The sequence below is a fragment of the Tyto alba genome, unplaced genomic scaffold (assembly GCF_018691265.1).
Source record: "Tyto alba isolate M040663 unplaced genomic scaffold, T.alba_DEE_v4.0 Super-Scaffold_9, whole genome shotgun sequence".
NCBI lineage: Eukaryota > Metazoa > Chordata > Aves > Strigiformes > Tytonidae > Tyto > Tyto alba.
Genome location: NW_024881330.1, coordinates 14,404,838 through 14,885,279, shown reverse-complemented (window position 1 = coordinate 14,885,279; position 480,442 = coordinate 14,404,838). Strand labels below are relative to the sequence as shown.

The 480,442-nt window shown below is 40.1% G+C and overlaps 5 protein-coding genes across 13 annotated transcripts; 3 read left to right on the top strand and 2 right to left on the bottom strand.

Annotated features, from left to right (window-relative positions):
- Positions 1-1,089: 1,089 nt before the first annotated feature.
- Positions 1,090-77,603, top strand: DEPTOR (DEP domain containing MTOR interacting protein). 2 transcript variants are annotated; one of them, XM_042786203.1, is made up of 10 exons: positions 1,090-1,284; positions 2,005-2,100; positions 29,768-29,946; positions 31,975-32,098; positions 37,831-38,009; positions 51,922-52,107; positions 52,740-52,874; positions 55,993-56,063; positions 56,714-56,818; positions 76,254-77,603. In XM_042786203.1, the coding sequence occupies exons 1-10, from the start codon at positions 1,190-1,192 to the stop codon at positions 76,380-76,382; spliced, it is 1,299 nt and encodes a 432-aa protein (XP_042642137.1). In that variant the 5' UTR covers positions 1,090-1,189; the 3' UTR covers positions 76,383-77,603. The 2 variants fall into 2 exon arrangements, with proteins under 2 accessions (XP_042642137.1, XP_042642138.1); XM_042786204.1 differs by lacking the exon at positions 1,090-1,284 and adding an exon at positions 1,357-1,824.
- Positions 77,604-96,605: 19,002 nt separating this feature from the next.
- On the top strand, positions 96,606-223,182 carry COL14A1 (collagen type XIV alpha 1 chain). 6 transcript variants are annotated; one of them, XM_032999644.2, is made up of 49 exons: positions 96,606-96,795; positions 100,580-100,701; positions 106,378-106,494; positions 107,594-107,737; positions 110,920-111,006; positions 133,445-133,600; positions 134,307-134,426; positions 135,892-136,056; positions 136,425-136,586; positions 138,027-138,178; positions 139,178-139,307; positions 144,024-144,169; positions 145,502-145,631; positions 148,817-148,956; positions 150,646-150,772; positions 152,915-153,054; positions 157,658-157,790; positions 158,937-159,008; positions 159,796-159,938; positions 163,661-163,790; positions 164,845-164,967; positions 166,362-166,511; positions 167,168-167,284; positions 169,138-169,284; positions 171,533-171,607; positions 173,558-173,697; positions 174,933-175,056; positions 176,076-176,219; positions 178,217-178,381; positions 179,877-179,915; positions 180,133-180,271; positions 182,563-182,705; positions 183,653-183,762; positions 185,433-185,591; positions 190,027-190,104; positions 190,382-190,468; positions 194,582-194,635; positions 195,038-195,133; positions 196,376-196,429; positions 197,609-197,662; positions 206,191-206,244; positions 207,217-207,288; positions 209,124-209,159; positions 209,584-209,650; positions 210,146-210,334; positions 219,658-219,735; positions 220,718-220,873; positions 222,251-222,343; positions 222,437-223,182. In XM_032999644.2, exons 2-49 carry the CDS (start codon positions 100,614-100,616, stop codon positions 222,574-222,576), a joined length of 5,565 nt encoding a protein of 1,854 aa, XP_032855535.2. In that variant the 5' UTR covers positions 96,606-96,795; positions 100,580-100,613; the 3' UTR covers positions 222,577-223,182. The 6 variants fall into 6 exon arrangements, with proteins under 6 accessions (XP_032855535.2, XP_032855534.2, XP_032855533.2 ...); XM_032999643.2 differs by having other exon boundaries at positions 159,796-159,947; XM_032999642.2 differs by having other exon boundaries at positions 96,607-96,795; positions 222,251-223,182.
- Positions 223,183-227,212: 4,030 nt separating this feature from the next.
- MRPL13 (mitochondrial ribosomal protein L13) lies at positions 227,213-263,966 on the bottom strand. The gene is made up of 7 exons (XM_032999649.2): positions 263,845-263,966; positions 262,978-263,101; positions 259,460-259,553; positions 257,797-257,857; positions 247,125-247,211; positions 246,672-246,793; positions 227,213-227,522 (listed from the first exon to the last, which is right to left on the bottom strand). Exons 1-7 carry the CDS (start codon positions 263,869-263,871, stop codon positions 227,498-227,500), a joined length of 540 nt encoding a protein of 179 aa, XP_032855540.2. The 5' UTR covers positions 263,872-263,966; the 3' UTR covers positions 227,213-227,497.
- Positions 263,967-263,973: 7 nt separating this feature from the next.
- LOC104368038 (MDM2 binding protein) lies at positions 263,974-293,326 on the top strand. Of its 3 annotated transcripts, none has more exons than XM_042786145.1 (22): positions 263,974-264,120; positions 264,574-264,654; positions 265,623-265,696; positions 265,822-265,967; positions 266,463-266,521; positions 267,419-267,563; positions 269,081-269,195; positions 269,768-269,902; positions 270,735-270,829; positions 271,583-271,655; positions 273,259-273,376; positions 276,000-276,173; positions 277,344-277,457; positions 278,589-278,753; positions 279,140-279,233; positions 280,673-280,828; positions 282,888-282,983; positions 286,355-286,621; positions 287,882-288,128; positions 289,230-289,343; positions 291,090-291,155; positions 292,671-293,326. In XM_042786145.1, the coding sequence occupies exons 1-22, from the start codon at positions 264,039-264,041 to the stop codon at positions 292,704-292,706; spliced, it is 2,652 nt and encodes an 883-aa protein (XP_042642079.1). In that variant the 5' UTR covers positions 263,974-264,038; the 3' UTR covers positions 292,707-293,326. The 3 variants fall into 3 exon arrangements, with proteins under 3 accessions (XP_042642079.1, XP_032855538.2, XP_042642080.1); XM_032999647.2 differs by having other exon boundaries at positions 269,078-269,195; XM_042786146.1 differs by lacking the exons at positions 263,974-264,120; positions 264,574-264,654; positions 265,623-265,696 and having other exon boundaries at positions 265,915-265,994; positions 269,078-269,195.
- Positions 293,327-296,573: 3,247 nt separating this feature from the next.
- Positions 296,574-411,685, bottom strand: SNTB1 (syntrophin beta 1). Its single transcript, XM_042785977.1, has 7 exons — positions 411,037-411,685; positions 354,072-354,288; positions 338,863-339,070; positions 311,528-311,667; positions 303,368-303,564; positions 301,511-301,701; positions 296,574-300,159 (listed from the first exon to the last, which is right to left on the bottom strand). The coding sequence occupies exons 1-7, from the start codon at positions 411,557-411,559 to the stop codon at positions 300,067-300,069; spliced, it is 1,569 nt and encodes a 522-aa protein (XP_042641911.1). The 5' UTR covers positions 411,560-411,685; the 3' UTR covers positions 296,574-300,066.
- Between the last annotated feature and the right edge of the window lie 68,757 nt (positions 411,686-480,442).

Genomic DNA, 480,442 nt, shown 5'->3' with positions numbered 1-480,442 from the left:
GTGGGAAAACTAGCATAAGACATATTGCAGATTGTGCTGCTGGAGCAGAAAAGAACAGCGTATCCCCTTTGAGCAGTGGTGAGTGGCTGAATTGGCCAAACCCAGGTAATGGAGCCCAGGCCTTACCCAAGAATGGTCTGCAATGTACAACAACTTTCTCTTGAAATTGTCTTTCCTTCCGTCATGTGATAAAGTGCTTGATGGAAATTACTGTGTAAATTCTTTGTCCGAAAGATAAGGTCAGATGAGATGGTTGTTTCAATTCCCTTTTTGTTTCCAGCTCTGTGAATCTGTACTTTGTATGTTTGCAGTACGAGTGGAATTAGAGGGTGTTTGCAAGTATTCATATTAAATGCATGTCTTCCAACTTTACAGCAAGCAGGCTCAAGCTGTAGTGTTTACAGTCGTAAAGTGTCCTCTCTCCCTGGCCCATTCCATGAATGAAATGAAGGCAGATTCTGTTTTTCTTCCTTTGCCATCCCTGGATCTCCAACGCTCTTTGAGACCTGCAAAGGTGCTCACTAAAACAACTATACTGGGTTGAACCAAAGGTCCATCTAGTCCAGTATTCATCTCAGTGGCTATAAACAAATGTGTAGGGAACAGCAGGGAAAGCCTATATGAAACATCTTGCAAGAGCTTGCCTAGCTTCCAATTATTTTTAGAACAGAGAATTTCCTGAGCTGGATGTGGCTGCTGTCTGCTTAGTAACCCTCTGTAGATTTCTTTTCTAAGTACTTGTCCATTTTTCCTCGACTCCAAATCCATTCATTTACATCCAGAGCCTCTCTTGGTAACGCATACCCCAAGTTGACTGTGGGCTGTGCAGAGAACCACCTTCTTCCTGTTGTCTGCAGCCCGGTGCCTACTGGGTTCACTTGATTCCCTCTCAGTTCTTCTCTTGGTCCTGAAACTATGGTCTTGGTCTTGAATCAATTAAAATAATGCAAAAATTTATGCACAAGCGATTTCCATGCATGCAGAGTATGCTCAGGCAGAAATAAAGGCAATGAGCAGGCAGTCTAGGTGTATCTTAATTGCACATATTTGTAAGTGAAAACCATGGTTGGACCACTGCAGAAGATGCCTTCTGGACTTGTTGTAAAAAAGGCTGGAGTTTTTACCCCATCAGAAATGTTGACAAACAGTGCTCATGACCTTGCAATTTACTTCCCATTGCCAAGGTTAAATGCTCCTCTGCCCTTTCAAGCATTCTGCATCCGCGGGCGCCGGGAGACAAAGGGTGCAGTGGACAGGGGACCAATGTTCGACAATAACCCCGGGGTAGCAGAAATCCGGACGGCGGGAGGGCAGCGGCAGTTTCGGAGGGTGAAAAGCCGGACCAAGACCTGCCCCCCCACCGGCTCGCTAAGGCAGCACCCCCCCGCCGCCGGCCCACCCGCGGAGCCGAGCGCACCTCTGCCCCCGCCAGCCCCGCCTCGTGGGGAGGCCGCGCGGGGACTCGGGGGCACGGGTGGGGAGCTCTGCGCTCCTCCGGGCGCTGCCGCCTCCTGTCCTCCCCCCAACCCCCCCCCCCCCCCCCCCAGCCCCGGCCCGGGGCAGGCGGGCGGGGGGCGGCGGGCAGCCGAGCGCGGCGGCCCCCACCCGCGGGGGCAGGCAGCGCCCAGCCCGCCGTGTGACAGCCGGGGGGGGACGCTGCTGCCTCGGCGAGCCCGGCGGCGGCTGCAGCCGGGTGTTTCTCCGCCTGCCTGTGACACAATAACACGGGAAGCGGGGCGGGGGGGGGGCTTGGAGGGGGGGTGGGGTGGTGTGTGGGGGGGGGATCCGAGCCTGCCGAGGGGAAAAGTGACCTGTCCCGCTCAGGTGAGCCGAAGCGGCGGGGGGCGAGGCTGCCGCTGCCCCCCCCCCCCCCCCCCCCTCCACCCCCTGCGAGCGGCTCTCTGCAGGCGCCCCGCGGAGCTGCCGGCGGGGGCAGCGCGGCCGGGGGGTGCGGTGGGTCCCCCACCCCCTGTCCCCCCTCACCCGGCGGTGCTGTGCCCGCAGGCCGGCGGCGATGGAGGAGGGCATGAGCAGCATGCAGCAGAAAGCGGCGGAGCTGGAGCACATGGCCGAGGTCTTGCTCACCGGCGAGCAGCTCCGGTAAGCGGTGCCTTCCCCCCGCTTCGCCGGGGACACGCACCCACGGGGGGGGAGGGAGGGAGGGAGGGCGCTGGAGGAGGTGGGGGGGGGGGGGGTCAGCAGCAGTCCCCCTGAAGGCGAGAGGGGGCTCAGCGGGGCGGAGGGCGAGGGTCAGCGGAGCACCTGCCCGGCTTCCAGCGCGTCCCCGGGCTCCGGCCCCGTTTTCCGCAGCCGGGAGGAAGAGGAGGAGGAGGAAGAGGGGAGGTGGCAGCCGGCGCTGAGAGCCCGGGGAGGTGAGTCACCGCCTCGGGGGTCTTCTGCCCCGGGCACCTTTGCTCGCCGCTGCGTGGGGCGTCTGTGGGAAAGGCTCCCGCGCCGCTGAAGGGATCAAGCGATGCAGCAGCAGAGTCGCGTCTTTAAAGATTAAAAAAAAAAAAAACAAACAAACCAAGAAAACCAAAGAAACCGTCAGCAATAAAGTGTGTCAGCACTCCGGCGAGAACTAAGCGGAGCGCAGGGCACCGCGCCCGCAGGATGCCCGGGTGCGCCGGGCGGTGGCAGCGGTGCGGGGCTGGGACCCCCCGGGGCTGCCCCCTCCTCCCGCGGCTTGGTCCTTCTTTTGCATCAGCTGGTCCCAGCAGATGGAAGGGGATCCCTACTGGCAGTGCCAGCGATAATTAACAGTGCTCTGTGACTGGAGTTGTGTGCAGCACAGAAACATTTAACAAAAACACCTGACTCAGTTAATTTTTATTTCTGGGGCGGATTTAGTGTGCCATCTGTACCTCTGTGCTAAAGAGGGGAAAAAGAAATGTTAAGGCTTTTGGTTTGTTGATGGAATATCTTGTGATTCAGGAAGAAAAATCCTATTATTATGTGTTGTACGTAACTAGAAGGAGATTGTAAAAATGTTTTCCCAATAGTTTGTGACTGATTTGTCTTTGAACTTTTTGGTCAAACACTGCAAAATGATTGCTTGATTTGGGAGGTTCCATCATAGCTGCCAGTACAGATACTGATGTTGTTACCAGCTGCATCCCCATGGTAAGGACCACTGGCACCTTGTGATGCACACCAGTGATAGCCATGTTTGGGGAGTAAATGTTGTTTTAGTGGTCTGGCTCCAGTACACACCAGTGTCTTGCTCCAAGCTTGAGATTCCTCTTCAGAGTAGCCTGAAGTGAAGCCTGGGGTGGCAGGGTGTGCCGGCACACAGGCTCTGCATGGTGGACTTAGTGCAGAGTTGTTCATCCGAGTGCCTGATAAGAATCCTGCTGTTCCTTAATTTACCTCACTAGAAGTTTCAAGGCTAATATAAAATTTTTTATTAAGATCCCATTAATCTTTCTTTATACCTCAGAGTTAAATGTAAAAGCAAAAGCTTTGCAGTCTTTCCCTAAGGAGCAGACTGAGGAAGCTTCAACAAATTTGGCTCCTAGAATCAGCTCATTAGTGGCACAATCAAGGATGACACTTGTCATCTTATTTATTAAGGTAATGAAACATGGTTCTATTTTGGGTCAGGATGATCTACAGATACAAAATAATTATTCCCCATCCTGTGAAGGTACCTATGGACATTCCTTTGTGAATCTATAGGAGGTGGCCTAGATCTCCATGGACTGTGATTTCATGAATGACTCAGCCTTCATAATGTCTAGCTACTGCTGAGCAGGGACATCCACTCTACCCCTGACCCTTTTCCTGCTCCCCGCTCCCAGTTGGGTAGTCCCACCTCCTCCCTTGTGCCTTCTTCCATACTTCTTGCATCTTCCCGGGAGCAGATCCAATGTGGTGATCGGGTGGGTAGGTTAGTTTTCTGAGCTGCTGACTGCCAGAACCCCCAGGAGATAGGTGCTGGGAATGTGGAGCCAGGAGCAGGAAGAGGAGGTGGTGGAGAAGAGGTGAGATCTCCCAGTTTGGCAGCAGTGAGCTGTTGGGTCAGCTAGAATTGTCTTCTAAAACTGCACTCAAAATTGTCTCCCCCCATATTTTTGTTAGCTTTGTTTCGTTTCTCTGTTGGGATACTCTATGCAAAGGGTTCGATTTCTTCAGTTTTCCAGACCATATCCGATAGAAAACCAGCAGAAAAGTTTTAGACAACTCTACATTTAAAGTTTCCCGTTTGCTGTCCAAGATAAGTGTGTAATTGTTAAGGCTCAATGAAAACGAGGAGGGTTTTCAGGATCAAAGACAGGCTATCTCATCAGCCTTTGGGGCAGGCAAACAGGTGATAGGAAACCAGCACACACATGCACTCAAGGAAACATACTGTACTCTATTCTTAGTGATGCTTACAAATGCAAGATAAGCCCCCAGCGGGAGTGATGCAGCCAGACAGGTGATTATGTGTGTATTTGGGTGAAAGTGCACATGAGCAAGTGCTGCATACTGCAAAATGAACACATAACTTAGGAGTAAAAGTGTAAAACGAAACTGTGAGCATGGTGTTGCTTACACAAACCCAGCCAAATGTAGGTATTTAAAGCACTCTTGTACTAGACCAAACAGCACATGTGTCTAAACTCAAATACTTATGAGAGCTGCTTGATTGAAATTCCTTACAAAGTTCCTATTGCCCGTCTCGCCCCGGCCTCATGTGTTGCCTTATGGCCCCCATTCCTGTGGCCTGTTTGGTGCACATCTGTCCTGCTCTGGCAGGGACTTCTTCATGCAGTGAGGGCTGAAGTCATCTGAGCAGTGCCTTGGGGAGCCTGGCCTTGCACACTGGCAGTGCCAGCAGTGGGGACGGAAGCCCTGGGCCCCCTTCTCCTGCCCAGGCAAGTGCACGCTGGCTAAGGGAGGGACAGGAGGAGGCCAAAGAGTTGTTTCCTTCTGCCTTTAACTGTCCCTCGGTTGCTTGTGATCTGTGTTTCTCCTCTGCGAGGTCAGGAGCCTCTGCCCCGGGGTGCGGTGTCAGCTGGCAGCCGGGATGCTGGCTGCTGGTGCACGCTGGCTCTGTGCTTGCACCCACCAGCTTCGGGCATGAGCAGTTTGTGGGAGATGAGGCCGTGATGTAAATCCTGGTGAGGGGATTTATGGAAAAATAAACAGGATCTTGAGCTATATTTTAGCTGACATGGTAGATTTTTACATCTGGTAATGTCCTTTGCTTCTATACCCAGTATCTGCCAGAGTGAATACCTAACTCTTACTTTTGGTTAAGAGTAACATATTTTTTAAAGTGAGGACTTCTCAGGTTTGGCTCTTGTCTCAGGCTGACAGCCATGAAACAAAGCTGAAGATTTCAGCAGTGTGGCACTTCAGGACAGACCCTTGGGCAGCTTCTCACTGCCATGCAGGAGACTAAGAAGAACAGGAGGAGAGCTGGGATGGGCACAGTCTGGCTGTGGGCTCTCCAGGCACTGATGGGCTTGCAAGGACAAACTGCCGGGGCTCTGGCTGCCTGACAGCTTCAACCACCCCAAAACCCAGCTCTTCCCTCTGTGCTGCTGCAGTTTCAGAGACCCTATATCTGTTCAGTGAGTGAGCTCTTGCTTTTGAGGATGGCTGCAACAGAGCTGCCCTTAAAAGGCTCCGTAAGCTACAAGTGATGAGTATGGAACTGTCTCCTGAAGAACCAGCGAGCTGTGCTTGAGAGGATCACGGGACCTTCAGCTTCCTCGGGACTGGGAGAGCCCTTCAAAGCCTCTGTCCTGCTCCATCCCTGACTGCAAACACCTGCCTGGGGGCAGCCCCAGGGAAGAGAATGTCCCTCAGCTTCCTTGGTCTCACGGGGTGTGCCTGAAGGAAGGTGTCACAGCTTTAGTGCTTTGGATAGTCTTCGTTGGAAGCCTAATGATGGGGACATATAACGGCACTACTGAAGTCAATAAGAATTTTATTGGGAGCAGAGCAATTCCAAGCTCATTTCCCTCCTGGTCAAAGGCAACAGGTTGTGCCCGTTTCAGCACTGTTTGGCAGGAGGATTAAAGTATCTCTGGGTTTGAGCATTAACTTACTTAGAGCTGATCTTGCCTCTGGCAACCAAAAGCGATTTCAATGGACGTGTTTTGATATATGTGCTGGCTACCTGTCTTACAAGTCAGGGGTGTCTGAAATCTTCCTGTCTACTGATTGTTTCTTGATGCCAGATTGTCACCAAAATCTGGTATATCTTCCAAGAGACCCTCATTTATTGCAGAAAATATGCCTAGTCATTCAGGGTGTCTTCAGGCTTCAGTTGACCAAACAGCAATATTCAAAGAACACCTGTTTGTTTGTTTGTTTGTTTGTTTGTTTGTTTGTTTGTTTGTTTTTTAATCAGAAATTGCCATTGTGCATATGGTGCAGTTCTCTTTAGTACATGTAACTTGAATGACATTTACTGTCTCTGCAAGACTTTTGGATACCTCTTTATCACCAGCCTTACAAGAAGCAACACCTTTCCCAATTCACATTTCTGTTAAATAATTGAGTAAATAAATATGCAACTTGTTAGATGAGCCAGTGATTTTCATATTTCTTATAATTCAGCATCTTCTTTCTTTCTGCTTAGGGAAATATGAAGCGTGTTTCTTAGAGATTATTCTTTCTTTTGAAAAAGACAAAATGCAGGATAGGGTTCAACAGAAATTTGTTTGACTTTTTATGAGCATTTGTATATGAGTTTCATCTTACAAAAGAGTTTTTACATGGTAAGAAGCTATAGATTTTGAAGCTGCAAAACAAGTCAAAACCATTTTTCGCCAGTCTTCCAAAGGTCTCACTTCAGGAAGGTTATCACTTTAAGAAAACTTCTTAACATATTGGAGTACATAACTTTCAGAGTCATTAACTTCTGAAGGATGATAGTACCTACAGGTCCATAAATTTTTTTCTTATTCTGAGTAATAAATAGCCAACCTTTTTCATGGCGGTAGAGTTCAAAAGTTCATTGGAACCCTAAGGTGCAAAGAACCCAGGGCACATAACAGTCTCAAGGGAAAAGTAATCAAGAGAGCCTTAGTGTTAATGTATTGCTATAATATAGAAACATATTAACCATATAGTTACATAATTTATTAAATGCTATCACTGTGTTTGAAAGTATATTAACACTCGAGTTATGCACTACTACAACAGTGTAAGCTTATACATTAAAATGAATGTAAGGATTTAAGATATAGACTTGTCCAGAGGTCACTTCCTCTCAAGTCAGGTCCTGCCCGATCTTCAGCTATTAAACAAACATATATGCCATTTTTAGAGACAGAATTCATGAAGATGAGATTCTGTAATCTGCCTAAGTCAATCCAATATTGTACTTCCACCTAAAGACATGAAGTGTTTTTCCACCCCCTGCACCTTGTTCTTGCAACCTCCTTAGTTCTCCACCAGTTGTTGCATTTTCCTTCACCAAGACCTACTGATCTGGTGCAAAACTAACCCTGAGAAACAGTAGTTTTCAGTTGTCTCTCTTGAGAAGGCTCTTGTGTGCTGACTTCTTCAGGGTGGATAGGACACAGGAGATAATATCATCAGATCTCTGTGGAACACAGTGCTCCAGAACTATCCGTCCAAATAATTTCATTATTTGTTTTCCAAAATCAAGCAACCAAAAAGCTGTCAATCTTATCTGGTTCTGCCAGAGTAATACACTGAAAGAAAAGGTTTCAAATTGAAAGTTGGTAGAGCTGCAAAATGAAGTGCTCTGAAATCAAGAAGTTTCATGCTAACTCTACCCTATCACAATACTTTCAGTTATTTAATTTAATTAATATAAATTATTTTCATTTTATAAAAAACATGTGTTTTTCAAATTTATGTTATTTTTTTCTAGAATCTTTGACACCTGATGTACCTTCTCACATGTTTCAGTCTTGCGCATTTGTACTAATTTTAATGACATCAGGTCCCATATGTATATATAAGCATGCATACATGCATAGATACATATATATATGTGTGTGTGTGTGCGTGTGCGTGTGTGTGTGCGTGCATATGTATATGATTCCTGGGCCAGGAATCTCAATTTCTCATGTCCTTCAGTAAAATTTTTGGCTATGAAATATTTCTAGAAATCAAGACATAAGGCTTTTGTTTGCTCAGTCCTTTCCTTTAAGCTGTGCCTTTTAATAATTCAGTCGTTCCCGTCAGCAGCTTTCCTCAAGCACAACTCAGAGATCAAGTAGTTAACAACGCATGTGCAAATAACGATCACTCTTTCGCTATGTACACAAGAAGGCGGATGTTGTACAAGTGGTTTGTGCTGTATATTTTAGGTATTCTATTCCAGATGGAGTCAATCATTAACTTTTGTCTCAGGTTAGCAGAGATTTTCAGGCAAGCAAAGGATCCTGGATGTGTGTAGCATGTGCAAGAATATTTTTTAATTTATTTTATGTTAGAGGACCTGTCCATGAACAGGTGAAGGAAACTGTTTTGATGTTGATGCTTGTGCAGGGAAGGCAGAATAAATGTGCCAAAAGGAATCTAGCTTTGCATTGACTGCACTATCCCTGCTCCTTTGGGTCAGTGGCCGTAGGCTGGCACCATGACAGAGAAGTCCTCCTATCACTTGTCATTATTATTTACTATTTGTGTAGTGATAGTGCCTAGGAATTTGAGCTATTTATCAAGTCCTGGCAGGGGCAGGCACTGTATGCTCTGAAGAAAAATAAAGCCCTTGCAACACAAATCTTGGCTGCAATTGGTAGCGGTTCCTCACAGCAGTAGTGGGCTCTGGCCGGCGAGGGAGGGTCTGTGTGAATCTGCCAAACTTTGGGGAACCAAAGTAAGACTCCGTCAGGATTGGAATTTCTGGTTTGGGAGATCAGACACTGAGCCCAAGAGTGGCATCCCAAAAGCACAGAGAAAAATACCTCCCAAGTGTGGAGCTGCAGAGGTGACACTGTGTGTGCTGGGATGAGGGGGGAGCTCTGGGTACCGCATTCAGGAGAGAATCTGCTCCTTTCTCCCGTAGAGTCACAGCTGTAGAGTGAGAGACCAAACTGAAGCCAGGAGGGAAGTCAACCAGTTTTCACTATTGGATAAATGGTCGACAAGGACCAAGGAGGAATCAGTGCATTTAATTTTAATTGGTGTATTTCTTATATCTGTAGACTCCACTACTTTTTGAACTGTAAAAGTTACAGAATTTCAGTGCTTTCTGTGATGTAAACTGTAAGAAAGTGAAGGATATCATCACAGCAGTAAATGTTAGCCTCTCCGCAGTCTAGCTAAGTTCCTGATGTAGACTTCTTCATCTCCATCACTAAGCGTCCAGGCACTGAGTGCAGGATTGGGTGGCAGCTCTTGGCTTAGGGTCTGTTCTCAGAAACAGACATTCCCTCCTGAGGGTCTGGGCCTTCTACCTTTCTTGACACTTTGCTTTTTATTTTCATAACCCTTGTATTGTGGTTGTGTTAACTCTTTTGCCTCTTTCTTCTTAGCAGAGCAGGCTTGTGTGTGTCCTTTTGCTTACTGAAAGGTACTTTTTTTCCTGTGTTCAAGACCAGGGTTGAATAGTCATCTCCTCAAAATAAACTTCTGTGGGAAGAGATTAAACTGATGAAGAACTGGCAAAGGGAATGAAAGGCTAGGTAAGAAGCAAGAGCTAAGCAGGTTTGATTTGTGTAGCTGGTCCGTGAAGAAAAACTGCATCAAGGCTCTAAAGGTTAACAAAGACAGAATCTGCAAAGCTTCAGGTCTTGGCAGAACCACTGGCATTCATTGAACGAAGGATGAACTTCACATGGTAGTCATGGGTTACTGTGGTTTTTTTTTTTGCTTTTGTTTTTGTTTTTTTCCTTAAGCAAGAGCAGGACATATAAACCATATATTTTAAACAATTTTAATGTATAAACCACTGTGGTTAAATACAACTTAAACCTGTTTGAACACAGACTCGCAAGGATCCTTAGTTAAACTGGTCTGACTAAGACTATTGGTATTATTATAGAATGGAGAGACATTTACAAAGGCAGTTTGCTCCACTAGCTATCAGAAGGAAAGATGAGAAGGGATTTTTAATCAGTTTAATAAATATCAACAGTCACGACTTAATTTTTTAAACTTTTTTCCTAACTGTTTAGAGTTGACCTTTCCATTGAATCCACATTTTTCTTGCAGTCTTAAGAAGAAATGACTGTATTGTGAATATCCTGTTTCGTGCAGCAGAAAGAATAAAACTGTTCTCAGAGTTAAAGAAGAATAAAATATTTAAACCCTCACTGCCAGGAGAATGTTGTATATCAGGAGTGGAAGTAAAATAAGGTACAATCTTGCTCCTTTATTTTTTTTTTTTTAAATTCTGAAGCACTGAATTTCATGGAAGCATGGAAAAAGGGAAAAGATAACCCATAGACTCTGTCACAGGCTTACTCAAGCTCTAGAGAAGCCTGTGAAGCCAAAGGAGCCTCCTCAGACAGTAATCATCAGCACATCTGCTCTTACATCTATTTGTCTGTTCCTCAGCTGGGCTCTTTGTCATGGTACAGCTACACAGTGATCCAGGTCTGCCTGGAGCTAGAGAAGTGGAGGGGGGCTAATAGTTTGGATGGCTAAAACTTTGAGCTAGTACTGCCACTGAAAGCGGTGGTCCTCAATTTCTTGTACCCACACTGACACAGGTGCTTCTGCCTCCTAGTTTCCCCCCTCCGTGCTTCCTCTCCTCTGGACCATCACCACACAGTGACCTGCACTGGGGAAGTGATCAGCAGGGCTTTTGGATGGCTGAAATTTCAGTTGGGTCAGTTTTACAAACCGATTTACCACAAGGCCACATAAAAGCTTTCTCTGAAGAAGTACGGAGGGGCGGGGAGAAGTGGGCGCTGGCTTACCCCATGTCACTGAACTATGGTTTCAGGCTGTGGTTTTCTGATACAGCAGATCTAACTGCAGGCTGTTGCTGCCTCTCTTTTATCGCTTCCCTTGCAGTGTGCACTGGTGTTTGTCTGCGATCAGAAGTTCAGGGAACTACAGCAGCTGAAGCCAAATAAGAAAAATTTAACTTTCTAAACAGGCTGGGTGTGAGGTCAGAGCAGTGCCAGCACTGGGGTGAGGGAGCTGGCAGAAACTCGGGGTCAAGGACAGAGAGAGGGAGTGGCGGCAGCAGCCACTGCTGAGTTTGCCTGACCACCCCCTCAGTGCTTAATTTTCCTAAACTCAACGTGGGTCAAACATTTGCTGGCTTCCCATTAAAAATTTTTAGACTCCAGTCGAAGAGACACTATAAAAATCATGTTGAGTTTAAATGCCCAATGCACATGTTGTTACCAGATAGGAACAGAAACTATGTTTGCAATTTGCCTAGATTATTTCTCTTTCAAAGTTTTTACCTTTACTTTTGCGCTCTTGTCAGGCTATGAATAGAGACAAATTTTGTCATTTCATATGTTTTGAAATTTGTGCTATGTAATTTATATGACCAGCATATCACAGGACTACCAGTGTGACAGCACTACTTCAGGATGCAGCACCCCACCTTAATTATCAGCCCTGTAATTTTACGGTCTTCATAGTTTGCTTCTTAACAGTGCCTCAATCCAGTAAATACATTCATATCTCAAAGGTGCACTTACAAATAATTAAAAAATATGCTTGATTGGGCTTGCTAATTCAGAGCAAATATAGAAACTGATTTTCACATAACAAGGCCATAATTCCCCATTTCCTTGCAATTGTGTCGGTGATTACATGGGCTCCCACAGCTGTGTCACGGGGAATTGCAGGCAGATGAGAGTTTTCTGGTATCAGTGGAGAACCAGGGGCCTGCAGGTCATGCTGTGGGTTTTACGGTGGCACTGAGCCGGTGTCGGTAATGCTGCAGAAAAGGGCAGCTCCTGCTACTAGGCCTGGTGCACCTGCGTTGGTGCGTGTCTGACCCCATGGCGAGCAGTTTGGGGAGCTCAGCCAGGTTACTGTCGTGTCAAAGTAGCACCAATGATGGTGCAAGGGATAGGGTCAGCTGGCCTGGGGTTGGGGGCTGAGGAGCTCCATAGACCTCCCCCTTTTACTGAGGGACCCCACAGGGAGACTGGCTTCTCATGGTGCCAAACCCTGGTGTTAAAGTATAGCTGTGTCAGTCCAGGAGCCCCTTCTCACCACTTTAATCCGTTCTTCCCCTGCCCAACTTCTGTTTAGATGTCAAGTTTTTGGTAGAGGTCATAGCATTGATGGACAGGATTTGGAGGACTATATCCAGACAGCTCTATGGCTCTTTGGCTGAGGGTGCCTCCTGTGTATTAAGGCAGCAAGCACAAAGATGCTTGCCTGAAGATTTAAAACCAAATGGCAAAACAGGAACTAAATGGCCACTCAGAGCAAAAGCCAACACCACCTGAGAGATGGTGATAGCAAAGGTGGGAGCTTGAAAATGAAGATAAGCACAGTAATACTGTTTGAAGTGACAGAATAGGAGGCAGTGGAAGGAATCAGGGAGATGGGCAATGTTACTGAGATCAAGAGCTGTGGAAACTATCTTTTGGAGAGCATTCCAGCTGGATTAGAGCCAGACAAGATGATGTTTGTCAAGGACAGTGCATGGAAGAAGCCCCGAGGTAAAAGATAATAGAGAAGGAGAACTTGGAACAGAACTTGAACTTTCTGAGGGAGAGGTATAGCTGTCCTGATGGTACACTGCATGAGGAATCTGCAGAGACCAAAGTTCTTCTGCTGATAATCAGCGCTAACACTACCATATTTGTCCTTTATGGGTCACATATTGTCTACCTGGTTTGGGGAGATTCTCTCACCCCTGGTAACACAGCAGATTGGCCTTTGACTTGGATTTGTGAAGGTTTGTGTGGGTTTGTTTCATTGCTGCTCACACTAAAGGCCATTGCTGGAATGGGTATAGCCCCATAATGTTTCCATTAGTATTCACCTGAACTGTTGTACAGTCCACTGGCTTGTGTTTGCACCAGGTTCCTGCATATTGGACCAAATGAGTTTATTGGCAGGAATTAAAAAGAGGTGTTGGTATGTTGTATCCGTTGCTCTTCTCATTGTTACTCGTGTCTTCAAAGTGTTGGGGCTGCTTAAAGCAAGCCTGTGTATTCCTTTGTGTTTTCACAAGCCATTCTTAGCTCTGATTTAAGATGCAAACGGAACACAGGCGTAATTACAATATGGTTCATAAACCCAATGATTTTTAATTTAATTCCAATAAGTATTGCAGAATATTCACAGGAAGCTGAAACTGTGAGTGCTTGTCTGAGGAATCAGAGTCCAGCACTTATGCTCATCCTCTTTGGGAGGAGAATCTGGCAACACATGGCCAATGTGTCACTCAAAGTTAGGATTGCAAATAATGGAAATGACTTCTGAAAATATATTAGCTAAACATTATTTATAGCACTGATTGTCAGCAGCAGAACAATTTCCTTTCATTTTCTGCAGTAACGATCCTTCTCTTGATAATCACACATCATTTTCTGCAGTAGCATATAATTGTATAGCTTAGAAATCAGGGTGATATAATAGAAAGCTGTTAATTGTTTCCTGGTGCCCAGGATGTAATTAACTTGTATTTTCCTCTAGCTATTTTTAGTAAGATGTAGAAAAAGTAACTCCTAGCTTAAACTGATATTTTGCTGCTTGGTCAGTGCAAACGGAGGGAGATTGCAATGTAAAGAAGCTAAGAGTAGCATTATCATGTACAAATCCCAAAAGAGGTTGTAAAAATACCATTTTGATATTTTTTTGGGGGCTAGAAGCTTAACGACGTGGACAATTAATGTATTTTCAAAACAAATAGCATTTGGACAAACTCAGACCTTTCAAGTCTTTTATAGACATAGATGAGGTTAAATTAATAAGTAGATCTCTGTGACAAGAAAAATGGATCCATAGTAGGAGCCATTGGCGTCGTACTGCTGCTTGTCTAATTAGACAGGGCAATGAAAGTAGGTTCTTAAAAGCATGCAGAACAAAGGAAATAAACCAAGGTTTATTAAAAGCTTATTATCTCAACCTTAATTTATGCAAAAATATGCAATTATCTAAAATAGACAGCAAAAAGGTGTCTTTGTACAAGAAATGCAGTGACACACAGGAACAGGACGCAAGGAGAGCTGGATCTCAGGGTGGGTGTGGGCTGGAGCACATGATGTACAAAGAAATGCTGAGAGCTGGATCTGCTCAGCCTGGAGAAGAGAAGGCTCAGGGGGATCTTACTGCTGGCTGCAACTACTTAAATGAGAAGGTGTAGGGAAATAGGGAGAGAGTCTTCTCCAAAGTGCACAGGAATAGGACAAGAGGCAGTAGGTAAAATTTGCAAGGGAATTTCTAATTAGCTATTTGCAAATAATTATTCACCATGTGGGTAAGTAAAAAATTGAAATAGGGGCCCAAAGAAGCTCGGAGATACTAAAATGTTTCCTGGACATGACACTGAGCAACTTACACTGACTGGACATGCTTTCAGTATAGGCTGGACCAGAAGACCTCCAGAGGTCCCTTCCAGTCTGAATTACTCTATATTTCATGAAGGCATTGTGTGATGGCTTCTTTAAACTGTGGTGGCTGATATTATCAGCAATGTGCTACTGGCTGGTACACAGAGATTATTATCCACTCAGTTGCACTGGTGGGAGGGCTTGTGAAAATACTTCCTAACTTACTTCATGCAAAATCAGCTGGGTTAGTTTGCACAGCGGATGCAGTGGTTGACAGTACCACTCCTTTCACATTGTCCAGCTTTTCAGGCAAATTTAAGGATGAGAGATGTATCCATTTTCAAATAAATGCCCCCAAACTTTTGAAAATTTTCTGTTTCAACTGAGATATTTATGAAGATGTGAAGGTGAGAGCCTGATTCCATTGACCACACCGTCTTAAGTTAGGCCAGGATTTTACCCCAGATCATGTGAGAATCATGAGATGCCAACATTGCAACTCTTCCCGCCACCAAGAGAGCTTTTCAAGGTGTCTGTGAGGTTATCTGTAGATCTGTTTCTTAAGAACTTCAGGGACAGAAACTAACTGCATACTTAGGACGTACTGGATTGGTATCAGTTGCTGAAGGATGAGAATAGAGAAAAGATCAGGGGGAGTGTACGGAGTAATAAGTGCTGGGAGGCCAGTAGATCACCTTAGTGTCAGAAATACCACTGGCTGTGTTGTGCTGGCATGACAAGAGGAACAGTAATCTCAGGGCAAATCACCCGCTCCTCCATTCTCACTGCCTGCATGGTGATACATCAAATGGATGAACCACTCTCAGATCCTCTCACACTGTGCACAAAGGGCCCTGTTGGGGAGTTTATTTCTGTACATAAATTCCTGGTTGTCCGTAGTCCCGCAGCTCCAGCTTTGTTTGTGGAAAGTGGATTTTCAGTCTCGTGTTGAGGGAAGGTGTTAGAATTGTTAATACTTTTTCCCCTTGCAGGGGCATGTCTCATCCAGTAAGCCATTTGGAAATTAATAAGATACATTCTCTTGACTTTACAGATGCAATCAAATACGTGGTTAAGTCAGGCATGTGCCCAACCATTGTCCCACCTTTTTGAAAATAATAATTCTTTCAACATGCACAAAGGAATGAGATTTGTTGCTTTCTCTGTATGCCATTGTGCCTTATCACAATGCTGCAAGACCTAGATCCTTTAAAAATATTTCATAACAGGGAAAATCCAGTCATTTTATGTTTCTATGAAGTGGTGGGTTTTCCAAGTGCTATACTTTGGGCCTACTGTAATGAATCAGTGGTGATTGAAAAATAATTGATTACATTCACTTTGTTTGGCTACAGAGGGGCTAGAACTGGTCCAAACTAATATATTAAGAACTTCGTATGACTTTTTTTGGTTAAATCTGTAAATTAACACCAGCTGAAAGAGCGTATCCTACATAATTTCACATGAAATATGTTTCTATTCTGTGTTGATTTTGTTGATTTCTTTTCTCATGAATATGGAACATCTGAGTTTATATGAGGCCATTAACAATGGTACTCTTGGGAGACACATTACTGGGGCAAAGGAGGAAGAAAAAAGGATTGAGTATACTGTTTAGGAGAAGCACAATAAACAACAGAGAGAAGAATTTATGTGAGCATGTAGTGGCTGAGGAAAAGTTCCAGTGGACTGAAAATTGTGGCATTTTGCTTGCTGGCTGAAAATTGTACACAGCACATCTTTTAATGTAAAATATCAGTATTCCACCTCAGAAAATGACAGACCAGTGGAAGAAGGCACAGAAGGGTGTTGGCCACTTGATCAATGATTTCATGTCTTCAGTGGCCACAAAGCTTTTGCAGTTTCAGCAGTACATATATGTACAGCCTAGTTACGTATGGACTGAAATCTTGTATAGTTCAGCATTCAGAAAGCTCATTGTAGTTGCATTCTAATTAAGACCTAATTGGCACCATGTATTGTACTTTGATAGTCAGGGTGAGTAATGGACTAAACCTTTAGCATGACTCCACATGTCTGGGGAACTACAACAAGTGCCCATGGTCCATCTGCCCAACCGTGCTCATTGACAGCATCTGAGGAGTGGCCATACCCAAACTCCTTATAGATCCTGCCTTTCTTTAGTACAGGTGATATCAAAGCTCATCTTAAGTAAATGAACTGAGTTTAGGATTAAAACACAGTGTTGGGCCATTTACACTGGTGGTAGGTGAATATCTGGGTCTGTGTAAAGGCACGGTGCAAGCCCTCACCTCTCACCACCTCTTGTCCCGTTGCCCATCAAAAGCGTATCCCTAGCTGTCTGTGCAATATGTGTTTTGGATTCAAGTTCAGGCCTGACCCAGAATTTGGAGCATGTTGTAAATGTAACCATATTGTTGTAATCTAAGTCTACCAGCATTCAACTGAGGTTGATAGCATATGTAAAGCTGATGCTGCTCCTTGGTACATAAAGATCAGGGTACATGTTCTGAGTTATTAAAGCAGCAAGAAATCACAGTTTGAATTTATTGTCAGAACACAATAAATACCTGTTCACTGAGCTTTCTGCATTTGTGGAAAGAAAATTTTGCCTAGAATGAGAAATAGCAAACACATGGCCCAACAAAGGCAGCAAGCTGTTCAGTAGAACAGCAGAACTTCTCTGGGCTCCTTCTTGATTTATTTATTATTTTAAAGGAAAATTTCCATTTAATCTTAAGAGCAGAGGAAGAACGTTTCTGTAAAATTTTTCTTTTCAAAGCTCATCTACTTGTGAACATTTAACAAGGCCTAATCAAACAAGACAAGATGCCTGATAGCATCCTGAACAGAAGGAACTACTCACAACGAGTGGTTTTGCAGCAGCTGTGTATCTGTTCATATCGTATATCAGATGTAGAGAAATGCTGAGCTCATCCAAAGAAACCATCTCCAGGCTAGATTTTTGCAAAAGTAAAATACTTTAAATAGAATTAGTATTTAACTAGGATTTTTATTAATCCATTGTCCTTAATGATAAAGTTCTTCATTAACCTGCCAGAATTTAAGCAGTGAGTAACTTCATGCTGTTGAGTAATCCCCTTAAATTCATATACCATAATTCTTCACGGTACATGTTTGTATGACCTAGATAAAGAGATTTAAAGCAGATAGGATGGTTCTTTATCATTAAAGCATTTGTGTCAGAGAGCAATCCTTTCTGTGTTTAAAAAATGAATACAGTATTGTTATGTTGCAGAATTGTTGAGTAAAATCATTGTTACCATTTGACACAGATGCATTTGGAACTCATTCAGTGTAGTTTGGGGCAATCGATAGCTTTCTGAGACATTTTTCATTTTTTTTCTGTAAATGATGATTCATTTCTTCTTCTTCATTTGGCACTCGCAGTGAAACCTTATTGGATGTTACAGGTTTCTCTTTAAGAAAAACATATATGAACGAGCAGAATGTTAATTGGGATTATACTGATTTGTTGCCTCCAGCTGGCTGTGAAGGTCATGCCGGCTTATATTTTACACTCAAAGCAATGTTTTTCTTAAGCAAACATGACAACTTAAGGGAACTGAAAAAGGCTGTAACATGAGTCTATTTAGGCTTCTATCCTTTTTTGATTTATTTACTTTAATAATTACATACTCTATATTATTTAAATAAATAATTTTTAAAAAAAATCATATGCCAGTACATAAAATTAGACAAATTCCAGCCTTGAAAATAGCAGGGTGACTGTGACTGTATAGTCGGGTTCTTTGTGGTAGCTTCACAAGATCTCAGATGAGGGACTGGAGGTTCCTGTAAACCTGGTTATTTGCATCTCAGCGGGATGAGTGGGTGTTGCACGTGAAGGCAGGAAAGCCAGCTGAGTACAGACGTTTAGAGGCTTCACCCAAAGATGAAATGCAGAGTTGGGCTGTGGAGCTGTCAGAGGGACCCTCTGCCATTGCAGCTCTTGGCTTCTATGCTTTAACGTAGCAAGTATGCAGACCAGACCCTTGGCCTCTATGCATGCTGCTAGCCCACTGATGGGGTCTCCTCACAGCACTTTCCCAGCCACTTTTTGACACAGTTGTATATCACAAAGGTTGTAGGATTTCCTTCAGATGTTGGAGGAAGCCATGCCACTAGTTTCGTGTTGACTGTATGATGATGATAGGCCAGTTAAATACCTATCCTTCCAATCAGCCATATAAGGGCTATTGTATGCATGCACAGTAAAAATTAAAGCCAGGTAATGCCCTGTTGCAAAAGCAAGGAAGTATGCTCACAAATATGGCCATTTCTCATCATATTTACAGTTCCTGTGCCTTGGCAAGCACATGAATAATGTCTTTTTATCTGCATACCCACTTTTACTAAAAGCCTTAATATAAACAGCAGATGTCTTAATATAGGCAGTACATGAACTTTTCTATTTTGCAGCTGACATGAAACAGGACTTTAGAAAGGCCGACTCCTGGTATACTGCATTTAAGGGCCAGCCTCTGATACTCTTCCTCCCTGTAGTATTCTCAAGATTGTTCATAGAAATCAGTGTAAGTCATGTAATTATAAAACACAGGACTGCAAGGTTGTCTGCAGAATACTATAACACATGATGCTTTAGTATATTTATTACAGTTCTCTAAAAGGTAAGTTCTTGCCTCGAGTAACAATTAGAAAACAATTAGAAAATTTTACTTCAAACCTTTGTCTAATTTTTACCTTAGGATCAGTCAGCATAACTTAAATAGCTTTTATTGAATTCTGCTTTGAACTCACCTGCAAGATTATAGACAACAATCCTGTTCCTCTCACTTGTTGTTTAGATAAGGCTAGACTCCTAAACCAGTATCTTTTTCTCCTTGCTTGTGAGACTGGCTCATTTCTCATACCAGTGTAGCTCTGCTTCATTGCACCTCTTTGAGTTTATCATTCTTGAATGAGGATGGCATGAACAATATGCAATATTTAGATGATGTACTGTAGTATCCTATCTAATGGCATGAACAACAAGATTTCTCATAATTTCTGAAAACATCTCAGTACAGTCTGAGATTGCCTTTGGTTTTTGTACGGTCTCAGCCTGTTGATAGCCTGTAGTTGGCCTTTTCTTACTCTCTCTTGCTTTCAGCCTCCAAGCTCTGTTTTCAGCAGAGTGTATTGTTGTTAGTGCACAGCCTTGCATTTTATAGTCTTATTTGTTCCGCCATTTCTATTTTTGCACTGTGAAGGTCATCCACTAACAATTTAATCACCTCTAGGTGATCCAGTCACATGGATCATTGCTCTCATTGTTTAAAAATTTGCATCAGTCCCAGTTTTATTTTATAGTTTAGTGGTCAACCACTGGATCTCAATAGACTTCTGGAAGACAGTGGAAAGGATTCCCTTGAATCATGTCTTCTGCTAGTGTAACATCCTGCATATTGCGGTATTGCCAGCCATAGGAGGTAAAAAAAAGCATGAATCAGTGCCATAATATGGTAAGATTATTATTTTATTTAAAGAAATTCAATACAGAATGCCTTTTCTAGTCAGTATTTTTTCACTTACTGCTTTCACAGCTTCTTCGAAATAAAAGTAAAGACCAGCAATGCAGTTATACTAAACATGAAAAGAAGGAAACTATTAATTTAGAAGAAGAACAGACAAACAAGGTGTGGTGGTTTTAATACAACACACCGTATATTGAAAGAGTATTGAATCTATACTCACTTTAAGATGAACCTACATATTTGTTGGAAGTGAGTAAAAAGTTTTGAATCATAGCCTCAATATAAAATTGGGTTTGTTAACAATAGTACATAGCACCAAGTATTTTATTACTCATTTTATTACCTGTCAGGTACTGGCTATTTATATTTAATGAGGCTCATGATTACACAGCACAATAATTGGTTAAGAGTTTTGTGTAGAGATGGAAAACAATTGCTAAAAGCAACTGAGATATTACTGCAGTGTGACGTATTATTAATGATGAAGGCAGAATTTTTTTTTCTTGCTTTCAGTGGGGTTGCTAATGGCTCCTGAAAGGAGTGCAAACAATTGTTGCCCCTCTGAGGAGCATAAAATATCAGGGAGAAGGTCTCCTGCAGGTCCGCGGTGCTTAGGCTGAGAGCAGCCATGCCTGGAAGGACTTTGAGATCAGGGGTTACCCGAAGCCATAAAATGTCTCAGCAGAACTATTTGTCACTCATTGACAGGGTGAGAGAAATATCACACTGCACTTGAGATAAAGCACTTGGCTGATTTCAGTTCTCCTGTGGATTTCTTGAGTTACCCCTGGCAGATAATGACACCTTTTACTGTTTGCAGTGCAAACCTGTTCAGTACTACAGTCCTTGCTGGGTGTTACGGATCTGCTCTTCCCCAGATGTTCTGTGAGAAGGGTGGGTGAAAGGACCACCTCGTTTCTCAAGAGATCTGAAACCTACTGCATGCAGTTCGAGAGCATAGCAAGGCCATACTCAGCTCCTCCCTGTGGGTAAGTGTAAAAGAGATGTAAGACTTGGCGCATAAGGGACCTCAGCCTGTAGCTTTTTTTTGCTCCCCTATCCCCTTGGGATGCAACGTGCATCCAAGAGAGTCACACAGGAGGGCTTCCTGGCACCCACAGCCTCTTGTGTCCTTGCTGCAGCCCCTCTTCTTGACTCCAGTGATGCAGACCTGCAGTCCAGCATCCTATTCTCCAATTCCCAGTCTGTCCCTCCAGGTCCCTGAATGGCAGTGCTAGCAGGAATAGATATATCAGTAGGGCTTGGGCTGTTTGACATGTATTCGTCCCATTTAACATATCAGAGGAACGTTCACCTCTCCCAGCCATGTTACTAAGATAACAGGTCTTCATTCCCTGACATAAATTTCATTGATTTTCACTGACCTCCCATGAAACCTACACTGCTCCTTCCTCAGTTTTCTTTCCGTAAAATACTTCCTTTATTGAGAGTGATTTTTCAGCGTAAGTCCATGAGAGTTGGTGGGCTTTTGGCTACTGTGTTAATCCAGTCAAAGGATGTCTATAACAACAGTTGTCCTATGGTTTCTGGTCTGCACTTTGAAATTTCAGTGGTTTATGATAGAAGTCTTCAGTTTAGATTTTGGAAGACATCGCCAAGAAAATTAGTCCCCACAATATTTACTGATTTAGTAAGCCTAAGAATATCCTTGCAGTGGGGACATGGAAGAATAATGTGACTAAAAAGTAATGATGGACATAAGCAAAGATGGTTTGTTCTTCAGTGAAAAGTACATTGGTTCTTTTGGAGACCCGCATAATAATATCACATAGACCTTGACCTGCATATATTCATCCAATGTGTGCATCCCAGATCATCCATACATGAGTGAGAAGCACAATTACATTTGACTTCCTTATAGAGGATGGGAACTGTGAGTTTCTGAGTTCTGACAGCTTCAGCCCAGAACACAAGCAGGCAGAGCGAGACAGGCAGACTTCCACTTTCCTTATGACTAGCTGAAATAATAACTTTGTGCTTTTGTCTTTGTAAAACCCAGTTTTATACTTTCCAGTGAGACAAAAGCTCTCAAGGTTCAAGTGCTCAGGCAGTTGGAAGTATTGTTCGTGTTTGTACACATTTTGATTAAAAGTGAAATGAAGGTGAAATGGCTTGGCCGGCAGGGAGATTAGCCACTTCACAGCTTCCTGTGGACATGAGGATAAAAGTGTCATTAGATCTGTAACCTTGCAACATACTGAGTTTTCCTGCTTCTTGAAAAAGAGAGTTGAACAAATATTGGTTGATTTGGTGATATTGTTAGACTGCCCTCACATGTGGGTATATCACAGCTCAAAGAGAAAAATTGAGAGTAGTCAGCAGTCCGCTGAACACGTTCCTTTCCCTTACAGTGTCAAACCCTAGAAAAATGTCAACATAAACATTCCAAAACTGGATATAACAGTTGCCTAAAGATCCTATTTACATCCACAGTTTTACCAGATCAACAATGTTATGCTGTGTTGTTTTAAATCAAGACCACATACAGACTCAGATTATACAACTTTGAGGTTTAAAAATCCAAACTTTGTTTTTGCAAGTGGACTCTAGTTTTACGACAGATTGATACAAACACACAGATCTAATTTCCTCTGCAGTGTAGGGTACTCACGAGGGAGGCTGTGGGTCTGAATTTCTGATCTGAAATTGTGGGCTGAAAGAGTATCTCCAAGAGACATCATTTTTATTTCATCCTAGACCCTGAACCATGCCTCTGTCTGTTCTCCAGAGCTTGCTTTGACCCCTGCCAGTGTTAGTAAGGTGTTATGAGTATTGGGGATATCCCTGTGCATGCTTAGTTGCAGGCTCAGTGACCTTATTACTTTCTGAATTTATAAAAAAGGACTTCATAAAAGAGTCAGCTCCAGTGTTTTATTTAAAGCCACAGTGGCACTGGTGAACTGTCACTTCTTTGGAAGCTTTAGGCTTTCCTCTGCAGTGCACCAAGAGATAATTTACCTGAAATCTTTCTATCTGGCTCTGCATCCTGGCATCTTCTCACATTGACCACATGGCAGTGGGCAAAAAAGTGAGCAAACACAGTGAAGAGAATTTGTATCAGGAGCTGCATTGAAGGCACCTTCTCTAACCCTATTTCAGATGGTAGAATTCCTTCTCTGCCACAGCTACCAACAGAGAAATATCTTCATCCTATTTCCAGTACGACCCCATGTTTTAAAGGGTATTTTAGCTTCTGTGAATATCAAGTAACAGAACTAAGTGATTGCAGAGCTGAAGCATAAATAGAAAGAGGAACAGGCAGCAGCAAACCGCTGACACTTCAGCTGAGACTTGGCAAGCCCAGCTGGAAATGCTTGTCCCAGCAATACACATCGCATTCATCGCATTTGCAGAGTACCTTCATGATCGCCTCTGTGTACGAAGTTTATATCGTCACCGACCTATTTTAATTTTTTTTGCTGACAGTGCAAAGGCAGAACTTTAGTGTAAAGGACATTTTATGTAGTTCTGTATTTTCCTGGGTGTGTATATACATACAAACACCACCATATGCACACTTATTTTATAATTAATTGGGTCTGGAGCTGACCTGTGAGACACTCTGGAAAATGCCATCTTTTAGTAAGATGCCTGGCTACCATGACGTAGACAGGTCATACACTTACGTTCAGAAACCAGCCAAACTTTGTGACTCTGGGAGGATACAAACCTGTTCTGTTTCCAACAGAAAGGGGCAATTGTACCTGCCAGTGGAGCACCTATGATATCCATTGAGAAGAGATGTGGAAAACCCATGCCCTTTAGGCACCATGAATTGTCCTCATCTTTGGCAAGATATTTTTTTTCTGTCCATATCTTTTTGTCACAGAGAACATCATGACTTGCTTTACTTGGAAGTAAGTTCTTCTCTGACAGACGTTCCACATATATGAAACTTGTGAATTAATTTAAAGATAGCAGAAACCACCTGCAATGCTTTTACCCTCTGAATTTCACCGTTCAGTTTCAAGGGATCTAATATGGTTTTGTTCACGGTTTACCTTAAGGTGTTAAAACCGTAGTTGTTCAGTGTGTGATGACTGGCAGTGCTCAAGCTGGGATAGTCACTGAAACCAAGGATATATGCTAAAGTGAGGTGTAATGCAGCAGTAACCTGTGAGTGTGCTGGAACTCATCAGTGGTGGTGGAGCACTCTCAGGCAGGACATGCTTTGTGCCATGGCTAATTACAACATCAGTGTATATTGTTCAGTAATTAGTAAATTCTGCTAAGAATCTCCATTTTAAGTGGTCTCTCCACTGGCGTTTTGTTTTTCCATTAAAAAAAATAATTCTCTGATGAGGTATTCTGTGATATAGATGATACATGTATCTCATATATGTGATGTATAATATATATCACGATACAAATATTATATATCATATATATAATATATAATTTGTATATATGTGATTTATTTGTATATATCATATATGTACAAATATATATGAACACATATCTATCTATCTATCTATCTATCTATCTATCTATCTATCTATCTATCTATCTTCTATCTATCAATCTGTCTATCTATCTATCTATCCATCTATCTATCTATCTATCTATCTATCTATCTATCTATCTATCTATCTATCTATCTATCTATCTATCTATCTATACCTATGGCTTAGCTTCACTGAGGGCAAGTCTTGCCTGACCAACTTAGTGACCTTCTATGATGGACTGACTACACCAGTGGACAAGGGAAGAGCTATGGATATCATCTATCTGGACTTCTGTAAGGCCTTTGACACAATCCCCCACAACATACTTCTCTCTAAATCAGAGATATGGATTTGATGAATGGACTGTTCAGTGGATGAGGAATTGGTTGGGTGATCACATCCACAGGGTAGTGGTTAAGTCAGCAGCTCAATGTCCAGATGGAGGTCAGTGTTGAGTGGTGTCCCTCAGGGGTCTGTGTTGTGACCAGTACTGCTTAATATCTTCATCAATGACATAGACATTGAGATTAAGTGCACTCTCAGCAAGTCTGCAAATGACACCAAGCTGAGTGGTACGTTTGACATGCCTGAGGGACGGGGTGCCATCCAGAAGGACCTGGACAAGCTCAAGAAGTGTGCCCATGTGAACTTTATGGGGTTCAGCAAGGCCATGTGCAAGGTCCTGCACCTGGGTTGGGGCACCCTCCGGTATCAATACAGGCTGCTGGATGAAGGGATTGAGAGCAGCCCTGTAAAAAAAAGGACTTGAGGGTAGGTGAAAACCTGGACGTGAGCTAGCACTGTGCACCTGCAGCCCAGAAAGCCAACTATATCTTGGGCTGCATCAAAAGAAGCATGGTCAGCAGGTTGAGGGAGGTGATTCTCCCCCTCTACTCCACTCTGGTGACATCCTACCTGGAGTACTTCGTCCATCTCTGGGGCTCTCTGCACAGGAAAGCCATGGACCTGTTGGAGCAGGTCCAGAGGAGCGCCACAAAAATGGTCAGAGGGAAGGATCACCTCTCCTTCTGAAGTAAGGCTGAGAGAGTTGGGGTTGTTCAGCCTGGAGAAGAGAAGGCTCTGGGGAGACTTTATAGTGACCTGTCAGTACTTAAGTAGGCTTATGAGAAGAAAGATGGGGACAGACTTTTTAGTAGGGCCTGTTGTGATAGGACAGAGGATAATGGTTTTAAACTAAAAGAGGGTAGGTTTAGATTGGACATAAGGAAGAAGTTTTTTACAATGAGGGTGGTGAAACACTGGAACAGGTCACCCAGAGAGGTGGTAGATGCCCTATTCATAGAAACATTCAAGGCCAGGTTGCCAGGGTTTTGAGCAACCTGATCTAATTGAAGACGTCCCTGCTCATTTCAGGGGAGGGTTGGACTAGATGACCTTTAAAGGTCCCTTCCAACCCAAATTATGCTATGATTCTATGATATATGCATATGTATATGTGTGTGTGTATGATTGCTTCAGGAAGGTTAAAAGAGGTGAATGACTTGAGCACAACATGAAAGTCTTCATACCGTGTTGTCTGTCGAGTGTCAGGAACCAACCTGTTCCCTGCACATTTTTACTGAGCCTTGCCAGAATAAACATAGGGACTGTATAGGATGTCCTAGGAAATGGTAGCTGGATTATTCAGGAAATTACCAAGGAACGCAGGAGGCTTTTTGTCTTTTCATGCATAGAAATCAGGACTGGATGGTGCTCTGCAAGTTCTATTTTAGCCAAGCACAAACTACTAGACTCAATAGAGGGAAATAGCTGGGTGAGATATTTGGACCGTGGTTGAGTTAGTGACATCATCACTGTCTTCAGCCAGCGGGCTGGCCTTTTCTGGTATTTATAAGGAAAACTAGACTCTTGTGCAGGCACTGCCTTTGCAAAAACCTTACCCATTTGTTCAGAGAAATATGTAAGAAACTTCAAAATGTATGTTTTTCCCAGTGGAAAGCAAACTGCAAGTTTCAAGTAGCTGCAGGAGCAATTTCTTCCCAATTTAGTGCCTGATTCTTCATTTCTAGGCGATGATTTTGATTTTTCCATTATCGTGACTTTTCTGACAGTTGGCAAGAAAATGCCTAATGGCCTCTCAACAGATAACATTGTTCCTGATTAAATCTGCACATGTTTACTGCAGAGCAGGAGCAGTGTGTTCTGGGTTAGCCCATTCCATGCTATGCAGGAGGAAGGCACTTCTGTTTGGAGCAAGATTCCTTACATGTTGTTAATTAGGAGCAACTCCTGTTTAGACAAGCCCCCAAGAAAACTGTTCTGGCATGCATGCTTGCAAATACAGACTGTATTTGTTGTAAGCATGAATAAGAGCCATGGATATCAATTTGTAAATATTAAAGGGCTGCATATGCCTGTTACAGATCACAGGCAATTGCTCACATGCTTTCGTTCTCACATTGTTTTCTGCAGGGAGGGGAGACTGTGGCCCCAAGTGCAAAATCTGGCAGGTAATCTTGAATAATATACGGAATTACATATGGATAATGTACTGGTGTACACAAGACTGGTTTCTGGTGTTAAGCTATTAAGTTGTAGAAAGAGGAACAACTTGTGAAAGGCTCGTTGAATCAAGGTGTCCCCCCTCACCCCTTGTTCGCCCTCTCTCTTCTCCCCTCAAACTGGTCAGGGTCTGTCAGTGAGCTAATTCTCCTAAGCAGCTCTTGAGAAAAACTTCTAGCAAGAGAAATGTGACTGGTGTCAAGTTAGGTCTTTTTCAGTGAGCGTGCAGACTAGCTGGTGAAAAGTGATTAACATTACTTAAAGGGAAAACATCAAGGTCTTTTGGTGAGAAGCCCATTTCCTGAAGCCAAGGGATAAAGAATTTACCACTTCACATGAGTGTTGGTTTCAGTGTATGATTGTATTCACCGCTACATTTTTTTCCTTCTTATCCCATTTGATCTGGCTCCTGATAACTATTTCTGAACATATTTTTAGAATTCCTGCCTAAACTTTTGATTTGCACACTACAATATATGTTTAAGAACTTTACCTGAGGCTTTTGTATTTGTAGTTTACAGGAGATACAATTTCGGTTTATTGAGCTAATTCTCCTCCATGCAGTTTGATTTTTAGCAGGTTCGTAGAGGTGAGGGAGCCCAGAGAGAGAGAACAGCATACACCACTACTGAGAAGATCTGAATTCCCTTTCTGTTCTTTATTCCAAATAAATTAGCGTGGACATAATTCAGCGTGGATACAATTGCTATAGACTGCAGAAAAAGTTTCTACTTCCATTTGGAAATTGTGGATATATTTGTTTTTTCAGGTTTCTTGAGGCTTATGTGGTCATGCTCTGTTTGACTTGATGATTTTGTAACCTCTTAGCAAATTTGGATCTACTTTAGCAAGTGGGTGGAGCTAATTAAGATAATGAAATTTCTGTTAGTTTTATGAATATAGGCAAAAAGGTGTATAGAGAGACACTATAAATGCTCTGAGTGAGGAAAAAGGTTGTAGTGGGAACCTGTGTCTTTTGACATGACAAAGAACTTGAAATACTTAAAAGTCCACCAACTGCAGGAAAGCCTTCTGTTAGAATTTAAGACAAATACTAATTTCTGGGACTCTTGGCTACTGGCTTGTTTGCAGAGTGTCAGACCAGTCCTGGCACTATCCTATGTGGTGTTTGGCCAAAGAATTTCATAGAAAGGTTTCCCTCTTGTATCAGATGAACTTCATCCATTTAGACTAACACTGATGACTGAAAACTGGGTCAAGTTGTCTGTGTATGTATTATATGCTCTTTCCCTAGTTTTGTTCTCGCAGATTATTGTGTGACATAAGACTGGATGAACATTAACAGAACTTGGAATATATTTTAAATGTACAGCTCTGTCAGGCATACTGATAATTACATGTTCTATAATTAAAACTGTGTAGGCTTTTCTAAGTATGGAAACAGCTGTTAAAGCACATCTGGAAAACATGCTTTATGCAAAGGTATTTTAGCTCAGAGAATTTCACAAGGCATGGGATATTTACCAGCACTTCTTTCCAGAATACTAATCTGATTTATCAGTAATTTTAGTATAAAAGTCTTCATTTTTTAATGATGTTTGCAAAGCTGGTTTTGAATTCATATCACAGGTTGGACCTTCCGGTGTAGTTCAAAGCTACAAAAACATTGCGTTGCTACTGTTTTTAGGTAGTAGCCTATGTAAGCCTTGTCTAATGCCCTAATAATATTTTTTTTTTCGCTAATTTCCCTTTCTTTGATTATAAAGAGAAATAATTGTTTCATACTGGAATCACATTGAGAGGCAAATTGGTTGGACTCCTTCTCTGTGCTTCTGCGCTATCTCCCTCTCTAGAAAATAGGGATAGTTGTACCCCCCACAATTATTATAGCATTACTTAGAACTTCTTTGAAGTCAGTGAGAGTGTTTACAAGGTAGGATGGTGGCCACTTGGAAATGAATGGTAATTTTTCTGTTTCTAATAGGAGCCCAAGCATCGTATCTTCTCCACTTTCTTCAGAACTGTTGTATAGGCATGGCACTACAAAAACAGAATTACTAAAATTATTAATTAAATTGGAAACAAGGAAGCAGAACACTTTAAAAAACTATAAAAAACCTCTATCCATTAATTTAGTGATAATGTTACTCACTTTATTTGTTTGGAAAAATTGACCAAAAATAAAGTTGCAGCACCTCAGAACCTTTACTAACAAGGTAATACTCTAATCAGGGTGTTGCATTCTGACTCAAGCATCTCAAAACCAGCCAACTGAGATGCTTTCAAGACGATGGGGGAGATTTTGCAGTTAGACAGCATTTACGAACAGTTCCCCAAGTGATCAATCAGCTCTCCTTTATTTGAAGTAGGAGGCAACTTTTTATGCTAGATAATACTGTGTTGGAATAGCTTTGTGCCTGAATCTTAAATCATAAATTCTATGCTTGTTGTGCAGCTGGAGGCAAAATGCAGTTGCCCAACCAAGGAAGAAACTACAGATAAAAAAAATGAATGATATTTAAAAAAATAAAAATCAACATCAGTGATACCACAAAACAAAAGAGTAACATGTAACGTATTAGTGGTAATGTGGGAAAATGATTTCCAAATTATTGACAATTTAATTGATCTACAGGAAGTACTTTAATGGGCTTAGTATGCTGTGATGTTCTTCATTTTTTAATCTTTTCTACTGGGCAGAAAACCATTTTTTCCGAGTGTGGGGTTTAAAGTTTCAACAAATGGTTGCTGTGGATTGCCTGGCGGTCAGACGCCAGCGCTGGACGTGTGACCGAGTCTCTTCCTCTTCCACCCAACACCTGCAAAGCTCATTCTGTGAGCAGAGCTTGGGTGCATCTGCTCCACTCTTGTCCTACTCTTGCTAGTTACAAAGGCTCTTTCTTGACACATTGATACTTATGTGGTGATTTGACCCTAGGCTCCGACTGCATGAAGAAAAGGTCATTAAAGATCGGCGTCACCACCTGAAGACATACCCCAACTGCTTCGTTGCCAAAGAGCTGATTGACTGGCTGATTGATCATAAAGAGGCCTCAGACCGAGAGACAGCAATTAAACTGGTGCAGAAATTATTGGATCACAGCATTATCCACCATGGTAAGTACAATATCAGCTGCTAAGAAGTTCTAAGCTAAATTTTATTGACTGCTGTGAAACAGAGAAACCTCGCTTCTGCTCTTCAACCAAGTATAGGACAGGTAGGACCCTTTCCCGGCCAGAAAGGGAGCATCTCCCTTGAACTGTGCTGCTCCGCATGGTCCCCTGTGTCCCGAGGGACATGGAGAGGCTGGAGGTGTAGAGAGACATTCTCCATGTCAGTACAGGGTGGGGAAGTAATTGGAGATTGTGCTGCTGCTTCCCTGCCTCCAGAGCAGCCCCAGCTGGATCCTGTCCCCTCTCTCCCCACTGCCGTCACCTCCCTGCTCCCCAGAGCACAGTTTTCCAGCTGAAAAACCCATCTGAAAAATCAGCCAGAAAAAAAAGGTCATTTTTCTCATGTGGATTAGTTCTCCGGCCCTGTCCCTCACACCAGCTGCACAAACATTAGTGCTGGTACAGCTGCAAGAAAGTTAGTGGTCTGACTGTGCCCTGATTAATGTTCTCCTAAACTTGTTGTCTATTTGAGATCTGTTCCTTTCAGCTTCTTGAATAACAATTTACACTAATGAAAAGGAGACTTCCAATTCAGTGGTAGCATTTAGTTGCCTTTTAGTGCACAAAAAGTCTAGGAAGCACACAAACAAAGAAGATCCAAGCCCTTTATTTCAAACATAGTATTACCCATTTCAAAAAGGCAAAATGTACCATTTGTTTATTTTTAAGAAAAAACTGAGTGACTTGGAACAGACGAATGTTGACTTTATGCAGGGGTCACTGTATGTGCAGCAGTACTGCTGCTATCTGCAATACATTAACAACACCTTAATTAAAGTCAGAAATGCACATATTGAATGAGTGCCACTTCTACAGCTTCTGCTTGGCTATTAAATTAAAATTCTGGGTTGTTATGGAAACTGGGACACACGGTAGATAGTTAAAGAATAAAGTAATTATAGGGTATTCAAATCTGACTACTTAATCCTCTATTGAGAAAATGTCAGTGAAGAGTTGCGTGGATGCCTGAGTGACTTAATTTAATTGAGCAATAGATGTTTTATTGCTGAATGCTTGTTTAAAGCTTTAACAACCTTCAAATGTTTTCTACCTTAGGTTCCAATTGCACACTGTAACTTCCATACAAATTTTATATATGTGTGTGTATATATTACACACAGAGCACGTGTTTCTTGCAAATGTTCAAGTATTGCACTCAAATATAGTAAAATAGTTTGCAAAGTAGCTAGGGTAAATTCAGAGAGGTTCAATCAGGTTCTGCAGGATGCTCAGAGCGTCCTTTCAACTCCTGTGTCAAGTGAAAGGGGCACCAGATCCTGCTCCTGTGGGTGCAGAAGGTGAGCCCATGTATGTGGGCTGACAACTCTGCGACGAGCAGCGTGGTTGGGATGTCTTTCCCATTAATTTATTCCCTTGCTGGAGCTCTGTTCTGCATTTACAAGAGCCCATCGTCAGCTGCTGCTTTATAAGCCGTATTTAGCATTTCTCAGTGTGCTTCTGTTGTACCTACCATTTGCTAGCTGGCATGGCAGAGCAATTGAGACAATTTTAAGAGGGCAGAATGCTTTGATTTTAACTGTTTCTGCAGCAAGTCTCAGGTTTCCTACAGTATTGCTCAACTGGTACAAGTAACTTTAAGAAGTTTGCCAATCCTTAGATTATTGGCTGTTCTACACTGGTGGCCTTTAAAATAAACAAGCTAACAGACTGTTTTCATCAAAAGATTTTCTAGGTATATAGCAGATGGATGCTGTTTTGCTTTTTATGTTCACAGTGATACTCATAAAACTGATGAACACCTGTCTCCTTCACCTAGAAATCTGGTTACCTATCTGAAAGTTTTATCCAGCCTTTCATAAGTTATTAGAACTGAATAAAGCTGTATGTTTAGAAATACAGGGTGTTAGGCTTCATATGTGCTTGCTTTGAAGTTCAGCAGTGATAGCTGCTAAATGGATCCTCAACTCTTTAACATCTATATGAAGATTTTTTATTTATTTTATGTTTCAGTCTGTGATGAACATAAGGAATTCAAGGATGTCAAACTGTTCTACCGCTTCCGAAAAGATGACGGGACATTTCCACTGGACAATGAGGTGAAGGTGTTCATGAGAGGACAAAGACTGTATGAAAAGTACGTTGCATTCAGTATCCATAACGTGTTCATAATAGTACCAAGGGAGGCAAATGATACTTGTTAATCTATTTTTGAATAGTCAGAGGCTTTCAAATCATGCAGGAATGGGTCTGGGTAATCCTGTGACTTTAGTTGATAACCCTTTTCCCTCTTTCCCATTTCTCTTTTGTTTTTCTACCCTGTTCCCTTGTAGCATTTTGTTTAAAATGAAATAGCATTTTCTGTTTTGGGTTGTAAATACATCCTACATGAGAACCCAATGTAAATTTAAGCCCTTCCACTCTATCCTGTAAAAGTAATTACTGAAGGATGATTTGTCATGTAAAACTGTAATCACAAGACCTAAAGTATTAATACACCAAAATGCACTGAACAAGTGGCTACATATCTGCGGAGGCTCCATATCTACAGCTTCACCAGAAGCTATGATTTTAAATAATAGGTGAAATTAGTCTTCAGTGTTCCAGTCTGCAAAGCTTCTACATCAGAAAGGTTGTATCAAAAGTAGGGTTTTTAAAAAAAAAACAAACAGCCAAGAGCATTTAAGTAAGATTTGAAGAAGGTGATTATGCCGAGATGCTGAATATCCCACTGGATTACTTCCATCAAATAACCAGGCATCTTAACCATACTTCCCAATCTATAATTAATGACATTTTTATTCAGGATGTAGAGATTGTTACATGATATTTTCATCAGAGAGAATAAATGCATGTTGGCATATGCTACAAACTAATGCAAAAGTTGTGATGTGTTATTTACCAAAAAGCTTGAAGTATTGCTCTAGACTGAATCCCACCCACTCTTCTGCTTGGTTAGAGCAGAAGCATGCAGGAGCTCAGAGAGATGCTGTGTTTTCTGGCTGGAGTAATTTTGTTTCCCTCTTAGAATAAAACACTCAGGAAAATCCCGAGTTTAAAAGCTGATGATAAATATCATTTTCAAGGTTAGAAGGCTCTGAAGGTCAATTTGGTGAAAGAGCAATTAAACTGAAATGTAAACCAATAATTGTAAATGCCACTCCTTTTGTTGCACCCATCATATAAAATTCCCTGAGACTCAGTGACTGTGTCTATTTAAAGTAAGAAAAATAAATCATATAAGACACAAGAAAATACACCGCTGGAAAAAATCCTTCACTGGATGCACTGGGACAGATGAATTGAATCACCCACCTCCAAAATCTTCTGTCTCACTAAGGGCAGCATTTGCTCCTTTAGACTCTGTAACACTCGGTGCCTGCAAGCCCAACCCATGCTATCATAAGCCGATCAGTGTGTCTATAGTAGCAAACCTTTTTTTCTATTTGTTTTCTATATTTCTATTTCTGTTCTTCTGTGAGAAAAATTATTTTTTGTTGGTGAGGCTGTTAACAGTCCTCCACATGAAAGGAGCCATGGTGGGAAGAACTCTGTTCTACCAGTGTCTGCTTCCATCCCCATTTCTCTGTATGGAGAACTATCTCCAAACCAAAGTCTAATGTCCAGTTTGTCTAAAGCTATACTAGCAGAAATATGTTCGTAACAGTATAGATTGTTCACATCTTGGAAAAGGAGTTAATGCCAAAAGCAGCACCTATATCTAAATATAACTGCATCCTCATGAGGTTGTTGCTCCTAGGCAACGTATCTAAAGGGTTCAGAAATCTTTAAAACCAGCCCTGAGTGCTAAATGTAGTATGGATTAAAAATACATGGCATTTCAAAACCAGTCGGTGACAGTCAAAGCTAGTCAAAATTCTCCATGAATCATTGGAAATATTTTATATTCATAGGAGGTAAGAATGCATACCTGGGCTATCTAGGCTTTACTTCGGTTATTGTAGCAAATCCAGAGTGCAGAGCACTTGGGTTTCGTTGGGTCCCTTGTCTGTTCATGCTTATTAGCAACAATTCCTCTGTTTCATTGGATGCATTTTAAACTCAAAATCTGATACTGAAATTCAGACTACTACAGAAAGAGTTCTGCAATGAGATGTGTGTATGTGTAATATATCTGTTGTATCAGTTTGCTGATAGTGTTGAGAAAGAAAATATTAATTCAATGCAATTAAAATAGTTATTAAACGGCAACAACTGGAGAAGAGTATTCATGCACAGACGTGAAGTCACCAGTATATTCAACTTGTTTATCAAAATGCCTGTAGACCTAATTTGCAGAGAAATGCAACTATGCCAAAGGAAATCTGTCTGAATCCAACATATTTTAAAAATCTGTATCTAATTTTGTAGATGTTGCTGATCTTCACTAGGCTTTGCTAGTTTAAGATAGACTTACAATACTGTTTCCTGCTCTTCTCCACCCACTGCATTAGGGCTGGAGTTACGTTACATTCAGAAGCCTCTGTGGTTTGTGCTTGCCAAAATTGTGGGCATGTTATCCAACATCAGTCCATGCAGATTTGTACTCTCAGTGGGTAAAATGAGCAAAATGCTTTAGGAGGATCAGCAGGATGTTGCATGGGCAGAGGAATGGATGCGTTAGGCAGGTTCCCTGCTTTTAAGACAGCTGTTTTGGGTAAATGCCCTGTGCTCTCCCCTGGGACATGGCAGCATTAGGACTGTTCCCCCACTGAGGAGCTCCCTTTCCCCATCTCCCTTCTCTGTGACCACAAAGCTCCCTGTAGCCTGGATTCTCCTCTCTTGTGGCATTACCTCCTTCACCTACTGTGGACATCTTCAGTGGCTGTACCTGAGCGATGAGAAGATTTAAAATCAGTCTCTGATTTTATTCTCCCTCCATTTGCACTGAAAATCATAAATCAGTTCAGAGTCCCTACACATCATTGCAAACTTTGGTAGTCCTTTCTGTGAACATGCTTTGAGGTTCAAGTTTATAACTATAGAATAAACTTAGTGGATTTCCTACAATCTTGGCTGAAAATTGTTGAATAGTTTAGTAGGTCCAAGGATGGTATTAGTTTTCATACTCTACAAGACTGACCAGATAGATAAAATGAGATAAACATGTTCCCTGTTCAACAAAACGCTCCCTGCAATTCTTAAATAAATCCAGCACCGACCTTTCATAGCTTTTTCAAAAATAAAAAATCAAGTTGTGCAGTCATTCTCTTTTTATGACGTTTGCAATTCTCAGTAGGTTTTCCTCAGGCATACAGGACTGTTGTTTCTGGTGCTATGAGTTTAGGAGATATAAGTCATCTCTTGATGTTGAATTCAACTGAGATTTTTCAACTAGATTTCATAGTGAAAGAAGTGCAGATTTATGGTTTTAATTTCAGGAAATCATTCAGACAATTCTGAGACTACATTCTTTGAATCACTTTCATTTTAACTCATCAGTGGTTAAGTAAAATTTATCCTCTGGTGCAGTTATTTAGATAAAACAAGGTTAAAATTTTCTTTTTAAAGGGTTTGAATTTCAGTGTTTGGCTAAATGCATTCCTTTAATGCAGAATAACATGAGTTTTAGCAAATAATTGTTTTGACATGAATTGCCTTGTGTTTTTCTGAAACAAGGAGGAAATCGAAGAGATAGAGGCAGCTTCCAATTCTGGCTAATGAAAGGCCAGGTTTTTGGCTGTTGTAAATTGGTACAGTTTTGTTGACAGCAGTTGAGTTACAGTGATTTACTTCAGTTAGCAATGTAAGTCTATGGATTGCTGTTTCTGGGTTTGTTAAACTGTCAATTTGTCGTGTCTGTTTGTTCACAAGTCCAAATCTTTTGCAGTGCTATTCTGGGCACACACAGAAGGGTGTGAAATGTCAAGCTGAGTGTTTTTCCACTTGATACTTTTCCAAATTTCTTTTGTGTCTCTATAAAAATCTAACAATTAGCATCTCTTTTTCAAGGAGCTCTCTATCTGTGACTTCAGTGAGCTGGTCAACTAATTATAGACTCATCAAAGAACAATTAACACAATCCTAAGGATTTTTTATTTGGTGCCTGCAGAGCCTGGGTAACCAGTTCTGGGTAACCATGCAGCAGATGGTACAAAAAGACATGAGCTTTGGGTTTGCATTTTTTTGTGGGGGGAAAAAAGCCTGGTGAACGAGACACATTTAAAGATGGTCCCTTGGAACGCTGTCTGTAATAGCTATGGTTAGTGTGGGGCAAAATGTTGCCTTGCAGGCAGATGCTTGTAAATCAGAATATGAAAAAGAGTAAAGTCTTTGCAACGGTTCTGGAGCCAATACCTTGTCCCCTGTGGCACATACTCTTGCTTTTTGGCCTCATCCCTGACTCCAGCTAATTTTGACTTTCTTAGTTCTTACTCAGCTCAGAGGTGCTGGCAATGATGCACCAACATTTAAACTAGCAGTTCATTGTACGTGCCATTGCCATACAGCTGTGGCTGAGCAGCCTTTGCCTCGTTCGATGATCTGCTGCCTGGTGGTCAGATCCAGTCAGTTCACGCTCCTGGTTAGTTCTCGTTAAAGTCAAGGGAATAAATCCTTTAGGTGGAATCACAAGGGCTAGGCCCTGTCAAACCTCCTCATTGTCATTTCAAATGAAACTTTTCTCTGTGTTCTTATGGCACAGACTTTTCTGATGCCTCCCAAAGTAGGTGACATATTCCATGAACTCTGGACATGCTGACAGCTCAAAAGAGATGGCCCATGTATGGATTCAAATTCAAATTCAAAGTTTTGATCAGAAGGGCAAAGCTTTCAGAATTTTCCTGTTGTAGTTCAGTTGTGCCCTTAATTTCAAAATAGTTGGTGAAATGAGGGGACTTAGTCTTATACGGAATAAAAACCCCATGCCATTCTTGAGCTGTTATTCTAAAAGTCTTATCACTAGTCCTATTATTAAACTACAATAAACTAATAATAAACAAAAATTAAATTAGTAAAAAAAGAGGCTATGGTGCTCAGTCTCTCAACAAAACAAAAAAAAAGGGGATTCTCTATTCAAAGAGTGATTCTTATTTCTTCTTTCCAGCTGTCTTATCTCTCACACTGTCAACCTTACTTTTGCATTAACAAAATACTAAGGCTTTTTTTTGCCTTTTTTTTTTTTTTTTAAAATACTGTGTCATTTGTGTAGGTTACTTGAATGGAGAAGAATTTTTTTAGTGTATTTAAACTGGATACATGCCAATTACTAGGAGATTTAGAGATACCTCAAGATGTTCCTCTGAACTCTGGTGTTACACGGAGCCAGGTGAGGCACAGAGTTTCTGAGACTCAGATGTCAAAATGAGTTCAGGTGTGTAACTTCACTGATTGCAGCTGCATCACTGGGTGCTGGATGCTAAATATTTATCAACCACCCAAACCACAGAACAACTTTTTTTTTCCTCTTGAATTTTCCTGTTTTAAAGCTTATGGGGAGAATTTTCAAACACATCTAAATGACTTCAGGGCATAGTCCTGCTAACTGTAAAAATTAATTAGGAATTTTTGAACACATTAGTCACAATCTGGTGCTTTTAGGCTAGTTTTGTTTCTAAGCTGATTATACATTAACTTTTAGAGAAACTAAAGAACGAAATAGGTAAAATGTGAAACTGAAAAACCTTGGGGTTTTTTAGGGAAAAAACAAGAAGGTATTAACTTCACACAGGGACATAAAGCCTCATTTTTTTGACTAAGCAGTTATAATTCACATCCTAAATTTAGACTGATAGATTGAGGAAAGATTTAGTAAGTCAATGAAAGGTTCACATGTGTTTGCTTAATATCAGTGAGGTTTGCCAGGATAGATCTGGAGTTGCTTTTTTGAAGAACCATTTTCCCTACCAATTTTTCCACCTGCTATAACAGGTTGATGAGTTCTGAAAATACCCTTTTGCAAGCCAGGGAAGAGGAAGGAGTCAAGTATGAACGGACCTTCGTGGCATCAGAGTTTATTGACTGGCTGATCCAGGAAGGAGAGGCCACGACAAGGACTGAAGCAGAGCAGCTCGGCCGCAGACTTTTGGAGCACGGGATTATACAGCACGGTGAGAAATCTACTGCCAGGTAGCAAAAGCTCCAATTTTTGCAGTACTTTCTTCAGGTCAAATCATGTGGAGGGGCTCTTATCTTCTTCATCCTAATATGTCCAAGTTCTAAATAATTTCATGTAGGAGTCTAGGTAACTTTAACAAAAGATGTTTTTTTTTAAAAGCTTGTTGTCATATCTCTGAAAATTCTGCCTCAAATGCAGAATACAGCTAGAATTTGGTATTTCATAATAACAACATAAGTATGTGGATGAAAATCAATGCTCCTACACTTGTGGTAACTAATTTGTAGAACTTGTCACCAGCGATAATTGAGGTAAATAGCTTTGTATGGATCGAGCAGAATCTCAAATAAGCTAAATTTTCTATGTAGAATAAAAATGACAGGTTATGTATATCTTCAGACTTGAGGACAGGAGCAGAGCACAATCTGATGCCAGAAAGCAGCTTTCCTCTTGGTCACATTGTAGAGTCATTCTAGTATATTTGGGCAAGAAAGAGGGTATCGCTTTCAGCTGAAGTGTTATTGTATTTGTCCTGGTAGTGTAACTTCTTTGAGGAAGGAATCAAATATTTCTTCATGGCCCAGCACAGTGTGGCTGGCAGATGCACATTCACCTAGGAACTCCCTCCATTAAGAGTGGATGAGACAAAGTTTTCTGTCCGTACTGCCTTGAGGGTGAAGAAAAGAAAACCCCCAGCCCTACAACCCATTTTACATGTTGTCATCATCTGGTCTCAGTGCGAGTTGCCTTTCTTTGACTACGCATTTTCCACCATCAACATATTACAGGACCTCTGGGAGTGATGAAGGGGTGCCAGGAGATGACAGAACAAGCTGGCAGTAGCTGTTAGCTATGTTGCTTAATGCACAATGGGAAAGCAGTCAGATCCTGGTGATCTGAATGTTGTCACATCAACACTAATTCTGACAGAGAACAAACAATTCATGATATTAACAGGTTGTTAATATACCAGCTGCTAGATTGACTAGGTTGCTTGTTGCTTTGTATGAAGACCTAATTTTAAGGAATAGAGAAAAACGGGGTTATAAGTGACCTGCACAGTTCCTTCATGGTTGTAATCATGCTCACATTATCTTTAGTTTCCAATTACTAGGAACTACTTCTGAATGTTTACAGTAATCAGCTTCCAGTTCTATAATTAACCCTGTGCTTCCTATGATTTATAGGGTGCCAACTGCTTGGAGCTTGACAGACAGGGAAGGTATGCCACCCCTCCTCTTTATAGCAGCAATGATTTCATTCCTATTTTTACCCGAGCATTTTCTGTGTATTATATACAAGATAAACTTTTCTAAAAAGAAAAAAAAAAAAAAAGACAGAAGTGAGATTTAAGCTGCTATTGGTGTTTTTGCAGAGAAAATAAAGTCAGGACTTGACATTTGGTGCAAAGATGGATTTACTTTGTTATTGAAATCTTTGCAGAACTAAGAAAGTCAGGGTGTAGCTTTTATTGCAGATCAACCATTGTTTCATTAAGTAAGGCAAATGCTCAGCAGTGCACCTTCGCAGGCAAATAATTTTACCCTTGTCAAGCTGGGTTTCTGGGGGGATTCCTGAGCGACGCTGGCCCTGCTCACCTTTATGGATTTCCCTGGCCAGTTTTGCAGATTATCCCCTGCCCGTCCTTTTCTAGCAGTCAAGAGGACATGCAAAGCGCCCTGTTAGAAAGAGGTTTGAAACTCATGAAGTGACCACAAGTGGGGCACTGAGAATTGGTTGATTGCTGAGGAAGTGGCCTTCTCACTCCAAGGTACCATATTCTTCCTTACTCAGCTTTCATTGGGGCAAAGGTAACTCAGTGGGGATTTCACACTGATTTGATGGGGAAGCTGGAAGTAAAGTAAAACTGAGTGATGTCCTTGAGATTTTTCTTTACAAGCGGACATGCTCCGTGCATGCTCCTAAGCAGGAGAGTTCATTCTCCTCTGGATTTCACTGAAACAATTTGTCTAGATAGTGTTAGGAATATTGATATAGATACTAGCAGAATTAACACAGAGCTGGTTTGGAGTTCATCTTAGCAACTGGATACAGTCTGTGCATTTTGAAGGTTCATGTAATGCTGGCTTCCTCTAAGAAGGGAGCTTGAAATGAGAGCTCTCAGTACAGAACTGGGTTTAAAAACTAAAACAGCAGTAGTGGTATTCTCTTTTTTCCCCCCATCTCACTGAATTCTAGGTCCAATTGCAAAAAAAATAAATTAAAAAAAAAAAAAAGGTATTTTTCTATCTCGTAGTACAGTAAATTAATTTCATCATACTCTGATCCCTTTGTTTTGTATCTCATCAGCAGTACCAAAATGTTACTTGACACTAATTGGCATCCTTGTTGACAGAACCAGCGGAAAGACTCTTGACTGTGCTGGAGTAGAGAATAAAACATTTTTCTACCCTAAAGGCAATCTTTTGCTAGCAGTATTGTTTGATATCCACAATATGGAATAAAATAAAGCTTACTCTACTATTCTTATGAAGTATTTATTACCTTACCTAATGCAATAGAAAGTAATAGAAATAGTTGCATCAAATGGCCAATCTCAGTAGTAATTTTCCAGCCACAACTGAATCGTGCAATTTATTTTTACTGATACTGACTTTCATTTCAATTACTCAGAGAAATTCTATTCTGCAGCTGAGGTACTATATTCAAAACAGCTTCCTGACACATTTATCTTCACTTTAATTGGTCAGACACAAACCAGGTTTCACACAGGAAACAAACACCGATGCTAATTTTAAAAAGGAAAACAGTGGTTTAAGAGGAATTGTATAAATGCTGTAAAAAACATCAAATGTTTCAGTTTAAAGGTAATCTTCCTGATCTCTTTGGGCATATATAACTGTACATATTTCCCCTGCCACACATGAAAATGATGAAACGTGCTTAAGCGCTGAATTGCTTCCTTTCAAAATCCCACTGGCGCATACAAATCGTAACCCACAAACCACCATTTTCAGAAATAGGAGCCAGATGTCCTTTCCAATGGACCGGTACCCCCAGGTACTATGGAATAGAACAAAAAAAATAAGTAGCAGGGTATTATGCACTATACATTTCTTGATGGCTTGTGTTGGCAGTGTAATTACCAGTAGTTATTCTGAATTTGTGAACACTGATGGTTTTCCCCAGAATACAGGAATAAAGATTATGCAAAGAATTATAAACATAGTGCTGCACATCCAATAAGGGCAGGGGCAAAAGGTGCACAGAACACATTTCTCAGCTATAGAAAAGCCCATTTCTACAATGGTGAGGTATGTAGACTGTTGTAATACTAACAGATAAAATTTTTGTCCAGAAGACTGGATCTTTCCTAGTTCTTCTTCATATGGAAATAGTAAGAAAGATTAGATCCTGTGGTTAAAATTCACATGCAGTAAGAGAAGAAGGAATTTCTCTGCTAGCTCCGGGGTAGATCAGAGCAAAGTGAGGGTGGGCTGGGGGCAGGCAGGGGACAATGTGAGCATCCATGCACAGTCACAGCCCTCTCTCAGTCTGGAAAACAGAGATGCTGAGATGTCCAGGGAGGAAAGAGGGTATCCACAGAGCTCTTTCTGGCATAATTTTTTGGCTCATACTTGCTTATGGCACTTGCTGCAGCACTTACCCTGCACCTGCAGCCCCAGCAGCAGAGCACCACTGACATGACAGGCTAAGTACTCCTGTCCTCATCCAAGGACTTGTTTGGTACAGAAATTTGGGGGGTGGAGAAACATCTGCCTGTCTTGCAAAAACATTTAAAGTCTGGAATCTCAAGTGATACATACTTTTAATTTAAAAATCTGATTAATACTGTTAAGAGGAATCACTGCCTTCTTAGGATAGCACCTTTGCAAGATGAATATTTGCATTTCCTCTGTGGCAGCAACCAAACCACAGCACATTCAGAAATACTTTTGAACATGTTGTGGAGTGTAAATGTGTATCAATTGCCCCGCACCACAGACAGTACAGCATGTGCCACTCTCCCAGTTGAGCCTACAAAAAGTGTGGGTCTGAGCTGCAGCACTTGCCTTCTCATGTCAGGTCACATTCTCTCTCTTTTGCCATTCCTGTTTCCCTCTGAGTGCATTTGCTTGGTGCTATTTCCAGCACCTTCCCCAGGCCGTGACCACAGCACAGTTCAGCACGAAGCGCTTTGCATGGCCGTCCGCTCTGCTCTGGTGGGGCGGGATGCAGGTTCCCAGCCTTGGACCAGCAGGAGAACACGTGTGATGGTTCTGGCAAGGCTTTGCTCTCCTGAATGAGCGAGGGGTGGAAAAATCTCACTTGGAGATGACGGGCTAGCAGGTTTCTTCCTTGAAACATTTTACTCTAGGATTTTATAATGGCAGTAAATACATGGTAACATGTCTTGGGCACGATATGAGTGTCATCTACCCCCACTCCCCTTCAGAATACCTTTCAGCTTTAGAATGTTTTATTGAGTTAATTGCACTTGGCCAGACCTCGTGTGTTCCAGGCAGACAGACACATGTTCTGCTGGCTTAGCACAGAAGCAAGTGCCTACCACCTCCCAGAGTTAATCTTTTATCAGCAAAATTCCACAGTGCAAATTACTTCCAGAGATGAAAACAAACATTTTGTAGTGACTTAGTGAGAACAGTAAATATTGACATATGCTATCTCTCTGTCTCTGCAGAAAAGGCTTAAAACACATAGTTAATTTTCACTGTTCTTTGCAAGGACTCTGTACCTTTGTACAACAAAGTTTCCTTTAACAAGACAGTCAGTGCATTTTGTTTTAAGCATTGAGATACATGATACAGTTGAAAGTTTGTTATAATTGTGGAAATAGCTTAAATATCTAACAAAGTATTATTTCTTTTGCTTTTGTTGAAAAGCTTTCCCTATGTCATCTAGAATTGCTGTAAACTGTGAAGTATGTGTTGTTACATTTACTTTAGATGTCCAATCGCTTATGATTAGCTGACATTTCTTACTTTGTAAGTGAAAACTTGCCATATATGTGAAATATACACTTCCTTAATTTGAGATTTCTCTTTGGAACCCCTTTTCTTGGAAATACCAACTGCAGGTAGCAATTTATAAAAGCCATTGAATCATCCCATAAATCCTTGACTTAAATGGTTATAGGTTTCTCCTCCAAAATTAGCACATAGATTTTTTTATATAATTTTTTGAGTTGATCTAACACCTGGATTACTTCAGCTGTTGGATATATCCAAGCATTCATTGTGTATAATCCATGCTAAAAACTGTAATCATCACATTTTTACGGACGGTATCTTGATTTATCTCAGTAAAACAGAAGCCTTTAGTTAGTCTCTGAAGTCCTGCAACACAACTTTTTCTTTATCATAAGCCTGGTTCCACTGAGCCAATGCCATGCAGGGGCACTCAGTTGTTTGTTTGTGTGGCAGTTCTTCCCCGGCAGTTCCCATGCACGGGCATAGTGACATCACCCACGGTAATCCAACTTCTTATGTTAGATCTGGAGACCACTTTGCATATTTTTCATAATTTTGCCCTGGTAGGAAAGAGAGTAAGAACTTTGTATGTAACTGTATAATCTTCCAGTTTCCTATTCTATCTGCTTCTCATTCTGTTCTTCTTGCAGTTGTCTTTATCTAATGCAGGAATGGGTTTGGTTTTTGAAAGAGCCACATGCTCTATGCATTATGTAAATAACATATGAAGACTTCTTTTCATATTAACTGCCGAATTCTATTTTTCTGACAGAGAATGGGTTTCAGTTTTTAACAGCTGCAACAGAAAAAAAGATACCCAGATGGGCCTTTTCATCTTCTGCTTCCCTTGCCACAGACTGTACTTTCCATACTTTATTTGGAAGCAAAGAAAAGCAGTTGGCTATGTTCTGTAAACTTGCTAAATTAAAGACGATAAATCCTCATATACAAACTGAAAAGACTGCTGAAATGTGTATGATTTAACACTGGCTTTTCATGTTACAGTAAGTTACGTGTATTTGAGAATAGACTGTGAATAGCTAGCAAACCTACTGGAAAGACAAAATGTATATAGGAACACTTATCTGCATACCTATTTTAAGGCAGCTGAACTAAAATATTAATGCACTGAGAACACATCACTTTAATAAGAGCAGGATACTCTGTGTTTCAGTTCCCAAGGAAATTCTGACAATTGTCTGTCATGACCTGATGCTTTAAAGGCAGTATAAAAGCTGTATAGGCTTTTTTGCTTTACATGAAAATACCACAGTTCATTCAAACAGCTCAGAAGACATGGTTCTCTGATTACATCACAGCTTTTTTTCTGGACCTACTTACAGGTCCAGGACCTACTTACTTCTGGACACGTTTACTGGCTTCACTTCGCTCTTAGTTAGGATGAACTGGAACAGTTCTCTAGATTTTGTATTTCAGGGCCAGGATCTGCCTTGCAGTTTTATACGAAAGGGTCAGTGGAAACTAGAGCAGTTCAAGCTTATATATGTTGTCTTTTGAAACTGAATTCCTTGTAATCCAAATGAAAAAAAAATACTGTTTAGTACAGCTGCACTGCCAAGAGCTTGCACATGCCGGTTGAGTACATTTGCAGATGGGCTTATTTATAGCCTACGTAGCATACAGGTATTCCTAAAAGGTGGAAATGCAAGTGTTGTGTGTATACGATGCAGGGAACCCAGGACCCAAGGCCCTGTGCTTGCTGAACATCTGTAGTCTCTCTTGATGTGAGGGAGCTCCAAGCAGGTGGAATTCATCAGTGTGTAAAAGGAAACTAATATGAATAGGTGCCATTATTAAAATGCATTTGCAGATGCCAGATTAGCTTTAGAAAAACAGGAAGGCTTTGAGAGGAGTGGGAAAAGCATTGTCCAGTGCAGAATAAAGTGTCAGTTTTTCTCCTGCAGCCGCACGCGGGTTGGTGCAAGGCCGAGGTGGAAGGGAGGCGGGCAGGAGCGGCGGGGTGGTGGGGCCGAGGTGGGCAGCGTGGAGCCGCGCTGAGGAGCGGCCGAAAGCCCCGCGGCCGCCCTGCGCAGGCCGCAGGCCTCGGCAGCCGCTCAGTGTTCGCCAAGCTCGTGGGCTCGCCCTCGCTCTGCGGAAGCCGAGGCGGACACACACTTCCACTGCTTCTCTGGCAGCGCGCTGGTGCTAAACTGGCACAAGGCCTGAGGCACAGAGGAGACGGGCTCAGCAAGCTGTGTGCTATCCACAGAGAGAGGCGTTTTTTTAAAGAACCGTTATTTTACAGTGTTGATTTGTTTCCTTCCCTTTTAAATGATAGTTCTGCTTAGGAGACGGGAGTGAGGAAGCAAAAGGACATGGGGCCGGAGCCAGGCCCTCCCCCGGGGGGGGTGTTTGGGAGCTAGCGGGAGCAGCTGGGGCCGTGCCCTCCTTTAGATAAACCCACAGCCCCCTGTCACTCCCTGCAGCCCGCCAGCGTGTGTCTCATCATCCTGTGTTTGTTTTCGGTACAATGTCAACTTTTTTGGGATAACATCCTGCTGCTTCAGAGGTCAAAACTGATATGGTTGTCTGTGACTTGCTATATGAAGGTGCCGATTTACTGCAGCCAGTAGGAGTGAAGGTCCAGAATGATCTCCTGCAGCTTCAAACTGGGCTCAACGTCATTTTACTGGACATTTTTACCTCAGTAAAAAGATAAAGCGTACTTGCTAATAGACTAGGGCTGCTGCCTCGTGCAGCAAAAAGCTTAGAAATGCGTTGTGCACCTCTGGAAAGAGTTCAGTGCTGGTTTTGTCTTCAAGTGAGGAAAGACATGACATACCAGCGCTGAAAACTCCATATACGCTGCTAGTGCTTTTATAACTTCTTCCTCTTAACCCCAGCACAAGCACACGCTCACAGGAACAAGCGCACACTTCAAAGTGTCCTCCGCTCTCTTGGGAAAAGCTCCTTGAGGAACTTTGATCTCTTTCCCACCACTCCCTCGAATCGGAGCAGCCGTTCCCCGGCTCCAGCCGTGGGCTCGCTCGGTGACAGCGCCGTGTTTCTGGGGTTGTGCAGAGCAGCTGGAGCTCATCGCTGGATATGGCCTACGGGGAACCACAGCTTTTGGATGGTAGAAACCATTAATCACTGCAGTGGAGATGTACACAGATTACCAGTCCTAAAAATCACGGGGAATTGAAGTGATGGGCGGGATTTGGGGGAAAAGTCTGTTATGAAAATGGCCTGATTTTTAAGGCATGAGTCACACCATTTATTAAAATAGGCTTTTGTACTTTCGAAAGCTGCCTTGATTCTGTGAAATCAACGTAAAGCTAATATTTCTATCTCTGCTGTGGATCCATCTCCTAAAGAAGAAAAGAAAAGGCTGTTTGAGCCCCATGCAGATCCCAGGATTTTATGTCAGAATCAGAAGCTGAAAGAAGATTTGCATTGATGTTGCAATTTATATTTTATGTATCTGGACAGAAACTATGAAGCAGCCAGGCACAAGCAGCACAAAAGCTGCAACATTGTGTGCTCCCAATCAGAGAAATGCCAAAACAAATATTCTGATTTTTCTCTTCTTAACAGTAATGTAAATAGGGAACAACCAGCTTAAAATCATTGCCATTGAAGTTTGCAAATCTAGGAATAGATGAAACAGCAAACAGATAATTGAACTCTATTAATTAAATGGTCATTACCCCAAAGAGGTGTTTTTTATATAACTAATGGTATAACTAGAAGGCAATACATCTAGGAAATGAGAATACAGGCTCCATTTGGTGGTGTGAAGCAATGCTATACAGGGAAAGGAGGATGTACAGGGTACAAATTGTTCCCATTTTATGCTTTTTGTTCAGTACAGTTATAGTAACTGTGAGCCTGAGATGTACAAAAAGGACAACAGCAAGTAAGAGGAGTGAGGTTGTAACTGTGAGCATACAGTTCTGATAGCTGGATTTTAGGAAGCATAAAGAAATTCTGAAGAGGATTCAAGGAGGGCTAAAAAAAAAAGTCAGAATTTAAGGGGCTTTAGTTATTCAGCTGATCAAATATATGTTTGAGAGTTGGTTTCATCACTTCACAGACTTCTTTACAAAGATTTCAGGCCAGATCTTATGTAAATTTCTGATGAAGGTGTGACAAAGTCCAGGGATTAGCAGCTAAAGTTAAACAAAGTCAACCCTGAGTTAAATCTTTATTTTCTGGCAGAGAAAGTAACTGAAGGCTTGAACAGCTCCTAAGGGGAAGAGTAAAGTGGTCATTACAGGCTGCTTTAAAGAATGAATAAACTATATTTTTATAAAATTAAACGAGAGTTTTAAAATTCTGTTTCTGGGAGAAATTTTGTGGCCTATGTATGTGAGAGATTAGACTGGCGGGTATTTGACTGTACCTTCAAAGTTTGACATTGGTGACTGTGTATTAATGTTGGTGCCTTTCCCTCCAGGACCATAAATGCTCTTGTGCACTTTCATGATTTTGGAGGTTGCCAGTCACCATATTTTCACTTTACTCTCTTTGGTACATTTCTTTCTGTTTCATAAGGTGCACATCGTAATATGAACATGTTGCCACATGTGCACCAGTGAATTAAATTGGAATGAGAAACCCATGAAGTCACCCCACCTTGCTCTTTACATCACCTTCATCGTGTACAAATATAGGTCCTGATACTTGTCAGCCATGGCCTGACTTTTAAAGACAAAACTAAATGGGTGCCAGTTTGCTTTCCTGTGCTGCATTATGAAGGGCAGTAAGGTGATTCAGGAGTAGTTAAGTCAATCACTCTCTGGAGGAAGGAACTTCAACGAGAGGCACAGATACCTGAAGTCTTGTCAGCTGCCACAAGTTTATCTGCTGCTGCCTCTGAGTCAACCCTCCACATTAGCTCGAGGTAACAAGCTCTAAATTACCTTTAAAGAAATCCCTCTTGAGCAAGTCTGTGCAGTCCTCTCAGTGTTCTGCAATCAGCTTGGAAAAGTTTTTCACTCCCACATTTTTCTGCTGATTTCAGCAAAACACGGCCTGTTAAAGCAGTTTAGCTGAGCACCCATGCCTGTGCCAGCACCTCTCACCCAGCAGGTACTAAGTGTAACAAAAACAAACTTTTGTGCATGCTGTGTCCAGCATTCACATAGTTGTGATTTATCAAGGATGAGGGCACACGTAGCTCCTCCTGGTTAAGGCCAAAAGTCAGCTCCTGCACCCAAGGAGTGCTTCAGAGGCAGCCTGCACTGGTATCTGCCTCCCTGTCCTTGACCTCTTCTTTCTGACCCATGGTCTGGAAATCCCTCTTTCCACACTGTTCCAGATACACTCATCCTTAGGCAGAGTCACAGCATGGACATTTCATCCCAAATCATGAATATGCCAGATGATGTAAAAAAAAAAACCAAAACAAACAACCCCCCGAAAATGCCCCGTGGGGCACACCAATAATTTTGGTGAGAATTTTATTTGATGATGTATGTACAAGGAGGCAGTCTGAGCTAACTGCTCCTGTTTTTTTTTTTTTTTTTAGCTTCTGTTTAAATATACAAAAAGTTACATGGTGCTACAATTATGTTATTTGCTCAAACTGAGGATAAAAACTGTTATTCTAACACTCACGTGAAATGTGAACTTTCAGTAGCAATGAGGAATTAAACTCTGAAAATCAATGAGCACTCCAGATTCTGTACTAATGTGACTTGTCATAAGTATTCTGGTTACAAACCCTCTGTTGTGTAAATCATATACAAGTATTCCACAGCATACTGTCATTGGACTTACTTTTTCCACTTGTATTCATTTATTATATAAAAATTCACCTTTCAATGGACTGAAATAGTTATAGCAGGGATGAATTATTTCAGTGTAAGACCTAAGCTTTGCTATTGCAAGTATATAAATATTACACTATTTTGGTCAAATATTGTTATTCTAAAACATATTCAGCATATTGGCATTAAAAAGTTTACATTATCTAGTTTCATGGTCAGTAATTATTCTAGAATTTCAGAATGCTTTATGATGTCTGCAACATGAGTGTGTGTTGATCTCTGATTATCATAATTTCTGAAGACTGTCAGAGCACTTCAGTTAATGACACAAATAAAAAAGAATAGTTTTAATTAAAGACTGTAGTGCCATAATATTTAACTTGAATCAGAAACCATGATGATATTTCTTATATTGCAAATGGTTGGCAACAGTAACGCTACTTCCAAAGGAGTATGAGGGACCCTCTTTCATTTTCGGTACGGACCTGTTGGAGTGAGTCTAGAGGAGGGTCATGAAGATGATCGGTGGGCTGGAGCACTGCCCCTGTGAGGACAGGCTGAGAGAGTTGGGGTTGTTCTGCCTGGAGAAGAGAAGGCTCCAGGGAGACCTTATAGTGGCCTTCCAGTACTTCCAAGGGGGCTACAGGAAAGATGGGGAGGGACTCTTTGTCAGGGCATGTAGTGACGGGATGAGGTATAACAGTTTTAAACTGAAAGAGGGCAGATTTAGATTAGATATAAGGAAGAAATTCTTTACTGTGCGGGTGGTGAGACACTGGCACAGGTTGCCCGGAGAAGCTGTGGCTGCCCCCTCCCTGGAAGGGTTCAAGGCCAGGTTGGACGGGGCTTTGAGCAACCTGGTCTGGTGGGAGGTGTCCCTGCCCATGGCAGGGGGGCTGGAATGAGATGGTCTTCAAGGTCCCTTCCAAGCCAAAGCATTCTGTTATTCTGTGAATCTCAGTAGTGCACTAAGTAGAGCTTGTCTTTTTGAGTTTCAGGGAACTCTTTAAGATGTCATAAAAAAAAAAAAAAAAAAAAAAAAAAAAAAGAACGAAGTTTTACTGTATTTACATCAGGTTATTGTAGTAAAGTGGTAGGATATTGCTAGATATCGCTACTTCTATTTATTGTGTCAGTGATCTGAAAATGAGACTGGTAGCTGTGAACACCTACATACTAACTATTCCTCTGATAGCAAATCCTTTCGTGGATGTAGGCGAGTCTCCAAATCTCTCCTCCTCTATTTCCGTTCTTCAAAAACAGTGATTGTTTAATAGTATTGCATACTATATGTGTCCAAAATGAGGAGAGTAGCAGCAGTGTGTGTCTGCAATAATTAACATGCCAGAACACACTAACGAATTGTTTGCAATGCTAACTTTGACTTAGCAAAGCCATTTTGCTCATGGAGGATGCATTTGGCTGATTTGAGGAAAGCACAGGTTCAGCATAAGCACATGCAGTTTAGAAAACTCCTGTGTCCTCATTATCCCTTGTGTCCAAAGGCAAAAAAGTGCATTTGTACAGACAGGGTCCCCTCTCTGGAAGTGGCCCAGGCAGGCAAGAGACATGCTTTTTTGCAAGACGGACATATGGTCTGACCCCATACGGCATTTTCTCTATCCATATGGAGGATTGTGCCCTGAGGATGAGGTCTAGGATGAGCATCTTTTTTGTTCTCTGGATGACTTGACATGCCTGGCATGAATATACTGGAGAAGGTGACTGGGCTTTTTACTCTTTGAGGCTATTCCTTCAGCTTACAAGCATCAAATGACATACTGATAATTTATGTCTAAATACAGCCTTTTTTGCAAGGCTATCATTTATGTGATGTACTTCTGGGGGGCTCATGGAGGGCAATCTGAGAGACATAGAGGTATGAAGAAGGGATGAGAGCAAGAAAGAGTGTGTTGGGGATGAGGACAAAGGGAAAACAGGCCAGCAGGGCTCCAGCCTCTGGATCTGGTTTAGCTCCTTGGGCTCTGCTGCTTTTGGACCCCACGTGTTGGGCAGAGCAAAGAACAAGGCGAAAGTCCAGTGTTTGCAGTAGGAAGCTGAGGCCAAATGGCTGAGTCATGTACTCAAAGACTTGATTGACCTCTGAGTGCATATCTATGTTATTGTTTACACTTTACATATAAATACATATAACCCACCAGTTCTTATGATTCAATATTGGAAGAAATGCAATTTATAAACTAGGTAAATCCAGAATCTAGATCCTTCATGAAAAAGTTCAGCTGTGGGAAATAATTTCTGTGGAATGTGATCACAGGAGCTAGGTGGAGATGGAGGAAACGCAGCCAAAACATCTACTGCAGCTACTTGAGACACTGCAGTACTAATGCAGGGAGCACTCCAGAGGGCTTTCCTGCAGTCAAGCCCTGAAGGAGTCAAAGCACTTTCAGGACCTGGCACAGATCTCCATCCAACTGCTGCATTTTTCATTGCTATTAAGATGCAGCATCAGTGACAGTGAACATGCAGACGTTATGGCGGTGCCGCAGTCTGCAGGGTAGGCTCGGTGCTCTTGCTCTGACACCAGCAACATGGGATTTGCTCTCAGCGTCAAAACAGGTTGTAATTAAAAGTTCTGTTCATTACGTAAGAAATTACTTTTGGCCGGTTGCCTGTTCCCAAACCTTGCATATCCATGCAAAGGGGGGAAGTGGCCTGCAGGAAGTGTCTGGGACATGGTGTCTGTGGTGAGCAAGACAGAAGAAATACACAGGTCTTGATTCTTTCCTGCCCTGTAGCTCCAAACAAGGTAGTCAGTCAGAGCTCCCAGGGGCTGCTCTAAACTTCTGAATTTACAAAAAGGAGGTAAGTCTGGTCTGTAGTGACCAGCATCAGCAAACAGCATACAGAGGAGCATGAGTGGAGATGGACCATTATGCAGCCTGTCACAGAAAGATAAAGTGCTTCCATCTCCACTTGACAATATGAAGCACTTGTCATTAATCAGGGTAGTGTAGAAGATTCCTCTCAGCAAGGGCCACTAAAGTTCCTACTTTGTTGTCAAAGCTACAAAAGCATGTATATTGAAGCTACCTGTGTGAAGCTGACAGCCCTCCTTTTTCTGAGTCTGCAGAGGGGAGGGAGATCCCTGGGTGTTGCTTCCTTACACCAAGGTGTGCAGGGCACACATTGCTGATAGGTATACTCTGATTTCAGTCCTACCAGGCATAGACTTTCTATCCCTTTCTTTTCCTAGTGTCCAACAAGCACCATTTTATGGACAGCAACTTGCTCTACCAGTGCAGAATGAATTTCCGCCGGCGACGGAGATTAATGGAGCTCCTCACTGAGAAATCTCGCTTGATGCCAGAAAGCCATGACAGCCCGTTTTGCCTGCGCAAGCAGAACCATGACAACAGAAAACACACCAGTTTTCTCTCAGGTGACTCATCAGCAATACTACTGTCTGTAGGGTGACTCCATGGGATGGCAAAAATCCTTTTTGGACGCGGGGTTTCAGTGTTTGTGTGAAAAAAAGCAGGTCTGGGTATCATGTGTCCCTTTTCACAGGGATTGTCCATTCACTCAATTTACCAAATCTTTAGCTCCCCAGAGTGGTTTTGTATATACCATCTCAGAAGCTGATCAAAATTCAGTGTCCATTAACAAACAGAACTTGTTAAAATCCCCCAAACCCAAAGTAATTTGTCATGCATTCTATGTGGAGTTTTCAAGAAGAGTAGAAATGAGAGGAAGGGGTTCTGCAGTGTTTGCTGTACACCAATGTCTAGTAAGAACTGAAAGAATAAATGCTAAATAAAAGGGAAACTGTAAAATTTTTTTTCCGTACATTGAAATGCCTCCTAGAAGACACTGCAATGGAAGCAGTTGAGCTGTTGTGTTAGCTATAGCATTATACTCATGCAGTGACTCTTCCAACTGCATAGAACACGCTAACCCCTTCTCAGTGTTGTCAGAAAAACCATGGCTTATTGCTATTGTTTTAAATAAACCAGGGAAATGGGTTTAATAATTGATGCCAGTTCCCTTTCTCTCTGTATCATCTGTTTGTAGTGAGTCCCACCAAGGAGATAAAGATCGTGTCGGCAGTACGGAGGAGCAGCATGAGTAGCTGTGGCAGCAGCGGGTACTTCAGCAGTAGCCCCACACTCAGCAGCAGTCCCCCCGTGCTCTGCAACCCCAAATCTGGTGAGCACCAGCATTGCTTACAATGCACACAAGCCAGGGTGCAGACATCTGTTTGGGGAGAAGGCAACGTGAAGAATGTCTAGCATCGCGTCTAAGTTTGTCTTTTCAAGGATACATTAAAAATTCACAATGACAGAGGATTTGTAGACCAGAAGGGACTATTATCATCTTCGAGCCTGAAGTCCTGCTGAACACAAGCCAGACGTCTGCCTCCAATAATCTCAGCATCAAGCCCATATTTGTGGTTTGAGCTGCAGTTTATCTCTTAGGAGGACATGCAGTCAGAGGCCCAGATTTGCCTCTTCATTGCCAAGCTCTGAACCGATTCAAATCTCCTCCTGGAGACATTCCTTGGGCGCAAGTCAGAGGAGAGTTTAACTATCCAGTGGCCGCTTAAGTTGCTATGAAATGATGCAACTTAGAAAACAGCAGCCTCTAAAAAAAGAGGCAGCATTGTTTCAGCCTGTCAGGGACCATTTCAACATTTTTATTTGTTTAGGTCTTACACCAGTCTGTTTAGGAAGGTAAAAGTAGCGTTGAAGCTTATTTTCCTTTTGAAAGGATTTCCTATCCCACGCTGGAAGGTTAAACACACCCATTCTTCTACATTTCACTTAAAATTGTTTCTTACTGTACGTCTGGGAAGGGAAAAACCTACCAGGATAGATATTGTTTCAGCCTCCCTGTTCCCCTCAGAAATAGCCCTGATTTTCAAAGCAGAGTCCCAGTTGTCTTTCGTGCTCTTTATTATTTTGAATTTAGCGGGTCTTTGCCAGTGGTGTGGGGAGTGTTGTTCAACAGTGGATATGTGTAAGCTTTGCTTTCAAAGGGATGCTGGTATTTGAAGTGATTACTAGACAGTGCCTCAAGCACTATATGAATCCTGATCAAAACATTGACAATTTACTCTGCAGATGAGTGAGTTAAAGTGCATTTAATTCCTGCTGTGCAGACTGCCCACCAGAAAGAGAGGCGTAGTTATGGGGATATTTTCTTTTTCTCTCTTCTTAGCATGGTTTCTTCCCTCTCATTAGTCTCTGCTGGGAATTCAGTATGAGGCGCTAAATTAAAATAATTTGAAGGACTCTGTAGGATTGCATGCCCAGAGGCCCTAACCCCCTACACAATCCCTGCTATCTAGCCTGGGGGAAGTCTCTCAGTGCTGGTGGTCATTGCATCCTCAGAGTACATTGCTGCTGGGCATTTGGCACCGACTTCTGATGTGTTTACTCTTATGTGCAATGGGTTTGCCCCTATATGAAGAGTGCCACAGTATCATGTTTTGGCAGAATATCTCTCAGGTATACTTCCCAGAAATGGTCTGATAGTTTTAGTATGGGGAGCTCTTTGGCCCCAGAACATCCTTAATTACATCCTGGAAATTTTTCTGGGACAGATAAAACAGCATTTATGCACTGTCCATAAATGTGTGTGTTATCTGAAGTATGCAGATTATTCTGTTCATTTATGGCTCTGATTATATATGAAGTGGCAACCCATGACTAGTGAGAACAAGTTTATTTTAATGTAGCTGATTACACAACATTGGACGAAAAAGGATAGTTTGATGTTGCCCTTGCATAAATTCTTTATTTTTTTGAGAGAATTTCTCCCTTAGGTCTAGTTTTCAAACTCTGAATAGCTTTAACAGGCTCATATTTGAAAGAAGACAGCAATGGGCTTATAAACAGACTTACTTTTAAGAATTATACAATTACTAGCAATGTAGGATAATTTCTCCCACAGTACAAGTACAGATGGACACGTCATCTTGCTTAGGTTAACATAAGGCTGTCAGATGTAAATGTTATGGAGGAATTCTTAATCCTCTGCTGGACTATAAAGTGATTTTTTTCACAAATACTTTCCTGATATCCAGACCCAGAGCATGTTGCTGAACAGTGTGCTAAAAAACACAAGGCAGAGGTATATTTATTGTCAGATGAATTCTCTTGCGGGCAAACACTTAAAAAACCTCTGGGTTATGAATTGACCAGTCATGTAGAAAAACAATCATCAAACAAAAAAAATTTCCAGAGGTATAATGAAGGGAGGCATGCAAGGGAGTCCTGTGTGGATGTTTTACCTGATTCTGACTTGTCAAATGAGCATAATCATTCAGGTTATTTTATGCTGACCAGTCATGCTCTGGAAAGTGTAACACTGGCTAAATGACAGTTTGTTAAAATCCATGGGAAAGTAAAAGAAATATATATTGGTTTGTATGCTAGAATGCTCCCTGCTCCCATGAATGTCATTAAGAAACTCATATGAATGTCTTCGAATACCATCTGTGGGTAATTTTATCTTCCACCTGTGACTGAAAAGGCAGACATCATCAAAGTCATTTCTCACTAAAAGAAAACTGGCCATAATTTTAGAGGTGAAACAGGCAGAAATGGTGAACAAGATATATCTTTCCATTGTCCTCCATCTTGTGAAACATTTACAGGCAAAAAATGGTACACAGAATGGTATCGTTTTGATTTGGCAGAACTTCACATTTACTTTGTTCAGGGGAAAATTATCCCAGTACGTAGCAAGTTAATGGGGAAGCTGCAAAAACTCAATGGTATTTCCTTTCATGTAAAATCTCACCCAGCTATAAGATACCCAGGCTGTCCCTGAATAAGATGGGGATAGATGTCTGTGCCTACAATTGCAGAAATCTTTTTGTTGGGATAATTCCTGGCTCAAGCAGAGTTTTCTTATTATTTAATTCTGTGAGTCAAACCTGACTCAGATGAAATTGCAGAAAGCACCCAGCATACCCAGAGTGAGCCGTGAAGAAAAGCTGCTCCATGACAGGAAGGTTGGTCACTCATTTCAACACTAGAGCAGCCACTTCTGATGTTTGTAGTAGTGTTTAGTGTGCCCTGACTGCAGACAGCAAAGTCTGTTAGCTAAACGCCCCGATATTCCAAAGCTCTCATCATTTGTAGTCATTCTGCTGTCTTTTCCTTGGATCTTTTACTACTTTCAAGCAAGTCTGCAAGAACTGAAAGAGTGTATGGGAAGTGGGACCAAAAAGATGTTGTATTCCAACACTGTATCTTATTTATTAGGAGAAACTCCAGAGGAATGTTTATATTGAATATTCATTTATGTACCTCCACAGTATTGAAGAGACCTGTAACTGCTGATGAGCTCTTGATGCCTGGAGCCCCATACGTAAGAAAAACTTTTACGGTATGTCTCCAGTATTTTTCTTTATTTTCTGCATGTTGTATGCATAAGGTAATACAAGCTGACACTTTCTGATGGGATAATCAGAGCTTATTTGCATTTGCTAAGGTTTGTACTTTAAAATCCCAAACTCTGTTATCAGTACTTCCCCACATTTCAGGTCTGATTCTGCACTTGCTTATCCTGTCTTTATGCCAATGTAGTACTGCTGACTTAGATGGAGTATAAAATTACATAAATCCAATAATATTTGTATTATATAAACTCATCTGGAGTTCGTGCTCCTGGTAATACTTGCTCTGCAGGAATGGATTACCTACCAAAATTTAAGTTTTCTACCTAAGACAGAAATTTTGATTCATATTCACTATTAGAGAAAGCCTTTCTGTAAAGACATTTTTGAACCTAGTTATTGGAAGCATTGCTTTTTACAGCCTCCTAGTTTAACAAGAAAAGTTCATTAAAAGCAAGAAAAATCATTTGGATAAAGCCTTTCCCATGAGTGATATATAGCTGCCTGTACACAACATCTTTTACTATGTGTTAGAGGTATAGAGATGTTGAAATTCTGTTTTGAACCATTTATTCAGCTGTCACCCCCTTAGATTTCATGGAGCTACTTGAAGGTGATGATGTCTCTTTTCTCTTTCCAGATCGTTGGCGACGCGGTGGGCTGGGGCTTTGTGGTGCGGGGGAGCAAGCCCTGCCACATCCAGGCCGTGGACCCCAGCGGGCCGGCAGCCGCAGCTGGGATGAAGGTGGGTTTTCAAAACAGGATGATTTACCAGCAGTATTTGTGCTGCTAAGTGAAGGCTTTGGGCTGCCTGTACCTGGGGAGGGAGAGGTGCCTTAGGTTCCATGGCTGACTGTGTCTCAATTTCAGGCCTTTGGTGCTCAGTGAGTTCTGCTGCCTTTCATTCCCCTCCTGTTTCTTCTGTCCTTGATATTCTTCAGATCCCTTTTCCTCAAGAAAATTGTTTATCCTTTTCAAGTTGCTTTCTTGATCTTTTTTTTCGGTTTGTTTTTGAATTTTTTTTTTGGTTGGTTAGCTGGTTTTGGTGGTGGTGCAGTTTTGTTTTGGGGGCCTTTTTTTGCTTGTTTTTCCAACTCTGCACAATTTTAGCTTCCCTCTTTACTGTGCAATTTATGTGGTTGCTGGTATGCAGCTTCTGGACTTTGCCTATATAGGAAGAGGCAAAGTCAGGCATACCTATTGAAAGTGAAGGTAGCATAGCCCATTGTTCACTGTAAAGCAGTTACGGATCAAGATATTTTGGAAGGAAGAATGTATGATACTTTCATATTTCATAAAGAGCTGAAGTAGTTTCATACATGATTTAAGAATAAATAAATACAAATTCCTTGTGAAGGCTTTCATACTGCTAATGCAGAGTCCATTGACTTACCTGCAGGTTTGGATCACATCCTGCATATATCTGTGAATTAATCACACTCTTGTACAGTGGAAAAAATAAAAGCAAAGCATTATGCCAAGAACAGATAAAAGCGAGAAGGGGAAACTAGCTGCTCCACCTACTCCAGTGTCTAGTCTGGGCCAGACACAAAGATCACATTACCAGTTTATGTCATGTTGTATTGCATGGTAAGAACACAGATGAAGGTTTCAGGTGTATTCCACATGAAGCCCAGTTTGCCATGAATTTTGTCCTGCCTTCTGATTCATCTCCCTTTCCCATCACACTCACTCCAGCTGCCTCTCTCCCGTATATTCGCACCCACCAAGCTGGAGGCAGCATGTGCTGCCATGACTCCAGGGATGCGCGTCCTGCTTGTCGCGCGGTGCCAGACCTGCCATGGCACCCTCCTCAGCAAATGCACTACAGGAGTTTCTCCTCTCCAGCTGCTGCTTGGTTGGGTTTTTGTTTGGTTGGGTTTTTTTTCTGTTTGTTTGGTTTGGTTTGGTTTGTTTTTGTTTTTTTTTTTTTTTAAATGAAACATGCAAAAGCATACTGTCTTTTAAACATTTACTTTTTTTGAGCATGGTAGGCAAGCAAAACCCCTGGGAGGGGAAATGGAAGCTGCAATCCTGTTGGTGCACGCAACGCCCTGACACATTCTGCTGGCAAATGGCTTGATTCCTGAGGGAACTGGAACTTTTTATATGTTTTATACAATACCTAAATATAATATACAATTACAATTTTTATATGAAGAGTATAATTTTTTAATAGTAATCCTGCCTAAAATTTAAGGGACTTAAATTTAAAAATAATGAATTTATTCATGTGTATGTTCTAGATCCTGAACTTGGGAGTTTAGTGCCTTACAATATCTTTTACTCTCTGAATATAGCAGCTAGCAATAAATTAGATCTATTTTGAAATCCGACTTGTAAAAATAACACTATGGTGTCATATGTATAATCTTCGAGATTTCACTTCTGCACTCAGCAGTTTAGAGCTGAATATAGTGGGGTTTTGGTTTGTTTTTACTTTTGGTTTCTTGCTGGCAGTCCTGTGACTACAAACTAGAATGTTTCAGTTAAGCTGAGTTCTTTCATATTTCACCTCTGAAAATGGTTTTATGTACTATGTCACTGTATCTTCAATTTGTGCTTTCCATGTGCTCAGGGACTCTGATGGGGTTACAGAGGTTTACCTGAACCATTCAAGACATAAGAATGTAAGATAGCCTGTGGTCCTGAGGGGAGCAAGCAGTATTTTAGACAGTAAAACTGGGATATATTGCCTTGAATTTGCACAAAGGACTGATCTGATTATTTGCAAAGGTGCTAACTTTACGTAAAGCTTTTCAGAGCAGAATTGCACATAAAACATTATGGCCGTATATTAGATGAGTCCCTGTTTAGACACCATAATTGGCACCCCATTTTCGGAAACACTGAATACCTTTAGCCCTTCGTGTAGAAATGCCAGTTTTCTTTGAAAAATAAGGGTTTTTTGGTTGAGGTGTTCCCATGGCAATAGGTATGTAAATTATAGTGTAGTATTTGAGATTTTAAAAAATCTATGTCACTTAATCCATCTGTTTACAGAACTCTTCAATCTGGCAAATTTAAAGGAATCATATGACAGGCTTTAGATGACAGCTCCTTGAAAATAAGCCTTCCCCTGTGTGGAAGCTGCAGGAGGGGCACTTTGAAAATAGGCTGTTGGGCATGGTAACTTCTGGTGGGCTGGTGCAAGAGGCTTTTGTCTGCCAGCATTTCTCTGAGCGCTACACCAAAGAAGTGCTAACAAGGAAAGTTGGCTATGATGAAAAGGGCAAGAATTTGAAGAAGAGCCAAGACTTGGCATTGCAGTTTGTAGAAAAGTTCTTGGCAGTAGCAGCAGGGTTTTTCCTCCTAAGGAGATGTATCCAGTGTAATTGCTTTTGGAAGTGTCTTTATTTGTAAAGCTTGTGATTTTGCACTTACCTCTCTTGGAAAGCACTACATTCCTGTCTCTGCATTACACTGGACAGATTGTTGAGAGGACTGCTGCCTACAATCACATTGCAGGATCTCAGTCTGTGCACTTAATACTTTACCATGTATTTTATAAACCAGTAAACATTACAGGCGCAACCTACCTGAAGGACTTTGGAGTGGCTTGCTTTCAGTTTGACCTTGGCTGGGCTCCTGCCCTGCTCCAAAGCACTGTGAATCGAGGGCCTGAGTGAAAATCTCAATGAGCTTGGGACGGAGCTCTGACCACACGCAGCGGCTGTGTGGTGGGTGGGCATGGTGCTGGGTGGCTGGAGCGCATGGGTCTCCGTCACACACGTGCACCTCTGCGTGGCAGCACTTGCCGTCTCCTTACATGTGACATCCTCTACAGGGGGAATTTTTAGACAATTGAATTATGAGAAAATCCCTACTGGCATGGTTTGCTGAAGAGGTGTGAGAGGGTGTTATGTTTTTTGGCTTTAAGTCTTGATACCTCTTCTGGGGCTGGTAAATAGGATTACCATTTACAGTCTGAGGTTTCAAGAATGGAGCTGAGCAAATAATTTAATAAATATCTTGTCAATTAGCTTTATTAAAGTATTTTTAGACCTGGTTTATTGAAGCGCAGTTGCCTGTGACAGCCTTGAAAAGAGCGTGGTTGCTGTAAGCACATGAACAAGTGGGAGCTGGAGGCAACACAGGGCTATGAAAGGAGTCAGTGTTGCTATGTGTACTTCTATTTGCAGCTCTGTTTCTCTGTCTGCTGTTGTCAGCAGTAGAAGACAGGAACAGCAAGATTTTGAAGTTACCAGGTTGCTTTAATATTCAGTATTGACTGGCTGCAAAATTCAGGTCTCTGAGGATGACACTGCTAATATTGCCAGTTGTCAGGAAAACTTTTTTCTCCTTTTCTTCAGTGTTTTATTCTGTAAGTTAATTTCTGGTTTTAAGGCACAAGTATTCTTTGAAAAGTTACACAGCTTGACTTCAAACTAGTGACTTAAATCATGCATCACATGTTGTTATTTAGTGTGACATCACTGTAACAGAGTATGACAAAACGAGCAGACATAGCTTAGAGTGAGGCTTCTGAAAGAAACAAATTAATCACCCATCTTGCTGATTATCTGTTCTTCCTTTTGGCTGCAGAAATTAGTGCCCTGCTCCAACCTTTGAGGAATCATAAAGAATATCTGATTCCTTAAACTGATTTTGAGCAAATTTGTTATTTATAGCTGTTACACCTAAAGTATTTATATCGTACAAATAGCCAGCAGCCACCCAAGATTTTTAATCCTATTCTGCTTCTTCTTTATTTCAATTAGTAGCAGGGAGTTCGGGGGGCCACATATGGTCACTGGTACCAATCCTTCTGTTTAAAACTCTGCTTGGGGATTACAGTATACAGCCAGGACCATTTCAGCATGGTTCTGCTCTCCTGATCTTTAAAAGCTGGCACAGGAAGCAGGTCAGCCTCATAAATTTTCTGCCTGTGCTATTGTCTTCTGCATTCACAAATGATTATTTGAGGTCCAGGTTCTCAAATGATTTCACAAGCAGAATAAGAGCCAAATCTCAAGTGTAATTGAGTAGCCACTGTCTCATGGAGCAGATTGCTGTCAGGTTCATCAAGGTCATCAAGCCCAGTCTCCCTGCAATCAAAGGAACATACGTACTATCTGATTAGTACAGAGTCCAGATACTGCCATAATCGCAAAATATTACAGCCTTGTAACATAAAGGACTAAATGCTATGCATTATAAGGTTCCAAGTGGCAGGAAAACCAACCCAAGAACATGTGAGGTCAGAGGAATTGCCAGTGCCTTAGATTCCTGCAATAGGAAGAAATTTAAACTCAGATCCTGGGAGGTTGAACGTACCCTGTGCTGCAGAGAAACGCAAACCCCATCCCATGGTCCTTGCCAATCTGACCGGAAACCTGGTGACTGCTTAACCGTTTGACAAGCCAGATAAACCAGTCTAAAACTCCTAAAAAAACCCCAAACAGGTGCTCCCTCTGGAAAAAATATCCCATTTGTGACTGTGGCCAGTCTCCAATGTTTTACAGGATAGTGGGAAAAGTAGAGAAGCTTCGACATCATCAGTGAGAAACTTCTTTGTAAGTAAAGGCTGTCTAGGGGGAGCTTGAAGACTGGGATTGTATTTGTATTTTGTATAAATAAGGCATAATAAACGTGCCTCCATCTAACCCTCCATGAAGTTTAGGAAAGGGAAGATACCTCAGTATCAGACTCTAACCCTTTAAAGGACTGGGGAGATGCTTCAATGCTAATTGAAGGTATCCGAAGGGTACTTTCAGTATCTCACGTGACTGAGCTTTAAATGAGAAGATGAAGTAGGTTTGGATAAATATTTATACTGTGCACTGGCATATAGTGTTGTTGAAGCAGATGCAATTCAGGCTTAGAATTTTTATCTTATACCAACATGTTGCCAATTGTGGAAAAGCATAAATTACATGAGTTGCCATCTGTTTTCAATTATAGCAGGAAAACACTGAGGCAGGTTGGTATTTTCCTTTAGCTCTGTTATCAGCTCAGTGCTGAATTTGATAATTACATTAGAGTGAATTCAGAATGAATGTATTTGGTAATGTGAAGATTCAAAAAAAGTTGCTGACAAAATGCTTTCATAGTTTGTCCATAAATAGAGAAGCAGCAGAGCTAAATGTGTATAGCACTGTGTGTGATGAATGCCACTACTGTAGGGCTTGAATATAAATGTATATATAAATTTCAAACATGTCTCTGTGATTGCCTAATTTTCTGTTAGTATTTAATTATAAACTATAACACCAAGGTCCATTCTCCTTCATAGAAATGTGGAAGCTGTATTCAAGCACATATGACCTTAGAGAAATCTAATTTTAAGAAGTCAGACTTGATATTTTACTGTAAAAATCAACTCTAGTTTTGCAAAACCAAAAAAAAATGAAACAAATTTTAGGTCTGTCTTTCACTTCATTCAGCTGTAACCAGAACCTCAGATTTTATGTGCTGCTACCTATCACAGAGATTGGAAAGAGTGAGCTGAGTAGGATAGTCATTAGCCTTGGACATCTTGTAAGTCATGCTCAGGAAGAGTGGTTGCCACATTAAGACGTGTTGAGAGCATAGTAAGAACATAACGGTCAATAGTTTGGATGGTGGGGTTTTTTTTTTCATTTGTTCTTTAGTGGGAATCTTTCTAAAAGACTCTAAAGAAGATTTTAGTAAGGCAGCTGTGTTAGTAGCATGATGATTCAACAGAAGTTGGAAGAGATCAGATATTTGTGAATGTGGAAATACTCAACTCTGCCATTGAACTTGAAAAATGGATTTGTGGTTGGTTGTCCTTTACAACTGTTTAGCAGCATGTATAGCAGTCACCATACTTTCCCAGTCGTTGCATGAATCTGTGCCTGGGTGTTCCAACTCTGCCTTCTTTTTTTGGTCTGAGGTCATCATTTGCACAAGGATTTTGCTGATGAGCTGCGGTGATGCGTCTGTGACTGACCCAAAGTTTCCACTTCCAGTGGGTGTGCTTAATTAACCTCAGTGTGGTTCCCAAATTTTTTAGAGTGAGTCCTGTTACCACTTTTCAATAGGTTGGACCTACCCTAAAACCCTGTTACTCTAACTATACTGGGATTATTGCCATCAAAATTATTATGGTAACATAGTTCTGCAAGCACTGGACAACAACCTGCATCGCACCCATCTCCTCTTGTGTGAAAGTTTTGTGAATTCAGCCCTTTCACCAAACTAGGGACTTTTCTCACTTAGAAGGAAAATGTGATTTTGGGAGCTGCATTGTGTGTCCCTGCCAGAATTTTGTCTGGTTGCCAAAAGGAGACAAGGTTTGGCAAATCTCTCCTTTGCTTTCATTACAGAATACTACAAGTGCAACAACAGAGTCCTTATGTCCTTGATCATCTTTTGCATTAGCACATTGTCTTTGGGTTGACTGAAATAATGAAATCTTTTCTGAGAAGTCCCCTTTTCTTCTCATCATTGGGAATCCCAGTGCAGCATTGGAAGAGCTGCTAACCAGTCTCTCTTCTGCCCCTTTGCTGCACCAGCTACTCAGTTATGTTTTGCTCCTCTTCCATGGTGGAAGTCCTATCATTGTTGGACCTCTCTGAGTGACAGGAGACTATCTTAGAGACACTGTACCACTGGCCTGTTGGTTGAACCTGCCCCATAGTGGCCACATGGAAGACACAACTTGGATTTGGATTCTCTTCTTTATCTTGTCACAAACTCTCTATGCAACTTCGCTGGCCGTTTTCCTACCAGAATTCATAGCTATTCTTGTAAAGTACTGTGGGGTTAGACAGATAGAAAATGCCAACAAATCGGACGTAATTCAAAAGTTTGATGAGTAAATCCATTTTCATACCAGTACAAATTATTAGAACTCCAGGTTTGCTAAAGTTTCCTTGTATTACTGAGACTGTTTTTCACAGTGTATGGTCTAGGTTTCCCAGTCTCAGAGCAACATGTAGGTCAAAATTTATAGACTGGAGCTACTGATTCCCATGCAGCAATGTTACACCAGCACAGGCTCCACTGAGTTTCAAAATTCAGTCGGTACAACTGTCCTCTTGCTAAGCCACCGTCCTCCTCCTGACAACGAATTTGTGTTTGCATCAACTCCAAATACTTTCTTTGTGATGTACCATCCTGCCATCCCTGCCCAGGTTGTAACTCTTCTGGGGGTGAGTAGAGGCTTTCTATTTCCAATGCTGTTGTATTCCAGTCTCTGCTGATCTTTAACAAAATTTTACTCTGTTTTGCTCTGGTTTCCACTAATAAGCCATTAGACTCCAGTATGACATTCTGGTTCTTTTATAGACATGATAAAGCTTCCACGTTCTTCAGACATGTCAGAATTTCATCCAACATTCCTACATTTTTTGGTGTATCTCCATTTTTCTGTTCTTTTCCTTGGTTTGCCGTGCTTCTTTCCCCACAAAGTTGTTTAAGGATGAGTTTCTTTTGGAGACATCTCTTCTGAGGCCACAGTTCCTTCTGTTGAAGTTATTTTGGATGGCTAAGTGAACTCCACCTTTGTGCAGATGCCTCTGAATGCATAGTCACCACCAAGTAGATGGGGTGTGGGACTTCACTTGCTTCAGTGGACCATGGGCTTCTGTTCTTCTAAGTCAGTGGACATAAAATCAGCTACAAAATCAGGCAGCTTTATATTGGACTAGAGACTAGATGCTTGCTGTGACTATCAGCAACTGTTCTATGATAAAGAGATCAAAACTCTGCATGTGAAAAGTCACCCCCCTGAGATATAAGGGGAAGGATCTGCTCCCATGCAGATGGGCAGCACAGTGCTCAAATGTCACTCCAGCAGGATGTAAACTGCAAACAGCACACACAAAAAAAAAAAAAACCAGAGAAAAATTATTTTTATGTTTTTCAGTCCTGATTTTGAACATCAAGATCCATGTTATTCACTATAGAGAAAGGAATTAAGTCAGTGGGGGTTCTTAGGTGAAATATAAAAGAAGTGGGTTTAGCTTTTTGAGTACAAATTTCACCTTTAACAGTGAATTTCCTTTTTTTTCCCCTAAACTTATAGGACACAGGTTTATCAAGTTTTTATTTTCTTATCCCAGACCTGAATTTTGGCCTGCAGAACAGTATTAAATTTCCAATAACTCTGTGTGATTTTTTCTAAAGACTCTTTTAACAGACAGAGAGTTTTACTGGGCAATAAAATGACTTTTTTTTTTTTTTTCTCTTTACAATAATTGAAGCCTTATGCAAATACAGAAAGTTTCATAATACCTCAAAGTTATTTTTTCTGCATTCACAGTGGTGTAGTTGACATTAGAATTGAACTTGTTTGTAGGCCAGTCTCCTAAAGCACTGATGGGCAACAAGTGACCTACTATACTTGTGTCTCTATGTTGGCTCCTTCTTGTCAATAGCGAATACAATTCAGAAAAAAAAAAATTGTCTGCAGGTTCGTAATTGGAGGTCAGTGGATTTTTTTAAATTTAGTCACATTATTTTAATAAAAAGTAGGTTTAAAAATTCTTTTTGAGTAAGGGGAGTATTATGGCAGGATAACCCAGATATCTGAAACCCCTGCATTTATAAAAGTGCTTTCTTGATTGTTTCTGAAGTCTTACAGCTGTAGCCATTCAGAAAGAGAGAAAGCAGTCTTGGTTTCAGCTGCACCGTAAAACAGGGCTGTGCTTGTGTTTTGATACAGCTTCCAAATTCCAGCGTGGTCTATAGCCCATTGAATGGCGAGATCTAGTGCCTGCCAGAGCAGCTGGGATCTTACCCCTGAGTGAGCTTGCTTAGGCTATTGCAAGTCACTCTTAGGTAGTCGGGCTCAATTTAGAGAGGACTGTCATCTGTAAAACCTATCTGCAGAATGGTTGAAATCTTAAAAAGAGTATCCTAAGTGTCTATAAAAAAGACATCAAATTAGAGGCCAGTCCAGCAAAATGCTGGCATTTTGAATTGCTTTTGCTCTCATTTGAGCATGAAAAGCATTTTGTATCATTAGGTTTAGTTGCAATATGCATTTCACTTGAAGCCTTGAAGGGATCCTCAGATGCTGTTGGGTTTACAGCATTGTGGCTGTCACAGCTCTCTGCCCTGAGCACTTTGGGGGTGCTGCTGCTCCCTGGCTGCTTGCTTTACAGACCCTTCCCCGCACTTCTCTGTGTCTTTTCTTGTTGCTGCTCAAGACACAAGCTGGCTTCTTTTCATGATATTAGTGAATGATTTGGGAAACATGTTGCATTAAAGCCAAGGCTCTGTTTAGCTAGTCAAACACATGGAAAAACAATTGCACTTTTGTCTGTGCAAGCAGAGAGCAGCTGCTTGTCTCAAATGGCGCAGACCCTTCCTGCTCGTTACAGTCTTGATACCAGAGGGTGCTAAGGGTGCCCTGCATAGATTGGACTGTCCTTGTAACTCCCTTGTTTGGGCTGGTTTAGGGACTATTTTTAACTAATATAGGCCCTAACCAAACTACATTTAGTTAGTTTAGTCTAATTATATTTGATCTTGTAGGTAAACTGATATATATAGTTTTAAAATTCTTTATTCATGATGTGTGTTTTTCTTTTAGCAACTCGAGTTTAGGTATAGATATACCATGAAAAAAAACCCACTAAATGGTCAACCCAAGCATAAAAAGGTATTATTTCCAAGCTATGACTCCATGTTCTTCTGCTACTGATGTAGTATTTCACCCAGAGCCACCTTTAGTCATTCAAGTTATTTAACGTTTTCAGAGCTGTTCTGTGGTAGGTATCAAATTGCGGTATACAACAGAAACGCTTATAAAGTTAAGCATCCTGGTTTGCTTTCCTGATGTGGTCCAGTCCAACTTGGCTTTACCTGTGGGTATTTCCTGCTGGAACTCTGATTAAGTCAGTCATTTTACACACCAATTCCCAATTAGGGCCGTAAGAAGCAGTGACCTATATTTCTGTATTCTGTATTCATGGAAGGTTTGCATTTCAGGGTATTAAGTCCTTATGTTATTACCCTCCAGGTATCTACAGATAGCTTTAATTTACTTATGTAATTCCCATTTGCTGTGTTGGTGTTTGTCTGACCACTCGGTCAATCCACTGGGGAAACTGCCGTCGCAGAGAAGAGACTTGAGAGCAGACCCAAGGCTGCCCATCCCAAAACAAGAGTTGTTCTCATGGGCTATTAGGTCAGCTGTTTTCTCCCCTAATTTGTCCACTCTATTTGTGGAGTTTGCACAGCAATGGTTTCATTATATTCCCAGTGAAAAAAGACTTAAATTCACATTAATTCCCATCAGTATGGAGGGAAGGACACAGACACTATCTGAACCAGTGATGATGCCCTTTGAGAATCTATGATTTAATTTTCTATTAGGTGAATTATTAGATGTATCTATTTTTGATTTTTATATTATGTAGTTTTTATATTATGTTGTTTATTTTTTTTTTTCAGTTAGAGACTAATGTATTTGGCGTATTATAAAAAATTCAGCCTCTCTTTTAAAAACAAAAAAAGAAGTATGTAATGAATGTATGTAATGAAAATATGTAATGCAGCCTTGCTTAGGCAATCCATCCATACTAGACTGCAGCCACAGACCGAGATGGAGAGCCAGAATTACATGCTTATGTTTGTAATTCTGTAAATGGAGCTGGTTTTCTCTGCTGTGCCTTGTACCATGCTCTGCTGGAACCTAGTTTCTAGCCTGCTGATGGGACAGTGGGCCAGCTGAACGCTGGTGTAAAGATTGAACAAGAAATGTGTCCCTTTAGAGAGAAAATCCCGTGTTTATGCAAGACCTGGATACTTGCCTACTCCCACACCACCCACTCTACAGCCAATTACACATTTGCTAGAGATATTTGCAGAGCTGAACACACAGCTGCAATTTATTCCATTTCATCCAGTAACCTCAATTATGTAGAAAAGGACATTGCATGATTTTTTAACCTTCCAGTGACATGCAGTAGGTTTTGAATTGTTAGGTTCCAGCTTTGATTTACGAATCCCAGCAAGATAGCATAAATTCTTTTTTTTTTTTTTTTTTTTTTTTTTTTTTAAAAAAAAGATAAAAATCTAACTGGAAACACAGCTTTTAGGACCTCTGATTTTCATCTCTTTTCCTCATTCCAGCGTGACAGTGTAAAGCTTAGCAGAGTGGAAGCACATACTTCAGTTCTGTCTGTATTTGCTTTTCTTTAGGTTAGTCTTGGGTCTTAGGCTCTCCTGTGGCAGCATGTTCAGCATCTCAGTGGCCTGGGCTCTTTGCTGAGCATGTGGATTCCTCTACTTTATGGCTATAGGTTTTCTATTAAAATAGAAGAGCCCATGTACAAGTGTAAATGCAGGCTGAGTGTGTAAGAGTATAAAAGAAGAAGCTGAGCACTGTGTCCTCTCTCCTCCATTGTTGCTCTCCTGCCCCAGATTTCTCTGTGCTTGTTCCTTCTGCCCTAACATCCATCTTGCCATTGATTTTGCTGAGACTTTAAGTTATCTGAAAATTTAAGCTGCAGTTTGCTGATCTAAGTGCAAGCTGCTGCGACAAAAGTTGATGCTATCTCCAGCTCCTTTTCATCTCCCTCTTTCCCTTTGCCCCCAACCAGATACGTATCAATTGCCTCCTGCCTCCAACCATCTCAAGAGCATCAGGGAACTTATTTTGCCTGGAGACAGTCCTTTCATTTATTTATTTCTGCTGGCACAAGATTAAAAGGGAGCAGTGCCTGCCTGTGGTGCATTGCTCCCTGGAGCCAGCACAAAGGGACAGGAGCACCTCTTGGGATTGCAGGCACCAAGTCCTGCTTCGAACCCTCCTCCCCTTTGGAAGAAGTTTGATATCCAGATCTACAGAGTCCCTGGCAATTCACACCGAGGGTATTCCCTTCTGCCAGCAGAAAGGGTTGTGGCATCCCAGATCAGGTTACTACTCCAGCTTTTAATAAACAAACCTGTTTTTAACATGTTTCTTTTAAAAGTAAGATTAGTTCTTTACACCCTAAGGAGAGGGAAACCTCATTTGCTGGTGTTGTCACTAAGGGTTTTGTGTACAAACCCATGGTGTGGTGTGTGAAGTAGAATGTGATGATGTGGTAACGAGCTTGGAAGATTTGTTCAAGAGACATAACAACTGTCAGGGCAAATCTGCATGGTTACCTTCTTGTAAATAGCTCATTTTTAAATGGCAACTGCAATAAAAAGTAGAAACAGTGTAATTTTTTGTTCCTCAGTGACAAAATAACAGTCTTGGATGGGAGTAGGTGTGTACTTTCACTCATTTCTCAGCTCCTTCATATTTCATATTTAAATTAGATTTTAAAAATGATGTCTTGATTTATGTCTGTTTGCTTGAGAGTGCAGCAGTGCTCGGGAGGCGGGAATGGGAGCAGCGGTTCCCAGCACCCCCAGAGGAGCAAGGGGAATGTGAGGCGGGGAAATCCCATTGGAAACATAACTCTTCCTTTAAAATGTTAGAAGCTTGGATGTCCCCTTCCTCCTTGCTGAAGGCTGGAAAGTTGTGATTCAGATGTTACATTCTTGTAGCACCTAAACCTTCGCCAAATTTTGCTGAAATCTGTCAGCAAGACAAGAAAAGCCAAAGCAGATATTTCGCCTTTTTAAACAAGTGATGGTAAAGAATATATATATATATATTTTTTTTTTTTCTTTGCTTTGTCTTTCTCAGTTTCAGCAGTTCAGTAACCTTCACAGGTGAGAGCTGTGCCCATACTACAGGAATCAAGCAGTAAGTTTTCTATGTTAGAACCAGCCCAGAGTTTTTAAAAGGATCTATGAAAGTGTGAAGAGCTTGATTTGTTGAGTATTCTACTTCAGACATCTCCAGGTCACTGACAATCGCAAAATGTTAATCCTTCAGCCCCAGTTTGCATCAGTACCTGTAAGGAAGGGTTCTTACTGACAACATGGCCTGATACTTAATAGAAATCAGGATCTTGCAGGTCTCTCATGCAGATTACACATAGAAAATCGATGGTGTTGGTAATCATGCGTGAAGAACCTTTCCTCTGGAAGATCACAGTGAGTTTCAGAATACCATAATGAAACAGTTATAAGCTTGAACTGCTCAAACTGGCCAGGTGATCCTTGTTCCTGTAGGATTAGTAGGACATGAAAAAAGCATGTATTTATAATTATTGAGGGTATCTCTAGAACAGAAGGGTAAGCAGGCTGTTTCTGTAATGGATTTCATTTTAATTTTCATTAGCAAGAAGCAAAACCACTAACATTGTACTATTCTTTTCTTTTTAAATAGCTATATTGTCAATTCTGCTATCAATTTTATTCTGCAAAACTGTCAAAATACACTTTTCCTTAGACAGCTCTGAAAGAAGTTATATTTAGAAGCTTTTATTTTAATTCTTAGGAAAATTGCTGAAGAACTTTCCAGGGTTGAGAATAGCTCCTACTTTTGCCTGAATTCATAATTTCTATTTGATGCTAATAAGATTTAAAAAAAAAAAAAAAAACAACAAAAAAAAAAAAACACAAAAAGAAACATATATATTTTCCCATGTATTTTGGGAATGGCTGGTCTTAAAGTAAAAATCATCTGCTTGACTTTGGTGTCACAACAGATAATAATAAGAAATAATAGTCAAGGAAGCATGTCCTAAAATATCTGATAACTATATGTAAATCAGTGTGTGTATAAATTATGAACAGAGCAAAGGGTTAAATCCAGTCTGTCTCATGGTGGAAGAGTGAGCCAGCCCTGATTCACACACAGATTTCCCAACAACTGCATGTTTCTGGCAGTGTGCTAATAACTTTTGAAGTACCTTGGTTTCAAAGGGATCTGCTTTGCAGCAGGATGTGGCCCTGGTTTGAGCTGCCAGCTGCTAGAAATCTGTTTCAGATCTGCACAGAGTCCAGGGGTGAAATTCTGGCAGCTCTGGAGTGAAAGATGAGTGCAAAGATGGATTTCACCCTCTCTCTCCAGTGTTTTTTAAGACTTTCCTTCATGCAGTTGCCACATGTACAGTAATATTCTCACCTGCAATAGAAATGAATTGGTGACAATGTTTTCAGCATCTTTTTACACTGATGCCAGAGCAGCTATTAGTGTCAAACAGCCTGTAAAAACCTTGCTGTTTGGTTGACCTTAGTGCTGTCAGAGGAGAAAAACTCAAGTGTGCTGGTAGAGACTTTGTGCTGTGCAGTCTTAGACCTTGAATGGTCCCATTACTGCCCAGATAATTGGAAAAAAATATCAGTACTTCTGAAAAACAGTATTTTTGCCACTGTGTTTAATGTGTCATTGCATAATCTAGCTTTGTATTAAAGAATTTCAAGCCAACATTGTATTTGACAACATTGATTTCTTTAGTACCTATTCTTTTTATATTTGTAATAGTGTTTATACTCTTTCTTAAAGAGAAGTTAGCGGAAAAAAAAAAAAAGCAGAGTGGATTCTGGACACTCATCCTGACACCAAAATGCAGATAATAAATCCATTGAGAATTAGAGCCTTATCCCATGGCCACTGAAATGGGGTGCACACATTTGCTGCTCTGGAGAAGGGCAGTCCCTCAGCCACCCCCAGCCACGCTGCCTCGTGTATGCTGGAGTAGGCATTTGTGTTCCTCTTCATTTCAAGCTTTTTTTAAAAAATTTATGTCAAATTAAAGTGACTGTGTAATCATGGTCTTATCCTACTGTTTTGAGATTTATTATCTGTTGACTCTGCGTGGCTGTTACTTGCTCCGTGACCAGTGATGAGCAGTTGTACTCACTGCATCTGTAAATTTAAATACATTTTTAGGGCTGTCCCAAAGAACTTTGCAATCATCACTTCAGCCAAATTCTGTGGTGGGAATTTCCAGCTCTTCGTGATCTTTCACAGCACCCTTCAAAAAAGTGTGCCTAGAAAAAAAAAAAAAAAAAAAGGAAATTTTTAAAGGATTTTAGAAAAAAGAAAGAAAGAAAGAAAGAAAGAAAGAAAGAAAGAAAGAAAGAAAGAAAGAAACAAATTGAAAAAAGTCCAGCAAGCAAGGCCTGGCTCCACAGGGACAAGTAACTAAAGCCAATGGCACAAACATCTGAATATCTGAGGATCTAGGCTAACTGCCTATCCTCAAATAATATTCCTGCAGCGTTCATAAATATGAAGGTCAACCCGACGCAGAACGCTAAGAATTAGTGACAGGTATGCGATGTTTTGGTTCAATAATTTGCTTTAAGGAAGTTGTGCAACGCCATGCCCATGCCTGCAGCCGGTCTCTGGTGTCTCCGGGAGCATCCCGCAGCCATTCTGGCCGCGGCTGCCGATCCACGCCGGCTCAGCCGTCCAGCCCCGGCGCAGGCAGCCCCGGCGAGGGAGCACGGCTTTGGGCTGGCCGGAGGACAATTCCAATTCTCCCAGCAGGAAAATCAAGGGGTGTGGATGTACATCTCCAGGGCAGCTTGGCAAGACCAAGGAGGGGCCGGCAGCCAAAGCTTGCCATGGAGGGAGGAGCAATAACCAGTGAGGGGGAGGAAGGGCTGTACAGATCCAAATATAGCACAATCCTGATTTTGGCCATTAAATGTTATGGTAACTAATTATGATTCCTCTTCTCGCCATCTTCAGTTTGATGAGAAATGGCATGACAAATCTTTGATAACTTCTTTAAGCGATAGGTTCCCAGATCCTTTCTGTTGAAACATAAGCCTAAAGTTGAAGTTTTCCTTTTCCTGGGAACACCTGGATTGGGTTAAACCATCTATACGTGCCAGTGAAAAACCACAGAAAAACAGAGGTGTCTTTTCTGCTATCCCTACTTCTGTGGGATGCTGTATGCCAAGGTGGGAAATTGAAATATTAACAATAAATGTTAAATACTATTACATTTAAATATTTGAAATTAAGGGAGTCATTTAATTTCAGTGTTACTTTATTTAGCTGTTATTGTTTCTGTGGTTTTTAGATCGCCACATCCTGACCAACAAAATGGTTGGAATTTATTCTGGGCTTTGTCATTTCTTGAAGTCTGAGGGATAAAAATGGATGCTTATCTCCTGTCAGGCTCCTTGGAGAGCTATGAGGAAATGAGCAATAAAAGGCTCTTTGAGGCTCTTTTAACTGTAGTTTATTATCTATTATAGTTACTGATGTGTGGAAACCAGCAGAGCAATTTTACATGTTTATAGTTACAAAGCCCTCAACAGCTGTAGCTATGAGCTGAGCACTTACAGCTTGTTGAAATGTGTTTTTATAAATGTAATATTAAATCATCATGATTTTGTAAACTAGTCTCCTTAAGAAAATTCCTGAGATAATAATACGTGGGTTGGTATGCTCAGTCAGGGCTGGTTTGTGGGTACTCGCTTGCTCTCACTTGTTTTGTAACGCCACCAAGAGAGCAACACGTGATGTGGACCTTTTTGGGGCAGGACTGATGATGGCCAAAATGCACGAAGCAGCACTGCATTTCATTTCCCCTTACGGGCTGCAACGCTGGATGGAAAACTGGGGTGGGGAGAAGAAAACTGGGTGAGTTGAGGGCACTCAGCATACCCAAGGGCTCAGGACTGTGCAGTCCTCTCTCCCCTTGTCAGGAGTGGAGGCCACAGCAAATGGCTCCACATTTCTTCATCCTGGAGGGAGCCGGATCTGGAATTTGCAGAAACTCAGCCCAAGGGGGCACTGGCCAAGTGGCAGCCATGGAGAGAGCTTTTGCCCTCAGGGTGACTGGCTCTTTTTTATTATCTCCTGTTCCTTTTATTGAAATTTTAGGACAGAAGTACACTCTTCTGTGCCTTGTCCTCCTCTCTACACTTCTCTAGTAATCTGGTTTGGGTGGACTTCTTGCGTCTAATCCTATCCACTGGAAAAGGTGAAACTAATAAGCCATTTGGATCCAGTGCAAAGGATGGCACGAAGGGGACTGTTCTCAGCCCATACACATTGCTGATTAATAATACCGCCAAGGGCACACATTAAACCAAACACATGGAGAACAGACGTGTCAACGCTTGTCTTTTGTGTAAGAAATTCACTCTTTGGCTGTACCATCCACGTTTACACCATTGCAACCCTGGTGCGAGTGGCTGGCCAGTCTGGAAAGTCTCTTCCTCTGCCAGGGATGTTCCCCGGAGGCCCCTGAATGCCCCTGACATGATCCAGCATGCAGATTTATCCATCAGATGCTTGCACGCCTGTCCCTGGCCAAACACGAGTCCCATGCATTGGGATTCCAGTAACTCGAGAAGTCTGAGAATATGCAGCAGTAAAACAAACATCAGACATTCAACTTCCAAAAATTGCATTAAGCCAGAAGAGACAATGTTATTTCTGCAGGTCTGTTTTAAATCAACCCAAATATTATTCTGGAGCCAGAGCTGTAATTCAGTAAAATTTGATACAATCTTGGAAAGCCATAGAAAGTGTTAGGAAATACTGCTGAAGTTAAGAGACCTATAGATACTGTACTGCAGTAACCCGCATTTTAATCTAAATAGACGTCTCTTAAATACTTATTGAGGCACACTGCAGAGGATGATGGGTTACCTTTTCAACCAAATTCCTTAAAATTCAGAAGACTTTGTCTGTATCCAAACACCGAACCATTTTCCCAATGCTACTTGCAGCTTAAATGTAGCATATGAATGTATGGGAAAGATACATCCATACTGCCATGGAGTTGGCTACGCAATATTGCTGATTGCCATACTTTGATGATCATTTAGGCTACAAGTAAGGCTGACTTCCAGGATTTTCAGCTCCGCAGAGGAGTTCCGAGGGTAAAGGGTCAGGTGCAAGGGAGAGGTCTGCCCTCCCTTCAGAGGCTGCTGCTGCTGCTCTTCCTGTGCAAAGGCTCTAAGGAGCAGAGATTGAAATCATCGGTGGCATTTTTGATGAAATGTTACATTTTTGGATTGGCTTTGCTCCCTCTATAATTTTCCTTAAATGTAACATCGATGGCTACATTCTGTACATTTTGCACAAATATGAATTGAGTTTCACCACACATTTTACTTGAGAGGGTAGAAGTTAAATGCACAGAAGTTAAATGATCTGGCTTTCAAGAAAATCTGTTTTAGAGATAGCATTGGAAGGCACCAGAGCTGCTTCCCACCTCTCCTGCATACATTTCTGTGTTGTGTTTCTGCTTAAATAGGAAAGGTAAAAAATACAAAATAAAGCATTAAAATTTATAGTGATACTTGCTTCATAGTTTTTTTCTTACAGACTCAAGATGACTTAAGAGTAAAATAACCTTCTAGCGAATGTATTGTTTTCATTGAAACATCAGGATGATATTATTGTTGCTTTAGGCTCCATGTTTTTATCATTAAAAGCACAGATCTAGACACTACACATTTTTGGCTTTTCTACCAAGTACTGTAATATTATGATTAGATACAGAGAAGGATTAATGTTTTTGAGGAATCAGTATTGTTATCTTTCTTTTCCTCCTCTTTTTTAATGTTGATGTGACTTTTTCTCCGATTAACTCTTTTAAGATAGACAGTGATGTTGGTCAGAATATGTTTATAAAGAATTTTTGGGCAGAAAACAGCCTCTGATGACACGAGACTTTCAAAGTTTGAATTTGTTATGGTTTTTGAAAACAAAATATTAGCATATTTGAAATTAATTAATGAGAGTTAATCTACTTGCTGAAGAAAACCCAAAACTGTTCACATAAAAAGTAAAAAGAACTAAATATGTGTAGGAATAACTCCTGAAAATGGCAGTGACATTTTAATCCATCCTAGTACTGCCTTCATCTTCCATGATATTATTTCCTAGAATTTGGAACCTCTGGGTTCATGTTGTACTGGTGGAGGTTTTGGCACTGAATCTAGTGAAGTCACCATCCAGACCTTGCCCTGAGCCTGGAAACATGATGCATATTTTCACCATGATTACCAAGAGCTGTCTAGAATGGTTTCTATGAAAGTGTTTAAGACAAACTAAGGATAACAGACTCTTTGCAATAGCCAGAGCGGTCTGTCCCATATTGTTTGCAAAGCAACATTGATATCAGAAAATATAATATTTATAAGAAAAATATCACAGCTACAAGAAAAATTATTGATGTAGGACTTCAAAATTCAGTGGATTTGAAAGTTCCAGTGATATTTCAAAAAATCTTCCCCAGAATTAACTTGCCAGATTAGTTCTAAGAAATGTGCTCTTCTTATGAGTGCTGAATGAGATGGTGTGAAGAGTTCTGGAGGTTTTGCTTGCCCAGGAGTTGATAGTACATCTGTGTAAATAACCTTACAAAAAAAGTCTAATTACTGCTCGCTTTTCTCCTCAGGTTTGCCAATTTGTTGTATCTGTCAATGGCCTCAATGTTCTCCACGTGGATTACAGGACAGTGAGCAACCTCATCCTGACCGGACCTCGAACAATCGTGATGGAAGTGATGGAAGAAATAGAGTCCTGAGAAGTGAAAAAACTCTTACTGGACAGTTTTGTGAGAGAAATAGCAACGACCATGGAGTGGCATGACAGAAGGAGGCAGAACGTTGCTGTGTCTAAATAGATCATTTTGCTTTTAGGGGAGGGGGGCTCTCTTTCATTTAATAATAATAGCATTGGTGATTATGCTAAGAAGAGAACAATAGATACCAGCATATTTTCACTAAGGACTTTTCTTTGCTTGATGGAGACAAGGTTAAGACCTTTAGGTTGTCTGCCCAGCCGTGTCTGCATTGATGAGAATGGTTTTCCACCTAAGAGGTTGTGCAGATTTCCTCACAGTCCACCACTGGATCAAAGCACTTCAGGAGATGAAAGAACCAAACACTGTGGGGTCAGGATGTCACAGATGGTTTGCATGATGTATTTACGTTGGTAAACATCCTCCTGGTGTCCAGCTTTGTCCCAGGAGCATGTGCTATCACAGTTCCTCTCTCCTTGGGCCGAGGGACAGCTGACTAAATGCTGGCTCGATTGCAATCAAACACAAATGAACTGCAAATGCATGAAAAAAAAGGTGTCTCTTCTCTGTAGAGGATACTCTGGTATGCATGTTTGGGCCTGACCATATACGTGAATTAGTCTAGAAAGAAAAATCCTGCAAATGGGAAAGTGTCCGGTACTTTTACAGAATCTGCTTTTGAAAATCAGGCTTTTTGGTTAGATACCTACGCACTGGTTTAGGTGCTCAAGTATAAAATGTTGATTTGGGGTTTTTTCCTTATCTCCAAAGGAAAGGGGTCTCAGCCTTGCTGTTCATCACTTTGCAGAAATTTTGGGCATCTTTATTCCTAGAAGAGTATTTGGTGGGTTGAAGTAGGAAATTCAGTGTTAGAAATGGTACATCCAAATGCTCCAGTAGAGAAAGTACACTTCAAATTGAAGCACTGTACTTAAGCTTGTTAGCACTTTCCAATCATCAAATGTTTTGCAAACTACAGACTTGCCACATGAATTGCATTTGACACTATTACTAATAAAACATTGTATTTAACTGACTCGGTCTTTTTCAAACAGTAGGATTTCTTCATTGATGAATTCATGAAACAAATCTTTTTTAAAAATGTATATACAAATTCCATCTTCTGCAGAGTTAGGTGACGACTCAACTCAATGGTAAATGGACCGCATGGGTTTTCTTTGATCTTTGAACTGAATAAATACATCCTTGTCCACAAATTATAAATATGTATTGCAGACTTTCATTACTGTCTAAATTTTACACTTCAAGCTTGACTTTCTATATGAGCATACCACAAATCCTTCAGTTATGGGGTGTGGAAGGTATTTTTTCCTCAAATAATTTTGAAATATGTTTTATATTAAAAATTGTTCTCACTAAATACGTTGCTCTTGCAGTATGTTTTTAACTCACTCGGACACTTTTACATCAGAGATACAGCAAGTCTTCAGAATCACAAATACCTGAAGCTTTGTAGGTAGAAGTCCGTGTGTTCTTTGTTTCTGATATAGTTTATCTGTGGTTGATTTTTCACCATAACTTCTCATATTCCACTAATATGCAGCAGTGCAGGGAAGTATAAAACTGCAGCTGCTAACTTGATACTAACCAGGCACAAAATTGTTTGGAGGATTCTTTCAAATTGTCATTTAGTATGACAGTTGTTTATCCCAATTACACCCCCAAAAATTTTGGTACACATATATTACCCATAGCAGATTATATTCTACAGTTCATCTAAAATAAATGTTCAGCACATAATTTTATATGAGATTGTAACACCTGTCAATGGCATTCACTAAGAACAGTTGGAAAAAATCCTGCTGTCCCAGAAATCTGTTAGTATGCTGCAAGTTTTTGATTTTGTGAATCCAGGAATGCTTCCCCAAATAATTCTGTTTTCTTTTCCCTTTTTCTTTTTTTTCCAGGGTTGTTTTGGTGGCTTGGTTGGTGTATAGTTTGTACTGCTTTAAAATATAAATTCTACATGTTAGGCTAGGTTAAATATTAAAATGTTAAGGATTTTCTTAGTAAAATGCTAATGATTCTCTCTAATGCCATAATCGATTCTTCTGTCTTACATTTCTTGCCTTAGTTAATATTCTGCTACAAGTTCCCTGTAGTTTACAGATAATTAAGAAACTGGGTCAGAATTTAGCTTAATAATGCATTACAGTGTGCACTTTAGACAAGCAAAAAGAGTGGGAATGGGGGCAGGGAGAAATCTGTGCATATCATTATGTTACAGATTGGAGATGGCATTTTCATTTGCAAGATACATTAGTCTCTACCACAGTTTGAGCACCGTTACTTGCCTGCTGTTTAGTGGGGATTTCCATATTGTGTTCTCAACTTGATTGGCAATCCAGATTTTAATTAATTCTTTCCCTCTTCAATGTGACAAAGGTATTCAAATTATCTCTGCAATCAAATTTTGTATTTTAGTAAAAAAAGATGCAAAGTTAACAATTAAGCTATGAAATGTATCATTTCCAATTAAATTGCAGTTTGTCTGAACACAGCAATACATACCCTTCGAGACATCCCGCAGGAATCAGTGTCAAACTGTCATGCACTTCAGAGGGCACAAAATTTTGAATATAATAGAGCACCTTGTTTCCTGCAAAGTACCAGGGGAAATGTAAGATTATTCACTGAAGTGAGGCATTTCAAGAAATGCATAAGTATCACAGTGTGGACTGAAGCAAGAAACCAAAAAGGAAAAAAAAAAAAAAACCTGGCTTCAGCAGTAATTACTTCATTAAAAATCTAGGCATTTTTGTAAGACTTACTTTCTTCTGTCATCACATTTTTGGTTACTATAGATCTTTTGAGACTCTCTAATAAATCTTTATGCCCTAATAACACAGATTAGTGCCACTCCTCTGCACACATACATTTGCAAGTCATTTATAGAACATCTTCAAGCAATATAACAGTTAATTAAATTAAAGTAACAGTTAAGCTAATTTGAGCATTAATTCTGTGCAATCTTTCTCCTATTTTTCTTCTATTTCCTTGATTATATATTGATTGATTATCAAAATTCACTATCATATGTATACTTTTGAACATAACTGGTTCCACAGCTAGTCCCATGGAAGGTATTTCACTGATGAAATAATGCAATAATCCACTTCAGGTGTATCAGCATTTGATTGTCTGCATTTTAGGTCTCCATCGAAGCTGAAACTAAAATTGTCAGCATCAAAAAGACATGATAGTATCATGGCAGCATCTGCAATGCCAGTGGGGCTGTCCTACTACCCTCTTCTCTGAGATTACCCTCAGGAGGAGGTTTGGGAGGAAAAAGTCACGCAGTAGGAATGGTTCTCTCACTATTTTCTTTCTTTTCTGGTTATATACTCACAACTACAGAGTGCTCAGGATGTGTCCCACAACTACTGGTTTAGTGGTCAGCATATCCCCTTAGCATGGTCTAGACCTCTGAGAAAATTGCCTGAATGTACTTCAGAGAACAACATGAGATCAGAATTTGGGCATAGGGGTGCAGGCTTTGTTGTGCCACTTGGCCTTAGGACCAGAGAACTGTCCCTGTACTGATTTGATGTACTAACATAGACATAGCCAAAGAGAGTAGTCTGAGGACTAGGAAGAATAAGGAGTGATGGACTTCTTTCTTCATCTGCACTGACAGCTATGATGCATGGAGGTTTCCTTTTCCTTGAGGATGGAGACAGAATGATCAGATTATGGAGTAATGGTCTAATAATTTCAGATAACACTAGGAATTAAATAAAAATTTTTAATGTTAATTTTGCTAAATAGGAATTATTCTAAATTTAGACACAGGAAAAACTGAGACAATGTGGTTCGCAAAAATGTTTGACTAATGCAAGACAGACTGAGAAATCAATTGTTGCAATTATGAGTATTTTCTTTCCAGTGTATAATTAGAACGAGGCCATTTGTATAAGTGAAAAAGCATGTGTATGTCACATGTATAAATAAAGCTAGAGTACACCACTCTTCAAACAAAGTGAGAGAACGTCTAACCTTTTACAATAAAACCACCATTAAAGGTTTCCATAAACCACACATTTAAAATTTGTCTTTCTTTATCTGGAGAGTGATGTGGCTTACATTTTTCACTTTTATGTGTTACTTATAGAAACAGTAATACTAACTGCCAGTGTAATAATTCATTTTGTATACACACAGTGCAGATAAAAATATCATTGATGTTCCAGAGAAGCTGAGTGATTTTAAACCATTAGATTTCTCTACAAACTTTGTATATAAATAAATATTTACACATTCATTTTTAAAATGAGCCGTTAATGCAAGAGATAGTCTAAGAATGACAAAGAATGTCACAAGACTCAATGAGACAATGAATTTATACTATACAGACAGTGTTTCACATATAGCTACTTAGTCTTTATACTTGCAATTCCTCGGGAAAATTCAGAAATTTTCAGAAGGGAATAGCTATAACTGTCAAACTGAATGTCCTCTAGAAAAATGGCTGCTGTTTTGCAGTTATGTATCCATTCTTATGTTTATTGTCTATGGGAGCCATGAATTTCCAGTACTGTTGAAACTGAAGTTGCATAAACACACACTTTAAATGTTTAACTTCATGTGTTTTGAAGCAAGCATTGTACACTAGGTAGCACAAATTGTTGTATTGCCTCATATAAAAAATGCTGCCATACACACAGAGCCTTCCCATTCTATGTCACCACAGCTCTCACTGAACTTAGAGTAGAACAGTTGCCTACTGGCTTTTGTATGGCCTTGTGAAATAATAATCATAACTTCTTTTCAGAATTTACAGAGGTGATCAGAGCCATCGGAAATTCTCTTCTTTTTATGTGCAACTTCTTGCTTCCATTCCTAAGGCGCTTCTACCCAGAGTATTCTGTGATATGGTCTCTCGATTACTGTACCAGCTGGTGGGACGCAGCCCACTTCAAAGAGGTATTTACAGGGTGCCTGAGCAGCTGAACACCTCCTCTGCTGGGAGATGCTCCCACTGTTCCTGCTGCAGGTGCCCAAACAGGCCAAGCTGGGGAACACGGGGCTAAAGGACAGCCCATGCGCCCCAGACCGTTTAGCCTCAACCAGTGATTTATGGACATATTTTGCTTTCTTTTGCCACATAGTTAACAATGGTCCTACTTTCTGCTTCCACCTTGAAAATTGGTTCTTGAAGGTCTTGACGGCGCTGCTTTCTTTGTCATTTTCACTAGCCTGTTTTTGAGTGGCTCTTTATCATGATCGTCATTGCTAGCTTTTCATAATTTAGCAGTGCTTATTTATCAAGCCTAAAATTTCCAGAATATGGGTGAACTGGCTGCTGCTTAACTATCAAATGATAGCTAACATACAACACTTTGAGGTAAGAGAACAAAATAAGACAGTTAACACAATGATGGAATAAATTTCATTTGAGATATAAAATATCACCACACCTACCCTTAACAAAGCTTCATATGGTCCATAACACAGTATAGGCCATAGCTTTCATGGACTTTCTCAGATTACCGAGAGGAAAGATAAGAGATCTCCAAAGAGTGTGTTTTGTCTCCAGTCCTCTCTATGAGCTACTACAGACCCTCTGCTCTGTCCCTCCATCACGTCCTGGCTGGATCACAGCCTCCCAACCACAGCTGGGCTTAGGACCACATAAAGTCAGGTCTTCACTGCAAACTGTAAATGACTGGAGGTTTAAATCATTAGGGTTTATGTTTTCCTCTTCAGGTTTTAAAGTATCTTATATTAAACAACAACAAAAAAATATTATCCTCCTATTCTATGCTTTTCTAATTAGGAAATGCTCCTTTTTCCCCCTTATGTTTTCAATGGAACTTACGATAAACAGAAATCATACTTTTCTGTTTGTACCCAAGCATAACTCAAGGAATAGTAGTTCTTACCTTCACTCCTCAGGCAAACCTCCACTGCATCTCCCTGGGAAAATCTTACCTGAGCAAAACCTGCAATATGATGCCCATTACTAGATTGTAGCTGGAAAATACATAGTAGGTACAAAACATTAGGTTTTGAAAAAAAAAAAAATCAAGTTATCTTCTTTAAAATACTTACTGATGATTTTAAATTAGGAATGAAATGAATGTGGAACCCGGAAGAGCATCCATCAGGCAGATGCAGTGATAAGGTATAGTATAGAAAGGTTCTGTCCCATTATGTTTCTTAATAACATCACAGAGGAGAAAAACGTTGCAGTTTGATGACTAAATTTACAATTCACATTCTTAACCCTGTCTTCTCAGTAAGAACAAAGTGTAATTAATACTTGTGCATTTAAGAACATTCAAGCACAAAATGCACTAGATAAGAACCTAGTAAAGATATATGTTTGTTTGTGAAATATTTCAGTTTCAAACGTAACAAGCTACCCAAATTAAAGATTTCCTTTAAAGGAACAATTTTCATTTACATCATGAAGTAACTAAAACTTTTTTTCATGTCTTCAATTTCTAAAATATTTCTAAAATATTTATATATGTGTTCAAACACTGCATGTATTATCTAAAAATAAATATACATGCAGATAAGCAGGCTTGACTGAACAACTGCTTTGTCAGTGTAGTCCAGCAATGGGGCTAAACTGAGCTCTTCATGTTTGTTAGCAAAAGGTTAATTAAGCATGATGTTGAGCAAAGCCTGGGAAATATTAAGTGATTTCACTCGGAAGAAGTGCTTAGTAGTGTGCAGGATCAAGAATCCATTTAATTTCTGATCTCAAAATGCCTTAACATCCTTCCCTTGCCTGCAAAGTATTTATAGAAACAAGATAAGATTTTCTTAAAACTCATTTGAATATTGCAGATGGAACTCACTAGCTTTTACAGGTTAACTTGGAAAGGAAGAAACATGAAAGTATTTAAGATCATAATGTTACATTTTCCTGTTGCCTGTTTTGTTTCATAAGCATTGTCAGCTCAGCTGCTTTTTGAAGATAACTTACTGCACCCTTTTGTTTGTTACTGCAGTTTGAGATGTGTGTGTGCTTTGTTTGTTTTGCCAGAATCAACAAGATCCTGTTCAATATTAAAAAAATTCAATATTTCATTTTCCCTTACACTCCAGCAGGCAAATAATCTACTACAAAATATGCTCAAAAGAAGCATTTATAAAAGGGTGCTCAGTTACCCTCTTAAATGTTCAATTTTCATGAGAAAATATGTATTACACTTTTCAAATTTTGTTTCTTTACCCACTATGCATGTACCAGCATGATTGCATTATTGTTCTTTCTCCTAAGACATTGTTTTCTGAGGGATATTAATTCATCTTCCTTATAGCAGAATCAGGATTCCATTCCAGAGACCATTTAAATACAAATCCCCTTTACCTCTTCTCCTACATAGTCACAGAAAAAAATCTCTTCTGGTTCGGTTGGAAATTGTGTTTGGAAGATGAAGCACAGAAAACATTTACTTTAACTCTCGCTGATTACTGCTTCTTCCACAAAAAAATAGACAATGCTGTCTTAATGTGCAGACCTTCAGGAAGCCACGTAATACAGGAATAAAAATTTTATAACTAAGGTCAAATTGCCCGCATTTTAAAGGCTCTTCAATGATATCCTTTTCCAGTAGTTACCATGATTAACTCCTAACAATGGGCTTGTAATTGCAAAGATGACCTTTGGCATGTGGACTAATGCAGTGCTTTTTCCCTCGATCTGCAGATAATCTGAAAAAGCATCACAGCAGGGTGATGGCATCTACTTATCTAATTGGAATCTGAACTCAGAAACCAGGGGCTTGGTTCTGTTGCATACATGTAAATGTTGTGTGCCATCAAAGATGCTTTAGGGTACTTGAGGCATTCTTATGGGATGGAGAGGATCTACAGGGAAGCCCACGCCCCTTGAAATCACATCTAGAGACTAAGTCCCAGAGGATGTATTAAATACTGTAGGATACTTCAGATAGCACCAGACACCTATGTGTGAACAACTGAATAACATCCCTGATAACCACCACTTAATATCAGCTAATTCAACTGTCTTACTGCGGGTAATTTTATTGGAGTGACCCAGCTGTATATTCAATTAGGGCTGTTGATTGGAAAGAACTTCCTGGCTATCCAGCCAATTCTCTGAGAAGTTGCTGCACAACTGTATCACGCAGAACTGAGTGTGACAATGTGTTATTATTAAATGTCCCCAAAAATGCATCTCCTTTTCATTTCCTCTTGTGCTTTTTGTCAAGATGCAAAGTAGCTTTTCACCCAAGAACAGCTTTGTTTCTGAATTGTCTATCATCAGTCAAGGGGACCAGAGCCATTTGTCAGTTTAACCATAATCTGTATGTATAAATGATCATACATAATCACTCTCTGCATGTTTCAGCAGACTCTTCCTTCTTTTCGAGTGTTACTGCTTTTAAGTTATCCTGAAAAGTACTGATTACACCCAGGGAGTCACAGCAAGGCAGCACCCGCTCCAGTTAGGCAAATGAGATCATATGAAGGAGTAGCAGCTACTGTAGCCACAGCAGATGAGAATAGAGGCAGCGGCAGCTGAGTATTTCCACTTCAAACTGAGTTTTATTCCACAGCTTGCAATATGACAGGTATTGTAGCTCTCAGGTGTCCTGAAATATTTATATACCTCCCATATGCTTCAGTGGTGGCTCCCCCTACAATGTCCCTTGCACCACAGTCAGTCATGTATCTCAGTGTTTGACATCTCAGCCCTCTTCTGCTACAGGGGTAGCTTCTGCTCACCCCCTGTAGCAGAAGAGGGCAGAGCAGTGTCCAAAACTGAGTTCAAAGTGAAAGTTATAGAGAATTTAGATGCTGACATAAAATGTATGCATAAAAAAAAAATACCTGTTAACACACACAGGTGTTTAGAGGGCCATCAGCATGGAAGATTTCACCAGGAGTTACCTAACGTGTTGTGACTGTACACGCTACTAGCTGGCTTGTACATCTTCACATTCAATAGGTTTTACAACTGGCAGCACTTGCTCAGGTCCCCCACTCCCACATCCACCATTCTCCAAGTGTCACCAGTAGAGCTCCCGGATCCACCATACAAGATGTAAAACCCACACGGGGAACCTGGATATCTAAGGTCATGCAGGCAGCCGGCGGAGGAGCAGAGCTGAAACTTGCTCTCTCTCAAGACCGTCGGCCAGTTTGCTGCCCGCTGAACAACCCCTCTACTCCACAGACTTCAGAGGAGAAGCAAGACACGCATCCTCTAACACAGAAAGACAGCAGTCCCCTGTATTGACTGCAACCCACGGGCCCCGTGGCTGTGGGAAAATATTACCCTGTATGTATTTTGAATCTTTTGTAGCTGTAACTTCTTTGTTTGCAACCCTGTACGTTCAGTTTTGGCAGGCTCTCGTCACCAGCGTGCCAGGCACACATCATGTGCAGCCAACCTGCGTGCTCCTTGGCTCCACAGCTCTCTCCAAGCTCCTCTCCAAACTCCCCTTCCTCCCGGCCCTTCCGAGGAGGAGGCTCCCTCTGCAGCAAGACTCAGCAGGCTGCCAGCCCAGCCTGCCGAGGGCCGGATCAGGCCCCGGTCCCCGGGCGCCGGACAGCCGCTCGGCTCGGCCTGTGGGAGGACGCGGAGGCCAAGCGGCACGCTGCCCTGCGCAACCGGCCCCGCGACGCGCAGCGAGAGCCGTGTTTGCCCAAGCAAAGCCACAAAAACAGTCTGCGGTTCCTTAGAGAAGCCAGTCGTACAAAACACTCCCAACAGCACATTCAGTTCAGGGCTTGATTTGTCCGGCACGTTCCTGCCTGTCGCTAAAAAGCAAGCGTCGGGAAGCCCACAGGTTTTTCAAAGGAATAACATCATAGCTAAATAATGAGTATTGCTACAGTTCACATAATATTTTTAGCAAAATGACCTAAGTGGGAATTTGTAAGTAAATATGACAGGTTAACATCTTTTTAACTATGACAACCATAAAATAGGGGGTTTGCTCATGTAAAAAGACTGTGAATTATGAAGAGTTCGGATGCTTAATTTTACCTCCATCAATAATTCTAATTTTATTACTGCCATTAATCACATATAGAAAGCCCTATAAATCATACACACTCACTAGGCGAGTGAAGCAAATTAACACTAGTTTAACAAATAGTGTTGAAAAATCTTTGAGAATGCAGTTAGGCAAATGACAATAGTGAATATAAGTATTTATGGGGAGCTTCTCTTTTATTTACCCACTTGAAAATCAGGAATAATTCCATTAACTGTACATAATGCCACTTGACTATATGAGTAGAAGTGAAATTACAGTCTGACCTTTTAATGGCAGGTTGATTTTAACAGCAGAAAGGTAAAAGACAACTCATATTTAGGAAATTATTTTGTAAATCTGAACTGGACTTGCCCACCAAATGCAGCCTTGGTCTAATAAGAAATATTATTCAACATCAGAAGCACAGATTTGACTGTGATGATTCTCTAAATCACGCTAAAAAAAAAAAAGACAACAAAAAAGAGAGTGGATACCCATTGTGCCAATACAGAATTACGATGGTCCACTGATATAGAAGGTGGTTATTCAGCATCACTTAAGCACCAAGCCTTGTTCAGGAACTTATTTTGATGGGTTACTTTAATCATGACACACTAGGCTCTCACCTAATCCTGTGAACCCAGAAATAAATCATGGCACCGCACTCTTACAGTGTTCCTCTGCTGAGAAAATTTTATGTACTATGAAATATTTTATAAGTTTTATGAGGAGAATTTTTGAAAATGAACAGAATATACACAGCAATCTGAACTTGCTTGCCCTATCTTGTGCATGTAATACTTTCTGAACATGGGTGGAATTTTTTTTTTAAAGACAAAGTATAAGAAGAATGTAGCGCAGTGAAGAAACAAAGCTGTTCTTCACTTTTCCAATTATTTATTTTTTCTTTAGAGTGCAGGCAATAACTACCCACATTTTTAAAACTACCAGCAGATATAATAAAAAAACAATGAGCTTCAGACTGCAGAGAAGGGGTGAAACATGATTTTAGGAAATATACCTTTATGCTTAACAGTTGACGTCAGTAACAAAATGCATCATTACTGCCTGGTCCTCTTTTACTGATACAGCACAGGAGCAGATAATGGAGAGACATCTGGATGGTTCTGCATGACCTGGTGGAGAATGGCTCAGGGAGAGCTGCTGCGTGTCAGAGCTGAGCCTGAAGCTTACTGAATTTCAAAGGTGCTTACAGGTCTCTTTGAAATAAACTGATCCTATCCTCCCTCTTCCCTACCAATGAGTTTTGCTCTTGATTTTAATGGGATACAGTCAAATCTCAACCAAGTTGCTTTTATCATTACATAGATTCCAGTCCTCATTGTAGACTCCGATGGTTTGCACATCGTGGGTCCAGTGAAGAGTTATTTTACTAAGGAAGGCTCGCTACTCCAAAACACCACTCTTCTCTTCAGCTTCCCTGGTAGGCTTTCCTGGCTGGCAGTCTGAACAGTGATGCAGAGCAGGGAAGATGAGAAGGGGAGCTTTCCAAAGGTTAATGTCAGTCAAAGAATAGTCTGACTCCCCCACGGAGAGTTAGCTGTGCTATATGGGAGACAGGGAGGCAAGTTACTCCTTTGGCTGGCATTGGGGAAAAAATAAGAGAACAGGATAGAATAGGATCCTAATCCATTTTGATTTAATTGATCTGCTGTCTAATTGTCTGTATACTCAGACTCTTACACAGGCTAATATTAGCTCTAACGAACCAGCATATGCAGAAGCAATATGAACATATGGTTTGTTACTACAAGGACTTGCATGCTCGCTTCTCAGTGCAAAAGCATTCAGAGTTTCCAGTTTTTAAGGACTGATTCTGCAAGTCAAACCTTGTTAATATTTAAAAGGATAGATTGGCTGATGTCCCAAACAGCAGTAACTCCTTTTTATGTGCTGAATAATAATAATAATAATAATAATAATAATAATAATAATAATAATAATAATAATAATAATAATAATAATAATAATAATAATAATAATAATAATAATAATAATAATAATATCATTATTATTATCAGCATTTTGAAATGCCCATTCTCCTAAAGTAAATGTTTTGGCTATTCTTCCAAAACTGCAAAACTCGGGACAGAGATTTTTTTGTGCTAGATAGTGAAGACCATCTATTATTTCACCAGTGCCTCTAAAGATTAGGCTGTAAGAGACACTGCACTCTTCAAGGCTTTATTTTCTGCAGGGCTCTGTTGTAATCTGACTTGCCTTAAGCACTGTGGTAATTTAAACAGGCCAGGGACAAGCTTTTTTCTGTGAACTGTAAGATAAAGAACATTATTGTGGCCAGTGCCAATATTACAAGAACATTTAAACTAAACTAGCACTTATGAAGGATGCCACCAGTAAAATAAAGACTACTGTAGGGCCCAAACAGTGATAATCTAAAGGAAACAGCAAAAAACAGATTACATGTGGATTACAGTATTTTGTCAAAAAGCTTGAGAGGAAAAGTTAGTCATTACATTTTAATGAACAAATACTGGAAAATGATAAAGCACTGTGGATGGAGTGTTGCCAAATGCCCTATTTTTACCTGGGTTTTGTGAAGAACATGGTTCAAGGTGATGTTCAGCACAAGATTCAGATGCTACGAAAACTTGTAGAACTGCATAAAATACAGTCTCTGAGTGTTGAGAGTGAGCAGAAAAAAAAAAAAAAAAAAAGTTTAACCCAAAGGCTTTTGAGATGTCAACTGCTTTCTGTGGTTGTAGACTACTGCCTCTCCTTTTTACAGCTTTCACATTCTTTGTAACAATACCCTATAATTCTTTAAATCATCAGATTAATTGCTTTGTAGCATAATTACTGCCAGCTATTTGTCTAAGGCTAGTATATGCACTTGTTTCCTCCTGTGTAATTTCCTGTTATTTTTGGCTTTATACTTAAGGTACTTAAATCATGCTCAATGGGAAGTGTCCAAGCACTTCCTGGGTGCGTATGCGACACAGACAGCTTGTTCTGCAACACATGGAGAGCAGAACCAAAACTTTGCCTCCTTCTTCTCTTTATTCCAACAATTCTTGGCAAACCTTGAGGCAGCAAACAGCCATCTCAGTCTCAGGGACAGCTCACTGATGACAGTCACACATACTTTTGCAGTGTAGATACCACTCTATGGCTTTAGCAGGAATCCTGAATGGCACCACAGTCCATCCCATGGTAACACCTTCTCTGTAGAGGAGCTTCATGTGAGTTGGTTTTGGTTGAGTGGAAACCTTGTGCACAGAAACTGAGTAATACAGGTGTTCATAGCTGATAATTTCTCAACTCTTAGAATGTAGATCAAAGCATAGGCACTATTAAAATGTTGTGTTTTATCAGACACAGTACTTGAATTTGGATCCTCAGAAGCTAGGATAGAGGATTGTTAATACACAAAAGAGATTTTTGTCCAAGACTGCCCCCCTCTGTTATTGCTTCACAACTGAAAAAAATGTTTAAAACCACTGTGAATTCCTCTCATACTTGATAAAGTGAGATTTACAGTATACTGACTTAAAGTATTGATATTTATTGGAAAAATTAACTGACAGTTTTATCAACTGCTTAAATGACCCTGAAATATAAAAATGGAAGTCATAATGAATTTCTTTAGTGAGTATTTGAGTGGGGGTAATCTTTTGAGCTGTTGTCAACAAATAAAAGTATTAATATATCTCTTGGTTTTCTCCATTCACATTTTGTATAAAATTACTCTGAAACACAGGCTAGAATTTTTTACAGTAATAGCTTTTTCTTTGTCAAATACAAATCGCAATACCATTTCTCTTTTGTAAAATTTCTGCAAAGGTCAATTCAGTATTTTATTTGTGGAAAGCTAACTTTATGTGTTTAACATATTCTTAAATATTGGAAAATTAAGTCTATTTTTGAAAATTCCAATTGTAATAGTTAAAAATGTATAGGGGAACAAAACACCCACCTCTGAATCTTGTCACCCACTTCAAATCCCTTAAAACAAAAGCAGCAAAGACTTTAAAACTGAAAAAGGAAACAGTTTAGGTGAGTAAAATTTGTGAGCAATATAAAAGGCTATCTTAAAGTTTGTTTGGTTGCTTATTCAGTGTCAAAAAACCCCCCTATGTGTTATTCTTCTAGGAGACATCTCTAATTATTTTTCAGTCTAATGAACAGACATGCTTTTCTAAAAAATGCACATTAGAAAAACTGAAAATTCATAATTTTGCATTAATTGACAAGATGGAAAATGAATCATTGGACAGCATTTAACAAATTTTGATCCTCGTGTCAAATATTTTACTCTCATGGCCACGTGTACTAGAAAAGTGCTTAAAGTAGATTGAAGCAGACCAGAAAAGTGTAATTATAGTGTTCAAGAGTGTATAGGGTAGGATTCAGTCAAGAAACTCAGTAGGAAACAGACAAGAAGCTCTGTTTCTTTTAGGTAATAGCTTAAGATACATGTTATTTGGAAATGAATTCTTCCTTGTTCCAGAAATCTGTATTCATTACTCAAGGTATATATTACAGAGACCACCATGGTATTGCTTCCAGCTCTTACTGGATTTAAATATTAAACTCAGCCTGGATTTAATTCCAAATAAAATTACTTCTGGCACAGCCAGTCAGAAACTGTAGGTCTTCTGCTTATTCAGTATAAAATGGGGGGAACCCTTCCCTTACTGTGTTATTTTGTACCATTGGTGGGCTGCAACTTAATCTGCACCACAGCGTGCTCCAGTGAAAATAAATCTGTGCTCACTTTTGCCAGCCTAATGCCGTATTTGTGCCTACCTATTTCCAGCTGTCGGTAGATCCAAACATCATAAAATCTGGTCTTTCCTCTTTCCTCAGGGCACACTGCCTCCATGCTGGCAGCGTTCCAGGACCTGCCCATCACATGCAGCGCTCTCTCAGGACAGTTGATGAAGTCTCAGCAGTCTGGGAGCAAGTGGCAGCAGTGATTACAGATTTTGCATTTTGATTGCAGTGTTGTTTATCTTTAGTAACACTTTCTCCCATAACTTCATCGTAGACATACTACTGGAACATGGGCTAAGTGGACAGTGACGTGAATTGAAAACTGGCTGAATTGCTGAGCTCACGGGGCTGTGATCAGCAAGATGAAGTCCAGCTGGTGGTCAGTCACTAAAGGTGTACCCCAGGGGTTGACAGTGGAACCAATACTCTTTAACCTCTTAATTAATGGACTGGTCAGTGGTGGAGAGTGCACCTTGAATAAGTTTGCAGATAGCAAAAAATTGGGAGGAGTGGCTGATACACAAGAGGGTTCTCCTGCTATTCACAGTGTCCTCAGTGGGCTGGAGAAATGGTGAAATGGGAACCTCATGAAGTTCCTGTCCTTAGGAAGCAATAACCCCAGGCACCAGGACATACTGGTGGCCGACTGGCTAGAAAGCAGCTTTGCAGAAAAGGCTCTGGGAGTGGTGGGCACCAAGGTGACCATGAGCCAGCAGTGTGTCCTTGCAGCAAAGAAGGCCAACGGCCTCCCAGCCTGCATGGAGAAGAGCAGTGCCAGCAGGCTGAGGGAGGTGATCCTTCCCCTCTACTCAGACCTCGCGAGGCTGCATCTGGATGCTGGGTCAGTATCTGGGCTCCCCAGTATGAGAGACATGGACTTACTGAAGTGAGTCCAGTGAAGGGCCATGAAGATGATTAAGGGCTTGAGGCATCTTTTCTAAAGAGGAGAGGCTGAGAGCTGGGACTGATCAGCCTAGAGAAGAGAAGGCAGGGAAATCTTATCCATATGGATGAATACCTGATGGGAGGGAATGAAGAAGAGGGAGCCCGACGCTTCTTACTGTACCAAGCAACAGGGTGAAAAGCAATGGATACAAACTGAAACACATCAAATTTCATCTGAACACAAGAAAACACTTTTTTTTTTTTTTTTTTCCCCTCCACACTGTGAAGGTGGTCAAACACTGGATTAGGTTGCCCATACAGGTTGTGGAGTCTCCATTCTTGGAGATATTCGTAACTCAACTTGGCATGGCCCTGGTCAACCTGCTCTAGCTGACCCTCCTTGAGCAGTGTGGCGTTGGATTAGATGTTCTCCAGAGATGCCTTCCAATGATTCTGTCATCTCGTGTAATGGCCATTGGTCTGGAACATTGCCTAGCAGCAGACCAGGACTCTTTCTTCTCCTTGCAGCCTGAGGGAGAATGAGCATAAATCAGCCCACCCTGTCCAGTGAGGTAAGATGGAATCCTACTGTGTGAGCACATACGCACATCAGAAAGGATAACATCACTTCTCTGGTGATGTTCTTCTGCAGCTGTGGGGAGGCTGTGGGTGCAGGAATTAGCAGCTGGGGCTCCAGTTTCTTGTCAGGCTGCTCACAGAGTATAACTTGTGGCTGAACTCCCTCCCTAAATGGATTTGGATAAGATACACTTGTCAGAGACTAGAAAGAGGGAGCTTAGCTCCTGGCTGTGTCTCCAGGCTCATACAGCAATGTCTGTTCCTCAGCACTGGCCAGAAAAGGGCTCAGCAACTACCTCAGATGTTGAAGTGTAAACACAGGACAGATGGATCTTATCTCACAAATATAAAGGGATTTGTTTCAACTGCAGAATGAAACCCTAACTTTATGAAACGCTAAACTTGTCATTCTTACTGTCACCTCCTGGAACCCTCATACTGAGAGATGAACAGAAAAATACATGACTGAGAAATATTTGTGTTTTTCCATCTCCCTATGCTCTCTTTGCCAAGCTTTGCTCCCTTTCCTACACATGTGGTGGAACAGGACCAACACTAAACTTTCAATGGCCATGGCATCAATCTGGCTTCCTATGTATCCCATTCACTTACCTCATTATGTGCAATAAACTTCTAATGAATAAACCTAGCAGCTTGCTAAAGCACTGACAGCACTGAAATCTTCAAGGAAATGAAAATGAGTCATCAGACATGCCAACAAATAACAATGCAAAGCTGGACTACTCTGACAGTTCCTGCCTAAATATAGACCTCTAAAAAGACATATTTGAGAGGTTGATATCAGAGAAATAATTGTAGCACAAAGAAAGTCACTAGCAAAAAATATTTCACAAAAAATAACTACCCTTTTCAGAAGTCATTTCACTGTATTTTTGTATCACAAAATGACTGTGAAATTGTCTTAACTAATGAAGACAAGAAACTTTAAAAAGTAAGCATGGCTAATATGTAAGAGATGGTGTATCACAATTACTTTTTTCATTAAAATATTTTTTCTCTGTTTTTAATTTGGGAAGAATACAGTCCCAAGTCCTCTGATCTCTCAGCACATGACTTCATAAATAACGTAATTATTGCATGTGTTGACAGACTAATCTTGGCAAACCACTTTTCAAAGAGCATTGTTTGTACCATTAGATTTAATAATAATTACAAATGTAAAGCAAAAGTCAGCTATGTTCTACCTCTGTCTTTGTGTTCTTTAGTTAATAGCAAAAAAAAAAAAAAATATCTATGAACTGTTGTTAGGCCTAGGGACTAGCTTGAGTCACACAAATGGATGTTCCATAGTCAAAATCTTTGAATGTGACTGGAGTTTTTGGATGCTGGGGAAGAGAGGGCATTTAAAAATGTACATCTCTTTGTAGGATGTATTAGTTTAGGAGATAAAAACACTAGTCATGTTTAAAAACATCATTATAATAAAAGAATACAAGACCTGATTAGTTTTTAATCATTTGCAATTTAAAAATATCCCAACTTGATATTCTCATTTCCCAAGTGTCGTGAAAAATGGCATAGCAACTAACACTGCATTCATTAGTATCTCAAAAAAGTCAGAGAAATATTTTAAGTATATCCTAAAAAGCAGAAGAAATTAGAAAAAGATGAGGATTGATAATTACAGAGCAATTCTTCCCCACAACCACCAAAAACATCCATTATTTCGGTTTCTGTTCAGTTCCCACAAATATTTCTGTCAGTGATCCACTACTTGGTTCAACTGTACCATTAGATATTCAGCCCAGCTCATTTTGAGCTCACCAGCTTGCACTAATTCTGTTCTTGTGTTGGGTTAGTGGAGTTGTTTCGAGCTGTATTTTCAATATCATTTCAATGTAATCCTATTTATAGAAATTTTGTGGAATCTATACTAACCAAGCAAAGGATGGTCCATATCTTGTTGGTATGAACACTTTTAAAATGTGCTGGCTTTAAATCAATGTTTTTCTGAAATCACTGAGGCTTGGTCAATTCAAAACAGTGAAAGGTAAATTCATGGGGCCAATTCACATTCAGTAAATTTCTTCTCAAAAATATGTTTTGGTTTTTTTTTTTTTGTTGTTGTTGTTGTTGGTTTTTTTTTTTTTTTTTTGGTATGGAAAACAAGCAGGAAACATTGGTAATTCATTTGTACGTTAATATTGTGCATATTATGATCTTACACTACTTCCAGATGTGCAACTCATATAAAATCTTTCACAGAAACTTTACATTTTAACTTTTAGCTTGAACTTTTGACCAACATGAGCTCTTCCTTATGATTATGCAAGGAGATCTATGGTGATTTTCAGAGAAAGCCGAGTAAATTTCAATGGTAACAAGTGTGATTCACTTTAATAAGTGGACCAATAGTGTAAAAATAGCATTGTAAATCAGGAAAATAAATTGATATAAATAAAGTCACCCAAGTTACCCTTTTGCATAAACTTAAAATATTAGTCTAATTTCTGATGCAAACAAGGGTTCAAAAATTAAAATATAAAACCATTTGAAGGTTGCAGAAAGTTTCAGAATCTATTTACTTGTTGGTGGGATCCTCCGACTTTTTCCTGTCCCAGTACAGTACCAGAGTACTAGATGCAGCCACAGGATGGTGCTCATGGACTTTGCATACTACATTACAAATCCGGGGGGGGGGGAGGTAAGAGAGAAAAGAGAGAGAGAGGAGAGGGAGCTAGACTCTCCCTTTGGCAGGCTGTTCCTTGTCCTGCCCTGAAATACATGAGCCAGCAAGCAGTCATGAATTACTCTGATTTATCTCTCTACGTTTACCAAGTTTTCAAGGGCACTGCAAATAGACCTATCCATCTGATTACTTGTCTTCTGGATATTATTGTTTAGCTAAATACATAAATTAGGGATTGAAAAGGTGCAAAATGTATCACATTTAGCAAGAAAAATCTGAACATTTTATTACTTCAGAGGAATTGTTATCTTGCAAGCTACTTTCTTCTTGACTGGTGGAAATGTTGGCCGTTGCACACAGCTGGCGGTGCAGTAGAATAACTGCACACATCAGGATCTAGGAATCTGGGAGATGCTTTTTAGATCTAGGAATGCTTTTTAATCTTTGCTATAGAAAACAACTGGACGTAAAGAGTTTCTTTAAAGCTCAAACACTTCTACAGTTTCAGAGGGAAGATATCCATGCACTGTGAATTTGGACAAGAGTTTGAAGGACTGAGAATCATCCTCAGCAACTGAAGGTCCTGCTTTACAGTTAGTCACGGTCATCACCCTAAGACTTACTGCCTTTTTCCTTCCCTAGAAGGGACTCCTACTTACACTAATAAACGGATGCACACCTCTCTTTCACTTATGCCAGTTGTTTCTTAACTGCAGTCCTTTGATGATTTCATTTGTAATTCTATACAGATGATCATGCACATTGTAATGAATATTTTTATTCACCTCTTAAATTCTAGGGACTTATAAACTCCGTGAGTAGTGTCCTTAATTGTAAATTCAGTAGGGAATACCACAGGTAACTCATATTTCTATATGAATCTAGATTGTGCAATTTCACGTCCCCATTGCAGAGCTTATGCTTATGGCAAAAATACACCTATGTATGATGCTTTTAATCAAGGTTTATACTAAGCCAGTCAACTGTTGGAACACTTTAATATAAATATTTCCCCGATGAATCATTAATTAACACATCGCTGTACCCAGGACTGGGGGATACTTGCATTCCAAGCCCTACCGCGCACCTTCTCAATCATTTCAAACGAAGCGAAAGAGGACCTTCGGGGAGGAAAGTGAGTTAAAAGGCAGCAGAACCAGGAGAAAGAAGACGCTGAAAAGCGGAGCACCTGCCCACGTAACGCTGCCCGGCCCGCGCCTCCTCCGCCGAGCCCCCCGCCCTGCCTCCCGCGCACCTGGCCGCGCCCCCGCCGCGGAGGTCGGGCTCGGGGGCGGAGGGTTGGATCTCCTGCATCGCTCATGCCTCTTTTTTTTTTTTTTTTTTTTTTTTTTTTTTTTTCCCCTTCTTTCCACCTTCTGCTCTATAATTGCCCGCCTCCTTTCGCTCCCCTTTCGCCTTATCAGATGCGGCGCAGCGAGGGGAAGAGCGGCCAGAGGGGAGGGAAGCGGCTCTCCCGCAGCCGCCTCGACACCCACAGCCCCGCGTGAAAACGAGCGGCTGCACCCCACCGGCGGCTCCCCCGCCGATGCCCGCGCAGGTCGGTGTGAGCTCCGCTTCGTCTCCCTCTCTCCCTCCCTCTCTCTCTCTCTCGGGCCGGGGGTCGGGGGCAGGACCGGGAGCGCTTCCGACCCACCTGACCGGCCGCTGCCGCGGCGGCCGGAGCGGAGCCCCGGGGGGAGGAGATGGAGGGGCGGAAAGCGGCGAGCCTGGGGCGGGGAGGGGGAGCCCCGTAGAAACTCCTGCAAAAGCCTTGCTTTTAAAAACAACCAGAATTAAAAACCAAAACCAAACCGAGAAAAAAAATAGTCGCGCTTTAAAACGAAGGGCCTGGCTGCTGCCCGCGTCTCTCCGCGGGTGCATCCTCCCTCCCACGGCGCGTCGAGGCGGATCGCTTCGCCCCGGCTCCTCACGCCCGGCGCCCCCAGGGTGTTATTTCAGCGGGTGGCTGCCCGGGCAGGCGAGCCCACCCCTGCCGCGGCGGGTCTCCGCTTCCTCCCGCTGGGCAGCCCCGGGGGCTCTGAGGGCCCGTCCCTCTCCTCAGCTCGGTGCAGGCAAGGAGCCCCCCGCTTTCTTAACCTCTGGGGGAACTCGCCTTCCGACGAGCGTCCCGCAGAGGAGGCGGGGGGGAGAGAGCGGCGGCCCCTCAGGGCGGGCTGGAGCCGCGTTACGGGAGCTGCGCGCCCGCGGAACGCTGCGCGCCCGCCGGCCCGTCGCACCGCCGGCCGGGCTGCGAGGGCCGGGCCCGCGTCCCCGCCTCGCCGCCGGCCCCCTCCGCCGCCTTCCCGCCCGGGGACGGCGGCCATGGCGGGCGGCTCCCTCGGGGCCGCGGCGGGTCGCGCTCGTCCCCTCGCCCCGCGGGGCGCTGGCCCGAGAAACGCGCGGCTGTTCCCAGGCGCGGGGTCCCGCCGCTCCGCTGCCAGCCACCGGGAGAGGAGAAGCAACCCCCGGGCTCCCGTTGGGTAGCGCAGCGCTAACCTTCCCGCCGTGGGGAAGGGTGCCGGGGCGTGGGCTGGGAGAGCTTCGGCGGCCAGGGCGGCGTGGAGCACGGAGGCGTGCGTGGCGTGTCTCCCGGGCGGGGAGGTCTCGGCGGCAGGCGGTTCCCTCCGGAGAAGGTGCCCCGCTGCCAGGCCCGTGCGGGCGTTACAACGGGGCTCGCCTCATGGGCAGCGCTCTTGGCTTGGGAGGGTTTGAGCTCTGGTGCGGGCTGCTCTGTCAGATACTTGTTTCACCAAACAGTTAATAAAAGGTGAAAAAAAATATATATATATATATATATATATATATATATATATATATATATAAAAAAACCAAACCAAAACAAAGAAGAACCCAAAAAACCAAACCAAAACAAACAAAAAAAAACCCAAACCAAAACCCAAACAAACAAAAATACCCCAAACCCCACAACCAGGAGGAATAGGGTATTTCTTTTTATTCCCAGATAATGTCAGCCACAGGGAGGCTGCAGGCTGGTGCTTCTCTTTCCTGGTTAAATGAACCTTGAAGTGTGGGTCACTGCAGATGTCAGCTTGCGCCTAGTTTACCCAGCGTCAGTTGTATGTATCCCAGTAAATCTTACTTTTGACCAATGGCTTTTCTCAAAAAGCAGCAGTATAAAGTGTTTCTATGATTACCTGTCAGTATAGCTCTTACTTAGGAGGAGGGTTTATATAAAATCTAGCAGATGGGGAATTGAGCCACCACTGTGAGTGAATGTTTTTATGCCTGGATTATTGCGTGGAAAGAAATCCACATATCATCAGTGGTGACTGCATTGAAGAATGAGTTGTATGCTGCTATCTGAAGAATCTACATTTACTTGCTTCAGTTTGTATTCCTGAGTGAAGGGAGGAGCATCAATACCCAATGTGAGATACACAAGAGGTGGATTTCAGGCTGTTTAAGACTAACCTCTCTTCATTCTTCCTATTGCCTGTCACTAGGCAACAGTCTGCTGGCTGTGCTGACTCGCCTGGGTCCAGTCCTTGGGTGTCTGACTCTTTGTGTTCATGTAGTAGGAAGACTGGGCACTTTGCTCCGGTTTCTGAATTCCATCTCGAGGACATATCCTAAGAACTTAAGTTTCTGGTGCCTCTCTCTTGAGAGATTTATACTGTAAGAGATGGATTCAAAATACATATTTAAGCAGTGTGAAATTTGTTGATAATTTGGCTAAAACTGGGGTGGTGTATCAAGCATTTGTGACTGGTATTTGAAACAGTAGACCTACCAAGTCCTGGGATAACTATGTCAAACTGTAAATACTTGAAGAGAGAAGGAGATATAGGTCTTATCCTTTTATTTGTTTAATAATGGTTGAGGTACTTCAGTCTATCTCTTATATTAGATGGTGGTTGAACCACTTGCTTAGACTCAGTTCTACAGGACATTAACCCTGGGTGCTGTCAGTAGTCCCTTTAGTCCTGGAAGTGATTTAAAGAGTTGACTAAGAGGGCCATAGCAGTTGGGTTGTGGGCAAATTCAATGATGGTATGTTGGGAATATTAGAGAAAATGACACAGGAGGTAAATGGGAGGGACCTGCAACACAGAAACAGGTAAACCATAATTTACCAAAGTAAACCTTCAACGCTGACTCTTTTTTGACAGCAAGAAATCTACTATTAATTATCTTAATTTAATTCTCCCATAAAATACTGACAGGAGAGGGCAGCAAAAATTCTTCTTCCTGGCCCAGAAAATCAACTAAAACTAGTGCAGTAAACTTAAGTGATAAACGTTTATAAGCATGATGTTATGAACATGTTGATGTATCTTGAGAGGTGCTTCTATATATGTTGAATAACTGTACTGGCAAGTGTTAAAGGCCAAGTTCAGATAATGAAATTTGTACTGTTCTTAACCTAGCTTCTGTGGATGGATAAATTACCCCGCTGGAACTTGTTCTTTGGCACAAGAATTGCTTCCTGTTAACCCAACTATTTCACCTAGGACTACATTGAGTGTTCTAAAGTGTTGACGTTCCTGATTAAGTTAGAGTAAATATTTTTGACCATGGTATTACCTACAAATAGAACTAATGCTTACTCAGCTGATACCCTGCATGCCTTCTGAGCTGTGTCCGCTTTAGTCACTTTAAGTGCCAGGTAGTACAACAGAATAAATCGGGTAAGATAGAACAAGGAAGACTAGAGTAGGCTGTAGAGGAGAGTGAGAAGAGGACTTCTGTTTCCTCAGAACAAAGTTCTGCCTTTTTTGACAACTGATATGCAAAATTGCTCTGTTGAACTGATCAGTGATTATTTCACTGGCATTATTAAGTACATACATTTGCTACTTTATGGTAGGATTGTAGGGCAGTTCTTTTTTTTTTTTTATTACAGAATCCTGAAATACATCATTTAACATCCCATTCTGGATGCTTTCTGCATATAAAGTAGATAATAGTTTTAATTCTACTTGGTTGCTGAGAGCTTCGGAGTTCTCTAACAGAGGTATCTTGATAAAGTGTGCTTGCAACACTGCACTGTAGAGAGATACCCTTTTTACCTTGTTACACACAGTAAACTCTACTTCCAATACTCATGTATGCTTAGCAAAGAATACCAGTTTTCTCTTTACGTGGGCTGAATTTTCATAACTGCTTAGTGGCCCAAAAGGGGTTCTTGGACCCTTTCAGGTAAAATACACTTTGGTTGTAAAACTGCGGTCAGGATGAAATCTTGGCTTCACCGATGTCAGTGACGAATTCCTATATTTTTTGAATGGAATCCAGATTTCACCCACACTTTTCATTAAGGTGGATGTCTTATCTTTAGAGGTTTAATGTCTTTTTTTTTTTTTTTTTCCATGTGTTTTCAGACCTCCTGCTACTGTGTGTATTGAGGGGAAGAAGATGCTTTGTCGGTATGAGATACAGAGCTATTTCTTCTTGGCTTTTTTTGCTGTCACAGCTGTCTTCATCAGTGATGCTCAGGGCCAAGGTAAGTCGTAAATAAGGAGATGGAGCTTTACACTCTGATGTACAGAAATAGACTTCCTTATTCCAAATGCAGGTGTTAACTTCCATCTTAGTAGGATGTGGATCCAATACTACTGAAATGAAGCAGGAGTTTTGCTGCTGATCTCAGGGGGAAGTAGAATTATGTGTTCATGTGTGCTCTTTGAATGTAATATCTCAGCATAAATCTTTTTGCAAATTCAGGTGTCTCAAAATGAGTTATATGGAACACTTTTTTTTACTCTTATTTACATGAAAATACTGATCAGAAATTGCTCTGACTGTCCTCTGTGTAATCAGCTAAGTTTGAAGGATCAGCTATGATACTAGGCTTGTATGGATACATATTTTTTTATTTGTTGGAACAGTAGCTATTCTAACACATTATACAGAATTGCACAGTTAAATTGCACTGTTAAATGCCACAGACTACTTTCGCAGCTTTTTTTCTTAAATCTCATTTGTGAGTATGAAAAAATACTGCTGAGTTTGTTAGTCTTAAATACTTGTTGGATTGTATTGACAGTGGTTTGACTTCTAAAGAAAATTTATCCTATTGCTTGGGGAAGAAGGGCGGAAGAATGCCAATAAGTTTTTATGATTTCTAGAGAAAGACATTTCTCTCAACTTTATATTTATGTAATCCCTTTGATATGAGACTGCGTAGGCATAACTGGGAGCAGAATTTGATCCTGGGTCTATTCTAAAGTGTCTTGTGTAATGCATTATTCATGAACACATTCAGAGAGTAGTGTCAAACTAAGGCTTTCCAAATTCTGGTGAATGCAAGTAGCAGTGCTGTCCAGCCTGCGTGGCACTCGGGTGCTGGGGAAGCATACCATCTTGGATGTTTGGGAATCTGCGAGTGTTTTACAAGCCCCTCCCAGGACGTAAGGACACATGTAAGCAGTAATATTTAATGTGGGTGATGTGAGGTGAATGAAGAAATAAATGTTCCCAATGTTCAACACATCAGTTCTGGTCAGAAATGAGGTCCAGAATGTTTATGATTTAATGAGCCAATAAAGCAAAGCATATGGTCAGTCCTCTCGCTCTGTATTTCAGTCCTAATACACATGGTTAAGATTTGCAAAACAGGATTGGGGATTGAGATCCATCTCCAGAAAGTTTTGCAAGATTCCTTGATCTTGAAAATCCGTATTCTTCCCCCAACTATTTTTTTTTTTTTTTTTAATGTTGATTTAACTGGTTATATGTAGGGGAGAAAACGCTCAAACTATTAATACAATAAAACGAAGGTCAGAGAGTTTTTTCCACAATGATCACACCAGCAGAAGCTAGAGTTGGTGTACTTGATGAATAAAGAACAATACTTCCCTTGTTCTTACACTCTTTCAGCAAATATCAGCTGCTGAATGCTGTCAGCAGAGTGATACTAAGCTAAGTGGACTATTGCCTTGGCCCAAAATGACTGTTAGATTATTGAAGGAAGTGATATAAAATCTTATTCCATGTTCACATAATAAAAATATGTCTTGCTTCACTTAAAGCAACAAGTTGTTTCTCAAATCCTTTCTTTTCTCAAGGTTGCCACCCCTTGCAGTAAACTCTTCATGCAGCTGGCTAACTATTTATGATTTAATACAGCACTAACTATGTTTGTTTTTAAGAAATTGTATGCTTTGCCAAGGTGTAGAAAGAACTGGTATTATTTCCAGCTTGTGTTTCCTCCCTTTGGCAAAGGTGCTCAGGTATAGGTGTGTAATACGACTTCTTGGAAAGGAGAATATGTTTGGGAGACTGAAGTCAACATGCCTGAAGCTACAACTTATTCCTTCAACTGAAGAGTTACCTCCGTTGAGCTACATGGTTTCACCTCATTTATTGCCTGAGTGCCTTATAAACCACATAGTGCCATTCAGTTTTCACTCAACAATTATTCTTTCATCACTGCTGTTTATTCCTCATCCAGCATAATGTCACTTAAGCAACAGCAACAAAAAAAATCGATTTATTGTCTACTTACGTTCTTATACAGTACACAAAAATAGTGCTGGGCAAGAAAAATACTTTAGAACTTCCCATTTATTCATAAAGTAACTTGCTTTAAGAATTTTCCTTCTGTATTTAAAGATGGAAACTTCTATTTCTGTAGCAATAATTTCCACGTGCTACTAATGTAATTGCACTACATAATAACTTGTTCAATTCTTAGGACAAAAGTAAATTGGAAGCCACAAGGTTTAGATAGTATCTAGTCTTAGACTGCTGGATTTTCTTAGAGCTGCACAAATGTGATTTATGGTATTTTTCCTTTCCACTAAGATACTGAAGATACTTTCCCTAGTTGTCCACAAGAGTCATATATTTGGAGTGCCAATATATCTGGTGGCATAAACCAAAGCCTTGAACTTGTTTGTAGTTTTCTTTTGGGTGACTGCTCTAATGTTGCTGACAGCCATTCACTTTTGCATTCCTGTAAAACCAATTAACAAGCTCTAGCTACTGATTTTTATCAGTTAACTGACTCAGCTTGGATTAATTTTTTTCCCTTTCTGCAAGAAGTGAGATTTTGTTCCACAGACAATAAAGGTCCAAAGAAATAAAGATATCCTCTTCAGGTTGGTGAATGTGTAGTAATTCCCATCAATATTTTGTTGTCTGTTCAAGTGTTAGATTTTTAACTTCCTTAGCTATATGTACTTTTCTATGCCAGAACATTAGTCTTTGCACAACTAAGACACAGTTGAATATCTGTCTGGTGAATATTTATTTTCTTTGTTATGGTTAATTGCTGTGTGGGAATATCTGCTCCCCTGCACTGCCATCTTTCATACAAAAAGTACCTAGTGAAAATTGACTAGTTGTGTAAAGACTATTCTGGCACAACTTTTCTAGTCTTGCACATTGTAACTCTGTAGTAAACAGAAAAACTTTTGGTGACTGTGTCCTTCTTTGCTTGTAAAATCTGTGATTGTTTTTTAGGGGCTCCCAAAATTTACCTGGTTTGGTGATGGCTAATAGCAATTAGGCCGGAACTATGCTTCTTTGTTAGAAGGTGCTTACATAAACTGTTAAATTGAAAGTAGGATAGAATGGAAAGACAGGGGAAGGAAGAAGATGGCAGAGAAAGTGAACTCCAAAATTCTAAAACATGATTCTTTTGTTAATCCTTGGTGTTACTTTGTTGCTCTCTGCTCTGCCTCTTATTCCCCACAGAAATTTACCACTTAATCCTGGTAAAATATGTAGCATTTTTACACTTGCATACTGTCACTGTTCAAAAGTTTATTCACTATTCCTTAGACAAAATAAATAATAAAAGCAATGGCATATTTTGCAAATGTCTAGGTATGATTTGTCATTCTTGGTTCATTCAGCCCAATTATTTGTGATTTATGTATAGCTCAAAGACAGAATGAATCTTGAGAATGAATTAAAAGCTGTAATCCATAACTACAGTCTGCTTGGCTTTCAAAACTTTTTGCCATAGTCTCTGTGATTTTGTTACAATTATAGCATGCTGAATGTTCTTGCAGAAACCTGCCCAGCAAAACATTTTGCAATACGAGGGCCAAATTTTCAAAGAACTGATTTTTGTATTTGCAGTGATCCCTGCACACGCTTGCAGCCTCTCTTCTTCTAAACTTCAGGGAGGTGACAGGCAGTCCGAGGACAAGGTCTGACAAGATTGTGCCCAGCAGCTGGGGAAATGCACTGTTTGGTTTCAAACCCAGTGCTGTGAATCAGAACAGTTCTGAGTTTGTGGAATTGGTGTGCTATTTCTTGTTTTTTGTCTCCTTGCTCATCTTCTTGAGCTTGTTTTCTGAAGTCTTTGAGAATGTGGAGGTGTTACTATGCTGCTCTTGGTGCCTATGTACTACTCTCTTTTCTGTGTTCTGGTGTTAAGTCCCTCAAGGCAGAGGGACTTGAACTGCAGAACCTCCCTTTGATCTGGCAAAACTGTCCCTAATGGATTGAGGGGCGGAATGCAAGGGAATACATTTCTTGTATTAAACCTCCAGATTTTTACTTATAAGACCACAAATGTTTTTAATGGTAGACATGAAAAAAACACCACCCCATATCTAAAAAAACCTACAACCTGCCTCTTTCCTTCTTACTTCTTCCCTCAAGCTGTTGGAAAAAGAAGCATGTAGGAAAAAGTAATCGGTTCAGGACAGGTCTTTGGCTGCTGCTAGTGCCAGAGCTGCATTGACTGTAGCAGGTCAAATGGAGAGGCCAGAGACTGTTGGCGAGCACATTCTGCCTGTTGACTCAGATGCTCCGTATGCTGTAATCCTTAAATCTCAGAACTATCATGAGAGCTGTTGGTTTATTATATCCACTGGACCAACAAACTGTGGGTATGAGCCTAGTCAATTAAGAGCTATCTAGGGCCCTAGGGAAAAGAAATTGCCACTTTCCCCCTTCAGATAATTTCCCTTATTTCTTAGATTTACTAACAGAAACCTTAAGGGTGGTAGTGGAAGACACACCAAGGGTTTGGGAAATGAAGGAGAAAGTTCAGGGGGCTGTGGAGGTAGTGGGAGGAGGAGGGGCAAGGCTGGTGGGGGAGTTTGTTAAGCTTTTCTGACTCTTTCTGTTATTCAGTGTCTGGGTAGGTTCCTGGGCTGCTTTTCGCTCTAGATCAGTTAGTTCTGTGAGCCAAACCCTATTCAAATGGATGAAGCTTTCACGTTACTGACAACTTTGGATACCACAAACTGCACAACTATCAGCTCTGCTTCAGTTGTTTGCTGTGAAGGAGGGATGTGGCTCCCTGAAGCAGAACAGAAATGCTATGTAGAGTGTTGCCCAGCATTAGAGAAGCTTGCCTGAGCAGAGAGATGCAAAACTCTGGAAAAACTTCAGTTTATGTGCACAGACACAAAGTTGCTGATACTGCAGTAACAGTTCCTCTGTGCACTGATTCACTGAAATATCACCTCTTTCTCAATCATTTCATGCTTTTATTCATTTCACCTGCTGCTTCTATTTGAAACCTAGGTGATGGCACAATATAAATAGAAGCCAGATTTGCTTATCATCCAGATTGCCTCTGTTTAATTCTTGACTAGCCTGTGCATGCCTGCTAGTCTTGATGAGATGGAAGCAGTGCTTACAGCTGGGCAAGTCTGTGTGCTGCAAGTCTGGGTGCTGCTTAGGCCAGGTTTGCAAATTGGGCAGCTGAAGTTCTCTCTGCCTTGTGCATGCCTATTTTTCCTCTTGGTTATTGTGTCTTCACAAGGCTTTGAAAATTTGGCCCTGAATGACCTTAAATGTGGGGAAACACCCACAGTAATGGGAGGTACAGGAGACTAGGTAGTGCATATTGTCAGTGTAAGCAAGGAGAGCAATTTTAATTCCCATATATTAACAAAGAGCATTTTTATTACCAGCTTTGCCTGCTAAACTAGAGTCTTAACATCTAACACTGTTTGTGTTTCTGTCCTCTGCTGTTAGGTTGTTTGTTTTTATAAAGAGATAAATAAAAGATATGTCTGAGGGAAGTAGTGCACCTGGGGATGTCATTTTACAAACTAATAAACTGATGTATGTGATATTTTGAATAACTTGCATCCTTTACCATTAAAATCTTGTGTTGTCTTCCTATACATGTTTATTTTATGTTTGTTTAAAACGGCAGTTGCTTTTTATTTGAATTTAACATGTTGTTTTCTTTCCCTGCTTGCAGTGTCCCCACCAACGAGGCTAAGATACAATGTAGTCAGTCCTGACAGTGTACAGATCTCCTGGAAAGCCCCCAAAGGGCAATTCACTGGATATAAGCTTCTTGTCACTCCAAGTTCAGGTAAAACAAAAGTCTGTAAGTTCTCTTTTAAGGTGAAAAGACTGTCTTCCTAAGGCTGAACAGCTTTTCAGAGACTAATGTCATCCTTCAGGACTAAGGAACTGTGAGAAAGCCATGGATAATGGAGTATTGGCTGGTCAACGGAAGAGAGAAATCGATCTCACCAGAGAGTGGTCATAGGCATAGAATATGAGAATTGAATGCTTCAGGTAGCAGAAGTGGGTAGATGCTTCATATGTCGTCCTTGGGAATTGTCACTGATCATCTGTTTTTACCTTTCTTCCAGTTGGGTGTAAGGAAGTCTAGAAAGTGTTCAGGGCAGAGCATAGGAACCCTCTTTCAGTCAAAGTTCTGAGGTGGATCTTCCTGAGCCTTCTCCCACAGGGAGCTCCCCAGAAAAGACCAAAAAGATTTTAGATCAAACTTAAAAAAATCCAAACCCAATCTTTTAAAAAATTTTTTGAATGAAAGCTTGAAATGTAAAGATAGCAACAAAGTGTCTATATCAGACTACCTGTGTAGAGGTACTACTTCTCTACATATTTAAATTCAGATATAGATACATTTTTAACATACAGCTAAAATACATATTTGTATATAGTCTTTATATATATGTATACATATAAATGTTTAATATTTGTATTTATACATGAGAATTTCCTTGCCCAAAGGAAGTGGGCGAAGAGGGTATTCAGAGATGACATAGGTACGATGGAGTCAGAACTGACAGCCAATCACAGAGCAGTGTGAAAGCCTCTGGGTATGATGTTACAAAACTCGACAGCTTTTTGTCAAATATTTTTTTTTCTTAATATTAGTTTTTGTGGATACGGTGGCTATTGCATGAGGCCCGGACAGAAAGGCTGATTGATCGAACTTAGAGTGTTTCTAAGAAAAGTGGTCCATGTCTTTGGTCAGGCTGCCTGAGTTCTTGCTTTTGTGGGATGCCCTCTGACCTGGCTGCATGGATAGTCCCAAAAGTGGGAACACTTGGGTCTTTGTAGAGAGTGAGGTAGTTTTAAGTCATTGCATTTAACATGTTATAAGAAAAGTAAACAAAGTTATGTATTTGTGGGGGTTTTTGTCTTTTCTCTTACAGGTGGAAAAACCAATCAATTAATTCTTCAAAACACTGCAACCAAAGCAATTATTCAAGGTCTTATTCCAGATCAAAACTATGCTCTTCAGATTATTGCATTCAGTGAAGACAAGGAGAGTAAGCCAGCACAAGGCCAATTCAGAAGTATGTGCCTTTTTATGCCTGACATACAGAATTTATCAGATATTTAATATAATTTGTGAAGTTGTAACAAAGTCTGACACAAAGGGGGGCAATGAAAATACAGTTTCTTCTGTGGTAGAAGGCTAATGAGAGCCACAGATTTTAACTGGTACATATACAGCTAGAGGCCTGAATTGATCCTGTCACTCTTGCACAGGAGATTCTTGTTTTGGGCTCTTCATTTCCATTGGTTTGGAATCCGTTTCCATTATAAAATTAGCCAGTGTCTTGTGGAAAAGTATCTTCAGTGAGCGGAAACAAGAAGGGAAGTGCTATATTCTGATACTTAAAAATTTTCCTTCCCTTTGTCCAACTTTTTATTAAAACATTCTTATGGCTGTGCCAACTGGCAACTAGTTGCTAGTTCAATGATGCCATGAAAGACTAAATTCTTACTGGTTTTCAACTGTCCAATATGTTTACAAATTATGCTTAAGACTTTTTTTATCTGACCTACACATACTCTTAATGTCTATATCACAGTGATATGTATACTTTAGCTGATTTGTCTTGATCTGCATCTTAAACAGATCAGTTAAATATGATTAATGGAGATTTAGTCCATAAAGATAAAAATGTGACAGTCTGAGAGTACAGTGGAAAGCCTACTGAATTCCCTTGACACTAAATATTTCTCACTGTCATTGCTAAACCAACTTTCTCTTAGAACCAGCACAGGATAAAATATGCTGACTGCTTGATGTGGTGTATGTCAAAGTCCTTCTAGATTTTCATCACTGCAGCTGTGTGTTTACTACTTTTAAGTTCTATTCCAGTTAGGAAACCCACAAAACCACAGATTACATTATCATTGAAAAGCAGCTCAGAGAAAGCTACACCGACTTCTATAACTTTAGGTGTGGCTGTTTTTTAAACTACCTCTATTCTTCAGGAAAAGTAGATCTGGCAACTTGTTTTAAGAATGTTATGTTCTATTTAGTGTACTCTTTCTTTGCTGCAGGTGAAAACATGTAGTACTTAATGCCAGAGTTTCATTTGACAGTTTGGTGCCTTGTATGAGTAAACCCAGACTCAGCATGTATACAGATCCTTCTTTTTTGCTGTCCTGTATTTTGTGGGTTTTTTTCCCCTTCTCTGACAAGTGGTCACTAATTCTTGAGATGAAAAAAGGTCAAACATATACAAAGCTTGGAGAATATCCTCTGGTTTATTTCATTGGAATTACGTTTTTAATGCTGCTGAGCTTTAGCTGATGTACAAAAAATTCTCAAGCCTACAATAAAATGTTGTTGTTCAAAGAGTATTCCTCTTTATATAGCCAGGTATACTTTCTTATTCTACTGCTGTTTGTAAGCTATTGTGCATAGTATATAATTTAAAAAGATCATGGAGAATAAAAAATGCAGCTGTTCAGACATGTACTATATAAGGTTTTTTGTCTGTGTAAATATGTAAAACTGGTGCCTTCTTGTCTTTTCTTTCTACATGGTTAGAATTTTGACAGTTAGAAATGATTTTCCCAAATCCAGAAAATTCTGCCAACTTGTCTCCTATGAGCATTTTCAAACTTCTGTGCTGTTTCTCTGGAGACTTTCCACTCAACAGCACTAGCATTAGAGGAATCCATCAAACAGCCCTTAGCTTTTTCTCAAATGAATGGTCTTCGAAGGCTAAACAATGGCATCCTTTTTGACTAGTATAATTCTGGTAATTTCACCTCTTATTTTATTTGGAGACTTGTTTAGGTAAGCATTAAACCCAGACTTCTGAGTAAGACCTGGTGTCATTGTGGCTTTATCTGTAACCCAGCTAATAACCAAGATCTACCTTGGTAGAAGCACCTCCTCAGTAAGCTTGTGGACCTGAATTTGCTTCTGAATCTGTTTCACAACCATTCACTAGAGATAGAGGTGGTGTACAGCTACACATGCTGTGTTAATAAGGAGAGGAGTCAAAACTTCTGTTATTTTTTCAGCACTTTTCCTAACTCTGTACCTGGAGTGTGGGGGCTGTAGGTTCTGCAGAGGGTTATCACTCTCAGACACTTGACAATGTCTTGCTGTCTTCCTAAAATCTTAGGATGGTCTTGTGATTATATTTTGGATTGAAATTTAAAGCACTCTTGACTGTTTCAGGTATTCCATATACTGTTGAGTAGATTAGCAAAATCCATTTGACTTTGGTTCTGCTTCTGTAAAAGAGAATACTTGGGTTGTCTATTTTGTGTCATATGTTTCAAGAGACAGATAACCTTCTTTCACTTTCTCACTGTTTTTTGAATGATGTAGCATAGATACTCTGATCCTAACTAAAACTCAGTGCCTGCTTGGATGAATGTCAGTCATAATCCAGCTCTACATAAACTAAAGATTTTAATTGGAGTAGAATTTTATTTTCTATGAAAGATATTCTCTTTTTCATTCTTTTAAGCTGTTCCTGGCCATTGTAGACAGCTGAGGCATTGACACCAATTAGTATTGTAAGGAAGTTCTAAAAGGAATTTTTTTTTCCCCCCCTAATACATGACAGCAGTAATTTTGCCAGAATCTTTCAGACAATTAGTAGTGTGATACTGGCTACTAATGTAATTTTAGGAATTGCTAATCAAGATGGGTTCTGCTTGGCTGTTATGAGAGATTTGGGACATAATTAAGGGAGATATCCCACCCACTTGCAGGATGAGAAACTGTTGAAGTCTGAGCTTTGGAGCAACTTTGCTCTTGTGGGAGTATTTGGTGCCCTGAACACAGATTTGGGCATGAGATCTAAGCTGATTCATTAAAGAGGATAATGTAACAGCTGGCTTGTGTGCTTTTGTGTTGAATGACTTGGACTGGAACTCTGCAATGCTGGACTTTGCCAGCTAGCTTTGCCAATTTTCTGGACTATATTTCCAGTGCTGGATCTTGTCAGCGTGGGCTTAGGTGCTGATGTCACTGTATTTGGATTCTCCTGTGTGAGGAGAATCACTTTTGAGAACTGTAATGGTAATAGGATAGGGAAAGATTCATAACAAGAATAAACCCAAAGGGAGAGAGGGAAAACCCAGTAACAGTCATTTGTTACCTAAGCATATTGCAAGATACTGCATGCAACTTCTTTATTGGTAAGAAGAAAATTACATGCTTCTGATTGCAGTGTTTCTAGTTTGATTGATTATTTTTTCCTCATTTACTTTTCAGTTAAAGATATAGAGAGAAGAAAAGAAACAAGCAAATCCAAGGTGAAGGATCCAGAAAAAACAAATGCGAGTAAACCAGCTCCAGAAGGTCAGATCATAACACATATGACTTCTGTGATATTTTGAAAATGATTAGCTTTATTATTTAACTTGGCCATTATATAGATTTTATTTAAGTCAGTACTTTAAATCTGGTTCCCAGGGTTAAGTTAAGCAGAAGGGAAAAAATAGTATTTTTCAGAAACATTGGAGAGTTGCTGCAGCAGGGGCATTGCTTTTAGTTCTGTGTTTTGTCTTACCACTTTATACAGTAAGCACTGTATACCACCATGAATAGCATTAAATCAGTCTTTGAACCTACATTAAAAAATCATATTGCGTTTTCTTCCCCACTGGGTGAACTTTGAGTAGTGGAAGATTCACATGAGTGTGTGCATGTGTGTGTGTATACACATAATGATTTCCTATCATCTTGTCGGCAAGATAGACTTGCAGTATTAATCCCACTTAGGGTCAAATTGGTATTATTGTATAATTAGGCACATAATAACTTGATAACTTTGTTCTGATGTAGGTCATATATATGACAACATTTGAAATATTTTGAGGAGGAAAAAGAGTTTTGTCTGCTTGCAAGGAGCCAATCTTCTGGTGAAATTGCTTGTCATGAGAACCTCTAGTGTGGACTGTAAAATTTATTTCAAGTTTAATATATAACTCTATTTCCTGTTGTTCTAAAATTCAAATAGCATCTTCTTTATGAAGTAATCCCAACAGTAATTATTCCCTTCAGTGGTTATTTATGATGTACAGAACGAGCACATACAAGAATAGCATGATATGACCTTAAATAGTTTCTCTGTGAATAAATTGGATAGTTTCAAGGATCCCATTTCTTCCATTCCTTTTAGCTCTGTTTCCTACTAATGCAAGTATCAGAGACCTCACCCAAAGCTCCTTGAAGCCCATGCAAATTTTTCTCACTTCAGTGGGTTTTTCTATTTGCCATACATATTTGTGTCATATTGTATTTATTAACACTATACAAGTTTGCTTTCACACAGCATTTCTCAAGCCAAAGCACCCTTGAATTCATCACATTGGGGAAGATGTTAGCTAGTATTTACACCACTTAAGGAATGAAGTTATACCTGCTAGTGCATGATGAGGTAGTGGATAGGTGATCTTTCTTTCATGTCTAGAGGAAGACTGAGTTGGAAGCAATGAGAGAACTAAAGAAGGAAAATGTGATTTGTTTTCTTAATGAAGGACAAGTGATAAAAGTTGAAGGAGGGAAAACTGGGCCTGTAATAGGAAAATGTTGATTAAATGCAGACAGAGGAAAGTGTCTGCCAGACTGTGGGAGAGGATTTATGCTTTTTCATGAAGTAGGGGCAAAAATACAGTTGGCAAGAGAAGATTGGATCTGCAGTCTCTCCCTTTTTAGGATTCCTGTTTACTTGCAAAGTCTTTGGCTCATTTGCTTTCCTCCTCCCTGCACAACTTTTTACTCATTTAAACCTCTTCAGTTGTATTGGGGCAGTTTGTATCAGAGCAAAATACACTTCCATCCAGCACCTGTGAAAACCTATTGCCTTACACTTACTGTAGCAGGTTTTACCAGAAAACTGGGGTGTGTATTTGAAAGAAAGGCAAAACTTACAAACTTCTCAATCAGCAAAACTGACCAAAAAGAAAAAAAAAACCCTGTTATGCTGCTTTTTATGAATTCTTGATTTTGTTTAGTCCTATTCCCAACCCAGCTATATTTTAATGCAAAGTAATAGACTTCTTTCCTGTCTCACTATTGCATATTTCTTTACTTTGTGCGGTAGAATGATTATTCAAAGTGATGGAGATTCCAACTGAATGACTTCAGTGGGAGTAGGGTGAGAGTCCAAGCAAAAACGTTCTGCAGAAATAACAACATCAGCAAAAAATGTGTAGCTGGGATAGAAGTGAATTCAGAACCGATACACAAAGAATAATGGTATCAAAATTTCCTAGTTTATTATATAAAGACCGTTCCACCTAAAATTGAATTTGGATTAAAAAAAAAAAAAAAAAAAAAGAGTCTGTGAAAGAAATGGATTAAAGAAATAAAAGCAAAATTTTGTGGCAAAACCATGAAGAATAACTTGATCCTCTGCAGATGTTTGACAGGAAATGAGTTCATTTGGTCATACTCATATCAGGCCAGCAATTAATTGGTTTCATAACTATTTAGTATATGGCTACATTTGATGAATTTAATAGCAACCCTGATACATTCTGTGGCTGTGTTATATCCTTGATCAAGGTGGTAAGACCTTATGAGTTAACAGTACAAGAGAAATCATTAGGTGATATCTTATCTGAAAACAAAAGCAATCTTTGCCCATTAACCAAATTGAAAACAACCATTGTCCAGATTGGTATTGTCAGTGGTTGTGGCTTCTGTTCTTGTCTTGACTGAAAGAATAGCAAAAGCCTATTTCACCATTTCTCCAAGTATTTGAGTCAAATTTTGGTATGAGGAGGTGCCTTCTGTGAACATCTGGCCCAGTTGTTACAGGATATTTATATAAAAAGAAACTAAAGTGTCTTTGCAAGCCTTAGAAAGGCAAAGATCATCTTTCATTCTCCTGCATATGGAGAATTATCTGACAAAATTCTCCAGTGTGAATATTAGGACAGATCTGGCATTTAGCGGACCAGAAAATCTGAAATCAATGTTTTGGGATAAAACAAATAAAGCACAGCAGTATACATGCCAGTGTTTATGAAAAAGTGCATGGACTCTGCCAATAATGCAAGGTTCCGTTTGTGCATTGTCATAACTCATGTATTCCGCTCTATTTTCTGAAAGGCACAAAATGCACATAATCAAAAATTTTTTGTTTATAAATACTTAGCTAATATACTTTCTTCAGAGTCACATCGTAAACCCCAGAGATTTCAGTTTCAATTTCAGCTGGACAAAGATTTCACCATAACCTTTCCTACTTATAGAAACCAGCTCTTCACTAAGAAATACAAGATGGATATCTATTAATGAATCCGGATGGTTTCAAAGCTTCTCACTCTTATTTTTGTCTGTGGTTTGGAGGACTGATTCTGCACTGCTGTCTGTTATTTGATTACCAACTTTCTGAGGCTCTAGGTAGTGCTGGGATTTGTGGATGTCTTCTAAACTCCCAAATCTACTTTTTTCTTCTGTCTTTAAATTAGACTGTATTTGGGTTTCATTCTTTTTTTTTTTTTTTATAGAACTCTGTCAGTGGCTTGTGTGGCTTGCTAGTAATTTCTCCAGCAGCTTCAGTAACCTAGATTAAAATTTTCCATCTATTCTGTCCTGCCCATTCAAGTAGTTTGAAAAGATTTACTCCTTTCTTTCCTCCTCTAAGTACTATGTTCTTATCTCAAACAAGCCTCCAGTGTATATCCAGTAATGTCATCGTGCCAAATTAATTCAGGTTTAATGTCTAACACTCATCCATCAAATGTTCACTTTATATTTGATTTCCAGAAACCTTCTCTAGTTCTGCACCACCACTTTCAAGTCTTGAATCTCCTTTCTATATTTTTCAGAACCTAACAGTTTTCAGCTTAGTGATTTATCGCTGCTGTGCACGCTCGTATTAATAATGTCAGAAGCCTTTTCTCTTTCTCTCTGTTGAGATAAAGCTCAGAGACTCAGCTTCTTTCATCATGCACTGATATTTGAGTACTTGTACCCTGGCGCTTCTCCAACTCCCTCATGTACAAAGCTCCTTTCTGTACAGTGACAGGGGTTAATACATTCTGTGCCTTCTCAGATGTTTTACAGTTTCTCAGAGAGCTTCTACGAGTGATTCTCTAATCAAATCCCTTTGGGGAGGGGAGAATCACAGTGTTTTGACTGTATCCTGTGGTAAATATGTGACTATATCCTTTCTCTGCAGAGTATTTATCTGTGTGTCTGAAATGTTTTTAGCCATCATTTCAATAAAAACAACAAAACACTGAGGGTCAGTTTTATTCTCTTGCTTCTGGACTTTCTGTTGGGGTTTTTTAGCTGAGAGGTGTGGTGGTTTAGGCTAGGTTAGCAGCCCAACTCCCACCTAGCTGTTCGCTCACTCCCCTCCCCAGCAAGATGGGAGAGAAAATGGGAAGAACAGGAATGAAAAAGCTCATGGGTTGAGATAAAGGCTGCTTACCAGTTACCATGGTAGGCAAAGGGACTCAGCTGAGGAAAAATTTACTTATTTTATTGCCAAATAAAATAATAATTAAAAAAAATTAATAATGTGGGTAGTGGGAAACAAAGATACAAACATTAAACCAACAGCTTTCCTCCTTGCTTTCCCAGGCTCAACTTGACCTTCCCCATCCTCCCAGCCTCTTTTCCTCCTCCCTTTTTATCACTGCGCATTACGCTTAGTGCAAGTACCTTCAGTGAGGAGGCAAGGAGTGCAAAAGGGATGTTGAGGGGGGTTATGATCAGAATGTAGTGATTTCTCTCTGCCATTCCTTTCTTCTCACACCTTTCTTCTCCAGCGTATGTCCTCCACAGGCTGTAGGAAATATCTGCTTCACCATGGAGCACCTCCTCCACTGACCTTGGGGTTCCCTCTGCTGTTTTTTGTTCTTTTTTTTTCCCCGCCTCTTCTATGTGCTTGACATTTTCTGCCCTTTCTTACGTTTTCCCAGAGGTACCACCAGCTGTGCACAAGCTCTGCTCAAAAAGGCCACCCCTGCAGTCTCCCTGCTGCCAAACCTGGGCACAGACACCCAATACAAGAGGTGCTGTATTAGTGCTCTACTACAGTAAAGCATTTATACAGTCTTAAACCTGCCCTGTTCATAAATTCCCATATGCAAATCTCAAATTGGGATCATTTAGGACAGCATAGAGCATATATGGATTTGAATTCTCTCTGAACGGGATAAGTCTTCTACAAATGTAGACTATTAAAACAATGAGAAATAAGTTCCTATATGTGATTTATATATGATGCAATGTAACAGTTACTTTCTTATTGTAAAGTGCATGTAATATGGTCATATAGTAAGTATGACGTGTTAGGGAGGATGGAGATCTTCACCGCACAGCACAGAACACATTGGTTAGTTCAGCCTTCCCAAATGAAAATTGCAGTTCATCCCTGCAGCAAGTCCATTAGGGGCAGGTGTGGTTTTTTTTACCGATTCCTATGAAAACCTAGTGACGTGTGGACTAGTTAAAAAGCCTGGGAGAACTGCAGCTTTTTAAATCCCTTAGATGCTTCTTTCTGATAGAACCACCTTTACCACATACCAGGAACCAAACTGACAGAACATTACCTGAGCTGCCTGGGCCGGTGTGGGGCCAGCTGGATGACCTGAGAAAAGGGGTATTGCCCCTCAGTTCCCTCCCCAAACAGAGTATAAGGAGGAAGCTCTAGGGTAAATCAACTGACAATAAAAGCTAGATCTTAGTTTATCATCATGGAAGACTGACACAAGCAGGTAGAAGTTTAGGAAAGAAAATTTATATCTAATCTGTTGGGTCATGGGTATAGAAAGAACAACTTGGGAATGGAAAAAGTGGACACTGGATGAGTGAAAAATAATGTAGAAATCATAGGGGGCCTCAGAGATAGGAAAAAGCTTCAGAAGCTCTTTTTAATGAGCTATGTAATGCCATACCTTGTCTGCCACAAAGTATAATAGAAAGATGCAAATGCTGGTTATATTGTCTGTAGTAGGTAATATAACATGAACTAATGTTAAAAACATTGAATAGTGACTTCATGTGTCTTGATTGATATTCCTGCATTTGTATATTAATTTAAATACAAAAGTTTTCGTGGAAGAGGTAAAAATGACCTGTAAGGAGAAACAAGTATTTCCTTTGAAAGAATTTATTATTAATGACCTTTACTAGCGAGCTTTAGTGAATTTAATATTGTTAGTGACATTATTATTACTATTATGCATACAGATATATATACACATACAAGTCATAAATATCATGGAGAATGACTGCTCACTCTGAGTTCCCTCTGACACATGCTGGTCCTATTCTCTTTGTTTTCTTCACTACTCAGTGCTGCACAGAGAAGATATTTTCGTTGTATTGTACTAAATCTAAAGTTTTTAGCACTTTCAGGGTTCAGTATCATAAAGTCTCCTGGAAAGAGACCTGATGCTGTTTGTCAGGTGGTAATTACCTGCTAAGTATTAACAGGAATAAGTGTGCCAGTAGTTTCTTTCAGGTGAGTGTGCTCTGCTAGTGCTGTGAATTATGCAGAAACAATGTCTCTTTGGTGCAGGATCTTTTGTAGTTTTTCTTGTGAACATAACTTTTAGCTCCCTGGTCTATGTCTAGGAAATAGGTGGAGTTCTCGGCTACCTGCAAAAACTGTGTAGACATATCCAAAGTTATTCTGTTCTGCAGTGAGATAGTTTTTGATTTTTACATTATTAGTGATATTATTATTTAAGTTATTTCTACAATCTTTGAAAGTATATGTTTCTGAATGATTTTTTTTTTCATAATATTTTTTCTTCCAGTGCTGTGCACGCTATCAGATAATGCAAATGGCAAATCATTCCTCAAAATGACATGGTATACATATCTGAGGTTTCTGTTAAATTAACTCCTGCAGTGAGATCACATCCATCTTGGGATAATGATAGAAAAGAGAGATGCAGTAAACTTGAAAAATATACTGATTTGCTTTCTTATTCCAAGACTGGTATCACCTTTAATGCACATAAGCTTTGAAAAAACCTGCAGAGAGGTATATTAAGATACTTTCAGCAGAAGAGATTAATTATCTAATTTATTAACTTGTCTGTTTAGTTAATGTTAGATGCTTCAATAAGTATTACTAGACAGTGTGAAATGAGTGGTATGAGGTATTTGGCTAAGCCACAGGAATTAATACCTTCTGAACTTCTGCTCTGTTGGCCGTGTTTCATAGTTTTACTCACTTCATCCTGGCTATTGTAACTGCAAATGTTGTTTTTAGTCATGACATTTTTCTATTTTTTTATTACTTTCCGAATTCCTAGGCTATGGAACTCATTAACTATGCCTTTACACAACCTATAATTGGCTTTACTAACAGTGTTTCACTGAGCTTTCTGGAGGGCACTTTAGCGCTTGTATTATGAGCAAGCAGAAGAAAGAGATAGTAACCATGTTGTGTGAGCATTTTTCTCCAGTGTCATTCTGTGCTTCCTAAACAGTCCTTATCTTCTCAACCCTTGCATATTAATCTGCTTCTGCACTCTGAGGGTAAAAACAAAGTTTATTGGAAAGTAACTGGCTCTTCCACTGTGGATACGATTTCTTTTTTGTCTTGTGTAGAAGCATTCAGGGTTGCCCCAGCTCCACATCCCCAGATCCAACCAGTAGTAAGACTGAGCATGTAGTCCCAATAAGTCTGGGATGATCAAGCACAGGACTTGGCTGAACAGGTACTAACCAACCACCCGTGTAGATGGAACTGGTCCCCTTTAACCCTTTATCTATTTTCCCATGCTTGTTCCTCACCAAACTACCTTGATTCCTCCCTTTCGTTGCCTTTGATTCCTCCCCTAAATAGATCATACTAAATCTTGTATAATGTCCAGATATTTTTTCCTGTATCTCATAAGTCTCATTACCCCATAAGCAGTAACCCCACACCAGTCTGAACCATGAACAGACCATGTTATGAAGTAAGTGCAAGTTATAAAAATGTGAGTACAAGTTATAAAAATGTGTTGTTGGTCTTGGAAGATATCAGCAAGATGAGACCCCTGTAATTAATGTTTAGTTTCTGCATCTATGCTGTACTTATGCAAGAGGCAAACACTGAACTACTTGACCTGAGGCTGGGTGATAGGTAAAGCATGTCACCAGGGAGGTATATTGTCACTTTTAATAAATATGTGATTAGTATTTGCTGATCAGTGGGGTTTTGTAATTAAAATTTCTACTTACCATTTTTTTTTTTTGTTCTAGTGCAGTTCAGTTGGGTATCAAAAGGTTGCTTGAACTAGATGCAGCCAAGTTTACTACAAAACTAACAGCAGTGCAGCTATATTGTCCAGTGTAGCGCTCTCCCTGGTGAATGTGCAAGCCTGTTCAGAACTAGCTAGCTTAAGGACTTCTACCTTATCCTCCATTATGAAGTGTAGACATACCCTGGCCATTAGTCTTTAGCATCAGTTTCTTAGAGCCTGCAGAATAGGGACAGACCAATTTCATACTTTGGAGATATGATAAATTCTTTAAGCACTGTGGAGTACTCCAATATGATATGTTTCATTGTTGGACATGTGTAAAAGTCTGCATCAAAAAGTATAGTGGAGTTTAGAACTATTGCTTGCATCTGTTTAAATGGTAGGCTACTGTCTACATTTCCCTGAAAGATGTATATATATCATACTGAGGCTTGAATATTTCATCTCTGCAGTGTCTGTCGGGGGTATGTGGATGCATTACCTTGACATGTATGAAATAGGATGCACGTTTGCTGTTGTTTAACTGCCTCCCAGATAGGTACCTGTGTTCTGTGTAGGCTGTTATGTTACTTCAGGACTGCTTTTTTTTCAGTTTACTTTTGAGTTCTGTGCTTACCATCTTGACAAGGATTTTAATAGCCTTTACCAAAAATTGCTTTGCAACAGTGTGGCATGGAGTGACGTGCAGTCCTTTGACCTGACTGTGAATAGCTCTTGTGTGTATGGTTTATACTTGCTTATTCTAGTATTTGCTAATTAAAGGTACTATGAACATAAAATTACTCTATTACTTATACTTCTGTAGGAGGGTGGCCTCAGATCCCCATGTCTCCCTTGAGAAGACTGGGGAACGCTTGGACCATGCTCTTCTGACACTCTTCTGACCATTCTGAAGCTGCTTAGCCCAGGAATAATTTTATAGAACTATTTTTGCTTCAGACTCTGTCACTTTGGCTTTGGACTCACCTGGGTTTGTTCTACCCAACCTTAGCTCAAGCAGAGGATCCATGATGAATCCTATCTCAGCTTTCATTAGTGAATGCAGCACCTGACCATCTGATCTTTGCCAATAAGACTCTCACTTAAATGCCTTCAGCCAGTCTGGTGTGTCAGTGGTTTCACTGCTGGTCAGGTCACCATCCTGATGTGGTGCTGAAAGATCTCTGCTCTGGACTCCACTTAAAAGCTGCACATCCATCTTAGCAGCAGGTCCCCATCCATGCTAGGTTGGCGGAGCATGATTTTTTTTTGACAGTGACTATTTTTTAACTTGTGCCATTCTATGTGACTCCTCATGGACCTCTTCGTCTTTCAGGTGATGCAAATATCTGTTTGAAAACAGGAAGTAGACTTGGAAGAATATACTATTACTTTCTTTGACATAGGAATTTAGGATACCACATCCAAGCGATCTTGGTTTCTGTGCTTCAGAGAAGGTAGAATTTGATGAGAGGCATCCATTAAGTTTCCAAACTAGTCTATAAACTTGTGAGCCACAATGCAGAGCTTTGTACATTAGAAATTCCTTGTTAGTCACTGGAGGATTTACAGGAGGACTCTGTTGCAAGGAAACTCTTGGGTAAACTCCTCCTTACTGTCTGGAAAGTTTAGCTCATTGTGCTGTGGGTGATCAATGCTTATTCCAGGAGTTCATCATATGAATTTCTCTGGAGGACATAGCTAAGCTTTTGTACCCTTTGACTACTACTTGCAAGTTAGATTTCCTTTTGTAATGGCAATACTTTTATGGACCTGGCCAAGATCCTTTGTCAGGCTCCTGCTTCCTGCCTCCCACAACTGGAAAACCTGATAGGAAGTATCAGCACTGACATGGACAGAATTCTTGAATGCTTTTTTTTGGCCATCATTTTGGTAGTTGCTTTGGAGAAAAGCAAGCGATCTACATTTAGAGATGGCAGCATTTACATCTGCTGTCTGGCCAGTCTAAATAGCCATGAGTTTACTTGCAAGTATGTTGAAATCATCTGAATAAGAGAGAAATGTGTTCTTGAGAGAAAGCAAGCTTGAAACTGAAGACCCAAAAGTGGCTATGAAGGCTGGAATTGGGAAAGGATTCACTTTAAGTAGTGTACTTTCATCCTGACAGAAGGAATCCCCAATTGAAGTGAGATCAGGGAAGAGAGAACAGCGAGAAAAAGAGAGAGATTAGGGGGGAGGGGTTGATCTTAGCATAGGAAGGGTCTCATATATTTTGTAACTGCCTTGTCTGCTTTGTTGATCTGCAAAGTAAGTTAACATTATATAAATGGTCGTAGTTGTGCATTACCTCTCATACAGTGTTTCAGGCCAGGCAGAAGCTGGAGATTGGACAGATTGCCTTCCTGCTGTCCACAGTCTCCCTCCCTGTCTGTCTTTAAGAACTCTCCTTGAATGCATCTGCTTCATCGAAAAGTAGACACCGAGTTGACATAGATATCTAGAGAATCTGTATCTCAGAGAAAAAAAAAAAAACAAAAATGAAAAACCAAAAACAACTTTAGAGCTCTCTTCCTAATATCTCAGTGTACAAAGAGTAGAAAAAGAGACTTAGCCTATCTCGGGCCTAAACATAAATTTTATTTTTGTGATAAAGTGATCCAGCTCCTAATATCAGAACTACTCAGGTTCATAGCACTTGAGTTACAAGATACTTATCCTCAGGATCATAATCCTTGAGTTAAAATGTTTGTCCTCATGTCTCTGCACAGTAAAGATGTATAATGCTTGGTAAGTCTGAACCAGCTGACAATCTCCTGTCTGGGTTTTCCCTCTTTGGTAGCTTTCCCTAAGGCACTGACCTTTTTTTGTAAAGTCTATTCTTAGTTGAAGTGGGAGACTGCTATTCACATTCTTGAATGACTGACTAGTAGAAGCTCAGCTGAATGAACAGTCTTTCATTCTCTTCAGACTGCTTTTCATCTCTTCAAGTCATTAGCTCTTGAGCACCCATCCAATCCACAGTGTGCTGACATGGCTGGATTCTGCTGGCAGCAAGAGACCTTAAGTCAGATTCAGGGTCCATGTTGACAAGTTTCATTATTGAAATACTTAAGTTGCTACCATGCTGAGACACTCCTTCACAGTTCTTCATCATCTGGCAGCATGAATTCTCATAGTCTGAAGTCTGCAGGCTTGCTTATGACTATTTATATATTCTAGGCAAATATCTCAATATATCATGAGTGATGTTGTCTTTGATGAAAGACACTACCTGGCCTTTGAAGTTATATAGTAACAAGTTGAAACTCTGGGCAGTTTTTAAAATTTGTATAGCAATCTTGAAGAGAGAACCAAAAAAAGCTTTTGGGAGGTGGTAACAGACAGATACATTAATAAACACTGAAGTGCAAGCCCAAGACCCTCTTATAAGAAAGCTACAATCATAAAAGATTGATGCATTCATCAGCAAACTCATTATGAATTTGCTTTCCAGTTGTATTGAATACCCTGATTAACAAGCTGCATTGCTTTGTGCTCTGAACAGCAAAATGGGAGGTTAAGGTTAATGTTTTGGTATCTCTTTTCAGGGACTGTGATCCCTGAGATGGCCTTGTCTTGCATTCAACTAGAAGATGCTGAATCTTTAGCTTTTCAGCTGTCTGCTGTACAAGTTCCCCTTCAAGGCTGTTCCCTACATTTTGACAGGGAGGGAGCCTTGTTTCACAGTCTGTCTCATTCATCTGATACTAACATCGTTGATCAACATCACACAGGAGCTTGTACTGAGGAGATATGATTTCAGGGTCATTTCCACCCTCACTGTGGAATCTGAGGTCTTCATGTTCTTTCTGGACCTGTTGATGCAGGACTCTGATTCTGGGCTGTCTCATGGTCAGCACCCTTTACCTGGTGCCCTGTGTGCTGAGTAATCCTTGGTGTTAAAACTGAGCCATGCCCCTTGTTTGAAAAGCTGCTAGTTAGTAGCTGAAATAGAATTTACTTACCTGGCTGAGTGGTCCATGTTTTCCACCTCAGAGGTGTTCTCACCTGTCTGGTCAGCTGTACTGATCGTACCAGTCTGTCTGCATATAATGAGGGCATCCTGTTTTCTTATCTTACTACTGGGTTTTATGTGTGTGTCTTTGGCTCATGAAGTGGTTGTTATTCCCCAGTAAGTGGAGCCATGGTATTCTTGTACTCTGCTCTCCTGAAATCCTCAAAGGAGCTTCTCTGGAGCACCAGCTTGATGCCTGTACATATTTAGTTTCCTTGTATGCAGGAAAGTTAGCAGAATTAGGGCTGTATAGTGGTGCAGACATCTGTTTCAGAAGTATATGTTAGTCTCAGCACAGTCTTCACTTGGGCTTGGTTTGGTTTGGTTATGTGGTTAAAAATATGTGGTGCAGTTTCTGGACTTTTGCACTGATCTTTCTAAAAAGTATAATAAAGGAAGGAAAACTGTAAATTGTGAACATAGGTTCGGTAGCTCCTTCAAAAAAGGCTAAATTGGCTGTGGCCTGTGAAATAGCACTCATTTCATCCCTCGTCTCCCTACCCCATATCTCATTTCATCTCTCCTCTCCATACCCTCAAGACCTTTCAAACTCAACATCCAAATTTATCTCAATACCTAGGGAATGGGGAGGTGGCATCAAACTATGGCATACCTTTCTGCCTTAGGAGCAGTTTAATGTTATTTTGTTCGCCAAGAAGTAGTAATAAATCATCAGTTGCAAGCAATAATGATGTATCTGTTAGAGGTTGTTTGAGATACTCTTATGACTTCGATGGGGCAGTTCTGTTTAGCTATACCTTAAAAAAAAATGACACTCAGAAGCTCGTGTTTTGTCTCAAAAGAATCACAGGTCCTTTGCCAACTTTGGAACTGTTATTATTCTATTCATCTGGGAGTAGAAAACAGATGTCAGGAGGAAACCCTAAAACTGATCTAATAGAATGTAATTATTCAAAAATTACTATTTATTGGCAAAAAATGAGCAACAACTGAAAAAATATTTATTGAATATTGAATAATTATTTATTGAATATTGAACATTTTTTATTTGGAAAAAAAAATTTAAAAATCCTCTGTTGAGCTCCATAGGACTATTTTAATAAATTTTTATATGATTGCCCTCACCCTGCTTTTCAGGCATCAGGGTGATTTAACTTATATGTGTGCATATTGAAATACATGGTTTCAGTTAGGGCTGGCAGTTTCATTTTGACTATGGTTGGTTATTGTAAATCGCTAAGTAGATACTGGCCAAACTAAAAATAAACCCAGATGTCTAAGCATAGTACCTCATGATAGGACTCTTCTTTGTTTTTGACAGCTCCCGTAACAGTTGTATACTTTGGTAGAAGCCAGTAATCTGTCTAGATTAATTGAAATAATTGTCTTTTCCTCAGCATTAATTTTAAATTCACTCTTACAGATTTAGAATTTGCCATTGTTTCTGAAAGAGGTTTTAAAAAAATATCATATGCAATGTAATCATTAGTCATATTACTTCCTATGCTGTCCTTTTCTGTAAGATCAGATTAGTATTTTTCTCATATGTCTGCAAATTAAAGATGAAAAAATTGCCTTCCTCTGTAGAATGAATTTAGTAAGAAAATCCCTGTACTACACTCTTAGGATAAGGTTCTGCATTATATTTTTAGTTTTATTTTTTAAAAAAGCATGTGGATTTGGAGATAAGACTTGTTGTATTAAAGCCTTTGAAACACTATAAAGAAAATTAGCTATAAATGGCATTGAATGGAAAAAAATATTCAGCAAATTATTTCGAGATTTATTATTACTCCTTCTGTAGTTTAAAAATTTAACTATCCACCTCATATGATATTGCACTGTTCATCTGTCTAGCTGGATGGTACTGTAAATACAAGATGAAAGAAAAAACAAGTGAATGGAAGAGACTGGAATCTTGGACAGAAAGAAATGCTGCAGGACAGCAGTGTAATCTGCCTGAGGGGAAAAAAGTGCAACATAGCTATTTAGTAATTTGTTTATGGCAGGGAATAGTTACTTTAGTGGATGAGAGCATTTTGAAAGTCTGTGAACTAGAGGAAAAGAATATCAAAGGTTATCATCTTAAATGCTCACTTAGGGAAAGATATCTGGGATGTGTTTATTGCTGCTTAGCCCACTGATCAGTACTTCAATACAGTGCGGTAGCACAGACTTTAGGGATTCTTCTTTTAAATTGCTCATTAAGACATAACCAAACAACTACAAAATCAAATCCTCTGAGGAGGACTTTTTTGTTTTAATATTTGTCTGCTTTTGCTTAATAGCACATATTTTAAGAGATCAGGAATTAAATAGGTGGAAACTAATTATGGTAATCCTGTTGCCAAGGTCTCTTTGCATTTGGTGGCAAACGGTCAACTGTGTGGCTCTGAGGGCAATGGTGAAGGGCATGGGGGTTCAGGTGGTCTTCTCCTTGATCCCACTTAGGAGGGGAAAGGGCTTGAGGAGGACTGGGCAGATCCTATAGGTCAACAACTAGTTTTGCAGCTGCTGTCAGCAACAGGGTTTAGGTTTCTGTGACAATGGAACCCGCTTTGAGATTCAATAACTGCTTGGAAGAGAAGCGATCCATCTGACCCCTATAGCCCCCTCCCCTGCTACCAAAAAACACCACCACTCACTCAAACCCAGGACATTGGGGCAAAACAATCTCTGCTAACAGGCTGGCCAGCCTGGTGAGAAGAGCTTTAAAACAGGAATGATGTGGGAGGGAGGTGAGAACCTACAGTCACGTGAGGACTGGGATGAGGGGAAAGAGTACACTCTCATCAGGTTTGCAGATGATGCAAAACTGGGAGGAATGGTTGATATACCAGAAGGCTGTGCTGCCATTCAGAACATCCTTCAGCAGGCTGAAGAAATGGTCTGACTGGGATGTCATGCAGTTCAACAAAGGCAAGTGCAGAGTCCTGCCCCTGGGGAGGAATAACCCCTGGCACCAGGACATGCTGGTGGCTGACTGGCTGGAACTCAGCTTTGCAGCAAAGGCCATGGGGGTCTTGGTGGACAGGTTGATGATGAGTTAGTAATGTGCCCTTCTTGTAAAGCAGGCCAACAGCCTCCTGGGTTGCATTAGAAAGTTGTCAGCAGGTCGAGGGAGGTGATACTTCTCTGCGCAGCCCTGGTGAGGCCACATGTGTAGTTCTGTGTCCAGTGCTGGGTTGTCTCCCCAGTAGAAGGAAGATATAGACTTACTGGAGTGAGTCCAGTGAAGGGCCATGAAGATGATTAAGGGCTTGGAGCATCTTTCATAAGAGGAGAGGCGGAGAGAGCTGGACCGTTCAGCCTGGAAGACAGCAGGCTCAAAGGGTATCTTTCCAGTGTGTAAAAATACACATTGGAAGGAGTAAAGAAGGCAGAGACAGACTCTTCTTAGTGGTGTCCAGTCAAAGGACAAGAGGCAGTGGACACAAACTGAAATAACTGTAAATTCCATTTAATCAAAGAAAGCACTTTTTTTACTGTGAGGATGGTCAAACACGGGAGCAGGTTACTTCAGGTTGTAGAGTCTCCATCTGTGGAGACTCTAACCTGACTGGACATGGCCCGGAGCAATCTCTTGTAGTATCCCCTGCTTTGAGCAGGGCAGTTTGACCAGACGATCTTAAGAGGTCCCTTCCCACCTCTGCTACCCTGTGATTCTGGGAGTCAGAGATTTTTCAGAATAGGATGTTTACTCAGACATCTCTGCTAATTAGACAACGGATTGTTACATTCAAGAGGGCACGAATTTCAACCCGAGCTTTTGTAGATTGACACGTGGCATCCAAATTAGTAATGCTTCTGAAGATCTTGGTGTATTTATATTTATACAAGCATATACATTGGATAAATTGTGATAATATAATTTCAAGAAATGCTTGAAGGTAGTATAGGGACTTGAGTTTGATAGTCTTCTGCACTGTAACTGTACTGCACCATCTTTTTTGTTTCTTGACATACTGGCCACAACATCATATGTACCTGGATCTATGTATGTAACAGTGTTGTAGCAGTTCAGTTCAACTAATTTTTAATTAGTTCTGTGTTAATAACTTCTACAGATATGCAGCTTGTTCTCTCAGGCAGGCTTTTTCCTGTTATTTCACCTGTTGTGTTAAAGCTGTAATATAGTTACAAGCTCAGGCACAGACCATCTCTTTATCATGGTTTAGAGGGATTTATACATACAGCTTAATAAATGTTGAAGATTTCTGAGTGCCAATTTTGTCTGTAGCCCCCTGATTAAATGCCTTCTACATAGCCAGAGAAAACTGTCTCAGGGATTTCATACTTCATTAAAACAAAGGGAAAAATAAACCTTTTAAATCCTGGTGTATTTGTTACGTAGGAATGGTGGATAAATATGACCATATTAATAAAAAATTGTAGTTCTTTGACTTGAAAAGTAATTTAGACTTTGCGACAGCTGTTTCATTTAAAACAGTCATGCACTCAAATGCAGAACTGAGAGCAAAGACAAGTAGAGAATTATCACTGTAATCTGCAGAAGAGTTTCTTAGGTTTCATGTACTTCACAAGGAGGGTTGTGGACCATCTTCAGTGTAAATCCTTATGTCTAAATGGACACAGTATCTTGCCATGTTGAAATTCAGTTTCAGGAAAGATTTCAGCAGTGTACTTTGTTCTGTGTTGACATGTTGCCTGTTAGAAGAGAAATTAAGATAAATGTTTTGAACTCTCAGTTTAAATGCAGGGGGATTTTAAAACATATTTTTCTATCTAGGTATGCAGACCAAGAGAATGTAGTGTTGCTGTTTGGGAAGCTGCTGCAGACCTCAGGTGCTTCAGTGCCATCAATCAGTAATGGTCTGCCAGAAAATATTAGCACTTGCTTTCATAGTTGCCTTTTATATTTATTCTGTCTCTCAAGTAAATTACAAAGTAAAGATATAGGAAGAAAGTTTTAAAAGTTTTTCTAAGGTAGTGATTGTTTACTGCTCAACTGTCACTGAGTGTGTATGGAAAGGTGCACAGAAAATGGCTATATGCTTCCTTCTCTCACACTTGAGGATTATCGCTAGTATAGGTAGGCAATTAATGTGTTTTACCAGCTACTGCTTTAATTAGTTTTGTGGCTTTAAATTCAAAAGGCATGCCTTAAATAATATTTATTTATTTCTGTGTACTTTTTGAAAGAAGCAACATTATTGAACTACAGTATTCACAGTCAAATGTGACATGATTAGACACAACAGGTTTAGTAAATCTTAATATTCAAACTTCCCCAAATAACCAATTTGTATGCCTGCCAGTTGGGCTATATTAGTTTCCTGGAACAGAAGAAGATGCATGGGAAAGGGCTGGCTGCTTTATTTTATTTTTATTTTTTTTTTTTTCCTAGGGAGCAGGGATAAACTTCTAACTTCATTGGGCTGCTCTTTCAACCTAATGATGTTCCAGCATTTGAGTCCTTCAAATTCAAGCTATGGTTGGATCTAGTTCAAAGAAAAACAGTTATGTTGTATGCATTTGTCTGGTCTGTAGCCTGACATATGGGATATGTTAAACTGAGGTCTAAGTGCAATGATGATATCACCAGCTCAGTCCAATAATATCAATGTCAGAAGCGTGGACTAGTAAGTTGCTGAATTTTGGAGCTGAACACTGCCTCACGTCCCTCTTTTTTTAATTCTTTTTTAAAAAAGAAGTGACATTTTGCTGATACAGATTTATATTGCCCTTGTCCTCAGACATACTTCTCCTCAGCTGTGGTACTGTCAATCACTGTGGAGGACTGACTTTTCTCTGTCATTCATGCTTTATTCACAACGTATTTTTCACTCGCTTCTGTCATCAAGCTTCTTGCCTTCTGTGCTTTGTTACCCCGTGAACGAGTCTTCCATTCATACTGTATTATTACTGACCTCTACTTGAACTTTCTTCTTCTCCTTCCATGTGTATTATTTGACTTTTCCACTGTGACAGGGAGTACGAAAAGAAACGACATATTGCAGACTCAGAAAGAATTATAGTCTTAACTTCTTCTAGCAGAATTGTGTGTTTTGGCTCTTGAAAATGAGAACCGAGTTTCATACCAAGGGGAGGCAAAATATCAAATGTGTTTCTGCAAAATATATCATAACTGCATGCAAATTGAACTGGTTCTTCTAAGGCATTGAGTCCTCCCAGGTGGCAGTGCCTCTATTTGCTGCTTCTCCCTTTGCCTTTCAAAGAACTCTCAAAGAGTAGTACTATTACCTCCAAAAGTCAAAAGCCACTACTGTAGTCTAAAAATCATAGTTTAGTATTTGTATTTAAGTAAGGTTTGCAGGTTTTTTTGGCCAAACTTGTTTTTTAACATTTCTCCCTTGCTCACTGAATGCATGTGTGAAAGAACAGCGACAGGTTGAAAATGCAGCCTCAGAGAGGTAGTCAGTGTTTACAGAAGCCTGCAGACCATGTTTTGTTCTGTGCGTTTCCCATACTGCCAGGATCCCTCCAGGTCCTCACTCTACACACCATTCCCTTCAGTGGGATGTCCCCAGGGTCACGTTTTGCAGGCTCCAATAACTCTCCCTCTACCACAAAAAACTGGATCTTTTTTTCTCAACGTCACCGTCATTGGCTCACTCTCAGCCAAACTCTGACACGGGTCTCGATAGTGCTATGGCACTTGTATGTTGGAATTGCAAGCAACTGCATCACCTTTATGTGTGGGGGCTTGAGGGATCAAAGGCAGGAAACCTAATTTGGTAGATGCAAAATTCCTTCAATCCTGGTTATTCTTTGAAAGGTTTCCCTGATACACAGGAACCAAAGTTCTTGATGATGATTTGACTGTTGGCAATACTGAAGCAAGTTTTGTGCAAATATCTTGTCCTAATACATTGCTGGTAGCCTTTAGTTGTATGCTGGTGTCTTTGGAGGTGAAATTTTGAGCCTTTGCCTTCGTTTGTGACAAGCAGAAATGAGCAGACCAAGCTTCTTCCTCTTCAGTTAGCTTCCTGGCAGAGTGGTGAGTTCCTTCTGCCAAACAACACTAGGAAGTTTGTAAATTTGTTATAGAAAGTCCATTAGTTTTTTACTTACTCCCTATCAAACTTCTCCACCCATTGTAGATGGATGCACTGAGAATAGTTGGTGGTGTAAAAAATATAAGCTCTTTTTCTGCCTTTAGGATATTTACAATTTTTGTAATTTTCTCTAACCTAAAAATTGCAGGCTCTGTTATTGTTTGTTGTGGAATGCAGCACTTGAAGTAGAATAATTCTATCTATAGCACATAGATAGGAAACATTATACAAAATTAGGTAACTGGTCTCCTCCCAACTGTCCTGCTCTTGAAACTGGTGAGTATTGTATAATTCAGAGGAAAGTGGTACCTTCTCTCTCACTACTGTTTTCTTGATGACCAAGTAAAAGGGAAGTATGCACAACCTGATCACAGTATTGAAACTTGTAGTAGTGGTCTTAAACACTGAATGTTGGAAGCTTTTTTTATATGGAATTATATGCTGTCATCCTCCTTTAAGAAATGTTTTTGAGAAAATTGCCTATTAAAGTTACATTTAGATAGTTGAAATGTTCAAAATTATCCTCAAACCCTATAGGAATTCATGACCATGTACGGTTGTATGGAAAGATTATTGAAAAAGACAATTGCTAGAAGTGGTAATGGAAATTAGCTAATCTGAGTGGGGTGCGTAAATTATTTGCTACATACTGTGTCTTTTAGACTAACTTTATAAATGAGGATGATGTGGTGTTTGTATCGTATCCGGTTTTTAAGATTTCTATACAGCATGTTATTCTGTTTAATATCTCACTGTTGTTTATTCCATTTTAGGGAACTTTCTACAATTCTATTAAGTGCAACAAGGAGAAAACATAAGCAAATAGTGGGTGTACAGAAGTAACAAAACCTAAATGTTTTATGCAGAAAAGATTCAACAAGTATCTCCTATCTACGAAGAACGAATCAAATTTTCACATTCTGTGACATTGCAGTACAGTCTTGGATCAAACCACACATGCTTTTTTAAGAAAAAAATAATTGAATGATACTATTTGCACTGATCTGATGATGTGGAAATAAAATTTTGAAAGGAATGCCTTTATTGTTTTATTTATTCTTTGGATTTTGCTTCACTGAATAAATTTACTAAAACCAGTAAAAGGTTTTATTCAGAAAGTCATCAGTACAGGATTAAAGCCTTATAGGCAAAACTTGTCGATATGAAATGAGAAAGACCTAAGGTTTCATAGTAGGCATATGATTTTAGAAGTAGAGAAGGGAAATACAACCACACAAATCCTGTTATCCTCATTGGACTATATGATTAAACTGCTGGGATCATACTGAGTAGGTACATCTGTGCTATAGTACAGCTGCTTGGATGTGAATCAGGGGTCCAGTTCTATCATTCTTACTGATGTTGAGTAGCGTTTTACTTTGCCAATAGTTCTTTTGAAGCTTAAGAAGCTAATCATGGCCAGTGTGAGAATGGCACAATTGAACTGTGTGTTAATGGAAGACAAATACTGCCATTAATGCAGGGTGATTAACAGGAAGCTTATTTGGCAAAGATAATTTAAAACATTAATTTTGCCATAACCAGCAAGCTCCTATTAAATCACAAAACAGATTCCAGTCCTGCTGAAATCAGGGGAAGTTTTCCTGTTGACTTCAGTGATAGAAAAATTTGGACCTCCTTTAGATTTATCTTCCAATTTAAGATAATTTTTTTGATGCTTACTAAATGTTCCCTAGTGTTTATACATTAAAATGTGTTGCCAATTCAAATAGCGTTGTCTTGTACTGTAAAAACTAAAATAAAGTATTTGTTTTGGCATCTTTGTAAGTGGAATTTTTGTCATGTGTTTAGAACTTATTCTACACTGCTAGCTGCACGTAGGAAATGTTCCCCGTTCTTCTAAAAACATTTTTAGTACACGTTTAAGACATTAACTATAACTTTATGGATTAGGTTTCTTGCACAGTGAATTCACACTACAGTATGAATCTAACTTTTAATTATTACCAATTGTTTGAAGTCCTGCTGCACATCAGATTGTTTTTGCCTGTGAGACTATCCTTTTTTTTTTTTTTAATTAAAATACTGTCATTAGTAATATGGTGTTAAAGTTTTAAGTTGTTAACCATGTGGTTTATTCCCTCTCTATAACAGGAGAGCTGCTTGTGAGATAATGCAAGCATCTTTGTGTTTATTTCTCACTGAATTACTTTCATTCGCTGAGCATCTCTGCTCAAGATCAGCTTCTTTCTAACAATGTGTTTGGTGATTCCTGTTAGCACCACCTTTGGTGTTGGTATCCTTTGTCAGCTGATTTCTGTAGTGGATGCTGAAAAAATTGATGATAAAAGTTGGGCTGCAGTTCACTTCCCTAATCTGCAGGTTTTTTACTACGTTCAGGGACATGATTTTCATCCCTAAATGGTTTGCGATGCATAATACATTTTCTACTAACATGCTTTGCTTTGACTTTCCTACTTCCATCCTTATTCTACAGTCATTCTGGTGGGGAGTTTGCTATTTTTATACTTCAAACATAAGCTCTTGTTTGGTATACCTGTGTAACATTACTCATTTCTTTTCCCTCTCTACAGTCATGCACCATTTCATTGGGATGTGTCAGTGCTGTCTGAGGTTATGGAACCCTCTTGCTTTCTCTTACTTCCCTTCCTGTCATTTTCTGGAACCGAATGTGGCACTTTTGTTTAGCCTTCTCAATTGCTTAAGAATCTGTATCCTTAAAAACCTTCTGATTGGCTTATCTTGTAATTTGTGTCTAATCTCTACTCCCATTTCCTCCAATTTCTCCATTGGTTAGCTAAACCTTGGAGACTATTGATAATATCTCTGCTTATTCTCATCAGGTCTTTTCTGTTGCTTCTTTAATGCTCTTTTATTTTTGTGTACTTTTCCATATATCTGTAAGACTAAATTTTCATATGGTGCTAGTTCTCCTAGTGAATGTGAATTTGAATCTGAAGAATTTACATTTTACTTTTGCTGTATAGAGTGCCTCCTACTTAGGTTTAATACAGCATATTCAATTGACTTTCAGTTTTACTGTAGGCTCCCAGGCTGAGATTCACTTCTAACTTTAGAAGTCTACAATGGCAGCCAAAGAAGTTTTTCTACAGTTATTGAGATGTATAGAAACACCTGCTTTTCTATGTTGACTATAAAAGGGGTCTTGATAGCTGTTTTGGATGCCTGTATCTCTAGGTAGCACTCTGCACTGTCTACACCTAAGGTTAAGTGTCATGAACTGTATACTGTGTATGTATATTCTTGAGAATGAAAATGGACTGCTGGTTTGATTGTGTTATATGACTCTTTTTATTTTTGAAGTATTGTATTTTTAGAAGCAGTATTTCTTTTTCATGGGTCTCACAACAGTAATTTTGAACAGCTTAATGAAAGAACTGAAGTAGATAATGGCCAAACTGTTCTATTACTGCATTTAGAACAAAGACATATAGTGATTTTGCTTATTTCTCGCTTTGTCCATGAAGAAAGCTTTAAGTATTAAGCTTAGTGGGAGGAGGGTATACATTTATTAAGCTACAATTCTATTGTTGAATTAACAATATTGTTTACATTTTAATGACTTACAGGAAACCTGTTTACCTGTAAAACTCCAGCAATTGCGGATATTGTGATACTGGTAGATGGTTCTTGGAGTATTGGCAGATTCAATTTCAGGCTTGTTCGACTGTTCCTGGAAAATCTGGTTTCTGCTTTTAATGTGGGATCTGAGAAAACAAGAGTAGGTAAGGTGCCATATTTTTTTCTTAATATTTCTGTAGCAATGTAAAAATTCCTTTATTTCAGGGTAGTTTACAGCTTTATGCTGCTTATTTGTGCAAGATTCATCTTCACCTGGAACTAGCACTTCTGTCATGAGTAATACTGCTAGAATGTTTGTGGTATTAATTCCTCACAGTTTACTGTGATACTCAGCTTCTGTAAACTGTAATGCAATGTCAGTGGAAAAGAAGAAAAGCAATGGAGACAGTCTTACTGACTTCAGTCAGCATTAGATCAAACCTCTGCAGTTTAATTTTTGGAGGAAGAATGTGCCAATGTATGGCTTTACTCATGGTTTAAACTGGCTCAAATGTTATATTTCTGTTCTGCTACATATATTTTAGTCTGTTCAAAAGTATATTAAATAAAATCATTCTTTTTCAAAAAACAATTTGTTGGATTCTTACTAAACTCTGAAGAAGTTGGGTACTCCTCATTTACTTTCCTTAGCACTTGAAAGAAAGGTTTTGAAAATTAAATGAGGAGTTGCCACTAAGAGCAACTTTATACTGTTTTTTTGGCATCAAGCAATGCAGTTTTTCTAGTGTGGTAGCAAAGCTACTTATGGTAAGCTTACTATGGTAAGCTGTTGGAAGCCAAGTACTTAAAGTGTACTTGGAAAGAAATGCTTTAATATCTAATGGATTACCTTAATTTCTGGTTCTTTAGGTCTTGCACAGTACAGTGGTGATCCCCGAATTGAATGGCATTTGAATGCCTATGGCACAAAAGATGCGGTTTTGGATGCAGTCCGTAATCTCCCGTATAAGGGAGGGAATACCTTAACAGGTACAGTGTATGTTTTAGCTGTTGCCTTTTATTAAAAAACATATTCTGCTGCACAGACTAAGAAGTGTTAGTGCTTATTATGAAGGGTAAAAAGGATAGGGGTTTTGCAGCTTGCTAACGGCTTTATCCCATGTCAGTGAAGTTTTTTCTGAAGTGCTTGTCCCTTGGCTTCACGGGGAAACTTTCTGGTCAGGACAGGGTCTCATAAAACAAAGTGTACATGAACTCTCTGTTCTGGAAGTAAAATCTTTTACCTGCTAGGAAGAAAATGCAAAATCCATTCATAATGTTCATGCACAGGGCTTTATTCTGGAGAAGGAAAGCATGTTGTTTTAATATCTGACTACTGGCAATAGTAACTTTTCCAATGACCACCTGGGGCTTTTAGATTTCCATTCGCCTTTTAGTAGTTAGAGTACTGAAGCCCCAGAAGATACTTAGTGATGGATAAATGGGGGATGCCTGTCAACCTGGGAAAAATAGTCTCTGAATACAATTCCAGTATCATATCAAAGCAGCAGTTAGTAATATTGCCTGTCTTGCCAGGAGAATGATATGTCCAAAGATCCAGACATGCTTTTAAGTAAATTGCTGCCTTCTTTTTTTTTTTTTTTTTTTATTATTATTATTATTTGGCAGGGAGGGAAAGGGAGAAAGAATGTGGAAGATTCTCTTTTGCAGCAGCCTTTATTTTGGTAGGAGTAGTGATTGCAGTGAGAGAAAGGACAGAAGAACTCTAGTATGATTCTAGGAATGAGATTACTGTGAGGTAGCAAGTAGTAAATTATCATGATTACTTTATACGGATGTTAGAAAAGGCGAGTTAGATACCTTTGCTGTGGGAGACTTAAGAGAATTTTCAGACAGGATATCATTGTGACATGTAAATTTGTCTTGAGTTGTTCTTCTTCCTTCCCTTTAAATAATTAGGAGTTTTCCTATTTAAATAATTAGGAGTTTCCCTTTAAACAGAGAGAATCTGATTAAAATCAGATTCTCTCTAAACTTTATCTGAGTTTTTGTTCAGCTTGTAAGTTGAAAAGAACAAACAAAGTAACAAATAAATTAAAGTAAGATTCTATGTAGTATGGGGACTTTCTAAGCTATCCAGAGCATGTACTTTCATATAAGCAACATAGGTAGAAGGAGAGGGGACTTCCTATTCTAACTTCGTAGAATAAGAAAGAAAAGATGATACATTCACAAGAAGATCAATTTAGGTTTCCATGGCCAGTTTAAAATATAGTGATTGATCAAAAGATGCTAAAGATGAATGTCAGCTTCTCTGTGGTTTAGGTTGCTTGATGGAATTTAATTTTTCAGTAAATAAATTCTTTTATGTTTATCCTTCATTATAAGGTTTTTCAGGATTTTTAAATTGAGTGGAAAAATAAACACTGTGATATTAGCAAAATTAATGGACATTTTTCCCTCTTAAAGTCTTTTAAAATCTTTCCTTTTTTAGGTCTTGCCTTAACTTACATTTTGGAAAACAGCTTTAAGCCTGAAGCAGGTGCAAGACCTGGAGTATCTAAAATCGGTATACTGATCACTGATGGGAAGTCCCAAGATGATGTTATCCCTCCTGCTAAAAATCTGCGAGATGCTGGCATTGAGCTGTTTGCTATTGGTGTGTACTCTGCCATATCCATATATTGTGTCCCATTATACTCTGGTTTATTTGTATCTGTTGCCTTCTATATTAAGGAAATTAATTTAAATCTTCTTTAATATGTTCTCCAAATCATTGCTGCAATAACTGGAATTTAGCAGTATATGTGGATGCTACATTATCAGGAGACAGCTGAAAAAATGCCAGTTATGCTGGCAGAAACTACTGTCTTAAAGTAACATCTTAACAACAGTGCAATCTGTAGTTGGTAATAAAAACAAAGAGAAAGAAGTGGATTTTAATATTTTTTTATCAATCCCTTTGTATACAAGATTTTTACCTTTTTTTATTGAAAATATTTTCTTTATTTTTCTTTCCAATGAAAGGTGTAAAGAATGCAGATATAAATGAACTCAAAGAGATTGCCTCTGAACCTGACAGCACACATGTCTACAATGTTGCTGACTTTAACTTCATGCACACCATTGTTGAAGGTCTTACCAGAACAGTGTGCTCACGAGTAGAGGAACAGGAAAAGGAAATCAAAGGTGAATAAGAAACTAGATGTAATGTATCCTAATATGAATTTGGAGCTACAAATCTTATTCCAAATACCTGCAGTTCTATGCTGGTTTCTGGCACTTGGCTCCTGCTGTATATTCTTTTGTTCACAAGAAAGTACATTGTCAGGGAAGTTATCTTCCTAGGTATGTTTTATTCTTGCTTTGATATATTTGATCTTTTGCTCTCTGACTTTGATAGTGGTAAATATTACAGTATTTGGTAGTACCAAAAAAATACAAAATATGCATTCATTCTGCTGTAACTATTTCCAAGTGGTGGGTAAGGAAATTTTTTTTATAATACACAGTTTTGAGGATGAATTACTTTTACAGCTGCACATGGAATGGCTATGTTTTTGCTGTGCTTTCCATCTCCAAACTTAATGTTTTTATTGTCTCATAAGTTTTTGAAATTTTCAACTATTAAGATTTGTCTCTTTCTGGTGATAGATTTTTTTCCTCTTATTTAATGCACAAAAAGTATATTCCAGATCATAAGAATAAATGGTGGTGAAGAAAATTTTTCTTATACAAAAAAGCCTTTTCTGACTACAGTTTTTTTTGCTTTTCTGAACAAAAGAAATGGCTATGAAAAGATGTTGCAGTTGGCCAGAGAACCAGTCCTACCTGAGGAAATTCCTTCTGAAAGGCTTCAGTGGATTTCATTTGTATTGCTTGGCTTGTGATTCTGTAATATCACAGAAATGCTGAGTGATTTTTCAGTAAGCTTGTCATACATATCAGTAAGGAAGGCTGCCTTTCACACATTATTTCTATCTGTGCATTGAAAAAGTGTGTATTAATAAGGCTTCACTCCATCTTTTCCCTCTTCTATTCACCTGGAAACTGAAAGAAAAACAGAATATTAGCTGTGTTTTGTGGGTGGAGTAAGGAGTCAGTTGGGAAATTGAGAGGGAGAGGATGGAAAAACCATAGAGAGATGAGACATCTTTGTGGAAATGAGTGATTGCCAGTGAAGATGACCATTCACTACATCTCTTAAATCTGCTGACAGGAAGCATATCAGTTTCCAACCTGCAGAGGACCACAGGAGATCACAGCTGTATATGTACTTAGATGTTTTTTGTGACTGGGAGGAAAGGAACCTGAAAAAAAAAAAAACACCCAGAAGGAAAGGGCTTGAAAGACTGATGGGAATAAAGACAGAAAGGCTTAGTTTTGAGTTTTTGTCTCCTTTGTATAAAGGTTTATGAAAAACAATGGAGACTTAGTCCCTGTGAAAACTCTTATGTGCAATACTCATTATTAGCTCTTTGTTTCCATTGAAAATGACCTAAATAAATGTGCAGTAGCCAATGGTTTGATTTTTTGATGAGGAGTGATCTTTGGAGCTTCAGCAAATACAACAAACCAAATAAATATATTTCAGAGGGGAATAAAAAATTTATGTTGTCTCTAACCTAGGAACAATTGTTGCTTCACTTGGGGCTCCTTCGGATTTGGTCACATCTGAGGTAACAGCTAGAGGATTCCGGGTTAGCTGGACCCATGCACCAGGCAAAGTGGAAAAATACAGGGTTGTATACTATCCCACTCGAGGAGGACAACCGGAAGAGGTAATAGGAGGAAAAGCTTCCAAGAAATTTTTAATACAACAGCAAGAACTAACTAGTCAGAAAATCTACGGTCTTATTTAAATCTACCCTGAAATTCCCTGTGTGGGCTCTGAAGCCCACCACAGAAAGGAGATGTGGCCACATGGGATGATGGTGAAGGTCAGGTAGTAGCCAGGCTGCTTCTCTGTTATTTAATTTAAAGTAAGTATGCTATAACATTGAGCACTTTTGGGAGGGTGGGCTGAACTGCCTGCATTTTTGCTTATACATATGGTTACTTGAACCAATTCTATCAACTTTCTGTGCACCATTCTGTTCACAAGAACAGAATAGGTAGGAGCTGATGGTAAGCCAGATTTTCAATTCTAAGAAAAAATAATTCATAAAAGGAGGATGATACAGGTATATATTTTGGGACATCTACAACTGGTCAGTGAAAATTTGGAGAGAGGTGTTTATCTGAATAGGACTTAGGCATTTGGAGGTGGGAAAAAATGCAGTGGAACGAATTTTTGGCTTCATCTGATAACTTATAAAATTGAATAGAAAGGCAGAAGTGCAAAAGGATTTAACTAAGGATGTATTTTATTTCTTTTTGTACTAGAAACTTGTTTAGTGTGGATATGTATTAATGTCAATTTGAAGTAGTGTGTGTATACATATGTAGTATTAAAGGATTATTTACGATGATGTAGTGATTATATCAAAAAGTGCCCAATATACACTCTTAGAAACTATTCCATACACTTTATTTATCTAAGTAATTCCTTTGTTCTAAATGGCTACTTATATCAGCTAAACATTTTGATTATGTATGTGGTTGCTGTTCTTTTTTCAGGCGCATTACTGTACCTAAAGGTAGCAAAAGCAAATTTATGAATTGAACTTTAGTACATCGATTCTTAGATGTCAGTGTAAAAACTGTCTGTAAGAGGGATTGGCTGATTTGATATAGTTATTTTGCTTTATGTGTATTTAGTTGAATCTTCTTCTAAACAGGTTGTGGTAGATGGAAGCTTATCAACAGCAATTCTCAAAAACCTGATGTCTTTAACTGAATACCAGATAGCTGTATTTGCTATATACTCAAATGCTGCTAGTGAGGGCCTCCGTGGAACTGAAACTACACGTAAGTGTCCTTATCATGTTCATTACGGATTTGACTGTCTGTATTTAATCACACTGTGTAAACATTAGTCTTTGTGAAAAAGAAATACATAAGAGAGTCTTTTTCAGTTTAGATTCTTTTAATGCATTTGCCTTAAATTAATTTCTTTTTGAATTAATTCTGGGCTAAGTTCCTAAGTCCAAATGCTGTGTGCATATTTAAACACTGAGAAAGGTTTTATCTCTGGGCTGAACTTTGAAGTTGGTTGTACTGAATCCTAAATTAGAACATTCCTACACTTTGGGTGTGGAGCCAAGCTTTATAAACTAGGTTTGTGGCAGAACATGATCTCATGAGTGGAGGATTAGGTGGGACCAGAAATATCTGCACCTGATTCCCACCAGTGCCAAAGATTTCAAGGTGACTTCTGTAAGTTACTTTCTAAATGATTCAGTTATTTTCTGTCTGTGAAATGGGGACTTGGGATATTGTTAGAATGAATATATTTACAGTTTGGGGTTCTATAATGAAAACTATGCTAGTACCTGAGATAATGTGCTGTTATTGATCATATCTATTTTATGTATTTGTATACAAAATACAGTTACTTTTTTAGTAAATATGACAGATATTAGGAATGGAAGGGTAACTTTTTAGTTCAAACTAGGAGCCAGGGAGTCAATATGTAATATATCAATAACTGATATTTGCTGGAAGAACAACATGGCAGGGCTCAAGCAATCTAGAAGATTTCTACAGTGCTTTGACAACAAATTCCTGACAGAAGTGACCATGGAGCCAGCAAGAGAAGGTGCTCTGCTATAGCTGATACTTAAAAACAAGGAAGAACTGATGCAGAGTGGAGTATAAAGTCACAGGTAGTCTAGGATGATGTGACCATGAGATGGTGGAAGCCTTCAGAAATCCCAGGCTGCTGAGATCAGCGGGAAAGTCTGGAGAAAGGAAGACTTACCCTCATTTCAGGAGTACCAGTATAGGGAGCACTTAAGCAAAGTGGACACACATGGGACTGGATGGGCTGCACCTGTGAATGCTGAGGGAGCTGGCTTATGTCATTACTAGGACAGTTTGGATTTTCCTTGATAGGTCATGGTGACTGGGGGAAGTCCCTGAACATTGGAAGGAAGCAAATGTCAATCCTTTGTGAAACAGGATCTGGGGAACTACAGGCCAGTTGTTGTCACCTCAATCCCCCAGGAGGGTGATGGAGCAACTAAGCCTTGAAACTCTTTTCCAAACACATGAAGGGCAAGGAGATGATTAGGATTAGTCAGCATGGATATATAAAGGGGAAAACATGCAGTTCAACCAATAGAAGTGTGAAGGCCTGCCCCTAGGGAGGAATAAACTCATGTGTCAGTACACACTTGGAAGTGACCATCTGGAAGGCAGCTCTGCAGAGAAGGACCTGGGGGGTCTTGGTGAACAACAAGCTGACTGTGAACCAACAATGCAGCCTTGTCACAAAGACAGCCAAGAGCCTCCTGGATTGCATTAGAAAAGGATTGCTAGCAGATTGAGGGAGGTGATTCTTGCCCTCTGCTCAGCACTGACAAGGCCACACCTGGATGCTTGTACTGGGGACCCTGCAACAGGGCCAAGAGAGTTGTGGATTTACTGGCGTGAGTCTAATGAAAGACCACAAAGATGATTAAGGGATTGGAGCATATTTCATAAGAGGAGAGACTGAAGCAGCTATGGCTGTTCAGCCTGGAGGAGTGAAGACTCAGGGTGATCTTATCTATGTATAAAAATCCATGGTGGGATGGAATGAAGAAGAGAGAGCCAGACTCTTCTCAGTGGTGCCCGCTGACAAGACAAGAGTCAATGGGCACAAATTGAAAACCCATGAAATTAAATCTGAACAGAAGACGATTCAATTTTATTGTGATGGTGGTCAAACACTGGAATAGGTTGTCCAGAGAGGTTGTGGAGTCTGCATCTCTGGAGATATTTAAAACTCAAGTGGACATGGTTCTGAGCAACCTGCTCTAGCTGACCCTGACTAATCAGGGAAGTTAGACTAGATGATCTCAAGAAGTGCCTTTCATCCTCAGTAGTTCTTTGATTCTGTGTCAGTGTTAATCTTCCCAATTCTGAACAGAAAATAAATAGGACCATGTAAAATTGAGACTTCCATTTTAGTCTGTCTCCCATAATGTCATCTCCAGCCATGTTATAACCTATAACGTGGTGTAAGGACCTGCTTAATTTATTGAGGGAGACAACAGTCACATACTGAGCCAACAGGATTGTTTCATATTGCACCTGGTAGTCCTTTGAAGTCACCTAGTCAAGTTCTGACAGAGCCCAATCCTGCTGGCTTTCTGAGGTCTGATCAGATCACACCCCATGGTCATACAGCATCAAGCATTTTATACAGCTGTCTTTGATAATCTGTTAGAAGTAATAATCTGATTAATCACTCCAAATGCTACACCACCTGCAGTTTGGTAGTATTTTTACTATCCTAATGGAGAACTATGGAAAACTTTAGTTTACATTCTTCCTTTGTGTGAGATACTGACAGATTAAAATAGCCACCAATCACATTTGTTCATATAGAACATTGAAAATAGTTTACAGGTATGTATAATCTAGACACATTCAGTATGCATATTGTACAGATAGTTAGAAAGGATTATGATTTAGTAGTCACTTCTAACTTGAAATAATATGAAATGCATTCACATTTTAATTTGCTGCAAATATATTTCTACCTGCTTTACTTTATTCCAGTTGTTTTTTAGTAGGTCTAATTTATTCCTATGTTACCAGAGTATCATAATACCAGATACTCTGGTAATGGTCCAAGGTGCAAATCAGCATTACCTACTGGATATTTACATTTGAGATTCTTAGCTCTTCAAATGAAACTTCCAGTAGAAAACACCACTTGTTTAATTTCTAGTCACCTCTTTGTTAATTAGTATTTATATTGCCAGAGTATCTAGGAGTTTCCATTGAGAGTTAAAATATGAATCATAAGTAAGTTAGAGGATACTTTCCTTGTAGATTTTTAGAATCAAATTGTGAAAAAAGACAGGTGATGGATACTCTCTCTGTGATCCTGGGGCAGTTTGCATAGGAATGCGACAATGTGGTAGAAAGTACCTTCAAAATATCTCAACATGTAGTTTCTTTCTATAGGTATCAGAGATCTGAGTGGAGCTTTGAAGGAAGAGAGTGAAGTACATTTGAAAAAGTTTATGGGTTATTTTCCCTAAAATTAGAGAAATTGTGTGAATTCATGGGAATATAAGTCAACACATCAACAAGGGTTTAAATAGGTTGGAGGTAGGCTGTGAAAGGTTTGGAAGTGAAGGTAGATGGGTAACCTGAAAGTGGAAACCTAGAGAGAGGCCTGGATTGAAGTTTCTCCCATGTTTACAGACCTGAACAACAGAACAAGTGAACAGCTTCAATGAACAAGAATGGACAAATCTGGCATGTTTTGTATATGGGAAGTTAAGAGCTCTGTTAGAGCTTGTTGAACATAACATAACAGACACACTACTCCTTGGAGATATCAGGTAGATAGGCTGCAATTTTTGTTTGGACAAGGAGATTAGAGAAGCTCTGTGAATTACTAGCATCGTAATTAGAATTGGTTGCTGAATCTGTATTTGCAGATCAGATTCTTCAGAAGCGTGCAAAGCAGAGGTTTGCAGAAGCTTAACATCCAGCCTATTACAGTCACTCTGAGTTCCTAATAGGAAAGGCTTGATATCAATTACCAATTACCTTCTGTTTTTCTCAGAGCCCTTGAGTCATTTTAGGGACTATTATCAGTGTAGAAGTTACAAAGGAGCATCCAAAGTTCCGTTGTATCTCTCCAGTGACTGGATATTTTGGTGGGATCCATCAGTGATGTAACAGCAGTGCAGAGTCCTTGGGATGTTATTCTGTGAGAGGAAGAAAGAGTGCAAACTGCTATTCTACAGAGTTACAGATACACAAAGAAATATTCAGGAACCCAAATTAGTGCTATGTTCCAGTAACAGAGCCTTACATTCAGAAGTAAAGCTCCTAATCATGTTTGAATTTCACTCAGCCTTTTTAGTTGTACTCACCAGGTTAACGTTAGCAATCATTTGCAATGAATGATCTTGCCCATATTTGCATAATCCCACTGACATAGGCCTGGGAGCCAGTTTGGACAGTCCAGGTCTTAAACACACAACACTTTGTAGCCAAAATATTTTGATGTGTGCAACTTACTCATTCAGGGTTTTCTCCAGGGTATCCTAACTCATGGCTGTCTCTTCCACGCTCTGGCTTGTAACTATTGCCAGAAAGAGCCATCTCTGGGGACTGCTCCTTGTTCCTAATAGCAACTGTGCCCATTCTTCGATAGCGAGTGGTCATCCTGCTGATCAGGGAAAAGGAAGGGTGAGATCTGAACAGAGTGATTTGGCACTTAAAGAACAGAAGTCCTCCCACTTGAAATGCTCAGAGCTGTTTACGACAAAGAGCTGAAATGCTTTGTAAGGGGTAGCTTTGCCCTGATATTAGAATTGGTTAGGTCACCATTTCCTTGTTTCTCTGATTCTGTGTTCTTTTATGTATTAATCATAGTTGTGGCATACAGACAGCACTTCCATGACTTCAGATAGCTATATTTCTTTGTATTTCCTGGGGTAGAATAAACTGTTTGAAAAATAACTGGTTGCTCAAGTGAGACAACTGAAGTGTCTGTCTCTTATTCCACTGTAGTTGCCTTGCCAACAGCATCGGATCTTCAATTGTATGATGTGTCACAGAGCAGCATGAGAGCAAAGTGGAATGGAGTAGCGGGTGCCACAGGTTACATGATCCTATATGCTCCCCTCACGGAAGGACTGGCAGCAGATGAAAAGGAGGTGACGTATTGTACTTTCATTCGAATAGCAATTATTAAAAAAAATACATCTTTTAAAGAATAAACTAGTACTTGGCCTTTAACCTCAAACTTGATCAGAAAATACTTTGGGTTTTTTTTCATGACCGCCTTAAGTACTCTATGTGTTACAGACTATGAATAAAGTGAAAGTACCAGTTGATTATTTTTATATGTCATTGCCATAAAAATGCAACAATTTCAGCTGAATTAAAGTGACTCTTTTGAAATTATATATGAAGTGATACTGTATCATCAGGTAAAACTAACACTCAAAGGAACCGAAAATAAAGTAAAACTAAGATATTTTCTAAGTGTGCTATCAGAAGAATATGAAGTTTAGCCTTTGTTCTCATCAGGACCTTTAAAAGTAAATACAATTTGCAGGTGTGACCTTTATTGGTTTTCTTTCTTAGTTCTGTTCAATTTTTATTTTTAAATATAAAAATAATGCCTTCCATTAAAACTGATTTTTAGAAGATATTTTTAGAAAGAAGAAAAGGTGGGACAAGGTAAAGTCCAGTCTTCTGTCATTAAAACAGTAAAACCAGTAAACTTTTCTAAAGTTGAAAGCATAGTTCCAGTGGAACTTCTGGTCTAGGATTTAAAAGTTTTTATCCTCAAGTTTCTATATGTATAATTAAGATTATGTACAACATCTCTGTTCAAGCAAGAATACTAAGAAGCATGTAGGGGCATGTGAACTTGTAGAGAGAATAGGAAACTGCTGAAAGCTCGCATAGACTTGTGCTCTCTGATAAATGAATGGCTGTGAGCACATAATTCTGTTGAAATGGGGCCTCCCTGAAAACTGGCTGATTCAGGAGGACTGAGCCTTACCCTGAAGAAACACTTTTTTTCAGTAAATAAGTCAGTCCATGATAATGTGGTTCTCAGTGAAGAGATGGAGGAGGAGAATGGTACACACCTTAAATAGCAACAAATCTGAGCCTCGATGTGCATGGAAATCAATTCCTCCCATGAAATTTCAGTCCTATGACCAAAGATGAAACAAAGTGTAGCTGGGAATGAAAAGGCTGCATGTTCTAGAGAGGATTATTTTGTCATTGCTCATGTAACTATTTACTTTTAAAGTCCTCTTACCTGTATGATAGCTTTTGCTTTTTGATAGTTTTGTTCTTTTGATTATTGTGCAAAATCCAAAAATCTTGGACCAGGTATTTCAGGCATCGTATCAGACAAATTCTCAGGAGAACATTTGATCACATAACTAATTTCTGCTATGTAAATAGTATTCTTCCCCATCATGAGCTAATCTAGAATAATGTGTCTTTTTTATTTATTGTGGGTTCAGATAAAAATTGGGGCGGCCTCAACGGAACTTGAACTGGATGGACTATTGCCAAATACAGAATATACAGTCACAGTTTATGCCATGTTTGGAGAAGAAGCTAGTGATCCCCTTACAGGACAAGAAACTACACGTAGGTTGCACGTATATATATTCACTTCAGTGTTAATAATACTTCATAATAGTCTTTGCATATATTAGAGCAAACCTGTGACTTTAAAATCTGATTTGAATAGTCCATAGGGCAAGGCCTTAACTGTGCTTGTTTCTCAGTGTGAATACTTAATTTATAGAGGCTGAGGATGTGATTTTCTACAAAGCAGCTTGTTTTTCGAACAGGATTGTGAGCTCTCTTGTTGGTAGTGGTACTGCGGATATCCCTGTTGATCTTGGTGGAACTACTGATGGTTTTCTGAACTTGCTGAAGGTGAATGAAGGTCACCATGTAGATCTAAATTGAGCCTGCTGTGTTTAGCCTCCCGTAGCTGGAGAACCAGGTGTGTGTGGGAGCCTGCTCAGATGGAGAAGTTCATTCCTCTGGCTCAGTGATAGTACAGACAGAAGAGAAGCAAAGAAATTTCTGTGCAACCTCTGCTGCCTAACATTGGGTAAATGAAGGGTTGGAAAGCGCCTGTGCAGTCATGATAGTGTGTTTTCAATAAACAGCAAGCACTTTCCAGCTAAATTCTGTCTTCTACCAACTGTACACAGCACTGTATGTCAGCTCGCTAAATAGCCCCAACATTTGGAAGAGGAAAGAATTGAAAATAAGTGCTTGTGCTGCTGGGATATTTCTGGGATTGCATTCAGTGACATTTCTGTTGCTCCCAGCAGTGGAGTGATTGCTTCCTCTTGTTTTGTGCTCCTGGCATGAGTAAGCCAGTGTGAAAAGTGACTTACATTTAATAGGTGAAAGAGGTTCAGGTATGCGAGTGAAAAGAAGGGCCAGAGCAATTGCTTGTAAAAGGTCAGCAAGTAATGGTGGAAGAAGCTTTAGCATCGCTGTTTGAACTGGGTCATCTCTGAGAGGGCAGGTGTAGACAGACAAGCAGCAAGAGTGAACCACATGTTTGTGGACTTGAAATCAGCGTAGAAGTTTCTTAACATTTAGAGAATCAAATCTTTGGCTCTTTGTCCCTCTGTCCATTTCTTCCTCTCTTTGTCTCTCACTCCTTCTCCTTTCCCTCACCCCCGCTTTTGGTCAATATCTGCCCAATATCTGGTTTTCATTTATCTTAAACAGTAGTTTATGTAGTTTATGACTGTGCCAGCCTGAATCCACATCACGTCATATGATCTCGGAGGCTGCACAGCTCTAACCTGGCTAACACATTGGGTGGAAGATCACATGCAAATTCCAGATACACTGGCACAAGGTGAGGATTCACAGCCACAGCGCTTGATCACAGAAGGTAGTAACATATGTTAGTTAGCCCATCATCACTGCTGTTACCAGACCAGAATAAAAAAAAACTAACTACCCTGCAACCTTCATTTATTTTTAGAGTGACTCAATGCCACCAACTCTGACTGGTCTTTAGCACTGTAATATGAAAGAAGTTTGATTCTAACCTTCTATAGGCAGCTATTCATATAAGCCCTCTTCTAACAGGCTGTGATTGATCTGGCAGTGGGGCAGTCTGTAAGGAGAGAAAGCTCTTGGTGAGCACACCTGTCCCACGTGGTCAGTGTTCAGTTGTAATGTCTTCCCTGTACAGATTCATATTTAAGCTACTTTTTTTTTTTTTTTTTTTTTTTCTTTCAGTGTGATTATTTCTGGCTTCCAACTAATAAGCTACGTAGTGGTTTTTTTCCTGGAGTATATATCTGACTGGAGTGTGATCTGCCTAATTTGCTATACTATTACATGTAGTATCAGATATTATGTATTTAGCAAATAATATTATCCTACACACTGTATCATCCTAGTTACTGTAGCAAAACCTTTCTCTGTGCCAAACAGAGGCCTGATCAGCAAGCTCATTCTGGGGTGGGGTTTCTTTTTGGGGCCAGGATTTATCCAAGACTCACTGTAAATATCACGTAACTCTGGAATCAGGACTGCCTGTCTGGTTGAGAGCAGCATTGTAAGGAGGTTCGTTACAAAAGGAAAGAGCTGAGACTGAAGCATTTTGTGGTATGGCCTGGATGGTGAAATGAAGTGCATTCCATGACTGACAGAAAGTAGAAAGGAAAGCCAGCACGTGATACTCCCTTCACTAGACTCAGAGGAATATATTGAATGCCAGCATGTGTGGCAAACCCATTTCATACAATTCCAGTGTGTTCCTGTCTTCTCTTTCCTCATAGCCAAGTTGACTTGACTCTTCCTAAGCTGGTTAGGTGTTTGCTTGCAGATTCTGAGTCTGGCTAAATGTCCTGCATAATATATGTGGTTTTTTTTTTTTTTTTTTTTTTTTTTTTTTTTTTTTTTTGTTGTTTTTTCCCATGTGCTCTCGTGTGAGGGAAACAGTTTCTGAAGTTCTGATATTTGTCTGTCCACATGGATTAATGAGCAGTGTGTGTGTGAAGGCAGGATGGTTAGAGAAAACTTTCAGAATTCAAAGGAAATTAGAAGATGTTGGGCTAATAAAGAACCTACTGCTGAGAATAACAGACAGCACAATTTGCTTTCTCTAGTGTGACAGAAAAGTAGATGCAATCTGAAACTTGCTCTTACATGACCTCGTTTTCCTTCAGCTCATGACAACCAAGGAATATACGGTATATAAATATGGCTTTAACCAGGGTTGCTGTTAGGAAACAGCTTCTTTCTGTAGTAAAAGCGGAAAGGTTAAGCAGAGGTAAAAAAAAAAAAAAAAAAAAAGCATCCTTGGAGATCGTTTGAGATAGTTATGCTTTTGGACAAACTTACCCTTATGTCAGGGTCTTCTAGGATTGAGAAAGTTTTTTGCCAAAATACTACTGTTATGAAATGTTTTTACTGGGATACCTATGGAAAACAAATGCATATAGGATAAACATCTCGTTGAATTAAATTAATTCACAAATACAAACACAAATTTATTGCAAGTATTGTGTAGGCTATATCTGCTATGAAAAATAACATAATTTCTTTCTTTTTCAGTATTAATTGAGATGCACTTAGCATGACTGAAAGTTCTGTTTCATAAAAGAGCTAAGCCATTTTATCTCCCTTTAAGTACTTGCGTAGCTCCATTGATGTAGATATTTTAAAACAAATATTGATGGTAGAAATTTTTGAATGAAAAATGTGCTGGTTATTTTCAGGACATGAAAAATTTCACAGCTAAAACAAGGAATTGCTTTCATGGTTTTATCTCTTTCCTTTTCAAGTGCCTCTAAGTCCACCAGCAAACTTGAAATTTTCTGATGTTGGACACAGTAGTGCTAAGCTAACATGGGATCCTGCTTCCAAAAATGTAAATGGCTATCGCATCATGTATGTTAAAACAGATGGAACAGAAACCAATGAGGTAAATTATTAGCATCTCTCTTCCCTTAACCAGTCTCAGACCTCCCCAAACTTCTGTGATTATTAAGGGTTACTTTTATAAATAAAAGCTACCTTGCAAGCTGCAACAAAAGATTTGCTAGATAATTCTGAATCTTAGTGCAAATAAGAGTTTGCTTAGTACTGAGTATACATTTGGAGTGGATTATATGTGTGGAGGACAGTACTCTGAACTTTTTATATACCAGTCATTGCTGGTGTACATAAACTAAAGGAAACTACTTAAGTGAACAGTGGTTTGCAGGTGCAGGATCTTGACTGAATGTATGGCATGGAAATATTTATTCTTGATTCAGTCCAGATAATGAGACGTTTGATAAAGCATATGTCATAGACTCAAGCTCATTCAAAAAGACTATCTGAAGGCTTTGCCACATTTTCTTAACGTCTATTGCTTTAATTATATGTTGAAAACTCTCTTCCTAGAAACAGGATTTGGCTTGAACAGAATGGTAAGATAATACCAAGATATTCCAATTTGTACTCTTGTATTTAATAATTTACTTATTCAATATTTAGTTATACCTTGTTACTAAAGGTGTTTTATAATAGCTTTTAGCAGCATGAATTCTGTGATAGAGTGAAAAATGGGATGGAATGTTATTAATACAGAAATCTGAAAAAATACAGAAGGAGGTTCAAAAAAATAGTTCCAGTTAATGGGTCCAATTATTAAAATGGTCCAGATGCCTTACCAAATAAGTTGTCATGGATAACTTAGCCCTTCAAAAAAGTCTTTAATAATAGTTATGTGTAATTATGTTTGTTTTGTGACATATCTGGCCTTTCATCCATACAAGATGGAATATTTGTATTAAACCTGGAGAACCTGTTCCTGAGTTTAGAAGAGAGCATACCTGTACAATGTTTTGTATCTTTTCTTTCTGCTAGGTCCCTTAAAATTGAAATTAGAAATCATTTGTCCTTTTCCTATTGATTACTCTTAATATAGATAATACGCCTGGCTGTACTCATCATAATGATATTTGAACATCTCAGGCTTGTGGTAATATACTTTATAGTGTGAGTGAATGTTCAGGAGGTTTTTTTCTACTTCTTAACATTTTGTTTGTGCCTGTTCAAAGAGCAGGTGGCATAGTTTTGTTTGCTCTGTATTGGTGGCATTTCCCCTGTGATGCTGAGCTAACATGACACTGAATAGTTGGACTGATAAAGCTGTATAAACTTACAGTTTAAGTTTTATATCCTCAGCAAAGTTGTGTTAACAGCAGCCTGGTTAGAGACCAGATGAAACTGTCATCTTGCCTCTTGACAAATGTTAAACATTATGGTTTATGCAATGATTATCCATGATAAGGGACTGGATTCAATGGCCCAAAAAGTTCTTTTCCCTTCTGGGTTCCTGAACATGCAGTGCTGATATGTTAGCTAGTGAGTTAGGCTTGCTAAGGCTGAATTCTCCTTTTCCCTAGTTAGTCATAAACAAAATTTTCCTTTTCTCTAGTTTGTCTATTTTAATTGATTCTGAAAGCTTTTATGGCACTGAGTTTATACATGTTCATGGTTTCACAGAATTTCTCTACTAGTTACATGACATTCTCTTTCTGTATCATTATTACCCAGCAGAATTTCAGACACTGATAATGTAAAGTGTATGATCAATATCTGTTGCAAATGATGCTTTCTCTAGGTGGAAGTTGATCATGTTTCAACCTATACTCTAGAAAGTCTGACATCCCTTACAGAGTATACTGTTGCTATTTTCTCCCTGTATGATGAAGGACAATCTGAACCACTTACTGGCAGCTTTACCACAAGTAAGTATTGCTGAACTTTTGAAGGCTTTCCAAGAAGAATTTTTATACTCTCTTACTTTATTGGAAAGTAAGACCAGTAATAGCAAGTGTCTCTGGCTGTGAATTTAGATATATGGAATGCTTTCTCTTATTTTCATTGGAGTTTTGTCTTCTTTTCTCCCTTATTATGGGGCCAATTGCATCCTTACTTGTGGGAGTAATCCCTTGACATCATGAAAACATTTGTGTGGATAAGTTTCATTTCTTAAGTCTTTCCACAATCAGGCATTTTAAATCATCTTTTATTACAATTAGATAGTAAAACATTTGTCTCCCCAGATTTCTGAAGTGTGATGGCATTTGTCTCTCCAGCTGAAGTGTGATGAGTTTTGAATCATGCATTTAACTAGGGAACTATCTAGGCAATATAGGGTAGAACCTTACGTACATACAGAGAAACTGGAACACCAAAAGAAGAAAATCTAAGACATTTAAGATTCATGTAGTCTGCTTAGCACAGTTTCTGTAACTGTAGTTCTGTATTAAACAAATGGCTGATAACACTTATTAATTATTTCCAACATAACAATGGGAGGAGAAGGACTTTGAGGGAGGAAAGAGAAACATAAAGTGGAAGAGGAAGGGAGAACATACATGTACTGAGCAAGAGGTTGATACTTACATACAAACTGCAAATGGACATGCACACAGAGTCTCTGGAAAGGGCAGAGATTGGGACTTTGAGGTAGATGAAAAGAAAATAGCATGGTGCACAGAGCTCTGAGCAGAGGAGAGAGGATGTTGTGGTTTGAGCCTGATTGGCAGCCAACCACAATGCAGCAGCTCTCTCTCCCTTCCCCTCCGGCAATGAGAAGGGACAGAGAGCCAGGCTTGTGGTTTGAGATAGCACTGGGATGGGGAGAAATCACCCTTTATGGTCATGAGCAAAAGGAAGACTCGTTAGGGGAAGAAAAAAAGAACATATGTTTGTTACAGACACTAACAACACTTAACAGAGTAGGACAGTGAGAAGCATTACCACATCTTGAGAACACCTTCCCCCCACCCTTCCCTTCTTCCCAGGCTCAGCTCTGCTCCCGATATCTCTACCTCCTCCCCCAGTGGCGCAGGGGCAGGGAATGGGGGGTGCAGTCAGTGCTGCCACTTCTTCCTTCTTCGGAGGGGGGAGCTTCTGGAACTTGTTCCCCCTGCTCCATCGTGGTCCCCCTCTCACAGGAGGCAGTCCTTCACAACTGTTCTCTGACTTGAGTCCCTCCCACGGGCTGCAGCGTTCCCCACACTCCTCTGTCATGGGTCACCAACTTTCTTCAACTGGAGTCCCTCCCACGGCTGCAGCCCCTCCCGAGCTGCTCTGGCATGGGACACCCCCACATGCTGCAATCCTCCCAGCGCTGAATTACAGCAGCAGGGCTACCTTTTCCCACAAGACCCCAGCCTTCTTCAGGAATAACACCTTGATCATCCAGGTGGAAGCCACAGGCCATAAATCAGTGTCTGCTTCACTGTAGATCTTCATGGGTGGCGGGGGGGGGGGGCGCCCTGCCATCTCACCACAGGATACAGGGGGGTCTCTGCTCCGGCACACCTCCCCCCTCCTTTCTTCTTCCGTTCCTCCACTGACCTTGGTGTTCACGCAGCCGCCACAACTCCTCCTCACAAGTCCCACTGCACGTCATGACATCCCTTTTTAAATACGTTATCGCAGAGGCGCAGCTGATTGGCTCAGTTTTTGAGCAGAGGTGGAGCTGACTTGGAGCTGGGGGAGCTTTGAGAAGCTTCTCACAGGGGGCCGCCCCTATAGCCCCCTCCCCTGCTACCAAAGAAACCCCACCACTCAGTCAAACCCAAGACAGAGGCTGAGGGTTGCATGGAGTTCCTTTAGTGGAGAGAGCAGAAGGAGACTTGTTGAGTTAGAGTAGATAAAGAGCATCTATTGTGCATATTCCTCTACCCCAACTACAGGACCACCTCCCTAAGTACAAATAAGTGTGCAAAGAATTCTGTAGTGGCTTTGTTATCTACCTCCCCTGTTACATTGTTTGTAACAAACTGCAAGTAAAATGGTATGTGCTTGACATTGCTATCTGTCCAAGTCTCAGAGAATAATTTATTCTCACTTTACTTTTGCATGTTATATTGCAGAAAAAGTTCCAGCTCCCCAGCATTTGGAAATTGATGAAGCATCGACAGATAGTTTTAGGGTCAGCTGGAAGCCCACCTCATCAGATATTGCTTTTTACAGATTGGCATGGATTCCTTTGGATGGTGGGGAATCTGAAGAGGTGAGTTGCCTTGACTTACTGAGGGTGTGAAATGGAAGAGAGAGTTCCATTCTGAGGACACCTGTGCTGCAACTTTTACCAATTAAATATGGCCAATTGACTTACAGAAAAATCTGCCTCTCTGCAAATCCCTTTGAACCAATGTCAAACCAATATTCTAGTTTCTTTTCAAAGAGGAAGTGAGGAAAGAAGAGCTCTTCTGTGAATAATCAGTCTAATCTGTAATGTGCCAACTGCCATAGAACTAGCATTGCTGTTTGATGCTACTTTGGATTTTAGAGGTTCATATTCTTCACTTTGCTGTGAAGATGGTTGCTGAGCCAGAGCAGAGATATCCTTAAATAAAGCTCCACATTTGTCTAATCTGTTTGCCACAGTAAAATTAGCTGTAAAGCCTTAGTTGTGTAAGATTGCAAAGGGAAAAGTTTTACATGTAGTTAATTTATTTTAGATTGTTCCTTTATTCCTCTTTATGGTTCCTTTACTTTTTCCCCTCATGCTGTATTTTTTGCTCTAGGCCCTTGTGCATCTTCTCCATAGTGCCATTTTCATCAGTCTGAATTTTTAAATAATTTTTCAGCCCTTTAGCTTTTCCTGTTTTGTTTTGTTTTTTTTTCCAAATAGAAAAAGACAGACACTTTTTGTCCCTTTCCCAAATTTTAATCCTTCATAGTCTGTCTCATTTCCCCTATCCCTTTCTTTATTTATTTACTCATTCTTTTGGCTTCTTTTGTACTCCTCAATCTCTATTGACTGTCTCAAACATCTTGCTCTCTTGGCATCAGCACCGTGAAGAGAGGTCACATCTGCAAACTGTTTATCTGGGTACATAACTCAGTGGGAAAATGACATTTCCCACCTAGCCATAGGTTTCATGCTTCATTTTGTCATCCGTTAGGGCAGAAAGCAGTTATTGCAGCTTAGGTCATGTGGCATTTTTTCTATAAATTTAGCTTAGCCTTATTCTTTCCTCCATTTCACCTAGCGAGAGGTAGTCATGCAAGAAAGAAAGAAAATACAGGAGTGAGCAGGGAAAAGAAGGAGTTGGAAGATGAGTGAGTGGACATAGGTCATCCCCTAGCATTTTCTCCTTCAGTAGGTGAACTGATTTGTTTCTGTTTAAGTTCCAGTGAGTAGCTGTCAGTGAATCCCTTTAAACCATGTGCATTTTTAAATGAGATTTATGATAACTGTGTTCTTCGAGTGTGAGAATAAATGATCAAGAAATATTTGAATTGTTAAGGTTCTACTTGTTCATTGTATTCAATAAGAAATGCTGGAGGCCCTAATATTTTAGTACGTTGAAATATTAAAAATACCCGAGCTGCTTTCTTGTTCTCCTTGCATGACCTCTCTAATGGGGTCAGGCCTAGGATAGCACAATACCTCCAGGCTGTTGCCTCTTTAAGCTTCTTTCTCAGCTAAGTGATCAGTCATGCAGAGAAATGACATGCACTCCCTCTGTCTTTCTCCCAAGACCCAACTTGCCAATTAGCTGAGTGGGGTCAGGGGGCAGTGGTGAGAATTACACACATCTCGGCTTACTTCACCCACACCACTGATGAGTCAGGAGCATTTAGTGGGGTGTTAGTGCTAAAAATCCATAACAAATTCAGGAGTGACCTTTTATTTCTAGGTTACAGTAGAGAATGCATGCTGTTATACTCATGTGCTTGTTACTTATTCTTTCTTCTGTTATTTGTCCTCTCCCCTTGAAAGTAAAACACTTTGTGTTCATTTTTTTGTGGTGTTCTTGGTGGGTTAAATTAGCAGGGAGTGGAGGGTGATGGAAGTTATGCTTCAGAAAGTATGCCATATTTATGTGTGAGATAGCAACTATCTATAGATATTTTGTAGTGATTTGATACACAACTAGAGGCTCTGGGGAAGTGGAAAGGAAGGTATTACTTTGTCGTGGTTTGAGCCTGCTTGGCAGCCAACCACCGCAGCTGGTCACCCACCCTTCCTCCCCACGCCTGGGAATGTGGGAGGGAATTGTAGGGGTAAAGGGAGACTCACAGGCTGAGATAAGAACAGTTTAATAATGGTAATAAAATGAGAGCAATGACAATAATAGAAAAAATATAAACGGGCAATGTACAGCGTAATTGCTCACCACCCGCTAACCAATACCCAGCCAGTTCCCAGCTGGCAATCCCAAAATACCAAGATCCCGCAATCTCAATCCCAGAAGCGAGAGAGAGCTCCTTCCCAACCACCCCTCCTCTATAGAGCGAGCATGACGTTCCATGATATGGAATATTTCACTGGCCAGTTTGGGTCAGGTGCTCTGTCCGTGCTCCCTCCCTGCTTCCTGCGCCCTTGCGCACGGGCAGAACATGAGGAGTTGGAGAGTCCTTGAAGTCTCGGCAGCAGCTGAAAACATCAGTGTGCTATCAGCATTCTTCTCATACCAAACCCAAAGCTAAATCCAAAACACAGCACTCTTCTAGTTCCCAAAAAGGAATATTAACTCTATTTCAGCCCAAACCAGGACATACTTATACCTACTTAGTGTACAGCTAGACTCACTCAAGCTTGTTACTGAAATTTTCATAAGAAAATCTGTGCCAGAAAGTGTGTAATGTGGGATGCCTAATTCATTACCTGATGGTTGTAGCAGGCATGGCCCCAACTCATTTATTTCTGCCTTTATTTATTATATCTGAGTTGAGAAGATCTGTGATTGTTTTATGGATCCCTCATCCCCAGGACCAACTCAGGAAATCTTCTGTGTTAATTAAAGGATTAAAGTGTGATTCACTGTTTCTGTTAACCGCTGTAGCAGATTTTATGCAACAGATATTTATTTTTTGATTTTCATTATAAGTCTTACTTCGATTCTGTGTATACAGTGGCCACCTTTAAGAACTTGCCAGTGTTAACACAGAGAAAGGTCATTTTATTGTAGTATCTATGTAACCTAAAAACTATTCTCAAAACCAGTCAGCCCATTTTACCAGAATTACTGCTCAGGCTCCTTCATTCTGCTTTACCGTCCCTTTAGCTCCAAATCCTGCCTATCTGTTGACCCCTTCCAATAAAATACATGAAACACAAAAATCTGAAGTGAAACCTTCTGTTTACAGTTAACATTGCACATGTGAATATTGTGCTGCTGTCATGGGCAGAAATAAGGAAAATTACTATTAAAAACATCACACCATGTAGCAAACTTCTCATCAGCACATCTCTCCTAATCCCCAAGTCTCCAATCAAATGTTCTTTCAAGTTGCATTCAGATGTGTGTAACGGTAACTCAGATTATAATTCTGGTACAGAAACAGCATTTTGTAAGGCTGTGGAGACGATGAATGCATTTGTCATAACAGTGCTTGAATAGTAGAAATACAAATGAAAGTTAATCTACTGCTGTGGTTCATGCTCAAAGGGCAACTGAGCACCACAGAGCTGCTCACTCCCTCCTTCTCCCCCAGCACTGAGAAGGAAAAAATAAGAAAAGGCTTGGGATTTGAGATATGACAGGGAGGGATAAGTCATCCATTGTGGTCACAAGGAAGAGGCAGGTCATTAGGGTAAGAAAAAAAGAACATAAATTTATTACAGATGCTAATAACAACAACACTTGACAGAGTAGGACAGTGAGAAGCATTACCACATCTTGAGAATACGTTCCCCCCACCCCTCCCTTCTTCCCAGGATCAGCTCTGCTCCCAGTATTCCTTACACTGCTCGGGCGTGGGACACCAACTTTCTCAACTGGAGTCCCTCCCACGGGCTGCAGCCTTTCCCAAGCTGCTCCAGCATGGGACACCTCACCATGTTGCAATCCTCCGAGCGCTGAACTACAACAGCGGGGGCTGCTTCTTCCCACGGGATCCTGGCTGGCTTCAGGCACAGACACCTTAATTGGTTGTGTGGGGCCCCTCACAGGCCATATATCCGTGTCTGCTCCACCATAGATCTCCATGGGGTGGGGGGGCCACCCTGCTGTCGCACCACAGGATACAGGGGGGGGTCTCTGCTTCAGCACACCTACACCCTCCTTTCTTCTTCTGCTCCTCCACTGACCTTGGTGTTCATGGAGATGTCGCAACTCCTTCTCCCAGGTCCCTTCTTAAATACGTTATCACAGAGGTCCAGCTGATTGGCTCGGCCTTGGTGCAGAGGTGGGTCTGATTTGGAGCTGGGGGAGCTTTGAGAAGCTCCTCACAGGGGGCCACAGTGGTAGCCCCCTCCCCTGCTACCCCAAAATCCCACCACTCACTTAAACCCAGGACATCTACCCTGCTATGTTACTTCCATTGATCAATGTTTTGAATTTTAGTGATTTTCAAATGAAATGCATATGCTCAGCTTTAGCAATTAATTAGTTGTGGGTGAAAGTATAAGACTACACATTGGAATAATCAAGCTAGCCACAAAATAATAAATAGATTTTAAGTATTCTTAGCAGTGTTTTTTTCAGATGTGCTCTATGATATTTTTTATTTCAATGTACCTAATAAATTCTTTAGGCAAATGTGAGTGCAGATTGCATTTATTTTAAAGGAGAATCCATTTTCCTTCTTTCTTGTCAGTCATTTTATATAAATTATTCAAATGTAGAACTGATAGCCTTTAATCTTGCTGTGTTACTTAGGTTGTCATAAATGGAGACACAGACAGTCATGTTATTGAGGGATTGTTGCCCAACACAGAATATGAAGTTTCTTTGCTGGCTGTTTTTGATGATGAAAGTGAAAGTGAAGTTGTTGCTGTTCTTGGAGCTACATGTAAGACAAACTCCTGATTGTAATTTTGAGAGATGTTTAAGTGATTTGAACTTAATGCATATATCTTATATTTAAAATATAGTCCATCTTTGGGTAGCTATGCTATTGAAGAATGTGGTGGTGTAGCACCAGTGCTTTGCTGACTGTATTTTTTTATTTTCTTATTTAATATTATATGGCAGATGGCATTGAATCAAAATGATGGTTTGACTCCCCATCTGAGCTGTAGTATTAATAACTTTTGGATCTGGGTAGATATTCTTCCATCCTACATTTCAATATTTAGTCTTTGAACAGGGTTTTTTATGAGAAGATCTATTAGATTTGGGGAGGGGTTGAATGTTTTAAAATAAATAATTTACAAGAATTTAATTTGTTTGGCATTTACAGTATACTCTTTATTACTTATGTAATTTATACTCACTAGAGGTGAATTCACTCTTGGCTGAAACAGTGGGCCAAAAAGCTTACACAGGCATCCACTGACATTAACATGGGAGTAACAAAGATAAAGCTTGAAAATCACATAAAGTGTATTTTATAGTTTATAACTGAAACAATGTCCAGCATTTCAGGTGGCTTGCTCTATCCCTTTTTATCGGTATTGGTTTCGTTAAGTAAACAACTATATTTTTCGTATGTAAATTCAAAAATTGTTTTAATACTTAGTAATGTAATTGCAGGCTTAATCTTGAATCTTCTGTTGAGACAAGAAGCCCATACCCATAAAAATGGTGCTGATATTGCCCAGTGTTGCTGAGCATACTTTCTGGTTTTTTACTTGCATTGAAGTGAAGCACCCTTAAAAAGCTTTCAATTTAGTTAATCTGACAACCTTAACAAATGGTCAAAGTGGAAGCCATTATGCATGGTTCAACCAGAAATGTGGGAAACTATCGGCATGCTTATTTAATGGTACAGTCTATAATTATGTCTTATCTGTAGATCTAAGTGCTAATCCTGTAAATGTATGTGCCTACAGTAAACTAAATGAATAGTTCCCTTGTAGTTTCTGAAATGCCTGAAGTACATGGGATATTTGTAGGTGTGAGCACATAGTTTCATTGTCATAGTTAGAAATACAAGATAAATACTATGATTTCCATGTCTTGTTGAACTGTTAGTGAGCTGAGTTTTGTTTTTCAGTTGCAAGGACTACCACAATACCTACCACAGTGACTACTACCAGTACCACAACTTCTAAGCCCACCACAGCAGGTAAACAAAACAAATGTGAACAGTTTGAATGCTGAATGCAAAGAGCTAAGGCTCCCCACAAGCACACACAGAACTAGGGTCAGAAAGCAGTGATATTACCGAGGAGATGACAACCCCGGTTCCTGATAGTCCATGTGGTCAGCACACTGCCATGGCAGATTTTGTGGAGGTGCTGACCCCAGGCAAGGGACCCCACTGGCGAAAGGGGCACACTGTCGTGCTCCTGCACCACCTTCTGCGTGTGGCCGGCTCCCCACGCGTGGCTGAGGAGCCAGCCCCCGACAGCGCAGGGACTCTGAATGATGCCAGTGATATTACATGGGAATACAGAGACTAATTTGGAAATTTCATCTCTCTTTTCCCTTTCCCTTTATAAGTTTGGAAACTCTTCAGAATTTTGTTTAGCTTTGAGTGTTCTGTTTGTTTTCCCTGGAATTAGAAAACTGACTTCTAAGGAACAATGGTTCTGGACTGTTTCTCTTCTGTAACATTCTAGCTGCAGTGGAGTTTGGATTATTCTAAAACTCTATAAGCCGAGTAATATAAACAAAGCAGATGGGGTAATATGTGCTAATGGCTGTATAGGTTAACTATTATTTTATTAAATGGTTAAAATTTGTATCTTATTAAGCCCAAGTATGACTAAACTATATGGGTTTGCCCCACCCATGGATCTGCAGACCCACTGTGACTTCAGTAGAGCTTGCAGCTACTTGGTGATAATTAGCACAATTTTAAATCTAAAAATAGAGTTGAGAAGATATTAATTAAATATTTTTGGGTTTAGTTTTTCGAACAGGAATCAGAAACCTTGTTATAGATGATGAAACAACCTCGAGTCTGAGGGTGATATGGGATGTTTCAGATTACAATGTTCAGCAGTTCAGAGTGACTTATCTCACTGCGAAAGGTGACCGTGCTGAGGAAGCGGTAAGAATGGTCTGTATGGGTTTTGTGAATGGCTTCATAAGCTTGAAAAGTTTGTTTAATAATTGCTAAGGCATAGTCTCTCCTTGTGTGACACTCCTGTTGCAATTAGTAAAACATCCGTGTTTAGTATTATTGTAAGATTGAACTTCAAAGTTTTAACTGTATAACACTTGCTGCACTGAAGACAACAGCAGTCAAATGTAAGATCAAGGCCCAGTCACACAGATGTTTAATAGATAGAAGACTAGCTTCCTGTATTTTTAAACTTGTCTAAGTGTTTTTTTGTTTTTTATTTGTTTGTTTGAGGGTTTTTTTACTCCTAGGCCTTTTTCTATCCTGACATTGTGTTTTAACAGCTCTTAAATGTTTGTACAGGACAATCTTAAGTATTTTTTTTCCTTCAGCAATTTTGCTCTTTCCCTAAAAGTCTCATTTTATGCTAAAGCAATGCAATTAAAGTTCAAATGCAGAGTTTTCACACTTCTTGTTAACCTGAACATGTCACAATAAGGACAGCACTTTTTCTGATACCTTGGGATGATCAAAATTAAAATTGTCTTACACAAAAAAAGTTTCTGGTGATCAAGATTTTGGAAAATATTTGAAAGAATGAAGAGTACTACACAAGTAATAAAAAAAAAAAAAGAAGCCCTAGCTGTATTATTTTAATATTTCACAAATTTTGGGATGATTTCAGAGTTCTGGGAGGCCAAGTGCTTTTTTTTTTTTTTTTTTTTTTTAATTATTTGGGAAATCTTAGTATTGCAGTGCTGGCCACAAAATCTAAGTTATAAAATTTTGAGATAGCTCAATATAAATAACTTTAAGAGATGAAATTGTATAGTTTGAGATTGTTTTCTTAGTAAATAGTTCAGAGTGCAAAAATATTCCCCATAACAATGTACTTCTGTTTGTCATGTGACTCACTTCTGTTCATAGAACAGTTATATCAAAAATATGGGATATTCTTTTTCTTGTCTAGCAGCTGACACATTTAGTTCTATATTAGACTAAACTAATAAAATATTTAAAAGATTTAGTTGAATAATCCTTTTTTTTCTAGAAAAATACGAACCAGTCTTTTTTTCATTTTGGGTTCATTCATCTTTTATGAGACCTTGGTAGAAAATTACTTTTTAGCCGTCTATTTCAACTATAATCTGAAAATGAACTTTCAATGTAGTGGTTTACTTTTGGATTGGAAAACATGCTTTATGAATTTACCTCCACTATATGATAGTAATGTGTATAATACATTGGCAATCTTGCACAGCATAATGGCACAAATTGTACTGTTCTTCTGACAATAACCCAAAGTTTCTGAAATTCAGATCCCAGATTTACTGTTTCAGCTCTCGGAAGGTTAATCAAATTCAGTTGGATGTTATAAGTGTAGCTCTGTTTTAGTATTCAACAGCTATTATTTTAAAATTAAATTAAAACTGTAGGAAAGGTATTCACATTCTGGCTATCAGAAGGATATTAAAACTGATTTAAAAGCTCATTGAAGAAAATTATAAAATTATAAGATTAGGTAGGTATCTTGACTCTAATTCCAGAAATTTTTTAATTTTAAGTACACTCTCAAGTGTTAGTATCTTTGGTCACAAATCAGCAAACAAATAACCACGTTTCATCTTTGAAATTAATCACATGCCTTTACTGAATAAGGAATGACATAAGATTATATTTAAAATTAAGCACATTCTAAATGGAAGGAATGTAGTTTATCATGGGGTTTCAAGCACCTGAGAGGTTCAACACAGATGTCAATAAAATGACACAGATGTTCAATTTTTAGGGGAGTGTTTATATATGTTTAAGTACATTTCTTAAGCAGAAACCAAAAGTTTTGTGGAATTTGGGTTTAAATATACTATAGCGTGACAATTCTGTGGCAGATGCTTAAGTTTTTTGGCTCTGATTTCAGTAATACAAATTTCACTCTTCCTTTCCATAGAAATATTAATAAGCTTTTTAGTCCGTGATGCAATTGGCTTAAAATCAGGGACTAAAAAATGTAATAGAATACTTTTCATTACAGAGGGTCAAGGTCTAAACTGCATGTATGTTCTTGGGTGTAGTGTACATACTGTAAGGATCACAATTTTTTCTTCCTTAAAGCCAAGAATGTTTCTTATTGCTGAAGACTATATTGTTCTGTAGAAGATCTCTGATGTGCACATGTGGAAAAGAGAGAGTTCTCAATGCTTGCATCCCATCTCCTAAAAAAAACCAAAAAAGTTGGTTGCTCTTTTTTCAGAAACTTCATTTCTGTGTTTTGAGTATATGCATGGAAGAGTTTAGCATCAGAATCTTTCACTCACATGTATTTAGATGGTTTTGTCCGGTTTTGATCAATGAATGAAGTACTTTTTTGACAAGTCTCAACAAGTCGGTGTACTAGATTAATTTCCTTCTGTGTATCACTTGCCAAAATTAGTAGTAGTTTGGCTGTATCCTGGAGCGTTAAACTGGTGAGAGCTTTCTTGTCTGACTACATGCTTCAGAAAATTTTGCTCTGATATCATCTCATGCATCAGTCTTCTTCGAAACAACAAAACACTTCTAGGCTCAGTTTCTGCTTTTTCCCCCTTGAGTTTAAAAGGGTTTATAGGTCTCTCAACTTCTTGCTAAATATGTGTGGTTGCTAGCTCAGGTGATAGATTCACACAATGGACATGAGCCAGGGAGGGTCGAAAACATGAGGTTGGACCTTGGGAATGTTGCTTCCAACAGTGTCACTTCAGAGCACAGTTTTGGTGCAGGAAACATAGGATTGGTTTCTCTTTTTTACCATGTCACGTGCTAGGTAGCTCCCATTCAGACTTTGTGACTCTCTGAGATTAAAATTTTACTGACAAGTTAAAAGATTGCAAGGCTTTACTTGGACACTTCTATTGTGGTAGTAGTTTTAGAGGCTCTGGTTAAAATGTAGTAATCTACTGAAGAGTTTCAGAAATAGCTGCTTATGGGAAACCTTGTGCTGTATTAAAAGAAGCAGTGCTTAATTCAGCAGGTTGAAACATTTGTTCTAGCACACCCAGAACTGCCGGGGGAGATTTCTATAGCTTCTCTGCTTCTACTGGGTTGCCTGATTGGACTTCTGCTGCGGATCTTCTGTGTTCCATGGCAGTTTGGGATCCTCTGCTATTTGTGGGATGTACTCCTACTTCCTCTTCTAAATAGCTACCTTAATTTCCTTGTCCCCAGACTAGGTGCAGATGGGATAAACATGGATTATTCCTATTTGCTTAGTTCAGGCTTCCTGATCTCCTGAATTAATTTTCCTTCCTCTCAGGGAAGGAAGATTTTCTGTCCCCGAAGAACGTAACAGTCAACTGCTATTAGTGGGTATAGCTTTGGAAAATCATATTCATGTCAAGAATAAATAAAATAAGAGGATTTGTTTTGTCTGTACAGTAAAACTGTTTAAGTACTACCAGTGGTTTATGGAGCTATAGTGGCTCATAGGTTTAATATAAAACTGTGTTATCCCATAGGCACATTCTCCTTTTTATTTTACTCAGATATAACTAGTAGATCTGTTAAAAGGGTGGATAATTTAATTATTTTATTTTACCATAGAACATCAGAAATATTTAAAAATGCAAGCAAGACAGCAGTACTAGTGGAACATGGTGTCAGAGATCGTGTAAGATGTAAAAAGGTTTTGGCCCTAGTCATTAAACTTGATCATTTATGTTTTTCTGACCATCCAGGTAATGGTGCCTGGGAGACAAAACACTCTACTGCTTCAGCCTCTGCTGTCTGATACAGAATACAAAGTTACCATCACTCCCATCTATTCTGATGGGGAAGGAGTCAGTGTCTCAGCTCCAGGCAAAACTTGTAAGTACAAACTTTCTGCTTGCCTTTGGCCAGGGTATGCATGAAGAAAGGCTTACTCTTTTGTCTCTTTTCCCTTGGCTGTAGTAATGTGTTTCAGTAAAAATGTGGGCTTATTTTGCATGACTTTACGACTTGAGCTTTATATTAATCTCAGTTCATTGATTTATAAACAGTGGGTTGCTACTAACTGACAAGTTGTGTGTTATATTCAGATACTGTAAGTTTGCAGAAACTTGGTGATTAATAAAGCTGGTAAGTCCTTAATATATAGCCCACCAAGGACAAGCCAACTAATGCAGAAAATAAATTAAACAATGCCTGCTGGGATATCAAATCAACCATTGTACTGTTAGATTTTCTTTGGTGTGAGATCATTACTTCCTAAAGATCATTCAAAATGATGCTGAACTTTTTATAAAAGTGATTACGTTATCTCTAGAGTTCTAACCAAGTACCAAAAGATTACTCAGCTATAGCTTAAGTTCCCTGCTACTGTATATTGGTAAAAAAATAATCTAATTGTGCACAGCTAGTCGTGATAGTATAATTTTATTGAATTATTCTCCTAATTTACATAATTTCTGCCTAAATTGCAGTCCTATTTCTGCAGACACTTAAATCACTTGTAAATAATTTTTCCTATTCCGTTTTAAAGTGTTAAATGTTTGCAAAAGCATGATTTACACATTAAAAACTTTAGTGCACTTGGATTGAAAGAGACTATATAAATAAAAGATAATTATCTCTGAATTGTCTTATGTTTTTTAAAAAAATGTAGGGACAAAGTTGGGAATTAATTTGAAAATTCATTGTTTGTTGAACAAAGTTTGTAATGACTCTATGGTACAACTTGGTATAATGTTCTTAAATATATCAGCATTATTCCACTGATGTAATGCCAAGGATGAATTTGATTCAAGGCTTTCATCCTGGCAGTTTTACCTGTAAATCTGAGAGTACAAGGTATTGCACTATTTTCATGTGCACATCCTGAGCTTTATGCATGTACTTGTATGAGATAAACTTGTAACAGCTCAGTTTGGTTTCCTTTTAGTACCCCTGTCTGCTCCTAGAAATTTACGTGTCTCAGATGAATGGTACAACAGACTACGTATTAGTTGGGATGCTCCACCATCACCAACAATGGGTTACAGAATTGTCTACAAACCTATCAACAGTGAGTTTTTAAACTTTTTTTTTTCAGTCATTTGTTTTTGACTGTACGATATATTGACATCACCTTTTGCTGAATTTTTTACTTAAATCTAACAGTTGCAGTTACAGCCTTGAAAGTACTATTAGCTTAGGTGTCTCAGGTTTTGAATATGAAAGTTTCGTAGTCACAGAATGGTGCAGTTTGGAAGGGATCTCTGGAGACCATCTGGTCCAACTCTTTTATCAAATCAGGGCTAGCTTGGAACAGGTTTCACTGGACCTTGTCCAGTTGAGTTTGTAATATCTCCTAGGACAGAGATTTCAAAACCTCTCTAAGCATCTGTTCCAGTTTTTGACTACCTGAACTGTGAAATTCTTTCCTAATATCTAATAACATTTTCCCATGTCGCAAATTTTGTCTGTTTTCTCTTACCATCTTTCTGTTTGACTCTGAAGGCATTCTGTCTCTGTCTTCTCTATCCCTGCACATTACGTAGGTGTAGGCAGCAGTAAGATTCCTCCTTAGACTTCCCAAGGCTTCCTAAGGCTGATCAACCCCAACTCTTTCAGTCTGTCCTTTCATGTCATTTTACCATGACTCTTCCTACTTGTTTCAGAGTACCTTTGCTCTCTTCCTCTCTTCTGTGTTCTCCTATTCTTCAACTTACATCCCCTCACAATACAAACAGTTTTAGTTCCCTTGACTTTACTCCCTCTCTAGACCTCCCAAATACTTGACATTTTATTCACTGCCCATTTTGTCTGTGCTGCATCCTTTGCCCATATGCACATTGAAGTTAGACAAGGCACCCAAGCTCCTTCAAATTTCTTTAGAAAAACATGGTTCTCTATTGAGAGCAAAATTAAGGGACTAAAATACTGTCCAATGACAGTAGTGTTGCCTGGTTTCTGAAGTGTATTCAGAAAAACTGAGAGGTTTCAAAGGAGCTTTTTGCAGTTCTGATTTGGGAGAGTTTTATTCTTTTCTATTTTCATTATCATTTTTGCACAGTATTAAAAGATGCTGTTGTATAAGAACCCCCTAGGGACTGTATCGCTGGCTGGCATCTGCTGTCCCCCCCGCTGGTCCTGGTACACATCAAACTGAGGAGATCTTAGGCTGCCTATTTAGGGCAGTAGTAAGTCACTGAAGCAGAACAAAAGGGTCTTAACAGATGCCAGTGTCTAGCCCTGCCCTAATGAATCTCACTGCTGAATTTCCCAAGTGTGTTGTGGCTTCTATCTGTGCAAAAACTGAGCAGAGTGTCTTTGTTTTTGTGTATGGTAAAAAAAAAAAGGCAAAACAATAGCAGTATCTTTAGGAGCACATGCAATATTGGTTGTGTCTTAAGATTTAACTGCCTGCTAATTCAATGGATGAGCAAATGATTTTCTTACGTATTTAATTTCCTGCAGTTCCTGGTCCTGCGTTGGAGACCTTTGTCGGGGATGATATTAATACCATTCTCATTCTAAATCTCTTCAGTGGAACAGAGTACAGTGTTAAAGTATTCGCTTCATACTCAACAGGCTTCAGTGATGCCCTAACAGGCGTAGCCAAAACCTGTAAGAATGATTTCATGCTGTTCAGATCTCTACAGGCTGTTTTTTGCTATAACTATGGCTTTTGTGCAGCTCCCTGAAGGAATTTTCATGTGGAAGACCTTCTCAGTTGTGTGCAAATTGTTTTCCTGAAATTAAAGTCTCTCTTTTTATCAGACTATATCAGGCTTTAAAATAATCTGCAGGACATTAGCAAGATAGTGATCATAAAGTGGATGTTATTATTTATTAGCCAAACATATTTGCCTATGAGTAGATATCAATCTCCTTAGTGGCAAGTCTGTTTAGCCTTCTTTTTTCTAGGCCCATATATATAGTATCACTTAGTCTTTATATATCTGAAGCTCAATTTTCAATTAGATTTTTATAGAAATATTGCTCTTATAATGATATTTTTATACTTCTTTGTAGTAACTGAATTTTTAACAGTGTTCATTATTTAGTCTTAACTAAAATCATCTAAGTTCCAAATTTCCAGTCTAAAAATTCTTTTTTTTTTTTCTTGCTGTTTTGAATTTTCTTGACATTTTTTAAGCAGTTTTTGAAATTATTTGTTAAAAATAACTTTGTACAAGTGTTTTACAATAATTCTTACGTCATTTTTTCTTGTATGTCATATTAAGAGGTGCAAATCTAATTTTTTGGTATTTAATTTTCAGTATACCTGGGTGTGACAAATTTGGATTCCTATCAAGTCCGCATGACTAGTCTCTGTGCTCAGTGGCAGCTTCACAGACATGCTACTGCCTACAGGGTAGTTATAGAATCGCTTGTGGGTAAGTAAGTTACTAAATCATTCAGTGTGCAACTACAGCCTAACCCAGATAATTGAATTGCATAAGTTAAGAAATTGTATTCACTCAGACATGTAGACAGGCTCCCGAAATACTGGAAATGATGGACGGGAGAGAGCTGTGTACACACTGAAAGTTTCAGGAGTAGAAGTAGCACTCCTGTCCTTTTATATCAAACCGATGTTGGTAACTTGTCCTTTCTGTGGGAGGGAGTTTTATCTGTCAGTAGAGCATAGGTGAGTACCTGAGTTTTTCACTGGCTTGATGGACAAAAGATGGATAAAGGATGAACTGAATACATCTAAGATTGTAAATAAGCCATCAATGATAGCTCTGTAGGATTAGGATGGACATGAGAGGAGCGTAGAAGGGTAAGGAAAGCTCTGATTAAATCCAGACTATGCTCACAGAGTTGAAAGAGCATCCCATTTTGTCTGTTCTCATTCCGTTGATTGTTAATTATAGCTTGTAGTAATCTTACTCATCTGGATAAACATGAGATATTTTTATGTGGCAACACTGGTGTCTTGATGCTTTTATCACTGACTGTGTAGAAGGTGAATTACAGCCTCTTCCGTCTCACCAATTCTCAGGTGTAGCCAGAAGTTATGGAGAAGTCACTATTTGTGCAGACTAACTCTCTTATCCCCAGGAAACATCAATGATCTTTTGAATGGTGACAAATTAAAAGCTTGGATATGTTGAGAGAAGTGCAGTTAATAACATTTAATGGGATCTATCAAAGGTATCATAAAAAATAATACTAATTTGGTTGCAAAAAAAATAATGACCTTTCTGTGGAATGGCAAATGGGTAGTGGTATGCTTTATTTGAAGACAAGCTGTTCAGAAAGCAGAGCTCTTGGCTGGCATAAGACAGCACAGATTTCCTTCTCGTCTGGGAGCTAGCCAACATTCTGCTTTCATCATATAGAACTGCCAGATTTGTTTTAACTGAGCCAAAAGAGCCTAAATGTGACCAGAATGAGCTAAAGTATGAACAATTGCTTCTTATTAACATTTATCATGAAGAGTCTTATTGTCAAATTGGGTGTGTGTCTAATTCAGGCAGTGATCAATTATTTTTGTACTAATGTAACACATCCTGATGAGCAGCAGGTGTTTTTTCCTTGGCAGTAAATGACTGTTTGACATTTTTTTGTATATACTCTGTAAAATGTGAGATCAGTTGCTTGTATTTCACTTCTTTCTGCTATAGATTATGAATTGTGCTGAAAGTTTTCTTCTTATTATTAAAATCTGCCTTACACTATTTGCAGTACCCAGGATTTTTCAATTGTCAACATGTTTTCCAGTTCAGAACTTAGTAGAAGTAATTTTGGAACCCTGTAAATGCTATTCCTTAGCCAACTTGTTAAGTGGTTACTAGTGGAAGCTGGAATACAATATCTGGTTCAGTCTCTTGCAATTACTAAGCACATTACAGACTGAGAGCCAGAGGCATAGGCAAAGGATGCTGTAGAATTACATAATGCAACAATTCCTCATTAGACTCTGATAACTTAGGACCAGATCCAAAGCCCACTGATGACAGTGTTAGTGATTTTTATTAACTTCAGCGCACAGGGTGAAATTCATCTTTTTTCCTGCAGATGTCTGACACATTCCTCAGCACCTACTTAATATGAAGGATGAAATGTTACAGAGACCTCTGCACAGAGGTGAATTTCCAGATATAAGGCAGCATGTAGTTTATTAATTTGTCAACCACTTGCCCTTCATCTGCTGTCATGTCCCCTTCTTATTTTGGACTTAAAATACATTATTCAATAAAACAGTACAGGAATGTTTTAATGGTTTCTTTTATAATTCCAGATGGGAAAAAACGAGAAGTAAATCTTGGTGGAGGGACACCTAGACATTGTTTCTTTGAGCTGATGCCTGGAACTGAATATAAAATCAGTGTTCATACACAGCTTCAGGAGATAGAGGGCCCTGCTGTAAGCATCATGGAAACAACATGTGAGTAAAATAGATCACAGTTCAGCCAGCAGCAATAATGCTTGATTGCTTCTTGTGTTTTGCCCTTTGCCAACAGATGTGCTATTCCTATGCAGTTTCCTTTAGCTGTGTTTAATTTTTCAGCTACATTGTGACTCCTCCACAGAGGTGTGGGGTTCTTACACCGCTGCTTTGTATTACTTGTGAAGTCACATTCATCAGCTGTATTAGACTTATTAATGAAAATGAAATAGGGAGGATGGCTTAGCTTTCTTCATAAAAAGTCCCACTAGGTGATACCCTGAAAATCTGAGACTTAAGGGGAAAAAAAAAAATAAATCCAGGAAAATGAAGCAAACAGAGAAACAGAGAAAGTTTTACAACCGGCAGATCTTGTTATTTGGTAAAATTTCACCAGTGTCTGAGTAATTTACAGTTAAATAGGACCTTGATACCCGATCTACTCATGTATTTTAATACAAACAAAACAACCAACCTTTATATTGTTATTATTCCCAATAACACAAGACAGGCAAAAAAATCCCTCACATCTGTTTATGAAGGCAAGATCCTGCTCTCATGAGTGCAAAATACTGCAAAACAAAATACAGGATGAATAGAGTGAGTATTTTTTTCTCTTTCTTTCTTCAAGCCCATCTTCAATCTCAGTGATAACCTTCTTCTCATACTATATTACCATACTCAGGTTAGATAATGATTACAATTTTTCTATTCAAGTGAACCCTCCCACACTTATGGTTTCACATAGGAAAAGCTTGCACCAGTGCATGACTTCACTTCTTCATTGTCCAGGGCTCATTCTCATAGCAGTGAGGAACAAGGCAAACTTCTGCTTTTTGGAGGAATGCATTTTCTGTGCTCTGCAGTTCAGGGAGTTAGGAGACATAAGGAAGAACATACTTTGGCTTATATGTCCAGTTGAGAAAGATGGCTTGTGATGCAGACAAATTATTGTATCACCTCAGAAGTCACTATTCAGGGTGACTTGTACCTCTTGGTGCTTAGAGAGCAGCCACCTTAAGTCACCTTAATGCAGTTGTGACCCTTTCTAAATGGGTCTGGTCCTGGTCTGTGGCCATGGAGATGCTGGGCATTAGTTTTGCATAGGTTTTTCAGAGTCTTGGTCCTTTCTCTTGTTGTAGCCAATGGGAAAACCCACATCAGTTGCAGTGGGAGTTAACTTGGGTGTGGACATGAGACTTTTAATGGATCCTGTTTGCACTAATCTTTTCCAAAGATGTGTGTCCTTTCTGAAGCTGCCATATCTAATGCTATCCATTGTCTATAAATGTAACTTATTATAAACAAGTATAGTCTTATTTGAAGGAATGATGTTCTGTCACCTGTGGCTTCTTATGCTAATTGTATTGAAAAAAATTGGAAAAAAAAGCCCTTAAACGAAAGCAGAAACTTTTTCTCAGACACTGTTGTGGAAGTCAACATATGTGCATGTTATCCCTGAGAATCCATCCAAGACTGTCTTGAAAGGCACCAATTAGAGCTCTTGCATTCAGCAAAACTGTCAATCAGTGAACATGTATTCAGCTAGGTTTCTGGGAGGTTGTAATTCCAAAGCTTATTTTCAGGAGAAGGATGAGACGGTTTGCAGAAACTCTATATAGTAACCTTAGTAGAAGTTGCTGCAGGCAACAAATCCACAGTCCTATAGGGTTGTTGTCGGAACTGCATTTCTAACTGGAAACATAAGGTCTTCCACCAAATTCAGAAAAACCTTGATCAGGGCAAGCTATGATCTGATCTGAGTGCAGACACTCGTTGCTTTTGCACTGTCTTTTTGTATTTTGGATTGCAGGACTAATACCATCTTCCTTCCAGGGTGGGTAGAGATCTTCTTTCTGTGACTAAGGACTGGTTGTGGTCAGAAAGGAAAAGGACACTGATGTTTTCCAAATGATTTATGGATACCAGGTCAAGAATAGGGCTGTCACATGGTCTACTACACTGGGGAAACCCAAAAAAGGGCAGTTCCAGTAATGATTAAATTGTATCTTTGTATAATTCACACTGAAATGCAGCCATGAATTGCTCTGTAATAGCACTATCCATTTTCAGGTGGTCAGTAGAGGAGGACATTACATGCACATGCTCGCCTACATTTCTCTCCAGTTGCAGAGCTAGTTGATTAATGAAATTTAAATGTGGAGAGGAGTAGAAAATACTGTTTAAAATAGATAAAATATATTGGGCTTTTAAACATTTTTAAATATTCCTTCCTTTTATTCTCCAGTACCATTTCCAACTCAACCGCCAACAACACCTTCAACACCACCTCCACCACCTACAATCCCTCCTGCAAAAGAGGGTAAGTGCTGTGTGTATGGATTTATAATAATTTTAAGGTGTTGATGCAATGTTTTTTCTGCTTCTGACACTATTTTAGATCTGTAGGGATCAGATTTCAAAATGCATTTGCTACAGTGACACTGTTAAGGCAGCTGGATTAAATTTAATGAGCCAAAAATCTGACATCATTATTGTATTGTTGAAATTTGCAGAAAGGAGTGTGTGAGACTTTATTTTTCCAGAACTCCTAAGCCATACGTATTTTGCAGCTGAAGCAGACATCCTTGGGTAATTAAACTTCTAAAGTAGCATGATTTTTAAAAATATGTCTGCTTTAGGTAATGAGAAAAGTGTTGGCCATGTTCAGTCTCTTTTCTCATTAAAGGTAGACTTCTTTCTATTTGTCATTTGAACATGTAGTGCTTTGTACAGAGTCTCATAAACATTTCTGTGTGAGGAGCATTATTGGTGGAGATTGAGGGTCAAATCAGTAAGCTTGAAGTTGGTGGACCAAACTGATGTACAGTAATTGAGGGTTAAATCCATAAGTACAGAAAAATAAGCACACACCTTCTGTGTGTGTTTTAGAACAGCAGCTTTTTTTTTTTTTTTTTTTAATCAAAGGAGTAATCAAGAAAACAAGAAATACAAGCACGTATCTTCCTGCCCCATTCTCTGGATTTAGATGAACGTTTTTCTTTGAGACAAAATATGTTGAAAAACGTAACTTTGCTTTGAGACTGTTTGTTTCTGACCCCAAGCAATAGACGTGAATTCTGTAGAGCGTTGAAGGTTCCCAGTTCCAATGAAAGAGTGAGCAACTTGTGTGAGCAAGTCATTTTGCCTAAGAACATGCTGGAATAAGATGAGATGGGGAAAACCTGCATTGCTCCTAAATAGTGCAGATAAAGGGGTGAGTGTTAGGCACTACAGAAGTTAGTGTAACTTTTTGAACAGGTGTTGTGGTTTGGGCCTGATCGGCAACCAACCACCGCAGCTAATCACCCTCCCTTCCCCCTCCCCACCTGGAAATGGGGAAGGGATTAGAGGGGTGAAGGGAGACTCGCAGGCTGAGATAGGAACAGTTTAATAATGGCAATAAAACGAGAACAATAACGATGATAGGGGGAAAACAAAAAGAAATATATAAACAGGCAATGTACAGCGTAATTGCTCAGCACCCACTAACCAATACCCAGCCCGTTCCCGGCTGGCGACCCCGAGATACCAAGATCCCGCAATCGCAATCCCAGAAGCAAGAGAGCTCCTTCCCAACCACCCCTCCTCTATATAGCAAGCATGATGTTCCATGATATGGAATATTTCACTGGCCAGTTTGGGTCAGGTGCTGTGGCCGTGCTCCCTCCCTGCTCCCTGTGCCCTTGCACACGGGCAGGACATGGAGAGTTGGAGAGTCCTTGAAGTCTCGGTAGCAGCTGAAAACATCAGTGTGCTATCAACATTTTTCCCATACCAAACCCAAAGCTAAATCCAAAACACAGCACTCATCTAGTCCCTGAAAAGGAATATTAACTCTATTTCAGCCCAAACTAAGACAACGGGCTAGTTTTTACACTGGGAATTTACACAGCTGAAATTCTCTCATGTTGCTTACTGTGTCATGCTAGGGTTTGGGATTGTATGAGTTCATGTGTGACTTTACTTAACAACCTAAATAAAAATAAAGTGGTAACCCAGATTTTAAAGAACTGTTATGGCCTTGAAGTGTATTCTGTGAATACACTTATATCTGTGTATCTGTCAGTGCAGTCCATTCACCCCTTGCAGAGCTCAGCTGGTTCGACACCTGCACGAAAGTCAGTGCCAGCAGGTCTGTTTGCTAAAGCATTATTAACTAACATTAAACAAGGACTTTTCATGACAGTTGCATTTTCTTAAGTGATTTCTGAGATTTCATGAGGAGTTGAGGCATGGCTCTAATTTCAAAATACTTGCTTTTCTTTCTCAGTGTGCAAAGCAGCCAAAGCTGACCTAGCGTTCCTGGTGGATGGGTCATGGAGTATTGGAGATGACAATTTCAATAAAATAATTAGCTTTCTCTATAGCACTGTTGGAGCTTTGGATAAGATTGGTCCTGATGGAACGCAGGTAATCAATGTGTAGAGAGATGGAGGGTGTATGGACTTGACAGGGTATTTTAGACTAGCACCAGAAGTGAAATGAATCAAAAAGTAATTGACATCATTTCAGTTTTTTTGAAAATCTAAACTGCTTTAGAACAGCATTTTTTTCAATATCTTCTTTTATACCCACCATATGGTGAAATTCATGATATGAATTTTGCTAGAATGAAGGCTAAGTATTATTTCAGCCTCTAAATCATTCTAATGAGATTTAAGTTGTGTTAATGTTTTTTATATTGGTATTCACTGTGGTGTGTACTTCTAAATCAGCTAAAAATGGCATTGATAAGGAAAATTAAATGTTCATTTATTTAAAATCACATGCTCTACAGAATCCACAGTACTTGAAATAAAATATAGTATATCCAATGATTGTTTTATTTATGTATTTGTTCAGAGGGATGATTGAATATATTCCAGAAAAGATTACTGACAAATATATTACTGTTTTGTGTGTTGCCTGTATAATATATAGTTTAGTATAGCATTGAAAATTATTTTTAACTTGTCCAAACCCTGCAAAATCCTCCGTTTTTTCTATTTCTTGCTATACAACTGTTTTCCCAGAATATAGTCCACAGTGCTTCAGAAACTTATGCAACAAGTTTAAGCTTAAGCATGTGAATAGCTCCTTTTAAATCAGGGACACCACTTATAGAATATGAAGTTCAATATATGTTTTGTGAGTTGTAGGGGTTTAGTGTATAGTATTGAAATACAGACTCATGTCCCATCGTATTTGGGAGAGGCAATATTTCAAAATATGTTCTTGCATCTTTGTATTACTTGCTTCAGTGTTGCTCCCTAACTTAAGTTACTTATGTGCAGCCATTAGTTTGTGGAGACTGAATAAATCCCTGCAGTTCTGTGTATGAGTAACTGTACACGTGTGAGCAGCTGTAACTAGGATTTTGCTTTTGGGCTTGATTGAGAGTGCTTTTGCCAAAGTGGGTATTACTTTTCTCATCCTGTTTGCTGCAAAATGAAACCAGAAGGTGTTAGATGGTTGCCAAGGCTGCAGAGAGTAAAATTGAACTTTATTTAGTGAAAACTTCTTAAAGAGGAAAAAATTTCTGGCTTCAATTTAAGGATGAAACAAAGTTACAAGATAAATCCTTGTTTTAAATGCGCTGATTCATTTACTTTTTGCTTATACACTGTGTGGTGCTTTAGTCATGAACACATCTTCTGTGTGCACAGGTGGCAATAATTCAGTTCAGTGATGATCCCAGGACAGAATTTAAATTGAATGCATACAAAACAAAAGAGACTCTTCTTGAAGCTATTCAGCAAATAGCCTACAAAGGAGGAAATACAAAAACAGGTGAGAAAGGTCATGATTATGATGCAGATTTTCTTCCTGCTACTCTCTGTGTAGTATTTCTTTCTCATTTGCAAATATCAGTGCAAAACCAGTGAGAACATGGTATCTCCACACTGGAGGTGAAGGGTCGGGCTTTGAAGTTAGAAAATCTTCATAATCTGCAGTTTACACCCTTCACCCCCGACTGCTGGGTATTCACCCCTCTGACCAACCATGATGACAAGGATCAGGGAGGAAGGCAGAGAGGCAGCTAGGCAGAAGTGAATCACTTTGGGGAGTGGGAAAAGTGGAGTGGGGAGTAATATGAAATCACCTTGGCAAGTGGAAAAGTGGGAGGGGAGAGAAGGTGGGATGGAGCTTTCAGAGCATGTAGAAAATGGTGGACAGAGTGGAGGGTCTGGTTATAAGCCAGGACAGTTAAGCCTCAGTGGTATGTTTAAGACTGGGCTGCAGGAAGATGTCTGTTAAACTCAATGTAGTTACATTTTAATTAATCCCTTAAAATAGCTCTCTGATGTGAAGAAATCAAAGATGAGTGCTGAAAGGGTTAAAATCTGTTTTAGTTGGAAACCATATGTTTTTTTATTCTCAGACTGCACAGAAATTTCTTGCAGCTGTTGCATTGAATCCAATCTCAGTAGTATCAAAATAACGCGTTTTCCATTTACTCAAAAAAGAGCTACAATGGCACTTTCAGTTGTTACCTGGACAGTGCCCTACAATCCAGTAAGGGAAGATTTTGTTCTCTCTAACCTGCACAGAATACCCTTTCCCACACATGTTATGTTCTGGATCTTCACCTTCTGGACTGAAAAACAGATGGCTGAAGCCATCAAATTTTCAAAGGTTAGGGTCAAAATTAAACTTTTCTAAATCTCTATTTTAATAGCTACAGAGTGCACTAATTTACATGGCACAACAGATTTTTCTTTTTATCAATGTCTACCATGGTATGAGAAGCCAACAGAAATTGCATTTACGTCACAGTGAAAGTATGTTGTCAAATTTTTCTGTTTCAGGCAAAGCCATTAAACATGCAAGAGAAGTCTTGTTTACCGGTGAGGCAGGAATGAGAAGGGGCATTCCAAAGGTTTTGGTTGTCATTACTGATGGGCGATCACAGGACGATGTGAACAAAGTCTCCAGAGAAATGCAACTAGATGGTAAAATGTGTAGCTTTAAGAACTATTCACGCTTTCCTTTTTCTCATTAATTATAACAACGTAAATGTGGGCCTGAGATAAGGGTAACTTTTGCTCCAGGAAGACAAGTTTAAAGAAAACAGCAATTGCTGAGGAACTCAAATTATCACTAGGATAGGGTTAGATTCTGATTTTTTTTTTTTTTGGTGATTAATGCTATTATTTTTCACTTTGGCGACAGTGCTAAAATCATGTAGTAGTCAGTGGAATTGCTTCCATGATGAAGAATTTAGAGATTGTGATCCTGAGAATCTGGATTGTCTGTGAAGTATAGTCTAGCGGTTACCAGCAAACTGAATTGTTTTGTTTTCTATACAAGAGGTATTTTGAAAATTATTTCATGTGTTCTTTTATTGGTTCTGATCTGCTCTCATGTTACACTAATTACCTTTAGAAATTTTTTTTTAAACCACTAATTTTAGAGGTTTAAGCAGCCACAGAGCGTTGTGAATCCAAGCGTAAGAACTGGGTTAGTTGTTGTAGATATGTCTGAAATTGAGGTTTGTATCAAAACCCAAAGGGCAGAGTGTGCCACCTGGAACAAAACTGAAGGATGGAAGAAAAAAGCTATCATCCTTTTAATGTGAGGATATCTAAGAAGAAGCTACATTTGTGCTTTTTTAATTTGCCTTTAGACTTCGGCAGCTATGAAGTTGCCAGTATATATTACTGATTCCTGAAACCCGATGCAATTGTTGAGCTTGGCTGCCTGCTAGTATTTTTGCTAGATGCTGAGTGCAGTGCCTTCATAAATAAAATCATATCACAAAATAGTAGAGCATGCATCACTTGTTTTAAGTAGCAGTCAAGAGAACCCCATATTTGTGAATAAATTGGAGTCTGTGTCGAAGCTGAACAAAAATTGTTCAACTGTCAGGTAAGTGTTGCAGTTGCCTTATTAACTATTAGACTGTCAATGACCTTGAGAGGAGACGGCATATGGGGGGGATCAGTTGCTGACTGGGATGTATCACCTTGAACAGATGACTTCCTCTCTCCCATTTCCTTTTGTGTGTGCTGTATGGTTAGGCTGCAGATAGGTTGGAGCAGGTACAGACTTGCATCTATGACAGAGACAGGCATGAAGAGGTGCTGATCTTGGATGAGACATGAAGATACTGTTATAGTAGGTCAAAGTTTTGTTATGCTAAAAGCTCTACAGAAGGTGATGAATATCCCTGAGCCTCATTCAAACTTAAAGACAATATTGCGTGACTGGAGTAAATTTGGAACTGAGCCATGCAAGAGCAGTTTGTCCATTAACAATATTCAGCCTGAGGTAGACAGGTTTTTTCTGTATCTTTTATGGAAAGGAAAATGTTGAAAAAAAATTTAGCTAGTTTACTGCTCCTCAAATATATAGGATACAATTTCCATTTCATTTAAATCTTTGAAGTCAGGCTCAAACTTCAAAATATATTAATGCAGAATATACAGAACAGATTCAACTGGTGCAGTTAAGTTGATGATGAAATGAGAATGCATTTATTTCAGTGTTCACACATGAGGCAGAAGTGGCTTGAAAACTGATTAATATATAGCACAGAACAAAATCTGTAAAACACCTACAGGAAATTAATTTCTCTGCTTAGTATTTATGATGTACTTGATACATGGATATTTTTGTGTGTATTACAGTATAACATTAAATTAGAAAAGCACTTAAACAAATGCTAGAACTTTAAACTACTGCATAGTCTTATATGTCTTCAAGGAAACACTTAAGCATTAACTGTAATTAAGTGATTAAGCATAAATAGCCAAAAGAAATACCTCACAAAGAATGTATTACCTTTATTTTAGATTATATGCATGAATTTTCTTGTGTTATAGGAAAATAATAAAATTTCCACAGTTGTGTTTCATCAGGAAAGAAGCCAGTACAAATACAGATATGTTCCTATTGTATTTCGACTCCAAATGAATGACTCACAGGAGCGTTCTTTTTTGTTTTACAGGTTTCAGCTTTTTTGCTATTGGAGTAGCTGATGCTGACTATTCAGAGTTAGTTAATATTGGCAGCAAGCCCAGTGAAAGACATGTCTTCTTTGTGGATGACTTTGATGCCTTTACAAAGATTGAAGATGAATTGATCACTTTTGTTTGTGAAACTGCCTCAGCAAGTTAGCCATTTTGACTTATACTTGCTTCTAAAATAATAAGTGCTAAATACTGGGGGGTATTGTAACGATTATTTTTCTATTAAGAGGTATTCTTGATCTTTTTAACATAATTTACTGCAGATATAACTCTAATATTATTTCCATAAAAGATTAAGGAAGTGAAGGTGTTGTGACTTCAAAATAATGAATAGTTGGTTGTTATAAATCCAGAATACATCCATTGGCTGTCAGAATGTTATTTCAGATTTGAAACATAGTTAATGGTTCAGAATTTAGTTATAAAAAGTTAATTATGTTTTATTTTCTAGGCTACTTTAACCATCTGTAATAATGGAGTTAGCTACATATTCATCATTACTCAAATCTCATGGTTAATTTATTAATGGACAGCTAATCATTAATGTTTGTATTATCAGAGAAATTAGAAGAGTTGTAGCCTAAGGAAAAGCATAAAACATGCCCAAACTCTTTGAAGTCTGTGGAAGTGCCACACTTCAGACTCTTTATGAAAACGAAGGGAAAGACATTCTGGAGCAACACCTAATGGTTAGAGGTGAATAATTCACATGCTTTTAGGTGTGTGCCCTCAATATGTTTCCTTATATACAAGCCAGGAAGTAGGCATTGTATAGCTGATGTTAATAATTTGTGATTGTAAGGAGCCCTTGTGCATAGGACTGTGAGTTATCATAGCTGGTGAACACAAATATGTTCCTTGTGTCCCCTTGATTCTTTGGTTTTAACTATAAACTCTACTTTCAATGGTAGAGAGAACATTGAGCATTGAGAATACTCAACAGTAGCATTTATTCATGCTTTGCATTGTAGAAGTGATCTCTGTATATGAGTATTCTGGGGTGCCATATTTGACACCCTGTATATAGGCTTATTGATTTCCCAGGGCACCTTTCCTGGAAGAGATTAGTGTGCTTTCTTCCCTGCCAGAAGAGAAATATAAAAGATTTACAGCTATCTAAAATGGATGAACATATCTTAAGGACTGCATGAAATTCTGGTCTCTGTTGCTCATGAAAGATGTTGTGGAGTTTTTAAAGGTACAGATAATGCTAGCTAAAGTAATTGAGCTTGAGCTGGAGTTGGGCTGGAAAAGCTCACAAATAGAGAACTAGGGAGCACTTGGTTAAAACCCACTATAAGACATACATTTTTACACAACAGACAGTGAATTTGTTGCTACAAGAGGTTGTGAAGGCAAGTTCATCAAAAGAGTAGACAAATTAATGGACAATAGATCCATAAAAAGATATTATATGGAACACACAGGCATGTACCCTTTAACATCTTTGCTACAACCCCTGTGGATCCTCAGGAGCATCAACTGAATGGAGCAGAAAGTGGTCAGATTTGCATGCCCTTCCTAAGCAACATCTCCTTTTGCTACTGTTGGGGATAAAGTACTGGGCTGAGTAGATCATTGTTCTGACCCAGTGGGACATCTCTTGTATCCTTAAATATATCTTTCCTTCTTTTCCAGCCTGCCCATTGGTAGTTAAAGATGGCAACAATTTTGCAGGTACCGTATTTTTGTGTTTATTTTTGTTCTTGATTAATGGAATCATTTTCATTACCCAATTTTCACAATATTAAGCAATAAATTTCCCTTTATGCAAACAGCTGTTAAACAGATGGTGATTTGAAACTCTTTGATGCAACTGTCTTTGTCCTTTTTTTGGTTCCTGTAATGCGGTATTAATTTAAATTAATAGAATGTATATTTCAATGCCTTCCAGGATTTAGAATGATGGAAATGTTTGGTTTGGTTGAAAAGGAGTTTTCAGCTGTGGAAGGGGTTTCAATGGAACCTGGTACATTTAATGTTTACCCATGTTACCGACTGCACAAGGATGCCCTGGTATCGCAGCCTACCAAGTATGTATTAACATATAAATATTCATAAAACATATGAAGATAATTCTGCAGTGCAGACACTTATTCATTTCAGAGACCAATAAAGAGCTACTGTATATCTACATTATACTAATGAATAAGAAGAGTGTTTTGTGTCCTGAGTCCTCAATCAGTTTCATTCGAAAATGGCATTTGTGAGTAAAAGTAGGTAAGCCCATTGGCTACTCTGGGTTTCCCACATGATCCAGTTTCAGGCTTATGCCAGGTTAGCACCTAGCAATTTCATGCAGGCATATGTCTGGGCAGATTCCAGTATGTAGCACTTTGTGGAAGGTGCCTCTGGAATGCAGGTTGAAGTCTCACAGAGTGCAGAATGTCTTTGAAGCAAGGGTCAGAATGAGAACCTGCTTTAGCTATCCTCAGACACTTCCACTTCAGTCTATGCCTGTTCATTGATTACAAAGGAATATTATCTCCTTATGCTAAAATGAGTCTGTGTGAACACCATCTGGTACCTTCCTGAGAGTTGTGATATAGTTCAGACATGAGGACTGTGTCTTGGGAAAGGTGTGGAGGAGTCATTAAGAACTTTTACAGTCATTTCTCAGAGATGAAGTGATGGAAACTCTCAGTTTCTTCTATGAACAGTGTGTATGTTGTGTTTGGTTCCTCTCAGTCCAGTCCCCCACTTTGTATTAAGTGGCACCAGAGAAAACCAGTGGCGCTGCTGGATTAAATATGAGAAGATGTAACAAAAACTATTCTTTAGCTGAGATAAATAAGAAAGAAAAATAGTAGGAAATTACTTATAAGATTTATATTAAATGTCATCTTTGTCTTTTTTTTTTTCTATCCTGTTGTGTCCCAGTTGGAGATATACTTTTTGGATCTGTTTCACATTCTCCATGTTTAGTTTCCTTCTGGGTCTAGATGGACTGGAATTTCCAGGGATTAGAATTTCTCACTTCTTTTTCCCTTTCTGCTTCTTTCTAATCGGATCTACTGCATTTATATGCTCTTCTCTAGCTGCCACCCCAGCCCAATCTTACTGGTTCATTAGGCTTTCACTCCCTTTCACGGTTCAGAGAATACCTTTCTCTTAATGATCTACAGGTATGTCTGAATAATATAATTTGGTTTTGTCACTTCCTTTGTGCACTGCATGTCATTGATGTTATTCTCTTTTTGAGCTCTGTATCTCCAAACCTTGTGTTTCCCCCACCTTTCTTATTGAATTTTCTTTCATTTGCACTATGTACAATGGGCATACTGTAAGCCTTTGTTCTTATACTTACTGAGTTCCCTCTCTCTATTTCCCCTATGGGAAATGTGCAGTGGAACATCATGTTTGATCATCTACAAAACCATTGTGCAGAATATATTGATTATATGTCACCTTCAACTCCTTTTCTAACATGATTCCTATCTGTACATCTTATATGTGCCAGAAACACTGTATAAGGAATGGATCATATCTGGGAGAAGAAATTGATTAAATAACCCCTTTAGGCTTCTTTCAGATCCCTTTACTATGATTTTAAGGAATCAGGCTAATTAACATTTTCAAAACACACTCAGTTGTTTCAGACACTTGTCCAAATGTCCCACTTTGGGATTTGACAATGAAAGTTTAAGTTAAATTGGAAGTACTATATAACAAATTTTAGGAAATAGCATAAAATAACATACTTCTTTTATATCATAAACTTCCTCTCTCTTCTACAAACATTCTAGGAGAACAGACTGTATTTCTGTATGTGTGATCTGTTTAGATTTCACTTTCTTATATATTGGCTTTGAAATGTATCAACTACATTCCCTATAATTTATAAAGCTTCCTGTAACCGTCTCTGTCATTCCTAATTTCTATCCATTAGTGATAGTTTAATGACAAAGGATATGTCTATTGAGATTGGTCTTCAGAGAAACTTCTGTTTTCATTGTCTGTTAAACCAGACAATAGCAAAGGTTTTATTAGTGGCCACTATTTTTTAAAAGCTTCTAATACAATTAATTTCACCTTTACTTCAAACTGGTCTCTGATTTGATCTTCACATTTTAAAAAATAAGTTAATATTTAAGAGCAATTTTGTAAATTTCAAGAGAAAAGATAACTTCATTTTTCTTCATAAGTATTCTTTTGATAGATATCAAATTGCGTAGATTTTGCAAACGCTTATTCATATTACTTCTCAGTTTTGATTTTCAAAGAAATATACAGAGTAATAGAAAGTGTGTTCAGTGAACATCTGGTGAGTAAATCACCAGATTTAAAATGTGTTTCAGTTTAAAAGATGTTATTTCTCTTACAGGTATTTGCATCCTGAAGGTCTCCCTTCTGATTACACCATTACGTTTCTCTTTCGTATACTGCCCGACACACCTCAGGAGCCATTTGCTCTTTGGGAGATTTTAAATGAAGAATATGAACCACTGGTTGGAGTTATTTTAGATAGTATGTACTTTGTATTTTATCAGTGATTTTTTCTTTAACTGTATGAATGATTCATTCTGTGTCTAGATTAATTATTGTCAATTTTCTAATTTGATGCCAGAACAACTACCTGAATCTGGAAAGTAACAGTCTCTAACGGATGGTTTTTAGATTTAACTGAATTTAATTTGGAGTTAGAATCAAATTTTGAGTATGCTGCTTTAAACTGGGAGCAATGATACTGAATGAAATCCAAAGAGCTGTACTAGATGTAAATTGATGTAAGGGAGCTACTCCTTTGCTTTTAAAATTTCCACTGCTCTGCATCTGGTTGTAATAGAATCTGTCTTGATATATGCCAGTGGTACTGACAGTACAGTGTACGCAGAGGCAATGCAGTATGGTGAATAACAGACTTAGAGCTAGAGACATGAACTCTTGATGCCTCTTTGCATTTCTACTTGATTTGACTTCCACAACTAAACAGGAATTATAATTTACAAGGTTTCCGTATTTACTGTTGAAAAGATATAGATACAGTGATAGCTGTACTCCATAGCTGCCAATTTTAAAGAGATATGTTAGTTTTTATCTTTCTATTTTTTCCTAGAATTTTTTAGATCAGTCGCCTTAAAATAGGCGGGAGTTAGGCATTTAGCTAGCTGGAGGATCTATACCTCCTTTTTTTGTCCAAGTCCCATAGAGAACTGGTGGGCGAGTAGGCTGAGGTAGACATGGGTGAGGTAGACTCCCAACTATTGGCTCATCCTTCCTGTCAAACCAGGAAAGAGCATTTATCTGAGATAATTTGTTACTTCCAGGTCAGTATATCACTTATAAATGTGTTTTACTAACATTTGGTCTGACATCAGTGGTTGTCTTCGTTAAAAACAAAATTGACCCTTTCAAATAATGTGTCAGGCCTTTTCTTCCTCTAACACAGAGCTCTTATTTTTATTCTCACACAGATGGTGGTAAAACTCTGACTTTCTTTAACTATGACTACAAAGGAGATTTTCAAACTGTGACTTTTGAAGGTCCTGAAATAAGAAAGATATTTTATGGGAGTTTTCATAAGGTTAGTAATGCCAATAGGGAGAAAAAGCACTCTGAATAAAGGTTTGGGAGTTTTTCATGTTCTGAAATCTTCTTTTATGTGGTCAACCACTGCCAAAAGCAATGTATTTTGCATATTCAGAATCATTTACCAAACTGTCTTAAATCTCTTTGCAATATTGAAGTAACATTAAACAAATCATACTTTTTATGATGAAGCTGATGTTATCAATTTTCATCTTATGCTTTGTGCCTGTATTTTAAAGTCAATTAAAAATACTTGCCTTGAAAGGTAATTTAGAAACAAATTGGCTTTTCCTTTTAAGATTTGGATTGGAAATGGCATTCAAAATGCAAAGAAGTCCAGCAAACCCCCCTATCTTTCTTTTGACCGGTTGTTATTTTTAGATGTATTTTAAGGGCTATGTTATGTTAAACTTTTCTTGGCTGTTAGAGAACTCGTAACATTCTTTCTGAAAGCAGGTGAAGTAGTGCTGGGATTGTAGCACGTATTTGTTGTGGAAGGTGCTTTTGTTACTTACTTTTATTTCTGATGTTTGCATCTTTTCTAAACAAAAAAAGGAGGCTGTAGATTGAGGGGTAGTATTTACAGAGCTTAACGTTTCTGTACTTCCCTTTTAATTGGTGGAGTGAGAAAGGGGAGGTAGGTCACAGCTGGGGTCTAATTCTGACTCTTTTAAGTTGTGCTTTGGAGGAATATATGAGGCTTTAGAAAATTCTTCTTTTAAGAATTTTTCTGCGTTTCGAATTATGATCCTTGCCATGTATGTGTTTGAAAGGCACAGGAAACCAAATTCATAGCAGCTTTTCAATTATTTAGTTCCATCTGAGCCCACAAGAAAGCAGCTACAGAACTTCTTCCTGGTGTTCTCCCCTATACCTGGGGCTCGGATCTCTGTGGAATGTACTGATATAGAGCAGATACTGCATTTCTGCCAGTTCTTCATCTGGTCTCCCCCTGCAAAAAAATTGTTCTTTCCTTTGCTTAACTGAGAGTTTGGTCATGACAGGACAGTTGTAGCTAGTCCTCTCTTCTGGGAATGTCTTTGCTGCATCAGCAATGGACAACAGTGTGAGTTGAGGCAGAAGGAAATAACTTTTCCGCTGTGCTCTGCTTTCCTGTACTGCGCTTGATGTGATTTGATTTTTTGCAGTCCAAAAGTTTCACTATGAAAGGTTTTGCTCTGCGGTTAATATATAATTTACAAGCTAAATTTTACTACTTAGTTTTGGCTTTTTCAAGTGGTTATAAAGGATGTATTGGTGAAATCCAGTGCTATATACAGGATCATACAAGGCCAAGGCATTATTACTGACCACATAAATCAAAAGTTCTTTGGGATCTGGGTGGTATATGAATATTGTGTAGACCTTTTGTCAGGGATAATTTATTTTCTTACTGAATAAATTATGTAAGGTGCCAATTTGTATGCAGATATTACATAAGCAGAAAAATATGCTAAATTCATTAAACAGATCAGAACTAGAGAATAATTCACATTGGAAGGGACCTCTAGAGGTCATCTAGGTTATTTGCTATGGATCATTCTCTGAGTTCCATTAGCAAACAAGGAGTTAGGATCTCATTTCAAAAAATGTCCCCCTTTTGCCAGGAAATTAATATATCCTATGTGTTCCTTTGTATGTTAAAGCATCTTTTCTTCTGTTTAGTTGCATGTTGTTATCAGCAAGACTACAGCCAAAATAATTATTGACTGCAAGCAAGTGAGCGAGAAGACCATTAATGCAGCAGGCAATATTAGTTCTGATGGCATAGAAGTCCTGGGGAGAATGGTCAGATCCAGAGGACCAAGAGACAACTCTGCGCCAGTGAGTATAACAAGAACTCTTTAAACAATTAAAAATATCCTAAAAACAACTGATTGGAATCGTTGCAGTTAGGTTCTTTTAGGTTGAAGCAGGCTCAAATCGTATTTGAAACAGTAAAGTTCCAGCATTTCAGAAATTCTACAAAAGCCTGATTTCTCAACTTGGGCAAAACCTGTTCTTGATTATTTTAATAAATGACATCACTAGATCATCATTATTCAAATGTTATTCTCAAACGTGTATGTGAATACAGTTGATACATTCAGATATGACTTGTGTTCCAAACTTCATTACATAGAGTAATACAATGTATATCTTCATTGCCTTGAATCATTTAAAACTTTGAGTAATAATTATTCCCCATGTCTCTTATTCCCTCTTACTCTGTTTACCCTAAGCTCCCTATCTGTTCATTGAATAATTGAATTGGTGTGATACAGATGGTCCCCAAGAGCCCCTGTCTTAGTATATCTAGTTCTTTAAAATATAAAATATTTAAAATGTGAAAGGTCCTCCCCAAGATTAAGTACTTTCATTCCTCTGAAATGATTCTCCTAGAAGCAGTACTTGATCATTCTGTTTGCATGGCAACCTATGGGAGTCCTTGCATTTTGCTTCAGATGTCATTAAGAAGGTTTGTTTGGGTTTTTCAGGTAGATTTAGTTGTTGAAGAAGAATTGACAATCTGACAAGGATCTTAGGAAGGCTTCTTCGCCATGCAGTAGTTTGCTATTTTTCTTTGAACTTTCTTGACCTTAGAATGAGGTTAGCAGAGAATGTGAACCTTGAACTGAAGGCTTGATTTGAATAGGAATGAAGTTTCAGAAATGTATTTACTTGCTACTATATGGGAATACTCTTGTTTAGTAAAAAATAAGCCTTCAGAATATCTTTGTGTACAAAAAAGAACCTTTAGGCTTCAAACTTATGGACAATAATTATATGAAGCCTGTAAAGACAATTGCACAGAGAAACCTTTGTACTCACATTTCAATAGAAACAGAAAAAGACAAACTTAGGAAATGCTGGAATTAGAGAAGGCTTTGTAAAGAAGTGGAAAGAAGTGGTGTCCTTTGTTAGAACGTAGGAATCTATAAAAGATAAGTCAGACTACCCACTCACTGAAAAATTTGGTTTTGTTTAAATGAACTGTAAAACTGATGTAAGACTATAAATGCGTAGCTGAAGATGAAAATTCTTTACTCCATAGTACTGTTTAGCTGCCTTCAAGTATTAACACATACACCAGATTACAAGCAGGTCAGGAAAGCACCCAAATACCATTCTCTAAAGTTACCATTCTGCACATTTTATTCATTTGAGTAGAGCTTGTGTGAATAGTCTCTTTTCAGGCATGAATGAGTTGGTTTCCTCTACTCCAAAAATTAGAGGACATCAAAAGAAGCTAGTAGGAGTCATGATAGAGGTTCTCACAACAGGTATTAGATTAGTGCAGTTCCTCACCCTAGGATTTTGTGGGTGCTAAATATTTATACAGATTGTAGGCAAGCCTGGACGAATGAATGGGAAATACTGGTTGCTAACAAATCTGGGGCAGGAAATCCCTGATTTGGAAGTCATTGGAAGCTAGTAGATTGTAAGGTAGAAGTATGACTTATACCTTTGTGCTTCATTAGATATCACTTGTGCCACCATTGGAAATAGAATAATGATCTTTAGTCTGTTCTGGTATCTTCACAGTTTTAAGAGGCTCCTGAAGGCATGCATACAACAAAAATTCCTTTTTGTAAAACATTTTGAGAATTGTTTTGAATTGATTTGAAAATTGGGGTTTGTTTATAGTTCTGAAAAGCTCTTTTTTCATCAGCTGTATATTCATGAAATGCTTTAATCTTAGTTTTAGAGATGCTTATTACATAAAATAAAAACAAGCAGGCAATTATTTTGGAATAAAATTGTGGATATTTTGTTCTGATTATATTCATATGGAACAGTTTAACATTGTCATAATATTTTTAGTGTATTACTTTCTAAATTAATCCAATGCAGTCACCTGAATTTTGCAAAACATTTCAACTTTGAAGGAATATGATTGTATCAGTGGTTTTTTTCTCATCAATGCATATGGTGTGCAACAGTTCAATGAGCAGGCAGAACTAGAGATAGATAGGACAAAAAGGGGGTTAGGCTAAAGGTACCTAGCCCTTTTAGCATTCCTTAATAGTGAGGTGTCTCTGGATCAGGCACTCCAGCCAGTTAGAGCAATGAAACCAAACAGTGACATGCAGCAAGTAACATTCATTTTTCCTTCAGTGGGATTTAATGAAAAGTCCAGCTTTAAAACATTGTTTATTTATAGTTCACAAGCCTTCTCTTTGTTGATGATTCATTTTCTTTTAAATTTAACTTCTTTACCTCCATGCGTATGTACTGTTGAAGAGGGTAATACGTGATGTGGTCTGATCTTGAGAAGTCTTTGCAGAACTGTAGCCTGATCAGACAAGGATGGGCAGAATTCTCTGTCTTAATGGTTCTGCTTGCAGGGCTGGATATTTAGAAAGCAAAATCACTGTTAATGCAGAAAATTATGAATAAATGTTTAACAGTAGCAAAGAAATCTTTGTTTAGTTATTTAGCTTGAGTCAGAGCAACTCATATAATATTTTAAAATAAGGATACCGAGTCATTCTACATTTGGATGGTGAATACAGCAGTTCAGGGAATGTCTATCTGCTCTTTATTTTACACCAACATGCTTTATCACTATGTATCTCTAGATTGTCTAATTCAGAGAAAATGAATGCATATACACACCTATGCAGGACTGAATAAATTTAGCCAATACTGATGAGCTTCTGTTGTTCAGGATAACAGAATAGCTTGGGATGGGCTGTGTTAAGGAAAAAATGGCCATACTACTTCTGAACATAAGTTGCTTTCTGCACAACCAGCTCAGGTGTTTTTTCACTCCTTCTCTTGGATGTATTATTTGCTTAAGTGAAGTATCATGCAAATGCCCACAGTCATTCTGAGTCCCAGAGCAGTGTGTTCATACATGTTCAAGTGCTACTGTGCTCAAGCTAATGAGTCCTCCTGGAATTAGTAGCTTTGGGACACGTAGTGAAGAGACATCTAAGTGTCTCCACGTGGAGCCAGATTGTGTTTGACATAGCCAGGGACACAGACTTGTTGGCCTCAAGACAGACCTATGTGGAGCCAAACCACTGGTCTAAAAGCTGCCCTCAAGCTGCACTCCAGCTGTCTAAGGTGTTTAGCTTGGAGCCAGCTCATGTGTGCCTGCATCTGTAGTACAGCATATCTACAAACCAGCTAATCTGCTGGCAAGTAAGAATAATTTCTATGTATATGAAAGCATTCCTATGTTTAAAATATAATAGTTGATTTATATAAGAAAAAAAAATGAGGCAAAACTGAAGGTGCACATATGCAGTTCGTTTTAAAAGCTTTAGAAGCAATGAAGTTTTAAGAAAATCCTTAAATTCACTCTAGTTCTAGTGTTAAAATAACGCCACTGAAAATAATAATGGGAACAAACCCAAAGAAGTTCTATCTGTAGCAGTTCTTCACATTTTTTAACATGTGGGGTTAATTTAATGGGATGTTCTGTTCCCTTCCCCTCTTTATTCAGTATGCACATAAATGAGGCATGGAAAAAGAATAGAAATAGTAACAGAAGAAAACTTCATCTCTCTAGACCTCTTTGTTCAGTTCAAGGCTGTAAAGGACACAAATTGGTTTTACCATTGAGTCCTATTTAGTATATTCTTTCTGATTGCCTAGCAGCCATTGTTTTTATCAAATGTGTGTGTTCTTGTAGATTAAATTCTTGTCCAAACCATATTCCCAGACCTGTGGTGGGAATTTTCTGCCCAATGTTGTCATGTGTTGAGCAAGCTTTTCACCATCCTTAAACTTTCGTTGCCTGGGGATAATATGGACAAGAGAGGGCATATTCTAAAGTAAAATAAAACTGGAGAAGATTATAAATATTATTGGTGGCTCAGCTCCAGTGTAAGTAATAGGCTACAGAAGACCTTGTCCCAGATAAAATCTGAGCACCATGCTAGTGTGTTAAGAGAAATTACTCAGTTTTGAGAAGCTGAGCTCTCTTTTGTCTGTCTCTTAATGCCTCCTTTGCTAGAAAAAATTGTTTGGGAGGCATCATTGGGAAAAATTGGGAACTTAATCAAGGAGATGGGGATAATCCAACAAATGCCTGCAGCATTTAACCTTGAACAGCTGGTTCAATCCATATAATGTCTGATAGTTCAGACATGTTGGTTAGAACACAATCCCTTTCCCATGTAAGTTAACGTATCTGTGGCTAGCTGCTCAAAGTTGATAGCCTTTTCTCTCTCTAATCTGAGTGCTTGAATTAAGGTAGCTTTTCTTCCATTTTGCCCTGATCTTACAACTAACAGTCATCTTGTACATCACCCTTGTTTTGAAACAGTTGCAGTTACAGATGTTTGACATTGTTTGTGCTACCTCATGGGCCAATCGAGACAAATGCTGTGAGCTTCCTGGCTTGGTAAGAAACCTCTTTCAATAACTGTAGAATTTATCTTTTGCTTTCCCCTTCATTGAGACAAATATTTGAATGGAAATGGATGGGTAAGAATTTTCAAAAAAGCCCAAGTCTGCTTGTATTACTTGTCCTACTGAAAGTCAATGTGATGTATGCTTCTCTATATCAAATAGGTGCTTTTGAAGCATCCACGCAGTACTATGTCTTAGATTTTTAAAATTCTTAACTCATGAATCAAAGTTTTAGACATCATTCTCTTTCTATCTTGATCTTTCCATAGAGAGATGAGGAAAATTGCCCTGCCCTTCCTCATGCTTGTTCCTGTTCAGAAGCTAATAAGGGTCCGCTTGGACCTCCTGGACCACCGGTAAGGTTTTATTTAGTTTTGTAGTCAACTGTACCGAATAGTCCACTGGCCAGCTTTATTCCAAAACATGTGAATATACTGCCATTGTATAACTAATAAGGTTAAATTAAGGTTTTAAGCATTGGCAGAGATATAAAATTACGTTCAATTTATAGCAAAGATGCCAAGTGAAGTGTTGTAAAAAACCTCCTCACCCAGTAAGTCAGTGAAATTTCTAATGGTTTTATCTAGACCTGGAGCAGTCAGCCATAATCTTTAGACCATGAACCCTGCTACCTATCTGTAGCATTAGTAGATATGTCATAGTTAGTGCCATTTGGTTTCAATTTTTTAATTACTTGCTATCTGTCTACTCTAGCATACATGTATTAAATGGAGCTTGGAGTTTAGATTTCTGAAATGCTCAGTTTAGAGCATGCTTATGAATTAAAAGTGTGGGATGTGACAAAGCCCCTTGTGTGGTAAAAGATGAAAGATGTCTTTCCTGTCTTAAAAGCCCTACCCAAGAGCTACAATATTTATTGGAAAGCAGAACTGAAAGTGCTGGCTCTTCTGGGAGCTCCCAGAGGCAGAGATATACCCAAACGCGTTGAATGGGAGAGAGCATATGAAATTAATTGGCTTTGGTGAATGCTGAATTGAAGCTTTTTCTAGCTGGATAGTGAATGATAAGATACAGTGTCACAACTTCTACCTATACTTTGTGATGTTGCTTTGATAGCACTCATCGAAGTGTTTACTGTGTAAATGTTAAATAAGTGTATATCTAAGCATGACCAGTGGAACTAGGTAGTCTCTTCTAGATGACAATAAATTAGCTTTCCTTCCATCTCAGCATAGGATCTTAGAAAGACAGGATAAATCTCCTTTCTCTGTACTGGCTTGAGGAAGAACTCAGGCAATAGGTCCAGACAACTGAGATGTGGATCACTAAAGTTATATAACTCCGTCTCATATCTCAAGGCTGATTTTTAGCAGTTTAGAAAGGTTGTAGGCTCTGTTTGCAATGGTCTATTATTGGTTTGGTTTAATGAGAATCCTAACCGGGATGTTTGTAGAATGGTCATGTGTTTTTTCTTTTACAGCCAGATTGATAACTAACAAAGGAAAATAAGTTTCTGAAAAGGTTAAAGTGCACAAATCACATGAGATACATGTTCAACATCAAAATTAACTTGCACATAAGGCATTCACATAGTATACCCTGGCAGACATTTATCCTAGTAACAATTCAGCAGTTAGTCTTTCTGCAAGAACTGTTCTTCAAACTCTGGTACAAAAACTTGAAAAGGAACTCAGGAGAAAATTCACTGAAGAGGTGTATCTTGAACAAGGAAATGTTATTCTGTTCTCCTATTTGAATGTAGGTTATAAATCAAGTATGGATTAAGGTCTTAATTTCTATATATGTGTCCAAATTTTGTTCTGTGGAAAAGGCAGTGGGATAATTCACACACAAATACAACTAAAATTGAGTAGTTTGACCACATTTCACAGTAAAATGAAAAATGTTTTAAAATTATTTGAGCGGAAGGATGTGTATGACTATAGTTCAAAACATATGTAGAGTGGGAATTGGCAAAGCTTAATCCAGCAGTAAAATAATGTACTTCTATTTATTACATTTAGGATTAACAGTATTTTGAGTAGCACAGTGCCATGCAAGAGGAGGCTTAAAATCAAGCAGAAAAATCACTGCCTAGGCAGAGGAGTATGTGATTCTGGACCTCAGCCTCTTATGAGTGATACTTTTTTGCCAGACTGTTAGATGGCATAGCTCTGGGAAAAAGTAAAAAGCCTAGGAAAAAACAGAGCAACAGAATAAAGTCAGTGTTCATCTCTGCGCCAGCCAAAAGTCAGAAAGTCAGATGTGCTGTGTCTGGTCAATACTACTCCAAGTCATTAAAATGTCACATGACTTTTCTCTAAGCCAAGGATTTTTCTGTTTAAGGGATCACGATTCAACTATATAGCCAGTTTTAGACATTAGGCTAAATTACTCCAAATGAAAGGCTTCCATTTGTTTGGGATAGTATCCCTGGAAATGTTTTTTAAGCTCTTTTAGAAAGTGGGTCATTTTGGGTAAGACAAAATATAGTTTAGAGTTAAGATTATCTGGCAGATTTCATTATGGGATATTGTTTTTATGGCTTAATCTTTGCCACAATTTGATCACACTGTCTGAAGTTCCCCATGCAAAGGTAAAGTAAGATAGCACACAAACCTGATGCTTTCATTTTGAAAGGAGTGTTGCAGAACTGGAGAAGATGAGGAAGGAGATAAAAAATACTGGAAGACTGGAGAAGATAAATTGTAATGAAAAGCTTCCAGTGCTTCATAGGTTTTAACTGTTCAAAATGAATAAGGAGGGGTCTTGATAACAGTTGATTAAGAACTGTTTCTGGGGGAAAGCACGGGCTATTAAGAAGTTATTAAAATAAGAGAAAAAGGCATAATGGTGTTCTTGTCTAGGAGCAAAAGCCAAAGAAGTGAAAAATTTTAAATTATTGACACAAGTTTAGTAGTGCAGGGGAATAACCACCAATACAAGTTTGTTAGAAAAATGGGGGAGGCTCTTGTGATATCTTCAACTTAAATCAATGCTTTTCTGGAACTTGTGCTTTTACCAAGCAAATGTTACTGAGTTTAAAACACAGAGAAGTGTACTAGACTCAGTGTGAATGCTAAAACATACGATTTAATGGCTTATCATGGGGCTATTTTTAAATATGTATCATTATTCCATAAAGAAGTAATCTGTCTCTGAGAACAAAATGGGAGAAAACTGTGATTTATGTTAAAAAGTTGCAGTTATTTTGCTGAGCATTTGCATAGAATTTTTAGTCAGAGAGAGGTAGGAGAAAGGCAGAGGCAGGAGAAAGGGCAGAGGGAAGCTACTGGGCTGGAATGCAGAAACATGAGGACCTGGAATTTGGGAACTGGCAAGTGGAACACAGTACTGTGGAGAAGAGCGTGGGATGAGATTTTAGGGTCAGAGCTGACTGTGATGGAATGAGTCTTGGCCACACAGCTGTGGGATGGAAGTGGGAAGACTGAAGAGGCTGGAAAAAGGAGTAGAGAACTGATCTGTGATCACACATAGGAAGACTGTATCATGATACCTTAATTGAAGAAGAGCAGTTATTTCCAAATGTTCCTGTTATTGGGATTCCTATTTAATGCCTCATAGATACTACATACGTATTTAATCTGATAAGCATATTTTCTATTTTTATGTCTTTAATGTAACTGCTGTTATTTTTATAAGTACTTACTGTAGCCTCTAAAGAACACTGCTTAGTCACAGTGCCTAGTTGTACAAGATACTTTTTGAGTCCAAACGGCAGAATCCCTGTAAAGCTCATATCCCAAGAGATTAAGCAATATACTCAGGTGGAGTAAGAGGGAAATTGATCTGAAAAAAGTTAAAAAATCCTTCTTTATTTATGCTGTCCTAGAGGACAAAACACATTATTCAGCATGTATATGCAAAACATGTTCATGGCATCCATCCATAGATACATACAACTCCAGTGTCTCAGATGATACTAATAAAAAAGGCAACAGTTGGCTAATAAATGATTAACAGATGTAGTCACCACTGAGGGAAGCAAAAAAGAGAATTTTGCCTAAGAAAAGAGAATTTTACCTAAGAGTAGCTCTAAATTAAACCATGGTAAATCTAATAGATCCTGGAGTTGTTCTGGCTGAAAAATATTCCTGAGTCCTTCGAAACTCAGCTTTTAACAATGTGGTTATCTTGGGGAGAACGGACAGATGTGCAGAAAGTTTCAGCAAATGGAGAGGAACCATGACCGCATACATACATTTCCATCCCTGTGGTAGCTTTCAGTGTTATTTTGATGCTTATGTGATGTGCATTCTTGGCTCTAGAAGGTAATCACATCTGTGTTTACATCTGTTCCTGTGTATGGCCACACTTAAGTACATTCTCAGTTTAATTACTCTAGTGGAAGGATATGGACAGGATAATCACTGATTCCTGAACACTGATTCAGGAGCAAGAAAAAAACTGTTTGGTCTTCTCTGGATTTTGTTTTTGTTTATTTGAGAGTTCTGGTTTTCATCAAGTCCTGTGCTTGTGCTTCACAGGGTGGTCCAGGTGTCAGAGGTGCCAAAGGTCATCGTGGTGACCCAGGTCCAAAGGTACTTTGTACAGCACTTTACACTTGACAGATGCACAGGTTCTTGGTTTATCTCTGCAGCATGTAAACCTTGAAATGAATTCCAGATTGTCTCTGATGTCGCTGATGAAAAAGCATAGTGAAATGCCATTGGCATTTGGTGTGTCTCTTTTCATAACATTTGCTTGTCCTGTTTGTTCCTTGATAAAAGATATAAAATTCAGAATGCTACTGTCACAGCATAAATCTTCATGTTTTTTGTATTTATAATGGAACCAGGCAGTTTTAAATTGAACCCTAACTGCTCAGTCAAATGTTAACCCATATTTCAGATGCTTTTGAGTCTATTGGTATTTAATTCTTCAAACAGAAGCTGCCTTTGTCCATATGATAAGAGTTTAACTTATGTCCTGTGCTGCTATAGGGACCAGATGGACCTCGAGGTGAAATTGGTGTTCCTGGACCACAAGGACCTCCAGGACCACAAGGACCCAGTGGACTTTCTATCCAAGGGCTTCCAGTGAGACTTATAAAATCAATGGGGTTCTTTCCTGTGATGTTTTGAACAGCACATATCTTAGAGTAGACTGAAATATCTTTTGGTGTCCTGATCAGAATCTGAATTTCAATATCTGAGGTGAAATCATGGATTTGGGTTTAACTTATAGTGGACGTGGGCTCAGTGCCAACATTCCTGTTTATATTTGGATCTGAACTTTTTGTTATCTGGGGGGATTTGATTGCAAATTGAATATGAACCAGGTATTATCATTCAAGCCTGGAGACGTGAAAAAAACGGGGGTTGCAACATGGCCCCAAACCAACCTGTTAATATTTTATCTTTTTCTGGTTGTGGTGTTGCTCATCGCAGATCAGTTCTGACTTGAAAGGTATACCCAAGCAAGAACACCATATTCACTGCCAAAATAGTATTCACTCCACTTACAGAGTCTATCATCAGAGGAGATCGTAAGGCATGGAGTTTGCAATGCTGTTATGAAATAAGTCTCAGAATTTCATCATAAAGATACGTTGGTAGAATTATGAACCAGGAGCAGTAATCTTGTTTCATATATGTCTCCAGTAGATGAGTACAGACATTGAAAGGTAGTAGATATATATCTTTTTCAGATAGACTTTTTTTTTTTTTCAAAATTTACTAAGTATCATACACTTTCTTCTTTTTACCCAGTCTGTATGATACTGCTGTACAATATAATGAAGTGATTTACCAAAACTGTATATTCTTGATGATACTGTCATCAGAGAATAATACAGAATACATAAATGATAAGAATAGTTATTGCATAGAGAAATTGTGTTTCTGCATAAAATTTAATTAAACGTAGTTTACTATCTAGAAAAGTATATCTTTGTCTTGTGTATGGACTTTAGAAACACATCTAGTTTCCATAGAAATTCATTGGCTTCATCATTCTAGGAAATGCTTCTGAGGGCTGAAGAAAAACAGATTCCTTTGAGCAAAAAATAAAAGAACTACCTTTTTTGTAACATAATGGCTATAGTTTTGTCAGGTTAATTCTGAAGTCTTTTAAAATGAGTTTTATTTTCTGTATTTGTAAATTCTTAGTTTACAGTTTTGCAAATGGAGTCTGTAGGTTTGCCTTCAGCAGGAAAAATAGTCTTTTTTCTTATGGGTTTGTTGGTTAGTTGTTTTTTTTCCAAAGAAGCTGGAAGAAACTATTAAAATTAGGAAAGTAACCACGTATTTGGTTTACTATGTGTGATTCTTAATTTGCAGGGGCCACCAGGTGAAAAGGGAGAGAAGGGAGATCTTGGTTTTCCTGGCCTGCAGGTATTCCCTAAGTTATCATTTAATCTGTCACTTACTAAGTTTGAACGTTGAATTGTCATCACTGTGAATTTAAGGCATGTATCCAAAATGCTGAGAAGCATGGTATTGTGGTGAATTTGAATGAGATTTAGAATCAGGAATCTAGGATATGCTGGGGTGCAGTGAACAAATCATTCAGGGCCTTAAAAACCCATTACTTTCTTGACCTTGTTAAACACTGAAATTGGGTCTTTAAGAAACTATCCACACTTAGATTTCTGCTTACAGAGTGAATAATTAACATTTGCTTGTTTTCACATTAAACCCATTAAATTCCTTCTCGAATTATCTAGGAGGACAGATCAGGCACTTAATCTTTTGGATGCCATCTTTCACAAGATTGGCATCTTAAAAAGCTGTAGTATTCAGTGAATCTTAGTTTGGTGTCTGGAGATTGCATTCCAAATTATTGCTGCTTTCCAAGTTCATTTGATCTTCCCTTTTCAGATGCTCCTTTTCTGCTTATATCCCTCCAGTATTTGTTGGTTGCTACCAGATTCCCCTTCTTGTTCCTGTGTGCTAGGGATAGTAAACTAATACAGCCTTTCCTCATAAATCAGTTTTGTTAGACTTTTGGACCACTGCAGTAATGGTCCCAGACTGCTGCTCTGCAGCCTTCATGAACCAGAGAGTGACATTTCATCTGAACGATGGGGAACTGCTGGATGTAACTTGTAATCCTGCTCAGTCAGGTATTTCCCCTTTGATACTGCTGCACTGACTTCAGACAATATGGTAACAGACTCCATTCTAGAAATGAGAGAGAGAAATAGCAGTTGTATTTTTAGGTTAAGGTACTGGTGACACAACACAAGAATGATGTGGAAAATTAAGCTCTCTTTTCAGTTCAGTGGCACAGGAAGCCTGACTTGACAAAATTATCGATGTTATTAACAGGGGGTAGTAGTGAGGAGTTATGAAACCTGTGCATTTTAACAATGTCTGTTAAGCCATCTCTCATTTCACAGGAATACCTTCTTTACTGAATCTCTTCTATGGCTCTACCAATTACTAAACTCCTTAGTTCTATTTATCCAAAACATTTATCCAAAAGAATGTCATACAGTTTCATTGGAAAGTGACTTAGTTGGATTCTGTTTAACTAGATCTCATCATCTGCCCTCCCTTTATAATGCCTAGGGTGTCCCAGGAGCATCCGGTTCACCCGGAAGAGATGGAGCTCAAGGTCAAAGGGTAAGGTAAAATGAACATGTTTTGCATTTGTTCTAAGTGTTTCCATTCCATAATGGACATGTTTCCCAGTGTGGTTGATTTATTATAGTTTGTGTCACTGGTACTCTATCATTTCTGGAGACCCATATCTCTGTGACAATCAGCAGAGAAGACAGATGGGGTGGAGTATCCTTCCATCTGGTAGATCAGGGTTGAGAAATACTAGATGAGTAATGGGGAGCCATGCACTGTGTTTGTGTTTAATGTATTTGATAGGAATAGATGCCACTAGTGTCCAGCACTGCCAATTAATCCATCTGCTTATACATATAAAATAAGATGGTGGTTAAATGGTGCATAATTAACATGAAATCAAATGCAATGATCTAAATTTGCTTTCGAGCTAATTAAGGAATAACGGAGACAACTATAAAAGAATTTAATGTTGAATGTAAAACAATACCTGTAGAAACTGCTGACGTGAGGAAAAGATGAAGAATAATGTCAAATTTTAGTCAACCTTATTCTGCTTTTGGTAGAACAAATGAATACACTTACAGCCTGTCTGGGAATCGGTAAAAAAATCTTCATATTCATGTGTGCAGTTAAACCTGTAAGTCCTCCTCCCTGTCTCTTTGGGGAGACTTTTGTTTCGTTATTAGACAGGCACTGGAAAGTTATTGTTACCATAATACTAGGTTACTGTCTACAGCAGAAGTTCATTATTAAATACGACTTTTCAGTTTCACTTGAACAAGTTTTACATATTCATGATCCTTTTTTGGATATGTTAATGTAACTTGAACTTTAGAAAAACTTGGACTTTCTTTGGATTTCTGGCATTAACCTGAGACCTTGTTATAAAAAAAACATTCCAGTAATGAAAGATGTATTTGAGCTTACTATTATGAATTTAATCATTGGCATATCTTTATGTATAGAAGTAATTCCATTGAAGTTACTGTAGAATTTGGGCACTGCTTATATGTTTTTCTCTAAAATAAAGAAAAGAAAGTAATTTTATTAAGATAAAGATTTTCATAACAGTATCATCAGATGAATAACCTTCTAATCAGATGAATAGCCTTCTAATATTCCGTTAAGTTGTGAAATGTGAAGGGAAATATATTCCTTTTCCTACTTATAATATTGTGATGCCTTTTTCTGTATGGAAGCTTTTTTTTTTGCGTGTTTTTAATGTCTTCTTTTTGAATGTATTGGAATTTTTTTCCCCCTAAGTTCCCCAAGCTTGGCGTCACCTGTACATCTCCAAGTTAATAAAGACCTGGAGCCTGATGGACATTTAGATTTTTGCTACCATGCTCTCTAGTCTCAGTCATAGACAGGTGGAGGTGATGGTGCTAGATGCTGTAAACGTGCGTGGTATGTGCCTCCTCTGTCTGCATGCCTCTTCATGAGGGACACTGAGCATTCTGCAATTCAGGGAGAGGAAATCTCTGGGTTTTTCCTTCATTCTGTAGCTAACTTTATGTTTACCAGTGGAAGCCCTCAGCTGTGTCTTAATGTCAGCCAGCAGTTCAGAACTGGTCTGGTTCTCCCACGTGGTAGTCAGCAGGTTGTTGCAGAAAGGTGGCATTTCTGAGAAAAGCTGAGGGGCAAGAGTGGTGCAGCAAAGGCTTTTGATACAGCCTGGAAAGGCCACGCAGTGCTTATTCTGTAGAAGACTTCAGTGTTGTCTATGATAAGGCAAGGCAATTGCATAAATTGCTAGTTTTTATAGATATGGTAATAATGCTTTGTTCATGTGCTTAATTTCTTCTGGTGTTAATCAAAGGAACTGGATAAATAGCCTAAATCTCATAAAATTAGGTCTGCTAGCCTGTTATTGTCTCTGTGTGACCCTTGTGCAGTATTGTCCAGCAGTAATTATTTCTATGGCAACAAATAATGATGTTATACTAATTTTATGGTGTTGTAACGCATTTGATTCCTGTGAAGTTATGACAACATAGAATTGTTTTTAATGGGTGAAGATTCAAACCAATGATTTCACCACAGTCTCTGAAGGCCAGGCACTGGAGAAAGGCATAATTATAAAGGGAATAACTACAGCAGCAGCAAAGGGGAACTGGAAAATTCCTGAGAAATAAATTGCCCTTTTGTTTAATGTTCCCTTTGTTGGGCTTCCTCCTGGTAGCCAAGACGCCAAATTGTTTTGCAGCTATTATACTACTAGAACTGAGGTTTTCTGTTATTCTTAGCTTAGCCATCGTTTCCTCATTAGTATTTATTGTTCATTGAAATCTTTTAATTCTAGTGACACCAGTGCTGTAAAGTACTTAAATAGATGGCTAAATCACACTGATTTTAATAGGAGGTAAGCACAGGACTGATACTTATTGGGAGATCTCCAAGAGCTTTTTCTGAACTGGGGATAATGTGATATTAGACTCAAGAAGTCCTGGAATGGAGATTTTTTGCTTCTAGTTGCTGGAAGTTAGAATCACTTCACTTTTGCAGTTCTTTTTCCTTCCGTTTTGATTTCTATAGTTCATAATTTCTGTTTTTATTTTTTAAATCATATGAGAAATGGTCTTTTTTTTTCTCTTAATGTTTTAATTCAAAATTAGTCCATAAAGGTTCTTTTTGTATTTCCAAACTTCTTTTTAGTCTCTAGTTTATTTCTTTTTCATGGTTTTTAGTACCTCACTAGGAAATAGAGCATATCCTCTGTCAGTTGTATGAATTCATACAAAGATCATTTTCATAAAGAAATACCCTCACTATGAAAAAAAAGTGGGATGTAATAAAAATACCATGTGAGGGTTGAATCATAGTAAAAAAATGTGTTGTCTGATAATAAAGCAAACTTTCTGAATATCCATGATAATATTTTTAAACCTATCTGGTAGCTGGTTTAAATCTACATTTCAGACTCCACATTAGGAACAGTCCCCTCCCCTCTCATCAGCTTTCAGTTATAAAAGAGTGTCATAAAAGATGTTATAAAATAGAAAATGGTTTCTTTGTATTTTATGGCTGAGGCTGTGCTTGTTTGGTGTCCTCTATTACTGTCCCATATCTGTAGCTGGCAATATAGAGAGGTTTTACTAAAGAGAACAGATTGTGTTTCTCCACCAACTCTCCCAAGCATATCATGCTGAAAGATATAGCTTGGATTGTACATGCAGGAGAATCCAAACTGACATCATGCTTCTGGTGAGTATGTAGACAGTAATTAGATTCTCTTGTGCTTTTGGTTCATCTCTTTCAGCCAAGAGTATAAAGTTTGGAATCAGACTGAGACTTACCCTTGTTTATATGTTTAGGTAGAAGGGGGAGAAGTCTTCCCTTTCCCATAGCTCCATGGCTGCTATCCCAGGTCAGGTCACAGTTGCAACCCCTGTTCTTTCTTGCGAGGTGCAGGCCACCTGAGAGGACAGATCTACACAGCTGCAACAAGAGAAGCCTAATATATCATCCTGAGTGGCAAGCATGCTCTGCTTGATGAGGCAATATAGGGAGGGATCTCTGTCATTCTGAATCTCAAGTTTGTGTTTCCTGTGCCTGTGATGTCACTGCTCACTGTCACCAGGTGGTTTCCCAAGGGTGTCTTCTCCTGGCAAAGCTTCTTCTGGGCAAAGAGGCATGGTTCTTAGCAGGTAAAAAGTTCTGGAGGAAGCTCTGTTGGATGTGCTTCCCTATATGTCTGCTAGAGGTGGCACCACAGAGTTGAACTGTCAGATTATTTCTCTTGCTCAGCTGCTGCAGCTAGACTGGAGTCCAGAAGCACTGGGGTCCAGAAGCATTGACCTTCCTTATCCTCCCTGAAGACACTGGTCTGCAGTAAGATATCCCTAACTGATAGAGAGGATGATTCAATCTCTTTAACATTTCTTCAGCTCATAAAGGCTCCTGTTCAGCTCACTCTCAGAGTAGGAGGGCAAAGAGATCAGCTGTGAGACAAAGCCTGTGTCTAGACTAGTAAATTAGATGTTGCCAGAACATGGTTTGGAGCATTGGCTGGTGACCCGTGCAGTCTAATGCTTATCATTCCTCTTGGCAGTGTTGGGCTGGGTCAATTACAACTCTTCCAGCATATTGTTCAGGAGATAGCATAGATCAGAAGCTATTTCCAGGAGGCAGTTTAAATGCACGCTTAATGGGATTTATAGAATCATAGAATTAAGGTTGGAAGGGACTTTCAGAGGTCATCTAGTCTAATGCTTTGCTCAAAACAGGTCTGACTAGATGAGGTTGCTCATGCCCATGTTAAGTCTTGAACACTTCAAAGTATGAAGATTCCATAATCTCTCTGGGAAATCCAGGAGAGTATTTATTCGACCACCTTCATTGTAACATTATTTTCCTAACGTCTAATCATAATTTCCCCTCTTTCCACTTGTGTCTGTTGCCTCTTGTCACATCACGGTGCACCTGTGAAAGAGTGGTTCCATCTCTTTGATGGTCAGGTAGTTTAGACAGCAATATGTCTAAAGATAAGGTACTCAGAATGGTAGTTCCATCTCTGAGTGCTCGCTCAGGTAGTTTAGACAGCAAGAAGCTTGCCAAGCAGAGCAAACTCACTTCTTTTAACCTTTCTTCATAAGTCCTGTGCTCCAATCCCTGACCAGTTTGGCAGTCCTCTACTGGGCCTGCTCCAGTATGTCAGTCTTTCTTGTATTTGTGATACCAAAACTGGACACAGCACTCCAGAAGTAGTCTTAAAAGTGCTCAATAGAAGTGAAGGAGCACTTCCCTGAACCTGCTGCTGAACCTGGTGGCTGTGCTCCTACAGCCAGACTGTGGTTGGCTGCCTTTGCTGCAAGGGCATGCTGATGACTCATGTTCAACCTGTTGTCTGCTAGGAATCCCAGGTGCTTTTCCACAAAACTACAGAAATGCAGTTATGTATGTCGATATGAGCTGTCACATGTTTTTCTCTAAGAGCTTGTTTAATTTGCAAGCAAAGGCATAGGCAAAGGGACATGGAAACACAAGAAAAGGAGTTTGATCTTCCAGATGTTAATCTTAATACCACACTGCAAATACTGGAGAAGAAACATGGCTGATTAACAAAAGATATGCAAGAAATATGTATTTTAAGAACTATTATTAATTATAAAATAATTAATAGTAAAATCATTTCAGACTATCAGCTTGTAGATGGCACTGCTAGTTTCACAAGGAAGAGAGGAAATGCTAAGTCAACATATTGTGTGTTAAGGCAGAACTAGCCTATTTTATTTAAGTAAAGGCTGTGTGTTCTGAGCAATATTTTTAGAAAAAACCCACAGTTCTGCTATTTTTCTAGGTTAGCTTTAATTTAAAATAGCTCATGTTGGCGCAAAATCTTTTGTAAACTACACCTCAGGTTAATACACTGAGGTAGTGTTTGGTATTATTTCTCTGATGGTTGCAGTGGTTTATATTGAAATGAAGAACATTTGGTTTTTAATTTTTCGCCTGAAAAAGAAAAATGAAAGATGGGGCAGTCATGGGTCCCAGGCTGCAGAGTTTTTAGACACATTTAAATGCTGTGCATGAAAATACTTCAAACCTGGGTTCAGTAGGTTCATCTGAGGTTTTGCCAGTGTCTAGTCCTAATTGAAAAAATCACCTCTCCACAGATACCCCAAACAAATTCCAGGCTACTGAGAGCTAAAGAGTTTCTAGTGAAGTCAGCAGCAGTGTCCACTGACTTCACCAGACTTGAGATTTTACAGGGATTTAGCTGGTGCCTACATTACATTCTGTAATGCCATTTGTATTCTGGCAAATAAAACTCCCTATAAAAAATTCTGTCATAGCTACACTGTTTCTCCATAACTGATTTTCATGCCATTAGCAAAATCTGCCCTGATATAAGTTAGCCTTCCAAAATAACATACATCTTGATTCTAAATCAGATTAAGTCTGAGGTCACACATCAAAATCTGTCCCATCCTGCTCTTGGACATGCAGCTCCATGGAGGAGATTCAGTGTCTCTGTACAGTCATTCCTATCCTGGATGTGACTGCATCAGAGAGAAAGTGCTGTTCTCCTGAGTAATTCCCCCAGTCATTCTGGAGGTGGATAAGCAAAGATAGGATATCAATAAATGGGAGAGAAAATAATATCTTTAAGGCTTCAGTGCTCTGAATACAACATTGTGAATTCTCACAATGGTCTATTTTCTTCTACATTACACAGACCAAAAATAATGGGAGAAAGAGCCAGAAGAAATACATTCCCAGTTCTCCTGCCAATTTCCTGGTACTTACTAATCTCTGCTCACTACTCACAAGTTCAGAATGAGTATCAGATCTATTCTGGCCATCGGATGGTCTGAGTAACATCATTTTCAAACACTGTTGGCAGCACAAACAAATATCTTTGGTCTTTTACCTGCATGAGAGAATAGGTGTTGCCATACTCTTTCTTGAACCAAAGCACTCTTTGACTTCATTTATAAATAACAATTTTCACATCTAACAAATACAGTAGGAGGTGATTTTTTGTAGCCAAGCGATACAGATATAGTGCCAAGAGAAATGAATCGTAGGAGAATAGACCAGAGATGATTCTTGAGCAGCCAAGAGTAAAATATGGCTCTGAAGAAATAAATAATGAAACATATTAAATGAAAATGTAGTAGTTCTGATCATACTGTTCTACTCTTTGACTCGGATAGGAGAAGGGAGGAACATACAGTGTTATTTTGCTTTAGAAGTTTGTGTGAATCCGCACTAGCTCCTAGAAGTCAGTGGAAAGCTCTCCATTTCTTTCCTCCCAGTTCAATTGAGTCCTTCAGAAGGTCCGACCAGTTTTCATCCTGCTTTAGGACTGATCAAAAATAAATGCAGATTTCAAATCTTTGCTTTAAAATGTGAAACATACTTATAAATATGAAGGCATCTGTCTTCCTGAAGGTCTTACTACTACAAAACCAAGTCTAGTTTGTATTATCTTTTAGCAACTTCCATGTTATTATAAAACTGTGAATAGTTATCACTGAACTTTTCAAAACATTGTTCACAACTAAATGCTTCTTCCAGAGAGTATTGGAAACTCTGTTTTATAGTTTTAATGCATTCCGAGGTTCCAGTGGTATCCAGAGGTACCGTTCTCTGTTTCCTCTAGAAAAAACAGTTTTGAAGACCGAACACACTTTCCTTTACAAATTTATTTAATTGAGCTAGGCTTGCAATCTTTTCTCTGTATATGTCTTAAAACTACTGTGATAGGGACACTACCAGTATCTTTATTTCAGTGCCACTCAGCTGTGACGTTTGCTTTAGTTTTTACTGTTACAGGGGACCTGCTTTGGTCCCCAAAGCTTCAGAAACCATCTGGCTACACTGTGAAATAGGAAAGTATTTCGTTATCAAGACAAAGGATGCATAGGTGACATAATATGAGTTGACTATGTGGATTATTTTACCATCAAAACACCTTTTTAGTGGAATTTAAAAAAATCCTTTCCAGGTACATGGCAGATAATATTCCCCAACCAGTTTTTAATGCCACATGATAGCAAGTTTGAATCATAGTTTCCAAATTATGTGAAGCATAAAACTAGTAGTTCATGCTATATTCATTACTAAAACCATGTCAGAAATAAAGTTTCAGAAAAAAAGGACAAAACAAAGATGATGTGAGTATTTTTTCTGAAGCTCTATGAGATACTGATGCCTAGAAAGTTCTTTACTTTGTCTGTCAGCATAAACACTTTCAAACTCTCTCTTCCCTTCTACTCTCACCTCCATATTCTCGTATTGAGCCAGAGATAAGGTCATATTTCTCCTTTTTAGGCTGTGTAGTAATTAAAGAATTGACTTATCACCAGTTTTTTCAGAAACCTATGCTTTATAGCATGTGGAGACAAAATGTTCATATTGGTTAATTTGCAAGAATACTTTATTAATAGTGTATTTTCTTCTGCATCTGGTCAGCCTTTTTTCTATGATTTGCTTGTTTTCCAGTTTCCAAGTTATCTTTAGTTTTTGGCTCTCATTTCTGGAAGCTCTGAAGCACGTTCATAATGTAAACCACATGAGCATTCCTGCTCCTTCCTGAATCAGGACCTCGGTGATAGCTAGTACATATGTACAGTACTGCTGGGCAGACAGATAGACTCTCAATTGCCGTCTTTCAGCACTTAATCAGTGGGCCTGTGAATAGTTGCAACCAGTGAGAACAGATGTAGAAGTGTGACCCATCTTGTAGTAGAGAAGTCTGACAGCAAACACTCTCATTTACCTCACTACAGCAGTGTCATAAGTGAAATTTACTCAGAGGTGAACATTGCCAGTACAAAGAGGTTTGCACTGCTGGTTCTTACTTAAAAACTGTTGTGAGACTGGCTGGATTTTTAAAAAATATCAGCTATGCAATAGCTCCTTTTCAGAAATAAACCCTCCCCAGGGCAAATAAGGGAATGCTCATCCCAGAAACCACTACCATCAGTTATTAATTTGAAAAAGAAGACCCAAAAAACAACAAACACAAAGCAAAAAATTTAAAAAAGGTATTTTAGATTAAATGGAACAGATTAATGAATTATATATAAAAAGCTGATAAAATTGCATATCATTCTCTTTTATAGGGCCTTCCTGGCAAAGATGGACCCACAGGCCCACAAGGACCCCCTGGACCAATGGTGAGTATTGCCCTTGGAATTCATTACTGTAAAAAAAAGGAGGATTTGGGGGGGATTGTAGGTCATTGTTATCTAGGCTTCAGTGGATAAACCAAGTCCAAGGGTTCTCCTTGGAAGTTAAAATTCTCATGACGCACAGGGTTGGCAGAAAGCTGCTTGTCCAGTGTAATTTCTTTCCATTCTTACTTAGCTCAAGAAAAAATGTCTCCCTTGGGAAGGGGAGATAGTTGCTCCATCAATAGATTGATAGCTTGTTCTTAGTCAAGTAACTGCACTATGTAAAGGGAATTAGTACTCTTAACATTTGAAACAAGACTTTAGTTTTCCAAGAAATTCAGATTAGGTTTGTTAGCTGTCATGAATCAGCAAGTTTTGCTTGGTCTGGAGGCTGGAGGTGAGTGCAGGTATTCAGATGCTCTCACAGAGTAATAAAGACAGCAGAGGCCACAGTCAGCCTTCAAAGCAAGACACATTGCCTCCAGAATCTGTCTCATCCTTCTCAGCTAGGGAAGTTAGGCAAAGTTAATGCCTTTTTTCTAGATTTAAGAAGTTAGGTGAAACTGCTCATGGTATTGAGTATTGTCCAAGCAGTCATGTTCTTTTTACAAATAGTGTTTTGAGTCAGCAAGCTTGAACATGGTAGTAACGTCATAGGATTTAGTACTGCAGTTCAACAATCTATGCCTGTTCCAGAAAGCAAGTAACTCAAGTCCATTATTCTCAAGTGCTATTCTCAAGTTTTTTTCTTCAGTTCTCTCAAGTGCATTATTCTCAAGTGCTTTTGGTGCTCTTTTTTTTCTGCAACATGCACTTAGTCATTTCTGCCAATATCTCTGGTCTTTGACTGGCAGAACTGTCTGCTTTGTGTACTTCCTCTCCATCACACAGTTATTTCATTCATCGGGATTCATGGATGTTGATTGTCATCACCACTAAGTATCCAAGAATTTTCTTTCTCTTTTTCCCATGTAGGGCATACCTGGTGCTCCAGGTGTTCCAGGTGTTACTGGAAGCCAGGGGCCGCAAGGTGATGTTGGAGCTCCTGTGAGTAAAATGAATTAATACTTCTATATTTGCTGTTGTACATTAGTTGGTTTTTGATCCTGGCTTCACTGTTCTACAAAAAACCTCAATATTTATAGCTTATGATCTGTTTGCAGTTAGTGCTTAAGTAAAACATCATATTGGTCTTTCTTTGCTCATTCTTCATTAAGAAATTTATTTGTTGATCTTACATACTATGTTTGGAATATAGGGATTAGAGAGTCAAAACACAAGATTAAAACACAGAGGTTAAAAACATAACAGAATGTGAATTTGTAGACTGTATGTAATTACTTTCTGCTTTTTTTCCTTTGCACTTCAAGCGACTCTCAGGAAGTTAAAGTATGTAATTTATTAACCTGAATATTTCCAAAATATTATTCTGATTTTTAAACTGAAAATATTGCATGAATAAAAAACTGACTTTCATGGTTGCTCTGAGTTTACATCAGGGCAGTTAACTAATGATCAGGGCTTTTTCTATAATGTTATTATAAATTTGACCATCAGTTTCACTGTGTGGAAAATTATACCCTCTATACTGAAAATAAATAATAAGAACCTCTAATACTAAGTTTGTCTTTCAGATATTATTTTCTTTATAATAAGAATCCCAGTTTAACTAGAAGAGAGGAATACAACTATAAAATGAGTGTGCAAATTATGTAGAAGAGATGTACAGTAGATGTCTTTGTAACATTTCAGATAATATTGTGTATTCAATTTTAACATTTGACTATTGGGTTAATTTAAAAACCTGCTCAATTTTTTTTCCAGCGAATGTTCTATTTATTTTATAAAGGCATCAGAATATGACAGTGTGTACTTCTGACTCGATTTGTAGAATATAATTTTTTTTTTCCAAATTCAGTTTGCTTTGGAGATTTAGTCCAATGCATGTATTTTTATTTGGTTAAGTGGAAATGAAATGACTAATAATATATAAGACAAGATAATAACCTAATGCCCAGTTCTGCATATTTTCTAAGTGCAATCATGGAATCTACGGAGGAGATTTGATGAGCTATGGAACTTATTACTGTCAATGTAAAACATGTTGATTATTCAGTTCCTGTCCAAACACATGTTCCAGATATTGAACTAAATTTTCTAGAGTGTAGATATTCCTGTGAGTCATGTAAGACCTCTGCTGTGAATGTTTAGACTTTCGTAGTTCTGAAAAAAACAGCTAGGTGGATGAAACATTATTGAGTTTAATTAACTGTCTTTCCCAAAAGGTAGAGTAATAGAAAAGAGGCCTAGAAATAATAGGAGTTCCTCTTTCCCAGGATAGAATAACCTGTGCTTTAACCGTGCATCAGTCAGCTGGTTACCTCTTCATGCAGACCTTTCCTTGCTTCAGGAGTTTCTGAGAGATGTCTAGCCTACCCCAAAAACCTCCACTGGTGAAGTTGTAACTGCCCCAGACAACTTGTTCCTGGTGGCTGAAGAGCCTTGGTGAAGCAAATGCTACAAATTTCAGACTGACGTTTTGTGTCACATCAGCCTTCTCTTCTTCAGTGATAATTAGACTCATTTCAGCCATGTGAAATGCCATGTGGCATGCCCTTGATGCCATTTTAAACAAGAGAATTCAGTATGTGACAAACCCCTGAGTCAGTCATTGTCTCCATCTAATTGCCAAAGGTGAACATTTTGTTGAGTACTGAAATGGAAAAAGTACATTCATTATTGTCACATAGCCTCCTGAAATCTTGCTCATTGCTTGTTTTTTCTCCTTCTACTGTGATGTTGCAAGGGAGACAATGTTTAGGGGTTAAAAATTTTGAGCAAGAACAAAATGAGAATTAATTTTGTATTGAATCTTTCCACAGGGTCCTCCTGGAGCTAAGGGTGAAAGGGGTGAGCGGGTAAGTTTATGTTCATATTAACCACCATTTTTTTTCCATTCTGGTCTGTCTCAGAAAAAGCTTTCTCTGACAATTTGTTTCTCTGTGTTTACAGGCACAATAGTTTTCTCTGTGCAATCTGTCAAACCTCCTTGCTTTCCAGACATTGTCTTATATATAGCTACATTAATGCTTTGAAGGTGAGAAGTATGTGACTTTAAGCACGTCCCCAAATCTCTCATTAGGGTTATCTTCTCAGACCTCTCTTTGCTGGCTAAAAACATAAATGGGAACCAGGGAAATTGCAAAATTTCCTTGGCTTTTTTTCTCAGCTGTGAGGATATAATCTCTCAGGGATAATAAATATCTTTCATTGCTCTAAGCATTTTTAAGATAGAAATGATGCAAAAAACTGTGTTATGACACTGCTGCTGTTGTTATCCAGGGCGATCTCCAGTCCCAAGCAATGGTCCGTGCTGTCGCTCGTCAAGTGTGTGAACAACTCATTCAGGGTAAATACACCAATAGTTCATATGCTTCTATCTCTACAGTGGATCTTTTCCTGCCACAATTACTTAAAATACGATGCTTTTCAGAGCATCGGAGGGGATCTGTTCGTTTTAGGCTAGGCAAGATTTATGTTCCAACTAGATTTACATTCAACTAGATTTATATCCAACTAGAGCTGATGAGCATCAAGCATCTAAAAAAAGCCTGAATTGTCTCAGATCTATTATAGATCAGAGAAGCTTCTGCTGTAACAACTTTAAATTCTTATAGACATAAAATACAAAAAGAAACCCCATCAAAGCTAGGAAATAAAATTCTACACAGTAGTTCTTCCTTTTTTCTCTGTACTCCCTAAACCACTGTTTCTCCACCAACAAGTGCACAATTTCATATTATCAAAGCATGACAAACCTTGAGGATCTGCCAGTGTTCTGTTCAAGCTTAGCTGAACCAGATTCTTCACTGCAACTTGAAAATGAGGACATTTTTCCTGACAGGTCATATGGCAAGATATAACTCTATTCTGAACCAGATTCCAAGCCAGTCTGTCTCAACACGAACCATCGCAGGACCTCCTGGTGAGCCAGGTCGGCCAGGAGCTCCAGGGCCACAGGGCGAGCAAGGATCACCAGGCATGCAAGGGTTTCCAGGAAGTCCTGGTCAACCAGGAAGACCAGGAGAAAGAGGTAGGCTTTGTATTTTGCGTACAAAAAAATATACATCCCTGTCAGAATACATTCTGATGGCTTTTGTCTCCTGTCTAAATGTGAGAAAAACAGTTTTTTCGTGAGCTGATTGGTGAGCTCAACACAGACCATAATGAAATCTCTGAAGGCTCTCAGTCATGAAGATAATGCAGCCTATGCCAGGTGTGATTTGGCAGGATCAGACATAGGTTTAATGCCTAAACTGATGAAGATTGGTGACATCTAATTGAGCACATCCTATTACATCATGCTTTTGTCTTAGTAGGACTCTGAAGTGAGCTGGAGCTGTAAATGTACAAGCAAAGGAGCTTTTGGAGAAAGCTGCAAAACTGATAGATTTGTGTTGGGCAAAGATTGAGCATTTCTGCTAAACATGAAATGTGTCAGTTTTAAGATTTCTAAATTATGATAGTCTGAAAGGAGCAAGGTTGACAAGAAGAGGGAAAAAATTCCTACTTTATGAAGGGCTGAGAGGATTAAGGAGAGAGAACTGTGAGGTCAGAGAGAAATAATAAAATTAACTTCATTTACAGTAATTTTCCTTTGTATTCTTACGTGTGGGCTAGACCCCTTTCTCTTTTTCTCCTCCAGCACAGTCTAATAAACAAGCTCCATGTTTTGATTTACTTTCTCTCTGTGCAGCCCTGGCATTCTTTGGTATACCAGACTAGCCCTAACTTCAGAGGTAGTTCTGAGTAGATCTATGATTGTGAAAGCGCTTTGAAGACCATCATATAAGGAAGTGACCAAAAACCCCAAGAGACAAATGTCATATTCAAGAGTGATGAATTGGTGTTGCTGTTAAAATCTGCCAACTGGGATTTTAAAAATTAATTGCAATGAAGGCTGTTCAGTTCAGGAGCTTAATAGTTCCAGTTCACAGTAGTCATGATGACCAGAGTTAAAGCACTGTTTTGAAAAGAAAGTCTGAGTGAACTTGTGAGTCTGTGGGTCCTTTCTCCCCCTCAAGACTATCAATCTTATTACCCTCTTGAAAAAAGAGGCAAGGTTTAGTGTGGTAGTGTCCTGAGTTGAGGGAAAAATTAAAAAATAATATCTTTCCCTCTCTATATAGATAACTGATGTTAGAAAGGACTGATTTTGGCAGGTAGTGCTTGTGGGGAGTTTCATACTTGATAGAGAGCAAGCTCTTCTCGAGCGTATTTGAAGAACCATAATCAATCAGCCAGAGCTCTCTACAGAGTTTCATAAAATGTGATGCAAAATGTTGGGAGTGTTTTACAGTATTTATAGCTTAAAATGAGATTGTCTTAAGACAAAAAGAATCTATATGTAAACTTAAAGACAAAATAATTGTCTTTATTCAGAGTGAAAGTGGGGTTTAGGACATTCGTGTAACTGCAACCTTGCACAGAACCTGGCAGGAAGATGAAGAAGCTCATTCAGAAGCTAGTAAAAAACAAAAAACCAAAAAACTCAGAATATATATTAGTCCCCGAGGATCTAATTTCTTCAGAAGCAACTGAAATTTTAGATTGATAGTGTGCTTGGTGTAGTAGCAGTTTATTTAACAAAAAGATACCTTTTGAGTTGTACAGACCCTTGTGATATTTCAGAATCCATTTCTAAGGAATTTCTGTAATCTAACCCCAAAATGCAGCAGTGAAAAGTAAAAATTATTTTTACCAGCTTCTCATGCTTGTAGAAATTGATCGTAACTTTCTTGTGCATTCCCAATTCTTGCTTGATTTCTGACTACATATCATACAGAAAAGAAGCAGAATAAAATTGCTCTGCTTCTGGATGGAAAGGATTTTAGTTTCCAGTGACTACAGTGAGGAGGGTAAATGGGCTCAGACCCCATCCCTTGCTGTGTCCTGAAGCACTGTCTGTATTTAGCTTGTTTAGCAAGTCACAATGTATAGTCCTGTCCTGAAGATTTCCAGCCAGCCACTTGGAATTCTTCATGAACAATGTGTTTCTTTTCCCTGATGTCATCATCATTTTGTTTGTATATGAAGTCAATTTAATGTTCAAAACCAGTGCCAGATTAGCAACTCTGAAAAGTCAGCCTCCACCTTTAAGTACAGAAAATACATTGCAACAGTGACAGCAGAGTCCGTACTAAAAAGTGATAGAAACTACAAGGAAAAAGAGACATGTTGTTTATCTAGTAGAGTGCTGCTTTTTTCCCCTCAAACTGTTGTGATTGCTGCAAGAACCCGTTACTTACTGCCTGCGGACTGAGCGGCAAGGTGCTGGCAGAGTGGGAAGAGAAGAGGTGGGAGGAGACTCAATGTTTCATCCTACTCACCTCTCCTGCCCACCACCCATTCAGTCCCAGCCTGTGAGAAGGGGGAACTTCTGAAAGCAGCGTGTGGAACTGCTTAGAAATCATGCACCAAAGAGAGCTTTACTGGAAAATGACAGTGGTGAGAGATCTTGACACCCATGAACTTCCCTGCTGACTTGCCTGGCCAATAGCTTCTTTTCCCTTGTTTACCTTGTCACGCTGCCAAGCATGAGTCAGATGGTTTGGAACAAGGCTTGGACTGAGGCAGTGTCCTGGAGTTTTGCTAGAAACCTCCACTTGAACTTCAGTGTCCAGGGTGTCCCATTCCTGGATGTATTCTCTCACTAGTAACACACTGAGCTGGTCCTTCCAAGAAAGACCACCTCAGTGAGAAAGGATAAGTCATTCTCTTGACAGATTCAGTTCTCAGTGTCTGTTGCCAGCTGAGATCTACTTTTTCCAGCATAGACATAAGTGAATGTATTAGAATCACACAAAGACATTTGTTATTTAGTTTTCCTAGTTGACAATTCTTTTAACTGTACGCTGTGGGGTCTTATCTGTTGTGTTTTTCTAATGGTGTAAAAAGAAACATGTCTGGCAATCTCAGTACTGGTTAGCAATATTAACATTTTATTGGTGCCCCAACAGGCCATTTGAATTGGAATGGTGATTTAAAGATTAAGGAGGCCACAGTGTGTTATCAGTCCCCTATAGTACATAATCCCAGATGAATTACTAGAATTTTGCTCTTTTACATATTTGCATAAATATAGGAGTTTGGAAAAGAACAAACCCAAACGCTGATTATTCACAGCACTCGTCTCTATTTTTATTTTAACTGGTTCAAAACACTGATTTCTATTTTAATTTCAGCTAGTTTGAACATCTTTTGTTTGGATTTTATATTTATGAACAGGGACTTAAATAACTAGTATCTGGCTTCTGAGTACTCAGGAAGTAGTTGAACTTCTGCAAAATAATGTAAAAAAGCAATAATTCAGAGTGGGTTTTTTTTCTTTTATTTTTGTTTTTCAGTTACTTTTATAATACATAAGTAGTTTTCTCATCTTTGAGGAAAAAATGTAAGAGTCGTAGTAAAAATTACGCTGAGGCCCTGCCAGCTTTCAGATGCTGTGAAAGTGCAGTTACTCCTCTACTATTGGGTGGACTTCTGCTCTTATGATGTGTCCTGAAGTGATACACAAAAAGTATGGCTACTCACTCCATCCCACTATGATTAAAATACAATAAATACCTAAGCTGTCAGTGGGAAAGTCACTAATCTCAAGTACAGCTTCATCCATATTTGCTTCCTGGCTTCATATGAAAGAATTAGTTAACCATGTGTTATCAAAAGCCACATGTTTACAGCTCTGATGGCAAAATTCCAATGGAATTAAATAGAACTTTTGCCAGTTGAGTCAATTAAATATTTTTATGTCCAATTTTAGCTTCATCTGGATGAAAAAAAAAATCACCCTGTGTTACTAAACATTATGGTTACAACTGAACATCTTTGAAAGAGGACATTTTTGGTAGCAGTTTAATTTTTCTTAATTGCAATATGCAGTTCTCAAAGGACAGTATTCTCTAAAGATAAAAACAGTTAAGCAATACTTAAGATTTCCTTTTGTGCGAAAACCATGGACATTTAATTTTCTTTGCTAGAGAACGTGCGCATGATCTTGGTTTTGTTTTTAATAGCTGATACTATCAGAGGTATCTCTAGCAGAGCGTTGGAAACAATTGATTTCAGTTGCTTGTGATCTCCATGGGGCTGAACCCAAGCCATTGAATATTTTGAATGGGGACAAGACATAAAAAAGTGGTTAACATGAAGGGGGAGAGACAAGTCTGGTGGTATTGAAATATGTCCAGAGCACAAATATGAAAATGGTTACTGGAATTGGAAGCCACTCTAACTCAAATGACAATTTTTGATACATACTTTTATCCCTGAGAGTGATTAACTATCGCAATAACTTACATGGAGATTGATATCACGTCTGGTTGACTTTCTGTAAGCTATGCTCTAATGAAATGCAAAGATGACCTTGCTAGAAAGGAACACGAGTGAATTTTGAATTTTCTGTCATTTATAGGAGGGAGCCATTAACTATGACCAAGAGTTCTGTGAATCTTTTAATTTACTCTCATTAAGGATCTTTGGTGGAAAGTCTGTTAGGGAAGCCCATAGAGTGTTTGATTTTAACTCATGTGAGCTTTGCCTTAGGAGTAGGGTATTCTTTCTTCAGTGTTTATGTTCTCTTTCACTTGGGTAAACTTTGCAGGAAGTGAGACTAAAAGAAACCTGAAGCGGATTTGAATCTTGGCCTTCAGTATGTTTGCTTTAGGAACTTGATATCCATGTGATTTCAAAGAAGGTTATCCCTATGCAAGAAGTTCATAACCTGTTCCAGAATGAACATTTTATTCTTAGCCTGAGTAGATTTGTTCCATATTTATAATTTCTTATTGCAGTCTATTCTGTGAACATCATGTAATGGCTGTGTGTTCTTGTGTGTTTAAAGAATAATAATTGAGTGCACGAAAGGCTGTGATTTAAGAACATCGTGGCAATTGTCTTTGAAGTCACCATGTAATGTTATCGTACAATAGGATAAGCAGTGGTCTATCATGGGCCTGTCTTCTTATCATCAAAGCAATCCACACATACAGACTTTGTCTTTTGCAAATTACAAGCATTTCCTGACAGGGCTAAAAGACAAGTTAGATGAGTTTATCTTGTTAAAAGGCCTGCAGCAGCAGTAGTGAATTGCAACAGCGGAGTGTCTCCATATTTTTGAAGCAAGCCAGGGCTAAGCAAATTTTAGTTATCTGGAAACTGCATTTGAAATGCAGGACAAGAGGTTTGCCTGAGAAATTTGTCTTTAAAATGGGCAGAATTCAGTTGTTGATCACAGATGACGTGGGTTTTTTGTCATGTTCCGCCAGGAATATAAATGTAGGTTAGAGCATATATCTGCCACCTGTGACTCCTTCTTACATACAGGATGCAATGCAGTCATTCATCTATGGTTCTGGACAGCCCTTCTGACTGAAACTGCAATCTCTGCTAACCAAATGCTGGGTTTTGAACAGAAGGTTCATACTGGACTTGGAAGACAGTGAGAGCAGAAATCCCATGTATTAGATTGCTAAGAATCTCAGAAGAAAAGATGTTAGCAAATGTCAAGATGCCCAAGTAATTTAAACATGTAAGACCCATTGATCTTCAGTGAGATTTAGTAGCTAGAGCTATGGACATAAAATTCCTGAAATTTACCTTTTGGACACTTTATAATCTGAAAGTCTAAAACAGTCTGTACAAGACCAATAGGTACTTCATACAACCATGAGGTAAGGTAGGTGTACTGCAGTATGTTAGTACACAGCAGCCAGACACGAATTTGCTGTGCTATAGTTCTGAGATCACCAAAGTGGGTGCACTAACACACTGCTGAGCCCTGCCTTAGCAACAGGTTGTATTAGCTCAGGGCTACACCTTCACCAGCCTGGTCACATTGCTTTTAGTAATCTTGTAGTTTGGCCAGAGGTTGCTCACTATCTAGCTGCAAAAGGCTGGTAGGAACTGATTTAGTTGTGAAAGCAAGCTGTGGTGTACAAGCAAGACAGAAAAAAGGAAGATTAGATGTGAAGGAGACTTGATAGAAGAGATGGTGGTGCTAGTTCCTCTCCAGCTGTTCTCCATTGGCTAAATGGTTAGAGCATTTCAGGAAATTTGAAGCTGCATTCCTTTCATACCTACTACCACCACTGGGAGAAAGTCTTGTGGTCCAGTTTGGTGAATACATTCCTGTGTTTTGGGTATTAGATCCTGGAATAAAGTCTGAAACAAGGCTTCACTTTCCCTGATAAGTTTTTGATCAGTTAGGCTAGATAGCCATTCTTAATCTTTTTGGCCTAAAGCATCCTGAGGTGGTAGTCAGAACTACTGAGTAGGGGAGAACATACAGTCATGTATTCAAGCCACATCATCAGCATTGTCTACACTTGAACTTCCAAGATTTCTGGATTTCAGCTATATGCCATCATCTAAAAATCTGCAAAGCCTGCCTGTAGGATGGGTCTCAGCATAGCATAGCCACTTTGTACTGCTGTCTGCATTGTGGAATGAGCTCTGGACTTCTCCAAGGGGGCTCAAATATGCTGGGAAATGGAAGGGTGTTAGAGAAGGGGAGAGGAGATCCCTGAAGCTCTATTGACCACAACCCCGTGAAACCTTACTGGCCTCTTACCCAGACCAGGGCTCATAAAAACTAGTGGGGTCATGACACTAGAATCATTTAAATCTTTCCATGTGCGTGTGTTCACCTATTTCTCTCAACAGGTAGAGAGATAGAGAGGTAAAATGTGCGTCCTGGTGAGTCAGCTCTGGGAGCTGTTCCTAGAGGGGTACATTCATGTCATGCCTCCCTCTGACATTTCTCTTTCTTTAATTGTGACCACCTTACCACTCTGGCTTCTGTAACCTATCCTAAATGCTTACCTCTCTTCAGGTCCTCTAGAGCAAGTGTAGGTGCTTAACTGAGTTGTGCGCATTGGACTAGGCTTCACTCTGCTGCCAAGCCTAAATACCCTTTGAAAAGCTAGCTTTGTGGCAGCTGTGTAGGTTTTTGAGACTTGTGGTTGCAGATCATTTTGAGAATTTCACCTAAAATTTTAAACCAGGCAGGAGGTACTCACTGTGCTTTGAGTGTCATAGTAAACACAGGTGAGAGTATTAAACCAGCAAAGGAGAGCCCAGCCTGTGGTCACAAGAATTGCAGGTTCTTGAATATCACTGTGAAACATCCCTGGAAGTCAGTGTGAAGTACCAGTCATGGGATAAGAAGCTATGAGATCAAAAATCTGGCTACTGAGCATGATATAAGCAAGAATTTGCCAATAAGTTTGGCAGGCAATTCAGGAAATGAAGAATTATGGTAATCAAATCAATGTGTTTGCATTGGGTCTAGCTGGGATGGAGATAACTTTGGAGGCGTGAGTTAGAGTCTCCAGGTCAGAGCACAGTCTGGGGTACACCCTGGCACTTGTGTTCCTACCCTGGTCAAAGGAACGTTTGGTAACACCTCTAACGTGCTGACATAGAGAGGGAGTAATGTTAGACTCAGAAGAAACTGATGTAGCATTGCAGTCATCATATGACTAAACAGTCAGGACAACCAAACACAAAGATTTCACTTTTAGAAATAGTTTTATAAATATTTTGTTATCCATAAATTCAGGGATGAGCCACACAAGACCTTGCACTGTTTTGCCCAATATCCTCTAGAAGCAAGAGGGAGATACCTGCTATTTGCAAAATAATGGTGTAAACATCACCCAGATTATCACACCTACTCTCTTTTGCCACTTCCTGCTGGTTTAGTTTGGCCATGGTATTTCTTCTCTTGGTGTCCAAGCCTGTCCTGTAAAATACAGTGTTACCAGAGACATTTGGAAAGCTTTGGAGACCCCCTAATGAAAAGGGGGGTGAGAAGTGGCTATGGTTGTATTTCTCTATGATAAAATAACTGGTCACCAAAAGATGTTTTTTTAACTCAACCACAAACTTGTGCAACCAAAGGACATAAAAGGTACAAAAAGGAAATGGGAAATACTTAAGCTATTCTGGAACAGAGGCAAAAAGTGTTGTAGAGGTAAGACCAAGAGCTCGCCATGGTTTGATTAAAAACAAAGTATGGAGTTACTGATTGCAATGGTGTGGCCTGTGAAACTTGATGTGAGCAAGTCTTTCACAGCGATGGGTTTTAATTACAGTTTTTCCACAGCTCGAGTTTATTCTTACTTCTTTTGCTTCCATCAGAAATTAGCTTAGGAAAGGAAAGAAAAAGAATCTATGGCTCCTTACAAAAATGAGTTGTCCTCCAGATGTTTTTCCCTAAGAGGTAGCAGTTACCTGAGCAGAAGGGAAGGAAGGAGGCCGATCAGTTGAAATTGTAGATACTGTCCCATCAAGGGCAGCAGCTGTTTCCTTTCTACTTTGTTTTTATGAAGGTGCTCTGTATTGGCTTTGACTCTGTAAGTGTGGAAGCTGTGAGGCAGTGAGAGCAATTGCCAGTGCTGGAAGGTCTGGAAAATGGGGGGAAAGTCCCAAAAACCAGTGTGGATTTATTGTCTTTGAACCATCCAAATCAAACACAGACTTTATGAGAGTTTTCCAAGTCACTGGTGGAAACTCAGGGTCTGGAATTTGTAGTTTTGACACCTACTTTAGTTCAACAGTGCTTATTGTGATCACTGCGTATAGAAAGTGTTTTTATAGGATGCCATAGTGGTGGTGCAGAAGGAGATGGAAAACTGGAAGAAGGTCGTGCCTTTTCTGGGTTACTAGATCTGTGATCTCCACGGATCAGACCCAATGATAGGAATTTAGGGCCGTAAGCGAGTGCAGGAACACGACTCAATGGCTACACATGTTGGAACACCAGTTTCATGACTGGGAAACTCTTAGATTGGGCTTTGTTCGGGTGGACAGATTTTGACTGTGCTGAAACTCCTTTCTTGCATTTTAGCAAGATTCTGCAGTAATCCACCGTAACTCCATTTATGCATAGAGCCATTTTATGCTGAGCCACTGTTTGGTGGGTCAATGTTTAAAGGAAAATTGGCTGTAGCATTTAAAATTTGTCTTTTCTGGGCCACACAGTAATTTATAGACAGCTTTGTGAGGCTCTGAAGATTCTTCTGACTCACAATAGCGGTACCTTGCTATAGTCCAGAGGCATTTTTCCAGCAGGAACTGCAGCCTGGAAACTGGCCGATGCCTCTGCATACCACCTCGATGAAACCACCATGGCAGCAGGAATGTTTAAGACCCCAGGAATGGCATGTTTCCCTTGAGAGTCTGTCAGGGAAGGGAGGGAAAAAGAACCAAATAATTATTTATTTTTACCTCCTTACTTCTCTGCCATCTCTTTTTAGATGAAAAACAACATATGGAACTATAATCCTGGTTAAATAATAAACACTGCACACAGATCTGTTCAGAATGTGACTCTGATGAGTACTATTTCCCTAGGTTTACCAGGCGAGAAAGGAGAAAAAGGCAATCCAGGTGTTGGAACACAAGGACCCCGAGGCCCACCAGGATCTACAGGTAAAGTTTTTATGTTTGAGGCATCTGGACTGGACCACTTGGGCCCATGGGCAAAGCAGCTAAGACATGCATGGCTCTGCCCTCTGCTTTTAAGGCTTAAGCAGCAAGAGGAGTCAGTAGTTCAGGCACCTTAACGGTCGTAATGTTCTTACTATGTAGTATGTGATGTGCTAAATGATGGTGTCATCAGTCACACAAGTATTTTCCTTTTCCCTGTGATAAAACTGCTTCTCCAAAACAAAATCTTCTTTTTTTTTTTTTTTTTTTTTTTTTTTTTTAATGTTTTAAGTATTTTTTCCAGAGATGGGGTCTGGAATGGGAAAAAATTCATCTGGAGTAATTGCATTTGTTTTCTCATTGACTCAAGGTCATACCTACCTGTGACTTGGCAGAGAAATGTATCTCGATTAAGCACGTTAATCGCAGGGATTTATATTTAGCTCCTGAATAAGCAGAGGGGGTGATATCCACAGCCTGTTGAAAGAGGTGTAAAGTTGCACTGACCTCATGAGGATATTCTGGCCGTTCGAGCACCCGTCTCAACGCACAGCGTTACCCAGAAGCTGTACTGAAAGGGAGCGGGGGAATCAAGGGCTGCGCAGGCATCCCGGGCTATCCTCCCCGCCGTGAGACTGCCTTTCCCCATGTCTGACACTTGGTGAAACATTCGCTCCAGTATAAACTTCTGGCTAAAAGCTGTCTGGCAAGGAAGACGAAGGAGCGGCCAGAGGGGAGGCTCACTGGGAGCGGGTCTCCTCTCTGGCTGCTGCTTTGTCTCGCTCGGCGGAGGAAGGCCGCGGCCGATCCCTCAGCCTGCCCGCGGGAGGCAGAGCCGGCATGCCCGGCTCCCCCGCTCAAGCCATCTCCTGGAAGTGTTTGTAGCACACCCAGTGCCGTGTTTTTCAGGCCGGGAAAGGCGGCCTCCACTCCCTGCTTTTATGAAAGATGCCACTCAGATGTTTCATCTCCCCCTTCCGTGCAGGACCTCCAGGAGAAAGTCGAACCGGCAGCCCGGGACCACCAGGCTCGCCAGGCCCGCGAGGTCCCGCGGGTCACACAGGACCCCCGGGCTCACAGGGTCCCTCTGGCCCGCCGGGGTACTGCGATCCCTCCTCCTGCGCTGGTTACGGCATGGGAGGTGAGTAGGCAGGAGTCGGGGTGGCTGCCATTTGCAGGGGGGGTGGGGTGGGTGGCATTTTCTAACAGCCAAAGTAAGATGGAGGCTGCCGGGGAGCCTCGCGCTAAAGCACGGCAGCTCCCTAAAAACGTGCGTGGTCAGTGCTGCTGTATTTTGTGGGACTACAGCACGAAGAGAAGGTGACCCCAGCGTAGTGACCAAAGGAAAGCCACTCTCTGATCCCGGCCTGTAGAATGGGTCCTGCGTAGGGGTTTTTTGCCCTGTACGTGTTTGTGTAGTTGTATGAGCCTGCTCCACCGCAACAGTCTCTGTGTTGAACCCCCATCTCCTCATGTTCGTGACAGCAGAGTTTTTACATTTGTAGTTTTTCAAACGTGTTGCTCAACTTCCCCTTCTGTGTGCCTCTGAACGGCATGAGAGCATGACCCTTACTAAACCCCTAGTAGTGTAACCTGACACAGGGATGCACGTGTCCATCATTAACCAGTGAAACAACCTGGAGAAAACAATTCTTTCTACATCTTCTCTGTATCCTGCTTTCCCGTCTCATTATAGCACGGAGAGGCCACGGAAGGAAGTTAACACAATTACCAAAAATTATGTCGCCCAACCGAAAATCGAAATTTATTAGTAAAACACTAGTTACTACAGATGTTACACATAAGGTGTATTTGTTTGATGTTTATGGTTTAATCTGCCTGTCAGCTGGTTTGTATGTTTTACTTACCTGAATGTTTCTGTTGTCGTCTCTTCCTGTCCTTTCCTCCTCACTTCCCCTCCCCGTTGTTCATTTCCTGTTTTAAGGCCCAATCCCTTACAATGGCTACCAATCCAGAAGGTGAAAGGCTCATTCTGGTTCAGGTCTCATTTGGCTGAAGGTCAGAGATGGATGCTGAACTGCTCTGTGCTTTCCATCAACGATATTGACTACCACTAATGAACTTACTAGCTGCTGTACATGCACTTAGCTTCCTTGCACTGCTAAAAAGTATTGCCTGACCCTTTTTTGCCTGTTAATCATGTATTCTAGACCATAATTGGAACAAGCGAAAGCAGGCAGATTGTGCAGTGTATAATAAGCACAGTATTACAACTGGACAGGTGACAAATTCTGGTGGTGGTTTCCAACTAACTTGGCTGTCTGTTGGTGTGTTTCCAATTGCTCCAGCTTATTAATTTTGTTAAATGTTTTCACTGTTCCTTTATGTGAATAAAAGATGTGTATTTAAAGATTATATATATATATATATATACTCACACACATTATATATAAATATATCTATATATAAAATGCCAATTTCCTAATGAGTGCTTTAATTTTCTACTCTCCTTCTCCTGTGTTAACCGTATGAATACTCTTGGTGGTGGTGGGTTAAGGTGGATACGGTGAGCCAACTGATCAAGACATCCCAGTAGTGCAGTTGCCACATAACTCCTACCAAATCTATGACCCTGAGGACCTTTATGATGGTGAGCAACAGCCGTACGTAGTTCACGGGTCCTACCCCTTACCATCCCCATACTCCCAGTCCTCCTATCCATCACCTCATCTTGCTCAACCAGAGTTTACTCCTGTTCAAGAAGAGCTGGAAGCCGTTGAACTGAGATCCCCAGGAATTAGTCGCTTCAGAAGGAAGATAGCCAAAAGGAGCGTCAAGACTCCAGTACGCAAAAGAGCAAATGAAAGAAAACCCTCTCAATGAACTGTTTCAAAAAGGGAAACGTTTTATATGCGTCTGCGTTGGCCTTTTGTCCAGGTGCCTAACCTGTCACGGAAGATGTTTACAGGCTCTTATATTAAAGGAGAAAAAAAGTGTACATGACCAGTGGACACAACAAATAATGGTAATTATCTTGCATGCCAGAAACTTAGTATGTTAGTGGGTTGGTGCTAGATGATGATGAAAGGTCACTTGTAGATCTTTCTCTGGAGTTCTGTTCCATACACTATTCAAACTGTATCTAAAAAGCCGCATCCGGCTAGCTGGTATACGTAGAACCATTCAGAAAAGTCAGTGTTTGGTTTTCCGTATTTTTCCAGCTGATTATGTTCTGTTAGTTTGGGATTAATTGTTTTACTAGCAGAGTATTGTGACTAAATTCACTGGATAACAATGCATAATCAGGTTTCCTTGATCTCAGCTTATTACCCTTTTGCAAAGATGTCTTACATTAATGGAATATTTTTTTCTAACCCACATTATATAAATACACAAGAATGTTCTGTGGGAGCACACTGATAATTTATTGTGAACCTCTTTCATTTCTGTTTTGTATGCAAATAAAAGTGGCAAGCTTTTATACATTAATTCTGTATTCACTTGACTTTTAACTTGGAACAATTGTATAGATCTCTGGGGGACAGAGTGCAAAGAGAAGAAAACACATTTTTCCTTTTTCAACACTTGTGGGCAAGTTTTATTTTAAAGGATAGAGGCACTTAGTATAAACGACATTTAGCTTTATTTTTAAGATTATATATGAACAAGGGTAGAGAATAACTATGAGAGGAGGTGGTTGTACCATCTATGGACATGAGCTCTTGTGTATTGATGTGCCAAAGCCAAAAGACTGGCAGGTAGAGTCACGAAGGCAACTTGGATCAGCTGAGGACAAGAGGAAGGCAAAACCCCAACCCAACTGCTTGAGAAGCACGAAGCAATTCCTTATATTAAAACAAACCAGGTAAATTATAAAGCGACTCAATAAAGAGCTTTGAACAGCACTATGGAGACTACCCATCAAAGTGAGATTTAAAGTAGAAGCTCAGAAATATTCGTATGTTTAAATTGTAGTCGTAGATTTGGACCACTTTTAATCCAGCCCTGTGAAGACGCGCAGAGGACGGCCTGGGGATGCCAGGGCTGTGTCCCCGCTCGCCCCGGCCTGGGTTGGTCTCTTGGGGCTCAGTAAGGAAAGACCCGTCAGCTTCAGCTTCGGGCCCCTGCTGGTCGCTCTCGTGGCTCACCAGGAAGAAGACAACCCGGTGCCTGTTCTGTGTAATCTCAAATTACCGGGCCTAGAATTCACCCTCATTGGTAACACAAACCTCTGGCGCTGTGCCGAACACCCGGGCTGTGCGCAGGCGGCTGTAACCCGCTCCATGTTTCTGTTTCCCACTTCTTTCTCTCACCCCTCACTCCCACCGCTTCCTTGGAGAATGGTGAGAAAAGTTGATGGAAATGAGAGTTGAATTACCAGTTCTTTACCTGGACTTGCACTTGAAGTAGAAGGTAGAAAAGTATCACATAATTTACAGACTTGAAGCAGCTTAAGCCCAGTTTACAGAACGTCCCCACTTGCACCTGCCTGTGACCACCCACGGTCCCCTACCCCAGAGGTGAACTCTCTCCCTGCCCCTTGGCTGGCACCCCCCCACACCCCCTGCCCCAACGCCTCCTGGAGCCTCCCCCGTGATGGGCCGAGTTGTGGGTCCCCGGGGAAGTGACCGCGAAGGTCACTTGATGGAAAACCAGCGTTCAAGCAATTTTGCCCGTGGTCGTCTCAGAAAGACTTTGAGCTTCACGTTACAGCCCGTACCAGGCGACGGGCTGACCAAATCCCTGTGGGGCAGGGTGCCCCCCACGCCGTGCCTCTCCAGCAGCAGCTCCCTCCCCGGGCCCCCCCGCCGGGGCTGGGCAGCTGCCGCCCCCGGGAGCCCTGGGCCACGCTGCCCACGCGCCACCTCCCCGCCCGCCCTACCGGGTGCGTGCGCAGTGAAATAAATGCAGAGCGTACTTGGCGGTAATAAAGCAGGCACGCTCATCACCATTTTATAACTTACATACTAGAGCAGAAACGTTAATTGCATTAGTTAATTAGCTTTAACTTTCTAACGCCATTTACTGGCACCCTGCTGACCAGGATGCCACATGTATCACCACTCATCCGTTCCCTTGCTGGTTATACCGTGGTAACAAAAAGTAACTAGTGGGCACCATCAAGTTATACAAATATTGTTCAGGATTTGTATGTTCGCCAAACAAAGACACAGACGCATATGGCCAACATTTTCTCCAAAATTCAGTCTCTGAATATTCAGGAGTATCTTGCATTTTTCCAGACTGCCTAAGAAACTGCGGTTGCTGCCTGTGAAGTATTTGGCACATGATGAACAGCTGATGCCACCCAGATCTTACCAGTAAGGGGTATGTACTGTGCCCTTACACAAAAAAGAGCATTTACTTTACTGCTTTAAAAATACTTTTACCAGTTAACTAAATGTGGTTACCGACTTAGAAAAGAAGTCTGCACATGCACTGGATAGGAACATTTCCTGGGATAAACCCATCTGAATGCCAAAGAAGTGCCCGATACCAAACCATTATTTAGTATAATGAAGTATGTTTATAAATAAAACTGTTTTTATGAGGCTTGCAAAAAATGGATATAGAAAACAAATTTTCCTCACCAAACATTGTAAAATTTGGCAGATAACACATCAGCATCTTCTACTGTACAGAAACCAACAGGTGCATCATTTATTTACACGACAGCTTTGGCTTGAGGGTTATCTGTGCAGAAAAGCAATAATGGACTTCAGGGAAGTAATTTGCAGAAGCAAAATAATTTTAAACTTATTTTGCATAATTCAACATTTCATTTTTAATTTTCTTTCATTTTCAATTTCTTCATTTGCTTTTCATAAAATGTTGCTGCTTCGTTCCTTAATACATTCTTTAAGTAAGGCGTGTTCTGTGACTTGAATCAAAATCAGATTTGGGCTTAAGAGGGGAAAAAAAGCAAGAGCATCTCCAGATGATCTGCCTTTACAGTCTGTTATTTCAGTAAGCTCTTTCACAAAATCTATACCATGTTGGGCTCTCAGCAGACCTACTCCTAGAGAGGAAGAGCCACTTAAATCCACCGCGCAGCCCCAGCGGGGTGTCTTGGTTGGTCAAACAGCCCTGCGAGTCCGAGGTGGGCTCTCTTCAGAGCCTGTGCCTAGACGGAGCGGTGCCCGGCTTCCGAAGGCTGGCAGAGCCTTAGGGATACCAGCTCTGCCCCTGCCGCTCCCTTAACGTCTCTGCCAAGAATGAAACAGTAGCAGGAATGTGTTTAATACCACTCAGCAGCTAGAAAGTAGAGAAGAGTCAACTTTGATGTTGCCATTCAGCAAGAGATTTAAGTGCAGAGCAGACTGATGAGTCTGAAAACCAGTGAGATTATTAAAAAAAAACCAAACAAAACAAACAACCAACCCACTACTTCTCATTCTGTTCATTACTCACCTACGTTTATTATGCGGTTCCTGGAGGCTTGCCTTCTCCACCACCACGGTTTGCTGTTTGGATGCAATCTAGCAGCCAGTACCACCTCTGGAATTCATGCTGTCCTTGCTGTTCTGCAGTATTCCACCAGGAAGTCCTGCTGGAACTGAAACATCACTCTGCCAGCACTTAAGAAACTCCAGACACTGTAAAACGCCGCGGTCTTCCTCCCTGTAGCACGCAGGCCCGGCTCTCTGTAAGCGTGAACTGATCTCCCCTTGGCTTCTTTTTTGGTGTTCCAAGCACACCGTAGGGCATATCGCATCAAAAGATGGCCAGAGCTTCAGGGTGAAAAACGATGGTTGGAGAGCAGATGCTTGGTCACAATAACGAGGCCGAACTATCGGCAAAGCATGTGTGCGGAAAAACTCTTTCTAGAAGGTTGCTGGAGACTGTGAGATAAACTCCCCCAGGACATAAAAACTGACCACGACAAATCTTACCACCTCCTCCTTCCTCCAAGATGCATCTTTTAATGTTATTTTTCTTATCTCTAACAGGACTACAGGATGCACGCATGCATGTTTGGTACCTGCACTGCTTTCTCTGAAGAGCTGTGTTTTGCTAATGTAATTTAGCTGTGGGATAAGCTTGATTTTGCTTACTACCACCACAGTAACTTTAGTGGATATATTCACCTACAAAGATAAGGAAACTACAGGCCCGCACAGATACATATGCAGCAAAATCTCACCGTTACTTTCATTGGTATACACACTCAGCGTTCTAGACAAGGCTTTCAGAAGAACCGCACATCTATTACAGAAATAATAGGCAGCTCAAGCCACTGTTTTCTTTTTTACATCCCCAAAGAGAGAATGAGTTCTACATGAATAATTCCCTTTTTCTGAGTAAGACTGGCATTCTCTCCTTCAGCAAGCAGTATAAGGCTGGATCACCTGTTTTACAGAAGAGCAGATCAGATCATTTCCTGACAGCGTGCCTTTGGTGGGAGCTCTGGGACCGGACTTAGTCACTCCTCTTACCGCATGGAATTCAAGTTTTTCAACTTTTTGAGTGAGATACTTCATTTCAGTAAACAACGTACTGTTTTCATGAGATGTAAATATTGATTTAAAATATATCAATTCTTTAATAATAATATTAAAACAAATGTAATTAACAAATACCAGGCCATACAACACAGAGTACAGGTGGTATTAACAATATAATATCTATTGTTAGCTGTTTCAAATACAGTAACTTTTATAATCTTTCCAAATACAGTTTGCTAACATCAGTCAAAAACATTCTGTAAAAAAAGATTTGACCGAGATGCACAGATGCTTCCACGTTAGTACTTTTTTTTCAAGGAGGAGAGACATTCCCAATGGCACCACTTCTTTTATTGTTATTACTTTCTTCGAAAATCTTTGGGTCTGGAAAAAAAAAAAAAAAAGCTGCTTTAAGAAATGTATGGAAACTACAGTGGCTTCGCTTTAAGGATGCAGTAACAGCCATATCTCTGTTTATTTCCTTATTCTGCTGCTTGAAGGTTTTATGCTGAAGAAAAATGATTATTTTCTGGATTACATAAAGAAGACAGAACAAATCAAAGAGGTTTACTAAGATCTCTAAGAATTTACAGACATCAGGATTAGCTGGTCAAGGAGCCACTCCTACTTTCCAAAGCAAAACGAAAAGGATCTTTAACTGAGTGCAGTCTCACAATGACTTTAACCACGAGTATTAATTCATCTCCACTTCCACAAAATGAATAACCTGTGCATAAAACAGCAAGTTTTAAGTTGACAGCACAGTCCACCACAACACTATGAGAATAATTAAAACCGATGATTTAAAGAAAAACCTACTTTGAATCTTAAAGGGGTTTGTGGTCCCTTCTGCTTGGATGACAAATGTGGAAAACGTTCAGCCACCAGACCGGTTTGTAACCCCCCGCGATCCCTGTTCAGGCCTGTGTCACTCACTCTGCCCGTCACGCATCCGCAGGGACCACGTTCTCCCAGAACCTGCGAGGCTCGCACCAGACCCTGGTTTTTAGGAGAAGGCTCTGTCTGAAGGCCGGATGAAGCCTGCACCCCTAACAGCTCCCGGAGAGGCGTCAGGGCTCTGCCCGGGCGCTGCTAAAACGCGGAAGGGTGCGGGCCGCCGGGCCCCGAGGTGCCGGGGCCGCGCTTGCCGCCCGGTGCCCCCGCGGCCAGGCACCCCCACCCGCCGCACCCCCAGCCCCTTGCTCCCGAGGCCTGCGAGGGCTCCTCGCGTACACGGATCAGACCTGGCAATGCGCGCTCTGTCCCACTAGAACTGAACGAGAGGGGTAAGAACAAAGGTTTTCTAAACGCTTAACAGGATAGAGAGTCAGGGGGTTTGCTGTGAAGTTAAACGAAAACAGGCCGGAATGCAGGAAAAGCTGCAATCCACAACAATAAACCGAGGGAAATTTACAGTGGTGGTAAATTTCATCATTAATTTTCTTAGTCAGTGCAAATTAAAAGCAGACAGCGATGGAAGCAGGGAGCTTGCTTTGGAGACAGAGAGCTTAGATGGCTGCAGAGATGCCACAGAGACATCCAATACTTAATTAAAGCCATTTCATTACAGTCGTATGTTGCAGATCCAGCGGTTTTCAATCAACAGCACTGCAAAGAGAAGTCATCCATGCAATTCTTGTACAAGCCTGCAGGTTCTTAGGTGGAAGCAACTCTGGAATTCAGTCTGTGCTATTTCAAGTGTAACATAACATTTGATGATTATATGCATTTTAGAGAACAACTCGGAAGATAAACTAGTGTTCATACTGTAATGAATCATAAAGCTTGTTTTCCATTTAAATGGCATATTCTGTGTTAACATTTGGACTTGTATCTTTTGTGCACAAAACTGCTGCAAGCACGATACCCACTGCTTATGTACTTGCTGAATGCTGGACTTGAACATACTCAACACTGGATGGCAAGTATGCACTGGGAAGTCAAGTCACGGTTCCTAGAATCCTGGATTTCAGTACTCAGACACATGCCACCTTTTGTAACTCAGCTCACATCCCTGCATACCAAAATATATACTTCTTTGTATCACACTGTCTGTGCTATATTAAGAGTGAGACTTTGAGAAATTCTCAGCAGTGACTTAGAGGTTGTATCACTGCACCCATCCTAGATAGGTGGTGAAGGATTTTAGAGATGCAGTGTGGTAAAGACATCATTGTCTTGTAGCTTATAGTTATCACTCTTTTTATACAGGCCAATTCATCCTCTTGCACACTGCTCCAAGGATTTTCTTTGAATGGCACATTTAAAACTTCAATCTAGGGTTATGTTGAAGTGCTGAAGAGCTAGGGGTCTCACAGTACTTTGTTCTGAAAATCCCTTTTTTTTTTTCTTTTTTCTTGCTTGTAATCTGCATCTCGACATTAATGCTCATTGTCTTAAAAGTTAAATGCATAAAACATTGGACTCTTAGTTTGCAGTCTTACAAAGTTAATGAAGCTTAAAGGCAGAATTTTCTACACTGAAACACTTGTGTGAACAAATACAAAAGTTTTTAAAGCCTTTTCTATTGCCATAGTAGGCTTTTATGCCTACTAGTACTTGGCTTTTGGAGGCCACAATCTCTGCTTTTAAAGAGGCCTTGGCACTAGGAAAGCTAAGCCTTGAAAAACACTGCTTTGGCAAAAGTGTTATAAATATTTTGTCAGATGAAGAGTATGAACCCACTAAAACCTTGACTATTCAGGGAGAGTGATGAACTACTTGTGAACACCAATGGGTAACTGCTCATTGATAAACGACATAAATCCATGCAAGAGTGTTCTTTGATGGCAGTGCTGTTGGCCTTCCTCAGCAGAGCACTGAAATTATGCATCTGGAACAAAGGAAATATCTCATAGAAGAGATGGTTCAGAAATTCAACCAAAGACAAGACTTCACATAGCTGCTTTTTTTTTTTTTTTAAAAAAAAAAAGGTAATATTCTTTGGGAAAAATATTTTGCTATATTGACAGCAGGCTCCAAAGACAGAGGAAATAAGAGGCAGAATGTGGGAACTAGCATCCCTGAAATCCATGCTGAAAGTCAAAGTGTTACGGGTTCACTGAAAATATGCAACATTAGTCTGTGCAGCAGATGTCTGCCACCAAAACATGCAAAAAAATATTTGTCCCACTCGCATTTTATACTGCACATAAAAAGCATTAAGACACAGTCCAGTGAATTCCAGGCAAAGTACTCAGCAAATTAAATTAACATCCAATTACACCACACCTCTCTTTCTCTCATTTAACAAATACTTTACTATTGAGTAAAAGAAACTGAAAAGCTGGTCCTAAACTCTGATTAGAGATTTTAAATCTCTGAATTCTCCCAACTTTCTTCCATGCTCACAGCTATCAGAAGAGGAATACAGTTGATGAGAAATTCTGACAATCTACAGTCACTGAACCTTACAAAACAGATAAACCTGTGCGCGTGTGCAGTTCATAGGATCAGTTTTTGCTATGGAAAATGGGAAGTTCTTAGCGGCGCCCACTGTAACTGGTTCAGTCTATTTTATAGTCTGATTTCTCTCACACATATACCTGAGCATACCTCTTTGTAAACCAATACTCTACAAAGCTTTTCCATTCAGATATGTCAAATTTCTAAATGGCCTCGAATTTGCCTTCATTTTGAAAAGAATTGCTATTCTTATCTCTTGATCAGTGACAGCTTTTAATGGTAATAATTTCAGCAAGCGTTAATCCAGTTTACAATAGAGACAAAAAGTACAGTATCAGGAATGAATGTGCATACATTTAAAAAAAAATTCTGAAACTAAGTTTCATTATGTAACAAAATAAGTCAAATGCATCCTTAAAACTTAGTAATCATAGCTATGTGCATCGACAGTTTGTGTCTCGTTAGCCTCCACCATAAATCCCACATCAGAGAAGCTCCATCACTGACAGCAGTAATACTGCTACATATGCTAAATTATAAATCATACAGTTAAAACTACTGCGGTCCTGTGACGTTGGCAGATTACAATTCTGTAGAAAGCAGAATAAAACTCTGTATTTGCTCAGAAAACAAGTTATTCAGAGTGCAAGGGAAAACAGAACTGAAACAAGACTGAACTCTTCGTACTAATTTCAAACTGGGAACTGAGATAATAAAGGCAATCTTCATTGAAAAATCCTTAAATATATGACATCATTGGCTCAAAAAGATGTCAAGATTAGAAAACAAAAGTTCTCAACTTCCCGATCTGCCTCTTTATAACTTATTCCAAGATATCTACAGATTCTGAATAAACTAATAAGAGGAAAATAGTGGGAAGCCAGTTCTGCCTGGCTCACTACTACCAACTGTTTTCAGCATGATATTAGCAAATACAGAGTGATCTCCAGGAAAGGGATCTGTGAACGACCTGTGCCCTGTGAAGATTCTATACGCAGCCTGCAGCATTACATGCTCAGCAGAGCAGAGAGAGGAACGGGACAACTGGTTTATAACTCCAAGAAAAGTTTGTTTCATATACTAAAGGACCTGAACCTCCTTATTATAGGGCTTTGTGAATCTGGATATTCTTTTCATACTTATATGAATGTAATGAAAATCACGGGCTAACTGTACACTGTGTAAAAAGGATAGAACGTTCACTTGTGAACACACTGTTAAAGGTTGGCTCTACAACACTCAGCAGAATATGCAAAATGTTGATGGAATTAAGGATCAAATGGAACAGTTATTTAAACGCGCAGAAATAATGTGCTATACGTAAGGGATTCTGAAGACACCCTATACACGCAGGCTATCTTTAGTGATTAAAAAAAATCAAAGCAATTTGTGAAATCTCATTGAATTGCAAAACTGACTTACTCTTTCTCAAAATCAGAGCCATTCAGATACATTAACAAACTCAAGAGTAGTTGGAGGGGCTACTTCAGATGTGCAAATGCTTCAGGCACCATTCCCCTACAAATGTTTTAAGGGTCCTGGTGGACACCAAGTTGAACGTGAGCCAGCAAGGTGTCCTTGCTGCCAAGAAGGGAAATGGTACCCTGGGCTGCATGAGGAGCAGGTTGAAGAGGACAACCTTCCCCTCTACTCAGTGCTGGTGAGGTCACAGCTGGAGCTCTGTGTCCAGTTCTGGGCTCCCCAGTACAAGAGAGACACGAACATACTGGAGAATCCAACAAAGGGCCACAGAGATGATTATGGGACTGGAGCACCTCACATATGAGGAAAGGCTGAGAGAGCTGTGACTGTTCAGCCTGGAGAAGGCTCAGGGGGATCTCATCGAAATATATAAATACCTGGAGGGAGGGTGCAAAGAGGACAGAGCCAGGCTCTTTTCAGGGGAGCCCAGTGACAGGACCAGAGGCCGTGGGCACAAACTGAAACACAGGAGGTTCCCTCTGAACATCAGGAAACACTTTTTTACTGAGGGTGACCAAGCACTGGAGCAGGTTGCCCAGAGAGGCTGTGGAGTCTCTGTCCTTAGAGATACTCAAAAACTGTCTAGACACAGTCCTGGGCAACTGGCTCGAACTGGCCCTGCTTGAGCCGAGGTGTTGGAGCGGATGACCTCCAGAGGTCTTTTAAAACCAGTTAGTCTCCTGTAATACAATGATGCAGTTAGAATTGCTTTTCAGACAAAACTGTACCCGCGTGAAATCTGCACAGACACTGAAGACAGAATTCACAATGTCAAGCTTTAGCCTGAGGAGGTAAATCCCTTCAAGTAATCTCTAAAGTCAGTGAAGAATGGCAGGCCTTCCTCAAAATACTTTAAGTAAAGATCTATTTTATTTATTCCAAATGGAGCTTACACTACCTGTGCTAAATGAATACTGAATTTTGGTGGATCATACATGTTAGAAGAATAACTTGAGGAACTTTCCTAACAACCCCCATCAGCTCTAACATACACCACTTTTTGCAGCTGCATAAAACAAGGTTATCTTTAATCTAGGTCAGTTCCCTCATTCTCATTATTCTGTTGCCATACAAGCAGGATGGAAAGGCAGGAAAAGTGATGGATGATACTTAAAAAATAGCCTTTGTGCCAGAAGAAATGCTCATGAAGCTATGACCTCAGCCTCTGAATATCTCAGAAGGCAAACAGAAATGAACAGACAAAAAGACCTATTTGCTTAGTTGCAACTATGACGGGACACCCCTCGCCCCTGATATTCTTTTCCAGTATGATGTGAAATGTGCTCTTCCTAGGATATTTTTCCTGACAAAGTGGACAGAACGGAGACCCTTTCCAGGAGTTAAATGTATTCATTTTTCAACTCCTGGAGTGAGTATTTATTTCCATCAACTCTGAACAGACTTGCTGCACAGTTCCATCTTTATTAAATTCTTGTCAGCACATTCCAGCAAAGATGTTTCCCTTTGCCTAGCAATGTTTTGTGGAGGTAAAAACAAGGGGTGGGTGTGTGTGTGTGTTACTCTATGAAGGCCAGATCTAAGTAAACACCAGTCTGCATTATACTGCAACTGTCTTGATTTCAAAAATATCTAGGCCAACTTCAAAGCCTTTTTTCTAGGCAAGCAAGAAAACAGCTTGTAATACAGTCCTCAACAGACAGCTGAAAAATTGCATTACTTACCGCAAAGAAATAAGGTTAAGGCTCCAGAGTAATACATGACACTGTCTACTTTATATGTAAAATGTAAAGTTATTTTACAGTCTTTTACAGCATTTTGATTTTCAGGCAATCCTTTAAAAAATATATTCTCTTCATTTTTAATAACTCAGAATACTTCTTCAAAACTACGTATTTGAACCCAAATTATTCTGTTTCTTAGAACTTCTAAATGCAGTGGGATCAGCTATAACAGTATAATTTATAATAGCCACTGCCCCTCCTTCTTCTTTCAAAAGAAGTTATGCACCTGCCTATTTTTTTTGACCACATGCTGCTAATAAAATAGCATTCAATAACATGACCTTCTCTTCTTTCAAGCTCAAAAAAATCTGGATAGTCATCTCTCCATAAACAATCTCTACTCAGAATAGTTTTGTTGTAACATTGCATTGTCTGAAGCATTTCAAAAGATGTTATACAAAGTCAAATTTCATGGAGTTACTATAGTCATTTGTGTGCTTGCAAGCGTGTATTCATGACTGCTAACTAATGATTTCAAAGCTGCCTCTGCTAAGGAATAAGATCATCAGTGCTGCAGAAGAAGTGACCTGTCAATACCTGCTCTTGACTCAGCAATGCACACCTGGTTTGGAAGCTTTGAAGATCTCAAATTGCATTTTTTTACTTCACCTGCAGGCAATTATCTCACCCTTGGAGAATGTGACCCAGAGAGCCAGAGTTCCCTGTACTTTCTGCAATCTCACTGGCAATAACAATGAGTGTTCAGAAAGTATTTAACCTTGCATCAGCACTGTAAAAGGTCAGTGCCTTAAGGCTAACTAATGCTGCACACTAATAAGCTGACAAAGAGATGAAAGCAGTGGTACAAGAGCAAAAGTTGAAAAGGATAGGCTTAGAATTCTGTTAGGATTTCATTGCTTCCATGAATGAGAAAAACCACTCCAGAAGCATTAAAAAACCCATAAAAATTAATAACCATCCTGTATGAAAGGCACATCCATCTCTTCCATTCACAGTCTGTGTAATGCTCCCTATTACTTGAAAAGTTTAATGTCTGGTAGGATTCCCATTAGCATGGGTTTTCCATGAAAAAAAAAAAAAAAAAAGTATCAGTCTCAACTCACAGTTATCAAAATGTTTTAAGAGTAACACATGCCAAAGGATTTGAGGTCTGTGGCTGCTATGACAGACTTTTTTCCACTAGATATTTTTTTTTCCTCCCTCATTTTTTTCACCCCTGTTTCCTGCAGAACAGTGGAGAATTCCCCAGGTGGCTGAATGAGTCTTCAGGATGACTGTGTAGTTTTACAGAAGCTCTGTAATTTCCCTATACAAATTTCAAGAATTCTAAGTAACAACAGAGATAAAATCTCTCCAAACTTGACTGAAAAACTGAAACACACAAAGAAATGGAATTTAATTACTGTTAGAGTACTTCTGAATTACCCCCAAATTTGTTAAGTAGTTGATCGATGACATCCACTGGCCATAAATGTGTTTTTTAGGCGAGTTTGTAAACAACACGGTTTCTAACAGAAGACGACAGACGGGGAAGAGCAATTAATGAAAAGATCTTGTGTACTGATCACATCACTTAGTATCTAGCCCTCAGTCAGTCTATGATCCAATTACTGTGAGGTAGCAGGCACGCTAGATCTGTATTACTGTAATGCTCTTCATATTTATGGGTATCACAATCACAGGAATGTGGGATTATTGCTAGCTGATGACAGTCTGCTGCTGACACAGGATAATTCTACGGCTCATCTTTCACGTCCGCTTATTAACAATAGGTATTTTTTTAGCCTTTACCTACAACAATAGGTTCCAAATAATTTGGTTTTGTATAAAACTGTTGCACAATACACATATAATGAAATCTGTGGTCTCTCTGGCATACTTTTAAAGGTTAATTTATGAATACAGCTATAAAATTTCAAGTATTTTAAGATTAATTTTTATAGAGAAATTTAAAAGACAGACTTCAACACAGAGCCAAAATTTACTGTAAACTCTGAAACCAGAGGAATTTATATATTTTTCAGGTACACTTCACAAGTTGTGCCAAAGTCAATAGCTATTAGGTAAGTGCACTATAGCTAAAGGGGATTTCTGAACACATTTCATCTGTTTGACTAATCACACTAGTAAATCAAGAACCAAGGATTAGACATGGGTATCATTCTCAGTAAAACCAAATTATGTGGTTACACTCTGAATCGTTTTTGTACTCAAGATGTAGCTACTATCCCAAGGTAGCTCTATGCCTCTGGTAAAATAATCAGTGTAACTGCTAATGATATTTAAACTATCACTGAATTTCCAATAACCACCACGGCCTGATCCAAACCGTGAACTTGCTCTGCTTGAGGGCAAAACTTCCACGTTTCCATGTTGAAATAGTTCTCATGCAGACTATCAACTCATCTTAAAGGCATTTCTACAAGTATAACTTATTTCACTTGGGAGAACAAACCACAGTAACAGAAGCTGCATTTAGCAACAAAACAGAGTCAGAAAGGGTGGCTTTACTGTTACTGCCAGTACAGCTATAGTGACTAACCCTTTCCTGCATACACAAAAGATAAATCTTTCGTGGTCCTCAACTACAGTTTGGGGTTTTTTCTACATAAAACTAGCATTTGTTTTAATTTTTAAAAATCAAGTTATCTAAAGCAATGTTAATATGCTTATTACCCAAGAATGGCTTATTACAATTTAAAATAAACTGGTTACAACCCCAGTTTCCCTAGAAACAAATCAGGTAAAACTGAACTAAGGTCTTTAAAAATTACTGTCAATCCCAGATTTTCACCTGGATTATATGAATTCTGTCTGTAAAATTGTTTAAGTTCAATCAACACAATGTACATATAAACTTCATCTCGGCAAGATGATGCTTTTTGCAAACAAAAGGATTTTCTTTAAGTGCTATATTCTGCTAAAAATTGTAGGACTGTAGAAAGAACAGCACTGTATGCTTGGCAGTGTCCAAGGAATTATGTTATTCTTCAAATAAGCAGAGAAATGGCTAAAGGAATGGTGAAATGCTTTCCAGACTTACTGTCAGCACCAAAAGTGAAAAAAGCAAATCTAGACATTTATAAAGAAGCAATTAAAAAATAATATAATTCTAAATTCATCTGGGCAAGTAGTTCAACAGTACTGTAGACAACCATTCTCATATTGCTCCCATTAATTTCACTTCTATTCTCACATATGAGATCAACAGAATTTAGGGAAAGGCAAAGTAGATTTGGAACTTTTTGAGAGCCTCTTCAGACAGCTGAAGTAAAGTGCCCAGTTACCTATCTATTAAATCTCTTACCTTCAACCTGTTTTAGCCACAGTGTAAGCTGTCCCAGATAAAGGGTATAAGAATCAGTAGCACCTGTGTGTTTTATGCAAGCTAGAGAATCGACACTAATTAATTTTAATAGGCTAAACAATCTAAACATGAATTTGTTGGATTTCTAAGATGATTAAGCTACTGACCCTTCTCGATTAGTATCCAGCTGCTGCCTGTGGTTACAACCTAATGTAGAGGAGAGCAATTTTCTTCTCAAGTATCTAACTGTGTGGCTTTTTGTCCACAGGAATTTAGATCCAGCCATGGTAGACTGAAATGTGAGACTCAGTTACCTTAAAGACTTAAGTTAAATCCTACAAAAAAAATCATGTGATATTTTTATGCCCTTACTACTAAAAAATTTACTAATGATAGTCCCCAGACTTTAATGGGGGTTAATGAACTCCAGTTAGTTACTGGAATTCCTACTGAGGACCAAAAAAGCCACAGAAAATGAACTTCCAGAGGGATTCCTCGAAGAGTACATTGGAACAGAATCGGGATGTATTGGCAGGATAGCTTTTTCCTGGTTTATACAGTTTCTGGTTTTAGGAAAAAGTAAGACTGACTCAAGTCTTTCACAGAAGTTTGTGTTGGCCACCTCTTCTCTGAACACTGATACATGCCAGCCCCACTTTGTGACAGAAGATGAGCACTCAAGTTGAGGGGGCCACAGTTATTTCTAGTACAGAAACAACCATAGCCCAAGGTAAGGATCAAACACTGTGACGCAAGGCACACTACAAACACAATTCAAACCCCCAAAAGCTGTAGACACACTCTGCAACTAAGTTGGAACTAAGAAAATGGCTGGAGTATCTTTATTTCAATGCAGAATTTTTAAAGGCTCATGAATAAACTCAGGATGGTCCTTACAAAAATTGCTCAAGACCTCACCATCTTCGGAGGAAATGTTTATGGTTTTCTTTCTGAGCTTCTCCATATAGCTGGAGTGACCAGCCCCACCTTTTCATTTATTATACTTTATATTTCATTGCAGAACAAAAAAGCACTTTACAAGCTTGGTATTAACTGCAAGTTATAAACTTTGTAGCAGAGCACATCACTGGAAATACTCCAAATATAGTTTTTGTATCCAATATAATATGAGGTGCCTTTTGGTGTTGGTTCCCTGTAAAGTTATCTGAGGGAAGTAGCAGACAAAAACACTTCATAAAGTAAAACTGCCAGCATCTTACATTCATAAAAGTACTGTTTATAATAAAATTTCAGCCATGTATCCAGGATATCTCTGCCTTCTTCTTCAGCTCTGTTACTACCACATCCTAGAAATAATTTGACTAAAAATAGGAACTTACACTAGAAACTGTAGAATTGGGCAAGACAACTACTGTTGCAGTTACCTTGCAAGACAACAAACAGAATGGGCAACTGTGGCTGAGAGGATGTCTTAATCCAAAATCCTTTCTATTTATCAGTGCCTACAAATTGGTTTGCTAGGAACATCGGCAGTAGGCTTTGAGTTGCCTGAGGTTGACAAGGCTGGCTCTAAGGAACACAGAGCTGGGGAGGAACTGGAAGTGCAAGTTACAACCACCATATCATTAGCACAGGATGTATAAGAGGATTATCAGAGCCATCTGCAGTTCCTAGGTGCCCAACGTACTTGTGTTTCATCACCTACAAACTTTTATTTCTGAGAACGCTGTGATTATCTGCTTTCAAAGCCATGGAGCATTGCTGATATACCACCAAGAATCTGTGTGTCATGCAGTACTGGGACCCTACCCAGCCCATGCTGTTCAGCTGAAACAAAATTAGAGCTTCAAACCAGGTTCTACAACCCCCTGCCTCAAAGCAGGATGTACAGATGGGGGCCAGAAATCAAGCAAGTTACTCAGACAAAAAAAAAAAAAAAACCACACTGCCAAAAACATTAAAAAGGTGTTTGGGTTTCTTAAACCAAATTTCAGAGTTTACAATACATCAAGTTTTAAAAATGTCAGAAGTGTTCAAGGATTTTTATTCCCCAGAAAGACAAGTGAGAGGCTGTCTGGCCCGAGGAGAGCTCCTGTAAAGGCTGGCAGTGGAACAGGCGCTCAGTATGCACACCACCACCAGCCCAGCGCACTCCTGGAAATCAGACAACTCTGCTTTCTTAAGGGAAACTCTCAGGAATGCATCCATCTAACTGGAACAACACAGAGCTGCTGTTTTATATATTTGGTAACATTCTTATTTAAATACTTCTTCAAATACAATTTCCTGCCTTTAAAACTGTCTAAAAACATATATATACCCAGACAGTTAAACAACTTTAAAATGGTATATAACAGGAAAATTTACACATGAATCTGATGTATCCTTGCTTTTATGGAACAGAATTATTTTCTTCATCAGTGACGGGTGAATTCTGTGATGATTTCTGTTTAAAACTCATTTAAAAGACATACAATTTGAAACTTCAAACAGATTGGAAATAATGATTTCATTCATGGTAGAAAGTTACAAAAATCAAACTCTATTAAAGGAACTAGTTTTTGATCCTTCTTCCCCTCTAAATGAGTCTGGAAAAGACATAGTTTAACTTTCCTGTATCTACATGGTTTTCAACTACACTTATTTCAGACCTTTCCATTGAGGACCTAAGGGAGACGCTCCGCACGATTTAGGAAGGCAAATGGTTCCATTTAGGAATAAAAGGAAAGAATGCTCAAAGAAAATCTCTCTCACTGGAAATATTCTGACATTTAATTCTCTGCTTTCATGGAGCAGGATCCTGCTTGATGTCCTATCATGAAGTCTGCTGTGGTGGAAGGAGGGGTGATGGGAAGGCTCTCCACTCTGAAAAACAAACTATTTGCTAGGTTTCCACACCAGACCTGTGCTTCCCTTAAAAACCATTTCCCTGTTTTAGTGTCCCACTTGGATTTCTTGTATTTGTCTATGGTGTGTCAGTCTCTAATTACCAGCAAAAGAGCCTTTCAAAAAACATCTATAGAAGACATTTTGATACAAAATATAGGTAAAAAGTCCAGTGAGATCATTAGCAGCATTAAGCATGTTCTCTTCATAATCCAAATGAAAATTATTTACATTACTTCAGATTAAAGAGAAAAAGGCTCTTTTCCTCCTAATACTAGTAATTTCTCATATAAATTCAGTAATTTATATTCATTCCCTATTAGCTGTCTTATAGCTATTTTATATACAATGAGGTACATTTTTGGGGGTGTAAGTTTTAATGTAAAACCTTAAAGATTAATTTTCTTGTCATAATTGTATTTACCTATCTTTTATAGCCTTACATACCTTTAATCAAGCTATGCTTTTCATTTGATCTTTTCCATTAAAGGATACAGCTATTTTTAAAGGGCCAGTATCAACTACATTATATTTTTTCCCGTAAGATGTGGCACAAAAAGTGTCTCCCTTTGACTACTTTTTTTTTAAATCACTCTCAAAGGAATCTAATTCACTTTTGAAACTCTACTCTCTGTTAAACGGAGTGGTCACCAGGCTCAGAACTTAATGGAAGACAAATAATAGTTAAAAACAAAAGGCACTTAAGGCAGGAAGACTTATTAAAACCATCTGAAGAAAAAAAAAAATGGGTTTATAGCTTTTCTGCATCTTTCACGCTCTGGTTTATTGTAGGGACTACTCTTACTGCTTGGAAGCCACCTATGGGTTCTACAGAAGCTCACAGAGCAAAGTACACAACAGTAAAGAGCCAGACTAAGACCCTAATACAGAGTAACAAACAATAGCACAAGGAAAAGCCAAATAGGACTAACACTAGTGGCCACCTATGCATTGGAGGTTTTAAACACAGTTTATTAGAATATTAATCTATTTTACTATCTAAGTTTCCTTACTTTCATCATACGTAAAGAACCATAGAATAATTTCTATCAGAAGGGACCACAATCAAAGTGGAACTAATTTCAGCATTGCATAAGGTTGCTCAGGAACTTGTGCAGTCAAGTTCTGATCACCTCCAAGGCTGGAGATCCCACAACCTCTCCGGGCAGCCTGTCAGCAAGGAAAGGAAAAAATGATGAGGAACCCAAACAAAAAGTCAGTTTTGAATTCTGAGACACACATGTACATGTTCCTACAATATTTGGACTTCCAAAAAACAACTCGTGTTCCCTTTACATTTCTTGTTCTGAAAAATACTTTGAAGTCAGGTAGTTGTTTCTTTGGTCAATCTCAAATTACAAAGAACATTAGATTTATACAATGATATTTTAACTAACTTCTCTTCGGCTTGTTGAACAAAGCTGTCAGTATTTTGTCCTTTTTTATGACTCATTTTTAAAAGAACATTTTTGCTATGCACCTCTAAAAAGCTGACATCATTAAAGAATATGTAAATACTTAAATCTTTGTTGCTTCTACAGTCTGTTCAAAGAAATAATGCAAACATTACTTCTTCCATGGGCTCCCACACATTGAAACAGTTCTGAACACAGAGTCTATTACAGCTGGATATTCATATAACCGTTCTTTCAGTGCCTTTGGGGCAAAGCTGTCTGTTCTCAGACACTCCAGCTGGCACTTCAGAACAGTGACTGTTAAAATTAACTTTAAGTCCCCTTTTACAGACTTATGTATTTGACTTATCATATCAGAAAGTTATTTTACCAAATTTGCTCAATTCCGTATCTTTTATTTCACAACTAAGCCCTTCCCTGCTTAGAACTCTCAGTGATAGACAATCGCTGTAACATTCACTCCCTCAGTCAGGAAGAAAAACAGTATTATTTTTTCCCATTACTTCAAATTGGAAACTCTTCCCAACATCGAGACTGCCAAAGTAGCGAGCTGAAGGTTAAATTAAAACTTATCTGACACTAATATCTGACATCCACAATGGTCTGGTTTCAGGCAAGGACAAGAAGCTGAAATTACAACAGCGACTTCGGCAATGAGCCCTGTGGCTAGTGGAGAGATGGTAGATAACCACCTCCATTCTTGATCCCTCCGCTAGGACTCACCAGTTGCTGAGAGCAGAAAAGGTAGGACTAAAGTCCAACACAGCTAAGGTACTGTAGCAGTGTTAGGTACATCCTCCTGCCTTTAAAAGTGGCTCTAGCTGGAGTAGATGACTGAAGGGGAACTTCTGGCCTAGTCTCTCCACTCAGAGCATTCAAAGTTCTCCCAAATTCCCCTTTGTTCCTCCCTACCCTACCCAGGGCCCACTAACTCCACTCCTCTCTAGTAATCTCTCTCAGTCATTTCAGATCCTCTATTCCATTCCTCTCAGGTCCAGCTATTCCCCCAGTTCTTCTCACCAGAATACCCACTTGAATCACCCACTCATCTCACAAGAGAAGCACTGTGATCCTCTCATTTGAAAGCCTTAAAATCTGCTGCAGCTGCAGGGCTTCTAAGGCAGCAGCACTCCCCTACCTCTGTAACTGGCATGGAGTAAAATGATTGTATACAGATAACACTTATCAGAAATAGATCAGGATGAGACTGCAGAGAGGAATACGAAGAGGGAATGCATATTTTCTCTGTGCTTTTAATTCCCCTGGAGGGTATGGTTCCAAGAAATGATGGGACAGGAATTCTAGCTTCAAATCTAGCTTCAGAACAGTGTTCTTGCCTGCAGATTTTCCCCAAGGATCAACACACTCAAGTAGTCTTCTCAACGCTAACATGAAGCTATCAGGAAACTTAGTTTGATGGCTGTAACTAAATTTTATGGCATCAAGTTTACTTGTCCTCTGCCACACACATCTACATGTCAGAGTGAAGTGGCCCAGTGCTGAGAAGATGAACTCAGGCAAGACTATGGCAGTGAGCAGGGACAAAGGAAAGCATTTCAAAAGGTCTGGTAGCGTACCATGGTTTCCTTGTACAAAAGAGAACAAAAGGGACACTCCCAATTAGTTAAAGCTAACCGCCAGATTCCAATTCAGTGCTAAATTATCATGTAAGAATCTTTATTACTATTAGTACTAAAGACAGTTATATGAGAATATAATATACCACACAGCATGAGAGGCTTATCAGCTTTACTCTAATGCACTGTACAGTTCTGGTCACTGGTGCAGAGTCTAAATTTCTTCAGGGGTAATCCAATGAAATCTCATAGGAACCAGATTTCAGCGTTCTCAACTCCATCCAGTGGTGAGGATAAAACCAAACATAGCAATGTGTGTAACTGATATAGGTTAGAAAAAGTCAAATTCATTCTACTTATTTCTACACTGAAGAGGACTTAAAGCATTACTGGACTTTGTTTCCTTTCAACAGAGACCATAATACCAAGGGGCCTCAAATTACACAGAACAGACGCACAGACTTGACTTTACTACCGCCTAGGATCAGGAGCTTAAGTACAACTGATTTTTTAATAAGCTTTTGAAAGTATTATCCATATTCATGAGAACATAGAAATATGACAAAACCCAATTAATTTCCAAAATTCTCTTCTTTTTAAGCTGTCAGTGCCCCTTCCCTATTTTAGAACAAAGATCTAAGTCAATACACATTAAACAAGCACTATCACAAAGAAGTGTCTAGCTACTGATACATAAACAAACATGCTTTTTTTTTGTGTGCAGAACATTCTTCTTTTAGGTGTTCTCCATGCAACATTCAGCTGATATTTAAATTTATCCTACCAAAAAATACATTAAATTCTACATACTGAAAATGAGCAGAAAAGCACAAGTCAGTACTGATCACCTGGAAGACTTCAGATCATACTCTACTCTATCCGCTTCGTTCCCACAGCTCTTCACCTTTAGCACTTAAAAGAAGTCCAGCATTAGGAATTCAACACATTTCAAATTTTATCATAAGACAGGCTGTTTATCAACTGCTCATTTATTTACTATACACATATAAGATCTACTCTTCAAGGTCACATCAAAGTTCCATCATCTCAGTAGTAGATGCACAGAGAAAAAGTTAAGAACACAAGATCAATATACAGCAATATTTACAACTTCCTGAGTCATGAGTCACATCTGGAGAACCATATTTAATAGCCATTGATGGTCAATCACTTTGCTTTTTTGAATCCACTTAAAACTTTGACTCAGAACCTACACGTTAACTGCAAGACAGGAAAAACACCCAAAAAAGCCAAAGCAAAACGGTGTGCATCTGATCTAGTCATGTGATATAGTCAACACTCATGACATCACATGCTTCACGAAGTTCAATCACTAAAAGCAGAGGAAAAATATTCCACAAATGAAATGTGTCATCCCATCTCTGACAAGAAAAATCAGTGTGACTCGGTACGACTACTATGTGTGTGGATGTGCTAGCACAAATACACATTATACATAAATACATATTTCTGTGCAGGCTTCTTCACTTGACTTAAGGCTAGATAAATGTCACCGACTAACTTTCTCCTGTTATTACTAGGATTTGCAAGCAAAAGCTCACTAACATTAAGAAGTTTCACTAAAAAAATATTTTGGTTTCTGTTAAACATGTGACAGAACAATGGACCATTACTCAGTCTTCCCCACAAAGGAATACAAATCCTATAAACACATACAAAACAGATACAGACATTTGTCCTTCATAAATTCATGGGATTTCTTAATTGTATATGTCTGGCTCAAGAAGTAAGAGCTGCTGGCCCATAAAAGGAATTATAAGCACACTCTGCTCCTGAATTGCAAGAAGATCCTTCCCATGTGTTCATTTATGTTATGCTATTACCACTTTTCTTCTGAAAAAGTTATATCTCTTGTCCACGTACCTCTGCTGCCTTAACTCCACTGCCTATGAAGGGTAAATGCCCTTATTTGCATGTGCCTTATAATGCAGAGAAAATACATGCTGTAATTGAAAATGTTTAATTTACTTTAAAAAAAAACACAAACACACAAAACCCCCCTTCAATATTAATTCTAGCAAGCAAGAAGCACCAGATCCCTTTTAAAGGTACACCAACAGCTTTGGCCATGCACTAAAAATTATTTGCTTTCTGTTTTTACTGATAGACCATTTAAGAGTATTATTCTTATGTGAATTTCCCCTTCTCTTCATTAATTCAAATTCTATTTTGTTCCTCCAGATTAACTTTACCTTCCTACTTAAAACACCCTCTCTCTTTGTATTTAGAGGCTTCCTTTGTTTGAAAGGTTACTGGTTTTGTTACTGTACAGTGATTTCTTCTACTGTACAAGGCTTGCTACTATGCAATCACTACTAGCTACAAATCTAAACCACATAAATTCAGCAGATCATTCTCTAATAATGTTCTGCAATCCACTGGACATGAAAATCTACATTGAACCTATTAAATCCTCCTGTAAAAATATGAAGTGTTCAGTCCTATTGATTTGAACATGACTAAGTGAAAGACAGGAGGTTCCATTAGAAGATGAGGAGACACTCTTTTATTGTGAGGGTGACCAAGCACTGCAGCAGCTTGCCCAGAAATGTTGTGGAGTCTCCATTCTTGGAGATATTCAAAAGCTGTCTGGCCATCATCCTGGTCAACAGATGGCCTTGCTCAAGCAGGGATGTTGGACTAGATGACCTCCAGAGGTCCCTTCCATCCTCAACCATTCTGTGTTCATTCAGCTGTTAAGAGTCTTAAGCAGACTCATGAGAAGTAAGATGCTACTACCATTTCAACAGCTGATTTCTGTCCACATGCACCTAACATCTGGTGCAGTGGAACTGCTCAATAGGATGACATACCATTTGAGACTCACACCAGCTCTATTTTCTAGGATTAGTGTATGAGTAAGTACACAAGAACACTTTTTTACAGGACAAAGAAAATCATAACCTTCTTTTTTAAAAACTACTATTGAAATAGAAATACCAGTAATCTAACTGGACCATCAAGCTGGTCCTGGTGTCAGTTTTACACCTTTCCCACTTCCCCACTTGTTACATTTCTTCTTGAATTTCATTAGAATACTCAGGAAAGGGGCCATCTTTCAAAATTAATTTCTCTGTTGACTACCATAATGGGATCCTTAGCCTAAAGGGGACTCTTAAACATAAGAAATATCATACTGGTACTAATCTGAAAATATCTCCAATGTAACGCCTTATTTTCACTAGCAGGTTGACTCAGTGCTGCATGTGGTGGTATAAAGCAAACAACAAATACTCATTCATATACCACACAACTAGTGTGGAACTGGTTTTGCACATGGAAAAGAAACTATTTATCAAAATAAACACGTGGTACGTTCCCCGACAAAGATCTACTCTCCGAGGTCTAATTTAGCAGAATACTTTCCCTTCCTCTAGAGAAAATCTGAAGGGTTGCCTCCCGCCCTGGCAATGAATCATTCTCTCACAGAGCCACATCGTGTTTCCTTTGGCTATGGCTGTTATGTACTATAGAGCACATACAACTCAAATAGTGTAACAAAGATGAAGTTTTTTACCCAACTTTTACTCAGCTTATTTCGAAGAAGAGTTGAAAATACAATTTTAAGTAAAGCTTTTCTCATTAAAAGAAAGGCCAGAAATACAAAAAATTGAGCAACCACTCCCTTCTAGTATGACTGTTCTTTGCTTTAATGACCTCCTATTTTCAAAATCAGATGACATAAAGAGAAAAATAATTCTATTACCGATAATGTGAGAGCCTATCCAATACATATTCAGTTAAAGTGTCCTCTTAAAAAAATCTAAGATACTTACGGAGTCCAAACCTTTGGAAAGGCAGCAATTTCTTCTGGTGTATATTCATCTAACCTCTTGGGGACTGCACGTGGCTGAGGAATCTCTTGTAGAAGATTCTTCTCTATATCTTCTGGAATAACCTGAGGCAGGTAAGAACAGTCTTAGCTATCTGATTGTTTAAAAAATGAGACCACTCCCCCACAAATCCAGACCAAAATTTGTCAACACTTCCACATTCTTCATGCTAAGTGTTTAACCTAAAACAGAACACAATCTCACGCGTGTCTTGTATCTCACAATTTTCTGAAATAATAAAGAAAAGAGCATCAACATTTCAGCTATATTAGATACATAAATAAAACACAGCTTGATTTTTCCTATCTTCTTATGACAAGAGTTTTGCTGTTTCTATCGGTCTCTCTTCACCTCCAAATCACACAGCAATGAAAATGTAACTGCACGACTACTCACATCTTCTGGGAACAGGTGCAGCCTCTGCATCATAGTTCTTCTCTGAAGGTTTTTTGGAAGCATTCTATAAATAGTCAGTTTAACAATCTGAGGAAAGATAACATAGCAACAAGTAGTCAGACAGGCTACAACATGAAAAAAGTCAGCTGTGCTTCCCTCTGTATATTCCACTAGTCACTAAACCTCTTTTCAGTCAACTTCTTCCATGCTGAAGAATACTGGCACCACATTTAGAAGGTGCTCTAGACTTACTGTTTTGGAAGAAGAAACACTTACTATAGTAGCCATATAGACAATTTTGGCTTAGAAAGTTAAGAGCTATATTTAGCATTATGGATGATTCCGTATGATCATTCAACTCTGAAAAGAACTGAGAAGGTTATGGTAAATCCATATTGCATGGTACATTTATATACACCTGTTATTGAGGAAAAAAAATTAGGCTCAAACAAATTTACCAAGTGTTCTCATCATTTAGTTTTAACACTATAATTTGATGTGTTTGAAACTTCTATATAATTAATGCATCGTAACTTAAGCAAAGGTGACATACCAAGACACTGCATCGTGAACATACTACACTTATGTATAATTTATTCCCTTGCTATTAATTCCAGATGTACAACCTCATTTTTGAGCATCAGGAACCAACAGAATTTGTACATCTACACGAGATGATGCTTATTGAAAAGTAACAAAATTCAACAGGATTTCTCTTAGAATCCAGTATAGATGCCTGGAATTTAAATACAAAACACACTTCACCCAGAAGGAGAACATTTGTAAATATAAAACAAGGCATGCAACTGTAGGAGACAAAACCAGATTTATAAAGGACATCAAAGCATTTAGGGGTAGACCTACGTGCAATTTTGTAAGTAGAAAACTTACTCTGCCTGTGCTCCAAGCCACCCAGACATAAACTAGCTCCAAACAAGAAACTACCTAGGCATGCTTAGCACAATGTTAAGCTGAGGTCAATAATCCACGCTGAAATGCAGTGCACTAAGCCCCAAAAGACTTCCCAGGAATCTGGATATTTTCAAAAGGGTACTGAGCAAAGTTGCTTCTTTTTATAAAATTAATTAAAGAAATTAAATCAAAATTTTAGAGACAATCACTAATACTAAGTTTCCAGCTGGAACCACGTAGTTAAGATAGAATGATTAATTGTTGCAAGTGAAATTAATGAGAAGTGAAAGTTAAACTTGCAGGCATTTCTACTTGGATTCTGAAGTTAGTAAACACTGACGAAAGTCTGGCCCCAGTATTATTTTCATTTTGCCACGTAACAGACAGTAACATTGTCTTAGGATCCTCATAAACATATATTATATGCCTTGAGAAACTCTGAAGGCATTACAGAAGCCTCAACAGCATCAAGATGTTCAGATGTTACTCAACCAGTACGATAGATCTGTGGACAAATATCATAAATTAAGATGATAGAAGAAATACATCAGGTCAGGCAGAGTGATCTGCAGCATTGATACCTTCTCTAAAAAAAAATTAATAAGGAACCATTAAAAACCAAAGATGAAAACTAGTACTTTTAGGAATAAAAATGATTCATGCTTGTTAGGTCAGCATATCGTGCTTAGACAAAGGCAAGATAAAGATAGAAAATGAACCTTCACTGGTTTACTTCACGGAATATGGAAAATTAAGTGAGACACCATAACAATATAAGAAAACACATGGATATGAACAGTGGACCATGTGAATAGTCCTTTTACCATCAATAATTTAAATTTCATATACTTATTTTCCTTTCTACCCAGTATTTTTCCTTATAGCCAGTGAAATATCTAAATACATATAAAGCAACAGATTCAGAGACTTCACAACATACTGCCTAATTGTGGGGATTTTCCTCTTTATCTAAAAACTACTTTTAACTTCAGATTGTGATAGAACCAGTGTTAATTCCTTAGTTTAATAAACTGTACATAGACATAGTCCAACATATGATCTATGTCTTACAGATACACAGAGCTAGTTATTTAATGATTTCACTCCAGTAAAAAGAGAGACATTGAAATACTTTCATGAACATTGTTAAATATTTTACTTCCTCAAGCAACCAATGTTTGTGTCCAATTTTTCATCTTCCTCTGCAGCATGTGGCACAGACATCTGTTGAAACAAAGCAGTGAGTTGGACATACAGCTGGTCTATTCTGGTTGCAGATACTTCTGCCTGGTGAATCTGATTCAATTTTTTAGCAACATTATGAAGAGAACAGTTCAGCTGTAAAAATGTGCCTATTAAAAAAAGTCACACTTGAGAAAAAAGACTGATTTATATGCTCAAGTTAGGCAATGAAGAAATTGTGTACAGCCACTGCAGAACTGACAACCTCAGGGGATGACAGACTAACATGCAAATAGGACTTGGAGAATGAGAATGGATAATGAATCATTATGGATTATTATATATCTTCAATAAGAGTTTCTACAGATAAGTATTCTAAGTGCAATAAGCATAATCCAACGTATGGTTTAGCACATCTGCCAGTCTCTATGCTGTTCAAGAACTTATTTGGCTTTCTGTGCCCTCTCACACATGCAGGCAGTCCATTACTGCAAGATCTAAAATAGAAGAATCATCCACACATGAAGCACAAACCATTTTTCACTGCCAGGCAGATCATAGAATCATAGAATCGTTTGGGTTGGGAGGGATCTTCAAAGATCACCTAGTTCCAGCCCCCCTGCCATGGGCAGAGACACCTTCCACTAGACCAGGTTGCTCAAAGCCCCGTCCAACCTGGCCTTGAACCCTTCCAGGGAGGGAGCAGCCACAACTTCTCTGGGCAACCTGTGCCAGTGTCTCGCTACCCTCATCGTAAAAAAATCCTTATGTCCAATCTAAACTTACCCTCTCTTTCAGTTGAAAACCATTGCTCCTTGTCCTGTCTCTACAGACCCTGATAAAAAATAATTCTCCATCTTATAAGCCTCCTTTAAGTATTTAAAGGTTGCAATAAGGTCTTCTTAGGGCTTTCTCCAGGCTGACAATCCCAACTCTCTCAGCCTTTCTTCATAGGAGAGGTGCTCCAGCCCTCACTCTACACATCTCACTCTCTCTGGTGTGATGACAAGTCAAAGAATTTAGTGAAGTAAAGGCCTAACTGAAGCTGTATGGACTGCTTTTGCAACTTTAGTAAGGTTGTGTGACAGAAAAGGCAGATTCAAGCAGCAATATTTACACGGTGTTAACTAAGGGGTCTTCTGTTAACCTGAACGTGGTACTGTTTTACTAAAAATACATCAACCCTAAATAAAAAGCTATGAAATTGGAAGGAAAAGTCTGTTGCTGAGTTCATACAAAATCCAAGCACAGATTCAATACTCCCTGAAAACACATAATAGAACATGTTGTTTCTTTAAGGAATAAAAATATGTTTGTAATACACTTCTAATAAAAGCCAATTCTTACTTATGTTTTCTATGTGATTATCTTGAACTATTAAAACAGTAAGAGTTTAATTTTACACGAGAGGTAGATTTCAGATTAGCAAAGTTGTCTACCTACTCACAGGTCTCACTGAAAACTTGATCTCAGTTTAAAACCTATTAGTACAGTTTAACCGTCTGTTCAGTTATTTAGTGATTCCCACTGCCTCCTCTCCCCAGTTTTTTATCTCTAGTACTAGCAACCTGTAAAACTCCATGTCCTCATACTCACTCCTAAAGACCATGACACTTTCTCCAGCAGGTAAAGGCATCAGCCATCAAATGTGTAACTCCTTAACAGCCATCAGCATGTTAATATTTGGGGATTTTAAGTACTGGAATGCTGTCTGCCCTAATTTCTTTTGAATGACAAAATTCCTATTGGCTATAGTTACAATTGTCTTGAATACTGAAATACCCTTTTTCCAAATTGGCTAATAGACATGCTCTTAATCACAAAGTTATATGACACTACTTTTTTAGTTTCCAATTTAAAATGCTAAATTAGGAGGAAAAAAATCTGAATGCAGCTCTAGTAAAACCCTTGCACTTTCAGACCCTTACTATGCACTCTAACATTTTATGAGTATCAACAAATGAAAAAATCTATTTATCTGAAACACTGTGTGAAGCTTGAACATTTCAATTTTTGTTATAGGCTTTGGCTTGTATGCAAGTTGCAGACTATGCTTATGGAGACCAAGTTCTGATAAAGATTCATTGCCAGACAAAACATACTTTAAAGACGGAAATCAACAGAGCAATACCACTCCTGCACAAAGAAGTACAAAATAATTGGCCAAATTCCCCAAGAAAGTCTAACCTAACAACTGAATTAAGTCCAACAATCACCAGGAAGCAAGTTGAGGACATGGGAAGGACACAGTGCTCCAGAAAAAACAAAGGGATTAATTAAAGAGCCTACTGAAAATAACTAGAATTTCAGGAGACAGACCACTTACTTGGATGTATAGTTTGAGGCTACATCTTCCTTCTACCACTTCTAGGTTTTCTGTTCCATATATGATATTGTTCTTTTCACCACGTTACAAAAGCATTCCAAGAACTTCACCCTTCTACCTCTAGACAGTTGTACCAGTAGTACAGCGAAAATTAATGTATTTAATACTTCCATAGGAATCATTTCTTCAGAGACAAACTTACACTGCATGTCATTTTGCTTTTCACTACTTATCAGCACTTAAAAACTTAGAATTTTGATCATCATAAAAGCATAGAATAGTTTGGGTCACAAGGGACCTTTAAGACCACCTCATTCCAACCCCCCCTGCCATGGGCAGGGATACCTTCCACCAGACCAGGTTGCTCAAAGCCCCATCCAACCTGGCCTTGAACCCTTCCAGGGAGGGGGCAGCCACAGCTTCTCTGGACAACCTGTGCCAGTGTCTCACCATCCTCACAGTAAAGAGTTTCTTATAGCTAAGCTAAACCTACTTTCTTTCAGTTGAAAACCATTACCCCTCATCCTATCACTGCATTCCCTGACAAAGTGTCCCTCCCCACCTTTCCTGTAGCCCCCTTGGAAGTACTGGCAGGCCGCTATCAGGTCTCCCTGGAGCCTTCTCTTCTCCAGGCTGAACAACCCCAACTCTCTCAACCTGTCCTCACAGGGGAGGTGCTCCAGCCCCCCGATCATCTTTGTGGCCTCCTCTGGACCCGCTCAGACAGGTCTGTGTCTTTATGATGTTGGGGTCCCCAGAGCTGGACACAGCACTGCAGGTGGGGTCTAATGAGGGCAGAGTAGAGGGGGAGAATCCCCTCCCTGGACCTGCTGGCCACGCTCCTATTGATGCAGCCCAGGACACAGTTGGCTTTCTGGGCTGTGACAGCACCTTGCTGGCTCACAGTCAGTTTTCCATCTACTAATACCCCCAAGTCCTTCTCCTCAGGGCTGCTCTCAATCCACTCCTTGTCGAGCCTGTATTTGTGCATGAGATTGACCTGATCCATGTGCAGGACCTTGCACCTGGCCTTGTTGAACTTCATGAGGCCCACCTCTCCAGCCTGTCCAGGTCCCTCTGGATGCCATCCCTTCCCTCCAGTGTGTCAGTGCACCACACAGCTTGGTGTTGTCAGTAAACTTGCTGAGGGTGCACTCAATCTCACTGTCAGTGTTGCCAACAAAGATGTCAAACAGCACCAGTCCCAACAACGACCCCTGAGGAACACCACTGGTCACCCCCCTCCACTTGGACATCGAGTCATTGACCACAACTCTCTGAGTGCAACCATCTAGCCAATTCCTTATCCACCGAGTGGTCCACCTGTCAAATCCATGTCTCTACAATTTAGAGACAAGGATGTCATGCAGGACAGTGTGTGTTCTTTAAATTAATATCAGTGCCTTGCAAATTCAAGTAAGACATGGATTAAGATTTTTTTTTTAAGTAAGGAAGTGTTTATTTTTGTCTACTACAAAGCAAAATACCAGGCCTGTTCTAAGACTTATTTAGAGCACCTAGTAGTATTAAGATAGCAGGTTCCATAACAATATTCTCCTCTCTGCACCATACTAACATCTGTGTGCCTACTAATCCAGACTTTGAGGTTTTGCTCTACTTCATCAAAAAACATTACTCCATAGTAATAAAACGCTATTATATCTGGTATTTCAGTAACCAACTTCTAGCATACAGACATTATTATATCAACTGTCCCTTACTGATGCAAAAAATAGGCTTTCAAATACCAACAGCAAGATTTAACCATGTTTTCTGTCCAAGCTTTTCTTCAAAAGACCATTATTATGCAGATATAATGGCAAGTCTATACATGCAAGTGGTTGCTAAAGAGCATTAAAAAGGAGAATTGGAACATTTTAAGCCCCTTCGTATCAGTGCCAGCAGCTGAACAAACCAGAATCCTGACACCCCCGGAGGCTTCCTCACAGCATACTTCCATAGAGCTACCCTGCCTCGCTTAATAATCTTCCCTAGCAGGTAACATTCATTCTGAACAATTATTGCCCATTATTTCTTTGTCAGAGGCAATACAACCTCTGAATACTGCAAGGGTCAATCCTCTCACTGAGCATTTGGTATTAGCCAAACATGATTTCTTCTTTTTCTTTTTTTGGGGGGTAGTTTCTGATGCAGTCAAAGGAAGAAGAAAAAAAAAAAAAAAAAAAAAAAAGCAAGCCAAGTGTTGCTTACTTCTAAAATTAGAAATAGAATAAAAATTGATTGAAAACTTTGTCTTCACAGGATTACTGCCTGGTTCTACAGATGAGATCTGTCAACATATTTTGCAGGCATTTTAATTAAAAGCCAAAAGATTTTTCCAGAAGGTTTCTTCCAAGTAATCTTTGGTCCCTCTCAAATCTGTGAGATTTAGAAGTCCATCTTTTAGTCTTCCCATATCAAGTACTTCGAAGCCTAATTTTGAAAGTCTCACAACTATGAGCATTTTTTCAGCTACATAAAACTTCTGCAAATTTTATTAAAAACAAACATGAAAACCCCAAACTCTTATGCATTCCAAACACCTTCATCTCAAAAAAGGTTTACCTGTTTCCCTTATTTTCAAAAGACTGTCTTGATAAAGAAAACACACAAAACCTTTCAAACAGATTTTTTTTTAGCAACCTACAATGGAAATTAATTTTGTCTGCTGATATATATCATAAGGGAGTAGTAATACCACACAGAATGTTAGTATTATATTAACTTGAAAAACAGAGAGGCTGTCTCGAACCACAGCAACAAGATGTTATGCTGCACCTAAAGAACATATTTAATACTCTCATTTATGGGTGGTCCAAGAATTTACACTAAATCTAAGTCAGAGAAAGAAAAGGCTGAAGTGTGAAGAAGCTATTTTTTTTCTTCAATAAACAGTTCCTAAAATAGCCTGGCCAAGTCCAATAGACAAGAGCCATTCTCTGCTATTCTCCACAAGAGCAGACAACTGAAAATACTAGAAATTTTAAATATATTCACAGACACTCCCCTCCTCATATCTCCCACAGAATTCAAAGGTGATAAAGATAAAAATGTGCTAGATTATTTACTTCTGATATCTTTTTGGCAACACACTGTAATAGTCACCCTTCCATAAAACCAAATTTTTCCAATGTGCTGAAAAACTTGGCCCAACAAACATGGAACTTTAAGTTCTATACAAAACATCAACTATGAAGACTTCATAGTAATACTACATAGTAATACTTTGTCAATCTTGGGGACAAAATTATATATCTGAGATTAAACACATAAAATAGACACAGGTTGGGTTTCTTCATTCTTTTCAACTAAGAAGAAAGGTCAGGGATTGTAAATGGTTGACATGGGAGGCTTTCAAGACCAGTCTGGATAAGCCCCCAGCAGCCATATATGACCTAATAGCTGACACTGCTTTGAGTAGGAGGGTTGGTCTAGAGATCTTCTGAGGCTCTTTCCAACCTGAATCATCCTATGAAAAAATGCAAAGACACACTCAAAATTCAGCACAAATCCTTCTGAAGCACTAACTATACCTGCAAGGAATACAAAGGTCCAAAGTTGGCAAGACAGATACAGTGATTTCAACCTCTGTAGGTGACAATATCTCAGCACTATCCCCCCTATCTTGGTACCTTATGAAGGAACTAGAAATGTTCAAGGATGACTATCTAACCATGCTGCAGTAAACATGTCCAAATTCTGACAACTATACTTAGGACTTTCAGCCCTCCAAGTAAACATAAACCACACCATTTTGCAACAAAATACTCATAATAGCCTTTTCAATTAGCTTTTAGCTGTGTACCAGATTTTGCTAAAACCAGTCTCTCTGTATACTAGAAACTACGTTTAAACAAAATTGTAGCAAAAAAATATTTATCTTGGGGATTTGTATGTTTGCATTTAGACATATGTAAGTAAAGACAGTGCTAAGCAGTACTGGCGTCCTACTATATAAACACACTCACGGAATCTTACAAGCTTTAATCTATTTCTTACATAAACCAAAAATAGTCACATCCATTGAAAAAGCTCTGTGAAACACCACGGCAAGTTTACAAGGTGTTATGTCAACATCCTTTTCCTTGGAAGTAGTCTCTTTCATTAATTTAATGCCTTAATTTCTGTAACAACGCTATTTCCAGAAATGATGTCGACTCATCTAATGAATGATGAGCTAGCAGGAGACAACAGGACCAAGTGCAGAGAAAAAGCAGTAGCCTCCAGTATGAAAACAACGCTTTACAGAATGAAGACTTCGATTCCACATAAAGGTGTGGTTTGCGTCCTACAACTTACCTAATTACACTGGCTTCACAGGAATTGAATTTAACACAATTAAAAGAGAAAAGGTCTCTTTTTAATTCAAAGAAGTGAAATAAAGCAATTTATAAAAGTCCCACAATAACTGCGTATCATTTAGATCACAGTTTGAAGATCCAAATGATACTTAGGCTAGGCATTGTACTCTTTGAAGTAATCCTTTATCAGGTTTTAACAGCTAGTTCTAAAAATAAAACATGTTAATAAAACACCATCATAATTCCCATCTTTGTCATATCGCAGTGTATTTCACACCAAAACAATTTAACTAGTAAATAAATGTTTCTAGCCATCAAATCACTTGCAAGTCAAAACCTGTAACAGCTATACAGACAGAATATATCATGCCAAATTACCATCCACTACTATTAGTTAGGACAAAAATACATATGAAATCTTTGAGAGGGACATCCAAACACTTCCTCTTCAGTAGAATTACAGAGTTAATTGCTGATGGCTCTCCACAGTTCTGTTTAAAAAAAACCCAGTTTATCTCACTAAATTAGACCAAGCCTTGAGCCACATCACCATTTGCTGAGACTCTGTCCAAAATAGTTTAGTTACTGGCAATGCATTTAATCTTCTGCTATTTGGACAGACATTCATCTAGGAGTCTGGCAAGAAAAGAGGTATTTCAGAATGAATGCCAGAAGGTAATTTATAGAACATCCAAATCTCTGACCCTAACAAACAGGTTGTGTTATACTGCCTTCCAGTGCAGACTGTCTGCCTAAACCCAAATGAAAAAGGTTGAAGAATCCATTTTAGACATGGAACTAGCAATAATTCCCAAAGGAATTACAACTATCTTAGAGCCTGTTCTCAAAAGTATTTGTTTAGAAAAATTCTAGGCAGAAAATAATATTGGGATTTCATTTCGCTTTAAATAAAGAAAGAAATTGCAAAAGCAAAAACAAAAAACAGGCAAATTTATATGGCAGACCGCTTTTTTACTGAGTACACATACAACATCCATAAGAGAGTCTTAGGACAAATCAGGATTTCTAAATTATGGATAAAAAAATCATTAACAAACCCAAAGAATTTTACAGCAGATAAAATTTCTCCAGAAAAAGGAAAAATCATTTTTAGATTTCAGATGTAAGGTGACCTAAGATAAAGCTTTCCAAACTCAAAAATAAACGGAGATATCTGTTAATCCCTGTGGGCCTCATATCATGTTCTGAAACACCAGTACTTAGATAATTCAATCCTCCAATGCTGACCATTCAAAATCCTAGTAGAAGTAATTTCATAACTGTGTAAGTCAACATCCCAACATGTTCCTATTTAGGACCCTATTTTTTAATCCATAACAAACACATCAACAGTGATGTTCAGCAGAATTAATAATAGTCTAAACCAGATATTTAGCAACGAGGCTTAAGTAACATTTAATCACCATTTCCAGTTCTTTCACAGATCGTGAACATACAACAGTGCAGAAAAGATTACAAAAAAAAACAAACCCAGAAACATTTAACAAAACCTACAGTTGAATTTTACTGAGAGAAAAAGGCAGGTGTACTTTATAACATTTTTAAGATTATTATTACTGGCTCTTAAAAAACTAGTAGGGTTGTTAAGCCGAGGTACAGCTTAACTAAGTCTAACTTGTGGCAGTTTGCTTATGGGAAAGGTCAGTCTCTTGAAGCAAAAAGCAAGTGAATCAGTCAAAAATGAATGAAACAAATGAACGTGATTCGCTCATTTAGACAGCATGGAAGAATCATGAAAATGCACAACCTAGGATCTAACCCTCAAAACATGCTGTATACAAAACCACTGTCACAAGCCAAGCTTCTAATAGCCGTTAGCAGAATGTAATTTATCTTTAAACGTGAAGGAAACTGTGCCCTTTTGATTAGGGGAAATAATCAAATGAAAACAAATCTTTACAAATGAAAGGGAAGAAGGGAAAGCACTTACAGCAGTTGGATCCTTCAAATGGAGCTGAGCTGCCGTCATTTGTCCGAAACCACCAGGATAGCTAGAAAAACAGAATAAACATACAAGCTTAAAGCTATATGCTCAAGCATGATATTAACACAAATATCACTCATCTTGAACAACAGTGTAATGGTATTATAAGCCTTCAAAGAAGGAAGTTGTTCTTATGAGGCCAACAACTATATTTTATTAGAAAGATTCTATCTTGTCAAGTATCTAAGTTTAACACCATTTCTACTTTCTTATTTATTCACTTGAGTATCAAAAAGGTTGTTTCACAAGCAGATGGATATGTTTGTTAAACTGCTTATTAAATACACCATCACAGGTACAGGACACAATGGAAGCAAGATATGAAAAACTTGGAAATATTTCAAAATGATCAAGACTTACAACCAGTCTGTGGCTGACATAAGAAGCAATCATTTTGAACAGTATTTTTTATTTTCTTACTATTTTACGTATTTCTACTTCTACTGCAATCCATAACTTCTAAAAGTTTATGTGATACGATGAAGTTGAACTAATTCACATTTACACATATACTTCAAATGAATCATACAGTAGGGAAAGAAATTACACGGATGTCAGATAAAGCTGGGTTTCATTCTGATTTAGTCATATTATTAGGTATCAACCTAAGTGAAATGAAAATAAACCCAACATCATTAAAACATGTCCACTTAGGGAGCTGCATCGTAAGAGCAGTATTTGTTTTAACTGTACAATTCTTTTCACTTATTCAAGAACAACTTAGGTACTTACACAAGTGCTTTAACTTACACAGAAGATTTCAGTGAAAATTTTTAAGAAGTTATAGGGGTGTGGGAGGAAAAAAAAAAGGCGCATTAATTTCCATCAACTCTGAACAAGAACTTCTGAGCAATTCAGCAAAGGAATTTCAGGATTAAAACATTAACACTGGCAAAATCAGCTTTCTCAATACGATTTGTTCATCTCCCGACTGGATACACTTTGACGCTTAAGACAATAGTATCTGTTGTCATTGTATAAAATAGAAGCAACTGTTCTTATTTGACTGAATTGATCATGCCATACCATCTGTAACTGATTACTTCACTTCCATCTGTAAACAAGTTACATCTGCCAGAATAATATACTGCATACTGCTGTATACATCAGTACATCTTGAGAGCATTTAGTTTCATACTAGTTTTTCCAATTTCTTTTTTTTTTTTCTTCATCTTCTGATTCAGTAATATATCAATTTTGATATTTACTGTTATTAAACAGGTATTGGTAGGATAAAGTAATTGAGTTGGCAACTGTATGTACCTTAAATGTGCAGTGCCAATAGGAATGTCTTCTACTGCTTAGTACACAGAGTAATTCTGATCATTGGGTTCATCAGTTCACACAAAACCTGTCTCACCAAGTCTGTTAACTTACTCAATTGTTCTGATTACTTCTGAGGTAGATTATTTCCCTAAAAACATATACAGGGAAAAAAAAAATAAAAAAAATGTATCATTTTAAACATCGCAACACATGCAAACAAAACCCAAAACATCTAAGCAGGAATTCCCTTTTGAACCAATATGCTAAAAAAGTCTTCAACTATTAAGAAACTATGACATTAAATTTACCATTAGTTTATCTGAATATTTATTATAAAGCTTACCCAGTGTGTGAAGAATATACTTTCTGTTCCCATTTATTACCAGAGAAGGCAATATGTCTTGTATTTATTATGACAACATGATCTCCACAATCACCTACAAGGTAGAAATTAGTGGAAAATATTAAGAGAACCATAGGGGTAATCAACAAAAATAACAAACATAAAGTGTGTGATACATATGTAGTAGCACATAAATACACACTTCATTAAGCTCAGTTACAGATCTGAGCTTTTTGAGCCACACCATCCAAATCTGTACTTAAATACCAACCTTTGTTACTATTTTTGTTAGCACTGTCAGTGTAGAATGCAGGTGAGCAGGTAAAACACCATCAGACTAGACAATTAAACCATTGCAAATATTCAGCTAAGATCTGAAAATCTGGCTTACAGATTTGTATTCAACATACTATGCTGCATAAAAAACTCAGAATAAAAAAAGGCTAGTTCTATGCAATGATCCTATATATTTGTTTAATTTTCTCATAAAAACAGTACCAATGTTTACTGGAAGACTGAATAGTCTGGATAAGTAAAATAACTCTATTAAATAATTACAGCCTAGGGCTAAATATATAAAAGAAACAAAAAGACTGGGGGAGGGGAGCAGGGGAAGAAAAAGCACTCCCAAAAAAATAAAACAGCTCTGTTGGGAAAAAAAACCCACATTTTCATCAATCAAACAGAACTGAATGTTACAGCACATACAGATATGTTTAGTGCTATATCATCAACTTTCACATCAAAATTATTTAAACCCAAAGGCCATAATCTATCATCAATCCATTGCCAGAAACAGTTACTTTAACAGATCTTCGTTACTAATAAAGTGCTAATAAAATCTATAGTATCTCAATAATATGATGGAAATATGTAGTTCTTCATTTCAGAAGTATCATCTTGATCAGCTTTATAAGCTATAACAACCCATTCAGCTGAAAAATAATTTGTTCAAAGTTCACTCTCATATGCATTACCATGTTAGAACAACGTAAGTATTCAAAGAGGCTCATTTGATTAAAACATTTTTAACTAGGTAACAGATCACAGAGTCATAGAATGGTTTGGGTTGGAAGGGACTTTAAAGATTATTTAGTTCCAATCCCCCTGCCGTGCTAACAAGTCCCTCCCCATCTTTCCTGTAGCCCCCTTGGAAGCACTAGAAGGCCACTATAAGGTCTCTCTGGAGCCTTCTCTTCTCCAGGCAGAACAACCCCAACTCTCTCAACCTGTCCTCACAGCAGAAGTGCTCCAGCCCCCCGATCATCTTCATGGCCTCTTCTGGACCCCCTCTGAGCAGGTCCATGTCCCTTTTGTGTGGGGGGCCTCAGAGCTGGACACAGCACTGCAGGTGGGGTCTGATGAGGGCAGAGTAGAGGGGGAGAATCGCCTCCCTGGACCTGCTGGCCACACTTCTCTTGATGCAGCCCAGGACACAGTTGGCTTTCTGGGCTGTGACAGCACCTTGCTGGCTCACAGTCAGTTTTCCATCTACTAATACCCCCAAGTCCTTCTCCTCAGGGCTGCTCTCAATCCACTCCTTGCCGAGCCTGTATTTGTGCATGGGATTGACCTGATCCATGTGCAGGACCTTGCACCTGGCCTTGTTGAACTTCATGAGACCCACCTCTCCAGCCTGTCCAGGTCCCTCTGGATGGCTCACCTACACCTGCTCACAATCCAACATAAAGGACCAGATTGCCCAATTTTTTAAAAATTCGGACCACTATTTTTGGTGCTGTATTTTGAAGCTGCTCACAAAGACAGGATGCAAGGGGATGGGGGTAGAGAAAAGGGGATGTGCAGAAGAAACCTAAAAATTCAGATTCAAACTTCCTGAACAAGGTTGCATCTCCTGTTTTTAAGGCGTATTGTCTGACATCATCTAAAAATATGAGACTCTGGAGAATAGTGAAAGATTATCCCTAAAACAGAAAATAACATACATTAAATCAAATTTCTTTTCTTCATTAACCCCAGCTTAAATTCAGCTCCAGATATTATTTATTTACTGTGTTGAAAAGTGTTTTCATGGAAGGATATCTGGATACTAAATTAAAAATAAAACAAAACAAAACATTCCCACTATGTTATTCTGTCTAAAGAACTGTTATCTCACAGACACTAAAATATTTCTTGTTAGCTCAGAAAAAAAGAAATAAAAGAAGTGTCTAGTACATCAGCCACAAATTCATGCATACTTTGCTCTCTTAGAGTACCAAATATCTCAGTATTAACCTATCAATGTCAATCTCAGGTGTAATGCATTTGGTACTGATTTATAGAATACTTTAGACCAAATAAAGTTACCCTTGAAACGACTTTCCAGGATTTTATAATTTCATTGACATAAAAGCACCAAAGATCTTTCCCACAGGATAACCAAAGGCATTTCCTCTCAGTGCCTGTTTTTTTTTTCAGCCAGCCTTAGTCTCCAGTGACATCTTGTGGAAAAGGCACAATTTGCAAGAGCAGAACTCTTATTTAAAACATCTTTAGAACACTACTGACACTACCTTCTATTATGGAAAACAGATAAAGTATAATTTTAGTATGTACATTCTACATGTATGAGCAAAGTTAAACGTTTCCTTTATGTTTCTGTAATGTCTATTGAAAAATTTGCATGAGTATTACAGAAAACACTGCACCATCAATATAAGAGATTACCTTTTTATTATCTATAAAATGCTTATCACAGGCAAGACAGGCACTACGGTATTACAAATAATGAACAAGATCACAGACGCATCTTTACCGCTGAATCTTCTAATTTGCGGGAAAGCAAAATGATTTTTTCATTTAAACAAGAAGATATCTTTCAACAATGATTATATCTCCCACCTAAGTATCAGACAAGTTTCAGCCTCATCATCACAGCATGTCTGAGCTTGGAAAGGACCTCTGGAGGTCATGTTGTCCAACCCCCCCTGCTCAAGCAGGACCAGCTTTTGAATATCTCCAAGGCTGGAAATTCCACAATCTCTTAGGTAACCACTTCCAGTCACCCTCACCGTAAGTTTCCTCATGTTCAGAGGGAACCTCCTGTGTTTCAGTTTGTGCCAGTTGCCTCATGAAGACAGAACTTCTCTGCACCTTATTCAGAATGAAGGACCACTCCAAGACTGTGGCACTGTGCAGCTACCGAAAGGTAGCATTCAGACAATCCAATCAAGAATCACATCAGTGTTTTATTACTGTAATGTGAATTAAATCTTTACATCTAAACCCAATGCAACGAAAGACATTTCAAGTTTGTTTTTTTTTTTTTTTTAAATGAAAGCACAACCCACTGTAATTCCACTACTTAAAATAAATTATTACTTCATAACAAGCTTTGTATGGATTGGTAAAGACAATGACATATGATTGTAGTGGGGTATGAAGGAAAAAGATGAGAAGGAAAACAGACATTTATAGATAACTGAAATATGTAATGTATCAGGCTTGATTTTAAAACTGAAATCAGAATACAAGTCAAGGAAAGCAAACATGCTTTTATCTACTACAATACTCACTTAGTGCATGATAAATAGGTTTATTCCTGCCTTCAAGTCTGATTACAGTCGCAGCTGCTATCTTTCCTGGTGGCTGCATCTTTGCATCAAGAAGATACCAGGCTCTGGCAAAAGTAGCCCATTGCTAAAGTGAATGAGAATATAGTAAAAGAAAACACTACTATACGTAAATCTAGTTTCTCCAATCAGATCAATGCTTTTTTTTACACTCCAAAATACTAGAAAAAATATTAATATTCAACAACACCCCCTCCAAATAACCTTTAAATGGATGGAGAATGCCACTACACCCTGTGATACACCCACTGCTGTAGGTATTTCCAACATATGTGGCGGTAACAACACCGAAAGTTACCAGCTCTGAGGGTTTTGTTTCAAAAACGAAGATCTCTTTCTGCAAGCTTCCATTATTGCTAACTAAACCGCAAAATCGCTGTCGGCGATTTATAACGCCCAACACCTCTCGCCCTCCCAGCGAAGGACACAACTCCCGCAAGCGGACTTCGAAGAGCGCCAACAGCCTGAGCCGCCGTCCGGGGGCAGCCCCGTCCCTCGGTCAGCCCCGACGGCTCCCGGCTCCCGCCAGCGGGCCCCTCGGGGCGGACGCCGGAGCCGAGGAGAAGCCGCCCGCCGCCCCGCTGCTCCCCTGGGGGCCTACCGCCCCTTCGGCCCGCTGCCCCGCTGCTCCCCCGGGGGCCTACCGCCCCTTCGGCCCGCCGCCCCGCTGCTCCCCCGGGGGCCTACCGCCCCTTCGGCCCGCTGCCCCGCTGCTCCCTCACGGCCGCCCTCTGCGCCATGGCGGCGTGCCCTCGGAGGCGGCGGCCGCCCCGGCACAGCCTGGCCCGAGGGGGAGCGGGCCGCGCTCACCTGCGCCGCTTTGGTGTAACTGGCCATGGCCGCGCTGCCGCCGCGGCGGAGGGGAAGGGGGGGGGAGGGAAGCGGAGCCTCGGGGCCGCCGCAGCGGCGGGAAGCGGAAGCGCTGCCCTGCGAGGGGCGGTGCAAGGGCGGCAGCGCGGGCTGTTCGGAGCGGCCGCGTCCCCGTCCCCGTCCCCCGTCCGGCCATGGACCGCTACGTCTTGCTCCTGAGCTGGGGGGAGCGCAGGGGCGAGGGTGCTGCGGCGGGCGGCCCCGGGCCCGGAGCAGGTACCGGCGCGGCGGGAGGGCCGCGGCGGGCTGGAGGCCGCGCCGTGTGGGAGCCGCCCGCCTCCGGGCCCACGGCAGCGCCCTTAGCCGGGGCTGCTCCTCGCCGTCTGGGATTTGCGCCCGCGCAGGCTTCTCTGGGTCCCTGCCTCGTTAAATCCCCCCGCCTTTTTCAGACTAAAAGTCTTTAATGACTTAAACCTTCAGAAACGTACGGGTCTTTGTGTTCTCTTGCGACACTGCTGTATAACTCGGTAGAGCCTTCCTGAGATGTGCACTACCTAAACGAGTGTCTTACAAAATTTGTCTTTTTAAACTCCTGCAAATCTGCAGTTCAGTTTTTTTACAAACTAAACTTTCCATATTAAAGGGAACTTTATACGTATTTGCAAGAAAACAAGATTTAACTTATTTAATTCAGTAGTTTTAAGATTTATTTTATTTTATTTTTTTTAGCTGGGACTGCTACAGCTGTTTATCAGTTCCTGAAAGAAAGCTGCAACTCATCTATAAGTGCAGATGTGAGCCTGTTCCCAGGTAAATATTGTAATGTACATTTTATGATCTAGGTGAAACAAGTCAAATTTAAGGAAAGTTAGTTTTTGCAGTGTACCTAACCCTGCTGGTGGGACTGCTGCTGCTGTTTCTGTGGAGAACTGATGTCATTTCAGCAGCTGGGGTGTTAGATGGTTAAATAGATTAGACACAAGGAAGGAAAGAGAAGGGTTTTGAAAGGTTGACAGATTTCAATCCAGCATAGCAATGAAGAGTAGGACAGGGCTCGTTTCTCTTGTCAGTAAGCAGCTTGATATTTTCATTATTCCTATGTTGTCTTCTAATTTTATCAGTGGAAGCAATGTTTGCCTGTTGGGTATCAATTCAGAACCCTAATCCATTAATATTTATTACATAATTTTATCATCTTAAAATATATTTCTAAAGATCTCCTTTAGTACTTTTAGGGATTGGATAGGGGTTTTTTGTTAAAAAATGCTTTCTTAGTTCTTGGTTTGGATATTTAGTGTTGAACTCTTAAGGCTCATTGTCACAGCTGTCATAATTGTGATTCATGTGGGGAAACCACTATAAGCTGTTAGAATTCGTGAAGTTGGGAATGTTAAGCTGTTTTCAACATCTGTGCTTTTTATTGCATAGAAATATTGAGAGAGCATCTCATTTTGTGAACTGCGTAAACCATATTTATGAAAGTTGTGATTTAAATCAGGTATGATACAACTTCTGCAAATGGAGAACAGTATTGCCCAGAATATAGAAAAGGTGAAAGATTTTCTTACTTATTAACAGTCAGAGGATCAGTGATAGTGAGATACTTGCCAACTGTCCGCGCTTCAATATGTTTAGAACTTAATTGTGATGCCAAAAGAAAGTAGAACTAAAGTCATTGTGGCATATTAAATGACTCTCGTAGAGTCTTTCAACGGATAATAGGAAGAATAGATTGTGGTGGACTGATAATTTTAAATAATTGTTTTATCTCTTTGCAGCATGTTCAGTGGCTGGTATTCCAGGTGTAAAGAAATGGTATTTTGCGAGTCATGTTATATGTGGTTACTATCAGGTAAAACTTTTTTTTTTTTTTTTCCCAGAATATAAATTCCTCAACTGTCTGCCTGTCTCTAGTGCAAGTTAAAACTGTGATGTTCAAAATTATTTTTGCTTAACTAATTATTTTTGCTTGATTAGTTCTGCAGTTCTGACTGGGAGGAAATAAATTTTGACACACAGAAAAATGAAGACTTTCTCCAAACAAGTATTGACGAATGCCTGGGAGCCTTACAAAATTTTGAGGAAGATGACAGTAACAGTAGAGAGTCACTGTCAATGACTGAGTATGCATATTATTATTTTTATTGAAGGTATAGTGATCTGGCATTTTACAGTAATAACCCAGGGGGTTCTAGAAAATTTAACAAGTCAAAGTTATTACCAAAGCAACAGTTAACTACGAACAATCCCCTACAACTACTGAAAATAATTCTATTATTTAAAAAGCACTTAACAAAGTACTTTAACTTTTTTAGCTACAAATGATTTTTATAGAATAACTGAACAGTTTCCTAACAGCTGTTGGTTATAGATACAAAAAGAAGTTTCTTGCTAATCTGTCTTGAAACCTACTTCCAGTTTTACTACAGATTGTTTTGAAGTTGTTCAAACTACTTCTGCCCCAATAAAAGGGGAGATAGGTATATCTCATTGCCTAGATATGTTTGTGCAGAATTCTAAAGGTAGAAGATGCTTACATCTAGCAGTATTCATTAGTTGTAATTTTTTGTTTTAAATGACTTTGTTTATATTTTGTTTCCAACCATGATGCTCTTCAGTATCTATGATGAAGCTGCAGAAAGTCTGCATCACTTAGCTGATAAACTGCCTGCCCCAGGTAATCTCTCTTAAAAAAACAATCTCATTGGAATTTATCTTGTTAGTTTTTACGCTAAAAACTCAGTTGGTAAAATCATAGTCAAATGGAAAAATTCAGAGGATGTTAGTTTGTTAGTTGAATTAACTTGTATGCAGGTCTTGCAAGTAGTTTAAGGAACCTGAGCATGATTGGCATTGCAAATCAGCTTACAGAGTAGTTTGCTGCTTGTTTCTTTGGAAGGCTGTATTTCAGTAGAGTTTGAGGTAGCTATTTATATAATTATTTTTTCCATCTGGAATGGCACCAAGGTAGTAGTGGATGGTAAGCAATACAAAACTCAACATGCAACCACAGGAGAATTTTGTGAAAAAAATGGATGGTGTTGACATTAGGCTTACATCTGATTTGCCAGCTGATTGTTTGTGGGTGGGAGCCAAGAAGTTGTGAAGGAACATAGATCAGAACTATTGGATTCAGATTTTGTGAATTGGAGACATGTATCATATTGCATGTTAGGGTTATATAATGTTGCAGTAGATGATTTGGGATAGCAGAGGAACTGAATGCAGAAAGAATGAGAAATAGCAGTTTAGAGGTGTTAGAAGGAGGAAAATGACAGTGTAGTTATACTGGAGGCAACTATCATCTGTCAAATACAGTGCTGAGGGAGAAGAGAAAGATATAGAACGGCTGTAACTGAGCAAGTAGCAAGATACTTTATTTGGTGTTAATCTAAGAGGAGCAGCGAGAGATGAGCTAAAATGCGTGAATAGTGTTCTAAATCTTGCTGAAGTTACTTGAAGTGGATCTTTAAGCCCATTTTAGTGCAATCAGTGATAGTACTTTTTCATCTTTAAATGACTGAATCGTTTACTGAATAATGGTACTTTGAGTCATATATAACTGTTTTCATAGGCAGAGCAATGGTTGATGTAATACTGCAGGCTGTTGATCGAGATGGACCCAAGTTAAAAGACTGCCTACCTGCTGTCGGGGCCCTGAAACACCTGAGGGAATGGCACTCTGCCCAAATCACTATTGCAGCAAATGACCCTAAAGGGTATGCCATTTATTTTAGGTCTATAACAAAGTCGCTTTTGTTTTGTGTTAGTGTATGTCAGTGGTTTAAAATAAAAACAGTGCCTTGAGTAGTTTACGTATATGCTTTGAATATGCGTGGATTTATCTTCTATTATTGTTTGAGGGGAGGAATTACTTATGCTTTATTGTAAATACATGCCGTATCCAGAGGGACAGGCAAAAAAGCAAGTTCTCTGAAATTCCTGTTTCTACGAGAAGAGAAGGTGTAATATTTTCTCTTTCCATCACTGGTGTCTGAAGTGTGCATATGATGTTTTGAAGTTGTACTATGTTAGAAGCTATTAAACTTGTATTGATTGTAGTTTTCCACTTTTTGTAAGATGAATACATGACTTTGCTGGGTTTACTTTAAATTTTATATTATCTTTGGTATTACATTTCAGGGAAGAAAAAACTAGTGTCTGATTTGTCCCTTTTGAAAATGAAGTATAAATGCACAGTTACTTCCTGAATGCTTCTAGAGAGCCTTAACACCAAAACTGTTAATTCAGTTTGAAATTAAGTTCAGTAATTTCCTTACTGTCCTCCTATAATTGACAGAAGTAGGCCATGATATGTCTCAATATAAACCACAGTGGTTTGTTTTGTTTTGTTTTGTTTTTCCCATGCTGTAAATTATTGTGTGGGTTATTGAAAAACTTGGCATGGTCTCCTCCACTTCCCTTCCCCTCCACACCCAAAAGGTTCAAGTTTGCTACATAAAATACGCAGTTAAACTTAATCCTAAACTAATAAAACAGTGTGAAATTAAAAAGTTGAATTCTCAGTCCTTGGATAAAATAAGCAATGTACCTACTATATAGTACTTCCTAAGGTATACGGAGGAAGATAAACTTATTGCAGTGAGAGCGCTTGATCTCAGTGCTCATTGATCTCTTCTTGTGTAGCCAGCTTTTGACTGAATAACTTTTTCTGCTGCTTCTTATGTAAAATGAGGCCATTTGGGTATACAGTTTATCTGATGAAAATTCTGTCATGCTTCCTGTTCTCTTGGTGCTAATTTCTCTTAGTAGACTGCCAGTAGGACCCACAGATACTGACTCTTCTTTCTCTCTGTTGTTGAATTTGGGTAATACTTTTGCTGCAGTCATATCTCTTACTTATGAGGCTAACTACAAACCCTCTAAATGGGCTCAGCATAGCCCCAGTGGTAGCTACCTGGCTTTGCTCTAGCTTCTAGCACCCGACCTTACTATGGTAAACCTGCAGCTTGCCATTGCCAGTCTTATTTGATGTCTGACAAAGTTCTTTGCTGTCACATTAATGGAGCGTATGAACAACTGCCTTTACAGAGCCTGAACCAGCAATTCTGTACTATTTTTCACTTTGTGGAATATAAAGCTGTATATGTCTGTCTTAACACACACAAGTCTATTTGATGCTAAGACGTAATAGGTGAATTCAGTCAAATTGCACTGAATGCTAATTTGTAATATGAAATTTGGTAAGATTAATTTTTCCTTATTTTTACAGTAGCTGGCAAAAGATTGCAGGTTATCTATCAGCAGACTTTGTATCTTCAGATAATATAATGAATATTATTAATTTAAAAGAACTCTGGAGAGGAAAGATTCAGATATGGGAAAGAAAGGTAAAATAACTTTTTTCAGATATGGTTATTTTTTTAAAGCATCTCCGTACATCATTTAAAGCACGTATTGTACAGTGCATTTTATGCTTTAAGCCATATTTGGTTTTGACAATGTAATTCAAAGAGGTAATATGCAATGTATCTGGGTGTGTGGGGAAACAACTTGTTTTTTAGCATGATGAAAGGATAAAGGAGATCAAGGCATCAAGATTTGAATTTCAGAAACCCAGATGCTCTCCTCTGAAATATTTGCCTTAGAACTTCTTGTTCAAAATCAGGTTGTTCTGTATCTATCACAAATCATGGAACTTGTAACTCACTGTTGCAAGCATGTCTGATGTTTCTGCAAAGACTGATAACTTTGTGATTGTGGAAGACAATGTTTACATTTTCAGTGTTAAGGTTTTACATATAGTAGATGGTTATCTAAGTCTACTTTTTTGCCTAGTTTCACCAGACTGTTGCAAACAAATATAATACTTATAATTTAAAATAGTAATACATGTAACTGGCTGAAGAGAAATAATTCTTCTCTGTTTTGACACATTTATTCTCTTCTTTTTTTTCCCCAGTTTGGATCGGAAGTTAGCTTTCCAGAATTTTGTATGAAAAGCACTTCAGCAAAGACGTTCGGCACTTCACATTTAAGTTCTTCCTTTGCTGTTAAAAAAGAGCGACAGTCAAGGAATACTGATGCTTTGCCAGAGGCAAGTGCTATTCTTGATCTTTCTTTGAGCAACTAGAATTAATCTGTTTTATTTTGTTGAGAAAATTAGTGGTTGGGGAAACCTTAGTCAGAATTGAAAATGAAACATAAAAGTAATGATTGCATAAGATTAAGGAATACTTCTTTTGTTCATGTGTGTTCTCAAAACAGGTCTTCAAAATCTCATCTCCTTGTTCTTAGGAATAAGATACCAAAATTTTTTTCAAGTAGAAATTGAAACTTTGTTCAATCTTAATACCCAAAATATCTAACTTATTTATGAAATCTGTGTTTATCTAACCTTTTCTACTTAATTTTAAAAGTTTGTTTTGTTGTGGTTTGTTTTTGTTTTTTTGTTTTTTTTTTTTTTTTTTAATTCTTGTTGCTGTTTCACGTTTTCCACTGGAAGCAGACATTTGATGGGAACTCTAGAACCGTATTTGTTGATGAAAACAAAAATGAGTGTTTATGAAAACTGATATCAGTTAAGAGATTATTATTTTCATTGTTAAAATATGTACATTTTGGATTGCATTCATCTGTTCCTGGTAGTTCCTATTTTTCTTTGAATCTGGATAAGAGTTACAACACATTTGATACACATGGTTGACATTCTAGAAAGTAAGTTTTATGGAACAGAATTAAATAGCTTCCTTGTTTTTTATATAATTATGTTTAATATGGTATTATGCAATGTTTTTCTCTTTATATTTCTTTATACCTCTTTCAGATGTTCTTGTAAGGCAAATGCCTCCAGCAAAACACTTGAGGAAGTTCTACTGAGATAACATCATATATAGTATTACAGATTTTTTCATTTGATCTCTTTTCAGGTTTTTCATTACTATGGTCCTGCACTAGAGTTTTTACAGATGGTGATGCTCTCTGATCTACCTTCCTTTTTTATATCAGATCTGGAATTTGAGCTGTATCCTTTTTTAAGGATCTAAATTACTACTGTTAAAGGTCTATAGCAGAAAAAAAACCCAATCAGGATCTACCCATTGGCAAAGGTTCATTCCATTCTAGCCTGCCAAAATAATCAGTGATTCTTCATATCTGGATTTTTTAATGTTGAAATTTAAGTTGCACTAATAATAATCAGCTATTTTTTATGTTATTGCACATATACTTCATCTGTTGATGTGTATGCTCTTTGTGGGGAAAAGAGAGAAATATTTACTGCTGTGAAAGTTTAAAAAACCCCAAGACTTACTCATTAATATATATAGTGTGCTTCACAATATAGAAACATTTTTCCACAAATCATGTTTTTATTGTGTAGGTGCATCAAGGTATAGTAGAGGAGTTTTCTCTTGAGTTGTCTATGCTGCAGAGATGTCAAGGTGTATTCTTGTTCATTTGAAATTTATGTACTTTTGATACCAGTCTTGGTGTAGCAATTGTAGGTTAGTCCTTATAAGACAGCCAGGTATTTGAATATATAAATATCTGTTTATGCCTCCCTATATTAAAGATGTCAGTGGTGTATTTCATCATATAACATTTCCGAGTGTACCACTTTGCCTGGAAAGGTGAGTTTCATGCATTTTGTGATAGAGGAGTATCAAATATTAGACACTTGCAGTCCTTAATTGAAATATGATGGTAACATGATTTATAAAATAGAGATGCGTATAGTTCTTTGTGAAGATGAGGTTCCTTAAACTGTTCTGTTCAGAAGCCTGGCAAGGCAGAGTATCAAGGAGACATCTACACTGCTTTTGGACCAGATTTCTTCTCTCTCTGGGGAGGTAAAATCTTGTTTTTATTTAGGTATAGCAGAAAAATGAAGATATGTATATTTCTTATAAAAGATACAAGAATAATATTTTAAACTTAGTCTCCACGTAAGCTCCTTCACGTATTTAGTAACAAAGCAAATTTGGCTTTTAAAAGTGCATGCTGTACAGGTCCTGACAATCTGTAAACTCATTGAACGTTTTTCCCTTTACCTTAGTTAAATTTCAATCTCCTAAAACATTTTGTAACTTTTTTAATTCTATCCTGACAGATGATTTCTGTGCTATCATAATTCAACTATTTTTTTAGCAATAGGCAGGGGTGTGTGTAGCTGACAAAATGTATCTAGCTAGTCTGAAGTGGTAAGCTTTTTTAATTTTGCATGTGCATATTCTGCTTTTCCATTCTGATTTTGGATATAAAGAGTTCTTGAAATATTTACAAGCTACTTTTTTTTTTTTTTTTTTTTTAAATTTCCTTTGGAATGGTAGCATTGAGTATTCTTAGCCACAGTGTCAGTTTGAAGATGTTTTTTCTTAATGTTGAAGGTGATGTATGCTTGCTTAGGAAAGTTTTTTCTTAGTGTTTATAAAATAAATCTACGCCAATCAAAACAGAACTTGCAGAAAATGCTCATAGTTATAATGAACACCATATGTTCTTTATTTACTGTAGAGATGGTATTCCATTATCAGGCTATATGTTTCATCTTCAGCTTGTTATTTAAGTTTTTAGTAATATATTTCCTCCCCTGCCACTTCTTTCTTCATTATGCTCATCCAGAAAAGAAAGAAGCCCTTCTTCTAATGCTGTACCAAAAATACCTTTTGGAATAGTCTTATACTGGTAAATATCCCAGACAACTTTCATTTTACATGAGGATACCGAACATTTGGTCAAATATCTTTTACAGTCTAACAGCTTGCATTTCTACTAGTTCTTTTAAAGAAAAAGCCCAAACAGTTAGAACACATTCTTGGGCTACTTTTTAGATTCTGCACATGTTGAATTGAATATGTTTTCAAGGTAACTATTTCTCAGGGATTTTTTTCAGTCTACTGCTGGAAATATTACGCATTTGTAGGCTTTTCTAATAGCTGTAGAAGCATTGTTTTACTGCTTGAGTGTTCAATGACGTAAGCATTTTTTCTGTTACTGCTTATGGGCCTGAAATTTACGTACAGACATAAACATAGTCCCGTACCTGATTAATTGAAAAGGATAATAAGTAGGGAGGAAAAAAATTACACGCTTTTCAAAGGAATGTAGGGTTGCTGATGCCATATATCTTTGAATTCTCTTTTCATTCTGGATACTACTTTACGCAAGTGATTTTATCAGGATTATTGAAAGACTTGTAAAAGGTAACAAATACCTTTTTATGTATGAAATACAAATTCAGCAGTTAATGATCCCTCAACTGGAGCAAAAAATAAGCACAATTTTTACAGCTTCTGTGTCAATTGCTGTTCCATCTCAATGGATGTGAATTCCAGGAGATGTTTTTCTTCAGTTGAAGTACATTTTAAATAATGCCAAATCAGTAGCCCACGAATGAAATGTAAACCAGGTTTCAGTAATATTGCATGTGTTGTATTTGCTCTCATTATTTAGGTGGGAGCTTTATTTACATTGCCATGTAATGTAAGCAGTGTAGCGATCCCACCCCCTGCCCAGCTGAGTACCAAGAAATGGAAGGAATATATGGCTAGGAAACCCAAGGTCATTACTGGTAGGTAAAAGGAAGATGACAACAGGTATATTTGGTCATGGTCATATCTGTGTGTGTGTGTATCTATATTGTGGGTTTTTTCTATACATTTGGGATGCCCTTTTTGTCTCCAGTGAAATTAAGCCAGTGATTGTAATCTTCATTGACACAAAAGGTTGTGGGGAATGTGAGTTCATCTACATGGACTCATAGAGGAAAATTGATAATAGCATCATGGCAAGCTTTAGGGAAACAATGCATCTCCTTTAAACCATTTCTGTGTCCTATCTGTCAGCTAAGATCCAGCTTCCACATACCTTTCTAAGGTGATCGTACAATCCATGGGCAAAGAGGTTTGCTTCTGAACATGGAAATCCAGTGCGCTTCACTTAGGTGCTTCCCTTCTCACTTAAGCATTTCCAGAGGTTCTTCAGTGCACTTGCATTCAGTTTCAACCCCTTTCCAGGAAAATACAGACCATCAGGAAATGCTGGATGCCTCCATTCACCTGAGAGCCAGTGTGCTTAACGAGGGATTGAGAATGTGCTCCTTCTTCCTTATGGGGCGACGCTGAGGGCGGCTGACTCCTCTTACGCAGTGTGCCAGTGCTTAGAAATTCCATTCAGAGAGAACAGAGTCAGTACAGATCAAGACTGGGTGGAGTTTCTCAGTCAGGCAGTATTTATGCCCTGCAAGTGGAGGCACTGGACAAGTAGTGACCATGAGGTTTGTAGGGACTTGAAAACATCAGGCTAAAAAGAGCTTGGTGATAGCCCAATGGCTAAGGATAAGATGTACGATTCTGCCTTCTTATGTGATTTTGTTGTTTATACAGTGGTCTAATATATAATTCATGTAGATTCCAAGGAACAGTGACTTCTGTTGCCAACTGAAGACAGCATTTGTAAACAAGTATGCAGATGAGGGTGGTTGACAGCCTGATATTCTTTCAGGTTTGGGGAGAGGCAAAAAATTGAGAGGAATTAGGAAGAGCTGTATGACAGTGCAAGAAGCTTAATTCTGTGGCGTGGGTGCTGACAGTCTATAGATTTAAAATGATCTCTGCATTCCTGGAGGTGGTAGAGCAGAGAGGGTGTGATTATACAGCTGATCACAGCAGCAGCATTTATACTCTACTGGAGAGATACTACTGATGCAGTCAAATGAGTGCAAGATCCCCGGTGTCTGCAAGATCTTCCTTGTCCTGTGTTCCAACTGCGGGGTTTTGGAGAAGCATTAACCATAATGTGATCAGTATACACAATAGTTTCTTATTAGGCCTCTGAGCAAGATTTAGAATAGGAGAAACATGGCCATTTTTGCTCGTTTAGTTGAAAACTATTAGTTTTTCAGTGACTACCACTAATCTGACTATATTAAGGATTTGCAAATCCTTAATCTCTTCCATCTATAGGAAGCTGTAATTCTTTGAACTGGTAGTTATTAAATACTAATTAAAATTAAAATGAGAAATAAAAGCTTTCCCATGAGGAAACGGCTTTGAGATGCGCAGATAAACTGGAAAAGGAAAATATTTCAGGTGACTAGGAGAACAAGGAACAGGACAGGGGTGAAAATGTGTCTGGAATCTTTTTTTCTTTCTTCCTTTTTTTCTTCTTTCCCTGGATTTATATACTGAGGTAGTGGGATTTCCCCTCTCTTCCCTTCCCCCTCCAGCATAAACTTTTCAAGAAACATTGAAATACTTCATATTTGTTACTAACAAAAATTTATAATACGAAAAACCATAAAGCTCTTCTTCAGTTATTTATTGAGACAGTACTGCAAATATCCTATAAAATTAAGTGATTTGACCTTTAAAACTTAGTACATCAATAAGTATTCATTCTCTTAATTTCTGCATCTACCAAGACGCTATAAACTTTTATTGTGTAAAAAGATAGTAAGCCCATCCCTCCACTGTTACTGTCAAGTCCTACGTTAATTCATTTTCAAAACTGCATAGTATATGCCTATGATTAAAAATAGAATGTGTTTGTCTCTCACCCAGGCTATGCGCAAATGTAAAGCAGTGAGTGAAACTTATTAATGAATAAAGCAGCTTCCCTGGGAAGAGCATGTACAGTATTTCCTCTTTCTTCTGCAGATGTGTGTTCTTCCAGTGAACACTTTACCGCTATTTGAGTGCAAAAATGCCTGTATTTACCCAGTAGAACAGACCCTTCTCTAATCATTACATATGTAGCACACTTTGCCTAACTCTTCACTGTTTCATGGTCGAAATGTAACTTTGACAGTTAAAGGCTTGTATTTGACTAAGACCAATTAAAGCCCTTCTCTTGGGTGGTGGTTAGAGTTACCAGATGTACTTTGTAGCCTGCATTAGAAAGCTGGCAATCCCTACAGTCACAGAAATTTGGTGCTGGTAACATGCTAGCTTAAAGCTACCAACTAGTCCAACTCATCTTTGGTGCTGTAGGGCATTTATTTTGCATGCTCTTCAGTTTGTAGCTTTTTAAGGGATAAATATCAACTGTAGTTACTGTGTCTCCTAAAAAGATGTTATTAAGATTTCTCACAGAATGGACAAGAGCAAGTGAAAGAATTGTGATGGTAGATTATAGCTTGTTTTAAAACTGTTTTTCGGAGGGTGTTTCACAGTTATGTCCTGGTGCTTTTTAAGTTCCAGAAATTGAACTGAAAGGAGAATCTTGCCGATATTATTTCCTGCTACAAGGCAATGGCTCTGGAGGATGCAAAGCAACCTTGATTCATTCAGCTAGCCAGATCAATGGTACGGCTGCTCTTGCTGCAGTAAATGGAAAGCTAAAGGGAAAAACAGAAGAAGCAGAGTCAAGTAAGAATTATTACTTATTTAAATAAGAGTATCTGAATGCAGGCAAATGCTACTAAAATTTATATGTTCCTTTTATTCATTCCAGTCTCTGTTAAAAGGGAGAAAATTAGGAGGAATATATCATTTTGATGAATATCTCTATTCTTTCAGCAATATATTTTAAAACTGATAAAAAATATAAGAGCCTATCTATTCACACAATTTACTACTGCCATATTTTTTAAATCGAGTATTTATTTATAGTCAGTCACCTTCCATAACTGATTAGTTGTATATGTTTAATGTACAGGGACATTCAGGTAATATTAATGCAAATCAAATGTACAAAAACTTAAAGTTTAAAACGTATGTATTGTTGATACTGACCAGCCTACGCCTGAAATCTAGGGAATTATCTATTGACAGTCCTGTTTCACTGATGATTTAAAATAAAAACCACAAGACCGTCAGGAAAGCTGAATTTCATGATCATGTCTTCAGTTACATCTCAGATATCTGTATTACTACAGAGTGGCTAAGATATGAGCTAGCACTTGTATCGTAGCAGCTCCACTAGGTAAGAGCACATATGTAGCCATTTATCTTAGAGTAGTTGTACTGTTACAACTACACATACTAGATAACTGCTAATTCGTGTATTCACTCTCAGTAACACTGAGAAAGAAAAAAAGTGTACTGACCTGCATTTTATCTGCTTATTTCTTTATTATCAAAGTAAATCTGTATGTGATATGACTGACTGCTTACCATTTGTCCTAATTAAAATCCCATTAGTGTGGTGTCAAAAGACTGAAAGTCCTTGACCATATGTTGGGAGAAAACTTTTCTTTCCTGGTATCAAACTTAGGATCTTTTTACCTTCTTCAGTTGTCAGTCATGCTAATTGTGTTGTCATTATATTGCTTTTGTACAGAAATTAAAAAATACTGGTCAGACATCTATTCCAAGTTATCCTCCTGGTGTTCAATTGTAATTAATTTCCTTTTTTTTTTTTATTATTTTTTTTTTTGTTAATGAGTAGCCATATTTGAAAGTCTGGGTGTTTTATTTGAGTATGAAACTTGTATGGCTGCTATGTTTATGACTTCTTTTAAGAAGTAGTAACTTGGTGTCTTCCAAGTCCTTTCTTATTAATAGAGGATCTTAATAAACTTTTCCTAATCTGTACAGGCTTTTATACTGCTGACTTTATCAAGTCTCTGCCACGTTTTTGTGGAGAGGAGATTGTACAGAGGGAAAAGAAACTGTCTCATCTCCAAGTGTTTGCCTTGAAGGAATATCTCAGTAAGTAATGGGGAAAGCACTGGTAGTTATAAAACTAGTAAAAGTGGAGCTTTAAACATAAACTTTTTGTAGTATATCCATGATTGTATGATAGTGATTTCTAAATATTGAGGAAAAGAAACGACTGAACTTAAAATAAAGTTGGTAAGTGTTTGCTACACTAATACTCTGAATGTTTGAGCATATTTTTGGAATAATTCTGTGGTAATTAACTTTTTCTATGCTTTGTGTGTTTTATCTTTTTTTTTTTTTTTTTTTCCCCAAACCGTCTTAAACAGCAAAGGAAAAGTATGCATTGGAGATTTGTTACATTTACCCCTCTGTAGATTTTAATGACTTTTCAGAGAAGTACATTTGACTGTCCTGATTTTTTCCATCTAAGTTCATTGCTCAAAGAGACTCAATTAAAACAAAATGTACTTCTGACAGATTGGCTAGGTTATTGAAAATAGCATACTGTGAAGATAATTTAAGTGTACTATCATTAACAGAATGCCAGCTTAAAAAAAAAATAGATTTCTGCTAATAGTCTTATCTTCTGCCCTCACCAACTTGCCGTCATTCTGATTCCCGTCTACTTTAGTCCTGAGCTTAGGGCTGCTTTAGAGCTGGTGTTTTAGTTTGAGTGGGTCACCCGTTTCCATGAGGATAAAGATTTAATAGCAGTTAGGATTTGCTAGTCATCCTAAATCATATCAGAATTACCTTACCCTTGATATTCTGATCAAAGAGACTGGAGCAGGCTATCAGTTATATTGGAGCCACACTCCTCCAACAGCAGTAAAAATAAGTGGTTTGGAAGCTCTGCACACAGGTTCAGAAAGTCCAGATGTGTGTCTCTGGGAGATTCAAATCTGGATATACTCACAAAGGCACATATACAGAGACTAAAGGACTGTAAAATGGTGATTCACGTGTGATTTCAGCTGTTCTCACTGCTAAGTTTTTTCACTTGCCTGTTGGAATAAACCACTCATGCATTGCTTAAGGGTACAACAGAAAGCATCAAGTTAACTTGTTATCGCTTTGGGGTGGGGATTTTCTTGTTTGGTTTGTTTTTAGCAGGCTTCAGTTATTCTTTGCTACTTAGCAAGTGCAGTAGCTTTTCTTTCTTTGTTTTTCTTTTTATAGAGAGAAAGGAATTGACCAAGCAGCCTCCAGTTATTTCTACTGATGAGTTCAAAAACTTGTTAGAACTTATGAGAGAATGTTTTCTGGACCTGTGCAACACTAGTCTTCCTAAAACCGTTCCACAGAAGGTTGCCAATAAAACTAGGTCATGCACTATGACTTCTGGTAAGTATCATTATTTAGAAAATACGCTGTTTATTCTCTTTTGATGTATTTTTGTACCTGTTGTCAATTTTTTACTAAAAGAAGGAGAGTCTTTTACCAAAAGAGGGAAAAATAAAAGGAAAAATAAAGCAGCTTTCTAGTTTTTTTTTTCAAACTGAAATTACCTTCACATTAACTATTTCCTTTAGTTTCCTTGACAAAAAAAATTGTGCAGAAAACATTTCTCATCATAGCACCAGGCAGATTTTCCTTACATTTATATACTTCTGTTATATATATAAAGGAATCTATATATATAAAAAGAAGTTTATATACATATATATATTTCTTTAAAGAATAAGATTCTTTATTTCAGTTAAGGGTTATTCACCATATATTTCTTGCAGAATCTGATTTAATGGAACCAAATCCATTGGAGTGGCCAGAAAGATGTGTTCTTCAGAATTTGGAAAACTTTGAAAAAAACAAACAAAAAATGAGGTAATGGTTAAATACTGGAGATTTTCTTCGTAGTGGCCATTGAGCATCACTTCAGAGGAAGTGTTTATGTTGATAGCCATTCTGTAAACTGTTTTCAAATATATTGATAATCTTTCAGAGGAGACATTGCTTAAAGCTGAAACTTAGTTTCTCTCATTTTCCAAAGATGTATTTTCTCGGTATTTAAAGCAGTATTGTTTTGATTTTTATTGACAAAACCCAGCTGAAAGTTAGCTAAAAGAAACATAATTCCATAGCTAAATTACCACAATGGCACTATTAGAAAATAGTAGCCATAGCAGGAAAACATACAAAACCTTCTTTTTTTGTCCCAATATGCCCCGGGGCATGAATAATGTAGTACAGCAGTTTTTGTCAGCATGTACAATGTGTTTCTAATCTCATATTTCCTGAATAGTCAGTATGTAATATCAGGTCTCAAGTGATTTTAAAGTAGAAGGTCCTATTGGGTTTATATTTGAAATTTATATTTAGTTTTGTTTTTCCTTCAATGCTGTTTAAGTTAAAGCGGTAGACTTTTGTGTGGTTTAATACAGCCTATTGATTTCAGTTTAGCTCTCAATTTATATAAGACTTAATGATCTTTGCTGGTTCTTAGCATTTTTGCTGACAGACCTTCTGAGTCAGGTGTCCAACTGCCTTTTTCTTAGTCACTTCCATCCCATTTCTGTCTTTCAAATACCATAGTTGGCCATGGCCTAGATTGCAGTTCTGTGTGTCAGATATTCTCACGTTAGATCTCTGCATTCTCATGGGTATCATTATTACTACTATTATTATTATTACTAGCTTTTGTTTCTCAAATGGGTAAAGTTCTTCCTTCTAATTAGCTTTTGAAAAGCTTCCTGAAGGACCTTTCTGTTTCATAGTCAGTTAATGTTTATTTCATTGTATTCTATCTTCTACTTATCCTGAATCAGTGTACAGAATGTTGCTTAACAGTGGAAAAGAGAGAACTTTGCTATACTTGATTGTGGACACTAAAAAAAAAATAGAGAGTTGCATGCAGTAGTGGTTTTATGGTTCTGCTACTGCATACTGTAGGTCTCTTTTTTTGTTTGTTTGGTTTGGTTTGTTTTTTTTTTGTTTAAACAGGAATTAATTTTTTTATTCTACAGGTCCATAAATGGAAAAAAGGGATGAATAATATTCTTCCCATATTGTATTTAATAACTAAGCTCTAAAATCTTGAAGGAATTACTTTCTTCAGTAGGATGGTAGAGGATTTGCATCAAATATACTCTATCATGAACATTTGTGTAAATGTTCTCAAGGAGCAACCTTGTTCATTTTACTTTGGAAATGCATTTAATTGCTCCAGACTAGTAGTGATTTTTTTTTTTTTTTTAATACAATGAGATTACCACATTGAAAAGAAAAAAAAAAATCTTAGGTTGGCCTTTTTTTTCTTTTTTCAGAGTTTCTATGTTTGCACAGTCTTCTGAGCAGTTGCTGGGGCATAAAGATAGCCAGAGGGAATCACTGACATTGCTCGATGCTAAAGAACTGCTGAAATATTTCACACCAGAAGGGCTACCAGTTGGTGATCTTCAGCCACTACAAATTCCCAAACGGTATGAATACATCATATGAAAACCACGGAAGACCATATTCAGAACTGATGTAGGAAAATGTGAATAATGACTGACTGAGAGTCTCAGAGTGGCCTAACTGTATCTGAGTTTGTAACGTGCAACATCCTTGAATCTTACACCTGCCAGTGAAATCAACTGTTTGGCCTTCCAGTTGGTCTTCCTATCTAGATCTTTCAGAATCTGAAATGGCCGGAGATTATGATGTTGGTCCGATGCATTTAAATAACAAAATAATCATCTGATGTGCAAAAGTGTGCCAGTAGACCTTTACCATGGCTACGCTATAGCCTGACACCACCCTATGTTCCTCAGTGGTCGGTGTTGGAACCAGCACTGTTTAACAACTTTGGTGACATGGAGAGTGGGACTGAGTGCACCCTCAGCAGGTTTGCCAATGACACCAAGCTGTGTGGTACAGTTGACACGCTGGAGGGAAGGGATGCCATCCAGAGGGATCTTGACAGGCTGGAGAGCTGGACCCATACAAACCTCATGAAATTCAACAAGGCCAAGTGCAAGGTCCTGCACATGGGTTGGGGCAATCCCAAGCACAGATACAGGCTGGGTGATGACTTGATTGAGAGCATCCCTGAGGAGAAGGACTTGGGGGTATTAGTGGATGGAAAACTGACTGTGAGCCAGCAAGGTGCTGTCACAGCCCAGAAAGCCAACTGTGTCCTGGGCTGCATCAATAGGAGCGTGGCCAGCAGGTCAAGGGAGGGGATTCTCCCCCTCTACTCTGCCCTCATCAGACCCCACCTGCAGTGCTGTGTCCAGCTCTGGGGACCCCAACATCATAAAGACACGGACCTGTCTGAGCGGGTCCAGAGGAGGCCACAAAGATGATCAGGGGGCTGGAGCACCTCCCCTGTGAGGACAGGTTGAGAGAGTTGGGGTTGTTCAGCCTGGAGAAGAGAAGGCTCCAGGGAGACCTGATAGTGGCCTTCCAGTACTTCCAAGGGGGCTACAGGAAAGATGGGGAGGGACTCTTTGTCAGGGAATGCAGTGATAGGATGAGGGGTAATGGTTTTCAACTGAAAGAAAGTAGGTTTAGCTTAGATATAAGAAGAAACTCTTTCCTGTGAGGGTGGTGAGACACTGGCACAGGTCGCCCAGAGCAGCTGTGGCTGCCCCCTCCCTGGAAGGGTTCAAGGCCAGGTTGGACGGGGCTTTGAGCAACCTGGTCTGGTGGAAGGTGTCCCTGCCCATGGCAGGGGGGTTGGAACTAGGTGATTTTGAAGGTCCCTTGTGACCCAAACCATTCTATGGTTCGGTATCACTTCTTTCTGGGATGTTTTTTCCAGATAATTTTGCCAGTAGTAATGGTGCAGAGACAGTCTGTGTAAATAAATCTTGAATATGTAAATTTTAGATATTGCATCTTGCCTTAATCTCTTCCTTTCTTTAGAGATAAATGGGATGTGACTGTACAGGGTACGTTAGGATCTGGCAGGAAGCTCTTTCTGTCTTTCTTGCTATGACTTATTCTGTCAAAATACTTTCAAATACATTCATATGATTTAGTTGCAGAGACTTACTAGCTGGAATTTGAATATCACTGGAGACAAGTGGTTAGTTATGAATTGAAAAGTACCTTAAGTGGAAAGTTGACTGTTAGGTCAGACAACTTGAAGCTAAAGGGAAGGAATTCTCTGAAATAGCATTGGATTGAGAAATGGGAGGTCAGTTCCCAGTTCCTTCAGTTCATTCCACTATTCTGGTGCCCTATTGTGTGATAATTGGGGTGATAATTGCCTGATTGTATTGGTAAATTATTTGGAGCAGGGACCTCTAACCTGGTTGAAATGTCTAAGAGCTTCTGTAATAACAATAATAGCTCAGTAGGTATTAGCTAGTTGAATTGAAATTATCACTTCAGTAAATATTTAGTTTTCCATTCATGCTGTACCTCAGGGGCTTAACTACAAGACATGCTGTTTTGGTCTTCGTATGTCAAAGAATTTGTTTCTGACTTCTAGAAGTATAATTTATCCTGACTGTAACTAGTTAAAATAGATCTGTGTTTTTTTCCTTTCAGTGAAAATGCATTTCTTTTGACACCAGAGCTTACTCCTCGAAAACTCAGAGGTTTGCCTTTTGAAAAAGCATCAGGATGCCATTATCATGGACTTGAGTAAGTTTCCTGGCTTCTTTTCCCAAAATTATTTTTCAGTTTCTGGTCAAGGTATAATTAGAATAATTTCAAGCAACATGAATATTAATTATGGAAAACTATATATATCCTTTTCCTCCATTGGAACAACTTTGCACGTGACATCTCTGCCTTTCTTTTATTCACTGGTTTAAATTGCAGCACTCCTGCCTTGATGGTAATGTGAAAGCATTTACCTTTTTTTAATAAGTTGTACTGCTGTAGTTATTCTCAATGTCTCTGAAAATTTAAATTCAGAATTAGAAGTGTCAAGGGGAAGAGGGTTCATTATTGCATATCAAGTCTCTGGAGCAGCATGTGAGTGAGCTACATACGTAGTTTCTACTTTGATATTAAATTGTAAGCACTTGCAGACTAATAGTCACGAGGTTTATGAGACCTGCTGTGAAGCTACGTATGTTCAGGAAACCTGAAAACAACACCAGCAGGCAAGTGTTAGTGGTAAGAATCTTCAAAAGGATCGATATGGTTAGGAGTGTATTTAGTCCCAGACAGCCAGTGTTGGTTATTTGTCAAAGCTTCAGATGGGCAAACATCACATAATGTATCAGTATAAAAATCGTTTAGAGAAATATAAATGTTGTCATTGAGGAGAAGAGGAAAATGACGTACACAAATGCTAGAGTAGATAATTCAGCGTAACTCTTCCATGTAGACTGACTCTTAGTCTTAACGCAGTATATGTTAAGAAATGCAGTGCATACCAAGCATAGGCAGTTCAGTCTTCATGCAAATTTCTGCCTCCTCCTAAAATTCCATCTTCAGATTATCAGAATGTGACTAATAATACTGCTGAGATTTTTTTCCTATCAACTGTACAAATAGTTTGGTTAAGCCTATGTTCAATATCTGGTAAATTCAGCTATGTTCTCTAGGGAGTCATTCTATCTGCTCAGCTATTTGATTCTTCTCTAAGTGGTAACTCATGAACCTGTTAGCCTTTTAGGTTTGTAACAAAAGGCACAGAGGGGCAACTGGGTAGATAGGAGAAATGCAGATTTGTCCTCCCACAGGTGGGAAGAAAGCACTTGGCTGTTGCCTGTTGGTATGTGGTAGCTTGCAGACCTGCCTGACCTCAGCCAGGAGCATGCATGGGGATTCAAATTAGGCACAGCACACCTTGTGCTGCCTGTTCTCATAGCAAAATTTGACAGGTAGAGACCACAGAGAGGCCTAGATATTGTGGAGAGGAAGGAGACCCTGGCATATTAATGTTACAAGGAGAATGCGCTAGCCATAAGGGAGGGAAGCAGCAGAGTGAGGTGATAGAAACGAGTGTGAAGGAGGAACCTATAGCTGTACACCCAGAATATGTTGTGGCAAGAGTATCATATGGTTTTTTTTGGAGCAGATATGTTTTGTACCATGCCGTTGTGATTGCAGTTTCAATATGCATAGCTGCTATATTTATATGTGTCAGTAAAGTCTTGTCAACAAAACCAGGAGTAGCAGTTATGATTAAATCAAATTTATGGTGTAATGAATATGTGCCAAACACTTGAATCCTGTGTTGCAAAGAGAAAGTAATTGCTGTTAAAGCAGAGTGAGTAAAATGGCAGTTTAACTTCTAAAGATAAAAACATTTTTATCGTTGTAGGGGATGTGATTACTCAGGGGACTGAGAATATAAATAAGGAAAATTAAATACCTTGAAATTTGTAAGTTAAGAGAACTTACTCTTATCAGATAATGAATTTATTTCTAGTGGAAAGTCTTACTTGGTTGTAGAAATGGATTCACTAGTCTGCTATTAGAAAAGTGAATTTCTCCCTGAATATGAAAATACTCTGAAGAAAGTGGAAAAATCAGATGTAGCCATTTAACGTGACTCTGTGTTAATAGATAAAAGTAAAGAATATGTCTAGAATTCTTAAGAGTAGGAAACATTGCTAAGTAGTTTGGAGGGTAGGCTGAGAGAGCTCGTATTGTTCAGAATACTTGTTAAGAAAAGGATGGAATAATACTGGATAATACTGTTGTCTTTCCCTGCAGTGGAGGTAATGTACATTACTGAGCGATGAAATGTTGGTCTCTTGCAAGGAATCTTGGAAATCATTTACACAAGAGAAAAGTTAGCTAAGATGCATTTTGTACTGTTGTAATCTCATGAGTAAGCTTCACTGAGTTATCACTCTTCACTTGTTCTCTTTCAGCTCCACCGTATTTAATACAGTTTCTTCTTATGATTTGAGTGATTAAACCACTTATTCTTTTGTAATTGATAGGAAGCTGGGAGGCTTGTGCTTGTTCAGTGACACTTCTGTATTTTTAGCATTTAAAAAAGTGTGAATCTCTTACACAGAGATATAGAGAATATAAGCTTACATTAGCTTATATTGGACAAAGCTAAAGGTTTAATTTCCAAAGAGTGCAGTTAGCAAAGAATCTGTACTAAATAGCATTTAAAACACTTACTGTGCCTGTCTTCCTCACGGTTACACTCAATTAATACAATCTCACAACAACATATTTTTTGGCACAACTTGTCTCTTCCTAAAATTATGTCAGTATTGTTGCATTTTGGGATTCCTGGAGCATTCATAACTTGCAAATTACATATGCTGTACTTTGGGGTGTTTTCTTCATGTATGTCCTATGTGATTCTCTCAGGGCATATGCACTGAAGAAATCGTGGGTTGGTTGGTTGGTTGGGTTTTTTTGATTAGGAAAGTTTAATTCTCCCAGGAAGAAACAGAGGCATATTGTATGATCATATTATCATATTAGAGTGTATCATTTTATTTATAATAACCTGATATTTTCTGGGAAAAGTTTTGGTGGATGCTGCAAGGTCCATTATGGTGTGCTGGGTTCATCATGTATTTGGATTCAGAACTATTCTCATCACTGTTTTATTGGAGTGTCACACTGGTTAGCAAGTTAACAGGGGTAACATCTGTTAAGTACGGACTGAATATGAAAAACAGTAAAATCTAAAATAGAGAGATTGATAATACAAATTCAATACAGGGCTGACTATAAAGAGTGAAAAATCCATTGTCAGCATCCTAGTCTATCACTTACTGTTTAAGAAGAAATTTCTGCTGATATCCATGGAAATCATATCTGTAAGATCACAGGGTAAAGACTTACCAATAGTATATGATTCAGCTTCTTTGTTAAAGTTAGACTTAAATATGGCTAAATCCATGAGTGAATGTGTTAATTTACTGGGCTGGTTTAAGGTATCTTTCAGAACAAAACCTCAGTTCAAACAAAAAAATGTTTTGGCAATTACATGATAGTCAAAACTAAGTTCTGTTCGGGGTTTTTTCTGATTGTAATAAAGCAGAGATTTTCTCTCACCGATTTCTCACCAATTTCAATTTTAGATATTGTCTAGATAACAGGAGAGCCTTAGAGAGAGATGTGGGATATGCTGAACTTCAAACTCGCCTTATTCGCTATGAAACTCAGACTACTTGCACCAAAGAGTGCTGCCCTGTCCCGGCTGGCTTGAGCCCTCTCCCATCTCCCGCAGTCTTGTCAGAGCCTGGAAGCGTCCCTGATGGAGAGTCTTTGCAAAGTGAATTCAAAACAGAGGCATCAAGGCTAAAACGCAGATCAAAAGACCTGGATTGCTTTTATCCCCAGAAAAGGTAATGCACTGAATAAAATAAATCTTTACCACGAAATATTTCAGTAGTCTCTTGTGAAATGCATCTCTTCTTTAATCTCAAAATGTTTTCAGTGAAGCTATCTAGACAAATGTTCTAGCTGTTTAATCCTCTTCTGTAGGTTTGTTGTTTTGGTTTGGTTTTTTTTTTCTCAAGTGTGACCTCTCACTGATATCATTAGGTTAATCAAAACCATGCAGCACAGGCACCTTTTATTTAAGAGATTTGGGGTTGTTTCTTTCAAACTCTCAAGTTCCTTTGAAAAGATGACAGATAGCCTCATCTAGAACCAAAATTGTCAGTGCTGTTGCAGTACAAATAAACAACTAAAGGTTTAGAAAGCCAAGCACTGTACAAACAGAATATTTGAATTCCTAATCCAAAAGACAGCTGGTGTAAGATGACCTACCAAAATTCAAACTTAATGTCAGCCTTGTTTATTAAAGTATTTTCTGGAATTCTAGTTTTTAAGATTTCCCTTTGTGCCTTGTCCTCACTCTGAAGATGCAAACTCTTTGCGTCAATAAATAATAGCTGCTATGTAACAATACTCCTGAATTCACTTTTTACTGTAATACTTCACTTCTTCCTTCTTTCCGGTTTGGTACCCTTTGCAATCTGATCACAGTAAGCCTTTAACAGAGGTATGGTTCTAGGAACATCCGTATCTTTTGCAGCTTACTGAATAGTTAGAAAGATTATGCGACGGTACTCAGCCTTCCATAAATGGGAATTTTGGAATTACTAACACTCTTACAATTGAAGAATCAAGCATTACACTGTTCCACTAGAATTGTAATGCCTAACTTCCCATAATTAAAAATGAGTTGTGATATTCCTGTAGGGCCAAAAGAAATTAGATAGTTTCAAGAAGTGTAGTCTTATCCTGAGACTGGAGGCCAGCAAATTCTGCTCTTCCTAGCCATCTAGATGAAGGGTCCATATGCAAAACTATCCCTTCTTTCAAAGAGTTTCTCAGTTATCTCCTTCTTCAGTTCGTTCTAGACTTTTTTAATAGAGGTGCAATGGGTCTACATATCAGAGACCAAATCAGTCAGTAAAGTGTTCTTCTACAGAAGATGTTACATAATCGAATCCTGTCTGCTGTTTTCAGATGCTGTTTGCATGAATGTACAGTACTTAACACTCTTAGCAGCAGCCTCTACAGCAGAAACAAAGACACCAAAGAGTCAGTACAAAATCTAAAAGTTCTTTTTATCTTTCTTTTCTTTCCCCGCCCAGGCTAACCAAATCTGAGGGTACAGATTCCCTCCTCTCTCAGGCAAGCGGAAGTAGTGGGAGTCGCTGTGCAGTTGCTGTAACGAGGAAGCGCTCGGAAAGATCAGTTTCTTTAGCTTCAATGCCATTGAAAAAACCTGGTCAACCCCACAAAGTAACCACTAAGGTTGGCTCAGCAAGTTGCGTAAGTGCAACTGAATCTGAGGCTTCAAAGCCAGCTAAGGAATCGAGATCCCAGAAGCATACAAGGGTAAAGGTCCACGTTGTTTGCTTAGTGAAAAACTCTTCTTTTTTCTGTGTGACTTGATTTTTTAAGATTTTTTAACTAAACATCAACTGTCTTCATCTCTATCTGTTATTATTAAATTTCATTTTGTTCACTGGTGTGAAGGCACTGCAGAGAGTGCTACAGAAGTGAGGAATTAAAAAGTATGTAAGGAATATTATATCGTGCCCAGGGAATTAAGGCTGAGAGAGATAACAGATAGGTAAAAAAAAGGTAGGAATGGATGTCAATGAATAGGAGTTATGAAATGTCAAAAATTAATATAAAAACTAAAGGCATCAAAGAAATATCTGTGCTGGGTCAAAGCCATTTGGAAAACCAGACTATTCTGAGAAAAAAAAAAAGATATTCCAATGGTTATACACATCCCTTAATTGAGATAACATTTAAATACTTTGTTGCCATAATGTTTAATTAATAGCTGTATATATTAGGAATGCCACTTTTAAAGTAGAGTGCATAAAACTGTTTCTTGCTTGGTGACACTAATTTTAAATGAATCCCACGGTGCTAGAGAGGACACTGCATGAATGGTGATGTCATACAGGCAAAGGCAAGTAGGGATGACCCAAGTAAGTATAAAATAGTGTGACTCATTCAGACCTCCAGTAAAGTTTAAACATCTCTGATATAGAGAACGTCAGAGTAAATTTTCCAATCTGACTGTAGTGTCTGATTTTTTTTTTTAATTATTTTTTAATATAGATGTGTCAAACAGGGAATATCAATATAAAGAAAACATATATATATGCATAGTATTTTGGAGAAGAGAAAATTCAAGGCATTATGAATTTTTTTCTGTCTTCCAAGCCCCATATTCACTGATCTTTTAGATTGCTTTGACTTGTAAGCATTTCCTTAATTTTTGAGATGAGGGAAATGGAAATAGATTGTTAAATAACTGCGCAAATTTAGTCAGTGGGCTGATGGCATTTTGCCAGTGGATTAAATACAGAGGCAAGATCAAAATAGATGAGCTGTTCTATTTTATTTTTCCTTCCCTTGAAAAATTTTTTGTGCCGATAATTGGGATGAACTTTTGAGTGTCTTTCTATTGTTTCTAAGATGCTAAAGGAGGTGGTTGCTACAACTCTTCAAACCCATGGAATTGCAGAGGATCACATGTGCTTTGCATCGTGCAGCCAGCGTCTTTTTGAGATATCAAAGTTTTACTTAAAGGTGAGTAGAACACGTGCTCTTACAGTTGTTTGTTCTTAGTTAAGTGAATCCATTCCTGAATAAAACTTGAAATGGACTGTGAGATATTCAGACGTGATTAAGCTAATATTTCCTAGTGGTGTGTTAGTAGAGTGTGTGGATAAACCTTTGGACTTGTGAAATGCAGAAGCTAGCTTTACAGTATATTTTGGTGGTTGTTTATTTGATTTTAGACCTTATAAAGCAGTAGTCTTTTATGTGAGATAACGTGTTAAAGCAGTAGTCTGTTAGGTAAGGTCATGCTTAAGACTATATTTCTTCCTTAGCTTTTGTAGGTGTCTCCCAGCCCTAGCTGTGACAGCTCAGCTTCTCCCTTGTTCTAAGGCTATTGGCTCAAGAGAAAGCTTGCACAGCTGACGCAGAAACCCTAGTTCTCTGACATGCTCACAGAAGTCCTTGTAAATGCATTGTAAATGTGCACAACTATCTAACACACGCTGACTTGGCAGCACCCTGTACAATTGCATCAGTCTCAATTTTAGGAGGAGATGAGAATTCTTCCCACAATACCTGGGAAACTGAGGGTCAATGCTTGAGCCCATGTTACTTAGTCTGGGTGCAAAATCGAGTTAAATTACAGTACGGGGTGTTTAAAAGCTATTGCTCACAAGCCAAGCTGCTGTTTCTGTTCTTTTGCATGTGTTTAGCCTACCACTGTTTGTGAACTAACTCAGTTTAGTCAACTTCAGTAAAGGTGATTTAAGCTAAATGAAGTTGCAATCGAAGAGGGCTGAACGCTTACACAGACAATTAGAACATCTTGCTGATGAGCACCAACTTCTTAAATAATTACAACACAGTTGCACAGTCCTTCTGTAAGCACTCCCCAAATCTCCCTGAAAGATGCCCTGAAGAAAGATCTTCTAATCCAAAATCGGAAAGAGCTGTGTGTAGGGATGAGTGAGTAGGGCAAATCAGATGTGTTCATGGCTCCCTTCCAAGTAGAAGAGCAAAAAAAAAAAAAGAGTGCTGCAGTGATCCTGTCCTTCAGCGAGCTGATCTAGAGAAAGGTGTAGCAGGATTTTGTTCTCCTGATTTGTCTTGCAGCCCCGGTCTGTAGGAGTCATTTGAATCCTTTTTTGTGCTGTGTGCTTCAGAAGCACGATATCATAAGTATCATTTTCCTTTAGAGACAAGTAGAAAATGAATTTTCTTTTTTTTTTTTCTCTTTAGACAACGTTATGTGCTTGTTTTGTTTAAGAGAGTGGATTAGGTTGGTCTAATTGGACAGCAAAACAGACAAGCCATTCTAGGTTTTCCGTGTTCCACTGATTTTCTTCCTTCACATCCTTTTTACTGTTCTTTGCCAGAGCTCTGTATTGCAATCTAGGTACACAGCTGATTTCCATGTTTATATAAAAATAAGATTTCAATGAAGACTGTAATATTTTTGAATATCATTTAAGGAAAAATAAGAAATCTGGTACTGTGTGGAAGGTTAGGAAAAGTGTGACTCAATCATGTGCTTGCATACTAGGTTTGGAGTGCTGTAGGGAAAGCTGCAACACTTTGGAATAGATTTATATTAAAAAAAAAAAATCAAAAACGAAAACAAAAAAAAAACCCAAACCAAAGTCAAATTATTCTTCTGTGATTCTGAGCAAGGTGATAAAAGGGTAACATCCCCCTGGCTATTTGGACTCTTATAATCCAAATTAGAGTGAACAGATGAGTTTGCTAATTTCTATGACTGTGTTTCATGTTTAGGATCTTAAAACTTCTAGAGGACTTCTTGATGAAATGAAGAAAACAGCAAATAACAATGCTAAACAGGTAAGACCATTTGCTAATTTGTTCCTCTAACTAGCCAAGGCTAAATGTAGCTGTGACAGTTTAGGTGTAGGATGGTTTATTCCACAGCTTTAAGAGATGAAGAGATGCATTCCGCTGACTGTTGGTCTTATTTCACTCCCCGATTTCACAAAAACTTTCTTTCAATCAGTAGTCCCATGGCAAAATTTCCAGTTGCATATATTCAGGTGTTAGATGGTATTCTAGTGACAGCTGCCAATGTGATGCACCACAGTGAGAAATGGAAATTAAGGCAATAAATGTTTCCACAACACTGGGAAAAAAAAAGGAGAGATGAGATTTTTCTTCATTTGAGAGAAGCCTGGATCATTAGGGAATTCTTCTTGTGTTGAAGGAAATAATATTTCTTTTCAAAGGTTAGGAAGCAGTAAAAGGATCTACAAGGGGAAATCAATTTCTTAAAAGAAGCAATGAATATTAGTAATTTTAAGTGTGGGAATAACTGTAAGCACAAGGGATATCAGATGAACTTATTTGTGTGTAACGTGGGACTTATGTGAACAGTAACACACAGCAAATGACAGGAGTAAATAGTCCTGTCCTCCAGAAATTAGGTAACTGATTTAAATTCTGAAAAACATGAAGTGACTCCATGTTTTTTTGTTTCTTTTTTTTTAAAAAAAATAAACCACTAAGAAGTATTGTGTGTATTTACAGTACAGTTTTCAAAATCATAAATTAAATGGAAGGATTTGGACTGCGGTAGTTAAATAAGAAAACCCGGACTCTGAAGGAAAACTGCTAGATCCCCACAGAGTTTATTCTGTGAGAGCAGTGTTTGTGGTGTTCTGTACCATGTTCCCTTGTGAATTGCTTCCTAGAGCATAAGGTTTCAAAAATTACACGGGCTGTGACGCTTGGCGGTGAATGGGGATATTGTGCCGGCACACTGTTTCTCACCACCATCTTTGTCTGGGGGGCCAGTTGGTGTCTTTGTGTACGTTTGCTGTTGGGGATCTCTTAAGCGGGCCACCTCTTCCTGTATTAGAGATTACTTTGAAACTACCTTATAAAAAATATAGTTGCCCAGGACTAGAGTGGTCTGACCAACTATCCTGTTTGGGAAATAGCAGTGATAATGGTGGCAGATACAGCAGTGCACAGATTATTCTTTATCCTTTCTTTTACAGCTTTAGGAATTTTTGTGCTGGAAGCTCTAGCTGTTTAGCCCCGGGTGTGCACCTTGTTGCTAGTACATGGAGAAACTGGGGTGAAGGAGCTCAATTCAGGGGATCTAAAAATGTTTTTTTCTAAAGACAAGGCATTCTGTTAAATACAGTTCTTGGGTAACATTGTATCATCTGAGTTTATTAACAGCTCTCCTGGATTACTTTTAAATCCTGTTCCCTAAACCCCACACAGGTGATGATAAAGACTGTGATGCGGAAAGAATTGATAAAGTGTATGAGGTGTTCTTAAGTTGCTTTCAAGAACTGGAGTTATTTAAATGGCTTGTTTTCTCATTTATTTTCCCAGGTGATTGAATGGGTTTTGGAGAAGACTGGCAAGTAGAGGTACTGAATGGATGTTATTCACACCTTCCTAGAAACTGTGGACAGAGCACTTCTGATTGATTGTAAGAAAGGCATTATACTACCCGACATGCACAAAGGTATCTACAGACCAGAAGGACTTTGGTCAGTGTAATTATATAGACACAATTCTCAAGCACAGTAACATAGTTTGAAACTTTTTATACTGAAAGTTTTAATTCTTTAAAAAAATTCAAGTGTAAGAAGGATTTATTTTATATGCATATTTATTATGTTTCATTGTTAAAAGTAATATAGCTTGACGTGGTTTGATAAAGCTATGTATGTTTTTCAACCCGTATGTTTGGGTTTTATGCGAATAAAAAACCCACCAGATTTAATTTTAATAACAAAACTACTTGTGTTACCTTTTTGTGTGAAGACCTCTATTCTATTTACTACTTGCCGTTGTATAAACAGCTGCTTACAGCGTCAACAGCTTATAGAATAATTAAGAACAGTTCCTATTCTGCAAGTGAAAGCAAACATAATTAGAATTTGAGTCAAAATTATCTCTCTGTTGTAGTATAAGAAAAAAATAAAAAGCATGTCTTTTGAAACTTGATGCAAGGTCCCATTAAAGAAAGGATCGACGTTTTACAAGCTGAATTTCTGTTATAATTTAATGTGTAGTCTTTGTAACACTCCTTAGAAACAATGCGTAACAGAGTTCTGAGTTTCTTTTCATGGGGGCGGAGAAAATCAAACTGATAGCAGTAATGGTGCTGGTGAGAGCTGTGAAACAGCTGGCATGCTATGATGGAAGGGAAATAATAATTTCTGACTGAGTTGCAAGCACAGAAGAATACCTGGCTTGTGTATTTTTATATTACTAGTGTAATTATTCAGGTTAGTATTATGTTCGGGTGAGGAGTTCCTACCAAAACAAATATATTTTACAGGTTTCAGTGTAAGGATTTCCTATTCTTCATATAAACCAACATAGAGATGCAGTGTTATTGTTTGCTATATTCTCCTGGTAGGGAAATGGATTAAGCAATAATAATATAAAGAAAATGTAATATTATGAAAAAGTCATTTAACTAAACCATGTGGAGGTTAGACTTCATACTGTGAAATCTACTCATTCTCTGAAGAGCCTTTGTGGTTTTGTGACATTTATTCTTTGCTTAATTCTGTTTTTTGTAAAGCCAAGGCCTAAGGAGGTTTTTCGTGTCTACAGGATCTTGCATTTAACTCTTCTGCTCCTTTGTTCCAGTGAGTATTATTCTCCTGAACTCTGCAAGACCTTTTCTATGCGGGTGTGTTCTCCTGAGCTGCAATCTGAGGGGCAGTGGGGAAGCTACGTAGCTGTTCACTGAGACAAGGGGCTCCAGTGAGTCCAGTGCACATCTTAGCCCAGGGCAAACACAACTGCTTTGGAGCAGGACTGCATTTGTCTGCAAAATGCCACACACTCATAGTGCCCAGGCTAGTAACTTAAAGGGTTCTACTGATTTGGTGAAATAGAAACACAATGAAGGTAGATAATTAAAGAATTACTTAATAAGTGCGTGCACGAAATTGCTCCAATGTATTGATTCCTGTGTACAGCTCAAATTTCTTTGCATTCGTGACAGAAATTGTTTCTTCATGATTGTATGAATACTAGTAGAGCCAAACACTTTAAATTACATAAACACTTATAATGTGCTAAATGCTTTGCCGATAAAACAATAAATCAATCAAGATGTTATCTTCCTTAACATCCATTATTGAATAAAGAAAGTAAAAATCTACTTCCAAATAGAGAGAGAAAAGCCTTAATTTATAATCTTATCTCTTCAGCCTGGATGCTGACACGCTATTGTCCAAATACCAAAGCAAGCCACTGTAAGCTGAATTTCCTACTTAAATTTGGGGGAGTTTATATACTTGTAATTACAAAAAAAAAAAATTGTAGTTAACAAATTATGCATAACTTGATAAGCAAAAGTACAGAAGCTACATTTTGTAAAATAATTGCGGCTTGCTGCCATGAGCAAAGAAAATCCTCCTCCAGAAATTAATTAATAATCTTTAACTGTCTTCCTTAATGAAAAACCATCTGCACGTAACTGTAGAAGGGCTTCTATAAAAAGGTGGGGTTTTAAATTGTTTTGGTTTTTTTATTATTTTCTCATTCCTCCTTTACCTCTCTATGGTATCCATAGCAAGTCCATGCTAACTATCTTACTTCATGAGCAAATAGAACCCAATGGTTATTGTTTTAATTAATTCTGTAGGCTCAAAGGCTGGGCTGAAATAATCAGCAGGAAAGCAGTTAGGGAAACATAAGCATTTTGATGTACTGTTTGTTTGCGTGATTCCCAGTGCTGAACTAATACAGTGCTGCCCATGTCTCATTTGCATTTTGTTATTATGTTGGGGTTTTCTTTTTAGGAAGCATGATTGCTGGTTTATTATCATGGCTTAATGGCACTGTGCACCGTTTGAGCTGTGATAACTGTCCTTGTGTGTGCTCTTAACCTACAAATACCATGCAAAATAATTTGACCTGGTCTACTGTAGCAGCACTAAAGGAAATTATCCTACATCTGTTGTAGTTCAAAAACCCCACACTAAGGGTTCCCATAGCTCAGCTAACATGTTGTAACTTATGCGATACAGAATGTAACGTCACTCTTTGCCTCAACCTTCAAATTATTTTCTTTTTTTGTGGCTGGTGAACCCAAATTGCAGTCTGCCCTACGCATACTATACTGTAGAAGGCTCGGGCGTTCGCTTTCTTTTTTTTGCAAGTCAGAGGGTATAAGTCTTATTCACCAATATACATTTTATGGTCTACCCACAATCCATGTTATGCCCTTGTACAAGATTGGGGTAAGACAACACTGGTGTGGTTGCAGTTATTTGGTGAGATGATTATTCTAGTATTACAGAAATTGCATGGAGAATATCACTGGGCTGCAGTGCAATTTAACTTGTCTACAAATGTTTTTCCAAATTCACAAACTCTCCAGTTCTCCCTCAGGAGTTGTATTCTAATGCATCCCATTACTTAAACGAGCACAGAAATTCTGACGAAGAAAACAAAGTGAAAACCTAATTCTATGTGGAAAAAGTAGCTAACATGTTCACAAGAGGTTGTTTTCTGTGTTACTTAAATATTTAGCATTTTTCCCTTCGTGCTTTTAAACAAAACTTTTGCCCTGGCTAATCTAGGGATTCACTTCTATCAAGCAGGCTGAGTTTCGCAAAATTTTGATAGTATATGACTAATATCTGCTCCTCAAAATCAAAGTCAGCACTGAATTCAGAAGTGTCCAGTTTAGATACAATTCCCAATTGCTTTATATTAATAGTATATACAGTAATACGTGTGTGTATACATATAGTAATATACACACTATCATTATAGTATATATTATATATATATTTAGTAAATAGCCCCAGTAAACAGCTCGTTATAAACTTGCCGGTTTGACTCTTACAAAAAAGAACGTAAATTTACAAATTGATGATGGTATAACAATCTGGAGCACATCATCTGTTTAGGCTCTGATTCTGCTTCCACTTCCAATTCTCTTTTAAACACGAGTAAGAAGACATTGAGAGGTCTTGCAGATGGAAATCAGATCAACCTCTACTTCAAATCGGCTGCGCTTCCGCATGTGAAGAGCTGGGTGGGGTGTGCTCCCATGTCCCGTGTGGGCAGAAGGAATACTTACCTTCCACACGAAGAGAAAACACTTATTTTGTTACTTGGAAAAGACCAAATCTAATGCTGGTCATGGTAATGATTTCCTTGGTAGTGCATAAAGGGTTATGTTCTGATTTATAAAGTACCTTAAGAGAGATGCTATTTCCACTTAAAGAGCAAAACTCTTAGGAAACACCAGTATGCTTCCCTGAACACCATCAGATCAGCTTTATTTTCTTTTATTTTTTTTAACAAACACCTTATATCACATTTTTCCAGTAACATATATATATGTTCCAATGTGTCCAAATCTTTCTAACAGTGAAGCTGCTATACAGACTTTCTGATCAGACCGTTCAATTTACAGTCAGTATTTTGTGAAAAGAATGAAACTCTAGAATGCCCCTTTTTTCGGATTTCCACGAGGCTGGTCTGCCATACCTTGGGTCAGACTGAAAGAACAGACCGCCCTTAGCTTTTCTATTTGGGCCACTACGTTAAGAATTAAAGTAGGAGGGGAGAAAACCATCTTTTTTACTCTAACTTTGCAAGAACTAAGCAAGGCACATGTTGGCCTCGCTCCTTGAATGCAGAAGCTTGAGCAGAAGTTTCTGTTCTGGTTTTTTATGACTTCTGTAAGTGCCCAGTTAAACGTAAGCAAGAGAGAAATCACTGTAACTTCCGCAGGTGAGCCTGCACAACCTTGCCCAGAACATCCCTTTGCCCTTTCAGTAAGTGCCAGCAGCAAAAAAAATGCTGCATAGTTATGCTTTCAGCCTGGCATCACCAGCGCCGCTATCACAGGAACACTGAGCTCACTTGATAGAAAGCGCCGACGTGCCACTGACAGTGCATTAATACTTTGTAAAAATTTTATTTTAAAAGCCATTCCGTCAGTATGATGAATAGTTCTCCCAATTAACTGAATTTGTAACAGAATGACTGAGGTTTAAAATGCATTTTTCCCCACCACAAAACCAAAGGAGGGTCTTCCAAACAGCTTGTCTGGGTACAAAGTAAGCTCGCCTCACAAAAATCCAATAAATGACTTTATTAAATATATTTTTTTCCTCTAAAATATAAATATTCACTATATTCTTATAAATGTGGAGTAGGTCCATATTTCATTTGTCTATCCCATCCAAATATGAATCAGTCCAAAATCTGAAAGTGAAGAAATAGCTTCTGTAATTATCATTATTTTTTCTATAAATATATATAATATGAATTTTCTTTGCAAACCGTTTAGTTATTCACTTATACTTCATATAGTACTGAGCACCTTAGATTACATATTGTGTCATTTAATTGTTGGTACTAATATAGGAATTTTTAATATTTACAATGCACATACATGTTAAGTATAACATTCCAGTGATTTGTAAGTGTTAAAGGAATAAGGAAATAGTGCAGTATAGTTTACATATGTATTTAACCTACCCCACAGTATGCAAGTTTTCACTTTAACCTCTGGAACTTTTATAGGAGCCTGCGTCCAGGTTTTTACGTTATACTTTGGAACAGTGATAAAAGTGTCCTGAATCACTTTTTAGAAACTTCACACAACGGTTTACGTGACGATGTGATGTGAGTTCATACTCAAAGACCCAGTCCCCCAGCGTACCGACTGCCCTCAGCTTCTCAGAAGAGGTTCTCCTAGAAGCTCCAAGCCAAAGGAGACCCAAGTAACTGCCACAGAACGTTACGTGAACGGCAGCGCTCACGACATGAGAAATGTCCATTTGGAAATGGTTGGCAAGGTATCTAACCTGCTATCTCCTACCTTGTGAATTTACACGAGGAATTCATTTTTAAGTGCAAGTACCATGACAGGAAAAACAAAGTTCACAGCTAGGTGAATCCTCTCCCAGGCTTGCTTTTGACTGGTGGGAGGTGCCAGGAGTGGGGCTGCTCTTCCAAATGGCAATTTAGCTATTGTTCTTCAATAAACATTTTCAGTATTTGTGATTTCAGCCCATCATCTTAATTTTTTAATTAGTTTCAATATCTATGGAAACTGCCACAAACTAATTCTGTGAATAAGCAGCACGATTTACACTTACCAGTCAAGACTTAGCTTAAAACAATGTGGAACTCAACTGTGTTTTTACTTTTCCTCTTTGCCAGCTAAGTCACATTAAGTTGAAACATGTGCTTTCTCAAGAATAAAAGAAGCATTGTAGTATGACGAGCAAACTTCTACAAACTTCCAATTTATTATCCCTGTACAGTTCCTGTCCTTCAAAGTGTGACTATTTTTTTTTTTTTTTTTTAGGGCAAAACTCTAAAAGCAAACACAAATCCACCCCTATATGAAGGAGTTCTGTTTACAAAGTAAGGGCACCATAAATGCCATCTGTGTTCTGCTTCCTTCTGTTCCCACCCAGCCACATTAAACCAGTGTAGTAGTTCCAGGTGCAAGCTGTGTGTATGATCTCTGACGACGACGGTCAGCGTTCCTGCCTGCGGCCTGCTTAGTGCCCACTGCAACTGCTGGCAAGGCCAAAACTCAGTGGTCCGAGTGTTTTGACTTAAAACAGTCAGCTGCGGTGCAAACCAGGAACTAGGAAGTTATGGGTGCAGAGGTGAACATCTTACATTTCACCAAGAAGGAATAAATCTGGACTTGCCAAGTCCTGCTCGTAGGAGCAGTTCCTTCCATATTAAGGCTTTTCTGGCAGTGCAGCTTGTGTTCCTTCCCCAGTGCATTTCCTCACTCGTGGAGCTGCTTGAATAACTTCTGATCTAATCTAGAAAACTCAAAAAAAAAAAAAAAAAAAAAAAAATCAAGTCTTCCTCCTTCCTCACATTTGTTCTTCTACCAAGACCACACAACCAGCCTCAGCGGAGCTGAGGGGGTGACACAGTTGGGGTAAGAAGGACATGAAGCTCAGCCCAGCTTTCTGCTGGAAAACTGCTGTGGAAGCACGCTGGCAGAAGCTTAGGTCACACTTCAGTGTGGATTCAGGTAACGTGAGGATGCTCCTGCCTCCACCCCCCTGACAGCTGGCTCCCAGTGCATGGCTCTAGCTAGTCTCGCTTTGGGTCCATCACCAGGAACGGACGCAAGATGTCTTATCATTTAATCCGAAAGTGCCCCTTGGCAGGGACTCTCCAGCTGTTTGCTGACCACAGCTGTATTGCTTTAGAGCATCCTACTCAAAGGTGCGCATCTGCACGCTCTGCTGCTTATTCAAGCAACAGGTTCTGATAGCGCCCCAAAAGAAAAATCTGCTGGAAGTGGCACACAGGTTAGGACAGAAAAAAATATTTTACTTTTGGATGGTGGGACAATCTTGCCTGGAGAACTTCTACTCAAACAGCACTGAGTTTGCATCACAACCAATACCCACTCTTGTCTGCTTAGCCCTTTACTTACTCGATATAAACAAGTACATTGAAATAGGCACAATTTATGATTCTGAAACATTTACACGTATGGTACTACACGCTTTTACTGTCTGATACGGGATTTTAAAACCCCATTATTTACAGTGAAATCCACCGTTTTCCTTGTCATGCCACCTCTTTAGTCGATGAAAATGAAACCTCAGCCTTGGAAGACTGCAGAAATGAGCAAGGCCCAGTACTGAAGCCCAAGCTGGTGAATGCTGCTAGCTGGCACAGGTTGCTGATGTCGACTGTACTTCAGATTGTGGTCACTCTGTCTTTCTTTGAAGAAACAGATGTATCCCACTTAGGCCACCAAGCCAAGTCTTGTAATCTTTGCTGATAGGAAGGAATGAATGATGAACACAATTGGTTTTGGGCAGGAATGAAGGTCCAGTTGCTGAAAGTACAGAAAGAAATCAAGTTGAGAATTATTAGAATAGGTTACAGTTCAACTCATCCCTTCTGGAGTACTTGATTAACTGCTGCTTGTTATTTTCAACAGCCTTCTATCAATAACAACCTTTTATTACAAAATAGTGTCTTTTCTTTGCATACAGCTGCAAATATTTAGTTTACTAAAAGTAAATAATAAGCATCTCGAGAGCTGGTGCCTCTGGGCTTGCATCCACCTTGGTAAACAGCAGAAAATTGAGTCAGATGCTGCAAGATGTTTTCCAAGAGCTTCAGCCCCTCCATCTTTTCGGGCTGTTTCTGACCAGGGATGGTGATGGGGCTGCTGTCCAGTACCCAAGCACATCCACTGCTGCTCACAGCTGAGGCCAGGACACCGCACCTTCAGCTGATGCTGCACGGTTGTTCCTCTGTTCACACAGCCAGCAGTGACACTGAACTGAGACTTTTTTTCTGATCGTCACTGTCCAGATGATCTCGCCACATGCTTGCTAAGCGTGACAGAGTTGTCAGTGTGGACAGCACGTTCAACAGTAGGTTCACATCAAAACAAACCAGACATGCCTTTCCACCAGTCACACATCAACTTTACTGAGAGCAAGTAAATTCCCTTCTGAAAGCCTGGCAACAAGTGGTTTGCAGGGTATATGTTATCAAAGGTGATGTGAAGAATTAAGCACCCAACGTGCTCGGGAGCTGCTGAAAACATTTGACAGGAAACACCATGTTTAGATGCATAATTTATGGTATCTAAACTGCTCATAGGAATGAGCACCTTGTTTTTAGGCACTGTGACTGCTAACTTAGAGGCCTAAGCAGACAGTTTGAGCAACATCTGGTGTTGTCAGTTTTTTTCAGCAACTAGATGTTCAAAAATGTCTAAACCATAGCTTGTCATAACATAAAGTCCCTATGTGTATGCTGGAATTAAGAATATCTCATTCTTAAATTCTTCCACCCGCAGTCATTTGAAAAATGAAATGGATACATACAAAAATTATAACATCTGGCTATTTAGATATTGATATTATTTGTTCTTAAATGTAAGAAATCTTTCATCCCTCTTGACATGGTTTTACCATTTTGTCTCTCTTTTTAGTTTATCTCCTTCTAAAACCAGATCGTCATGCTGTACTAGAAAGCACTGTGCCCAAATACTGGTACTAGAACCCGGTACTGACCAGCTGCTAATAGAATAGAACAGAGAAGAATATTTCAGTTGGAAGGGACCTGTAACAATCATCTAGTCCAACTTCCATTAATGCTTCTCTAACCCCACAGCATGAAGGACCACCAAAGAGATGGTAACATGCATCTCTGCTAAACGCAGTACTTACAATTTCTCCATCCTTTCCTCCGAAGTCTAAATAAAGCATCCTTATCCCATCATCTGAGGACATTTTCAGTTTTTCGTAGGGATATTGTGCAATTGTCTTAGAGAAGGCACCATCTTGCGGTTCAGTTGTAAGAGAGAATCCATGTTCGTAATGGATGGTCAAACGGCACTCCTGGCTTTTATATGTGCAAGCTGAAGAAGGAAACAGGATTTAGTCTGTCACATTCTTAAAAGCAACAAATTCCATTGGCTGCAGATAGCTGCATTTTACATTCAATATCAACGCTACCTTGCAGAAATTACCCTTTCCTAAAACTGGGCTAATCATGCTCTAAGTGTAAATCTGCAGATTTGGGAAACCAACAGAAATCTTTCTGTTCAGTGCAAAGTCCAAGCAAGGTTTGTTAGTAACGGTGTAAACTGTAGCTACCAGTACTGATGGCAGTTCTTTCGGTGGTGAATTCAGCAGTGGATACTACATTCTTTATGTTGCAGCATCTATCTGCATGCTGACACAAAACCAATCTATTGAAGTTTAAAAAGGCTCAGGCTGGCATTTCCCCCTTCTAAACTTTGACAAAATCACAGCTACTTTTCTTACATCTGACAGACATAGCCAAAATCAATAAACACGATGCACAATGCACAAGAAAATTAAAAGCTGTAAAGGGTTTCCCCAAAGTATTTTGACAAAGATGAAGATGCTCCAAAGTCCTCATTAGTGTTGTGGAAATTGAAAAAGGGCCCAGATAATCGTATATAATAGCTACTGCAGCAGAAAGTCTGCATCCTCCCCTCAGCTCAGAAACAAAGGCCATGATCCAAATTAAAAAATTAAGAGTTTAGGTGTTCACATCCCCGATTCTCTTTTCCACCACCTTTCCTGCAAATAATTCTGCCACAAAGGGTCCCTGGCACTGGGATAAAAGCACTGTGATAAAAAAGGAGCTGATGTTCTCCACCTGCCTTTGGAAAGAAAAGCATCCATGTCACTGGGCTGAGGAGACGGACAGGCCCTCGAGGTGGTTTCCATGTCAGAGGCCGCCCTCATGAAATCAGAGGCGCCCTTCGTCCTGGAGCGGATTTGTGCTTTGGCTCTCGCTCTCACATTTTTAGGCTATGGGGGGAGATGATGTTCAACTTTAACAGGCCTGCCAACTGCAGGGCTAGCAGGGGAAGGACTCCCAAATCCTGGGGGCACTCAAGAGAAAGGCACAGCTTCAAAGCCCCAGAGCCAACCCAGGCTATCAGCCATCCGGCCGAGCAGGGCATCACTCCAGAGCATCTGCAGCCGATATTACTTTTATTCCAGTCGATTCTGCATGTACAGAAGTGCTGAGAAGTGACACCCTGATGTTCAGAAGGGAAATGACTAGCCGTCAAAATGTGGCTATTGGAGTGGTTTGTATTTTTTCACTCTTCTCTGGGTGAATAAATGACCAATTCATGCTTGTGACTGTGCCAGTCCTCCTCTGCCTCCTCCCTCTGCAGGAGAAACTCCTGCCAGGCTCTCAGGAGTCACCTGCATCTCAGAAAAAATGCTCTTTTCTGTGGGTTTCTGAAAAAAACCTCTGATGATCATTCCTCCGTGACATGCAGCCCTATATGGCTGACTACAGACTTGTGTCTGAAACAACATGCTGAAATCAAGATCAAAAGTCAGAGTGACAGTGATTGTGTCACTGGCCACAGTACCACACCAGATGGGACTGGCTCAGAAACCAAGGGGACAATATTTTAAACACACAGAAACCTAAATATGTATTTTTTTAAATGAATGACCTCTAGCAGAAGGAGTTTGAACTACACGCGAGTGTCACGAGGAGGTATGGAGAGGGGTGCTGCAGGTGCTACTCACATGTGGTGATTTCTGTGATGAGCTCCGCAGAATTGTGGCAGCCCTGCACTACGCTCCTCGTCCACAGTGAGAGGTCTCGGCTTGTCTCCGTCCTGAACAGATGGGTTTCAATCCCTTGCCTTGTACCGGTACGGGTTGCAAAAGACAAATCCACCCCTGACTGTGGTGAGCCTTTTCCTGGGCCAGAATGGACCAACCTGCAAAGGGGTTTGAAAATACAATGGATTGGAACGCTGACACAGCATACTGTGCCAAAATCCCTACCTGCGCACAGCTCTGCTTTATACGTTCCTAAATGCATGTGGCTGGGAGCTCAAGACCTTACATCTCCTCTGTATTTGAGCCTAAAGTGACTCCTTGTGACACTCAGAAGACTGAAGGTCCAGGAGAGCGAGTACAGAAGCAGCCAGACATGCAGGCAATGATGGGAACATCCCAAAATTTCCTAATGAGTTGCTTTGGATGAGGGACCGAGAGAAATCACCGACTGGTCTGTGGTGATGGGGTTTGGTGCACAGATACAAGCGCTCGTGCAGGTGAGGCTGCTGAACCCAACTTTCACACTCAAGCAGCATTTGCCATAAAGCTTAAACATCTGCAGACAAACTCAACAATAACTGCTGTCGGATAAAGTAGAAGTTCTGTAAAATACACAGATGCCAAAGTACTGTCTTGTGCCTACTTGTCCCATAAGGAACCCATAAAATGCAAAATGGTGCAGCTACTTGCAATCTGAAATTCTCTCACATTTTGCTGCAATTAACATTTTTTTGCCTGGCATCAACAGCTGATCTGTGACCAGGAAAGGTTTATTCATCTGGGCAAACACTAATGGCAGGGAATATTTCTGAGTGAGAAAATCAGCAACTCACAATATTTAATTCTTCCTTGAGACTGCCCTTTTAGGTGCATTTTTTTTTTTGTTCCCTGAAGAAGTGTGGACAGCAAATACAGAATTCACTGAGGGACACTGTTGTGGTTTGAGCCTACTCAGCAGCTAAATGCCACGCAGTCGCTCACCCACCCTCCCCCCACTTGGGAACGGGGAGGGAATCGGAGGGGCAAAGGGAGACTCGCGGGTTGAGATAAAAACAGTTGAATAACAGTAACAGAATAATACGCTGACAGCAGTATCAACAGGTAATGTACAATACAGCTGCTCACCATCCACCGACCGACACTCACCTGCTCCCAGCTGGCAATCCCAAACACCAAGGCCCCACAGCCACACTCCAACAAGTGGCAGCCCCTCCCAGCCCTCTCCTGCCTTTATATAGTGAGCACAATGTCACGTGACATGGACTATCAGCCAATCGGGGCCCAGCCCTCCAGCTGTGCTCCCCCCGCCCCCGCACACAGGTGAGGGCACTGGGCCCTGGGCAACCCCTGGGGTGTCAGGGGGCTGCAGCTCCTCCCGCTGCCAGACCAACGGGAACTCTAGTCCAGCCCCAACCAGGACAGACGTGACACTGGTTCAGAGGAGCTCATGACTCTTTGAGATTCAGAGACCAGCCCTCAGAGAGAGTCACAAAATTGTATTTTTCTGAAAAGCTTTTTTCTGTCTTGTGTCTTCTGTTTCCCTTTCTATAGTCAAACAATACACTGCATATGAGACTATAAAGTAAGTATGTAACATGGTAGTAGAATACTTGTGCTGAAGGATAAAACATTAGATTATACTAATCATCTACTGAATGCTAATTCACCCTCAAATTATTGTTTTGCATCTGGGAGAATAGTTGTCTGTTAGCTGACACTGTAGAAGTATGCCATCAAACAGAGATGTTTTAATAGGAACAAAGAAAGCAGAAAGTAAAGAAAAAGCACAGCTTTAGCTGTTCAGTTATTGAAACACTAACCATAGGGCATCTGAAATTTCCTCCAATTCCCTGGCAGTCCGTGCTGACATTTGGGATGCGCACTGTGCCAAACAGATGCATCCCTCCTTCATACCCTGCTAGAAGGTTTGAAAGATTTGTTCATGCTCAGGTTCGTGGTAACTTTCTTTGGATTTTGAGCATCTGCCTTGATTCCATGGTCCCAGGAGGTCCCAGGAAGCGAGATGCAGAGTACCCCGGTCAGAGCTGCCCTGCCCTGTGTCTGGGCAGGAAAATCTCTTCCAGAAAGGCACCACCACGCTCCTCAAATGCTTTTTTTTGCCTCTAGAAGGGCTGCATTAATACCCTGCTCAGCTTTGATACTCAAGGCCTCCTGACTGCACCCCTGGCAGATTTTTTTAGTCAGGGAGTAAGCAGCAAACAGCCCAAAAACTTGAATTCACTTTCATTTGGTGTGAGGAGGTTCAAACTCTGAGGGAAAGCTGCATATTGATAATTAAGACAGGAGACCAGGAACTGAAATCTCTGGTGACTTCTGCTGCTGCCTGTCCCCGGCCAGTCACCCAGGCACAGGCACAGCCACCGCTCTCGTGCTGCCTTCTGCTGCCAGGGGCGACTGCGGGAAAGCAGCCTGGAAAATCACATCAAGTTTGTCATCAAAAATAAACTATTCCAGCTTCTCTCTGGGTCATGTCTTTTATACAGTGCTCCTCAGCTGTGCTAAAGATTGTTTCTTAATACTTGTGGTACTGAACGTGTGACAGACAGATGGTCCCAATGGTTTATTTCCTTTCAAATCCACTCCCCTGCTCCCCTTCATCTTCAGGCTTTATCCATAGCACCGGCATTGTAGGTTTTTCAGCATATGGTTAGAATGAAGATATACTTTACAAATTAAAGTATGTGGATGCATCCAACATGAACATTGTTTCTTGCCTGCCTTCTCATTTGCATTATCCCCTCATTATTAAAAATCCAGTCTCACTATTTAAAAATCCTTCTCTATCATACAACTCCAGACTGTACTTTGGAAAATATGCAGGGAAACATTTGATATTATTTATGTACCAGCTGTCAGTACTGATGTATTTGGGTACAGGTCAAAGGATTCTTAAGCTTTAATAAAGTAGCGTTCGTGTGAGCTGTTCCATTTACATGAAAGATATGTTATCCTAAAGATCACAAAAATACCTTAAAAGGCAAAATACAGTCTTAGAAACTTCACAGAAGGCTTCCCCTCACCCTCACCTCCTGTCACTCCGACCACAGCAGAGATTGTATGCATGGTGCATGCTGCACCCCCATGCTGAAAAGGCACCCCAGGGGCAGCTCTGGTAAAATTCACCTGCAATCCCTGAAGGTTACTTGGCTCGGTGCAGGTTTCTGAGATGTCTGTGAGCATGCAGGAGCCTGAGCACGCTTCCCTCAAGCAGCCAGAGCCGCAAGAGGGCAGGAGAAGGTTGGTCACCATCAAGTCTGTTTGCACAGTGCACAGATAACAGGCAGTGGCTGTAAAAATGCAACTCCTGGCATGCTCCAGGGAGCCAGGGAGACACTGCTAATCTTCTCTAATTTCTCCCTTGTGTCTCTATGTTTTGGGGACCGTTTTAGCACTATTCTTTGCAAATGTGTGATAGCAAGATGGGAATGTTCCAACATGAAGTGCTGGTGCTGGGTGAGATGCACTGGGACCTGCTTCTCATCCTAATGCTATGAGAAGAGTTTCAACTATTTACTGCAACACCGAATCCTAATGGCCTCTTCGAAAATGACAGTAAAACCAGCACTGACATTCAAAGCAAGCGTTCAGCTGCTCACCTGAGGTTTAGCTCAGAAGAGACTTAACACAAGTGCATCAACAGCCATGCAGCTCTGCCCAGTAGAAAGCCACTATCGTGTGACCTTTCTTATGTTGAAGCCAGTCCTTACCCTGACTTAGCATTTGAAACCTGCTCTGCACATGCTCTCAATTCATCCAAGCTCTGTATGGAGGGAGCCACAACCACTCTCACCGCCCCAGGAAGACAAGCGGAGAACTTGTGCAGCACCTTGTACACTGTCCCTGGGGTGCTCGGGGTCCCCTGTGGTCTCTGCCCGCCCCTCTGCCCACTTGCACAGATGACTAACCAGTGCCCAAACTCCTTTCCCAACTTTCCATGGCATTAGCTATCAAGCTGCTTTCATACTTTCTTGTTACAGACCTCACCTTCACACAAAAGCTACTTACCTGATCTTTAATCAGAGTCCAACATAGCCTGCTTTTTATTTTTTTTTCTTTCATTTCATATCTGGCTATGATAGATAACAGAATTTGATTGCAAACATTTAAGATGTAATTACTTAAGCCCCATTCCCATGCTAGAGGGAGGCACTGTTATTCAGGCATAAGGAAACACTGAAACAGAGATTATGACAAAAAGGTCCTTGGAGTCAGGGCTGTGAGCCAGCTGCTGTGCCTCCCGGTGCAGAGATTTAAAGGAACAACTTAAATCTCCTGATCTCAGTTTTATTTGAGCTATTACTTATATTCCATACAAAGCTGAGAAAGACTGACTAGAAAATATTTTTAGGTCTTAATAGGATCCATAGGTTGAAGGCAAACTTATCAACACACAAAAAGGGCATGTTGAAATTCTGCTGTTAAAATACTGTAAGAAGATTGTAATCCTTCTACCACTTTCCAATTTTCTCTGCTCATTATGTCTTGGGTAGATTAAGCATGACTCTGTACAGTATCTGGCATCGAAGTTTTCCAGTTTCAGCAGCTTTTCAAATATGCATTAGCTAAGCAAAAATGTTTTCCCAAGGACTCATAAAAATCTGAAAGATAGGAGCAGCCAAGATTACAACATGTGGTCTGCAAACTTTCCAGGTGAAAAGTTCTAAATTCCACTGATCAATGCACAGAGGGGATTAAAAAACTGTCACGAGGAGGGTAATCACTGCCCGAGCATGAGCACAGCAGTCAATACCGACAGCAAACCCTGTGTATTTTTTGGTATAACTGTACTCAGCGTGACAGACAATAAAAGCAGGATCCTGCAGGGTTTTAATCAAAATCATTCAAAACAGTAGGTGTAATGATTTAGGGAATCTGTCAATTTATGTAATCTACTCACCTTGGAGACGCATGTATTTAGATGTATATATCAGATTGCCATTCTATTCTGAATGTCAGGTTCTGTATATCTGCTGTCTTTTTACCTGAGTCTTAAATTCACAGCAATATTAATAAGAAAGCACAGAGATGAGGCAGGAATGGTTCTCAGGAGGTCAGCTGGCACTCCCCCCTTCCCAGAGCAGGGCTAACGGTACCGACACACACCTGAGGCTTACAGTGTCACCCGTCTTTCAAAGTCCCCAGTGATGAGGCTCATAAACCTTGACTAGAGAATCTAATCTAGTACCTCACCCGCACACCATGTTTTTTCCAGGACCTACCCCGAACCTCCCCTGACACAAATGCAGCAAACTATGTCCTGTTGTATCCAGGAGAGACCTGGAGAATGTGTTCCCCTGTACTCCCCGTGTCTCATCATCATACCTGAAAACTATTGACATGTTTTCCATGGACTTCTCTAGATTAAACAACTAAGTTTTCTTAAGTAACAACAAGGACACATACAAGGTCAAGTAAAAGCTCCCGCACGAGTTGGGGCAGTTATGCAGAGAAGGACTTGGGGGTATCAGTGGATGGAAAACTGACTATGAGCCAGCAATGTGCGCTTGCAGCTGAGAAAGCCAACTGTGTCCTGGGCTGCATCAAGAGGAGCGTGGCCAGCAGGTCCAGGGAGGGGATTCTCCCCCTCTACTCTGCCCTCATCAGTCCCCACCTGCAGTGCTGCATCCAGCTGTGGGGCTCCCAATATCAGAAGGACATGGACCTGCTTGAGCGGGTCCAGAGGAGGCCACGAAGATGATCAGGGGGCTGGAGCATCTCCCCTGTGAGGACAGGCTGAGAGAGTTGGGGTTGTTCAGCCTGGAGAAGAGAAGGCTCCAGGGAGACCTGATAGCGGCCTGCCAGTGCTTAAAGGGGGCTACAGGAAAGGTGGGGAGGGACTCTGCCAGGGAATGTAGTGATAAGACAAGGCGTAACGGTTTTAAACTGAAAGAGGATAGATTTAGATTAGATATAAAGAAGAAATTCCTTACTGTGAGGGCAGTGAGACACTGGCACAGGGTGCCCAGAGAAGCTGTGGCTGCCCCCTCCCTGGAAGGGTTCAAGGCCAGGTTGGACGGGGCTTTGAGCAACCTGGTCTGGTGGGAGGTGTCCCTGCCCATGGCAGGGGGGCTGGAACTAGATGATCTTTAAGGTCCCTTCCAACTCAAACCATTCATGATTCTATGATAAGTATTCCCCTACTGATAGTGTTTTCTAGGTCTTACATTTGCGTTGCTTTCTTCTAGACCTTCCACAGTTAACTGGCATCTTTTTGGAAGTGCAATGCCTCACATGAAGGCAGTGTATCACCTGAGGCTTTACTCATGCTCCGTTGTTAGGTATGATTACTACTGCCCAACATGCAACACTTCTGCTGTAACCCAAGAAGATTGTCTTTATTTTCCCCTCTCAAAAACATAATGCCATAGATTTAAGGAATTTTTCCACACTTCCCAGATGCTTCCTGGGAGATCAACTACTTCCTTGCTCATTTTCCACCCCAAATGAGTGCAGTTGATTATTCCCCAGCACTGAACTTTGCACTCATCCTTTATGAACCACATCCTGTCTTCCTTTACAGACCATTTTCCCAGTCTGTCAGCCGCCTGACGTCTGTGCTGAGCAACTTCTCATTCCTCTCCAGCCTGAATGCTGATGTTCCTCCACTCACATGGGAATCTCACTGGACAGGGAGATGACTATCCCCACCGAAGGCAAGCCAGTCTGCTATCAAATATGAACTCCTGAGAAAAAGTAATTAAATAACAAGCCCTCCAAGATGAGGACTTGGATTGTTTGCTACAGTAAATCTGTGGCCACTGATGACAGGGGCTGGTGATACCCACCAAAGGGGTGTCTTTACACATGATGACATGTGGGCAGGAAGGGACAGGGTGCACTGTAGGATCTCCCAGCACTCTAAGGAGGAGGACTTGGGTCCATGTACAAATGACACCCCAAAGCAGTAGGGAGGAGGTGCATCACCTTCTGCTGGGCTACTCTTGCTTCACAAACTCTAAGGCTTAGTGATACACCTGGACACAACCTCCAGCTCCAGTGCTTTACCAAGTTTTCATCAGGAATTGTCACCTGGAATTGTCAACCTTTACTGCCACACCATGTAACAGGCTGCAAGCTGCAAAGCTTGGGGCTCTCGCCTCACATTATAGTAATAAAGGGTGAGTCAGAGGCTGGCTTCCCACAAAGCCTGAAAGCTCCACCATGGGTAGGCAGACTGGGACAAAACAACCACCAGTGTAATTCACCAAGTTCAATTTTATATAATGATTTAGCAGCAAAGCCTCAGTTCATTTGAGGAGAGAACTAAGAGACCGAGAACAAAAATTAACTAATGAGAGTGCTCTAAGAGACTCACTGCTTTTGGCCATGTTCAACCAGCCCTTCTGAATGAGAACTCACTGAAAATGGTATAACAGAGGCCTGTAGCAAGGACAAAACAATGGAACAACAGCTCTTTCTTAAGCCCTCTGATCATACTGGCAGAGAAATGTGATTAAGATTCACATCAAGAAGCACAGTTTCCACTGCATAAAGACAACCACAGGAAAGCTCTCTCTGAATGGATACCTTCAAAATAATGCAGATGGTTATTTCCAACCTAGATTCAAGAATGTGTCTTCCAAGCTCAGCATTTTAAGCTAAAAAAGCAAGGAATCAAATTTGCTAGAGCAGGAACAGGGTCAGTGCTAAAATTCTCTCCATCACATGCGTGATCCTCAAAAAGCCCCAAACCAGTGGTGCCGAACTGTCACACCAGCACGTCCAACTCAGGGCAACAATTTCACTTTTTTTCAGCCTGGAGGAACAGCTGAAAATCTGAGTGCTTCTGCTAAGCCCTCAGGTCTGCACACTGAGATAGAAATCTTGGGAGATAAAGTTCTCAGCTTTTTCAGCACTCCTGCCACTGAATCCAGGCCAAATGGCCACATCCATAATCCTTCTGGTGTGCTTCTGGCCATCAGCCTCGGCCAGAACTTGAAACAGAGGAGAAGCTGAGCACATCAGCCCACTGATGAATCTGCTTCTCACACCACAACATTTCATGTGTGGTATATAGCTGTGCAGCAGCTATACCTGTTCCTGGCTGTCTCAGCTGTCCCCACTACTCTTGAAGTGGTTGTAATAAAAAAGCAGAGATACCTGGTGGCTAGCAGGGGGTAGGTATGCAGAGGGCTGAACCAAGCTTCCTTCATCCGCGGCATGCTCTCATATATTAAGAGGTCTTTCTCTGTTAAGACTACTAACACTGGCTTCCAGTGCTTCTCGTTGTCTCCTGGCACCTGAAAAAGAGCAAAGTCTCAGTGAAACAACAAGAGACAAAGCTACCATCATGCAGAGCCTGACAATATGAACATGTCAAGTCCTGGGTGAGATAATGAACAAAAGAGAGTTTTACTTCTCTGAATTTTTGGCATCTCCCAACTGAATTTATAACCAGCTGCAACAGAAATGGAGTAAAGTGCAATGACATCTGCTGCTCTCATTAGCACTGCCATTTCCAGCCCTCTTTGCAGCCTTTGCTTACTACAGGCTACTCCATCAATGCAGTAGTGGAAGAACAGCGAGTCAGAGCTGTTATTTAGCTGTGGTATACATGAAAGGACCTTAAATGTATATTTATAATGTGCACCATTCATGCGTAGCTGGCACATTAACCTGAGTGCTGGACACTGCTGTTGATGCTTCTATTTTCATGAGTGAAAAAAGCTGCAACATCATCGCTATTAAAGAAGAGTGTCAGGTAGTAAAAAATAGTGGTTTGGAAGCAGCCACTTTTTTACTCAGCAGTTCACATTTTCATTGCTTCTCCTTTCTTCATACTGTTCTTCCAGTTTTGGAATTGACAGTTTATTAAGAGATCCAACCTAAACATGGAATTGATGTGAAGTATTGACTCAGTGATGGATCTGCATCCACATTTCAAACCATCTGTAAATGTCTGAAGACTGGGGCATCAGAGCCCTTTACCTGCTGCAGAATCCAGATGTGGAATTGTATTTTGCAGGTTAAACATGGTAGTCCACATGGCTACACAGTCACCATTATGGGACCATTCTACTCTGGAAGCGTAGAAGTGTCTTAAAATAGGTGGGAATATGAAAGGGTCTTAGTTTCAAGGAAGAATGGAGCTCTTGTCTTTCACAGACAAATTCATCACTTTCCTTTCAGTACACATAAAGAAAAAGAAACGTATGCAGTAATGCTCACAGCCATGCTTTCAAACCCAAACATCTTGACTGGGTACTAAAAGGAATGAAAAAAATTCTGAGATTCACCACAGAATCTGGTTGTCTACATAGCTCCTCCATTAAAACCTTCTCCAGGAAAGAGAAGCAGTTGTCTACACTGTTTTATGGTCGATGCCAGCCTACTTGCCATGGGCATGTGTCACTGGGCACATCACTGGCTGGAGAAACATATGGAGTGGCCCAGCCAGGAATGGTGATTCGGATCCTTAAGTACAATGTACCTTAAGTGATGCATTCAGATTGAGAACCACATTTAAAACACTTGTATTTTATATGAAGACAGGGTCCGACATATTCCTAAACTTTTACGGACTTTTAATACAGTTGCAAGATAGCTTCACACCAAAACACCAATGTCCAAAGCAGATCTTAAACTAAGATTTTTGGCTTGCATAGTTTTTAAGAGGTATTTTTCCTTCTGGATTAAGCTTTTCCAATAATTGTATTCCTGTTTACACAGTTACTTGGTTGTTCATACTCAATGGTTGTTCATGTCTGTGTGTTAATCAACTTAAAGTCATAAACAGTTCATCCTTTTACACTCTTCAGAAGCATCAATACTTATTTACAATTTTCTTGTGGTGACAGTTTCTTGAAAAGCAACCTTTCATTTTCAAACAGGGCTGAATAGAGAAGCCACATAATGAACACACCTATTAATACACTCCAGAAAGAAGGCAAAATCCAGAGTTCTTGCAGCCTGTGTACCCTGGAAATATTCACATGAACAAAAAGCATCCTCAGCTTCTTAATACCACAGTTATTAACTACAGTTAACACCCCAGTTCCTAGAGCGGGAATATAGAAATAAATGTTACAGTTAATGTTAATGTTTACTAAATGTTACCCTTAATGTTAACATTGAATTTTTGAACACCTGTCTGTATTGTTTAACTAAAAAGTTAAAGAATTAGTACATACTTTTGAAGATTTCCAGAAAAGAAGAGGAAGATAAATATGAAATCTCTCATACAGTGAAAAAGCAGGATGTCCAGATCCATAATCTGGAGGAGTAAGCAGGCAGTGTGCTGGGCTGTTACTTCTTATTTTTCAATTCTGTGACCACAAGCCATCCAAAGACTATGAGAAGCTGATCACAGCTTTTCTGCAGAACCATCCTGCCTGTGCAGCGTTTTCAGTCGCCAGCTTTGCTATTAGGTGGCTGGTCAGTGAACTGTGACTCCAGAAACTTTGGGAAACACTGTTCCCTATAAAGCAGCCACAAGAAAGGGAATAAGACTCATTTTGCCAGCTGGTCCCACAACTATTTGCTGGATGGCCATAAACATTAGGAGCCAGAATTTCCAGCACAGATCCTGCAGTTACCACCTGCAGAGCAAAGCCCACAGCTTTGCCCCAGTCCCTCCCAATAGCAACCTGACTATGGAGAAGACATGGCTCGGTCATGAGGTACTGAAGACTTTTTCTCAAGAACAAGTGAACTTATACTACCTCTCCTTGTAGGACGTATTCCCTGTTTGTAGGGTGCATACTGAGAAGGGGAGAGAGGAGAATGAAGTTTGCCTGTGTCCTGCTAGGAACCCTCCCCAGTAAGAAAGGCCACGCAATACACACACTTTAAAACACATTTTTTAAACCTTGCTGGGACCATAGCTGTCTCACTGCTAAGGAATGCTGGTGTAAGCAACACTGCTGCTATTTCAGACCTGGAGAAGGATTTGTGCGCCTGAAAGCTTGTCTGTGTTTTTCCAACTGTAACAGCTGATCTAATAAAAGATACTGCCTTTCCTCAAAAACCTGGAGTTGTGTTAGTGTTCCCTGATTTTGCTGGGCCTTGGGTCAGGCTTTAACAGCTGATGCCATGCTGTTCAACAGGCAGTTGGCACTTCTGGAAGGTGTCAAAGAGAACATGCTGTCCCGTAAGTGGTAACAGAAAATTCTACAAAGGAAGAAGAGAGGCTGGTAATATACCATTAGCCTACAGGGCACATTCAGAACAAATCAGCAAGGAAATTAATCCAGATCAAGCAAGTGTCATACCAAGCATGAGTATAATAGCAAATTATAAAACAAATGCAAAAAACATGCTTCTCATGAGCAGCTAAGTGAAGGATTTGTTCAACTTCTAAAGGTTTTAAAATCTGACATATAAAGATAACATGAAATACTTCTCTAAGAGTAAATTTAAGTATCATTTGAGATACATTTTAGAGGCACCATTTTAGATGATGGTTAGGGCCAGCTTCTTAGACAAAATTATGCAGAATTCTAGCACTTGTGGCAGCTTCTTCGCTTCAGTTCCCACCTGCACACGTACAATTCAGTGTGCATTGATCTGTGTTGCAGACAAATAAAATCACCATCCACTCTAAAAAACTTCAAATTCAACCCTTTTTCAAAGTCACAAATGTTGGATCAAATCTAGATGAACAACAGAAAAGAAAAATCAGTACTCCTCAAACCTCCCACCACTAAAAATGAATCAGAAAATTTTTTGCTGCACTTCTGGGCACTGTTCAGGTAACTCTAAGCAGCAGGTACCAGTGCCTCCTCTCCATGCTCTGCTCATCTCAGCTGAGGTCACTGCCTATATTCCCAGGTGAAATTCCAGGTCAGGTCAAAGAAGCTGTAAATGTTTATACCAGAAGCAAACTTGTTTTTTTTTCTTTCCTAGACACACTGTGCCTCTAGGTCAAAATCTTCAAGTACAAACCTGAGAAGGGAGAATGTATTCTAAACAAAAAAAAAAGAGTGCAGTGAAGCATCCTTTTTGCTACTCGTAAACCTCTTTGCTCCTCATATATTCACCCTGTGAAGTTCAAACCCCATTATTTCCCATATGCACCTCTCCGGTTTACATTTCCAAATTCAGGAAATATTTAATGTATGGCATGGATAAAAACTAATTTTTTGTATAACAATGTGATGGCCAGGTCTGGGATGACACCAGAGGACATCTGTATTCACTCCTTGATCAGCCACAGGCTTCTTCTGCAAACTCAGCCTAAATGCTCTGCGTTTCCAGATGGACACCACAGCCTGCTGGGGTGGCAAAGGCTGCTGTAACACACCCAGCAAGAACAGACGTAAATGTGAAAGCGGACAAAAAGTGAGCAAGAACGGCTGCTCTATTTCAGCAGCTGTGTGGAGACTTGTCCATCAGCCTTTGGCTAAGACATGAGCAAAAGCGCTTCGATGCAGAAGGCAGACAGATCACGCAGAGTTAGGACACACCAGACCCCACTGCACCAAGGATGCTCCTGAGCCCTGTCTGCTTCTGGATGCCTTTGCAGTGGTGGGGCAGCATTGCTCCAGGCTTTGCTTTAGGGCCCAATACGTGGTCTGAAGGACTGACTGCAAATAACAACATAGCAAGCTGAACGCTACCTTACGGCTGCTCCTGCTGGCTTTCTGGCAACTGCTCATGTGCTTAGAGCTCTGCTTGCAATGTACCCTTAAAGAGTAACTCCTCTGATACATAGCAAACAATATTTCAAAGAGGAGCCAGCTTGTTTTTCCCGCAGGCGATGGGGACCCCTGGCCCTTTAATGGGTATCACAGCTTCCAAATCTTTAATAGTTTTCACATATAATTAGTTGCCGTAAAGACAATGGGCATCTCAGTGGAGATAAATCCTTTTACAAATGGTTTGGCCCTTTGCTCTTTCATCTGCCAGGTCTCCTTTCTGTAAGGTTTTTCTTTGAATTTCAGTTATTCATCTACTTCAGGCTGCCAGGAATGGATGAAAGGATACTTTTAATTTGTGAGGCTCACAGATAATTAAATTAGAGGTCTCGGTCTGCTCTGGAAAGCTGTTTTATATTTTCATTAACTCAAAAGGGACATTTCAATTACATTCCCTGTTTACTAAACAAATTATATATTGTCAGCGGACTCCACTGCAGCAAGTATCCAAAACGTGGCCTTTCAGAGAACTGCTGTGAAGGTAGCAAGTTTACGCTTACAGGATGTGGTTTAACCACCTTTTCCAACACCCTCTCCCTAATCCCGGAGCTGCACTATCCCCCCAAACAGAGCATAGGAGGATCAACCAAGAAAGAATTTTCAGAAACTTTTGCTATTTTCCCTCCTTCCTCACTTAAAATCTCTCCGTGCTGACAAGAGTCAGCTTCCACACAGGCTGGGATATGTTCTGCTATGTATTTCTTGCCTTTTCATCATCTTTTGATGAAAGGCTATGTCCATGTTAAGAGTAACTTTGATTCATTTACAGAAACCTATTGTCAATTCCTGAAAATAACAGCTGGGACTGAAAAGGATTTTTGCAAGATGAACAGCAGTGATGCAGAAATACATCACATAAACCCCGGTATATGCAACTACGCTGGTACTTCTGTGATCTTGTTTGATGGGAGGCAATTTACAATGCGGGAGTGGGTGTGATAGTCGTAGGCAGGGCATAGCAACACCTCCCACGCCACACGTGGATGAGAAGTGTTTTTCTGCTAAGCTTTGTAGTTTTAAACAGGAAATAATGTGCGCATTGTTTAGGGGAAAAAAAAAAAAAAAAAAAGCTAATGACAATGTGTCTGGTTTTGTTCTTCTCTCTCTTTGAGCTCAGTGATGGCTCAAAGGTGGCTTGTGCCATTATCAGATCTGGATTACAGTCAGTGTACACACAAAAATCCCCCAAAGGGCACAATATTGCCTTCTGTGAGCAGCGAGCGAGAGATGCACACGCTTGGCCGTGCTGCCAGCGTGCAGCCAGAGCCGTGGAAGTCAGGTGGGAACCACCGCAGCGACCACGCGGGGCCAACCCTCGCGCTGCCCCGAGCAGAGCCCAGGGGAACGCTGCCAGCTACAGTCACGGGCACTGCTGAGCACAGACAGGACACACATTCTCAAGATGGGTCTGTTCAAGTCTGAACTCCTAAACATCCTTTCAAATGACAAGACACAAGCCAGCTTTTGTCAAAAAGGCACCACACCAGCATGGCAATATGTTCAAGAAAATGTCCTGACTCTGGACTAGCAGGATTTTCAAACAGCTCTTGCTCACATCCAAATATCTCTAAGCATCAAGAGAAGCACCTCAGTCCTCTGTACTCACCCACACAAGAACAGCAGGTGATCTGAGACCTTTCCTACTACAGCCAAACAAGAATTTCTGATCCCAGTTCTGTAGTGGAGATTTGCCCCAGAGATTGGTGAAGTCAACCGGAGTTTTTCTAGTAACTCTTTAGGTTTTGGACTAGGGCCTTAGGGAAGGAAGCCTGGAGGGCTGCATGTCTCTCATGCTACAGAGAAGATGGAGCCAAATTCTTCTTGGAGTTGCACAGTGAGAGGATGGGATTCAATACCCACAAGCTGAAACAAGTGAAATTCTGATTTGACACTGAGAGAAACTTTTTCAGTATGTCATGGTGATCAAACACTGGAACGGACTGTGAAATATCCACCCATGGAGATACTCACAACATGACTGGGCAAGGCCCTAAGCAAGCTGGTCTAGTTGGCTCTGCTTAGAGCAGGGGGGGTTGAACCACAAGAACTCCCTCACAACCTATACTGTTCTGTGAGTCTATGAAACACTGGAAAAAATGAAAGAAGTCCAGATTTTAATCGGAAAGTCATCATTTAGGTTGCCCCTGAGTTAAAGTTGGTTGTATAATTGTTCCATACACATGCAGTTTTTCATGAGTATGTGTTGCAGGAATGGTGCATCAATATGAATGTAGTAGTCATATAAAATGGTTATCATAGCTTAAGGGTTTGCAGGATGATTTGTAGTTGCCTTGTACCTTAAATCATTTAGAATTGTACAAAATGTGTGTCATTGATCCTTCTGACTTGATAGAGTTTAACATTCTGGATTTCCTTTGCAGTAGATTCCTTGCAAAAGATAAGGCATGTAAGGGAGTGGAAAACACATCATCATATAAACTTCATTCACCGTACAACATACCTTAAGTAAAAATATATCACACAGCTGCATGAGAAAAGTTTAAAATCCTGATGTGTTCTCTTTCTTCTGATCTATGGGTCCACTGAAACTGGTTAACTAAATACGCAGAAATCCAAATCCAAGGGACTCAAAAAAGGAAAAAAATGGTAATTCATCTATTTTAGAAACCTCTACCATGGCCCAGGATCATTTTGCTATGTATGAAATTGGGATTTGAAGGTACATAAGTAAGAGCTCTTTTGCAGTGAGATAGGAGACTCTAACTTTTTGATAATATCAGGAATCTTTCCAGGGAAAATCTGTAGCCAGAGAGTAGAGGAGATAGATAGTAAACGCCCCACACCCTTTGTTAAAGACACCGATTGCTTTTCATCTTAGAGATGGTGAAAGGAACTCCATTGTGTTTAAAGAAGCATTCTGCTGCTTTCTGAGTAAAACACATTTTCTTCTATAGCAACTTCCTCAGACCATGAGAGCACTGTCTGAAATTAAGTAGTGGTAATTTATGATAGAAGGGCTTTGCTAACAGCAAAGGTCCACTCCTGTAAAGATATAGTGTTGAGCTAAATGATTTCTGTAGAAAAACCTGCACTTTGCTATCTTCTTTTTTTTTTTTTTTTTTCTTTTTTATTGCTTCTCAGAAATTGCCAGGGGAGAGCAGGGAAGGGAAGAGGACATTTTATCACTCAGAGGCTGTGGCAAGGAAGACCTGCCCAACCCATACGTCACAAGGACAGAGACAGAAGGCAAGTGAGACACAGGGGAAGGTCAGAACAGCCCAACTCCACTGGCCACTGAGGCTCAGAGATAGTGAACAGCTACAGTTCAACTGACATTCAAAGCCAGTTTGACTGGGAACAGACCTGTGCTGGAAGAGGTCATGTCTTGTTTATAAAAGAGGCACAGGGGAAGGAGGAAAAAGGGAAGGAAAGACCATTAACCTCAGGCTTTTCTGATCAGTTATACTGATTGAACAAATGAATGGAAAGCCTGAAGAGTGGACCTCTTTTACGTAGCAGAAAGCTGCTATATAAAAGCAAAAACCTCTGCAAAAGTGGGGGCAATCACAACTACCTACCTCCATGACCAGCCAGCAACTGTGTTTCACCCAGCAATCTCTCTTCCAGCATGTTCATACCACACATTCAGGATAAAAGTGAAGATGCTATTAGCAGACACCTTTGAATCTGTTGTGTGTTCACGCATGGCTTATCTATGAGATGTCTGGGCTCCGCAAACTGTGAGAGTGGCTGTAAACTTGCTTTCTGAAACACATCTTACGAACACATCACTGAAAAGCTGGTGATAGAAGCTGCCTAAAGTTTAATAAATATTTAAATAAAAATCACAGAATTAAAATGTGGGGAGGAACTGTACCTCTAAGACATAGCTCAGTTCTGGGAGAGATGAGCAGCTGTGTTGTCTCCAAAATAATCACTGGACCCCAAAGCACAAAAATCCTAGTACTGGGGGGAAAACAGCAGTTCCCTTCCTCCAGGAAGCCAGGCTTGCCTTAGGAAACACTAATAAGGTCCATGACATAGTCCTGTATCTTCCTCTTCAGTCCTTGGAGCTACTTCGCACATCAGGGGTCAGCCACAGAAGAAAAGGGATCATATCTGTGAATGCCTTTGAGTTAGAGGCAAGACAACAAACAGGGAGCTTTGGAAGCTCTACCACATCTCCTGTGCATCTGCTCAAGAACAGATACTGTTACTCAGTGGTGGGGAAAACGAGTTTTCCCCAGGTATGCTCTGGGTTGCCAACAGCAACCATAGTTCTCTCCTATGCCCTGCAGATTGCTATGTGCCCGAGTTTTACTGTGAGCAGAGTTTTCTGTTTAAGCCAAGGTGAAACATTTTATGAGGGAGTTCTTCATCATCACTGGGCATAACAGTAACTGTACAGGAGCAGAATCAATGTAAACATACCATAGTTTCAACTCACTATCTCTGAAGAGTCTATAATTTACAATTGAATCAAACTTCAGCTGATCAGGTGGGTATCACATATAAATGATATAAATGAGTAATAATACCCATTACCTCAAAAGATACACACATCTAATCTTTCAATTCAGTAAAAGCGCATGAATTTCTATCATTAGCTCAAGAATACTTGTCAACAGCGCCCAATCAAATGTGAATGCTGGAGGTGGAGTTTTGATTTGAAAGCAGCTTGCAGTTTTTAATGATGGCTCAAACATGTAAAATGCCATTTGGAATGATTACAGTGTCTGCTTGGTGAAGGACAGGTAATTATCAATGTCTACATTAAAACTATAGTGACTGAAATCTGTCCCAGAAGATGTTCTGTGCCTTTCTCTAGCACACTGTCTTTCCTAATGTTCAGTCTCAGAAATAATGGTCCATCATGACTGGTACCTTTCGAAGACTGACAGATATGACTACTTTACTCAAGGATCATTATAAATCACAAGTGATAGAAGAAAAAATAGTAGGGGAGCAATACAAAGAAAACAAGATGCTTCTTTGTCATTACTATTATGTTGTCTCAAGGACAGTCCAGAATACTGTGTCATTTCAGTGTACTGTGTCACTGATCAATATTCAGTAATACTGATGGACTGCAATATAACTGATGATCTCAGGAAAATGAGTGAATTCCTTACTTGATTGGCACAAAAATGTATTATCTTCAAAAAACACGGATAAAATCTATATGTTATGCTTCATCTACTGGAATTTTGAACATGCTGAGAAATATTTTGAAGCCTTATTAAAAAAGCAAAAATTCAAGTAGAATCCTTAACAATTTGGCTTAATTTGGAAAAATTGTGGAGCAGCCATAGGTTTCTGAAATGTTTGGTGAAAATTAGTCACAGTTTGGAATCCAAGCCTACTTATTTAAACATGTAAGTAAAGATCTATCACAAAAAGCTCCTATATTTGTATTTTTTATGATTTATTTATTTACCTGGTTGTCATTTTCAAAGCCATTCAATTATTTGAGACCATATCTTTTTTCAAATGGATAGAAAGTCTGTACCTCTGCCAGCACAATGACAGACCTCCACAAGCTAAGATACTCAAGGAATATACCTGCTTTATTGCTGGGGAAAAAAAAAGAGCTTAAACATGTAATTTCGATTAGAATTTGTTTACCAAATTCAAAATTTTCTGATGGTCTGGATGATTACCTTTTTTCCCAGAAACCCAGCTGATCTCCAAGAGAACTCTGTCCACCAAACAGGTTTCCAGTTTGCCACACCTTGGCAACCAGTATGGAGACCTGGAAAACCATCCGGTAGCTCTTCATGGTGGACTTCAGTACTGGCGAACCCCAGCAGAGGTAGGAAATGAACAGTTATTCCAAATAATATCCAATTCATTTTCTTTCACTCCTTAACCAGGACAAAGTTGAATTTTAAAATCTTTGCCCTTTCAGAGAGCTCTGCCTGATCTGGGATTTGTTAGTTTTCTAAGAAATAGGTAAAGAAGACAAATGGGATCTAATAAAAAAATACCACCTGCCCCACTGAAAAGCTGGGAACATCTGTTTTCTGTCTTCCAAGAAGGCTTAAGTCAGTCATGGTTCAGAAATGTGAATGCTCAGATTCATAGAAAGAGGGCTGAAGATGACCTGAAACAACAACTCATTCAGCCTCTGCTCAGGAAAGGACAGACCTTGCCCCCAAGATTTGTCTAGCCTGTTCTGTAAAACCTTCCCAGCTACTCTGTCACAGTCCTTGGCCAGTTTCACCATTAGGAAATTGTTGCCCACGCTGGACCATGTGCCACTCTTGTCCTGGGGATACTGGTGAAGTCAGGTATCATTGCAGCTTAGGAGACCAACAGAAAACTCAAAATTGTGTTTTTTTAGCTAAATATCTTTTTAAGATGGTCATTACTCTAACCCTGCAAAAGTAATTTCAGGGGAGTGATGGTCACAGAGGAAATGCGTAAGTGGGAAGAATGCAGGAGAGAAAGTTCAGAGCTAGAGGATAACTGCAGTTTGACACTGGTCCTGTGATTTGCTGGATAGCTGTCACCACTACCTATCTGGTACGTGAAGAAATGCACACATATCCCTAACACTGCAAAAATAACTGACAAGGCAGCTTTTATAGGAAACCAGTATTACCAACTCTAGCCAGCCAAGGCTCCCTTGGGGATGTCAAGTGGGACTTGAAAATAAACTGAGGTTTGCTTGGTATTTAAAATACTTTTTTATTTCTTGCTGATCCACCAAGCCTTTTCACTTTGCTCACATTCCATAGTTTCAATCTCTTCTCTGTGTCTAGGAACCTACAATAAAAATGAGAGCTCAGCTTTCATAAAACCTCTTTATTTCACGAGGTGGTAGTAGAAGAAATATTCCTAAAGTAAAAGTATTTAAGATACGGGGTTTGGACCTATGGTCAGGATGTGAACTGTCACTTCCCAAGAGGCATCACTTTCCCAGACCTGATGCTATTTACATTACAAGGTCTGACAAGATCACAGCCCAGGGGTTTATGGCAAAAACTCTTTTAATTAATCTACTATCTATGACAAAAATGTGGCAAATATTGAAGGGCATGTGTTAATAGAAACTATGAATATTCAGCAAAGCCATACAAGGAAGACAAACATAAAGAACCTTCTACTTGGCAGTTATCTATGCTGAGCTTTAAATTAGCCAAACAGGACAAATGGATTTAGTGCTGTGCCATGTTATTTCATCTAGATTACTAAAAGATACACAACTAGGGCCATCAATCTACAGACCCAAATCCTACAACTATCAGCAAATTACATGCTATAAGCTACGCAATTTTGAAAGCTAATACTCTTTATCTGGTTCTAATTCTCAGTGTTTCACATTTTTACAATAATCACAGCATTTAACTACTCACAGGACTATTCTACTGGGAACTGAACATTCCTTTAGAAGAAAAACTTAGGAGGAATAAAGTTAATTTCCAAAGTTAGTATAAACAGATAAACACATTATCTCTGTGAGGCCAGGACGGGAAACTAAGGTTTCAGATTTAGGATTTACCCCTGAAATACATAATTTAATAAAATAAAGAACTTCCTGGTAATGGCATTAAGACTCTTACATCTCTTAACAAACACATCACATATCTGAAGAAATTATTTTTGGCATAAGAGATATACGATCTCATGAACCAACTGATTTCATCAATGGAAGACTTTCCTGCTGTGGGCTAATAAATCACCCCAGCCAGCAAGTGCCAGCCATTTACAGTAATAACTGGCTGAGGGTAACATGAAGATCATAGAACTATTACTTCTGCAGATACAAGAAAGTGAAAACCCCAAGAGGACAAACACATATGAATATTATCAAGGTGACCATACCTAATTTACCCTTGGTATTAGATACGTGTTTGCATTGAAGTCACTCAGAAATTTTACAAATTATTTCTTCTAGCTTTATTCCTACTGTGAAGCTAATTATTGGTCTTTTCATTGAGATCTCTTCTGCAGTTTGTACTGGCCTAAACATCTTATATTATACTGGTATAAAAAAATCGTAAATAACTCAGTTGAGTAGCACCAGTACAAAAGTGCAAAAAGAAAATTGGAAACCATGTATTTCAGTAACACTGTCATATGCAAATATTGCTATAACCCATTTTAGAAGTATAGGAAATGGGATTGGATATCATACCAGTGGTTTCATACCAAAATTTCTGGATTTTTAAATACCATGTCCTCACTAGCTTTTTTATTTCCTTAGCCATATGGAAAACAGTCAGGCACAATTAACTATTTGTCAGAAAACAATCTATTAATTAACACCATTCTGTGCGAATGAGCTGAAAATCATGTTCTTTGCTTTGCCAAAAAGCTTCCATTTCTGCCTCATGTTTGTGTTCAGAACTAAACATAGCTACAGATACATTGCTTGATATAACTGACCAAGGGAAAAAAGAACAACTGCTGCTGCTGTTTTTCAGAACCAGCAGCCAGCAAGACTTTTCTAAAGATAGGTAGGGGGTCAGCAGGGCTTCAACTCTGCATCTCATAAAATTCTTTACTGACAGATGTTTGAATAACTGGGCAGAAATAGATTAAACCCCAATTAAAACATTCATATTTGTGGCGGGGCTTGAAAGAGAAAAGAGAGGGGGGAGAGTAAGTTACACTGTTTTCTAGGCTTAACCTTTAAAATGCGGGACCTGACTTTAATTGTATTTATATCCACTCAATTCTACTGATGTCAATGGATTTACTCCTAAATTATGCCAGAAGGAAATCAGGCTAGCTATTACCACATTTTCATGCATATAACCAGCACCCCTTTAAAAGTACTGTTTATTCAAAAGCATGTCGTCAGACAAAATGCATCCTCAGACATCCCAGATAAAATCAGAGCAAGAGGCAATCAGTGATAGGGAATGCCAGGGGAGAACTGCAATGTGACAGAAAAAAAAGGGAAAGAGGAGATCTGGAGCAAACTTCCTTTGCTGTTATCTGCACATGCACATAACCTTCACTGCTGCTGAATCCTGGGCACTAAAATAATAACCTCTGGGGCTGACACAAGGCAACACGGTGGCGATTTGCTTCCCTAGTATAAAAACAGTCTGTGATCTGTGTCACCTCTAAGATTGTTTTTCTTATATTTTATTTTTTAGTAGAGAAGCCTTCAATGCTGATGCTTCCAAAACTTTGAACCCCTTTGCAGGTCCACGCAGGGATACAGGTGCGTAACCATTATCAGTTAGTGGCTGGCTGCTTGTAACCGTTTTACAGAATTGTTCACTCACTTGGATATGATCCCATAACCACAACCCATTCCTTCTGCTTGTGCTTGAAAATATCAGAGCAGCTGTTTCAAGTTATTTGAAGGGGCTAGAGACTGAGGTTTTACTTGATGGTGTCCAGGCTAATGGAAACCGATGATGTACATGACCTTTGATGAGTGCAAACAGCCCCTCTGTCCCGTCTGAAGTGAAAGAAGACAGAGAAGCTAAAATTCCTCCCTTTGAGGTGTCCTTGCACCTGTGAAGAATTAATCTTATAGGGTTATGAAAGGTTCAGAGAAGGCCGGTCCTATTCTTGCCAACAGGGGATTTTTCAACACTTTCCAGCCCACTCAACAGTCGGTACACCTGTCTGCACCCAGCCGTCTCTGCAGTGCATCGGTGGGCTGCTCCTGCCACTGTCACCTTCTCACAGGCTCCTGTAGCTCAGCTTCATCTCCCCATATTTTCCAGTGCCGTCCCACTCTTCCCTTCTGCCAGGTTCTATTCATCTTTTTGCACTCGTCCATTTGGTTTATGTCCCACAGGAACAAAATCCACAGCAGGGACACAATGTCTGATGTGTGGTTCCATGTTTCCTCCTTCCTCTACTTTGCCTACTCAGATGGTTAGAGTCTGGAGCAGGGTCTGCTCCTGTTGGTATTGTTTATGCTGCAATCTCACACCATGGCATTCCAGGTTTGGCAAGTCCCTAGGCCCTCATACTAACATAATTATTAATATTCTGTTATTAACCACAACAGCCATCACCAGAATCAGTGCTACTCTCTTCCTCATTTCAAACTCTTGCAACAACAAAGCAACAACCCAACAATAAGTCAGCTTGTCCTCAATAATCAGCTTTCCCCAAAAATGCAAAACCAGCAGGCCTCAAGACAAAAATGTCACATAGGACATTCTCACGCTACCCCATGCAGCTGTGCAATCCCTCTCTATGCTGCTCCTCTTTGCAATACCTCCAGCTTCTTCCATCTCTTCCAGTTGCCTTTGCCTTTAACCCTATGATTCAGTGATCCAAAGAACATCGCAATAATAAGCATTTTTGAAGTGGAATGAACACCTGTGTGTGTTTAAACCTAAAGTTTTAATGTATTCTCCCCCTGCAGGGCCTGAAGAAAGCCTCATGGGATTAGATGAGGCTAGAGACAACAGCACTAAACGCTTCTTTCCATAATAACATGCAAGCTTTTCGTTCCACAAATTGGTAAGCTTTTATTTTCATAGCAGGCTTCTCCTCAAAGTGAACTTTTTAGAGCCATTTCCATAAACATCACTGACATTTCCAGTATGAAGCACACAAAAGCAGCTATACCCATACTACACATCAGCAGCCTACTCTGGCCAATGTCTGCAACTATTTTCAGCACAAGATCAACAAACGAATGTTTACACAGCAGCATCTGCTCAGCAGAAATGTATAAATAAAAAAATCCCCAACAATAACATGATGTGTTCACACAGTTTCAGGAATCTTCACTGTGGCTAACAGTTGTCAGCATCTAGTGAGTAAAACCCAGGTGCTTCCTTCCAGCTACAGTTACTATATGAGCACCTGAAACTCAGGGAATCCAAATAATGTCTGAGAAAACCTTTGGTAAATCCATTTGTCTTGGACAAGACCAGAAATGTCACTACGTTGGGAGCAGCAGGTCCAAACCCCTACACTGAGTCTCCTTCTGATGTACACCTAAAGAAACAGCCACTCTGGCTCCAGAGCCCCTTTTTGTACCCTGACTACTGAACAGGCACACTGTACAAGCCGATATGCCCTTCCAAAGGAGGGGGTTGAAATACCTGTACTTAAAAAAAAAATGCTCCATGGTATCCATCTAGATCTCCAAGATGGTCCTCACCAGTCTTGCAGCTGGAGCTGGTAAGAGTGGGTGCTCTGTTGCTGGAGTTGCTGACAAGATGGCTCACTCTTCGTAGCAGTGTGCCATCTAAGTGCTACCATTTTTTAGCAACTTCTTTTGACTCTTCTGATCCCTATCTCCAAGAGGCTTAACTTCTATAGCTTGTTATACCTGTGACTCTGTTGCTACTGTCTGACTTTTCTGAAAAAAGATTAAGCTGTTAGAGGAGAAAACCACTTATTGTCACTATTAGACCAGAAAAAAAAGCAACTCCATGGGACATTTCAGGTACAGCAGCTCTAAAATGGACTGCAGAGTTTTCCATGGATGCTATAGTGTAGTTATTACTAAGGATGGTGTACCACTTCTCTGTCAAAGTTGCATCAATTCTGTGTGCTGTGCTAGTGCTGGAAAAGACCCGATGTCGCTCCAAGAGGTTCTGCCTTGAGGTCGGGTGTGATACAACAGTACCTAATTTCTCTCCTCCTACTGTATGTCTGACAGGGTAATTCCTCAGTGCCTCCTCTGAGTGTGAGGCCACTTCACTTCTTTCATGTCCTCCCTCTCCAGGCCTTGTAACGCTGGATGTATGAGGAACTCTACCAGGAACAACGCAAGGATGGGACAGTTTCTCATACATCTAGAGAACTTCGCTCTTCCAGAAGATGCCCGTTTGGTTTCTCCTATCCACTGACCCCTCTTCTCACCCTGTCTCTTTCAGGCTGTTTTTCCTATCTTGCATCCAAACTCTAAAGTGAACATCAGATTCCATCTCTACATACTTTGGGTCTTTCCATTTGATTTCACTAGATTTCCTGCTTGAAGAAGTAATGGTCCTTCAGCCTTAGTGATCAGTTTTCATTGCACAAAGAAGAGGACACAAAACTGTGTGTGAACTGTAGAAATCACATTTATTCTGTCTCCATTTCTCTGTCCCCTGCAGCTGGCTGTTTAGGGCTGACATTAAAAAGGGAAATGTTGCTTTCTTATGTAGTTATTGTGCAACTCCTCCTTCATTTCTTAATCCTTCATGTGAGGGAAACAGCCAGGAGAAGAATATTGTACATGTTGGAATTTTTGTCCATCTCTCCATGGGGATGATTAGCAAAATACTGTCTCTCCACAGATTTACCACTGTAAAATGAGATCAAAATCTGGCCCTTCAAGGGAAGCGTTACTTTTGGAAGTGATCAGAAGCAGCTGCTTTCAAAACCAGTGACGCTGGCTGTTTGTGGTAACTCAACAATTTGTCTTAGGAATTTTACTTGTGAGGACAGAAGAACTTTTCTGAAGTATTGCTAAATAAGGTATCTACTAATAAAAAAAACATATAGCAATGCTCCCAAATTCCTTGCAATGCCACAATAATCATTAGATGGTAATCTCTGACAAGGTTAAATCTAATGTTATTCAATGGCTGTTCCCCAAAGTAGTTTCCCTTTTGGTCGTAAAATCATTATCTTACTGTTTAAACATTCAGGCTTTCCTCTCTATTTCACAGTTCATAAAGCACCTTTATGGTGTTGAGATTTTTTTTTCCCAAACAGACAGACAACGGTTTGTTTTTCCTGCTTTGATTAAATCCTACATCCCACAAGCAGTGAACCTGTGATACTGCTCTACTGTTTTTAATTGTCTCCTTCTATTAAGATGCCAGCACTGTATGTCTTTCCTGCGGCCCCAGCGCGATTTTGCTACGTGCCTGGCATTAGCGCTGTTGGGTCTGAGGTTAATGTGTACATCGTACAACTCATTAGCCGTGCATTACTATCAGAGCCAAAAATCAACATGATTGATCCAACAATATGTTTGGGCTTGGGACTGAGACTCAAATGAGGTCTCACCAAAAGCAGAGGTCAGCAAATTGGCACAAATTTTGCTGTGCACAGAGAAAGCTTTTCTTCCAAACTATTCATCAGGGAAGGTATAAATGACAACTAATATGGGCCTCATTAAAAATGAGAAGAGGAAACCCCTTGGAGAGGGCAAGGAGGCTCCCTCACTATAATTTTGGTTTTTTTTTTTCAATCCTTTCCTAAAGCTTTTATTTATGTTACAGTAAAGACAATGTGGAACTTAAAGGTAGCTGTGTGGCTTGGGGCTTAGGAGACTTGTTAGACTAATTATCATGATGTGCACTATCAATTACTGTCCAGTTAAGTAGGGACGGCAACTCTGCAGGCAGAAATAAATCTTCAGTACCAAAGGATCTGGGAGAAGGGAATAAAAGGATTTTTTTTTTTTTATCAGCACTATTATTTTAGTTAAAACTGCAGTGTCAAAACATTTCCCATCTTAAAATAACTAAAATAAAACAGAGCCTAGTTTAAGAGTGGGAGAGAGGAAAGGAATGATGCAAGAAACCTTTTCAATCGTGGACTTGATTCAAGTACAGTTCTTACAAGGATTTCACTCATAATTCAAGCACTCTTGTCGCAGTCAGGACCTGAAACCAGTAGTCCAAAATATGCTATTTTACATATGGTATCAGCATGTTCTTTCTTCCTCAGTAACCAAGGGTGTTGAAAATGCTATTGATACAACAATTAGGCTGTACGAGAAATACTTCCCTGCAGTCTCCAGAGTTGCTGTGTTGCAATATAATTGTCTAATGGCACATTTTTGTAAGGGCTGTCATGGTATTATGGGTATAATTTTATTTTTACAGGACACGATAATAAGGTAAAAGGCTGGCATTAATAGCCTTAGGAATCTATTACATAAACAGAGGTTGAGGATTAAAATTGGACTGGATTTGTAGAGTCTGCATTGAGTAAATGTCTTGCCACACTGAAAATTAAAACACATACAAGTTTTCCCTCTCCACTCTTTTTTTAAAATTCTATTCTTCTAAAGGTCAATCACTCTTTCCAACTGAGAACACAGCTTCTTCTCAAGATATTTTTAGAAAATCTGTTTATTTTTCTCTGTTAACAGTTGTTTGGCAAAACAGGATACAAGGCATATACTGCTTCTGCATGTACCAGCAGCACTACCCTGCTCTTCCACAATGCACCTCAAACATTAACCGGCTCATCTGTCCTAAAAGCACTTATGGGTAGAGACAACACACCTCTGATTTCAAGCTGAGTGGGTGAGCATAATGGGGCAACACTATGCAAAAAGTTATGCAAAAAAAACCTCAAATGTTTTCCTCTAAATTAGGGCATTTTTACTAGGAACGGCTCCACTTTTGCCAGGAGTTTTCTCCATGGGGATCAGCTGATGGTCCTGGTAGAAGGGCTGCAGGGCAGAGAGGAGTTTTTAACGGCCTATTCTGCTGCTATCTATTTATTCATGTCATTAATAAAAGAGCTGAAATGGGAGTATTGTTGTGCTAGAAACAAAAGCCCCCGATGACTGGGGTGAGAGGAATTCACACTGGGCAGAGCTTGAAGGTCAACACACCTGGGCCCCTACATTCCCCTGAAGGTGATTTTTAACTTCAGGAGACAAAACCAGCAAATGAGAACAAGGTAACTTTGAACAGAGAAAATACAGCTCAACGGGAACTTAGAAAATCTGGGACTTCTAAGATAGACAATCCCTCTCCTTTCAAACTTCTTATGTGCAGCCAATAAGCAAAAAAATGCAAACAAATGAGCAAACAGACACAGTGCAAGGGTGTAGCTCTTGCAAAACACCGTCTTAGTGCCCATTGCATTGCAGCGATGTGTACTTGGGGTAGATCTGCCCTGGGGATGTAAGAATAAGTCTGCTTGCCCCATGCAATTTAAATAAGCCCTCGGAGCTAGAGGGCAAGCTGGGTGTCCACAGCACTGCTTGGGTCTGTGTGGTCAATGGGGTCGATGCTCAGGGCTTTCCTGTTGCTCAGTCTGCACTTGCCTTGCTCTTCGTTTCAACTGAGTTTGCCCCAAAGCATTGATTTAATAGCAGTCTCCTCACCCTGGACAACCACTCCACAGCATCATCAAATGTCCAGGATGAGCTCCACACCTTCCCCAACCAACGTGCTGGTCTACTTTCTGCCCACCTCAGCTGGACAAGAACAAGTGCTCCCCTCTCCTACTCTGGCACTGCTGACACCCTATTTGCACCAGAGGAAGGAGGCAGAAACAGATCGGGGCAGAAGGAGACCAGTTGTTTTGGTGCTTAGGTGCTTAAAATAATTGGGAAGGGCATCCTCTGCTCCCCAACTGATGGCAGGGCTGGATATGGGTTCAGTAGAGGTCTCTGCTTCCTTGTGCAACATATATTTTATTAAGGAGAGGCTCAAGTTGCATTTAAGTCTCATTTGAAAACCAGGGAGCATCACTGTCTCCAACTGCTTCACTGTCGTTCCTGCAGTATTTACTGTCAGAGGCTGAGAGAAAAAAGGAGGCCTTTCACTTGCTTCTGAATGAAAAGGATCAAAGCCTTCCTTTACCTGTATCTTTTCTGCTTTTTTTTTTTTTTTTCCAGATGAACTTGACTGCAGGTATGTTCAAACACGGGCCTTCAAACCTGTGAAGCCCCAAAAGGTGAGCTGAGCTGGAACGTGCGTGAGGGGAGGTGGACCCTTTTGGACAGATGCAGCTGCCAAGGTGAAAGATGGAGAGGCCCAACATCCTGAAAATTTATCCAGATCTAGGATGAAAATCCCTCATCTAGCAAAATCTAGAAAGTTCCTTGTCCAATAAAATCCAGCCCAGGCCAGTCAAGCAGCAGTTCAGGTTTGGGTTATGTAGAAGAAAGAGTTAAGCATCCATGCTGTGGCAGACACGATGTGCGAAGCGGCTGGTGTTCAGGACCACACCGGGACGTGCTCCCACAGCCACCACGTTGGAGGAACTGAGAGAAACAGCTCCCACACCCTGGGGAGGCAGTGAACCACACCCCCACACCCCCACACCCCACACCCCCCCCGTTTCCTTTCAGCATCCTCTCCTCCTTCCAAGCTACAGCCCATCATTTCCCCTCTCGAACCCTGCTCAGCGTTTGTCAGCGGGACATCTGCAGAGGTCCCTCTCACCGCAGAGCCACAGCCACCACGTGGAACCCACCATTACTCCATGTCCCCCTCTGGCACAGCTGCCAGAGCAGGGGTCATGCCTCTGGGCTCACAATTCCTCCTGATGCAGGAAGGGAAAAGTTAAATAAAACTTCACAGTGGGATGACATTAAAAAGGAACTTTCTCGGTGTTCCTATGGTTCACAGGAACATCCATAGCAATATGCTGTATTTTATGGAAAAACTTAAGTCAGTTTTTAGGAGTATTAGAGCAAAACTGAGGGACAGCAGGCAGGGTGAGATTACCTCTGCTGGGATCCAGTCAGGCCTAACACAACCCTTGTAGGAAGGGTGAGGCGACATGCAGGGCGCCAGTTTACACTTCAGTTCAATTTCTGCAAGAATAATTTAACACCTGAAAGATACTGCAGGCACAACGGCACTCACTCACTATTTAACTGTGCTCCGTAATTACCTGATACAGGGTTTTTTCTTCACTGTAACAACCAAATGGTACTGCAGAAGTAAAGACTTTCAAGCTCAGGACCTTCATGAATTTAATTTACCATCATATTCCTATAATTTTTTGTGATTGATTTAAACTTACTCTTCTTTCCAATCTCCTTGTACTGAGCATTTCTGCCTGACTTAGACTTATCATTTGCTCAGCTCTCACTGGCACGGGAAGAAATAGCATGTGCATTAGGGACAGATACTGGAAAAGTGTTTAAAACAGTATGGTGAATTAAATAGCTCTTTTCAGACTGAGTTTTCCTTAATATATCCATTTACTGAATGCACTTAAAGCAATAACAGAATGAAGTTACTGCTGATAAAAGTGGCCTGTGGAGGAACCTCACTGAAGCTGGGAGAGGAAATTACTCTTCATGCTATTTCAGGTTTACGTCTTTCCTAAGAACAGTCTGATTGTTATCCCAGATAATGAAGACTGTTAATGTAATTAAGCGCTCTGTTGTGGTATTTTGCAAAGCAAACAAATAAGTTCCAGAATTAATAAGCTGCAAGGTTAAGTGACAAAGGGCAGTAGCAGGACTCTTCATTTGGATGTAAGTGCTCCATAGCAAGCAATTAGCTGGGATTTAAAAGTACAATTTCTTATTTAAGACACACAGATTTTCTAATTTAAGGTATGTATAATCTCCAAAAGGTCAGATCACTTTTAAGGTTATGACCAAATGTGTATTATCACTATGAGAAATCGGGTCTTTCTCTAACTGCTCAAAATAGGAGGCCACGATCAAATTGTCTAGGTCTTCTTCCCAGGTATTATAGATGGGTAGTATTCCCAAACACGCCTAGATAACTAGTAAAGAAAACAGATACTGAAAGAAAAGAACAAAAAAAAAAAAAAAAACCTTGTAGAGACTAGAAATTCTAAAGGAGACCACACTACAGGAATGTAATTTCCTCGCAAACAAATTAGGCATTTGAGTAATAGTTTTCTTAGCAAACACCCATGTTTCTAGCAGGATTTTTTATCTGGTTAAACCATACACTGATTTGCACTGTGGGGTTAAGACACAGTACAACCCAAAGCTCACTGCAGTTTCAGCCTAAACATGCACAGGTACTTTCCAAGGCCAGAAGAAAGACCTGGGGATTAGTATAACCTGGATTTTATTTCTGAATATGCCACTGGTTCATCCTGTGCAGCCTGTGGAGGCAGCTAGCCCAGAAGAAGAATTATACAATGCCTAATGAGGCAGCCCTGTTTCCCAATTCCTTCTCCCTTGCCACAGGCTCTCGCTACTTCTCTTACACAGGGATTTTAATTTGTCATAAAAACGGCAGAAAGCTAATGCTACCCCACCAAAAGTAATGAGTTTTCTACCAGCGTAACTATCTGATCTGGCTCAGGGTCAGACAAGCACTGCCACCACTGAGATGGAAGAGCAGGGAGAGCTAAGTGGGACAGCAGCAGCCTCAACCATGGACACAGCCATGCCAGGGTTTTTAAAATGCTGCCTAGAAGCTTCTGTGCTTCACTGGAAGCTGGTTAAAATTAGATATTCACAATGTTAAATAAAGGCAAAATGTTTTATCTTCGTGATGGGCTGGTGGTTTTCATGTGCAAAGACATTTTAAGCTCACTATTACAATTTAGAAATTATCTAAAATTTTAAGACTGAAGCTTCTACCCCATTCTTTGAAAACTCATTTATCTGTGATGAGAATAACAATGCAGCTGTGTTGCTGTCTACTTTTTTTGCTAACCAGTGAACATACTTCCAAAGGAAATGGTAAAACAGAAACATTTTCATTTCATAGTGGGGAAAAAAAATAAAACAAACAAATACACTCTCATGTAATTCGCTTAAATCTTGTTTGGACAGCTTGCATGGCTCACAATCTCACTGTTATCACTTCCTTCTCTGAATTAGAGCAAGAGCAGGAAGATAAATATAATACTGCAATATATGGCTCGATACTGATGAAGATCACTCTGCTGCGACATGCCTTGCACTTCACCTCTAACACAATGATATGGTTATCTAAGGTTTGAGGAGACTGAACAGTTTCTAATATATTAAAACACTTTTCATTTCAGAGATGGTGTCAGGAGCTGAAAAACAACTCCAATACGCTGTGCCACTTTGGTTCTTTCCCCTCCAGTATGGGATGTTTTCTTCCCTACAATCCCCCCACCAGATTTGCGGGAGCAGCAACACACTTGCCCTGTGCAGGCAGAGCAACATGAACAGCAACCAGGAGCTGGGGTTAAGAGTTAGTGAGAAAAGCCCAGAGAGGCACTCTTTCTGCAGCTTCAAATTATAAAAGACAACTTGCAGCAACTCCTATTTTAAGTTTCTCAAAGGAGCTTTGAGATCACTGCCTGTAAGACATTTGACATCCAGAAAGCAGAACAGTCTCTGCCTGCAGAAGCACTTTTTCTTTACTCTAAGCCTACATTTAAAGTGTCACTAGTACAGTGAGGACAGGGAGAGACAGATCTTGGGGTTTCATTTATGTTTTGTTCTTTTTTAACTGACCCAGCCACAAACCTGGCACCTGGCTATAGCTTCAGCTTCCCCTGAAACCAGTCATGCTTCTGCTTGTGTGGCCAACTGCTGAATTGGCAAAAACTACACTTGCAAGACCGCTTTTGCCAGAACACCTTTTTTGTGTTTGCATTAAAGAGGCAAAAAGGTAGATAAAGCTTTTGTCGACAATATATTGGTCTATTGGAGCAGATGTTACAAAGTGATAAAATAAAATACCATTTCCTCAGTGTTTTAGCTCTCCAGTGCAAGAACTGAATTTCCTCCTCACGAAAGAACTCAATGGTCGGTGGATAAGTGTGAGGAGAAAAGCGGTGATGCCTGTTTCAGCTCCTCTATAAGCCACAGGATGTGGAGAACTATAAAGTGGGGGAAAAGAGAGGTGGAAATCGTTTCTACAACGATTGAAAGGATTCCTAGAAAGCAGAGGGGCAATTAACACACATGGAAAAGCTCCTCAGTTAGGATGACATTACTAACTTCTTTTTTTGTCTTTGGTCACTAAAAGTATCTTTACAGGAAGCATTGAAAAAAGAAAAGACGTGGAAAGATTAAAATTCACATATAGCTGTTCCCTCCCGCTTAGCACGCTTGTTAATTCCATATACAGGTTTTGTTGAAGTGAAAAGACAAATACAAGAAAGAAAAGGTAATGGGGAGCACACACACTTCATCACAAACCGATACTTGACATTTCTCTTAGTTACAGAAAAGTTTTAGGACACTGGTGACTAATATAACTCCCTAAATCTTGGCCAGCTTCAGAAACACATGCCATAAGTTCAAGGTCAGGACAAGGTTAGTGCCTTAATAACAGAGGGAATATAGCATCTCTAATGATTGCTTCTGGCTGTTTTTCTCCTTACCTATAATAATGCCACTGTGATTGTTTGCTTTCTTAAAGTGATGCAGAGCTCTTTGCTTTACCTGCTGATGGAACCTTTCTGCCCACCCTGGGGCACAGCCAGGGACCTGATGGTGGACCAGCGAGATGGATATTTCATGCTGAAGAACACAAATTTAGGGCTGTCTTCACAGGGAAGTTCAGTGAAGGTGGCAGAATCCTGTTAGCATGCAATTGCATACTACCTTAGATAACCTACTACTTATTTTAATGTTACCCACCTGAGGGAGGCTCCGCTAATGAATCTATTTTTATAGCATCATAAAGGTTGAAGTTTAGAGCTAAGTTTAGAGCAGAGACATACAAAAAATGTCAAACCAGGAAATAGCTTAATGAAAGAAGAGAGTAATCACAGCAAATTACAGTGAAATTTCTATGGGATTACATTTTGCATTCCCCAAACAAGCAGAGGAATTCATCTCACTTAGTGTCATTCCATTTTGCTGAGAATTCACTGTAAGGATATGCTATGTAAGTAACATAATGTAATACCATAAAAGCTGTCTTAAAAGTTACAGTCTAAGATGCTTTTCAAAATGGAGTTCAGATTTCTTCCCACTGCAGTCCATGGAAAAACAGCAAGATATGCCACAAAATATCACAGAGAAAAAAAAAAAATTGTAATATTAGGAGGAATACAAGGCATATGTTTTATTTTGTGGCTACTAATGATGAGGTCCCTCTCTAAACTCCAACGTTTAGAAACCAACCAACGGTGGATGTGGTAGAGAAGTTCACCCCAGAAGAAGAAAGCTGGTGTGTTCAGTGTGCTTCCAAAATTCACTGCAGAATTTAATCTCTCCCCGCTGGCAAGCCCAGGTTTTGTACAAGGAGCACCTAGGATATCCGCCCCTCTGAAACAGTGCATATACAGCACAGCACATATACCTTCCTCTCCCACACTTCAGGTTATCTTTCTTTCACCCAGGCTTTACAACCCATAGTCCCATAACAAAACAAAAGCAATTTCACATATTTTTTTACCATATGTAGTGATTTTTTCTATTTTTCAACAGGTCTCCAATGTAAGAAGAAGCTGCGAACTTTTGACCTCACTCTGTTACTATGGCACAGCTCTGGATAGTTAGTTTAGTGAAAAAAACATGTTGACTTTTGGGTAACAATGTCACTGCAAATCTCTCAAGGCTAATTCTTGATGACAGTCCCTGTAAATATACTGGAACGTGCACAGAGCAGCAGCCTGGCCCTATTAAAGGCAACGCAAGTTTCACCACTAAATTCAGAAGGACCTCGAACTGTTCCATAATGAGTAACATGAAATAAGATCTCAGTCCATAAGGCAAAAAAAAGAGGAGAAAGAAGTGTGTGAATGGGATAATGGGATATCGTGTATTAACTGTAAGGAGAGGAAATTCATAAATCAGAAGTGTGCCATGTGTCTGCTTAAAATGATCTGTGTATATTTTACATAGAAGGTCTATTTGATCTGTTGCAGAGCAGTTACGCTTTTAGAGGAGGGCATTTTGCAATAGAAAAAGTCTCTAATAGTCAGCTTTTCATAAGTTTATAGAAACAGATAGAAAAGGCAAAACATGATTTGACCCCACAGCTATACAGTTTAACACTGTTAAAATTTACTTACCAATGCTTTGGTGTTTTAACCCAAAATTATTCCCCCAAATTTTTACATTTTCTACAGCACTAAGCCATAGAGTTGTGCTGTCCTCCCCACTCTGCAAGCTTGGAGGGAGGGACAGGAAAACATACCAAATCTGCCTGAAAGTTTTGAAATCTTTACCTCGCTACAAGTGGTGTGGACTCACCCATGTTTTGCTAGAAAGTTGTGGGTTCTTAAAGCATGCTAGACACCTGCACTTTTGGCTCCCATATTTTCATCTGCAAAATCCCAACAAAGCTAAAATATACAGTATGTTTTTCAGGGTGATCACAGTCAGCTTTCCACACCTGTGCTGGATGCACTGGTTGAAAGGGTAGTGTGTACAGAGTGGCCATTTTTTTTTTTCCACGCACCACAACTGGAGAGGCAGAGATGCTCCGAATGGCTGCCCAGGCAACAACTAGATGGGAGGGATTTCTAGGCACAATCCTAACACTGTTACTGTAGTAAAGCTGCACTTATCAGTTGGTACAGTGCCCAAAACAAATTCTGAGATTACTAATGTAAAACCAGATCATCTCATACTGATACCATCCCTGTTCATTCATGGGTTGGCTTTCCACAGGTCAGTAGATCCTAAACTGCTCTCAAATTGAAGACCAGCTTTCCCCTGTGGCACAAAGTATTTTGAAATTCAAACTGTAGGAGACATGGGGTATGAGTTGCAATTGCAAGCTCAGCTCAGCCTTCTACAAAGATCAGCTCAAGTGCAGGGTTACAATTAAAGAACAAGCTCCCAGGTACAGCGGGGACACCACCTCATGCTCCAGGCCATGCCCAGCTCCTGTGGCCAGGCACGGCGGAGGGGTGGACCATGGACCAAGGGACTGATCACTTCCCAGGCTGGGAGTAGGAAGGTGACATCTCATATACATGAACAGGAGACATACCAGCAGGGGAGCTCAAGGCTGGTGTCAGTTTTTGTGACTCATGTCCCATGCCTGAACGTGACAGATCATGAGACTTTTCATCTCCCAGGAAAGTCTTTGCTAATTGCCATACAGAAGTGAAGACTCAGGGGACATTCTATGGTTTGGTTTTTTTTTTTTTTTTTTTTTTTTTTTTCCAAGCACAAGAATTGGCATGTTAAGAAAAGAAAGGTCTTCACAGAAAGCTAAATCAAGACCCAGAACCTCATTTAGCCTCTCCGTTTCCAGACAAGGCTGAATTCAGGACCAAAGAGCAAGTGAGAAAGAGAGAGCTTAGAAATGAAAATAAGAACGTTTTCATTACCTTTTCTGCAAGCCAGCCTAGATGCCTAATCTCTCGACTTCCAGCAATGCCTGTTTTACCCAGCTGGTCTCTGACCTCTGCAATCACCCTGGGGATGAGCTCATTGACACTGGAGTGGATGGCATTGAACCAGGCCTGGGCTGTAGCTGAATCCTTACTCCTGAGCACCACGGTGTGCTTGGCATCAGGTGAATGAACTTCAATAAGTCTAGAAAAATGGGGGGGGAAAAACATTATGTTCACTCAGATACCATTATGCAGCTAAATTTATTACCTCACTTAGTGTCAGCAATGAGTTACAAGGAAGGATACTAATATCAAGACCTAGCATTAAAAACTTACCTTTACAACACCTGAATAGAGTAGGACCATCTTAGACGAAGCCAGGTCTGTACTGGCATTATGATAAAATCCTTGAGAAGGTGATGTGCCAGAGCTGATGCAACCCCACATCTAACATATATATTCAAACATAAAGGCAAGAGGAGAATTCACACACTGTCACTCACTGACACAGCAGCCGCCCAGAACTGCATGGGAGATAACTGCGGAGAAGCCAGGGATAAGCTGCAGCCTTCTTTAGCTGAGTATCACAGCACATCCAGAGTTTCTCAATGTGTTTATTTTACACATACAGAGCTAAATGAAAACCACCCTCATCCCAAATGGAGGAGTTTTCTTAGGACTGTGCTGTGGTTTCAGCGATACCAGTAAGCATCAACCAGAAGCCCACCAGAATTGCCCTCCTCCAGGCATTACCAAAGTCCTCAATGCTTCATTTAGATCCTGCTAATAGTGGAAGCAAGAAAGTGCTAACCACAACTGTATGTTTGCTGCTGGCAGGCATCTTTTACAGTTTTCCAAACCCCTGTGGAAAGAGATGTTTTTGTTTTTTGTTTTTTTTTTCTTTTTTTTTTTTTTTTTTCCAAAAAACCCATGCTTACTACACCATCCTGTGGGCTTCCGCCCCATCACTGTGGTTTGAAAAGCACAAACGAACCCAGTTTTCAGGAAAATGAATCCTGTCCATCGTGGTTATAGGACCTGTGCCAACACCTTTGCTAACAACAACAAAAATGCTTTGAGAGGCAGCTGCAGCTATTTCAGCTCTGTTCTCAGTGAAGTTATTAGTTATTACTGAGGCTTTGTGGGCCACTTTTACTTAACATTTGTTAAATAACCCACAAAGCAATAGTCTGGTTTATCTTTATGTAGCAATTATAAAACCAAGCCCTGGTCACTGCCTGTCACTCAACTCTATTATCACATTTGTGCTTTTTCATTATACATGTACAGTGACCGCGCCTGAACGTTACCCACACAAATTTGACCTAGGATCTGAGCCTAAGCACGTACTTCTGTCCTGTGTGTACTGCTGCCCAATCTTTGGGACACACAACAACTCCTTTCTGTATCAGAAAAGTAATTAGTTCTGTGGAATTTATTCAGGTTGAGGTTCAAAACAATACCGTCATGCAAATATTTGTTATGCAATTACAAAATCCTGCAATTTGGAGCTTAACTAACAATTAAGAGGTTTTAATTAATTGGTTAAACCAGAGCGGAATCCAGTACAGAGGGCAACTCAATCTGCGCAGCTCTCTGGGGCTTGGGGAGCAAGAACCGTTGGTCTCGTGTTTGTCCATTTTGGGAAGGGGAGGTCTCTACGTAGACACTGCTCTAAAGATAGAAAAGGTCATGATTTTCCAAACTCAGCAGCTGAACTGTTCAGGGTCCTAAATCACTGTTTGGATATCTTAAAAAGTGGGTTGATTTTTCATAAAGCACCGAGCCAACATAATAATGCATGTTTCCTCAGTAAAGCTGCTGGAGCTCAGGACCATCTGAAAATAAAGGCTCTTATTTAGCTGCCCCAGGATGCACCAAGGATTCAATGAATCCTTGGTACCAAAAGGAAAATTCCTCATCAGATGATGCAAGTCTGGTGAATAACAAAACTATGTAGATAGGTGCGTTCCCAATCACACCCTCATTTTTTTTCTGAACTGCAAGAAAAAGCCATCTCCCTGATGGTCATGATTTATCCATTTGTGTCCCTTGATCATTATGATCATGTACAGCTACCACAACCTGGTCTGTCTTTCCATCAGAAACATTGCTTTCCCACTGCTGTCTGAACTTGACTTTGAACTTGTTCTTGTAGGCAGCTATCACTGGAAACAAACTATACAGATTTGGATTTCCAGAGTATATTGTCGTAATTGGTAAAACATTGCTTATTACTTACAGAGCACTTTTGGGGATGAGATCTCACACCATTTTACAAATGAGGTCAGTGACAGCATCCCCATTTCACCACTGAAAAGTGGAAAGGTTCATAATCCAGACAAGGCAGGGAACAAGCCAGGAACAACATTCTACCTCTCATTTTAATATTTCTTTTAAAGACAAAAGTTATTTGGACAGCATACCAGTATTGTGTTGGCTTTGAAAAATGTTAGTGCACCGTATGGATTGTGTGAAACAATGATCTTTACAAAGCCTGTGGTTTCTGTAAGGGAACTCCCACCTCCAAAGTTGCTGCATATCGTGCGGTAAACAAAGTGCTGAACAAGGACTATAAAGACTCAGAAGAACGTGCTGCTTTTTCAGTTGCAAAGGAACAGCAGCAGACTTCTGCAACTTCTTTTTAAGTTACAGTTGTAGCAGGCTTTTGTTTAAAAATAAATTTTCTAGAGCTGAAAGAGCTTCCAATTGGCAACTAACTTCCCCCGAATTTGGAAAGCACTTAAATTCTTAAAGTAAGTGGATTAACATACAAAGAAGTATTTTACTACTTGGGCCTTCATCAAAGTGTATTTCCATTGACAGTGGCTTTTTAAGTATTTGTGCAAGAGTTCTGTCCCCTAAAATAATGAACATTTAGACAGCTCTTAATTCTGATTGAGGGGTTCTAAACTATGCATATTCTAATATAGAGAGATTCTACTGTGATATTAATGTATATATTATAGTATATATATACACACATACATACTGAGCCGTGCTTGCAAAAATATTCTTAAAATATCATCCCTCAGTGACTTCTAATCGGGCTATTTTGGGGACTGCTTGTCAGTCATCAAAGTCTGATGGTAATGTACTAACAACTGCAGGAAGTCTACCTCATTCCCTGAGCTGAGTGACAGGAAGATTGGACAATACATGCTATACTTCTCAAAAGTGAGTTCAAAATGGGAATAAATGCTGCTTTGACAGCCCTGAAACTGAATCCTTTTATCCAGGGCACTGGTCCAGCCTGAGGAATAGGTCTGCAAGCATCATTCCTGTGCAAGCTGCTAGTTAGGGCACCTTTTTTATTGATATCTTAAGGGTGGAAGTCTAAATCCTCAACTGCCTGAACTCTGTTACGGGCGATTGCTATATGATCTGGGCACTAAATCATCTTTAGGAAACCGGGCTTGCAGATTTCCACTAAAGATCCAGGACTCCCATCTCCGCAGCCAGTGGGGACAGAGATGCTCTAAGAAACTTAAAATCTTCCCAGAAATCCATAGGCTCTGACTGCAGTCAGATGCTGCAAGTGCTGCATCCCTATAAACTCGTCCCTTTTCTGTCTTTCAGCCTACGCTATTTTGATTCACCAGTCCATTTGGATGATGCTTTTTGTATAACAGATGACTGATGGCATTTCCATATTTTTTGAAAAGTAAAAAACCACCAGTGACCTTAGTAAACTCAAACACTAAAGCACTTAAACGTTTCCAGCACTTCAGCCATTGTAGCTTTGATTTGTTCCTTGGCTAAACTGACCACCGCTTACTGACTTCTGTTTATCTGCAGTTCAGTGATAAAGTTCCCTTAATTCCCCACTGAATTGAAATATTTAGGGCAATGCCACAGCTGTGTTTATTCTCACACTCCACCACAGTTATGTAAATACTGCATATGGAGCTGTTTCTGATAAAGCCCATACCAACCCAAAGGAATTATATGTAAGCTCTAGATGGCTGCCAAGATGCACGGCATCTCTCCAGCTTGGCAATGCATATGAATGATATCACATTTTCTCAGAGATCGTTTGGCAAACCTTATAATAAAAGAGTAATTTTCTCTCTCCTTCTCAAAGAGTACCACTGAACCGAGGAGTGTTTCCAGCATCCCCTTCTCCAACCGCACAACACGGGGTGACACAAAACCCAGTGCCTCCAAATGCTGTAACCTTCCACATAAGAGGCCAAATCTCCCTCCCTCACTTCATCATCCACAGTTTTTACCTTACAGAGGATCAGAAGAAGTTGAAAGCAAATGTTTGATAGACCATACTCATTCCATATTTGATAAGGCCTCTTTTTGTAGGAGTGTTCATTATCTAAGAAATACCTCTTATCAAATCTATTGAAAGTACTTCTCCCACCAGCATTGGCTCAGGACCAAATCCGGCACTGATTTACACTTTATGTCTCTTCCCAGGTCAGATTATGCATTCAGTGACTGATTAAAGTGTGTAGTAAATCCCTTGAAGTTAATGATAAGCTGGAGCCAGAGTTATTCAAGTCTATCATGCTACTTTGATTTTGCTGTGGCATAGCCAGGAGCAAAACACTCTGACACTGACTCTGCAAACTTAAAAAAGGATCAAGGGCCAAATTGCTCACTCCATCTCCTTCATCACTGTCTACACATGAAACCACGGTAAGTAATTTTCTCAATTTCTGAGTGTACAAACACAGAAGCCTTTACAGCATAAGGGGGGATTTAGAGGAACACAATCAGAGATTATATCTGAATAGTTGTACATTTTGTTATGCAATAAGTTTAAAAACCTGTTAAGGTTATTTTTCAATTCTACATGCAGCATCAGGAGATGAACCAGGAACAAAATACATTAAAATTAAGCAATAGAAACTTTGGGTTTAATCTGCAAGGAAAATATTCCACAGAGAGACTGTGAGGCTTACAACAAATTCTACAGCATACACTGAAGAAGCATCTTCATTTGATGCAATTAAATGAAGGTGAAAGCAATTTTTCCAAGAGCTATTTGGTGATCGAGTGGAATTTTTCTATGTGAAAGTCCCTCAGTCCCCTCACTGTCACAACGGTACCTGCTGTATTAACAGTTACTTGCTGAGTTTCAATTTACAGTGGTAAAAATGATGTAGATACTAATTTCTTGGGAACTGGACTAGACTGATGTCCAAACAGAGGGTGTATATATCACTAATGAGCTGTCACAGTTTATTTCATTTCTATTTGCCACCAGCTGGTCTTTAATGAAAGCGATATCAGCGTAGTTGTGCTGCATGCAAGTAAGGAAGGGATTTGGTTCTGTAACAGACTTGCTCACACCGCTGTGTGCTGACACTGACCGATCTGCAGAGCCCATCACATGCTGCCTTCTCTACCCAGAACAACTACAAAAGTCATTTAATAGCTTTTAAATGTCTATGGATGTTAAGGAGCAGAACTCTTTCCCTGCACTGCCCAAAAGACCTCTTATCTTTTTCTTTCTTGAGTTTTTCCTTTATATTCTGGTTGTAATAGTGCTGAACACTGGTAATGCAGGAATACACAGTCCAGCCTTCTTCACAGTGTATTAAGCACCAAACAATGGCAAAAGTGCTGTTTCAAAGAGCAGTGGGGGTCAGTTACTTTGGGGAAAAAAAAAAAAAAAAAAAAAAAAAAGATTAGAGGCATGGTAGGAATTTGATTTAACCTTTAAAAGATGCTGCCTGAACCTTTAAGATCAGATGTTGTAATTGGTGTGGTCAATACCTTGACCACAACTCCCTGAAGCAACTCTTTCACAGCAAGAGGGAAAGTGTATTAATGCTAGGAAAAAAAAAAAAAAAATGTTTCGGCCACAAAAGCTGCACCTCTAGCAAAGCCACAGCCAACCTCGAAGCACCTTCTGCAGCAAAGCAAACTTTCTGCAGCTAGAGCTGTGTCTGGGCTAAGCAAAGAGCACCTGACGGTAGCTGGTAATTGTGGTGAACGACTCCTTCAGATTGAGACAAGGGTGGAGAGTCTCATACTGTTGTATAAATAAGAGAACATTGGCTTGGAGAAGAATTAGAAGTCTTCTGAGAAGGAACAAGGAACACCACTGTTGCCGTTAGGCAGTGTTGTAGCAGGACGCAGGGGAAAGAAGGGGACATGATCCACGAACATAGATGAAAATTAACAGGGAAACGGGACAAATGAGCAGGGCTGTTGGTAGATCAGCTCTGTCTTCTGGATGAATTGTCATGGGAGAAAGTCTTACTGGAAGAGACAAATAGCAGGTCCACCTCATCTAAACAGAGTGCGTCTCAATGTCTCATTATTTTATACATCTACTTTTTGGCTTCCATGATCAAGAAATCCAAGGGATGACTGTTTAGTTGCCAAGTGAATCAAAACAGAAGCCAAACTGTTCAATAACCACAACAACAAAACCACAAATTCACTCTGGATCAATTATTGGCTTCTGAACACTGGGGAGAGAGCACCACCTGGGAGCCGGCCTCTTCGGGGGTGGCAGGCATGGCTCACCTCCCAGCACTTTCCCTACTGGCAGTAAGCTCATCCTCTCATTGAATAGACTCAGAGATCAATGGAAAAGCTGTATGTAAGTAATGAGAAGAAGTAACAACTTCAGCGTAACTTTCCCTGGAAAACAGGAATTTCCAACAGCAGAAACACATGGGAAAGCTAGAAGTGATGACAGGGTATTAAAATAGTCACGTTGGTGTGCACAATTTAAGCACTGAAGCCCAGCCTCAGCACCTACCAACGTGGTGCTGGGGTACTGACAAAGGCAACCCACCCCCCGAGGCTCACATTGCGGCTGCAATTTGCAATTTGATGCCATACAAGCGGCTACACAAGGTGCAGGAGGGAGCAGCTTCAAACACACCAGCTGAAAATCCTGCTCATTGATTAATGGCAGGTCAGGCCAGATTAGAGTTGTAAAACTGAAATCCAATTTGCAAACCTGCTGATAAGCGAGGGAAAGCCCAGCACTGAGCACAGGACAACAGCCAGGAAGGAAAAAGGGTATCATGGTTGTCACTGGCTCCATGCCATAACACAAAGACTGAGGGGACGAGGAGCATGGCAGGAAACTGAAACCCTTCCATATCAACTTTCTTTGACTGGCACATCTCAGGGGTGTTAAAATTGCTCTCCAACATTATTTAGCAGCAGCTTCAATGTCACCACTTACATACCTTTACATGCAGTCACACAGAAAACATGATTAACTGTTTGCCCTCCTCTATCCTTCCCTGCAGCACTCACACTGCTCTTCCTTTCCCTTTAATCTGCAACACGTTTCTTGGAGCAATTCTCTTTCTCCATCTCTTCAGTGCTTTGATTTTTCTCTTTTTTTGCAAAACTGTTCACTAAGTAAAGTCTGCTGCAATTCTCACTCTCTTGGTTCTTTGCTTCACCTTGTTGACTGGCTTCTTTCTCTACCACCTTTTCTAATTTGTTCTCCTCCCTTCCCTCCATGCATTTCTCAAGGCAGTTTCTTCTTCTTGTTTCACCACCCCTGATTCATTTCCAATTCCTTTGCTCTTATTTCTATTCCTCAGCTCAATCCTCTACAGTTGAAGCTGGTTGGAAAAAATAAAAATTATTTGACATTTACAAAACTCCCCTAACTGAAGCAGTGGCTGAAAAAAAACCCAAAATAAAACACCAAAACCCACAAGCATATTTTATATTCCTCCATTAACTCATTATTTAAATATTTTCACAGAAAATAAAGACTTTGGTTAAAAGTTTGTTAATCAAAAATCCAGCTGAAAGCATTCTGCCAGCCTTGGTTACTGCCACCTCCACACCACGCACATCCTTCCTCACCACCCACTCACTGTGACACATTTTATTCCTGTCAGGTCACATTCAGCCCTGTTCACACATAGACACACACACACATACACAAAGTTTTATTTATGCTCACATATCTGCATGCATGCACAGACACTTTTTTGAGTAACACGTACAGGAACAGTGCCCTTCCTATTTGATTTGTGCTGGAGATGGGAATGACAACAGGAACCTGTCTGTCCAGCCCAGAAGGATGGAGAGAGGAGAAAGCCCCATGTCATTATGTCAGGACAAAAGATGCAACTTGTTTTTAAAGAAAATGAGACATGACTAATTCCAGAGTCACCAAAACCCACACAGATTGAAGGTCAGTCACAACATGCCATAACTATCCAGTTCTACACTGGTATCTCAAACACCCCACAGGAAAACTCAGGGATTTCTACTCTGTCCCCAAATCTTGGCACATTCACCCAGCAATTCACTTCTCAAACTGTTGCCCAGGGACTACAGAAGGGCCTTATGACATTAGAAAGCTATTTTAGCATGATTTAACAACACAAAAATTAAACGTGAAATAAATGAACATTCAAAGTTCAACCTAGTTTGTTGATGTGTTTGTGTAAATGAGTACTCTTGAGGTTGCTTTGTTGAAAATGGCCTTTGGGTTGTTTGGTAGGGGTTTTTTTCTTCCAAAAATCTTAGCTGGTGATTTGACTCCAAAAAGACCAAAATGCTCCTCTCTACATAAGGGACAGTCCTACAGAGGTGTCTGATCTCAGTGGTCTTCCAAGAAGGCTGAGAAGAAACTGAGGCTAAAACATAATTCTGTATGACCCTGAGCAAAACCAAATGGCTGGTGGAGACTTTCACAAATCATGGAATATAACTATTCCTAATAATGAAAATAACAAAACAAAACCTTCACCCTTTCTGCCTAGAGGCTTCAGAGCTCCAGCTCCTACAGGATTGGAAAAATGACCCTTATCAAGACAGATGACCGAAGCTTCCAAAATACACCAGCAATTACAGAGCTGACCAAAAGTCAGATAATGTAGATGATAGAGGACTGTCAGACAGCCTAGTCTGAAACAATTATTAATTCTAGGAGTTAATGATTTGCCCCAAAATTCTGTTATAAGAGAAGAAATGCAATCTTATGGGTTTCTCTTCTGACAACCCTAGCCCTGAATGCATTGACCCTGGCTACCAAGGAGGGTCCCACAGCCATGCAGCTCTTAGAGAAGACATAGTAATGTACCAAGGAGCAGGAGGCCTTCCCCATGTCACAGCCATTCATCCATCCCACCACGCCACTCCGCTCCCCCACACACCAACTTCTTCCCTCTCCTACCCTCAGGATATTGCAGGGAATGCTGCAAATGCCTTTTCAGCTAAATCACCTAACTCCTCTAGTCTTGAAAAGAGAGAACAGTAAATAAATCTCAGGTGACGCCTACTTGTTCATCCCTTCCAGTAAAGAGCAGATTTTGGGGGCAGATTAGCAGTTCTAGTACTATAAACAAACAAGAACATGACAAGAAACATTCAGCTTTACACAGAAGGAAGATTTGGATCCCTAACAGTAAAACAGTTGGGAGCTAAGGTTAAAACCCCATGTTCATCTTGACCTTAAATTCATGACACTTTGTGGGCAAGGATGCAAAGTGCTTCACAGTGGTAGATCATCCTTCTGTAACAGACCGTGAACATACACAGAGTATAGCACAACAGGGGGGTTTAAGGATGAGGGGAGAGTCAACCAGTTTCACCCTGATTATCGTAATTTTTGTTCTTTTCTGGATTTGAATTACATCCTTTCAAGTAGCTTTACTTTAATGTTGGATTGTTGATTTCTCCCCTAGTTTAATAGTAAACTAAACACATAATAAACACAGCCCATCAGGAAAGAAATAAACAGTAACAAAAATTCTTGATATAAATCAGGACTTTTGACTCAATCAGGCTCAATGACTTCTTCAAAGGGCTTATTGATATTCAAATAGTAAAACATGTCTGTACCAATAATGATAATTAAGTGCTATGTGCCTTTCATCCAAGGATCTCAAGCTATAGCTCACAACAACACTGCAAATTAAGTATGGTCTCTCCATTTCACAGAGATTTGGTCTACATCCATAGAGTAGCTCAATAACATCACAAGGAGCAAGGCAGAAATTCCTTCAGGAGGTGTGGAAGGGGATTTCTTTATGCTGGTAATGTGCCCATTATAGTATCTTTACCTTTGGTCTAACCCCCATGCATACCTAAGACCTTTCTCTTTCTTTTGCCCACTTACAACATACAGTAACAGAAAAAACACCCAAGTTTCCTAAACCAGAAGCCAGTCTTGCTAAATAGGTACGGTCCATTAGGAAAGGAAGATCTCCTCCTCCCCAGGAAGCCCCACAGAACCACTGGTGTCTCTCCAGGGCTGACACAACTCCAGCGTGCTACAGTGGTGCCAGCACAGTGATGAAAAAGGTTCATCACCTCCTTAGTCCCAGGTTTAGGGCTCAGCCTTTGCCCAGTACTTCACCCCATCATGACAGCATCACTGGCTGAGCCTAGTGTTGCCAAACTACCTCTTAAGAGTCAAGAGGCAAAAAGCAAGACAAATGGGACCTACATTCCACAAGAGCAGCCATAATTCAATCCTGGTACCATGGTCACCCTCCACTGCAGTTCCCTGCCCTCTGCAAGCCCCACGACAGGTACATGACTTGGGTGATCTGCTCCCTTGTCAGCAGGTAAAAAGACCAGGCTGCAAAGCTGCACACCTAGATCACGCTGTTCTTCATGTGGAATCCAGCATTTGCTTTGATTACTGGTGGCTAGCTCGTGCCTAGCAACATCAGAGTATGGTCCTGCTCACCAAGCAGGAAACAGGCAGGGTGGAGGCACGGGCCAGCTTTCAGCAACAAGGTGTCCAGACTCTTCTGCACTGCCTAACACTTCCCTCACTGGCCCCTCCATCACCCTTAAGTTATACCATCATGAGACTGAAGAGGTGAAGGAGATAAATGTCTGTCATTCTTATAGAATAGAGTAGAGTAGAGTAGAGTAGAGTAGAGTAGAGTAGAGTAGAGTAGAGTAGAATAGAATAGAATAGAATAGAATAGAATAGAATAGGGAATATTTCAGGTGGAAGGGACCTACAATGATCATCTAGTCCAACTGCCTGACCACTTCAGGGCTGTCCAAAAGTTAAAGCATGTCATTAAGAGCATTGTCCAAATGCCTCTTAAACACTGACAGGCTTGGGGCACCGACTACCCCTCTAGGAAGCCTGTTCCAGTGTTTGATCACCCCCTTGGTAGAGAAATGCTTCCTAATGTCAGGTCTGAACATGTCAAGTCTTGCAGTCCTTTTAAAGAAAAATAGTTATGCTTTCAATCAGCAGTGAAACTGAGAGCGCTGACAGGTCTCAAACTACATGTGGTCATCCTTCGTAGAGTTTTACTGAAAAGGCACAGAGTTTCTACTAGTACTCCAAACATCATATCTATATAAATAATCAATCAGCCTCATAGCTGAAAATGCATCAGAAAAACATTGAAGAAATCCATTTGGGGACAGTGCTGTCCTATACTAATGTCACAGCTCCCTGATTTCTACTTAAAGATGTTTGTCTTTTTATTTCATCTTCATGCTCTTCTGTGAACTTCTTATGTCTGTTAATATTTTAAAAGAATGTGTGCAAAAGGAATCAATTTGGGGAATGACAGCTTTGTAATAAGTCTTGCAAATACTTCTTTCAGTGAATCAGTACTTCCCAATGCAGAAGAAAAAAAAAAAATATCTAAGTAGTGAAGCAGCTGAAATCTCTAACTGCCTTTGCAGTAAGCAGGTTTCAGTTTGCCTCGCACCTCCCTGTCATTTGGGGAAGCTCAGGTAATTCCCAGCCGCAGCTCAGTGCGCAAAGCCCGAGATGAATGCATTTCAGCACAGTTCTTCTACCACCTTTCAAACGTACCTGCTCAATTTTATCTTCTGACCATAACCCTCAGTCCAACCCTGAAATGGAGAACAAGTAAGAAAAGTTCTTTCTCTGCTTCTCCCCACATCCTGGGTGTGAAGCCTATGAACTGCACCGGGACTTGCTGTGGTGCTGCCACCACGTGCAGCCGGCACCGCCCTGCTGGGAACCTGTCCCTGGCTCATTTTTCCTAGCTGCAAAACCAAAGCAAACTTTTCCCATCAGAAGATCAAATCCTGCCAGCAAGTAATGCAATCCTTAAGACTGGATCCCTGCTGAAGTTCCCTGTAAGGATCACACTGCTCCATACTCCTGCCACTGGAAAAGCGTGATCTGTGCACACTAACTGCTGGCAGGATCAGGCCCACACCTCCTGGGTTTGGCTGAATGAAGTGCAAGAAGGATTTTAGGGTGATGTCAAAAGCAGATGAAAAACCATTTTCACTCCATGCAGCACAACCTCATTTCTCCAGGGAATGTTGTGTCTCCTGTGCTGTGTACAGAAGTACCTCTATATTATGTCCCAAAACTTTAAAAGCACCAACAGAACAAGTTTCACCTCAAAGACCTATCTCCTTTTTTTTTCCTCCTATTCCTTAATACCATCACCAGAAATTGATGAAAATTTTTTTTACACTGCAGTAAGATTTACTGCTTATTGGTATTACTAGCTGTGACCTTTCCCACACATCCCTTCATTGGGAGAGGTCTGACATAAACCTTTAATGCTACCACCAAGGACACTTATCAGTAAAAATGCAGGCAAACATCATATTTAAGTAGTAATTATTTTAACCGAGTTTCTTCCAGCCTAAAATATAGCAATGGTCACTGCATCTAGAGGAGAATGACATAGATGCCACTAAGATGCACAGCATCTTTTCTCCTTTTGCCATGTTTGTACTATTAAAAAATTTTCCTGCACACTAAGTTGGGCATTGGTTTGTATTAAGGATCTGGTACCTAACAGCTTTTTAAATCAGGTAACAGCAGACAATTCATTACCTCCTTCACAGTGAACACACAGGCGAAGGAGACATCTAAGAACCACTGTTTCTAAAAGCACCAAACTTCACTCATGCTCTGAAATAGCAGGCTCACCAAACCATCTCAGCATAGACACAGACATAGGAATCTCTTAACTGGATCCAGTCTTCAAGGAGAAGCAGAAATCCTATGCAGAGCTACCAGCTCTAGTGGGAAAACCATATGTGTAACTTCCTCTATGCCTGTTAAACCCATATTTCACCCCAGCTTTCTAAGAACTGGAGATGATTCAGTGCCAACAAGCAGGTATTTCCTTCTGGGTCCTTTAACATAGGTATCTTATGTTGAACATCAAACCAGCTCACCCTGGTCCCATAATCCTGCTATGACTTGATCTCTAGCCTGCACTGGAAAACTCATTCTATGTCCACGCTTGGTCTTAGATGAAAATTAGCTCAGCTATAGTCCAAAGGAGCCCTTTTATGGCCAGCACATGCTTTGACAGCCTGCCAGCAGTACTCTTTTAAAGCCATCCAGCAAAGCGACACCATCAGTTTTAAGATCTATGTGTGTCAGGTCACTGGGTTATGAAACAGAAATGTCATAAGCATGTAAGGACATGGTTTGGGCTCTGCTGTGAATGAAGATCAAATTATTTTTGTGGAATCAGATTACTATCTTGGAATATATTCCAGTGGGAAAGATTGCTGCATTGTAATAGCACTTCTACTGGGAAATATCAGTTCCAGTATTCAGAATCATTAAAACCTTCTGAAATAGGTAAAGATGTGAATCGTTGGGATGCTACTATTACACTGCAGCTAGCACAATGGTGAGATACTGTGTGCTTGGATGGAAAAATCCAGTTTAGACTGTACACTGCACTGTGTTGGACTACAGTAAAAATCAGAAGTCACTCTTTCCACAGGAAATGACAGCAACACAAAATGAAAACCATGATAATAAGCAATATGACTCTCCCACGCATTACTTCCTAGTAACACCTAAGAACACATATGCTCGTAGCACGCTTTGAAAAAGTCAGTTCCATTGCAGAAGTATCACGAGCAATGAGTGTGTCTCTGGATCAGTCCTCCTGGCCTTCAAACAAAACTGAGGACCAGGAGAGTGACAGAAGCTGAGAGCTACAATACAGTCAAAAAGAAAAAGGGAAAAATGCTGAAAGAATGATGCCGACATATAAAGCATTGTTACATTGTGCTGATTCAAACAATGCAACCTGCATGGGTATTTTTAAAATACACTCCATGGCAGAAAGTATGACAAACTCTCAGCTGTCGAACCTAAACATCTTAAACTATACAGATATATGTGAAAAAAAAAAAAAGTGGCCAAGATCAATAATCACATTAATTTAAACTTGAGAAAGCCTGCTAGGGTAACTGCTGTCTTACAGCGCTTCTGTAGTGGTCAGTTATCACTGACAATGTGGTAACCACTTGATGAGATGAAGAGCAGAAAAAAGTAAAGCAATACTAAACAGTAAAGCACAGGGTTGGGGGGAAAATATCTTAAAAGAAGGTCAGACAAATATAAAAAAAGAAAGAAGAAAAATTACACAGATAGTGATAAAATTTCTGAATTGTAGTGCAAGAGATTACAGGGGAGCCCATCCTCCCCAAACCCTCCTCTGCTCTCCCCTCGTCTCCTTATCCTTCTCTGCAAATGAAAATGTAACTTTTATTTATGCCTATACATAAGTGCTGAGAATCAAAGTCATTACACCCAGCTTCTAGGCAAGCCAGCACACTGCAGAAAAACAAAAAGGCCTTTATTTGAATGGAAGAATCAGACTGTATTACTGACTTGACTGGCCCCTTTTTTATTAGCAGCTGTTAAAGCAGGGATGAGAGTGTGTTGGTGTGGTGCAGCTGTTCCACATATGTTATAAATAAGTGCTGGTAAAAGCTCATCCTATTTTTAACATTATGAAAAAAAAACAAGAAGTCACAGAAATTCCCCATTAATGCCTTGTAAGTGGAACTTTTCTCCTATTCTTGACCTTAATGCCCAGAACTGAATGGACAAAACAGACCATTCTTAAAATAATAATGATTAGCAAAGAAAAGATAATGCAATTCAGTGGAATTAGATTAAGCCAGTCCGGAAGATGTAACCAATTAGTGTACACAGTCTTTCCCTTCAAAAGCAGACACCTAATCAGCATGAAAACAAACTCCTGAGATTCTATTTCTAATAAAAATGTTGGATTACCGCACTGAAGAGTTTCTCTAGCACAACCCAAAAGCTGAACTGAGCACCACGTGGCTCAGACACCACCACCCACCCTTCCCAAGCCGGTGCTTGCTTGCCCCTCACTGGGTTGCTGCGCGTGGCCAGAGCCCATTGCCAGCTCCTGCTCACCAACCCCAACCCTGAAAAGGTCAACCACAATTCCACACCAAGGCCAAAACCCAGCCCCGGGCAAATCCCCCCCGCTCACCTGTTTTCAGGGTCTGACACCGTCATGTTGCGCGTCACATAGCACATCTTGAGCGGTATTGTCTTCTTGTCTCTGTGAATAGAGAGGGAAAGCTGCGACAGGGGGTCAGCAGAGGCGCAACCCAAGCGGGGAGATTCGGGCGGAGGTGTCTCCCACCCAATTTCTGAAACTGGGGAGCCTTTCTTCACATAGGGGGTTGCTTCTCTCATGTATTTCACTATGGAAAAGAAAGAAAAAAAAAAAAAAAAAAAAAAAAGGAAAGCAATAAATAAATGGATATTCAGTAGTTGCATCCCATGTGAGTTCTTTGAACTGGCATCAGCCCTCAGTGCTGTTTATTATTTCTACGTGTCCAGAATCACGGTATTGGAAACTGTGCAAAACCGTAAGATGGAGATCTGACTGCTGCCTATCTCAGTGTGGTGCAATGAGTAAAACAAGGGAAATGAACAGAATAGGTGAAATAAGACCACATAGATATTTTAACACCAGGAGAGCCATCTGACCTCTACTCGACAGGCTATAAGCCCTCATGCAGCAATTCCTACGTACAGGAGCCGTGAGCTGGCTCAGGTATAGGGAATTTTTTAAGAAAGACATTCAAACAAGTGACAGTGAATCTATTATTCCCCTACCTACAATGTTCCAGTGATAATCCCAGTGCTTCAAACTCACATCTTGCTTCTGGTTCATGCTTGTCAGTGTCCCACCACTGATCTCAACAGTTACTTCTGCCTGCTGGGAATCACTTTTAGCTGATCTACTTCTACATATATGTACGGAGTAAACTAAAACCAGTTCACCTCTTTTCCTTCACTCGAGGAAATAAAATTGAGTTTGAACTTTTTTGCGAGAGTGGAGGTGTCAGATTAGATCTTTCCTCAGTCTCTTCCAATATTTTTTTTTTCCAGTATGGATAGGAAAAGTAAATGTAGGATTCCTGAATGACCTTAATGTATTCAAAAATCAATACCTCTTTTACACTCATACTTCATGTTTCCCTCTTTATGAAGGCAAATATTGCAACATTTTTCCTGGTTTTGAGTTCTTTTGGCAGTTCAAGATCACTTTTGCTTTTGCTTTTCATGTGCTTGGCAAATCTGCCAGCCACAGTTTCCTTCGCCTTCACAAACCTGATGGAGCTCAACAAAGAAAAGACTTCACATTTAAGCACCCTGTTTAAATATATATATCCTATGTATACAGCTGTGGCTGCCTAACTGGCTATTGCCACTTGATTGTACCCATGACTCAAACAGTGATAACACGAACAGAAAAGGCAGGAGCACTGTGAACTTATTTGGAGAAGTTATTAAAATGCTGTGAGAGAAGATTTCAAGGAAACGTGCAGATCATCGCGTTAGCTCCGCTGAAGAAGCTGTGAATGACTGAATAACGAAAAGATGGGTAAATTACAAAAGGACATTGTGGTGAACGAGGTTAAATTAGGGAAAGCAGACTGAAGTTTTTCAGTTCAAAGTGAAAACAAGGGAAGTATTCAGAGCAGTGGAGAACAACAGTGTTTCTGTCAAAACCAGAGGTAAGGTGAGTAATTTCAGCAACAGTATTTTCACTGCGCTTCATAACAGTTTTACCAAGAGAGATACCTGTGCAAAACTAGAGTCCAGGCTCTGTGAGCATCTGTTGCCATCTTTTCTTTAAAACACCTTAGTGCACATCTTGCAATTGCTATTTCTCTCCTTTTTTAAAAAAAAAAAAAAAATCTGTTAACTTCAACTATAAAGACTCCTGTGGTTAAGTATTTTACAGGATATTTCTCTGTGAGGTTCATTTGCGCTTTATCAGAAATGCTGTCCTACACAACACTGCTGTTTTGATTTTTTTGCCTCATACTATTCTGAGTAATTTTTGAAATGAATTTATTCCCTGCTCAGGGAAGAGCTGGCATGGGATTCTACCAGGCTTCCAGAAAATTACTTAAGGCAAAAGGCGCTGAGATTGATTTCTTGAACTTTTTGTAGATACCTACCTGGACTCCATTATCTAAAAATCCATGTCACCTAACTCTCAGAACCAGTGCCCCAAAAATTACCTAATTTTCAAAGGTGCTGAAAGTAAGCAGTTTTAACCAGTATCATACAGATACTGGTTTTAGCAGTTGGCATCTCAGTTTGGATGTACTCATAGCCTTCGCAAAACAGAGACTGAACACACACAGATGTGGCGAATCTATTCCTGTTTATACTGAATGAATATGACTTTGTCATTAACTTAGATGGGAGGAACAGCTGAAGCTGTAAAAATCATGTCTGACTGCAAACAAAATTTTGTTCTCTTTAGAATTAGAGATTATCAATTAATCTGTTGAAAAAAGTAATCCTGCCAGCTTTTGAACTCTGTTACAGTGACACACCAGCAAATGTGACGCTAAATAAAGGTCCAGGTCTCAACAGTGTAGCTATTTCATCCATGCTATTTTCATCCTTTCAGCTGCAGCTATATGCATTTGACCTAAGCATCTTTAAATTAAGGAAAGAAGAGAGAGGCAGGGGAGGAAGGAAGCTGAAGTGAAAAATTAGGCTCTAAACCTAAGCAGGAACACAAAATGTGAATTTAATTCCCCAGAGATGGGGACAGAAGAAAAGAGCCGTCCCGTCCATGTGCCAAGAATCCAAGTTTCCATGCGATGCACCAGTGAATTTGTGGCAGGCAGCTGCACTGCTTCAGAAACTCCCATGAAAGAGGAAGCAGGAGAGGAGAACAGAAACACAACCCTCTTTCCACAGACTGTGTCAAACACAGCAAAAGCCAAGGAAATTACCTTGAGGAAAAATGTCCTATGAAAACTCCTGCCAATTTCTGAACTCCCAGACATCTAGTTTCTAACTCTCAACAGGAGATGGTTCCTCAGTCCCAGATACTTACATGAATAAAGACCCATTAGTATACTGGTAAACTGCTAAACACCATCTTCCTACAAAATTCTACAGAAATGAAAACCAAAGTGAATATAGGTCTTCTGTCAAAAAAAGAAAAAGAAAAAAAAAAAAGGGACTTTAGTAGTTTTCTACTAATTACTTCCTACTTCCCACTAAATACAAGCACAGCTATCTAGATTCGTCACTGAATTCTGCTGGGTTTTACAAACCAGACTTTATGGCTCTTGCATATTCAAATGCGTTTCATATTTTAAAAGCCCCCAAATGGATACATATAAATGCAAAAATGGAATATGGGAGTGGAACAGGTGGCAGAACTTGATACATTTACATAATTTTTTGTATTATTTAAATTTCAGAGTTACTATTTTCCATTTGCCCCATCAGCATCCATAATTGCATGTCCATAGCCAAAGTCCAGTTTATGAGTTTAGCTGAAATAAGGCACATGCTGTTCAGATGATTCATAAGTTTTATCAGCAATTATTTCCTATTTACCTCTAAACTCTGGATGCAAATACTGCAGAACACTCTTTTATACCAATGCAACAGTAATCCTACTACACACACAGCAATTTATGGTAACCCCACATGTGTCTACATTTTGCAGTCTGTCCACTAACCAGTTCTTAATCCACATAGCAAAAAACAAGTTGATACCAGTATGTATTATAGGCATATTCTTATTCCGCACTACACTACCTGAGAATCTTGGATGCAGCGAAGTTAACATATAACTGAAGTTATACAATTCACTTCCATCATCAAGTTTTAAAACCAGAAAAAATATGACACAGACTATTGGACATTAAAGCAATAATGTGGATGAAATTCTGTTTTCAGATCATTACACTCAAGAGCTAGATTTCCCTTTGGATACAGTAGCACAAATCGAGGTACCAATTGAAAAAGAAAGCAGCTACAGAGAACACTGTTTTTATATATTTGCTATGAAACTACCTAATGGATTGAACCCCCAAAATATTTAATAAAATTAAATAAGGCATGACATGTATAACAACCCTGAATTATGTATAACTATTCTATAGGCATGTGTATATATACTTGCCTTCAGAATAGATACATGTCTTATATATACAAAAAAAATATATGTATTTATATAAAAATGCTACATTCTTTAAGACCACCAGAATGTACTCCGCAAATACAGAAACCAACATGAGGGGCTGAGGAAAAATTCTAATGGTTTCATTATTATAACTCAATTTATTGATAGACTGTAGTTTCAGTTGAGAGTTATCTAAACTCATCCATTTGATGCTACAGTTCGACCTCAGAGATCCTTATATTCAGTACTAATTAATAATCCATGCCCTTTTGGTGCACCACTAATAAGAAACTGTGGTCAAGCAATTAAAATTCCAATCTTCAGAGCACCCCTCCCCACAAAGAGAGGAGGAAGGGAAGTGACAATCAAATTAATTAATCCACTGATACACATTGAAATATTTTGCATTTATTTTTTGATCTGCAAGACAGGCAATGTAGCTTCCAAGAAAGCACTTCATTTATACGCCCTTCTGCCAAGTCCCAAGTCTCCACAATTAATCCTTTGTTACTGTTCATAGATGACTTTTTTAGGGGGAGAAGAAGCAGGTTTTCAATGACAGAAATACTACAGACCAACTTCGTCAGGTTCTTGGCCAGACACAGTTCTGAGGAACTGGGACTCTTCTGACACATTCAAACTGTTTCCTAGGAGGGAAGACAAAGACCACTGAAAAGAAGCCAGCACTCCCGAGCAAAGCTCTTTCATTACTATAGGAATGAGGACAGGATGTGTAGGTTTACAGTATGAAAGCAAATGGAACAACATGTCAGAATCTGCTCAAAGAAAGATGTTCAAGGAATTCCCCTTTGCAGAGGAAAAGCACAAAGTCTTCTCTTCATGCATTCGTTCTCTTGTAAGTAAGTACTCAGTGACTTTGGTAAGGCACAAACCAAAATGCCCCAAATGGTTTCAAAGATAGTTGTTACTGAAAGGAGAAGTCTTGCCATAAAATTTATAAACTGTGCCCAAGCAATGCCAACACAAATGCAGAATATTTTACACTATTGTCAATGGAACTGAGTTTAACAGAGCTGGAGAAAAGTCTGCCATATTAAAATTAATTCAATATCATGATACCAGAATTTGCCTGCTAGGTTTTATGTTAGAGATCAAATTTCCACTAAACTGAAGCAAACCACATGCCCTGCAGTGAAGACACGAGTATAAGAATGACTTGAGAAGCTGTCCACCTTCTGGTGCCATCATCAAAACTAAGACCCAAATACCTGAAGAAAAGAGTTTATGAATCAGATCATCTATGAAGACGTGTTGTATGATCCTTTCAACAGCTTTTATGTGGGCATAAACCAAAAACCAGTCAACAATCCTGCTTATGAGTGTTTCCACTCCATTTACTACAGAAACATCTGTTACTACATTCAGACAAGTAACATCCACTAACATCATCTGCTTTCCCCTGTGCTGAAAGGGATTTGAAATAGTAAACCTCTTGATCTGCCAAGAGCATCAGATCTCAATCTCTGGAAGATGATACAAATTAGTTAAAATAAACACCTTGTGAGAAGAGAAATCCCCTTATGCTTTGGCCATTTCTTTTACTGTAGTGAGAATAAGCTGAATGTACCATTTTCTGCTGTTTTAAAATTAATTCAGCTGAATTCAGAGTATGTTACTTCATCCTTTAAAGAGACAGGCTTCGACCTAAATTTCAAGGGGCTGGTTTTAAAATATTTTCTAAAATACATTCAATTTATGCACTTGTTATGCTTTTTCTATGGAATACATGAAATAATGTTTTGAAATAGTAACTTCAGAAAGATCCAGAGGACAAACATGCCTTTAAGATAAAGTTTACCTGAAAGAAAGGCATTAGCAACTGGTGCCAAAAGGCTGATGTTAAGCAACCAGACTTCAAGTTAAAGCTTTGTGGACTACAAACAGGCTAGGTGAAAAAGATCAACAATTGCATCTTAAAAATATAAATAATACTTCATAGTGTTCCTTTAAATTAGCAGCTGCTTTTATAAAAAAGGTGGAGCAATGTTAAGCAGTGCTTTAAGCACCATCACAGGCTTGTACCCCCAAAAAATGAAGGCAGTTCCTCTTCAAAGCACATTGCAATCAGCAACTTTGCAGGGTTAAGATAATTTCTTTGTCAATGAGGTAAAAAGACTTGGAGTCCAGACAGCAGACCATAGGATCAGTATGTCCAGGCCCCCATCAAATGGGAGAAAACAGGAGAAAACAGGCTGGTTTCAGGAGGCAGTCTGTGAAACCTCATGTTTTTGATAACCTGAATGGGGCACAGTGACCAGCCACATTGTGTTATCCACAGCAGGTCTCAAAAAATGTAACACACTACCAAAGATGTCTTAGAAGTCAAGAAACTGCAGGAGGAAACTCAGCAGCATGTCTTGGCACGAGCCACAGGCAGGCCCTGTGGATACCTTCTCCTTCCCACTTGCACCAGGGACCTCCCTTTTCCACTCTGATTTCAGCACTTATGGAGAGGGAGATTACACTCCTGGGCCACCCCATGCTTCTGTGTAACACCAAAAATTCTTCAGAGAGTTACTTTTCCTCAGTTTCCTTTTCTGAGACTTTGCCTATGATGTCAGCTGATTCAGCCACTGATTCCCTAGGCCTGATGTTCCCCTTTAGCAGACACTTCTTCAACCCTTTCTGAGTTTCCTCAGTGCAAATATTTCTAGGGAGTGTAGGCTTTAAATCTCTTCTTATCTTATGCAGCATATCAATTTTGTCAACTACAAAACCTAGTAAGTATTAATCCATTTTCATTCCTCCACAAAGCCACAGTTTTATACTCCACACAGAGCAAGCATGAGCAAAGCACACAGCTTACTCCCCCTCCAGTCTATATTAGACAGCCTGAAAGCTTTGCTTGGAGTCAGAATTTCCCACCTACATCTCCCTGATGTCACCTGGAGCTGGTCACTCCTAACCATGCCCTTTCAGATCCTTCCTGATTTACATTACCAGGTTCTAATACTAAAGTCCATGTTTGAGGTTAGCAGCACACATGCTCAAGGAAGCAAGACTACTTCCAATGCCTACTTCTATTTCTGTTCAAAATAGATTAATGGAAACTAAACGGACACAAAATTGCGTCACACAGAATCACAATGAAACCGGAGGCTGTATCACCGGGTTGGTTCAAAGCTCTAAATGCATGACACTTGCTAGCACTTGAGCTGATGGAGCGATCAAAAGCAGTCACAGGTTGTCAGTAATCTGGTACACAAAAATTTCAAACTGGTAAATTAATAATAAACTAAAGACAGTCTCTTTACAGTTGACATTGCTCAATACTTTCCATTATAATTTCCATTACTCATACCCACTACACTGAATGTGTTACAGTTTCCTTCAACTGATTTAGTTTGATATGTCCCTAATGATAAATGCATGAATTCCAGTGACAAGGTCCCATAAGCTATTCATCTATCTTACAAAAACTTTATGTACTTCCCCAAAATAAATGCAGACATATCTCTCTCTTCATAATTTGAAAAACAAATTTTAACTTGTAAATATTTTGTAAACCCTAGAAATAAAATGTTCAGTTAAAAAGGAGATGTTTACAGCATGATCTAGAAGGAGACATTGATGATATCTTGAAGAGCTTGTACTCAACAGAAACACTACTCAGTGGAGAAGAGGGAGCAACTATACTGCGCAAGTGTTTCTTATTTAAAAAACTAAAAACTGAAAAAGATTACTGTCAAAATCTGCAAGCAGTAGCTATATAACTTATTACATTTTTATGTAAAATGTGACACAGCTCATTTGCCACATTGTTGTATGACATTATGAACTCTACAATTAGAAATATGCAAATCTCTTATAACAAAAGTGGAAAACATCTGAAACAGGCAATTTGGGAGCTAAGCATAGAAATTAGCAGTCACATTTTGAGAAAAAGCATTGTGGGACCTGTGAGTCACCCACTGATAATCAAACTGGAGCTTCTGCTTGTCTCCGAGGCAGATTGCTTCATATATTAAAAAATAAAAAAGACCAGTTTTAGTCACATGATACAAGGACTAGGTTATCATACTCCTTGTAACTCTACTCATAGTACAGCAGAAAAACATGGCTTCATGTAATTCAGGGAAATAGAGCAAAGTACATTTCTTCAGTGCACTTGCAGTACTCAGATTTCTAAGGACCATGTCCTACTCAATACTGACACATTATATTTTAAAATCTTTTATCTAAGTCTCAGGAATAAATTGATTCATAAATTCTCATGTGCTGTTCCTGCTTGTTGTTTCCCACTCTCTGTTAGTATTTATAGATCCCTCTCCAATCACCCACACACTCAGATGGAATTCAAGGTGTCTGGCATCACCAGCATGCTATAATTTTTCTATTTACATGAGTAATCTCAAGTGTCAGAACAAATATTTCAACTGCTAGTGATTATGTGAAAAATACATAAGGGCATTACGGTTTTAGAGCATGCTGTTATTTCAGCAGTCACACAAATCATTAAGTAGTACAGGATAGACTGAAAATGGCACTCACTGAGGGAAATTATTATGCTGTGTATGATTGTACCTGTTTTACAGATGGCTAAACTGACACAGGCAAGTTAAAATGCCTTCCTCAAAGTCATGCACTAAGTCAGTGACAGAGTTCTCAGCACTAAACTTAATTTCTACCCCTTTATGACCTTTAATTTTTAAACAACCCAAAGGGGATCCCGGTGCCAGTGAAAATCAGATTCACCATGCCTACAGCCTTCTCCCTACGGGAAGACCTTGAAGAGCTTCCAAAGTCCTCAGGATTTATTTTGAAGAGCAGGGCTGCAATCACTTGCAAAATTTCAAAGTCCATCATTTTCATTCTTCATTGGACGACACCAGGACCTTTGAAAATAAACTCAGGGTAATCATTCAGCTAAGAACTTGCCATACCTCCTGTGACTGTGCTATCCTTGAAAGGTGTCAGATCACTGTACAAGTGCTTGTTTTTTGGAATCCTTCAGTTTGCAACCTTACCAACAGGAGAGACCAATGGTCATATCCTGAACACTCAACTGCCAGCGATTATAAATGCTTATATGTATATCCATACAGGTATATAAATACAGATAGATAGATAGATAAATATCAAATGAACACTATTAGAGTTCAGTGATTTGGACTGAATATCCCTATGAATGACCAGGTGCCTGCCTACCTCCCTCTCCTTTTTTCATTTAAACTGGGAATAAAAAAGTTTGGTAAATTTGGAGAAGAGTCCAGTCAGTTCCACACTGTGAGCCCACAGGAATCTCTTCGCTCCATCAAAAACCATCACCTCTGGGCTGTTGCGCTATCACAGTTCAATAGGAGAAGCACAGCAGCTCCTCTGACAAGACATAAGAAAATCTGTACAGTACTCTTTAGACTTCTATATAAGTAAGAAAAAAAGAAAGAAACACAAATACAAGGAGGTTCCCAAATTGATCGTGGGAAACTGAGATGAGTTTTTCTGATCAGAGGTGGGCATAATGTAGCAACTCTACTTTCATTTTTTTCAGTGTGTTATAATGATAGATCAAGACCACCTTTGCCTGGTTCTGAAGTCCAAGTACAGTCTCAGACTGCCCCTTCTCCACCTAAAGACATTTGCAAAATGACCCAGCAGGCAAGTGGCAGACTTGGAATGAGGTTTGTCTTGACACCTATCTTGTTGCTGGTCTACAGGCTAGCAGAAAAATACCCAAATCAGACAGATTGCTCGCTGAGGCACTGGAAGGGAGATGAGACCTCACATTACACCACCCCTTGTACCACCCCTTGTACTTCAAGGGGTGGAGGAAGCAGGACTGTATGTATGTCCAGCAAGAGTGATGAAAAGAGAAGGACAATGAAACATTAAGCCACATCCTTGTGCCTCAGTGCTTGGGCTTCCATTTGAACAGAGCCCTTTTCTCCCAGGGATTATGGTTTTCTCTTGGAACAAAACACCAAAACCCTAACTACAAGAGTCAAAAGAATAAGCACACTAGTCCTTAGCACCATCTAAAAGGTATTCAGAAAGCACCAGCACTTGGAGCACAGGAAATTCTCTGAATTGCAGCACCCAAACAGATCACGACTGAAACCCAGCTGTGCTGCCATAAAACCATGGCATTATGTGCTGTTCTTTGCAGCTCGTCATCTCTTACCAAGATAAGAGCTCTTCTATTCTAATCCCCAAGGAGCTGTAGTTACTGTATCTTAAAACATGACCATGATCCTTGATGGAATATGGTCCTCCCAGAATTCCAGTGCATAATGCAATTTGGGAGTGAAAAGAAAGATTTATTCTTTTGGCAGGTTTATTATTTTTAAATAGCATAATTTAAAACTATTATGCAGACAGGATCTCAGAATTGAATTAGTGAACACAGGGAACAAGTGAAGCAGTGAAAATCCTCATAAAAATCCTGAATTCAGAAACTGAATTCTTTTTCATTAAATGGTTTTGTGGGGTGCTCTGAAAAACACATTTTCATTCAATTTAATTTCTTTCTCTACAAACAAAATTGTACTTTGAATTGACATTTTGACTTAAAATATCTTCTTAAGATCAAACTCCTTTTCTACTAAATATTGCATGGAGTGTGCCCCAGCATCCATTTTGTCAGATGGAAAATTCATATAGTTATGATTCCATTAGGTTTCTTGCAGTGGATTGGGCATTTAATCAGTGAGAGCAAAGAGCATCTAAATAGGGTTAGGCTTCAAATTCCTTTCAGTGAGAAGTTAAATCCCCATTAGCTTTGAGCCATAAACCCCCATGGGTTTAGCATGCAGCTTAAAAGATAACTCTGTGAGGGGTCATGGCTCTTTACTGTAGTACAGAAAGCCTATTTCACAGATTGCCCTGCAATAATAATGTAAATATAATCCTGTTTCAGTGGACACTTTATCCTTCCAGAAAACAAGCAATGTTTTCTGTCCCAGAAAAAATCACATTAATCTTCAGTTTAAGGGCAAAGTAATTCCCTGCTTCATTCAAGCCCTATTACAGAGAATTACTGAGACTTGCCTGGTACCACGCCAATGCTGGGGTCAGCGTGGTACCCCCACTTCTTTGTAGGATGAGACAGACATAGGTTGCTTTCAGCAGCTGCTGAACACCAAGAGTAGATGACTCGGCACATCAAAACACGTTTGCTCACTATGCCAAATGCCGGTTTTGACTGTTCCAGGTTAGGTCAAAACCAGGTTAAAATAGTACAAGCTATTGTTTTTCAGAATCTGCAAACAGCCTGCCAAGTACTTTCTGGTCAACTAGTATAGGAGGTTGATGACAGAGGCTGGAAAAGAAACTGGCAATTCCCAGCTGAGCTGCAAAGGGCTGTAATGAAATGCAACTCCAGTTCAAATCACCACAGAGACAACCATTTGTTTAATCGGTGAGAAGAATGCTAATTTGTTTGTATCTCAAATTTATTTGCTATTTGTACTACTGGAGCACTTACCAGGATTAGTGAAGAACCGGGGCATGACAGCCTCAGATGCTGTGCAAACACAGAACAAAAAGCTGGTCCCCTCCCAAGGAGTTTAGAAATCAAGTACAAGTTCAGAGACAATAGGGACATGACAAGGAAATAAGCAGGCAGAAGAGCCTATAGTAAAAATCATGCATGTATCTCCCAGTGTTGTTACAGTTGTATTGTATTCCCCTGTAATGGAGACAGCTGTAGCAGGTGCTGTTTGCAAAAACACTGGAAAAACATGAGGAAGAAAAGAAAATACAAGTAGGGTGATACAGCTGCTAGGACGCATTTGCAATTAATAGTGGCAAGAATTTTCACTGTGTTATCACTGGTGCTTCCTACGCAGGGATTCCATCAAGACTTAAACTTTCAGCACCACCTCAGGCATAAAAGGTTTATGCACTGGAGTTGTTGCTTGAATTCCGCTGATAGATATAGATATAAAAGCATTTTTCTGAATTAAGGACAGCTCAAGCAACTGGGAGCACCTTGCCAGCTGAGGATGCCCACCACAGCCTATATGGACAGGACTGCACTTGAGGCACATGCAACGCAAAGAATACGTGTGCAGATTAATTGCAGCTCTGATGAACCTCACAGTCACTGGCTTGGCCTCACATGTTCAGGCCAATTCCCACAAAAGGGAAAAAAGCCCCTCCTTTTATGTCTGTCCTGTAAATCCTGAGAATAATTCTGTTGCAAAAGTAAACAAGTTTGCAAGGCGAAGGCAAACTGAAAGCAAAGGATGGTGTATGTGCATGCTTGCTATTAGCATAACTGGTTTTCTTTATGCTCCAGTGTGGGAGTACCTTTGAAAAGAGGAGCTGAAAGCACAGCTTTCCCATCCAGATCATCTATGCTTTTACAGAGGCTTGGGGATACATAACAGGGATAACTATCTGCTTGAGGCTTGTTTGCTTTATTTAGTTCAAGGGCAGGTCTCTCTTGCTACTTGCAGAGAGCACAATCAGATGATATAAGTGCTGCTTCTTTTTTCTTTTTCTTTTTTTTTTTTTTTTTTTTTTTTTTTAAGTAGCAGCACTGATGGCCACAGCAGGGAAGAAAACAAAAATCAAGAACAATTTCTGCCTCAAAACAAACTTCTGTGAAAGTCACTGGGTTCATCTTCAATGGGAATTAGCTCAAGTCCAACAGTCAAAGCTGAAGATGTGAATAGTGTATAAAGAGAGAAAGAATGGGAAGTGGGGGAAAAATTGACCCCAGCAGGTAGGTGCATGAACTCCAGTTCACCAAGAGGTATTCTAAATGGAACCACTGGAAAAAGGTTTTGATTTCAGCTGTACAGGACCATGGCTCAGCACAGATCACAAACTGATCTGTCTGTCTGTCCCCGCAGAGGTGACTCTTCTCTCATCTTGCACACCAAAGGCCATCAGAATATCATCGACATATCTCTGAAGAGATCACTCACATAAGTAAGCTGACCTTTGGGCTTATTGCCACAGTAGGCTTGTGCTCCAGTTTTTAAAGGACAACTTTGAAACTCTAGATTTTAGCAAATGTCAGAAACTTATAAACAATTCAATATTTATAACGTGCTCATCTCCAAACCTTTAAAGACCACTTCTGCCATTGCGCCCCTTGCAGAGGCCATAAGAGGCTGAAGTTGGTGGCAGATTGAGAGCTTAAAGCCAAACTCCTGAGGAACCCTAAAACCAATCTGCCTGGTTGAGTATTGCATTTAAGAAGAGAAGATGGTGAGCTGGAAGAAGACTTTAAGCTAGCTGATGGCAGATGTGTGCTTGTGATATTTACACCTCTTCTACCATAGGAAGTGCCAGAAACTTATTCTCTGAGTGGGTAAATAATAGCCCAGGAGTTACAAGAAGTTAGGAGCTGAGAATTTGGAAGTGCTGTATACACTCGTTGTTTAACCAAGGGTTATTCTGTAACTCTTTTATTAAATGCGTGATAGATTAGAGAGTGTACAAGTCTATTAACTGCAAAGAGGGTAGACCAGTTCAGAAGTATGTGCCAGTAAATAGAGTAATTCTAGGTCACTTCACCTTCCTCAGAACTGTTTTTCACACCATTCATATGTCACTGCCTTGTCTCAATCCACCAAAGGGTCAAATCATTGTCTGCTTCAGAGGCAGGCCTAGGAGACTCATGGGATTCTTCCAGATGAAGAATCTTTAGTTTTTTAGATTTCAAATCCACTTTTTTGAAATATGGTGAATGATACCAACAGATTCATGCCAGAAATTCTATCTATCTACCATTGCATAGAAATACTGCCTCCCTGACAAAACCTCTTTACAACATTCAGAGCATTCACTGTGCATCAGTATTTTCAGATCACTTCACAGCAGCTCAGCACCCACCACACTCAGATTAAGTTGCGGCAGCAGGTCTGCACTGCTCCACAACCCCTCCGTGCAAAGAGAAGCCTCTGATAAAATGAAAATGAGATGCCCATGCCCATGGCCCACCACCACCCCTCTGTCATGCACAAGGAGCTAGAAGAAAGTAAAAGACAAAACGTATGTAATTAGAATTAAATTTTTAGAAAGGGATTGTGGATTTAATGAAAAAGAAAACTATTAAATGAAGGACACAGTATCCTAAAAAAAAAAAAAAACAAAAAACAAAAAAAAAACAAAAAAAAAAAAACAAAAAACAAAACAAAACAAACAAACAAACAAAAAAAAAAAAGCAACAAACAAAACCCACAACAAAAAAACTCAAACACAGAACAAAATGGTTATTGGGGCTGTTACTGAGACGTTACCTAACAGGATGAGCAAACTCATTACAGCCTGGCTGCATGCTTCATATTCTTCACTTTCTTGTAGTCTACAGTACAATTCCAGAGTTAGCTGCAATGTTGAATTCCAGCTATATTCAATACGGGCAGTAATTAAATGGTTATAAAAATGTGAAGTTGAAATGCTGACAAGCTCTACGAGTGGCATTATCGGCAGTGATGGTCCGGGAGTCAATCTGCCGCACTTCTCCAATGGTTTAAATAATGTTTGCCAGGATCCCCCAGTCAGTGCTTTCTCCCCCCATCTCTTTGCATATCACGCCGCAGTAATTGCGCAGACGCCTGCTGTGCTCAGAAGATGGAAAGCTTGAGAGGTTTTTCAGCAGAACAAAAAAAACAACAACAGAAAACCTTATGCAATTAAGTCTCATTTCACCTTCCAACGAGACTAACTCAATGGGCTACCAACAGCTCCTCTCCCAGCCATTCATCCCCCCACTCCTATGGCACCTCTAATGATCCTGCTATTTTCTTCTTATGATCAGAAATAGTATTCAGTATCAGTATTTAAAATATCAGTATTTAAAATATACATCAGGAGTGTGTGACTGACACCCGCCTGTTAAGCTCAAGAATGAGCAGGTATATTTACCCCGAAATTTGTGACCAGGGTCTTCTTGGTAGATGAGATTCTCCCAAATGGCAGGGCCGAGGTAAAAAATGGGCTGTACTGCTGCCTCGGCCCTAAGCTTCTGACTAAAAGCCATTTTCCAAATCTTCTAAAATGTTCTTGTAGCACTAGGGCCTCTTCTTCCCTGGAGGAGAAATGAGGAAGGAAAGCCCAAGCACAGAGGCCTTTTGTCCCCATCGCCTCTCATCCCTGTACTGTAATTACAGTTGTCTGAAGTCACCTTATCCACACCTGAATACACACCGCAACGAAAAGCAGGCTCCTTCAGCATGGGCTATAACATTTAGAAGCATCATTGTTTTTCTTTAAACTCAAGAGTTGCTCCTTAAGCAGGAGGAAACAGAGTTTGTGCTCACACACTCCCTGCTCCTGGGTCCTCTCAGGGCTTCCTGCTCACTGCATGCACAGAGAAAAGCCCCAACTGCTCACACAATAGTTCATTAACGCTGCATGCTTCATTCATCTGTCACATACAGAAATATCAGATCAGAAACAGAGACACAAACATTGATTTTTTTTTCCTATTTAGTCTCCTATATAATGCACTATTTAATACTCTACAGTCCCTTCCGCAGTGTCAAACAAGCATTTGATTTAAATGTTCTTTTCCTGCTGTCCTCTGCTTGTGATGCCCTGATTACATTCCTTTTTAAAGACACCCTTTTGTGCCTTTGCTCTGTTTCTACCACAAAACCTACGGGGTTTTCCCAGCTGGTGACCACTAAGAGGGGGGAAGAACAGGGATTAGCTCTATTTTACTGTCTGATTTATTTCCTATGATCAACCAATTAGGTAGATCAGAACTGCATAATTCCACAAAACTAAGTCTGTGTAATTGCTTGCTCATTGTCTTCCAGTATTATTCTCACCTTTCATCCCTATGTTACTCCCATCAACAGTTATACACACTTGTCACACCTCATCTTTAAATGCTGATCTCTTCAAGCAAAGCACTGTCTCCTCTGGCTTCCTTCTGCATTGCTGGGTTATGATCCTGATGTTTGCCAGGATGAAAAAAAGTCTGTCTTGCTTTTGGGTTGCAAGCACAACAACCCTCCAAGCAACCCTGCTGAAAGCTGGAGAGGCAGGAGGAAGGAAAACACACCTTAAGCCTTAGACAATATATCGTAGCTCCTTGGAAACAGCCATCAGGAGGCCTGATTTAACCACAATGCACAGCAGAGCAAACAGCACAGCCGCCAAACATGCTGCTCAAACCTTGATTTTCCTCCAGTGTAGGTAGAGTACAGTCAGCCTGCTGCCACGCAATGCCAGTAGGGTATGCTCTGGCCTCTAACTCAGGTGATATCAAGACCATCACTGTTATTCCTGGCCAGTTACCTTCATGATCTTCCTTGGAAACTTGCATGGGATAGTGTGTTTATCCCACATAGCTGACTAAAATAAAAATAAATGAGAACAAGCAGAAGCTTGAATAGTATGACAGTAAATTTCCATTTCTGCATTATAAAGTCAACTGCCACATAGTCCATCACAAAATTCAGACCATTAATTTTAGGCTACCTGGTCTTCCTGTGAAAAATATCAGAGGATAGAGTTTACTCCTGGTGAAGAGGTCCAATTCCTACCACAGTGAATGTATTCCACTAAACCAGAACAAAATCCAGCCTAAATTTAATGAAAGTAAATTTGGAGGAAGGAACAGGGGAGGTGATGGACAGGAGGAGGAGACTCTGGTAAGGATTTTATGTTCTTAGTTTTGACCCAATGAGGAAAAAACAAATGTCTGGATTCAAATTCTTTATGATATTAACGACAAAACCTGGTTTTCTTAGAAAAGCCCATTAAGTACAGACAGGCTCCAAATATTTTGCAGTAGAAAAAGTTTAGATCATTTCTTCTCAGTGCTAGAGAAAAATTACACTACCAAATTCTGCCAGCATATTCTCACGTGTATTTTTACTCATCATCAAAATAAATAAATTAATATATCCATAATATTTAAATACCTTAGACACAGTTTATAAATCTGGAATCTCAGCCATAGAAAACATGTTCTTCAGCTTTTACCCTGAGAATAACCAGTTCAAAAAATTGAAAAGTCTATACAAAATAATACATTCTTGTAAATGCACTCCATTTTAGGAATAAGCTATTTCAAACTGTACCTTCTACTTAAAAATGAGAAAGTACAGAAACACAACCTCTACACTACAGTGTGTGCCTCCAACACACATGGATGCAGGGCAAATATTAAATAAAGAAAGCTTCAGAACTGTGGCACACCATGAGACGGGTGTAGCCAGGACTTCAGTTCCTATCTTGAAAGGTAAGACCTTTATCTCCATCTGCAAAAGCTACTGTCCATTTAGGAGGTTAGAAATGAAGCATGTTCAATTGAGGGAATACTGATATATGCAACATTTTTGTGCTGTGGAAAGTTAGGAAATTCCAGGCTTAGAAAATTCCTGGAGACCTTCCTTTGCCACCCAATTCCCCATGCTACATGGTCTTCTCCCTCTACCTATCAGTCATCTCTGTTATCTACACAAACTGAAGCAGAAAAATGCCGTCATGCTACGGGTAGTATAATTCTTCTCACTCTCCATGTATGTAAAATACTACATACAGCTAAAAGAAGTATATATGTATAATTGAAACTACTTTGTCACAGAAATTTAATCTGATACTCAAAACCATATCAGCTCTCTTCTTACAACGCAGAGATAGGTGTACATTTTTAGGAGTGGTCTAGGACTCGTTCCTAAATTGCATTTGCATTCCCCATGCAAACAGATTAAACAAAACTGTTACGTAATTTAAATATATTTTTAAATATTTAAAAATCATTTAAAAATAATAAACCCCCCAGGTTTAAAACAGAAAAAAGTCTTGTAATTTGTGTATACTAAAAATAAAGATGCACAAACCTATATGGTCACCAAAAGTATGATTTGCAGTAAAGGAGAAGTCATGGCACACAGTGAAAAGTTGAGTCAGAGCATAACACAAAGGCCTGTTTTAAACTCAGCTTCAACGTCTTTCAACCCTTGCCCTCTCAGACAGAGCTCCTATTTCACTGATTACATCAGCATAAATCCTGTAGGATGGTGGGAATCACTGTATGGAAATCAAATCCTGTCCACTTCAGACAGCTAGTAAGAACAAACCTGCATACTGTGTGCAAACAAGCACTAGCTTCTGCTCAGTTATATAGCTGCCATCTGATTTTAAGAGTTAAAAATAAGACAGTGTGATGTGTCATTTGTGACAGTGACAGCAAAAGGGATATTGAAGACAAATCTTACGAACACTGATGCTACTGAAACACTGCGGCAACACAGACCTTACTCTAAAATTGACCCTGAAATCAAGTCCTACCTTGGGTACTCAGGACACTGAGAAGTCTTAGGTTTACAACCCAAAATCCAGAGACTGCATCTCTGCATCAGTGTAAAAGCCAAACTTTAAAAAGTCCAACAGAGATTCAAGGTGCTGCTGGTGAAGGGTTTCCAAGCCTGGGGAAAAACAGAGAGGAGTAGCTCTCTCTTAGGAGAACACTTGCCAGTGGGAAAATTGAATAAAACCCCTAAAACCACCTGCTCTTGCAAGAAATCATGAGTTTTGTCTCACAAGAAGAAAGTAGGTGAGACGCTAGAGCAGTGATAACAGAGAAGTTTGAAACCTTCACATCCTGGCAGAGCACAGTGGGCTGTTGCCTCATCAGCCACAGAGCAGCCAGGCATGTGGCTACACTGTGTGACGCTGAACTTGCCAAGGTCCTCTTCCCTTTCGTTTCTGTTGCCATACTGTTCATAACCAGCAGGTCAGCTCCCGTGGCAGAGAGCAGCAATGGGGCACCATGGGGTGCCCCCCTCCTTGCTGAAGAACACAAAAGCTTTTGCAGCCTCTGTGGCAAGCAAAAGCTGCTGTTGCATGGCCAGGAATGTCTATGGCAAGAAATCTGTGTTTATTTTAGATGGTATCCCATGGAAGGAGGGTTTGTGCAGTCACACTGTATCAGCCCCTCCTAATAACAGCATTCACTGATCAATTTTGATTGAAGATGACAGAGACTGGCAGATATATTCTCAAGCACAGCAGAGTAGAGAGACTTTATCAGTGGCCTGCTAAAGGAAGTAAGAAGGCACATCCTCCTTAGACACCAGAAGATCTACGGAAGGGAAATGGTATGAAATATTTTCTCCCTTGTGCAGATTCTTTGGTAAAGGGTTATAAAAGCTCAGCAATGCTTTTCCTGTGTTAGGACATTAGAAAATGTCAGTCTTGCCCCTGGACTCTGATGTTTACAAGGCATGAGTTCCCACCACAGCCTTATAATATTTCTGGTTAATTAATTAGATTAAGAAATCAATCAACCATGAAACAGGATTCACAGGACACCAGGCGCCATTAATTCTGGGGCTGTCAGACTTTGGGGTTTTTGCAATTAACCAGGAAGTCCAATTACATGAACAGCAAAAAAACAGAACATTGGATTCCTCAAAGAATTAACAGAGAACGCCCAAGCCCCAAATAACAGTTTGTCTGAGCAGGAACCTGTTCCCTTGCAACGGAAAGAGCGTGATTTCTGTAAGACGTGGCTGCCTTCAGCCTGTGTCAAGTCCTCACCAGAAGTACCCATAAACAAAGAATCATCCCCACTTAGCAATGCTCCAGACTGAGCCAGATGGAGCCCTTGATGGAAGCTGAGTAGCTAACTGAGACCTGAAGAGCCATAAAACCCCTTCTGTATAGAAGTGCCCTTCAGTTCAGTGGCACGGCAATAGCTGGGCATCACAAGCACCCAGTGCAGCAACTGGCCCTAACATGCACAGGATTTGAGTCACCAACATCATCAATCCCCACATTTAACCAAGCATGGTGACATTGGTCTTTTAAGATGAAAAATACAAGGAAGTCTTCTTGTAGATCAGAAACCAAGCACTGGCTGAGCTCCCAATACTTCAGGAGATGATTTAATTGTCTCTGCTGCTTTGGCACTGTTAGCTTTTGGTAGACACATGCTTTCTGCTATTCCCTTGGTGATCAACTTGGCAAAATCAAATGACTAAAAATGAGAAGTCTGGGGGGAGAAGGAGGCCTTTAATGTGATATAACACAACTTAAAATCTAAAACGAAGAGAACAGCCAACAATATGGCATAAAGGGAGGCATCCACTGAGTTTAAATTACTACCTTAGAAACCGGCAATCTTTATAGTTCACAGAGATAAATAGATCTCTCAAGAGGGCAATTCATGCTGCAGTTATTGTAAAGTGGGAAGAAATCAGCTTTTGGAGCTGCCAGGTTTTCTCTTTTTCTCTGTTAACAACAGGGAAGAGTCAGTATCTTGTCTCAGCTAGCTGTGTCAAGCACTTAGCTAAAGTTCAGAGGGATGAACTGCACCCAGAAGACCAAGAGTCCACTTGAGCAAACTGTATTTGATTTTGTATCAAATACAGTATTTTAAATTCAAGGTCATATCATCCAATTATAATTTTTAAATGCTGAAGTGGTGCTGGTAAAGACTTGGGAGACAGGAAAATAAGACTAAATTAAACGCTCTGGAGTTTCCATAAGGTTTTTTTGATTACATTACCATACCCAAATCACATGCATATACATTATTCTTTTAACTGCAAACTACAATCAGAGGTGGCAAGACACTTCATTATGTTTTGCAAGTCTCAACTAATGGATCTTAAAAAGAGGTAGCTTGAACCCATCCATCCCTCCTTTTCCCACCGCGCCCCAAAGCTATTCCAAATCAAAGGTACAGATTACCCTGTTTCCAACATGGAGCTTGGATAGGCAGAGATAGGACAGAGACATTCAGGAATTTTTCTGGGCAGGTTTATTTTGATGGCATCTTGCACAGACAATGAGGGATGGATGATAAAAAAACCTTACTTTTCTCAGCAGGTGTGAAATTGAATAATCTTTTAAAGTAACTATCTGAGTCAAAACTAAATAGAAATATAAATTTAAAAGATCATGACCATCAAAAGATAGACTATGTATTCTCCTTTTTCATACAGAATTGCACAACACTATATCCTTATCACCAAGCAATATACTATACCACCCAACAGGCATTGAGACGCTCCAGGAACCACCATGTCTCATACATCCCCTACAGCAATGATGCCTTCTCCTTGGAAATCTCTCATGGAAGCATGAAGGCTTTCAAATGTCCTGCTTTGTGTCTTCACAAATCAAAGATTGTAATGAGGCACCTGCAATGTACTATTTACACCCGATTATCTGACCTGAACAGGCAAAACACAACTACTAGCCAGTCTCACCAGTCCGTGGGTGGATGTCACATTTTCAGCCTCTGACTGCCTTCCCTCCACTGCTCTGCTCAATGACACTTTCTAATGAAATTACCAAGAATTAAAACTGTAGGCCGAGCTGTCAAAACACAGGGTAGTCAAACACAGTTCTGCAAATTTAACTAAGTTAACTTTTCTTATTACTGTCACCAGTATTTACTGCAAAGAGCTTTACTGTTGAAATTTCCACTGAACAGTGAGGATTCTCTCCAGGGAAGAATTAAATTCAGAATCTAATACTACCAAAAAATTAAAAAAAAAAGTTTACAGAAATTAGATAATGTGTTGTCTGTGTTTTAATGACAGTTTCTTCTGTTTAAAAGAATAAAAAGTTTTTACTTCTACAACTATGTCGTGGTTTAAACCCAGCTGGCAACTAAGCACAAACTAAAACCTAAACTGTATTCCAATCCCTCCTCCATCACTGAATCAGCTATCACCTTGTTCCACTTTTTATGGTAAAATGAAAATAATTAGTCTTAACTGCACAGGAAAAAGTGAACTGCCTTATTCCCTATTCAAAAAAATTTCAGCTATTATAAATTAACTGTCTCTAGTGCAAGCACTATTCTGGCACACATTTATTTTAGAATTTAGGCTGAATTGGTATTCAAGTGTAACAGTTTGTACCCTCAAAGTAGAGGCAACTCACCCTTTGAGAAACTCAAGTGTCCGTATGGGAACCCTGCTCTGAACAGCTACATTAGACAACTGGCATCTATGCCCAAAGTCTTCATCACATTAATTCCCCAGGCTCGCACTGCTGCATGTTTTCCAGTCTAATACGTAAAATTTCAAGATACATGTTAAATCACTGTGTTGAGGTCTTTCAGGACTTGTTTTCTGTAGGCAAGGCACATTTATGTGGATTGTCAACCAACAGTTCTTCTGGGGATCTTCATTTCCAAATGCTAAAAAGTGTACGTAGAAGGGGAGAGCACAGAATTTGACTTTTCAAACATCAGTTACATGGGTGTTTAACAAGTAAAAAATCCAAAGTTACAGGAAAAATACACAGAAAATTTACCTTAAAGCAGGCAAGGCATAAACAAAACCAAAAGAAAATCCAGAATTTTCCAACTCTATACACAAAAACATGTAGAGGTCTAAGCTGAACAGGGCATGAAGAAACATATTTTAGTTTGCATAGAAAACCTTTTTTATTTCCTGGCAATAAAAACAGGGCATTGACCTCTCTGACATAATCTCAGTCAAGGATGGGTGGTAAAAATAATGGTCAGAGACATAGAGCTCCAAGGAATTTATTTAGTAACTGCAGGGGAGAGACTCAGGGGCCAAAAGCTGTTCCAACAATGAAGCAAATCCGCTTTGCGCCCAGACAGCCCCTCTATTGAGACGGTCTCTTGGTTACAATAGAAACAAGATCACAGTTAATCTCCAACAGAGAGCTACATGCCTTGGCTAAATCAAAACGTATACCCCTTCCTGCTGCTCTCTCCAAAAGCCCTGCTGACAACAGCAGAGCTGACCAAACGTTAGTTATGAGGATGCATCAGGGCCGCTGAAGTTGAACCAAAATTAATTTATCCTCTCCATTTTGGTTAGCCTTTTTGCTCACAAATGGAGTGTCATTTTATAGGGGCACGTTTATTTTTGCAGCTGTTAGGAGTTGGTTCTGGACAGCCTGGGCTCTGTTCCTGGGTTCCCTTCCACCTTGTTCCAACTCCTACAGCCACCCAGAGCTGCTCAACTAATTAGCATAGTCATTTGAGCTGTCATTGATTATAGATTTGTCATTTGATGACTGATCAGTCAGCAGATAACTGAATTTTGCTCACTCCTCAGTTTAAGGGATTTAAGAGAGAAGGAAAGGCCAAATGCAGTCCCAACATTAATGGACAAAAGAAGGTACTATAAAACAGTACAGGTCACTGTAATTTCGATATGGTCTGCTTTTTACTCCTTCTTTAAACATTTCAGATTAAGAAGGTCACCCTGAATCTATACAAAGGCAGTAACACGAAACTGGTGTACACAGAGATAAAAAATCCACTAATCCCAGAGAAAGTCAAAAAATAGCCCTGTATGTTTCTAATACGAAGAACCTTGTCATAGCCAGAGCTGAAAGGAGACCTCAGCTGAGCTGCTACGAACAAACAAGCCTGCAGGGAAATGCTGCCGTTTCATGCAGGAATTCTTGGGCATGCATTTGTAAGCTACTTCTTTACAAGATTAAAGACTTTGAATATCTTCTTGACACAGGCTTTGCTAACACGTACAATGGGCAGGCTGCTGCCAGGCATGGGTTTGCCTACCAAAATCAGAGACATAAAGAATGGTCTGGATATACAGAATCTAATTACAGAAACGCTTCCAATCCCAAGAAAAGATTGAATAAAACCAGCAGATACAAGTTCCTCTAGGAAGATAATTAGTCTTTTCTCCCTGGCCTTGCACTATTTGCAATAATATTCTGTGGTCACCCAGCAAATTACCCAAAGAAAAACTTTGCCTCCTACCAATTTCTGCCTTCTTCATCTTTCATGCATACTTCTTTGAAAATATCTTCTCTGGTAGTAAGATGCTCAGTTTTTTACAAAAGTAATGATAAATGAATCCAAAGAATTTACATTTACCTTCCTTATCATGGACTCATTTCGCCAGTCTTCAGAAGATTTTAATTAATTATTGAACAAAAAATTACAACGCTGTAGGTTGGAAGGGACCTCTGGAGGTTGCCTGGTTGAGCCCTCACTCAGAGTAGGGCCAACCTCAAAGTCAAGAGCTGGCTGCTCAGGGCCCTGCCCAGGCAAGTTTTGAATTCCTGCAGGGACGGCAATTACACAGAATCTCCAGACAACTTGTCTCAGTGTTTGACCTCACATTCTGAAGATTTTCTGCCTTATATTGATTTGGAGCTCCCCTTGTTTCAACTTGCAAAATTAAAAAATATCAACTATGGGCAATTTGAAGCCTTAAGAACTGCAAGTGTTGGCAAATCCTAACTCAGCGGAGAGACAGGAAAGTAGAATTGGGAAAAAAAGGGACTTGGGTGAAGTCTACATCCACTGACTACTAAGGTTCGTAGACGATAAACAGACACACACATGGTCATTCTCACTTTTCCCAGAGCTGATCTGGGTATTTTGGCTGAGGGCACAGGGAGCTTTTGACCATGGTTCCAACCTGGAGCCTGGGTCAGTGCTGTGAGGACTGTCTGCATTGTTTGCATTTGTATCAAATTCTACCAGTAATCCACTCTTTAGGAAATTTTTAAGTTTCACATGCTGTGGATTTTGAAGATTAAAGGCTCAAAACATGTTGCCTGGATACCATTGGTTAGATAAGATTTCTGAAGAGAAGATTATGCAAAGAATTACCAGATGCAATGAAATAGCTCAGGAAATGCTTTCGCATTGCTTGCACCATTAAATTTGTCCCTGATGTTTCTCTTTTCATCTGAAGAACTATTTTTTTTTTTTTAAAAAAACCCAAATTTAAAAGTAAAGCAAATAAACTCTGGCCAACAGCACAACCCACAGAAAAAAAAATGTTTGAGTTGGTCTGAACATTTTCAAAAGTTCTGTTGAATTATTCAGACTGCAAGCCAAGTGTTTCTTGTATATCAGAAGGTATCACATCTACAGCTTGCTGGTAATTTCTAATGTGCTATTGACCCAAGTAAAACATGCCGGTTGATTTTTATCTCAAGACAATGTCAGTTGACAATTCTATTTCTTCAAAAAATTAGAAGATTTTTTTGTCTTCATTTCAGTAAAGACAAAAATAAGCAAGACAATGTTAAAAGCTATTTCCCAAAGCAGGAAGAACATCAGATGTATAAACTGTATTTATCAGTTTGCATAAATCAGCTGTAGGAAGTTTGTTCCTTTCCTCATTTCCATCAGGAAGGTCTAGTACAAGTCTTGTATCATACATTTAGGTTGTATGTGATAGGATTTTATTTTTTTTTCTTTCAGTTGTCCCTGTTAGAGATCTGTCAGACCAGACAGTCATTTTTAGAATAAACTTTAAATAGGTCAGCTCAGTCACACCGTTTACTGAAGCAAAAATGACAACTACATTCACCTATGAAACAGAAAAATCAAACCTCAGAAGCCTTCTATACAGTACTTACTCAGTTCAGTCTGATCAGATCAGTGGTGGCCACAGTCTCCTTTCCATAACAGCATATGGATGTTTCCTCTTCCACAGGAAAGTCATCTGCCGATCTGTGCAAGTCCTGCCATTTGTTTTATCATGGGACTCCAACAATACCAGCAGAACAGTACCAAGCTGTCTTTGGCCTGCAAAGGTATCACTGCCTAAATCTAGATTTCTTATTCCGGTTAAGATGTGTTTGAAAACAAATGTGATTTTAAATGCTGACAAGACAACAAGTTCACCTTTAAGATGAAACTGAAGTACAGAAGGATGTGAAGAATAAACAGACATACTGAAGACCTTCCTTGAAACTTTTGCAGCCAAGATATGAAAGTCTTCCAGAAAACTTATCAGGTTTTTGATCGAAGGCAAATATGAACAACAAAACACATTGTTTAGGATGAAAAACATGCCAAATGTTGGCTTTTGGCAGTCTAATTCTTGAGATCTCTTGGATTGTTCTTCATGATATCAAACTACATTACAGTAATCTTGATGAATCTTCATCTCAAAACAGATGAACAAAGTGGATTACAAGGAGGTCAAATGAATAATTTTAGGTCACAAAGACTGTTAAGGAACAGTGTCTCACAGGGGGCCACCCCTGTAGCCTCCTCCCCTGTTACCAAAAAATCCCACAACTCACTCAAACCCAGGACAAACAGGAATTATGGATCTGGGACTTGCTGTTCTAATCCTTATGAAAAATTCACCTCCATGTATTGGATTATTGATGTACCCAAGGTACAAAAAGGTTACGGTAGATCTAGAGCAACCATTAGGTGGTAATATGACAAAAGTACTAAATTTTATCAGCATTAAATTTCAGTGAATTTATTCAGAAAAGGTTCTTCTCTCTGAACCTACATCTCATTAGCATGAACAGAAGAGCAGGAAAGAAGGAGAAACAAGCATGCTGAAGTAATACAGGCAAAACACGACCTCCATGTAACACACAACTCCTGGATTTTTTTGTCCCTCAATCACACTAACTTAAATTTGTCATCCACTAAGACCTAAAAATTTTCAGTGCACAGCTGTGATTTTGAAAATCTATGGCCACCACAAACACTTTGACTTTGTGATTCCTGATCATCATGCCCATCTGGCTGCATACCACTCACAAAACAATGCCTGTAATGCAGCCTGCAGGAACTGGACCATTTCGACAGATAGCTTGATGCTCTCTTACTATTACCAGCTCATAGGAAAATCCTTAGGACTATATATGAAATAGTGACAGAAGACCCCAAAATCCAAGCATTTAATTTTTATCCAAGTCATGAGTAGAATCACCTGCTACTTAAGAAAAGAAGACTGTGCATAAGAAATGAATAAAACATTAAATACACAGCAGGTAATCTAATGACTAAAGCAGCTTTGAAGGGCTTTTATTATTATTATTATTATTATTATTATTATTATTATTATTATTATTATTATTATTATTATTTGCAGGTGGTACCAAAGTAGTCTATCTGCTCTTAAATTTGTGTCTCTCAGTTGGCAACACAACATGCAGTTCCTGTCCCACAAAGCTGAATTAAACTGCATTTTAAATTCTTTACCCAGGTAAAAAAATATTCCTACAAATTTTTATGGACAAAAGAAGAAAATACTTGGTTCTTATTAATCTTCATATTTCCAGTTCTTTCTCAAAAAATAAATGCTTAAAATCCTATGATCTGTCAACCCATTACAGATCTAAGTGGTTCATCGTCCAAGTTATCCAGCACCTTCAATAGGACTGTTCTCTGTTTTTTTTAATATGAAACCACTGATAAATGCAGCAGAAAGAGCTTGGCCACTCTTCTTTTGGGAGGGCAGAACATAATGTTACAAGGGATCCTACCTTTTCCTACACAAAAGGCCCTGGCAGGAAAACCCAGAAAGCTTGTAATTTCTATTTTTTTTTTTTTTAAACAATTGAAAGACTTCAAGTGCTAGAGGGTGTACTTTCAAAACCCTTACATAACCTGTTACGCTTCAACACCAGGGCTTTTCTGGGCTCTTAATAATCCAGCAAACAGCCTAGGAGCAGGGAGCTAGTACAGGCAGCAGACATGCTGCAAATGGGACTGGAAGAGGAACCACACATCTGGCTGCCTCCTGGGTTCGAAAAGGCATGATAAAAACTGCACATCTGCAACTGGCAGGACAAAGGGCATGAGAATCAAATCCCCAGTGTGGTCCTGTCCAAAAAAAAGGAAAAAAAAAAAAGCACCCTCTCTCTGACACAGTCTACTGAGCTGCTTCTAAACCAGCACAGCGTATTTGACCATAACTTTAATTAAATTCTCCTTAGCCTAAGACTTGGGTTTTAGTACTGCCCCACACCCCTCCTGTGCTCAGCAGGATGACATTTTTGCGTTAGATGTCACATATTTAATAAACACATGCTCCTCCCTACTAATGCAACCAGCACTTCAGCAAGCCCTCACTACAGCTCAGTGCATACAGAGAGACCATTCCTAAAACTGGATTCAATACTAATTTCTCTCCAGAAGTACAAAACAGGTGAAAGCCCTAAGGGAGAAAGAAAACCAAAACACACACCACAGCACCCTGAGACAAATCAGAAAAGTATAAATGAGCAGCACCTGTAATGTAGGTATTTATCCATTGGGAACTACAAGGAAACCAAACAAGCTATTAATTTTCAAAGGTCACTGAAGAATCATCAGATAACAGGATTCAATCACTACTGACATGGACTGAATTTCAAGCACCAGTGGAAGGCTTTATTTCTATATTCTTAATTTTATGACCTAACCACCAAATGTTCTCAAGGTTGCTGGAGCACTGAGAATGGAACCTGGGATATGTTTCAGGTTAGGGGACATGAAGTCTGTAGTACATTAAAGGGAAAATCTAAAGACTGTACCATAAACATACCATTTCTTGGGGAAAAAGTTTTCATCTTCTGGGGCTGTCAAACTAGCACTGTTTGCAAGCACAGACACTTGGGCACCTTTTAGTCCAAATCCTCTGCTCAACCAGCTTTTGCATTCACCCTCACAAGTCTTCTGGGAATGAGGCTGAGGCAATGCAGTGTTCTCATAACACGCAAATTTCTTTTTTGGACAGACCCTCACAAAACAGCCATGGTCACCAGCACAGTAGAAAAAACTATTTTCCAGTTGTGCATAAAAGCAAGATTAGATGGATTAACACAGAGAGAAAGCTAAGTGGAATAGAGCTGTGAGTTTTACCTTATGCAGTGCTCAAGAGTGCATCTGAAGAGCATATTTACCTGATGCAATTGCAGAAAGTCCTGGGAGCAGGGATTTAAGCGCTTATTTCCAAGTTTCATTAGCATTTTTACAAGGAAAAGAGCTCTTTTTCAGGAGACACAATTTTCAAACCATTACTTTATAATCGCTAAAAAGGGAAAAGAGGGGAGGAAAAACCAACCCGGGGTAATTCCACCACTGGTATTTGGTCTGTCTCGTAACAAGCCCATATGCCTTGAACAGAAAAGGAATCACCTGGCTCATCTGCAAAGTCCCAGGCACCGCAAGCAGACATGTGCTGTGTGGATCAGCCAAAAGAGAAGGAGAAGGGTGACTGCCTCCTGGTTTGCAGGCCCTGCACCACCTGTGGCCTTACCTGCTCCCATAAAAGCTGCAGCTGGAGCACCGGCCACTGTTACTTCAAGGGAAAAGCCATAAAATGATTTAAAAAATTAAATAAAAGTTGTGGAGCTAAGACAGTGTTAACACATACTGCTTCACTTGTGCATATGCTGTATTCCTTCCCCTTCTCCCTCACTGGTCTTGTTTATTTAGACTGTGGGCACTCCTCCCTGTATTTGGATGCCAACACCCCAGCCTTCACTGGGTTTTTAGGCACGTACCACAATGCAACCAGGATAGGCCACGCTGCCAAACAAGGTCAGAAGTTAGGCAGCAGATAAGCTAGCGAGTGTCTCCAAAGAGCTTACCCCTTAAGTAAGGGATATAACTAAACAACAAAAACAAAGTAGTCCAAGCCAATGAGTGCTTGTGAATAAATAAGTAGTGAGGTTTGTTCACAAGCTTAAAGATTATTACACTCAGCTGGCTGAGAAGGCGGGAAGAGGTTGGCATAAGCACTGGTGCAATGAAGGCAGTGGGAAGCCCTGATTTAAAGGAATATCACATTTTTATCCTATTTTGCATTTTTTTTCTTTCAAGTTATAACTTCATTTCTTTCTTAGAAAAAGTTATCTAACAGTGAGCATTGATTTATCAAAATATATTGACGTGCAGCTACATACTGTGACATTACATTTAGTACATTTCTCCTTGCAAGAAGATAAATGGATATAGGATAAATAGTCTAATTATTAAAATTTATCATTTGCATCACTCTGCTTGGATGGCAATGAGGATCCATTGACAAATATAGTGCAGCCAACCTAAACGTGACATGCTCTCAGCATCTGATTAATATATGTTTTCTAAGCCAGCAACTGCCACCACTTCATCAGTTCTGAGCTTCCCTAAAACTTCTGTAGAAAGTACAAACTGCCAATTTTTGGGAGCCCTATTTTAATACTGTGTTCTCAAAAGATATTCAATTCAAATGAGAAATAAATCCTGTTCCAATTAAACAAAGAGCAACTTCAGGCAACCTGCCTCTGCACACACCTGGGCCTCCACAGAGGCTATCTTGCTCCTCCCCCTTCCTGTATCTCTTCCTCCTCCCTCCAGTTGGATTAAGAGATTAATTAAAAAATTTAAATTATAGGAGGCTTGAAGCAAACACCCTTAAAGTCATTGAACTTAGGGTTGTAGTTGGAAATCAGCTGGAAGGTTACAGCAGAGAGCAGCCCCCACAACCTGGCCCCCAACTCTTTCCATTTGTCTGTTGAAGGACTTCACCTCATCTCAAATCCCTTTAACTCCATCATTGTACTTCATGAAATTCAGACATAGAGGGTGAAACTGTGCCATACAACTCAATGAATTCAAGAGAAATTTCTTCTCACTGTAATTTAGATGCTAAAGTAACATCTGAAGGACAAATGTGCCACCACATCACCAAGGAATGGGTATGTGTTGGTTTAAGGATCTGGTCGGGGACAGAAGGGCTAAACTGGGAAATCACTGATAGAAATACATCAGGGAGTCACACAGGACTACTAAAACCTCCCCATGTGCCTTACACCATGGCCACTGAAGTTATTCCAGGGTTGAAGTAAAAAAATGTATTATTTCTAGCATGTCTATCAGAGCCAGCAGCAGTACTTCACAGGACAAATTCACTCATCGACTCTTAATCCCCCCTGGTTTCCCTCTGCCAGAGTCTCTGGTGTTTCAGCTCTTCATGGAGATGCTATCTGCCTCTCAGTCCTATGCTGGACAAAAAGTTTTTCAAGGTTATTTTAAACCAATCTGGACAGCCATCAGGATAGTCCCATAAAGGATTACTGATGAGATTAACATTAGCTATTACAACTCAGTGAAAAAATCCAAATGTAATAGCGGAAAAGGCTCAGAGAACATCAGAACCTCGGACTGCAAGAGAGAGAAATACATTGATAGTACGCTCACATCTCCAACACTGCATTCACTCTTGGTCACCTCGTCTCAAGAAGCATTTGGAAAAAAAAGAAAAGGCACCGAGAAGGATAAAAAGGATGCCTGTAAGTGTGTGCTGGTTTCCAGACATAGCAGGAGACTAAATATACCAGGACATGTTGAAAAAATGTGTTTGATGATAGAAATAACAAACAACAAGTATTCATAATTTTCCTTACCAGAGAACTAATGAGCATGCTGTGAAATTATCAGCTACCTGGCGTAAAAGAGTAGTATTTTTTTCCATATATTTGCTTGCTACAAGATATTGAAGGCATAGCTTTGGGTATTTCAAGGCTTAACAAAGGACTTCACACAAATCCACAGGGGTTAGGTCGGTGACGGCTATGACGCACAGTGGCTGGGGTACAATGCCTGGCTCCAGAAGTCCCTGAGCTGCCAACTGCCCTGAGGCAGAAGGGGATACAAGGGAATGAGCACCTCACCCTCAGGCAGAATTTTTTTTAATTTTTCCCCCTAAATACTGGCTTACTGGCCAGTGTAACAGAGAGGATCCTGGGGTGGCAGACATCCGACCTTATCCATACTGACATTTATGTCCGTGCATGGGAACAAACCTGTAATGTGGTTTATCTAAGTGTGATCCCAGCCCAGGGGCAGCTGCAGGACGAGGACACCTTCACCACAGCTTTGGGAAGTGGCTTGCTCAGCAGTAGCAGCCCTGTACACTTCCTACACATTGACAATACAAGTCCTTCAGAGAGTGGCCAGTGGAGGGAGGTGTGTTCTCTACCCCATCCCAAGCCAGGGGTGAAGCCCTCATTCACTGATGTTCTCCTGGGTTGCTCATCAACTTCTGTCCCCTGCCAGGGACATGTGATGACAACAGCCTGCAAAGCTTCAGGAGGAGATCTCCCTTCCCTCAAGGATCTGTGCTTTGGTAGTGGCCTGAGCAAGCCACCATCTCCTGGATTCACACCAGGCAAGGTCCTTCAGCTCTGTCCTCTAGCTCCACACCAAACAGCAGCAAAAGCAGCCTCGCGCACAACAGTCAAGTTCTCCTCCTTCCTAGCCAAGGTAGGAAGAAAAAGAGTTAAAGGCGGGAAGGCATGGTGAGAGGAGGGACTCAGGAAGCCAGGCTGGAAAAAGAGCTCAGACTCGCTGTGATAACTTGGGGAAACAGGATGTCGCAAGGAGGCCAAATGCCCACGCTGTTCCCACACCCCGAGGCGATACTGTCCCGACTCCCCACCCCCCTGAGGTTTGTCCTTATTTTTAACAAGTGCAAAAAAATCCCCAAGGCAACACCGTACTGACAAATATAAATGACTCAGCTGGAGATAGACTGGCTGAGTAAGCCCCAATGCTAATGTTCTTTCTAGCTCTCCTCCTCTCAGAGGTAATCTCATACCTTCACAGTAACGAAAACAAGGCAAAATATGTCTCTGGTCTGTCTGTTGGGCTGGGTCAACAAAACACTTTGTATCTCCCAGCAGCATTGAAAACTACTGCAAGGAAGGACATTTTTCTCTTAGTCCACCTGGAGCCCTAAATAGCCTTTGTTACTTCAAGTAATGAAAAAGTACTGACAAAATCAATCAAACTGGTCCTGCAATTAGTATTCTCTTAGCCACCATAAAGATGATTGAAATATCAATACCCTTATTAGCACCGCATAAAGATGGGCTACTTCCCAAAAATAGCTTTTCTTGAGTCAATAGAGGAAGTTTGCAAAAGCCCAACTGTTCAAAACTTGCTTCAATTTAAGGGCTGCAGAAATAAGGAAGAGTATCACAAAGTCTTTTGATCAGAAGTTCAGAGCACTCAACCTGCCAAATAATTGGGGTGTCACATTCACAACAGTCCATTAGGAGGCCACAAGAAAAAAACATACAACATCCTATTCACCAGTGAAGGTACCTACCTGAAGAATGAACGTTTTTACACAAGTAGAATCTTACTTATTTGTCTCCTAACCATCCAAACAAACCCCAAAATGTTTAAAAATGTATAGGCATAAACCCAATTCCATACATTACTTCTGTTTGCTTATACAAGAACAAAATTATCTGAATTATTTTTTCTTCTGAAGACTCATCCAAAGAAACCTGAAGTCAATGCAAGGACTCCTTTCTACTTACCAATTTAGGAAGACTTTGGATTATGTTCCAACATCTAATTGTGACTCAAGAAACACATATACTCTCTTTTATTTTTAATTACCTACATTCTTAGTGCATTCAAAGGAATCTAATGGACTTTCTGCTAAAGATGCAACAAAAAATCATTCTTACAGCAAAGAAAATACATTAACGCTAATCATATTTAAAGATCCCACTGAAATGAACCATAATATTTGTTCCCTTGTAACTTAAGAAAGAATCATTTAATTATTAAAAACCCAGTGGACACAAGGCTTTGCCAAAACAACTTCTGTGGACTTTATTTCTTGCTTCCATTTTCCACTAGAGAACCCCAATGTGCCTTATTGCCGTTAAAACCAATATATTTGAAAATTAATGATGATTTTTAAAGGGGGCTTCAAAGATGTTAAACTGTGAACAGAAATGCACAAACACCTGTATGCACAACTTTCGCCTTCAATTAATACTGCCTTTGTAATATTATGCTTTGATGGAGACATTCTCCCCATTTTTTTCAGCAACTGAGATACTAGGGGAAAAAAAGAGTAGAAAATACCACTGTTCTGAGTATGAAGACAGTTTTCTTAGCCAGATTGTAATGGACTCAATGCTCAAACACAGGTTGGGTCCTTAAATTGCACTTTTTGTAGGTTTTTGAAAGGCAGAGATGATTACATATTTAGTGTGAAACAAACATAGAACAAAAATAGCAAGAAAATTCATAATGTGAAGTGTAGGACCAAAATAACAGATGTTTTAAGCAGTTCAACTTCTGAGAAAAAACAAAACAAAATAACATCTCCAGTGAATTTGTGCAACCAACTCGCCCAGACTCCAGAGGCTGTTTAATCATGTCTGAGTGTTGAAGAAGTGATGAGGGCTTGATGCAATGAGGTCACTGCACCAGGTGACACGTAGGAAAGGGAACCAGAAAAAAAAATACAATGGTGACCCGGAAAACATCAGATCAGAGAGAAAAGGCAAACAGAGGATCACTGGGCTCCTTTTGCACATGGACGAAGGCTCACTTTGTAGAATATTTCACAGATGCAGATGGACCAAATGAAGAAAATGGTGTGATAGTCTGATCGCACACCCTTACCACCAAACTCTCCAGGCATCAGCTTTATATATTTTGCAAAGAACATGCTTTAGAGCAGCTTTTTGTTTCCTGTTCACCCTCTCTACTGCTTTGGTTTGTGAAGCCAAAACCTCTGATCAAGTGCCAGATTAAGAGAATGCACATTAGAAAAGCATTCTTTATTCCTGCATTTGAACAAAGCTGACATTTCATATACATTCATAATACTGATCAGCTAAAACAGTTTACAAGGCAGATATGCTCTCCCCTGGGCTATCCATTTCTGTAATGGATTCTTTACTAAATCTATAAACCAGGAAAGGATGGATTGTAGATATTTAAACAGCAAAACTAATTAACTAAACATAACTACTTCCTTTGAAGCTTCAGTAGATGGCAAAAATTTCCATTTATCTATTTTTATGTGTGAATTGGAAACATTTGTGAAACTTGGTATTCTTCTGTCATGGAAATTAAGAACGGTATTTTCAAGCATAAATCATCAGAAATCCTGAAGTGAGGACAGCTAGCTTCACTGCTGTTGCTCTGGCAGGTCCTTGGGATTAGATGGCAGATGACTCCTCATCTCTAATTTCTATTGGTTTTGGAGATGTGTTTTTTACTTCCTTAGAGACGCTTCTCTGTATGAAGAGTACATTTACCACCTCTCTACCTGCACCTTCACTTAAGGAGATTTCTAGATTTATCAGCAGGAGTAAACATCAATATTTACAAAGATTTTAAAATTGGACACATTAGCGTATCTGCTAAATTTGCTCACCCCCAAACTGAAAGATTCAAATTGCACATGAAACCATACTTTCTGAGGCCCATGTTTTTTCTCCAGGAACATTACTGGTGTAAAGAGGGCTTACACTTTTGTTGAAAAAACTTAAAGTAGATCCTTTCCAGATTCAGCTTGCTTAATTTCAAGATAAATTGAAAAAATGTTTTCAGTCTCAAACTCACGTTTTGAAACTCCTGCTGCCTTTGATGTTGCAAGAAATATGCCAAATCCTCCCACCTCCTCTGTCCTGTGCAAAACTGATAGACTCTGAAGTGTTGAACTTTTCAATAGCTTTCTCAGCTAGGAACTGAGAAAGGTGCAGCTGAGATCTGGGTTTGCCCCCACTAAAGCTGAGACCTGGGTTTGCCCCACCACTAAAACTGGGTGAGGAGTTTCTGTAACTAATGCACAAAGTTCACAAGCTGAGAAAGACTTTGCCAAAGAGCAACTCCTGGAAAGGCTCCAGGAAAGGGCACAGACTTCAGTCTGCCCAAATAGAAAATTGCTGCTTAGGCACCTGGTCTTGGTGCTAGCTTAAAGAGGAAAAAAAAAAAAGAAAGAAAAAAAGCAAAGTTTAAGGAAGAAGGAGGGATGACAGATAAACGTTTGTGAGGTCTAGGGAGATCAGCCCGCAGAGCCACATAAAAGAGCTTGGAAAAGCAAGAACTACAGGAATACATGTAGAGGTGATGCATGAAAGATTTGATGCTTACATACAGAAAAAAAGGAAAGAAAAATCGTCATCCTTATGATTACACCAGCACAGCTATATAGTCTGGTCCTCTACCTTGGCTCTGTGCTATGCTCTCCATCCAGGTATCACCAGCACCATCCCACAGCAAAAACAAAATAAAGGGGATGTTGGCAGCTCACATCAGCCACCGGGGACCAGGGAGAGGAGTAGAAAGCAAGGAGAGAGAGGAGGGGAAAACAAGGTGATTTTACTGTATCAAGTGTTAAGATAAACTGACAAAGAGCCACCGTTAATCTGCTCTACATGAAAAGTGCCTTGAAAGTTTTCTGACTGCCTCCACTGTGTACGTTCTCTTGGGCTCTCGGCCTAACAGTGTTTAGGGATATTTAAAAGGTAACCTGAAGCCCAGGAACTCATGTAGCCATGCTGATCTCCAGGCTTGCTGCCTTCACTGTTGGCTGTGTCTTCACAGAAAACCTCAGAAAATGGCCAGTTCCTTGCTGAAGCCATCTCCAAAAGGGCTGATGCTTTCCTGAAGGGGAAGATTTTGTGCATGTTTCTCAAAACCCATGATAAAATAGCACAGAATGGGACACATGAGGTGTCACAGTCCATCTGCCCACACCATGAGTCTGGTGAGATGCTATCTGGGCTGTTGGCAGTGAGGGGTTTTCATGGCCTCTCCATTCTAGTGCTTTTTAGTCATGTCTATTAATTCAAGTAACTCCCCCAAAAAACGAGTTAGTCACTGTTTCAGACACAATGGTTCTTATTTCTCGTACTTTCCCAGAATTTGAAAGTTTCAGATAAACTGATATTATGCTAAAACTTAACAGTTAAGGGGAAAGAAAAAAAAACATCAAACCAGAACAATGTATGAGTACGTGAAGAAAGCTTCTGCCACCGAAAGTAATGGGTTCAGTGGCAGCTCACAGACCATGCTTTCCAGATGCAGGCTGAAACTGGTTAGCATGTAATCATGACTTCTCTAGCAGGTTTAAGAAGTGCGAGGCCAACTTCTCAATCCTATCTATGAATCACTGTTTGCTACCCCCTCTGCTGTGCTGAGGGCACTATATGGGAGAGAGAAACTATAAAAGGGATCATATGAACCAGCCCACTCTGACCACAAAGCAAGCAGTGCCAGAGCCAGCAAAGGGATCAGAAGAGATGCTCAGGTAGGAAATCTTCTTCACCCTGTTGATGAAACAAGATGAAAACATACTCCTCGTGCTCAGCAGGGTGAATCAGCTCCCTTACTGATTGCAAAAACACCAGTATTGATGTGAAGGACAGTTCAAGGCTGTATGGCCAGTGCAACAGCCCCAATTTACTGCTGGTTTAATTCCCTGAACCAGACCCCTAGAAACTCAGATAAATGCCTAAGCCACACAAAGAAGAGTCAAGAACACACAGCTGGGGGTGGAAGGAGGTCAGCACCACAGCAACCATTTAGAAAAGTTTTAAGAGTAATGCGACCATACCCAAAGTTCTCCACCCCATATCAATACAATGAATTCTCTAGATCATGCAAAATTGCATTTCCACACTGAAGCACTCAATCTCCTGGAAGAGCCAGAGCAAGGACCTGGACAGCAGGCTTGTGCTCAGAAATAAGTTGTAACTCCTGAACAAGAAATTGCAAAGCCATCCTGTGAGTATGAGGCAGACAGTCTTGCAACCAAACCCAAGGATCACTACCCCTTTGCACAATCAGAGCAGTGAATCAAAGAATTCCAAGATCCTTTCAGAGCCTACTAATTGCAATTTTTTTCTGTTTTGTTTTCTTTTTTTTTACTCACATCTTTGCAAAATTTCATGATTTTCTAATTTAGCTAATGAAGATAAGCTTCTTACAATTCTGGGGATGCTTTCTCTATTTTTTGTTTTAAACTGTTTTTTCCAAGAAAGGAAGTCTTCAAACATTCAAACACCTGGTATTCTAAGTAGCATTGCCAAATTAATTAATACATTGGGAGAGCATGTAATGGAGCAAAATACTGGTGGAGGTGCAAAGAATCAGCACACTTCAGTTGGAATCACCAAGACTGAAGGAAGAAGGCATTAACAACAGAAGTGAAAAGCAACATGTTAAAAGAAAAAAAAAAAAAAACAAAAACAAAAACAAAAAACCAAACAAATTGGTTATTAAGAGGGCAGGGACTGAATACAGAATGAACCAGTATACTAAAAAAAAAAAAAAAAAAACCAAAACCATAAATAAACTAGAGCATTTGCAAAGGTTGCAGAGCTCAGAAAGCAACTCAAAAAGCTATAAGGTCTGTGAAATGGGTAGAGAAGTTGATGTAATTAAATGACCTCAAGGCAGAGTGAATACAGCGTGACTGTGTTTAGCACAGAACAAGTCATCTAGATCTGAGACCCATACAAGTACTAAAAAAATCACAGGATTCCCTCACTTAAAGTGTGATCACCTGCACAGTATGGACCCAATTTGGCATGCCCAGGAACACAGTGAAATTGAAGCTTTTAAGACATGTCTATGCATGGCTAGTGAGAGCAGGAAACTACAGGATTATTTGTACATAAATCCATTCATGAATAAGATGCATTTATTCCCTAAGCAAGGCGTATACAAATAAAGCTGCTGCACTTCAGCCTCCCTTCCTCTTAATCCAAATCAACACTTAAACATGCACAACTCCAGAGTCTCAGTTGAGTCTGTGCTTTGCTCCTGGGCACTGCAAGACTCGGCTGTCTCTTTTCTCGCCCATCAGAGGTAGTAAAGGGTGTTTAATTTTCTGGCTCTTGCTCCTCACTTCAACTGTAAGATCATCTCTCTCTTGCTATCAAACCAACCCAGCCTTTGTTCAGGACAGGTACTTTTAACTTCTGCAGAATTTCCCACTCCCACACACAATCCAGGAGACAGCCTGTATGAAAGATTTATATCAATCCTTTATGCAGCAACACAAGGTTGTATAAAAGCTGGGATATGCAAAATACAAAGCAAGTAAGAAGCACACTTGAACTTGTAGGTGACACAATTAACACTGAAAATTCAAGATTGTCACACAGAAGTCTAGCGCTTTCCAAAAAAAAGGGTGTTTTTTTTCTCAACTGTAGCACAATTTGCAACACTAAGAGAGATCCTGGCCCTGCTCCATCACTGCGTGTTTGAAGTTGGTTTCACTGGGGCCAGATTTCATCCACTGCACGTTGACAATAACAAGGCAAGCCTCAGCACGATGGGTGCAGTTTCACAGCAGCTTTACACGGATCTTAAGCACGAGCTGTCCCCCAGAAGGGACCTCTAATAACTCAAGCTTCCCCTGACCTTGCTGCCACCCAGGCAGCTGACTTGGGGACCTGGAGCACCCCAACACACAGCACGGCCACAGGCGAGCAGTTGTCAGAGCTTGGGTGGAGGAACAGGAATGAGCTGCCAAAGCCAGGATGAGGGCAGGAAAGTCCCGCTCAGCTCAGGATGCAGTTTCACAACATCCTGGCTTCAGTGACAAAACCACCTCACTGGGTTCCTCCTCCAGCCTCAGCACTTCTCCTGCCTCGTGCTGGAGTCCGCGGCTCCTTCCGCTGGCACAACCGCTTTCAAGTCTGCTCTGTAACCTCCGTCATCGAAAAAACAAGCATTAGAGATGACATATTTTCTGGAGCATACCTTTATCCCATGTAATTAAAAAAAAAATCTGCTTCTGGCATGGCATTGCACACAGGTAAATCAGTGCAACCACAAAAAGGTGCACTGCAGCACAGGGATGGGCTTTTCTTACGCAAGTTTCTTGCCAAAGCCAACATACAACGCAATTACATTCTCAAACAGTATACACACTTTTTTTATATTACTTGCAACAAAGATATGTATCTGCTCTTCCGATTGTATCCTGCTCCGCACAAATTCTGTTTCCCTCAAATTCCCAGTTCTGGAGAACCATGTAACTGAGTGAGAACTTAGAAATAAAGTACTGTCCTCAGGTTGCAAAGAAAAAGATGGAAAAACATTATGTCACACAACTTTAATCACCAAAGAGGTGTAACTGGAAGCCAAGATAATATCCCTGAAGTCAGTGAGGAGAGAGAGTGCCATCTCTCAAGGACCACTCAGCCTGTTTCTCTCTCTGCTGCCTGTCCTGAGAGCAGAGATGCTCAGCGCAGCCTAAACGCCTAACATAAACAGAATCCTCTCTAAAGGTCTGAGCGCCCCTGAGAAAGGGGAAAACACAAGCAAAATCACAAGCACCTTTCTCTGCCTATTCCTTTCTAATGCTCAGAATTAGAAATTAAGATTTTGTGGATGGCAAAGGTCACTACACAATCAGTGAAAAAGCACAGTATAAATCCAGAAAAAGGAAACACTCAAAGATACAAGCAAGTCCATTTTATAAACAAACAAAAAAACCAATTAAGAGGAAAAGGGAGAATGATTCATCTTTTCAACCAAAACCCCAAACCAATTAGATAATGTTCCTTTAAGAGCAAAGACTGTATCCCATACATTACCCCTCAAAACAGTCAAATGCCTTTTTACAGCTTGACGGGAGCCTAGATTAAAATTTCATTTCACGTGGCCTCTAGCTCTGCATCCTTGTTAAATCACATTCCCTGTTAGCATCTCACATTTACTCAAGAACGTCAAAAATTTAGGAGGTAAAGGGCTCTTCTCTGCACTATTTGGATGATAAAACAATGACATCCCCTTCACTGATCCTTTAAAAATAAAAATTAAGCCATTAATATGATAGTTCTTGATATCAAATTAAAGTCTACCTAGAAGCCTGGGCTTCAGCCTGGGTGCAGGATGCTGCTGGAGAGCCCAGCAAGGTCTGTAACTACCAAGAAGACAGATTTCTCTGGCAGTTGTGGTACGGCATGGTATCAGTGGGCATTTTCCCTCCTGCCCCATGGAATATAATAAACATCGGTGGATGATGATAGCATCCCAGCCACAATCAAGTCTCACACTGTGCTGGCTCAGTGCTTCTCTGCTCCAGAGGGGAGGCCATGCTAGGACCCACACACCAAGGCTTCATGATCACATTTCCCCTCTGTTGTTACCTCTACGGCATGAGCATCAAAAACCATGACCCAGAAGTGGACAAGACAACTAACCAGGCCTGAAAAGACATGTTTCATGTGGCTTTATTTGCTGAAGCCCAGCCCAGATCACAACCACAGAGAAGCAGAGAAGGATCAGTCTGTAACTAGTGAGCTAGAGGAACAAAGAATGGTTTTTAGCTGCAGCACAAAGTTACTTCAGCACTCAATTTCTGATCAGTGTTACTAGACTTTAATAATACTGCCTACCCTGTCAGCCAGACGCAGGGCCCACCTCTCACAGTCCATCACCACTGCTTCAAGTAAAGTCAGAACATTTGGAGGTGATGTATGCATCTCCTTTATGCTCCAGATTCCCAGCTGCCCATGTTCCAAGCCCAGTTCCATGTCACTAACTGAGGTAGAAGGATCTGGAGCACAACTAGCAAACACAGAAATCAGACCACGCTCCCTACACAGCAGGCAGGGTGTGAAAAGCATTGGCCTTGGTGATGGAAACATTCCATGGTTTGTTACAGATAGGTTCAGCCCGATTAACTGCAGCAGCTTGCAATATGCCAGGCTGAGCAGTGAGGACAGGCAGCAGGGATCCTAGCTGATGCAGCAGTTGAGTAGTGCTCTGGATAGCAACAGCTTTTAAGTGTGTTCCTCCTCCTCCTCTGATGGGTAGTTGCACTAAAGCTGAAGAAGCCATACCAACAACACTGTCAAGGGCCAAAACTACAGTCCCAGACATGCGAGCTCTCTGCTGCTGAAGCTAAGAGGTGCTGCAAGAGGTGTTACAGCACTCCCAGAAAACGCTGTGAATAGCTGTTGGGCCCTGGGAAGTAACTTAAGTTGAACAGAGTTTACTTAGGACTAGTAAAAATACCAAGCACTTGAATAGTATCAGTGTAAGGCATCATACAACCGAAAAGGGCAGAATTAGACTCCTTACATCAACTCCAGGTCTCTTCCTAAATTTCATGAGGGCACACCTTCCCAAGTAAAAAACAAAGTCAGAGGTTATTACTCTGCTTTTGTTACTGCTAACTTGTTCCCACAAGAGGTATTCCCACTAAACACTTGAAGATTTAAGCTGCCAAAAAAAAAAGAAACAATGAGCAGCAGCTTTGCTGGGCACCTCTGCACCTCTCAGTGGTCCAGGGCAGCGAAGCAGCACTGAGCCTGTAGCCAGAGGAGAAACCCTCTACAGAGCAACTTGGGCAGTCTTGTGACACAGCTGAAGTACCTCATGGCCGATGTTAAACTTTGGCATATAAAGATTTGAACTGTTTTAACTGCCTGCTCAACGGTTTGCTCTGCAGCAGCGTTTTAACGGGGACACAGAGGAGGCGCTTGTCTCTCCTGCTGACCGACAAGCCGCAAGCAGCCAGTCATGCTGGGGCAGAACCCATTTTGCCCATTCCCTTGGAAAGAAGAGGGACGTTTGTGCTGGGGACACAAAGGCTGATCTGTTCAGAGCTGGCTGCAGGCCTCCTGCCTCGCTCCCATTGCTGGCCTGACACAGGCTGCCGTCGAAGGGGGAAGGGTAAAAACACAAGCACTGTCCCATTTCCCCAAAGACTGTTCCGAGCAAATGTCATTATTTCAGAATCTTGCACTTTGAAAATACTTCTGTGAAGTGCTCATGAAAATCTCAACTGTGTAAATTGGAGTTTAATTTGTATTTGCAACATTGCTGCTCTTTAAAAAGAAGTTAAACATGGCTACATTTTTTCCAGCAAAAGAAGCTATGATCTGCAAAAGGGTTCTTCTCTCCCTGGAAATCGCTAGCATTTGCTTGTTTGTTTTGGTGTGGCATAGGTCAGGAAGGAGGAATGATAATAAAAACATGAACACTTTTTCTCCTTACCTTGAACGGTGACAGGCTTAACAGCAAGCAGCACTCATATGCCCACTGGAGATGAAAAACAAAATCATGGGTCTTTGTCTTGCATAGCCTTACCCAACCTTAGCTTCAGTTAAGTCATTTAAGACATGTTATGTATGCAAAGGTCATCCTCATCTATGTAGTTACAGGATCAGGGCACAGAGAGAGTCCCCTGTACAAACCAAACTTCAGCCTGTACACATGCTGCAGAGAGCTGGATAGGGCGTTCTGCCTGACCCTGCTGCCTGCCCACCCTGCTTCAGTCTGCAAAGTGGAGCATTTTCATCTATTTTCATATATTGTTGTTTTTATATATTGTTATTATACAATATTTATTTAAAGGCTGATGAGACAGCATGACCTACTTTTGCTTTGCAAGCACTTCTGGGGAGCACCTGTGCATAGGAGCTGTGGGTCCAGCCACGTGGATCCTCTGGTGCAAGGCAGCTGCGAGGAAGGCTGGTCTGAGGGGGGCTGCCAGTGCCCCTCACAGCTCAGCCCCCACCATCACCTCCTGTACTAAACAGGGACATGGTAGGAGGAGGTCTTGGGACAGAAGCAAACCTCCCCCTGGAGCAAACTGAGATCAACAAGCCCTCTTTTCTCCAGTCTCCTTGGCCACTATGCCTCATATACAGTGTCCTTCAGCAGGACTATTGAGAGGGCTCAGGCTGCGCCACGGGGGTCCTTCAGCCAGAACTGAACCCCCCAGAGACCGATGCCAAGGGCACTGCAGCTGAAGTGCCTGTTGAATCAGACTTGTGTTATTTTTTTTCCTAGCATTTATCAAGGAAATAATGTGCAAAAAGCATGGCATTATTATTGCAGAGCTGTGTCTCACTTGCTTTTCTGAATCAGCTATTATACTTTAACCGGGTACTCTTCATGTAATACACTGTAAGAGCTTTCTTTGAAACACTCTTCCAAAGCTATGATTACAGATTTAAAATTAGGGGTTAGTTTCAACTCACTATATTTTCTAATGATGCCTATATTTAAAAGAAAAAAAACACAAGGTAATTGGGTTGCATTCCAGGCCTGGCGACCTCAGAGCTCCAGAGCTAACCCAAATTCTCCCAAGACCTCAGACACTAAATACAGCACACTTGCAGTTTATGTACAGTCTTGTTATGACACCAATTCTGTCACTTTTCAATCACTCTCAAGCTGCAGTTGCAACTTTGCACCTCTTCAGAGATAAAGAAAACCATCAGGTTTGGCTGTTAGCCAGGTGGTCAGCAGCAGCTGATGAAGCCTGCCCGGACACAGCGTTCATCCCCAGCAGGGATCTGTCAGTGTTCAGATACACAAACCAGCCAGCCGGGATAAAGTCAGCAAGCCAACGTTTTGATTGTGCAATTACTCGTTCAGCTACAACTGCAGGTTTTCCTGCATAATCAGGCTGAAAAACATGAAACTTTTTCTGATGTTGCCTCGCATCCCAAATGATGCAGTCAGAAGGCAGAAAGGGGGCAAATGATACCCAGAAAAATCAGCAGGGGAGAAGAGCATTGCATAGTCAGGTCAGGGGCAAGACACACAGAGGATTTGGACTTGGTATACTCTGCAAACCCAGAATATCTTTGATGACTGTCACAGTCTGGCATTATATCTTGCAATGGCACCAAGGTAGCAGCAAACTAATTTATCCTGGACAACCATCTATGCATTGACAGTGCTACAGAAAGGATGGGAGGGCACTTGCAGACCTCCTGTTCAACAGGAAAGAGGCCAAATTTCTGCTGGGTGCAGCTTTTTGGAGAAAACATAACTACAAACCAGCCTTCACCTGAAACTACATTTTTATTGTCTCCAAAAACAATGACTGCTTCCTGCTGCAGTTAAACATTATTTTTATCGTTTCTCTGCTGTTGCAGAGGTCAGAGCTTAGCTCTGAACAGGAAAGAAAACCTGAAACATCCTTTGGAAAGCTCTTGATACAGTATCTGTCACCCTGGAATTTAAGAGAAAGCATGGAGGTTTGCAGAAGTAACATTTTGATGCTTTTCTCATTTGCGACAAGGACTCACACTGTAGACACAGATCCGACTGTGCCTAATTATTCAAACTTTGTGATTAGCACTGAACAGTAGCTTAAGAAATAGTAATTGTTTAATCAATTATTACTGCAGAAAAAGACTGAACTCAGAGACTGAACTGCTGCCACATCTATTTTACAGTGCTTTTGCTCATTGTTGTTTGAGGGAGTGGGAAGGGAGGAGGGACAAGCCGAAAGGGTTGAGGAGGGGGAGTATGGACTCAGGTTTGCTAAGCACAGTAAAGCAGCATGTTAACATAGAGCATCAGCTGAAAATCTGGTGAGCAGGTCTTTTCAGCCATGCAGGAAGCCAGAGAGTGAGTCACCCAGTAAGGACCAAAGATCTGTCCATGTTATTTTAAAGGAGAATTAATGCGGTGGATACCAGAGTCAAGATAAAGCTGCGCCAGCATCTTTTTTTCCCCATCAGTGATTTATGTCAATATTGCTTGCTAAAAAATGTCCAAATCCCACTGAAAATGATGGGAAAACTCATGCCAACTTGAAGAGGAGGTATCTTTCACTCTCCCACCTTCTGGTCTGGGGACCTTCTAGTCTCCTACATTCACTCCCCTTTCTTGTCACTCTCTAGCAGATGGCAGGTTGCTTCCCCCCAGCCTGGCCATCACCCACTCATGGCTAGAGGCTCAGCCACAGACAGCCAGGGCAGACCCTGAGAACACAAACCCTGAGAAAAAACAAAACTGCAGGTGTAGCCTCCTGTGAAGCACTCCAGCAAATGAATCAACCCAGAGACTCCTTCAGTGCAGGTATAATCAAGACTCTATTTATTTCAATTTTAAAAGAACAATTAACTTAATCTACACAGCACTGAAAACAAACAAATTCTGACTCGGATATGAACAAATGCATGTACAATACTCATGCAAGCTCACAGCATATGCTATATGTGTGTACCTGCTTGTACCTTGTGCCCATATAATATTGCTGATAGACTTTTATAGCTGTGCCCACACCAGGGCTAGGTCAGCTCTGGAATTAAACAGCCACATTTAAAGGCATTCCTAAACCAACATCAGCCAATGCAATAGTGAATAGAAAGAAAGCAAAGGGAAAATAATGAAACAAAATAATGCAATGCATATTCCCCCCATAGAAATAATTTCCCTCCCTTTATGGTTTCATGAACACTTCTTGTTTCCTTCATACATATCCAGTTCTACACAGCCTTTAATATAGCAAAAAGGTAGCGAGCCAATTTAATCTACAGCTGCATTGAGGAGATATTAAAATTACACCTAGAAGGGATATTTTAGGCAAGTTTTAGAGACTCAAGAAGTTTCTTCCTCATTTCCCTCTGTATTCAAGGCTTCCACTGTGAATTTCACAGAAACAAGGAAGCATACCCCCAAAATTATGACTAACTGAAAAGATCAAACATAAATGTGTTACAGGAATTCCTGTAATCTATCACTTGTGACTTCTCCACTGGAAGCGTATCTATCTTGGCTTGTACCAAATATACATCCTTATCCACTTTTTACAGTGTACGTATTGATAGAAAAGTAACAGAACAAAGTGATGAAGGAGAACAGCATGTCTGAAGTTTCCAAAGAACAGAATAAACACCCACATTTAAAGAAATGAACTACATATTTTAACAAAATGGGAAAAAACTACTGCATTGAGTTGGTCAAAACTTTTTGGCCATGAAAATTTCCTTTTGATAAACGTGACATGATTGCAAAGACTTTCCATGAGGAGAACGTACATTGGGTAATATTCTGCTACTCCACATGGAAAGTTCTATTTAGAAAAGTTCTTAAATGCAGGTTCAAATCAGCCTTTTGAAAGTAAATTGCTTTCTTTCTAAATATAAAATGCCATTTCAAATTAAAACATCATAAAGCTTCTCATAGAAACTTGTGTATTTTCAAGTCAGCCCTTCCTTTCCTCCCTCAAAAACCAAAAGGTATTTGTTCCTCAATATTTTATTAAGAGAGTGAACCTTGAAAGCTTTCTAAGGTCTTAATACTATTTATGCACATAGACAGAAAGCTCTGGCAGTACTTGAATGAAAACTCAAGCATTAAATACTAACATTTCAAGTTATGCCTAGCAGAAAAGTTCAGTATATATATAAAACAAGATCAACACAAAATGGTCCTAGTATAGCAGTCCTTACACAAGCAAAGCCCAGAATCAATTTAAGTTTATTTTTACTGGATTAAATTTATAATATGCCCAGACTCACTATTTATTTCCTCAAGGATTCACAGACAAAGTGCTGCTCTTTTGATAGTCTATACCACATATTTATTAAAATAGATATAACATAGCGAAAGGAAAACATAAAACTGACAGAGGATCATTGTTAGTTTCAGAGATATTTTATATGCTGTCTCTTAGAACTTCAATTTATGGATTTTCTTAATGGAGCCTTTCAGGGTTGATTTTAATGTGTTAAGTAGAAATTCCACTAGTTTGTTACTGCAATGTTTTCCTTATGACCTGCCCTCATACATCACTTAGGTCTGGATAATTTATACAGAGAGCCATTCACTGAATGGACTGGGAACTTCTTAAGACTAGTTGCTTTCATTTGCATTCTTCCTGAATTAAAACGCTGTTTTCTTTTATTGCCTTTTTGGCTGGACACTTCTTCAGTGTTCCACAAACATGAAGACTGAAGTTACTATGAGGTTTCTTTACCTTTTTTAAGGCAGGAATACAGATTTCCTCCCCAGGGCTAAATGAGAGCCATGCCTCCAAACATTCCGGCATCAGCCTGCAACCCAACCTGCAAAGAAGAGGGCAGCAAAATCCATGAGAGCAACAGTGGCTTCAAACAGATTAGCTGTAGCATCTGTAGCACCTTGAGGTTTGTTGGCAGGTTTATGTGTTGATTGTGTCTCTCCTCATCACTCTGCTCATGGCTTCCTCAGCTGTTTGAAGAATTTGAGCTATGTTAACCCAATGACCAGCCATTTACCTAAGCTTCCAAAATCTAGATGGGTTTAATATAGGCAAAGCACAATAAAAACACCTGGAGGTCTTCACAAAGAGTCTGCTGTCATCACCCAAGTCATTTCAGCTTGACGTTTGCTCCCCTTCTCTTGCAGTAAGCTCATCTTCCTGACTTTATTCAACAGAGCTTAGAACCAGCAACATCTCCTGCTCTGGAAAAGGCTTCCCAGAGGTGCTATACGTAAAGCCTCTCCCTGCAGTGTTGAGCCATAACAGGCCACGACGCTGCCCTTGCAGCAGAGAGACTCGATGGGTCACACAGGCATCAGCTCAGCCTCTCCAGACCTGGCAAAGCTCCAGCAGCCTAAAGTTGGTACAACCATGTTGGCCTCGAGCATATTTGAAGGTCAAGACCCAAACGAGGAATGCCTGTTGATGAGGCTGTTCATTACAGAAGTATGTATACAAATACATCCTACAATGTGTCTCTCTGCACCTAGGTACATATTTATATTTATAAGGTAGGTAATCCTACAGGAATCCTGCTGGTTCTCTGGAGACACCCCTCCATCCCAGCCACGCACAGCTGATAGAAGAGGCTGTGTACCAGGAGAGTCATGACACTGCATGAGACAGGACAAATAAGACAAAAGGGGCAGGCATTTAGCATAGACAATATGGTTTTTGGGAAAAAATGGTAATTTGGAAGCCTTTTTTTCTGTCCACAGCATCCCCAACAAAAACAACAACAAAACAAACAAACAAAAATTCCACAAAACAAAAACAACGAAAACAAAGCCACAAAGAATTCAAGCAGCAAGTCCTGAAGGCAAATCCTGCTCACCTCATTCCTGGAAAATACTCCTGAATATCCAATAATTAAATCCCTCCTTTGTCTTCACACCAGCATGAGAAGGATCCCACTGGCTCCTGGCTGGCAAGAGTAAGACCAACAGGAAGCTGCCTGCTATGAGGGAAACCATGTCTGCCACTGCTGTCCTGCCAGCCCCAATACCAGCTCTGTCCTTCCAGGCTGTTTTGCAGTGACTAAAGCCCAAACTCCAGGATAAACAGATAAACTCCCACTGCCCGAGTTAAAACTATTAGCTTAAAGCAGCCTGATAATCTACACACTGGGTAACACTAAACATCTCCAGCATCTTCACCTTCACACAGCTGCCTCTTGTTCCCCTTGCAGAGCCAGAGTCAATGACAGTTAAAACACATGTGTTAGTATAGCAAATCATCCTGGAAACAGTTATTATTCAATAACTCAGACAAGAGTGGAGATACATTATTTCCATGGTATAGCTTTTAATAGTCTTTCATAACTACTTGATTATGTTAAAAGCCAAAATAGGTATTGCACCAGGAGAATACGCCTATGGCAAATGGAACATAAAGCTTAACTAATGGCCCTATTTCCCTGAAGGGGCACATGAGGCTGATAAATAGTCCCATGAGGTCATGTTATCTGTTAAAGCAAATCAGTTAAGTTGTGCCTCCTTTGCCAGAAGAGAATTTGCATTCTGATGCTGTCCTTTAATGAAAAAAAGTTTTTGAATTTGATTTTTATGTTTTGGTATGTCTCTAACTTTCAGATACTGGGAAAAAGGATCCTGTTTTTCAGATAGTTACACCATACCAGGAATTTACCATTTTTTAGCGTGCCATTAAAGCGAACAGAAGCTATTCATACAGATGCGCACACACACAAATTACTCATCTATGTACTGCCTGAAGCAGACTTGCTGCTCAAATACATGTCATCTTTAGATGGAAATATCCCTGAGCAGTGAGGAATAAACATCGCCACAGCCTTAGTTTCAATGACTTTTAGATCTGTGCCAACAAGCACAACTTCCAATAGTTCAGCAAAAAGCTGCACAACATTTTTAGAAGGAGTGTGCTGTATGTTAATCATTTCTAATCAGAGACAGTTTCTCAACATCTACTGTTCTGGCTCATTTCCTTACAATTAAGAACTCCATTTTACCCAATTGCTACAATACAGATGTGCGCTTTGGCAGTGACCTACTCTGTCATGCCCTCAGTATATGCACAGTGAAAGCTGTAACCAGTTCAGTAGTTCAAGTTCTAGACAGACAAAATTAAAGCCAGACTGTAACAGAAGTGTACAGTAGCAGCCGTTAGAAATTCAAGTCTGCCAAAGAGTTATGCAGAAATTATGTCCCTTAATTTAATTTACGCGAAGGAAGAAACTTAACCCAACGGCAAGGCAATATCTAGTGGTGAAGCAATCTGAAGGACTAGTCACAGTTGATTAAACCTTTTGTAAGCAAGTCTGTTAACTTCTGTTCTGGAGAAAAGTATGTTTTGATAGTTAAGTGGACAATGGACAACCCAATTTTGTCTTTCCCCCACTTCCCTTCAAGCAGAGTTTCGTGTCCTAGTTCATTACTCAGTGTTGCTGGACTCTGAGACATTGCAAGATGCTGGATGCTGTAATTTCAATGACTCCTCTCTCTTCCAGAAGGGCAAGGCATGGACGGCAAGGCCATTAGCCATCTTTTAAAGCATGGAGACCAAGCCTCATAGAGCAGCTTTCTCGGTCCTGCAAAACAGCATCTGACATCTGTTTATTTAAGAGCACAAAGGAGGCTCATAACACACCTTCCAACATGTAGCATGAGTGACAAGTAGCACTCTACACTTTCTAAATACCTTGTGGCTTCTCACAAACTTCTCTAGCCCAAATCAGCCATGCCTAACCTCAGACATCTTCTAAACCCTCCTTGCAGTGACACTCCTCAAGGCATGTACCAAATGCTGCCACTCCCTCAATATTCCTTCCCATCTCTACAATGAGCTTTGTGCCCCTGCCAAAACAGACTATTTATTCCTACTGCTCAGCATCCTAGCTCTTTCCTAATCCACCACAGCAGAGCAATGCTCTCCCTGATTGCTCCAAGTACAGATGTCCTGGCAAAGACCCTGAGCATAGACACAGTTTATGCTGACAGCAGGATTTTTCTCTGCTTGACATAGTTTAAGGTTTGGAGAGATGACACAGCTGAGCCAAGCGAAGCTGACTTCACACCAGCTACAGCCACTGCAGTAAGACCAGTGGAAGGTTGGGAGGGGGTAAGAGAGATGAACCTCACTCACCTCCACCTACCCCATCAAGGCCAGAAAAAAACCTTAAATAGGCTCCTCACAAGCCCTATATTATATATAGTTAAAAGACTTTTTGCATGTTCTAGAAACACTGCTACCATCCCTTCTTCACCAACTATTTTTCTGAGATGCTTGAAGAATTTTTTCAGGCTTGTAAAGCCAGAGTCTCCTCTGCAGTACTGGGACAGCTTTGTTCCCATCATATTTTCTTCATTTATGTATGCTATTGCTCTCTTGAACTACTGTTTCCTCCAATTTCCCTTCTACTGTACCAATTCTAACAAGTAGCCATGGCAACATAATCTTGGAGAATAAAGTACAAAATAATCCTACGATCAGAAATCTAAATTAGAAAAGTGGAATGGAAATAATGTGTTCTTAAAGCCTGAAAGTAAGTGACCACTGGGACAGATTACAAATAGATGGTAAACTCTCCAACACTTATGAACTCTGCATGCACACAAATAGATGCTATACTTAGTCAAATTTAGAAATAAATTACGACCAGGAGAAGCTCCACATCATGTGTTCTGAAAACAGTGAGATTAAGAAAGTAAAAAAAAAAAAAATTACCTGAAACCATCAACCTAGTGGGATCAGCACCTGTATTGGGCTGTCTCAAATCCAAATTCCAGTTTGAATTACAGAGACCTCCTCACCAGCTCCCTCAGGACAGACGTGTGGTGAACGTTTCTGACCCAAACCCAGAGGGCAGCAGGGATGGGGTGAGGCCAGTGCTGCTGGCAATCACTGGTGTGAAAATGCCTTCCTGGGAGTGTGGGACTGGCCTTCAGTGAAAAGGCACCTGCCCTGGCAACATTCAGATAGAAACACTGTTTCACTGACTGCAGAAAAAGCCTTCAGCTTTCAATTTTACTCTGTCTCATAGTTTAAAGAGTCTTCAAAGAGTTATACTAAGTTTTCAATTTATTTTTCCACAAAGGAATTACTGTTGGGATTTTCAAAAATGCTTTTTTTTTCTAATGATACTTAACAAGTAGACTCTGTATGTGCAATTGAATTCCAGATCCCTAGACACAGTTGATCTTCTAAGCACCCTTAAGGAGCAGGTCCTAAATCCTAAGGAAGAATTTCTAGGCTGGGGCAGGGAGGAACACTGCACTTGGTCCAAATAAATCCAGGGAAGTGTTGCCCACAAATGTCTTATTTCCTTCACAATAACTGAGAAAGAGGACTTGTACCAGATTTACTGCAAAGAGGATGTACTGATTCTTATCTGTGAAAGGTGATACAGACTGTCTGGACTGCTAAATTAGCTTGTAATCTAATCTAATCAATGAAAGACACATCAAGCGTTCCCACTCAAACTTCCCCATCTGCCACAGGCAGCTGAAACAATCAAAACTGAGATTCTCGGGGAGTGTTTTGACCTGATATTTTTGAGAATAAGATCACCTGTTCCTTTTCTTTTCAATTTCACTTTCAAACTGAAGTGTGCCAAGGGCAGCTACACAGGCTATGAAATGCAGTATAGCCCAAAGCATTTCCCTAACTGTATAGTTGCAAAAAAAAAAAAAAAAAAAAAAAAAGCAGAAAACATTAAAAAAAAAAAAAAGTAGAGTGTTTTCTCAGTGTTTTCTCCATAGGTTTACTGGAGGTGTAAGGAATAACTATGCATACAATTTGCAATCACTGACATTTACAACCCTGACTGTAGTAAGTAGTTAAGTCACATAGGCACTTATTAAGTGCCCTGTGCCTCATATTTTTCCCTACAATTGCAAGAGTCACTCTTTCTTGGATAAATATTGTATTTTGTTAACCCCCAGAAATCTCCTGTTGACACTACTTTACCAAAAGAAACACGAAAATATAGATAAGAGAAAAATACAGCCAACAAGCAGCTCGTGCCTATTTTGCACTATTTCAACATGTAATTCACACAGGCAGAATTGTTTTGCTTCACCCAAAGAAAATTTAAAAAGGGTAGGAAGGGGATAATTCTTATAATTCTTATGAAAATATTACTTGGAAAATAATACATGTTACTACAGTGCAGATTGCACCACACTTACTCTTACATTGTTTTAAAGCTGTGGATTACTCCCAAGAGGGCTGCAGAATATGACTATATCCTACTGTCCATATGCTAAAATTCACTATGCAGGGGGCTGCCTCTCTGTGGGAAATTCCTGCAAATCCAGAGACATTGCAAGAGCCGTTTCTGAAGGGAGTTGTAAGCCCTACCTTGCAATTGTGTTAGCTTAACCAAAAATCACTCAAAACCAGTAAGAAACTAGCAACACTAAGAAGATGCTCCTCCCACTCTGTACCTGCCACCATCACCATCAGAAGCTCATCCACACACATTTAACAAGTGAGGAAGTCTAAAAATTGTGATCTAAAAAAATATCCTGCAGCCAGCTAGCAAAAACCACACTAACGTGTTGTTTTGTTTTTTCTTTTTTCTCCACATCCAAATACAGCATCGTGCAGAGAGGTCCTGTTTGACATGAGCACAGGCTGATTCAGTTTTTCATTTCTTCACCAAACACACAGAGAATATGAGTGAAGTACAACTGGCTTGCTTACAGAGCGTGCCAAGTGACTGCTCTCATCTAGGATGTTTTGATACCAACAAACACTTTTTGTGTCTTGAAAGTCACTTGAACGTAATGTGCTCCTCACAGCACAAGAGGGGCTGCTTGATTTTCCAAAGTGCTTATTTAAGAAGACCCAAATTAACAGAACTGCAGGGAAATTATATGTACAAACAATCGCTGTCGTGACAATTTTAGCTGCCTTCCACTCCTGAAAATATGCACTGTACAAGGAGGCTGCCTTGTCTCTCATATGGGGGAATTTTTTGCTCTCCTGAATGCTGATGAGAAGCTCCATCCTGATGTACTGAACACCTGAGAAGCCATCCAGGGCCCACAAGCCCAACACTAGCACTTGCCCTGGCCCTGCTCACTGTCTGCTTTGCTCCCCTGCACCCATGCCAAAGCTGTGATGGAAAGCTCACAGGAAATTAAACCCTGCAGGCAGAAGAGGTCCTTCCCTGCAGATGAGGAGAGAGCAGGATTTCTTAGGGCTCAAGTCCTTCCTCAACATAACCTCCTTCTCCTCTTGAAGTTTCTGCCTTACAGCTCCTTCTACAGCAGTGTTGCCTGTTGCCTTATTTCCCTTCCATTTATCAAGTCCTATCTGCTTTCAAGGCACCCTGGACAATCCCACAGATCAGACCTGTATGAAAGAATGTATTTACACAACTTTAGCTTAGTAGCTGGACTGTGACACACTGATGTCCTTCAGGGTAGAAAATGAGAGAACAGAACAACCTAGGATGCCTACAAAACTTGGAGGAGGACCTCTCCCACTGGGTTTTACAGCTGTGCCACCCCACACCAGCACAGCTACTGCAGCTATGCCACCCCTAACCCTTTGGCAAATAATTTCCGTATCTACCAGCTCAGAGATGATGATTAATGCAGCAAAAGGGGAAAGTAACAAAATGAAGCCTTGCCCCATCCCTCCTCTTTTCACAGATCTTCTTCCTCCAGCCACTCACCCCAGTGCCAGCCTGCCACCCGCACACGGTGCAGAGGGCTGGGGAGGGATTTTCCACTCCCTCCCTGCACAGGAATGCAGGAGAGACTACAGTTTAGTGCTGAGCTGGTAAATGCCTCGTCTCACTAAGCAAGCAATTTTAGGAAGGACACTATATAACAGACGACTCCAGCACTCTGATGTTGGGTCTACTGAACCATCTGACCACATCTTCACTGCTGATAACCTCTAGGAAATTCTCAACTATAAGACCCTTTCCAGGAATGCACAACACATTGGACAATACCCCGAGCCCTGTTGCACCATGAAATACGCCCCTTGTGCTTCGCACCTTGCCATGCCCTTGCAAATTCGGCTTTCCTTGTCTGGAAGTCACCAGTAAGTCTCAGAATCTCTCTGAAAATGTAAATGTTACATTCTGACCCTGGGAACACATGCTGGCATTGCTCTGTTAATTGGAGAAAGACCCTAGAGAAGATCTGCACAGGGGTCTTGCCCTGCCCCAACGAAGGCTGCTTTTTGCAATACAAAACTCTCTAAGAAGTCAGGAAATGGCAAATTCCTACTGTCTGGAAGGAAAGGAAAATCGAGCCTCTCCTTCCTATACTTTGAAGGGAAAAAAGAAACTTTTGAATTTTCCTTCCTTTAGTAATAAAAAGACCGTTTTAGACTGTGCTACTGAAGAAAGAGTTTCCAAGGGGAAAATTGAATTGCAGAGAATTGTTTTAAACTGCCTGTTTACACAAGCCATTCACGTAGAGAGGGTCCCCGCTGAAGGAGTAGCGCCTCCCGGGGCAATGCCGCGGCCAATTCTCATTTTGGTTACTCTGCTGGAATAGCAAGAGAAAGGCAGGACAAAAAAATTAGTTGAGTGTCAGAATATTTTAACTCTACATAGGGATGACTATTGAAATACACTCTTCAATCACAGAAACAACCACTGAGGCACATCAGCCTTCTCAGAGCAAAGAAATTCAAGAAAATTGCTGTGATGAAGAAAGGAGTGGAGAGAAGGAGGATGCTAAAAGTCCACACTGACAGGGCTTCATTTTTGCTGCTACCAGTAAGAAAACCAAGATTTTTTTAAGGCTCATACAGCAGCAGTGTGTTCAGGTGCTGTTCCTGCAGGCATTACATGGAGGGAGGGAGACTCTTGCAAGCACTATGTACATTACTCATTAGCTCACACCAAAGGTCAGCCGTTGCCTGGCCTGCACCCCAGGAAGCCCGTAAACTGTGTAAACAAACCAGTGACCGAATTTAGATGAAACAGCCTCAATTCAGACCTCAAAGAGAGGTTCAGATTAAGACTTCACAGGTATCTTCGCAAGCAGTTTGGCTGCCGTGAGGGAGGACGAGATGCACTTTGGTCCCACAAGCAGCGTGGGGCACACAGGGAAGGGAGACATAATCGCCCTCAGCTTCTTAAATCCTCCCCAGGCACTAACTCCTTTGATGTTTTCACTGTCATGTGGACAACACCAAATAGTTTCTCAGCATACACTACTGCAGATGAATTTTTCTCACCTTACGTCCCCTTCAAACTTTTTCTGTAACTTTATGTCATAGCTGTCTGCGGCTGATCCTCAGCTGCACCTCCCAAGCAGCAGCAGCACCCCTTTTGCTCCTCAGAATAAGCACCAAAAAGACACACGTGAAAAAACGTGCAGTACCAAAAGGGCTAGAGGCACGGCGAGGCGGGAGCGCCTGTGGCTCAGAGGAAGGCGACGGCACAGGGAAAGAAGGTGCAGCAGCATGCCTCAAATGCCACTGACCTCCGGTTAAATGACTTCTCGACAAATATGTAATCACTTTATCAAACACGCGCCAAGGGCATTTCTGAAACTGTTCATTCTCTCAGGTGGAGCAAGTAAATTAGTCCTTGTGAGAAGGCAAGGATTAAACATCTGTGAATCTGCCTCTCTTCTCATGAACTCACTGTCCGGGGGAACCTGGATCTGCTTCTGCCCACGCCCTCCTCAACATCTGACCCATCCTGCGGGAACACCCTCCCTCCATGCCTCCTCCACGCACATCAATGTCTGCTTCTTACTCCGGGCTCAGTTTCTAAGGCTACTTCTTACAAAACTGTTTCAGTAACCCTTGAGAAAGGAAATGACAGCTTTGCAGGGGATGGTTAATGTGTTCACGAAGGACTGCCAGCTTCATTCAAGCCTCTTTTCCCCCTTTTCCCTAGTCGGGAGCGGGATGGCGGAAGAAGTAAAGGAAGAATTGGACAGCGGGAGGTTTCAGGCATTTCAGGCTGGCTCGGGAAAAGTCCCTCAAGCCCTTCACTTATGGCCCGAGGGGGCCTCTTTAGTCCTTTAACCCCTCCTTTCCCAGCACCCAAGCGCCCGCACGTTTCTTAGACTGAAAAGCTACGAAAACGTCGAGGAGGCAGATCCTGAAGATTCCTTGCCCCGGCGGGGATCGGCCAGGCTCCCACCGTGAGCCCTCAGCCCGGGAGCCGAGCGGCCGAAGAGACGAGACGGGGCGGGGGGGGGGCTCGGGCGGCCGCGCACGGACGGGGCGGGGGGGGGGGGGGGCTCGGGCGGCCGCGCACGGACGGGGCGGGGGGGGGGTCGGGCGGCCGCACACGGACGGGGCGGGGGGGGGGGGGGGGCTCGGGCAGCCGCCAGCAGGACGGAAAGTTCAAGCCCAGCTCCCCGGCTGCCCGCTCGCCCCTTCCCGAGGGGCTACGTCCTGAACGCATGCCGTCGGGAGCCCCGGCGAGGCTCGGGGTAGGGGGGGAAATAAACTCTGCCCGCAGGAAAGACGCCCGGAGGAGCGGTACGGGGGCACCTCTTCACCGCCCTTTGGCAGCCGAGCCGAGCCGCCCCGCAGGCTCCCGCCCCGGGGCGTGCTGGCGGCCGAGCTGCTCCCGGTCCCCAGTCCCCCCCCCATCCCCCGGCCCCTACCTTCCAGCAGCACCTCCTTGCCGGCCCGCTTGAGCGCCTGCACCGCCTCGTCGTGGGTGGCATCCCGCAGGTCGGTGCCGTTGACGGCCAGGATGGCATCGCCCACGTAGAGGGCCTGGGTCTGGTCGGCCGCCAGACCCTTGAAGATCTTGCTGATGAGGATGGGCATCTTGTTCTCCTTGCCCCCCTTGATGCTGATGCCCAGCCCGCCCAGCTCCTGCTTCAGTACCTTCACGCACCGCTTCTTGTTGGAGACGGCCTCGGGCACCTGCTCGGGGGGGTCGGTGAAGGCGGTGCGCACCGCCGCCGCCCCCCCTCCGCCCTCGGCCCCCCGGCACACCGCCCCATCGCCGCCCAGCCCGTTGTGGGCCGCGCCGTCGGGGCGCTCCTCGCCGCTCAGCACCAGCGCCTCGCCGCCCAAGTTGGCCAGCACTTTGTGCCAGCGCTCCCGCACCAAAACTTCCAGCCAGCCGCTGCGCTGCGCCCGGCCGCCCCCGCCGCCGCCCGCCGCCGCTACCGCCATCTTAGGAGCATGCTGGAAGCGCTGAGTGACGGCACCCCCGGCGCGGCACGGCGCGGCACGGCGCGGCGCGGCACGGCGGCACCGGACTTCAGCCGGGGGGCGGCGAGCTCCCGGCGCGGCGGGGAGGGGCGAGGAGCCGCGGCCGCCCCCCCGGGGCCGCGCCGGGGCGGGGCGCACCTGGGGGTGCCGCCCGCTGCCGCCGCGCGGGGGAGTGTTGGGGGGGGGGGGGGGTGCGCGTGGCCGGAGGTGACGGGGGGGGGTGTCCCGAGGTCCCGAGGTCCCGACCGTCCCACGGACACGTCCCGGGTGAGCCGTGGGTCTCTCGGGGCGCTCCGCGCGGCGGTGGCAGCCGCCGTCTGCGCTGCCGGGGGACAGCGAGGGGGGCGAGGGAGATCAACGGCAGGGAAGCGTTAAACGGAAATACAACTTCGGGTTTCCCAGCTACGGGTTTCTTTTTTGTTTGTTTGTTTGTTTTTGTTTGTTTGTTTGTTTTGTTTTGGTTTGTTTTTATATATATACAACGTATTAAAACTAATAGGTGGCCCCAAGGTGGCTACATTTCAATTGTATGAAAGTAGAATCCAAGTCGTTTCATGGCTTTGTAGGATGAAGGTGGTGATTGCCATGGGTACTTCTGCACATTTTGAAACTGTTTTCTTTAACCTTTGATTACAAATTTTTAAGGGCCGTGGAGGCCACATTGACCGTTTTGCTGTTTATCCCATGCTCGCTTTCCTCCTAGGAGGCAACTCAGTGCCCGATGAGGGGCTCGAGGCTCCTATTTGCGCAGCGGAGAGGACACAGCTTTCACATTGCCACCTTGGAGATGGCACCAGCAGGCCTGGGGTGCTGCCCCACAGCGATGTGACTCTACAGACACCAAGTACCTCTTGGACTGTCTTGGCTTCTGCTTCTTGCAGAGCAGCTCTGGCTCCTTCCTAACCTGGGCTGAAAACTCCAGTGGTTCTGGACCATTTGGTGTATGCGGGAGCAACAATTTGGGGAGGTTGGGGTGGCCAATGAGGTTATTATTCCCATTCATTTTGGCCATGTGAGTCATGTGGGTCCCTAAATGGGGCATCTTGCTCCTCTCTGAAGCGATGCCATTCACTTCTGACACCGGGGGTTTGCTCCCAGGTACACACAAGTGCCCCAGGTTAATGTGGGCTGGGCAATTTGGGACTCACCTCGCCCGCGTGGGTGGGACCTACATACGGGATTGTCCCTGGACAAGCTAGCCTTGGTTTAGTAGCGTCTCTCAGACGATGCCCCTCGCACTGGACTATGCAAAACACATGCCCTTCCCTCCAGAAGACGGCAGAAGGAGACCCCAGCCCTCCTTCATTTGCAGCCGCACCCAGGCTGCGTGGATCCCTCCTCCCCGGTAGGAATGCAACCCTGCGCCTGGGGAGAGTGGGAACCCACAGACGATGGGTTATTCAGGGATAACGGGTGGGTGGAGAAAAAGCAGACTGAAGAGAGGTCTATTCATTTCTCATGTTAATTAAGGCAAGGTGGAAAGCTATAATTAAGCTATAATTCAGGGCTGTGAATCCAGAGTGAAAAGAAGCATGTCCCGCTAAACCTGAACAAGGCACCTAAGCCCTAGACAGGATCAGGCTGTAACACACCCTTTTCTCCAGCATTTCTCACTAGCTAATTCAGGTAGCTCACATACAACACCCTGGATGTTTGGGTTGGTGTTTTTTTTTAAATCCCATTCCCAGGTGCCAGGCATAGTGAATGAGTGTGCTTGTTTGGTTCCAGCAGCTTCAGGTACGTCAGAGAAGGATGGGGAGGAAAGGACAGACATGCAAAAATCAGATGTTGCAATGACGGCTGCCATAGCACTCACATTCCTGCGTAGCTCCGTGCCCAAGTCACTAGGCCGAGTTATAAAATCAGGCATCTCTTTTTGCCCAAGGGATAAGCTCTTACCAATTATTTCATATTTTTTCTTCATGAATCAGTGAAGAGTCAGTGCTGCTGCGAATGGAAATGTGTCTCTAAGTTTTTTTTTTTAAGTAATTTAAGAAAATTTGCAGGGAAAAAATATTCAGATGGTTTCTGTCATGTTGTGAAAAGGTATTAGAGAAAGGAAATGTTTAATGCCTCACACTTCTCCTTTGACACACTGTGTGTTCGGCCGTGTTTGCTGAGTGTGTCTGGTTCTCCAGGGGGGCTCCCGTGGAACTGCCTTGTATAGACAACTGCACTGCGTGTATCCAAGAACTGTGCTTGTTCCAGCTATTTTCCTCTCCCATTCCAGCAGAGGTAAATAATAAAGTTTCCCAGGGCCACCATCCAATATATTGGTCCCTGGTATGAAAAAGTCTTTATAGCAGTCTTCACTGCCTCTTCCTCCCCCCTCCTTCCACCTTGGAGCTGTAAGAAAACAGACGTGATGTTTTAATGTTGAAAATAAAAGTAAAAAGAAGATAGTGCAAGAGATGCTAAGGCACAAGCCCAAGGCAAACGGTCTCCCAGATCGTCTCCCCTCCTGGAGACAGTGTGATTGATAACTGATATCTGTGCTTCCCTGTCCTAGGAGCGCCGGCTCATAATTGTGTTTGTGTACCCTGAGTCTTTGTGTATCCCAAGAGCAACTTCTGGCTGCTGAACTAAGGGAGAGAAAGAAGAGGTGCCGTGAGACTTCTTCGCTGGCACCCTTGCCAACATTACCATCCTCAGCCTTGCCTCAGGTCTGCTAATCACACCTGCAAGGATAGTTTCTGAAATACAGGTTCATGCAGCAGGAACAGGAACAGAAAATAAAACCAGGTGTTTAATCAGGTGTGCAGCTATTGAACATTCTGGTTTGCAACAGAGAAAACTGTTACTCCAAAGTCAGCTGCTGATCTCTAGTGGTTTCCAGTGCATGACGGAGTACAAACTCCTAATTTCAGCTACAAGGTTCTCCTGGCAGTGATGTTTCTGACCTAATCTGTAAATACCCACACTGCAATTGTAGTTTTCGGTGTGACTATTTGCGAGGAAGCCAGGCTGTGCAGTGAGATGGGCAGAGCACTCAGAACTTCCAAACTCCTGTCTCTAGTTGCTAGAAAGACCTACAGCACAGACAGAGATTGTCAAAAGTCTCCATCACTTGCTCTTCTGAAAGGGTCTGCTGTGAAAAGTGGACCCCTTCAGACAAGTCAAAGAATCATCTTTTACCCTTTGTATTTTAACAGCATGTAAATGCCTGAACTAGATTAGGGCCCCTTTCACTCATGCTATATAAATAAATTGTCAGGCAAGATAATGCTAACAGCTGCTGTTGAATAGGTCTTTGATCTGCAGGGGACTGTGGGCTCAGCTAAAGTCAAGGGGCTAAGTGGAAGAAGCAACTCAGTGAACTGGAAGAAGTGAAGGGGTTGGAAAACACAAAATCTGCCTCCTGGGACAAGGAGCACTAAAGCATGTCCAGGTCAGGAACACAGCAGTGATGTCCGAGGCGCTGCCTGGGTGCCTAAGCAAAGGGAAAGGGGTTTGTGGTCTGTGCGTGCATGTGAGAACAAAAATACAGGAGAAGCAGTGGAGAAAGCGTTGTGAGGGTGACACTGAGGAGGTTCCTCATGCTCAACTTTACTAGATGGGCTACTGGAGCCAGAGGCACAACACTTCCTCTTCTTGGGTTTTTAACTCCAGTTTTCAGGCAAAGAGTTCATCATTCATGTCTTATGTAAATAAAGTGGCCTCCCGACAGCAAAAACGTTGCAAGGCCACACAAGCTCTCCACTCAGGCAGCAGTGCAAGGAATACAACTCCCACCCCACTTCCAGGCAGAGGAGGTAAGGACAGAGGGGAGACTTTCTATAACTGTGGCTTCTTCACGGCTGTCTGTGCTATTCTATATCAGAGATGTAATTTTTGAAGGAATCTGGGAGACGCTTAAACCCTTCTAGCACTTTTTTTCTTCCTTTTTGCGTGATAGCTCCAAGCCAGCTCATCTGGAATTCCCTTGAATTGGAAATAGGGTTGTGATCCTTGAACATGTTTCAGATGACAGAGGTTGGGCAAAATCAGGTCTGGATAATGATGTTCCCATCTTGTTACCCTGACACCGACCTGCTCAGCAGACAGATCTAGAGAGGAAGGAAGTCCAGTGTCAGAAGCCCAGTGCTGGAAACTCAACAAATAATGAGAGAGCTGGAAGGGAGTCCAGTTCTTCCAATGATCCCAAACACTGCAGCAGCCAAGTTTAAGGAAGTCTTTCTGAGGAACGTGCCTGAACTAACCCTACTAATTCCCCCATGGCAGCCCCTGCTATGTCTGTGCGTGCTGGGATGCAGCAGGGCAGGCTCCAACCCTGATGCAGATGTCCCTGTTGCATGGCAGTGGGACCTCTTACTTGAACAGTGTCACGCCTGGCAAAAGGCATTGCTGGTGGGGTGCTGGCAACCCGTCTGATCCCCCTGAGCACCCCACCCCTTCCTCAGTGTTGAGGTAGACTGTTGGCTTTAAAGTCATCATTCAGCAACCATTACTCATTGAAGCTGGGGGGATTATGAAGATGTCAAGAATGCCTGAAGATCTTCATAATCTGGAGGTTGCACGATGGCTTATTTTCAAAACTATGAGAGCATTGTTTTTATTTTCCCAGTTTGAAGCTATCCAGGTTTTTACGCACATCATGGCATTTAAAATTAAAATTAATGCATAGCTGTTTGCCAGCAAACACTTTATGCATTCAGTTTTTCAAATTAGGAACATACTTGTGTGTACATGAAAGAAGTATGTGTGTGAAATCCATATGCACACCTACCCGAGTCACATGTTTGCTAGGCGAACTGGGAAAATGTTCCCACAGCTGGGGAGTTATGGGTCATACTGCAAATGAACATGTTTCCCTTCTGCAAATACAACTCTGACGCAAGTGAATGCAGAAGTGGGTGCCAGGAAGCATTCAGGTTTCTTGTGTGCGCATATCTGGAGCTAGTTCCTGCTGTTGTTAAAATGACTTTAAAATAGAGAAGATCAAGCTCAGAACCCTAGAAAGTTTTGCCTTGGCTTCAAGCAATTTCATGAAAGAACTAAAACCAACAAACTCTGAAAATAAAGGTTCATAACTACAGTGTCAACACTATAGAAACGTAGAGTTTTTCCTGTCTTGGTCTGCAGATCTCCTTCAGTGCATTAGTTTCTTAACTTTTTAATTCCAAGTTACATTGATCCTGTCACTTTGCAATTTCTTGAATAAGTATTTTATCTCTTGCATACCTATTTCCCTCCACTCCCTAAGCTAAGCCCAAGATGTTTTAAACGCCAGGATCACATGCAATGCAGTTAATTCTTGGACATATAATAAATAATGAGGAAAAGGGTGGTGGAAATCCAGATTTCATGTAACATGTTTGAGCCCTAGTTTTCCTTTTCATCAGAAACAGGTTAATCTGGTTGTGTGTCAAAGCAACCAAAGTGTTTTTACCATCTTGTTCTTTCTTGGTCTTAACCTATCCTTTTTTTATAATGCTGCAGGGGTGTGGTATGTCATGTGTTACAACCATGTGGTTCTGACCCTGCAGCCCAAAGACTTCAGGCCCATGACCTCAACCTGTGAGATCCTGTGCATTACTACAAAAATTGCTTGGGGGTGCCCTGCCTTTCACCCCACTCATACTATGGTGCCTGCTAAGGACACTATCCATGAGCTCTTTGGGCTTTTCCTGCCCTGGGATCTCCTGCAGTATTTGCTGCTCATCTGTCCCCAGACATCTGTGCCTGCAGCCTGCTGTCCCACAGCAGGAGAGAGGCTGTGCTGCTGTGAAGGTGCCAGAAGTGTTTGCTCCCTTTCTGCAAAGCAGTTTGGCAAGAAAAGCTAGTTTTCTCCTTCTGTAGGCTTGAGGTCCAGCTGTACCCTGGCATGGGTGAACTAAGGTCATCTTCCCCCTTTCCATGCCACTCCCAGGGCCATAAATCAACCTGTTAGAGTGGTGGGAAACAGAGATGGTCTGCTAGGACAGAAGGGAAATGAAGAGAGGAGTTTGTAATTTGGAAACAGGCAATTCTCCAAGATCGGTCCTGGAAAGAAGACGCTGAGCTCATGCTATGACTTCAGCACAAGTTTGTCTCCCAAGAGCAGGTCCCAGCCCAAAAGAAAAAAGTAGCATGGACCTACTGGTCACCAGAGAAGAAGGACTCCCTAGGAGACCTCCCGGACCTTAGCAAGGCTCCCCTTGCTAAGTCCTCACGGAAGCAGCGACTTGATCCGAGCCAGGGGAATGTCCCAATTTTCTGTGCTTCAGAAGTGCCTCGCTCCCTCATTGCCACTGGAAGAGAGGGCAAAGAAGTCAGGCAGCCCCTCTGAGCTCTGCACCATAGCAATGAGCATGAGCTGCAAAACAGCAAAACTTGGATCATGTTCCCACCCATTGCATGGCAGAACCACGTTGGAGGGGAAGTAGATTTCCCAAGAATTGCTTTGTGCTGCACAGGCAATGTGTGGACAGTCAGAAAGCCTGCTCCAATGAGGAATGGGAGAATACAAAGCTGTCACTGGATCACTGAGAATAGTAGTGCTCACCTTCAGGTCCTCTATAAGATTATTATATTTTTTGCATGTGTATGTGACATGGCCATATTCTTGTTTCACTTTTGAGCTCTGCAAAGTTCCTCCTCTTGCTTCAGATGATATCTCTGCTAGTTCTCCTCTCACAGCATTGTAAATCAGGCGTAAGTCCAGGGAGAGCAATGGAAGGCTGATGTCAGAGAAAAGAGAATCAGCTCCAGTATATTTTTGATTCTTAGATGTTTACCTTGTGCTCTAGAAATAAGACACAAAGTGCCTACAATTAATTAAGATGGAGACATTCAAGGGAATTATGACAATGTGTTTATTTGCCCAGATCAAATTATAAGGCAGGTCTAGGAGGGAAACATTGAAAGTATGCTCTTATTTTAGTGTAATCAGTCTGAATTAGCTTTCCATGGGCAGGAATCACCTGAAAGAAAAGTAGGGCCAGACCCAAGAAAATCAGGGAAGATGTGTGAGGCGAGGTAGGAGCAGATCCTTTGCACACAACGGATTCATTCACCACTAAGATTGTAAAATGGACCCACAGTTCTTTGTTAAATCAGAGATTTCCATTGTAAGTAAAACCACCATATTTACCAATCACAGACAAAGATGCTTTAAAAGACATTTTGAAAAACTGTGAAGGTATTTGACACCAAAGTCTAAGTGACATTGGTTATGTGACATTAAAGCACCCTTTGTTAATCCCACCTGTTGCACGGTGCTTCCTAGGAGAGATGTTTGAGCACTTCTCCGATCTACCTGGAAGATTCCTCAAACAAATTCGCTAAGTGGAATAGCTGTTGCTAGGTTTTTCTCTTTGTTTTGTTTTTGTGGAGTTTTTTTGTTTATTTTTTGCTTTTTGTTTTTGTTGTGGTTTGGTTGTATTGGGTTTTTTCTCTGTGTCACTGTTTTCATACATATAAGCCCTGGACTGCAGGGTCTGAAAACTACTGTCCAACTGTATGACCATGGACAAATTCTTGGCTTGTGTCCTAGTTCCCTATCCGTTAATGGGCACAATAATACTGACTTTCTTTATAAAGTACTTTGACTTTCTTTAATGGAAACAATCATATGAGCTAGACAATGACATTTCTCAGTATTCAAGGTGGAATTAAAAGGTGAGAAAATCACAGAGGATTCAGGAACCTCTAGATGTAATCTCTTCCTCACCACCCAGTACTGCCAAACCACATCCTCATTATCTTTTCCACACTGTGCACACTTTTGGTTATGTGATGAGGGAACAGGGTGTCCTATCCTATCCTATCCTATCCTATCCTATCCTATCCTATCCTATCCTATCCTATCCTATCCTATCCTATCCTATCCTATCCTATCCTATCCTATCCTATCCTATCCTATCCTATCCTATGTACCTGTCATTGCTACCACTGTCATTGCTTCTGCCCAAATGGTCTAGCTAGTTTTGAAGCTCCTGGTGGTAGGATCTTCCTGGAACACGACTAATACATAACATACTAACCAGATGTATTTCTATATATTTAATCTTATCCCCCTCAAGAATTAAAAATGGTATTTAGCATGGAACATACTGAATAATTTTCTGGCAGGGTGGAATAGACTGAATCCTTTTTAAAATTAGGGTCATGGTGAAAGTGCATTTTTTGCATTTTTGTGTAAGAAGTTTGGTCTTTTGGTAGATGATATTAGTTAGACTCTGCTGAAACACACTGTTAATGGGAAACATTGTTTCAAAGGTTGGGTGCTTTTTGAAGTGTTGGATTTTTAATTAGTATTTGTATAGCAGAAATAAAAATTAAGTTGTTAAAATGAGAGTAGTACTTGAAAATACACAATGCATTTAACAACTGGTGGGATAGTCACCACAGTTATTTAGCCAAGTACACTTCCTCTGGGAATCTGGTTCTAACACATGTAATGAGACAAAGCACATGGGGGAGAACGGGGTGATTTTAGCAGAATATGCTCCTTCATGCTAATGGAAATGCAGAATAACTTTCTTACTTGATTTGAACTGAGATAAATAAGCATGAGCCTCTGAAATCCAGTACCAAGAACACACAGGAGGGTAGCTCTGGACTGCTTCCCAGTTGCCTACAGCAGTGTTTCTCATTTTTTTTCTGGGTGGCAATACATTATTAAAACATAAACAATAAAAGCACAATTTCTGTGCATTTACTATAAGAGTAAAAATGTATTCATTATAGCAGTGATAAGCTTGTATAATTGAAGTGTGTGCTTGGCCAGAGAACACAAAATTCCTAAAGACATGTTGAGCCTATGGGAATGACGGGGTTTTTTTGGTCCAGACTCTTTAATGTTTTTTTTAAGTCTGGGATAGAATAAAATCAGGGAAGTGCGACAGGCAGAGCTCGGAGCAGTTTGGCAAAACAACTCCAGCCCCATGGAGGAGCCCACGTGGTGATCGGTACCACCGATCCAGGGCAGTGGAGGTTCAGTCCTGGAGCACAGTGTAAAGAATTGGAGAAGGTCTTACATGGCGACATGCACCACATGCTGCCGAATGAAGATCCACTTGATAGACAGCAGTCAAAAGTCTGACTCTTGTTAGTTTTTCACAGCTTTCCCCTGCCCTATCTGAAGGTAGCAGCTACAGCTTACTGGAAAACAACATTATTTGGTAGCAGGATCTTTTTTTAAAAGAACTTTTTGTTCATACAATACTGTATGCAAATTCCTTTCACTGCCAGGAAGCTCTCCGGGCCCACTGCTGAAATCAGTGTGAACATTTATGTATCTGAAAAGCTGTAAATGTTCACCAGGATTTCTAACAACCAGACAGTCCCAGCTCCAAAAGACCCAAGACTTACAGACTTCTGTGTGTCCTTTTGCAGATAGTCCAGCAGCTCTGAGGGTTCACGCCCCACTGATATTTACAGGGCTCCCACAATCCCTGGTGAAGTTCTGCACAATGGATTCAATTGTAGAGCTCTAAGGCTTCAAGTCTTGCACATCTGCACAACAAATGTGCAACATATGTTGTCTTATGGAGAGTGTTCCTTTAAGAAAATCCCTAACTTATTGGGGTCTTGACGTAAGGTAATGCTTGCATGGGAAATCACATCTCTCGAATGGAATGTTTGACTCACTATCCACATGGCAAACGGAGTCGTTATTGTGAGGGTCCCTGCAATAGTGTCTTTTGCTGGATCGGGTGAGACTCACAGAACCACCATCCTGCTCAGTTCCTGTAGTCCAGCTGGGCCTGGACCTGCATGACCTGCTGGAGATTATCTTAAACTATGAGCAAAACACCCCCGAACCATCTTTACTATGTGTGGAAGGCTGTTCTACATGACCATTTCTGCATCTGCATGAACAATTTCTACCGAGTATTTAAAAGTAGCTCCTCAATGTATAAATTTGTCAGTTCTGCAGCAGGTACTGCCTGGAGAAGTCCCTGGTATGGCCAGATTCTCCATCCTAGATGTTAACACACTGACATGCCAAATAGTGTCTATAAAATGATCTAAGCACAGCAGGAGCTTCTTGGGAGAATCTCTGGGACTGTCCAAAATTCCCATATGGGGTCCCACCTAGTTCCTCCTGGAGTAATTAGGCAAAAGCTTTGATGTGAGGGTGCTCAGGCAATCATCTTGTCTCAGATCAGTCCCTTGTGTCATCTCCGCAGAGACTAACTGGGAGCTCTGGGACCACCCAGGGAACTAATACCCAAATGTGCAGGGTGTGCACCCAGGCACAGCCTTGATACCAGCTGCACCATAATTATAACTATAGGACAGACTTGAAAGTCTATAGCTTAAATTCCATAGCTCATGCTACACAAGGCTCCTGGCTCCATTGCAGGAGGCCTGGAAGTCCTGGCACGGTAAACTATTTTAGAGTCCTAAATGAAGCCCTGGGATGACAGCCAAAGACCCTGAAAGCAAGACACCTCCTCTGTGCTCTCTTTTAGATCAGTTTTAGTGGCAAACTCAAGACAAAATTTTCTGTTTACATCATTTTTCTTTAGGAGTTCCTTGGGGTTTGTTTTTAAGTCAATCCATTCAGTGTGTTCAAAAGATGAGTTAGGGAATGGAGGGAGACTATAAATGCATCTTTTAATCTACCTTCCTTCAGTGGGATGAGTCCTACTGAGTCGTGCCTAGCAGACCTATTTCCATGTACTTATCCACCCTTGCAGCAATACCAGGAGACAAGCTAGCACAGGGTCCTTCCTAGGACTCAAGAGTTGCCTGTCATAGACAGCAGACATTTGTAGGTGGTCTGAGTTCAGGTTTTGAGCTTGTCTCAAGGCTTCAGATTTACTCTGTGTTATGGTCACTATAGCACTTTTTAATTCTGTTTGAAACCCAGCTTTGAATGTGGCGAACTGCCATTGCATTTGGGCTCAGTGCATTGACATGTTTGGATAAAATGTGTCAGCTTTTGCTGGGACTCACTGATTGAGAAACACAGAGGCTTCATGCTTCTGATCCTTGGAATTTTTCTCAGAAGTTTTCCCCTAACGGAAAATGTAAATTCAAAGTTCATACTCATTTTCTTGAAATACTACTCTGGCTTCCTAGGAAGATTTGAAGGGAACACCACTGTCCAACAGATGGGTGTAAGAGAAGGGAATATAAGTCCATAAATAAAGCAAATTCCCTTTCTGTACTTTCCTAGCCCATAACACGTCATTTTCTCCCATACATCTTTGCAGACAGCAGGTTTCCCTGTGTTGCCCATGACCACCTTATCTAAATTGGAATCACTTATGTGGTGAGATTCGGACTAAAAGAGTGGATGACAAGAGGGGGGTGGAAAATTAGATTGGTAGTGATCCGTGGCCTGGAGTAACTGGCAGCCAGTCACTAGTGATGTATTCAGGGATTGATATTGAAACCAAAGTTTGATGTCTTTATTAGTGGGATGGTGATATAAAGTACATTCTCAGTGAGTTGTGGGTAAGCAGTCAATACCCTGGAGGACTGCTATCCAGAGGTACCTGGACAGGCTGGAGAGCTGAACTGACAGGTACTCATGAAATTCAGGAAATATCAATTCAAATTCCTGCAATGGGACCAGAATAACCCACTGCACCAGTATAGGCAGGAGGCTGACTGGCTAGGAAGCAGCTTTGCAGAAAAGACTTGGTGGTCCAGTTGAACAGTGTGTCCTTGCAGCAATTACATACTGGGCTGTATTACCAAAATGTAGCTAAGAGGAGGGAAATGATTCTTTCCCCTTTATTTAGCACCTCTAAGACTGTATATGGAGCAGTGTCAACAGTTTTGGGCTCCCCAGTGCAAGAAAGACATTAACAAGCCAGAGCAAGTCCCACGGAGGGTCACTGAAATGGTCAGGGGCTAAAGCACATGTTGTAAGAGGAGACGCTGAGAGAGTTGGGCTTATTCATCTTGAAGAAGGCTCAGGGCATTCTTAATGCAGTTTACAGATATCTAGTAGGAGGGTGTAGAGAAGACACAGACAGATTATTAAGGTGCTCAGGGAAGCAATGGACTCAGTTCAAAATGAGGGAAATTAATAAAGGATATAAGAATTCCTAGGGGAGAAAGAAATCCTGCAAATGTGGTCAAATATTAAAACAGGGGCTCAGAAAGATTGAATTTCCATCCTTGTAGATACTGCAATACCAACTGGACACAGCCCTGAGCAACCTGTGCTAGCCCTAACCCTGATCTAAGCAGAAGGCTGGACTAGAAACCTCCAGAGGTTCACTGATTTTGTGACTCTAAGTTAGCTAATTGGAACATAGGGTCAGAAGATACCTGTGCTTTCCTAGCCACATCAGCCAGCTTGTTCTTTGCAGACATCAGGACAGGCACACTCCATTGCACATATAAGTTGTGCCTTCCCTATTTTTAGCAAATGCTGGAAAACGAGTAAGTGATAGATACAACTATGTTGACTGTCTGTCAACACCGTTTATTGACCTGGATCTAATCCACCTCCCACTGAAGCCCATTGTAAGATTCCTATCCATATAATGGGATTTGATGCAGGTCATGTGAAAACAGGAGGATTTTAAAAAGCTGCAGCATTAAAGGCAGAAGTCTTAGTAGCTCAGTACAGAATTGCACTGCCCTCTCCCAGCTCTCCATCACGTACATGCACACTCGTCCCCACACACATGCAATCTCCTTTGTGGTATCTGCAGTTCTGTGCTGTAAATCCTACAGCACTAGAATTAATTAAAATAGAGATGCATGTTTACTGTCAATAAATGAATGATACTCTATTCATTATAGATAAAACTGCTTTAAGTCTGCAAGAACGCCATGGGAAAGCAGGAAGGTTGAGGCTATAGAAGAAATTAAGTGAACAAATAATATTGGTTTCAGCAACCTGTGTTGTTTCATGATACTCATAATACAGACGGAGTGTAGCTAGTCAAGTGTGATTAACTTCTTCTGGGATCTGACATCTTACTCTCTTTTGTAGCAAGAACCAGAGTACACAGTGTTCATGGGAGAAAACCGATCAATGGAAGTGTGCCATTACCTGAAAGAATATGTTCTTTTGATTCTCTTCTGCTGCTGAACAAGTGTCTTTTGTTCCTTGAGTAGAAGAGCAATATAAAAGGCTTTGCACAGAATAACATAAAGAAGAAATAGGCCTTATAGAACACTCAGCAGGAAAACGACAATTTGGGGAGGGGTTTCGTTAATGCCCAAATCCCTGCTAGAAGAACAGCAAGGAGGAAGGGAGGAGTAGCGAATACAAACAATCAGTCATTTGTTAGGTGATGCAGGACCTATGAGCATATGAGAGGCTGCAGTTTCATTCAGCGCAGTAAGATAAACAGTGTGACAGTGAAAGATGAATGGGAAGTTAATTCTATTCACATTTACAATATTTCAATGGCAATATTTGCTGAACAATGGTCCCTATTGATGCTACAAGTGCTTGCACATTGTGCCTGCTTCTTGCTGAACAGACATGACACTATTCAAGCAGCTGTATTCTCTAATTGGAAAAGGGAAGTTTCCAAAAATGATGAAAGGCTATATCTCATCTGTGCTGAAACTGTTTGGAACCTAACTCATTTTGGTGCCTGATTTTCTTCTCTCTTTTTTCTTTTTTTTCTTTTTTTTTTTTTCTTCCTAATTGGGATCTCTGGGAAGATTTGTTCTCTCAAGTGGCAGAGCAACTAGAGGCCAAACCTTAATAAGTTCAAGTCTAATACTTCAGTATTTTATCACGGGCTAGTGCTTATCAGAATAACAAAATAAACAGTAGTTTTGTCTACATTAGAAGGAGTTTGCTGTTATGAGCAGGTCATTTAGATATACATCTCCTTTGCCTTTATAAACTGTGTCTCCACTAAAAGGATTTGCATGTCTACATGGTTCAACTATACTGGCAAACTTCCCCTGGTGTATACAAGGTTCCTGTACACTTCCTTATTATCATGGCACTTAACCATGATAACATACTTGGGAATTAAAGGAGGAGAAAAAGAACATGAAAATTTAAATTTCCAGTAAAATAACTTATTACTCCTGTTATCAAAGGACTTTCTATACAAAAATGTGCTGTTTAGGGGTATTAATTCTTCATACTCTCAAATGACATATCTCTGCCAGTAAAAACTTTAACCATAGACAAAGACAAACCTCTCTGCTGGACTCTGATCCGAGTTTAACAACATCTGTCTGACTTAAAAGCCAATTTTTACACCATTTGGCTACAAAAACTAATTTACATTGATGCTGTGGATCCTGCACATTTGCTTGCTAACTGCCTGCACACCAACCTGCCTGATTTTCTCAGCCTCTTGTGATAAAACTGGCCCCCTCCCTGGCCACAGGGACAGCAGGTTGTTTAAGCAGGCCCAGGTGCTGACAGACATCTGAAGAAACTCTAGGTCATTTCTAGTTTGGGATCTAAAAATCACCAATCAGAACTCCAGCCTCTTCCCTCATCCCTTCCTTTCCATGCAGCCCTTGATTTTGAAACCATTGCCTCTAGTTTCTCTGATTGCCAGGGGCTTACACAAGCTCCCTGGAATTCAGTCCCCATCTGTGGAGCACTGTGCTGGTGGTTTAACCCTTGAGGGACACAGCAGGGAAGGACAGGAAAGCTTAGGAGGGATTTTCTTAGCTATGGAAATGTTGCTCTTGAATTACATCAAAGCAATAGAAATTCTCCCTTCCACTTGATCATATACATTTTTGTTGTCTGTCTCTTAAAAATTTTCCTCATGGTGATGGTCTGTACCTTGCTCAGAATAACACCTTGTCTTTTAATCTTCTTTCCTTAAGCAGTGTCCAACTGCATATCTCTGGAAAAGAAATATAGAAATAACAGAATGGGGGCTAAGGCATGTCATATTGCCACAGATGAAAACCTGAAAATTAAGAGGAATAACTGTCATTTTCCACCTTCACTGTGACTTTGTCATCATCTTTAATCAGTAATATATTTTATACTGCTTTAGATTTTCAACACAATGAACAGCGGATTCTCACAACAAGCACAGGGATTAGTTACAGAGATATTATTATCTCTGAACTAGATGGAAAGAAATGATCTTGTAGCAGGAGGACGCCTCTACAAACCAAAAAGATATTGCTTTGATTCAGAGAGGTCTGAGTCTGTGGACTAGTAATTTAATTTCCATGCTTCAATTTCTCCATCTTATTGAAACAGGAACACTGATATTCATCTGCCGTGGAGGGGCATTCTGATGAGGAGCAAGGTAGTGCAGGGCTTTTACAGTGGGAAGCGTAAGCACAAAATAAAATTAAAATTTAAGAGATGAAGAAAAATGGCAGATGCAGAAAGGCTGAGCAGCTCACTGAGGTCTGTGCAGCGATCCGTCTGCGGAGGCAGGATCAGAAAGTAAGAGCTGCCAGCTGCCACTCCTATTGCAAACAGCTTCTGGCTGAAACCATTGGCTTCACAGAGCCTCTGGAGAATAGAAGTACAGGTTTTATATCTCCTGGTTTGTTATTTTCTGGTTATTATTACAGATCGTGCCCTACCCTGGGTCGTGTGGCTGGTGACATTTTGCAGTGGTAGATGCTGCAGTTAGCAAAATGCCTTTTAGTGAAGTGAAAGGAATATCACTGGTTGACCTTTTGGTTGAGACATCTGCCCTAGACTACTGCATATGTTACTCAAAAGACAGTCACATGTTTCTTTTCCCCTTTTTCATACATTTACAGGGCAGAAAATCCTGCATCCTCCGAGCAACTAAAAACATGCTTTGAAGGGGTCATTTCTTTCATTATTAAACCAGACCCAGGAAATGCCTAAACGTCACAAAGACAGACTGAGAGATGGGACAGAGCAGGTTATTAGTGGTCTCCCACAAGCAGATGCCCCGAGGGATTACGGAGGCACTGGGCTGAGCCAGCCACTGTGCCTCCCCCAAGTCCCCTTGCAACCCTGGCTCTGAGGCTTGGTGTTGCAGCTGGTGCTCTGGGTTTGGTGCTAACTCTGGTCAAGGCCAGCCATGTCCACTGATCCAGAAGGCAGAGGCCTCTGCTTCTGCCGCTTGCAATAGATTAAACTTTTGGGTGAAACTTCCATTTCCTTCCTAAAAAAATTAAAGGCATTCAACATATGTATCTTCTATAATGAATTCAGGGAGTTGAAAGATATTGGCTCAGCTGGAGTTTTGTATTGTAGGTTGTGCTGCGGCAGCCTTAAATTGATCCACTGTCTGTGTTGGATATATTCTAAATTTTTTCTCAGAAATCCAAGTGAGCACTGAGATGAACTCATGCATGTAAAAGGCAGGTATGTAAGTGCCATCCTGATTTCACGTCCGAGTTGTCTGTAAAGGGATACAAGTTTAATCACAGGCATTTTGGTGAATTCTAAGTAGGCTTTTGGAAGCCCGTCTTTGTCTGGGGTTAATCAGGAGGCTCCAGGTGGCTGCTATCACTCAGGCTATGAACTTTTCATGGCCATTTCTGAAAAGAGACTTTTGTGTGTGGATATGTGCGTGGGAAAGACTACAGCCTGAGCTCACAGACAAGACTTGTTTAATCATGGCTCTAATTCACACCAGTGACAAAATCAAACCTGTTTGGAATAGAAATAGTAAAAGTTTGTGGACGTTAAGTTTTCCAATTGGGAAAGGATTCAATATCATGTATCTTAGGTGACTGAGGACAGAGCTTGAACACCAGAAATAAACGTTCAGCCTGCAAGCAACTCACAGGCTTGAATGTGCTCAAACGCATTTTCTTAGTCAAGCTATTTAAATAGCCTTTGGTACACAACAAATATAAACACTGATGCCTGTTTGCAGAAAAGAAATATGTCTAAATTTCCCTGCTATTTTTTTTTTTTTTTATTGTGAGATGTTAATCCGGAAATATTCTGCTTTAATTTTCATATTGTTTTCTTTATAAAAAATATATGCTATGTTCTCACTTCAAATGTACATCAGACCAGAGATCATTCAAATGATCTTTTAATGTTTCCAGGTGATATTCTGAAGATACAATACAACCACTAACGAAGCTCATGTGTTCTATGAAATATGGGAAATAAATTATTTTTTCTCCCTACGGCCTATACATGGCTCATACTGATTTTTCAAAGATTTGCTCTGAACTTATTTGAACTGTTTTTTTTTTTCAGTCTGAAGAGTAGAAAGACAGCAATAGGAATGAAGTGACACTAATAATGCAACGTCAGTTCTTTTCTTCTTTCTCCTTTGCCTCGATATTCAAAGTCTTATAGATGCTGAAATATATTCAGTCCTGAAGGACAAAATGGGAAGCTGGAAAAACACTAGGATGCTGAGTGGCTGAATAAGAATATTGACAGTAGTTGTGAGTTTTCCAAACTGTTTCACATCTCAGAGTTTTCACTTCCAAAGCAAAGACAAATTATTCACTGCTCCACAGGTCTTTCAATAGATCACTTCATTGATGAGTGGATATGCAATTAAACTCATGCTAAAGCACTCATTAGCAATAACATCTATAGCTCTTTACTTATGGGGATAGAAAATGGCAGTCAACTATACGAGTTAATCATTGAAAACTGCCTGTCATTAATTCCTCACTGTTTGCGAGCTAAAGCTTGCAGGATGAGTCTTTACTCAGACAAAATCCTCAGTGAGGACAACGTGGACTTTGTCACACAGGGTCAAGTGGAAGTGAATGAGCGTTTTGCCCCAGTTGAGAAATAAATGCAGTTTGTCATGGTTCAAGCTTTTCACTTCCTCCCAACTCTGTACAAAATCCCATCAGTCAGATCTTGCTGCTACAGGGAGTTTTTGCAGCATGGCCACTGAAATTGTCTGAATGAGCACTGGATTATAAGCCTACCGTGCGTAGCAATTCCCATGGGTAACATGTCCCTTCTCTCATACAGCCATCAGCATACCTTCCTGCTTTTTTTCCCTCCCTGATGAAGATCCCCTCTGCATAGAGGACCCCAGTTTTAGAAAAGTGGCTTGACTTTCAGCTGCCCTGTTCTGTTCTGCAGGCTGGGGAAGTCATCTGCTTCCAGCAAAGATGCTCCTGCTGCTTAACTGCTCCTGGGTCTTCTGAACAGACTGGCCACTTGCTGCCCAGATGCTTGATTAATAAATATGTATGAATTCAATATAAACTCAAGATTTTTCTTCTGAAATGGCTAAGTGTAGTGTCAGTCAGTATTGAAGTATCTTCTCTTTACCACATACTGCTCACGCTTTCTTTTTCCCCATACAGAGTTGCCTGAACAGCTTTGTCAGAATGTGAGATGGTTTTGTGCCATGGGCAAATGTTTATGAAGAACAGGACCAGCAGTCAAAATAATTTGTTCCGTTTACCTAAACTAATTTTTGAATCTTAAATTTACAGGAATAAAAAACCTCATGTAATCAAAGAAAACAAAAATCAGGGTAAAACTAATAAATTAGAACAGCAATTATTATCCTACAATAGCAAAAAAAAAAAAAAAAAAAAAAAGAGCCTATAGAACCCTTTAAGGTTGTGTTTTTCTTCATTAGCATTACTTATTGATGCTTTGTTCATTGCTGACATTATTTGCATTTCTATTCTGTACTGCAACCGGCTTTTGTGTAGTTTTATTTCTTTCTTGGTACCATCTCAGCAGAACAGAACATTTCCAATAGCAAACTTGGCAATAGATGATATCCTGACATATAGCCACAGCATTATTAGAAGAGGGGAACAGCTTTCTCTGGAAAAGGATGGAAGCCCAAAGAAACAATTTCCTGAGGTGAGAAGCAAAGTGGTATTGTACAGGAGAGAGCTCAGCATTATAAGGTGGTGACTGAACTGGCTCTGGCCCAGAAAGAGTCCAGCACATTTTGGGGTGTTGACACTGGAGGAGTTCTGACGTCAGTCTCTTGTGAGAGCTGATCTGAGTTTGGGCATGTTTTGTGGTAGAGTGAACAAAGGCAAGGAAAAGGACCTGATGAATGAGTCGCTGCACGATTTGCATTTTTTATAATTTAGGACTTTCTTGTCATGCCTCCTTTCACATAAAATCAGCCCCATCACTGTCTGGAGCAGCCTGTTGGGCTGGAGCTGGAGCATCCCATCCTAGGGGGACTGAGCACTTTTCCTCCTCTGATACTACATGGGCTTGTTATTTTGCATGTTGGACTTGCTCAGGAGTCCAGGGTAATTCAACCTGAGCTATTGCACATGCCAAACTACGGTTTTAGGTATTAAAATCATTGCCTGAGTAGACATGGCTCTGGCTCAAAGCTGTAAGGCCTACAATTATTGCAGAAGTGGACATTCAGCTTCAGACTTATGCTTCCTTCATTTGGTCCCCCCGAGTCATGCCTCTTCTTTATCAAGGGGGCTGGCTGGTTATTTTTCTCTACACTGTGAATTTATTACAGCACCAGCAGCCAAAATGGGGATCCCTAAGGCGAAGGTGGTAAACCAAGACAGAAACCCGAGGAAAAAGGAGCTGAGGGGCAGGGCTGGAGCTGGTGCAGAGTGAGGGACCTGAACAAGGGCTGGAGCAGCAGCACAGAGATAACCTATAAGGTGTCCTGGAAAAGAGGACAAGAATGAATGCAAAGCTAGTGCTGATGGCTGCTCTGGCTCAGAGGGATGACTCTTGAAGAGGCACCTTGCTGTGGTCAGGGCTGTGCATAGCCAGCCTCCATGCAGCCTGGTTCCTGACCCATGCCTGACCATGGACCTTCCTTGGTGGCCTTGGTGACAATCTGCTTGTCACCAGCTGGGAGGGTGGAGGGTGGTGGAGAACTGGTAGTTCAACCACCCTGAAGATACTACCCAAACTAATAGTAGGTTTTTCAAAACTTCAGCAGGACTGGAGCAAGATGATTGTTTTCTAGCTCCTCAGAAAGCAGAGAAGCTGCTGAGAAAATGCAGCGTGAGGACATACGGTATTATTGCTGATGGATGAGGATAGTGTGGCTATTCATTCCTTTCTCACTAATACAGGACAAGGCCATAATTATCTATTTTAAGGTAAACGGCAGATGCTGTTATTATCACATCAGCAGCTTGTTCAGTTATTTTTGTTTGCATTGCAGGATTGCCCAGAGGCCCAAACTGTGTTGAAACACCTATTTGCTGTGCACAGGACATACTTATAGGGAGACCATCCCTGCCTGGAAGAGCTGCTTCTGCATGCACAAAGCTAATCATACTGCACTGGAGCAAAGAGAAAATGACTCGTTTACCCAAAGTTGTAACTCAGGAAGTCTTTGACAGAGATGTATATTGCTCTAAGGACAGAGTCATTACACAGGCAGGGTGGAGACACAGAAGATCTGATCAGCTGATGTTCTGGGTTTGAATCTAAAAAGAAAAGATTGCATATGCCCAGAACAGTCTATGTTAAATGAGGTGGTGGAAGGGTCAATTCCACTTGTTAAGAAAGCAGACCTATCACGGGAGGCTTAAGGATTTTTGTACACTTCTTTGCTAATGATCCCTTTAATTACTTTCTGAAAATCATCTGGAATGAAAATATCACCATGCTCATTTAAAGAAGAAAGGTTTTGTACTGCTGTGTAATATCTATGGATTTAGGGCTATGTGGATTAAATTTGGCAATTTCAAACATGCAAAGTTACTAATCCACACTTTGTGTATAAAAAATAAAAAGAAAAAAGTGAGGCAGGCTGATGACCCAAGGACAGCCGGGGGATTCCACACATGCCTGTCTTCTGCAATTCCCGTCCAGGGAGCAAACATTAACATTAGTGTTGCAATAGTTACAGGCAGACCAAAAGGACACACTTACAGCAGAGCATAGGTGGTTTCACCAGTTACTTCTCAACGTTTTCACCTCACAGTTATTTTTTCTTGACATTTCTGTTCTTCCAGTTTCCTGGTGTTTTAAAGTATGTATTTGTCATATTTAATTCTATTTTCCTGTAATAGCTTCATCCACAGAGAATTCTCTTGGAGAACAGCCCAGAGATTTTTCTGTTTCTTCTTATGCCTTTATTTTCCCTGCATCTGCTATTACATCATTTATATGGGTTACATCCATATAATTTTAGCTTTTATGTCAGACTTAAAATGCCATAGTCAGGCTGTCAAATGGCTAAGTCCTGAGGATTTTATTCAGGCAGAATTTGCACTGAATTGTCTGTGATTGCCTCAATAAGCTGAATGTTGTAATATTTATAGTAGGTAGGACAAAATAATACAGATATAAGAAAAAGACATCAGTAAAAAAAGTAATTTTAGAGGACAGTAAATTGAATCGCATTGTGTGGTTTTCACAAAGTCAATGATGAACTGATAGAAATCAAGGAATCTTGGTTTTGGGTTCAGTTTTAAACCCTTGACCACACTGTTTGTTCTATAATTATAATGTTTATTGTTAAATGTAATTTAATACTGAATTTAATAAATTATGTAATTCTTTTCCTGCAGCTCAGTGATAGATCCTGGAATCTTGTGTCTAATATTTAATTGATTTCAATTTTCTGTTTGTACTTCAGTTGCCTTTTAAATATCACTGGACTCTACCCATCTCTACTTCTGCCTTTCTGTCCGTCCCCATCATCTATCACCTGTGGCTTGATTAGCTCTAAATCCCACCCGGGACTCAGTAATTGAGATTTGGTAAGGTCATGTAGTAAAACACAAGAGTCAGGAAGATTATACTAGATTTACAGAACCCTTGTAACTGCTATTTCATATCTGAAGATCCTGCTGTTGAGTAAGAGTTGCTTGAGGGCAAGATCCTGCAGTGCCTACAGGTAACAAGCCACAGTTTCTGAAAACTGTGATTTTTTCTTCTCCACCCTTCCTCTGTCTTTTTCCCCTTCCTTCTTCCTCTTTCGGAGTCTCTCTCTGAGTGGTAATTATTTAACTTAATTTGTCAAGTTGAGAACAGATTAAGGATACTCATGCCCCTACACCCCAAAAGTAATTAAGCAGAATATAGGCAATTACAGATTTATTTTTTCTTGCTCAATATCCACCTATCCCCCTGTTTACATGTGTGATTAATCTATCAAACATTTCAACTTCTTTCTCAGCCCCTTTCCCCCCCGGCTTAATTGGAGTTATTAGTAGCAAAGTGTGAAGTTTGTCAGAGGATGAATTACATCAGTATTGGTGCCAGACTGCTCACAGAACCTTTATCCAAAAGTCACATTTCATAAAATAAGTGAGATGTCATGTTGGTGTGTATTTGAAAACCAAGCCATGGGTAGGTTTTATGGGTATCCTGACTGTCATGTGACATCTGATTTTTCTGGTGAGCCCTCTGACCACCTGACTGCTGTGTGTTACAGGGGGACACCACCTCCTTGGGTGTCTGTCGTCCTCTAAAAGAGCATGGTGACCACCAGTGCTGTACACGTGCAGCCTGAGATATGGGAGAACAACACCCAGTGGGGCTTTCTAGGAGAAATGACTGGTGATGGACCATGGTGTGAGCAGACTCTGGGCTGCCCAGGATGGGGTGATCCCATCCACATGCAGATTTAGGAGGAGGTATCAACTGGGATTTTGGGATTAGTGCTCTGGATCCCACCTCTGAATTTCTCTGAACATCTCATTCCTGAAGCATCAGCTGTTGAACTTGGTCCCAGCAGCTTCCTCAGAAGATGGGTTATTTGTAAAAGCAGTTGCAAATTACAGGAGATTAGAACAGATTTATGAACTCTGCTGGGCAAGTGCATCACAAAAATGCTGTTTGAACAATGAAGAAATGAACATAGGCACTGTGGGTTGGTTGGTCCCTTTTTAATGACCCTACACAAATAGGTGTTAGTGACAACATTAAAAGCTCATGGCTGGGTCACAGATTTGATGAAATAGCAAATACTTTAATATTTAGGGTAAATGCAGCTCAGATGATTGGCACACCAGGTGATCCCTCTTCCTGTCCATGATACGAAAAAGCTGGATTTCATCCTTAATATATCTCAACATTGTTTGCTGCTTGGGGATATGTGCTGTCAAATAACTTCTGAGAGGCACTCATCCTTTCAAAGAGAGGAGCTGAGGAGGGCTCCAAATTACAATTTGCCCACCACTGAGAACGTCTCCTTAAGCACATATCCCAAAGTAAGCAAATTTCCTGCTGCTGGGGTGGTGCATTTCTAGTGGATCCTTAGATAAAGCAAAGAAAAAGAACAGAACATGAGAAAGCAGAATAACACAAAAAGGCAGAAGTGGTACACCTTTTCCTGTCTTTTTTGGAGAGAAATCATGAGATGATAGATAAGAATTGAAAGGACGACTGTTGCCCGCAGCGTCTTTGCTCTACACGTGTGATCTCTTGCAGCTAGATACCACTTCCCGGCTGGGCAAGGAACAAGTTGCAGAACAGGACTAAGTGCTGCAAAGAGATTTTGTCTCTGGCACTGCAATTAGATGTGTAATTTGTGGCTATTTGCACAGGCACACTCTATCCACTGATCTCTGCATTCTCATTTGTTAATGGGGATTATCGGGCAGGGTTGTTTCCCATTATGTAACATCTTTGCTATCTCTCTGACTCTTATTTCTTCCTCTGTGTCTGCATCCACCGTATGATACTACAACATCAAGGGTGGTCATTTCCTTTGGTGCCAGAGGAATCCACTCCAGAGAGCACCCAGGCTGAGTTATCAGTCTGGAGAGCTTCAAATGGATCATGATCAAGTCTTCAAAGACCAGGGGCCTCTTTTCTCATACAGTTAGACTATTCTGACACTTGTTCAGATGGTCAATTCAGAGGACACCTCTGATCATTTGAGTGAGAACAAGACTGTTACATCCACTTTATACCAGTATATAAAATCCTTCATCAGTAGGTGAGTGAATTACAGAAGCAGATGATTAAGTGCACATCGTTCCTATCCATACATGAAATTGAGATTTTGGTGCTTAAAATTGTGACCATTTAAATACTTTGGTAATTCAGGGTCTAGGTTTTTGGAGTGTATTATTTTGCAAAGTGTGAGACAAAATGGGGGCCAGGGTACCATAAGCAGAGATAGACCCCCTCAGGATCTCGGGTTCAAATGCTGCTCCACACTAACATACACAAACCCCTTTCTTCTGCTTCTTAAAGGTTCTTGCTTATGATTCTGGCCGCATTTATTGGTGATAAATTATAACAAAAATAACCTATGAGTTTATGTTTAGGTGCTTCCATAAGGATCTGCTAAGCTAAATTTGTCTGTGGCAAGTTACTTTATTTGGCCATTTGGCTCTGAGAGGCTTATTCCTCATACTTTCCCAGTAACTCTATTTAATTAGTTCTTATAGGAAAAGAAAGAGTTAAAATCTCCTCCATATAGAGTAGGACATAAAGAGAAGTTATTTGAATATTCTCTTGAGTTTTCCTGTAAGGGAACAGGAAAGAGTAACAAGCTCTTTTAGCTGCAAGTGCTTTGTTGACCTCACTAATACTTTCAGTCAACCAACCTTAAGATGCTGTGTAACCAGGAACAGAACATGCTGCCAGCAGATGCTTAACTTTTTTTTTTTTGCTCCCAGTTAATAGCTGGGCAAACTGAGGCAGAGAAGGGGGATGAAAGAAGATCTGCACCCAAGTTTTCCTCTTCCTTCCACATGCGCTATCACTATATTAGCATTTTCACTGTGAAAAATGAATATATTCTCCATTTAAGGCACTTCATGCAGTGAAGGATAAATGATTTTATAGTTGTAAAGAGTCATCTGGGTGAAAAATGAAAGGACATTTAAAAATATTAAGTAATACTGAAAAAAAAATTCCATAGAGATTCTTTCTCTTTTTGAAGATTTGGTACCTTTGGGCACATTACTATGATGTTCACAAAACCAAGTTTGAAATCAGTGGACACAGGCTCCTTGAAAAATTCTTCTACTTCTAAAGTTTAAGATAAAAAATGTCCAGCAGTATCCCTGCTGAGTATAATGGTTGCCTGCTGCACAGCTGAGAAGAGACTGTTGCTGACAGCGCAGAAAGAACAGTGTGTGGCTACCTGTTCCAGATGCTCTTTCTTCATCATTCAACCCCCTGAGTCTTATGTGCATCGTCATATTCACTGAAGTGGTCCTAAAACAGAGCGAACAACTGCCATAAACAGCTGGATAAGAGCAGTAAAGACACTGATGCGCTCAAAGTTAAATTTGGAATGATTAAGCTGAATATTAGCCTTAGACCCATGTGTTTCAAATAGGTTGGGCAGCATTACCTCCTGTTGAAGTTGGTCATGGAGTGGCTCTTGATGATCTGGGTAAACTTATGGAAAGGAGCCTCCTCAGAGCATTTAGGGAAGGTCAGCTCTCAGGGCTTGGATATGCTGGGCTAATTTTTGATAACTGTAAATCAATGGGCTAGCACTGCTATGGTTATAGAGAAGGAGCTTTGGATCTGGATTTGATTTCCTTTGCTGACAGAGCCTTTTCTGGCTGCCTCAGCAAATGCCTATAGTATAGCCAACAAGTGGAGCTTCACAGCAAAAGGGTGCCACTTCCCTGTCTATGAGATGACCAAATTTCAAATGGCTGATTGCCCCTAGCGCTATAGTTTTCATCCAGATCATTTGTCCCTGCAGGTTGTTTAATTTATTGGAATTAATTTCATACAGCTGCTGGAATACATCAAAGTGCAACGAGAGGGAGTTGAGCAAACTCAGCCCCCACGGTGCCTTTTGGGAGGGAAGCTGCTATCTGTGTCTCTGACGAGATGCATTAAGTTTTTTTGTCCAAGGAATCTGTGCATTTTGTTTTTATCTCAGACACTGTTCCTCAAAGATGCTCTCTTTAAGCAGTTGATGTCCAATGATGGTGGGCTTTGGGGTAATTGCTGATGGTAAAAATACAGTAAAGCTGCATCTCAGATTGAAAGCTCACCTCTGTAGTAAGGTGGGATGAAACCTGCTGGTGGCAGATAGCAGGTGGCTGCTTTAAAGGCTTCATGAACACTCCACTGGGCCAAATCATTTTGGGGTCAGGTCTCCACTGAACCTTATGCAGTCATTTTCTCCAGGGCAAAATGGTGTGTAACACTGGCTGATGGGAGAAAGACAGTCTCCACCTGAGACACTCTGCGAGTTACAAGGCAACAGAGAATCTCACTTCTAGTGGTACCTCTACTCTGTTCTCTCAGCATTTGTGTATTTGTTGATGATTTTGTCCTTTTTTTGAACTAATCAGAAATTAAAGTTTTGATAATTCAGCTCAAATCAGTGCAAAAATATGTAATTGCAGCGGTGGGAGCCCTGTGTGTACACTGACCTCTCACGTACACAGTGCTTTAGCTCAGAAAGACTCCAGCTTCTTCCCACATTGCTCAAATGGTGAGGTCAGATGAGCAGTTTGGAAACATGTAGTGGTCTTGCCTCTGAGCTGGGCTCCACTGAGTGACAGTGTGACATTACTAAGCTACTTCAGGACTTTTGCTTCACCTATATTGAAGGCTTTGCTGGGAACCAGCAGCTTTGAGGGTTGGGAAGTTGTTCAGCACTTTACTGTAGGAACAGAAGTGACTGCTTGGCCATACCACAATGAAATAGAAATATATATATTTTTGGTTTTACAGCTGCAGAGCTGTTTGCATGGATTAGGCTTTAACTGGTACAGTGTTATGGATGGAAAATCCTATAGGCTTTAGACATTTTGGAGGGAGAGCGAAAGAATTGTCACCCATACATCTGTGTAAAGTTCAGCACATGGAGTCCTGACATAATGGGGACATCTAGATATCACTGCAATATAAATGATAAGTAACAGAAATACAGTGTCCTACTAAAATTAATAGTAATGAGGTAGAAGGAAAATGACTACTGCAATGATATAATAGCATTTTGTGACATACAGGCATTATAGTTCAACAAATAAGTAGTCAGTTGTAAAACAGGCACCAGGAATCAAAGTTCTCATTCTAGGATGTTTTTACAACGGTCTCTGATCACCACAGTGTACACTGTGCTCCAGCCACAGGGAGGAAGAGGTCCAGTGCATCGTTAGACTGAAACAGCACTTTTCTGTGTTTCTCCCCTTTCCTTGTTGAGTTGCAAGCCCCTGTCTGTGTGCTTTAGGACATATGGTTAGCATTGAGATAAGAAAGAAGTTAGCATATGTGTGTTTAGTTTTTCCCTTTAAACTGCCATCAAGAGCATAGGAAGGGGAAGGACCTTGTGGGCTTCTGGGTCCAGTCAGCTGCAGGCTATTATTTTAGGCAATCCCCTTCTTAATGGATCAAATCCTGCCATGGGATTTTTATTTCTATCAATCATCCCTTTTTAGGGTTGTTTTGGATCTCCACTTCCTTAATGAGTCCTTCATCTAATTTCCAGACTAAATGTGTGCATGGACAGATAGTTCGTAACCATTTGCTCTTCTGCCAACATATTATTTCCATTAAATAGCTCTTTCCCTCCACTGGCGATTAACCTCCTTATGTATTTATACAGTGCAATCATATAATCTCTGTCTCTATTTGGCAAGCTTTTCTAGGTCCCCTGGTAGTTAACTTTAAGATACCAAATATGTGAAACAGTTGAAGGTCCTATGGGGAAAGACGTCGCCCAGCTCTCTGAGAGCCATACCATGGGGACACCTGATGAGCTGGGACATGGGAAGGAGTATATAGCTCACATACCCATTTACTGAGCCTCCATGGGTACTCAAAAATGTGTCCCAAACTTGGGATATGAGTTTGGAGACCAAAAGGAATATTTATCCAATGTCAGTAACTAGAAAGAAACTTCTGTCCACTGGAAGAAGGACTTTTGAAAAACTCTCTCAGAGAGGGTAGATTTCCTACCAGACATTCCATCCTGGAAATTTTGTTTACCTCATACTGCAGGTTTGTATTTGTCACTACGGAGCCTGTCTGAAGGAAGATATTCTTGTGCAGCATCCTGCCTTCCTGGGTCTGCATTCAATATGCCAAGACTTACTAAATGGGTATTTCTTGGATGGTGGCTTTTCCTGGATTGTGTGGTTGGCTGGTATGCGCAGATAAGGTAATCACCACTGCCATTGCAAGGAAAAACAAAACTGCTGCAAAGCAGGATGACTGGAAATCTACTTTCTATTCTTGTTCATTTTTGTTAGTATAGCAGCTGATTCACTTTCTGCTGGATGCCTTTGGGAGACAGCTCAGTGCTGGAACCACTCACTCCAAATCCCTCAGAGATACTGGTCTGCCCATCTGATTGGTCCAAATGCTGAAGCCAAACTAAACTCTGGCAAAAAAAAAGACCAAAAATAATACCCAGCTGAGCAGGTTTTGCACAAGTAAATCCATCCACCTTTCCTATTTCATAATCCTTTCCTGACCTGTAATCCATTATTTTTCAGAAAATAAACTGGTTGTTTGCTTGCTGAGGATAGTGCTTTGCAGAGGAAGGTCAGCTGAGCTGAGAAGGTAGTGCCCCATACTGAATTTTGCACTGGGGAGTAACATGTCCCACTGCCCTGAAACACAGGCACAAAATTTTCCTGGGGCCACAGTGTGTTCATGTTCCGAGTTGCACAGATAGGAAAGTAATGAGCATTGTAGGACAGTGAAGCAGGAAGAAGGTGCCTCTATTCTGAAGTTTTCTCTGTCATTAAGGCTGCAGCTTCAAACAAATCAGCATATTTTGGTCACACTGTTTGTCTCTGTTGCTCTGCTGAGTCACACCAACCCTTCAGTTTCCTTCCCAAAGGCTCCCATATACAAAGTCCTTCTGTGCCTCACCCACAAGGCATGACTTTTTCTGGATAAGTTGAGCTGTTGTTTTCCTACACAAAATGTTTTGCAGAGTTATCTGCAAAAAGAAATGTTGAAAACGCTGTGAACCTTGGGAGTTTCCATTTGTATCTGGCTCCATCTTTAATGCATTCCTTTTCTGTCTCACCATTGCACACAAAGCATCTGAGAAAATAGTGGGAGCACTGGAGAGTTGTTCAACAACCTTGATACCAGTATCTGGCACTTCTGGCTGTGGAGGAAGAGGCAGATGGTTTGCATGTGTTGCTTACAGCATTCTTTCAGGGATGCATCCACTGCACACTGTGGAGGATGTGTTTTGGGATGCTCTGTAGGGAAGCAAGACGTGGCAATGAACATACCAAGGCATCGCATGGTCAAAATACAGGTCATATCCTCATGTGAGCAGGTATTCCCACGTTAGGCTAAAGTCTACTTTAAAATACTTCATTTGGCTCCCAGTGGGATTGCATCCAGGACCAGTTCAGTCTTCAGCAAAGGAGGCCCTGCCAAGAGGGATGGTGGCAGGTGTAACACAATGAACATGGGAAAGATCGTGCCACTACCACTGCCACACTATGTGTCAGGCAAAGGGTGCCAGGTTTACTGGGAGCCCTGTGGGACAGCGAGGGTTAACCCCTGATGGAGGGGCTGGATCCAGAAAGAGCTGGCTGGGGAGCAGTGATGGATGGACTTATCCCAGTGGGTACCCAAAACATCCCCAGCTCTGCAATACCCAGCAGATCTACCTTCTCCACAGCCTCCCTTTCCCTTCACAGTCTGGGAATCAGGTCTGCTGTCACTAATAAAATGAATTTGGGGACTCTCTCAAGGATAAGGACTGCATATATTTATCCTTATGGCTGGGAAAAATCAGCTATTGCTACATGGCTGGAAAGCCTTGAGACAGCTCTGATTGTCTCAGCACAGACGGGAGTAGGATTTAGCATGGGATCTTCTTTCAGAAAAGGTGAGACCTCTGGGAGTGAAGGTAAAATGACATATCTTTGCAATGAACATGACATGACTTTTCTGTTCTTTTACTTTTGTAAGCCAAATCTTCTATCAGCATTTGCATGGCCAGATTGTCTCAAGAGCAGCAGAACTAATGGCTAATCATTTTTTAAGGGCTTGTGTTTTGAGGCTGCACTTCTGTGGGAATTGCCCAGCTTCTGAAAGGAGGTAAGGTCACAGTATTGTCCTTTTCTCTATGCGGGTATTAATGAGGTCTCTCCTCTCTCTCTGATTACTGAGTACTTCTACAGAACTTGCCAGAAGATTAATAATGTTGAGACCTTTATCCCTCTATTAAATTTGGCTGCTATGAGCCAAAAGATTCAAAACATATTTGGGAGGAGCTGACTGTTCAACAAACACAAATTAATGACATAAATCAGCTGGAAATTGGGCCAAAAAAGCACTGAGGAATGATGAGAAATTTAGCCAACTCACTAATGACGTTCACAATCACAGTTGTTCCCAGGTGGAAAAACACAGGTGGGATCTTTTACATGTAAATTGCCCCAACAAGACAAAAAAGACTTGAAAACCCTGTGCCTAAGTGTAAAAATGGTGCTTGTTGTTCAATCACCAGTCCTGGCTGTAGTGCAGAACAAACTTCTTTCCCTCCCTGTGTCAGTTTGCCTTTCCCAGCATGTGCCTGTTTTTTTCTGCTCAGATCAGAAGCTCTCTGGGCAGGAGCTGTCTGTTGCTGTGTGCTTGTACAACACTGCTGATAATGAGAACTCCTTCTTGGTTCAAGCTGTTAAGCATTCCTATAACCCCAGTAATATATACTAATAAATAATGAAAGCAGGAGCAGAGAAACTACCAAGAGAGCTGAAGCTTGATTAGCTGGATAAATGGTGTTTGACTGCACTTCTAAGCATGTTTTGAAAGCGAACTAAAATTTTCATTACTTGCTAAGATCTGTGTCATGCCCATCGCTAACACCTAAAGCACTGCAGCGCTCTCTTCCAGAGCCTGGGTAGCTGCCTCAGCCACTTTAACGAAGATATCATCTACTATGATAAATAGCCTTAGGTCTGATCTCTGATCATGACAGATAAGCAAAGGAAAAACTGATCAGAAATAAGTTAATTTTAAAATTTATTTATTCCTGCTGGGATTTGCTAGTCTCTGCATGCTGTGTAGGATCAGAGAAGTTAGCCTGACTTCTTCTTGCTTGTGAAGACTGCTTTCCCAATTTTGCTCCACATTTTTTTGACTACTTTAGCTTCATTACACCAGGTTACAAATGGTCCCACCACTCCTTTGTGGAAAATATCTTTCCGTGCAGTCATCTTTCTGTGACTTATTTGTATATAAGTGTTTGCTATTGTAAGTTTTTCATTTTTTTCTGATCACAAGCTCTCTAGCTCCTACCATTAATGGAATTTCTTTAATGCAAGAGGGATAAGGACTCTGTGTGTGTGGGATGTATGGTGGGGGGAATATATAGCATGGTACAAAGGCAGGTTTCTTGGACTGAAGTACCTAAATGCTACAGGAAGGGCAGCAAGTGCTTCTGCTACACTGAACTTCATGTCCCTGATTAGAGCAGTAGGAGCTTGAACTGCTTCACATCTCAGCTCTTCCATGACACAAACTGCTCCCTTATGTGGGCTGCCTCTGGCAAATGGGGGGTTAAACTGTAAGTGCTGCAAAGAAGCATTATAAAAAGTGTTTGGAAAAAACCTGTCTCATCTAAGGAGAGGCCCACCCTCCAAGGCTGGGGAACGCTGGGTCAGTAGCTCCCTTGAACCAGGAGCAGCTTTGAGGCTTGAGTAATTACAGCAGAAACTGGGCGGTTTTGAGATGTTATTTTACGTCTCTACAGATTGTCTGTGCCCAGTAACATCTGATGACCCGTGTTTTTCAATGGCTACTTAAAATAACTGTATGGACTATTCGATAAACAACCCTTAAATATATAATTAAGTAAAATGTCTTTATTTTTCCTTAGTAGCTTTAAGCAATTTCATGCAGCTATAAAATAGCCTATTTTTAAATAGCTGCAACTTGGCAAATCTTTTTCTCATGCAAAGATTCAGTTTTATTACTCATATTTTAGTGGGTTTTTTACTTTCATTTAATAACCCATTGGTCTATTTTAAAACATTTCCTAAGGCTGGACACAAAGGCTAGTACTTCACAGTGCTCCTTCGCTATTCCCAGTGAAAGAACACCTTGCCAAGAAAGCAACAGCTTCACTAGTGATGGTCAGTGTCATCAGATCCTTGCTGAAGCCTGACTGAGGCTGCCTGTAAGCTGTGCACATCTGCCAGACCCTCAGTTACCACGTGCTGTCATCTCCAGCCAGCCCTCCTGGTGAGACGAGCTTCACCCTCACCTTCTCATCCTGTAGCATTTTGAGTAGAAACAGCTGAAGACATGGCAGGGCAGTCTGGGGAGGATGAGCATTAGGACTGATGATGAAGCATTGGTTTGTTGCTATTGAATGTTCCTCCCATGAAAGTGACTCTGCACTGGGCTGTCCCCAACATGCTGGCTTGTCAGCATGACCCCATGACACTTCATATAAAGTGGAGATATTAATACATATAATTTGCATCTGGCTATCCAAATACAGATTAGTTCTTCTCCATAGTTTAAGAACTGTGTCCACATGATTGACTATGTTGTTTAACACCTCTGCCTTAATAATGGGATAATAAATTTTGCTCTACACGCACGTAGTTCATTCTCTATACATGCAACAACAGTGACATGCCAGTTTATTTTGTGAGGAAGATGGCCCCAGAAGACATTTACACACAGTTTACTACAGAATTTTAAAGCTTGCTGATTGATGTCAAAACTCCCTTTGTATCATCCATCTAAACAACATGAACCCTCAGGATGAGGAGACTCCTCTCAGCCCCCCCCATCCCTGGGTACCTCACACAAAGAGGGACATGACATGTAGGCATGAATGTTTTCACAGGAAATGCTGCATTTTCTGTTTCTCAGCTCTGTTTCTCTGAATGCTGCTTGCTCATCAGTACAGTCAGCAACGTGACACTCACTTGTATTTTTGAGCCATGGCAGGAGACTGGATAAATATTTGCACAAGTGCTTTTGGGACCTGTGGTTCAAGTGACCTCTCCATGGGCTGAAGACTTCAGTGGCTCTGAGAGGGCAGGGTATGGATCAGGTGGGGCTCCAGGAGGACATGGAGACCCATATGGACCTCCCTGAGCAGAGCTGCTTTGTCTTCTCTTTCTCAGTTGCTATTATGACTGTTGATTTTGTACCTACGTATATCTATATATCTCTATATATCTTTAAAATGTTCATTACACAGGTTTGTCTTCAGAAGTGAATTTCTCTTGGTACAACATATTTTGGTGAATTGTCTGATAATCGGAACAAGAACGTAATTGGCATGTTTCTGCTTCAAGTGGGGCAATTAAGGAAATTTGGCATGGAGAAGAGACAGTATTTTGGCAGAGAAAAGTTGCTAAGACTCTGTAAGTCTGGGGAAAAAAAAAAAAAAAAGAGAGTACTTTTAAATTACATAGCTTCTGAAGATGAAAAAGATGTCTTTTGTTTGCCTAGTTGTTGCTCTAGCCTTAAAGTCAATAGAGCTGAAGCACAGTAATGAAAAAGATCATGTTGAAAATACCTTGTCTCATTCAATTCTCTTGCCTTGTCTTTCCAACCTGCACTGAATAAAAATGTTCTTCGCTTTTGGACAGATTATCAAATTTAAAGTGTATTAGCAGGCACCAGCTGTGTGCTGTAATTATTTGGCTAGATCTTCTGATGTTAGAAGAGAAAATCTGAGTTAATGGCTCAGATGTGCTCCTGCCTGGTTACCTAATATCCCCCACCTTGCACCTGGTGCATCTGCACAGAGCGGGGATAAAGCAGCAGCAGGGCAGAAGGGGACTGTTGGGGACATACAGCACAGAGGGACAGATGACTACTCATGCTGCAAGAGCTTTGTAGCAAAATATTAACCGTTCTCTGTTAATAGTCCCAAGTGAGGAAGGAAGAACTCAGTTATATTTCTTTCCAGATGGCTGTAATGTTGCAGTAGTCAGGCAGGGCTGTATTCAGCTATCTAAAGAGAGATGTTTGAAGTCTTTGAAGATGCCCAAGAGGAGTGATGAATTTGTGTGTCTTGGGTGATTTTCAGGGAGTTGTCCCCAGTGCAGCTCCAGCCAGGCTGCTGATGCCAGGGCTGGAGGAGATGGGCAAGGGAGCAAGCTTTGTTGGCATCACCATGGTTTTAAGGGTTTTTCAGTTTCCTTCTTTGCCTTCTTTCAGTTAAATAGAGAACAGCAAAATATGTTGCACTTTTAAATCAGTAATTCTTAGTGGTGGAGGCTAGCTCAGAGCAGTAGGAGAAGATGAGTAGATAAAGCAATGGGTGCTGAGGCTTTTCATCTGCACTTTGTGTGGTTCTGGGCTTTTTCTTGGGACTAGGCTCAGTCTTGTCTGGCCTGATTGTTGCCCTGTGTGAGGGAATTGATTCTGTCTGCAGAACTGATCACACCTTCGACCTCCACAAGTGGCTGGAGTGCTCTGGTGTGCACATGGTTTAATTTCCCCTGAAAGGAGTATAGTTCACATGCACCAAAACTACTCTGCAAACTGAGCCAACATGCAGTAAATAGAGGTGACTGATTGGAAAATTTGCTTTCCAGATGCATGACAGTGGTGAATCAAAATCATAAAGTGAGAGGCACTGGGTATCTGGAGGAAATTATTTATCCATCCTCTATAACTTGAATACTCTTCAAATTTTAACCACAGTTGCATGATAATTTAGATCATCTGTTTATCTCCCTGTAAATATAGGGACAGATGTTCATTGCAGAAGAGAACTGTATGGACACCTCTGGACTGTTCACGTTTTGCGGTGCCCTATCTAAATGACAGATGCCAAGTGGGCTCTGTAAGCATGCATGGGCAAACCCAGCCTGGCAGGATCAAGCAATTATTTTTTAATAGAATATTCTGAATTCTGTTTAGTTGCCAACATGTCCCCATCCTTTGCTGGTACATGTTTTTCCTCTTAAACTTTTTTTCTTTAGCCATGACTGATGGAAACTTACCTTAGAAAGGAAAGCTGAACCTTTAGGGCAGATCTCTGTTCTACCAGTGGGGCCTTCAGGCGGGAAACTACAGAATAGGATGAGACTGGAGATAGGATTGCAAAAGCTGGCAGCCTTTGCGTGTGTATATTACAGGGATACCAGAGCAGTGTTTGCTAGTATCAAAAAAGCCAAAAGGTTTTGACATAGCAGCTCCTGACCTTCAAATATAAGCCTTTAGGAGCAGGGTACAGCATGTACACAGGCGGTGCTATTTTAATAATAATTTCCTTTTCGGTGCTGGTGTCCACCTTTGACTCACTTGTCTCAGTGAGCAGGACTTTCAGTAGTAATAATTAGAAAAGCAATAGCTCCTCTGGTGCTCTGAACAGTAAGAAAATATTCAAAACCACATAGAGCATTATGTGGATCAATTTATTGCATGTGAAACTTTGCGCAAGTGCTACTTGCAGTCAGTTATTCCTGGCAAAAAATTTTCTACAGTTAATAATGTAAACAGTGGGCAAAATAGAAATCTGATATGAAATTTATTTGTTCTGCCATACCTTTTGGAAAAGGGCCCATATGTTAAGTTGTAAATGCTGGTATAATTTACCATGATACATCCATTTTGACTACATGTTGTAAATACCTACTGATCCTTAAAAGAATGGAGTACTTGGCAGATCACCTGGAGCTTTCTGTCACAAAAGAGAGAGAATCTGGAAATTCCACAGTAAATTACATATGAAGAAAGCCAAAGGAGATTTTAGAAATGGTTCACTGATGTCAAATTGAGAAGAATCCAATCAAAAGTATATAGTCTGAGCTACTTCTTGTTCCCCATGCTTTGAATCATTATTAAAATGATGCAAAAATAATGCAAAATATCCTTGTCCAGCAAATATAGAATTCTTCTTGTAAGGTTTTTACATCAAACACACATAGGAATAAATTTCTGAATAGGTTACAAGGCAGGTTAATCAGAACCCTTCTTGCACTGAGATTAGAATCTAGACCAATCTAGTCTATATTCACATTCAGTAATGCACATGAAGTTTCAAATTTTGTCCCAGACTTTGCAGGTTAGTTACATATCCACTCTTGTTTTGTCTGGGAAAAAGCAGCTCATACCCTCTTAGAAAGCATCTTTGCTGTCAGTATTAGCTATATGCCAGAATAACACTGTAAAGTAAACTTTGGTCAGCCTGATTTAAAAATGTTAGTTAGGTATTAAGAAAGAAAATGATTCTAGATGGGGGCTTATTTCATTAAGACTATCTTATGAATGTGTAATTAAAATAATTTTTTTTTTTTTTTTGCACAGTTATCATGAGCCACAGCCATAATGAAAATCAGATAGGCTTCATAAGAAAAAGTCTTATAAAGAAGGGACACACTTAAAGGCTTTCCAGTTTTCTTCAATCTTGCAATCTAATAAATTGGGAAAGAAAATGCAACCTAATGTCTAGTGCAAGGTGCTGAATAGTAGGATGTCTATATTTATTCCTGTCTCTGGCAATGAAGCTTATGCTCTTGGATGAGTCATTGATTCACCTGTGAATGAGATGGCAATGATAAAAATCAATTTTATCTATATTCAAAAGATGCAATGATTTCACAAGGTTTAATTCTGCTTTTAAAACATGTTTTGAAATACTCTGATAAAATATTGTAACGAGATATTGCTGTGTTTCCAAAAAAGCCCTGCAAGAGTCATAGTTTAAAAACTGTACTTTAATCCACAAAGTGATTCAGCCCTTGTGAAAAATCAACATTTCAGCTACAAATCACTAGTCTGTTTCTAAGAGACTTTTTAATACAACTTCCTTTAGAATAGCATGTAAATTTTATGGTGCTTTGCAATTACCTTTGAGATAGTAGAGGAATGAAGGAGATACCACTTTGGGTTTTTTTAAAGGGTCTAAGGTAATCTGCTGAGGTTACGGAGCACTAAATCTGGTCTCTACTCATAAATTGGTGGAAGTATAACATGAATGACTAGAATTACTAGACATACATAAATGTTATAAGATGAGGAAGAGCCGAATTGAAATTTTATAAAGGAAAATGGAAAATTTTATCTCATATATTTACTAGGTTTCTTTGAAGAACTCACCATGTATGAGATTGGTACTGTTGAACTGTTTTTCTAAAAATCCTTTGACCAGGTCTTTTACTAAGGACTGTTAGAGAAACTAGATCATCTTGGGGCGAGATGAAACATCCTTTAATGAATTATTAATATCTGGTTAAATTGTAGTGTGGGAATTACTGATCACATTTACTATGCAGAGGGTTACCAGTGGTCACCCCCAGGGAAATGTGCTGAGACTGCTGTCATTCACAATTCTTTCATGATCCACAATAAAAGCAGGAGTGAAGGTGCAAGGCAGAAAAACTTACGGAAAATATGAAATCATAGAATCATAGAATGGTTTGGGTTGGAAGGGACCTTTAAAGGTCACCTAGTCCAAAAACCCTGCAATGAGTAGGGACATCTTCAACTAGATCAGGTTGGTCTGAGCCCTGTCCAACCTGACCTTGAATGTTTCCAGGGATGGGGCATCTATCACTCCCTGGGCAACCTCTTGCAGTGCTTCACCACACTCATTGTAAAAAATGTCTTCCTTATACCTAGTTTGAGTCTACCTTTTTTTAGTTTAAAACCATTGCCCTTTGTCATATTGCAACAGGCCCTACTAGTTTGTCCCCATCTTTCTTATAAGCCCCCTTTAAGTATTGACAGGCTGCAATAAGGTCTCCCTGGATTTTTCTGTTCTCTGGGATGAAAACCCCAACTCTCTTAACCTTTCTTCATAGGACAGGTGTTCCAGCCCTCTGACCATTTTTATATCCCTCTTCTGGACTTGCTCCAATAGGTCTGTGTCTTTCCTGTACTTCAGAACTCTAGAGCTGGACACAGTACTCCAGGTGGGATCTCATGAGAGTGGAGTAGAGGGTCAGACTCACCTCCCTTGACCTGCTGGCTATACTTTTTTTGATGCAGCCCAGGATACAGTTGGCTTATCAGGGATGTGGGTGCACATTGCTGGCTCACGTTCAGCTTTTCATCCAGCAGGTACCTCCAAGTCTTTCCCCACAGGGCTGCTCTCAATCTCTTCATCCCTCAGCCTGTATCGATACAGGGGGTTGCCCCAACCCAGGTGCAGGATCTTGCATTTGGCTTTGTTGAACCTTATGAGGTTCACATGGGCCCACTTCTCAAGCTTATCCAGGTCCCTCTGAATGGCATCCTGTCCCTCAGGCATGTCAAGCACACCATTCAGCTTGGATATTCTTTAGATTAGTCAAAAAAGTCTTTGAATAAAACCTTCTAATTTCATCATACAGAATGATACAATGTACAGATGAAATTTAATGTCAGTAAGTGCAATATGGTACATGTAGGTGGGGAAGAAAAGAAACAACTGTAGCTAAAATGCACAGTGGTGAGCTCTGCCTTACCTGTCTTGGAATCATGGTATGCATTAATTTTGCCTTAAGTTCAACAGTGATCAAAAAAGCAAACTAAGTTTATGAATGATTAGCAAAGGAACAGAGAGCAAAAAAGAGTATATCATCATGCCACTGTGTTACTGGCTAGTACATACAATAGGTACTACATTTTAAAAAGGGAAAAAATCATAGCTAGATTGGAAAAGTAAGATGTAAAGATGGGGAAGGATGATTAGAAACATGAACTGTCACAGAATCCTTAAGTTTGGAAGGCATCTCTGAAGATCTAGTCCAATCCTCTACTCAAAGCAGAAGCAACCAGATCAGGTTCCTTATGACCATGAAGTTGAGTTTTGAATATCTTCAAAATGGATCTATTTAATGTTCCCTAACTAGATCTGTATCCACCAAAGGTAAGTCTTCCATGCTGCAGACTTTCCCACTGGTCCCACCTGCGATTCCTGAAGGCTGAGCTTACCAAGTAAGACTGAGGCAAAGGTGGCATTGAGTACCTTGGTCTTTTCTGCACCCTTTGTCACTGGATCCCCTGCTCCATTCAGCAGTGGGTTCATTTTTCCTCAGTCTTCATTTTTCTACCAGTGTACCTTTCTTGCTGCCCTTCATATCCCTCATCAGATTTAAATCCAGGCAGGTTTTGGCTTTCTTAATCACATCACTGCACACTCGGAGAGCATCTCAATACTCCTCCTGAGTTACCTAGTCCTGCTTCCACCTCTTGCAGCCTTACTTTTTAGTTTGAGCTTTTTCAGAAGCTACTTGTTTGTCTGTGCAGGCCTCTTCTCCCTCCTTGCTTGACTTCCTGCACATCCTCAGGAATCAATCTTGAGCTTGGAGAAGGTGATGCTTGAAAATCAACAGGCTCTCCTGGACCCCTCTACTCCCCAGGATACCCTGGGGATTTTTCCTAGCAGGTTTATGAACAGGACAAAGTCTGCTGTCCTGAAGTCCAGGTCATGAGCTTGTTATTTGACTTGTTCCCTTCTCTTGTGATCCTGATGTCCCCTATCTCATGGTCACTGCAGCCAAGTCTGGCCCCTGACCTTCACCTACCCTACCAGTTCTTCCTTGTTTGTACCTGTCAGGTCCAGGAAGTTCCCCTCCCCATCATTATCAGTGCATTTCAGAAACCTGCTGGATTGCTTGTGTCCTGAATTGTCCTGTGTTGCCCTTCCAGCAGATATGGGGCTGGTTCAAGTCCCCCAGGGGGACCAGGGCCTGCAATGTAAGGACTCTTCAAGTTGTCTGAAGAAAGACTCATCTACTTCTTCTTGCTGATCAGGTGGTCTTCAGCAGACACCCACCACAATGTCATCCATGTTGATCTGCCTTCTAATCCTGACATATAAGCTTCCAGTTGGCTTATCCTCCTAGTCCAAAAAACTAAATAGATTACTACTATTCAGATTAGAAGAAATAACTAAGGGAAAGGGAGGAATCTAACAGATTTTTATAACTTGGGTATTGCAAAGGAGATGAATGAGAAAAGAAGTTTCACCATTCACTGTTTCTCACAGGATAAGAACTAGAAAGCAATTTGCACCTTAAAAACACCAAGAGGAGTATACTTTCACCCAATGCATAGTCAAATTACGAGCTCCTTTCCAACATGCATTTTATAGGTCAGACATATATATAAACTGAAGATGGTAAAAGACAGATTTAAGAAGGATTAAACACTGTTAGTAAACACTAGTCTTTAGTTACTAAAAATAATGATTTGGATACTACCCTTCTGAATGTTAGAAGCTGTAATGCAGAGCAGGCAATAATCACTTTATATTTGTCCTGTTTTTCAATGTGCTTTCTGCTCCTGGTCACTGTTGGCCGCTGTACTAGATGGATCTGTTGTCTCAGTAAAGGGGATTTCTCAGTACGTATTTATATCCATATGCTGAAACTGAATAAACTTCATTCTAATGCAGTTAAACTATTGCTCTCTTTGGATTTTATATTCTTTGCAGACAAATTATCAACTTGGTTACAAGAGGTAGGACAATTGAAAAGCAGTGATTACACTGTGCGTCTTCATTTGAAGAGACAGTGGGCTAGAATACACTCATGCAAATATTCTGACTACTACCTCAAGGGTTCAAATTTTGGATATTTCAGTCCATTAGCTCTAACTGGAAGCCAGTGGCTGAAACCAAGTAGCAGTTTCTACATTCTCTTCCCTCCTCTACTTCCCTGGTAATGTTTTGGCTAGAAAACATTCAGACACAATGGGCCCAAATTAAAATTTAAAAAATCAACAAGGAAAAGGCTTATGTTACTGTTATGGCAATTCTTTTCAGAAACTATTAGTTCATAATGCTATTCTGGAGACAGCTGGGGAGGGACTACCTCGAAGGTCTCCATTGCACAATAGTTTCCATATGATGTATATAACTCTGGAATGGGAAGGACTCATAAATCTTTAGCAAATTGAATCTTGCACAGGATTCACAGAATGCTTGAGAGAAGCACGGAATGAGACTAGCTTATAAACCTGACCTAAATAACCAACAGTGAATCTTAGAGCAGACAGAAAGTGTCTAGGGATAGTAAAATAGGCAGAAGTGCTTGCAAACTCATTCTAAATACCAGTTGATTCCACTTCTTCTAATAGCTTTCTGAATCCATCAGCATGGACTAAGGAAATCTCTCTTTGTAACACATTTATTCCAGGAGGGTTCTGAACTGTGGTCAAAGTAGTAGGAGCTGAAGACAAAGTTGATAAAATAGTGGAAGAAAATTCCAAATTAAAATTGTGGTTCCAAAAAATGACCCATTACATTTTCTTTTCAGTACTGGTAAGTACCATATAATTCGTACCATGTCCTTTCTATAAAAAGCTAATAAAGGAGAGCTGGAAGTGTCTGTGTAAGTCAGTCTGCCTATGTGGGAATGACCCCATGCCCAAATACCAGTGGGTATTGAGAGTGGCACAATTTAGCATAGCTATCCCTTTGACATTTTCACTGAACAAGCTGCTACTTCTGTTATTTTTTTAATGTGTCTCCTCTGTTTTTTAATAGAAAGGGTCTCTTGAGCAGAATATAACCACGTACAGCCATTAGGCAGAGATATGTTCAAATGTGAGTGACCTTCTCCTGTAATGAGGTGGATGGTAGAGATGTTTGTCATAGTTCTGGAGCTTTCGTATCATCCAGCTTCACTTACTTGTTATGAACCCACACACAATTTGATGCCTTACTAGGTTTTTACTGCCTCAAGCATGACTTCTGTAATGCAAAGCAGAAAGGATTTTGTACGGATATTGAGGAAAGACACTGACTGAACATGGTATTAGGATGAAGGGAGCTCTAACTCTGAAGGTCCTTTCTGCTGCCAGGCAGATTCTGCAAAGCAGAACTTTACTTGAGAATAAATGAATAGCACTCAGAAATGCCCTGGATTGTTTGTCATGAAGTCCTTTCCCATACTTTAGAAGGATAGATTCTTTAAAAGATCCATCCTTTCTAAAGGAAGTTGTAAATAAACCAGACCAATTGCCCCCAGCAGCAGCTCTGTCTCTCGAGGGGGCCCGAGGTAACACTCAGAAATACCCCTACACTGGAGACAATAGCTGGGAGAGGTGGGAGCCTCGGCTTGCCTGTTCCTCTGCCACCCCAGAGACAGGCAGGCATATCTGGGGAGCCCTCAGCCTGCCTAATGTGGGGCTCGCAGATGGGTTGGAGGAGTGGCCATGGGGACTCATTTATGTCTTTCCCCTCATGGTTGGGGGAATCTTAAATCTAAATTAGCTGATTATACTATAAATGGTCAAAACACACTGTAGCAATACAGACAAACCACTTCAGTGGATAAGCATATATTTTATGTCACTGGGATATTACCAAGTGTTTAGGCTGAAATGTTGTCAAGTTCTTTCCTAACTGCAGGTAGCTGAGACATGACTTCCTAAATTTGGACCACAATACAAAGAGGGAACTGCAAGTCTGGTTTTATTGTTTTTTTGGTTTTGTTTTGTTTTGGTTTGTTTTTTTTTCATTTTCCTTTACCAAACACTTGTAAGTGTAGGTGATGTAAAAGCAACTATACAGAAACAGGAACCTCTGCCTGAAGCAAATGATGTATTAAAATAACATCACTGTGAGTTGTTAGCCCACTTTTTTTCCAGATTGATCTCCACAATAACATTGCAATCATTGATAAACAGAGAAAAAATGTACATTTTTTTGGAATAAAAATAAATACTTGATATTCAGCAATGAAGAAGAAAAGGGTTGGCAATTGCACTGCACCAATAGTCTGGCAACAGTATTACTTCTCCTAGCTTTGAACAAGCTATTAATTGTGACCATTATCATCCACGCCTAAATAATCCCTTAGTTGTTTTCAGTTAACTAGACGTTCGTCCTTGCACCTGGAAGTGAACCCAAGTAAAAAATGTTTGGAATTAGTCAATATATGAAACACATGATGAAAAATCTCTAGGTGACCACACTGGTTGTGCAGCTTTGTACAAACATTTATTTTTCCCGGGATTGATATGTATTGAGCGTAGCTGGCTGTTCCTCTTGCTTGCTTGTTTTACTCTTAAAGAGTCTATTGTTCATTTGTTCTGCAAACACTGAAAGAATCTATTCTGATCTGCAGTTCTAAAAGTTCCTGTGAGTCTCCCTTTATATCTTTCTCAGAACTGTTAAGACAACAAGAGGAATTTTATACAGTAATTGAGGTTGTGCCATTTCACTGGTTTGCTGAAAGGGCATTACTGAGGCTCAAGAGGGCATAGGGATTTAGTGGTGTAGTTGTGGTTGGTGTTTTATGTCAGATGATTGTATATGACTCCAACTGTGGAGTCATCCTTAAAAATATTTTTAATGGTATATTGAATTAAGGGAGAAAAAAGAAGAATGTAGTTGAAGAATTTGACAGATAAAGTATGAAATATGGTTTTGACGTTAAGTTTCCCTCCAGCACTGAAAAAAAAAAAATCATTGTAGATCTCTTGGATGGTATTAAAAGTCATATAAATAGTTCACTCAGAGAAGAATAAAAGAAGTTAATTTGGATGGTCTAGAACTTTATTTTTGAAGTCTGATCCTGCTTCCTTTTAGATAAAGCAAGAACCAGCATACACCAATAAGAAAAAAAGACAGGAAGAAACTGTGTTTTCACTTACAGATCTCTGTGGGAACCCAGCTCTTAGTTTAAAAAAATGTTTGGGGAAACGGAAAACTTTTACCAGCATTGCACCACTTAAGACACTGCTCCTACCTGGCCTCTCTAGGATCTGCAGCAGGAGACATATTTTGCGACTGTTTATTGCAATATGCTGGGATTGGCTTTCCCTAGGGGACTGGTGTCCTTTGGGTGGTCTTCTCTGCAAACTTGTACGGGAGTCCTTGCAGTGTCCCCACTGAAGGACTCCCACAGGGAGCCCCAGGAGATGGTGAAGGAGGGACCAGGCAGGGTTACACTGGGCTTCTTCCAGCCATTTTTCTTGTGGTGAGACCACATGTCAGCACTACCAGCCAAAGAAACATGACTATGAGCCTGGCTGCTATCATCTGTCTCACATCTCTAACATTTCTGCTTGTTATCCCACCAGTGGATAGCATTACTGCAAAATACCTTGTTGAAATCAATCCTCTTTATTCCATGTGTTTTATCTCCAGCTTGTGGTTACTTTTTTTGCATAGCTACATAACAAGCTGAGACAGGTTCCTCCCACATCACAGCACTTAGAAAATGGGTTCCATGTATTCACACCTCTCCCTCTAACCAGGGGACCTGAAAACTATTTCTTCTTCTTTAATAGAAGTTTGTTTTCCTCCTATGGCTCAAATCCTGCCAAAGCCTGCTTTGGCTTGGAAGGAGTCACAAGGATGACTTACACATTCATAGCAGGCAGGACTGTTTCCTTGCTGAGTGTGTGACAATATACCCCCACCGTGGCCTCTTACAGGCAACGTGGGACTACAGTTGTCCACAAGCCCTACCTTAAATAGCAGACTCCTTCGTCTGGAGAGTGAAGCTGTAGGGCCCTCTTGTGGGAAGAAAACAGAAGTCCTTCTTGATGTGAAATAGATGTACTCTGATGAAAAAGTGCAGCGAATGTGTGCCATCATCTGTCAAAGGATTGTGCCATGATATGCAGGCATCTTCCATCGGTGCTCAAATTTGACTCTTATCTTCAAGCCTGGAAATGAGGAAGGGTTGTATTTACAAACCTCAGCCCTGCATACGGCTGCTGACCTCTTCACCTCTGTCCCTGATCTTCCGGAGTGCTTTTTTCTCTACCCTAGTCATGGATGTTAACTCCTAAAACCAACCTTTCTGCTCCATTTAGTGAAGTGCCCAGTGGTGGTGGCACTTCATTCATATGTGGATGAGTTGAGTCTATGCCACTTTCATGCCATCACCAGGGGACCTGACACATCCTTTTCTCTCCTCCAGCTGGTGACCACAGTTCCTTATTTCAGCCCAGCTGCACTTCCACCTTGCCTCCTGGACCAGAAAGACCCTGGCATAGTTTGCTGGGTTTCTTTGGTGGGGATTTTTGGTAGCAGGAGAGGGGGCTACAGCAGTGCCCCCCTGTAAGAAGCTTCTTGAAAGCTACACCAGCTACAAGTTGGATCCACCCCTGGCCAGGGCCAAACCAATTAGTGACGGTTGTTGTGTCTCTGTGAGAACATATTGAAGAAAGAGAACCTGAGAGGGGGGTTGGTGGAGACTTGTGAGGAGGAGTTATGAGAAGGACATGTATGTGAACACGCAGGTCAGTGGAAGGAAGGAGAAGAAAAGGGGGGAGGTGCACGGGAGCAGAGTCCCCTGTATCCTGTGGTAAGACAGCAGGGCTGCCCCCCCCCGCCCCCCGCCACCCATGGAGGTCCACGGTGGAGTAGAAGTTGACCTGAAGCCTGTGGAGGAGACCACACCCAGATAGGTGGCTGTGCTTAAAGGAAGCCGGGACTCTGAGGGAAGAAGCAGCCCCCACTGTTATAGTTCGGCACTGGGAGGACTGCAACTCGTGGAGGTGACCCATGCCAGATCAGCATGGGAACAGCTGCATCCTGTGAGGAGGACTCTCTGAAAAGAAGGTTCATGGAGGACTGTCTGCAATGAGAGGGGAGCAACATGGAGCAGGGGAGGAATGTATGGTGTTCATCCCACTTCGCGAGAAGGAAGGAGCAGTGAGCTGACTGTAACCCCCATCCCCTGCCCCCTGTGCCACTGGGGGAAGAGGTAGAGAGATCCAGAGCAGAGCTGAGCCCGGGAAAAAGGGAGGGGTGGGGGGGAGGTGTTTTTGGATGTGGTGGTGCTTCTCACTGTCCCACCTTCTCTGTTAAGTGTTGTCTTTGTTAGTGTTTGAATTAAGGTGTTGTTCTTTTTCTTCCCTTAAGGAGTCTGTCTTTTTTCCATGATCCTAATGTGTGAGCCACCCCTTCTTGCTCTTATATGGATTCCTGAGCCTTTTTTTTCTTCATTTTCTCCTTCCTGTTCCTGAGAGGGGAAGGGGTGAGTGGATGGCTGCATGGTGCTCAGTTGCCCTTTGGGCTCAAACCATGATGCATGGCTTCCTGGAGCCTTCACCTTTTTGTGTCTTTGTGCCTGCTTCAAGGAACTGGAGTCCTCATGTAGGACCAGGATGTTATCTGTGTGTTTAGAGGACCTGTGAGCTGGCTGCAAGCAGTGAAGGGTGCCAGAGCTGGGGCCCACAGACAGGCAGAGTTAGGGCAGTCGCCTGCTTTATATTAGATCTGTGGACAGGAGACATCAGGTTTTAGCTCCTGAGCATGCCTAAAAAGTTAATGAAAGGAGCCATGTCTGGTTTCACTCTAGGCAGGCAGTAGCAGGTGTTGGACTTTGGACCTTTTGTACTGAACCACACTGAGGTGGCTAACAGACTGATGAAGGGCAAGGCATGAAGGTAATTCAGAAATATTTGACCCCAGTGTTGCATAGCTCCCCAGCACAAAACTTGTCACACTGAGTATCCCAAGCATATTTGAGTATCTAACTCTGTATCTCTTAGTCACATGCAGAAACTCTGGACCTTTTCCTACAGACGAAGACCCATTTCTGGCATCAAACACTCTTTGAGGGAGAACGATGCCTGTTTGCTACTCAGTGCTCTGATGACTGTATGGTTCAAGAACAAAGCAAAATAACAAACAACTCCTCTGAAGCTCAAGTTAGGAGAAAGATAACTGTCATTATTATATCATGTTTATTACTATATTGATAGGTGTTTGCATGTTTTCACCTGATGTTCTGATCTCAGTCCCTATCTACCTCTGCTGTGACAGCTTCATGTCCTCAGGCATTCCATCTGTTTAGCTGCAGTAAATAGTCTCCTAAATAATAATCCAATCACATTCTTCAAGAGGGAGGTTATTTTAGTTTTCCTATTTGATGATTTTGTATGGATGTACAAGGCTTTTAGGAGCAAAACCTGTGTTTTGGCAGGATGTCTTACCCTTGTCATGGAATCCATGAAAGCAGAAAGAGTGAGAATGAGTTTCTATAGTTCAGAATAACTAATTCTGAGTAGGACTATGCTGAGGTTTTTGAGGGAAATATTGCTGGTTTTGGAACAAAAGCTACTGATGAGCTATTGAAGCCTATCGAACCCAAAGCATCAAACTGTACTGTGCGTGCTGATGACATACACATGAACCTCACAAACTGGAATAGGAGACAAAAAGATAGAACAAACCCTTCATCAGCTCCAGCAAAAAATAGAGATCACAGGTTCTGGAGCCAGCATAGGACCTCAGTAAACACCTAGCAATATTACACCAAAACTTGTTGCACACCTGGCTGCAACTCTTAATTGTCTTGTTCATGGGATTACAACAAACTAAATTAAAACCCAAATCTTTAGTTTCTTATGTGATCTGCTAAACATAAGGGCTTGGATTCTAGGAAAACCAGCACGACTCAGGAGACTAGTTTTATTCGAATTAGCAGCAAATCTTAGAAAGGAGGATCAGGCAGCCTATTGTTCTGCCCTGAGGCAATCTTACAATACTGCAAAATCCCAGATCTGTATGGATTTGGTAGAGCTTTACATTTGATTTGTGCAGTGTGTAAGGTATTAGAAAAAGGAACCCAATTTACCTTAGTTCATTTCTCTCCCTCTAGGACAAAAGATGCTTCAAACATTAAATTCCATTTGATTTCCATAGTGTGCTTTGACTAAAACGCTATGTGAAGTCTATAAACCAGTGCAGGAATTGTATTTACAGAGCTAACATATTTTTTTATTATTATTTAATTTTTTTCTGCAATAAAGCTTCTCTGAGCCTGTCTTATATCTAACAAGAGATGGCACAGCATTAAGATTCCCATTGGTCTTATTTCACCTTATGCCTTACTGGCAAAGTCCCCAGTTTTCCAGGCTTCAGGGAGTCATTCCCTTTGTGTGCCATTTTCTGTCATCCCAAGTGTTTAGAGTTGTGTTCCAAATCTGTGGTCGTAGTGGAGATCCAGGTTATGGAGCTGTTCCACAAGTATATATTTAGATCCAGTTCAGCAAAGGTCTAAAAATGTGTCTAAATCAAAGTATGACAAGGCAGCACCATCCAGAGATACCTTAGCTGACTTGGAAAGAACTCATGCCATGCCAGAACCAGTACAGACATGGCGGTGCAATGGTCTCCTGGGAACATTTCAGCCCTGTCGAGGCCATGCATGTTAGCCTTGGTACTGTGGTTTTGGAAATTTGGCACATTCCCTGAGCACTCCTGCTAATTTGTTCAGAGCTAGTCTAGGTAGCACTACATAGCATTATAAGTATGATTTCTGTGGATGTATTACCCTTCCTATGCCCCAAAACTAAATGTTGTGTTATTTGGCTGAGTTGGGATATTATGGTCTGATTTTCAGCTTGTGGCTCAAAACATGCATCCGTTTTAGTGGGAAATGTGGTGCTGAAAAGAGGGCCCACAGGGCACAATCCTACACTGTTGAAGTCAGTTGGGGTTTCACCATTGATTTCCATTGGGGAAAAATCAAGGATCCCAGGAGCTGTCACTGCGGCATTACAGTAAGATAGTGGTAGGTAGCTGCAGGCAATGTGATTTGGAAGAACAAATTAGAGTAGACAGGGGTTAGATCAATATCTGAAGGATGATTATCTTGGTCAGCACAGTGTTTTTCCATAGCCTAATCCAATCTAAACAATCTCTAAATATATCACAGACTGTGAAATTTCAATCCCTGTCCTGTCAGCCGGTTCATGTGAAGATGGATGATATGCCTGATGAAGTCAAAGAGCCTGATCCTGCTACTGCTCAAGTAAGTAATAAATTTCCCATTAGCTTTAGAGAAGCCCTGAAGGAGTCACTTTGTCAAGCTTCTCAATTAAACAGAGGTAGCAGATCCTTTCCAGGTGTAATGCGTTCACAGCAGTTGCATGTGCACAGGCCTTCCCCCCAAAGGAAAGGATCATATCTTCAAGATTTTCGAAATTAAAAAAACAAGTCAGAAAGAAATGAAGATAATGTTCAGAACGGGGGGATGCTATTTTAGGCAGCCCTTGATGAGGACAGAGCACACAGGGACTCAGTGAAACCCATTTATTTTACTAATTTTTTGCGGGGGCCAGGTGCTCTCAGATGCATGCAGATGCGCACATGTGCTTCACCACAAGCCCTTGCCTATGGCTGGATATGCTCTTGGAGGAGGGAAGCGATGCTGGGCAGCAAAATCTTCATCTGGGATGACATGAAGTTATAGAAATGAGAAAACTGGACAAAATTTGGCTTTCACATTAAGAAGTTTTCCTGGGGTTCAGCTGGATTTTTACAGAAAAAGTGGCCATCAGAACTGACAGCTCAGCCAGCCAGGCAGCTCCCAAAGTGGGGCAGCAGCCCAAGGAAGGCACGGGCTGGGACAGGTTTTGGGATGGTGTCCCCTGGGATACTTGTCACAATCCACTCAGGCAACCTTATGGGACAATTAAGAAATGGATGAAGCATGTGTTTGCAGACTCATTACAGGTACAATTAATTGCTGTTGCAGAATAAACTTGTGGATAGACTTACAGCAGCACTTGTTAAGTACCACTCTGGGAAGAAATACTAGCCTGTGTCTGATTTCACACCCTATATGGCGCTTTTTTTTTTTTTCATTCTAAAGGCAAAATTATTCACTCGGAATAATATCTCTCTTCAGCCAGGTGGAACCCTATGGTCAGTGGTACGAGAGGCTTCCACTGTCACAATCGGAAGAATATGAAAAAAAAGAGTGGAAATTCACCCAGCAGATCTGCCCATCAGGCTACAGGCTGGAACTGTAACTCTGGCTCCAGTTGTCTTTGCTTTGCCTTCGATGTAATCACATATATATACACATGAACTTCTTCCTGTTTACTGAAGTAAATAAATATTTTGCCAAGCTGAAAAAATAAAAAAATTGGTATGATAATGAGGTTAAAATTTCATGTATTAATATAGCCATCTTTTAAAAAGATGCTTTAAATCCCTTTCACATTGATCACAGGAATTCATTCTGACTGCTATTAAAACCCTGGTGCCTTAATTAGTCATTTAAATCTTTAATTGCTGCATCTTATTTTAAACTTAAAAGAGCTACAATCAACTTTGGATGCTTGTAAGGCTTCAGTAGATGTTTTCCTTAACATTGCAATACATTCTTTTTTATTTCTCACTTCTAAAATACAATCAAATCTTGTCAAATTATGCAAAATTAAAAAAAAAATAAAATCGAGCTGAATAGTACTGTGAAAAATCAGTCAGTATTCACCTTTTTGGATGTATAGTCAAGTCATAAAGTAATGGATTTTGAAAATAATCATGTCAACAGTGATGCCTGGAATCTCACCTAGGTTATGGATTAACCATGCCACAGATGCAGAAACACACAAACACTTTTTTTCTATGTGCGGTCAACTTGGATCCAGGAGCACACAAATTTGTTGCACATTTTCCAAGACAGCTCAGGGCTGGAGCCAGTCTAGTTGCAGGTGTTATGTGGAGATGAAATCCATGATATGGTCCTCAGGATTTTTTAGGCATACCAATAACAATGAAATCTCTACAGCTATAACATTTGTAAGTAAAGCACACCAAAGACGTTGGCCAAATCATTAATTAAAATAGGGAAAAAAGCGCATTTGAAGAGAAATACAGGGTAATAACTGCATGACTGCTTGGTAATTTACAGCACAGGGATTACTTGGGCCAGGTCCTGCATTCACGAATTCAGTAGCAACTTTTCCATTGGTTCAGCACAAATTGGATGAAACCTTCTCAGGCTACTCTGAAATCTTAGGATAAGACTAATACCAAAGAAAATTCTTTTAGTTCCAGTTAAGATTTAGCAATAGATGAAACATTTTCCAATGCTAATTGTTCAGACAGGTCTAGTTGCAGGGCGGCTAACTCTCTTAGACATCCAGGGCTGGGCAGTACCTGTTCTGGTCTCAGCTTGCTCTTCAGGAAAAGTGGATGAGTCCAATGACTACATGGTGGGGCAAAGTATAAAGAACAGCTTGAGGTCAGTAGTAGAGGGGGTTCATGGTGACACCATGGCTTCTTCCAAACAGGAGCATTTTCCTTTGTTCCTAGTTGGGAGGCTGAGGCAGTGCTCCCAAGGGGCAGTCAGGTTAATGATCAGCTAATACTTGCATGATCTGCTCTGGGAAAGATGAGCATCCTGGTTTGAAATTAACTGTTTTTATCTGGACAATTGAAACTCACTTTTAAGAGAAGAAATTTTGATCTGTGCCATTGTTTAAGAAGGGACTAGATGCACTTGCTGATGAGCTGGCTATATAGCTACAGTTTACATTAATTTTACTTTGGTTGTGCAAAAAAATTAAATCAAATTGTTCATATCTGCCACATGTTGGATTATGCTACATGCATGCTGTTATTTCTACAATGACAATTAGGTGATGTCATGTCTACTTTTTTCTTTGGGAATTCTTCCCCACATCTGGTATTTTGGGAAGAGCTTAACATTACTAAATCAGCAACAGATTAACATCTAATTCTTCTTGTACAAATTAAGGCACTGATCTTATGAAGATTTATTCATATTCTTGCTTTCATGTACAATGGGTTGTCCCACTGAACTTGCAAAATGAATAAACTTATGCTTATGCATAAGTGTTAGAAGGGTTTGTGCCTAAATAATTAAAGTGAACACTGTCAGTATGTAATTATCCATAACCTTCAGCTATAAACACAACAGGATCCACCTCCAAAATAAATGTAGGGAAGGGAATGAAATGGAGAAGTCAGTGAGAGCATTTTTACTTTGCCTCATTCACAGAAAATTTACACTGTTAGTAATAACCAAACTGGCAATCTAAATTGCTTGCTGCTTGTGCTATATATGAACTCTGGCACATGATTTGGTTTCTGCATCCATTTAGACACTTACTATTGCCAATGGATGTTAAAAGTGACAGAAGAGTGCAAAGAAAGGTCTCTAAATAATTTCAGTGCACTTTGGAGACCCGAATTTATTGCTAACAGCCATCCACTACTTTAAGAAAATTAATAGACATGATTCTCACCATACACACTGTCCATTGCCTTCAGAATTGCCAGTCTGTATATATTTTGTCACTTACATGTCCTTAGTCCTTAGGTTTTACATCAATTCAGGTTTATTCAGAGTTGGCTGAAATACAGAATTTCAAGTTGGCAGACAATTATTGTTGCTCAGAAATATCTAATGAACTGGAACTTTGAAAACAAAAATTGCTCACAGAGGCCCTGTGGTATGAAACAAAATAGCATTGCTGTTTCTTTCACCACTGCCAAGAGAGGAGTGTTGGTTGAATACGCAAGCTCCAGAGATTTCCAAATTGACTGCCCACCACGTTCCCTGGGCTAGGTATAACACTCCCAGGCTCCTGGGCTGTTATCTTGTGATTTGAAGGCTGGTGTGGTAGGCTGTGAAGTTTTAAAGATCAAAAAATTGATTTTCTTTCCAGGAATGGACCAGAGGAGCTTGTGCAGCTACTTTCAGCTTCAGCATCCTGGTTCCTTGATCAGAACATGGGAGATATTTTGGATTTCTGTTACTCACAGGTTACTGGGACCTGTTACCACAGGATGGGTAGGGGAGGCATTCATTTCAACATATATGTTAATTCCCACTCTACTCTCAGGAAAACATCCCATGAAGAAAATGCAGCATTCCTTGAAAACCAGGGAAGACTGTAAAATGCTGTTCTGAATTCTTGAGTTCATGGTCAGAAGTTCTGAATTCTTAATTTCCCGTCCAAATTGTAAAAATGAAGATGCTTGCATTATTTTTGAGTAATTTTGGGTGCTTCAAAAGTGCTGGTATGAACCTTTAGTATTATAAGTACTAGTATAAACCTTTATCCCTATCAGAAAAGGGGAATTAGAAGTCAAATATGGTCAGATTTTTCTCCTTCCCATGTATAAAATTCCAGTATGCCCTAACACCTCAGATATTAAAGAATGATAGTGATTCCATTGTTTTTTTAATATTCTATACTAATTGGCTTTATTTTATATAATATTTCAAAAATTTCTGAATGTCATATTTTTTCTTCTCATAAGGATTCTGGGCGTGATTTGTTATTCTTTTAACCTTAATGGAACTTTAGTACTTGGAAAATGTTTTGTGGTTACACATTCTTTCATGATCTTACTTCAAGGTGAAATATTTGCTTCATGTTTTCAAAAAAGTACATGCCTCAAAATTTTGTAGATATCACATTTCCGAAATTCTAAATTATATATTCATTGAAACTTTAAGGATATCAGTCTTGTGCTTTCATTATGGATTATTTCTGATTCCAGTGAAGGAATCTGTGTGGATTACAGATTTCATTTGCCTTGTTGACTAGATCTTTCCAATTATGTCTACAACATATCGAACTACTAATATAATCCACACGGGGCATTGCATGAAGCAGCAATCCTGCAGCTAGGCAGTCATATAATTAAAGTCGGCAGTCATATAATTAAAGATTGTACCATGATATGTCATCACAGGGAGGCCAATTTAATATGACAAGGGCAATCTGAAGTGTGGCACTTTCTTGGTTTAGGACTTGCCTTTACAAATTTTAAGTTAATTAATCTTATTTGATAATTACATACTTTTTTTTTTTTTTTTTTGAGGGAATAGTCAGAGCATACATTTCTAGAATAAATTAATTATTACATCTTTAGCAAACAAAAAAGAGATCAAATTTTAGTTCATCACTTTTCCTAAATTATTTCTTCAGCTTAGTACTTGCCCTTCATACCTACTAATGTGAGAAGTAGGACTTGATAGACTGGGCAATTCTATCTGGCAGAGGAAAAAGTTTGCTGTTTTCAATTGCTCTGCTAGGAAAAGAGCGCTTTCAGATGTTTCTGAGTCACACAAATTATCTCAAATGTCGTTAAAATAAAAGGCTATTAAATGAAATGCACCTAGCAAGTGAAGCAAAAGTTTTTAAGAATAGCTTTTCACTACATTTGGCATAAGATGAAGCTACCTGAAAAGTACTGTTGATTACCAATACAGTAAATATCCATATTCGATAAATATCCCCATTCTTAGCTTTTCTAGAACTCTGTCTGTCACCTGTGTCATACTTATGCTTGCTGAAAGCTTATATTTGGCCAGGGCAGTCTCAGGGTGGCTGGGGGAAGGCTTTCAGCACAGCAGATCTTTCTAAGGCAAGGTTATCTAAACAGGTACTGAAGCTTAGTGGCAGTTTCACAATGTTGAACAAAATAAGGAAATTACCATCTATCTGTGCTGTCTTTTTCTGAGGTTTTTAAGCACTAATTGTCTGAATTTTTGAACCAAGGTAAAACTAACCACAAGAAATGTATTTACACTTTCCCTCTTGGATATTTTATAAGAAGAAGCTGGAGGACTGGTATGTTTTTCCAGTTTAGGTCTCTGGTTTTGGGCTCACACCAAGCTAATCAACCCACAGAGCTTCTGATGCTGCATGTGCCATGTGATGGGCCAGCTCAGAGCACAGGTGAAGCAGAATTATGCTCCTTCCTAATCACTTGTAATTTAGGTGGACATAATTTATCTAAGTAATCCTTGGTTATTTGAGTAATCTCTGGTTTGCTCTTAATTTGCCACCATATTGGTTGCAGTGATTGATTATGGATTTGCTGTCTGGTGACAGCTAGCTGTTCTAGCCAAGACATACAGATATTAAGTGTTCCTTGACATCTTCTGTTCCTGGATGTCCCTTTTTACTGAGACCGGCAAGACCATTTCCAAGACCTTTCTCTGACTATCTAATAGATATATTAAACATTTTCTTGTTAATTCTTATATTACTTGCTAATTACATTTCTGTTGATTTTTATGTCGTTGTATTCTTCTGCTCTGCTTTAATTCTTGTCCTTAGTTATGTTTTGCTGTCTGGTTCCTCTTTATATTATTCCAAGTTATTGAAGACCTCTGATTCAGCTGGGTACCTCTTTTGTTTCCTCTGGTTTTTTTTCTTCTTTTTTCTTTGCTTCAGGGTACTTTATTCCAATGCTTCTAATTTTCTTTATTTGTATTTTTAAATGGAATTGCCAGTTTACTCAATCCATTTCCTTTACATATATTTCTACAGGATGTTAACTGCCAGCTCCTTGAATTTATTTAGCTTTCTTGAAGGCTTTCATTCTATATTTCTTCTCTGTTACAAGAAGACCCTCTAACTCTCCCTAGTCACTCTAAACCCCTGCCTGTCATTTATATAATTTCCCTGCTGGTGAAAAACAGGTCTGGAAAATCTTGTCTTCCAGATGTGTTTTCTAAAACTCACTCACAACACCTGCTGGGAAGTCTGGATGAAATTCCTCAAACCCAACAGAGAGATATGTGAGTAAATGAATGTAATCATAGCGCTGGGATCACTGTCTGATTTTTTATTATGAACAGTATTAAATAGCATTTTGTAGTAAGCAGTAGTAGTAAATAGTAATATTTTTTTTTAGTGTCATTCATCTCATCCTAAATTGGTATCTGAATCAATGAATGATGCCCTAAAATTGTCCCTTTCTCACCACTGAGTACAAGATGAGCCTTGGGTTGTTAGTTCATATGGAGACTTTAGTGCTGCAGGTCTCCCAGATCCCACTTTCTGCTGTCTACTGCAGCCCCTTAGTGGCAGATGCCTGGGGAAAGTGTCCTATTAACTCCTGGCCTTGTGCTTTGCATGGCTCTCTTAGCTGTAGAAAAAGAAAAACCTTCATCCATCCAGTGCCAGATTTGGTGAACAATAATGAGCAGAGGTCCACTTAGCTCCCTATGTGTTAGGTCAGCGGTTGCAGTCCATTTCTCATGGGTAAGATGTTGGTCACAAAGGTCTCCTTGATGTTTTCATAGTCACGTTGCAGTATAAAATGACAGGGAGAACTAAGCATGGTGGTTACCAGCAGTTATCACCACCTCAGCATGACCATCCATCAGGCAGAGAAGGTAAAGACCTCACCAGATTAATTATTGTATACTACTCTGATTTCTTTATTTGCATCTGATTCATTTCAGTGGCTGCTTAAGATACTGGTTGTTTTGTGTTCAACAGGTTCTCTGAGCTCACACAAGCCACGTTCAAGGGAAGTGAGAGCCAAAAGCCGTTCCAGCATTAATCCCAAGGCTGTTGTCAGTGTTGGAACAAGTCCCAGCTGAATGTAATTTCTTCTTAGCACAAGGACTCACATCTTGGGAACAAAATCAAATGCTGTCAGACTGTAAGACAATTGACTTTCCTGGTTACAATGTAATTAATGCTATTTAAATCTAAGAAAAGAAAGCAAAGAAACCACAAAAGGTTCAAGTTTAGGACTACGCACCTTTCTTTCACTACCTATCTCAAGGGAAGTTAATCTATTAGAAATATGGTTCCAGATGCCAAAAACAATAAAAATGCAGACTTTAAGGTCTAGAGAAATTGTGGTTAGAGTTTTTTCTCTGTGTATGACACTCACTCATTAATTTTAAGGCTGGATATTCTCCAAACTCTGTGGTTGCTTTGCAACAAGGGGCAAGATCCCAGTGATTAAATGCTTCAAATTTCATTGTTTTTTCTAATATATCCAGCTGAATGAAAATCAGGATTTCAGAACTCTGTTGCTTTTTGAAGGAAAAACAATGGAGTAATGTAAACCTGTTGAAAATAGACACAAGCATTCAGGATAGAGCAAAGCAGTTTAGATTATATAAACCAATATGGCTCAATGGTATGGTTCACATATGTGATGTGATCTTCTAGGATTTTAATAGGTAGAAGAGTGCTGTGGTCAAATACTTCCAACATAATTATAGGAATTATAGGAGAAATCATATGAAATAATTTAATTTCAATATGGATTTTCAGGAAAAGATGATTCTTTCAGAGAACATAGGAAAAGAAGCACGTGGAAGACTTGCACTTCTGTATAAAACATTGTGAAATGCCTTGCTCTTCAGAGGCATTAGCATAAACAAATCAGTAAACAAACTAGCAGAACAGTGTGCTTCCAAAACAAAAAAATCCTTTATGAAAGACCATCCAAAAAATTATACTCCTATATTAAAAGATGCTACTGAAATTCATCAGGACTTGTAGTTACTTTGAATTTTTTTTTGTTCTTGTTTTAAATGCTGATCCAGTAGAAACAATTTATATTTTAAACTTCAAAAGCATACAGTGAATAGAAGTATAGGTGTCTCTGCTGAGAAGCGTGGTAATTTTATGACAAACTTATTTTACAGATTATTTTAGTATATGCTTTTTTTGGAAAGACTGAAATTATATTAAACTCATGTTTAAAAGCCTGAGATGTCTTGTTTGGGATTTTTTCTATAATATTCCTTGACTTCTGCTTGCAGTCTTTGTATTGTATGAAAAACTGGACTTTCAGGTAATCTAAAGATACTTGGTCACATTAAAATATTACAATCTTAAACTAAAACTTCTTAAAGAAGATTAAGGTTTTGCTCAGAAAATTGGTTACTGGAATGAAGGGAGCATCTTTAACCTTTTATACTCCTAAACTCTTATACTCTTAAACACTTCTTAACATCTGCTAATGGCCACTATGATAGAAAGAACATTAGATGAAATAGGTCCTGATCTGATCAGTGTGGATTTCTGCCCAAGGCACTTCCTAGCCCTGCTGAGGTCAGTGTTAAAATTCCCACACGGAGTAGGTGAACTCTCAGGTAATCCTGGGGTGATTTTTGGGGTGTCTGTGCATTCAGGATATGATACAAGCTGAATGCTACTGACAACACAAGTGAGCAGCAGCATAACCCGTGTTGCTTTTGGACAAATGTAGGATCAGCCTCTCCTCTCCCATTTGAAAGAAAATTCTGATGTGTCTTTTTTCCTTGCAAAATCACCTATGAGCTCACTTCACATGTTGATGTAAATCCTGCAGATGCCACTGGGTTAAAACTGGTATGACTCCACTACCGACCTCTCCTGACCTCATACCTGCCTGGGCTGTCCCCACTCTCCCCTGTGGTCAGTCGGGTGCCTGGTCAGCAACTTCACAACATTTCCATGTTGCAGATACTCCACAGCTGTGCCACTAGCTCCAAGGGAGGTTAGCCCAGGCACCTTCCTCATGTACTCCATCCTTTCTGTTGCTGTAAAAATGACATTAACTCAAACAGGGTGAGTTAAATTTGGATTCTTATGCTCAGCTTTGAACAACCAGACTTTAGTTGGTTTAAGGAAGACCTTATATATTACTTTCCTGTATCTCTGGTGGTATTATTTCCTTTATCTTTTTTTTATCCCCACAGCTTTTTAAAAACTGAAAAAATGTCATAACTATCATTACACATCAAATAATATGCAAAGTATCCTCCAAAAAGCTGTGCAAATAATTCTGTATAGATGTCAAATGCTTGATTGCTTCTTAGGAACTGCTACAGCCTGTGAAATAATGGTTGGATATTTTAAAATCTTTTATTCATTTGATAGTCTAGGAAGTATTTTTTATGCAAATCAACTGTACAGAGTTATTTTACTGCCAATATAGACTATAAAATAAATTAAAATTAAATTGAACTGAATTATTTTAGGCATAAAAATAGGCAGTGGGCTTTAATTTCCAGAGGGGGGCATTATAGACTTCAGCCGGATTCTGTCAATGTACTGATGGTTGTTGAAATAAGAGGACCATATGAAACTCCCTATAAGGCCAGGCTACAGGTGCTTTGACTAATTTTTTATTTCCATTTTCCAGGTGGGTGAACCACAAGGTTTTTCTGAAAAATTAAAGTCTTAAACAACTAATTACGACCAAGGCTTTCTAAAGAAACCAATGCTTTAACTAAACCATTTAGTAAAGATTTGCTCAGTAAGGTTACAAGTGCTGCAGGTTTTTAGTTCCCCTCTTGCAGGAGCTCACTTGTGGATATATATGTGAATATCCAGCCTTATGGCACTTCAGAAAGGACAGCAAACCCAGAAATGCTTAGGATCACCAACCTTTTCCGAAAGGCTTCCCTGGAAGTTGTCATCCCAAATGGTAGGTATCAGTAGTCCGTAATGCTGGGGCAAGAAGCACTCACAGTGATTTCCATTAGTGTGCAGCATGGGCTGTAGCACATACATAGGAGTCCAAGAGCCTGCATGGGAATGTATTGCCCCAAACATGTTTAAAACACTGATTTAAGTTTCAGTTCTGCAAACCTTTTGTTTAATTTTAAACATACAAGTAAATTCTATTGATGTCAATATACAGAACATCCATTTAGAAACTGTAAAGCTGATATCAGCCTTTTTTGGTTTTCTTTTTAGGTTTGTATATCTCTATTACTGAGCAGATTGTAAGACCCATTTGACACTGAGTCATTTTTTCCAGCACTTATTCTTATTTTGCTAGTTGGAACAGTATGAGTACAGGATGGAAAGTTGAACATCTCTGTACTACAGACTCAGGCTGGATGATTTATGAGCAATGTGTGGGGTAAGATTTTAGAGAAATATAAATTATACCTGTTCATCATGTTGACTTCTTTTAATGTTTCCCACATGTTACTATGACAACATCCATGGGATATATATTTTAATTTCTGTTGCACAGAGGAAGTGTGTCAGGTCTGCACATTTCACTTGATTTTATGGCTGACTGCTGGGTCTAATGTAGGTTGTAAATCTTCTTGGAAAAATATATAAGAGGGTTTTCATCACAGCGGCTCTCCTGGCAATTCTGAATTTTTTAATAAGCATAATTTAATTTTAAAAAGAACTTTTACACCCCCTGTGATGTGGAGACTTCTAAAGTGAGGGCAGAAAATGCTTACAGAAAAGCAGAAGCTTCATGGTAACAATTGCTGAATACGCTACACAGTTAAACACATTGTTAAAACCCTTACATCAATAAACCTTGGAAAAATATCTTGTGGCCAATATTTAATTTCCTGTTTTCCTTATAGTGGGTACTGGATACTTTTTAAACTTCCAGCTTTATTTTTTTTTTTTTTACCTAGTGGAAAAAGTGGCTTAAAAAGTTCTTTATAGTTCTCTAAACACATTTTCCCTGGAACTTGAAGGGATTTCATGACAGTGAGAATTCTCTTTTAAAAAATAGATGTAGAAACTAGATAGAACTTTTTGAATTGAGTTAGACAGTCTCAGTTTCTGCACCATAAACTGTTGTTCTACATGGCAATTAGTTTGCACATGCATCTGAAAACAATGCTGAGAAAAGTGACAGCGAGCTGTGCTGATAAGTTGTTGAATGGAATTATTCAGCAGGCCAAAACCCATTAATCACAAAGAAAATTCTCCTGTGATACTTCAGCATGTAGTTAAACAAGACTCCACTTATTTATTTACTTTTCAGTGTAATTTTTTTAATCAGAGTGGGAGCATTAACTGCAGAGATTCCCCAAAAGTAAAATCTTCTCCAAATCATGAACTTAGAACTGAAACATAATTACCCATAAAGACTGAAGAGTTTTAGTAATTTCCTGTCATTTCCCACCAAATTAAATTTTTGCCTTGCAATTCTGCTATGCAAAACCACCAGTCCCATCTCATGCATAGCAAGTCTCCCTATATGAAGTCTCCATTCTCACTTCTTTTCCTGTTCTAACACATCTATATTCACAAAAGAAAGGAGAAAATCCACATCCCATTAGTCTTTTTCCAGGTTATTTTTTGGTATCACTCTCATCTTGTCCTTGTAGTTGCTGTAGCTTTTGCACTTGGATACCTAGTAAGTAGGTGGAATATCAGCTTGTTTAGGACAAATGGCTGCAGCTTTTTATTTATATTCACATATACTACTGACTATATTGGCATAATAATATACTTGTCTTTCTAAATATTTAGCCCGTGTTCGTTGCCCACATCTCACACTGTGCTATACCTCTGTGCATACCATTGCAGCATAGTTCTGTTCTCCTGTAACTTTATTACTCCTTGTAAAGTCGTGGCACTTTTAAAAAGCATGGCTCTGGGGGAATTACACCCTAGAAACACCTGACAAATGTAGTTAGCAAAGGGTTTTCTGAAACCCCCAAAATAGTCCCCACCTGACCTTCCACCAGCGGGAAGTACCACAGCTTGAACATTAGCTGATGCTTCATCAATGCCCCAGAAACAGCTCTGAAGGCTACTTGGGGTGGGGGGGGCATGAGTGACCTCCCACACGTTACCCACCACTGCCTTGAGAATGGCTGCTATCAGCAGGATAACAAACTCAGAGGCCAGCTAACTCACTGCCCAGCTGTGGCAGAGCTTTTATAAAAGACTGTGCCTTTAGCATGCTGCTAAGCTTTCATCACAGGCTCTGTGACCTGCCTGCCTGGGGTCCCCTGTTTGACATGGACTGTTAGGAAAGTCCCTTCCTGGAGCCCACCAGAGTATGAGCAGAGAGCTGTGACCTCCTTTCTTCACCAGCCCAGCTGCTGGGACATGCTTTCTTTGTCCTCTGCAGCAACAATGTGGTGGTGTAAATCATTCCATGGCTTTCTTTTCAGTTTATGCCTGGCCTGTTTGGATTGTTGCAGATGTTTCAAATTCATCCTGCGCTTTGACTGAGATCTTTTTTCCTCATTTGGAAAGTTATACAAGCTTCTTTTTGCAGAAGAGTTTTGCTTCATTTGGTAACACCAGACGAACTGACAGAACAAGAGAAAAAAAAAAGCTTTGCCCACAGCTTCACAATTTCTTCATAAGAATATAGATGCTCATTTCCCATGTGATTTTTCAGTCTGGCCGTACCAGGCTCATATAGAGGGCCAGAATATGTACCACCCTTTCATCTGGCAGACCTAGACCGAAACTGCAAGTGTTTTGTGCGAAAGCACAAAGGGCAGATTTATCTGGGGAAACTTGAGTTTATTCTGTTAAAGCTGTCTGTAGAGAACTTTTATAGACATCATATGGATAGTGAACAAAATTTTGACAGGGCCAAGTTTCACCATCTGTGTTGTGGTGAAAGACCAGTAGTAAATTTGTATATATTCTACTGGAGATGCTACATAAAGCAGTGGTGCTTTTAACTGTGTAAAATGGTGTAGGAAGAAAAGAAGTGACATGAATAAACATACTGATGTGTATTTTCTTTGAAGAATATTCAGAGAAATTCTAAAGGAGTATAGTACAACATATTACTTATATAGTATTACAAGTATTATATAGTACTATAAAGGAGATGAAAATTACAAAAGAGTATAGTACAACATACATTTATGTTTTTAACCAAGGGATCATGCCAACATATGATAATATTTCTAAGTATTTCTCAGATGGACTTTGTGCATATCACACAGCTTAAATTTGGCAGAGGAATAGGAACAGGTTGAAGCACACTTCAGTCAGCTTGTTGTATTGTCCGTGGTAGAAAGCGAATTTCCAAAGTGTTTAAGGGATTTAGGTACTTCAATCCACTGGAAGTCTGTTGTTAAAAATCCCCCTATCTCCCATTTATCATGGAGGTACAAGGAAAGAATTAGAAACTTTCATTGTTGGTATTTCAAAAGGTTTATGTTCCTTTACAGCAATGTGATGGGAAAACAAAGGCACAGTTCTAGCAAAGATAATTGCTTTGATGAGGAGCCGGGTATTAGCGTAGACCTCTGGCAGCTATCTTAAATAGCTTGTTTGGCTGTCATACTTAGCACTGTAGCCACACTAGGCTAAATGTATGGTGGCCTTTCCTGATCCTGCAGTCCCAGCAGCCCTAGGCGTCTCTGGTATTTGGATAGGAAGCCAGCTGAAAATGCCAGGCACAAAACTCTCTAAGTCACAATTCTTGTTCAGATCACGCTCCTGCTCAAAGAAACTGAAAAAGCTCTATATGCATTTGATTCTGACACTGGATCTCAGCCTAAAAGGTGGGAAAATAAGAAGGATCTGATTCTAGGATCAAGAGCAAATGGATTAGGCATTGTACAGATATACAAAAAAAAGTACAATATAGCAAGATGATCCCTAACCAGACAGTTCCTTGCCTTTGTAGGCAGTGTACAGATAACAGTGGGGGATGATAGGTAAGTACTTTACAGAGACTGAAGGAAAATAGGAAATAATGAACTGACTGCAGTGGAATACTTTGTCACAACCCCACCACTGCTGGCTTGTGATCAGGTATGCATCTGTAAGTGAAAAATGGCACAAAATTCTGAAGACTGAGTCTGTGACAAAGGGCTGGCATCTTACCAAAGTGCCATGCAAGATGCAAAAAGTATTTACCATTTTTAAAAATCACTTTGTGAATAAGAACGGTTTAAAAATGCATAGGAAATTTATGCTCCTCTCAAGGATGCATTTGACAGTAGTGGTTTTGTGCTTGGTGCTATAATTGTTCAGCTCCACGAGTGAAGCAAATTGATTTGTAATGTGATAGAGTCACCAGAGCCATCAACACATTTACACCACATGACATTTCCCCAGTTGATAACGCTGTAGGTTATGGTGGATTTTGGCTGAACTCAAAGTAGAAAAGAAGACAAAGGTTGGAAAGAAAATGGAAAGGAGTCCAACATAAAGAAAGCACATCTGCATCCAAATTTGGAAGTTGAGCAGAAGTATGGAGAGGATAAAAAAGACTATATATCTTGACAGTCTTGGTAAATTTGAGAGGTAAGTTCCAGGGTCCTAGGCATGACTCCTGGTTGAAGAAAGCTTAGCATTAAGATCTGTGCAGGAGTGGCCCAACATGCTTTCATCTTTTTTTCTGCTAATGTTTGTTGGCATAGCAAACATCTCCCTGAACTGTATCTGTCCTGCTGTCAGAGCAGAATTGTCCAGTGTCAGCTAGACACCTATATTGATGCTACAACTGGGAAAGTTAATTGTCTGAAGTCTCAGTAGATGGCCCAGTTGGTGGGCAGATATCTAAACTGACCAACAGACAGAAGAGAGGTTTTATGTCCGTCCCCTGGATTATGAATTAGGTGTCTGTATGAGACTGTCATTGGTAAGTCCAATGCATTTCCTGCCCTTTGAGGTGTAAAGCATGGGCTTGAATATAAATGAATGACTTACTGCTTTAAAATGCTGGCTTATGCCTGACACTAATACACTGATTAGTAGATAGTGTATGCACCCCATAGGAGGAAGACTTGTCTTCTACTCTTTGTTCAGCCTTAAGAAATTTAAATATGCAGATATCATCTGAATTCAAATGAGCACCTTAGATATTCACAGTCTTGCTGAAGCTAGACTGAAGTGCTGCCAACAGCATGAGATTCATGTGGTCAAAGAGACACCTTAGTTCCCATCCCTGCTCCTCAGACTGTTTTGTGCACTTAGCATTAAATACAAAATAGAAGCTACTAAATAAAATTTCTAAAGTAAGTGTTTTGTGGAAGCTTGACACCAAACTTACCTCAGGGTCCTCATTCCTGGACCCACGGATTTGTGTTTACCTGCAAAAAAATTGAAAGATCTCTTAACTTTGCCATCTTCTTTATCATTTGGTAAATAAGGTTGTTCTAGAAGTTTCTGTAGTGGTCAGAGATCTTAATATCCTGTGGACATCATTCTCTCCATAAGGGACAGTGGGAGTAAGTCTTTCACTGTATGGACATTAATACCAATGTCTTCTTTTAAGAAAACTGCTAAAATACACTGATATTTGACTCATAATGACATATAAATTCATCCTATTGAATTATTACATGCTCATGCCTTCTTTTTTTGTTGAGAAACACTAGATGGCAGGATGAACATTTTGCAATGTTTCTACTAAACTTGGTTAAGAATGCTTAGGTGATAATATTAAAGGTCTGTTATGTCTGATGGTGCTGGTGCTGCCAAATGAGAAGGCATTAAATGGCAATTTGTGAGATGATCTTAGTTTCGTTTATTGCTATGCTATAATTCATAAATTATAGAGACACTGTGGTGACAGATACTTTAGAAACTCTCACGAAATATTTATTTCATATGACTGAAACCTTGAGAAAATGAGAAATTTATTCTTCTGTCCTGTATACAACAGAGTTTTGTTGACACTATATATTAAAATTGTCCAAATAATGCAAATTTTGGGCAATACAAAGATGTATTGCTACAAGCCGTAATTTCTATTCAAAGGTATCCTGTTGCCTGTCCAAAACAGTGAAGCAGAAATGTAACTGTGAATGTCAACTAAATCAGATATGACACATATTATTGTCTAGGTAAGTGACCTGGGCAGCTGTGATATGGAGAATTGATAGGTCCTGCCTTGGGCAGAGGGAAAATGTTGACACACCTGGATAGTCACATTTTATCAAGGATTCAAACCTGCAGTTTCATGCTCTGGTAGAAAGTGGCATTTCTCATCACAAAAATATTTGATTCTTCAAAAGACTAGGACCTGGGCTAGAGCTACATTACATCTGAGATTTAGTATGTGCTTCTTAATATTGAATATCCTTGAAAAAGAGCTTACTGGGGGTTCAAAGGTATTTTTTGACTTTGGTTATTGACAAAGCAAACATAGGAAAGTAAGCAATAAGATTGTTATTATCAAGTACAAACATTTTTGAAACCCGATCCCACTACATAGCTCCATCTCTGTCCCTGATGGCTATCAGCAGTGAAGATGTAATTGTGTTTTGTCATACAGTCAAGATATGATTATCAACAGACAGCCTATCCAGTCTTTGGCTTAATTTGCTGCAGCTGAAAAGACATAAATTGGCTTGTGTAGTCAGGTGTGGTCTGCAGGACGTATGTACTCAGGTGCAGTGCCATGAAATGCAGGTGATCTGTCCAGTAATACTTTGTATCCTGGCACAAAGCCAGAGCAGAAAAAGCCCACAAGGGAACTCCTTCAAGAGACTTCCAGATGGTTCTGTACAGGCAGCTTGGGCCCAGCTTGATTTATTTACTTTGGCTAAGTGTGGATACAGCATTTAACTGAACTAGAAAGCCAGCTAAAAGCCTGGAGCACTGGGGAGCACAGTATAGAAACAAATGTGATTCTGCAATGTGATTCTCTGTATATGCTTACGTAACTACCACACTCTCAGTTCTTCCAACACTTGGGCATCACAGATCCCTTTATGTATAACATAGAGATAAGTACATATGGAAACACGTCAAATGCATAAAGAAATATCTTCTTATTTCCCTCTCCTGGTGATGTATTAAGTCTTGTCTGGCACTGTTTCTGTATATCAAATTCAAGGTTGTGAGCACTTTTCTTTTCCCTTCTATCATATTTGTTCTCATTTATTTCAACACATGGTTTTATTTATATTTTGTCAAAGGTATCCAGAAACCCCTGCTCCAAGGTGCTGTTAAGTTAAAAGAAGTAACTAAGATTTTTCAACTTCAGAAATAAGCTCTTGATAACATTGTGCCTGAAATTCAAGATCAGCCGTGACACAGCAGTTGGGGAAGGACGAACTCACATCTGGGCTGTTGCATGGTTCTACAGGTTTGAAATAGCCAGCTGACACTGACATTGGAGAGACACTACAGAGAGCCACTGACTGACACCTGCTTCAGAAGCATGAAGCTGTTGACACACAGATGTGGACATTGGTCTTCACTGTCCACTGAGAGCATTTTCTAAGAATAAAACTGTTATTTTGGTTTCTCTGAGTTTGTAATAAATAAGAGTACCTAACATCTACTAGAAAACCTGTCAAATTCTCCGGTCATGCTTGGCCAGAATGGGATTTGGGCAGTATTCCTTTATGGTTTCCATTGTTCTTGATCCTTTCTATCTAACACTAAGTAAATAAGAGCCATTAGGTACAAAGTGCAGCCTGGAAAGCAGATTCCACTATGATGAGGCAGAATTAAAGCAGCAGGTCCAGAGATTTATCCAGTGATAGGAAGACTTCAGTGATGAGACTGCAGCTGCATGATTAAACATGCCCTTTATCAATTCAGAGTAACACCAGCTTCAGTAGGATTTTGCTGATCCTAGGTGGAAAGTCCTAGACCTCAAGAAATACTTTCCCAGAAAGTGTGTTCTCAGTTAAACGATGGACTTGAAAGTAGATTTGAAAGGGATATTCTCTTTCTATTGTATGTGATATGCTATTTTTTCACTGAATTAAATTAATGAGCCAAATGTCCAAGCCTCTTTTCCTTAGGTGCAACCAGGCCTCAAGAATTACCTCGGTTAGAGCAAACACCCTTGCAGAATTACCTGAGGGACCACTTCACAAAACTGTATTCAGTGTGACTGGCAAAATATTTCACGCTACTTTTCACTGCAACATTATATTCCTTAGAATGGTTTCAATTATATATAGTGAGTCAGGGCTTGTCTATGGGGAGAATGAATCTGGCTTCTCTGAATTTTACAAGGATAGGGGGCTGGGCCTCAGTCACTTCTGCCAGGGGGAGCGCGCGTGTCTAATAACTGTTGCTGTTCCTGCTGTTGTTGAGTGGATGACAGAAATGATGGCAGGGTCTCTGGAGTACCACCTGCCCCCTCCTGCAAAAACAGCCACCGTCCTATACAGCCCACCTCCCACTGGGTGTTAGTAGCAAGCATGACTCAGTAGGGCTACTCTTGTCCTTGTTTGGCCCTAATGACTAATGGCTCTAGGCGCATGTAGAATGGGTATTAATGAGAAAGCCAGGGGGAAATCAAATCTCTGAATGTAAAGATAATTAGTAGACTACCCACTCTCCAAGAGGACACTTGGACAAAGAGTCTTGCATGGGAAATGGACTAAAACACCCATAAATTGATAATGCTTAACCCCATCTACTTAATGTAGTACCCAGCATGCTAGGTCATGCTGTATTTTATAGCAAGCTGGTCAGTTCAGTATACAAGCCTGAATGATGAAATGGGGTCACAGTCACACACACTGAGATAAATCCTTGCAAAAAGTGTTATGAGACCATTACTATTCATAGGTGGTCAGGATTGTGGTTTCCATTTGACCAAACTTCCATCATACCTGGATGAGGTCTGCCAGCACTTTGAGGAAAGAGATCTGCTTGCTGCTTTCCATCCTATACTATACCAAATATCCTTCTTGGTCACTGAAAGCAACAGGACCTCTGCTATTAATGATTTTTCCAGGCTTGACTCTGAAATAACTGACAACAAGTCGTTCAGAACATGAGTTTTTATTACATGTTCCCAGAGACAGGAAGATAAAAGGGTTTTACGATTCAGAATCAGGAGTTCTGATAAAGGTGGCAGTCCAGTATAATGACTTTATCAAACTTACATGCATACTATTCCATAGACTACATAATGCTTAAAAATATACTGTCACTTATATAGTCTTGAAAAACAAGATTGTTCAATTTACAAGCCTGTTAAGAAATACAGGCCAACATGGACAATGCAGAAATCCACTATGAGGCTTTGAATACCATAATCCATCACTACCAGTCCCAGAAGTGGAAAGCCAGCATGACATTTAATGGCACATAGACACATAAAATCTGGACACTGCTGCAACTTCTTACAAGCCAAGTAGAATAAAACATTAATCAAAAAGTTCATAAAGTGCAAATGATAAATGGTTATGTAAAAAAGCAAACCACATGCATTGTTACTACTTCCTTCACACTTCTATTCCTCTACCAAAAAAACCCCAAATGGACAATCACTGCAGTTAACAAAAGTGCTGTCAAGACTGTTACAACTGAACAGATCTAAAAAGACTGAAGTCCTAGGAAGAAGGATAAGAAGTGAGCAGTATCTGGGACCTTTATTTTTCTTTGTTGATTGGTAAATAACAGTGACAGGAATGGGCCAGGAAGAATTGTGGTGGAGCTGTTGGGAATGGGGATCTCTACAATAAGAGGAAAAGAAGCACTTCAGAAAGATCAATCTTGGTTTTGGGAAGGGTTGGAGGAGTGCTAAAGTGGAAGGCAAGAAGCTCTAGGCAGTAGGTAGTGCCCTCTCTGTCCTGTGAGATAAATATATTGCTTGTGCTCCCAAAGAATTGTCTCTTGCTGTCGGTCTGACTTAATCATGACATATGTTCTAGCAATAAAGAAATATCCATTAAGACCAAATGTATTTAGCAAAACAGCAATCAACCTGTGCATGGTAGAAGAAGGGCCAGGCCTGGAAAATTTGGAAGAATCCAAGCCTAATGATCTGTCTCTCTCCTGGACTCATTAACAACTGCTGTATCACTTAGCTATGAGTTATACTGGTCTTGTACTTCCTCATGCTGCCTTGTGCTCTGCCAGGGCATGATGTTAAGCTCATGAAAAAAGGAAAAGGTAGAGTTACAGTAAAATTGCCCTGCTGTATTACCTCAGCTCTGCCCATTCTTGGAATCAGTCTTTTTGGTTTTTCCCACAGTAAAGTATACCTAAAAGTATACATAAGTATACCTAAAGTATGTGTAAACCTACTGGATGCCCTGTGCATCTTGCTCTTGGTATGAAAACTGTTTTAATTGCAT

Bases quoted from the DNA above. Each gene is read 5' to 3' on its own strand.
- DEPTOR (XM_042786203.1), top strand. From the start codon at position 1,190: ATGCTCCTCTGCCCTTTCAAGCATTCTGCATCCGCGGGCGCCGGGAGA. The intron at 2,101-29,767 runs GTAAGCGGTGCC...ATTTGACCCTAG, and splicing joins CTCACCGGCGAGCAGCTCCG to GCTCCGACTGCATGAAGAAA. The intron at 29,947-31,974 runs GTAAGTACAATA...TTTATGTTTCAG, and splicing joins TCACAGCATTATCCACCATG to TCTGTGATGAACATAAGGAA.
- COL14A1 (XM_032999640.2), top strand. From the start codon at position 100,614: ATGCTTTGTCGGTATGAGATACAGAGCTATTTCTTCTTGGCTTTTTTT. The intron at 180,272-182,562 runs GTATGTATTAAC...TTTCTCTTACAG, and splicing joins CTGGTATCGCAGCCTACCAA to GTATTTGCATCCTGAAGGTC. The intron at 183,763-185,432 runs GTTAGTAATGCC...TCTTCTGTTTAG, and splicing joins TTTATGGGAGTTTTCATAAG to TTGCATGTTGTTATCAGCAA.
- MRPL13 (XM_032999649.2), bottom strand. From the start codon at position 263,871: ATGGCCAGTTACACCAAAGCGGCGCAG. The intron at 263,102-263,844 runs GTGAGCGCGGCC...CATTCACTTTAG, and splicing joins GTTACACCAAAGCGGCGCAG to CAATGGGCTACTTTTGCCAG. The intron at 257,858-259,459 runs GTAAGCTTTATA...CTGTTTTTCTAG, and splicing joins GTATATTCTTCACACACTGG to CTATCCTGGTGGTTTCGGAC.
- LOC104368038 (XM_032999647.2), top strand. From the start codon at position 264,039: ATGGACCGCTACGTCTTGCTCCTGAGCTGGGGGGAGCGCAGGGGCGAG. The intron at 273,377-275,999 runs GTAGGTAAAAGG...GTGCTTTTTAAG, and splicing joins GAAACCCAAGGTCATTACTG to TTCCAGAAATTGAACTGAAA. The intron at 277,458-278,588 runs GTAAGTAATGGG...TTCTTTTTATAG, and splicing joins TGCCTTGAAGGAATATCTCA to AGAGAAAGGAATTGACCAAG.
- SNTB1 (XM_042785977.1), bottom strand. From the start codon at position 411,559: ATGGCGGTAGCGGCGGCGGGCGGCGGCGGGGGCGGCCGGGCGCAGCGC. The intron at 354,289-411,036 runs GTAGGGGCCGGG...TCTTTTCCATAG, and splicing joins CAAGGAGGTGCTGCTGGAAG to TGAAATACATGAGAGAAGCA. The intron at 303,565-311,527 runs GTATCTCTGCTT...ACCCCTTTGCAG, and splicing joins TACCCCCTGCTAGCCACCAG to GTTGGTCCATTCTGGCCCAG.